General features: G+C 36.7%; 4 protein-coding genes across 27 annotated transcripts; 3 read left to right on the top strand and 1 right to left on the bottom strand.

The window, feature by feature from the left end:
* The first annotated feature begins 23019 nt into the window (after positions 1-23019).
* SLC39A12 (solute carrier family 39 member 12) lies at positions 23020-58340 on the top strand. Of its 9 annotated transcripts, none has more exons than XM_021267906.4 (14): positions 23020-23150; positions 23846-24016; positions 25153-25504; positions 29519-29800; positions 33106-33313; positions 35456-35658; positions 40048-40219; positions 42436-42608; positions 43991-44143; positions 45331-45441; positions 47893-47956; positions 50700-50858; positions 52306-52493; positions 57842-58340. In XM_021267906.4, the coding sequence occupies exons 3-14, from the start codon at positions 25235-25237 to the stop codon at positions 57968-57970; spliced, it is 2112 nt and encodes a 703-aa protein (XP_021123581.1). In that variant the 5' UTR covers positions 23020-23150; positions 23846-24016; positions 25153-25234; the 3' UTR covers positions 57971-58340. The 9 variants fall into 9 exon arrangements, with proteins under 9 accessions (XP_021123581.1, XP_021123582.1, XP_071889780.1 ...); XM_021267907.4 differs by having other exon boundaries at positions 45334-45441; XM_072033679.1 differs by having other exon boundaries at positions 25153-25270.
* Positions 58341-89346: 31006 nt separating this feature from the next.
* CACNB2 (calcium voltage-gated channel auxiliary subunit beta 2) lies at positions 89347-336424 on the top strand. Of its 11 annotated transcripts, none has more exons than XM_027450665.3 (14): positions 89347-89669; positions 100718-100810; positions 252312-252431; positions 293045-293167; positions 297136-297272; positions 298961-299037; positions 303114-303133; positions 306367-306447; positions 306772-306830; positions 309157-309266; positions 321457-321608; positions 322413-322508; positions 323871-324056; positions 328737-336424. In XM_027450665.3, the coding sequence occupies exons 1-14, from the start codon at positions 89574-89576 to the stop codon at positions 329223-329225; spliced, it is 1839 nt and encodes a 612-aa protein (XP_027306466.1). In that variant the 5' UTR covers positions 89347-89573; the 3' UTR covers positions 329226-336424. The 11 variants fall into 11 exon arrangements, with proteins under 11 accessions (XP_027306466.1, XP_027306467.1, XP_027306464.1 ...); XM_027450666.3 differs by having other exon boundaries at positions 328740-336424; XM_027450663.3 differs by lacking the exon at positions 303114-303133 and adding an exon at positions 302835-302968 and having other exon boundaries at positions 89348-89669.
* NSUN6 (NOP2/Sun RNA methyltransferase 6) lies at positions 332442-358746 on the bottom strand. Of its 6 annotated transcripts, none has more exons than XM_038174257.2 (14): positions 358626-358746; positions 357902-358068; positions 357058-357166; positions 356153-356308; positions 354404-354483; positions 353501-353610; positions 350426-350579; positions 348669-348750; positions 345062-345181; positions 344001-344145; positions 342145-342293; positions 340088-340213; positions 336932-337136; positions 332442-332614 (listed from the first exon to the last, which is right to left on the bottom strand). In XM_038174257.2, the coding sequence occupies exons 3-14, from the start codon at positions 357130-357132 to the stop codon at positions 332442-332444; spliced, it is 1575 nt and encodes a 524-aa protein (XP_038030185.2). In that variant the 5' UTR covers positions 357133-357166; positions 357902-358068; positions 358626-358746. The 6 variants fall into 6 exon arrangements, with proteins under 6 accessions (XP_038030185.2, XP_038030186.2, XP_071889784.1 ...); XM_038174258.2 differs by lacking the exon at positions 358626-358746 and adding an exon at positions 358302-358617; XM_072033683.1 differs by lacking the exon at positions 358626-358746 and adding an exon at positions 358503-358611.
* Positions 358747-358775: 29 nt separating this feature from the next.
* On the top strand, positions 358776-374643 carry ARL5B (ARF like GTPase 5B). The gene is made up of 6 exons (XM_027450668.3): positions 358776-358942; positions 365909-365969; positions 367258-367405; positions 370215-370298; positions 371503-371654; positions 372695-374643. Exons 1-6 carry the CDS (start codon positions 358897-358899, stop codon positions 372741-372743), a joined length of 540 nt encoding a protein of 179 aa, XP_027306469.1. The 5' UTR covers positions 358776-358896; the 3' UTR covers positions 372744-374643.
* Positions 374644-470565: the final 95922 nt, after the last annotated feature.

Genomic DNA, 470565 nt, shown 5'->3' on the forward strand with positions numbered 1-470565 from the left:
TTGTAGTTCAGTTCAGCATCATGTCTGAACAAGAAATGGACATGATCATGGGGCTAGGCATAATGTATGTTGCTGATATCTCTGTAAGAAACCAAAAAACTTCAAAGGCTGATCTATGACTTACAGAAAAGGGAATGACAGAAAGCACCCTGGTGACAACAGCAGTGAAAACGGGGCAGAGTGAGCCAGTGCTGCAGTGCCCGTAACTGCATAAGGGACTGAGAGGAAGGCCAAAGCCCTGCCCCAGACCTGCTCATGTAAAGCAGGCACTGTCATCATTACCCATTTCTTGCAGTGTGGGACAGCATCATTATAGCAAAGAAAAAGATCATTCAATCAAATGAGACAAGCCACTGGACAGAGACCTTTGTGCCCAAGCCCTCTGACTCCTCTACACTTGTCTTTCAGACTGGTTATTGGAGATGAATGTTGTACAGGGCAGAGGAGACCTTACCCCTTTCAATACTTTATTCTACTGCTAGTGTCCAAGTCAGATGTCTGCATGTTTCTTGTCAAAAAGACCTTAAAATGCTGTCAGTTCAGATCTTGGGATAAGAAAAATACTGCTTACTATGAATGTCTCAGTTAAATTAGCATCAAAGTGGGGAACATAAGACACTTCACCACTGCTGTTAAATATAAGCATTTATACTGTTATGTATGTATAATTGTGTATGATTGCTTACCTTATTTTTATAAATGAATAATGCTTGATTTTTCCCACTAGTTTCCGAAGCATACATAATCTCCTCTGCAACTAGATTGTGATTATTTTGTGACAGGAAAATATCATTCAACAATGGAAATACAGAACTCTTAGTCTTCTTGCAGCCAAAGGAGATGTTTTATTTTGTAACCGTGGCTGCAGAAAAGCTGAAATTATATGGTATTCAAAATATCAGAGCAAAACCAGGGGTATGTATGGAATTACAACTCATTTGTTGTCTCAAAATTACAATGGCAGAATTCTGAGAATTAATATTTTCAGTTTTCTGTGCTAGTTTGGCTTTGCATCTGTTGGAACATTTTCATGTATCCAAGACTGCTGTTGCATGCAGACTAAACTGTTGACACAATGGAAAAAAAATATACAGACAATTGGAGTGGCACTGCTGGACATAGCAGGTTTTATCTGTAAAAGAACACGAAGGAAAGAGTTGTGTTAAATCATGAACACTGATGACGAAAGTCAATATATGCTACTGTAAATACAGGAAAAAGAATAGTGACAGGATGTATCCAGAAACAGCAGCATGTAGTCGCAGTATGCCTGTGCCTTTTATGACATTACATTGCTCTTAAGTACTGAAGTTGGGATCCAATGATCATACAATTGTTATAATGGTGTCAGTAAAATTAATCACAGGTGACCCCCCCCCAAAAAAAAAAAAATCGATCCCAGTATTACTTTCAGAATAAATAGCAGTTACAGAATTATTATCATTATTATCATTTTAACTACACAACAATTAAAAATGTTTAGGGTTTTTATGGACTGATATCCCTTCACAAACAATTGTTACTACAAATTTTAAGTAAGACTTTTTAACAGATCTCCTTGTTCTCTACTCCTCTACTTAGAACAATTTTTTATAGGGAGGAAAAAAAAATTAGCTTGTCAAGACTTTATATGGTATTAAAGATGATCACAAATTTCCTTTCTGGGAAATCAGGAAGTTATCTGAGATGTGCTGCAGCTGCCGCTATTCAACTGCATTCTTAACTGCTTTAATATAAGAGAAAAACATGCCCACAAAAGAAAAGCAGAGAAGATGAAAGACAAAAAATGTTACTGCATATAATCACTGTAGCTACTCCAGGAGCTGACAAATCTCCAATACCATTCAGAAGTTTAAACTTTTGCGTCTAGTTTCTTTACAGCAATGCTTCAGAGATGCTGTCTTGATTCACTTAAGTGGATTCTTTTTAAACAGATGGATCATTTCAATACTAGGAAACAGAAAAAGCATGATGGAGAAGAAAGAATCATATGGAAAGAGATGACAATAAGGGCAGTAATTTCACTTTTCTGGTTGCTGTACTGAGGCCAGCAGAGACGATCATGTTTATGCGTTGCAAGGTAAAGACAGGCAGTATCAGTAGCACCACAGTGAATCATGAGCCTTTGGAGACAGTAAATACAGTGCCCAAGATGATAAAATTTATTCTTCTCTCCCTCCTCCCTTCTGGTATCTGTCTAACTGCAGACCACAAAAGGAGTGATGAAACAATTCATCTTGTTATTTTTCCCATCGATTATGTACACACTAGTTTTAATTAATTATTTTATATTCTGCTGTTTGCTTATCTTATTATCTTACCTGTTGTCTTCAGAAGGTAGAGCCTACTTTTATTTTTGCTGACCTTTAAAAACTTCTAATATGTAACAGGCTGAATCACTCCTGGGCCATGTGGTTTACTTTATGAATAATATCAATTTGTAACATGCAAATTCATTCATTACAATTATAAAAATATTTTCAGCCTTTTGCTTATTTAAAGCATTTTAAAGAGAATGTAAACAGAAGCAAAGTGTACCTTTTTTTTTTTTCCTTTCTTTTTTTTTCTTTTCCCTACATATATATTTTAAAGCTTTAAACTTGGACAAAGTATGAAGACTTAATCCAGGTAGTAAATTGGTTTTTAAGACAAACTTGTAATCTTTACAACATACTTACAAATAAACCTACTGTATGTTAAGAAGGAACAGGCAAACACATTCTGTGGAAATGGTTTTAGGCCAGCAACAACTTGTCACAAAAAGAAAAATTCTGGACTCCTTTTCACATAATCTTTCCCTCATTTTTCATTATAATAATTTGCAATGACAACATAATCTCTTTCATGCACAGGCTCAACCACTTAAGACAACTGAATGGAATGAACTCATCCCACATAATTTAGATATGAAATATCTATGTAGTAGCTAAACTACACACCCACAGTCCCCATTGTGATCGATACAGAGAAATAGGTACATCAGGGTACAACTACTTGATCTACTCCAGAGAATCATGAGAACTAGACTCTCACTGAAACAGAGAAAACCTAAACCAATTATTTCAAATGTAGCTACTACAGATATATTCAAATGGTTTAATTTCTTGTTGGTGTTTGTTACCTTTATTTCTTCAAGACATATTGGAGCAAACACAAAACAGTATTTAACTATGCATACAGTTTCCACTGTTATGATAAATTCATTATACACCATGAGTTAGCTGTTAGCCTGTGTAGAATTAATAACCTACGTACATCCACGGTGCTAATCAATGAGCTTAAAGTTTAAACAAATGAAAGATTCACATATATTTGAATTTAGTAATAATGCTATGACACATCCAATGACACTGTGAAGAATCATTGTGAACAAACAAAATCCAGGGAGAGTGTGATTAAAATAGTTGCAATAAAATGGAATTTTTATTGCTGTTATTTTGTGTGTTTTATTAACTCTTGTCTCAAAGCCCATGGCCTATGGCTTGGGATGAAAAAGCGATACAAAAAAACTGAATGACTACTGGTGAATACAGTGACTAGCTCTTCTGTCAGGGTTTTAAGGAAGCATTTTTAAAAAGACAGCATGGCAGATTCGAAGACTAGTGTAGGAATGTGGTGTTGGAGATACTGCGCATACAGATGAAATGAGAAAAAACGAATACCTCAGAATCCAGTTCTTAACTGATATATTATGCAATGTCTGGCATGGCCCATACTAATCTTTTAATTTTATTTATTTATTTATTTATAATCTCTAATGTTAATTCATGAAAGAACTCCCGGATATTCCACAAAACAACTATTAAAATCAATCTCAATAGGTGCCCACCTGCCTTTGTATTCTCATGAACACTTTCCAGGCTCAGTGCCATGATGGGTGAGAAATCAACGAAGCGTGCTTGCCTACAGTCCTATACAGTCTTTTTATTCAAAGTTTCCATGAGCTGATGTGTACAATATACCAGTGAACCCTTGATAAGCTGTGCTGAGTATCTGAAATGAGGGCTGTGATGCTCCTACGAGAGATGCATATCGCTGAGAGGAAAATGGTTTACAAAACTCCAGTCCAGTCTAATCCCCAAATTTCAATGTTTAGTTCAGCTAAATCTGGCCAGAATTTATTTTTATTTTAATTTATGTAAGTGGAATCTCCAGGATGGGAGCTACTTAAACCTTCCAGTGCCTGTGTCACTTGGCCATCCTCCCATGGGCTGCCATGACGGCGTTCAATGTGGCAGGCCAAACCTCACAAAGCAACAGTGCCCAAAAGTCGAGGGGGACTTCCAAAGTCCTCCATCTGCACCTCACTCCTCCCCATCGGGCACGGCCCCTTCTCATGAGGAGCAGCTGCCTGCTGCCCTACACCCCGTTAAGGTGCCTGCACGGGAGCTGTTTGGGCGCCCGCCCAGCCTTTGTGGGTTTTTCGCAGATCGGCGGCGGGGTGCATGAGATGAGGTGGCGGCGATGACAGCAGAGCAGCGGAAGGCAAAAAGAAGGGAGCGGGTCAGGAGTCGGCGAGCGGCTGGGCTCTCCGCGGGGCTGTGCCGCCGGCTTCGCGCCCAACATGGCGGCCGGCGCCAGGAGCGCCATGTTCCGCGGCAGCCGGCGGCGACATCTAGCGAGCGAGCGGCAGGCTGCGGCCGGGAGGGAGCTCCGGGCTGTGCTCTTTATTCTGGTTCACCTGCAGTAAACACAGACGGAAGCTCAGGAGCCATCGACGGTATCTGTGACATGACAGCGGACTTTCATCCCTGCTGGGGAGTGAATTACCTCAGCCTGAGCTGTCCAGGTTTTACTCCCACAGACAGGCAGGCTGCGCACTCAGACGCAGGGTTTGCTTAGAGCAAACCAGATACGACCCTGAGCATCACTGAGAAGCAGAACCTAAGGCAAATAAATGAACTGTTACGGAGATGATGAGAGGGAATTGATTCTGATTTCAAAATTAATTTTTTAGCAGATGAATGAGATAATGTGCTGGCCATCTTTTTCCAGTTGGAGTACTCTTACTAGCCTAAAGAATTGTGTAGGATTTTTTTTTTTTTTTTTTTCACATAGTTCTTATGTTTAATTTTTAAATAAAGCAAACACAGTAAAATGTTAATAATTGTCTTGTTTTTCTTTCTCTCCCCCTCCATTCCCCCGCCCCTCCTCTTCATTTTAATGTTCCAGGTAGCCATTTGTGCATTATGTGGCAAATCAAGAACTGTTTTCCTCAGCTTCTCCTTCAGTGATAAAGTGTTTTTAGCTCTCAGAAGCATTCTACAGAATAGTTAATTGCTTTTAAATCTTAAAACTGAAAAGTCCACAAATAAGCAAAGTACATTAACTTATTAGTGACACAGAACTGTCAGGAATTCTTCTGGCTTAATTTCAGAAACTTATTTACACACCAAACTTGGCCCACTGGGGAATACTTAATGGCCACCTTTATTTCCAAATTTCTTTTTATTTCTTACTGTCAGGATGAAGATATCTCACTCCATCACCAGTCTTTCAGTAATTGTTCTTTATTGTCTTTCAGTAAATGCTGATTTTGGTGTTTTCATATTTTTCCAGACTTTCATTAGGTACATTAGTTTCTTTGCAGATTTTCCAAAAAGGTGAAATGGGATTGCACTTAGAGGCAATATAACATTGACACATCAGAGATCATCAGTATAATTGCTAACAGTACTTCTCTCCTTTTTTTTCTATTTTTGTTGCCTTTTCATCTGCTCACTAAAATGCTAGAGACTGCAACAGATTGAGAGACTTCAGACCCAGAAAGCAGGAATAATGGAAAACTCCAGTTGCCTGCAAATAGACTTGTACTTATCCTATTGGCAAGCATGCAGATAGCAGGTGTATAAAATTTAATAAATTACTGCTTTTTGCAGTGAAAACTCACAACAGAAGCTTAATCCCAGGAACACAAGACCTTGTCAGGGTAAAGGAAGCAAGGTAATACAGATCACATAAGAAAAAAAAAGAACTTTGAAGTTGCTGTTTGCTCTAGTACATAATCTATTCCTAAAAAAACTCTTCAAGTGCCCGAGGAAAGAATGTGACAAATACCTCATCAGGCTGTAAAACCATCTGTGTTTCTTGAGCTCTACAAAATAGATAGTCTAACTTTCTCCAAGGTAAACTGACTTTCTCTGAGGTAAACACAGTAATAAGAAAATTGGAAATACATATGAGAGTTTATAGAAGAATAATTTTATTTTTATTTTATTTATATATATATATATATATTTGTATTATAAAATCATGCCTCGCGACTCTGCTAGAATTGTAGAATCGTAGGGATATGGTACACATGTGGAGCTCATAGGTCATGTGCTATTGCAGCTCACTTAGAAGAAAGAGTTAATGGCAACATTTAGCAAAGACTTGAAAATATTCATATTTGTCAAAACTAGACCCTGACTGTTAAAACCCACAGAAGATTTGTCCGCTGCTAAGATATGAGATAATTACATGGAAGCTAAAAGCACAGCTATGAAAATCAAAATGATGAATGTGAGGGAAAAATAATCCTAAAAATATGTATATCAAAAACATGTGCAGCGACAGGCATTTAAGAAGCATTTGGTCAGTCCCTTGTAACATTCATAAAGCAATTAAGAGTATTAGGAAATATGTAACTATAACTGTAACTTTATGCTGTGTAGGTCTCTTGAGTCAAAAAAAACACAGAGGATCTCTATAAAAGGTAAAGAGAAAGGTTATCAGAGTAATCAATGTTGTGACTGGGTTATAGCATGCAAATACAGTAGGAGCTTTCAGTTATAAAACAAGGTAATAAAGGGCAAATATTATGGAAGCATATAAAATCACGAGCTTTTTAACTGCCATGGGATAACATAGCATCAAAAATGGATTTCCCGTGTTTCTGGAGGATAAGTCCATGGGTGGCTGTAGAATACAATTATCCAAATGTGACTGCTAGCTCAGAAGGTCTGTAAAACGTGCTTCTCTCTTTCGTGTATCCACTGATTTGGTTCCTTCAAAGCATTTTTTTTTTTTTTTTACTGTCTAAAATAGCCAGCTTTCATTTGTCTGTCACTGAAGAATTCTGAAAGCTTATAGCATCGTTTAATTTTGTCTTGGAAAATAAAATTAATTTTTTTTATAAGACCTTGCCAGGCGTATTCTACTGAAGAAAATACACCCTCATATTCCATGCTTGTTTACTTAATGATTTTCCAGTATTTGAAGCACAAACCTGAAATATAATCTGTTTATTTGTATGAAATCATTCATGGAGATAGAATTTACTGACCAAACAGAAAACACTTCCTGTAACACTAAAAGCCACAAATATACTTCATCAGGAGAGACTTCTAGCTCTATTTACTAGTACACTTGAGAATTTCCATATTAGTGTTATAATAGGAGCTCAGAACATGAGTAGAAGGCAATACAGATGAGTGTTGTGAAAGATGTTGGGTATTTGACTTTATACTTCAAGGTACTGCCTTTACATTGATTCTGGTGATTAACAAGTATGTAGGGCTATGACGAATAGCTTGTATTCAAATAGATATTTGTATGGTACAGGCAATGCATACACTGAAAGGCCAGAAATCATCATAGTAATTGCCTACTTTAATCAGAGCCCAGTGATAGTAAAACTTACCAATTCTTCTACTGTATCTCTTAATTATTTCATAAAGAGATTACATATTTTCCCTCTGCCATCAACAAACAAAACAAGTATTTAACAATTTCCCAACTTTGTTCTTGTAGTGTCAGCTTTGTTTCAGAAATATGCTGATATATATTTCCTGCAAATTTCCTTTCTGTACATTTAACTGCTTCTGATTTACCTTAAAAACATCCCCTTTAGGACAATGTTCATGAACATAATGAATATTCAGCACCATCTTTACTTTAAACTATGCTGGAAATACAGAGCAGCATAGTTAATTTATCCTTCAAATCAAAGGATACTCAGGATACCCATTACTTAACCTATAAAGACTGAGCACAGGGCAACAAATAATGCTTTCCCGCATAGCAGCCTTCATAGCAGCCATTCAAACATCTTATTCAGAGATATGTGTCTTTTGATTACTTGATCCGCTGATTTGTTTTGTTTTCTGCTGTTCTGTCATCTTTGTCATTTCTCAGGGTTTACAGGAGGAAGCCAGCTGTCCTGTTAAGTTAACAGTCTTTTCAGGAGGAAATCAACTTCAGTTTCTATTAACTGATAAACCTACAGCTTCCTGAAATAAAGTGCACTCTGTGTCTAGCTACATGACCACAAATGCTCTTCTTCTAGTGCTGTGGGAATGAGCAATATCTAGAAGTTGTCTGTATCATCAAGAATATTGACTGTCAGCTCAATGCTTTTTTTTTTTTTTTTCCCATAACTGCAGTTAAAGGGCAGCGAGCCACTGAATAAATTGTTTCCTATTCTATAGAGTAAAATAAAGCAGAAAGTGTAATACTACATGTAAAGGTTTTAGTGGGATTAGAATTAACTGGTTATTCCATAATATCTTTTCTTATTATTACTCCCATAAATGTTTGTTGGTTTTATCCTCTAACATATACATTAGGATACACTTTACATGGTTACTAACATGATTGTATATTTACTGGTTAGATAATGGACTGTCAGGAAGTCCTTCCAGGTAATTTGGGTCCACCTAGACAGTGACCACCATTGTAAAAGGTTCCTGGAGTTTGATATGATTTAAGTGTCCTGAAAAAGCCTTAATCTGAAAAATGATAGTCTGAAAAATGTAAACCTATTTAACCTTTATCTGTATGATCATACCTTACAATCAAAAAATCTCAGTGATTGAATTATACCAATATAGTGATGAACTGTTGAATGCAGAGAAATCTATCTAAAAAGGGTTCACAGCCATACTTCACTTTTTGTGGAAACACATGCGCATACATGCACATACACTTGTAAATTAATTCAATCAACTGGGTAGCCTTTCTGTAACTGAAGCTTTACACCTGCAACCAATCCTTTCTGCCTCCTGCATGTTGTGGTATGTAACACAGCACAAATAAGTAGTGTCTGGGTGCCTGATACTAATCCCACCAATCTTTGTCTTTTGGCTGGATTATGCCAGTGCAATAGAACTAAGTCTGAAGGCAAAAGTCTGAAACAGAAACCTACAATGAAAGTTGTAGTGTATCTTCTAAACAAATGTTGCAAACATTTATTCCGTTTACTATACTGACTTCTCTCAGAATATCATGGGGATTTTTGCAAGTTCTCTTGGTATTGTCCTTGCAGTTTCCAGGAGACTGACAAAACCACCACACACACACACACACACACACACACAAAACAAAACAAAACAAAACAAAACAAAAAAACACAACTCATTTTCTTGGTACAAAAGGACTTTCTTCAAGAACAAAGCTAATTTAAGTGTCCTTTTGTTCAGAACTGTTTTCATATGGTTTTCAAGAGATTGTAGGATAAACTCCCATATAAAGCTAGGGACTATCAAAAATCTCATGAACTCCTATTCTAACTGAAAGGTTCTGGTTTTCTACTGCATAACCATTTGTGCAAAGAGGTGTGCACCTGTTATTATAATAATGTTGAGCTGGACATTATACCAAAGATATGTACCAAGGTATTTAGAACTAAATGCAGCTTTCTAAATAGCTAATATTAGTCCCATAACAGTTTCTTTGTTAGTGTCTTTAGTTTGTCTCTAAGGAAACAAAAACAAAAAACAAACAAACAAAAAGAAACCAACACCAAAACATACTTGCCCATTTGTAACTTACTTCTATATTCTATATTTATGCATGTGCATTTTGTATCTATATACCTTAAGCAAAGGGCAAGTAAAGGGAAGCTACAGAAGACTGAGCAATCCCAAAATATGGATGAAAGGGAAGATGGATGATTTGTTGGTGAGGTGATGCAGGAACTATTCTAAGAGGAGAGTTGTAGTGGCTGGGTATCAGAGCACAAATCAGAGCACAAATTCAGAGGAGTGTATTGGATGGTGGCCATACAACAAAAGTTGTATTTAAGGTAAAATAAAAACAAGACAGAAGCTAGGACAAAGTTTGAAATCGGGACAGAAGAATCAGGATTTTGCTGTGCCAAGGGGACTATGCACACCACAGGGGCAGTGCCACAGCATTTCTCATTTTCATGTAGTTAAATTGTCCAAAATGTTTAATACTGGCTGTATTGCATAGTAGTTTTATTTATGAAGGTGTTTAGAAAAGAGGTAAGTAGATAGACTCAAGGAGAGAAAAATTTCAGCTGAACTTGTGGAGGATATTACTTTAGCTAGAAGAAGGATCTTGCAGGAAAGTAGAGAAGGTTTAGAATAGCAGGAGAGTTGGAGAAAACTTTTGGACAACTAGAATCTCTCAGTCAAGTTAGAAGATTGCAGAATAGGAGTTCTGACTTGCTGTTCAGTGCAAGATAATGGAAACAATACTGTACCCTCAGTCCCTCATATCTCACAACCTCCCCCCTCCATAACTGCTGGTTTCTTGGTGTGCCTGGCTGTGAAACACAAGTCATGATGCAGTTGAAAAAGTAGTTGAGCCCATCTGTTATGTTGCTAGAGAAAATTATGCTTGTACATGAATATACTAGTGAACCACAGGACAGGATTTTAGGGTTCTGTTTGGTACAAATATATTTTTGTTGGTAGATATTTTTTTGTGCTCTGTAGCCATAAACATTCTTTTGATTGTTTTTTGTTTGTAAATGCAATAGAAATATCTTTGGACCAAACAGAAATTCCTGTAGCAATACACTCTCTTACTCTTTGGTTGCCATACTTTTGCTGTCTGGGAACTAAAAAAGTCGAGGAACGCTGACTATAGTCAGGGATAATTAGTTTCAGGTTTTATCCTTGTTTGTACAGAAGATTGAATCAATCATTAAGTTGGTTTGGTCGACTGCATAGACATGCCTATATTCATTGAAATGTAGCTTGACTTTTAGTTTAAAATGAAAAATGCAAAGTTCCTTTGTATCACACTAACCTTTTTTTTTTTTTTTTTTTTTTTTTTTTTTTTTTCCAGTTTAAGCAAAAGCAATTTAAAAATCACATGCAAAAGTGAAATGGGAAACCTACATGTAAACAAGCCCGTAACCACGTACAGCTGCTCCCTGAAGTTTACTTGAAATTCACTGCTGCCAAAAGTGGAGGTTTGTCTAATGCAAGTAGGGTTTCTCTGTGCTCCTATGCAGGCTCTGTTCACTCTAGTCAAGTGCTCTTTTCTGTACATCATGCAGGATGTACTGGCAGGACTGGAGCATTATGTAAATATGATAGATGAGGTATACCAAATTAATTCAAGTTCAATAATTTGTGACTATCTAGACGGTGTACTTTATCTGTCTTTCCTGAAGAAAATGTCTCAGAGAATTGAGACATCTGCTGTGATGGATTTTGCACGGCAAATGTCAATCCCAACCAATGAGTTATTTTCTATATTTAAATTGGTTTGGGAATAGCATAAATTGTACTTATGCAAGCCCTTTTGTCAGTGAAATTCATCACAGTCTTACAAATTCAGCAGAGATTTTGGAAATTCTATCTTTTCGGCATGTCCCACAACATAGCTTTTAACCTTGTGGTTAAAAAGCTATGGTAACAAATACCTATAACATTATATTTGACAGTTGAGTAACTTACAGACAAAAAAAAAAAAATCTTTTCAAATTACACTGTTTAAAGCACTCATTTTTTGTTGTGCATTTTTTTTCTTAGAAGTGGTTTTGATAGTAAACCTTAATCCAATGCTTTGTATTGAATCCATTAAGAAAGTAATCTAAAATTATTTCCAATCTTAAGCAATCATTAGACAGAATTATCATTGCAGATGTGCTATGTACAGTAATTTTACTGTTTTTGTTTTCTGCTTGTAGTAGAAAAATAGCGGGCAACTGCAAGTGCCATCCTCTCACACAAAAAAAACCACAGTCAGTTATCCCAGCTGTGGGGAATCAGAAAAAGATAAAATTAATACAGAGGTTTAAAGGATAAATTTATTTTGTGGTCAATAGATTTCCCTGTTAAAAAGGACATGAATTTAAATCTGAGTAGGGTCATCAGTATAGTATTGTATTGCATAGGGAGTATGAGGCAATGTGTGAAGAAGGGAAATTTAAACAGTCTGCTAGTTTTCTTTGAGATTTTCTGCTAGTCTGGATTTTTATGGCAGTGTTGAAAACCATGTTGCTGAGAAATGAACTGCAGAACCGCTACAAGTTTGAGATCATGAATATTCATTTGCTCAATTAGCAAATTAAAAATGAAAGCTTGGTAGGTTTTAGTGATAGTGTTGCAGCTGTCTTCCATTCTTGTACAATAGTATGTAATCAAACTCCAAATGAATTCTTTGTCTTGATGATAAATTTTTATTATGCTGTTGTCATCCTTAATGTTTCGTGCATGGCCCTGTGTGAAACATCATTTAAAAACTCCATTCTTACAAAACTGAATGGATTTTTTTATTATTATTAAACTAACTACTTATGAAGATGTTTTACACTCTGTTTAAGATTCTTAGTCCTGGGTTATATTATCCTGGATAAATTCCCAATTTGAATTATAACCAAGGCTAGGAATTGAATTTCAAAAATGCTTCATATGAAGGTTTAAAGAAAATGTCATGGGAAAAATATCCAGGTGTGTCACTGCTTTCTCCAGTTTCCTGCCTGTGGATGAAGCCAGGATTTGACTTTGAGCTGCTGCATGATGTTATGTAGTTTTTACGTTTATAGCCACTGTAAGGGGACCATCGAAATTAAAAGCATGAATGGTCATTTTTTGAACCTTAAAAATTGCATCAGCGATGACTCCAGTGCTTACCATCAAAAAATATATTATTGTATTTTATATGGAGAACATGAATACTGTTAAGGAAACTATTGGCCAGTTTCTTCACAGCCAAAGATTATCTTTTAGGCATGCTAACAGAACAAATGTTGGCTTTGTTGATGTATATGCTAAAATATAGCACCCTCAAGCAGCTGGGCATTACCTACTGCTGGCATTTCCACCTGTTCTAGCATGTAGCATTATGTTTACTGTCACATTTCTGCAAATCCCCATGGTAGGGATGTGCCCTCTTAGGCACTGCTTCAAAGGCTCACAGTCTGCCCTGTGTCTGTGAATTGAATGTCTTAGTGCCTGGCAGTTCAACAACCCCCTGTCTAGTAAATAGTGACTGGAATTTATGCCGATAAGTAAGAAAATATAACTCAAGTCAATGAAGGGGGTTAATATATTTGGCTAGTCTTCTTTCACATTGGATCACTCCAGAAAAGCTCTTTCCTGAACCATTTTAATAGTATAAGTAATATATTGGATATATTACCCTAACACACCACTAGCCAATGGAATCAGCCACGATGGCTGAGGTAGGATGTATCTATGGATTAGCTTCGGCCATTCCTGCTCAGGTACGAACTCAAAGATCATGAAGAGTACAAGACTAGTCATACCTAAAGTGGTTTTAATGTGCTCTAGAGGCCATGAGTAACATCTCTCAACTCCACTGGGTAGTGACTCCGTTATCTCTGAAGCTTTCTTCAACCCTTGGTCAGCATGATGTGCTATGTCTTATATATAAAAAGTGTCACTAAATTATTCCTATGTTATCATTGGTATGCTAATGACAACTGAAAGCAGTCACTAAAATTTAAGACAATGTAATCATGTTTCCCATGAGTTGTCACATACAATGTTTTAATTCCTTTTCCTTTTAGACTAATGGTGTTTCTGAGTGACTTGCAAGTCAAAAATGCAAGATATTGCTAAGAAAGCCAGAAGAAAACAAAAGCAGACTGTGTTTATATGGAGCTAGCTGAAACCTGGAAGACAGTGGCTTACAAGGAAAATTACTTGTCTATAAACAGCTCGAAAGTAAGCAAATTAATGTAATAGTTTCAATCTAGGGACATGACTTTTTCTTAAGTGCACCAAGGACTACACTTTAGGAGGTTAGATATTAATACAGAACATGGGGAAAAATTGGAAGTTTGTGAAGGACGAAGGATTAAGTACTTCAGTTCTTTTGTGAGGGAAGAAAGAGAGAAATCTAGGAGTCCTAAGGAGCAAGCATCAGCTCCTTATGAGCCAGCAGTGTGCTCAGGTGGCCAAGAAGTCCAACAGCACCCTGGCTTGCATAAGAAACAGTGTGGCCAGCAGGGCTAGGGAAGTGATCATCCCCCTGTACTCAGCTCTGGTGAGGCCGCACCTCGAGTACTGTGTTCAGTTTTGGGCCCCTTGCTACAAGAAGGACATCGAGGTGCTGGAGCAAGTCCAGAGAAGGGCAATGAAGCTGGTGAGGTGTCTGGAGAACAGGTCTTATGAGGAGCGGCTGAGGGAGCTGGGGTTGTTCAGTCTGAAGAAGAGGAGACTCAGCGGTGACCTCTACAGGTACCTTAAAGGAGGCTGTAGCGAAGTGGGGGTTGGTCTGTTCTCCCACATACCTGGTGACAGGATGAGGGGAAATGGGCTAAAGTTGCACCAGAGGAGGTTTAGGTTGGATATTAGGAAGAACTTTCACAGGTACACTCAACAGGAGGCAGTAACAATTCTAATATTTCCAAGCTAACTGAGAGCTGTGTAGAACTGATAATAGATTGCAAATAATGTGCCTTAAGACACCAACCAAATGCTAAGAAACAAGATTTTCTGCAGGAATACAAGATGAATTGTTCATATAAAACTGTGGTGAATACAAGCATCATTTATTTGTAATTGAGATTTGGTAGGAATTCGTCATTTAATTCCTTTAAAATGTTTAACTAGTCAACAGATGAATCCATATTTATACGTTATTGTCATGTCAGCAGCAAGAGGCAGCTCCCTTTAGCTTCTATTGCAATGAACTGGCTGTAGGACTGCACTCTTGGAAATAAAGGTATGTTTTTTCCTGCCCTCAGCTTCTCTAGTCATAAGCTTCAGTGTAAGTCAATCCTATATTCATCTACCGCCCCAACCTCAATACACATTTTACTTGTGTTGATTTTTAGAAGCAAGTACCTTGAAGAATGTATGTGAGAATGATATAAACTGCTGCAGAGTACTGCCTTTATGCATCACTACCAAAGTTAAGATGACCTACAAAACAATATAATGATTCCAGGAATTAACTAAATCAAATGTCTGCTACCAGTAGTCACTAAGAAATATATAAGGAGAAGAAAGGGTTCTGCTAGTTCTGCTAAAGTCTGATCAAGAACATTCTGTTTCAGCTATGCCAGACTGGGGTACTATCCTCATCTTGAGTATTTTCTGAAGTTGTGGTTAGTCTCCGCATCTTGGAAGTACATGGGCTTAAAATAGGTACAAAGATTAAGGGATAGAGCAACTGTCTTAAGAAACTGAAAGAAAAATACATAATTATAGTCTGGAAAAAAATGATGAGGTATATTGTTGGTGGCTAAAAAACTATTAAGGTTGTGGATAAAATGGATACACAACTGTTATCGTTCCAATTTTATAATATATGAACTGAAACTAGGAGATTGTGGTTTAAAAGGGAATTTAAAGGGAACAGACCACGGTGCTAGGCTTGCATGCACTAATAACATCATCTGTTGTTGATACAGAATAGTGAAATAGATAAAACTTTTCCTCAGAGACAGTGGGACATTTCTTAGCCTTTATGGTTCTCTTTCTAGGTGTCTTTTTGGTTATTTCTTTTATTTCACTTCCATCCTTCTCTTCACAAGGTTCATCTCGCATTTTGATTCTCAATCCAGCCAAAAAGTCATGTATTAAATAGAATAAAATTAACTGATGTCATGGACTTTAGCAGGGTTTTCAACAAAACAATAAATCCTTCTGAAAATCTAAGGGTAGAAAGAGAATTTGCTCAAAAAGTGTCTCATATTTGTGGTTGTGGCTAACTTACTGATGAGGCTAAGCTAAGCTTCATGCTGGAAAACCAAAACACTTTATAGTTTTTTGTTTCAGTTAAGAATATGTGACAAGCATCATGTAGGTGGCTATGGCTTTCGTTGCTAAATACAAGGGTAGTTTGATGTGTACCCATTTGAGGGTGTCCTTCCAGAGGTATATTACCTCATGAGGTAAGTCATTCTTCTTTGCAAAACAAATTTGAGAATGTATTTCTTCTATATAATAAAACTAATATTGACTTTGGTAACAATTTTAAGTTGTACTTTCACATTCTTCTGTTGCCAGAACTTTAATTGAACATTAAAGGAATGAACAAAAGCAATCTTGTCATATACGTTTGAATATCTGCCTCTAAAACTAATCAGTCACCAGCTTTGTAGGAAATACAAGCACTTGCAAATTGTTCCATACAGCAGAGGGCAGCAGTGGTAAAATGGCATGTCAAGTAGTGATTACTGTATGTCTACTTTTATCATCTTTAATATGACTGCTAGTTCCACAGTTCCAAGATTGCTTTATTACATCCTAATAGGCAATATTCCATTAGAATTCACTAATTTAAAAGAAGTATTTCTCATAAGTATAAAAATGATTGGAAATCCATTAAAAATTAATCAAACACCAAATTTAATGAATATTGATTTTGTCAAATGGATTCTTTTCTTTGGATTCTTTGTTTTGAATAAGTTGGTTTCTGGCATTCATAACACTGCTCTTCCATTTCTTTCATGTCTATAGCTGAGTTTGCAGTTTTCAGATATGCAGACTTTAGTAGAGTGCTCCATCTACCCCTTGGTTTTGCACAAAACTTGCAGAAATGAAATATCTTTGAGCATTCTACTACTCTGTCAAATATATTTGAAATGGGAAAAATTGTTCAAGACTTACTGTGGTGGAAGAAGAGGGGGAATTCATACAGAGTCATGGAGGAGTTCAGCTGGCAATATGTAGTTCCATGGTACAGATGTCTACAACAGAGACAATCCCCACAGGCTCTCTTAACTTTAAAGGAAGTTATATATATGACTATATAACATTTTTTTTTTATAATTTATGTAAAAATATATAAATACAATCTCTGACCGCAGAGTGCAATGCCTCTCTTCCAAAAGCAGACTATCAGAATAGGCCAGATAAAGTCTGTCTTAAATCTGTTTCTTCCAATGACTAGCCCAGACATAGACTTCTACATACACCAAATTTAAATAAGGCTAATCCTGCTTGATCTTTACTGCCTAAGCATCACTTCCTTTTTTCAATGTGGGAAATCACACTGAGAAAAGAAACAACCCTTCCCTCCCCCCACCCCCCCTTTAAATGAGGAAGAAATGGAAACAGAATAAGAAAAATATAATAAGGAAAAAAGGTAAATAATTGAGACTATGCTCATATATATATAAAAAATAAATGTAGGATTTTATTATTTTATTTTATTTTTACAAAAAGGTGAAAGAGTTAATGAGCCTTATGCATATAATACAAAGGCTCTCTGGAACATCATGTTAGCTTTTTGGGAAAACATTCAGATCAAAGACAAAAGAGTAGCAAGCATGGTAAGAGTGGCAGCTTTACTGTAAAGTTTGACGTTTTTTAAAAAAATGGTTAATTGACATACACCTACATATTTTCATTCTGAAAGATTTGATTTGGCTTTATGGCTGTGTTAAAAAAAAGATGATATAAAGGAACATGCCGAGAGGGATCATGGAATATTTTCTTCTCTCTTGTATGCATATACTTCCCTCTCGCACAATGTCAATAAAGACAGTCTTTAGAGGGTGTATCTTTTTTTTTTTTTTTTTTTTTTTTTTTTTTTTTCTGCAGTAAGAGAGCAAACTAATACATAGCCAGTTATCCCAGCTTGCACACAGTCATTCTCTTTGTTTATGTTTATTCCCTTTAGTAGGTAAGATTTCCTAGTAGGACAGTTCCATGTCACTCAAAAGGATGAAGAGAAGCAATGCGAGGAGACTCATCACTGAGAAGATAGGGATGCATCCATTCTCCAGACTTTTGTCTGAAGGTACATGCAGAGTACAGGTTCTTAAACCCAGAACTCCCACCTGCCTTTTTAAACCTTGCCACCGGTTTAAAAGGAACCTTAGTTTTCCTGATGTTAAATAAAGTTGCATCAGCTTACTCTTCAGTTCTTGTGAGGATTTCTGGGAAAAAAAAAAAAAAAAAAGAAAAAAAAAAAGAGAGATAGAGAAAGAGAGAGAGAGAGAACTCTAGGTAAAAAGAAAACCAGACCTCTTTATAAAGAGTTAATTAAAAATTTAACCTCAATGTGCTAACGCTCTGCATACTAATCCACACGCTTTCTTTTTCCAGCTAACAACTGCCAGGCACTGACTTGTTCTACTAGGCTACTTTGAACTTTACACTGTGCTGCAGATTGTATGTTGTTAATTGTAAGTAACTGTATCTAATGGTTAATAAATACACATCTTAAGCTCAGCTAAATTGTGAAAAGTGAGATTATACTTTGCATTTATGATTTTCTGGACTCATGTGGTTCAGTGTGTGTGCATGCATGCAGTACTTCAAAAAGTACTGTAATGCTGGAAACAACACCGAGCAAAACTAAATGAGTAGAGTTTTTTAAAAATAAAATGTGAGTAATTATTGATAACTAAGAAGGCTGTATTAAACAGAAATAGCGCAAATTCTGCAATTAATGAAAAGGTCAAATTTGACTTAAGAAGTATTAGTATGGGAGAATGCAATAAAAATCGTAACGAAAATTTAGAAAGACAATCACATATTTTGCTTTATCATTTTTTGAACACTGTAAGGTAATTTGTACTGTGTCTTCTCCTCTTCCAGTTGTACTTCTGTACAGAAAAGTATAAATATAATGCCATCAAATAATGTATAAAATAAGATGGAAAAAAGAATGGTTGATGGGAATGAAAACAAGTAAATAAACACAGTCATCATTTATGATAAAAAGAGAAAAAAAGAAGAGCACAAATATGAAAGAAAAAAAAAAAAAGCTATCAAATGCTAAGGTTAAGGACAAAGAAAGGTTTAATACTGTATCAAAACCAAAGTAACCAGTATGAAATCAAAGTAATCAGTAGTAAGTATGAAGAGGTATATCAAAGCCAAAGCAAATTCTAGCCCAAGTATAAGGTTTAGGTAAGTCTGTTTAAAAGTGTATGTAAAGTACATATAAGTATATTGATATTCTACCTTTCAAAAGAAATAGTGTAGTGCCTTATTCTGATATGAAGGTGTCTTCTACTCTATCATAACCAAACAATTATTTGAGTTAAATATTTCTGCATCTGCCAGACAGGATAGCATACTCTTAACCAGCAGCACTGATCACAGAGCATTATGAAACATTAATGTTGTTTTTTAATAAATTTGTTAATATGTTCAGAAGCATGGAGAAATTTCAAAGAATGGAATAAAATCTTAAATTTTTTCAATATTTTAAAAGGAGTAAACAGGATGAGAGGGTAACAGTAGGCTATTTCACCAGATGTCAATCCCAGCCAACAGCAGAGAAGGGCACTGTAGAATGTAAGGAGTAAGGAGTTTAAAGATGGTAAAATAGTTAATATTAGTCAAGATGATTTTATGGGAAATAGATCTGGAAAAACAAACTGTGATAATTCTCTTCTAAAATTATAAATTTGGATGAAAGAGTTAACAAGGCAGAAGCCGAGGCTTCTGTAAGGCTTTCACCTGATTCCTGAATGATTCTGCAATTTAAAATTACTTTGTGGGATCCCATAAAGCAATATTGACTCAGTCAAACAAATAGTGAATGGTGAGTTAGCAAAACAGGTTTTCAGAAGGGTCTTTTTGATCCATTGACATTCAATATTTCTCTCAGCACTGAAAAAGTATAAAACAGCTGAGGGCAAAATTTATAGACAAGGCAGAAATTCATAGGGTTGTGAGCAATGGTGGAACATTGTAAGAGGAATTCATTGAACAGTCATAACCTTAGCAAGCTTCCAAACTCAGAAAAAAATTGGGTCATCATCCCAGATACTCTTATCTCCATGGACCAAGTTCCTGTAGTCTTTTTATTTATTTATTTGTTTTGTTTTCCTGACCAGAAAGTCATCAACGGAAAAGTTGTATGAGGGACAAATTCCTTGTAAGATGAGGGCATTAGATTGCACTTTCCATATAAATTTCCATATAAATTTTGTTAACCATATAAAAGCTTTCATGCCAGGACAGGAACGTCTTAAAACAATAAATATCACAGATTAATTCTTCAGTATTTGAAAAAATATATACTTTGGAAGGTATTTTTTGCAAAACGTGAAGCTTCACTTACCTATAGTCGAAATAATCCATGAATTCCTTTCTTCTAGTATAAAAAGATTCACAATTCTTGCTCAGGAACCTTTCTGTAACAGGTGAATTTTGCAACCCTAAAGTAATACAAGGCTTGTTCCAGAGACATATATTAATATATAAAACTATATTAATGTCTGGCTCTGTTCATTTCAATAGCATTCATTTATTTTAATTCATTGGTGCTCAATATATGTGATATTGTGAGGATTGGCATGTGAGGCCAATGAAGCTGAATAGACTGTGGTAATTTTAAAGTACTGACATTTTTTATTACAGCACTGTGGCATTAATTCTTTGGCAAGTATATTTTATATAAAGAAATTCTACATAAATTACATGCAAAATATAGTCTTTTTGCATGTCAATATGCTGCCTATGGCTGTAATTATAGTAATGTGCACACTTCACATTAATAACATGGAGGAAATTTGCAGTACTACGGGATTCTCTTCTATTTGCCAAAATTTCTGTGATTAGTAAAAGGGCAAAAAATACATTTGCTTAGTCCATCAAAACAAGTAATAAGAGTAGTTAAAGAAAAAAAAAAAAGTTATATGGCTGCATTTCTCAGTAAGCTGTGAAGTTCAGCAAGGGGTCTTGCAAAAATGATGTTTGCATTGTCTCTCATTCTGTTGTATAAAAAAATAAAATAAAATAAAAATATATTAAGTGGTTTGCCTGGTTGATAGAACTCATAGGAATGTCCTTGTCATCTCTGAGTGAGTTCTCTAAAGAGTTTTCCTATTCCCACATAATTTATTCACTGATCCTTTGAAAACCAGTAAATTGCAGAGTGCAGTTATTCATGGCATTTGTGAATGGGCAACTTGCTTTTGTTCTCGCAGCAGGTGTGTAGGTGGGAGAAACAACAAGACAAGCTGCGGTAAGTCATATTGGCTCACTTAAAGTGAAAATCAAATAAATAAAAATCCTGTAACCAAAGATGGCTTGCTGCATGTACTAATGTTCTGTGGTATGCTATTGGGAAATTGCCTTTACTCCTACTCACTAAAAGTCATAAAAGATTGCATTTGTATGTGAAGATGGTTTGCTATAGAGTTGTCTGAGATCATGATACCAAACATTAAATAAAATATGAATTCTGAGAAGTTCCTTTTCTTTTTTCTCCCCACTCTTTTCCATTACTCACTTTCCTCCAACACTCAGCAGTTTCTGTCAGCAATCAGTTACTCTTTCAAGTCTCTCCATGGTATATGTTCAAATTGATTTAAAATAGTGGTTTATTTCTGCAGATTCTTGACCTCGTGTCCTTGCTTGAGCGTGCCAAGGTTGTTAACTAAGTGTAGAATAGATTAAAAAACAAAACAAAACAAATAAAATCATTTCATTTACTTATTTAATCAGGAAGTTTACCGTACCTCTGGTTCTGATATATATTTGTTGTCGTGTTAGAATGGCAAGCTATGTGGGTTTGAGTTACCCCAGTTCTGCAGTACCTGAGGGCTTTTTCTTCCATACACACTATCACTCTACAACAAGCAGAGACTTACTGGATTATGTGCATTGTGCAGACCTTCTGCTCACCCTTCCCCCCTTATTAAAAATCACCAAAAGACACGCAATCACTTTTAAGCCACAATGGCAGACTGTTATAACAAATGAAAGAATGATGTTAATGAGAGGTAATTTGTGAGGTTTTGAGCCGTTTTTGAACTGTATCATTGAATCTCTCTATCTCAGCAAACTTAAAATAGGCATCTACATAGCTCTGTTGTTATCAATATCGCATTTTATCAGGTGAATGGTGTCAGCATGGGTGGGTTGTAGGGGAGCAATGCTATTACAGAAAGGTTTCAAAAAAGGAGTTAGCAATTGGTTTTAGAAATTACTTTAAAAGTAGTCCTCCAAGTGTTGTGCTGACAGAAAAATTATTTGATGACAGCTCATGACAGAAACCAGAGGCAATGCCTTGTCAGGGGGTAAAGCAGAGGTGGAAGCTTGAGTCGCCATCAGTAACTTTGTCACCTCTGAGGAACTCATTTGCAAGCCAGAGAAGAAGGTTTGCAACACTTAGCCTTAAAAAGGGAAGTGAATTCTCCTTTGAAATCAGTCATAGTACCCTCTACCAATTTTTATTTGTTGTTTTTTTAATGCATATGATTTGTAATAATGAGCACCTCCTTTTACCATCACTCTGTAATATAAATGTTAATGTGTAAGATACTGTCAGTATTATTATGTAAATCTTCTCTCAGCAGCTTTCAATAGTTATAAATCATCAAATGTGTGATTTTTAAATGATACTTCTCTCAAATTGAAGCAATTCACCCTCTGTTTATACACATTAATTGGATAGAATAAATTCTTTGTTTCAAGTAGTAATTACATACAAACCACCAAATTATATATGGATAAACCTATTCTATGTTTGTTTCAAGATTGAGCAATCCACAGAATTAAATGCTGGAAGCTATTCCCTCATTATCTGAGGAACTATTTTTATTAGTGGAACAAATGTGGATGTAGTTAGCTTTGTTTCACAGAGCAAATTACATAAAGGCTAGAGGAGATGCATCTTATGTGTTTCTGCTTTTCAGTCATTCATATTAAAAAAAAAAAAAAAAATTTGGGAAAGTAAAATAAAATGTATTTTGATACTGATGTCTGAGGGTTTATGTACTTGAGTAACTAATAGTGATTCTTAAAATTCTCAGCTTTGATCACAGAAGAGTTTGTGCATAGTTCCATGTACTTGTACTTTGTATTTTTGAGAACATTTGTTTATATTTTGCACTTCACTCAAGCTGCTGTAGTTGGTTTCTTTTATTTTTGTTGGCAGTGTCCGTTGCCAGCTCTCAGCTTTACTAACACAGGACTGTTCCCTTTCAGCTGACCACCTTGGAAGAAGCATTAGCAGCATTTTAAAACTCAGGATTTTGTCAACATGGCTTTAAAGAGAATTACAGCATTTCTATTACTAGTAAGGTAGGCAGCCTTACTGTTTCACAGGACTTGAAGAGACAAATTTGATTCTAATTCTTCATTACCACGCTGAATGTGTGGAAGGTGGGAGAATGATATGACTGCTGTACTTGTTACTATGGAAATCTGTCAGTCATGAGTTTTCACTAACTTCCAGTGCAATGACATTGTAACAGCATGGCGACATATATGTCAACTTTGCAATAGCATCCCTCAGGAAAACCTGAATATGTATTTTTTTCTTTTCACCAGAGTCTGAGCTACCCTTTTTTAATTGGTGCAGTTGTGGTACAGAATGAGTAGGGATGAAAGAGCCTGTTCTTCCCAGTGTTTCCCCCCAGAAAATAGCATTTTCTTAATGGAGGTGCTTGAAAAGATTTCAGTTTCTATTCTGTTCTGGTATTTGCAAAATGACAGAAAGTTTTGATGGAAGAAGAAATTCAGGTGCATTATGAAATTGCTTCAATAATGTGGTAAAATAGAGAACAGCTATGTTGTGCTTGCATGTATTATTCATTGTAGTGAAAGATTCTTCAATTTATTTTATACATCTTGTTTGCTACAATAAAGCAGGGACCGTTTACATAAACTGATAACTACCAAAGTATGAGAAATACATTTAATAATGCGATGCTTAGAACTTGCCAAGAAGAACATGTACTAATTCCTATCCACCTCCATTGTTACCTTAAGAGCAGCTCTCTCCATAGCAACTGAAAACTTTTCAAGGCAGCAATAAACTAATCCTCTCCAGCTTCCAGAGCACCATCAAGAATTTTAAAAACATTGGACTTCCAGCAGCTAAATACTTCTGAGGATTCAAAAGGCCACAAAGCTAGATACACAAGCATTCTTTTTCCCTTCAGAAGGTAAGGAAAAAATGTTTAGAAATCAATGCATCCCCATAACAATGATACATATTCATGCTAACAGTAAAATATAACTAAATCTAAATATATCAAAAGATTTCCTACAATCTAAAACATACTAACCTTTAGTTAGTGAGTTAATGCTGGTTTGAATTCAGCAGTCTTTTTTTTATATATATATATTTTTTTTTTTCTTTTTAAATACTGATTTAGCAGAGTTTCCTCTAAAATAAACCACACATGTATCGTATTGCATTTAAAAGATGATGATTGTGTGTGTGGTTGTTTAACACATGCGCATTATCGTTTGCAAATGTATATTGCTGACAGCATCAAGAGAGTGAAAATGTCCTTTTTGAGAACATAATTGAAACTCTTTTTATTTTTCTTCCACATTAGGATAGATTATTATTAAAGCAAAGATAATGACGTATTAGGAAAGATAGTGTCAAGACAGATTTACAGTAAAAAATGTCTTTTGTATCTAGAGTTTTAAAAAGTTGAACTTGTTGCTTCTGATGTGATTTTCTTGTTTGTTCACTGAATTCTCTGAAAGAAATTACGTCAGTCTTGAAACTTTCCTCTGATCATAAAATAGCACTAATCTTTAAGTACATCCTGCTCATTCTTGTTTTGTGTTGTATAGCTGGAGTTTGGTAACGTTGATAAAGTGTTTTGAAAATAAAACCTGCTCTATATTGCTGCTTTGTAATATAATTACTATGCAGTTGTATCAGAAATAGACTAGTAATCTTTATTTACAGCTATTTTGCTACTAAAAAGCTGTTTCATAATGGAATAAAAGTGAAAGCTACAGTATTTTCCTTTTCTTACTGAAGAGGATTATTAGTGAATGCAATAACATAACACTGAAATGAAAACCATACACTTTACTTTTATGAGGAGGGAAGGGCAGTTTGAGTCAACCTCTTTTTGGTAATTCTACAGAAATTTTAAGGCCATGGTTGTCTTAGTTTCCTGCTGTTCTGGGCTGTAAAGCCCTCACAGGCTCCCTGTTGTTCAAAAACAGCTTGTCACTGCAAATCAGCTTAGCCGACCAATTAATAAATCCTTTCAAACATATTGCATTCACACTAATTAAGGGGTTGTTTTTTTTTTTCCCCTTCACTATTCAGATTCCTCAGGTTTCAAGTTTAAGCTGGAAGTGCAAACAGCAGTCCAACATTCAGTGCATATCACTCACTGCAGGAAGAGGAGATGCATTCTCTGACCAAGCATCCAGCTCTTGGGGTGGTATGTTCTGCTTTCATATTCAGCGTGCTCATTGCTGAAGGACAGCTTGGGAAAGAGCATGGGCAGGATGGCAGCTATGCTCCCAGCCGAGGCTATCTGATGGAAGTTTTACGCGTTCTTTCAGCTGACAACACTGAGCTCCACATGAACCACTCACAACAACTGATCAAAATGTTACTGGAGAGAGCTGAGTGCCCACAGCGGATTTATGGCATGCAAGAGGATTGTAATCTGGTTAGTGCTTCAATTAATGAGGGATATCTTTACAGGATTGTCAGTGAGTTCTAAAATTGTTTATTAGAGTGAAACTCTCCTAAATACAAAACCTAAAGATATAAAAGACTTGTTGTTGCAGCCAAAAATTGATAGTCCCCATTTTAATTGTTTCATTGTATATTATTAATGTTAATTGTTTGATCTTGTAAAGAGGAGATATTCCAGACACAACAAGTATGCCTTAAAAAGCCCATGGTTCAGTCACATAACAGTAATAATTTTCCTTTAAAGTTTTCAACTCTTTATTTTCCAGCAACGTTTTTCTATTTTTAACTCTTATCTAACTATTAAGTCATGAGCTTGAATTTGGGGTACAGATTTCCACTGGGGAAAGACAGGTAAAAACTGGGCTCCAGTCCTGTCACTTTTTGTTGTTGTTGTAGTAGATTTAGTTTATAAAAATAAAACCCAGACAGGATTCTCACAGATTCATCTGCCAATTCACTGAAATGTTGAAAATTCAGGGGAAGTTTTGGTAAGCAGTTCAGGTCAAGGAAAATCAGAGATAGAACAATGAATCTGCAAATCCAAACTGGAAATAGTCCAAGGTACAGTTTCACAGAACGTTTGACTGTCTAGTTGAATTGAGACTATTTTCAGAACTGATTCCTGATTTGACAAGAAAAGGAACAAAAGTAATAAGATCATAGGTTCTGGTAGGAGGGAGACAGTGACAAGTGAGCGACTTAGCTGAAAGTAAGTACAAAGGGCTTGGTCAGTCTTGGCTTTGATTAATGATATTCTAGCTCTGGCTTGGTTCAGTGACCTACATGCAGCTGACTGTCTCTTTACATCAGAATTACAAGGATGCTCATAAAGGTGATTGCTTTGAGAATATACTATTCTTGTCAATCAGACTAGCCAATGAAATTGAGATATTTTTCTCCCGTGCAGAAGAAAACTACTCACTTCATTGTCTCTTCCTTCAAATGTTCTCCTTTTTTATATGATACCCAATGTGAAATTTCATACATAAATAATGTAGGTGTCAGTTATTCCCTGTGGGTATTTGTTATAAAAGAAATGAATTTACATATAGTACTCAGTTACAATAGTCCTCAGTTTACATATAGTACTCAGTTACAATATGGACCCAGATCAAAATCTGAGAAAGTATTAACTGGTAATGGATATAGATGTCTCCTAAACTTCACAAAACAGGGGTCTAGGCTTTCTTGTTCTCCCTCTTTGTCTTGCTTCTTTGGGTTGCCATAGTTTTTCTTCTATTGGTGATCTTTTTTTGTGGAGAGCATAACCACTGTGTCCCTGAATGGAAGAAATTGAAGTGAAACTTTTCTGGGGCTTACTTTAGTTAGGACTTCCATGCTCTTTAGGCTTCTTCTTGAAACATTTGTGTGGGAAAAACATGAAGAATTTCACCATTTCCAGTACTTCTCAGTGTTGGATATACCAGTAATACTGCACACATCCTTCAGTGACACATGAACACAGTTCACAATAGAAAAACCATGAGAGAGACAGACGGAATCTTCAGTCACATGCAACCCACACGGAGCTGTGTTGAAGTCTTCTAATATGTTTTAACAACATTGGGTAAGCTGAGATAGCAAAAGCTGTGTGAGAAGTCCTGTCTTTCAAGATCTCTAAAATTTGAAACAGAATGCCCCACCTTATGTTGGTATTTTCTTTCTCATGCTCATTGGGAATAACTAATTGATTTCACACTATACTTTCCTTTCTAAATCCAGGATCCTTGTCATACCAGATGACTTTGGGTTTAGATTTCTTTCCTTTTTAAGGATGTCTCCAATAGATATTTAAAATGAATGAAGTTTAACACTTTTTAGATCCTCTTCTGGTTTGTCATTACATATTGGCTCCCAAGACTCTTTAGATAGGGGCTGACAGCTCTTGATTGAACATGTGACAGTCCTTTATCTCCTAAGCACACAAAGGGCATATATTTCCTGCAATTGTATGGGTGGTGTTTTTTTTGTTGTTGTTTGTTTTGCTTTGCTTTGTTTTGTTTTTAATAAATTCTGGTCTCAAACAAAGAAAGTCAGCTTGTGGTTCCCAGTTTCAAAGATGGGCTTTTTTTTTTTGTTTTGTTTTTGTTTTTTTTGTTTTTGTTTTTTTTTGTGGCAAATAAGTTTTTCTAAACCAAGACAATGCAGGAGGAGGTTATACCTATAACATATTTCTGACAGTCTGACAGCAAAATTAGAAATGATGAACCAATTTATTTTCTCCCGATATCTCCTTAATAATTACCTTTTATAGGCTGACCATATACTATGGAATAACAGCATCTTTAACAACGCACCTGATTCCTTCTAATAAGCAATTTCCTTTTCAGTTATCTTCCTTGCAAGGGCAAACAAAAACTTCACTTGATTAAAATTTATCCCTACTGGGTTTTGAAATGTTATAGAAACGTTTGAAAATCTTTCCACTACATTCAGGATATTTACTCTACTACTGTTGGGTATTTGAAAAGGTTAGTTAACTAACTTAAGGTCTTTACAGACAGAAAACAGAATAGCTACGTTCTCCTAGCCGAAATACTAATGTTTAGTGATGTACACTAGAAAAAGTTCAGCTTCTAGATCTTGATAAACAATTTAGGCAGGGCACAGTCGATCATATTTTAATCTAGTTTACGTATGAGTATAAATATCTAATTTGGAGATTACAGACACAGTTGTCTTTTTTTAGATTATTTGTGACAATTTTTGCTGGAATTATTTCTATTAAAATGTGGCAGCTCTCTTGATTCCTCCAGGGAACATTGGCTTCTGAATACGACAATGTGTGTTTGATTCTGCTCTGCTTCTGTGTAGGAAAATGAACTAATATACAAGGTGAGCCACACTGCTGAACACATCATGCTTGTAGACATAAGCAATTTAGTCTGACAAAATAGGTTCTTTCTAGGACTCATGAATTTATTTGAGTGTAATTATGGTCCTTCTGTGGTACCTTCACATGTTGTAGTGTCTTCTCACAAACGTACAGTCTGTCTGCTCTGCCACAGTGGTTGAGATTAGTTGGCATGGCTATAAAATGGTTGGAAAGAGACAGTTGGGAAAAATAAATAAGTTAGCTACAGAATGAATGACAATAGTTACAGGATCTCTTCAAGACAGACTCTTTATTCTGGAATTCACTATCTTATTTCCTGTAGCCTGACTTAGAGCATTATTGGTCTTCTGGCCTAGTTTTAAAGGCTAACTTTAGTTTGAGCTAGCAAAAATTTCTGGAAAAATGTTTGTTGCATCAAAACAATGGAGTTTTACATACATATAGTTATATTTTAAATCTATGACTACTCAGATAGAAAGCCTACACACAGTGAGCGTATCAGTTCAGTCCTTCTTGAAATCCATTTAAAGGACTAAATGATGCTGAGATGACTTTCTGCACTGGACTGAATTGTTCCAGTTATCAGGATTCACTGAGAAAAAATAAAGATATACATATGATCGTAGGGTCAGTTAAGTCTCTTAACAGTGCACTGAATATGATATAACTTCTGTTCACATACCTTGAATTAACGACAGTGCAGATATGGTCTTTTTCTCATAACAGAAACACATACAGCATGCAGAGGTGAAAATATGATTAAACTGTAGACCTTATCTAATATATTTATAACCAGGAGTAAAATCTGTTGAAGACAGTAGAAGACTTTCAGTTCTCCACGGTGAAATTCTGATCAGAATTCTTTCTGTTTTGTAGTAAATCTTAAATCCCTTGGATGCTTAATGTTGCTTAAAAATAGAAGAGGCTCTGGAAAAAGACACAAGGCATGATCTTGCAGCAACAGAACTGCAATGACTTACACATGCCCTCCTACTGTATATCCATCAGCCTGCATCCACATAGTCTTAGGTTTGATCCCTTATATTTAAGAGATGAATTCTCCTATTACCCTCACTAATCAAATTTGCAGATGACTGGCAATGTGTTACTTGAACTGAATTTCCATTTATTTTAATTTTTTTTTTGCAGTGCCTTGAACCAGATGCTGTGTTACTAATAGCTGGTGGAGGTTTAGAAGACCATCTCAGTGAAGAAGTATTTGAGAGAATTTCTCTTATTCTCCTCTACTACATTCTTCATCATAAAGATGGGTGTTCTTCAGAAGTCAGCTTGAGTAATAAGGATTATAAATTTTACCTACAGAGTATGCTCAGTTTAAGGCATGATGAAGACTGCTATTATTTTTCACGGAATGAAACAGAAGATACGTTAGCTGCAGTAAAGCTACATTTTAAAACTCCTGAAACCCAGGTAAAGAAATTTAAAATGACTTCATATTTGCTACTGATAAGCCTGTAAGCTAGTTCAGATATCACGTCTATATGATGGCTCTCCAGACTACTGGTAAATAGCAGCATGAAATCACAGGCTGAATGTTGGTCTTTTGTTGTACATGTTGCTCAATGCTAGCCTTCTTGACTTGCTTTTGTCATGTGCTACCTAACACTTCCACAGACTTTGCTGAGAAGTGGTTGGGGAAGTAGCATGTTAGGGACTATTTCCAGTAGATAATTTAGAAACAATTGCTTTGCTTAAGGCAGCTATAAAGAGTGTAGGTATGTTACCAATGATTGTACCTAAATGGCATAAACCAGAGCAGTTCTAAAACTGGCCTTGCTGTATAACAAAAATGATAAATCAGTCTGCTGTAATGAGATCCTTGCCAGAACCTTTACTTCCATATCCATCCAAAGTAGGGTGGAATGAGGAATCTGTCCAAAGATCTTATGGCCTCCTTTAGTTGGGACACATATCTAATTATCTGTGAGAATGAGTATGCCTTGCAGAGACTGATACAGATAAACTTAAATGTTAATTTTTATTATTAGTATTTTAAGTAGTCTATTGAGTATATTAAAATGAAAACATCCTTTTAAAGTCAGGAAACAGGCACCAAGTTTTCTCAACACTATTTATTATTCCTTATCTCAAGTAGGACCTATAAAATAATAAGATATTATTCATGATTTTACAATCTAAAAAAAAATAATAAAATGTTTTCTTTGTAAAGGGCAATAAAATAAGGTTTTGCCTGATTAGATAACTCTTAAAGTACAAGTTGACCTGCTGTGAGAAGCCCGTTAGATCTGCTCATGATATATAGTTAAATTTGGAAATTAAAATTGCAAACTTTGAATTTACCCTCTTTTTTTTTTCATTCAATTGTAATATATATCATACTGTAGTACGAGTTTCTTATGCGAGCGGAAGATGGCGAGGAGTCCTAGCTGTGCAGCAGGATGCTGAGAGCCTCCGGTCCCTTTTTCTGTGTTCTTTGTGTAATTGTTTCCCATCATAAATTATTCATTGACCCGTACTTTTGGTTCTAAGTCTTGGTGAACGTGCTGATTTCCCCCAAAAAATCCAATGGTATCTGGGCAACTGTAAAGAGACATTGGTGGGTATTTGGCATGTCAAGATAGAACAACAATCCATAAAGTGCTTTACTGTGTAGTCTGTTTGTTTGTGCTGGCAGTATATTCAATTATTAAAGTCTCTTCACTATGTGAGACTTATCCACTCACTGGCATGGGAGGGGGAGGGGGAGGGAGGGACAGGAGAAGAGCTTGTTTGTTTGTTTTTATGTTTTAATGAAAGGTACTCAAAACATTATAGGCTATCTAATGCTTAGAATCACAACACTTGTGTAATGGGAAAGGGCCAATGATGTAAGACAGTGATAGAAGAAAGGCATTTTTAATGCCTCTTTATATGTTTTTGTCTTCACAGAAAATATCTTCAGTCATAACAGCTAATATGTTATTTATCATAGAGTCATGGAATGGTTTGGGTTGGAAGGAGAGATAAACCCTTAAAGATAACCCAGTTCCAACCCCTGCCATGGGCAGGGACACCTCCCACCAGACCAGGCTGCTCAAAGCCACATCTCACCTGGCCTTGAACACCTCCAGGGATGGGGCATCCACAGCTTCTCTGGGCAGCCTGTGCCAGTGCCTCACCACCCCCTGAGTGAAGATTTTCTTCTTTATATCTAATCTAAATCTCCCCTCTTTTAGTTTAAAACTACTACTCCTTGTCCTATCCCTACACTCCCTGACAAAGAGTCCCTCCCAAGCTTATAAGGTTTATAATCATATAAGTTATAGGGCCGCTATAAGTTATTAGGGCCGCTATAAGTTATAAGGCCGCTATAAGGTTTCCCCGGAGCCTTTTCTTCTCCAGGCTGAAAAAAACCCCGCTCCCTCATCCTCTGTTCATAGGAGCTTGAGCTCCTTGATCATCCTCATTGCTCTCCTACGGACTCACTCTAATAGCTCCATGTCCTTATGCTGGGGACCCCAGGGCTGAATGCAGCACTCCAGGTGGGGTCTCACAAGAGCAGAGCAGAGGGGCAAAATCTCCTCCCTCGCCCAAAAGTGGCCATGCTGCTTTTGATGCAGCCCAGGATACGGTTGGCTTTCTGGGCTGTAAGCGCATGTTGCCAGCTCATGTTGAGACTCTCATCAACCAACACCCCCACGTCCTTCTCCTCAGGCCTGCTCTCAATCCATTCTCTATCCAGCCTGTGTTTTTGATTGGGATTGCCCTGGCCCAGGTGCAGGACCTTGCACTTGGCCTTGTTGAACCTCATGAGGTTTGCACAGGCCCACCTCTCAAGCTTGCCAAGGTGAAAATTTCAAATGAGAGATGAAATTTCAGGTTCTGGAAATTAAAATGCACCAGATGGAAGGACAGGAAAAAATGCCAGCCTCCTCCCCACAGTGTTTAAAGCATATATATAGACAGATGTAAAATATATGTAAAATAAATGAACACTGTATTGGCTCATCTAGCTGACTTTTCAAATTAATTTATATGGAAAAAGATAAATCAACTTTTATAATTTTCACTCAATTTTTGTTGTTGTTTCTCTCAAACCCAAAGCATTTGCAGTGAAAATAAACAAGAAAGGCAGAAATAGAGGAAAACAGGGATACATTTCCAGGTAAATAAGAGAGCTGTAGCCTGCTCCCTCACTTCAGACCTGCACACATCCATATACGTAGGTGTTGTATATGACTGTCTATTGCATCTCTTTGATCACACAGGAGGGAAATCACCTTTTATCTGTAGAATAATGGCTTTCCGTATTGTCCTAGATAAGTGCCCTATAACAAATTATTGATTTCATTTAATAAATAGGGAATGAAAATCACTAAGAAAATTCTTTCTGAAGTCTGAAATAGACTTGGAAATTACATTTTTTGAGTAGATGCCTTGTACCTCAACAAAAAATTCACCCTTTCCTGCCAATTTCTGGAGTTAGTTGTGGAAGCAATTGATGATGACATAGGAATAGCGAAAACAACATGAAAATACTGCTAAAGGAAAACATTTTTCAAGCCTTTTTTATTTTATCCCCATTCTCCTGAAACTGTTCTCTGTTCCTTATTTGCTGTCCTGCTGTCAACGGCAGCTTTAATCCTAGTATTTTATTATTTTTTTTTTTACCCTGGTTGCTTGTGAAAATGTTCTCTCCAGTTTCTTCTCCTGTCACTCATTATTTAAATGGAGGTGACCAGGGTTGTCTTTATGCTGTTTTGTCCTGATTTCAGTGTGTTGATGTGAGTACTCTGGAGAAAAATGCTGATATAATGGACAGAGATGGCGCTGATGAAAACACTCTTCCACGCCTGGCTGCTTTAATCATTACTCTGGCTCTCCAAGGAGTCTGTATGGGGAAAGCAAGTTTGCCCTCTCCAGAATTCTTTATGAAATACATTTTCAATTCTTTAAACAGTACCACTGAGCTTCAAGTGACAGGTAAGCTATTTATTCATCTTTAGGTGCCTTTCACAACACACATTTTATGTAAACTATGTTTAAATGCCTAAAGGACTTTCTGCACTTCATTTTAGCCTTTTCATCAAATGCCATTTCATTTTATAGCTGTTAAGTAGACCCTTCTAAATTTAGAAAATAAACTCTTTGATAATTCTCAGGGAGATATAAAATATTGTTACTGTGGTTATTAAGTAAGTACTGTCATCAGAATTTATGAGTTAGTTTCTCAGTGTAGTCTGAGCTCCAAGGGTGGCAGTCTAGCTGTGAGGGCAGAGTTTGCTGAGGCTTCATTTACATTGCTTCTTTATGCAGTTCATTATGCTACTGTAACTATATCACAAGATTAATCTTGGGGTAGAGGGGATAATTCATGTATGGTAGCCAGGTTAGGCACTTTAGTCCCTCACACTTCACTGCAGACATACCCCCAGAAGAGAAGTAGATGCAGTCCACTCTTATTTGAGCAAATATATATCTGCCTGATATATATATATCTCTGATATCCACCCACTGTAACTTAAAACGTTTTTATGGTTTGTGTTTCCCTACCTGGAAACACAAGGACCCATTTTCTTCAGGAGTTCTATTGCTAGACATATTAGAAATGCTACTTGACCATAAATAAATAGATGCATTTGAGATTTCTAAGTGGTCCAATAAAATAAAATAAAATAAAATAAAATAAAATAAAATAAAATAAAATAATGGAAGCATCAAGCTCTCAGTAGCGGCTACGAAGTCCTGTAAAAGATTCTGGATGCTTAGCAGTTTAAGAAGCTAAACCATCAACTTGGGCCTACTATGGGTTTAGAAGGCTATTATAAGATACCTACTTTGTGGTAATTACTAAAAGCAACACTTACAAGATATTCAAAGCACTTTTTAAAAGTTACATTAAATAAGTGTTAAAACAGCTTAAAAAGTTTAATTAAGCATAGGTAAACATGTTTTACCACTCTTAGAGTGCAAAGAACTTTATTGAATCACATAAGTAAATCATAAAGCAAAGAACAGTCCTAAACCTAGATTGCATTTGCATAAACTAGTTTTGCAGCAAAACCATTCCTTTAAAATTGCCAGTGTAGATCTTATAAAATAGTTGACTCACAAGAATGGATGGAGCCAGCTGGGTAGAGTGCTTCTAAATAGCTATATATGGTAAAATCCAGTCCCCAGTGAAGACAATAGAAAGACTTCCCTTATGGTTAGTAGAGTTAGAATGCCATTCAGAGAAACTGAAAAATACTCTTAACTGGTTTGTTACAGTGTAAGTATATTTTAAGCTTAAGCTAATTAAATTGTTCCTTTAAATTTATTTAAATTCATAATGGAAACTGGAGGAAAAAGCAAGAAATGGGCAGTGTGGGAAAAAAAAAATTAGAGTTGACTACATTTAGAAAACAAATGCAGCTTGAGCTGTGTTCAGATCTGTTTGTTTTAGACAAAGAAAGTAGACAGATAACTGAGCACAAGCCTTTTTATAAGATTTACTATTAAGATTATATCATTTGCTCTTTCTGAATAATAACATTAAAAATAGAGGATTATCACATGGAAACATTTTTAATCTGATTGATCTAAATTCCTTTGAAATTTTGTGGACTGCTTATGTTCTTAATGAACAAACTTGGATTTACAGAAAAAATCATAATGACTTCATACTGAAAATGAAGGGGGGAAGGAAAGTAACCAGACTGAAAATAATGGAAGGGAAAAATAAGTAATGATGGACCATGCTCCTCATAAAACTAAGCATTTAATTAGCAGACACATCCATTGCACTCAGTTATGTCTTTGGTAGAGGAATATGAACTGCTTTTCAGTCACATCTCTTTTCCTCTGAGATAGCCATAGGCAAAATATTATCAGTGTGGTACTGTAAAGGTGGAAATGCTGAATATGTAGTGGCTTGAACATCTAGAGGTGTTAAACTGAAATTATATGCAGTACCAAACTGAGGAGAGAAAAATATTAGAATGAGGAATCAAATTAATATTAAGGTTTATATAATTATATAATTAAGGTTTATAACCTTAATATATAAAGTTTTGTCTGTTTAAATGTGTATTTTCCCATAATAACATTTCTTTTTATTTATTTATTTATTTTATAAATAACCAGATCTAGAACAACTCCTGAATGTGCTTACAGCCAGAAAGACCTGCACTGTAAATGGACAATTCCACAGTCACAAAAGACGACGTTATAGTATGACAGGTAGAGATATTGGAACAAGAAATATTTCAGTCAAAGCAAATTATACAAAAGAAGACTACCTGAAAGGTTATTTTGAAGATCACGAAAGTAACACAGATTGGGATCAGGTTATTTTATTTTTATGTTTTTATAATGTTAGTGACATAATGTCAGTGATAAAAATTCAAGTTTTTTTTTTTTTTTAGTTATGAATTTCAGAAAGTCACATAGATACCAAATTATATTTTTAATTATTTATATATTTTTTAAATATTAGTAGGCAGAAGAACTTTATGACTGCTGAGTATATGATGAACATATGTTGTAAACTGTTGGGAAGGGCTAAGAGAATGATCAGTATTAGATAGAATCAACTGCTCCTTCAAGACAGAGGACTTCAATATTTTCACATATTTTTTTCAGTCTTATGTCTCAGAGTTTATAGGGCCCCTTTGTAGAAAGAAAACTGGTTATGTACAAAGTAAAATATATCACAGAATCACAGAATCATCTAGGTTAGAAGAGACCTCCAAGATCACCGAGTCCAACCTCTGACCTAACACTAACAAGTCCTCCACTAAACCATATCACTAAGCTCTACATCTAAACGTCTTTTAAAGACTTCCAGGGATGGTGACTCCACCACTTCCCTGGGCAACCTGTTCCAATGTCTAATAACCCTTTCGGTAAAGAAGTTCTTCCTAAACTTCCCCTGGTTCTATATGACTTCTTTTTTTAAAAAAGGTCTTTGTAAACTGAAGTATATTTCCAAACACTTTTGTTATCCACCTATGGTGTCCAGAAGCTCCCTTTAGAAAATGTGTAAAGTCTGTAAGACAGAACTTTAGCTGCCAGCCAGTACCCTATTTGAGGAGGTTGAAGGACAGTGGTTCATCAGATGACATCATCCTTATCCTAAAAATTAAATAATAAATGATTTTTGTTTATAACAGTGATTCAGATAGTAATTTACTTCCATCCTTTAAACTGAAAGACTTTCCTTGGACAGAAACAGGAGACTTCAAAGTATATATACTCTGTATATATTTTGAAGTATACATTTGAAATATATGTTTCAAATAATATGCTTCCATTGTTTTTCACTCTTTATACTTTAGCTTAACTCAAAGGCAATTTTTCTTCTCCCTGGAGATGTGCAGTTGTCTTTTGCTGAACGGTCATTTTGTGATGTGGAACTGAGACAAATGGCATCTGGTTAAATACCACTCTGATAGATGTTTATCTGCATAATTTTATTGTATTTGGGAGTAAATATCCTTTCAAGCATTTAACGGGGTCTCAAAATAACTTTAAATGAAGGCCACTTTAAATCTATTCCCTATTAATTTTAAATTATAAAGCTCAGATATCAATAATAATATTTGTACAAGAAGCAAAGTCATTCCCTAGTAATAGAAGAATTTATAAAACACAAGTTTTGATTTCTTGAACTTCTGAGAAAATACGACTATAGAAAGATAGTTGTGCAAGGAAGTTATCTGAGGCTTCGGAGTCAAATTCGAGAGCCAAATACTCTGTACAGATGCTGAGAAATCACAAAGGAACATCTGGACAGAAAATACTTTTTTCTTTATTGATTCCTAGCTTTTATTTTTTATTCCATTCCTCTTCCTTTTAGATATATCTATTTTCTTTGACATATCATTCTATCAGGGAGCTTTTTGTCTCAGTGTTGTTGCTAATTTTGTCTCTTGTTTTCTGCACATATCTGTGATAGTCATTGTGCTCCATGATTAACAGATGCTGCTACATATGAGGCATTGACTGGTTTACAGCTTCTGTTTGCTAACTAGATTAAGATCTGTAATTTGATTTTTAGATAGGAATTATATTTTGAAACATCATTCCAAAAATATAAAGGTCACTGCTTTCTTTTTTAAACCATCATTGTCTCTACAGATTTTAAAAATACATTTAAAACAAATAAGTAGTAGAAGATCAAATAACAGCAATAATATTAAGTTCCGTTAAACTATATCACAATAGCTGTGGATTCATTTATGATTCCTCATTAAAGAAACATTTTGGGGTGGAAACAAATCCATCCATCCATGTAGCCAGCCAGCTTTTCATATGACTGCAAATTCTGTTTTCATGTTTATTCACTATCACTCTCCTTATGCTTTGCTCCCTATGTTATAAAATTTAAAAAGCTGGCAACTGGAAAAGCTGCAGGTCCTTATGCCCTAAGACTCACAAGAACACTTTACTAAATGAGTATTAAGGATTATTTATGTGTGTGCATGTGTGTATTTTCCAGATGAGATTTTTTTTTTTTTCATTTAATATTTGTCATCATAAAATCACATGAAAGTTTATGATAATATAGGTTCCTCTAACCTTCTCAAAACAGGGTCAACATCAAAGTCAAATCAGGTTTCACAGGGCCATGTCCAGTTGAATTCAGAATGTCTCTAAGGATGGTTTCTGGGAAACTTGCACAAGTGATTTATTGCCTTTGTTTTTTTGTTTTTTTTTTTTAAATTAAATATAATGGGAATTTCACATGCTGCATCTAATACCTATTTCCTCTCACCCTTTTGCTGTACACCTCTGAGAAGGCTGTCTCTCCATCTACTGTATAACCCCCATTAAGTAGGTGAAGATCTCCTGCATGACGTCTCTTCTGCAAAGAGAAAAAACCCACCGTCCTCAGCCTCTCCTTGCTGCTGCTCCCTGGCTGTCCTGGTGGCCTTCCCCTGTTCGCCAGTATCTTTCTCCTTCTGCTGGTTATTAGACTGGGAATAGTCCATATGTGAGCTCACATGTGCTACATAGAAGGCAGTAATCATTCTCCACTACCTGTTGGCTATGCTCTTGCTAATGCAGCCCAGTATGCAGTTATCCTTCATTGCCACAAGGGCCCACTGGTGACTCATTCAAATTGCCGGTTGGGACCCCAGGGACTTTTTTTTTTCTTTTTTTTTTTTGGTGCCATAAGGTTGTCCTTGCTAATCTTCATGAAGGGCTCGTCAGCCTTTGGTGTGTCAAGATACTTGTGAATGGCAGCCATACCTGTCACCATATTGGCTACTTCTCTCAACAGGGTTTCATGAGTGTGTATGATGCACTCTGTTCCACCACTCAGGTCACTGATGAAGGCATTAAATTATACCACTATTAACCTTTGAGGAATACTGTTCATAATCACCTACTCTTCCAAGTGTTGATACCACTCATTGGTGTTGCACACTTTTAGTCAAAAAACGTTTAGAACAGACAAACTGACCTATACTTCTAATTCAGTAGTTCCTGAATTCTCTAATTCTCTTCCTGCTGTCCTTGTTCTTGAAGGCAGGACAGAATAAATCCAGGCAGCAAGATCACCTATTGCCCTGAAGGGGTATTCAGATTAAATGTACCAGTACTCAATTCATTCAACTTAGTGAGCAACCAGCCACATTTTAATTTACAAAGATGAACAAAGGCAGGAAGACTTTGCTCTTTAAATAGGTTGTTTAAAAGTAAGGATAATAATAATTATTATTATTTAAATAATATTTTTCCTTAAAAACAAATAAAAAACCCACCAACCAATCAACCAAAAAATATCTAAGCATTTTACAAGATCCAGTGACTAAAAAAAGTAATATTTAGGAATTGTTTGATTCTCAGTTGCAGACTATTTTAAGTGAAAGAAACAAAAGAGATGGCATTAAGAAATGAAGACTTTTCCTATAAGTGAGATAACATATTTGATATGGACTTCTTTCTAAAAGTTCTTAAAGAATTTTTCACTGGAACTATTTTAATGTTAACTGTTCATGTTTTAACCAGGAGTTTCAACCTGTAGATGAAAAAACAATTATTCATGAAAATATTTCAAAATAAATCTTCACAAGAAACCTTTCAATTTTGACAGAGACTTTATAAAAAGAACAAAAAGTAGATAAAGTTCTTGTGTGCCTCTAATAATAAAATTAAGTAGTCTTTAAACCGAATCTAGAGTATGTAGCATCTAGTGTACTGACCCTGAAGTGATATGCCATTGTTAAAACAATTTGAAAAACATCTTAGTCCCATACCTTACTAAAAATACAAGCATGTAGCTTGGACAAAATTCAGTACTGCCTTGATACAGAGCAAGACATTCATTTTTACACTAACAGCAAAGAACATGATTTGTGTTAGCATTAAAATATTTTTGTTAGCATGTACGATAATAAAACATTTAGAGATACTATTGTGTCAGATCCTCGGGTGCTATTAATAGGCTTCAGTAGAAATTGTGCTTCATACCAAAGATTCTGAAATATCTATATATCTATCTGAAATATCTATCTGAAATATAAAACAGTATCAAGTTTAAATTGGGAAAAAAGAAGAATTAGAAGCAATTGAAGTTATTGAAATAATTTAACGTGAAGAGTGTATATGGAAAACAAATTTTTCTAGGTTGTATAACCCTCTGTCCTTCAACAATTGCATATTTCACCTCAGCATTAAATGCAAATGCATGTGACATATTCAGTAATTTTGTATACTTTTCTATATAGGTTTGTTTCTCTGCCAATGAACTTGTGAAGATATTTTTAAAAAATAGTTCATCGTCCATTTCTAAGGAGCACTTCAAGCAAATCAGTCCAGCTATCATTCAGCAACTATTAAGTTGTTCATGTCAGCTTTCTGAATCCAAGCAGTCAAAGCTTCCACCAACAACTTTGGAAAGTGAGTTACATTGTTGTTATCATCATATATAGTGTTTGAACTCCGGTGAAAGGGTGCAGGGGCTTAACTTTTGGAGACATTTCAGTCATTATTAACCTTAAACCAAAACAGGATGAGGTTCAATGTAATTTCTCACTCTGATTTCATAGCATACATGTCAGATAATAACACTATATTGAGAAGTGAAGGAATCCAAATGTTTCAATTTTATATTAGACAGAATTCTTTTTTATTGTGTGATGGGTTTGGTGGTGATTTTTTTTCCTTTTTTTTTTTTTTTTTTTTTTTTTTCCCATTTCATAGAGGACTGCAGATGAGCCACAGGAGGCCCTCATCAATGGGTTGCTGGGCAGTGATTTTGCACAATTTCCACCAAGTTTATACTGGAATCATTACACTAATGATGTGGTTAGAAACATAGGTATGCTGGTGCAATGGCAGGGAACATTAATTTCTGGAAGGGGATTTGGGAGCCAGGGATGAGCAACAGGGTTGAGTACCTAACAATAATCAGCTGTACTGAGAGCATCTCTTTTGATGCTCCTAGAAAAGTTTTGTGGGCTACAAATCAGTGCCTTCATTACCTTTGCCTTATTACCTACATTGCTAACTCTAGATGACTAGATCCATTAGGAAGTAGTAAACTTTCCTCATATCCTAGCTGGCCAATGATCCTTAGTTAGTTTATGGGAATGAGCTGAGCTATCATTCTGTGGCGTGCAAATTAATTGAATTTATGAGCATGAATTAAAATAGATTAGATAAGGACATGGAAGACATTCATGTATATCCCAAGAACAGTTATAGGAGTAAGAAACATGCAAAATAGGGTGAATCATTAAATCTCCCCATAAGGTGACTGTCCTTTCTTGTTATATCTCTTCTCATTACCTGAACATCTTGCAATCTTAACTGCTTTTATATGCCTGTTTTTCAGATGGGGAATCAAGGGACAAAGTAAAGAACTTATCCAGGTCATATACAAGGTTCATAGCAGATTCACAGTTAGAGTGAGAGTCTCCCAACTCTAAGACTATCAGCCCAATCATCAATATTTTAGTAATCTCATAAAGGTGAGAGATCTGTGTAGATGAGAAAAACGGAACTATTCAAATACATAGTGGAAGGAGTAAGAGCTCTTTCTACAGCCTTTTTCCCTTGCTGTTTGGTTAAGGAAGGTTTCCATGACCGCAGAGATTTTCTGGCTTGAGACAGACAAAGGGCTTCGTGTTTGACCTACATGTGACCTAATAACCTGAGCATAGTCTCATTAATTTTATTCTCAGTTCTATTTTACTGACATGCTGTGCTGTTTTGGATAAGTCACCAAGGCTTGACCTTTCATGAGTATCTACTATAACCTTGTATTTGGATGTGCAGTCTGTGAAATTTACTGTCTGATTTTATGAGGTGCTGAGCACTTGCAGTGCTATTAAAGTGTGAAACATTAAGTGACGCTTTGGAATATTTTGGCATTAGTTCCTTAATGTCTGTTTTTCATCAGTTTTACCTCCATCATAAGACTCCCATACAGATTAATCAGGATTCATATTGTGCAAAAGGCTGAAAATGTGAGCAGCATATAACTTTCAAGAATTTTAAGAGAAACCTTTCAAAAATCCCAGTAAACTGGGAAAAATAGGTTGCTGGTCCTGATGTGATAGCTAAAGGGGTATATTCTCACAACACACTAGTAAACAATATTCTGACCAGACATTTTATGCTTAGATCCTAAACAAAATGCCTACATTCATTTGAGGTTTTAGGTCTCAGTCTGTTTACTGAATATAGTTTGGTTAATAATGTGGTGTTGACTGTAAAAATACACAGGTGATGACATAAGATAGCAAGCACAAATCTGTTGAGACAGGGAACAAATGCAGACCAGCATTCACTGTGCTGCTTTAAGTGTCTCTAATCTGTACAGTCACAGTCTACTTAAGGCCTGAAATTTGAAGATATTGGAATGTATTACCTGTAAAGTCTGAAAAAAGAATAATTTTTTTAGGCTTCCAACTCTGTTATTTGAATCACACATGACTAGCAAAATGGATGTAGCACAGTGATTTACTTCTCTGTGTGCTTGTAGACAGAGGTGGTAAAGCAGCCTCAAAAGCAAAAACAAATACAAAACAAAGATTCAAATACAAACACAAATACAGATACTGAATGGTTAAAGGTGCCCTTGGTTTATTTTGTTTCCTTTTTCCCTACAGAATATGGTTACAGCACTGTTGCAGTTTTACTTATTACTATTGGATCTATGTTTGGTACAACCCTCATTTTATTTAACTCCTGTCAAGAAATCTATACACTCATTTTACAGCTGTTTGTTGGTTTGGCTGTTGGGACTCTTTCTGGAGATGCATTGCTACACCTTATTCCTCAGGTAGGTAATTCACTCTTTTATGTTTTTGAGATCTTCACACAAGCACTTACACACACACAGTCACACACATGCACACACATTCACACATGGAGGAAAGTTTCATTTAAACTTGGCTAATGATAATCTGTTTAAAAATAACGCTTTCCATGAAATCTGTGAATCAACTATCAACACTCAAATTAGATCTGCAATTTGTAGTTCAGAGAGAAATTCCAAGTAATCAGAAGCAGAATTCAATAAATGATTAATACAGAGAAAATAAGGTATCTATTTTCACAAAAACAAATAAACAAACAAACAAACAAACAAACACCTTTTCAAATAACCCAGAAGCTGTGTGAAAGTCAGGTTCTCTAAAAATGCTTTCCTGAGGAAGATTCTTTAATGCATGTTGGGAAAATTGTTCAAATGTTCTACAAAGCATCAACAGTTCCCTCAAATACTTCCAGAGGTCCAGGGGCTCTCAGCCAAGTTAATACTGTTGCCTTAAACTATAATAACATGAATGGTGCATTTTTTTTCCTAAATTCATAGAATAAATTCTAAGAATAGGATAGCATGAAAAAAAGAACCATATTTTCCATTGTGTACTCATTTATTTTTGACTGAGTCTCCTCTGATATGACACAACTATTACAAGGAGACTTCCACTGGTCATGTAAAGAGATCTTCACACCTTCACTCGAGATTCTGGTCAAAATGTTCTTTGTACTCTATACATGATCTCTGGAAGATGGACTGAGAGAGTGGTTTGAGGAAGGCAATTCTCAGTAAACATCAGACAAATAACTTCCTTTAATAAACACCTTTTAAGTTTGAAAGCAGTCTTCACCACTTTTAAGTGATATATCCAGTAGCTTTTAAAGTTGCTCCTTCCAGAAAGGATGCAAAGAAAGGCTACTATGCCCTTCTGCTGGGGAAAAAATTGAAGCATGCTCATCTTCTGCTGGGGAAAAAATGGAAGCATGCTCCCCTTCTGCTGGGGAAAAAATGGAAGCATGCTCATCAGCAGAAAGCCTTAAAGATTATTTTCAGAATGACTTCTGAAGATGAAGTAACTTTTTAGATTGTAAAGATCAAGTAACAGCCAAGTAACTTTTTAAATTGTAAAGATCAATATACTCCAAAAATATATACTCAAAAATGTATAAACGACAATTTCATAAAACTGTTTCTGAAAATAATACAGCTTTCAACACTGAAAGATGATGAAGTGTAGTAGAAACTCATGATAATTCATTTAATCCATCTATTATTCAGCTGATTAGCTCAAAACAATTTAAAGAGGTGGCAAATTTGGGGAAGAAATGAATTAATACACGATGCATTATTCTAGGAAAAGCACTTTGATTTTAAATGTTTTGCTTTATTTGTTTTTTTAGACTCTTGGTTTGCATAAACATGAAGTACAAGAGGTAGAACATTTCTATGAGGGGAAAGAATATATATGGAAACTTTTGGGAATAATTGGAGGAATTCATGGATTTTTTCTGATAGAAAAGTGTTTCTTTCTTTTGGTAACACCACATGACCAGGTACAATTTTGTACATTTTATCCTTTTACAAATCAATTCTATTTAGAGATTTTACAGTTTGAAAAGTGTTAAGATGAGTGTGGAAAACAGTTATCACTTGTATGAGTGAAATGAAGCTTTCTAAACTATTCCTACCTGACTGACCTTCAATTTCTATTTTGCTTTGCTCCATAGATTTTTTATGCTCCATGAATATGCTCCATATATTTGTAACTCAAAAAAGAAACCATTAATTGAATGTGTTCTGTAAGCATACTTTATGGCTAGCAGTGGAACAGGGGAAGAGTCTTTGTCCATATGAAATGGATCATAGTCATTTACTCTAGTCTAGGTTTGAAGAGGAGAAAGACATAGATGTAAGCACGAGATGTTTTAAAGATATCTTAATTTTTCCAAATGGTTTTTGACCCCTATCCCAATGTTTTTGAAAATCCAATATAAATGTTGTGGTCAGTAGAACCCAATCTTATATTAATAACACCTCCCTGCTCAGTTCCATGCTTATAGTAATTCTCTTATTTTATTTCAGTGTGGCTGATGTCTGAAAATATAACTATGCACAAGGATATAATGTAACACAGTGTGATGGCTCGTTAAGTTTCTCAGCATGGGAGATTATGTTAATGTCTCTTAAGAAGGCTAAGCCTCTGCTTGTTTTGTTTTACAGAGAGTGTTTAATGACTGGCCCGATTTATATATTTAGTACTGAGTCCCTGGTCCCCCTGTCTTCGAGTTTTCCATAAGAATAATATGAAAAATTAATAGAATGAGAATGTTTTGATAGTATTGACATTCAGCTTGGTAAAAAAAAAAAATAGTTATTATGTTACATACTTGGAGAGAATTATGTATCATCATCCCACAATTTTTTTAAACATGTTTAAAACATATTTAAATGTGTAACATATTTAAAATGTGTAAACATTTAAACAATTTTAATCTTCAGCTTTAAAATGAAATAAATTTCAACAAACAATTATGGTCATTTATGATCTCTTTGATTCGACTTTTTTTTTTTTAAACCAAATAAAGATTAGGAGATGCAGATGCCAACCAACAATCTTTTTTTTAATAGTTGTTTTGAAAAAAAATAATTCTTATAAATGCCAAACTTTCACAAAAGTCTGAGAAAGACTGCACCTGTGTTCATTGGGTTTCAGAACTAATTGCAAAGCATCTTCATTCAGCAGGGCCTTTCTTTAGTTAATGGGCACTGGGAACATTCCCATGATCTTCCAGTGGAATCTGAATTAAATGAACATTCAGTCAGAGGCAAATCTACTTCAACCATACAGTTGGTAGGTTACCAATGTGAAATACTTCCCTATTTTTATATCCTTCTTTCTCTGCTCCTCAACAAAATGAACCAAATAAATATAATAATCAATATTATTTTTCAGTCTTTATTGATTTGTCTTTTATTATATGACATGATTGAAAGGAATCTGTAGATTTTGAAGCTTAAAATAAGCTTTTACATAGACTTTTCAAACACAAATTTTTCCAATGACTTCTCTTAAGTGTTTCAGATTAATATAACAATACACTTCCCGTACTACCTTTTGTAGAGAATTTGTACCAAATTCTTGAAAATTTCACTCCTCTCTTCTTTTCAAAAACATCCTATATATAAGGGCAGACTCTCCCATGGGAAAAACTTTAGGATTTTCTGCAGTGAGAGCTAAGTTTACAATTACTGAACAGAGGAAATCTTGGAATGTTCTTGAATATTTTTTCCACAAATTTGAAGAGTAATACAAACAAGCTGGATATCTGGGAAGAGTGCTTGCCTATAAGAAATTACGTAATTTCCTCTCCATCTGTGGAGAGTGTATGGACAGATGTATCTTTGCAAAGTAAAGTGACTCATACCTTTTAACCTGTTTTCTCTTTTTCCAACCAACCTCTTCAGTTTATATGTAATACTTTGATGCATAGGTTTCTGCTTATTTAAGTCAAAGATCATCTATAGCACGAACTCCATTTTAACAAAGCACTTGTGATGGGTAAGAGTCTCATATCTCTGAAGCATGGTTGGGAAATTGTCAAGTGAATGCAGAGCAAACAGCCTAGAGAAGAATGTTTACTAATTTGTGAGCCCTGTCATAGCTTCCTGTTTATGGTAATGAACAATCTAGTCATTCCTTTCAGCTGCAAGATCACCCTAAAGTTATGTATATCACATGAACTAGCCTGACTTAGCTAGTTTGTGCAAGAGCAGCCAATTTTTCAGAACCATGTGAGTAACAGTAAGAAAAACACTGATCAACTAAGAAAAGCTTATAAATCCTTCAGGTCAGTGATTAGTCTTGCAGTTTTGACTCAGAGTTCAAAGAAGTGGCATGTGAATAAATATTATAGGAGAAGTGAAACAGTTACTGGAATTCATATGACTGGCTGCAATCATGGGAATTAAAGACTTTTATTTTTCCTTTAAAATCTAGAATTTAAAAAACAAATCCTTTCTTTTCCCTCCTCATGCCTCTACAGCACAAATCCCACTTCTCAACCAAGCTAGTACCAGCCAAGAAATATGTTCTGTTTTGCAGCCAGTACGCTATAGTTTTTGGAGTGCTGCTTGCTGACCCTAACAAAGCACTCTTCTGTGCTGTCATCTGTTGTTGACTCTTCACTAGCTGCCAGCAGCTTTTTTTTTTTTTTTTTTTTTTTTTTTTTTTTGGGGGGGGGTGAGGGGAAGAGAGAAGATAGTGATTAGAACTAAGCCCCAGGAAGCTAAGGGGTCAGAGAGAGAGATTCCTCACCTTCTTTCTTCTCTTTCAACAGTCTCTCAGTCTCTGTTAATTAAACATTAGGGCTGATGCATCAGTTTAACTATCTGGGGTAGGGACAAAACTACTGTCTCTTTCCTCACATGAAATAAGGCTAATTTTCATTCCTCATAGTGGACTGTACTCATAAGCTATTATGCTTGGCCAGGGATGCCTGGTGCCAAGACAAAGACAAACTGAAAGGCCAAGAGGCAGGGCACTGGAGGTTGTGCCACTCTGAAGGAAAAAAAAAAAATACCCCCCCCCCCCCCTTTTTTTTTCCTATTTTCTGAAAGTGTTTCAAGAGTTCTGTTTGACAGAAGAGTTTTCAGTCTCAATGTAAACAAAACACATCCTGATGGACTACAGTTTAATAATTGCATATGCTGTGTTTTCTGCTTTTAAAATAAAAGCCTTACAAACAACAGGAAGAGCAGGGAAGGAGGACTCAGCTACAGTGCTTGCAGCTATTATGAAACCTACCTATGATCATCTTTTTTAGTCTTGTGTTTTCACAGAGCAAATGTGAAGAGCATGGAATACCAAGGATATTCTGATATATACACATTTTTCCTTGGAAATCCCATAGACACACTGTCCACCAGGAAACTACAATCATCCTGTTACGACAAAATTGAAAGATAAAGTTTGAATTAAGATGTTCTTTTTAGTTCTGCATTTGGCTTGGATTTTTGTGTATTAAAACAGAAACATGATTTTTGGGGGTTACAACAGTGCTTATGAATGTCTTTCTTCTTACCTTAATTAGACTGTAATCTTTTCTGATCAAGGGAGGTTTCTTTTTTATGTCTTTGCAGTATCACATTGCCAGCACTCAATAAATAACCCTAATGATATCTATGCAAAAAGTAGCAGCTATCTTTATAAATATAAATGCATGAATTTATTTGATATTTTCCTATATTTGTAGCATCAGCTGGAAGAGCCCCGTAACACTGTTCATCTTTTCCTTTTTATTAGAGAAGCCCAGAAGATTCTGAGGCTACTGAAGTTCCTCCTGACAGTAAGGTGATCAGCACAAAAAGTTAGTATCAAGACAAAGGCTAGGCAAGCAATAAGAGAAGTCTTAAGACCTAAGATGGAATTGAAAGTGTGAAGTTGGCTTAGCTCAGTGTTTGCTATGTGCTACATCACCACATCTGATGGTGCTTGGCGACATAAATCTCTGCTTAAAGACCTTTACAGCTGCCAACTCTGTAATTGTGAAGTTCATTAATCTTACAATGTCCATGCTTTAGTGTTTGTTTACTCACCGTTCCAAACTACTTTTTCTAAATCCTTTGCTTAAAAAGAAACATTCAAAATTTAATATAAGCCAAATATTTAAAATTGAAAACTTTGATGGGGTCTGTACTTTTAAAGGTAGTGTAGTTATTTTGTTTTGTTTTTCTTTTTCTTCCTTTTTTTTGTTTTTCTTTTTCTTCTTTTCTTTTCTGCTCATTATACTAATGTAATTCTGTTTCCTTCTTTTCTTACATGGTAAAGCAATAGCCCCTTTAAACTAGAAGCGGTTTATTACAAATATAGAATTCTGCACTCAGAATGGCTCCCTGGCTCTGTTTTAGGATAACCTGTGTTCTTCAGAGAGCTTCAAAGTAATTCTTATATTCTCTGTTTTGGTGATATTGATAAGTATTTGCTTTAACCTCTTATTCAAAACTTAAAAAGCATTGGTGGGAGTCCTGCACCTATTAGCTTTATGAAAATTATGGAAGAGAATTTGCTATGAGTATCAACCCTCTTATTAAAGCAGAGAAAATAAAGTTAGGATTGTTTAAGAAGAGGCTTTGTAGAAATAGTTATGGTAGTAACTTGATAGTTAATAGTTAGACATGCAGCAACATAATTCAGTGAGATAATTGCTAGTAGCAAAGTTGCTTTAAAATAGGCTGAAAGTAAATGAAGAAAAGCATTCAGATTTGTTTATATACGAATCTTAACTTTCAGTCAAGTAAGTTCACGATGCTTACATTTGTAATTGCTCTATCACGTTAACCTGACCCCTCTGTTATATTATAGACAACGCTCTGGAAAGAGTTCCAGTAATTATACTATGTCTTTTTCAACAATCACCTACTTGAGTAAAAGAGACTAATAATATCTCAGGGCAGATCCTGATTTCGTCTTCACCAGTGCTTATTACAAGACATAAACTTAATGTAGTGCAGCAATCTATTACTTCTCTGTAACTCATGTTCTGCACTATTGATTATAAATTGCCTATAGTGTTTAGAAAGAACTGTGCAAACTGGGGACATCCATGTCTGGCTCTGTAAGCTGGCAGGAAAATTTAACAAGCCTGCCAATTTTTCTGAACCCACAGAGCTCCCAGGCAACTGGGCAGGATTTGCTGAATACAGTTGTTAGACTTTTATGTGCAGTGTGTTGGTTTTTCTTTTTTCTTTTTATTTTCTTTTTATTATTTTTTTATAATAGCCTGAAAGCTTCAGTTCTAGCCAGTCTGTGTAAGAAAAACATCTCCCCCATCACCATAAAATTGTCATATCTGGAAAAACACTGCTGAAGTAAAACCTTGTAATAACAACACAGATGGTTCTGCATACATCCTTAGACTGTCATATTATGTCTGTGTGGGACCAGGAAAAAACGTGATGCTTAAGATCCAAATTGTGACCCTGCTTTTTCAGTCATAAAAGTAACCCTCTGCAAAGTGTGCTGTCTATTCTGCATAGAGGTAAGGTGGATGAGTTTCCTGGGAGGCATTAGAAAGCCCTGCTTTTAGGATTGTGGATAAAATAGCGTAGCCTATGAAACATGTTGCAAAGCCTAGACATTGAGCCTAAATATTGAGCTTCATTGCTACTTGAAGAGATAAAATCCCTCCCCATGAATCCGCTCAGCATGCTACCCAACTGTCTGGATTACAGGCTAGACAGAGAGACTGTCCAATTCCCTAGCTTGATTTTAGTACTTGTATCACCAGTAGCGCCTTTCCTCTCAAGAAGTCTGGTTTGATGTTGTGAGCATCAAATGTGCTGTTCCACACTAAGCTCACAGAACAGTATGGGAAGGAAAAACAGCCATCTGTGTCCAAGAGTGATGCTGTAGACAGGAATACTATGAGCCTAACTGCTATTAATTGATTGGAACAAAAGTTAGAAATGAGCATGCTGTGATACTGAGCTAACAGTGACACTCTGGGGCTTATTGCTTTTCATCTCTATTTTTCCACTTAATACAATCTCATAAAAAACAGACCCTGAAAAACTCAGTATTGAAATGCTTTACAGTATCAAAACAGTCAGCTGCATGAGACTTCATCTTCATTGCAGTTGTGCAATTCTGAGAGTGATGGTGGAAAAGCTCCCAATTTTAAGGAAAAAAAAGTAATGTAGAATGCAGGAAAACTTGTGTGAATTTCACCAACCAAAAAAAGAGTATGGAAACTCTTAGGGTTTATCATAAAATTGGACTCAAACTGAACTCTAGCTTTTAGTCCAAAGAGTTGACCTAAAAATAAAAATAAATAAATAAATAAATAAAGATTAAAAAAAAATCTTCCTGGTATTTTAATTTCTGAATTGTTTTACAATCTCCCTTTTCATTTCAAGTGTATTGAAGGAAGTATAATTTCAAGGACATAACAGATAAGCAGAATTGTCTTCTAACTGTTGTGACTTTTCATGATGTTATATGTGAATTAATAAATAAATAAATAAATTTTAACCTAGCAAAAATTGCAATACTTTTTTATGTTTAAACTTCCGGGCTTTTTTTGTTGTTTGATTCTTTTTCCTTTTTCCTAGGTAAGAAAATTAGCTTGTTAGCAATAATGGTTCTGGTAGGTGACAGTCTTCACAATTTTGCTGATGGCTTGGTAATAGGAGCAGCTTTCTCATCCTCAACAGAAACAGGTGTGACAACGACTATTGCTATATTATGCCATGAAATTCCTCATGAAATGGGTAAGAAATATGTATGTGTATTTTTCCTATTTCCTGATTGGCTTTGTAGTTACAACTTTTCCACAGAATTCTTTCCTGTATGGTGTCAGTAGAAATTGCTTATAGCATCATGAACTTTAATGGGTGAGGTGGAATGTATCAGATGGGTATATGAAGAGGTTATGCACTTCTCTTTCCCCTTCACAAAAAGAAGAGGAGACTTCTGCCATAATTCTTGGCTACCATCTCATCTCACCTTCTTCGGATGTAAATGGTGTCAGACCAGACTGACCTTCTCATGTCCATAGAAGCAAAAAGATAGTAAGTTGTGAGAAAGAGCCATGTGTGCAAAAATGGGCATTCCTGACACAATGGGCTATCTGAGTTTTCATATGCAGCAGAGCTATTTAACAATGCAACCTTTGTGCTACCCTCATTCCTGCCACTAATCAAGAATAACAAGATAACAAAAGAAGATGTATGACCTATTTTACTAGCAGACAGGACAGTAAGATAGTTCTGTTGAAAAAATTCCCCAATTATCACCTTACTGTAAATCTTTCAACATGGCTGAAGTTGTTCCTGATATTGTGCTGATGAACATATATATAATGGCAAGACTGAGTTTTAGGTTCTCCTTCCTTCCTTCCCCTCTCTCTCTCCTTTCCTCCCTCTCTTCCTCCCTCCTTTCATCCCTCCCTCCTTCCTTCCAGAGATTTTTGTTGTCTCTGTAGAAAACTTCCCCACACAAAAAGGTGGGATGGGGAAATCTTTTAAAATTGGTAACTCTTCCTTAAATTTCAAAGAAAATGTAAAAGTACTGAATACCTAACTCCAAAGCCAGACTTTAATTCTGGTGCAATGGTACCACAGTGTCTAAGTCATATTTCCACATGGATAGAGAAAAAAAAATTATTGCTGTGGACCTCTGATAAGATCATTTAGTTTACAAGGAAAAATATGGAATAGGATTCTGATATATAGTTTAAAAAATCTAAAAACAGTGCAATCAGTCAGTGAACTCAATCTGGAATCAGGCAGACAGTTTTTTTCTGACTTGCAGCACCTGTAAAACACTCAAAGACCTTGTAAATATACTCACATGATTTTAACTGGCAAGTTCCCAATCAAAAAAAAAGATTTAGAAACTCTGGGAAAGCATGTGACTTCACTTTTGCATGTATCTAAGTTGGAAATATCACAGAACATCAAGAACTAACAGAAGCCACTCTTGTATACTGTATGCTATCTTTAGGAACAGCTAAACAAATACTTTTTTTTTTTTTTTTTTTAGATACAGGTTGAGTTCATAACCAATTCTATAGAAATCTAAGGGCAATCCTCCATCCTTCACTGTCTTCTTTGTACATATCTTAATTATTTTACTTCATGTTTTATTACAAAGAATCCTACAAATACATTTATGAGCTAAATAATAATTTTTCTGTCTTCTTTTTTCTCTATGCAGGAGATTTTGCTGTGCTACTAAGTACTGGGCTCCCCACAAAGATTGCAATTTTGATGAATTTTATAAGTGCACTAACAGCATTCTTAGGGCTCTATATTGGCCTTTCTGTTTCAACTGACCCATGCATTCAAAACTGGATTTTTACAGTTACCGCTGGAATGTTCTTGTATTTATCTTTAGCAGAAATGGTGAGAAATTCTGTCTATTGTTACACTTTCCATTTAACATATCCACATTACAGATGAGTGTCAGATGAACTGAGAGGGAAAAAATATTCACATAGGCTTCTTGGGAAGAACACATCTGCCATGTATGTGTACAGTGCTTAGATCAATGGTCTGGTTTTATTTGGTGTCACTGCCATTACAGGTGTGATTAGTAATAAAAAGGTGAAATAAAAGCTATAAAAAGAGTAACATATGAGAAAGGAACAGAGGACTTTTAAAAGAGGATTTATATATTGATATAAATCAATATATATTTAGGTCTGGAAGAATTGCTTAAAGGTAAATTAAAATAACGTTTAAAAAATTGAAAAATTGAACCTGTACTTTTTTTTTTGCCTTTTTTCATTTGTTTTTGTTTTTAAATCTTATATAACTATAAGATTCAACTTATATATAACTTATATATCTATAACTTTGTTATATTTGGTCACATTTTTCTTGGTACTTTTTTTTTTCCCTCTGTATATTCTTCACCCATTATTTCAACATGAATTTCTAGTTTCTGAACTAAAATACAAGATGCTTAACCTGTGCTCTCTGTGGCCTGCCATTCTATATCAGAGAGGTTTGGATGAGTTCCTAAGCAATTAAAAACCTGTTATATTGTCTATTTTTTTCATATTTTCCATCATTTTTTATAATGCCAGTTCAATAACAATGATCTAACTATAGAAAATAAAATCTGAAGACAAAAAAAAAAATTGGGAGAGAGAATTGGGAGAGGTCTAAGGGCTGTAGAAGAACATAGTGGAGTCACTCATGCCTCAGGACACATCATTTATTGAAGAGATGCCTAAATGTTACACTCGTAACAACACAAATATTAATTACCTTGCTAGATTATTATAATTGTAAGTGTCACAGGGCTCTTTAAATAATGTTTGTTAAGATAAATTTGTTTTCAAGCTTCTGAACAAAGACTGAGTATATTGAGTCATTAGGTCCAGAGGTTGAAAAAAAAAAAAAAAAAGAGGTTTCTCTCCTCATAAACTGTTACCATGCCTTTCCCAAGTCTGGCTGTCTCTGTTTTGTTTACTACCACCCCTCACCTCATGCCTATGATATCATTTCCCAGGTTCAGAAATTATACTTGAAATCTCGTATGCCATGTCAGTATTATAACCCATTAAAAAATCTACTTGTAATCATTGGCCTTAGACCTTGGGTGTTTTATAGTCCGTTTTTTTCCTCCTGTAACATAAGTAACGTGAATATAAAATGCACCTAAGAGCTTATGAAGGAACTGACTGAGGATTGTGGATGTGTCAACTGTCCTGACTGAGGTTGTGAATAGCAGACAAGAACATTGTGTACCAAGATACCATTATGTATCTTCTGACACAGAGAAATTTGGAGGTGAGGTTGCCTTCCTATTGAATAATAGGCATGGATTTATTAACATGGTTAAGGACTTAGTCATATCTTTCCTTCAAAGAAGGATCAGGAGGATAAAGTTCCCAGAACAACACCACATTTTTTTCCCAAGTCTTCAAAACAATGTGCCAGCTGTAAAGCCCAAGAAAATACACAAATTTATGCAGAAAGAGAGTGCACATTTTTTTCTTGTTCTCGGGTCAACACTGTAACCTTGTTCTTGATGTGAGGAGAAGGAGAAGGAGAGAAAGAGAAAGATCTTGCTTCTCTCACCTCCCTGCTACGAACAGTAGGGTTTCCAATCAGCTTTTGAAAAGTTCTTTTCACTTTGTGAAAAGAACTGCTATTGGGTTGTTCATCTCTTTGCCAGAAGTGCAAGTACTAAGTATCACAGATATTTTATTTCAAAAAATTCCTCTGTCATGGCAGGAATCTATAGATCTGAAAAAAATCATGTGTTTGTATAGTACATCTCAAAAGATAATCAGCCATTCTTTATATATTTTTCAATTTTCTGCATGCAAATTACTTTCACTTTCTGTTGCATTTTCATCTACAAACAGCAATCATCAGTGTTCCTTCCAAAGGTGTACAAATACCTAAGGGTGTGCAAAGCATAACAATAATTTTCAGAATCTGTTTTATGGACTTTCACATACTTCCGTGTTAGTTAAATAAGACTGAACAGTTTTACTGATCTCTGCATTGTGGAACATTGAGGCATATGAGATGGAGGTTCAGTCACAAGACAGCACTGTGAGATTGCTGCACAATCAAGATTGCACAATAGTACTTTTGTGCTTAACTAAATAATTTTCATTCCTAAAAATGGCATTCTAGTTCCATTAATAAGCAGCATAGACTAATCATTTTAAAAATCTGAGGGGAAGGACAATGGATGAAATGATTTATAGCCTTCATCATTTTTCCCCGAGGAATTTTGCAAAATTTTTCATCTTCCTAGCAATTAGGGAAGGTAGAATGGAGGAACGTTTTGATTTGCAAATGTGTATGCACAGGTGAAATATTACAATGTGAACTGATTGTTGGCTTCAAGATATGCATGTAAGTAAAAGCCCGTAATAATCTTGTCTTTAGATTCTGTTTAACCAAAATTAAATCCCCTGAAAAGCAGCTTTTTTTATGAAAAGTATAATGAGATTTTTGTGTTTGCCCTCTGTTTAGAGGTCATAACTATAATCATATCATTGCACTATTTCCAAAGATGCTTTCATCAAAAGCATATCTTTTCCTTAACATTCATTTAATCTGAAATAAAACTTGAGACACCTATACATGTAACGGAACAGACCAACTCACTCCTAATGAATTGTTCCTTTGATAAAACATGTCCTCTTTTCCTCTTGAGAAACAAACCTGCAAATTCTTAATCAGTCTTTAAAATGAGTATCTATGAAGTAATCATTATGGATAAATATTTATGAAATCACTTGCATTGTATTAAACCCTAAGGGCTAGGAGATCTTTTCTGAGTGATTGTTCAAATCCTATAGGATTATATAGTTACTGACCAAAAAGACTTACTGTCTAATTTGAAAGGTGGAAGATAGAAGCAGGAAAGAGAATAAAGGTATCAAAGTAGTGTGAGCTAGCCAACCACTCCATGAGGTACCTAACTGAAGTATTCTCTGACTACCCTTAAACTTATCTTTTGGATTTTGGCGACAAAGGAGTATTTTCAAAGAGGCTTATTGTGCTGTTGTGGCACAGCAGCACAGCTGTACCATATGTGTCCCAGTTTGGTAGAACTCATGTTTAACCAGCCCACGACTTAGAGCCCTCATTCCTTCATTCAGAATGGTGCTTGCTGATTCTTTCTGTACTCATGGATAAAAATATAAGCTGAAGTAGGAATAGAGTAGTCCTTCAGTTAACAGTGACTCTTTGGCCTCGAACAGATTTCAAGCTTTAGCAAGTGTGATGGCATCCAACAGCTTGGTTATGGTGCTATTAAATTCTGGTGTTGTGCATCTGCCAATTGAATAGTCTTATGCTTCCCAACTGGAAGCATTTCCCTGCTGTGCCACACACAGTCTGTGCATGCAAGTTCACAAAGAGTAGGGGAACCGTCACTGATACCGTGGCAGCAGTTGGCTTTTATTTTCAAAGAGATAAAGAGGGATGCCACACTAGGTTAAGGCTATAAAAATTATCTGTGCATTTGGTAACAAACACATAGGTTAGGTGGGGGGAGTAGAGATCTGCACTGGACACAGGAATGGTACAGCCTGTGGAGAATTACTTTTTAAAACTTTCTTAGCAACCTATTTTACCCTGTGTATACCATAACTCAGCAGTGACACCAATAACAGAAAATAGTGACTTTTGCAATGGAAGGGGGAAAAGTTTCCTCTTGTACACGGTCAGAGAACTTGTTCATCCATGTACTGGGGAAGAAAATAAAATAGACTGATTATAAAGATAAATTAGAAAGAACAAAGGTCTGGACTGAAAGCCTGGATTCAGGCCTAAGCTGTAATTAACCATTTTTATTTATATACAAAACAAAAACCACATGCTCTGAACACTTACAAGATGACAGTTCAGATTTTGATTTACATCAGAATTCTGAGGTGTTTACATTTGCTCTAGGTTAAATGCTTCTGAAGCCCCTTAAATATAAATTAAATATAACTACATGAGTTTTTAAGATGCACATTTGTAACATAATTTAAACTGCTGCCCAGTAGTTGCAAAGATTTAGGGCTTCTGCGTTTGCCTGTTATTTTTATGCAAAATGTTAAAGTGTGGGCAGACTTTTCACTCCAATGCCTTCATCTGGGCCCACTCCTCTTTCCAGAGAAAGAGGAGTGCCAAAGAAGCAGACCCAGAGACCCCACTCTGAAATAGGTGTAAATGTGCCCCATCAGCCTCCTTGCTCAGCACCACTCCACTGTCTCCCAGTGGCTGATGCTGTTACAGCGTGTGTGAGGAGACTCTAAAAGAGCAAAGGAAATAAGTGGCTTCATTCCAGCACAGGCTGTGAGTGAAGCAGGAAGGCAAGGCAATGGGAGAGTGCCAGGACAACTCACTCATTTTTTTGCATATTTTGTTTTGAAGTTCTCAAAAAAATAGACAAAAACAAACAAACAGCAACAGCAAAATAAAAATTAAAAAGTGCAGTGCCAGGCTGTTACTCTATCTTTATTTCCAAAATGGATGTGAAAATAGCAGCAGTTGTTAGTGTCTCCCCTGGTGTCCACAATACACAAAGCATGAATACTAAGAGAGTCTGAGCCCGAGGCATTATTTTCACAGGCTCTATTGAGACATACTTTTTGTTTAAAACTTTGATAAAAGATCATGTATGGTGGAAGGTCAACATGTAAGTAGCTTCTAATATGATTATAAACAGATGCTGCTCTTTTACTTGATTTAAAACTTTCATAGAAAAATATTAAAGGTATTTTCTTTCCAGCATATTAAAAAAAAAATAAAAAATCTGTTTTCTACTTATGTACTTACCAAAGCCCAAGTAAATAGGAGTGCTGCCAGTTATTTCAGCAAGAGCAGGATTGACCCTATATATAGTACAGAAACAAAATAACTCAAACTCGTTTATTCCCACAAAAGGGAATCACTAATTTTACTAAATAAGAATTTCCTTACAGACAGCTGTATAAAATTACTAAAAACTATTGAGAAGTTAAGAAATTTTGTAATCTCATTTATATTTCTTTTTGGTATTAGTAAAGGAACCAAAATGGGTAGAATTTTATTAAATTAAATATTTCACTGTCAAGATCTGTGTCATTACAATGTACAGAACATGCAACAGATTAATAGCTATATTCAGAAGCGCACTATTTTGAAACTCTTTTTTTTTAATGAAGTTTGTCTTGTTTTCCCATAAGACTTTTTTCCCAGAGATGAATATATCTGGCTCTCATTCTGGTGTCTTATTCTTTTTTTAGCTTCCTGAAATGACTCATATTCAGACACGGCGACCCTGGTTGATGTTTCTCCTACAGAACCTTGGATTACTATTAGGCTGGCTCTGCCTCTTACTTTTGGCTGTATATGAACAGAAAATTAAAATATGAGTTTTCCATCGGAAATCTTGAAGTACCACTTACGACAGTGGATAGCATTATTCACAGTTTTGTCATGTCTCTTATAGTGATATATAAATTAAGTTGTTGGGATTTTTATATCTGAGCAGTAGATAACTATTTTACTTTATTAACTTATTGTTCAGATATTTTTTTTTTTTTTTTTTTTTTTTTTTTGTAGACATGAATGTTTAGAATTATGTTTTATTTGTTACTGAGTTTACCAGATCTCACTCACAGGAGCTTTTGATTAGTTTTTATTAAGACTGTTCTAGCTGAATGCTCTAAGTGATCTCTGCCAGTCTGATTGAAGAAAGAATAAAACACTTTTATATGCAATAATTAAAGTGGACTAACCATATTTGAATAATTTGAAACAGAAAAGTTTGTTGCCTCATAGTATAAGGAATAAATGTATTTACATAAAGCTAAAAAGCATAACAAAACTAAACTGTTAAATGCATACAGCAATCTCTGTATAGTATCTTCATTATTTATTTTGCCATCATAATGATCCTTGGTAGTCATATCTCACTGGTCCACTGTAGTAGGTAAAAAATTATGAGTGTAAGTGCTTTTCTGATTGTCTCATAGTTTGTCATAGACGTGATGGAATTGTGACACTCAAGCACTGGACCATAATAACTGTCATAGTAACCACCTTCTGCATTATCCTACTCCTGACAGATGTTTGAGGAAGATTTTAAGAAAAGTTGAAAGGATTTCTTCACGAATATCCCTTCCAGCCTTCTCAAATCAAGGGATTCCATGAGCCAGATGTTGCTTTTGAGCCATCATGTTTAATAAACTCCAATAGTGCCTTCCAGCCAGCAATTAGCTTATTCATACAAATGCGATGTGCATTGTGGAAAGAGCTTTTTCAATTGTCTAAAGTGTATATAGTTGTGCTCTCTTAGGGTCTGATTCCTCCTAACTGAGTGATTTTTGTGTAATTAGTCCTCTTGATTTTATGGGAATTCTACGTAAGTTACAGATGACTCATTTAATTTTGTGTTACAGAATCAAGCCTGAAACAAATATATAGATTCTGTCCTGATTCTGAGGTGCTGAGCAGCTTCCAGGAGGAACTGAGCAGCACTCAGCTCTGTGATTTCTATTATTAAGATGCCATTTTTTGGCATAAGGAATCCTCCCCTACCTAATTTATGCTTTTATAGGAAAGTTGAGGTGCATTCTTTCTCCCTTCCTTCATGTGTGTTAATAAGGAGAGCAAGTTACAGAAGAAACCTATATTCTTTATTCAAACGGGTGCATACTTTTCTTCCTTGTCTTAATTAACCCTGAAAAACAGCTACATTGTGATACTTGTTGACTCTCAAAATGTTTTTTGCATGTATTTTTGGCAGCTTCTATTGAATATTCTCATATTACAGAGATCATACTCTATACTAGAGCGTTGTCAGTTCTTAAAGGCTTCATGGGCACCACACTACCTTAACATCAAAATTTAAAATAAGTGTGATTTTTATCATTTAGAACAGCCTAGGTTTGTGGGCTTGTGGACTTCTGGTCCTTCACAGGCCACCCTTAGGAAAAACACAAAAATCATTTTAAAGGTAGCTGTGCACTCATTTTCAGTGCCTGTAAATTATGGGAATCTCTATCAAATACCCTAATACACATCTAAGTGTACATATACATACCTTCAAAAACCTTGTCACAAACAATTTATCCAAGGTCACACAGGAAGTTTCTATCTGGCTAGGGAAATGAACCAAGCTGTTTAAATTCCCAAAGTAAAATACAAACCTGTTTTATGTAGGTGTGCAAATATTATGACTGCTTTTTTCTGTGAGTTTAACTTTGAAAGCTGCCTAGTCAGCTAAGGAGTCCTAGCTAATGCTTCTCTTTTCAAAGGTTTCATTTTTCAGGAGTTTGTGCTTGTTTGTAGGAAGGTAAGATTTTTTTTTTTAATGTTTTTCCAGTATTTCATCTGTTTGTATTGGCATGAATTCAATGACCTTCAGCTGCAGCAGTCAATTCAAGCAATAGAAGGACACCACTGGACGTAAGCAAAATCTATTCTTGTATCAGATGGTGCAAATGAATATTGGAAACTTGTTATTTCAAAGAGCAGAACTACTGTGCTTTGTTTATATATGCTTAATGCTCACTAGAACAGGAAACAAGATTACCAACATGATCATGTTTTGGCAATATTCTGAAATATTTTTTTATCATCAATGTGTCAGAGAGAGGGCAAGTAATTTCTGGCAGTGTGTTCTTTACAGTTGCATACAAGCATAGGTTCACGTCCTGAGGAGATCTGTGAGCATACCGCATTTACATCAATCCATTCAGAAAACACTATCTTTTGTGTATGTGTATATATATATATCAGATTTTTTTATCACACTTAACAAGCAAGTATATTCATACAGCTTCCACCTCATACACAAATGCATCAATCAGAATGCCAGTTACTCTATTTCTGTTGCAGAGTTGTCATGTTTCCGTGGTGTTTATCAGTACGTGAGCAATTTGGTCACCATTTTGACTTGGTACCAAGTCTGAATACCCAGTCTCATTAGCCCATAGATGTTTGAATTCTTACGATACCTATGAAAGAACTTTTGCTTCTGTTCAAAGTTGGTTACTCTGCTTTTATTCTCCTGGCATTAGTATGTTTAAAATTGGATACTGAAGATGGAGCATTACGAGACATAAAGAAAAACTAGATTGTATTTCAGGAACAATGCATTTTACAGAGTATTGGAAACTATTTTATAGGTCACTGAATTTGAAAACTAGATCAGTGTAAATCTGAAGGATTCATCTTTTTGTCAATGGTCTCTGGAAAGCCCAAGAAAAAAGAGAGAATATGGTTTTGTGTCCTCGCAAGAGGAAAGGTGGTACAAAAGTATTCCTACGATGCATTCTCTTTTTGTTTGTTTTAAATGCTGTAGAGTTTATTCATACAGATTTCAAACAAGACTCTATTTAAAGCCAAATATTTCTTTCTGTTCCTCCAAACCTAACAGACAAAGAGCATAATATGCCAATGTTTTCATTGAGTCAAATCCTGAGTAAGGGCTGCAGAACTTCATCACTTGCAGCCTCTAAATCATGGCTGGGTATCTCTCTAAGAGGTATGCAATTACTCAAACAGATGTTATGTGCTTGATGGAGAGATTACTTGGTGAGGTTTTACAGCCTGTCAGGCAGTTCTGACTAGATAATCATAATGTTCCTTTGAAACCCTAAAATACATGAATCTATAGATACAGGAATTTTTTCTGCAAGAAGAGGGTTAGTATTTCTCTCTTTCATCTATTCTTAGTTTTCAGACACTCTCATGATGAAAAAAAAAAAAAAATAAAAAAAAAAAAATTGCTTTCCTACATACACAGAAAATGAGATAAGAAGAAAAGTTGAAAGAATTTGTTTGCTACAGTATCTTTTCCTGGAAGTAAAGTGGTAGAAGGCCTCGTAAAAAATGCTTCCAACTCCAAATTATAAGGGATCCTAAGCATAAGAGAGTTGACTTTGTACCTCTCTCTCTTTTTTTTTTTTTTTTTTTTTTTTGTATATGTTACACATTACCCAGTGACTCTTAAGATAAATAGTACCTTCTTTGCAGCCAGCTATCCCAATGCCCTTAGAAAGTTTCTGGAGCTCATCTGCATGTTTTAAATACTGCCATCTATTCCACTGTTGTATTTTATGCTTTAAACAGGAAGGTGGCATTTCTCCAGAGACAAAAAAATGCCGTTTTTAATGTAGGAGAACATGGTTGCTTTTGATATAGTAACTCACCCTTAGCAAATGCATTTGGATTGCTTTTCTTTTACCTTGCCATTGCATGGGAGAAAATGTATTATCATTGTAACAATGTTTGGCCTGCATCTGGAAACTGACAACAGATTTACTTCAAAGTGAGGATTAGGGATGATAATTTTATAATAAGGGATTACTTTGTCAATGTTATTAGCTTCTCTTGCTTTACTGTAACCTGTTGTCCAGTCTTATCTTAAAAATAAGCTGCCTTCTATTGTGATTGCAACCTTAGGAATGTGAATGCAGAAAATACAAGCAGTAGTTACACAACGGCTTTAATCAAAACAAAAACTCCTGTAATTTATTTTACTAGGGCTACCTTCATTCCCTTCTCCCCAGAGGAGCAAAAGATCCACACGCAGCGCTGCTGCTGCGGGTCACACAGGGGAATGTAAGAAGTGCCTTCTTCCTTTTATGTCTCTGATAACGGGCCGGAGCACAACAGGAGACGCCGTAGAGCAGCCCCATCGTATTGAAGTCACTGCCAAGCTCCCATCGCTGGCAGCGCACAACAACATCCTGGAGCTAGTGGGGGTGAGGGAATCGCAGAGGGCTGGCGCTGCTTCCTCTGCAGAGATGACAGGAGACAGAGCAGGCAGGGTGGCTCCGCAGCTCTCCCTGAGAGGCCTTCCTGCAGCTCCCCCGTACTGCAGCGGGCATTTTGACAGCTTAGGAGAAAGGATCAAAGGTTTTATAGCCGTCTCTGTGGCGTCCTGAAGGGGCTCACTTCAGGGCAAATTCTCAGACGGTACGTGTAGTCTTGGCTTTGGATGCCAAGGATATCGTGAAAGCGATCTGGCTGATAACCCTGTGAGTGCAGGCTCAGGCTGTGCACTCCACAGCACTCCAGTGATCCAGTGCTGTAGACATGTCTGTATGTGACATCATTTTCATCCCACTGAAGCTGGCTTGGGAACCCTTCCTCATCCTTTTCCCTGGGGTCAGCAGAGACTATCCTGGCCTATCCCATAACAGAGAGGAGGTGGGTGTAAGTGACTAGAGTAGGCAATTTTTGTGACACATCTCAGTGTTAATTTAAGACCACAGTGATTTCTGCTCTCTTTTCATGGCCTCTACACTGAAGTGGAATTATCAGGACAATGTCTGCACTGGTCTGTTGGGTAGGTGCACAGGTTTCCCTCACCAAGGTAGGTGGTGGGCAAGTAGAACCCATGTCCCAGGCCAGACAACTGTTTCAGAGTATCCCAGGTGTCTCTGTCATTGCTTACCAGGCACAACATCCACCAGCACACCACCTCTCACAAAAACTCTTTTTGGCTTCTCTGACAAGGACTTTCTAGAATTTGCCATATCACTTTGTCTCTGGTATACAAATATCACAATCCATAAAATAGTCCTATATATGTGCTCTTACCTGTCATTCTCTTTCAACATCCATACTGATGGTTTTGGAGCTATGTGTTGCACATACTTGTGACTTCTGAAGTTCAGAAAGAGCAATACAACACTGGAAATTTCAGTGAGAACTATACAGAAGTAGAGATTATTATCTACACCACGGTACCAGCAATTTGATTCTTCTTATTCGAGAGACACTGCTATGAGTACTATATATAAGGACAAGTCCTTTTTTTGTTTCTATGCTGAAGTGTGTTGGTTTAGCCTTGGTGGTCTTGGGTGGTTTTATCAGTAGCAACTATACTGTGTCCTAATTTCAGGACTTCAAAGTCATTTTCATATTTCTGTGCAAATGTTTAGTTTTAGCTCTGGAGCAAGAGCACACCTACTTTCTGGATGCTATCCTAATCCAAAAGGGTATGGGCATTGCATTTGCAAAGTTTGCACACAGAAGTCACCCATATGCATGATACACCAGTTCAAAAGCAAGTAGCAGTAATCATCAGCAAGTTCAGAAGGGCATAACTGGACAGTATACATCTGTTTGGTATGTCCAGGACAGCATAGCAGCATAGATAGAAAATGACACAGCTGAGCTAAAGGAAGAATGCAATTCATTCTGCAAATACTATACACGTGAGGAGTCCAACAAGTATTAGAAACATTCTGTCATTCTCCAGGACCTCACTAATGATAATTTCTAGTGCACCTTGAATAAGGCTTCAGAAGGAAAGATGCAATGGAAAATAAGTCTGCTTCTTTAATTTGGTGAAGAAATGAATGCAAGTGGTGATGCACTCTAAATTGCATTGTGATTCATCATCGTGTACAAATGCAAAGCATCTCCTTTTCCACTTGGAGACAAACAAGGCAAAACAGATACATACCAGAAAAGCCAGAACAAGGAAACGTCTAAGGAGAAAGTTCTTGTAGTTGATAGGGTAAATGCCAAAAGAAACAACAAATATATAAAGCAAATCAGCTCCTCCGCATTGTAGTTCATTCTCTTTGGCAAACATTAAACCCACACAATTCTCTACAAATGTTGCTTGAAAATATCGTGTCTAAGAAGTAGAGTTTCAACACTGGAAATAGTTTAAATATTACAAAACAGATGACTTTTAATAACTCTCAAACTTGAGACATGCATTGAAAATATGATCCATATGTTCATAGCCATATATTTTGGAAAATACATATTCATAGTTGATTAAATCAGTACAATTTCATTTGCAAGATTTAAATTCCATCTGAAGTAATAAGAAATGAAAAACTTATGAAAGCATAGTCCATCTTCTAACATTTCCTACTACCAAACCCCCTACTTCTTAATTTGGCTTGTTGTGCTTGTAATTAACATGAATATGCTGTTTGTCTAGACAACAGAGTAGCTGACTGTCTGGCATAGTGTTATGTGGCATTATTAGAGTGTACTAAGAAAGCACATGACTGTTGAAAATTCTTTTCCAGTACGTAATATTTTAATATGCCATCAAAATTCTTAGGTTGTATTGTACTTAAATAACACTCCACCCTCGACCTTGATTCTCCTTTATGGAGAAATAATTACACGCACTTTTCTGAAGGTCTATAGTGTCTTCCTTCCTTCCTTCCTTCCTTCCTTCCTTCCTTCCTTCCTTCCTTCCTTCCTTCCTTCCTTCCTTCCTTCCTTCCTTCCTTCCTTCCTTCCTTCCTTCCTTCCTTCCTTCCTTCCTTCCTTCCTTCCTTCCTTCCTTCCTTCCTTCCTTCCTTCCTTCCTTCCTTCCTTCCTTTCTTTCTTTCTTTCTTTCTTTCTTTCTTTCTTTCTTTCTTTCTTTCTTTCTTTCTTTCTTTCTTTCTTTCTTTCTTTCTTTCTTTCTTTCTTTCTTTCTTTCTTTCTTTCTTTCTTTCTTTCTTTCTTTCTTTCTTTCTTTCTTTCTTTCTTTCTTTCTTTCTTTCTTTCTTTCTCTTTCCCTTCCTCTCCTTGCCTCTCTTCCCCAAAATAAGCTCTGCTATGTGTTAAATTTCAGTATCGTGGACAAAACCTAATTTGTTAGATCTTTTTCCAGACATTTCATAATTACAGCATGTGTAGGATTAGGGGCTGGAGGGACCTCAGAAAGAATGCTCTGAATTCTGAGGAAGCATAACTAGAGCTAGAGCAGTTCCTACCCACTTTCTGTTGATATCAGAAAACACATTCCAGCTTTCTGAGCATACCTAACAAAAGAAAAATAAGAAGATTTAATTGACGGTACAAATACCAGCACTGGTATTCAGCAGTAAGTTTACATCAGAATGCAAAAGATCAGAACTCCTGCACTTCTTCAATCATTGTTTTTTTGAAGTCTTTGCTTCCCAGCTGAGATTTATAAGCTGACAATGGATATGTGCCTAATCTTTTTTTATTTTTATTTTTTCTGCAAAACAGTAACTAACCACTTTCACTTTTACAGCATGCTAGCATTATACGGAGATTATATGAAGACATAGAAAAACAGTTTCTAATAATGGATAGTCGTCTGATTTGAGTGATGTGAACTGGAAATTGCTGATGACCTGAAGCTACTAATGAACCTACTAATACAGTCTTGCAGCTTACAATTTTGGCATGAATGTAAACCATAGCCTTAACAAGAGTGAGACTGTTTAATTCTGTTGTATCTCTCATATATGATATATTTCATATCTTTCTCTCTTTCTCTAGGATTCACAACACAAAAGGTATCCCAGGTTCAAGACAGTAAGAACAAACCTATAGGTCCATAGCTTACTCAAGAACTACTTGTCTGTATGTTCAAAATGGATATTTTAATAGTAAAAAGTCCTCTTCCTTTTTTTTCTGCACTTATTTATGCCCTATTTATGTCAGAAGTGGCTGCATTTGACAACAAATTATCAAGTTTGTTCCCCAGCATGGAACAAGCTCAGCTTCGTGGTTTGCATGGTAAGAAACAGAAAGCCTTGGCAGAAGAGACATTCACATCCACTGTATATATGTTTTTAAAATAGCCTCAGATTCAGAGTTCACTCTCTAACCATTTTAATAATCAGTGAGAATTACTGAGAATTATAGTGTGTAAATGCATAAACCACTTCTGAGTTCTCATGTCATATTTTTACTGGTGAAACATTACTAAAAGTGGTAATTTCTGCTTTGTACTATTTGAAACAAAAGCAAACATACACTTTTTCATGTCTTTGTAACAACAACAACAAAATAAATAAATAAAAAACATAAGTCCACAGAGAGCCTCTATTGCTGTGATCTACATGATAAGGAGATCATCTGAAATACAGCCGACAGCCAGTACGGTTTCTCAAGCACTGAAAATTCCTAGGCAGTATGTTTGATGAAAAACACATTGCATGTTCATTTATCCCCTATGTCTATTTAAAATGTAAGATATAAACATCTTTTCTATGAACACACTCAACAAACCTATATCTGGTTTGCATCCTTCAGTCACTACAATGACATTTCATTAGCTAATCCACTGTGGAACTGATTTTTAGCAAAATAGAAGCAAACTCAATTTGTTAAGTTTAACCTGATCATGTAATACCCTTCCAGTAAGTCTACCACTGTAATTTTGCCTGCCTTATGTTATTGTTTTCTGGTGACAGATAGGCTGATGCAAATACTTCTTCCCTAATTAATCTTTTCCAAGAGGAAGGAAGGAAGGAAGGAAGGAAGGAAGGAAGGAAGGAAGGAAGGAAGGAAGGAAGGAAGGAAGGAAGGAAGGAAGGAAGGAAGGAAGGAAGGAGGGAGGGAGGGAGGGAGGGAGGGAGGGAGGGAGGGAGGGAGGGAGGGAGGGAGGGAGGGAGGGAGGGAGGGAGGGAGGGAGGGAGGGAGGGAAGGAAGGAAGGAGGGAAGGAAGGAAGGAAGGAAGGAAGGAAGGAAGGAAGGAAGGAAGGAAGGAAGGAAGGAAGGAAGGAAGGAAGGAAGGAAGGAAGGAAGGAAGGAAGGAAGGAAGGAAGGAAGGAAGGAAGGAAGGAAGGAAGGAAGGAAGGAAGGAAGGAAGGAAGGAAGGAAGGAAGGAAGTTGAAAGTAAAGTTCTAAATGCATGGTATTACACCTTGTATTGTAAGAGGGTCCTTGTGACTTTTAGCTCTATGAAGATCAAATAAGAAAATACAAAACCCCTTGCAAGGAAAGAGAAAAGCAGTGCTTGATATCTCTATGACTATTTGTCTAGTAAATACTTATCATGAGTGACAGCATAATGATTTTGGCACTACATTGCTTTTCTTTACCTGTTGGCTTCATGCTCACATACCACTATCACTCTAATTATACAGTTTTTTATTTACCTACTTAAATGATAAAGGAATTAATCAAGCTCTTTCAGGGAAAATCTAATGAAGAGGGAAGCTCCTCCCCAAAACAGATTTTTCCATGACTTCTCAGTCATATTATCCTATCAGCTGAGCTCTGGATCTAGTAAACTGGATATAAATCTCTCCTGAGGATATTCATCTTATCTTTCAAAGATCTGAACAAAGCTACTCTTCTCTTCTAAAGGCTGTCTGAAGGAGTTTTTTCTACCAAATTTTATAAATCAGCATGACAAATTAGAATGCTCACCAGTTAGGGGGATTCTAGTCCCAACACCAGAGATTTCTTATGCGTTTTCTCTGAGGAGTATGCAACATAACAAACAGAAACTGTTCTTGGAGCAGACTAGAGTCTAGACACAAGTCTAGACACAAGTCTAGACACCTGAGAAACAAAGTGGAGTCAGGTCTGGAGGTTGACTAGTCCAATCCACTTGCTCAGAGCATTCTCAGCTACAGCAAATTACTCAAGGTTTTGTCAAGTTCAATTTTGAGAATTTCTGAGGATGATAAATGTATACCCTCTCTGGGCAATGTGTGTTCAGTTACCTTCATAGCAAATTCATTTTTTTTCTTATGCTTAATTAAAATTTCCTGTATTTCCAGGATGACATATCTTGTCACTAGATGCCACTGAGAATAGTCTGGCTCCATCACCTTTTCTCTTTCATGTCTAGGATAGGACAGGATAGGACAGGACAGGACAGAACAGGACAGTTGGAAAAGACATACAAAAATCAAGTCCTGCTGCCTGACCCCTTCAAGGCTGACCATAAGCTGAAACATCACTGAGGACATTGTCCAAGCATCCCTTGAACATGGATGGGCACGGGGCACCACCTGCCTTTCCAGGATGCCTGTCCCGGTGTGTGACCACCCTCATGGCACTGACATTTCTCCTCATGCCCAGCCTGTCCCTCCCACACAGCTCTGTGCTCTTTCCGCCTCCTGCCATTCCTCACCAGGGAGCAGAGGCCAGCACCTCCCTTTGTGCCTCCCTTCTTCAGGAGGCTGCCCAGAACCATGAGGCTGCCTTTTGGCCTCCTCTTCTCCACACCAGACAACCCAGGTGACCTCAGCTTCTCCTCACAGGACAGACCTTCTAATCCTTTTACCAGCTTTGGTGTCCTACTGTGGATTCATTCAAGTAATTTAACATCCTGTTTATATCAGGAAGCCCAGAACTCATGCAATATTCAAGGTGAGGCTACACCATTGCCAGATATAGTGGAATAATCACCAATTTCCTATTCATGGATAAGATCCCCTGAAACCTTCTCTTCTCTGTGTTGAACAGTCCCAAGCCTCTCAGTTTCTCCTTGTACAGCAGATGCTCCAAGCCCTTCACTACCTATGTGGCTTTTCTATGACCTTGCTCCGGACTGTCTATGTGTCTATTTTCCTGGGGAGCCCAGCACTGGGCACAGTAGTCCAGGTGTGTCTCAGCACTGATTGGAAGAAGGGAAGCGTGACGTTGCTCAACCTGCTAGCAATGAATGCTCTTTCTAATGTAGCCTGGGAGGCTTTTGGCTTTCTTTGATGCAAGGATATGTTTCTGGCTAACGTCCAATTTGTTGTACAACAACATCCCCAAAGGCTTTGCTGTAAAGCTGCAAAGATGCTTTCCATCTAGTCCCCAGCCTATGCGTGAGGTAATTTCTCCCCAGGGGCAGGATTTAGCATTTACTTTTGTTGAGCTTCATGAGATTCCTTTTTGCCTGTTTCTCCAGCCAGTCATCTCTAAATGGGAGCACAACCCCTAGGAGTACCACCCTTCCCAATTTGTACCATGTTAGTCCTATTCCTTCATTGCCTTCTCTCTGGCCTACTACCTTAAATCAATCTTTATGGAGTGTTAATGGGAATATAGAAACACCATTCCTTAGAATGGCCAATAAGCTTGATGTAGCGCAGCATAGTCCTTTGAGGAGTAAGAGACGGGGATTTCAACCTCCTCATAATGAAAACAACAACCCACTATCCCCAGCAAAGTTCTCCAGTTCTCCTTCTCCCCAAAGGCATTAGACACGTTGCATAAGGAAGGGGATCTGTGTTTCTCTCAACTATCTCTAGAAAAAATAGCAACCACATTTACTTATTTAGAGGCCAGCTCACACATTGGCCTCTTCAAACTTGAAAAGTTTGACGCATGTCTTTACTGGACCTTACAGAAAATGCTTAGTTTCTAGATCCTGAATCCTTAAGAGGTACTTTCTGATTTGCTCAGACTGTGACAGAAAAAAAAAAAAAAAAAAAAAAAGAAAACAACCAACCAAACAAAAACCAACACACACTCGCCCACTTTATGAAGCTTATGATTCAAATTAGAGCTATTCATTACACTTATGTACCTCCAGAGATTATTCATTAATTGAGTGGATGCTCCAGGGTTGCAACTTTTAAACTAGGTGCCTGAATTCTGCTTAACTCCTGCTCCAACCATCTTGATAGTTTAGGAGCTCTGGCATTACAGAAACAAAACCAAATCTTGCAAGCTTTTGGTCCAAGATCATGACATACAGGAACTTTCCCCCCACCTTTTTCCTTTTCATCCAGCATTGTACAGCTCCCCCAGTGTACAATATTCACTGTATACTGCTATAGATTATAGAGAAAGGAGAATGAGAGATGAAATGGACTGCATACATGTAGTTATTTCATCTTTTCTAGCACTCCCAACCAGTCCACAACACTGAAAATTAGTACAGTTTATGCTGTACAAAGAGTATTAGAACTACAGATTGTTATGTTTAAAAGTTTAAACAAGTGAAAAACAAAAATTGCAAATTGTACCTACTATCAACTCCAGCGATATCCATTTGTACCAAAGCTACACAAACAAGAGAATGAACCAAAAATCGGTTCATTAATATGCTTGTTTGGAAATCTGAAGTTCAAAAAATAACATCTTATTTTCAAAAGTTAACAATTTAATTGCTGTCAATAAACTTCTGCAGTTTCCTGCACTGCACAGTTCTAACTGTGCTGTGAGCTTTCCATGCTTTTGTTAATCCTCAAATGTGCCCATCAGATAAAGTTTTCTATTTGGATAGCACTTCTTGTCTTTCCAAAGTTGTTCATAACTCTGGAACCTATGCTTAAAAATGCCAAGTTGCTAAGATGTCTCTTTATCTGAGTGAATGCATCCTCAGTTAAAGCAATAGTGCCCAGTATTTCAAAGATTGCCTTGAGAGAAAACAAGAAGAAATTGAAGATAAACATGAATAATGAAATACAATAGTGAAACTAATATATCTCAAAGGTGAGCTTAATGCATTTTAATTGTTTAATTTAATTTAATTTAATACAATTTTTATAAACACCAGACCTTTAGATTAGAACAGCTTTCAGAGTGCCTGGATCAGTCCTGTAACAGTTTCAGGCCTGATTTCTATGTGAAGTCTTTGAATTTCATCTGTATAAAGCAATGCTAGAACCCTGGAGGGACTCAAGGGGATCGTTTCAACTGAAAAAAAAAAAAAAAAACCACAGCTGGAAGACATTAGGGCTCCCCTGGTGTCCTCCAGGGTCCCAATATAAGATGATAAATCTGTACTCACTGAAGAGAATTGTTTTAGTACAATGAGATGATGTGTACAACTGTGATTCCTTCAGAAGACCTGTAGATATCTGTGAGTGGAATTAAAGCAGCATTTTTGCCTTATTTAATATGTCATCAGTGCAGAAAATAACCAGTACTCAGGTAAAATATGGGACATGAGAAGACTAAAGACTAAGACATTGGCCAAGATGGTCAATAGTATCCTGGCCAGTATTAGAAATAGTGTGGCCAGCAGGAACAGAGAGGTTATTGTCCCCCTGTACCCTGCTCTGGTGAGGCTGTACCTCAAGTACTATGTTCAGCTTTGGACCCCTCACTACAAGCAGGGCATTGAGGCCCTGGAGCATGTCCACAGAAGGGCAATAAAACTGGTGAGGGGTCTAGAGCACAAGTCTTACAAGGAGTGGCTGAGGGAGTTGGGATTATTTAGTCTGGAGAAGAGGCTCAGGGGAGACCTCATTGCACTCTACAACTCCCTGAAAGGAGGTTGTGATGAGGAGGAGGTCGGCCTCTTCTCCCAGACAGCTAATGATAGGACTCGAGGAAATGGCCAGAAGTTGAGCGTGGGGAGATTTAGATTAGATATAAAGAAAAAAATTTTCTCTCAGAGTGGTCAGGCACTGGAATGGCCTGCCCAGGGAGGTGGTGGAGTCATCATCCCTTGCAGTGTTCAAGAAGCATCTGGGTAAGGTGCTATGAGATATGATTTAGTAGTTTAGTGTGTATCAGATGATAGGAGGATGCTTGGACTGGATGATCTCATAGGTCCTATCCAACATTGTGTTTCTATAATTCTATGACTCTATGATTCTAAAAGGTGCTTAACAAGGCAGACTATACATGAGAAAATGGCTCTCTAACACGCAAAAGCTTCTCTATCTGCAGAATTAACTGACTGTGACTTTGTTACCTACACGAGCATTTTTCTGTTGTTTCAAGTACTTCTAATACTTCAATCACGTATTTTCTCAAAGATTTTCCAGGTGACTACAACTAGTTAGCACTTGACAAAGGTGTTAAAGTGGAGGACATTCAGTTGGTTTACTGCATCAGTGTTTGCTCCTGTTATTCTTTTAACAAAATGTTCCACATTCAGTTACTCTTGAAGAGCTTATGGTCACCTTCAGACTCAATCGTATTTTGCTGTGGTAAAATGAAATATAATTTATTTCATATAATGTAAACAACTACAGAACTGCAAAAAATTCTAAGTACTCAAAGGAATGTTAAGTTTCAGTAATACTTAAATCCCTAATAAATATATCAAAAGATTTATTTAAAGTGAAATATTTAAAACACTATTTCCATATGAAACATAACCCCTACCCTTTTCATGACAGAATAGAGGGTTTAGCATAAAATCCATTATAATCTCACTGGTTTGTAATCCCCTCTGATTTCACCATGGAATTTTTCAGATATTGTTTCCTAACATCTATTAAATATAGAGAAATAAATCAGAAGCTGATGCTATGGCTTCTATAAAGAAACAAATATCTATTTCTCAAATGTAATTTCTTCAATACATGGCACTCATAAATTCACAGCAAACAATATTTGATGTTGCAAATCAAGCGAAGATACTAACTTTTTTTGTAAAGTGACCCCTACCTGTATATTGCATGTTTACCCACAGAATGCATTTACAGTCTGGAAAATCTGGAGCTAATGAAAATGGTAGTAAATGCATTCTTAGGAATACTCTATACTTCATGCTAACCATTTATTTATGATGTGGGCCAGATCCAAGATAGTAGAAAAGAAAATTAATAGCTATTTTCTGGCAGGAGAACTTACTCCATTATTATGCACTGGATATCACAACAAAGAAGGCCTGTTTCTATTTGGGATCTCCCAATGAATTGACAAGACATTTGGCTGTCATCCTCAGGATTTTTAGATATACAGAGCCAGACTTTGCAATAAATATTTACATTCATTGTTTCATATAAAGCACTGTGCCAAGACCAAATGAGAAAACGGCTTTAAACCTTCAAAAATGTTGAAGTAATATTTATTTATTTATTTATTTTATTTTAAAACATTCTTTTCTTTTAACTGTATTTGTGCTTTTCGTTTGGGAATTCCTTGCAAGATCAAATTGCCTGAGGCTTTTAAGATAATGGAAAAGAAAATTTGGAAGTTGTGTGGCAAATGGGTTATTATCCTGCAAATTTGTTTTCTACCCAATATTATATAGAGGTTTGGAATCTTAGATAGATATTTCAAACCTCTTCAAAAAAATTTTTTTTAATTATTTTTTTTTTTAAGGAGATAATAATATCTATCTGATTCACTCTTATTTTAGGATTTGCGTAATTTAAATAAAGGTTGATACAAAATCTTTAAAGATTTTTTTTCCTTAGAGGATCACAGCCTAAGTAAGCTAAGCTGCATTCACATGAAGTTACTATAGAGAAAGGAAAAAAAAAAAAAAAGACAGTAAATGTACCTGTATTATTTCCTGCTTTGTCCTTCAGCCTGCAATATAACAGAATATTGGGGTGAGGGTGGTGGATTTCCCTGGAGTATCCAGGTCAGACAGGTAGGGCACTGCTACTTTACTGTCTCAGATTTCAAGTTTCCACCAGTTGTGACTGTACAGGTAAGTTATATGAAGGTAGGAATGAGATAAATGTATCACTCAGGCTTGTTGATTATAAGCCAAACTTTATTTCTTTAGTATTGTAGTATGACGTTATTGCATCCATAAAGGCAGACAATGTAGACTCAATACCTCAACCTGTTTTTCAGGCTACTGCACAAAAAGGGCTATTTAATAGTCAGTGTTATAAATTATCTGAAGAACAATAGTTCCAGCAAATATAGAGAAATGAACAATAAACCAGCTTCATTTTATGGTAATTTTAATACAGATTAAACCAGCTTCATTTTATGGTAATTTTAATACAGATTTTTCTGCCTAATCACTTCATAGAAGCCCAGAGCACTGGAACAATCGCGCTCTAAAAATCTGATCTCCTTTCTGGAGTGACTGATCTGGTAATGCTCAGAGAACCTGACCTAATTTTCAGCAACCCTACTTGCACTCGTGCTAATATGAAATGTGACAAGAGCACTTAAAAACCATTACTGATAAAATCTAAGGGGCAAAAGGTGGCTTGTGTCTGTATCCTATCTCATTACCCCAGCAGGCAACTATACAAACTGATCTGTCTTAGCTGGAATCCAAGTGACTCATCACTTTAAAGCCAATTGCAATGCTAGCATATATTTAAAGCAGGCATTCTATAGTAGCTTGAAACATTCCCTATGACCTGTAAAGGAGATGACTATTTAGAAAGAGTGAATGTTTACATCATTAATGTTTTATCTTTCTCTTAAAGATTTATGATAACCTTTCCAAAATAATTCATCTATATAGAATATATGAGAGATTTGACAAGAATTGATTGTTCTAAATGACTGTTAAAATAGTTAGAACTTGGATAGTCTCTGTCTCAATTCAGAGCTTTTCTACAGGAGTTTATCAGTGGAAATAACAAGATATCACAAATAGATTTTATTGAGCTGGCCTACTTGTAAAGGTGTAGTCATTCCAAGACAGCTGAATTCACAGAAAATTTGTTTATTTGTTTGTTTGTTTTCTTTTTTAAATTAGTAATATTTTTGTATGGTCAACTCAGATATAATTTATTAAGCTTGATTTGAGTTTTCGGATATGAAATAAAGACCACCTTTTCAAAAAGTTATTTCTACACCTGTTACAGCATGGTGTGATCATCCATCAGTATCAGCTAGAAACACAACCACTGGTAACATGGGTATGATGGTTACAAGTGTCTCAGGAGAGTTTTGTTGCTCATGAGTAACACTACTTAAATGTTATTTTTGGAAATGTTACCGTGTGTAGTGTTTTTAATAGCATCATTCTCGCTCAGCATTGTGTTGTTAGAAGCGTGTTCACAGCATTGTAGTTAATCTGAGAAGGTTATGACTGCTAAAACCCATCTACATTTAAAACGATCACAATGAAAATTCTCTAAAGCTCTAGTAACAACACACACACACTGGTGAAAGAGCACTGATAACAAAATTTAAAGTGAGATTAAATACCAGAGCACATGGACATGGAAGAGCATGTAAAAACATAGAGCAACAGAGATACTGTTGGTTTGATGAAAAGGCAAAAGCCACCACTGAGCTGACTGCAGTATTTAACCTCAAGAAAATGACCAGACTCATTAGGCAACAAATTATATTTTCACTCTGTAAGGTCTCCTTCTATGTTTGATGGCTTCAGCATCTATTGGATCAGTGTTTCCAACACGCTGCACTTGATTGGGTGTTACTCAATATACCAACTTGGTGGGTGTGTATAAGCAACTGTCAAATAAATTTCAAACTCTTACATGGAGAATAACTAACCTGTGTCAATGAGCCTTGTTCTTTGATGCTGTTCCCCTTATAGCTATTTTTTTTCCATGATATATATCAGCAGAATGTAGCTTTTTGACATTTTGGCCCTTTCTAAATGGGATGTATAGCTCTCACTATGTTTTCCTTTTAAAGTTCTTGCTGTAGAGGCAAAGGTCTTTTGGCATATGCATAATATTTTGCTAGAGTGAAAGGGAATTAGTCATGTAAGCCAACATTTAAAAAATCTTTCCAAACTAAGATTAATTGTCAGATGTTCCAGGAACTTTATCATCAATCCAGTCAGTCCTGATGTCCTTGCTTTGTGGTATATGCGGTAGTTGCTTTTTTGGCACAGTATATTACTTCCTAAACAGCTTCAAGAGCTGTAGTTACATGGCTTTTTGCGTGAACTGATTTTGCTGTATGCATTTTTAGGCTGCAGGAAATGTGACAATTCTGTATGGATTCTCTTGATTATAGTACAATCTGGAAAGTACCACCACAGGAGTCTAATCTGTCTTTGCTCTAAATGCATGCAGATTAGTGCTGACAGAAGTTGTATGTCAGACTCACTCATAATATCCAGAGAATACACTCTTTAACAAGCATCACTTCCCATTCATGAAATCCTGTTATATTTATTTCAGGCATTTTGGCCTCATAGTTTCCATGTATGTAGTCATAGCCACAGGGAGGAATCTTCAGTTAAACCAACTCCCCTTGAAAACAAAAAGGAAAATATACAGAAGAAATGTTAGAGGTAGCATGTAGTCACCACAACCAGAGATCACACAGGCTACAACCATAAATCAGAGATGTTTTTTAAATAGCTGGCCAGCACAGAAGAAGCATACTTGTAGCAGGACAGAGCACAGTCCCTGCCAGACACCTGAGCACTACCAGCCTGGGCAGGATTTACAGCCCTAGCTGTGCCCCATTGCTTTTTATTATCTGAGCTGGATCTCTTTGCCTGTTTGCAGTACAGTCTTCCTTCTACTGCTCAAGGGGCCTTCATGAGACACCTTCACTCACACAGTCAAATCATCTTGTCACAGAACAACTGCTGTTCCACAGCAGGCTTTCATTTACCCTTGGCTTCATAAATCTTTGTGGATCAGCAGTGCTGTTTCAAAATCGTTTTGAAACAGGGAAGAATGTGATGAAATAATTTGGATTTCTAATTTGCAACAATTTGCTTTCAGTGAAGCCACTTACTGACAAATATTTAACAATTTATGTTTTTTTTTTTTTTTTCTTTTTTCCCTAGAAATGTGAAGATGCAATCCATCTGAAGTTGTAATTTATTAAAAGTACTAATAGCATATTGGGGTACTTTTACAGAGATCAATATAAGTCCATGCAGGGATTATGAAAATGCCTCTTGACAAGGCTGATAGCTGTTAATCACAGATGCCATGGAGAACTGTAGGTTCTGATTGACAAAAATACAAAGAAATTTCACAGATCACATGGTCGACGTTGTCAGACTGGGATTGGTTCACATGTTAACAATCTGATTTATTTGTTGCTAGCTTGGATGGTTAAATAAAGACTAAAACTATTTGGAAAATGTTTTATATTCTATAGAAAACAATAACTTTTCATCAAAATCTCATTTAAACTCAATTTGAATGGGGAAAGGGATAAAACTGGGCTTAACAGAGACAAGCCTTGGGGTGATATAAGAATGGTTATATGATGGTGTGCTAGCAAGGTCCATCAGTCTGCTGCCCCTGCAGTAGGGGATGGACAGCAATGCAGCAGCAAAGGCACAAGGGACATTGATGGGTTAGAAGTCACCAAAGTGCCTGGGAATGGTCATGCAGGAACTGGGGCTTCTCACCCCAGAAATGTGGCAGGATCGCCACCCTAACTGAAGTATATCTACGCCAATGCACACAGCATGGGCAACAACCTGGAGGAGCTGAAAGCTGCTGTGCAGCAGGAAAACGATGACATAGTTGCCATCACAGAAACAAGGTGGGATAGCTTGCATGACTAAAGGGCTCCAATGGATGGCTACAAACTCTTCAGAAGAGATAGGCTAGGAAGGAGAGGTAGTGGAGTAGCCCCGTGTGTTAGGAGTGTTTGGATTGTCTTGAGATTAATAATGGTGATGACAGGATTGAATGTTTATGGGTAAGAATTGAGGGGAAGGCCAGTGAGGCAGATGTCCTGGTGGGACAGGCCTAACCATGCCAATGAGACAGTTGAAATATTCTACAAGCAGCTGAGAGAAGTCTCGCAATCACTAGCCCTTGTTGAAGTCTTGTGAGGGACTTCAACTTACCAAATGTCTCATGGAAATACAACACAGCAGAGAGGAAATGGTCTAGGAGGTTTCTGGAGTGTGTGGAAGACAACTTCCTGACACAGCTGGTGAATGAGGCAACAAAGGGCAGTGCCCCGCTGGACCTTTTGCTTGTAAATAGAGAAGGACTTGTGGGTGATGTGAAGGTTGGATGCCATCTCGGTCACAGTGGTCATGAATTAATACAGTTCTCAATTCTTAGAAATGTTGGGGGTGGTGTTGATGTTGGCAGAACTACCCCCTTGGACGTCCAGAGGGCAGACTTTGTCCTGTTAAGGATAGTGGTTGATTGAGTCCCTTGGGAGGCAGTCCTGAAGGGCAAAAGAATCCAGGAAGGCTGGACACTCTTCAAGAAAGAAATCCTAAATGCATAGGACCAGACTGTCCTCACATTTTGAAAAATGAGCCAGTGGAAGAGCACCGGCTGAACAGAGTGCTATGGCTAGAGCTCAGGGAGAAAAAGAGGGTTTATGACCCTTGGAAGTACTAGAAGGAGTACTACAAAGATGTCATGAGGCTGTGCAAGGTGAAAATTAGAAGGGCTAAAGCCCAACTGAAGCTCAATCTGGCTACTGCTGTTATAGACAATAAAAAATGCTTTTATAAATACATAAACAAGAAAATGAGGTCTAAGGAGAATCTTCATCCTTTATTGTATGTGGTATCCCCCAGGGATCTGCACTGGGGCCAGTTTTCTTCAATATCTTTATCAATGATCTGGATGAAGGAATCTAGTGCACCCTCAATAAGGTTGGGCACTTCAGGGCTTTGGGTTAAGTTTTACAGGTAAGTTTTGCTGTATGCTTTTGTTAATAAAGTTGGCCAGTCAAACCTAGTTCTCCTTTTTTTTTTTTTTTTTTTTTTTTTTCCAAATATAATAAGCACAGCGATTAATTGCATCTAATTATTCTAAATATGTTTTTGAGTCCACCTGTTTGTGTGATGACAATAGTTAGGCAGTAAATAAATTTAAGAAACTAACCCTTGTAAAAAAGTGGTTGTGGTTGTTTTTGTTTTGTTTTGTTTTATATAAACTTCTTTATCAAGGAATTTGTCCTTTACACTTGTTGAATATGGCTCCAAATCTGATCCCTAACTTTGAATGTAATGAAATGGTACTTGTAATGCATCAGTCTTCCCTTTCATAGTGTTGTATATGTTATTCTTAAGTATTTTGCTTACAGAAGCTTATGCTTTCTTGTGGAAATGTTAGTCAATACAGTATGTTACTTTGCATTGATGGTTTGCAATACATCATTTTACCTCCTGGACATTTTTTTTTTTTTTAAGAATTGTTTCTGGAAATGGAATTATTTTTTCAAATATTTTCAGATATAATGTTGGTACTTGCACACTACATTTACAAGGAAACTACACTACATTTACAAAAATTCTGTATTTTTAATATTTATGTTGCTCATCAGTAAAAATGCACAGGCAAACTAGATATACAGTAACTGTATTGATAGAGTTTTTTTTCTGTTTTTAAGGATTTTTTGGTTTCTATTCTGACAACTGTTTTACCCCCCCAAAAAACCACAGAGGCATTCTAAGGAATGCAATATCAGTTTTGTGTTTTATGTTTTCCATGCTCTTTGTCTTATTTTTCTGCTTGGAGATGGATTTTTTTTTGTTTTGTTTTATTTGACAATCATAATGGATTTCCTCTAAAAGATGTCATGTAGTATTTCTGCAATTTAATCTAATTCTAAAAGATAAAGTTTGATCTAAAATTGGACTATGCACATTTAATGTGATCTAAAGTGTATTGAGGTTGCACGATACTAAAATGCAAACCTGAAAAGCTCTGCTGGGGTGCCAAGTGGTCTCAGAATCACTAAACTCAAATCTATATTTCCTTTTAGGGTTGCACTTGTGAGTAAGGTAACTTTTTTATTTTTATTTTATTTTTTCTCTCTAAGAAACACCTCTACAGATGCTTAGATCTACAGTCTTTATCTGTCAGGAGAATCCTGTAACCATCAAGAGTAGTCTCTTCTGCAAAAAAAAGGCTCCTTGGGACCAGGGATGAGGGGAAGAATAAATATTAGTTTTTAATCTAATGGTTAAATATTCCAAGAAGACAAAAATCTGGAGATCTGATTCCTGTCATTAAGGACATTTTAATTTATTCAATGCCTGTTTTGGTTAAAATGCAGGAGTGAGCTCACCTTAGAAACATTTAACTGCTCTGTACTTCTGTTTCCTGATCTGCAAGTTGTAATTTAACTGGCTTATTATACTATTATTTCTAATCAACATTTGACATCTGTGAATGGTTTCTTTCTGTTCAAGAAACCATAAATAAAAATGCTTGAAAAAAGATTGCATTTAAATTATACAGTGCAAGACAATTAGAAAAATCAGAAATTCAGAGTAATGAAAGCATTAAATGTGCTGGAATACATACTCTTTCTGCATATAAGACACTTATCTTGAAGTTGTTTTTCTCTTTCTGATTGAAGCATGGTAGCAAGTGTAGAAGACTGGTGAATTTTCTTACAACACAGAATTTTGGTATGCAAATGAAGAGATATATAAACACTGTTCTGGTTTATGGTAAACAAACTTTTATTGCAGTTGCAAACAGCACCATGAACGCTAATTAAATAGAGTTTATAGACTGTTATTGCACAATAGCATATGTGCAATCCAAAAAAAAAACAGAGCAGAGACTCAGATACATAGTGAAGTGAGAGTACGGTGTGGAGTAGCATGCATTTTTACAGCAGCACTTTATGAAGAGTACTTATATGCAGCACATGGTTTTGAAATCTCTGAACTACAGGCATATAAGAAGTTTCTTTCTCCTGTGTGATCTTCACTTTCTCCCTTACAGATTGGTATGCACTCTTTTTGCGTTATTGTCAGGTAAGAAATGCGAGTAAGAGTCCTTATCACAACTTTAAGCTTTCTTATTTAGAAAAAGAAAGAAAAAAGGTTGTATGTTGTATACATACACTGGTGAAAGTTCCTATGGGGTTCTTTTAGTTTATAGTAGTGGCTGAACAAGTACTGCAGTCAAAACAATACTTTCTCCTGAAAGAGCCATGCAGCAGTTGAAGTTGGAGGGGCTGAATGGGTGACCGTCCTCATATGTCTGCTTTAGGACATTGCTGCCTCTGCCAAAAGAGTGAACAAATAGCCACTTTTATGGTTTGAGAACTATTGCACTCAACATATGAGTGAGAAACAAAAATTAGTCTTGTTTTATATTACTGTGCTGGATTTGAAACAGCAGGAGTCCAGGAGTTGATTCATGAACAATAGTTTGGCTGCAAAAAGCTGAAATTTCTATCCTGACTATCTCACTCTGTCTACTGTCATTGTTTCCTCTATGCTGGGTGACATATATAGCAAAACTGAATTAAGCAGTATTGTCTTTGGTAAAAGCACGTGGTAGAGATTTTTCTCAAAGAGAACAACCTCACAGTGGACCAAACTGCAAATCCCTGAGCAGATAGTCATATGATTCACGTTGATAAGTAATTTTTATGACATTGGCCATACTACTTATGTAAGTAACATTCACCAATGTATTATTCAATTGTTAGGAAACTTACCCTAGTACACGGTGTTGCTTTTTTCAAGTGCATTTTATCTATTCTGAATGTTCTGTGTCAACCTGTAGAAAGGATAATGTATTTTTACTATACGTTGAATAGTAGATGAGCTTTTGGAAGATATCAAAATATTTGCTACAGTAATATTTAATTAGTTTGTATAAAGTGCTCTGGAATATTTGTATGAAGGACGAATTGTGTTACTGTTTATAAGCCATCGTGAAGTATATCCAATAGAAGAGAAAACTCATTGTTTGGCATTCTAGCATCCAATTAAAAACTGGTGTATAGCACATTGTAACTCATGAAGAGTTCTGTGAAACTAATGTAATTATTTATATGAATGATTTGCAAGAATCCTTTCGGTACTAATTTATATACAGCTCATTCACAAATCAGGAATACTCAAACTGTAGAAACATCCAGTGCTCAATTAATAGTTAAACATGAACTGTTCTCTTTTTTGATGCTTCTGAATTTGGGTGAACATGAACATTTCCACTGCAGTCAGTAGGGCCAGCCTTCAGAATTCCATCCAAACATGCTTTTCTTAGCCACTAGAATATGGCTAACTTTGGGATTCTCCCCAAGTTTCTCTGGCCAAATCTGGATGCCAGCGAATGAAAGACCAGGTGATCCTGTTGAAAGATCAGCTAGAAAGCCAACAAGATTCATTTGGAAAATATTTGACTTCATCAACCTTCAGAAAATTATTTCATGTAACTCAAACTAGGTTATTTTAAAGTAATATCAATGTTGAGCCTTACTTAAGGAAGCTATGATATAAAATTGTCTCTGACTAGGCATTTTGGGGATCTTAAATATATCCATCTCACTGAAACCACATTAAAAGAAAATAAAAGACATTGATGATGGAGTTTCTTAGCTTTCATGGGCTCCACAGCGATTCACTCATGGGGAAACATAGATTAATGTATGTTACTATCAAATCTGCAACAACTGATTTAAAGCCATTTATTTTTGTGGTGGGGTAATGGGAGTGTCAAATCTAAAATGTTAAGATTTGTCTTATATGACAAACTCTTTCTTAATGTTGGCTTTGGTTAATGTGATATTCAAAAATATCTGTTTTCAATGACTCCTGGACCAGAAACAGTCCCCACATGCTGGTCTAGCAATACATGACTGACACTCTCCTTCTAGCAACTCCTAGTTCAGGACTTCTTAAGTTGAGAGTAAATAAACAGATGCACACTGAGGATATTTAAGAAAATGAAAAGAATCAAAACAACTTTATTAAGTTGATTTGAATATTGCCCAAATAAAGACTGTAAAATCTCATCCCAAAATAATTTGTTCTCAGAAAAAAAATCATTTAGTGTACAGAAAACTTACTAATTACCAAAGACCGTGATCATCTTCCAGTCTTGAGGAGGAGATTATCAAGACTTTGCTTTCTATCACTATCTGAAATTAGATTTCCTTCCTGTTTTGCTAAAAGGGAAAGCCCACCTGGCTCTAACTTCCACTCATGCACAGAAGTTAATTAAACCTGGAAGTAACACGTCTTCAGTGACCATTTGCACCACAGAATATCATAAAGAATGTAAACAGAAGCAAGTTCTACAGAAGCAAGTTTTCTATTAAGGGACATTTTAAAGCAAAATTAAAGACTTTTTTGTGTGTTGCATGCTTTGTTGCATGGATAACCTAACACTCCGTCCCCAAAGAAACAATGCTTCAAGGCTCCTATTTTCTCTCCTTTGAGAATTATTCATTGAGGAAACTAATCAAAGAGAGAAAGTGGATGGGTATAATGGCTGTCACCATGAGCAGCAGTTCCTGTTGTACCCAGCAGGGGTAGTACTGTCTTGCTAGATTTGTCATGTCATGTGTGGTACAGGCTTACACACCATTAAGAATCAACATTAGCTGTTGATTCTTAATAGAATACTAATTTTAAAAGTTGATCCATCCTATCACTTTTATCAGTGCAATTCAATAATGGGACAAAAAAAGCTTGTTTCAGAAGAAGGTATATTTATTTCAAGCTGTTTCTCCTATAAAATGGAAACAAGAACAAAATTGATTTTGTTTTGTTTTAGCATCTAATAATTTTAAGAAACCATTCAGATTTGAGAAAAGTGTCATGAAAAGTATTTGAAAGAGTATTATAGAATACATGGTTTCAAAATAGTTTTAAAAAATATATTAAGCTACAAAATGTAGAGCAAATCTGCTTGATGCTTGCCAGTTTGTTTTATTTTCATGTGACAAGGAATAAAATACTACAGTTAGACTTCTAGTAATATTTTTTTTCTACTGAAGTCATAGGGTATACCATAGTGATAGGGACAAGATATAGGACAAGAGGAAATGTCCTCATTTGTACCAGGGGAGATTTAGGTTGGATATTAGGAAAGATTTCTTCACTGAAAGGGTTGCAAGGCTTTGGAGCAGGCTGTCCAGGGAAGTGGTTGTCTTACCCCTGGAGAAATTCAAAAGATGTGTAGATGCAGTGCTTACGGACATGGTTTAGTAGTGCTATATTAACAGTTAGACTAGATGATCTTGCAGGTCTTTTCCAATCTAAATGATTCTATGATTCTATGACGTTCTAGTAAAAACTATCGTCTCAGCCCAATCTTTAATTTTTAAGCTTTTGAAGGACACTTTAAGGACAGTTATCCTTACAAAATATAACAGGCTTGGTATGGCTCATACTAAATCAGTGCTCTTGATTTAATGTAGGATGTTGGAGCAGGATAGCACAGAATCAGAGGGGAGAATGGCAAAGTCTTATGCACTGTTTCATGTTTCTGGCAGACCAAAGTTTCTCTCAACATTTTACTTTGGAAATGCATAAGTAAAGATGAGTTTAATGGCAACTAATTTAATGGCAACTGTGGCCAATACAGAATATACATCATGGTATTAATGTGACTGCTGATAGCTTCTTTTCCAGAATCACTTTTCTTATGAAACTTGAAGGCTGGTAAAGATTTATTGAAAATTGCTTTCTCACAAAATGAGAAAACTTCAATTTTGGTCAGGATAGTGGGGCAACTGAGTAAAAAAAGCTTAGCAGTAGGGGAGAAAAAAAAGAGGCACAAACAAAAGCTTAAAGACTTGTCTTCCTCCCCCTCATTTTGCTGCATAAACTCTAAGTGCTTACCAAATATTACTTTTCAGAAGCCAAAGCAACGTTATTCTGCAGTAATGTTTTCAAAATTGACCCTGTTTGCAGCTTGATGTTTATAGCTGAGCTGTTCTCAGGACTGGTGTGCTGCCAGGAAGGAATTCCTGCAGCCCTGCTTGGAGTGCTGTGCTCCTGCTGCCCCCCCTGCTCCACCCGGCAGCTGCACTTATCTGACAGTATGATGGCTCATGAAGATAGAGCAGCAGAGAATTAACCCTATGGAAAGGTAATTTATTTTCTGCTATATTTTAATTTCAATTCCTGAACGGAGTGCTTCATGCTGCGAGAAGCACAATGGTGTGCAGTGGAGAATCAGGTTAGCACAGCCAAGGTGAGAAGTGAGGGAAGCAACTTCTGGCAAACGCCAGGCGTTGAAGTCAGCTCGATGCTACTGTGTAGCTGTGCCACCAGTGACCTGTGCTTCAGATCCATGAAGTATAAATCTGCAAGCTCTGAGGCATATTAACTCTGCCAACTATCTTGGTAGCAATGAGTTAACTGTCAGCCATGTTGATGGTTTTGCAATCCTCATATAGATTAGAGGCTGTCATTGTCTTTTCTTACACCATTCATTGTGAATGAAGTCCTGCTTTGCTGCCACAAATTAGTGATTGTTGGGTGGGGAACAACAAAAAAGAAAGTCCTCCCTAAAACAGAAAAACCCAAGCTGAGCATGGGGCTCAATGAAGGGTAGAGGAAAGGCCAACACTACAGAGCTGAGAAGAGCTCGGATGCTGTCCTTGGACACAGTCCGCATGGTCTATTAAAAGCTGTCTCTCATGTCAGTAACTCACATGGGCTCAGCATATTTGTGGGTGAGAGTGCTATAAAGCCTTTTTGTGCTCTTGTGATTCAAGTATTTAATAATAAGAGAGCAATAACACTATAAATAGGAACACCATAGTTGGTAAGGACTGGAGATACAAAGGAGATATGTGGTCTTAGTTATGACAGGAGGGCGAAGAAAAAGGAAAGAAAATATTAACGGAATCAAGCAACTTCTGCAGAAGTGCTTCATCAAACATGAGCTTCGTACACAACCCATTGACAACAAAATTGCCTTTTGTAAAATGAACAGCTAGCGAGCAGGAGCGTGCCTTTTTTGGTCACGTTTTGAAAAGGGTTGAAAAATATGTGCTTAGTAGGTGTTGTGGCTGTTGCAAGTGTTGCGAGCCTTCTTGTGCATTTAGAACATTTTTGCCAGTATCTTGCTCATATATTCCGTCATGGAGAAAACTGGCTCCTCCTAATACTGTCCTATGTCCTGTTCCCCCCCTTTCCCCTTACCCCAAATATACCAAATATATCATAACCATATCAATCAAGGTTTTGTTGCATATCACCTATACCCCACAGACTAAAGCATAGTGAAGCAAGCTGGAACGACAGATCCGCTCATTAAATTCTGCCAGCCAGTGTTGTGTCTTGAGACAGACTGATAATAGATTCATAAGTAAGCTTGTCTGGACATTAGCTGAGTGCTTTTGTTCAGACTTGTTGTGGGAAAGATAAAGTACAAAAATAAGGAGAATCTCTTTAGTTTGCACTTCTGACAGCCAGCTTGCAATTTATCGCCAGAGAAGATGGACTGTATCTGTTCTGAGATATTAAATCCAGGTAACCAATTGAATTTGTGTTTTCACAGTATTGAATTTACTAGCTACAATGCATTTTAAGCAGAAAGTAGCACAGAGTAATAGGTAGCCAGCACTTCTTTTTAACTGATACTCCTAATGAATTTGCTGTATCAGGGCTTTAAACACACATTCATTTACAAGCATTTTAGTAGTTTCATACCAGTCATTGTAAGCTCACAGGCCTATATGCAAGTTTTTAATCACCTCCCTTGGGCCTAAGCATTTAGCTTTTAGCTGCATTTACAGAAATATCAGAAAACCATTCTAGGCCTATTTGTACACACTCGGGTGATTGCTATAGATTATATCAATCCTGCACATGCATGCATAGGTAAGAACACAATGCTGGACACCGACATTCTTGTACTGGTGGCAGAGGACAGTTACATGTGTGACGTGAAATACTCCTTGCTGTAGAACAACATCTAATCTCAAACAATAAGAACATTTTTTTTATTTTTTATTTTTTATTTTTTTTTTTTTTGGGGGGGGGGGGAGGGGAGAGGGTTATCTTCTCTGCCAGCCTAAGGTTTTGTTGTGTTCCCCACCCCACCCCCCCCAACAAACAGCTTATCTTTTCTTCTGGTGTCCTAAAATTTGCATGTTTAGAAAAGTCCAAATAAGCATGCACAACACCTCTCCATTGCAGATAAAAGTCTAAAAGAGAAATGCAGCAGAGTGATTTTCTGCTGAGAAGTGGTTAAGCATAGCAGGTTGTTTTCCCCTTGAGAAAGACTAGCAATTTGGGATCTCTGCATATTGTTTTTACACGTTGACCCTTATCCTGGAGCAGATGTGGCCAAAAACAGCATGCAGAGGGATGACAGCATGGGTATGTGTTCAGTTGAAGGATTTTCACTGCACATTTCAAGGTTAGAGAACTCCGTTCAACTGCTAAACAGAAGGGGTGGAACAGTTATTTTTTGAGGTTAACTGTGGCCATTCATTGCATCAAGGCGATAAATGATAATTATTGTTAAAGAATAGTTAGGCAGAATATCAGGACGAAAAATGAAATAAACTTACTAGAAATTTGTAGATGATTGATATTTTTTGTTGTGTTGTTGCTGTTTCATTTTGGTATACAACATAACTCTGTATTTATCTATAGTTACTGAGTCCCTGTTTTCTGCAGCCCTTGTATGTCTGTATATAAACAAAGTAAATCATTTTTATATTTTATAAAGGAAAGAAAAGAAGAAAAAGCAATCATAAAAGATATAGCCCTTAGAAGAAAAGTGAACTTCGTTTGATATACTCCAGCTTTAATTTATGAGGAAGTCAAAAAACTTTCTCAACACAAATGTACAATTTACGCTTTCAGAAACTGTAATGCTTTCAAAACAATCTGTTACTCTTAAAGAAATAGGATACTTTAAAGAAAAAAAAAATCGGATACCCTGCATGTAGTGAAAAATTCAGAGAACAATATGAAGGACAACTGCTACATGAATAAATAAATACCACTCCCTTCTTTGTGTGAGAGGAGGATGACTTTGAAGGATGCCTGAAAATCCACCAAGTCCAGGTTGTATGGAGTCACATTGGGTCACGAGCTGTTCATACAGAATGTTTTGAAATAGAAGATGGTTCTGAAGCTATAAAGGTGTTAGAAATAAAAGCCAACATCGTTCAATAAAAACACTCTGCTTAGCAATCATAAACAGGAATATTGTGTTAGGTTTTTCTGTAAATCTTTGCTTATGCAATGCCCTTCTTTAATTATTGAGGTGGTCACAAAAAGTAACTCCATTAAAACAATCTAATTTGGAAGCGACAAAGAAATAATTACTGCAAGGCCTATGTTAGAAGATGAAATGTGCATTCTTCTCACCAAGAGTGTGAAGAGAAAACATCTTTTTGCTTATGGTCATCAAGAGAACGTCTGGAAGCAGCCTAGGCTCTAGCACCTTTATAGTTTCAAGATACATCAGCCTCTCTATTTAGCTATTTGAATGACATGTAAACACATCAGACATATTTTTCACTTATACTTAAGGTTCTGTTCTGCCATACACAACTTGGACAAAAGTACTTTTTGAAAATACTATGACAACTTTTCAAAACAAAACAAAACAAACACATGCACACACACACACACACAAAAAAAAAAAAAAACCTTTTTGGTTTGTGAAACTTTTTGGACAAGTGGAATTTCTGAAGCTTCTTCAGATCTCAGAGCTTTTCCATGTGGAGGGAAAGCCAATTCCCTCACAAAAAGTAGGTGGTTTCTGCAGTATATTTTCATATGAGAAAATCTGCAGGGCTAAGCTTAGAGAGGAAGTTTATTGCTGCTATGAAAAAAGAGATAACCCCACAGTGTTTCTTGAAGTTGAACTAGCTTTTGTGCTGTTTTTGGTTTGTTGGCTCTTTTTCCTGCACATGACTATTATGTTACTCTTAGTTATTGTGATTGTAAATATAAGGCGCCATAGGCCATAGGCCGTTCAAAGTTTATTTACTGATTGTTCATTGTTTTCAATGAACTGATAAGAGACTTCATGAATGCAAAGTGGTATCAGAAAGACCAGCTTCTCTCTTGTGCTGCCTGGAGCATCGCCTGGTCCAGTCCAAAGACAAGGAGGAGATGTAACAAGTCTTCCTCTACAAAACATGCTCTGCCTGTGGGTGTTGTGTTGTGTGCTGATGTGCTCAGACGCTGCATCTCTCCAGCCCAGTCGTCATCTCGGGTGTGCGTTTTTTTTTTCCTGGTTTTGAAGAGATCTTTCAACCACCTGCCACGAGGTACACGATAACTACATTGAAATTTCCCTACTGTAGGCAGCGGGCTCCATGCCACCTGCCACCTAGGAATTCCACCTCCCTTGTCGAGGTATGCGTGGAGATGTCCGAGGACGGGAAGAAGGAGTACCCTCGGGGCAGGGGACCAAGAGTTTCGGAGGAGCTCTGTGAGCAGCACAGCCCCAGCTGTGGCAGGGGGGCGAGAGCGCTGAGACGGGGGTCGGGGGAGGGCGGGCAACCGACCCCCAGCAACCCTGCGGGAAGGTGCTGCCGTCCCGGAGGCTCCATGAGCACCTCACCAACGGCTCGCCCACCACCTCGAGGGGAAACCACAGCGCCCGCATCCCTCTCCCCCCGCTTCACCCCCGGGGCCCAACTTCTCCGCCCGCCCCCGCGGCGCCCGGCGGGGAGGCAGGCGCCGCCCCGCTGCCGCCGCCCGGTAGGTGCCGGGAGGGAGATGTTCGCTGTCACTTTCCCTCTCCCCCACGCACCGCCCCCTGCCCTCCCTCCATCCCTCCCTCTCTCCCTCCCTCCCTTCCTCGCCCGCCGCCGGCGGTGCCCCGTCCCCCGGCGCCGCGCTGCGCGCTCCCCGCCGGCTGCAGGCAGGGCCGCGCCGCCGCCCGCTTCCCCCCCCAAAAAAGAAAAAAAAAAAAAAAGGGGAAAAAAAAAAATCCTACTCCGGGCATGGCCGGGCGCTGAGGGGCGCCCCCCCGGCTCGGCTCGGCTCTGCCCCGCCGAGGGGGCTCGGCAGGCAGCTCCACTCCAATGGTGCAGAGCGACATGTCCAAATCGCCCCCCAGCCCGGCGCAGGAGGTGCAGATGGAGCTGCTGGACAACCCCCCGCCCGCGGCGGCGGCGCAGGTAGGGCCGGGGGTGGCACGGCTCGGCCGGAGCCCCGGGGCTGCGGAGGCAGCGGGGAGAGCTCGGGGCGCTGCCGTCCAGGCAAGGGGGGTGACTGCCCGGGGGGGTACCGGAGCGCCCGGCCCTTCAACTTGCCCCCCCTCGCTGGCACAACAAAGTTTGACGGCTCTGCTCGGCCGCCCCCCTCCCCTAAAGGGCGCTTGGGTAAGGCGTCCGGCGGGATGCTCGGCGCCGCAGACCCAAGAAGCCTGCGCTTACCCGTTGGTTAGGTGCGTAGGGATGTGCTGCCGCTGGGGTGTTCGCGGTACACGTATAAATCACGGCTGGGGTTCCGCAGGGACCTGTTGTGCCTCTACCTGATGCTCGCCCCGCGCTGCTGCCCCGGCCCCATCGGGTACCCAGGCTGGGAACAGCCTCTGTGGTTGGGGGAAGGATCCCTGCTGCTGGCCCAGCACCACTGCCAGGGGGCCGGGGGTGCTGAGCACGCTGCAAATTTCAGCGGCTTGATTACCGTGCCGAAGGTGGTTGTACAGTCAGCTCGGAGATTTTAACAACTCAGGCCAAGCACACTGCCTTCAGGTGGAGGGGTATGGAGAAGGAGACAGGGAGGGGATGTCAGCGCGCCTGGTGAAGGCTCTATTTTGAAAGGTGGTTCCTGTTTAATATACAAACGTTGCATAATATCTTCGAGTTTGCAATAGTTGGCTACAAAGACTTTCGGTGCTATTTTTAAACCCAGTAAAAGGGTGGTAAAATCTGATTGCGTGCGTTTTAAATTACAAACATGCTTGTTCTCGTTTGGACGGAGTTTTTTCCCTTTTGGGGTGGCAGTTTTATTTGCTGCTGCCAAAGCTATCCCTGATGCTTTATTTTATTTGAAAAGGCAGTCCAGTGTCATCACAGGAGTGCTTGATTGCCACAGGAAAATGCTGTCAGTCTCAAAGGAATCACTGAGTGATCTTTAGGTACTGGGGATTGGTGACAGACGAACAAAATCCAAGCATTGAAACAGAGGCTAGATTAAGCTGAAAAAGTGTCTCTTTGGATGTGAATTTGACTGCAGTCTCCAAGCGCAGAACAGATATTGCAGTAGGGCCATATGCTTTGCCAGCTTCTCCAGAAGTGGTGGCAAGGGAACTAATTTCTGACCTACAAATAGCCCCCTTTTTATATCTTTTCAGCCCTAAGCACAGATTGGTGACTGTGAAATCATATGGTGCCTCGCTACTATGGATACGTGTCAAATACTGATCATAAAATTGGTTTTCACCCCTCCTTTTAACTAGGTATAAAGAACCTCTGTTTAGAGAGGAAGGATAGTTTGTGAACACCTACAGTATTTGTGTTTCAGATAAAGTACTTCTAATTTATAGAATTGGTTTCTGAACACTTACAGCCAAAAAGATCCACTTTTAAAGAGAGTGGTAATGCAGCTTTTTGGCTCAGTGGGTAATTTTCAGGTTTTGGAACCAAAGTCTATCAGGCAAAACAAGAATCACATCTTCTCCATATATACATATTCCAGTTGTACATAAACCTTTGGTGTGGAAGGAATAAGATTATGGAAACAAAAGAGCTTTTTGTCTGAATAATAACGTTCAGTTAATTCCTTAGCACGCACTGCACTGAGACAATTACTTTGATTTGGGTTTTTGCTCCATTAACGTGATTTCCAGAAAATCAATATGGTAAGATCTTGCTGCTTTAGAAAATGCTCACAGTGAGAAGGAGAAGCTTAATGACTGCATGTGAATCATTAAGTAGATTGCCTACAGGTCCTTCAGTTATGCCCACTGCTATCTTTTTCACTGAGGAACATGAGTATCAATCCTAGAAACATTTCATGCCAAGTAAGTAATGCATCTGGAAGAAAAAAAGCATGCAAGCTTACAGAGTGATATCACTCCTAAAAGTGTTCACTCCGAAGTACTACTTCTGGTAATTATGATTTAGCAAAATATAATTAAAGAGCCTTTGTATACTTGTAACAAGCCTCAAAAATTCTTTTATCTAGGAATTTTACTTTTGCGAAGTTGAGGATTTTTTTTAATCTGGCTGTACATGATGGTTGATATCTTGGAGTATATCAAGGCTGTCCATAGATTTTGGCCAAACTTGTCACTGCTTGGCAGAGGCACGAATATAGTTAACATTCTGAAAGCAATTTCTCTGAAAAGATTCTTAAATATGTGAGCTATTCCTAGATAGTCTTTGAAAAAATCTATTTCTTATTTTTATAATGTATTTTTTCTAATAACATCTGCAAACAAAATAAAATCCCTATAGGTGTTGATCCTGGCAGTAACACCATACTTTTCCAGAGAATTTCTTTGTCATAGAATACCTTGGGGGCAAAGTATTTATGTTTGTTTCTGTATTACCTAGAACAGGTAATAGAAAAGGTGGCTTTTAGTTCTATATTAGTATAAATATATAGTTCTAGGTACTCTCTGTGATTTGAGTCCATACAGGGCTTGTGATATACCTTTAGATGCCCACTTTTGTCCACATGTCTGCACTTGCTAACAGTTACACTGCTCACAACATCCGTGCATATGTCAGTGCAAAGTAGTAGTTTTAGGTGTGACCCTTCTGTAATACACTCAGCAATTGCTTTTCAAAAATCACAGAACAAGCAAACAGTTGAAATGTATTAGTGTGGTGATCTATATCTGGTTTTTAAAAAATCAACTTAATTGCTTTATTTAAATCTTTATTTCAAGTACCTCTCAAACATAGAAATCTGAATTACTAGAATATTCAAATTAGTCATTTTAATTAACGGAGATGGTATGCTGATTTGTTTATAAGATATTACAGCATAGCGTATTAATTCCTTTCATGGTAATTCTTGGTCCCTCTTCTTCTCCTTTCCTCCCCTCTTATTTATTTATATTTATTTTCTGATCCTACTTCAGACTCCATCAATTCCCAGAAATCATTGGATTCAATTTCTATTTTCTCATCCTACAGCTTCCCGGGTTGTGTCATAGGAATGGTCAAAGCAAGTCAGATCAGGAAATTACATGGGATATTTCAAAGAAAATATAATGAAACCTTGTACCAGGCAACTATAGGCTACCTTGCTGAGGGAGGAGGTAGCCTTCCCTGGATAAATTCCTCCCTATTCCCCATTATCATTTTCTCCTGTTCTTTTCCTTGCCTTGTTATCTATCATCTGTCAATGCAGGTCGTAACAACCTGACACATTTTAAATGAAAACAGTTCCCTTCTTGATTGTTTTCCTCAGCTCCTTCACTTGCATTTAGATTTCTCCTATGCTCTGATACTGTTCCATGTCAGAATCTGAAGGCTTCCCTTCCCAGTCTAAAGGAGCACTTGCTTGTGGCATGTGGAGGCTGCCCTCTGCCCTGATCCCAGCTGCAGCTGAAGCTTGCATTGCTGAAGGTGAACTGCAGTCATGGGGTTAGAGATGGGCTTGCTCATTTTTCATTCTGTATTGACCACAACTGATGCTGACATGAATGTTAGAGCAGCGTGCATGGTGGTGGCTCCAGAACATCAGCTTAGTTATTTAGCCCTGGCTGTGGCTGTTGTCCTTCCTGGACCTCCAGCTGTCTTTTCAATTGCATAGCACCATCCCCTCCCTGCCTGTCTTGTGGTAATGAGAAATAAAGGGAATAACCAGAGATTTATTCTCCACAGATTAATCACAGTGCCCTCTGCTGCTCTGTTCCAGCTAAGCTGATTTATCACAATTCACACCCTGTTTACCTGTTCTTCAAATAAACATTTTGCAATAACATATTTCCCAGTACTAACTTGTGAGAATACATTGTAAGTGATAAACAAACAAAATTTATATCCCTTTTCTTATTTAAACAATAACAATAGCCATTTATTATGGAGGCATGGAAGGTTTTACTCTCTTCTGGCAGCATTCCTACAAGCCAGATACAATCTTGCTGGAGCCTGACAGAGCATATACAAATGAAGAAGAGATGAAGTCAAACTCCCATTAATTGGACTTTCTCATGGTCCTAGGCAAGAGGTAGTGTTTTCTCTCCCAACATGTTAACCTCCTTTCGGCATCGTAGTCCTTGCTGACAAAAATACATTTTATTAGTCTTTGACTAAAGAAAGCCCTTCAAGTTTCAGCTGTTACTTTTCTGATGATTCTTCTTAGCTCTGAGGGGTTGATTTATGTTGTCCCAAACTTCACCAATAATAGGTAGAGCTCTTGCGTGGTCATCTCTTCCAGAGACATTTACTTGCCACTTGGGTATTGCACATTATCAGCATATGTGGGTTATAGTTATTGTTCTTTACATTTTTCTAGACTGTGAAATCCCTCTGAAACAATTCAGCAGCTTCACTCCTAACTTGTTTGAGTATGTTAGCCATTTTCTAGAGGTGATCTCTGTTTTTGTCTTGTTTTGTCTCTGGGTTTATAATTTCAAACTGTTATTGCTGAAAGGTTCCTGTATGCTTCCAAGCTTGGCTTCTCTGGAGTCTCAGATACTTTTACTTTGTTTCTTTTTCTCAGTTCTTTTCTGTGCCAGGATAGAAGAGTTTCAAAATAACACAAAGCAACTGAAATCAACCTTCCTGCCCTCCAAGGGCTTGTCTTAGTCTCTGTCAGCAAGGCAGGGGGAAGCTTCCCTGTAGCTGGCTATGCTTCCCTGAAAATCTCTTTCTGTCACAGAGTCAGATCTTTTCTGCTGTTTACTTGTGTAAGAGAAATACAGAAATCCCTGGAGAGCACACAGGGAGGAGCAGGCACGTGGCCTACAGCTATAGCATCCAAGCTTAAGAAGCTGCAGGAGGCACAGTGGGACTTGTATATGATCTCCAATGCCTATTGTTGTTATCTGCTCCTGTTTTGCCAAGCGAGGAGCAGACATCTTCATCATTGATTGAATGGGGGGACGGGCAGCAGATTTTGACCAAGGTGGTTTTTTGGGTTACTGGGGAGGAGGAGAGCAGACCAGGTCTGGTGGAGTAGAAAATATGGGTGACCTGGCCTGGGGCCAGGGCAAGAGCACTGGGAGATGGCTCAGAAGCATAGAGCCTGGTGAGAATCGGGCTATTTCTAGTTGCATTGTTGGCAAGCCAGCACCAGTCAGCAGAGAGGAGCATCGAAGGTTTCTCAGCAGATTTTTTTTTGTGTGTGCATTTCTTTTGTTTTATTTTGGTTTGTTTGTTTGATTGATGTAGGTATAAGATTTGAAAGGACTGTGGAATGGACTTAGCAGACTCAGCACTGTAGCTCGTGTGAACTCAATGACTGTATATGGAGATCCTCACCTTGATAGTATTTCTCAAGGGAACCCATTGTCTTCTCTGAACTGTGTTATAGCACATGGTGTTTGCTTGAAGAAACCCAGGTTCTGACACCTAATCTTGGGATTTTTCCCTGCTATAGGAACATGAGTCTATGCTCCTCAGGCAATTTCTTCACTGAAGGTATGTCACAGGGCTGTGTACCTATCACAGGGCTGCACTAGAATTGGGTGCATAGGGTGACCTGAAACCCCAGCCTTGAGACAGAGGCAAGCCGGGATATGTTTCTATGCCAATCATTTCCTTATTGTCCCCATTCTTATTGTGGAATAGAGCTGTGGAGTCCCAGGAAGCTTATCACTGATGTCTGTGTACGTCTTTCAACACTCAGCTGTACTGTCTGAAGGCTGACCACCCATCCTTTATGAAACTAGTGAGATTTGAGGTACAAAAATGAGAAATATTCATGCCTCTTTCTGTAGTTGACCCATTATACCTAAAGACTTGATATATATATATATTATTTATATAAAAGATACATATTTTTTAAGTGATAAGTGTGAGGTTTTACAGTTACTCACCAGATGACTATGCCATCCAGTCACTGAAGTATGTTGTTCCTGAGTGGTGGCATGCCTGGCTGTTGACCAGAGCATGGTCAACAGTTCAGGAGCACTGCAGGACCTACAGGACTGTTGCCATATCACAAGGAACTGATTGAAATAGCTAATGATTATTTTTTCTAAGAGATGAATAGAGATGAATGTACATATTCTGCACTGACTTGGGATACTATTCTTCAACTGGGACATGGGCATTTTAAAATATCTTTCAAAGTTTTTGCATGGGAAGGAAAAACAAACTTTAATTTCTGACTTTTCTAGAAATTCTTTATTCTTTCATTGGGTCGCTCATTTCCCTTACCTCTAGGTATTCTATTAATCCTTGTAATTGATCATTTGTTCATCTGAGATCATGTAAGCTTCATTCCAGCACTGGATTTTATTTTTGATTTCCTAGTTTTGTTCTCTCCAGTTATTTCCTCGCGTCATTTGCTGTTTCAAGACCGGAATCCAATTTGATTTTGATGCATAAATCTTCCACACCTTCTTTATTCTTCGAATAGGACCAGTAGGCTAGTTTTTTAACAGTTCATCTTTGCCACTAACCATGATATCAGTATCAATGACTGATGCTATTCTACCCATTGTAGTTAGTAAAGGTTCAGGCTTACCCTGTGTATACTTCCCTTTGTATAAAATACCATTGGCGTGGTTGCTTGGGAAGGGCAATTTTAAGACTTTCACTGAAGATCAGTTCCTTAGATGTAGATAGTTGGTCATTTGAAAAGTTTTATTACCTCTTCCAGATGATAGTATTTTGCTGTAGTGATAAACCATGCCTCCTGCTTGTCATGTGTGTTAGAGGATTAAATGTAACAGATGGATGCTTTTCATGTGTTGAGGCAGAACCTCATTAAAATTAAAGGGTTTGACTGAGCAACACTAATCTCATCTGTTTGCAATAACTTGAGGTAGTTGTATATGAAACTGTTAATTATCAGGAAACTGCTGTGCATGCCTTTAATACTTCATATGATTCCCATATTTTGTTTGATCACATGGGACGAATAAAAGTTGCACAATGTACTTTCATGTCAGAGTTGGAAAGCTTTGCTTCGTTAAGGCTCTGTTGATGAAACGTTTTTTGCAAGATGACTTTGGTAGGATTTGTTTGTTTGTTTGTTTGTTTGATTTTAAGGCTTCACATACTCTGCTAGATACTTTAAGAAGCTGTAGAACATAAATGCATGTATTGTGTTTCTCTGGCAACTCCACCAATTTTAAAAGAACTTCACACATCTGACTGATAAGCCATGCTACAGTTCTGATCTTCTAAACACATGTATACATAAGTTCATTTGTGTAAGAAGTTATGTTGAAATCCAGTGGGAATGTTTTCGTGAGCAAACTTTCTATGTAAACAGTCTTGTTTATAGGGCTGAAATCTGTTGTATTAAAATTAGCTGAGTCAAGTTACAGGATGGCATAGGCAGCTGGTTGTGCAGGGTTTATGGCTGTTCTGGTAGGCAGGACTACTGTGTAGTTTAAGGAAGGCTGCCCCAGGTTGCTGCTTTTGCTGGCCAATGTCCGCACGTCGTGATTCAGCCCTTTATTTTTAGCTACCTAATTACAGCCAACTGCTGCACAGAACCTAGATAAGGCAACTAATTTTAATATGAAAATCACAGTAACATACTGGGTTCATTGTGGATTTTTTTTTTTCCAGAATTGCAAGTAACTGGCAGATTTTTATTTTTTTTTATTATTATTATTTTGGTATAAAGGTCTTGTTCTTGCAATAAGCACTCATGAATTAAAAAAAAAAGAAAAAAAGCAAAACATAATGAATATGAGACAATGAGCATTCATGATTTTCCATATGACAGAGATGTTTAATCATTTTTTAAAATCTGTTTGTTTGTGGAAGACTCATCATATGCTTAGAACAAAGTTTCAGACATTTCTGACTTTGGAAAATAACTTGGAAGGCCTAGAAGACAAATATAATCCCAGATTGGTAACCTTTAAAATAACAAAACCAGCCGTCAAGTCACATATGCTGAAATTGACCCCCTTTCCTCTAATTCAGAATCAGTCCATGCAAAAAAGCAGCTGTTAGAACAACCGTCCCTACACCCTGTAGACATGGCCTGCCATCCTGTCAAACATTTCTTCTGTGTAAAGTTAGCATTCAGTTTGTGTCCTTGAATAGTCTTCACTTAAATAAGGCTAGAACAAAAATGTGCAGACTGCTGTGCACACAAAATAAAGTAAATAAATAATTAAATAAATAAAAAACAGCAACTGAAAAATCAAGGTAAGCACGAGTTTGAGGTGGATTTGCACTGTGATGTTGCCTGAAATAAATCTTCTTAGTCGTTGCTACGCAGGTAGAGAAGTAGTTTGTCTGTGCCTGTAATGCATTTTTATTCTGGTCTTGTTTATTTTACCCTCATAACTCTAGATACAGTCCCTGTTTTGCCATTGTAGTAATATTTTGCATTATAAAGCTTGTAATATAATTCTATAAGTATATATTGAAGAAACTAGGTACAAATACAGGAATGTGACTGTAAAAGAGAATATATGTACATTTTTTCTATTATCTCCTTGGGGATTACACAATATTATAGTGTACATTATGAAATTGCCTAGATAATGTGATCTTTATGTAGTTTCTTTATACTCCTGAACTGCTATGTGGATGTTTTGAATTCTTTTTTTTTTTTTTTTTTTTCTTAAAATATTTTAGTATCCTTCCACAAAAAATGGAGAAAAGATGGTCAGAATGTTGACAAGTAACTGTGCCATCATTGTCACTTCAGTAGTAGCAATTTTTAATAACTGGTAAATTTTGATTAAAATCAATTGTTTTATTTAAAGACCATCAACGTCAAAGATTTTTTTTTATATATATATTTTATGTACCTTAGAATTCTATACCTTAGTATTCTTGTATTGTGTAGAAAAAGACAGTACTCTAAGAACTGTCTATTCTAACAGTAATTGGAAAATAATTTGAATAATGTTCTGTTAGCAGTGCTTCCAATCTACTTTTTATTCTTACAGATCTATGAAGTCCTTTGTATTACCAAAATGTTCTTCTGTTGTCAAAGAGCCCTTTTAGAAATGCAACCATGTGAAATCATTCCTCATTCAATTTTCATTTTACATTTTTTGACTTACTTGACTCATCAGTAAGCCATATTTTCATCCCAATAATGTGCAGCATGCTGATTTTTGTATAGTTCTGCCTTAAACAACATGTATATAGTATGAAATCATGTGCAGTTAATTTTCACAGAATAACAGAGCGGTTGAGACTGGAAGGGACTGCTTGAGGTCATCTGGTCCAGCCCACTGCTCAAGCAGGGACACCAAGGCTGCTCAGGACCTTGTCCAGATGTCTAGATGGCTTCTGTAGATCTCCAAGGACAGAGATTCCACAGCCTCTCTTTTTAAAAAATCATTAATTTGTCAAAATAGCTTGGCCATAAATCCATGTTTTGGGGAAAATTGTTTCTCTTAAGTTATCTGTTATGCTACTGAAATAGCAATATTAAGTTATTTTATTGACAATCAGTGTCAGAGTGACAGATCTATTGTTACTTGAGTCATTCTTTTTAAAATATTGGTATAATACTAGAGTTCAGCCAGTGCTCTGGAGTCCCCCAGAGTCAACATTAACGGTTCAGATACAGCCTGAGATTGTTCTGTTGCATCTCTTGGAGACAAGTTATCTGCATTTATTGATTTGAAAAATTATCTTAAGTTAGTAGTGGCTATTTGTCATCCTTCACAGTTATTTCTAGACTCCAAATTATTCTGTCATATTTATCATGTGTTAGCTATGAGTTAAAGCTCAGATTTTGAGGTCATGATCTTAGAAATCTGCCAGTATGAGATTTTGAGTGCCTCCAAGCCTGCACAGGAACCCATCCTTCCCTGTTACGAAAACTGATGGGACTCATGCCTGAAACTCAGCATGGTGCTCTGAAGATTGCCCAAACTCAGGGAAGAACATGCTTGATGCACCCAAGCAGAGTTTTATCCTGGGGTTTGCTGTCTCAGAGCCAGCTTGCCAGGAGTGTTGTGTTGTAATACATTCATAGGCATGTTCACCAATAAGCTGATCATAGTTTTCTTATGGTGCCTAAATGCAGGACCAACAGCAGCAGCTTAGGGCCAAAGACAGCAACAGGATGTGAATTCATGGACTTGGAATTCTAGGAAATAATAATGGGTAAATAGTATAACTAATTAGTATATTGTTGTGGAGATATCAGCACACTAGCACACTCTTATCAAGAGGCTTTTTTGTTGTTGCTATGCTTTAAGGAGAACAATGAGATTTCTGTAAAGGAATTTTTATTCTTGGGAGAAGGATTGTGAGATAGTCTGGGGGAAGATATGAAACAATTCACTGAAAATTTAGCATGTAGGTGATGAAGGCTGGTAGTTGTTTCTTGTTTGTTTGTTTGTTTGTTTTTGTTTTCTCCCTGACTTATTGTAGAACTTGAAAGTTCAGTGCTGAATGCAAGATGAGAGCTAAGATTGGGAATAAGCCAAGGCAGACCTTGATAGTGAAGACAAAGACCCTATTTATTGCAGGGAACTGTGGGAGGTATTTAAAGACAGGAGACGTGATCTAGAGAGATGGATTAGTAAAATGACCTTTACAGCAGAGTGATGAGCGAGACAAAATTGCGTTTATCAGTCTTGAGGAAAATAATATTTGAAGTAGTCAAGACCTGGTTTTGTTGCAAATTTAGATGAAGTTAAGAAACATGACTAGATACAAAGGGGTGTATCTCAATGTAGTTGGGCAGAATCAATCTTTGGAATTTTGCTTTACCTGGAAGGCTCGTAGCTGTGGTGTACTGGAGACTGGTCCAGTATCACCTTTCCTAGTTTGTGTATTTAAGCTAGCTGCAAAACAAACTGTGTTTTTTAATCGTTATGACTTGTGTGAATAACACTATAAGTATACACGTCTATAAATGGTCCTTCAAACCTGAATGTGAAAAATAAACATTCACGGCTCAATTGGCCAAAACTAGTTGTGTTAGTGAGTACTTACGCACGTAGTCCCATCAGTTACTGAATGCGTGCTTATTAATTGGCACAAAGCTGATCATTTGAATCCCTGCTAGCCTAGCAGACATCAATAATGCTTGTACTGAGAGCTGTCTGTGTAACATAAACTAACTCATATCTCTATTTTTTTTTTTCTTTTAACAGTCTTACAGTAAAGGGGCAAGAAGAAAAAATCGATTTAAAGGTTCAGATGGGAGTACATCTTCTGACACTACCTCTAACAGTTTTGTACGCCAGGTATGTGTTTTTCAGCTTCTTAGACTGGAAGACTTGCTGATGTTAATGTTCAAATTATTTTCTTTTACAAATTGTCAAATCAAAGAGTGATATTGTAGCCTGAGAAATAGCAAAGGTCTCTGCCAAGACAAGGAAAAATATTTGGTTGCTATTGTTTTGTTCTTGGCAGAAAAATACTTTTTTATTTCTTATTCATTTCCATGTATAGTAGTTTTCTATTATTTTTATTTCTGTAATGCTGTCAGGTGATTAAGGCTGGAGAAGGACGAGGTGGAGTCTGATGGAAGCGCCTAAAGTTGCAACATTTGGGAGAAAGCATCAAAACCCTACCAGTCCTAGGGATTTCCTGCTTAAAATAGTGCTGTGCAAGGCAGTGTTAACTTCAAAGTTTTCCACCTACATCCCAGTGTTATTTTAAGACATGGGTTGGAGGGGAAATCCCTGGCGGCATTGTGCCCATTGTAAGGATGCTGAAAGGCCTGTGGAGGATGGAGGGGTGCTATAGGCTCCCATAGCCTGTGCCTACTCATGTGTGTTTGGGGTGCTCCCTCACACGGAGCCTCATGGACCCACCCAGACCTGTGTGGGTGCTTGGAGAACAGATCAAGCAGGTAAACAGAGGTGATGAAAAATGCAGTGAAGAGCACCCAGAGCCTGGTGTGGTCTTTGGCTGCAGGCCGGTGCTACTGAGGCTGTGTTTGCATGGAAGGAAATTGAATTTCTGCATGCTTATGTTGGAGAAAAACCTGAAGAGTGTGAAAGGTACTCTGACCATGCTTGTCCAAAGAGAAATACAGGTTTTCATGCCCTCCTGATTTAAGCTGTGGTTTTACAAGTGTAGACTTTGTCATCTTTTTTGGAGGGTTTCTGGAATTCAGGAGGTTTTATTGCAGAGTTTTTGGTTTTACCATAAGGAGACACCAGACTTACTTCTCACTGGCTTGCCTTCCTGTGTTTCTCCAGCTCATTCAATGACTCCACTGCTGTTGCACTGGTTGTTTCAGTACGCATCTTCTGTTTACAAAACATTTCTGCTTTTTCCTGCTGCAATCATGCTGGCAGGTTTTGTGATAGGCTGTGGATTTGATAAAGGCAGGTCCCTATTAAATTTCAATGTCTGTTGGACATAGGTTTGAAATGTTACTTGATCATGAGAATTCATCAGTGGCAGTAAAAAACATGAAGGTAGAAACCCTGGTTCAATAAATTATTAATATATACTAATATATACTAATAATATATTAAAAATACTCTGAGAAAAAAAAACACAAACAAAAAAAAAACAGTCAAAGTAGCATTTAGGGGTGGCAGCAGATCTCTCTGTCCCAAGCATTCTTTGTAAGGAAATCTGTGTTGCTGTTTTCCTTAGCCTCCTCATGAATGTTGAGCTCAGCTTGGAACATTTTTAGCAGACTACGAGTGTTTATTTTACACCAGCTGCACACAGTTCTTTGCCTTTCTCGTTTACTTAAATGAGTTCTGAAATTGGTCTTAAATATCCCTTGTTGCTGTCATTCATGGGAGCAGGACAAGGAGGATGGATGATCAAACTCCATATAGATGTTGAGGTGGATTCCTGTAGTCAATGGCGATCTGACGGACTCTATAGAGTGTGGGGCATGATTAATCAAATCTTTGAAAGCAAACTTACAAATCAGGGTAAGTGAGCTACAGTCTAAAAGTGTCTGTATCTTTTCCACTGCTATGAGGGGAACATAGACCATGACTATGTCAAGCACAGATTGTTAAAGAGGAGATTTATATATTTCCATGAAGTAAAACTAAGTTTAGTAGTTACACAAGTGATGTAATACAAATGACTGAAGGGTGAAATGAGCTTCAGGGAACAATCAGATTTAATAGATTGCTGAAGCAAAGCTCAGTATTGAGATGGTACTGTGACTGAAGATAACGAAGGGATGTTAACAGATAAATGTTGTTATTTTGCATTGTCCAAAAATTATATATATATATATATAAATACAAAACATTCCTAGTAAATCACGTACAGGTACAGATTGAGTTGAAGCAGATGTATAGGAGAAGTGCATCTTCACAGTTGCTGGTACAGAGTTTATTTCAGAGCTTAGATTGCGTCTTCAAGAGGCTTACCTGCTCTGATCCTCCCCCCGGGACAGCTTGCTTTTCTCCTGTATTAATGAAGATGTGCCACCAGCCACTGGGTACAGTCATTTGCTGCTGTCTCAGCTGCTCCGCCCTTCCCTCAGTGCTGCATATTGCCTGCTCTGTGTGTCTATCTTCCTTGGAGGATATTTTACATGCTATAAATGAATGTAATTGTGGAAAAAAGTGAGTGCAAGACATTGCTGTTTCTACTGAGATGGGTGAATTTTGCAGAAAAGCAGCAGAAAAATAACCCACAAGCCAGTAGAATCAATGATGCATCCATTTAATTTACTTTTATTTTATTTTAGTGTTACCTTAAAACTGGAAAGTAATTTTTTTGCATGGAGAGATGTTTGCAGTTTTTTTTGCAGTTGCTGTGATCTATACATGGTTACACACAACCTCTTTGTTTTAGCAGTGCTCATTATGCCTATTGCTGCCTTTTTTTCCTCCACTTTTTTCCTTCCCCCTCACTTCCCATCTCCTTTTACATTTACTTTGAACTTGTCCTGCAACTTTTATACTCCCTTCTGCAGTCAAGAAGGAATCCTGATTGTCCTGAACATTTATTGCTAAGGGCTGTCTACATTATTCATAAATAAGGAGGTATGTCTGGAAGGTGTTTTTGCATCTTCTTGAGCTGATCTTAAACTAGGAGAGATGGGAAAGTCATGCAGATTCTTGTTGCAGGAATTGATGGGAAATGGTGCTGGAAGAGTTTGTCTAGAAGTATGTCTAGTCCTGAAAGAATGTTCTGTATGTGTAAGGCAGTGGAGATGCTGTGCAAGAACAAGTTGTGTACAGGATTCAGTCATCTGAATCCAGGGAGGCACTGGCCATTTAAGTTAAAGCTGCTGCAAGGGAAGGGAGTTGGTGTCTATTACTTACATTGACAAAGCTTTATTGTGTTTGCATTTTATTATTTCCTTAAGGACATATGCACCTCTGGCTCCAATATGTGCACCTGGCAATTTTCTTGCAATGCATACCAAATGCTATGCAGTAAAAGCTATGCCAACTTAGTTTTATTTGAATGACGAAGAACAAGTGACATTTTATTCAAATTGCTTGAAAATTCCTGCTGTTGTATAAGGAGTATAAAATGCAGCCTGCACAACTGTATGAACAATGATCTTTTCCATTTAAATTTATTTTTCAAAGTACTGAAATAGAGAAGAGCCTTATATGAAAGAAGCATTAAACTGAAACAAGAGCAAATTTTAAAATGGTTCTGTTCCATCCAGTTGAATCTCATCTGTATTTTATCTGTTAGAGATTTTTATTTCTATTTTTCTCGTGATACTGAAAATCTATAAGGTTTTAGGATAATGCTTTGGATTATGCCCCAATCTGTTAATATTAGCAGAATTATTTGTTTAGTTTTGTCTCCAGAATGTTATTTATGAAGTTGGAGCTTAAGAAAATAACAACTTGGCGTTCCTTCCACTTGCAAGCAGCTCCTGCTTGACTTTTCAGTAGCAGGAGAGGGAGAGGGAGGGAAGCATTTTTTTTTTCCTTGTGTCGTGTTGTGAACTCGTATTGGCAATTACGCAGTGTATTTGGAAAGGAGAAGCCTCGCTGCACACCACGCTTTAATCAGCTCCTAACTAACTTTAATCAGTTGTCTTCAGGGAGATAAAGAACATTGTGTTACATAGTTTTCATCATCTTTTCTGAGCTTTGGAGTGATAAGCAGCTTGTTCTTGGGGTTAGCTATGAAAGACTGAATTGAATCTGATCTGTACTTGCTGCCATTTTGACTGATGCATGGTAATGATTTTGTTCCCAAGGGTTTTTCAAAATACGGATCAGACAAAATATTTTGCAGACAACACTGTGGCACTTCCCAGCAACATTATTTTAAGCAAATTGTATGTTCTGATAGCATTACATATTTTGTGGTTGCACTTCAGGACCTGTATTTGTCAAGGTTTTATTTTAAATCCTAATGATTAATCACAGAGGCAGTCTGAGTTGTTGGGATTTCTATGTATTGCAAAAACAGATTAGGTTGTGAAATAGACTGCGGACTATGGACTTGCTTACTGAAATATTTAACGTTTTACAAATCTATTTTTTTTTCCCTTTAAATATTGGCTTGATGCCTGTTACACTGTGTTCACTCAAAAACACAGCTATAAATAATTATGTAGGGAATTCATTATTCTGCTACTTTCCTCTAAGGACACGTGCCTAGCTGTGTAATTACCTATTGAATTTTATGAATGGTAAAACTAAGATTTGCGCTGAAAAACGATTTGAAAATATTGACTAAGTTTTGCTCATAAACAAGCCTCTTAGTCTTGAGTTCACCAGAGATTTGGGCTGTGTCAGAAATTTTTTCCCATTCTTTTAATTGATTTTCTTCCAGATATAGAGCTTAGCTTTGATTTTCCTTTTTGCGAGTGGAAGAGCTGTTGTATTCAGATCGTACATGCAGCCTGCCAGTCTGTGCATCTACAGACTGAGCCACAAAGAGGTAGTGCAGCCTGGGGACAGGTGTTAGCTTTGGTCTTACTGCCTAGGACTAGCAGTCGTCTGCTGAAAAACTGCATGTGCTTTTTCTGCTAGCACTATTCTTGCTTCATGAAGACTGTGTGTGAACAAGATAGATATTCTGGCTAGCCAGAATATCTAAATTTAAAAAGGCTCATTTGCAATTAAATATATTCTTACTGTCTTTGTGTGCCTTTAATTATGAGATGTGTTTGGCTTGTATAGAAAAAAGGAGCTTTTCAGGCTTGCCTTTAGCTTTTATACATAACAAAATGATGTGTGTCAGACCTTTCTAGAGGTATTTTGCAAACACTGATTCTAATACACAAAAACATATACCTACTTCTCTGCTTAATTTTTATCATCCTGAAACTTCTGTCTGGGAATATTTTGTTAAGTTCATCGTGTTTCTGGTCTGATTGGTATTGATTCACTGAAGGCAATGCCAGTGATGCCTGTGGCCTGTACTTGCTATTGTGGCTGCAGTGAAGCTGTACATGACACACGCTACAGCATCTGCTCATTTGAAACAGATTAAAACCTTTGTTTTGTGGGTTTTAAATCTGATGGAATTGCAGGATCTTATGTTTTTCACTGTGAAATACAATATTTTGAAGGGAATGTATTGAACTTGGACAAAGCCACCTTAAGTCATGGTTTGTATATAGAGTGTGATTTTGGTACAGCTTTGTTCTTTTGGCAGTAGTGGGAGCTGGCAAGCTTCGCTGTTAAGGGCAGAATGAGACCATAAATCATGGTCAGGCAGTGTTGTTTCAGAGTGATGTGCTTTTTGTGTCAAGCAATATTAATCTGTCTTTAGTCAAATCCAGTGATTCTCTATTTGTTATGATACGAAATTAGATAATGTCTCTAAAAGTAGTGCTGGTATAGGAAAGACAGTATATTTTATGTATTTCTTGTCACATGAAACATACCAGGTTGATAAAAGAAGAGTGGGTGAAGCATTTAGAGCAATGTAGGGATTCATAAGAATATGTCATTTCAGCTGTTGATTTAGGGTTTCATTCATGGCTGATAAATCACTTCCTCTGTCATGTGGTAAAAGGTAGCTAGACGGGGAGTAGTAGGAGGAAAGATTCGAGGAAAGGAATGGATGGGAGTGTGTGGCTGGAGGAAGGAAGTGGGGAGGGAGGAGGAAGGCACTTTCCTTTTCGTGGCAGTTGAGAAACTGCACTCTGTGTAGTATTCTGTGTACATGGGAAAACTTCAGTAGGCTCATTGGGCTATACATTTCCTCATCTGTAGTAAGGGTTTGAAAAGTCTCCTTTTTTGGCCTGGAGAGAATATAACAGATGCCCCTATAAAGCATGGGATTTTGGCATGCGTGACTGGAGGGGACATGGCTGAGAAAAAAACCCAGCGGAAAGGAAGTTCATCTGCGGCCTTCAATTCTTTCATGGGCCCTTTTTGCCTCAAATGGTTACTAAGAATAGAAATCAAACTGCTGCCATGTGTTTAAAAAAATAACAACAAACACACACACACATAAAAACACACCCTCTAACCAAAACAAACAGGCAAGACATCATAAAAAGTCTTCTTATACATCTGTTTACTCTTTCCATACTTATAGCAGGGTATGAGAAAATTACAGGGGAGAACAACTAAATATAATATTTTATTAAAAACTGAAGGCTATGAGTCTTTCTTATTGCCTTGAACTGATGTACATGTTTGATGTTACTTTGCAAACAGCTGAAGTCAACATATCCTTTTCCAAGCAGCAGTGAGAATGATGAAATTTTGAAGATGGGGCTTACACTTGTTGGCTGCTGAGATGATTGCCAGAGCTGCTTTTCAGATTGCTGAGGTGATGAGGGAGTGTTCAGAGGCATCTGAGAGGACGTATATGGTCCCCTGTGAGAGGATATGGGGAGATGTGAGCTTGAGGTGAGAGATGATATCTGTGTGGGTAGCAGCTATTGGACCTGCTGTCATGTCTGTGTCTTCAGTGCTCCCATTGCTGCCATCTTATGCATACCTCCTGGCTCTGTGCTTTTCCTCTGTGTATGCCAGGGTGAGAAGAAATGTTTTTTGTTGGCTGCTCAGGGTATACCACAGCTGGCACCCAAATTTGGCAGCATCACATGCATCCGTTTGTAGCAAGACATTTGAAGGACATGACAGGACTTGTGTGTCCCAGAGATTTCTGCAGGTGACAGGGCTGCCTCTGTGCCATGGGCACGGCTGTTCAGGCAGATGTGAGGTGTTTTAAGCAGTTAGGCAAACTGGTAGACAGTTGCACCATCTTTGCAACGTTGCTGAATGTACAGTTGGAGACTTCCATCATAATGAACTGTATAGGGAAAGGCTTGAGCATAAAGGTGTGTTCTTAAGGCTTTTTTTTTTTTTTTTTTTTTTTTTTTTTTCCAAATGTCTTCATGAATGGTGATTAGTCTCTGGCTGTCTCTCTTTTGCAGTTTTACATTAATTGCAGTGTATTTTTGCATGACCTAAATGTACAAAAGCCTTACAGCTGCTCTAAGAACCTCCTTGCCTCTGTTTGTTGATCCTTTGGATGCAGGAGCTATGAGAAAAAACTGCACAGTTGTAAAGAGTTATGAACAAAATTAGGAAAAGGATTGAACAAGAATCAAGTGTTTTGTTTATTTTGTCCCCTGGTTCTCCCAGGAAATTCATCGTGGTTTCTGGTTCTCATGTGCAGTATTGTCTTACTTGAAATAATAATTTTGAACATTGTGGTTAGATGTAAGGTTCTATTATATGCTATCATAGCTGTCTTCTAGTTATAATAAACAGACTTACAAAGTATCTGCAATAGGATGAGATTTCCACTGCATATGTTTAATTATATTTAATGCAAAACCTGTCAAAAATAAGTTACGAAGTTAAATTTTGTCACTTTCTTACAGGCCTATTTAGTTGGAGTGGATTTGTTTTGGGGTTGTTTTTCTGATTTATTTATTTATTTATTTTAATGGAGCAGGCCACTATAAAAAGAAAATTTTTAACACTTTTTTTTTTTTTTTTGAGAAATAAAGTATTATAAGCCACTTTTAAAATTCAAGCTTACACTTATATGTAAATGTGTAGTAAATGTAGCTGCTGACTTCATTCTTTTCACAGAAGAGAAAATTTGAAATTGTTTTTGTTATTTTAAATATTACATTGATTTTCAGGACTTGCGTTTGTGCTCTATGGTTTTGATTGGGAACAAATATTTAACACAAGGAAACAGTTTGTCCTTCTGTAAAGCAAATGTCAGCTTAGACTCCAAAATATAAGAGGTTTCAATGAAAAATGAACCCTGGTTGGCTGCTGTGCAGCAAGCTGCTTCACATTCACTTCAGCAAGGAGCAGAGCCCATCCTAGTCACTGTAAGGGCTCAGGGAGTGAAGAAATGCACTTTGCAATTAGCCAGAGGGATCTACTGAGTCTTTTGCCTTTCACAATGCCAGTGCATTCCTGCTCAAACTCTGGAGTGCTTGTTTTCATATGTCACTAAGGAGGTACATTACAAGGTATACAAGTGCCACCTCTGTCCAATTACAATGTTACCAGCTTTATGGGCAGTAGCAGCAGAGAGCTATCTTCTCCTGGCCTATTTATTCAGACAGTACTTCCAACACTGATTATATGTTTCTGTAGATTTGTCTGTTGCTTTTTTCATCTGATCGCACTCAGCCTTTTCTTTACTGGAACAGCAGTTGCACAGAAAAGCTTTGTGTTCCACTGCTGCTAAAAGTAACTGCAAATCTTCAAATGAATTTATAGTAAAAGGTTTCCTGGGCGTTGAACTGAGGAATGACATCCATGTGTGCACAATTAGTGCATGTCCTTTCGCTACTAGGCACATAATATTTTAGTTCCCAAATACGATTGACATGAAAAATTGTAAGACCTGAAGCTATCCTATGTATGTGAAAAACTGGAAAGCTGCCCTTCCTTACCATTCAATCTTGTGGAATATCTGAGTTTTTTGATCTCTTTTCAAATGCATAGCGTTAATTCTAAGCTTCACATAAACTGGTAGCCGCCTAAGTGATAAATGATTGTCATTAAATGGTTTACTCACAGAATAACCAAGCCTTGGGTAGGAAAGTGAAGTGGTTCTTGCAGATGAATAGGGAGCTGAAAGAAGGGGTGAGGGGTGAAGTGAGGGGAGAAATATATCTGTATCTGCCTTTTATATCTTTCTTCTTATTGTCTCCAGTGGTATTTCTGAATTTTCAGTTATTTTGCAGAATGAACCTGAAAATATTTGTGAAATTTGGAAAGACTGTTACATCATGATAACTAGACTTCTGGTTCTACAATGAAGGAGATTGCTATCTCTTTTGTGACAGAAATTCAGCTGTAAGCCGCTGTTGATCAGTTGGCTTTCAAAGGGCTGTATATCACATGCTGCTTTTGGAGGCATTGACCTGAAGTCAGACACCGGTGAGCAACTTCACCTAGAAAGTGAAGTGTGGGTACTTGACATTACTTTTTCCTACAAACTATTAAAATTACAGTACATATCAGTAATGTCCCCTTACTACATTTCAACACGTTACTTGTATGCATACCTCTCTGAAAAACAAATCTTTTTTTCCACCTTTTTTTACATTAGGAAGAAATTCTTTTGAAAACAGTAGTGTGTCAATAAAATGTTTGGTTATAATAAGAAAAGATCAAAGCTTATTTCAGCCTTGTTCTGGAAATAGTTTCAGAGGAAACAGCCAGAGTTAGTAACAGAGCATAATCAGAAATCAGTTGGTTTTACACAGCTCGTCCCAATATTAATTACAATTTATCCATCATATGCCATTTATACTGAAATGGAAAAACATTTTCCGAAGTGGTTTGTGTTGTTACAATAACAGGCCAAAGTGAAATGATAAAATTTCACAGAATCACAGAATCATCTCGGTTGGAAGATCCAAGATCCAAGATCCTCCAAGATCACCTAGTCCAATTCATGACCTAACACTAACGAGTCCTCAAATAAACCATATCACTAGGCTATACATCTAAATGTCTTCTGAAGACCTCCAGGGACGGTGACTCAACTGCTTCCCTGGGCAGCCCATTTCAATGCCTAACAACCCTTTCGGTAAAGAAGTACTTCCTAATATCCAACCTAAATCTCCCCTGGCACAACTTTAGCACATTCCCCCTTATCCTGTCACCAGTCATGTGGGAGAATAAATCAATCCCCACCTCACTACAGCCTCCTTTCAGGTACCTGTAGAGAGCGATAAGTTCACCTCTGAGCCTCTTCTTCTCTAGGCTGAACAACCCTAGCTCCCTCAGCCACTCCTTGTAAGACTTGTTCTCCAGACCCCTCACCAGCTTCATAGTCCTTCTCCGGACATGCTCCAGGGCCTCGATGCCCTGTAGCGAGGTGCCCAAAACTGAACACAGTACTCGAGGTGCAGCCACACCAGAGCCGAGTACAGGGGATAATCACTTCCCTAGACCTGCTGGCCACACTGTTTCTTATACAAGCCAGGATGCCGTTGGCCTTCTTGGCCACCTGAGCACACTGCTGGCTCATATTCAGCCGACTATCAACCAATACTCCCAGGCCCTTCTCTTCCAGGCAGCTTTCTAACCGCTCATCTCCCAAACTGCAGCACTGCTTGGAGTTGTTGTGTCCCAAGTGCAAGACCTGGCACTTGGCCTTGTTGAATTTCATACAGTTGGCCTCAGCCCATCAGTCCAGCCTATCCAGATCATCCTGCAGAGCCTTCGAACCCCTGAGCAGAACAACACATGCACCTAACTTCGTGTCATCTGCAAACTTACTGAGGGTGCACTTGATCCCCTCATCCAGATCATTGATAAAGACATTAAAGAGAACTGGCCCTAGTACTGAACCCCAGGGGACGCCACTAGTGACCAGATTTCAACTGGATTTAAGTCCACTCTCCATGACTCTTTGGGCCCAGCAACCCAGTCAGTTTTTCGCCCAACAAAGCATACGCCAGTCCAAGCCATGAGCAGACAGTTTCTTCAGCAGAATGCCGTAGGAATGTTGTGTCTGTATTTCCCATACTTAATATTTGCTCAAAGTTCATTCTTCAGTTTGAAGATATCAAAGGGTAAAATTTGCAAAGTGTTTATGTTCTTGTTATTTTCCAAGAAAAGTGAACAGTATTTAAGCTGCTGTTAGCAAAAAGACAAAGAAATGAAAGCATGGTAACAGATTTGACCAATTCAAATGTCGTTATACTTTGCAATCTGAATGTAGAAAATGAGTTAACACCTTACATAAATGTGGTGACAAAGTGTGTTTTTAAGATAAAGCCTCTGAATCAGATGCTACAGCCAAGAGGAAGAGATACAGCTTTGGTTTAAGGCCTAGGAAGCAGTGATTCATTGGAAGTAGTCTGGAAAAATTGGCAGTGTGCTGTGTGCTTTTTTTTTACTTTTTTTTTTTTTTTTTTTTTTGTGGAAATGACTTAACCCTTGAAGGTTTAAGATTTTTCTGATTGTTTGATCAATTGTTCATAAGCAAGGGCTACTTAAAACGATACTTATATCTTTTACACATTGTTCAGCCTGCACGCAATATTTATTTCTTTTAGAAATCCTGCATGAAGTGTAAAGTAATTCGAATTTGCGTTGCTAGGTAAAATATTGCTAAGGGTTTGGAATTGAGAAACCTCTTAAAGGTTATAATGCTGTGTCGAGACCTGCAGAAAATCTGGGGACTGCCTCCCATAGCTATTACTATTATTATAAGAGATAATCATAAGAAATGTCTTTCTAGCTGGGAAAATCTTTTACAATAAGATACTTGGGCTGTTTCTATCCTCCCTCAAACTAACTTTCTCTGTAGTAGAAAGAAATATTCAGGTAAATTGTGGCTTCTCTTATAACTTCCATGTTTTCTGCAGATAAATATTTGAATCTTGCTAATACATCACATCTGTTGGATTTCAGAGCTTTGAGACTCTTTCAAGAAAGTTCAAAAAAATGTATACATTTTTATTGAATTTCTTCCAGAACTAGTTTAAAATGTTACAGGTTTTTTTTCCAGTTTAATGTATCTGCTTTAATAGCCTCTCAAATAGACAAAACTACCGTAAATCCTGTAGAAACCCTATGAATAGATTATGTGAGTTGTTCTGTGTTGAAAAAGAGCCAAGAAATATAATTTTTCTTCCAGTGGGGCTAGATTCTTTTATTCTCACTCACAGATAGGATTTCTGGTGGCACAGCTGAAAATGAATAATCTAAGCTACAATTTAAATATATAACTAAAGATTGAGAAGCAGAACATATTTTTGTACACTGCCTGTAAATCCTAAATGTAGTTTCCCTTATATGCAAATAACACCTGTTAACTTATATGAGCCACAGTCACATTTCTTATAAGACTCTGAAGACAGGTGCTCCTTAAGTTAAAATAATTTATTAAAGTTTTGTTGACTGATGGTTCTTGAATGATGAAAAAAATACTTTTCAAAGTTTACATCTAAGGTTTCTGAAATCTATTTGATTTATGGATTGCATGTTAACTCATGAACTCCCGGTCATAATGTGTAGTAAGTTTTGTGGAGTTCATGGATGTGGCACTGACCAAGAGGTTCAAGACACTGTGATGGTCTTGTCTGGGCAGGTGAATGAATACAGAGTTCTCTCAAGCCCTTCAGATTGGTTTGAAGATCTATGAACTATGCTTTATTCCATCAAAGTCACTCTTACAAAGGAATGTATTATCTAAGCTTTCTCATATATCCTTCCTATACTTATATTATGTATCCCTGGCAGGCCACTTTTGTTTTTTAATTTCTTGGAACTTGGCAGAGTTTACTAGAAGGAAATAGTATTTTTAGAAAAGATAGTAATAATTCCTTTGTTGTCTGCTTTTAGGTTATCACTTAACAGGATTTCCACCCCTTATTTCAGTCAATCAGTTAACTTTCTTCAATTGTCTATACTGTCATTGTCTCGTTCTAATGGACATGAGATAAAATTTCAATGGGATAGTTCACATACACCTACCTATTCCAATCTCTTCTTGCATACTTTCTGAAAAACCCATATCTCAAAGACTGATACCATAAATAATTACATTATATTTCCAAGAGAAAGATTTTTAATTTAAACACTGACTCCTTCCAAAAGAAGAAAAAGCAGATAGCAGTCAACTCAGACCAGGGGTTTGAATCTTTTTGTGACAAAATAAAACTCTATGGTTACATTTGCATTTATAATTCTCTAAAATGTGGAAACTTATTCTGGATTCGTCTAGAAATTTTACATACTTATAGTTTGATCATGAACACTTAAAGTGTTTTAACTTTTTATCCTTCCAGCAAATTTTTGCTCTTCAGAGTGCAAATCAGAATTTACTTCATTTGGTCCCCATTATATGCTTGACAGTCAATGTGGTGAAATCCTATTTAACATCACTTGAAAATTTGGCATTTATTCTGGTATTCTTCTTTCTGTCAGAAGTTGGCTTTCTACCTTGGCAAGTTTTGTCATGTCAGTCTGGAGCTAAATACTTACACCATACTCAGAAAATCCTTTGGTCTCCTTTGGCATGTGATGTCATGCACTTTTTGTTATTCTACAGCTTGTACTTTCTGTCAAAGCAGGGTCAGCTAAATCTAGGGTTTATTTTCAGCATTCATCAACTGCTCTTTGGAGAAATCCTACCAGTTCTTACTTTCAGAAATGGCTAAAGGAGACCAGTAACTTAAAAAAAATAAATATCTGTACCTTTTGTACTTCATCTCATGATAGTAAATCTAGCTGTGGTAGTTTCATTGCTGATGTATGGAAGCACTTGCGGGTGAGGTATATTTGGCTGAGTAACTAGTCACCAAGGGAAACAGAAAGATGTGTTAATAATAATGAAAAACTCTGTTTCAGTATTTCCTTGATTAAATAAGAGGAGAAGTTCATCCACAGGAAAAAGTAGGGTCTGAAATGTCATGATTTTGGCATATCTTTACTTAATTTGTGTTTTTCTCACTTCCACAAAACAACTGATAGGCAAAAAGTGCACAGCTTCCCTCATTGCCCCCTGTCTGGAATAGGAGTGGGTCCTCTCTGTAGTGTTTCCCCTGGGGTTGCTTTGGGCTGTACCTATTTGTACTGCACTGCTGGCTTAACACTGAAGCACGGTGTTCAGATGGTGGCATTGATCTCCTTGTTTGTTTGTTTGGTTTTTCTAATTTTTGGGCTGCAAAATACTAGCCCATTTAGGCTTATCAGTTCTGTTGATTCTGCAGGCCATCTACAAGTATAGATAGAACTGGGCTGTATGAAATTATTAATTTTGCTGTTTCCAAGGTAGTTTTAATTTTCCATCAATGCGAAATTTGTCAGCATATGTCAGTGTATGATTCTGGGTCAATTTTCACATTTGGGAAGGAGAAACATTGAATTGTCATTTAGACATTGAATCCTTTGCTGTTATTGCCTGTTGGTAGATGGCTTTGGACTTGGGGAAATCCCACTCCTAGTTTACACAAATCTTAAATAGCAAGTTTTTAGGCAGATTTTCCTGGCAGCATACAGAAGATTTGTGTGTGTGTGTTATAAATGTTCACTGTATTTATAAGAACAGTATTATTCATGGTTATTCAGAACACATACTTGAAGTCAAGCAGCTGCATCTTACACTTAATCTGGCAAACATTTACCTCTCTGTTTACTTAGAGCATCATCCTGTGATTTTTCTCTTCTAGCTCTTTATAAGGCTTTATTTTAGAGATCTCACCAACGTGGTTGTGCCAGTTATGCAGAATATTAGGGCAACCTGATCTAAGGGGTGGTATTCTTTCCCATGGCAGGGGGGTGGAATCGGATGATCTTTAAGGTTCCTTCCAACACAAGCCATTCTATGATTCTATGGGACAGGACTGTAACTTGGTCTTAGTTGTACTAATAGACCTTACTTTCAAATCTGTTTAACTTTGTATGCATTGATACATACTCTGTGAAAGTGGTATTTTAATGGTCTCTCAAGAATTAGAAATACAATAGCTCTTCAGTTTCCAGTAGAACTGAATCACTCTCCAATCGTCAAGCATTGGTAATGGGCTGCTCAAGGAAGTGATGAGTCCTCATTCCAGGAGGGATTTAAGAGACATGTGGACATGGCACTAAGGGATATGGCTTAGTGGTTGGACTTCATAGGTCAGGCTGATGATTGCACTTGGTGATCTTGAAGGTCTTTTCCAACCTACATGATTCTGTCCCTCTTGTTTTAGCCAAACTGTGGGAAAACCCAGGGTTTGGAGTACACCTTACTTGCACGCAGGCAGGAAGAGGTGTGCGTGGACACCATCACCTCATGTGCCCATGAAGGAAACTGGAGTTTGCAAGGCATACACAATCTGCTGTGTACTTCCAGAAGGTTCTGAGATTAGCCAGCGAATGTACCACTCTCTGACACTGAAGGGTGTTCCACACATTTATATTTGTCTTGTTGGCGTGTGTGTCCCCATCTACTAAAAGGAGAAATCCAACCCTGTTTTGAAAGAGAGTTTTGACCAAAAAAAAAAAAAAAAAAATATATATATATATATATATATATATATATATAAAAAGAAACAACATTGTAAATTGTGAGGTAAGCAGGTGATAACATAGTTTTGGAAACAGAAATGGAAATTAAGTTAATGTGTCAATACACAGATTAATTCCAGCCTTTGTGAACAGAAGACCAAGAATATTAGGCTGAATGAAGTGAAATTTTCCCACTGCAACTACAAACATATTATATTGGCCAGTTACTGTATAGAGTATGTGAGGGATTTCTAGATAGAAGTGATTTATCTTACTGCTAGCAGTCTGTAGTTTGTTGAGTCTCTAGGTACCTTTATGGTTGTGATTATTCACCTTTATGAAGGTGACTGAAGCATTTGGGTAAATGTTGCTTCTTCTGTTTAGGGTACATCCTTACCATCTAAGAGAGTGTCTATTAATTATTATCTACATTGAAAAACTTGCTTGCTTTTTTCATGAAACAATAGGATACAATTTGTACTAGCCTCGTTTAGACTTTTAAACTTTTTTTTTCTTTTTGCTTGTTTTCATCTTGCTTTAGGAGAAAAGGTACAAAGTCAAACCTCGCTGTTGCTTATCACAATTTGTATATCTTCAGTGGATGCTGTTGGGAATAGTCAAGGCAGAAAGTGCCACTTCAGCTCTCACCCCAGCTAGCAGGACTCCTGCTTGTGCTTGACAGTCATGGTGAAAGACTAGTTCCTCCAGAAGTTGATTTGTATTACCTAAATTAATCTTCTGCTATGAATTATGCTCCAGAAGAGGGTAATTTTAGTTAAACTGGTACAGGAGGAACATCAGCAAACCAGCTATTTTATTTGTCTGCCTTTGGTTGGTGGTTGTGAATGGCCTCTTTTGCTCATACCTGTATCTGACAGTCAGGCTTTCTTCTCAGCTGATATTGCTGCAGCTGTTTAGCATTAGTTTTATCTCTTTGAGTACAGATTCAGCACACTTTGCTACAGTGTTTTCTGTGTCTATGTAGCTTACTTATTTCTATGGGACATTTCTGCATCTGTTCTACTATATTGAAATCATATGGTCTTTACCTACAGAGTGTAGAATACAGCAGCACATAAGCTGTTTTTAATTTTATTGCTGTTCTGCATTTAGGAATGACTCATGACTCTGGAGATTGAGTTGATAAAACATTTGCACATCTCATTAATCTAATACTGTAATTCCCAAGAAACATTACAGTGAAAAAGCCTATTGTTCAGATGTTGCATGGTGAGCTTTACTTTATTGATAATACCATGGTCCACTTATAACAATCCTAGGTGTAATTTTCTAACAAATGAAAATACAATGCAAGGACTCCATTACAGAATCCAAAAAGTGATGTCTTGGAACTCAGACCTCAGGGAGCATTGGATCAAGAGTTTTAAAAGGCTGCACTTTAATTCGGTTACTCATACCATTCATTGTCATTAATATCAACCGTGGTGCTTTTCTGAGCAGTGATATTTTTCTTTCTTTTTTCACTACAAAGCTTGGAAATTGGTGACAGCTACCTGATTTAGCAAGAGATTGGTTTGAAAGCTATTTTAACACTCTTACTTTATGTAATGGTAGTCTATAATGTGATGCAGAATAATAAAACAAATGGAAAACCTCATACAGCCTTGCTTCCCTGTAGTTTTATGATTCTCATTTAGACAAGAATTTTAATGTATAGCATAGCTAGTGAGCTACTTTTAAATTTTGAGGACTAGATTCAATTATATTCTTGTTTGGCTGTCTATGTCTTTCTACTTTGTCTTGGAGTATAATGTCTCCTGTCTCCACTGCTTCTCTTCCTGTCCAAAAAATCACCCCAAAACTCCAAAGAGAGCTAGTCAATGATCTATATATAGTCTGGTGTTTTTGGTTTTTGCAGTATAAGAAAATCTGAAAGTGAAGAGAAACAGAAGTTAATGTGGACCCTGGCAAACAATCATTCCCAATATTAATTGCAATGGAATGTGCCTACTGCAGAAACAACAAGTAAAAAGTAGGAAACAAAATCAGTGGAGAGTCTACTAGGAAAGACTTGGCCATAATTGGGATTCAAATCTCTCCCTTCAGACAGTAGGTTTAGGCCAGGTTTAGGAGCATCCTGTTTTTGTATATGTGTGTGTGTATATATCTTAATTGATTTTTTTTTTCCTCTGGAGGACATAAAAATATATCTCTTGTCTTGAAAGTTCCAGTCAGGCTGGTGGGCACCTGATGTGTGAATTTGCCCCACAGTTGCTGGAGGTCAGTGTTCCCTGACCTGCAGTGAGTTTTTGGGGGGCTCATGTAAACGACGTTTGCTCTGTTCAACATTGTATGCATTCCAGGGACTTTCTGTTTATTGCAAGTACAAGACTGGGCACAGACATTCCAGTTTAAGAAATACTTCTTAAACATCCTATAAGTTCAGATTTTGACTTCCAGTTTAGGTTGTAGATCATGCGTACAAGCAATGAAATCTAATTCATAGTATTATCATGTCTTTGCTATAGAAAATGTAAATAGAAACATAAAAGAGCAACTGAGCAACAGGTAAACTATATGAACAAATGTGCATATAATTAATATGTATTAAGTTACCTGAGATCTATGGATGACCTTGGATATTTCCCCTGTAGTCAGTCTTCCTTATCTGCATGGATTTCTTATGATAAATGCCAAAAATAGTCACCTTTTTTTCATTTTGATTATTTTGCCCAAACTTTTATTCTTTTTTTGTGACTTAAGACATAGTGTTGGTCTGTGGATAAACTCTAGTAAGGGTTTTCCTCAGTAAAATGGGAATTTTATCAGAATGTTATGTCCCAAATACTATCAGATTTTCAGTAAAAATGATACATACGTGACTATACCTTTCTGAAATTAATAGCCAGATAATCTTTGTAAGACTAAATAACAGTATGTTTGTAATATATGTTCAAAAATGCAGTTTTATCCTAGCTTCATTGTTTTTAAATTTCTGTAGAAGTTTTTTTTTTTTTTTTTTTTTTTTTTTTTTTTTAGCTTTTAATAGCAACATTCACTATGTGCTGCAGGCAATAAAACAGTAAATAATCTTTTTAGAATGTGTTGGACACACTTTCACATCACTGTTCTCTAAAATATTTACATGAATTACAATAGGTTGTTTTCTTTTTCTTTTTTTGAAAGTACATCTTCTTGGACCTTTTATTTCCTTTTTTTATTTTTAACAAAAAATAATAATTAAAAAACCATTGTATATTATGTAAATGATTAAAATGTGAATTGAATATCCTTTGATCTAGAAGCAGCTTTGGTTGAGGCCCCTACATGAGGCAGACGTTTAGGAGCAAGGGAAGTTGGAAGAATAATTAGAGGGAGCCAGAACATGATGAAAACTTGATGAGGTGCTGAGACAAGTGCTTCAGAGCCAGGACTCGTCTCACGATTTTCTGGATTTGGGGAGAATCTCAACAGCTGCTAGACCAGGCAGCATGAAGAAGGCGAGGAGCAGCAGCCATGAGTGGGCAGGGAGTGAGGACAAGGAGGGGAGCAGAACCCTGAGCAGCTCCTTGTGTCCCACGTGGGCCCTTCTTTCCCCTGGGGACTGATGAAGGCTTTGGAAAGGTGCCTTGTCTTTGAGCAGTGAGCGAGTGGAAAAAAATGGTGGAAGAGAAGGTTATTGGGAGTGAAAATCTCAAACATTGAGGAAATGCACCTCCTTGTGATTTCTTTGATGTGTGGGGCCAGCTCTGTGAAGAATGAGCTGTGGACGGTTGTCCAAGCAAAGCAAATGTATGCTGTGTTTTGTTTTTTATCTTGAAAAGCAAACAGCAGCGATTTTTTCTTCACAGCCTCTGTCAGCATATGGGCAAGGCGTATGTGTCAGGCTGTAGTATCGCTGTGTGAGCAGGAGCAGGGCGTCCCTTTTATACATGACCCTTTCTATTGTGGTGCATGGGCGGAAGGGAGGGAAAAATGTGAAGTGCTTGAACAGCTGACAGTATTTAATATCCTTATCTGCTCAGAAATTTAAGCACTAAAGAGGCACGATCTGTAACAGCCATTTTCCCCTCTTGGAGCTGTCATCTGGACTGTAAGTAATGGATTATTTTGAGGGGAAAAATGCCACGAAGACGCAACTTGCTGCCCTCACAAATGACTTAATATCTTTTTTTTTTTTTTTTTTTTTTTTCCACATATGTTTGAATTATTTATATCAGAGATTCTGAAATACTGCCCTGGCACAGAAGTGGTAGGAGAGTATTGGAAGAACTGCTTGGTTTTGCATTCTGGAGAGTGACTTTCCCTGATCTTGATGAAATGCAGACTTGATAACCACTGATGAGCACTACAGTATCTTGGAGAAAAAGCCCGTGCCCCCTTGGAGCAGAGGTAGCTCTTGCCATGCAATGGCTGTGGTTGCAGTCCTGTGTGGGCTTTATGTAAGCATTCAGTCAAATAGGGGAGATGTAGAGGCAGTGATCGGCAAACTATTACTTTCTACTATTACACTTTCTTTTTGAGGTCTGCTTCATAATGTTTTCAGCCATTGGTGCTTTTGACTTAGAATACAGTTATTACGGTGATAACAGCAGCAGAACAAGAAGCGTCCATCATTCAAAATCTTTACATCTAAAATTTTATGCATTGCAAATAATTTCTTGATTAATAAATAAATGTGTTATTCACAATAATATGAAACATTTTGGTTTTATTTAGCAGTACTGTCCAATGATTTTGTATCAGTCTTTAAACCTTGTCCATCAGTGGGCTTCCCCTTGTTGGTGCCGTACCATGTTGTGTTGTCCACCTGTTTCTTTAATTGACAATTTTATTAATTATGTGTGAGCATACACCTATTCACAGAATATTGAGTGTATTAATGCTATTGAAATAAACTTCACATTTATTTATTATTATTTATTTATAATATTAATTAATAATAATAATAATAATAATTTTCCCTTTTCATCATTCCAGGCTTATGCTAGTTCTTTTATTCATTCAGCCTGTGGGATGATAGGCACTTTCTGCTCCTGTCTAAGGACACTGACTGTCACGGTAGTCTAACAAAGGCTACCGCTACTTTCTAAAGATGATTGTTAAAGTTTAAAATACTTCATTGCTTTTCCTTTTGTATTTTTCCTTTTTTTGTTGTTGTTTTGTTCTTAGATATGCAGACTGGCTCCAGTCATGATGTTTTTAAATTTATGCTTTTGTTTCTACCTTAAGTTAAAGGAAACCAAACTCTCTAACAAAATAAAATGTTCTCTCTTTGCTGAGATCAAGATGTAGTAGATCTACTATATCATGCAGAAATCTGTACTTTGTTTTCCAAGTTGTTTCCAGTTGTTTCCAAAAGTAAGCAAAACTAGATATGGGAAAAACAAACAACAATAAAAACACCACCACCAACAACAAAAACACCTTGAACAGGAAGTGAATGAGGAATTTTAAATTTTCTTGCCGATGTCGGAAGTTAACATCGTAAGTGTCTGTTTCTAGATAAGGGAGAAATCACCAAAAGTACATTTTGATGTCATCACTGTTTAGAAGTCCACGCGGCATTGTGCCTTGGTCCTTGCAGATAAAAAAGAATAGATCTCAGATATTTAACTGTCTGGACGATTCGTGAAAAGCAATGAGACATGCATGATGATTCAAAGAAGTGATCATCGACTTGTTAAAACTTAACCCATGTTAGCCTATTGTTTTATTCACATTTTAAGTAATAAAAAACAAATTGCAGCATCTTATTAATTGTTAGTCTTTGTACATTGTTTAATATGATACCAGATGTTTCCTCTTCTAATTAATCCTACAGGAAAAATATTTGAGCTCTATTAACAATATTATTAACTGACAATCCTGACTTTATGAAGCTTCCATCAATACTTTGATAAAGACAGTTCATTTATGTAATCTGTTTTTAATATATTTTAAGATACAGTTTTAGCTAAAGAGTTGTGACAAAAGTGGTTTTTTTTTGTTGTTGTTTTGTTTTGTTTTGTTTTCCCCTAGAGACTCAAATGATACCCATTTTTACTGCAATTCAGGTAGCTCAGTAAGATGTTAATAAAGTACACCCAATTGAATAAAGATGTAGTGACATTTTCCCCTTTGCCTTTTCCATTTGCCCTTTTCATTCTTCTTTTCTAATATTATGTATTTGGTCTTACACTTTAAATTGGCAATCCCCTTAGCAGAATCTTGCATCATCTTCTACTTAAACTGGATAAATCTAATTAGCAAATTCCTGCTCCAGCATCTCATGTTTGATATAACACTAAATTGAACACAAACTGGATAGCTCTTGTTCGTGTTATTTATGTATGAGTGTGAGAGCTCCAATGCTGTTGCTGGTTCCATTACAGTGGGCAGAGTTTGGTACAAGGGAGGCATTTCCTTTCCCTCTGCTCTCCGTGTTATCCTGATACTTGCACAATGGAAGAAGTTTGTTCTCAGTTCTGTTCCTGACCCACTTTTGGTATTACTTTAAGCTGTAGGGCTGGTTACTGACTGCTTAAAACACACTCCTCAGAGCACACAGGTATCAATAAACCTGCATGAGTGGCATCAGTTTTGACTCTGTATCGCCACTGCAGTGCCTAGAGCTTGCTTCCTGTAGGACACTGTGCTATTTGTTACCCATAATCTGCTTTTAAAATAATTCCTTCAGGTAAAATTAAATCTAATCTTTAATAGATACAGCTCATGAATATAGTAAGAGATTGCTAGTTTAGCATTTTAAAATACAACTACTTTAAAACAGAAGAGTTTATTGTTTTATTTACTTGCTAGGAGGAGATCTCAGGTGTCTGTAATCCGTCCCTGCCAGAGCTGATGCTATCATTACCAGGTTGCTTCTGCAAGGAGCACACCTCCTTTCACCATGCTAGGGCAGGCAATGGAAGCATCTCTTGCAGAAGAGGCACGGGGCCCAACGCCTGACAGTCTGAAGGAATCAAATAGTTCAGACTTCCCAGAGGAAAGTCCAAATCTTAGACATGAGCATGAGCTGGAAGCAAATCCTGTGGAAGAAATTCAAGACCTCGAACCAGAGAACTTGCAGGAGTTTGCTGCCGCTGAAACTACGCAGGACACTAAACCTGAGAACGGGCAGGTACAGCAAGGGGATACTTTAGGTTAAAGGCTTTTGGCATATTTTTATGGTAACGATAATGCCTTTCTTCACAATTGTAAACTGACTGTTTTCTGAATTGTACTTGAGAAAGCTTGCCTGAATTTCATAGACTTAGTGTGTTATTTCCATAGGGTTAGGAACTGTGAAGCCCCAGAAAAGACTGTGGTGCAGAATTGGTCAGTGCATGTGATGCAGACCTTCTTTTGTCTTTGCTAGGCAGTAAACATCAATGTATGCTGCTAACATTTTCGAGTGCTTGGATGGAATTAAGGTCTCTGCATAAGCTGACCAGTATACCTAACACATAGGGGTAACGCTGGACACTACCCATAGTGGTAAATTGAAGTTGTTCTAATGTAAGATGGACTTTTGTGTGCAATTTGAAATTATATGCCTCTTTTCAGATTAAGGCTAAAAAGGTCTTTTTTTCTATCTGCAACATGGTTTGTATGTGGTGTTGTCTGTGTCTTTCTGCAGAAAGTTGCACTCCACCGTGCACTCCACAGCTCAAGGAGATACATGTATATTGGGACTTCAAGCAGAGCAGATGAAAAATAATCTTTCTATATCAGAACAAACTTAAGGTCTTATTTAGTGTCATTCCTAACAAAGAAAAAATAAAAAATGTCAGGAATGAGAGAGAGGCCTTGATGAAGAGTCCTGGTGATCAGATCCTTTGCTCTGAGTCGCTGTTCTCCTGCATTGGTGGAAGCAGATGTGTCCTAAACACTAGGACTGCTCTTCCCCAGAAATTTGCTCCTCTTCATGTTTCTTTCCCATTTGTGTGAAGTGTTCATCACTCACTGCAGCAGGCACATATTCCCCATCGTATGAGAAATGTGGGCTAGTAGGTCTGTATCTTTTCCTCCAAGTCAGTAGTCCAAATCTAGCAGAAGCTAGGTAACAGCCTGCTTATGCACAACCTGCATGGGTGTCATTCTGTTCCTTGAATGCCTGTTTTGTGATGAGGGCTTTGTCTTTTTTTTTTTTTCTTTAATTTAAATTTTCATCAGCTGTCCTATCCTGAACTTGAAAATTCTGTCCCAAATACATTTTGTTAAAAATAGAATATTGCAAAAAGTCAGCACTGACAGATTGACTACTTTTATCTGAAGGATTGTTCTTTTCAGAAACTCCTAATCTAGAAATGTTAGGAAGAATTCCATGTCACAATGAAAAAATGACTTGCTCCTGGATGAAAGAATACTTAGTAATACGACAAAAAAATTAACAAGTGTCTAACATTATAACAAGTCAGGAATCTAAAAACATCTTTTTACAGAATGCTTTGATGCTCTGTCAGAAAAACCTTAACTTCTGATATTCAGAGGGTTTTCTTTTTACTTGATGAGGATTTTTCTGTGCTTTAGAGAAAACAAAACAAAACAAAAAAAAACGGATCAGGATGGGACAGCAGTCCTCTTAGTAAGGAACTGTTTGAACCACCTCAGTGTGACCTACGGAAGCTTGTTTAGGTATTACAATTTTGAAAAATTAAATACTCTTAAAAGGGGACTTTGTTTTTACTTATGAAAATTTTGTCTTAGTATGAGCAGACTTCATTATAAATCTTAGTATTTAATATTTGATTCTCCTGTTTGTCAATATTATTACTCTCTACTAAATTACAACATTATTTCATCTATAAAGTTGAAGTGTGAAGAAATTCACAGAATCACAGAATCATCTAGGTTGGAAAAGACCTCCAGGATCACCTAGTCCAACCTCTGACCTAACACTAACAAGTCCTCCACTAAACCATATCACTAATCTCTAACTCTAAATGTCTTTTAAAGACCTTTAGCAGCCCATCTTTTCTATCTTTCATCTAGGTAAAATTTCTATAAAGCTTTAATGATGAAATACGAAAACATTTGTTCATTATTTTAACAGTCAGCTATTTTTTTGTTGTTGTTGTTGCCAGAATCAGGTGCTCACCTGATAGATTTCTCCATTTGCGTGCAATTCTGCAGTTTCCACCAGAATTTCATCTGCAGTAATTCACAGAAGCACATGTGCCATAGTTGGTGCTCTTTTTTGGTATGACATATACCACATGCTACCACATGTTTGTGCTTAGCGTTGCAGAATCTAACAGCGTGCTTGATTAATGAGCAGTTGTGATCTTATTACATGTGTCCTACATTCTCTAGGCTGGTTTCTAAAGTAGCAATTGACAGGAAATCAGCCCCGATGAGCGTCCTCCAGTATGTTAGTCAGAAAAGGACAATGGCTATTTTCAAAACCTGGCCATTAAATCTTGGCATAGTTTATTACTTTGCTCTGGCACAGCTAAACGTACAGTTTTAGAACATTTGTAATGCAGAGCATAGGAGTAAACCTCCATGAAAGCACTCACCCCTTTTCTTTGTCTAATAGCTGGGAACAGTTCTTGCTGTTAGTTCTGTAATGTTTTCTGAGTTCATTTTACTGTTGCTGACTATGTGTGTGGGACCTCATATGTTATGGGGTTCTATGTGGACATGGTCCCTTTCAAAATGAAACAATTAATCATGTTGATAAAGTTGCAAAAATCTTGGAGCATTTACAGGACTTCTTTGCTTATGTTCAGAAGCTCTTTTTATTGTTTTTAAAATTTGTCTGAAGTGCATCCCAATGCTTCTTTAAATTCTCTAGTGAACATTTTAATTAGCTGAAGGAAAAAGGGATTCACTAGAAAATAAGATCACTCTTAGGAAATTTCTTAGTCTTAATACTTTGAATTTGATATAAATAAGATTAGGAGTGATTTCCATTAGTGTTTTGATGTGACGTAAATAAAAATAAAGAGCCATTTATAAAGAACTAAAGAATGCTATTGTTAGTAATGATACAGAATGCTCAATCTATGCTTTTAAAAATATTTCTGCCTTTTTAGGAATGTCAAGAGGCAAACTTTCAGTGTATTCTGGAAACTAAGTACTTGCATTATATAATGATGTGTGTGTAGTTCTTGAACTTTTAAAATAATGTTTAGTTTATGAACTTTTCAACTTGAGATACAGCAGATTCTGCCTGGTGACAGAAAGTAAACAAAAGTTACAACCTGCAGTTTCATTAGATGCCTGGACTAAATACAGTTTGTTTTCTAACACATCAGTATGAATGCCATTCATTCCCCAGCCTTTATATTCAGGGACGTCTGGTAGATTTATGGACCTTGAGTGTCTTTTTCTTTTGGTCTCTTTGTCTCTCTCTCCTTCCTTCCCTCCCTCCCTCCCTCCCCTTCTTTTCTGGCATCATTTTGTAATGATTCAGATATTCCACTATTATTCTCTCTTTAAAGTGAAAGTACTGCTTGTAAGAAGTGCCAGACAAAAGGGGTAGGAAATTCTGGTTTCTTGTATCTAGAACCATTACAGGATAGGCGGTGGCCAGCCCTACCTCCTCATCCAGATGAGAAAGCCACCATTTCCCATCAGTCTTAGTCTATGAGTGGGGAGTCCTCAGTAGTAAATGAGAGACGATTGTTTGCTCTGAAGGCTGTGTTTGTCCTTGTAAAATGTGCATGTGCTTACAAGTGAAATACTTACCCAAGTATTTGGGTAACCCAGAAGGGTTTGGAGACTTGCTTGGCCAGATCAGCCATCTGGTACTGTGCTCCATGGGCATACTCCTGGTGCAGTGTTACTCTCGGTGGTACTCAGCACCTTACCTGATCACTCTTCCATTTTGTTCTGTTTGCTCTGCTCCTTATCTTCATGAAAATAACTTTGATGGCTGGACCATGTGGTGGATAAGGAATTTGCTGGATGGTTGCACTCAAGGAGTTGCAGTCAATGGCTCAACGTCCAAGTGGAGATCAGCGACAAGAGGTGTTCCTCAGGGGTTCAACCAGGTCAAGTACAAGGTCCTGCACCTTGGCTGGTGCAATCCCAAGCATAAATATAGGCTGGATAGAGAATGGATTGAGAGCAGCCCCAAGGAGAAGGCCCTGGGGGTGTTGGTTGGAGAGTCTCAACATGAACTAGCAACATGCGCTTGCATCCTAGAAAGCCAACTGTATCCTGGGGTGCATCAAAAGCAGCATAGCCAGCAGGGTGAGGGAGGGGATTCTCCCCCTCTGCTCTGCTCTTGTGAGACCCCACCTGGAGTGCTGCATTCAGCTCTGGGGCACCCAGCACAAGGACATGGAGCTGTTGGAGTGAGTCCAGAGGAGGGCCACGAGGGTGATCAGAGGGCTGCAGAATTTCTCCTGTGAAGACAGGCTGAGGGATCTGGGGATGTTCAACCTCGAGAAGAGAAAGATCTGAGGAGACCTTATAGTGGCCTGCCCCTAAAGGGGGCCTACAGGAAAGCTGGGAAGGGGCTCTTTGTCAGGGAGTATAGTGATAGGACAAGTAATGACTTTAAACGAAAAGTGGGGAGATTAAGCTTAGATAGCTTAATCTAGGAAGGAAGGAAGAAGTTCTTTATTCAGTGGGTGGTGAGGTACTGGAGCTGGTTGCCCAGAGAAGCTGTGGATGCCCCATCCCTGGAAGTGCTCAAGGCCAAATTGGATGGGGCTTTGAGCAATCTGTTCTAGTGGGGGTTGGAACTAGATGACCTTCAAGGTCTCTTCTAATCCAAACCATTCTATAATTCTACCTTCACTGGTTACCCCAAGTTTGTTCAATAGGTCTCACACGAAAAACCATTAGTTTGCCTCGGACTGGCTCCTTGTTTTAATGTATGAATTCATACCAGTAGTTTCTTCTGTCTATGTTATCTTCAGATGCAAACAAAAATTAGCCCGAAACGGACCTGTAGACTGCACCATTGTCTCATTCCCAACATTTGTTACATCATGCCTTCTTCGGGGAGTGAAATCATGTCATCTTCACACATGTTCAGAGTACATTAGAATGAGTAGATATTCTTCCCCAAAAGAATATGAAGCTCTTGTTTCTTTTTGTGATCAAGACCATGTTAAGATTGATAATACCCTTGGGGGAAGGCAAAATATATTCACAGTCAGGGATTTGAAGCAGCCTGATGTCTGTTTTCTATTCTTAATAGCATCTTATTTGTTAGAATTTACAGTGCCTGTGGTGGTTCATGTCTAACTTTTGTCAGATTGCCTAATGCTTAGTGAGTTTTCTGTGAATTCTTTTAATTGTATTTGAGACAGCTCCCCTGATCTTTGTCTTTTCGTATGGTCTGTATTAGTTGCTGTACTGGGGTTCACAGTGTGTTCCCCTGCATCATTGACCTGCCCTGAATGTGTCCTGTTTTATAAATGTGTAACTTGCTGAATCGGAACCAGCAAATGAAAATAAGTTTGACTTGTTCAAGCTGGTCCATAGTTTATTGGCACATATTTGAACCTATGCAAGCTATTAGTTTCAAAACAGATTATTGCATTAGAAAGCTAATGCTTCTTTCAAGCTAAATTTTGCTGTCTATACTCCTGAGCATTGGTAAGCTGGTGCTAAAACAGTTGAAGCAAGTGCCCTGCATGACTTACCGTACCATGCAGAAAACCCATTATGATCACAGCCTGCCCAAGGTCCTATGTGAAGCCTGGGTGAGCAGCTGGAGAATTATGAATCACTAGCCATAATGAGGAGCCATCACTTAGGCAAATATAAGTGGTGACTCAAGGGGCCCTGTGAACTGTGAAAACAGACCACAGCAGATTGGTTTCAGAGGGGCAGGTAGCTGAATGCCCAGCAAGCTCGCTTCAGCAAACCAAGAAGTGAAAATGATACTTAGCGTTAAATGCCAAGTGATCCAAAACACAAACATGAATCCTGTGTGTGATTTCAGATTCTAAATGAAAATTGGAAGCTTTCATAAATCAATAACAAGTTTATAGGAGGAAAAGAAAGCATGAGGTTAAGCTTGGTTTTATAAAAAGCTTATTTAGAGAGTATAGCACTGAGAATCATATTTATAATTGTCTCTCAAAAAAAAGTAATTTAGGCCTCACATTGCCTAAACTACTTAAACACATCAATGGGTGATATGTTTCTCTACATTCCAGTATTTTTGGGTTAATGGTGTTCATTGCAAGTGTCTTCTGTACTTTTTAATGCTAAAAAAAACCACACCATCTAACATCTTTCTTCTTCTTCTTCCCCTTTCTTTCTCCCTCCCCTCAAATAGCCTTTTCCATTAAAAAAAATAAATAGTTCCACCTTTATTCTTGAAAGGCTGTTCAACATTCAGTTACTTTTACCTAATTTGTCTAGCTTTGGTTACTAATCCTTTGCTTTTGTTGTGACTTTTTCTAGGAGATGAAGGAACTGTTTACTGTTAGGAGCCTTTCCTTCTCTAGCTGACATGTAGTCCTTGTTTAAGTCATTTCTTAACTTTCTCACTGAAATAAACAGACTCAACTGCTTTAACATGGCTGAAGTCATTTTTCTAGCACTTCTCTAAACTTTTAGAGCTTTCATCAGCCAGCCTAAAGGATGTTCGGACACATACTACCTCAATAATAATCTTGCTAATACTGTAATACTACCTACCTGCTCTCTCTGGACATTTCTTTTATAGGTTAAAAGATCAGGTTGATCTTCTAAGCTACAGGCTAGTAGAGTTTGTGTGAACTGCCATTGTTCAGCATTCATAAGTACTTCCTAGGTTGCTGCTTTCCTAGGTACCCTACTACCCACTGCCCCTTTTTAAATATTTTTGGGTTAAATTAACTTATTTTAAGCACACCAGATTCCATGTGAGTTGTCCATCATTGTTTATTTGTTCCCAAGTTTTTCAGATGAACCCACCAGTGAAGTAGGTTTTATGCAGAGACACTTTTCTTCCACTTTGTTGAATACCCTTTTCTTGCAATCTTGCTGGCTCATTTCAATGAAGTTGGCAGAACAGTGGAGGTCATTATGTGAGCATACAGGTGAAATCTGGCCTTTGCCCGCTCAGTATTTCAATAATTGGACAGTTAGTAAATGTGAAGCTTGTGGAGGGCCAACAAATATGTGCATAGCATCAGAAAAGCCTCTGCCTTCTGCATCTTGCTCTTGCAAAGACGGGATAGGCTACAGGAGAGCAGCAGAGCTGCTGACAGTAGGGATTTGGCATGACGGAAACAGGAGACAGTGGGATGGCATGATGGTTGTGGTAGGGAAACATTTGAGGATGTAAAATGGACAAATGTAGTTTTTGCTGGTTTAGGCTTCCATTAACTTCACTGAGCCAGTCTGATCCCACGCACCCATGGTTGTGCTCCCAGAAGAATGTTATGAATATCTTGCTGTAAATATGTTCACAAAATAACATAGGGGCTGGGTTAGATGTCTTGTGTGTGTTAGCTATGTATTTAGCTTGAAACGTAATTGCTTGCACTTTGCTTTCCTGTTGAACATTGTTTATTTGTCAGAGTAGTAAACACCCAACTATATCTGAGAAGAATGTTTTTATTTAGGATAAAAATGATTGTACTATCCTACTTCTTCACAGGGACAAAGTTCAAACAGGAGATAGCTGTGGCTGGAAGCACTAAGTGAATATTTTTAAAACAGCAGAAGAAACCTAGCATTGCATTAGTTCAGGTACCATGTGACAGAACTAATTATAGTTCTGTGTGAGACCTAGCCTGTGTTTTTGAAGATAAATCCTACATGGTTACGCAGCTGATGCATTATTCATGTGATTCTAGGGAGAGGTATAGATTTCTACTGATAGTTACATATGGATGGCCAGAACAGTAGTAGATAGTCTTGCTTGCTGTTGCTTGCTTGGGGCAAGACGAGTAGGCAGGCATCCTGCTGTTACTAGGCATTTTAGAATATATCCTCTGCTGTATAGAAAGCCACCAGACTATACAATACTAAGGGCGCAGTAAAAAGAAGAACATTTTTCAATGAATTTTTCAGTGACATTGATTCAGTTTCAACTAATATCTTTTAACAATGGTGTGCTTACGTATTTGATATTTTTGGTCTAATTTATATTTTTTTTCTTAAAAATACCCTAGTAGAAATGTGTGTAAGCATGCAAAAAGAGAAGAAATATTAAATGGCATTCAATCATATTTTTCAGAAGAAATTTTAAAAAAGTTTTCAGGTTTTCAGGCCAGATTACTTGAGTTTGTATGTGTTACTTTCTCTTGCCCGCCCCCCCCCCCCCTTTTTTTTTTTGATTAATAGCTTCTAAATAATAATACATTCTGATATAAATATAGAAATTAACTCATGTTGCCTGTCCTTTTTAAATTATTTGCCCATTGAATTTGCTCTACCAAAGCTATCTGTTATAAATATTTTGCTGGTGTCCAAGCACTGCTCAAATAAACTTTGTAATAATGTCTCTCAAGTCAGACATAGCAGGAGATTTGTTTTGGTTATATAAAGGTGGAACTTGACAAGATTAAGACACTGGGCCATGGAGCATTTGAATTTGAAGTTCAAATGTTCAGTTTGAGTGGAGCGTATACAATTACTTTGTACCACTGAAAACACTTTCTGTAATGGTAGGTTTCACTTATAATAAAATTACTATGAAATCAGGTCATGGTGGAGTATTTTATTTATTCTGACGATTGTGCTTCTCTTAATGGGATGGAAATTGGGTTAGTCATATCTCCCCAACCTTCTGTGATCCACTGATACCTAATTAAGCTTTAAATATCTACTCTCTTTTACCCTATAGGTGTCCACTCCCATATAGACTTAATGTTGTTCTCTGTAGAAATACCAGGAACAGTTTTGATTATGAGACCATTGAGGCCAGTATTGTATTATATACATCTGTGTAGTGCCTGTGATGTTTGTTAAAGTCTATGCATGGCATTTGAGGCTGAATTTTTACTATGCCTACTATTGGCAATAATTGGTTGGAGTGTGAGCTAATATTTTTCAATTTTATTAATAGAGATGTTTTATTTTATTTATTTTTTGTCAAGACCTATTGTTACAGAATGCTGTTTTGTCTAAGGAGTTTAATGAAAAATATATTTTCTTCTAGTAGCTTTCACTTTATTTTCTTCTTCCTCCCCCCTCCCCCCCCCCTTCTTTGGTGTTATTGAGAAAATTCCTTTGCCTGCTTGGAAAAGCACATCAAGTCCATTGGGTGGTCTACAAAGGGGCTGCCATCAGCTGCTTCTACAGTTCAGATAATCAGATTCTGAAGATCAGTGCACACTGAGCCACTCTTTTCTTTGCTTGTTTCAGAAGGTTTTGTGATCATATATAAGGAAAATACTTTAATAAATAAATAATCATAATAATAAAGCCACAAGCACATTTGAAAATGGGCAGTGAAATTTAATGTGAGTTCATTTCTGTGAATGGCAATTAATTCACCAGAATTCACATTTCATTTCTTGTTAAATACAAACACACCGAGTGTAAACTTGACGAAGTTGATCTAAAACTTCAATTAGTGTCTTCTGGAAATCATGCTGAATGATAAAAAGTGCTTAAAAGTGCTATTGAATGTCACGAAGACAGAAAGACTTACAAGGAAGTAATATTCCAAATGTATGAGCATGATAGATTCATATGTTGAATATAAAGTTCAATAAAATGTGTTTTTTTTTGGACCAAGATATTAAATAGGTTATGTTATATATATATATGTATATGTGTATATAAATGTATATATATGTTTTTAAAATAAATCTTTGGTTAACCTGAATTATTTTACTTCTTGTGGCTTCAAATATAATCAACTATGTTAATTACTGTAACTGAAGATATGTGACTGAGGAATCAAGCAAAAGAGGATAAAAAGCCATCATCACTTAGGTAATAGCTGGGCAAAGCATACTGCAAATGCAAAATATAGTCCAAACAGGGGTGCATATGGAGATATTTTAGAGATGCTGTTTGAAATGGGTGCTGTAACTCTGTCTGATCACTGCTGAAATACAGCTATGTGTCCACGTGTTTATCACACAAGGGATAGCACTTTGTGGTTGTTATTGCCTATGACTTAGAAGCTATTTACAGGGTAAAGTGGCATTAAATTTTTACACTATGTATCATAATAGTAAATAAAAAAAGATTCAGAATATAGTAATAAGTACTAATGTTCTTCTGCCAACTACAGTGTTGTTTTTTTTTTTTTTTTTTTTTTTTTTTTATGGTATTAGCAATGTGTATTCAGGTAAACAGGAAAAATATAGTCATCGATAGCTTCTAAAATATAAATTGCTGATAGAAAAGCTTACAATACATGTATAATCTATGTAACTTTTAATAACTGTGCAGAGGCATGTTTATTAATTTAAATAAAACTAAAACATTTTTGAATAGTAAATTGCAGGATTTCTTTGCAAAACAAGTTTGTTATTTTTTATGCTCAGCAATCAGACTTAGGTCCCTTTGAGAGTAGTTTATCTTTGTCATTTTTGCACTACAGCAGCACAGAGATAAATGTGATAGAACTGAGATTACTACACGCTGCCAGTACATGTGAATTTCTTTTTCCTAATATTTATTCTGTTGTACGTACTGATCAGCAGCCTCTGTGTGTGTAATGGTTTCCTCTTTTTGTGTTTTCATATATGCTTGAGTAAAAATCCTTTGCTGTGTGTAATTGTAATCTTCAGTAATATTCTGTCAGTAACATTGAATGTTAAGTTTTGTCATGATTGTAGTGTTGCTACCAGCTTAAGGGATGTCTAAGGTTAAGGACACAAATACATAAAAATGTGCTTCCAGAATTCCAATTTTGTCCTTTGTATTTTAATATTTTGTAAAGATTCTTAGTACAGTGAAAAACAAAGCATGGCAGTTATACAGTTCTATTTGAATTAGGCTGCAAGAACCTCTAGAGCTTAGTGTACTAAATCACTGTTGCAAAATGGTTTTAGAACGTCATGTCTGTTGTATTGACTGATTGATTCTCCGATGAAATGAAAACTGATGTTGCCTACAATGCAAATGTATTGTGTGTTTTAAATTTTGCAGCTGCAAGTCAACAACATATGTGAAGTTTTATTAATGACTATTGAAAACAGCCCTTTATGTTATTTAAAACAATTTAAATTAATTACAATAAAGACTTAATGTGCAGAAGCCATTGTTAAATTGTTATTTCGCATACTCAGGGAGGAGATGAAGAATAGTTTATCTTTTGTATACTTGCATAGTCTGTTTTGGAATTTGAAGAGTTACAGTAAAAAGCAACTTTAAGAAATCATACTACAGTCATAAACATTATCCCAACAAGGAAGTTATTCATGCTTTCTGTCAGCTTCCATGTAATTATATGCAAGTTCTAGGTGAAATGTAAGTACAATCAGAAGATGAATAATGAACTGGTTAATATTTGTGGATTTATATTCTTGGATACAGGACTGTTGCTCTTTTGTTGGTGTGGAAAATTAAATTCCATTTTTTATTTCTAAATATATGGCTGTTCCTCCTGCTCTCTGAATTTTATATTTAGTCTAATACACATGTCATGGATACTAAGTTTACCTAAAACAAGTATCAATCTTGCCAGCCTTGACAAGGTTAGGGGAATTGTTCTGACCTTTTGCAGTGTCATATAAAATGGAATATATCTCATGATAGAGTTTTGCAGATGTCAGAGATGAAGTAAAACTTTCTGATAAGAACAGTTTTGATTTCATCTTTTAGTTCACCATCCTGTGGTAGAAGTAGATCTCTGTTCCAACAGAATTATCTGTGGCTAAAATTGATACGTTTTATTTTTTACATTTTCATAGGTTTTAATTTCTCTGGTAGTGCACATATACTTATGATGCATACAGTCCCAAAGCAATTAAGTCATAATGGATAAAGCAATATAGAATTCTCAGATATCATAAATTTGATGTTATTTACACAACTGCAGGGAAGAAATCCTGTTGTACTGTGAACATTTGAAAATATAATTAGTATTTATTAATGATGGTCATTAACTCAGTAAGAAAAATATTTTGAAAATATGAAGCAAATTGCAGTAAACTATTTTGTCACTATATGAAATGTTTTCATATTAATTTTATGAAGGTTGGTTTAAATCTGTTTTTTTTTTTGTTTGTTTGTTTATTATCCCCCCAAATAGTCTGTTTGCTCTCATGTTCCCACTTTTGCTGTGAGATTTGAACACATCAGAAATCAAAACTAAACAGAACTCATGAATTTCCATGACTTGGTGCTGAAAATTTTCACATCATTTTATTAGAAATATAAATGAACTCTAGTTTACTGTGAGATTTGAGGGTCTTATTTTTTTTATATATATTGTATTAAAAAAAAAAATTTACAGAATGATTTTGGTAGGCATCATAGGCATGGTAGTTCTTAACTAGGAATTTAAAGTGGACACTGCACTCCAGGTGTGTCCCAAAATGTTCCCCAATATTTTATAGGGCCAGAAGGGTCAAAATAATGACTGGAAATATTTTGCCTAGGGGACCAGACTACATCTGGTCTGAAATAAAAACATTTCTATGTATAGTGGAAGCAGGTAGTGGCTTTGACATGAACTTCTTTGATCTACTGAATGGCTCCCATTAGCTAATATAGACACAGCCAAGAATATAACCTCCTGTGGATGTTACTGGCTTCCTCAGATAAACCATTGCAAGACTCCTCCTTAGCATCCCACAACCTCCACAGTTCTTGTTTGTATAAGTGCTATCACATTTTGTTAGACCTACTATCGGAGTTAATTAAAAGTTAATATTATTTTGTTAGACTTTGGTTCCTTATACAGTGTGCAAACCTATTGGAAGATAGGGTCTTGCTTTGACTTTTGGATAAAAAAGAATAAGGGTTGTTAGCAGTATGAGGCTCTTGTAAAGTCTTTGCTGGAAGTAAAGGATCTCAATCTTTTTGTTGTTTTATTCCCATTGCACCTAGATGTCTGGGTGTGTCCATGTTCCTTTTTTGTATGGGGTGAGAAGACAAGATACTGTGGAGCTTTTGTGCCCCCTGAGAGACAAACTGCCCCCAGTCCCTAGGTTTTCTCATGGGCCATTCCCTGTGGTGTCTGAAGAGTAGAAAGGATGGTGGCAGGGCATATGCAGTCATTGCCACAGCAATTCACCTAGCCTGTGCATTTTTTCCAGTGTTCATTGGATGTGGGCAAAAAGTAGGTTTTCAGGAGTGGTAAATATTTGGCCATAATTCTTTTCTCTTGTCTGCCATCTTGTCTGGAGGTTTTTGATTGTTTGTTTGTTTGTTTTCTTATCTCAGTCCCTCAGGCTTTGCAGAGAAGGATGGTGTGTGCGGGAGCAGTCATCAGCACTGCTGTCCAGCCACCTTGCTCCCAGGGAAGTGAGTTGGGGGATGCACAGACCATAGTGGTAGTAGGCTAAGAATCCATGTTTTAGTTCATCCTGATGGTGAGAAAATGGGCTTAAGCAGCTGTCATGCAAGCTCTGGGGCAAGTGTCATGCAAGAACAAACATCTGTCAATGTCAGATCCCTGTGTTGGTTTCTATAGTGCCCTTTCCCCATACTGGGGAGGTGGTTTTACAGTTATTCCAGGCTGCCCCCTTTCTGATTCATATGAACCCAGAGGGCTGTAAATACCTGCCCTCATCATAAGTGATGTTCTACAAATCAGCATCTTACCATGCCAAAGAAATACACTGATGTTGGCAATATTTTATTTTTTTTTTTTTTCACTGATTTCTGGTTCTACAAGTTATTAAGGCCTATTTATAGGCAGTTAATTTCCACCCAAAATCACTTGTATTAGAAAAGTATTTTCCCACCTGAGTATAATGGTTTCTCTGTTTTTCTCAAAATTTAAAATACTGAAAGGTAAAGATATGTTCCCTTGATAACATTAAATTTATCTTTTGTTTGTGTGCGCTGTGCCTTAATACAGTAATATTCTGTTCAGTGCACGAACTGCGCCACACAGGTATCTCTGTGGTTATAGAGGAAAATGTATCTTAGTGGAGTGTTTTTTTTTGTTTGTTTTTTTTTGTTTTTATCCTTCGTTGTTTTCTCATATCCTAATTTCTTTGGCTTATAGAACCCAATTTTCAAAAGCCAAACAAGCCTTTATATTTTAGAAACAGGCTGGCTAAATATTGCTGTCTGAAATTATATGGTGTTCTAAAGCAGTTCTGCAAAGTAAACAATAAGAAATATTATACTAGTAACTCTCAGAATATTTCAGTTTCAAACTAAAATAGTAACCAAATATTTTATTAGCATATGGGTTATGCATCACAAGGGTTATATGTATTTGGTGTCTAAAAAAACATTGCTGATTTTTATGTGTCATTTGTGTTTAGGGATATAGAACTGGCGAATTTTAATTAGTGTTCTATTAAGTAAAGAGGTTTTTTTTCAGCAGTTTATGTAGATTTCTTGCATTTAAATATTATTTTAACACTAGAGTTGAGCATTAAGCTGCAATGCATTTTAAATATGTGTATAGTTTCCCACTACGCTGAACCCCCATTTTGTTTCCCGTGCTACGATTCCTTTTGATTACAGATGGTCTGTGTGATAGTTGCTATAGGAACCAGACCGTTTTACTTCAATCTCTTCCCGTTGCTATGGTGTGTAGGGAGCTGCTATGTGTAAGGTGTCATTTAGATGTTTCGTGATAGTCCCTGTAATAGTCAACTCACAATCAATATTCTCTAACAGCAGATAGAGTAACGTGGCACACTAATTAATACTTTCTACCACCAACTGTTGGACACAACAGAAATTACTTGCAAAGTTAGTTTAATGACTTCTGCAGATACAGCCTTCTTTAAATGCTTGGCATCGGGAAACAACATAAAAATAACAACAAACATCTAAACACCTCAGTTAACTCACTGTTAGGCAGGATTATTTTTCTTGACATAGTGAATTCCCTAACCAGGCACAAGGCACCCAGAACCTCTGAAGGAGAACCATCAGGCTGTTGCTGATGGCAGCGCCAGTTAGGACTGCGGAGTGGGAAGGGGAAGGGGGCAGCACTGCACCCACCCTGCCCTCCCACCAGTCTGCCACCCTGAAGTAAAACCCCTGCAGAGCTGCTTGTGACACTCCTAACACTACCATGTTGCTGCTTTCCTTGTTGGATTTGGCACCTAAAAATCAAAAACCAGTTTCTATTGGATTTCAAAAATTAGATTTTCAGGAAATTAGTTAAGGATGGCATGAGAGAGTCCTTAGTGAAATTGAAGAAGCTATATTGTACTGAAAGAATAATAAATCATTGTCATTACTGAGAGATGATCAGGTTATTTTTCATGCAGAACAGCTGTATCCAGAACAAAAGCCTCTGAAGCAGGTTAGGGAGGATGTCTGAATCCCATTGCAGATTTTCACTAATTACTTGCCTGCCATGATCGTCATTCCACTTTTCCTGCATCACTGCAGTAATGAATAGCAAGGAGATTGGTGGATGTTAGTTTTGTCCTGAAGCTTGCTCAACCAGCTGCTCTGCAGTTCTGTGTCTAGTAGTGGAAAATGGTACTGTTGGAGCACATCCGTATGCAGCTTTGTTTCAAGGGAGTTGTTTCAAGGGAGAGCCTTTGAGTTATGAAGTGGAAGTCATTCTGAGAAAGGAAAACTTGACAGTAGTCCCTTCTGACATGTAAAATATTCTTTAATGTTATTTAACTGCTGGTAAAGGGAAGTGAAGAGAAATTCTTTGTTCTGGGGAAGTTCTGTTTGTTCTTTGGAAACATAAGGAGCTAGACCTTTGCAAACATTTGGATTCCACTGTCAGTCTATGTATTATGCACTATTTATACATTAGTATAACTCCTCTGATTGTGGTTAATTGTTCAGATTAAGTCTACTATAAGTTCAATCAGAATTCTTCTCCAGCACAGCCAACTGCCTCACAGCTCACACTTCATCTTGCTTTACATTTTGCAAGGCATTTGCATAATAAATATATGGAGTTAAATGTGGTGAATTGAATTTTTTCTTAATCTGACTTGCAGTGCTAACATTGAGTAGCAGATGTGCCTATTACCTACCATCTGAGCAGCTGAATCAGTCACAGCACGTACACTTCCCACTGTTTTTTATCACTTCTCTTCCTGTTTGTTCTTGTGACTCAGCTTAAAATGAAATAACTGAAACTTTTGATTTAGGTCCCATGCCTTTGTTCAGGGAAAAAAAAAAAAAAAGTATCTTCAAAAAAAACACTGGATCACATAGCTATGATTGCAAAGCACACTTCTTGGTTCTTTGTCAGAGTTATGCATTTATCATGTTTTATTAAGCAGTTCTAAATTTAACCCTTTCCAACACACAAATGTGTACAAGCCATGCACTTGCAAGGTTTATATTTCACATACATGCTTCTGTGTGAGAAGGGGAACCTTCTGTCAAAGCCTGTGTGGATCTTAGGTTTGGGCCCATTAAAAGAATTGCCACTGTCTTATGATAATACCATGTCATGCTATAATAATATAGATTGTTATAGTCTTAATACTTTTTTAATATTTACAAAGGAAAGGATAAATTCCATTAACGAGTCAATACTGTACTGACCCTCTACTGGTAAAATAGGTGCACATTTCAACATGATTCTTCATATTAAAAGTTAAATAGTCTGCTTAATTAAAATTTAAATCACCCAAGATACTTCAGCATAGAGAAAATCTGAAGCTGTTGCTGTAATAGTCAAAATAGGAAATAAAAGAAAAGAAAACAAACAAACAAAAACACCAACCAGCACATATTTTACCCTCCATTTCAATCTAATTCATTCTTTTTGTTGTTGTTACTGTAGCATGTGAGCTAATGAAAACGGAAGACCACTATTCCTGATAATTGAGCCTGGTCATTCAAGAGGCAATATCTGACATCTGGAACCATTAGGATATGTTAATTAATTTCAAGTGTTTGTGTTTTAAAATACACTGTAAAGAGTGCTGTGCTGTATTTATGCTTTGGTTTGATTCCCAAACCAATCTCTATCTTAAAACATTTGTTTGTATGAATGGTACCAAAGGCAGGTAGGCAGATGAACACATAGGGACAGAATCTTTCTTTTTTTTTTTTTTTTTTTTTTTAATTCCTGTGCTGGACTGTTCATCTGGCTTTGGTTCTCTCAAAGAATGCTGGATATAAAAGTTATAGCATAGCAGTCTGAATTTTACCTTTTATTTTTCTATTTTTTTATATTATTTATTTCTATTTTTGTTTTATTTTATTTAGAAGGAAGTTCCAGTGAGGTATCTGGTATCATATAAAATATAATCCATAATACATTACAAAATAAAAATAATAATAATAATCACATTCTTAAAACGTGATTATTATTATTATTTTTATTTTGTAATGTATTATGCAATATATTATGTTATTGTATATGTTTATTATATATGCATATATGTTTATATATTATAAATTATGTAAATTATGTATCACATCAAAGCAAAAAATGTCACAACTTATTACCATTGTATTACATTACATTGTAGTTTATGTGCACGACTACTTCCCACACTGATTTCCTTTACACCTTCAGGTAGGTCTGTCCATTTCTATCTTAATCTATCTTCAGCAAAAGAGAGATCATGACACCTCTTACTTCTTTAATTGTGTACTTGTTTGTAAAAAAAAAAAAAAAAAAAAAATTAAAAAAAGTTGCAATGAGGTTGTAGAAATGCAGGGTATGAAAGAGATGTAATGAAGAGTGCCATGTGAGATAAGGAGCAAGAGAAGCTTATTTGTGCCATTTCAGGGAGAGACACTTATTGTCCAGTTGCAAGTTAGTGTGGAAATAGGCTGTGTGCATATAGTTATTTATTTATTAAATTATTTATTTATCTTAAAAGATGTTTAGATTCAAAATAGGACATTGAAAGCAAAACCACAAAGTCATGCCTGTGTGTACATCAGTTTTACTGTAGGCAATATATTGCCAGGAACCTATCTTTTTTCTTTTTTTTTTTTTTTTCTTTTCAAGAGATGTTTGATACTTGATGCAATAGTTCTTTATGGTTTACCAAAGAGGTAGTTTTTCTAACACTTGTCTCAGTAGAAAAACAGTCATAGCATGGTTATTGGATGTTCTTATATTTCTAGAAGTGAAGTTTACCTCAGTTAAAGAGTTGAGACAAAATGAAAAGAAGTTTCCGCTGTGATCATGATGTTTGTTGCTTCTTTGCTGAGAATGGCCATAGATTTAAATCCATCTTTTTTTTTTTTTTTTTTTTTTTGTGTGTGTGTGTGTGGAATTGACTTTAATGACTCAACATGCTGTGAATATTAAGTAAACATTCATTGTATTGGTTTGTCAACCAAAGTGTTTTATGTATTATTAGCACTAGAGTTCTTGTTGATTTAATGGATGTCTTTCCTCTGTCCTCATGCTTTTATTTTCTCTTTATGATACTTTTAAAATTGTATGGTAATCTCTTTGGAACCCTTGCTTTGCTCTGTTTGAGTTCTGTCAAGTACTTATGGTTGGACTTGGTCTTTTCTAACCTCAATGATTCTATAAAAGCAGACAAGATAAAACTAAGATTTAAGTAAATAAAATGGAAAAATATACATAAAACTTAGGAAAAAAAAAAAAGGCAAAGTAAAAATTATCTTTATCTGTTTCCTCCCAGAATTCGGGAGACATTTTGGGCTATAACTTTATTACCCCTACTGCTGCTCAGCTTTTACAATTTGTTTGTGAGATATAGCAGGTAGAATAAGTTATGAAAGAGATTTGTAGGAAGCACAATTTACTTCAATAAATAAATAAATATTGAGGCCCCTAGTGATGATCAAATCTACACAATCTGATAGAGCACAATATAAATTCTAATAGTAATCCATAAGCATCTTTGACAATTTCTTCATTCAAGAGAAAACTCCCTCCTCTTTTGTTTGGTGTAAATCATTCTGTGTCTATTGTATATTTGGCAGCAGCTGTATAAAAAGATTTTCTATACTGTGAATGTAGTCGATTGCTACAGCTGTCATTTCCCTTGGTGGAAGAAACAAAATAAAACAAAACAAAACATGCCATCTGAAGGGGAAAATTAAAAAACAAACAGAAAAACAACAACAACAAAAAGGATCTTCAGGATTTGAATTGTAATTGTGGATTTGTTTTCTCTATTCTTTGTCAAAGTAGCTGGGTACTGAAAAGATAAACCTGTCATTGAGATTGAAAGTGGGTCTGGTGCCGGAAGGTTGCTATCCTATTGATTAATGGAATGCCAACAACATGACATCTGTGAAAGCTGTACCAGCTACCTGTCTCGATGAGTCACTTACTGGTATGACTGTTCTTGGTTATTCTAAGACATAGGACTGTGTTGAGAAATGTCTTCCCTTTTCATGAACAGGGTGGACCTGTTTGCCACTTATGCCTTTAATTTTGCTGAGGGAAGAAACAGCCTGGTGTCCAAGACACATCCTCTTTCACCTACCTTAAAAAGTTGTCACGCAGTTCAAAATGTGAAAGATGTACTGGGCTCTTTCTTCTCTTCTGCCGTTTACCCCACTTGTCTGAAGATCAGGCAGTATATTAACGTATAGATTTTAGCCTATAACTTTGATTTTGTTCTTTTTTTTTTTTTTTCTGCATTTGCTCCATATAAAATAACCATAACAGGTAGTTGTGTAAAACAGTTTTTATGTTGATTATTATGATTCCATTTAGAAACAACTGGTGTGTTTTGAAGGGGAAATAGTTGTAAATGCAGACCCAGTTTCAGTTCCTGGTATAAAAAGATTTAAGTTAAAAATATTTAAATTTTAGAATATTTTAATAATTCCCTTTCTGGATATTATTATTATTTTTTATATATCTGATTACTCAAAAATAATCTCATTATCTTGTTTGGTTGCAGTGGCATGTTATGGACAAACTTGAGAGTCTGGCTAAGTGTAAGATGTACAAATTCTCCTGTGTCCTGGCAGCAATCATCTCTCTTGTAACAGAGTGTCCTAAAAGGAATGAATTATGTCACAGGATGGGAGAAAGCAAGATTAATGTAACTACTTTTAGTGACCTGTTAAAACTGTGATGAAGGAAAGTAAAGGCTGTATTGCTTTTAAAAAGAGCTATAGCCTACTCTTATAGAAGAGATCATCCTTAAATAAAGATAAAACATTCCTGAAATAGAAGCAGTTAGGATTGTTATGCATTGTGAAGAGTAGGTGAGAGACTGGAAGGGATAACAGAACATCTTTTTGCATAAAGATGTGTTCTCTTTTGACTTTTATGAAGCTGTAAATTGGAATACCAGCTCTGCATTCCCAGCACTCATGTATTCTCTAGCAGTGTGAAAGGGTATGATGTACTCACTTTGCAACATGTTTTAGCTATTTAAGACCAAACTTAGTGGTGTTGAATAGGAATGACATTAGACATTCTGGGACCTCCCCAGACCTTCTCCAGATTCTGCAGGGATAATTTAAACTGAGCAAACTGGGCCATCAGGGCAGCTGGTGGGAACAGATTTCAGGTCCAGAGATGTTCTTGTAGGCTGCACTACAGAGCCTAGGACTAGTCCAGGCTGTGCGTGGTCAGGGGGAGATGGCTCCTGTTCCCAGCTCTCTGGTAACACTGGTGGCTGCTTAGCAGCCAGGCTGGACTGCTGGAGCATGCAGTTCATGTTTGTTTTTCTATGAGCAAGGCTGGGGGAGATTCCCAGCCTTCTCTGTGAAGGAGGCAGTGGGCAGTGGGGAAGCATGGGGCCAGCAGCCAACATGGTCCTGCAGAAAGCTAAGCTACAATACAAATTGCTTAACTAGGTGAAGTGGAACTAAAAATGTATACATTCAGTGATTTCAGAATACAGAAACTAAACATTTCATTGAAGATGAAATGAAAGACTTGGGGTCATGTTTATGTCAATGTATACAACCTGATTTTTCTTTTATTGGAACCCAATTTACCTTCTTCATCTGTGACTGTATGGAGATTATTTTCTTGGAGAATATCTTTAAATGTGTGTAACTTTTTTAGCTTTTCATTCTCTTAGAATGGAGTTGCTGTTTTTCTGTTATGGTGGATGGTGACTCCACCACTTCCCTGGGCAGCCTGTTCCAACGTCTAACAACCCTTTTGGTAAAGAAGTTCTTCCTAATATCCAACCTAACACACCCCTGGTGCAACTTTAGCCCATTCCCCCTCGTCCTGTCACCAGGCATGTGGGAGAACAGATCAACCCCCACCTCACTACAGCCTCCTTTAAGGTACCTGTAGAGAGCAATAAGGTCGCCCCTGAGCCTCCTCTTCTCCAGGCTGAACAAGTCCAACTCCCTCAGCCGCTCCTTGTAGGAAAAAACATGGAAGCCAGGATTACTCAGATAGAAGTAATTTTGTGCACAATCTGTTTTAGGTGGCAAAAACTTTCTGACACCACATCAGGTTTAATGCAAAGTGGGGCTGCAAAGTTTAAAATGTTTTCAAGTGAAATGCTTTGGTACCATCTGAATTTGTCCAGGCAACAAGTAGCTGAAGGAAGTAGAAATTTCATTACTTAATACCCCAGGGATGTCTTATTCGAGTTCACAAGACGTGCCATCTGGAAATTCTTGTTCATTCACATGATGCAGCCTTTTTTGGACACTAAAGAGCTCCAAGGTGCTTGGTTTGAGTTGGTTTGGGAGAGTCCAAATAAAATGGAGAGAAATATTTGAAAGTCTTAACAAACAAACAAACAAAAAAATGTTTCCATCTGAGTTGCCCAGGTTGCTTTCCATGAAGCTCCTCCAAACTTTGCTGCTGCATGTTGCTATTCCCCAAGTTCTGCCTCTTTTCTTTCTCCTACTTTTCAACCAGTTATCACTCTGAGTTCATCAGAGGTCACCGGCAGCAGGGTATCTTTCTTTCCCCATCTCTTTTTTCTTCACTCAAAACTTTCAGCCACCAGACGCTGTGGTAGGGTCCCTATGGACTGTGGGTCCTCTGCCAACCCCAGCTGAGCACGCTCAGCACAGTCATTATGACACCCTAAAGTAACGTGGGCATCCTTTTTGGATCTTGTGTCAGGTTGGAGAAGGCTTTAATGTTCTGAAGGATGCCAAAATTTTAATAATAAAGCAGGATTTATTTTTCTTATTAAAAAGTATTGTTATCCACTTAGCCTCTAGTTTCTAAGGATTTTTGTCTCAACATTGAGGCTCTTTGTGACTTGTTTTAATGATGGGTGTGTTTATCCCTCAATGTTTCCTACAGAATTTATAGTTTCTTTTTACTTGGCTACTTATTTAAGCAAATCTGTAAGAAATTAATTTTATTGACATTCTCTTCAGTCAACCACTACCAAAACTGGCAAATGAGCCCAGTACTTAATGATGGAAGGAGTCAGGTAGCCATGAATGGTGAAATATGTTTTATTTCTTTAGGACACTTGGCTACAAGTCTATTATTTTCTTATTTCTGTTTGATTAGAAACTTGACTTTTGTCAGCAAATAATAAAATAATCTTCATTATGTGCAGAAACTCCAGTGACTACTTTTACCTTACTAGATTGTTCTTTGTTTTAAGGAGAAGTGTGTTTTATACAAGCAGTGATATATATATATATATATATATATATATTAATTTAATATAATTTAATTTAATATATATATATTTAAAAAAAAAAAAGAAGTGTTTTCTGGTTTAGGAAGAAAGAAATATGCTGTTTTGCTGAGTAGTCTGAACCTCTTAAAAAATGTGTTTTATGCTGCATTTGAACTCCTCACATCCTTATGTTATGGTTTGCCGACCAGTATAAGAAAATTCTGCAGAAATACTCTAGACAGCTATTTTTTAAGAGTCCAGCAAGTTTTTTTAATCATTCAGGGAATACTTGAAGTAGGCTTTGGAAGATACTGTAACTACTGTAAAAGGAAAGTTTTGTTGGATTTTTATATTTGTATTTTATGTTTATTTTTTACATTGTAGCTTATGTTTACTTTTTTTCATAGCAGAGCAGTACATTCTTAAAAATTTCCAGTCATCTTAATAGCTAAAAAAGCTTGGCAAAATAATTGTAAAACATCATATAATTGTGGTTTTTTTTTTTTTTTTTTTTGTACATTTCTTCTTGAATTAGTAATAATGACAGTTTTAGAGACAAACATTTTTTTCAATAAAATTAAAGAGCTTATGTCCTTTCTTATTATTTATAATGCATAATTAGTAGAGAATTACTTTTCCATTGTTTTCTATACACTGTATGTTAAGTATTATAAGGAATGGAGATTGGCAATTGTTTCTTTAAGCAACAAGGCTACTGCAAGTTAAGTTTGGCTAAAACTTCTGTGGAATTTTACATATTTTGTGTTCATAGAATCAAAGAATGGTGCACATGGGAAGGCACCTTTGGAAATCATCAAGTCCAACCCACTGCTCAGAGCGAACTCAGCTACAGAAGGTGTCTCATAGCCATATCCAATTCGATTTTGTGTATCTGCAAGGACAGAGACTTGCACACCCTCTCTGGGTAACCTATGGCAGTACTTGATCACCATCACAATAAAATAATTTTCTTACATTTAATTTGGATTGCCTGTATTTCAATTTGTACCCATAGTTTCTTGTCCTGTCCATGGACACTACTAAGAAGAGTCTGGCTCCATCTTCTTTACTTCTTTTCTTCAGATACTTATAGACCCGGATCAGATCCTCTGAGCCTTCTCTTTTCCAGTCCAAACAGTCCTACCTCTCTCAGCCTCTCCTTGCATGTCAAATGCCCTTCTTCAATTTAATGGCTTTTGGCTAGACTCACTCTGGTGTGACTCAACCTCTCTTGATGTGTGTGTGTTTTTGTAGGAAAGAAGACTTGCAAGATTGTACCCTGTTGGAGATATGTGGTGAGCTACCTGAGAGAGTATCTGTCTCTTGTCTGCCCTAGAAACCGGACTTTCTAAATGTGCTTAGTAGGTGGTGTGTCTTTTGTTCCTCTGGGTCACCCTCCTGCAGTGCCCTCTGGAAACTGCAAGATGTGGTTAGAGAGCTGCAGCAGTTTAAGTTAAAATCTTTACAGTTTGAGCGAGGGTTAAGGTAGGATTCTGCCAATGTGGTTCTGTCTGTTTATTTTAACCTCTCCTGTGACACAGAAGCTCATAGATTTTATAGATACGTCACTGCAATCAGCAGTTTACTGACATGTTAAGTGACACAGATCTAGGAATGGGAGTGGATGCTACTGGGCAAAAATACATTCCACATCTACTGCGTGTAGCTGGTAACTTTCCAACTGGGCAGTGCAAATTGCTTTGGAATGACTCGTTCTCAGTCTGGTTTATTCTGTTCTCTTTCCTCCTTTCATCCTTCTGAGTGGGATGGTTTTTATTGACTTTCACTTAGGAAAAAAAAAAAAAACAACAACAAAAAACCACACACACAAAACAACTAAATAGTGTCAATACTCAGCATTAGCATTAGTATTAGTTTTTTTCCACTTTACTGTAAAGAATACAAGCAAAACTGCCAAGCACCTAATATCTGCAGTAGTTGGCTCCCCTTTGATGCTCGCACTCCCTCTTCTCTCGTCTCTTGGTGCGGTGATGCTGTAGCCCCAGTGACTATTAAAGACTTTGAGCTGGGTACAAGAAGAGGATGTGGTTTGCACTTGACATACTGCTGGTACACAAACACACAGTAAGCCCAGTAAGATTATCATTTTATGAGTGGGTAAATTGCTTAGTACTGTTGTTCACCGTACTCATGCCTTGGAGCTAGCCAAATTTGTCCTGGAAAAAAAAAATAAATTAATAAAATAAAAACACCCCAAAAAACTCAGGATCCTCTGGATCCTCAGGATACTGCTTGGGCACTTCTTGCTACTGGCCCATGAATTTATTGGAAATGAGAGTATATATTATAATATTGAGAACAGATATTTGGAAAGTGATTGTTTAGTAGATCTATGACGATTGAGGGACTAGAAATCTTTTCTTTCACATGTTCCTGAAAGTCAGATGGGGTTTGGTCTGCAGTATATTTGCAGTGAGTTTATGAACGTGAGTCAACAGACAGATTTGCAGAAATAAAGGAGAAAAAATAAGAATATCAAGAAAAGGTTAAAGAAAATGAAGAACTGCAAGAAAAGGTTAAAAAACTGTCTGTCTTTCTAAAATATTTGCTAGAATTTAACCATATGGAGGAAAAGCATGCTTATGTTTCTCCTCGAGAGACATAAGGGGTGTTATGTCCTCTACCATCAAAAGACAGCATTAAAAGAGAATCATCATGCCTGGTGTCAAGACACAAGACAGCATATGTGTTCATAGGTATTCTTTTCTAAACTTAAAATTTTTATTCAATATTTTCATTGTTTCCTAGTGCGGTAATTTCTCCATGTGTTTCAAAAATATTAGCTAAAAACATTTTGCTTTCAGTATTTTGAGACTTTTTTTGAGATAAATGAAGTAGTTAAATAATATTTATAGATAATCTCATAAAAATAAGTGTATGATTATTGACTTTTTATTATTTCACACAGGTTTTACTTTCTGGGGCATTTTATTTGAAACACTCTGTAATCAACTATAAAGATGCAAAGTCTAGTTTCAAGTCGCTTAGTTACTGGTAATTGTTCTTTGGTCAACTTTGCCACCTAGTGGCTGTAATTAAACAGAACATTTCTTCGATTTCTTCGATTAAAAAAAAAAAAGTAATATAGCACGGTACTGCTATATTTTTTCCTTTGCATTGAATTTTCTGTCACTTGTGTATTTGCATAACTTTCTGATGCATCTGAAACAGCTCAAAATATTTCTGTGATAATCAACACTTTTTTTCGAATACTTTTAAAAGCTTAGTAAATGAGTGACTGCAAGTATAGAGAAGTTCAACACTATACAATTTTTTATTTTATTTTATTTTACTTTTTAAGGAAGGAAACTTGTCATAATAGTATCAAAAGAAAAATTCTGAGCCCATTTAAAATCCCACATGAGAAAGACAATTTTAGGTCTACTTTTATATCTACTACAGAATGTTTTTCCTCTAATACCCTTGAAAGATATGTAAAATATATCATCCTTTTTCAGAGACAGCCCCTAAAAAGTAGAGAAAGGAAAAACCTGTGTCAGTAATGCTTTTGCTTCAGTATGCTATAAAGATATCCTTGGAGGCTGGTACATCCATGAATGGAGGAATAAAGACTATAAATATTGTTTTTTTTCTCCCCTTCAGTGTGCTCCTAGTTTTGATGTAAAAACAGATCAAAGAACAATAAATTACTAGAGCCCTAAATTGCACTTTAGTATGTTGTAGTACCCTTATTTCTATGAAATACAATTAAGATAGAAACTCTGCAACAACTGTTTTCTCAGCATCCTGGTATCCAGTGATGGTGTACATGCTGTGAGCAACTGCAGTAGATAAGAAGTGGTGGGGCACTGATGAACCCTAAAACCTTTGGGCAATAATCTAGCTGCCATCTCACCTCTGGGCTACATCAAGCTACTGTCAAGGCAGCTATCCAGTCTGTAAATTTAATATAATATTTTTATTTTCTTTATATATATATATACACACACACTCATATATAAAAGCATAACCCTTTTTTTACCTTAATCAAGTGTTTGCAGCTGGCTTTCTTTAATACATTTTCTATAAATTATAAATGAAATGTTGAGGGGAAAACAATTCTTTCAACAAGAAGAAGGCATCTTTATGCCATAATATGGGCATTTTAAATTAACAGAGATATTTAATGTTGGAAAATGTTATGACCATGGTTGCAGGAAGCTGTTTTTTGTATATGGGTTATCTTCTTTCAATCTCTTTGAGATTCCAAAGCAAAAAAAGTTCTTGTTCTTGTTCTCTTAGCAGAAGAGTTACAGAAGCTTGATTTCCTTTTGATATAAGTACTTTTTTTTTTTTCTTTTATTTATCCTTGTGACAATAATCCTTTCTAGGCAAGGGACAGTAAGCTCTGTTACTGATCAAATTTATATGTATGATGGTTGGCCAAACATATAGGCATGACACAGTTTAATTGCCTTGGCACAGCGTGTGATGTTTGTTTATAATTTAAGCTTTTTCTCAATAATTTGGTAATTAAGAGGGTTTTGAGTGTTTCTTATTTTATCCATCTTGAAACTTCCAGTTTTGAAACCAATTTAAAATTGAATGGCATGCAGAAACTGATGAGATGGTGAAAGGGAGGAGGATCTGCTAGGTGAAAAGAAAGAACTAGCAATCACATAAAGCTTTGTTCCCTAAGAAACGTGAGATAAAAATTTACAGAAAAGGCCATCACGCATCAATATGGCCTAGAGAGCATTCTCCACATAAAAAGAAACTAAAATAGCATAGTCATCTTGCTAATGTTGTCATAATAATATTCATATTATCAGATTCAATATATTAAATTATGTAACTGCTGGAAAATGTTCAATAAATCCCTAAACTAGAGGAATGAGTAAACATAGCAACAAGAAAAAAAGAGGGGAGGTCATACAGAATTTGCTTGTAATGAGAAAGAAATGAGTCCTTGATTTCTGAGTTGGAGATTAAGGAGAGAGATTGTTAGTCTCTGAGATGCCATTCAAGATGACCTTAACAATGAAGGAGAAAACAGAGATGATTATATGTAGAAGCCGACAAATGTGTGTTGTTAATGAGATTTCTGATAACATCTGTGTATGCATGGTATGATCTGAACTCCTGGCAGAACATGCCTGAGAGTTCTCAGTGGAAACAGTGGGATTGTACACAAATTGAAGGAAAGAAGAGAGGATACTGCATAGAAATGTGGTGTGTTCAAAAACCATCAGACAGGAAAATCTGAAAAGCAGGCTGACAATAGAGAGGATGATGATTACAGGTAGAGGATCACAAGAGAAAGCAGTCTGGTGAGAACTGGGATAATGAAGAGATTTAGCATGTTAGCTAACTAGTTAGGATATGATAGGATATTTAGCACTAGTTAGGACGTGAGAAAGGCTGTTGGCTTTATGAGGTCCCTTGTCCTATGACTACATTCACAACCATTGTGTTTTGTTAGATGGTAGATCCCTAGCTATTTGCATTTGTATCAGTTTATGGATCTGCTCTTCTTGAATTTCCCAGTCTCCTGTTCCCCTGGTAGTGTTCTTAGTACCACCAGCGGAAGCAAATTCCAGAAGTTTATGTTGCTGTCATAAAAAGTATTTTGTTTAACTTTGTTTACTTCATTACTGATCTAGAAAATTAAAACTATGACATGCTGATTACAATTTGCTGACAGATCTATATGAGGACAACTGCGCTTCTAGACAGATCATGAGGAATTTGGCTAAAATGAACACTATCCTGATCTGTATGAAGCTGTCAAGCTACCACACTATCTTGGAGACCTTTTAACATGTTGCAAAATGATCTTGCAAAAATTTTGTTTTGCAAAAATTTCAGTTTGTGTTATCTCTCTAGATTAACAGGCACAATAAGAATTTTATGTATTGCTTCTTTCAGGATCAAATATGCTAACAATGAAGGACTGCATTATTAGAAGATAATTTGATTGCCTTATTAAAACATAATTTGAAAATTGTTTTTCAGCAATGATGTATGAATACAAGATATAAGCACGAAGGTTTTAAATATTGCTAATTAATATATGCTAACTACCAAAAATAGCATAGTGATCACTAAATTAAAAGATTTCAGTCTAAATGTGCTTTGTACATTTAGTACACTCAGTGTATATTGAGAAATAGTTGTCTGCAGCTTCAGCATCTATATAAAAAATAGAAAAAAGAAAAGAGCAGTAAAGCTCTGAAGTAAAGCCAGACAACATGAAACCCTTTTAATGAAAATGAAGACTCCTTAGTGCTAATATTCTTTTCCAGAGAAGGGCTGGCAGAGAAGAGGACATTTATAACATTAATAGAAAGTCAACAACATTCATTTCTGGTGGAAGACAGGAAGGTGGGAGCCATAGCTGGCAAAAGCTCATTGTCAATGATTAAATCAGCAAACTGTTATTTAAGAATGTTAACTGAATACAGAAGCCCTGAACTAGTATTGCATATATATATTTTTAATTAAATTTAGTTGCTTAGATATTTCCTGGATGATACAGATCGTATATGTATGATGCAGTGGAGGTTATCCATTTGGAATACCATAAATAAGTAGTTGAGAGAATGGCATTGTGCTTTTCCAAATGGTGGGAGAGTTTCTGAACATCAACGAAAGCAGATTCTCGGAAAGCCTTGAGACAGTCCAGTATGTGATCAATAATACATCCCATACAGAAAGATGACACTGCTGGAAATATGTCATATTATTAAGGTTATTTTCAGCAGTTTCCAAGAACCCTATTTTTCATACTAATCTTTTGTGTGTGTGTGCAATATATTGCATAATTTGTATCAAACGTTTTGTAAAAATATGACTTGGCCTATTTTTGAGAATTTTATATAAGGTTTATAGCTCCATTTTTGTAGGCAAAAGGTTTTGTTTTGTCTTTGATTTTTTGAAGGGGAGGGCCTGCATCTCTTTTTCTACAAATCATAAAATATAGACAAAATCAAGGGTTTCAGAAACATCTTATTCTGCCAAAAAGTCTTAGATGTATTTGTCACAATTTCTCTTGTCACCATAGACCCATCATACAGTTTTCCGTGGATGCTTAAAATGCTTTATTTATATATAGACTTAAAATATCTCCAAATGAGTTTCTCTGAAGTTCTACATGGAAAGAATGTTAAATGGTACTGAGTAAATTCATCCATTTAACAACTGGAAAATAAGCCAAAAATCTTTAGCTAAAAATAATATGTTATTTCATAAATGCTGACTCTGATAAACTATCTAATGGATCTGAAAAGCTTTATAAGAATGATTACAGTTAGAAGCAAATTAAACATTTTGATGTGAATTTAAGAATGCTTTCAAGTACTTGAAGTTGTTATGATGCAACTGAGAAAATCAGACCTAAATATTTGTGTGTATAAATTCTAGGGAGAGAAGCCTTTCTGAGTATCTGTACCACTAAGCTGAGGTCCTAGAAAAACAGCTCTCAATCTCTGGAGTGTCACGGGGATTGAGCAAGGTATATGAGTGGGGGAAGCAAATTTAACCACAGTGTTCAGGAGGGACAAAAAGTAGGATCTGGGGAGCTACAAGCTGTCTAGCCTCACTTCCATGCCTGTGAAGATGATGGAGCAAATCCTTTTGGTAACCATTACCAAGCATATGAAGGACAAGTAGGTGACTGGGAGTAGTCAGCGTAGATTTATGAAGGGCATATGAGACTGGACCAACTTTACAGCTTTTACAAGGAGATGATTGGCTCAGAGGACAAGGGATGTCCTTGTCAAGGACAAGGACACACAGCGGATGTTGTTTATCTCATTGTTGGCAAAGTTTTCAAGACTGTTTCCAGGTCATCCTCACAGACAAAATGATGGACTAAATAAGGGCATAGTGAACTGTCAGCCTCAAAGGGTTGTGATCAGCATCAGGAAGTTCATCCCAGCTGGAGGGCAGTCATTAGTGCTGTGCCCTAGGAGTAGATCTTGGGGCTAGTACAGTTTAATATTTAATCTTACAGTTTCATCAGTGATATGGATGATGGGGCAGAGTGTACCCTCTGCAATTTTACAGATACTACAAATTTGGGAGGACTGGCTGATAACACCAGAGGGTTGTGCTGCCATCCAGAGGAACCTTGACAACCTGGAGAACCTGACAGGAACCTCATGAATTTCAACAAAATCCTGCACCTGGGAAACAATAACCCCATGCACCAATACAGTCTGGGGCTGACCATATGGAAAGCAGCTTTGCAGAAAAGGTACTGGGGGTGCTGTTGGACTCTATGTGAACATGAGGCAGAGGTATGTCCTTGCAGCAAATGCCTACAGTCTCCTGGACTGTATTACGAAGGGCAGTGCCAGCAGGTCAAGGAGGGTGATTACCTCCATTCTAGTCAGCACAGGACGAGACACATCTGGAGTGCTTGGTCCAGTTCTGGGCTCCCCAGGATAAGAGATATGGACCTACTGCAGCAAGTATAGCCAAGGAACACAGATTTGATTAAGAGCTTGAAGCATGTGTCATATGAGGACAGGCTGAGAGCTGGGACTGTTCAGACTTGAGAAAGAGAAGGCTCACGTGGATCTCATCCAGGTGTATGAATACTTGAAGGAAAGAAGTAAAGAAGTAAACAAGATGGAACAAGACTCCTCTTAGTGGTGTCCAGGGACAGGACAAGAGGCAACAGGCGTAAATTGAAATACAGGCAATCCTAATTAAATGTAAGAAAAATATTTTTATTGTGACAGTGGGCAAGCACTGCAACAGGTTTCTGAGACGGTGTGCAAATTTCTGTCATTGGATATACTCAGAACCCATCTAGATGGCCACTAGCTACCTGCTGTAGCTGAGCCTGCTCTGACCAGTGGCTTGGACTTGATGATTTCCAACAGTGCCTTCCCACCTCCACCATTCTGTGATGCTATGGATAAATCAAAATAAAAATGTAATGAAACTTTTTAATAAAGGATCCTAAAGGTAGCAATAGGACAGTCATTTTTCTGTGACTTGTCAACATTTTTTTTTTTTTTTTTAACTCAGAAAAAGTATTCTGTCACTGCTCTCATTTGAACTGATGTGATGCCATTTGAGGTAGTTGAGGCAGCTTGCACTTGCTGGCACTGAACATTTCAAATCCATCTCATTAGCTCTAGGCAGTCACTTGATCAGATTATGGAAAGTCTGGCAGGAGCTTTGAGTGACCATGAGCTGGCAAAGGCCTTATCCAGATAGTGCTGGTTAGCTGAGGAAGCCAATCAAAGTAAATGATAACAATTTTCTGACAGTCTCTTTTTCTTTTCCCACCTTTCAGTTTATATAACATGCAAAATTTAGCACTTGAGGAGAATACAAATAGCTGTATCACTCATTTACCCTCTAAGGGTTCATTCCTACTCAACCTTTCATGCCAGCCTGTTCATTTAATTTCAGTTAAAAACATTTGTCCTTTCTTTCATGCTGCTTCAAAATGTCGGAGAAGCCTTCCCTAGACATTTGAAAATCAGCCTCATGGATTAGTTTAAAACAGTTCTAAATTTCCTTCTTTTTAATGTACAAGTTGTTATATTTAACATCATTGTGTTACTGTTTCTTCCTGCTCCTCAAATGTCTGTACTAGCCTTTTGAATATTTCTTTATTATCTGCTAACCTCCTTTTTTGGAGGTGCTATCTCTTTGACCTCCATGTAAAGCCAAAATGATTCACTGAAAATATTAACATTTGTATTGTCTTAATGATAATAACTAACTAGAAGTTCATTTAAAAACACATTTCACAAGAAACCCCAAATTAGAAGGCTTAATTTGTTCATAAATCTATCATTTTTAATGTTAGAGAATGGAAAAAATATCTTTCACTAGCTTGGTAGTATTTTGTCTTTTAGTGGTGTTTCCCAAGTTTTAGTTATTCTAGGATTAGATCTCTTCTTACATCTTCAAGTTAAGGTAGCGTGGAAGTATTTTTGTTTGTTTGCGTGGAAGTATTTTTGTTTGTTTGTTTGTTTTAGACATAGTTAAGAAGTTAGGATTATTATTATTATTATTATAGTTGCAGACACGCCAAGAATCATAAAATTAGATTGTTGCGGTTTGACTAAGGACTAAGCTCACTCAGAATGTATAAGAAGGAGAGTGATAAAAATTGCTGCCTGACTAGTCATCATTAAGTAAACACATCATGCAATAAACACTATTTTAAAATCATAGATGTGGTAATGAGAAAGGGGAAGACTATCAGCCACAAAAGAAAGTAAAATCCAGTGTGTGTGTGTGTTGAAGTAAATTTAACAGCTAATGTATATGGTATGCTTTTGTATTCACTGCATTTTCTTATGGGAACTGTAAACAAAGTCATATTTGCAGAATATAAAATTTTACTGGGTTTCAATTACAGATAAATTTGACTTGGACATGCTTACGTTTCTTCTATTCCCCAAATATTTCTCCCTCTCCCACCCCTCCATAAAAGGCAACTTAGACTCATGTTGAGAAAAAACAAAAAAAAAAACAAAAACAGAAGTTTTTGGTTATCATCTAAAGTACTGCCATGACAAAGTATTCTAATCATTTGGGAGAAGGGGACAGAGGGGCAACAAAATGATTTTTCCTGTGTTGAAAGTAGAGATTTTATGGTTGGATTATGTAGCTTTTTTTTTTTTTTTTTGAGAATACATGTAGATGCACAGCAATTTCAGTAAGAGTTGTGGTACTGCTTTTTTAAGGGATGCTTCTGGATGCTCTGGGTAGTCATGATGAATTTTAGGAAGAGTTAGAAACACAGATGCATTTATCTACTTCAGAAACAATTGAAACTTCAATAATAATTTCTGCTTTTTCATATTCTCGGCCTTAAGAATTCAAGAAACATATATGCAAAACCTGTATTATTATTAATAATTTCCAAACTTAACTTAAAAAAAAAAAAAGAAAGAAAGAAAGAAAAAAATAAATTATATAGAATTTAAGTGATCTGTGGCTTTCATACCGATATTAATTTATGTATGGGTCTCCCATAAGAGAAGAAAATTATAATTAAAATATAGAGAATTAATTGTTATGTGTATGTATACAACTGCTATATTATTCTTTCTAGCTTTAGATTAGTTGCTTTGAACAAGTAATTCTTTTTTATGGTAATGTTCAGTATGTCTTGACTTCCAAAAGCTTTTTTCTTCCCAGTATTTGTTAGTATTGCTATATTATTGCTAATGGCTTTGTTAAAATCACTCTAAGCAGTCCTGATCTGAAGAGTTGCATAGTCCGCATTGTTTGTTGGACTGATAAATTGCTTTTGGACTGTGAAATGGTTATGAGGATACTTCCTTATGTGTCTCTGTGAACTACCAACTTCTGTCATCCTGCTAAAAATAGCTTATTGCCTATATGACTGCTTGTTAGGATGTAAAACAAAGCTTACATGTAGGTTTGGGTGTATAGATGAGGTCCCTACATCCACAGTTTCCTATTTTTAATTATATTAGTCTGATTGCATATATTTTTAAGATCCTGTGAGCATCTGCAGATCCAGCTGAGATGAGTTAGTAGCCATACATTTTCTCTCTAACTGTGGCTTTACATCAAAATTACATTGTGCTTAGAGAGGCCAGTCAACCCACTGGTGTACATGGGAGCTGCTGCTGGTTGTTAGATGGTCTGGGGAAAGAAAAAAAAAAAAAGGAGAGAGACAAAATATGCTAAATATGCATTTATATCCCCCAAAATGCATAGATACTTAACACTTACTGATTTATTTATTTATTCAGAGTTGGACAGAATACTTGAAAAGGTACTTGACATTGGCAGGTGTTAGTTGCATAAATCAAGTTGTGGCCAGTTTTTGGCTTCTAAAAGTTAACTTTTTTTGGTTACTTTATTTACTTGATAGCAGCACTGAGTCAGAGTACTTCTTTCTGATGTGGTCAGATCTTCATTATCTTTAGCTAGAAGACAACTCCTGACTGTTCAGCTAGTTTAGGTTTTTGATGCCATTTTACCTACATACAGATAGCATCCTTGGCATCTTCATTATCAAGCAGGGGAGCCAAACTAATCTCCAAGAGGCACAACCTTCTTTTCCTTTACTCTTTTGAAGATGCTTAACCCTTTTCTTGGCCATCTTGACACAGCCTACATAAAAGTGGGATAGAAATATCATGTAGTATATGTAATTTTTCCATTGTAGATTTTAATAATAAATTCAGTCATGAAATTCAAATGAAAAATATATACTTTTAAAAAGTAATATACTGGTTCCCTTTTTAATTATGTTGAGCGTATTGTATATCCTATTTTCCAGCTAAGTGTTAGTGGTGAAAGAGTTAAGTTTCTGTCAGTGTTTAAAAAAAAAAAAAAAGTAAGTGAATCATGTATTCATCTGACCGGAGATGTACAGTTCTGGAGATGTTTGAGACTCTTAGACCACTGCCATAAAGTACTAAAAGATTTAATTTTAAGATATAATATTGCTATTAAGCCTTTTCAGTACTGGAATATTCAGTCACTCCCAGAAGGACAGTGATGCCTGCCTAAATGATGACCTGTGACCATAAACAGGTTAATTGAGTCTGACCTGATTTCAGATGTATGCCATTATTGCTTTAAGGATAATAATTTTTCATGATTTTTATATTTGCCAAAACATTATCTCAATTATCCAAGTATTTAATTATCTCTGTTAGTGTTTTAGGAAAAAAAAAAAAAAAAAAAGGTGGTGCTGGTGGGGGGGGTGTTAATCACAAAGTATAAGTATATATTCTGAGTTTTGATCTTCTCTCAAGTTCTTTTTGTATCAGCAGAAGAGCCTATGCCTCTGATGTGAATCAGGTAGTAAGGACACTCAGCAGTCCTGCCTACAATTCATGTGAAACACGTATTGCCAGACAAAGCATCTGACTATTTGGAGGGTGGTTCTGTAGTCCTGAGAATCCAGAGTGAATTAAAGTCTAGACTTCGTCATTTTTTCAGGCTGTTGGGAAGGGATAAATAACAAATCAGATATGCCCAAAATAGAACAGAGGTAACAATGAAGCAAGGATGCTCTTCCTAGGCTGTGCATTGGGAAAAAAGCTGTAGTAGCAGCAGCAGCAATAACAACAGCAGCAGCGGCAGCAGCAGCAGCAAGAGACCTTCGGAAAGCCGTGTGTTGCAGTAGTCTGAGATATAAAGATCCTGTTACATCTCTGTCTTTCCTAAGTTCAGAATGGTTGATACAAACCTTACGCCACATGTAGTAAAAGATGTATATGAACTCGGAATTTGCTTTGTAATAACTGGATGCTGAGGAAATAAAGACGTGCCTCTGTTTTTGTTGTCGGGGTTTTTTTCTGCTTTTTTTTTTTTTTTTTTTTTTTTTTTCATCTGAAAAAGAAGAGCTTGATTTACTCAGAGAAAGTAAGTTTCATCCGTCTTCAAGATAATTTAAAAGGACAGCTTTGGAGATGGAGGGTGACTGCTTTTCTACCTGTTTCCTTGCACCTGGGGCTGAAAAGTGAGGAGAGATGGACAGTGTCTCAGAGGAGACAGGAGTGACCGAAGCTTGGTGAAACCATACACTGATTGTTGCCTGCTGTCCTCTTCATGCAGTGCTGTGGGCTGGTGCACCGACGGCGAGTACGGGTTTCCTATGTAAGTTTTTATTTGTATTGGAATGATGCTAACCTGTATGTTCAACTCCTAATATATTAGATGGTGTGGTATGTCTCAGTCAGGTATTTTAATGTATATCTGAGTGACCAATTGGTGCACTAAGCATCTGTGAAATAAGTGTTTACAGCACAGAGACACAAGAATTATTTTCACAGGTATGAGTGTCATCTATTTTTTCAGAACTTGTTCGTACCAAGGATTAATTTTATTTCAAAATAACCTGAAGTGTTAACAGACTGCAAGTCTGACCCTTCTGACTTTTTGTTTGTTTGTTTAACTGTGTATTTTCTTTGTAATAGCCTGTGTAAGTGGAGTCATTAGAATAGGTCATCTGTGTTTACCCATATATGATAACTGAAAATCAATGTAAGCTATAAAGAATGATAGGCTGGCACACACACACACACAAAATGTACCAAAGACCATGAGTAACATAAAAATCCTGTTGTGAGGTAGTTCTTTTGAAAAAGAGCAGTAGCACAGTGGCAGAGGTATGGCCTGATGCTTTGCATGGTTTGTTTGCTTTCCAGAACAGGGTATTTCAATACTCTGGTGTGATAAGACTGCTCTGTATTGCAAAATGGCTGTCTCTAATAAATTCCACAAGGAAGGCTAGCGCCAAAGCTTAAGTATTAGTAATGAAAAAGATTGGCTATTAGCTGAAATATGTCTGAACTATACTCAGCTGACATGATAATCTCCTAATTCATTTATGTTTTAACATTCTTTTTCTATTCTGCTATTCAATTGTCAGATAGATGTGATAAGAAGCAGGAGGTTCAAACGATGTGGCTAAGCTGCAAATTGAAATTGCTGAGTATTTGCAACAAGCAGCTTGTAGCATGTTGCACAAGAGCAAATGTATCAGGAGAAATAGTTCTGCTGTCAGGAGAAATACCCAGTGTGTTTCTCTGTCATATAGAAAGCTCTTATACAAAATGTTTTAAATGACGGCAGAACAAGCAGGGTCATAAATAGGTGTGATCTAAATCAAGATTTGCATAGGGGATTGATGGAGAGTAAAATTGCTGGAAACACTTCGCTCCTGTGGATCATATATCTGAGACGTAAACAATTGGAAAGGTGAATGTGGCCATAGTAGTTTTGCATGGCTAACTTGACTTTGGATATATTTTTTCTTCCTGATGCAACAGATGATACTGTTCTGTAAAATAAATAAATAAATAAATAAATAAAATAAAATAAAATCAGGCAGAAGAATGGAGATTAAAATGAGATTTTTGGCCAAGAGTAGAACATAAACAGCACAATATTTTGCATGAAATATGCACAATCAGATGTGTAGTTCATTTTAACAATCAATCAATATAAAATCAAAAGTTGGATGTTTGTTATACAGCTATTTATTTGATGTATAGCTAGTCCCGCTGTTAAGCAGAAATTGAAATATGAATAAATTAAAAGCACTTATTTGTTAGTTCTCAGGCCAGTGGAGGTTGGGCCATGTGAAAATAATGACATCTTGAGATGCATCACCCATCCTTTCATTTCTACTTATTACTTTTATTTAGCAGTAACACCAACCGTTGTGAATAACATTATCTGGACAGAATAAAATATTTACCTGTTTGTAAAGTATGTTTCACAATCTGAAAGCGTCAGAATGCTCATTTGTAAACCACAATGACATCTACTCATATTTAGTCTCATACTAAACACATTAAAGTCCATGAACTCAAAACATCGCTTTTTGAATATTTGTGGGTAATGGGGAGAAACGTGCTTGGGGATTGTCTTATAAAATACTTAGGTTTCTACCTTATTCATCATACTTGTTGTATAACAATTATTGTGCATATGCTGCTAGGCCTTGGGGGTATTCTGAGTATCTTTAGCACCATTTATTGCTAACTGTATACAGAAATGGTACTTCGTCTTGGTTAGGATAAGTGAAATAGAGTTTGCCCTTGATCTTTTTGGTCTTTACGTGAAAGATGACCGTGTTCTCAAATGACTTAATTACAATGGAGATTATCTCTGTTTTTTTGAATCCTTGATTATCCAAACCCGTTATTATTGAATTTTTTGGTGGTCCCCATGGAATTGGGCTAATTGAGGTTATATTGTAAGATTCTTTTGGGATGAAAGCACTGAAATTAAAGTGAGCTAAGATATGACCCTTTTCATTAATGTCTGGCTTACTGGGGAAAAACACCAGACTTGTATTCTGGGTTATTAGTTTACAGTTCTTAAGTTGGCTATGGTTGGAGTGGTGGATGATCCAGCTTAGAAGATTTTGGTTTATTTTAGAGGGTGGTTAGGCATTCTTTAGGCATTCAGAAATGTAGGATCAAGTCTAACTATTGTTTTATGACTAATTCAGCTCTTGCTGGCCCAGACCCTATAAAGTTGGGCAGATTTTGGGCATAATCAATCCCTTTGATTGGCTTTTCAGAAACAGACAGATAACTGCAATTAGTTATGTTGTTTCACATTGTTTGGAGGAGCAGCATTATGGTAGGAGGAGATGGTTGTATTCTTACATGGCTCCTTTCTGTGGTCTCCATGTTAGACTAATCCACAACGAGATTAGTCCTGCACCTATGTGCAGAGATAAAATTGAAGGCCTGAGTAGAATGTATCCATCCTCAACTTCTGTTCACTCAACACCACCAAAACATGATGTGCGGACAACACAACATTGACAAGATTAAATCAGTGTTAGGTGTCCTGGGGCTTTCCTGCTCTTTCTTCTGTTTAGCTCCATGTACAACCTGCATCCACATGTTTACAGTCTTTCTGTTCCTGTTTTGACAATTTCTCACTGCGGGTCAATAATCAGAGCATGGGGGAAACTGTCATCCATTTAATACTCTGTGGCATAATCTGCAGCTCCTAAAGGTAGGGTGTATCATGTGGACATTATAGCTGGGTGTAAACACTCAATTCAAGAAATAAAAACTCTTATACTGAACATTTTCATGGTGAAATATGGAGATAATTCTGAATAACATCTTAACATTATGCCTTTAGTTGTGTCTTTGAGGTGGGACAATGACATTTATGTTGGATATTGGGAGAAATTTCTATACTGAAAGAATTGTGCAGCTGTAGTTGAAAGAGTTGTGCAGTTGTGCATTTGGAATAGGCTACTCAGGGAAGTGATTGAGTCACCAGCCCTGGAGGTCTCCAAGAAATGTGTAAATTTTGAACTAAGTAGCGTGGTTTAGCACTGAGCTTCAGTACTAGGTTAAAGGCTGGACTAGATGATCTTAGGTGGTCTTTTCCTGCCTGAATGATTACAGAATCACAGAATTTCTAGGTTGGAAGAGACCTCAAGATCATCGAGTCCAACCTCTGACCTAACACTAACAGTCCCCACTAAACCATATCCCTAAGCTCTACTATGAATCTAAATGGGATCCATTTTAGGTAGTATGGAGGAGCAGTTGCATGGAACTTTTCCAGCAGACAATCTCATCTCCTTCAGGAGCTAAAACATGGAGTCTAAAACATTAGTACTAATTATATGTTGCCCAAAAATGTTTTCACAACTCTCACTGCCAGCATGTTGGTGAGCATCTAACTGCACTGAAACCTAAAGACTAGCTAGTATATTCTAGCTTTCAAACATTAGTCCAGTCTGCCCATCTGTTGCTCCAGCCTTCAGGAGAAGTTGCAATCTGGTGGAAGTTACTTAAAAATCCTGAGCTGTCTTCAGCACTCAGCTGTTCTCCTAGAAAGGCACCATGAAGGCTGTTCAAATGCAGAGTCCAAGATGTTTTCTGCACGTTTCTGGATAGGTTGACTAGTTGTCAACCAATTTGCTTTGCCTTTCTGTACATATTCTATCCTTTTTCTGCTGTGGGAGTGGTCTTATTTCCAGTGGTACAACATTCCTGTCCTACAGAAAAAGAAATGCTTATCAGGCAACAAGGTAGTAGTTGAGTATAAACTGGCATGTGAAAACACTGATAGGTATAGGAGAAGGGTCTGCATACTTTCTTGAAAAGTTCTTCAAAATGGTGAACTTGGAAGTGATGCAATGCATAGGTGGAAGCTGCCTACTGGATCATATAAGACTGGCAAATCCAAATGCACAGAACACATTACTATGCTACAAAGCATACCTGGGCTGCCTGGATTCTCAGAGGGCATTTGATGCCACTCTTAGAACTGTACAACAATTAGGGGATTGTAGCCAGGGATGACCAACATTTTTTTCTGGATAGACAAGCCACAGGCTGGACTCCAGTTGTATTTTTAATAACAGCTTAAAATCCTCCGTTTTCTATTCTTCCTAATGTTATATTTAATACTTATTCAGTAATAGTTTGAAAAGTAGTAGTTTGAAAACTCATCTTGTTCACTTTTCTATTTATTTTTTTTTATTTTTTAGAATTATAAAATGAGATTTTTGCTTAGCTGAAAGGAGCATTCAGAATAAGTTTGAGTAAATGTTTTAAAGATTTTTCTCAGATACAGAACTAATTTGATAAAGGATGGAGATGATGTCTGGAAGGCAAATACTCATTATTATGACTAAAATCCTTTCCAAAAAACTGTTACATCTTGATATTAAACCAACCAACCAAAACTAAACAACCTTAAAAAATGCATTCCAAAACAATAGAAACTTTATTGAAAGATTGGAAGTGAAATTTATGATATGGCTTGCGCTGTGTGTTTTAGTTTAATGTAATTAAGGAGCTTAGTACTGTTGTGTTTTAAGATGCTTCTTTTCTAATGGTGGGGACTGTAATTGGAGAGCATTCTGCCTGCAGCAGCAAGCAGGATCCAGACAGCAGGCTTTTTGTGCCTGTGTCTGGAGGATATGTTAGACCTCCTGAGGGAATGTTCTCTTTTGGTTTTGTTAGGTTTTGACTAGTGTTTTTTGTCTGTTCCCTTGATACTGTAATCTTATCCATCTATCACTTAATCACGTTTCTCAACAGACCACTCTTTATCATAGCAGATTCTGTCCTTCTCCTTCCTTTTGTTCACTGCCTCTATATCTCTTCTTCACTGCTGATTTATAGTGTTTTTGTTTTTTTTTTCCACATTTAACTACTTTTTTTTTTTTTTCTTTTCACTACCAAACACTCTCTGTGATTTTGACAAGCAGAAACCTTGCTTCACGTTTGCAAAATTTTCTGTTGACATTAGTCAGAGTCTTGTATTTTCTCTTCACGGGACTGCACCTGCCAGGGCTAATCTGTGACCCTTTCTGCTCTCATACCATCCACCTTAGCCTTCCATCCATCCCACTCTTCTCTGTTGCTCCTGTAGTGGAAACCACATCTATTCTCAAGCAGAAGTTGCAGGCTATGGCAGTTATTATTATGAAGATTTTCCTCCATGTTTCTTTTCTATGTGTATTATAGAAAGAATACCAAACTGTTGGGAAGGAGGAAAGGGAGAACAGAGAAATAGTGGTTTTCGGATAGATAATGAGACTGAAGTGACATCTTTTATCATTACCATGGAATATCTACACCTTAAAGGAGTTGGCTGGACTAGCAAAAATAGCTTTAGCTTTTTATGCGATTGGATTATCTTTCGTTCTGTGTGGGTCTGACTGACATAAAACTGTCTGGGAGCAATTTATAATCTCTGGATTCGAGGGAAAGTGTGCATTTTAAATATCTATTGGAAGTTCTTTAGCTTTATTTTTTTTTTTCTGCAGCCTACTTTTATAATATTTTACTTTGGTAATATGGGAAGAAAACAGTAAATGAATACATTGGAGTAAACTGGTGTGGAAATATTTAAAGGGAAAATGATGTGAACCAAGACTCTGTGTGCCAGACATTGTATACTAGCCAGAACAAGGACAAACGTTGCACTGTCCAAATTAAATGGAAATAAGTGTCCTTCATAAGTGTGAACCCCAACCCTCCCACCTCCATTTACATAAAGATGTCTGCAAGACTGTTATGGTTATGTTGTGGATTATTACTGAAGCTAAACTGTTTTTGTTGTAGCTCCAGTTCTTTCAAGTGAAATTTCACACACCTTTTCCAATTAGCTTTTTGTTGTTATTATTTTTTAATCTATTTTATGTATTAGGTGGTCATAATTTCTTATTTTTGACTCCTGTGGCTGCATTTAAATGACTGTTCCATTTTTCCAGCTTAGAGTTGAACAAAATAAGAATACATTTTCCTGTCCCCCTTCTTTAAATTCTTCTTTCTGCATTCCCAAGGTACGACCTTTTAATTTAATTTACTAGTGAAATGAGCTTCTTTTGAAAAACTTCTTACATTTACGAGTATTAAATGGAACATTTATAGCTCATTATGCATTCTGAAGTAAAATTATATAACAATATAGCTGATAGATAAAATATTGTGACAATAAGGGCCTGCTCTCTTTCATTCTGCATGTAACATAACTGTGCTTGAATAATAGATTAAAAATGTTTAAAATGTCAAGTCAGCAGCAATATCATAGTTTTAAATACACTGAAATAGAGAACTCCTCTTTACTTATGTTCCTCTATCCTCATCTGTTAAAGATTAATTCATATTGCTACTAGAAATACTATAACTTACTGCTAAACTGGATCATCCCTCCACTAATTTGGAAATATAAAAGTAATGACATTGTTTGCATTGTTTGCATAATCTGTGTTACATTCTTGATGATAATTTACCAATTTGCAGCTCTAAGTCATACACTTATAATATAGTATAGTATTGTGTGCTCTACTGCTAGTGTCTTAGAGATAACAAGTGGGAATCAGGATATGTAACCTCTGTCTCTAGACCTGTCAGTGATTCATCCCGTGACTGGGGACAAACCAGGTAAAAAGAGGCCTGAGGCGCGTACTTTCCATAAAGTTGTGATTCTTTGACGGAAGGAGAATCCTGCTACTTAAGTATATGTGTAGAAGTACACTGTTGTATACAAAACCTGAATAAATGAGTATTAAAAATGGACACAAGTATTTTAAGAGATTGTTACAAGTAAGATGTAAGCCCTTTTCATCCTTCCTAGCTGCACAGTACCTCTTTACAGCTCGAAATCTGTTTACCCTCTGCCTTTTCCCCCACACTCTACACAGTGGGTTTTGGTAAAAATACTCACTGGGGAAAAATATTTTTCACCTTTCTTCTTAGCCATTAATTGCTTTTTACTTATTTATTTATACTCTCCTGCTTTTGTCCTGCTTCTATTGGCTATGATTTTTTTTTTTTTTTTTGTCTTTTATCTATTTTCTCATTCTCTTGTTCCCTGCTTCCTGATTTCAGTTGTGGAGGAAAAACATAAGTATTCTTGCCAATTTTAATACTTTTTTTTTTTTTTTGATAAGTTGGCATTCCAAAACAATTTTATGAGGCTGTGAAGAAATGATAAATCAGCTGTCTTATAATGCTTATTGAGTCTCCTGACTTCTCTGAGGACAGATGCCATCTTTAATGTCTTTGCTGATATCTTTATATCAAATCAGAATAGCAAAGTGAATAAATTACTAAAGGGAAATGAGAGAAAAATAAATAAATAATACTTTTAGATTTGAATCGTAAAGTAGATTTTGTAAAGTGTTGAACACAGCAAGGCTGCTTCTACGAGTAGAAACGTATCTGCAAGAGTCTTGAAATGGTTCTGATACGATCAAATATCCCCTTCCAGCAGGGATGTTGAAAGAAAAAGTAACTGCTGGCTAGTGAATGAGAGAAGAAATGCAGAGAGTCAGGGTATGGGAACGGGCAGATTAAGATGACTGGAAAGAGATCAGTTCGTTCTTCTTCATAAGAGCTGAAAGAACATTTTGTTTAACTAATGGCTTAACACTGAACTTTTATGTATAGTAGAAAAAGAAACTTTCTACTTTTGTGGAATCTTTTAAATGTTTGATTAGTGAAGGCAAGAAGAAACGAAATTAGGGCTGAGAGTTTTGACTTGCATTGATTTGAACTGTTCATAGGACTATGACATGCGGCTCTTTATCCCAGCTGTGCTGTGTTAATACTTTTTGCCTATTCTTTATTTAAAACCTACTAGTCATCAGAGACTAGTAGTTTTTACACGCGCTTCCTCTAGATGGAACCACACTGCTGCTTCACTTGACTGAAATACTGTAATAGCTGAAGAAAATGCTGCAACATGTACTTACAATTGTGCATCTATGTTGAAGTGCACATGCCTGGCTTGGAGCATACAGTGTGGCATTAGAGGCATGATGCAAAAGAAGGAATACTCTTGGGTTTTGCATTGCTTCTGGAAATAAATAATTTGAAGGTAGTATTTGCAAATTTTGATCTATTATAGAGTAGTGAACATGATTATCTTTATGGGAATATTGCCCTCCTTATTCTGCATCTGGCAAAATGCAGTCAGATTCTTCATACTGTCCCTGGTTTCTGTAAACTCTATTTCAGAGTTTATAACCAGACTGTTAGCAATAACATTCACCATCCTCACATTTTATAACCCTTTCTGCTTGTGGGCTTCTGCACAGAACCAGGTCTACTATACCAGGCATTGCTTCATTTGAACACTTGCTTCTTTTATTTTTTCTCTATTTCCTTTTTTTTTTTTTTTTTTTTTAAAAAAAAAAAAAAACAGTAACTGTTCTTGTTAATATAGCTTCCATTTTCTTTACTAATGTTTTTTTTTTTTTTCCCATATTTGTGATTATGTGTTTTTTTCAGTAAGTTGCATATGTTTGTTTTCATCTGACTTTGAAATAGTGAAGGATGTTCAACTCATATCTTCCTAGTTGTAAATGTGAGCTAAATGTATTACATAGTATGCTTTCCATGTGTTTTTATTGAATTAATTTGGCGGCCCAAGATTTTACTGAAACTGGATCTTTTACTATTTCTAAGAAAAGCATTTTTGAACAAGAAGTAGCCCATTGCAGGCCATTTAACAGATTCAGAAAATAAACTAGTTTGGTTAGTTATCTGCCTAATCAGAATTAAAAGTAGTAAAAGATTACCCAAAAGAGAAGAAAAGAAAAAAGGTCTACTAGAGTTAATCTCATGTTTTCAGTCCTCCTGTTCTCCTGGAACATTGAAGATATTCCAAAATAGTGTGGCCCCACATAAAACCAGCACCAGTAAATAAATATAAGAAGGTGGTTCTTGGGCCCCAGCAGTTAAAGAAAGAAAGGCTTAGTCATATGATTGCTTTAGGACAGTATAAATTGATTGATGTTACCCTCTTTGTTTTGTGAGCCAAAAGAAATGAGGCAATGGATTATCATCTATTTCATTGAATCTCTATTACCACATAATAATATTGAAATAACAAGTGATTAAATGTTACAGTCTATAGATTTGTAGAAAATAAAATACTATTTAGCAGTGATATGACTACTATTCATGCATCTTTACTTTTCCAACTTTTGGTAAAAAAAAAAAAAAATATATATATATATATATACCTAAGGAATGCCAATATTCATATATCATTATATTATAAAAACTCATCCAAAAATGTTCAAACATGGGGCTAGAAGTGAGTGTAGTCTAGACTCTGTTTGTGTGAAATAATAAAACTCTTCAAATGAAGACAATTAGAGAAAGGATAAAGAAACATTTGGAAAGGATGCCAAACAAGAATTCAGGAGACACTGAGAAGGAATGTCATGTACAGAAAAACTAAATGAAGAGAGGTCACATATGTGGAACCTTCTGGTATGAAAGAAATTATTACTATTTTTATGAGTTCATTTCATTTAAGATATATGTATTATATATTTACAAAAAGTACAATTCAAGTAATGTGGACTACTGATTTATTTTTTTTACACTTTTTAGTTAAATGATATTGTCTAAAAACTGCTGGTGGTCATTAAGTATTGCCATGTTTGATATACTGAGCCAGCTGTATGCCATGATTCATTAATCCCATCTATATGCATTTCATTAATCAGTTTAAAAAGTAATGCAATATTTGGCTATTTTTACTAATAGTTGACCTATACATATGATAATGTATTTGTGTGGATTATGTATAAACTGAAATACAAACCTTAGGAGAAGACACAAAGTCATCAAATGGCAGGAGAAGGAAATAAATGTTTCCCTGAGTGAGGCAAAGAAATGCTCATTAAACCAGGCAACTACATGAGATGATATCTCTGAGAAGGAGATATTTACATCTCAGAGGAAATGAAACAGCATTTATTTTAATAAGAAGAATGACCATGCAGTTCTGTAGATCAAGAGGCAATAAATTCTCAATTACAAAGATGGAAGGGGGTTTCAATGATTGGAGTGGTTATGGAAGCTAAGTGCTTCACCAAAAAGAGGTGCTCAGTGAGGGCTGTGACCTGAGGGCTAAGAGATACAGAAAGAGGAAGAGTGGAGTAGAAACACAGGAAAGTCTGTGGAAGGTTTGCTGGAGAAAAAATGTCTTCATAAATGTTTTTAACTGTTGTTTGCTTCCAAAGTTGTAAGGAAGAATTTTTCTATTTGTTTTTACCTTAGCCTGGCTTGTATTAGCTGTTGGAAAGTGCCTTAGTCAAAGCATGGGCAAACTCAAGCCTATCATGAGTCAAACATCCCAATGTATTTACCACATATTTTGAAATATATTCTCTTTGTCCAAAATATCCAGATTGTGCAAGAATAATAAAAGTGTGCCCTAGAAAAGCTGCCGGACAGTAAGTGTGTCCCAGAATCAAGCGGGTCTGCAAGTCCCAGGTGCTGGTAGGAACCAACACAGCAAAGTATGAACAGATCTTCATGATCTTCAATGACTTTACCACAAACCATTTCAGAACTGCTTTGCGTTTTATGATCTATGGTGATATGCTTGCCATTGCTGAGCTCCTGCCAGCCCTGGGCACAGGAGTTACTGTGACCCTTCCTCCAGGCATTTGCAAATGTGTTGTTCAGGCCAAACATTCTCTCCTTATTTTATACTTGGTTTTGAAACTGCTTTGCATTCAAAGAGATATGGCATCACCTAATAGTTTTTTTTTATGCTAGTACTTACAGTTAAGGGGTTGACCTCAGTCATACCAACATTTTTAAGGTGGATGGAGTGATCCTTGTAAATTTAAAAGAACCCCAGAGCCCCATATATTGAAATGTATATGAAACACGAAATGCAATATCTTTTTCTTAAAAGAGAATAATTAAAAGTAGAACAGAGAAGATAGAAAATCTTTCCAGAAATAGTGATCTTAGCGGTCCAGGCTGAGGTCCCTGAAGTGTGTTCTGTTCTGTGAACTCTCTGCAGTCACTCATGGCCAAGCACTGACCAGATTCAAAGGAAATCTCTGCCTTCATATGCAAAGCTTTGTCACAGTAACAGTTCTTATTGTGAGACTCTATCACAGGAACACTGAACAAAAATGCTTTATGTACCCTTTGAGGAATGGCATAATTATAGGGGAAAAAAACCTTTGCTTTTCTAGGATTTCATAAAAGTACCAGAAGAATAGGGCAGATGTTTTGCATTGAGGAAGTCATATATATTGGGGTATTGGGGGGGGGGCGGGGGAGAAGGGGAGGGAACTTTCAGGTGGAGAATATGGATAATTGGTGATACAGAAGAGGATTTTTTTCATTGACTATTACATCAAAAAAAGAAAAAAAAATACTATCCAAGAACAGTTCAACCAGCTGTAAATAACATTTTTGTTAAACTGCCAAGGTCAGAGACCCAAAGCAGTTTACTAGTTTACTGATAAAGTGGTGGTCATGTGTTCTTTAGTCTGTGGTTTGCATTGAACTTATACACTTCCGTGCTTCAAAGTTAAAAGCATGCTAAAAAAAACAAATTAGACTACAAAATAAAACTTGAATTTGCAGTCATTTCTTTAGAAGTTGTATCTTTTTTTATGTGTGTACCTGGCAAGTTTCTGGGGCGTTCTCCCACTCCAAAGTTGTGTGAAGTGCAAATGGATTTGAAAGTAACTTTTATGTCACTTTCATGTCATGTAAAATGTGAATTTCTGGTCCAGAAGGTAAAAAGGTGTTTTATTTTTTATATAAATGATTACTTTCTTTATCCTTGATTCAATCTAGCAAATTAGATAAACATTAGAGAAATAATATAAGCAATTAATTTACTCATGTATAAACTCATACCACAATTTCAATAGATTATCTTTTTCAGTTCAATCTTAAGAGATTCTTAAGCGTATTTCCTAAACTGAATATGTATAACATGCTGTTGTTATCATAGCATCACACTGTGTTATATAACTTGTCCAGTTGGTAGGATTGGCCTGACACAGTGAACATTAGGACGTAGGAAAAATTGATTTGTAAGAAATTCCTTCTATCTGGAATGGAGAATTGTTTAGATTTCTTAATAAGAATTGGATAAGAAAGTAAAACATACGAGTTACTCACAGCTCAGGAGGATAAGATCTCTTGCTCAAGACAAGCAAGCAGATTAATTTAAGGCCTATTTGAGGGAATATAATGGAGTATTGCTTGCCAAAGCTAGATAGACAGCAAGCTGGAGAATATGTGCTTGGGACAGTTTTTGGTCACAAAGCCCATTTTCTCCTTAGTTCATTTTTAGCTTGTTCAAAGCTGGCATCTGTAACTGGCCAGCAGCAGGGACGTTAGTACACACCAAAAGGAGTACCTAGTAAGCTGTGGGTCTCTACTGTGCAAGGGAGACCCATCTCCAAATGTACATCATTCTCAAGTCTTGGAGATTGAATCAAATACCAGAGTTCATGCAGTTTATTAAAATGAAGTTTCTCAGTGTTGCTGATGCTGCCATTGTGGCTTCTCATTGCTGTGAAGTAGGACAGAGGAGATACTTCGGAAGAGGCCACCAGCTCCACACCTTCTGCCTACCTCTTGTTGCCCTACTTCCCAACATTACCCATGTTACAGGCAAAGGTCAGAGTATTCTCTTCTATAAGAAGAGGTGACCTGAAAAAAATGAGTTTGCTAGTGTTTGTGAAGGCTAAGTAGGCTTCAAATGGAGGGGTCTCGCATGAGCTAGGGCATAGCCTAAATTTAAGATATATTGCAGCCCCAGTGTTATGTATTGTGCATATTGTTGGGTAGAAATGTTTGTGTTAAATTATGGAGTTTACAAGAATCTGTCCTGTTTTTTCTTCACCTTTCCATTTTCCAGAGGTGGTTAGTCCTACTTACTATCATTTCAGCTAAGGAGTATGCACTCTGTGACGCCATGCACAACCCAACAGTCCTGTTAGCAGGACATATAAATTGCTGAACATTGCTCTACCACATGCTAGTCCCAATTGCTTTCATCCATCAAACCCTGAGACACGCTCCTGAGCTAGCTCTGCTAGCAGGACATTTATTTCAGTGCATGAAGGATGATGCAATTTGTGGCCTTTTTCCAATACAATACTTCGGATTATATTGGATTGTGTTTGGCAGCCCAGAAGTATAATATATGTATGTAATATACAAATATTACCTGGACAAACTGAACTTTATTTAATTACCTTTTTTTTTTTTTTTTTTTTTTTTCCCTTCCCTCAGTTTTGCCTCTTCTCTTCAGAGCCTTTCTTGTTGACTTCAATTACAACTATGCTTTTAACCAGCACTAGGTGTTTTCCCTCAATCTTTTCGGGGCTGGCTGCTCCTACACTTCCTGTCTTCTCTGCCTGTAGATGCTTAAATACGAGAAGTAGAAATACAGACCCATCATATCATTTCGTTTACAGCAAACACAAATAAGGATGAGTAAAGAAGAGGTTAAAAAAAAAAAAAGATACAAGCCAATATCATTCTTAACACACAGATGCCAAATGCTGTCATCTTTAAGAGCATGCTGTCATCTTTAAGAGCATGCTTTAGAGTGTTTTTGTTTTTAAATTCTTGCCTCATAGTATGTTGCTTGTCCTTGAGGAGAAATATAACATGGTTGAACAGATTCTGGTTTATAAAGGCTGATATACACTGATAATTTCATCGATTTAAATACAACACTGTTTAAAATGAAATTATTTTCTCAAAGACTTGCACAGTTCAAGTAGTGATTTTGAGTATCTCCAAGCTTTGTTGCCTGGTTTTAGCAATTTGGGTTTGAGTATTTTACAAAGTTATGCAATAACAACAGAGAAGAAAATCCTACCAGTGGCAGAAAGGCTTGAATTCATCAATGCTATCTACTGGTATATATATACATATGTATCAGTATATATAATAAAAGTTAAAAGTTGAATAAATTCAGTATGTAGTCCTTTAAAACTTGGGATGTGTTTAAAAGTTTCATAATCTTCGTTATTGCTGTAGTCTAGGTTATTTGGCTTTTCAGTCAGTGAAATTTCAATCAATACAAGACATGGCCAGAGGACATCAATATCAGCTGAGGGTGTATTTAATAGTGTTAGAAATAAAGCCAAAGTTAAAATACTTTCATGGCTTTGCTTATGTGTGTACAATGTTCCTGTTGTTCTATTATATCTAAAATAAATGAAATTGGCTTAGCTTCTATTTCTTATGTGTGTGCTCTAAAGTAAATGTTGGAGTAGTCATAAGGCAAAGAACAGAAAAATAAAAAGGAAAACATTCAAGGAATTATGCCAGTAAGTCCTAGTAAAGGATATTGCCCTACTATTTAAATAAATGCAGTGAAAAGCATTTACTTAACATATATATAATTCATATGAAATCCAGACAAAAGATGCATACAAATATCTCTTCCCATACACATTGGGTCTGAAAACGCATAACTTGGAAGTTTTCTAAGCATCTGGAAGAGAGCAGAGTGGAGGCACGAAGCTGATCCATTCAGTCACAAGTCACTCAGTAGAGGGAGGAGATGATTACCAAGATACGGAGCTGGCAGGGACAGCAGGAGGAGGAAGAGGAGTGACCACTGTCTGACCTGCACTGTATTTCTGGCATCAGAAAGAAGACCACGTGCCTTGCCTTTTTTGAGGGCCTGCCCTATGTAAAGAATAACAAGTAGCATTTGGCAGCCCATGGCACAGGTTCCTGTGTTACGCCTGTGAAAGCTTTACTGTAATGATTTTCTCTGAGCGTTGCAGTCCTGTATAATGTTCAACTAATTGCTTCAGAAACTTTGATGAGAAAATTAACAGTACTTTTTTTTCAATGTTACATTGTCATTTCTGTTTTGTATCTGGAGAGCAGAGGTTAATTTCAGTGCCTGCTTAGTTTGAGGAGCCAAAGTGAAATGACTCTGGCAATGTGCTCCTGTTTCAGACAGCTCTGAACTGGGGACAGTTGCAGGCAGCTTCCTGAAGTATCTTGCAATCAGAAGTATTCCATACATTTATATGTTTTGTTTGTTTATATTTTTTTTCCTGCTTGTGATAGTGCTAGGAATTTTATTAAAACCTATAAATTAAAAAAAAAAAAAAAAAGGCAAAAAACACTGCATTAGGTGTTTGGATAAGGAAATCAGTTATTGGAAAACTGAAATACGTTAGAGCTGTATGAATATATACTGCAATACAGTATTTAAAGATCAAGAACTGCATTCTGGTTTTCCAAACATACCAGCTACATACACAATAGGATGGCTGATACTTAAAAAATAAAATGCAGCTCTCTTTATATGAGGCTACAGCCTCACTTTGTTGGTGGAGCAGAAGCTTAGTAAGTGAGCATGAGACAAGAAGAGAGACGATGGTCTAATGATGAACACATGCAGAGTATGTCTATGTTTATTGTTCAGTGGAGTTCATCAGCTGAGGACCTCCTGTTTTCTGCAAAGAAATTCATGTCCTTTTCAAAAATAAAATAAAGATTCCACCACAGGTACCTACAACAGGGCTAATTTCTGGACTTTCCAGTCATGTCAACATGTGTCAACCTCTGTGTCTGTTAATTTGTTATTTTTTCAAGTAGGAATTTGTAATGCACTCTGATGGCATTAAAATTAGCTGCTTTACATAAAGTTCAGTAAAGCCTTCTGTGTGAGGGAATAAATTTAGTTCATTTTACTTGAGCACGTCTCGCAAGCCATCAGCAGCTGCGGCTCTAAAATTCTGTGAACTGGGTTAATATTAAGAAGGAGGAAACTCAAATGCCAGCTGTTTTCCAACTCGTTTGGAAAACATGGGATGAAGTTTATGTTTAATAGCAGAATATATAGGGTCATGTCTGATCTGTCGCTTAATCTCTTTTACTAGTGACAGGGTAGCTTTGTGTTAGGTACAAATGTGAAAAGCTATATTTATATCCTCTGACTTTCAGAATGGAATAAAGTCATCAATTTCTCTGTGAAATATTTTTTTTTTTCTTTAATATGTCTAGACATGGTGCATTTGAAAGAGAACTGCTTCTAATAACTGCTTAACATCTCACTGGGAATCTTTCTTGTACTTTTAAGTGCTTCACTGTGGAAAATTGCCACACTGCTGTAGGGATGTCTATCCAGCTTTTTACTTCACCAGTCCAGCTATTACAATTTGAACCTCTGGGTACTTATTGGAGGTAATGATCAAGTTTCATTTGAGCCCAAATCGTTTAAAAATTAAACGTGGCTTTACAGACAGAATTCTTCCCAAGGAAGCTATTGCCCTTCTGCTGCAGGACCAGACCAAGAGCCTGGTCTGTAGGGTAACCACTGTGCTGAGGTCTGTGGATGTTGCAATGCACATGGACACTGGGAAAAGCCATGTTAGCTTTCTACTGTGTTAGTGGTGACTCACTTCACATTTTTAAATTGTCATCTAATTGAGTCTCTAACAGTTTGTTTCATTGGGGATATATGTATCATATTAAAACCACAGAAACTGTATAAATTCAACTGGGAAGTAGAAATGTATGCGTTTATGAGTACACAAATGTATGTTTATAGTGTTTGTATCTGTGCAAGAATGCAGTACGTAGATGCATTCTATTAGCATTCTGAGAAGCCCAGAAGCTCTGAGCTTTTTAATTTATTTGCAGGTAATTTTGTTAGGTGGAACTGAGATTACCCTGGTGACAGACTCAATTATGTAAGACGACCTTATTTATGTTAATGTTTCTTTTGGTTTATGTATACTGGTTTGTGCCATTCCTTCCTTTTTCCAGGCTAAAGTGGGACTTGTACTCTTCATCGCCTGCTCCTCCCAGAACCTGGCTGCAGACAGATTTGTCTCAGCCTAGTCCTTTATCAGATATAGTTTGACTGTAGTGGGGATTCAGCAAGAATCACAAAACCACAGGTTCAAGCCTGCTTAAGGATGCTCCAGGTTGCTCTTGCTTACATCAACCTATTAGTTTCAATGAATTGGGATTACTGGGATTATAGAGAATAACTGGAAATAATAATGAAACAAGTGTTGTTAGTTTAATGTATCTGTTCGATTCTCAACCAGTGGAAAGAAAATTAGTTTCTGAGGTTTTTTATCCTATGTTAAAAACTGACTTGCTGCAGAACGGCAGTGAAAGTATCTCCTATGCATTTATTTTCTACAACTTTCATCTGTTTTATTCCTCCCAGTATTAACTCATCTTGTTTGTTTTTTTTTGGCTTTTTTTAAAATTATTATTATTATTACTTTAATGTTTCCTCTTTTTATGGTCAAAGTCACAATAAGGGGAAATAATAATTTGATATCAAAGTATATGTAAATTGTGTTGTGGTATTTGCCTGTTACATATGTATAAAGAAATGTTCATGCATACAATAAATATCGTATGTAAGAGAAGATTTGTCACCATAAAAAGAGAATGTCAGTGGCAGTTTCCTACTGCTTTAAAAATGTATTATGAGATGAAACAATGCATTCATCTCACACAAGTAATTTATGTTTTACTAGAGCTCTATTCCAGTGATGTTAAGAGAGAATGAAGATGTGTAGCACACAGTTATTCATAAAATACATACTTTTTTGCCTTTGGTGAGGATCACATGATAGATTATAAATGTTTCAAAAGAAATGAATGGGTAAAAATACAATAGTCTTCACTTGTACTGAAACAGAATCCCATGAGCTTCAGCACAGGCCTCTAACAGACACAAAAGCACAGCCTAAAAAGCTTCCTATGATGAGGTGTCACCGATGAGTGAAAGGTAGCCACAACCAGTAAACCATGCTAAAGTGTTCAAGATTGGCTTGTACTTTTATTGTTTCCAGGCAATTTTACCTCGTAGGCTTCTACTCACGGCATTTTATGTTCAGAAAACTATCGCTTGTGCATTGCCATCTGTGGATAATCTCTCCCTCTCTCTCCCTCTTTCTCTCTCTCTCTCTCTCTCTCTGGAGAGGCTTTCATTTGGCCATCTTAATTATATTGATAGTCTAGAGAATTTTTCCAGAGGTTTTTTTACTGTTTCTGCCTTTCAGTGTTAGTTTTTAAAGCTGATGGTTTCTTTCTCAAGATGAGTGATATATATCTTTTCTGGTTGAAAAGATAAAATATTATCGGCATGGAGTACTCCTGTGGTTTGGACTGAACAAGAAGTATTTCCTCTGACTTGTTTCAGCCAGCTCTGACATGTCAGATATTTGAATGATCCTTCTCTTTGTGATGCAACAGCTTGTCCAGACAGGGGAAAATCATCGCTGGGAAAGTGCATAAATCCTGAGCTTCTGTTTGTCATTGTGCATCTGTTAACTTTGTATATCATGACGGATTGGTTCATGGTCTGCTTGCAAGTGATTCTGTGGTCAGCATTAATAGCAAAGGGGATGATATGTGATTCATTTAAGAATGAATACAAGAAGAACGCTCCTTAAAAATGAATGCCAGAGTTGTTCTAAGACTGAGCAAAGTTATTCCATATGCCACATGAGAGAACAGTTAAAGATTTTGGGTAGTCTGTATTCCAGAAGGGCTGCATAGTTTATCAGAATATATATAGGTGTTCCTCTGCCTACACATGCATCTTCAAACTATTTTACCTAATTGGGTTATACAATTAATAGCAAGAGGTTATAAATGAGCTTCTGTTTTAACATTGATCTGTATAGTTTTCATTGAAACTTTCAAATGTATACATTTCTTAAGTGGTCTACTTGTTCAAAGGATGATGTGGAATGTATTAGTGAAATTTGCGTATTGTGTACTACATTGTGTATTTTCCTGTGATTTACATAATCTGTCATGATGTAAGGCAGCCAACATATAGTACACCGATTTTCAAAACTTTTCTGTACCTCATTATTTTTGAAATACTTTTTTTTTTTCAAAATATAGTCAACATTCAATAGCTGCATTCTTTGCATATTATGTATATATATTTAAATTGAGTTACAGTTTCCTTAACTCCAGCAGAATTTCTGCTAGTTGGATTATACTTCAACATCTACAGTATAAAAATTATGTTCCTCTTAAAGAAAAAAACACAACCAAACAGACAAACCTACTGTTAAACTGCCCAATAATTCATAATGGGAAATTATGAATTATATAGTATATACTATATATACTGTGAAATTATGAATTATTACTATGCAATAATTCATACAGATATGTGTGGTTCTACCTCATGAACTTCTAGACTCTACCAGCTGCTGATTTCCTAAATAGAAATCAAGGCCCTCAGATTCTCCTAGTTAAAGCTGCTGATGAACTGGTGATGAGTACTGTTTCAGCTCCATGAAATTGAACGGACTTATTAAAAGAGGAGGGATCGACTAAAAATCTGCATATCCCCCTTCATTCTAGCATATGTAAAACAGAGTGTACCAAACTTTTGCTAGTTATTTTCAGTATGGACAACAAATTTCTAGAAGACCATAATTGTTTCGAAATCAGATGATTATCTCAACTGGAAAATAAATGTTTGCTTTTCTGTCTGCCCCAGTCAGTGTAAGCAGTTTCTAAGGCTTCTTTTAACAACAACAACAAAACTGTTTATGCTGCTGTCTTTGAAAGGTGTTAATAATACATTAATAATCCCCCACAATGAATGGACAATTCATAAACCAAATTTGTGGAGTCATGGGCTCCTTGCATTTATACAACTACACTAAATAATGAGTGTAAAGTGACAGATGATGGCTGAGCATAATTTAGGTCTGTATCATGTGTAGGTAATATTATTAAGCTAGGAAGTCCTAAAAAAATGGTATTCAGTAATGCATACTACACCTGTGTATCACATTCATGGTGTCCTTCAGCTGAACTTAAATGATTTTTTTTTTTATTTATTTCATCGTCTCAGCCTCTTGTTCTGTTTGACCAATCTCCTTTTATATGTAAATTTTTGTTTTCTTCTTTTCAAGATTACCTACCACAGATAGGAGCCACAGTTAGAGGTGGCACTATAATTTTTGTAATACGTACTAACTTTGTACTTGGTAGCCTGAATTTGTATTTAAATAACTAACTGAATATTCACATTTAAGTATAGTAAGGTCACTGTCTCATACATTTAATGATATGCTTTTGGAAAGAGCACATTTGAATGTTTGTGAGTTGTGTAGATACCAGCAGCAAGCTTCTGCAGGCTTTACCCTGGGGAAGGATGATGCTTCTCATGCATTTGGTGCTCAGATGCCACACACATACTTTTGCATGGAATCCACATTTGACCAGGTACACAGAGCACTTTAGGTAGATAACACTGCTCTCTGCTATACCATGCTGTCTGGGTAATCTGTGGTGAGACCCCAGTGAACTCTTCCATCTGGAAATGGTTTGAAACATTTCCCTATAAATTCATGCAGCTATGAAAAGCAGGATACTTTTTCCTTTTTTTTTTTTTTTTCCCCTCTTTAAAGAATGTGCAGCCTGGCTTGTTTTTGCTGCACCATTTCTCTTAAAATGGACTGCTCCAAATGCTTTGATCCTGTGCGGTGAAGCATAAGTATTTTGCAAATGGTGCTGGCCCGCGTGCTGAGTGAGAAGGCAGAGGTCCTCTTGTATAATCCGATTTCAATCAACTCACTCTAATCACTACTGATAGTTGCAAAATTTAGCCTGGATCTGCTCTGGTAATCTAGATTGACAGGAGGTAAAAGTAAAGGGACAGAAGGACAGAGGAACAAAGAGAAACGAGCAGGGAGGGTGATTTTTTGCTCTTGCGTGAGCTCCTGGGACGCCTGGCTGTGCACACACATCACCACGGCAGAGGTGAAGCGACAGCAGGTACCTGCTCAGAGTGGCAGTCCCCATCCTGCACCCAGGTGCCACGCTGCCCAGAAGCATGCCTTGTGTACTGACACGGGTCCTGACTCGTTTTGTTACTCAGAAGATCCTGGGGTTGTGAAATATTCAGACAGCAGCAGTTAAACGGCACCAGCGGGCTCTTTGACATCCTCTGCACATGCATTGCTCCCAGCACTGGGCTTAATTCTCCTGCAAGCTCCAGGGCTGGAGCTTTAGGAAAGCTGGGTGAGTAGCCAGTACTGTGTTTTCCTGGTGTGAAAGTGAAGTGTCTGGGAGACTGAGTCCTTCTGAATTTCAGTTCTAACTTTTTCCAAGAGGAGAGCCAACTTTGGGTTTCATGGATATACAGAAATACAGCCGGCTTCTGTTGAAGACATATATTTCACAAAGATCTGCTTTTTTCTGACTGGACTATACATCGGGAAGAAAAAATGACTTTTTTTATTGTTACCTGACCACATGCTCAGTGTGCCTGTGCTATTCAGGCACAGGGACTCCGTACACGGGGGTACAGAGGCACTGGGACTATCCCTCCATCCGACTTTCCATGCTGGTGGGGCTGCTGTTGGTCATCTCAGCCTTGCATGTTGCCATGCTAAAAACACCCAAGGCTAAAAATGTGTCCTGGGTAAGTACAGAAGGATGAACAAAATTCCCTTAAATATATGTATTTCTTGTAGAAATTACTTGTAGAAAAGTACACTTCTCTCTCAAAACATAAATAGATTGTTGTAGATGGTAGATTAAAAAGTAATGAGTCATTAAATACCATAATTATTTCACTTATTTATAAGAATTAAGAGTAATAAAAATACATAAATTGGAGCATTGATATTTTGAAGGATCTTTTTTTGGAAATTTTTTAAACGGTAGGCTTTCAACTTGCTTGTTTTTGATGTATAATTTTCATTTCTGCTAGTAAAGGGTTTGTGCTACTTCTAAATCAATTGCAAAACCAGTATGGCTTTCAGGATACAAGGTCAAGGCCTAAGAGTAAGGTTTAAAGACTTTTTTTTTTGAGGGATTAATGATTTTAGTTATATTTTAATTTCTATTTTTATATATTTCAATGGTTTGTGGCTGTGGACATTCTCATATGTAATATGATACAGATCTTTAAATGCTATTGAAAAAGCCCTAGGAGTTGTTTCCAAATGATCGATATGTTGTAATAAGTTGTAACACACAGTGGGATAAAGCAGACTGTGTTCAGTATATTTTTGTTGATTTTCTTCATCTTTACTAAGAAAGTACATTGCTGTTTTGTCCTTGTGCATTATTTCTGTGTCAGATAGCCAGATTCCCTGCTGGGGAATAAAGTAACACATGAAATATAATTCCAGAGTAAGTAACAGTGGCCTTTCCTAACCCCATTGCATATGATTATATAATGCTGCCAGGGTACAGCCTGCTGGACCCAACCAGCAGAATATCAAACTGTGGCTCCATGCAGAAAGCTGGACACACAGGCAGCTGCTCAGTGGATGGCTTTAGGGCTTCTTCTGTGAGCATACTGAGTCTCAAATCTTGCCTCAATAGTGTTGCCTGCAACTCTATGACCTTGTCCAGAGAGTAGGGGTTATTCAGGAATAAAAGGACATATCTGCCAGGTACAGTGTTACAGATATCTTCTTCTCCCTGCTCAGTGATTAGAATCTGTGATAATGTGTTAAGTCTCAGACAACTTAGAAATATGTGTCCCCATGATGTATTTAATCATAGTTGTATTTGTATTCCACAACTTAAGTACTGGGGCATAAACTACTAACATGTATGGTGTTTCCTCCTGGAGGGAGAGATCGCCCATCTTTTCAGCTGTGATTGTCACCAGGTTTAGACATTTTGTATACTATTTCTGTTGGTTGTGTTGAGATCGCCAAGGTCCTTGGTCTTACCTGGAGTTTTACACTGTGGAAAAATCACCAAAAATAAAATAAATATGAACTCTCTCCCTCTTGATACTTTCATTACTGATTTGCATACAAAAGGAAATATTGTATGGTGTCATGGAAGTAGTAAATTTTGGTACTCTGTTCAGTTGAACAATTGATCCAGGGTATACTTATGATGTCATATCCCTGTGTTGTAAATATTAATGGCCTTTAGTTGTCTCACTAAAACCATAAACATGCATGTGAAATTGAACGACAAAGTGATTTGAAAAATCTAGTGTAAAAATTGCTGGAATGACTTACAGGTCTGGAACTGAGTGCTACATAAAGAAATATATTCATCATCCAAGCTACTGTAGCTTTCAGAATTACTTCTACTTTATGTAACATTTTCCCCCTTCATAAATAAATAAATAAAACTGCAGGAGTTATTCTTGAGGAGTTCTGATTTAATTTGAATTCAGTGTGTTCTAGTAGTACTTGCTGGATATTTGAGATAGAAAGAGCAAAAGGAAGAAATTCAAAGTTTTATAAAAAGATGAAATTGTTTCATGCAACTCTGTTGCATTCACTTTATTTTCTGTGCTCATTCCCTTTAGTTTTCTTGATTTATTTTTTGTTGTTATTTTCTTGTTTTAAATTCCTTTCTCCATCTTCAGAAATAAAACTCACTCATTGCTAAGAAACGGAAGGTATAATTTTCATAGTAAGTCTGAAGATAATTTTATGACCAGTATTTTGAATGAGAATAAGTTTACCATAGGTATTACAATGAGGATGTTTAAAACAATTAATGAGAATTTTTCAGTATGTAATGGTGATTATTTTTTTAGTGCTATAATGTATTGAAAACCTGAGGTAGCCTGCAGTGAGGCATAAAGGCACCTTACAGAATCAGATTTGTGGTCAAAGTATCTCTTGGTTTAAATCCCGACAAGTGGAGATTATCTTCAACTCCTGAAAATCTGGAATTTGACTTTGGAAGTTTTACCTATCTGGTGATTTCATCTTGACTTTTGTCCGTATTCAGTGGAAATATGAGGGCTCAAGACTGAATAATGAGTGTAAGAAAAAATTTTGGCTATAGTCGAGCAAAGCATTTCAACATCTGCTGAAATTTCAGCACATTACCCACCTGCTTAAAACTTAAGCCTGTGGTCAATGCTTTTCCAAACCAGGGTGTTTCATAAATTTATGTTATTCTATAATTAAAGCTGGTGTTTGATTCCTGTGTCTTTAGAATACAAGTTTCTAAGGACAGGAAGCATGCTGTGCTTGTGTATCGTTGTACAAATGATTGCTACCTAAACAAGTCATATTTCTCATGTAGAGTTTCAGACTGCCTACCTGGGTGCCTTCCCCTGGGAAAAACAAAACAAAAAACAGGCCAAATCAAAACTTTCTACAGTGTTTAAAAGCTAGGACATTACTGAGATCTTTGCCAAAATTTAGCACCAACACGTCTGACAGAACCCTGACTGATGTAAGATGTAAGGACCATCACTTCAGAAATCACAAGACCGAGAAGTGAAAGTCTCATGGCTTTCAAGAGCTGAGGTACTGACAACTTTTAGTGTTTTTCTTTCTTTTTTTTTTTTTTCCTCCATGCTACAGAAACCTTTCATATACCATTTGATAGATCTGCATGATTTCAGTAAGGCTGTAGGGTTTCCAGATGCAAACCTTGGTTTCATGTATGTGGTTTTGAGGAATGCTTTGGTCACTGCTGCACATGATGTGTGACTTTCTTTAAAGTTCATTAAATGGTCATGAAGGAGATGTGGTGACTTCAGTTTTGAGTTATATACAGAATATTTTTATTCTATCTCTAAAGGATGGTGCTGACACATGTGAATGCTTTTGAAAAGTCACTGGGAAGATCTGAGTCTGTCTAGACAACATGACTGTAAAATCTGTTTGTCATCTAATGCCTTGTGGTTGATTTTTGTTGTTGTTTTGTTTTGTTTTAATTTATTCTGTAAAACGCATCCATTTAATTATCCCTAAGGAGATCATTTTATTGAACTGTCTTCTATCGACATGTATTTCATTTTTATTGGACAGTGTAAGCGTTTTTATGATTTGTTACTTTACGTCCATAGAAGAAATCTTGTCCTCAAGCTCTATCACAGCTGTAGGTACAACCTACACCTGTGAAAAAGCCACTAGATTGCAATCTTGAGACAAAATAAAATGCAGGACATGGTGGATTTTTTTACACCATGTTTTTGACCTGCGCAGCAGATGATGAGGAGAATTTACTTTAAAGAAACTTTTAATTTTGAAGTACCACAGGGTGTTCAAAATAATGTTTTATGCCTGTTAATGAAATATTCCTCTCTGTATTTCTTTTAAAATATTTGGCCAGTCTATTATATTAGAATATTACAAAAAGTAAACACCTTTTAGTATTCTGTGACAGGCACTTAATTTTGTACCTTATGTCATTTTCAAGGGTAGCATTGATTTTAGAGTTCCATATACAACCTTTTTTCCCCAACCGAACGTCCTTTGGCCTTTTGAGCCACGCAAGCCCTGCTGGAGGGCTACAGGCTTTGACTCAGTGAGCAGAAAGGTCATCGAGCCACAGAAACCTCTAAATAAATTCCAGTTCTTTAGCTGAAAGCCTCCTGCCATGCTTTGCTGTCAGTAGTTGTAGATCATAGTGTCCATTGCAAAACAAGTCAAGTCTGTGTGCCACAATGTTAGAGTAACCCTCCTTCCTTGGAAGACAGGTTTGGGTGGGTAGAAAATTTGCTGCATTGCTATTACCATAAGTAGGATGCTTGAAAGTGCATAGACAGTATGTTTCTGCTTTTATTAATATTTAAATTGAGTTGTCACTGTTGGTATTTAAGAGAGAAATCTTCTTGACTGCAAATTATCTATTATATCTGTCCTCTTACTTATTAGCACTCTTTGTCACACATCTCTTACCACTCAAATTCAAAGGAGTGGAATTTACAGAGAAGGAAGACTGACTTTATGTAATTAACTAAATTACAATTCCTGATGAATTCCCTGAGCTAATAAAAGCGAGTGATACTTCTATCTCACTTTATTACTTAAGAAGTTATATGATGGTGCATGTAGGTTTGCAATGCTAAAGAAAGTGATGAATGAAGGAGGAAAGGACAGAAGAAGGACATCGAGGTGCTTGAGCGGGTCCAGAGAAGGGTGATGAAGCTGGTGAGGGGCCTGGAGAACAAGTCCTACGAGGAGCGGCTAAGGGAGCGGGGCTTGTTCAGCCTGGAGAAAAGGAGGCTCAGGGGGGACCTTATTGCTCTCTACAGGTACCTCAAAGGAGGCTGTAGCGAGGTGGGGGTTGGCCTGTTCTCCCACGTACCTGGTGACAGGACGAGCGGGAATGGGCTTAAGTTGCGCCAGGGGAGTTTTAGGTTAGATGTTAGGAAGAACTTCTTTACTGAAAGGGTTGTTAGGCACTGGAACAGGCTGCCCAGGGAAGTGGTGGAGTCACCATCCCTGGAGGTCTTTAAAAGACATTTAGATGTAGAGCTTAGGATATGGTTTAGTGGGGACTGTTAGTGTTAGGTCAGAGGTTGGACTCGATGATCTTGAGGTCTCTTCCAACCTAGAAATTCTGTGATTCTGTGAAGATAGGATGTAAATAATGAAATATGCTTTTTCCAGCTTAGAATGTTTCAATGGTGGATGGGACATCTGTGGTAAATATACAGAATACAAATTCAGTTATACTGATTACTGATCCAGAAGCTTGCAATATACAGTATCTTGAGGGAAAAGAAAAAAAAAAAAAAAAAAAAAAAGATAAAATGGTAAGAGAAAATGGAGATAAAGAAAATGACAAATTAGAGTTTTGAATGTTGAGAAAAGTGATAGTGTTAGAAAGGAAGGATTAAACAAATATGGAAATACAAGGAGGAAAGTGCAACTACAGCAGGAGTTCTATTTTTGTGTCTGCATTTTGGGTCAGTTTGGAAATAGGAATTTATATGAGTTTTTTGAAGAAAAGACAGTGGAAAAATGTGAAAAGAATTGAAAAATTATCTGAGCACAGATTCTACTCTAAAACATGGAGGATAATGAGAAGAGAAATTTGCTATACTCTTCCTAAGAGAAAGGACAAAAGATTCCCTCAGAGGGGTTCTTTTTGCATGAGGTACATGGAAGAGAGAAACTTGGAGAGAAGCAGTCACTATTTACAGGCATGCTGTTATTCTGGATGGATTAGTATTGATCTCGTGAGGAGATTGCTTATAGCTACAAAAGTGGGTGAAGCGAGGAAATATTAAAGATTTCCATCTATATATAACATGGACCAGTAATAAAGCTGTTGCTCATTTCAAGGGTTTTTAAGATGTTATTGAAAGAGATTAGGAAAAGATCTGATAGAAGTTCTAAGTTCTAAGACTGCTGAGTGCAGCAGTATCTCTGTGGGCTTGAAGATCTGTCTGTGCAATAATCAGAGCAGTCCATGGCAATTGATTGTTCAACTCTGGCTTGCACAGAGACTTTATCCTTTGATAAACCATGGCTCTTGACATTAGAAGATTGACAAGATAGCTCAAACAGCTGCAGATATTTTTGGCTGAAATACACCACTATCAGCAAAACAAAAACAAACAAAAACCACAAAAACAAAACCAACCAACCAAAAACATTCTTACATTTGTTACATTGCTTATAAAGAGGTGTTTCTTTCCAGTAAATCAATAGGCTGCTGGTTTGGTTCTGTCTTGGCCAGGCTTAATGTGCGCTAATGTGATACTAAATCTGTCAAATAACCATGGACTAAAATGACATTGTCATTTGCTTTCTTTCCAGTTGTTATCAAGTCCTCCTTATTTGTTGGTGACAGCTCTTAACATTCTTGCAAGATAGAGCAAGCTTCCTCAGCAAAGCTCTGATTAGGACTTTGGCTCTGGCTGCCAGTAGTCCAAGTTTTCTATTAATAGAGACAGGCTTGGGCTGGCTCCACGTTTCAAACACAAACCTGTGGGAAAGCTGCTGTGGCCACCAGGTTGTCTCTCCTTCCTTGCACAGACTCAGTGGTGCAGCGCAGAAAGTTTGGGAGATTTGAAGCATTAGGAAACAAAAGTTTACTTCCATACTACTGCCTCGTCTATTTTTTTCTTATTTCTTGGTGTAATCACCACTGATTTTGGTTGGAATTAGATGCATAATCCAGTTAGCAGGAATGCTGTCTGCACATGCAGAACATCAAGTGGTCTGTCAGCTGGTGGACTTGCTTCCCTGGAAATTTCTTAAAGTTTTGCCATGGATAAAGGAAGCTAGGATTCTGCACACATCCCCACAGCCTGTGTGTGGGGATGTGTGCATGTGGGCAGGACCTGTCTGCATGTTCCAGGCTGGTGTTTGGGCTCAGCAGTGGGATGTGGCTGGTGTCAGGGATACCCTCCTGCTGATAAACATTCCTGGAGTACTTTTTCTCAATACCATATAATAGCAAGTATATAGCATATATCACAGAACCTAATTGCTACTTCTAATCTCTACAGACTTTGAAATCACATAGATACAGGGGGGAAAGTCAGAGAGATGTTTTTCCCTTTATAAGAAGTAAAATTTGGTTTGTTTTTCAGTATCAAGAGTTAACAAAAAGACAAAAGAAGTTACCAGTTGCCACAGTCACAATCAATTTGAGTTGACCTAAACTGTCTAGATTAAGAGATTTAATTTTATTTTTTTCCTTGGTTTATTCTGTTTATTCTGGGATAGAGAGAGCACAGGAAAAAGTATACTCCTGTCTTTGAAGGTAACGTTGTCTGAAATGAAATAAAAAGTGAAGTAACAGAAGCTTCTGTGGATAAAAGGGAATTATGCCTGTTTCTCTCAGTGGTATTTGACATTCAGTTCTGGACAGAGGAATGCCAGTTGTATATTCCACTGGGTTAGTTATTTCTGTTGTCACTTCTCCTTTTCTTTTCTTTGCAGCTGCTAAAATCAGAGAAGCTCATGATATAAATTTGCAATGTAATTTTCCTCTATTTGAATTGCAAAGTATAAGGTTGACTGAGGTCTGCCTGTTACTTAAATTTATGACAAATTGCCAGATACATCTTGCATTTCTGGAGGCAAAAGTGGACACAGAGAGTTTAAAGTTTAAATGGTTTATTTTTCCACTGATGCATGACAAATTTAAACATGTAACTGCATAAGCATTTATGAGGTCTTCACTCAAATCTTTAGTGCATTAGTGGGAGAATTATTCCTAAAAATGTGGTAGCCAAGGGAAATAAAAAGGGAGAGTAGAGACCAGCTACTGTGTATTTAGGACTGAGAACATACTGTAGTATTAGGAAGGCTCCAGAAATATAGAAGATGGGGAAGCATTTCCTCTTCATGGGGAAGCATTTCCTCTTCATATTCGAATATATTATTCATATATATTCATCCCCTTCATATATTATAGATGACATAGATCTGTTATGTTGTCTAAGACTAGCCCTGGATGTTATGGTCTTAAAGTTTTCTGTTTGGATTCATCTTGCTCCCTTTCTCAAATCTTTGTGCTGGTCATAGTTGCCAAACGTCAACTGGAATCCTGGATTTTGTAATGTCCTGCAGTTATTTTATACCATCAAGTTATTTTGCCTTTCAAATAATGTGTGGTGCCATAAAAAATACAAAATAAAAATAAAAAAGAATACAATAAGAAGGGCTCATGAGAAATATTCAAGAAATGTGTCCATATTTTAGTCATAAACTTTTGGATACGGTTGGCCAGAATTTCATGGAAATTTAGTAATTGTATTCTCGGGCTTTTGTGCTTTTGTGTATCTGTTTATTTCTTGCTGTCTATACTCATTCATAGGAGGATATTTATATTTAACTTTGAATTCATAAGGGATGTCAGTTCCCTTGAAAGCCTTCCTAAGTTCCATTTTCATTATGTAGTCTGTTCTTGAAGAAAACTAAAGACAATTTTTCCCATGTGGAAATTATTTCTGAGTATTTAGACCTAATCTGAATGTTTGTCTGTGCAGACAACAAAAGCAAGCAAAGTATGCATTTATATTATCAATGTTGTAGAAATATCTTTTTTAAAATTTCCATGATTAAAACAAAACAAAATGAAAAAAAAACACACACACACACACACAAAAACAAACAAACAAACAAACAAAAATAGTTACCATAGCTTCTCTGAATGATCATGAGGAATACAATTACAAAGATACTAAGAAGTGTTTATTTCTTGCCTCTTAAAGGGACGTTGGTTAGAAGGCTTCAATAGTGGGGTGAAAACTGTATTGTCACTTGTTAACACAGAATATAACTGTTAGTTGCTAGACTAGATACATCTGGGCAAAGGTATGTACAAAGGTATGTCATGCAGAGAATGTATATGTACAAATAATGTGCAAACAGTTACCTGTGTGGAAGTATGTGTTCCATTCACATGAAGGCCTTTGGCAATGTGGATGTATTTCTTTTTCATTATACAACTCCTAAATACTTTCAGTCACAAGTGAAAGCATCTTGGAAATGAGAGGAGAGATTCAAAATCATTACCAATTCAAAGTAATTTGCCCTAGGAAAAAACAAACAAAGAAAAAAAAACAACAACAACAACAACAACAACAACAACAACAAAAAACACAAAACAGCAGAGAAGTAAATACAGCTCAAAAAGCTTTAGGGTTCAAGAATTCAAAAATCCAGACCTTTGCTTGAAGTCTTTCGACATGCTTTCTCTGCAGAGTCCTAAAAAGTTACCATTTTGTCTGACTTCCCACTGTCTCTGCTTCCTAATTTCCTTACCTTCATGTTGGCTTTGGTAAATAAGTATTTGGCTACTCTAATGGATTCAGTTCTATATAGAATATTTATTTTTTGCCCTATTTCCATGCCAAATGCTGTTTTCTCATTTTAGCATGTCCTTGGCCACTCTTCAGGCCAAATCCCTCTCCTTTATGCTCCTGCTATGTTCTTGAATGCAAAATATTAGTAGTCAACTGTGTGAGAATTCATTAAGTAAATTTGATGAACTTCAATAGGCACTTTGATAGTTACTGTAATATATTGTTAATCTTTAGATTTTTTAGAAACTAATACTCAAGAGATGCTTTGAAAGAAACACAAATCTTTAAATATTCAACATTTCAAATCAATACTGTATTCTTCAGGTCTGAATTATTTTTTATTGCAGGGCTCATCTATGTTCAGTGTGTTCAGATTTTACTGTCTTTTTTTGTTTTATCTTCCACTGGAAGACTTACTTCCAATTTGAAACCTACCCTGTGGCAAAGAGTGAATTGCACTTCTTTTTTTACTATGATTTCCCTTGAGCCATCCAGTCATTTTGAGGTTTTACTGTCAGATTTCCCTCTACATCTACCCTGTGTTGAATAAAAAATACATATGTACCATAGGAGAAAATGACTCAAGCAAAAGAGAAGGCATAAGGAAAGATGTTATTTTACAGATTCTTTTAATTGCTGCACACCTCAATGTGGTTTCCAATTGTTAAACTACAAGGCCTGGCTTACTCTTTCTTTGGCTATCAAAGTGCATGAACATCTAAAAATATCAAGGAAAAGAGTATGAAATGCACAAAGGGAACAGAGAAATTGCACTGATGTTATCTCAGCTGTTGATATCTACCTCTCTATTTATTTCTCACTGGGAGGTATGGGTCAGATATGACACCTTATGACAAACTGCTTCCTCTTCATAAATCATCATCTCAGTCTGCTCCTAGAACTGTTCCTTTTTTTTTTTTTTTTAATATATATATATATATTTTATTTGTGTGTGTGTGCATGTAAATAGGATGTTACTGGAATGGCTTAGCATATTTATGGCCTCTATTGGTCATCAAAAACTTAGAGCACTAGCTAAATACACTTCACTTTTATTCAGAATCATCTTAACATACAGGAGAAACTTCAGAGGACAACCTCCAGGTTTAGGGACTTGTGGCTTCTTCTCCATAAAGCCCTGATTTGCAGACTTGGTAGTTGGTCTTGTACCATGACTTGCTTCTCTCAAAGCAGAAAACTGATTTGTTTGGTATTTGGTTGACCACTTAGGACAGAGCGTACTTTTCACTTTTGCTGTAATCTCTATTTTAAGTGATTGAAAAACAAACAAACACACACCATAACTAATAATTATTTAGTCTGTTTCTGAACACTTGCAAAACAGGAATGCACGAGCACTCAGAGTGCATAAGTGGATTCTATACTAGACCTGGAAGACATTAATACATGGTGATATTCTTTGGAGTCACCAACAGTTGATATAAAATAGGAGCTAATGAGGCAAAACATAACTAGAGAATGGACATTAATTTTATTCTAAAATAGCATATTTTTAGAGCAGATTTTTATTTTATTTTATTTTATTTTATTTTATTTTATTTTATTTTATTTTATTTTATTTTATTTTATTTTATTTTATTTATTTTATTTTATTTTATTTTATTATTTTTTTTTATTTTTTATTTTGGGGGTAAAATATTTCTCAGTATCCCAGAGACTCATGTGAAGAGATTTTTCCCACTGTAAATAGAAAATAAAACAAGCTGCATGCCAGTTATTTCAGTGCTGACAATTGGACTCTTGCAAGGTCACTTTCAAAAGCCCATAAACTTAATTAAGTTCTATTGTGAGGTTTGAAATGAAGAGTAAGTTGAAAAATGTTGGACTGCCAGAAATTTTGAACTGTTCCCAGTACTGCAGCCAACAAAACTGCAGTAGAGAGGACAGGGCAGAACACGGCTATGATCCTTAGTTCCTGGCAAAATGACATAGAGATAGAGCAAAATCTCTTAAGTGACTTTCCAACTTTCTTTTGAACAGATTGTTCTCTCAAGTAGAGTTTTGAATGCCATCAGCTCAGTTACATTTTTGGTGTTTTCATATAAGAGTAAGAAATTATCTCAGAATGTTTATTTAAAGTCGGTAAATTCATTCTGATTTAAACTCAGCATGCTTTGTAACAGTGTCAGGAAAATACTTGGTATAATATGATTATACTGTATTTCTGATTAATAAAATAAAATCATTCACACAACTTCCTTCTGCACTGCCATCAGAACAGGCATGCAGGTATGCATCTTTTCACCTGCACCAAGCATGTGGGCTGCACTGGACAAGTCCGTTAGTGGGACCATCTTTCTCCATCAGCTTTGCAGTCAATCACCTCTTTGAACTGTTGGACTGGCATCCTTTATAAGCAACCCTCTGAATGTCCTGCCTTTCAAAAACCAATGGGAAGCTTATTTCAGATCAGCAAATCCAGTGACCAGATCTTGATAGTCATGTTCCTGGGACTGGGACTGGCTGGTGTGGTGGGGGAGCATTAAGGTTCAGGGGCTGAAAGGAAACCCAGGGCTCCAGCTGGGATGTGACATTTAGCTGCTGTGCTTCCATGGAGTGAGCTTGGTGTGATGAGGGAAGATATTTACCTGTCTGAGGCAAAGCCAGTAATAGACTTCCTCTAATTACCTTTATTCCCCATTTGTCCCAATATTGGTATGTCTGACAGTGTCGTCCAGGTTATCTTGGCCTTGTATCCATTGTTGATATGGTTGCTGGCATAAGGTTATGTGCGTGAGTAGTACAGAGGTCACAGAAAGGGATCCATCATGCGTAAGTGAGGCAGTGGTATCTCTGTAACTCTTGCTGCTAGTGGGAAAGCAGTGTGCTAAGTGATCAGATCCAGGTAAGCATGTGGATTTTAATTTGGACTGTTTCTGTGGGTGATTTGAGCACTCATTAAGAAATAGCTGCTCTTTTTTTTTTTTTTTTTTTTTTTTTAGCCATAATCAGAATTTATCTTTAGCATGAGATTATTTTCTGTCTTTAAAAAAAAACGCAGAAAGTCAGGGCACTTTTCTTGGATGACGAGAAGTTGTGAAACTTCTATGTGTGTATGTAACTGCATCAGAGAGGGAAGGAGAGGGAGAGAGCTTTTCAATTGCAGACTTTACTGTAAATTTCCCTTAACATGTTGGTAAATTTGAAAGAGGTTACTTTAAGAAATTTTTGTAGGTGACCTCTTCCAAGGAGCAACACATCTGGTGTGTTCTTAAAGTACCTCCTCTGAATTTGTGTTTGCAACTAAAATCATACAAATGTTCACATTGCCTCCTTTAAAAAAATAAATAAATCACTTAAGTTGAAATCTAAAACCCAATTGGTCTAAACTACTGGAGTCATTTCTTCATTTTTAGGAGCTGAGCAGTGTTAGACTAATTCATGGTAGTGAATTAAAGACTTTTTTCACTTGCAGCCAATACTTTTAACTACTCCCTTGTATCTTTTTCCGTAGATTTATTGTTGCTAAGTGAAATTCTTTGAATCCTCTGAGAAATGTGGTATGTTCCCACACTAATGGAAACTACTGTATTCTTGTAGTATACAGTTTTCAAGGAACTCCTCATGCTGTGAGTTACATCATGAGTCATGAACGCGTTGGCTCTGGGAACGGGTGTTCTCCTAGTGACGGTGTAAACTCACTGGTGTAAATATTGCATTTTTAAGAAAAACGAAGGAAAAAGCTCTTCAGCATCAACCTATATATTCCAGATTAGTTAATTGTGATGCTGGATGCCAGGCTTTGAATTCAGTCTCTTCCTGAAGTACTAGTACTTGTTCTATTGTAGTACAGTCCTACCAGTGGGCTTAAGCAATGTGATTTTATAGCTCTACAGCTGTTGGACAGTTATAGTAACAGTCAAATAGTATCCACATTGCATGGCATTACATATCTAAAACTGAATAGAAAATTGGGCTATTGAAGATCTGGGGACAAAGTGTGTGGAAAAGGAGGGCAGTCAACTTAGTACAGATCTTTCATGTATAATGTGCAAAGATGATAAATGTTAAATACTGTAATAATGTTGAAGCATATTTTGAAAAAAAAAAAAAAAGGATAAAATATCTCTGAAGTGTGTTGTGTTTTGTTGTCTATCCATCATCAACAAGAGACTTAACGGCACTGTTATAATTGTAGTTTAGGTTGAAATTTTCAAGACTTACCAAATTTTATAATTTGTAAAATCCATAGATAATTCTTCACTTCCAGACAGTAAAACCTCTTCAGTGTTTCATGCTGTCAGTGTCTTTAAAAACAGACTAGGAACGTGCTCATAATTAACTGCTTAATGACCTTGCAAAGAGGTCAGAGGTGTTCATCTCTCTTTTGCATCCCCCAGTGCATCCATGACTAGCAGAGGTGTCCCACTTGAGCTAGGTGTTGAGCTGATGCCAAGCCCATGGAGGCACAGAATAGCCTTCCTGTGGTCGTCAGGGGAAATGTTCTGCACTCAGTAAGCAACTGGGGCATGTTCTTGGATGCTGAGTGTCACAGAGATCACAGATTCACTGTGATTCAGTGAATCACATTAGTGTGGCCACTGAACATTTTAGGTTATAGCTTCTCCATATAGCTTCTCTATAGCTTCTTCCATAGTAAATGGTTAGAATCGAGGCTTAACTTTTAAGACTGGGGAAGACAACACAACCTTGGTCTGATCCCACACTCTTTGAGACAGCAACCAATTCCAGTTATGAGTTAGTTTAAGGGTGGAAAAATAGGTATAATAAAGCTCTGAGCTTTTCCTTCTTATCCCTGCCTGTTAAGTGATTGCAGTTTGGATTAGAGTAGTAACATAAATGTAAAACTCAACTTTAGCAATCATAAAAAATATCTCTTCCTTGCTAGCAGAAAACCACCTAGAAAGGAGCCAAGACTGTAGAGCAAAAACATTAAATAAAAAAAAAAAAAAAAAAAAAAAGTAGAATTACAAAATAATTCAACCATAGAAATAGAATTCTTATACATTATTTATTGGTAGTTTTAAGGCCATTATCAATTTCTACTTGTACATTTATTTTCAGGGATACTTTGTACAGGTTTTTGTCACAGTTTATTTGAAGACTGCATTCAATAAAGATTAAACATAGAATGAACAGGTGTTGTAATATTTTTCTGATCATGGACTTCAAGTTATTTACAATAATTTGTGCTACTTTTGCAATTCTGTGCCTAAGGTTATTTTATTCTTCCATTAATACATTCTTAATCCTTTGAAGTGTGACTGAGTGGATCTGCTACATGAAGTGTAAAACTGAGACATTATCCAGAACATCCTGTAAGAAACAGGTTCCTATTTTAAAGGTACTCATGGCACTTTCATCCCTTACAGGCAATGTTTGTGTTTTGTTACTGGTCTGGTATTATTAAGGAGCTGATCAGTTCTCTAACTAAATGGGTGCAACTTCTCTGCACCATTACTGCCAAATTCTGCTCTCTGTTTATGAGATTTCTAGTTTTTAATTTGCATGAATAAGCATCGTTTCATCTGTTTACAGCTGTCAGTTAGAACAGTTGAATGCTTTTGTTTTCACAGAACTGAGCAAATGCCGGTTATCCATGGGTATTTATCATGGCATAGAGGATGGGGTTTGGGACTGTTGACTGCATCCACCAGTTCTCCCCAAGTGAACTCCTCAGACAGTCAGCCCAGCTGTGGGGTCTTGGGTGCTGAGTGGGAAAATCTGCTGTCATGGATGGTCAATCCATGGTCAGAAAGGGGAGTCAGAACTTTAAATCTGATAATTTTGCAGTGTTCATAGTTATTTCTGTGGTTCCCTGGGTGTGGGCACTCCTGACAAAATGTTGGTAAAGATCATCCATCTTTTCAGTGTGTCTCATCCTGTTGAAAGTTAACCTCCAGGTCCAGAAGCACTTTAGCTTCATGTGTTTGTGAATGTCAGCTGAGGACTCTGTTGATCCAAAGGAAGGATGTGAGAAATAACTTCAACAAGACTGGTTTCTGGAATTTTTTAGACATAAAGTCAGCATATTAACAGGGGCTATATTTTTAGCCAGCATTGCTTCCTAGCAACAGACCATTTACTGTACTATGGGCTTAAACTGTATTAAATAATTTTAGCTTTCCTACTTTAACCTCTGTGGATTACAGTAATGCCTCAAGGCTCTTTTCCTGTGCTGTTCTATATGCCTTCCGGTACAAGGCAACAAACTACAGTCAAGGCCATATTGTACTTAACCCCAAATGCTGTTAAACTTTTTTTTTTTTTTTAGCATCAGGGTGATGACATTTTTTCTGCTACCTTCCTACTAAGCAGCTAGCTAAGTAAATATTTAGGAACTCAGAGAGACTGCTATCCAAAAGCTGTCCTGGTTTATGTTCAACACATTTTCAAAATATAAAAAATAGCAAGTCATTCTGTAAAAGTTGTGAGTAAGAATGAAAGATATAATAAGAATGGGGGTGGTCTGATAATTTTTCAAATTGTGTAGTTATTTCCATGGGATAATGAAGGAATATATTTCTTCTAAAATAATAATTATTAATAATTATTAATATTTCTAAATACTTCTAAATATTTCTAAATGCGTCTAAATATTTCAGACTTATCACTGAGTGATTTTCACATTACGGTTTATTTTCATATTCAAGTTACCGTATTGTTTTGCAGAACTAACTCTAAATAGTTTTGATTTTCATCTGTAACCAAAGTGCATATTATGCTGAAGGCAAGTTGGAAACCTGTCTCGCTTGAGCAGCTTATTGTCTAAATAAAGACTGTACTGTTTAAAGAGGATACTTTGACTGAAGTATTTAAATGGTCTAGACCTGATAGTGCAAGAAGGCAAAGGTCATTAAAGTCATTTTCTCATTATCCTCTAGCCTTCTAAGTGCTGATTAAATCTGAAGAAAATCATCACCTCCAGTGAGGAACCTGCCTTTCCATCACCACAGTGCAACCACTGAGGTTAAAGCAAAAAATACTTTTCCATTCAATTTAAATGGATAGGAATGGCTATAGAAAGAAGAAAATAATAATCCTTCACCAAGTTCAGAACAATGATGGCTATTCATTGTAGACTTCTCAAAGTAACTGAAAGTCTAACTGAAGAATAGATTAGCCAAAGTCTTTTGAAATGCTTTAATTACTGTACAGTTCTAAAAGTATTTTGAAATGTTTAAATTTTGTATTTAATTGATTTAAATATATATATATATTTGAAAGATGTTAATATTTTCCAAATACACAAATACTTGGATATTTGAAATATTCTAAACTTTCAAATACATTTTTAATTACTTTTTACCATTTGAAAGAAATATACATTGATTTAGCCCATGTAACTGTAGTTCTGTCCCACTCAGCAATGAATTCACAAGGTACTAAACTCCGGAGGTTTAGGAGTTTCATGTTGTTGATTTATTTTCATCTTTTGACCTGTTTTCTTTGCTAGTGTAAACTTTAAAAAATACCTTTTAACATGAGATTTCTGGCAAATTATCTTAACTTAAATCAACTTGTGATTTTGTTTGTTTGTTTGATTTATTAGACCTAAGCTAAGTGTTTTTCCAGTATTCCTGGAATTTATAACCTTCTCCTTTACCCTTTCAGAATTCCTATGTAAAATGTGAAGTACAAGTCTTTGGGCTAATTTTGTTGTTATTTATGCATGGGTAAAGAAAATTACAGCTGTCAGGCTTTGAGCACACCATGGAAGATGTTTATGCAAATCACTGAGTTATTCTGCATGCTTAATATTATTTTGCATATAATCAAACACTTCCATTTGAAAAACAGAGGTGCTGATGGAAAATGGCTATTCCCTCTAGTTGGTAAAGTCTTTTATTTTATATAAATAGGGTATATAAAAAGTAAACATATTGCCTTATTGCCACGTCTCAGTTATTGCCTGGTAGAAATAAAAAGGATACTTTTGTCTTGTTTCTTTGTTTCAGGTGCTTTTCTGTTTGATTACCAATTAATATTAACTGTGCTAATGACTATGTAGTATGGAAGTTGAAACTGAAATCTCGGCTGTTGGGCAGATATTTAACTATTACTGAGGAAAGGAAAATCAGCAGTGCATTCAGTGTATTCCTGGTATTGTACAAGATATTACGTAATGTTACAATACATTGATTTGGCCCCTGTTTCCACAAATGAATTATTCAAGTAGCTCTGATTAGGAATGATAGAGCACGACCATTAACATTGCTTTCTCAGTTTTCAGGCTGACAGAGCAGGTGCTTGAAGTCCACTAGTTTTCTGTACTTTTCATGTAGCTACATGTCATTATTTTTATTTTGTTAACCTTTGTCTCCATTTGGGTCTTAATATCTCACATGTTTACATCTTGTTTCAGTAGCTCACTCCTGTTTGTGCATACTCTGAAGCTGCCAGATGAAATCTGGCAGGAGAACGAGGCAGAGATATTCTGGGATCAAAATGTTAGGAGCTGAGCTCTTGTGTCAAGAGCAAGATACTTCTTTCCCATAAGAAATTCTGGACTCTTGAAGGACAGAGCTTTCAGGGTTGAAACACTGAGTTTGGACTCTGTCTTCTTTCTGGGTCCTTTTCTGGATCTGGTGCTTCTCATCCATCCATCATGAGCAGGTGGTACCCACCAGGCACTTCTGGGTGTGGATATAACCTGAAGGCAGTCAAGGAGGGCTGCTCAAAATTCAACCAGGAGCAATGCTGTGATACTCCCCTTGTGTGTTACTCTGAATATACAGCTCAATGTAAATGTGCCCATATTTAATCAATACCATTTAAGGAAAGGTTGGACATGGTGCTTAGGGACATGGTTTAGTGGGTGACATTGGTAGTAGGGTGATGGTTGGACCAGATGATCTTGGAAGTCTTTTCCAATCTTAATGATTCTATGATGGAAGATTATGCAGATCAGTTCTCTAGTGTTGTCCCTGAATTTTGCTTTTTTTTTTCAATCTAAAAATGCTGTATAACAAATGTTAGGATTATGCTAAGCTTGAAACATTATGTAGTGTTTTCTATATTGTGCCAGAAGGATGTCAACCCATATAAAAGCTATAGTTACTTAATGTAAATTATGTGTTGACTTTCTGATTTTCTTGTTTGTGTGTAATTTGACATAAGAAAAGATGAAATCATCAGATTTATTTCAAAACAAAAAGGAATAGAGAAATGAAGTGTCCATAATGATATGGTGATGGGACATCAGTGTGAGAACTGTGAGTGATGAGCTAAAAAACAGTTTGGAAAGTCTAAGGTTGTATTTTTCAGGTGCTATGTTTTCCAAGAGAGATGTTTTGACTGCAGTTTTCTATAAGCTTGAAGAATCTAAACTGTTCCTTGTGCAGCTGAGATGCAGCCTGCCCAGGCTGGTGGCTGGTGTGTGCTGGGAGGGGCAGAGCTCCTTACTCTGCTGCTTGCTTCTGCCGCATACAAAATCCTGACATAAAGTGAGTTTATGCTGCTGACAGCACTTGGTGTTTTTATCCTTCCATATTTTGTATTGTCCCAGTTACAAGGTGAATTCTAGCAAGACTGTAGTGAAAACATGTCTTTTAAATTTAATTTAGTAAATCTAGAGTACTCTGAATCATACATAAAAAATCTAGTAGTATTAAGATCCCAAGGATGAAGCATCACCTTGAGTTTCACTGAAAAGTAGCCTTGCCTGCTTCATTAAAATAACCTTCTTAATGCCCACTTCTTTCTCTGCTCTAAAGCATTTTCTTATTCTACTGCACACAACCTTCACTTACCTGACCCCTCTCTAAGGATTTTGGTGAACTTCAGAAATGTTTGTAGTGGGCACTGTTTTATAGTAAGCTATTATCATGCTGATGGTATAGGAAGATTCCCATGTTCCCCAGTCTTTTAAGACTGTCTGATACGATACATTTTGTGGGGAGGAACGTGCAGAAGTTTTTCATTGTTTCTATGTCAATATAGTTAGTCAGATTGTGTTCTTATATCATTCTTGGTTCCTAACACTGTATTACTATTAAAGCAGAACTTAGAAAATTATTTTTCAACTGAATGTAATTTATTTACCAAGATAAATTTTAAAAAATATTGGTCAATGGTGAATATGAAATAGTTGAATGCTCATCAGAATCTCTGTTGTTGCACATACACCTAAGCATTTGTTTGGAAATGAGTCTGACTTGAAGAAAGCTACATACTTAAATCTTCAGTTGACATTGATTTTTTATACTAAAATTGTCTTCAAGGAAATGTGAGGGAGTACAGAGTGCTGGGAAGCAGTTACAAATTTTCTTATGCTGCTGTAATTCATTCTTCAAGGTTTTATATATTACTGCTTTGCTAATAAAAAAAAATAAAAAAATCAGTGTGGTAGTCTCATAAGTGGAAGAGTTAAAAAAAGTTTTATCAAAAATACTAACTTTGAGTACTTTACACAAGTCAAGAGACAACAGGGAAAAAAAAAAAAAAAAGTGAAATAAAAAAATAAGATGTAACAAAATCAATGATCTTTAAATGATACCAAGGTGGGACAAGGAGACAACAATGAAAAAGAATAGAAGAAAAAATGCCATGGCACTTAGACAATAAGGACAGGTATATCCTGAAAAGTGTAGTTATCGGTGTAATGCTCCTGGCTTCAATATCAAGCATAGCAGTGCCTCCTTTTAGCCTTGCTGGGCCCTCCCCATTTTGTAGAGATGCAGATGTGAAGAAGTAACAAGTGCACCAGGGCCAGCTCTTCTTGTGCTGGTAGGATGGTGCACTGGACCTCATGCAGAAGCTAACCCTGTTGAATTTTTACATGGCATAATTAGAGACTGAATTTGGAGTATGGGAATGATGGTACTCTCCCCTGAGGCTGCAGCACTGCAGATGTCACTTTATTCCATGCAGGTTACAGCAGAGAGCTGAACTTGGATATATTTGTAAAAGTGGTCTTAATTTAGTAAAGACCTATTTGTTTGCAGGATCTGGTTTTATTTATATCATAAAGCTTAGTTTCCTGTGCTAAACCCTCAGCTTTATATCCAGGGTTAGAGATAATGAGCCCTAAGTGCAGCTCAGGCAAGGAGGTGCAAAATGGTCCTAAGCCTGATGGCCTCGGGACAATGACGTGACCTAATCTCAACTTTCCCCAGCTCTGCTCCAGTAGCCAGTGGGATGCTCAGTGCAACTCTTCTCCCTATGCTCCCCTGCCCTCGCTGGCCACTTTTCTGGGAGCCAGAAGGCAAATACTGCTGAAACAGCTGCTCTGTTCTAGCTGAGCCAGGGTTTCATTTTTATGCAGTCCGGAGACGCTAAACAAAATCATTACTTTTATCTTAAGCATTAGGTTGTATGCTTTCTGTCTGATACTCCCCTCCCCAATGTCGTGCTTGCATTTTATAATTAGTAATGCATTTTGTAAACATACAACAAATGAGTGAAGATGCTGCCCTTGCAAAGACTGGGTTATTTTGGAATAAATGCTGAAACATAAATGCTAAAATACTCATCTTTTTGACTTTTTTTCTCAAAAAAAGATATTGTTACTATTTGTATGTTGTAATACAAGCACAGTCAAGTGGAAAAGGCTTGGAAAATAAATCATAGCACTAGACAAACTGATTCAGTGGCATTGAAATGTCATTTCTAGAATTATCCGGCTTACTGGGGAGTGTTTCAAGGAATAACCTTCTGGCATGGCAGAATACAGTACAGGGATTAGACAGGGCTTGCTTGGTGGGCCAGATTCTGCCCTGTGTTAATTAGGATTGTGTGAGCATAAGTGAAGACAAGAACTGTGCTACCAATTGCTTTGTTATTTTTGATCTGTGTGGTATGTTTGGGACATTATTTTTACCTGCTAGGAGTGGTATCAGGGAAGGGAAGGGAAGGGAAAGGAAGGGAAGGGAAGGGAAGGGAAGGGAAGGGAAGGGAAGGGAAGGGAAGGGAAGGGAAGGGAAGGGAAGGGAAGGGAAGGGAAGGGAAGGGAAGGGAAGGGAAGGGAAGGGAAGGGAAGGGAAGGGAAGGGAAGGGAAGGGAAGGGAAGGGAAGGGAAGGGAAGGGAAGGGAAGGGAATCAGATGATGTGCTCACAGAATTGTTTTACTAAGTCACAGTTTCAGTTTAGTTTACAGAAATCTAGTGTATGTTTAGAACCCTGCTTTCCAGAAAAATGTGTTTGATTTTTACTTTGTCTAAGAAATGCTTCAATAATATCCTGTGAGCAGAACTTGGATTTTTGAAGGTTTTTGAAAACATCCTTATAGCATGATAGGATGCTTTTACAGAGATTTTGCAGAAAAGCAAGAAGGCTCCTAAGGAAGACACAGAATGAAAAATAGTTGTTCAGCATCTGGGATAGGCTACCTGATCTAACAACCATCCCTGCTTGGGGTTGAAGGAAGGGAATAGAAAGTCAGAGCTAGACTTCTGGATTCAACTCCCAAGATGTGAGCAGAATAACTTGAGAAGTTAAGACGGGCAAGCTTGACTCCAGAAAGTTAGCATGGGGCTTTGCATGCCTCCCTAATTGCTATTGAACAGTGTCAGAATGAAATACTCAGGCACAGCTTTTTGACTTTTGAATCAGTCCAAATGTAGAATACAGTATGCAGCACACTGCCTCGCACTTCGAGAGGCTGGAAGAAATTGGAGCTGATTATATAGCATTAATACTGTTATTTTCAATAATGTGCTTTTGATCTAGGCGTCTTTGCTATTTTTAAGAAATTAGATCAGAAGTTCAAGTGCTAAGAGGTACTATAATTGTGATAAGCTTCTAACATCATGAACTCAACTTTTGGAATTGTTGCTAAAAGGATTAATGCAACTGAGCTAATGGTGTTCGGTGGGAGCTATCAAACAGCTTATTTACAGGAGAATCTAAGACATAGAAGAAATACTCACATTTAAATTATTTTATGAAAAAATAAGAGAATATATGAACTATATTTTACCCATTTAATTTCTACCTGAAGAAATGCCCTTCCGTGATGTTGGCAAATGGTGTGTGGATGGGAGTGAGGAAGAGAAATGCACCCATCCCTGCCACTGAGCTAATGAGTGGCAGGTCATTTGGAGAGCAAACTGCTAATTTCCTGCTGATTTCCTGAAGTTTGTTGTGGGAATGATTGGGCCAGTTTTTAAAGAATTCATAATTCAATTTTGTAATTGTCTGGTTGGCAAGTATGTATTGAACATAACCAGGTTTAAAAATCAAAAGCTATTGCTTGTAAAAACAAGCTTATTTTGTCTTGATATTGTGATCTGAAACAACTAATTTCAAGTTATTTTATAATTATTATTCATTTCTTTACTGAAAAAAAGGTGATATGAAAAGACTTAAAAAGCCAGATGTGTGTACTATTTTCAGCCATAGTTCTGCAAATACATTAGATATAATCCATGGAATTATAGAATAAATTATGAGTTAGGTTATACCGGTTTCCTTGTTTAGATAGTTGGAGAAATTTAATGATTAGCTATGCTTACTCTGTTTATGTTTATGTTTATTTTTTTTTTCATTTTTTTATTTTTATTTTTTGGTACTCTATATGTAATTCTGTGTTTATTCTAAATATTTAATATTGTTATTCATAAGAATTCCCATTTTATGTCTACCTTTATGGTATTTTTAAATAGTTTTTCTACTGCGAAAAAATGAGGACCTTTAAAATCAGTCCTGTGATTAAAGTACAGGATTAGGTTGTATGTTTAAAAGTGGCAAATACACCAGAAATGACTAACTTTGATAATTTTTGCCAGCCGCCCATGCACCCTGAGATCATCAAGGAAGGTGCTGGCAGCTGTTTGTGTTAAGAGAGGATGGCATTTATGTCTCTTGTTAAATCCTTGATTGACGCAAACTGCCTAAATCTCTTTAGGAAGAAACAAGCACTGTGAGGCATGTTGGGATGGGTGGGCAGGAGACTTCTCTCATACACAGAGCAGTGCCAGGACAAATGTGTGTCGTGTGTTGCCTGCATGTATCTGAGGTGTTTTGCTGAAGGAGATGTCTGAGGAGTTGCAATCAATCCACTGTACACTGCCAAGCAGGCTGGATGGCTTGTGCAAGGGAGTAAGCTTTGGCTCTAAAGGATTTCTTAAAATGTGATTGTACCTGAATTTGCTTACACAGTAAGATAAGCAGTAAGTTGTAAAAATGACAACTGAAATGGAAAATTATTTTTTTCTGATCTCTGTAGGAATTTCCTTTGATGGACCAATGATCCCAGGAAATTTGTTGTTTCTGAATGGCATTGAAGCAATGTGCTTTCTTTAAGTAAGCTGACTTACTTAGAGAGGAAAAAGAGGAAAAACTGAAATCACATTTCTTAACAGCAAGAATATCTTTCTGTTTCTGTTTAAAGATAATGGGTCGTGACCCAAAGTGATACCTGGCTCTTGTCACTCTTTTGTGCATCCTTCCTCACTGAGGGGTGGGCTTGCCAGCTCAGCAATCTGTCAGCAAGGGGAGAGGATGGCTCCGAACACCCCCGTCAGAAGGGACCTGTCACAAACATCCCACAAAGCAGATGTAAAACAAAGATGTTAGAGGTGCAGCAGCTTCCAAATGAACCTGAGTTTTCCAAGTACTTAAATGTTTTATATTCTCCATTGCAAATTAGTTATTTTTTGTCTGGTTTTATCTAATTGATTTACTATTGAAGTAATTTCACAAGTAGCTAGTCTGTCTTTAGTGGACAGGATTTCTTAAGAGAACAAGGATTAAGATATATATTAAAGTGAATTATGTTGCCTGAAAGATCTCTGGAGAGGTTTCAGATATTTAACAGAATAGGTCTGGTACTGTCAGTTAATGCTTCTCCTTTCTCTTTGGTTAGTTTCTTACTGCCTGGGTGTTTTGAGAAAGTAGGATTTGGAGATGAGGTTTCCTTGCAGGGTTTTGTTTGTCTGGCTGGCTTTTGTGGAGTACCAATATAGAAAAATAGTAAGAAAAAGTAAAACACTACTGGAAGGAAAATAAAATTAATTAGTAAATAAAAATTCAAAATACAATGTGAACAGCAAGAGATGCAGAGAGAGAAGAGGATGATGTGAGTGAGTGACAGAAGATGGAAGCAGAGAGAAGACAGAGAAAGTAATTAATCCAGAGTTGAAGGTGAGCTGTTAAACCAGCTTGAGTAACAGCTGCTATTGAAAACATGTGACATTAGAAATAAGCAGTTGTCATTTTAATCAGAAGTAATCTGAATGATCTAATTCTTAAAAAATCATTTAAAGACTTATAGATATTTGTTTGAGGTGATGTGGTTGAGAACTTAATGTTTTGAGATGTACCAAACTGAGATTTGGGATTCTAATAATAAGCTACCACTGAATAACAGTTCTGTAAAAAAAAATAAAAATCTGTAACTTGGGGTTCAGTGTTGTAACTCAGGGCTCACTGTTGTCAGACACCATGAAACTGAACTTCTGCTTTCCTGCACTGCCAGTAGCATGTGCAGAGTGCATGGAAAACAACACAACACAAATGAGTGCTTCATATCTGATTTCTATCTACTATCAATGAAAGAAAATGTAACTCAAAATTCAAAACCAATATTTAGATAAGTACTTATTTAGTTAAATTCTCAGTAGGTATTTCCAAACATCTACTGAAGATGTCTTTAGTGTCTATTGAAATGAAAAAGTTGAATTCCCTATTTCTTTCCCATCCAGAAGTTGAAAAAAGGGGGTCCCTCCAACCCCTTCTGCATCAGCTTGGAGGCAGGCAGAAGGTTTTGGATGGGCAGGAGGATACAGAGCATGTCGCAGCCTCAAAAAGGTTCAGGGATGCAGAGTGCTGTGATTTTCAGACTTTTCCGTGTCTCTCTCAAGCCTATGAATTTTCTCCAGAAAGAATAAGTGTAGAAGATAGCTGCTAGTTATCTATACATATTTTTTTCTATGTATTTTTCTTTTTGCTTAGTCCTTTGTTTCAGATTCAAAAATGCTTCTGTAGGAAAATGTGTTCTTTTAAATACCCTTGTGTTTTACTTTATTCTCTTTTCTTCCTTAATCCCTTTCCCTTCTTTTATTTCTTTTACACAAGTAGCTTAATTGCATTTAGAATTCACAGCATTTCTTTTCTAGAGAGTACACCTCTACATCAGGAGTAAAACCTGGAATATCTGTTTTGTACCAGAAATAGCAAATGGAAATTACATTTTTGTTGTTTTTGTTTGTTTGTTTGTTTTTCTTTTTCTAGAAGCTTCTTTCTAGCAGCCTCTTGTCTAAATGTTGCCCAGCAATCCTGCGGCATTCACCAGATCTGGGACACAAAATCATTCTCTTAATTCCCGCCTCTGATTACTTTCTGCTTCTAACTGTGCTCTGGAGCTGATGCACGCAGATTTAGTAGGTTTGATTTGCTGCACCACTGAAACCTTTTATCGGCCAAGAATAATAAAATAAAATCAAACAACAAAAAGCCTGTTCTCTCAGCAAATTGCAGACTCAGAGCAGCCCTGTGTTGAGGGGTGCAGTTACCTGCTTTGCAGGTCCACTGGTGGCCAGCAGCTTCCCCTCCAGGAGAAAGCATGGTCATCTGGGAGCCTCAAAACTTGAAATCCTGTCCAGGTGACTCAAAGGCAATGTATGCCTTTATTTGTATTATAACATAGTGATCTGAATATTGACTGTGTTTACAAGGGGAATTAAACTGTGTGTGGAAAGGTGAGAAAGGAAACAGTGATTGGCAAGCATCAGTGTCATGAGAGGTTCATGGAAATAACACCAATTACAATGAAATGTGTTCTTTTTTTTTTTTTTAATTTGTGTCTTTTGTTTGTTTGTTTGTAACCCAGGCCGTAAACCACCATCACCTGCATTAAACTAACCAGGCTTTTAAACATCAGTGCTGTGTCCATCACAGTTTGGTTTTCTAAATCTCTTTCCACACACTTTACCAAAGCTTTATAGAATTAATTAACTGAACTGAGTTACGGTGGACAGGAAAGAAGATTCAGAAGGAAAACACTGGGATAGCAGCAGTGCTCGAATCAGAGGGGAGGTTTCCCAGGCTGTGAGAGCAATGTGAGGTGCTCAGTGCACAGATGCTGGCCTCCCCTGCCTCCTGAGGTTGGCTGCCAGAGATGGAGGGCAGTCTCTGAGGAGAAGGCGGGGAGGTTCACCAGAAAGGCAGGTGTTTGGGCTGATGTTGTGCCGTGCCAGCTGGAAGGAAAGCTCTAGACAAACAGGTGAGGTTATAAAATGAAAATACTCCAGTTGGCTTAAGATCGATGGTGAAACGATCATCTGAGTGCACCTTAAAATATATTTGTGGCCATAAATGGGGCTTTGCTTTGCCTTTAGGAGTTGCTGAAGCTGTCTGGCACTCAGGCTGCTTCAGTCCTCGAGAGAGGAGGAGCGTCAGGCACAGGTTCCTGCCACAGCTCGACCATTGTTGAGTTGTCAGAGTGGTCCCCGGTGTGTGGTTGGCCTGGGCTACCCTGCAGTCTTCCAGACAGCTCTTTGGCATCATCTGTGAGGCAGCACAGGCCAGGTAGTATTTCTGTGAGTCAGTTTGGCTTCAGCCATCCTCTTCTGAAGGGAAAGAGCATTAGTTTAATACCATGGACTTTGCAACTCCAAGCCAGTTGGCTTTGGTTTGGGAGAATGGTTCAGGCACATTGGATTTATTGGTCTCCAGCACGAGGAGCCAGAAGTAGTGTCCTATACTGTAGTCACTGATTTATCTTCTGGGGCCTTGTAAGTGTGCTGCTGACTGCTAGGAGTGGATCAGGAGCTGAAGGAGCCAGGAGAAAAGTCCTGGTCTTCCTCCAGCCCTTGGAGGTCCCCTCATGTTCATTGAGAAAGTGTGACTGTTTTTGCCCTTCTAAAAATGACAGGTATTTGCATGGTAGAGATTACATTTTAGCAATCACTTGTAAGTCATGTTGTGCTTGATAATTTACAGAGCAGCAGCTTTTTTTGCTGTGTAATTTTCTTGGTTTACTCTATAGCTACTCTGAAATGCATTACCTAATTCCACTGTGTTTAAAAAAATAAGACTCTTTTGGTTATATTGTTTTCCATATTCTTCTGCTTTTGAAAAATAGTACTTTCTGCAGATATGTTGTGTACTGAAAGTGAAACTTTTCAAACAAAATACCAAAATTGGCTATATAACAATGTTTAATAGGAAGTGCAGTGTCTACTATTACTTCTGGTTACAGGCAAAATCAGGTTTAAAGCAGGGTATGTTATGTCCTTGGCTCTTGGAGAATATTAAGGAAGTAATCATGGGAAATAAATGGACTGAATTATATTAGGAGGGAAAATAAAATAACACTATCAGCTGAAGTCTCTATTTGCAGAGATAATGTAACCTTCTGGGCAGCTCCTGCTGTTGTGGGCTGTCCCTCTGCAGCTTGGTTCGTGGTGGAAAGCACTGTTTAATGCTCCAGGGAAAACTCCTTCCCATAACCTGGTATTTGACATGACTACCATTCGTATTGACCTATGTAGTTTAATAGAAATGCATACTAGTTCCTTGAATGTCCTTTTTAGTTTGTTTGGTTTTGCCCTCCTGTGTACAGTCATCTAAAGGGATTGCTCTAATACAACAAAAGGTGGCTTGTGGCTTTTTATTTTACCGGAGGGACAGGTAATTCAGTCCTCGATCACAAAACCAGAACCAGAGTTAAAAAAGAAAACATAAAAGCAATGAAAAGGAAACTTTAAGTATATTTAACACCAGCCTCCTTTCCTGGAATTCATTCAAGATTTTGCAGAGGCATCTCAGTCCTGAAGCCTTTGGGGCAGCTTAGCACCACTGAACGTCCTGGGAGCTAAGTTTCAAATTACCCTTTAAGCTAACTTTGGAAGCTGGAAAACTCCTTTTCTGTGCTTCTTCTTTTCTTCTTTCTTTTTTTCTTTTTCTTTTTTCTTTTTTTTTTCTTTTTTTTTTTTCTTTTTTTTTTTTCCCCTCATCAATGTAACTTAGCATTTGACATAAAATAAGCTCTACCAAGTTAGACAAAGGACTTACCTTGCGGTTTCCAACAGCCAACAGTCAGCAGTAGCAGAAATACAAAGAAATAAAAGCACAAAGCAAGCATCTAGTGATGCCCTTCCACAATACAGTTTATTCCCCATGAAATATGGCAGAACTGGAACGGTGGTACTATTAAGTTAGGTACTACTAAAGATTTATTTCATGTATACTCAGTGGTTCTCTATGCATTTGTATTGCAAGAACATGTTCACCTGGTTTTTGGGTTCATTTCTGTCATTTGTATGTTATTTACTCAAGAGAAATACAGTTTCTGAACTTTCACTGCAGATGGTTGTGATGCCTCAAGGTCTTTCCTGTGCTGTTCTGTGGGACTGATCAAAATGCAACAGTAAGAACACTTCTGCCTTGAGGAGTTTATCTGCATCTAAATTCTGTTTTATCCATTAATTACCACCTTTATTCTACTGTAAAAAAGCTTTCTTCTGATTGCAACACTTTGAAGATTGTTATAGTGCTGTGAAATCACTTATCAAAAGAAGTATTCTATGTACCTACTGAATTTCTGGTTCCTCAATCCTTTCCTTTCCTCTCATGCAGAGACTGTGATAAACTGTGCAAAAGAGGGATTTCAGCACTCTAAATGCCAGCTTTAACAACTTTCCCTTGATCCTATGTCAGTTTGAGGACTTGGCTATCCTGAGACAGAGGAGGTGCGATTTGTTCAACTGAAAGATGCTTCTGATCTTGTTTCCATATAAAACTTGCTATGCAGCAGAGGGGAAAAATGCAGGAAAGTCCTGACAATCTGGATAGACGTGGTCATAGTGAAAGTGAGTGACATATTGTGCATGTCTTACAAAGATGTCAGGCCTTTGTAGGGGGGTCTCTCACAGCTATCAATTACTCTGATGCAGTAGTAAATGGGGAAAAAATGTAAAATGGGAAAAATTATCCCTTCATCCTCCTGTGCTGGTACATTGTGAAGATAAATTCTTTTTGAAGATATGGTAGTCATGAGCATCTCAGAAAATTCAAAGAACAAGTTAATAATACAGTCTTCAGAGCAATAAAAGAGGCCTGGGGCCCAAACACTGAGGAGAACAAAGAGAGAAAAAAATAATATATATATATATATATAAAGTAGCAGTTCAGTAAACATTCTCTGCACTGAAAAGTTTAGGAGGTGTCTGGAAATCAAAATATGATTAGGTAGGTGAGGACAAGAGAATTCAATTAAAGCTGAATGAATGCTTAATTGCTTTATTTTGCAGTCTCACTAATCTTCTTTCAAAGTTAGCTCTGTGTATAATATATTTTAGTTTAACCTTGGTGTGAATGTTTTTTGTCATTCTTTTCCCACTTTAAAATGAAAACAAAAAAAATCATTAGACTGTTTATTATTATTAAAAGGAATGTTATTTGTTGTTGTTGTTGTTTTCTGTGTTACTTTCTGTTTTCTTGATCCTATTTATATGTCTTAATTGGCAAGTAATTGCTTTCCTAATCCGGATAAGTAGTGTTGAGCTGTGAACTGCAAAGTCACAGCCTTTTAGATTGATATGTGGAGACTCTGCTATTGGAGCAATGTCTGAGAAGGATCAATGAATATTCTGAACTGCCAGATGAATTAGCTATAACTCCTATTGGAATAGAAAGATAATCTCAGATATCTGTGGGCTGTAGCATTTCATGATAAATGTTTCTTCAACAGAGCATGTTAAATACCTGAAATAGAAGGAAATAGATAGGAGTGTGAATAATCCACTCTTATTGCATTGATAAAAAATTTAAAAATAATTTAGAAATAATTTATCTTTAGTCACTTTAATGAATGGTTGTACTCTTTTTCTCAAGACACTCTCAGAGGACGTAATCTGAAGACTGTTCTCTGATTCACAGTAACCAGTGCATATTACTAGATAGTAGTTCTGGCATATCTAACTACTCAGAGAGACTAAATCAAGAATACTTTGCTGCAATAGGAATACTGAATTCTTCAGAAGGACTTAGTGGTAATCTTGCTAATATGTTATTGTTTGTGTAGTTACCTAGTTACCACGATCCATATAGATATCATTGTGTGATATTTTTATTGCTGGTAGGAAAAAAAAAGTAACAACTTAACAAGAAATTATAATTGCTCTTCACTTCAGGGAAAAGTATGATTAATAAGAAAGATTATAACAGTTCACCATGCTTCTTCATTACATTTAGCTGAACTGTCTATTTTATGAAGAATTTTCACTGATTTATAGCAATCCCTTCCAACTTATATTCACATATTCACAACTGCATAATGTGGGCTATGCTATGGTAGTTTAGCTTTTATACCTTAGCATTAGGTAGCCCCTGAGCAAAAACACAGATTAGTCTAGAATTTGTACAGTACAGGGAATAATGTAGGAGAAGGGTACTGACCTTGGACCTTTTCCCTCCCAGTAGTTCCAGAAGTAGCAATAATGATCTGCTGTGTTTTTTATCCCCTGTTCAGAGATGGACATGAACTTGCTAAGCACAGAAATAAAAAAAGACACTGGAATACATTAAAGATATAGAAGATTGCATTATTTATTTCATTATTTTTTGGGAGAATATGTACTATATGTTCAGTTGAACTGAATTGTGTATCAGCTCTACTTTTCTGAAACACATGCTTCTGTTAAACAGAAATGAATTTATACATGCAGAAATTGTGTCTGTTTGAACTTGCATAGTAGAAAAGGGCCCCAGATGTTACAGTTATGTAAGGGCCTAATCTAAAGCCAAGCAAAGAGCGCCTCGTGAGCTTCATATCATGCCAATAAGAACGTTTTTGGGAGAATTAACATCAAAGGAGATTTCAGTGAGCTGACATTGTCCATAGCTATTGAAAGTGTAAAATCAAAATGTGTGCATAGACTGTGTGCCTTTATTCACTGTGGCTGGAGTTAAATTTATACTTTGGGGGGGAAATGTGACATGACTTACCTTTAATATAAACATGCTTCATTTAGATGTTAAGTACAACTGTCTGTTTCTTAAAGCTTTTTTTTTTTTTTTTTTTTTTTTTTTTTTGTATATACTTTGGTAAAACTTATGCAAGTGTTTACTTGAGTTAAGTGGGGGTGGATATTTATTTATGTTTTGAGTTTGAGATACTCATTTGTAAAAAGAACTCTTTTGTACTTTAAAACTGAAACATCTCTGGAGGTGTTCAAAGCCAGGCTTTGGGCAACCTGGTCTGGTGGGAGGTGTCCCTGCCCGTGGCAGGGGGTTGGAACTGGTCTTTCCAACCCAAACCATTCCATGCTTCCATGCTTCTATGAAATACAATTTCTGCTTTTAAAATTGGAAGAAAAGGAGAAACAGAAGAATCCACGTTTATATCAGATTTAGACATACGGATTGACAAGTTACCAGGCTTTATCTAGTCATGTATTTTTCCATCAGCAAATGCCAGATAACATAATCCTTTATGAGGCAGTATTACAATAAATTCTCTTAATTTGTTTGCCATATGCTAAGAGTGCCCACGTCTACATATAGATCAGTTGATGATGAGAAAAATTAGTCATATTTCTAAAGTTTATTACTTCTGAGATATTGCCTATTGTGGTCTCTAGCAACTTGTTATCTGGTTTGTCAACAAGAATTTTTTTAGATAGGTATTCATTTTCAGCTTGGGGCAGAAAGAGTCCAAATACATCATTTTATCAATTAAAGAAGTAAAATAAAAATAGTACAATAAAATAAAATCAGACATCCACTAATGAGTTTCTTTTAGACTGAGTATTTAGGCTTTCAGTGCTTCTACTGACTTCTTTGGTCTATAGTCCAAACATATAGTAAAATTTCATAAGGTTGTATTTAAAATTGATTGAAAGTTCTGATGAAAACACTGTGTAAATATAGAATATTGATATTTATTGTTAAAGCTACTTCTCTTCTCCATGAGTGCCATACAGGATTAAAGAATAAAGGAAAATAGTAGTCATTGAATGAATTGTGTCCCTATTCTATTAAAAAAGACCTTACATTTTTCTGTAAGTGACTGAAGATCACTCACTTTTGTTCTAAGGCACTTTAATTAATTTGTCAGGAAATGCACAGCTTTTGATAGACCTGGTACTTCCCAGGTGACAATTCACCCTCTTCGGCAAGAAAGGGCAGAAGTCAGCTGGCATTTTTCCACTCTAGTTTTGTGACAATCTGTTGCTCAGAAGTTGTTTTTGGTTTTGTTTTTGTTTTAAAATGTATTTCCTATTCTGTGTCTAGAAGATTTAGGGAGATTAGGGAGATTTTGAAACTTTACGATCAGTACCAGGGAATTTCTTCATTACTTTGTCTGAAGTTTAAGTTATCTTTTTACTGTGTTTTCTAGTACAAAGTTCTTATGTTTCAGTATTGTGATGCTGAAATTTGCCATAATTACAGCCTGGTCTTGAAAGCTTGGTTTTGGTGTTCTGTAAAATCTGCTGAAGGACAGAAATTATGCCTCTGGAATCAGGGTTACCCTGTACTAAATGTGATATTCCAGCTGGGACTATGATTGTGTATTCAGAACAGTTCTGATTCGCCCCAAGGTATTTGTGTCCCACAGCATGTGTTTAAACTCTTTAAGGATGTTGATTTTGCCAAAAAGCTAGCTCAGTAATTGTACTTTAAAAAAACAAACAAACAAAAAAAAAAAACAACAAAACTTTATAACTTTATTAATATAGTATTGCATCAGAAATTGCTATACTTCGCACAGCCTTCTAAAATTGTAGCTTGGAGTTTTCTGTTTGGTTCCTCTGAAAAACAGTAGTGGTTTCAACATTTCCAGTTTAATAATGCAGCCTAGAAGTGCCTCCTGGAAGTCAAATTAAATTAAACAAGCATTTGTTGATCTTCTGTGTATTTGTTATGTTTTCCTGAATCAATTTCACGTAAATAGAAGTATCTATTTCATGAGAAATAAATCTTTGGCTATCATATATATATGATAGGTTTCTGCTGATTTAATTCTACTGTTTTAATTTAATTTGCCATCTCAACATCTAAGATGAATATTGGCATCTGAAACTGTGGTAAGATTTTAACAATCCTGCATTCCCAGACTCCACCTTCCAAAAAACAACAAATGAGTAATCATGTATAAACTAAAAACCAGATCTAGCTTCAGTGAGTTAGAATTGTTAATAATGTGGTATGCAGCTGTTGTAAATAATAAATAAATAAATAAATCACATCTACAGTGATTTTTGTTGGGGGAAAGTAAAGAGGATAACTTTATATTGACCTTGGTACACCTTAGAAGTGACTGTATAAAAATATATGTAGAAACCAATTAATATAAATGGAAATCAGTCTGAAGTCCTTATCTATCTATATATCTATATCTTATCTATCTATATCTACATCTATATCTATATCTATCTATCTCTCTCTATATATATGCTTTGATTCTTGTAGTGAGAGAAGTAGATGTCCCTCTCCAACTACCTTAGACTTTGTAGAGTCTCCTTACAAAGTCAGGTTTGGTCTTTGGAAATGCAAAATGTTTTCAGCTCTCACAGACCAGTTTTGACTTGATGAGACTTTGCTTCACGTACTAAACCTGTCTCCAAGTACAATCAGAAGAGATTGCCTGGCTCACTGAGCAGCTGGAGCCCTCCAAAAATGGTTGTGCTTCTGCTACTCTCAGGAGTCGCTGCCTTGTCATTTATTGTCTTGGTGGTAGCAGGGGCAGAAAGCTGGCTCCCTGCAGTTCTTTGTTCATACCTGTTGCTCCCTGTACCTTATTCCTCTTTGCTACACCTTTGGAAGCCTCTGAATAAATACAGACATTTATTCTTCTTTCTTCTTATTTACATTTACCCTATACTCTTAATTTAAGCCGGTTGACCCTAATCCTGCAAACTCTTAAACGCATTAAGGGCCAATAATGGCATGCATGGGAGTTTTCCTGACACTTTGAGTGGACCAGCTAATGCATGGATGTGGTAATTTTTTATTTTATTTTTATTTTTTGGAATGGTAGCTTTTATAAGCAACCATAGTTGAGGTTCATTAGAATGTATCGTCTGCTTAATTGTAGTCAAGCTTAATTTCCCTTTTACTTGGGATATTTCCCACCTGACTTGAGATTTCCAACCTGACATACTAGTGCCTAAAATCTCTGTTCAGAAAGGGGAGAAAAAAAGTAAAAACAAATCCATATCCACAAACATAAATAAATCTGATTATCTGTTTTTCACATTCAGACACTTCTCCGTGAGTTGTTTATTACTGCATAGCTAGTTGTTGGACGTTAACAGGAGGCCATGTGCGCTGCAAGGCATGCATCTGAGATTAATAAAACGTTGTATTACTCCAGCAAGTGTGCAGGCTTCTTTCCTAAAGCGTCAGACGTTGCTGGGAGCACAGAGCCCTCCCACTCCTACTTGTTAATTGATGGTGACGGGTTCTCTGCTGAGCTGTAACCTAACATAGGAACTGAATCAGATCAACAGCCGAGAGAAATCTCCAACAAACAGTATCACTTTGTATAGGCAAAAGCTTGGCATTTTAAACCAGGCCTTAGGAGGAGAAGAAACTCAAATGTTGGTTAATGCAGGCTGATTTGCTGGAGTTTTTGCCAGTTTGTTGCTCTGTTTTGGAGATTTCGCTCCTGGAGGAAGTGTTGCTGCTGCTGGAAGGGCTGGCCCACTTGGAGCAAGCCTGACATGCTCGACAGACGCCTGATGGCTCCTCAAGCTAAGCACGTTATGCCGGGGGTAAGCATATGCTGAAGGAGTGCAGGCCAGATGCTGGGGAGAGCTTTAATTTTAATATGAAGTGTTCAGGCTGGCTAACAAATTAACTTAATTGCAGTTAAATTGTTTCACTTTGCTCTCATCTAGCCAATAAATAGTGTTTAAAAATGTCCCTGCCATACAGTGGAAGTCCAAATTATACTTTTGAGCTTGTTTTTTTTTTTTTTTTTTTCCTTTTAAACAGGTAGTAAATTGCTGTCTTTCTGAAAAACTACAAATACTGGAGTTGAGCAGAAGTGAAAGCCTGGCTGCTGCTGCGAGCACTTCTGCCTGTAACCCTGTTAACCATAGCTGAAATGAAGTAGCTTGCTGTTTGTCCTGTGCTCTTAGGATTGCGCTAAACGATTGTTTTCTCCTCAATTTGAGAGCAATGGGACTCTCTGCTGGCAGTACTTTGAAGTACATTCTCTGGACAGGCACAAGTGTTATGCTCTGATATTTCTGCTTTGGGTTGGCTTGTACAGCTGTCACAAGTGTCGGTTTGGCAGCATCTTCCCAGGTGTGTGTCCCTAGTGTCAGGGAATGATACCAGCAGGTATCCCAGCACCAGCAGTGCTTCTGAAATAAAATATAAATGGACGACAAATATGTTTTAAGAATTGTAATTGGGTGTGCATGGTTTTCCTTTTTGTGCCATAGGAAATAGAGGATGGAGATTTAAAATAGTAGAAATAACGTATTTCTGTAATAGTAAAAACAAACTTTAGCCAAATGCTTGGCTCAAAAACTTGCTATATGAGAGATTTGAATAGGGTTGCAGTGAAGAAGTATACCAGAGGCATGATGGTGTAACAGCTGTGCTGCATCTCTCCTCCTGATGGAAAACAACTCTGAATTGTTCCTTTCTCTGGATTATTTGGGGATCTCCAAGTGGAAAGCGGAGTGATTATTGCTAACTTCCCTTCTGTCCACCCGTAGACAACTGTTCTTCACTCAGGATCCAAATCTACACCTATGTTTGGGGGACGGAGGGGACTAATTCATCAGTGGTTTTTATAGGCATGTCATGACACAGGAAGGTATACAACTGTTGTCTACAGCTACACAGAACTGTTTTTGGCATAGATGTTCAGGATAGTGGAAATCAGCTATTACACTTGTAACTGTACCTGCCTTTTGCATCTTCTAATGTTATTAACATAGTTAAATGCTTAATTCTTTAGGTCTTAATATATCTTTTCCAATCACTTCTTAAAATTGTGATGAATTAGTGTCTTTTGGCATTCTCTTACAATCCCAGTACAATTACAAATGGAGAAAATCTGGGAGATTAATTCTGTATGGCAGCATGAAGCAGTCTTGAGCTCTACCTGGCATCATCATAGAGGTTCTGGTGGAAGGAGGAGAGCCACTGCTTGAAAGGGCGAGGGGGCCCAGGGGGCTATGCTGTGGATGTACAGGACTTGTGTAGCAAGAAAGCTGGATAGGTAAAACAGAAGACGGGTGGAAAGGAATAAAACTTGACTAAAGCAATTCATCAACATTCATCGTGCGGATTTCAACTTCATGGCAGACCCTTAATAAGGAGAATGGACTGGGGAAAGGAAGAAAAAAAAAAAAAGAGGCAGTTTTATCTGTGCAGCTTAATCTGCGTTTCTGAACATTTGGTCAACCCTTCTTTCAAAATGACAGTTGAGGACTCTTCTTTTCCTGTTCCCTCAGTTTTTCTTGTAGTTTTTGGATATGTTTTGAGAGGGAGTGGACTGTTTAGCTTGGCTGATATGAATTTTGGCTATAGTCACTCATTGTTCAGAAGCATTTTATAGAAAACCGTGCTGGCAAATTAGCTTCTTTTCAGTAACAGTCTGCAAACACTACATAACTGAAAAATGTATTGTTTAGGTGGCTAAGTAGAAATCAATGGGAAGATTGGGAAGATTGGGAAGATTAAAAGATACAGCCTGATTCCTCTTTCATATTTTTGACACGTATAATTAAATACAGTGACTACTGGTGATAGTCTCTTAATGACAGATGTCCCTTGTAACAAGTTAACCACTGAGGTATTCTAGTCAAAATGTTACAATAAGATAAAATAATACTTATTGCATAACCACTGACATGTTTTCACCACCAACACAGTCCTTGTGACACAAAATTCTACAATATGGAAAGTTCTGTAACTGCCAGAAACTGTAAGCACATCAGGCGCAGTAATTCCTTATGGTCTGCTGAGGCTGTCATTGCATCGCGGGTGAGGTGAGGACACAGTGAAGTGATATCCTGACTTTTGTCAATTTATCCCAATATTCCTGAATTTGTTTTCAGCATCAGTGGTGTATGAAATTTCTGCTGCTGTTTTTAGTTCAAATTGTAATGAACAAGCCTGGAAATTCATAAAATCAAACAGGTTAGTTTTGTTATTTTCTTACTAGGATGGACAGTGCAGAAATGCAGAATAAAAAGGGTGTGAAAGAAGGGGAGGTAAAGGGCCTTTAAACTTCCATTACATTAAGGTTTACATTTAAACCTCAATGTTTACATTACATTGAGGTTACATTTACATTTACATTACCCAGTGGCTGTTGAGCCACTGGGCTGCTCTCTTGTAAAGTGATTTTTTGCTTTGAAATAAAATGCAGAAGATATAATTGTGAAAACAGGTTTTCTAGTTACATATGCACATGTGATTTTTTGCAGTCTTTTTATTACTGATCCCTACCATCCATTGTTATAAGTACAGTATTTCTTTACATATTTTAATGCTCCACTGTTTCTGTGCATGCACTGCATGAAAACATGATGCTTACATCATGCTTGCAACTGCTTAATAACAGCAATCAATGTTCTGAGAAAAGACTATAAAAAAGTATATTTGTTTACATTGCTGCTCATGCAGCATTTTACATTTAAACAAGCTTCTGACTATTAAAGCGTATGGACGGTCTTTGTGTAACAGCTCTGAATTTTAGGTTGGTTCCCTAAAACAAGATTTATGCGATCCCACTTTCCATCTGTTAGTTGTGCTTCTCTGTAACTTCAGTCCAATGGCCAATTTAAATAAGTCTTACAGAAGTCTCAGAGTTACTGAGACCTTCTTGGGGGACTGGCTGGAGCTGCTAAAGCCATTTGCTCCACATGCCAGTGTTTAAGTCAAGGCTCTCTCTGGGGGTCTTCTGGCATCTGAAAGATAGCATCCTGCCAGCTGATTAGCACAAATTTAACTCCAGAGTAGCTAAACCAAATGCTGCGTCTTGTTCAACCAGTAACTCATGGAAAGAGAAACGAAGTTTGGTGAGGGGAGGGGAACTGAGTGTGCAGAGCATGTGGTGTGTAGGGAAATGAGAGCGAGCTAAAGGTATTGTGGAGGTGTGAGTGGGAAACCAGGCTTCATTACTTCTGCTGTTCACAAAACAACTTGTTTTTCTACAGCTCGTCATTAATGATACATTGCATTTTGCAGTCTTTTAATGGATTTTTTTTTTCTCTGAATCTTTTGAGGCTGCTGAAAAGATGCTGACAGATTGACAAGTTAGAATACTCGTTGCTTAAAAATTATTAACTTGACAGTAAATTATATTTGTAGACTATTAGTATCAGAAAATCATTTTTTAAGATATGATGACAATTCTTGGTAAAAGTTAAATTTCCTTTTGAATGGGCTTGTTCTTATCCAGGTGTGTCATTGGTAGGACTTGCTCCCATTGCGATAGTTTTCACTCAGCATCTTCTCAGTCTGACAAAGTCCTCAGTAAAGTAAGCATCGTCATTTCCATGCAATTCGTACTTGGTCAAAGCTTTTCTTTGCAAATTTGTGAGATCCAGACATGCATAGGCTTTGTTTTTCATCTTATGAAGAGACTATGATTTTGCTTCCTTAAGCACCACTCAGTGACTATGTTTCATTTGACAGATTTAGGTGGTTTCTCTTTGTCATATCCACATACACTTTATTATTATATGATAATAAAATAGGCATATATTTCTTTTTTTTTCCTTTCTAATATCGTAACAATGGAAAAAAATGTATTTGAAAGAGTAATCTCGTCAGTATTTGCTCTCTAAAAACTAATAGATTGTAATATAAGGTATTCAAAAATGTAAGATTTGAAGTCTAAGTATTGCTTTTCAACAATATTTCCAGCTCATCTTGAAAGCAGGATCACTGTGTACAAGGAATGAGTTACCAATGTGCTTAATTAGGTAACAGTTTCAGGAGCTCATGCTACAGTGGAATGCTATAAAAGTCAATTTCAAGCTAAGCACTTTGAAAACTTTCTGCCAGATTTCAAGTAAATTGGTGAGTTCCCAGAACATTGTGATATTTCTGGCTTTCATATTTTCTGGCTGGATATTTTCTGTTAAGAAAATGTGAGCAGCTTCTATTGCTGTGCTTTCAAATGAGTCTCAGCTTTGTTATAATTTGTATAGACTTCGTGTAACTAGCAGCATAATTGCAGAAATCTTTTGTTTTAGGCGGAGAAGCTTAAGGTTTCTGAACTGAACTGCTTCAGAGAATCCTTTTCTTAAGTTTTAAAAGCAACTCTGCATTGATGCTGGCTTAGTGTAAATCCATTGTTCAGGTCATCTCATGCCCAACATGATAAACTCCTTAGGTTCAGTTTTGTGATGATAGGAGAGGAGAAATTAATGTAGCTTGGGATTAAAATAATGTTTTTATAGGTTACTACCATATTAAGATAAACAATTATGTATTTGATTAGAATCTTATAATATTCACTTTTTGTTGTCATTGTAGTAAATCAATTGTTTAGTAAACTTTTTGTACTCAGTAGGAGTTTCTTGGTGACTGCAGAAGTCACTACCAAACTCACCTTAGTGTCACGTATCTGAACCTGGAAAATGTGTGGAGATGTCTGCTGAAACACCAGAAGGTTCACCTTTAGAAGACCAGCTGAGGTGTACAAAGTTCAAAAGCCTCTCTCAGAGGATCATGACCTTGCAGTCTCAGGTTAAGAAGGCAAACCCGGTAGAGAAATATAGTTTGAGGTACACATTTTGAATTCTCAGCAATGACAACACTGAAGAACCAGGATGTTTGAAGCACTTATTTAATCAATGTTAACTGTGAATTGTAGCAACAGAGAATTAAAAAAAAATGTACAAAACAGAAATTTGTAGTTTAAAAATCACAAATTTATTCTGATCTAAAAGAATATAACTGACTTGGAAACAATATATATATTTTCAGTGTAGGAGAGAAAAGACTCTGGAACCCTATCCCTTATATTCAGGATCTAACACTCTTACTCCCTGCCAACGAGATTTCTGTTAATTAGGGTGGACAGGGCAGCAGGACTGCAAGTATATTACCTGCTGCATTTCATCAGGGGAGTTCTGAAAATGCCTTTCTCACATATTGCATTAAATCTGTGCATGGTATAACTTAACTATTCAAATTATCTCCATTACCTTACTAACTTCTCGCTTCACTTAGCAGACTGCTTCTTCTGACTCTGCTTTCACCGCAACACACTGAGAGTTATAGTTACTGCTCCTATTAGCCAGGGTTATGCTTCTGGCTCCCTGCTCATTAAACTGAAGTATGTTTCTGCAGTGCCAGGGTGACATTCATACTCAGAGGTGCGAGAGGTCATTACAACAGCACATATGCTGCCTAAATTCCACTTAATTCCTATTCTGAGCTCTGAAGTGGGTCTCAAGTGATACATAGTCCTTTCTGCCGAGCAGAGTTTTTCCAGCTTTTGCATTGCACCAGAACTCATTTCACTGGAACTCGTTAAATTGTACAAACCAGTTCTCACAAAAATTAAACATAATTAATAACGCTTCTAGGGGTGCCAAAAATGCAGGCACCAGAAATATTACAAATATAGTAAAAATTAGGAATGGGAACTGAGATTTGAAGACATGATGAGGCCAAAGAAACCACATTTGGTGAGAATCAATAACTTAAATTGATGGAAATATGGAATGATGGCTTGTGCCAAAAATGAATAAACAAAAGCAAATTGTGCCAAAATGCCTTCTGTGGCCTGCTGTTATAGCTCTGCTAATCAGATATGCTTTTGCTTCTGAAATGAGAACAGAATGCAGAGTTATCAATAGCTCAAGTTTTAAGTGGACTTTTATAAATATGACTTTAAGGTATGATTGCGTTTGGTATATGAATTAGTGCCTCATTTTAAAAAACAAAACAGTTTTAAAGGACCCAGCACTTGTACTGTTCCACTGTGAAATATCACTTGATAAATGAATGTCCTGAGGACCCAGAGGACAACCTCTAACTTTAACATAATTTTCAGGATGTGGAGATGTGGCAGAGGTAGTTAATATCCATGGCAGTTCATGGTGGCTTCTGTACAAGGCTACAAGCCTTGGATTCCCACAGTCGCTCCTCAGTCACTAGCACTGGGAGGTCAGTGTTTGGCGATCATCAAGTCGCCTGAGGCACTTGAAATATAGTGCGCACCCATGAGCAGACATGTTCCACATATGAGAGTTGAAAGCCTCTCACTGGGAATAAATCCTAGTTTTAATTTAATGTAGCATTTGATGTAGCAGATCAGCAGCATGTACTGGTGACTTCAAAGAGTTAAATTGCTATTTTTTCAGTGGAAATCTGTATTTTCTAAGGAACATTAGCCATCACAGGCTATTTTTTCCAAGTTGTATAGATTTTATATATTGTACTTCAAAGACTGGTTCTTATTATTGCTGTTCTTGTGCTCCAAAGCATATGCATTTCTCTTCTTGCAATTTTTTTTTTTCCCAGCCTCATAAAGCTCTGAGAAGGGTTACAGCTGTTTCAGAAATGTTTGGCTACACTTTGAGTTGCACATGTCTTAGACCAGCAAGGGCATGTTGACCACTTGACTTGCTCCTCAAGTTTGTATCCCCATTCTCTATGCTTCACTGCTGCAAGACTGAAAGAATATGATATTCCCCATGACTGCACTATATTAAAACAGACAAAACCATACAAATAAATTTTGCCCATACATGGGAACAATCACCTGTGGACCAATCTTTCACCTTCATAACACCTCTCCAATATCAGGGTGATGCAGAGGACCTATAATACAACTAAAATGGTACCAAAACTTTGCTGTGTTCCTGACTCTCATTGCAAGTTGGGTTAAATGTTTTAGTATTTGACTGCAAGAATGACAGCCACTTGTAGCTTGTTATTTCTGTGACACTTTGAGAACATGCTCATGTTATCTTCTAATGCAGGAGGAGATAGCATGTGCCCTGAATGTATGTATATTTGCAAGATGAGAAGTCTAGTCTGCTGTTAATGTTATCACTGCTGTAGCCTGAAATAGAAAACTGCAGGCAGATTGGATTGTGTTAGAGAATGGTAACCATAATAACCAATAACAATCTGCAAATGATAAGCAGCTTCAGTGTTTAAAAATAAAATTGAAATAGCTTTCCAATAGTTCCATGGGCATACTTTCAAACTTTATTATTCATTAATTGTAAGGTTGTTATGGGGATCTAAGATGTGACAATAATCTTAAAGAGGTCTTTAATTATTGCATCTTCATTTAGTTGCCATTGTTTAGTAATATACCTGAATGAAATAGTATCTCATCAAGTAAAATGTTACTTATCAACCCTTTTTCAGATGTACACCATATGTAGAACATTAAAAATATCCTATGTAGTGTATGGACTTTTATGTAAGGAGATGAACTTTAAATTTATGTATATGTAATACAATACACTGAAAAGAAACACAAAGTCTTCTGGATTTGAATGCAGAGCATCTCTGTGGTTTGGAGTCTGCATCATGTTCTGGGATGCTGCCCAACACTTCTGAAATGAAAATCTAAGAAAAAACAATATCCAGTGAACCTTTTAATTGATTCAAACTATGTATTTTCAGGAGGTGCTTTAAAAAGAAAGGAAGGTATTATCCAAGAGAACTGGAAGAAGAGGTCTGTGTCGAGTTGTCCTCCCCTCCCACCATAATTTACAGATAGGAACATTTAGCAGGGGCTGAATTATGTACTGGTAGTGAAAGGATATGAGCCTTCGTGCAGCAGCATGGTTCTCTGACCAATTCTAACTCTTCTGGGTTAGTTTGCTTCCAGTCTCCTTTGCTGAGAGAGTCCGATCCACTTCCATAAAGTCCACACAGTCTCATTTCCTTATTGTTTTAACTACTGGGACACTGATTGCTTTGGTAGTTCATTCAAGAAGTAACTGGCTATACGAATTGAAGAAGATCCATTCTTCAAAACATTCCTATGGACAGGAAAACACAGGCTTCAGTTTCTCTTGGTAGCTCTTTCATGGATCAATAACACTTCTGGAGATGCAATTGGGCACAGTTTATGCCAATGTAAGTGCAGTGCCCGCAGTTGTAGTGAGCGCCATAGGAGAAAATGAATGGGACAGCTAAATTGCTAAATTTCATTGGAAAAAATGAAAAAATTACTTGCTAATTATCATTTTCCAATTTAAGTAGCACTGTTAAACATCTATGTAGTATTGATGCAGGAGAGGATAGTTTGGAAGGCAGGTAATTGAAGAGAAATAGCTTTTGCTCTTCAGTCTTGTATGTGATAGGGAATGAATTTTCTGGAGTTTTCTGCCACAGGTAAATGAAAAATGAAAATAGGAACATTGCCAACATTCCCTTAAGCACGAAGCACTCCTTGTGTTTACAAGAAAATTCTTGTTGCTAGCTGTGCAAAAGAAAGTTACAAGCTATTGATGCTCTTCACTGGGATTTGAATGTGAATCTGAATTAGCTAAGAGGGAGTCAATTGCTTTCCATTAGAGTTCTTGAAGGAAAAAATAGTTGTTACTGCTGGATGAAAGTTGAAAGATTTGTGTTTATCAAGGAGCGTCTGTTTAGTCTATTAACCTTGACAACCGTGTCAGCAGTTTTTTCTGTTTGTTTTCCCAAAGGCACTATGTTGAAGTAGTATGATATACAAGGTTATTTATAGTGGAGACAATTCATAGCTATGCTTAAAAGACATGGGTCAGAGTTTAAATACTGGAGTTGAATGCTATCCGAGACAATTTGAAAAGTCATTATGTTTAATCTTTCAAAAGTAAAATCAAGGGGTGGAATCAACAACATCTCAGCATGAACTATATTTTATTTATTTATTTTTTAATATATACAAGTTTGTAATGGCTTCACAGGTTTCTTGAGGTAGGAAGGCACCTCTTGAGATAAGCTAGTCCAATTGCCTGCCCGGAGCAAGGTCAGCTAGGGCTGGTTGCCCAAGATCAGGTCCAGGCAGCTTCTGAGTATTTCCAAAGATGGAGACTCCACAACCTCTCCGGACAACCTGTTCTAGTGCTCAGTCACACTTACAGTAAGAGGAAAAATATATTATTTTTTTTCCTGGTGTTGCATCTGAATTTCTTGTATTTTAATCTGCACCCATTGCTTCTTGCCCTGTCACTGGAAATCACTGAGAAGAGTCTGGCTCTGTCTTTTTTTACTCCTTCCCATTAGGGATTATACACATGAATAGATTTGTATGAAAGGAACAAAACTTAAAAAAAAGAAAAGAGCAAACAGTCCACATTCATTGACACACCTATGGTTTAGATTGCTTGCCTTTATTAACAGATGTTTCATATTGCTACTGCTGTCCTTGATTCCGTGGATGATTAAGGACTACTCTACAAGTAATTGTATACATTAGAACACTTAAGAGATAATTTCTTTTATTCTTGTGATTTACTCATCATTTCAGACTATAGTCTTGACTCTCATGGCCAAGCCTTCAGGTAGCTTGTTTTTCTTTAGTCTGAAGGCTGAATCTTAAGTTGCAGTCTAGATCAAGTTGTGTTTGTTTTCCTGTGTAGCTCTTTGTCACACATACTTAAAAGCATGCGTCATGCTGGAAGGTACCAGTGGAGGAGAGGAGTAATTCCACACTGTGGCAGACTCTTTTGCTTTGTTTCCACATTCTTTCTTTGCAGAGCTGTTGCTGTACTTTTGGCACTTTGTGTTTATTCTAGCTCCATTGATATCCTAAACTTGCTTTCTTGCTGAATTCTCTATCCTAGACGATTTTAGGTAGTCCCTAATTGGTTGATCAGGCAGTTCTCCTTGGGCATCCCAGTTCTGGGTCAGCATCTTTCTGAGCTGCTCCACGGTATTCCCCTGTTGCCTGGTTATCCTAGCCTGGCTTTAGGCTAGTCAGCTAGCTATGCAGGTTTTTCCAAATCCTATTGGATTCCATGCCCTACCTTGAACACTTGTATCAGTCAATCTTCATATGTCTGCTGGCCTAACTTTTAGTGTGTCCTTCCTGTAGGTCACGCTGCTTACTTTCCTAGTTCTGTACTTTTTTTTTTTTCTTTTTTTACCTTCCCATTCCCACTACTGCTGCTGTCCCATCACTGCCTGATTCCCATTTTCAACCCACTCCTCTCTCTGCCATTTCCACTTCTGTGCTTACTCTTTCTACACTGATCCTGAGATTTTTCATCTGTACTGCCTTGTGGCAAGGATCAGTACTGGAGAGACGCTGTCCTTCAAGTGCTGTCCAGTCCCATGCCACACTGAGCCACCAGAGAAGGGATGCACAGAGAAAATCCACTGCTGTCACTTAGCCATGGACTAGGAGTGGAGGCCATTCACATGTCGTTATAAGTTTAAACATCCTCAACAGGGGTGACATTTTTGCAGACTTTAACTCTTGAACCATAAAAGCTGTATACAGACTTGCTTTCTGGAGCCTTAAGATAGACTTGGGTACCTGTCATGATGTTTCAGTTCAAGAGAGCAATAAGCAATTCAGCTTATTTACCGTCCAAGCTGCCAGACTCTGGCTGCTTGTACTGTTGGTAGTGAGAATTGCTTGTGACATGTAAGTCACTTATGGTGACAGTCTGAATAAAGCCCTTAGTCTCTGCTGAGTGTATGTGAACTGTAATCCCCCCTGCCCCCTGATTTCATATTCATGCCCTAAGTACAGGAGCTGATGAAACTGTTCAGAAAAAGATCACCACAATTTTTAATACATGGAGAGCAATATGCTTTCCTTATTCTTGATAGTAGGAACAGTTGTGACAGTTCCGTTGTTTTTTTTTTTTTGTTTTGTTTTGTTTTTTTTCTCTGTTTATTTTTTTGGTTTTTTTTTTTTTTTTCAATTGCTTGTAAGAGCCGTATGAGACAAGTAAAGTAATGGGCGATGACACTAGCTTTGCCTAGTATTGACAGGTGTGGTTTCACATTAAGAAGCTGTGCAGTAAAGCTGAGACAATTATGTTCAAATTAATAAGCGTATGTAACCATGCTCTTTCAGCATCAGTAGTGGCAACTGTCTTGGATGAGTGATAATTGCATTCTGTTAACAGTGTTTTATAGCTGTTATTTACCTTGATGCAGGAATGGTGCATGTTTTGTTTATTTTTGGAAACACAATATTATGATATTCCTTGTTTGAAGCATAATTTGCAATTGATATAATGTGAAGTGACCAGTTTGGCTGACAGATTAAACTACTGCTATTTTGTAAACATATGGCTGGAGGATAGTGAAAGGAAAGAAAATTAATATCTTCTGATCTCTAATTTGCTCTTTCCAAGAGTACCTAGCTTGGTTTTAACTCTGCATTTGAATATATACAATAACTTAAATCATGATTTATGAATCATGTCACATACAGTCAACAGAGGCCCAAAGGTCTGTTTTGACAGCGAAGGCAGATTGAGAGAAGAGTATTGTAACTCATGCAAAGAAACTGAGATAGTCAAGATGTATTTAAAATAAGCAGGGGGCTGGGGGAGGAAGAATGGGGAAGATGTCTACACCATATTTGAAGTGCATCATTTGGTGTTTTTCTTAGGGAAGAGCTCTGGTCCTCTTTTCTATGTGGAAGACAAAGAAGTTAAGCAGGACAAACTGTTTTTCAGTGCTGTGTGTGTTCATGGTGTCTTATGGTACGTTGTGTGTTACACTCATATAATAGATACATATATATATGGGTAAGTATACACACACATCTATTTTCTTCAGGTATTACATGCTCACAACACTAGTAATTTTTCCTAGAGCTTATGTATAGCCCTGAGTACAGGATATATTGCCAGCAGCAATATGAGCTCTAAGGAAGAGCTCATATCAGAGGGTTGAGCAGGGAGAAGGATATGGGTTTCCTAGTGCTGCTTTAAAGCTGTTACTCGATGCCAACTGGTGGCCTCTTCCCCAGCTATGGAGTTCAGCCTCTAACAGTGGGCAATTCCGTATACCTGACTTATTTTGTATTCCTAAACCAGTTTTAATGAGATACATTTTTAAAGTGATGTTTTAGTATGGTTATTGGAATGCTGGCAGTGAGTCAGTCTCCGAGGACTTTTAGTCTCTGGTGTTTTACCCTGCTCTTTGGCTGCTTCTCCCCTTTCTTGCCTGCCTTTCCTCGGGCATTCCTCTCTACCTGGTTTGGAGCTGGGGCAGGAGCCAGGTGTGGCCTCAGGTGTCCCTGCCACGGGCAGCAGGGATCGCTGGAGCCACGTCCTGTACCAGGAGGGTGCTGGGCACAGGTTGTCTGGTACCTGAGTGCCATCACGCTACAGAGATTAAGTTGCACCACGCTTCTCTAGCAGAGCAATCTGGGATTAATCAGCAGAAGGAAGCGATGGAGTGAAACATAGCAACGGAAAACAATCCTGGAGTGATTTTTTTTTTTTTTTTCTTTATGAGAGAAACAGCGGGACAGATACCTCCCAGGCTTTCTGCAGAGCCTTCAGAGAACTCAGAGCAACCTTTAGGTGAGCTCGGGAATCCAGACCCGATTTCCACCTCCTGCGACTTCAAGCAGTCGCTGTGGCTCACAGGGCGATTCGCTTCACTTCGCTTCACTTCGCTTTGCTTCACTTCGCCTCTCTCCCCCCTGCCGCGGCCGCCCCGCCGCCATCTCCCCGAGGGCTCTGCCCTCACCACAGCGGGGCCCGGGGGGCTCTGCCCCTCCACAGGCCGCGGCCGCGGAGCCAGTCGGCGCCTGACAGGCGGCAGGAGTTCGCCGGGCCGCCCCGGTCCCGATCCCGATCGCGATCCGGGTCCCGGTCCTGATCCCGATCCCGGCCCCCGGCGCCGCGGGGCTCCGGGCAGCGCCTCCCCGGCCGCTCGCAGCGAGGAGCTGCAGCTGCGCGGCGGCACAGGCAGGGGCAGCGAGGGGCAGAGCCCGCCTGGCTGAGGCGGAGAAGTTGGAGATGCAGCCGGAGCCGGTGCCGTAGGCGGTCGGGGCGGCCGGGAAGGGGTAGCGATGTACCTTTTTGGCAGCGAGGAATACGAAGCGGTAAGAGAACGCGTGGATTTTCTTCTTACGGTTTCTTGTAACGCTGGGTGTTTCTGAGGATTTACCGGGCAGCTTTGAAATTCTGCTGGTGCTCTGCTTTCTGTGGTTGGACTTAGTACTCGCCAGTTTGCTTTGCAAAGTGGCATTGCTCTGCAAGTCCTCCAAGTAGCGAGGTACTACTTGGTAGCTAAAACTGAATTTCCTTTCCTTGTCACGTTTATTGATGCTGAAAATACCAAAAATACTGGCTGTTATGAGGCTAGCCAGACTTTGGGCTGCACTTCCAGATAATTGAGAATTCTTCTCAGACTTTGCACTCTAGATGGACTACAAGTGGGTTGCAGAGCTGACCTTAATTGTATATTTGTGGGAGCGTTGCCAAGCCATTTCTTTTGTCCAGTTCATAACATGCCATTGTGATGTAATGTTACGTCCATCATAAGAGCTAGCTTAACAAAAACCCGCAGCACACCCGTGTTAAGATCTGACGCTGTTTTTACTCCAGCATTAGTGTAAAATGACACTTTAAATTAGTTGGTGATGTAAGAGGAGATGAGAAGAAAACCGCAAATAACTCCGCATTGTTGCATAGCATTGGTATCTGACATAAAAGTTGCAGTTTTGCAGCCTGAGGCTCAAGCGCTGTGTTGTAAGCGGCATGGATGGATTCTTCCACCCCCACACAACTCGTGACCAAGGCACGACCTGAGGAGCTATGGAGAAAAATAATGAGACCAAAGGAATTGTTTATGAACTTTGCTATAGGAAAGCAAAGCAAATTTCGCATGTTAAAAAGCGGCACATTCTTTGCATACAACTTGCAGTTGCAAATGTTTTGTTTTGATTATTGAAATTGTTCTTTGAAGTATGAGAGCGCCTTTTATGGCGTTCTGGGTTCTCCAACACATTTCAAGGAATTAATTTAGTTACTTTGGATTTTTTCCTCCTTGTTTTGTAATGCCAAACAGCTCTGTTTTTGAGATGCAGGAAACATAGAAGAAGTTGTTGAGGAAAATAATTTAAATGCAGCTGTCTGCACATTGAACTCATTTGTGTGTGCAAGTCACACAAACTTTCACAGACCAAGCAAGGAAACTGAAAAGAGCTTGGTTTCTTCAAAGCAGTAAACAACATGGCATTACAGCAATTATGTTGCGGATTGACTGATTGTTTAAAAAAGTTGACAAGCAAGAAAGTTTCCAACTATAAGCTTTTAATAGACTGTTTTTCTTTACTCCATTGCATTGTTGTAGTTATGTGTAAAGGGTTGCAGATCCGTATTGGTTGTTTTTGTTTTGTTTTGCAGTCTCAGTGTTCCTCTACACCTTTTGCAGTTACTGCTTAGTAAAGGGAGTGGGAGCTTTGGGTCTGAAATATTCAAGTACATTGAAAGTCACCTAAATAGCTGAAGAATGGTGCTAGGGCTGTGGAGCCCAGTGCATCGCTCAATCGCTTGTCCTGATACTGTTTCAACTTTATTAAAAATATAGTTCTCTGTCATAGAAAATAGTTTAATGCTTAAGACACCTGTCCCAGGCGGGTGGGACATCACATTCTGGTTCTTCCACGTAATTAAGCAAAGTGAAATGGCATCAGTATAAAAATGTAGGAAGTCCACAATGAATTGCATGGATTTTGGTGTGTGTATGTTTGTTTTACCTTCAGTATCTCTAGAGGTCCATGAAACCAAAGTTTATTGCTTTGCCCAAACAAAATGTTTCATTAAGTCCATACCAAAATATCTTTTTTTCTCTCTTTTAAGCAAGATTATTCTGGGGAAAATACGGGTCTGCTTTTTTTAGTGTTATTTTGGCAGCCAAACTTACCAAGATGTTTGTTTACTCAGTGATAAGATTGTAATGGGGCTATTCTTAAAATCACCAAAAATAGAAAAGATGGCCTATGAAAGCTTGAAGAACAGTTTTATTGTTCAATAAAACCTAGAATCAATGGAAAATTTCTCTTTGTACAGATCTGTAGTTCATGAAGCCATATGCTCTGTGCTGTGGAAAAGGCATTTGTTTTATCTTCCCACACAAACAATTACTTATGAATCACTGAAGGACAAAGACAGTGAAAAGAATGACAATGAAGAATCTCGAGATTTTGTTTAAAGTTCACTATAAATTTCAGACAATTTAAAATGAGCATGAGGCATTCTAGCTGTGAAAGTAAAATGTAACTTTTGTCCTAGAAAGATTACTAATAAAATTAAACATTGCGTGATTAAACTCTCTCTTAAAGGAATTCAATAAAGCCCTCTTAGAAGCCCAGCCCTTGAATAACTCTCTTTGACCACTGTGTGTGTTTCATATGCACACCTCTATATCTATGTATGTACACGTTTGAAGCAACAGGAGCATGTGAAGTGATATTCCAACTCAGTTAACTTCAACAGCATAACTTGAGCTATTTAGACTGGTACATCCAGGTTTTGCATGTGGTTTTGAAAACCTCATTGCTTTTCTTTTTATTCCAGTGCATAAACAAACATGGACTATTAGTTAATTCTGAGTGCATAATAAGTCTAGATACCTGTCAGCACCGATACTCAATTTGTGTACTACCCGCAAACCTTGGATAAACAAAAATAATGTTACTTAAGGATCAGATATCAAAGGCAATGCTGGGGTTTAGAACGACTCAAAATTCAGAAAAAATGCTCATATCATGAAACAGAAATATTTTTTAAAATGACTTGATAGAACCATGTGGCTATTGTCCTCTCCCGTTTGAATGCTTATTTTTTCATAAATGTTGACTCGGGATATTAAATGTTTTTAGCATTGCATTTTAGCACTTTAGGTAAAATGCGAAACCTCTTAAGAACTGATGGAATAAACATTTTTTGTGCCATAAACTGGAAATGCTGAAATGTTCAAGTCTAGCAAGCAATTTTATTTCATAAATAGAGGAATCCATAAAAAGCTATAGGCCAAGCTATCTTATTTGTGGCTACAACTTTTTTTTTTGTGTAGGGATTTCCTGTTTGCAAAATAAACTTCTGGAACAGAACAGAATTGGAATAGCTCATCAAAACCAATGAAGAGTGGGAACTCCTTTTCATGGCTGTCTGGTAAATCATACTCAGCATTAACCTCCCAGAGCAAAAACATTTGAAAATTACTCCAGACAGCCTTTTTAGTCACTACATAAAGGATAAGGGAAATCTAGGGTTGCTTGGCTGGCACTACAGACTGCGTTTGGCCCAGCAAACACAAAGCCACAGATCCTCTGCTCCTGCTGTCGGGTGAGCTTTGTGTGGGCCGTGGGTTATCTGCAGCCGTGTCCCACCACTGCCATCTAACTAGGCCCCCGGGTTTAGGTGCACAAACCAAGATTGTCAGGGGCGGCTTGTCTGTCTGTCATCGGGTCTGGGACATCTCAGTGTCTCCCTGCACCCCTCTGGGGTAGAGATATTGGGCTGTCTGCTGGGATGTTCAGGCACCAGGTTTGGATTAATTCAGATTTCTTCTGAAGACAGGTTGACTGTTGAAAAGGTGTTTTGTAGCAGCATATTTCTGAAGTAGGGAGGAGTTTTCTCCGTAATTTCTCATTTAAGGAAAATCACTGAATTTCCTTCACTTTTGGTTTCATATGTCCTTCCTGAGGTCAATTAGGTGAATTTATATTTATTTACATGTAAATCTTCATAAAATGTATAGCCAATCTAAAATGAAATGACAAAGGGAAGGGTATGTGCTAGTTTAGGAGAAAGTGTGGTGGTCTGGAGAAAGATTTAACTCCTCAGAACTGCAGTTCATTTTAACTACTCCAAAACCTCTGCAGTTGAGATAAAGTGCTGATAATTGAATTCACAGTTTAAAACACTATCCTTCTCTGTCCCCATTAATCGCATTAACCCTTTGAACCCAACTTAGAGGGGGTTTGAACTGTATCTCTTGAACGTCCCGCTACAAAATGGTAGGCATTCAAGTTCCTTCTTTGTCCTCAGAAATAATTTGAAGTGAATGGCTCTAATAGTCTATTGCTACAACAGAAGTTGTCCCAAAGGAGCAGTATCAACACTTGGAGTGTGTGTTTGCAGGCACCTTGCTTTCTTTTTCTGCACCAATGAGTCTTTATTATTACTTACTATTATTTCTACCCAGTGGAAAAAAATCAATACAAAAGTTGAAAAGTCCTGCAGCCCCAGAATAGCCTGGTGGGATGAGGGAGATGGCAAACACAAAAGATCTCCATCAGAAGAAAAGCTAGGCCTGTAAAGGGAAAGGGAAAGGGCAGTGCAGCTCAGAGGACTGAATAACCTTGCACAAACAGGGAAATGGAAAACACTTTCACCACTTGGCACTGCAGTGCCTACAGTTTGCTTCTTGCTCTTCTTTAGTTGCCTGTCTAAAGATTAACCAAGATCTAATGAGTAAAAGTGCTGGTAAATTTGATGATTGGATACTTCTTTTTTAGTAAACACTATTTCTAGGAATTTTAAAAGTATCACAAAAATGAAATACTCATAATTTCTTGCAATTAGAGATAAATGGTGTTTTGACAAAGGTGACAGGCCATCTATATGCCATCTATATTACTTTATATTATGAGCCTGTTGGGGGAGAAGGGGGGTAGAAACACCAGAAAACCATCTGATAGCTTTCTAATTCTTTGTTGGAGTAATAGTGGTTTGTTTACTCAAGTTTTTGTAAAATACATGCCAGGTGATGGAGCATATAGGTAATAGGATCATGCTTTTAAGAAATTATATCTGGTGTTCAGTACTTTGAACAGTATTCTCCTTTACATTTTTTTTCCTTTTAACTTTTAGCTAGACATACTACTGAAATACATTTTCTCAAATATCACATGCAACTTTCAAACTTTTGCAGAAAAATAGCTGTTTTTTAACTGAATAAACTCAAAATTTGATTCTCAAAATCATTTACTCTTCATAGATTTCTCTGTGAAAATATCTGTAGGAGAAATGGAAAAACCTCCTTATAATTTTGGTGATGTGTTTGTGAGGTCCAGAGCAAGTGTTCTGTTTGTCTTATAAATCCAGCATTTGTCACTTGGATTCTCCAAGCAAAAGTTTTGAAGTTGTCAATTTAAATTAAATCTTCAGTTCCCTGGAGTTTGCTTATGTCCTTTTGCAGGATGGAGCACTTTGCATAGAATATTAAGGATGATGTTGACAGATGCCAGTTATGGTTCCTGCAGGGCAGCCTGATCTGCTAAGAAGTATGAAAGTCTGTCTGCTACATTTCTGAAGGAGTGGAAGGTCTTGCAGCAGTCTAACATTCCAACTGAGAATAGGTGCTTTTTGAGTGCTATTAGTGAATCAGTCAAACCTTGATTCCATTTGCAGCAGGCATACTGCTTACAGGGCTAATTTTGCTATAAAAAGGGGAAAAAAAACATACCTATTTTAGAAACTTGCTATTGTAAGTCCTAGAAATCGGTCAGGCAAACACATTTATGCATTTTCAGTGTTTATTCTGAGTCATTGTTAATTACCTTATTTCATAAACTGAGTAAAGGGAGAAAGGATAATCAGGGTATTGTTACGAATGGAAAGAGTCGCATATCAGTGTTGAGCAATGTTGTGTTTGTTGGTTTTTAAATTATATTGCAGATTTACACAGGACCATGCCATGTCTACAAATCATACATCAGGATTGCGTGTTTGGGAAACCCACTCACTCGAATTGCAAGCATGGTTCTGCAAATTACCTGTGGGAGAATACGTAAAATGAAACCCTGAGATTTGGAAAGACTTTTCTTGTTTATCTTAGCTCAGCCTAAGGCAGCAACATCTTGTGTCAGGTGAATATGTCATGAGGCACACGTGAGAGTAACTTGGAGGGCAGACTTGAAAGGACAGAAAACTGAACTTGTGATTTGTCCATCCTCAGACAAATCACTTGACATTTTGGTTTGCTGCCTTTAAACTTTAGACGATATTTGGTTCTCTTCAGTTAATGATAGAGGTTTAACCTGTTAAGGCTGGTAAGTTGCTTTAAAGTTACTGGCCTTACACATATCAAATGCTGATATTAGTTTAAGTTGCAACTGCAAATGATGTATGCACATAAAGTTGCAAGTTCAAATGATGTATGCACATACTAGGAATGAAGTTAGTTATTCATGCCTAAAACAGGGTGTTTAGTGAGAAGAACGCTACGTGAAAGATGTGTTCACAGCCAGAGCTGGATGTGGGTTTGTGAAATAGATGCTCTTAGCAGCCCTTTGCACATGGATCCTCTGCAGCAGCCAAAGTGGAGAAGCAATACAGTTTTTCTTTCCTAAATTGGAAAAATAAGGGTCATTCTGCATGGCATCATTCCCCACAGCTAGCTTGGAGATGTCTCAGCTGTGCTTTAGGCATTGCATGTGAGCTCTGGGATTCCCCCAAGGGAGAGCTGTGGGCTCTAAGCATGCACTGGGACAGCCCCTGAACTGGTGTCAGCTGCTACAGTGAAATGCTGGGGAGGAAAACTGTGCTAAACTCATGCACAGAGAGGTCATGGTCACTTCTGTGTTACTGCCAGGGTGCACAGCATGCTTTCCAGTTAATGATCTGTGCAATTGTACTGAAAATATTTTTTCCCCAGAGTCAAACAAGTGTTTAACCTCCTGTAGTGCCAAATTAGATATTTTTTTTATTAATGACGGCAATCTTCGTATATTTTTATTGTCTCCTTTCTTTAATTTGAATCTCACTGACTGAAAATGGAGCCATTCTGATTATTGACAGTGTATTAGAGTAGAATAGTATCACAGAATCATTCAGGTCGGAAAAGACCTCTGAAATCATTTAGTCCAACCTTTAACCTAGCACTGACAAGTCCACCACTAAACCATGCTACTATATTCTACATCTTCATGTTTCTTGAAGACCTCCAGGGATGGTGACTTAACCACCCCCCTGGGCAGCCTTTTCCAATGCTGTACAACCCTTTCAGTAATGATTTTTTTCCTAATATCCAACCTAAACCTCCCCTGGTGCAACTTGAGACTATTTCTCCTCATTGTACCACTTAGTGCTCAGGAAAAGAGCCCAATTCTCACCTCACTATAGCCTCCTTTAAGGTAATTGTACAGAGCCTCCCCTGAGGACCCTGTATAAGGTGTCCCCTGAGCCTCCTCTTCTCCAGGCTAAACAACCCTAGCTCCCTCAGATGTTCCTTGTAAGCCTTGTTCTTAAGACCCTTCACCGAATATTGGAGGGATGCACACTGTGTCTGGCCTTCCCCTCCCTCCATCTCCCCATCATGACGCACATGCCAGCCTGTTGACTGTAGCTCAGCCATCCCTCACGTGGAGTGTAGCTCATTTGTTTCTTAGTGTGGTGTCCTGGGGTATTCTGCTCTCTGAAATTCAATACGAGGATCTGCAATTAGCTTATAGTAACAGGGATTTCTGACAACAAATATGAGGCAAATTGATGGCAAAAATTAACCCGGACCTTTTCATACCAGGTTAGTGCTGAGTGTCTGAAGGCAATGAATGTACCTCTTGCTGTGGAAATGGGACACAAGTAGCTCACCATGGCTGAGAAACAGGTTTGTAACCGAGGCATGCACAGGAGGGAGCCATGGGAAGGGAAGAAGGCCAAATGGTTTCTGGCATTTAGAAACCAGCCACGCTGCCCAACTCCAGACGATCCAGTAGCAAGGGAGAAGTTGTGTCGTTCCTTCTTCAAGGACTAGAAAATATGAGTTTTTGGAGGCGAGGGGAAGAGATGTAGGGTATGCAGACTGGTCTGGGTTGGCAGGAATAGTGCAGTTCCTTTCACAGTTATGAAGGAAAAAACAATGAAATGAAACCAAGTATTTTCAAGTTGCACACACAGATAACTATGGGTGAGCATCCTCATGTTGTATTCATAGCCCCTCATTTGCTTCTCACTTTTTTTCTCCCAATTTGTACTAAGTGCTCATGGGGAAAAAAACCCACAAGGACTGCACATGAGTGCAGAGCCCCGTCTCTGTGTTCCCTCCATCAAACTGCATGAGGTAGCCCTGTACCTCGCATCTGCTTCTCCATGTCTCAGATAGCATCAGGAAGGACGGGAGGAAGCCTTGCTCAGGACCTGGTTAAAGGAGAAGCTAATATTAGATCTAATCTTGTAATTTGTTCCTTTTTTTTTTTTTTTGTGAGAATTTACTAATACGGAAAAGTACAAATTTGTGTGTGTGTAAAATGCAGAACTATTTTTCTTTAGCAAGTTTTTTTAAGACAGTATCAAATACTTTTTTTTTTTTTTTAGTGAAATATCCTACTGCAGCTGATCTCATAAAGAATTTACTGTTTTTACGTGTTAGATGAAACCACACAGTCTCTGACTTCCTTCATCATTAACAATAGATCTGTATACAAGTGAAAACAAAGGAGCAGAAAACTAAAGTAAATTCTCAGTGTCCCATATCTCTGTTAAGGCAAGCCAGGCCAGCCAAAACCAAGTGCATGAACTCACAACTAAACAGAGGTGTTCCAGAAAGCCTGTCATGACTAGGGGCAGGTATTGAAAACATTTATTTAGTTGTGTTTGTGTAGATTTGTTTTCAGAGATGTGGTATGAATGTATGATAAAGTAGCATTACCTTTGAGTAATTCAGTGATATTCCTTGTACTTTTAGGAAGAATATTTACTGATTTGTTCAGTGGTTCTGCGGTCTCTTGAAATCTGGCAAAGCACTGCTCAACATCTCTTGCTGGACAATTTACCTCAGTGAAGTCAACCAGCATGAACTTTTACAAGAAAACACAAACAAACATAGAATCATAGAAGTGTTTGGTTTGGAAGGGAACTTAAAGATCACCCAGTTCCAACCCCCTGCCATGGGCAATGATACCTCCCACCAGACCAGGTTGCTCAAAGCCACAGCCAACCTGTCCTTGAATGTAACTTCATGATTAGGAATAACCGAGTTTTTCCCTTCTGTATTGTCATCTGCTGTACAGGTCTCGCTATTTAAAAAATGGCTATTTTTCTGTGACAAATTTGAATGGAGTGTAACATAGCCAAAACAAACGTTAGCAGGAGAGGCACCAAGCTGGCTACAGCAGCACAGAACTAATGATGAGCTAATTCCTTGTGCTTCTCTGATTTACATAGCTACAACAATGCAGAATTGGCTTGGATTTCCCTGCACACATCTGTGTATGTGTGTGTATATAGGCCCGCAGGCTTTTGGGAATTATTTACAACTTGCTCCCTGTTATGCCACATACATTCATACTTCATATTTAATTAGATGTCAGGAGACATCTCTAGTTAGAGAAGTCTTGTGGGTAAGAGATACTAATGTCATGCCTGTTTTAAGTCATTAATTTATAACTCTCATGGTGGAACCCTATGCAGAAAAGTCACAGCTATTTAGAAGCAGGCAACCTGAATTGTTAAAGAAATGGGACTTGTATGTGCTGTGCATGGACATGATACAAGAAATTTCCAGAATTTGCAGGGGCCCCAGTGTGGTGTTTCTAAAAATAGAGTTATTTTAAAGTCTGTTCTCCAGTTAAGTATTTGTGACATGCATTTTGATTTCTGTATTTTTTAGTCCACGGATAGATGGGAGTTAGCGAAAGGGGTACACATATACGCTGTTTTATGTGAAAAATTGAAATCGTGACTCCCCTGAAGCACATATGGGAAGCTAAAGTCACAAAGGCATGTTCATGCTGTCTGCCGTACGTGCCCGGCTGCCTGATGTGGCAGACTGCCTGGTTTAGATGCTCTATCTTGGGTAGTGCAGCTCCGTTTCTCCCATCTACAGTGTATGATGCTGTGTCTGGCAGCCTAGATCGCTCGTTGCTCCCTTGACCTTTCAACACCACAGCAGTTATGACAGTTAGATTAAACACTCCTGGCAGGCGGGCTGAATATAGTCTGACATCATTTTGATAGGAACCTTCCACACAGGTGAATCAAAAGCCAGAAAAATCTGTTTCAGATCATGCGATCTGGAAGTTCATCCCTTTCAGGCACAATTCCCTTTATTTCTTTTCTTCTTTTGCAGTTGAGTTTGTGTTGTGTGTTCATGCCTGGGTGCAAATAGATTTTTATTTTCCAGTCGGTTATGATAGGTAGGTCTGATGAACTAGTTCCGATCAATTTATCAGATTAAACTTATTACTTACTTTTCTTCAATACTGGCTGTCAGGAAGTCTATCATAGAAAAATCCATCCAGCTGTTTAACAAAGCTATGGGCATCTGTCTTTATGAAGATTTGCCTTCTCTAAATAATAAACAAGCTCTGAACAATAGGGTTGACAAAATGAAGCACTGTTTGTTTACTCAGGCTACGTGTTACTTCCCAGATAGCAACTTGAGCTGATGAATAGGAATCACAAAATGCTGGGGATAGTTACTGCATTTTCTGTAAGAATCACTAATTCTTCTTTCAGCAAATCTTTTATTCATGTAGAAACAGGTAATGCTAACCATGACAAGCTTGTTTATTATTTTGTGCGTGTCTGACCATATTAATAACTAGGATTTTTGCAGGGGAAAATTTAGTGAAACTTGGGTGTTTTGACAACTGTAATTACAGGACTGTAAAAACCAGCAATTTTAGAAGCTTTTCTCTGAGGAATGAATGAATGAAAGCCCTGAAAAGTTCTGAGTGTGTTTCTTTCTCATTTATAACACAATGTGAATCTACATATTTTAACTTAGCAATACATGATTGCATATCCATACAGTTTTAGGCATTTACAGTTCTAGGATAATGTACTGTCTTCTTTTATGATATGCAGTATAGTTTTATTGCTCTGATAAAAGTTGCAAACAAGTCAAATGGACTTAATAAGCATCATTTTTAATACAGTTTTGACCTTTTTTAAGTCAGTTGCTGTGTTTTGTTTTAAATATCTCAGCAAATATTCTTATTAAAAAGAATTTGTTCATATCAGAGTATTTGTGTATTAGTGCAAGCAAAGTAGTGCTGTTGCACAGGTCCAAAAAAAAAAAGTTTCCTACTAAGATGAATTCTTAAGTCTAAGGTCAGTTAGACCATTACAGGAATTTTAAGCAGAGGGAAAAATAGTAGATGGTTCATAGAAGCAAAGCTGATACATGTATAACTATTATTAGAGTATTATATTATAATGATATAACTGTATTCCTTTAAGGAACAGCTTAAAATGACAGCTTAAGATTGAAAGGAAAAGGTCCTTGCATGTCTTGTTATAATCTATATTTGCCCAAAAGTACATGAGATATTTACTTTCCTTACTGGAAGTGACTGCTTTTTCTATGTGATGAAGCTGGCTTTAATGAAAGTGACTGTGTTGAACTCAATGCAGTTGTATTTCTTTGCATGTGCAAGCTGCTCAGCAAGATAAATTGTGAGGCTAAATGTCATTTTCATAAATTATTATTTTAAGATGTTAGATTACTTTTAGAGTTCATTTCTATATTTTTTTGGTATAGGAGGTTAACAAGGAAAATTATGTATTAAGTTGCAAAATTTCCACCCATGGAGATTTTCAAAACTCAACTAGACAAGGCCCTGAGCAGCCTAACCTGGATTTCAATATGGCCCTGCCTTGAGTAGGAGGTTGGACTAGATGTCCTCCAGAGGTCCTCTCCAGCCTAATTTCTCATGTGATTCTCTTCAGAGGATATAGGCTATGGAGAAATATTGATGGCATTGAAATGGAAATTCCCATGTTTTATGGTATAAATAAAAACTCACTCACAGAAGTCAGCAATTGCCAATGATTTAGTTCCCATTGCTGAAAGATGCCTTATATAAGTCTGAGACTGTAGACCTTTGATCTGTAATTAATCCTAATTCTTTTGTCTTCATATGCATTCTATATAAACATGGTTACGCACCTATACAGAGAGAATTGAAGGACAGGGGTATTAGGTCGTTGCTCAAATATAGTCAATTTATCATATATATCATATTGTGGTTTACCACTTATATTTAAGAAAGTTGTGTTCTGCTTCCCTTAATTATCTTGTGGTCTTTCTAAGATGGAATAATTCTTATTGTTTGCTATAATTCTGTTGTTTGTTATACAGGCATCCTGGCAAGAACATGGGTGGCCTTCAGAGATGCTTAAATAAAATCATAAGGCTCATTGTACAAGACTCTAATACCATATGTGAAATTTTGCTTTTGCTGATTGACTTTCCACTAAAATTTAACAGCAAGAAAATGATTTTTTAATCTAGTTATCACACACACTTATTTGTCAATACCAGCTAATAATTTAACCTGCTTTGCCTTCTGGTTATGAGTTTTCCCATGCATGCGTGGATGTTATTGCCCTCTCCCCATCAGTTATGTAAATTTTAAGGAAAAATGAATAATTTTGTTCAGCCATATCTTGTTAGTACAAAAGAATTCTCAGATCAACTTGTGTTCAGAGGTTTGATGTTCTTCATAGAGAAGAACATCTGGGAAATGGTCAAGATAGGGCTCTTCTTAGTGTATTGAGGGAGAAAATACAGTCCAACTGATACCATTTCCTCCAACCATTGTGGCCTTGTCAACACAGGACTAGGAAGATTTGAGCACTTTCTGTAATCAAATGCCTCCTAGTTATAAGCATACATTAAAAAAAGGCAAATTAAAAAAGGAAAAAAAAAAAGGTAAAAATCCTAACCATGAGTTATGCTGTTTTGCTTACGGCTATTTTAAATAAACCTGGACATCTGTGTTTGTAAGTGTGGTGGGAGAGATTAGTCCTGCCGGTTACACAACATGTTTTGTGGATCAGCTTGCCTTGTGACAATTGACAGCGTTGTCCCTGCAATTCTGTGGTAGATTTTATGGCGTGAATAAAATGCTATTCCATTTAAATGAGATCTTTTTTACTGTGATCAAAGGGGGAACAAGAGGGAGCTACTCTTGAGATCATTGGCTATCCTGATTGTGAAAACGAACAGAGCTTTAAAATACATGATGCCTTTTGAAACCACAAAAGGATCCAAGCCTGCAGACAGCCAACAGAACACGAAAGGTTATAAAAGAGCACATTTGTGTTACTGTGCCAAGTTCAGCAACACACGTTTCCTTTTATTCTCCATGAAGAGAGAAATAATAAACTGTAATTTTTGTTTCACCCCTTGTGAACTCAGAAACTTTAAGAGTAAAGGGGATGCTAAGTGTATGAGTTACCACTGATTACAGACTGAATTAACTCTTGAAGGAAGGATGGAAGAAGGAAAGCTCATTTCTGGAGGGGGAAGTTCTGGTTTTCTAAATAAAAAGTTAATAATACTTTGTAACAACTGCTTTAGCTTTATTTAAATCAGTTAAGGAAAAATGTAAAATAATAAATACATGAGTTACTAAATTCCTTTTTCCAAAACAGAGATGAACTGGAACGCATCTTGCATTTATTGCTGACTTCTGGATTTAACCTGACCAAGGAAGCCAGCTTTGTGTCTCTGGAGAATATTCCAGGGGGGTTGAGTATGAAGATACCTGAGTTGTGGCCTAGCTACACATATACTATGCATCCACTGAGGTTTTGGTGGCAATTTTTTAAGCAGAAACTGGAGGAAACTCATAAAACTCCCTCATAAACTGAAGGAAATAATGAATTTTAAATCAGCATAACCAAATGTATTTAATTTCATTTCTGAACAATGGAGCAAGAGGAAAAGGCAGCCTTTGGCCAGTGCAGCTCCAGAAGGCCAAAAATTGGCAGGGAGGACATGGACTTGTTTTAATTTCTTTGGTGAGAGTTAGCACAACATATTTTGAGACCTGGGATTTCCATTCTTGAGTGTGTCATCGTTGCAGGTGCTGAAGGCTGTTTTGTCCTCTGTGACCAGCAGCTGGGTAGGGATGTGGTGTTTCAAAGTTGCTTGATGCTAGTAGCATATTAGTGATGTTACTTTACAGTGATGTGTAGCATTGTTAATCATAACATTTTTAAATGAGCTGACTATTGTGTAGCACAGCTAGAAATACAGGCTTGCCACGGTGCAAGTTCTGCAAGGAGTATTTTGTTAGATTTCCAAAGATGTTAGATTCATCTAAAATCCTGAGCTCCTAAATACAGCATCTTGTGCAGTAAGCACAGAGAGAAGCACAGGTGCTACATCCAGGGGAATTATCACCCCACTCTGCTCATTACGCCATAGACCACATCTGGATTAGTGTGACCAATTTTGATGCCCCCCAAAAAGAAAAATATGTACAAACTGGGGTGGACTCAGCAGAGGGCTCCTGGAAGGTTGGAGCTCGAGCCCTCGTGCTGCAATGAGAGGCTGAGGGACTGGTTTGTTCAGCTTGGGGATGAGATGGCTTCTTGGGGGGAGGTTGGACTTCATATGTCCTGAGGCCCCTTTCTGCCTGAAATACCTTGTGGCCCTGAGAATAAGATGGAGTATGTTAAGTCTCTGACACCGGAGAGAGCTCATGCAGGTGTTTTAGTCCTTGGGCGTTCTTTCTGAGAATTTTGGATTTGTCAGCAAATCAAGCATATTTTGTATAGATACTCAGTATTGCAGCAGTAGATAAAAGAGCAACCAGTGGTTCACAATTTGTTGCTTCCTCTCAAGGAGGAAATAGCTTGGAGAGGGATATGATGTAATGTGCTCTCTTGACCCAGACAAAGTCTGTTCTGAATCAGAAAGAAGTCTGGTCCTGATGTTTCTCATATGTCTGAAAGAGAGAAAATGTTTGGTCTTGTAGGTCAAATCTAGAGTTCACTTATTATCCTGGAAATTGGCTGTTGTGTTCTACAAAACTTTGAACATTCTGGAGTATGAAAAATATTTCAACATTGAGTTCAGAAAGATCACAATATCTTGTGATTTTTTTAATGATTTCCTTTAAATTTTCTGTTGCAATTCATTTATGTTTTATTTTCCTTCAGGTTGGCATCTAATCATTGTCTTCAGTAGCTGTTACATTTCTGTTACCAGGTTGCCTCAAACATTTATTCCTCTTCTAACCCTTCCATGTTTATTTAAGTGGTTATATCTCAGGGATGCTACTACAAATCCAAAGTACAAGATCTGTTTTAGCAGTAACAAAAATGTGCATAGATTTGTTCGTTATTAGAGAACATATATTTTCAGGTGGCACACTTTGTACCCTCACCCTGTCTGTGTGGGTGCACTGGGCTAGATACAGATTAGAGTTAAATCTGAAAGAGCCAACAAATGTGAACCTTTGACATGATGCAATCCATACATCAGCTGGTATATTTTGGATTTAGAACAATAATGTTAAAGGTAGGAAATGCTAGAGAGATACAATTTTCCAAGATTATTTCGGTATATGATAGACAAGAGGGGCAGGAAGTCTTTCCAGAGAGACCTCTGCATTGCGGTTAAAGTATTACGCGCTGTTGAATTCTTGAAATCTGATGAGATTAATTATTAGAAATCTGGTAATATCTAAATAGTGTAAGTTTTTTCTCAAAAAACTGTAAGCGGTTTGCTTTGCTTTATGCTAGACCTGGAGGATAGGTAATGGGTGTAAAGCACCAGTCCTGATGTTTCCCAAGCAGCACACACAAGGCTGAAAGCTGGAGCTAACACCTGGAACCACAAGGACCCACATGGCTCAGGATACACTTGGAAAGTGAGCTTACATTTAGCCCACTTATGAGGCTATGTGTATTGTAGGTAGTGTTTATGGCTTGGAATAAATGGTGCCATGCAGTGTGTAAGCACCTCACTTGGTGTTTCTGGCACTAATGGAGAGAGCAAGGCTGCAGATGCTTAAAGGACAGTCCTGCCTGCTAGCGATACCTGGGCTGAGTCACAGCCAGACAGACAGACCGGTTGACAAGTTTTAAGTGAGCCTGAGTTAGTGAACACTTCATTAATTATTTCATTAGTCTTCGCTGTGTGTAATTTGACAACGGGGTTGAGAAGAAAAGCCCTCCTAATATAAGCAGTGAGCAAATTGCAGTGTTTTATGTCATGACAGTTGCTGATTACTGTTAACAAAAGATCATGACTGGAAGAATCAAGATTTCAGCAGTAGAAGGTGAGCTGGAAAATAAACTTGTCAGAGGTAGAAAAATGTTGTTTCTGACAACTAATCTATGACAGCAGCTTCTTCAGAGTGCACACTTGCCAAACTAACTCGAGTAGATATATGGAAATAAAATAATTAGTTAAACAGATGAATATGTTTACAGTAGAGAATGGAAGGGTAGCAAGCATAAATACGTATTCAAAACAGCTGTTGCATTCGAAATAGAATATGGAAGACTTCACTCTATATGCTTAATTTCAACATTTTTAAAAATTAAAAAAAAACAAACCCAAACCTTCCATTAGTTATCTGGAGTAGATTTAAAATATTAAATTAGAAAACCAAGTAGGGCTTGTATATATAGAGATAATTTGGTGAAATGCAAAGGCAATATTTTTTTTCTTCAAAATTCTCCATTGCTAACAGCATTTCATGCTAAATTTTATAGGAAGTTATTTTTAAGTATGCAGAAAATCTTAATGACTTGAACCAAAATCCCAGATAAAAATATACTGAAGATCTGGAACAGAGAATCTAAATTGGCACTTTTAACTGAGCTGAGACAAATTGAGATGATGGTTGCCATGCTTTTCTGTAAATTCTTTCCTTTTCTAGTTGTCTTTCTGTTTCCTTGGTGTCATCTCAGATGCGTTTTCCATTTTTCCTCTTTTTAATTGAGAGCCCTTGCGATTTTGTATCTGACCTAATCTTTGTCTCTCTCTCTGTTCTTTCTTGTATATCAGAATTTTAAAATATAAAATGTTATCATTTTATATTTTAAATCCTTCTTTTTTCTGTGTTGTCTTTCTGCAATTTAAAATCCTTCCTTTGTGATATCAGCTGTTGATTAATGCAGTCAAAATTGGTATTTTTTTTTCTTTCCTGAAAACCTTATTTTTTTTACCTGTTTCTGTCTCAGTAAACAGCACCACAATGGAACTTGTTATTACTAATAACCTTTGCCTGGGGGCTTGCACATATGGTTAAGTTACCATAGCTTTAAGAAGTTGTCACGAGTCAACCAAGTTGTGCTCAGATCCCTGTGTGTGCTGGCAGTCTGAGACAAAAGTGAGATGATTCAAGTTCAAGCAGCTTGCAATCATGTCCTTGGTGTATTTTTGTTACTCTGACACCTCTCTGTGAGTTGTTCCACTGGCAACGTCTTACCTCTGTTGGTGTTCTGGCTTTTTCTTAAAGCTCAAAATCATTGATAATTTAATGTCATCCTTTATATCCAATTATTTGTCTCAATGAAAACTCAAATTATATTTTTAAAAAAAAAAAAACAAAACAAACTAAAGTTTTTGACTATGTGATTATTGTTGATAAACCCTATTTTGGTGAGCTAGGAGACCTCCTTGATTTCCTATCATTGCCCTCTTCCTAAAAAGCACTCTAAACTTTCTCTTTTCTCATAAGTGGGAGAATCTCTCTGTCAGAATATACAGAGCTACCAGATTATCCTCCTTCAGAGGCTTTCACAGAACTAATCTCTGCCATAATACATATAGAAAACTTGCTTAAACAACAACCCACCATGGTTATGCAATGATGAGTCATAATGCTGTTACTGAATGGTTAAAATTGCTTTTTCTATTGCGCTTGTTACCTTGATCCCTTTCTTACTCCCATTTTTTTCTGCTGACATCCTTCAGACTGCAGATTCTTTTAAGCAGGGTATGTCATTCACTTCATGACTGTACAATGCTTAGTACAACGGGGCCTCAAAGTTGTCTCTTTTAGTTGTTTTTTTGCAAAATATACTAAACTGTAACACACCAGAACATCCCACAGATTTGGGAAAGTTTGGCTTTGGTTGAGGGGTCTATGTGTTTGTTTGATCACTGTGCTAAGGTCCGCAGCTGCCCTTTTGGAAACAGTTTGCATGTTGCCAAAAGTTTTCCAAAGAGTAGCCACAAAAAGCCAATCAGTCCTCTAAACATACAAACTCATGCTGCTTTCTCTTAACAAAGCAACAACAGAAAAGCAAACATTTAGGCAAGTATCATGAAAATGTTAGTGCAAATGTGTGCTTTTTTTTTTTTTTTTTGTGGTTGTGTGATTTTTATGGTTTTTTGTTTGTTTGCTTGATAAAGTACCTGATACAACTGTTTCCCTGGTCTAAGAATGCCAAAATCTAGGTTTCTGCAAAGCTAAGGTCTGTTTTTAAAAAACTCTTTCATCCAGCTGTTGATTGGATTAGCATCCTGGAAACCTGTTAATGTCCAGCTGGGTGCTGCGATTAAGCTTGCCAAAGTCATGTTAAGGGTAAAGAGAAGACTGGTTTTCTATATAATCTCCTTTTTAATCACATTGCCACCCTAAAGCTCCCAGCTGTTCTAAAATTTCACTCCTCCTGCTATATGAATGTCCCCTGCAGATTGTAGATTCTGCTGCAATGCCCAATTTGCTGTAAACCAAAAAATAAAGAAAAATTCTAATCACTGTTACTTTTGTTCTTAAATGCAAGCAAAGCATTTCAGTGACTGTTCTGAGTTGTTTGCATTCCCTATATGGTGCCTGTGGGAGAGCAGCTTTACAGCATTTAAGTGGAAATGGGCGTGTGGTGGGCAAAGGGCCAGCCTCCGCTCGTGCCAAGGACTGGAGAGGGCACGAGGACTGACTAGCCTTTGAGCCTGCCAGGCTGTGAAGTGTCCATGGCCCTTACCCAAAGAGTCAAAAATTCCTGCGTCATATCCCCTTAATGAATGCATACTTGCCTTCCTTTTCCAAAATATGTTTCATATTGCACGTACCACAGGTACATGCCAAACAATCAGAATTACTTTGGTATTTCCTTAAAAATACAACCCTTGAGTAATTAATTTTCCAATCTGTACAACACTGTATAGCACTTTTGGAATCAAGCCGTGTTTTGGGCTTTGAAGAACATCTTTCAAAATAATGACATTGCTTAGAGGTCTAGAGAAATCTCCATAAATAAGAAATTTTCACATTTGCCATCTCTGGCCACTGTGCCAGACTGAGGTACCCATTGTATTGGTGGTGTTTCTCTAATTGTATGGCCCACAGATTGCAGGTTGGTCAGTCTGTGAGGAAACATGACAATCTGTATTCATTGTTAACATGTTATAATTGAAATTTGCCCATGTCAGCAGTTTCACTTCATGCTAGATTTTAATACTTCACATTTTGCTTGTGTTTTGCATCACTTTTAAAGACTTTTAAATTAACTGAAAAATTTACAGAAATAACCTTTCAACATTTTCTTTTCTATTAACTTATTTTTTGGCATTCTAGATGTAGTAGTGCATCAGATACATGGTGTATCATCTCAAATCATGCCCTAACCTAGTGAGACCTAGCTCAGGTCTCACTGTGCTAACAAAGAATAATTAAAAGTATGAAGGCATACAGATCTCTCTCCTTTTGGATTTAAAATTCTCTTCAGCATGAAATAAGTGAAGAGATGAAAAATACATCTGAGAAGAAATCCTAGTATTATAAATGAGGACTGTGTGTGCATTCACATGTACTCCTTTTTTCTTGTAAAAGCTTGTATGTTTGCACACTGTTTCATGTCTTAATTTAATAAATAATGCCATAAAAAGTCCCTACCTGAAGGAACTTGTTTGATAATTCTAACAAGATTTATTATTTGAGAATTTTCAGGAGTTTGGAAAGTTATCTGTCCTAATGATATTCAATTCATAACTGGATTACCAAGCTAAAGAAAAACCCTGCATTCTCAAAGGACCACTTTTATTTTTCATGAGAAAGGCATAATATAAAGTCCATTACTGAATTTGCAAGTATAATGATAGCTGTATTAATCCAGGGAGAATTACAGGAAATCCAGTAACAGACCAAACACATCAGATTTTGCACTATGAACATAACCTTGCAGACAAAATCTGTGCCTAGGCTCCCACTGTACTGACCAAAATTACAGGTAGGTAAAGAAAATTAGCATGAAAAATAAGATCTCTAGAGGCACCACCTCATTTAACTAAGGAATTTCTACCTACAAGTAAAGGAAAATAACAACAAAAATAATCTTTACTGAGCAGTGTTTTTTACCTGGAAGACACGGTCTTAAGAAGATGATATACCCTTACTACAAAATGTGAGACGTTTGGTCTTGAGGAAAAAGGACCTCGAATATGATCACATGATTTTACACTAAGGGTGTGAAAAGTATGGCTTCATAGTAAAAAAAAATACCTTATAGAAGCTACTCTAGTAGAGTAAGTGATAAGATAGTTGGTAAATATTTGTCAAGCATGTCATTAAAACAGGGAATGATTTTTAAAACAAACACATTTTGTAAACCTGCCATGCAAGGAGAAGAAGAAAAGGGAAAAAAGAGTAAATAGATGGGATAATTATTAACCTGAGATATCTCACTTTTCTTAGACAGCTTTCCATGAAAGATGAGGAACTGGGGGCTATAGCAGCATGTATCATTGCAGCTCTCCTATATGCAGTGGAATAAGATGAATACCTGCAGGAACACAAAATTTCAGAAGCGCTTAGGAAAAGTCTCTGCTAGTCTCCAGAGCAAGCCCTGAAACTTAGTGTAACCCAGGGAGGTGGTGCAGTTTCCTTACCTGTAATGAATGGACAATACGCATCCATGTAGCAATATTTTCCTTGAATAGTTGGGGTACTTCCAAGTTAGATTTAAAAAAAAAAAAAAGAAAAAAATAGTGAAACTACAGTGAACTAAGGTTTTTTTTTTTTTTTTTTTTTATATGAAAGTAGTTGAAAGCATTCCTAGTTCTTATAAAAATAGTTGCTAGCTTATAAAATGAATTAATTGTTTAATCCTCCTTTTCTGGATTGCCCTGATGTCAGACTTCCAATTTTTTTCTGTGCTCAGGGATTTACATGACCATGTCGGTCCCAGTGGGGAAATAAAATCAATGTTGAGTTTGATACATGTGATTTGTCAATATAATTAAAATAAATTGAATCATTATTATTTTTTTTGAATGTATGTTGGGTTTGCAGCCAACACGAGACATGACCAGCACTACAAATGATCTCTGCAGTTGGAAAGATGAAATTCCAGTTTTAATAATGCTGACCTAACATCTGGCTTCTCTAGGGCCACAGGAATTACTTTTCTGTGCTTTGTGTCTTTTTTATAGTCTGAGGACCAGTTAGGCAGCATCCCTTCTGGACAGCAGGATGAAGGAGAGTAAAAGTGATGCCGTGCCACTTTGTCAGTGGAAAATGTGATGCATTCACTGTGGAACCACTGTAGAAAGCTAACACCCCCAATGTCAGTTGTGTGATAGCTGTGTCAGGCTTGCTCGTTGTTTTCCTCTTACTTAAAGACAGTGTTGCCTAGGGGTTGATCTGTGACCAGGGGCCCTGCTCTGCTTCAGAGAAGCACCATGGAGCTGCAGAGCTGGGGAAGGGTTTGGAGGTGCCATCATTGCTGCAATGAATGGGTGCTGGGGGACCCCGGAGTGTTGGGGGCTGGGACTCTGTGGGTGTGGCTTTGTCACAGTCTCAGCTTTGGTTACTGCTTGATAATATCAATGGTTTTGACCAATGGTCACTATTGTGTTAACTGTAATAGCCTTTAATGTCTAGGCTAAACTTCTGGCCACTTGTTGCTGCTGTCCTTTGCCACTGTTGCCCCCAGCTCCACTGGTGCAGTCACAGTAAAGGGGAAATTTAAACAATAGGCACCTTTGAAATGTGCTTACAATGACTCTGGGCATTTCCCTAATGGACAAGATCTTTTAAAAATACCAAGGAAAGTTTATTTTATTGTTTTCTTCTCTTGCTTTAGCTCACTTGGCATTTTAGTTTTAGAAGATCACTGTAACAGATGTATTTGGACTCCTGTAAGCCCTTAATTTTCTTAATGTAATTTCCTTGATGTCTGTTCAAGGACAGGTTATTAAACTTTTAGCTGTAACTGATCTTTTTTATTTTTTTATTTTTTTTTGATAAGAATTCTGCATATCAGCCAGGGAATTGTAAATGTTCAGGATAATCATGCCTTAGTCTGTTATTCCCACGTCAGCTTATGAAAGGATGGAAGGTGGCTCTGGAAAGCAGAATGTGGAAATGAAATGTTTCCTTTTGTTTTAGTCCTGTTAGCATCTAATATTTATGCAGTAAGCGGTATGTTGCAGCATCCTTCCTTTTCTCATCTGTCAATGTCAGGAAAATACAAGCAGTGACTAGGGGGTTAAATTCCCGTTCAACAGGCGCATTTGGGGCTTTACGTCTCTGCAAGGGAGCTCGGTGCCTTACAGTGACGGGAAGTGCTGCGTGACAGGAGCAGGGCTTGCAGCAGACACGCATGACAGCAGCGAGACACTGTACCAGCTATTCCAGCTTTGCAGGGACCTCACGTTTTCCAGCTGTTTACCCTTGAGATGTAAAATGGCAATTTGGCATAGGCTACCAGCCTGGTGTGATGTGAGCATCTGCGTAAAAGGCTGCACATATGGAGCATGCCCAGTGCTCTGAACAGCCTGTTACCCCACCCCCAGCCAATCTAGGAAGAGATGAAATGAACTTTGCACTTGCAAATGTCACTGAATACATTTTGCACAGGATTTTAAAAGGTTCTCTTATAAGCACTATTTTTAACAGCCAAATCCGCCCCCCCAAACGCAAAGGAAAAAGCCCTAGGTATTTTTCTGTGGTCGATCTCAGTTATCATCAATTGAAGCCTCTCTCACAACATCTACCTGAAGTCTGGCTTATTTTACCTTTTTATCATTCAAGTCGATTTTTTTTTTTTTTGGAGGTGGTGTGGATTTTTATTTTTTATCTTTTTTGCCTTTTTACTGGCATGAGAAAATTTGAGAATTTAATTGCACTAGAATACTTGGAAGCAGTGAGGCTGCAAGCTTGAAAGGCAGAGGGAAGAGAAGGAAGGCTCTCACAGCAGAGCATGGATAGGAAAGGAGCCGTGATTCTGCGGTGCTCAGTGTGCACATGTTTTATGAGATCAGTGCCGGGCGCTGCAGCTGCGGACAATAACTGAGCTGTCTGGCTAATGAAGGCCACCTGGATCAGGCTTCTGAAAAGAGCCAAAGGAGGACGTCTGAAGAATTCTGATATCTGTGTAAGCCCTATGTTTTCATTACTGGCATATATTATATGTATTGCAGAGAGGGAGGAAAAAAAAATACGGTGAGGAGAGTGCAGTTGTTTTCTGATTGAATTAGCAGAACTCTGTTTTGTATGCAGGGAGATGCAGGGGGAAATCAGAGCTGTCATTATTTATAGAGCTGTTCTGGCATTGTGACTGCTTCCATTGTGGCGATACGTGGACGTGTGTTGAGTCCAGACAGATTTTATTAGTTGGAAGTTGATTTGTGGTCATTTACATGTTTTGCTGAGGGGCAGAGATGGATATGAGCCATTTGCAGTTCTGATGGGGAAAGTGTGTCAGGTAAAGAGGTTGCCCTAAAATAAAAATGGATAGCAGAGTTTAAATCTGCTAGCAGGGATATTGTGTAATGGTAATTATTGATACTGAAGTTACATCTTGGGTATAAAAATCTGTTTCCTTGCTAATAATGTCATTGCTTAGAGTTTACATCTATATGGAGCCATCCTTGAAGCTGCTGTGTGTCCTTCAGCCCTGCACTGCACCACTGCTGTAACTCTACAAAGCAACTGGCTCTGCTTACTAAAATGCATATGAATAAGAACAGAGGCATAGTGCAGGAAATATAACACTGGGGAAGACACCTGCACTTTTGGAAAGTGTCCAGAAGAAAATATTTACTTAGATGTAATTTTACTAAGTGATTTTCCCTTTTTGGCAGTTATTCTCTTTTCAGGGATACAGATTTAATAGGAAAGGCAAGGTGCATAGCCACTTGTGCTTTTTTTGAACACTGAAACGACTTGTGACATTATTTTTCCTTTCATTGTGCAGGGTTCGGCGGACTCCTACACCAGCCGTCCATCCGATTCAGATGTATCTCTGGAAGAAGACAGGGAAGCAGTGCGGAGAGAGGCAGAGCGACAGGCCCAGGCACAGCTGGAAAAAGCAAAGGTAAGGTGTTATTTCCCCTTATAAAATTCATAAAGAATAAGATTCAAAAAATGTTCTGCTTTAAAGAGCTGTCATCTCATCCATTATTGGTACAAATGTTTATAATGTGTTAACATACACTGTAAGACCTGTTATAAAGATTTTCCAGACAACAGTAGGAATTATATTTTTTTAGGAAAAATCACTTAGAATCTGAATTTGCCCTAAAAGGCATTCAGTTACTATAATCAGTAAGAACAATCTTATTTAAATGTGTACGCGTTTTTTTCTGAATATACTTATTAATTTTTAATGCATGTGCTCAAAGCTTAGAGTTTTTACTGAAGATGCTCATGCAAGTTTGCCTGTGGATCCCTATGACACTTAAAACTTAGAGTTCTAGAAATCAGCCCTCAAACATCCTGTTCACTTGAGCAAAGGATTGGTCCCTAAAAGTCATATGTAAATAGAGTCTGTTGGAAAGATTTTTTTTTTTTTTTTCTGAAGACTTCACTGGCTTGCTTTACAGTTTGAGTGTTAAATGACCCTGTGAGTAATATGCTCTAGGACTTGTTAAGATTTCTGCTTCTAACTCCATACTCCTGGCAGATAGTGACAGATTAGTAAGAAAATGCTAAATGTGCTTCAGGTTCTTTCTGTGTGTTTAGTTAGGACTGTAAGGCTTTTAGCAGTAATACGATGAAAGAGCATGGGCTTGTCTTTCTCTCATATGTACTATATATTTAAATATTATTGCACCTGTAAAAATGGGGCTCATCTTGTTTGTTATTATTCATTTATCACTTCATTCTGATCTTTCCTTTTGTGTGCTGCCAGTCAAATCTTGCTGCATTGCTGTTTTCCAAGATCTGTTTTTCAATATCGTTTCTCATATTTATATACTAAAATGCACTATTGAGATTCCTCCTCAGATGTACCTTTTTTTCCTCTTGTGTTCTCTGTGTTTCTCTCCGATTCCCCTCCTCCATTTTGCCTCGTTTTTTATTTCCTTATCTCTGATCTATCTCCCATTCTGTTTCCTTTTCCGCTGCCAGCTTTGCCTCTGCCCATTTACGCCACCTGTTTTACAAGGTTTCCTCATAAATTCAGAAGTCCACATCACTGAGGTATTCATCTGATTGTTTAGCGAGGGCCAGCTCCATAAATAAAACAATAGTGTAATCCACAAGCAGACAACTTGAATAGGGAAGCTGAAGATGTTTTTTGGAAAACGTAGTTGATGACCTATATTTGATAAGAGTTCCTAATGCAGCTTTTTGATGTGCTGCTGGAACTTGCCAACCACAGGAGATGCTGAACATCTCTTTGAAGTCGGGTCCTGCTGCCCTGGAATTGGTACAGCAGAAATGCCCCAAAATCAGCCTGTTACTTCCCTTTCCACCTTGTATCCCACAGCTATTGCTAATTGCAATCAGGATTGCTTTTAGTTAGTTTAATTTTTTTTCCTGTTAGGAAAAATGATAAAGACTGCTCTGAAATTTGGGTTAAATGTGGAATTTTATCAGTAAATGCACAATCTTTAAAAGAAGAGTTGAAGTAATAATATCCTGCAGACTAATCAGGGTAGCACTACAGCACTTACTGCTGAACTGATGCATCTCAGTGATGAGTAAATCTATGCGAGTGTTGCTATGGGAATTTGGCTTACTGATGCTGGCTTGAATGCATGGACAGCCCTTATGTAATATTCATGACCTCTAGCACAGCTGCCATTGTAGTTCATAGAGAAAAATGCTACCAGATCCTGAGTTTTTAAAACTGTATTTCTATACATCAAGGCAATGTTCTCACTCCAGCTGGCATAAGATACAGTCTCTAGGTCTAACACCGTCTGAGACTATAAGACAACTTGTGAACAGTCAAAGTAGCAAAGGCAACTGCCAAAATGAGCCTGCTATAACAATGGGTAGTTCTAGCAGTATATAAAACACAAAATGAATAATTTAAAACTCTTGTGTTTTGAAATAGATTAAAGCTCAAACTGTATGAGCAGTTTTGTTCCTTAAGCCAAGTGTTAAAAAATAAAATAAAAACATTTCAGGCTATAATGCATGGAAATAATTTTATTTAATGGCTATTGCCATGCAAAATATAGTGTAAATACTAATATTTAATAATATTAAATGAAATGTTACACCTATTTGTCAGTTTCATTTGAAATAAATGTTTTAAAAGACTTAAATTAAACCTAACCCAGTAGCTCTGAAATATTATAGGGTGTGCTTTTCTGTCTTTGCTGGTGATTCAATTCTTCACCTCCCTGAAACACGGTGAAATCAATGGAGCAGTAACTTCTGCTGGCGCTGCCTGGCTCCTGTGTGCACCCAGACTTGTTCCCCGCAGGCAGCGGCTCCCTGGCTGCCTCGCCATCACCAGCACCAGCTATCAGGCAGAGCCAAGTGACACAGCTGCTTTAACTTTTCACCTTTTAATACTATGAGTGGAAGTGTTGATCCTAAATAAAGTCATTATAATTCTGTTTGTCACAGGAATTAGAAAAGGCTGACATACATGAATAATGCAGCAGTGGAGAGAAAATGATAGTGAATTAAGGGTAGATTAAAAAAAAAAAACCTGTTGAACTGTGTCACGCACTCGGTGAAAACACTTTAATGACATCCATTTTCCTTTCTTACAGCTAAGGAAAACACCTAAACTGTAGAGGAAAACTATACTAATAAAGCACACAATGGCAAATTGTTAGGCAGATTGTAGGGTTTTTAATTTTGGCTTTTTCTGTATTCTAATATCACATCCAATATGTACCCAGATAGGGTAATAAATAAAACAAATAAAAACTAAAAAGACTGTAAGAAAATACGCCTTCTGGCACCTGGATTTTTAAAAGCATTGCTTCTCTAGAAAATGGTTAAGCAGATTTTGCTGACTCACTTTGGCATGAGATTTACTGTAAGGAAGCGGGGGGCACGATGCATCTATGGCATCATCCAGGGATGGAAAATGAAGAGGCAACAGATGAGGGTACCTGTGGGCCAGCAGCTATTCCCAGGGGAAACAATTCTCCAAATGAAGCTGTTAAGCCTGAAGATAAAACATTGTTGGTTAGAACAGTTTTACAATGCAAATTCTGAAAGGTGGATTATTTATTTATTTATTTATTTTGGTGTGGACTCCAGTCTGTATTGTGAGTGCTAGGTTAAAGTAGATCTGTGCTGTGGCTGATGACGGCACCCTAACGATGCTGTGATCTAAGGACTTCTTCTGATGCTCTTTCCAAATTTCATGCTTACATAAAAATTAGGATCTTATGCATTGCTAAGTCAAAAAATAAGTTAGCCTGATGACGCTAGTTGCTTTTAGTGATTATATTTTTTAAAATGGTCATTTCTACAGTCAGTAATTGTGTCCAGAATAGGAAATCTCAGTTCCTTTCAACTCTGCTTTGTTTGCAAGCCACCAACTACTCTACTGCCGGCATCCTTTTAGGAGTTTGTAAAAACTTGAAATATACATAACCCTGGTTTAAAAGTTAATTTTGATCATTTTTACACTAGGACTGTGAACCACTAAAATTTTGGTACCAGGTATCCCTTTGCTGACTTTTAGGCAAAAATACAGAGCAACAATGAAAGCTGACATGTTGCTTTCTTGATGTGTGCTGTATTAGTTGTGAGGGCTTGTGACTGTAATAGCGCAACATCTTAATGTGCGACACATTGCCCCATGCATGGTTTGGGGACCATTGCTTTGAAATATCTAGCAGGCTGGGATAATGCCTACATATCCCTGCAAGGCTGAAGGCATGAAAAAGATTGTCAGATGTAATTATCCAGTGCAGTGTGCCAAGACTAGTTATTTAAGTATTTATTCACTCTCAGGCAGGTTTCACAGCCTCTGAATGACCCCACGCTGCTAGCAGGCAGCTGCAAAGCTAGTTAAGGTATGTCTACTTAAGCTGCAGTAGCACTTTTGACAGACCAGAAGTGCCCATCATCTTGATGTGTGTCCTTATATTATGTCAGCATGTTACAGCATGGAGACCCTTTCCATTCTCTCTTAATTATGAGGACGCTGTGGTGCTGAACAGCATCCAAAGCCATAGCAACATAGGGTAGTGCTTTGTGTCAGCTGTTGTGTATGGTAATATTTCTTCATTGATTTCTTCTCATTTGCCATTTTGTTTTAGAATACTTCCACTGCATGTTATCATTTAGACAGCTAATGTTGCGTATCAGAGTAGCTGGGATTACATGTGAGCTGGCACAGTAGTCTAGCTGGGAATAAATGAGTTGTTGATCTAAAAGTACAGTTGCAAATCTGGTTGTTGCTTAGCTGGGGGCGAGTTCTGCATTGCTGGATCAATTTTATTTTTTTCTTCTTCATTTTCTTCAGTCATTTCTGCTACTTTTTCTTAAGATTGTGACACTGGGGCATCAAGCGGTTCTCTTTACACTGCTGTCTGTGACCTATAGTTTTCTTTTTGTCTCTGTTCCTGACCTATTTTTTTCTTCAACTTCAGTGCATAAGCTTGTTTTACATAAGTGCCTGTCATTGTGGGGATTATTTCCCTGAACGTTTTATCCATTCTCACTGTTTGACTGCATTGTTTTGGGGACTAGAATAGTTTCTTCCAGTGGGGTCTCATGTAACCTGGAACCAAGTGCTCCAGAAATAGTACAGTCTCTAAAAAACATCTGTCACATCCCATTCATACTGTGATTACAGAGTGATCGAATCTGTTTCATAAGTATCCTTTCCTCTTCTGCTTCTTGAGGCTGAGTAGGGAAAAAAGTGCGGTGATACATTAATGCAGCCTAAATTTAGATACCTAACTTGAGATAGATCTTTTAGTATCCTGCAGCTCCTTGAATAATCAACAGAAAGAGATGGATTGTCTCTGAGGAACAGAGACAGTTCTAAGAAAGTCCTGAGACAAGTATAGCTCATAGCTCTCTGCCAGCAGTTCACCTGCTTTCGCACACTCCTGCTCTCTTAAGTAAGGATGCTTGGACCAGCCCTTGGTGTGGTTCAAGTGGCTGTGACCAGGGGTTCCAGGTGTGGGGCCAGATGCTGGTGTGTGCCTCAGCAGAGGCTGCACAGGTTTGTTGTGGGAATCATAGGAGAGGATGAGAAGTGGATTTGGGGATGCTATCTGTGGCTGGTGCAGAGTGAGTGTGTTTGATGAGGCGTGGGAAAGGAGGAATTAAGATATGCCTTTGCATGCTGTTCAGGCTGGCACAAAGCTGAGCGGTTCTGCTGACATAGATGTAGGTAGATGCTGCTGGTGGTTCTAAGCAAAGTAATTTCCAATTAAGACATATATTACCTGGTTCATTAACTCTCTTGAGGTTTATATTAGTGTCTGACTTACATCTCAGACAGTATGCCATATTCCAGAACTTGACTCTTCTCAGCAGATGGTCCAGCTATCTCATGCCATTGTTTGTTTGTTTGTTTTTGAGAAGTTAACATATGCCTTTTTTACTTAGAGATTACTGTCTCAAAAATAGAGGGGAAAATAAGATTGCAAGACATAGGCCATTGTTAAAGGTAACTAAAATGTGTGTAATCACCTTAAGATAAATGTTGAGATCTTGTATCTGTATTATCTATTTTTGGGACAATTTATATAATTTTGTCTTTTTTACTCTAAATGAGTGATGTGTATTTCATACTTCAGCTCCAGCTTAATGTAAAATCTATCTGGAGATTTTATCTTTTGTCTTTTATCTTTTAAAAACTACTTTTAAAAAGTATGTACATATAAAATATATTCAAGTTAGGCATTATTGATGCAGCCTTATAGGAGCTGTATAAACTTATACATATATTTTTGCATTTTATATATTCATGTACAAATACATGTGTGTATATATTTTTGCATGTAGTAGGTAAACAGAACAGGTGACTTGAGTTGGCCGTATTCTACAGTTGGTAACTTTCAATTATAAAGTATTTCTTTTGTACACAAGGAGGACTGTTGTACTAAAGGGTAAACTTCTGATGAAGTAGAAGTGTTTTATCAGAGAACAAAGTTTTCCTGTAATCAAAGCTGACAAGGGACTGCCAGGGGATTTATGGGAGCAGGAATGAGATGGAGAAAGGACTTGAGTGTAGCTGCAGGTAGATCACCATGCAGAGGTGCCCCAGCTTGCACTGCTGGAAATGATGAGGTTCTGTGTCTTGGAGAATAGTACAGTGGCAGAAAACAAAAACTTTAGTTGTCTAACCTAGCCAAAGTGCACATTTTTCAGCCCCCAGATATGGTTCTGGAGTCCTTGGCAAAGATCTGTCGAATCTCCCCTTCCTCCTCTTAAAAAAAAAAAAAAAAAAAAAAGTTTTTGTGGGCGTGGGGAGAGAATTATCTATTTCTGTTTTTATGCTTAATCAGGGGAAAAAATGGTTAGAAGGTTGAAAAATAAGTTTTGTTGTGTTTTTTGTTTCTTCACAATTACATCTTGTTTTATAACATTATACATAAGATGCCAATGAGTTCTAACTATAGGTAGCAGTAGAGTGTTTTGGTACAAAATTAGACTGACATCAGATGCTAATTCAAAAGTGTTTTCTTGGGAAACTTTAATTACATAAACTAGTTGTTGGCTGTGTAAAACCTAAAGAGAAAATCAGTAGGTGCCCAAAGTAAACCAATGATACCTGGGAGGAAGATGTATTCCCAGGTTAGGAACATTTTAAGTGCAAGACTCAGCTTGAACTGTGAACAGTGTCTGGTTTCCGCATTATTCATAGTATGACAAAAATTCATCAAAAACATTTGAAGATTCAGAGAAGGCCCCAATGAAGAACTTCTGGTTGTTTTCCTGTCATCTTTTCTTCTATATTCTATGTAAAACCAGTGCATACCCTAGAGAGAGAGAAAAACAACAACAATAACAAAAAACACACAGACATGGCATAAACTTACCCTAACATTCACTTGTGGAGCCTATACAAACCTCAGAACACCTTCTCTGTACCTCCAATCCTGCATTGACATTTTCCTCTGGGATGTCATATTCACCTGGCAATCAAATACTTTTATTGGATCTGATATGAAATCTTAAATAACTTCTAGGTGGTATTCTCTAGCTTTATCTGAGAAAGATATCCACTGAAATATTAATTGTTGCACTCATTTTTCTTGAAAACCGTTCTTTATATAGTTAGCAAGGAGGAGATGATAATTTCATCCAGGATATTTTTTATTTTAAATCCAGCATTATTGATAGCATCACATGTGCAAATGCTACCTAAGTTTTAAAACGTGGTACAATGATGATCAATACAGCTGTGCAGACAACTAATGTGTTACTGATAGTGGTCGAGAGAATACTATGATTTCTTCCATTTTCATCTTCTTTACAATATCCAGCTGTACTGTACCTGGTCTCCTCCCTGTCCATATCAGGAAAATTTTACCACGCTGTAATTGTTATATTACTTTTTTATTCTTTCAGTTGCCTCCAACAATTGGCATGAAATAATGAATTTCTGGTTTCTTTATTATTCTTAGAGATGAGACTCTTTTCTTGCTTCTTTCTAACTCTTACAAAATTCTCTTTCCCTGCAAACAATTAAACCATTTTTTTCTTATGATCATAAAATTTGTTCTTTTTGTTCCTGGAAAAATATCATACTATTGTACATCAGTGACAAATTACAATATTTAAGATAAATGTATGACTGAAATACATATCAACAAGATTGTCATTTATTCTTTTTTTGGGAGTTTTATCGGGTAGATGCCTATTTTCAAGGTGACCTGCTGTTTATTATATTTGGAATCCAAAATACAGTATGAAACTCCAGCCTTGTTTGCAGTACTTTGAACTGATCGGCATTTGACGAGTATGGAAAGCAGGGATCCACCCCCTGGTTTGGGTTTTTATTTTTCAAGTATTCTTGTGTTATTGATCTGCAAACTGTCCTTTTTTCAGTGACTGAAGGAAAAGTGAAGGCAAAAAACATCTTTAAAGGGAAGATGAAGGCTCAAGCTGCAGCTGCTTTGATTATTTTGACTAGAGATGTCAGAATGTTGAAGTAAGGGAAGAGATGCGCTTGCTGCTTTTTGACTCCATCTTTTCTGCCAATTATTTGTAAATTGAGTTTTAAAATGCTGCTGGCTTCTAATATTTCACTTGAAATGAAATGGATGAACAAAAGCACTTGGGGTTCCTATAACTCCAGGTCAGCTCTGTCTGTCATGAAAGAGATGCTTCCTGACTGAAATAAAAATGAGGAGAAATGCTGAGTACCTGCCATCTTGAGACTCAGCTGTACATGTTGCTTTTAGTAATCATCAGTAATAAATGGCAGTAATTGGGAAGGGAAATACATTTCTGACTTTCAATAATAGTCAAATTACAGTTGAAAGTATCCCTCCCAGAGGAGCTGTAAGGAAGCTCACTACATTTATCACAGTTTGTTGGTGGTTTTTTTTTTTCATTATTTTGACTCCTTACTCCCTTTTTTTTGCAGCAAGTCAAATGACTCATACACAAAAGAACATACTTTCTTTAGTTCTCCCCCGGTGTTAATCCAGCAACTGTGGTATTGCTTGATATTTTCTGCCCTTAACAGCAAGTCTCGTGTGCTCCGTGGACTTGAACTTGTGTGGCTGCCCCCTGTCTGGTGGGGCTAAGCATGGACCTACCTTGTCTTGTTGCCTCTCCTGGCACTTGAGTTGTCAAATGCAGGATCAAGGAGCATAGAATCATAGAGATTGGAAAAGCCCTCCGAGATCATCTGGTCCAACTACCACCAATATTGCATACTAAACCATGTCCCTGAGTACCGCATCCAACCTTTCCTTAATTGCCCCCAGCAATGGTGACTCCACCACCTCCCTGGTTAAACAGTTCTAACATCTAACCACTCTTTCTGAGAAGAAATTTCTCCTAATTTCCAGCCTAAACCTCTCCTGGAACAACTTGAGGCTATTCCCTCTAGTCCCTCTAGTTCCCGCTAGTTACCTGTGAGAAGAGGCGGACCCCCAGCTCCCAACACCTTCCTTTCAGTAAGATATAGAGAGCAATAAGGCCTCCCCTGAGCCTCATCTTCTCCAGACTGAACAACCCCAGTTTTCTCAGGCACTCCCCATAAAACGTATGCTCCAGGTCCTTTACCAGCTTCATAGCCCTTGTCTGGACATGTTCCAGGGCCTCGATGTCTTTCCTGTAGTGAGGGGCACAAAACTGAACACAGTACTTGAGGTGCAGCCTCACCAGGGCTGAGTACAAGGGGATAATCACCTCCCTGGTCCCGCTGGCTACACTATGTGTCATCATAAGCTGCTGAAGGACTACTGACAGAGCTCCCCATCTATTGGATGATGGGCAGTATTGCCGCACCACTTCGTAGTTTTCAGATAATAATAAGTACCTACTCAAAGACAGTTAGACATCTCTAACCACTCTCAAAACTCCTTTACTCCAGAAGAGAGATTTGCAGCAAATAGTCCATTCCAACCATCTTGGGTGTTGCACAGTAGAGTTAGTCAGAGTCCTTATCCTTGGTTCCCTGACAGGAGGGTGAGGAAGAGTTGTGTTTCCAGTGTTTGTTCCTGTTCTGCTGGGAGTGACTTTAGGAATGGGATGGCTCCAAAAGCCTGTGACAAAGGAGGTTGGTGCCTCCTTGCAAGGGTAAAACTGTGGAGCTGTGCTGCCATAGATGTGTTGTGCATGTGTGAACTCACAGAGGGACAGATTCCCTACTCCTACTTTTAAACTCCCTCAACATAAAATCTTCCAGAGCAATAGCTCATCTTGGAATTTGGCTTAGTGCTGAGTAAAAGCTTCAAGGCAAGCTCTCAAACTGAGTTTCACTAGAAAGCCTGTAACTGAGTTGCAGGCCTGAGAATGAGTGATGTGCAAACAAGGCAAAATATTTTTTGGAAAGAAATATGGACATAATGTGGATTGATTCATGCAGATTTGTTCTGTGCTTCAATTTGAAGATCTGATGAAAGGAGGAGATGGAAAGAATTGAGCATTGACGTTCTTGACCAATGTTCAGATTTGGGAGACTCAATTTTATTTTGCATTTCTCAGACTTGACTGTCTTCCCATCACACTTTTTGGTCGTGCTTTGTCTCTGTCAATGTGGTTTTATGACAGCATCTTTGGTTCCAAAATATTAGCCTAAGAAGTTTCAGTTCAGCAGCTGCTCTGATCATTTATTTCAGTAGTGTTATTTCATAGTTGTGTCAGTAGACCACACTGATGGTCAGCTGACCACGATGTAGCCTCACAGGCAGCAATGTGCAGTAGCATGGGAATGTGGACCGAGACTGAAAGCTCCATGTGACAACAATTGGAAAAAACAAAACAAACAAAACAAAAACCGTTCAGCTGATGACAGGAGCCCAGACAAATATAAATCAACAGTTGGAACATATAACATGCATGCCGTTCTGCATGCATCTTTCATGTCACTGCAGAGAGACTGATTTCTGTTTATTCATGACTTGGGTCTCGAAGCCACGATCATTAATTCTAGGCACAGTGAATACGTGTCTTGGTACATGACTTCCCACAGATTTTCCCTGTATGTTTTAATCCTGATTTGAAGCTCTCACCACAGTGGTCTTTTATCAGGAGGGGGGAAAAAAAAAAAGAAAAGAAAAAAAAAGGCACTAGATGTAATAAACCATGCGCACAAAAGCAAACTCCTTTATAAGAGGCTGGAATTGCCAAGATGAAAAGCTGCTGAATATGCCATAACATTATCTTATCCTCAAATGTTTGAAAAAACTAAAATTCATCATACTGTGCATCAGTAGTATAATTTAGTATAATAGTAATAATTGTGGACACAGGAAATAGTTCTCTTTCTGAAAAGTAACAATTAATTCCTTACTGATACTGTCAGATTTCATATGCTCATATGTAAAACAAAATTTCTTCATGTTTTAAATCAGTTTCTTTGCGATGTTGCATCAAGCATATTTTTCTGAGATGGATCATTTACATGGTCATATGGGGTGTTCGGTGACAGTATTGCTATGGTATTGTATATTTATATTGTTTATCTTTCTAAACAATCATAGCATCAAGCTCTATAATTTCTATAGAAATTGTAAAATATACTATTTCAAATCTTGACTTTCATCAATAAACTCACTTCTTTTCATGACCTTCTGTAAACTAGAACTAATTCAAGAACCTCTATGTCAAAACCTACAAATGTTTTCTTTGTTATTAAAATGGGTATTTTTGTTTTGAATGTTTTAAGTAGAAGTAAAAGAAATTAAGTGATAACATAAACACAAGCGTTTATGCAGCTAGAGAAAAGAAAATGCACTGAGGCCACCTCAAATTCAGGTCTAAGAAATATCTCAGTATTTATTAGAAATATTGGAGAAATGGGTTGGATTCCATTTCTCATCATTTATAGCAAACACTTCAGTTTGTCTCTCTTGCTCATTTCCATTTTTCCATCTTTTATTTTAAAGACACTCTGCTTGGATAAAATATGTTTATAGAAACAAGTCATCTACTTTGAATGTCCTGACATTCTTTCTTTCTTTAACTTGGTTGACACATTTTCTAACAAGCTGAAAGTTAGGTGGAAATAAAAGGGGGAGGATGTCTTATCAAATTACTGAAATCTGTTGATGCTCTTTTGAGTGGAATAACTTTGAATGGGAATAGCAGATAACATGTTGGGGCAGTTCAGAGCATATTGTTTGAATTTAACTGGTAAATTAAGCAGTTACTCAAGGTTTAAGAACCCAAATTTATCTTGTTCAAAGAATATAAATTAATTCAGCATTGTGGTCACACATATTACTTTAAGAGTGTCAAAATATATTTTTGCATTTTTTTTTTCACTTATTGCAGAATTCTAAACCATAAAAATGTATTCTTTAAGTTCTCCTTATTGTAGATTTTTGCTCAGCTAAAGAGGTTTTCAGTTACTTTTTGATTGTCATTCTCATTTTTGTGACTTAGATTTTTCACGCTTTATATAAGGTTTGAGTTTTTTAGTACAGTAGAAGGAAATGAAGCTGTTAAAAATCCAGCAAATTAAGTGCATGATTCCTTTTAGCAGCAGCTGAATAGCTGCTGTGTGTTGCTTTAACTATATTAAGGACAGTAACAGCTTCAGTACATGCTGGGTCCTGTGTGAAATCAGTATCAAATATGCACAGGAAAAAAACCTTTTGCAGAGGTGGGGGATGCACATGCTCTTGCATAACACTGTCAAATTTAGCAGTGAGTTGAATAACACCCAAAGAAATTTCAAGTGTAGAGAGTAAAACTTCTCTAAATATCTGTAAAATGACAAATGATGGCTATGAAACTATGAAACTATGTATTTTAGCAACAAGCATCAGTCCTCATCACTCCAATGCATCAGTCACTGTTTATCCTATGAAAGAGTGTTGGGTGTGTGAGGTCGGTGGTGTTGCAGGGTGTTACAGGGCTCTTTTGAAGCTCAGGCTCCTGGTCTAGTGGGAGGTGTCCCTGTCCATGGCAAGGGGTTGAAACTGGGTGATCTTTAAGATCTCTTCCAGCCCAAACTGTTCTGTGATTTTATTTCTGCACTTTGGCTATTGCCAAATATCCCTTTGAGTGTCAACTGTCTCTAGCCAGGCTGTCTGAAACATATATTCTGATTTTGGGTGACCTTCATCAAAAAGAGATGACAAGAAAATACGAGAAAATAGCCACTGTCTCTGCCATATCTCTGTTGCATAAAATGCACTTGTAATGGAAGGTATTAACACTTCTGCCTTGCTCATTCTTTTCATATATTTTCTTTACGCATTTGCCTTCTTTGAATTTTTCAAAGTAGGTAGACCTGTCTGTATGTCTATTGGTACGTGTTTTGTAATAGCTTTTGTTCAGTTGTGTTTATGGTGTCTGTTGATGCCAAATTCTTGTTTGACATCATATGTAAACATGCTAAATACTTGCGGTTCACTGTGCATTGTCTATCATTACATAAAGTTGCTTCATTTTGGGAAGTAAAATAAAATAAAAGGTAAAATCTCACAATTTTTCAGTGAACATTCTGTAAGTATTTCTAATGCCTTTTTCATTTTTTATTCCCTTCTGAGTCCCAACATGCATTTCCTGAGCATCTCCCCTCCTGGGATGACCAACAGAAGCTTTAACAGCTTTTAGAGTCTGCTTTTAGTGGTGGAAACGATTAAGGTTGCTTCCACTCCCTGACCAGCAGTTCAAAGATTTTAACAACCTTGCTAAAAGCCAGCTCAGGCTGGTGTGCTGGAAGTCAGCTGTGGCTAGTGGGTAGTACTTAGACCCACACTGACACTGTCCTGCTTCCAGTCACCTGCCTTGAAACCTGATTTCAGCACAATCAGAAGGAAAATTCATTGGATTGACTTCATTGCAAAGCACATTTAATAGAGTTATGTAGTGACACATAGATAATGCTTAAAGGATTATTTCTTTTGAGGGTCACAGTTGGATGAATAGGAGAAACATATATTTTAGTGTTATTCTAGAACTTGAAGGGAAAAAAAAAATCTGTCATATATTAAATGGCCTCTAAATCACTCCTACTTTCCCTAACATGGAAAGGTGGTAGGTAGGCTGCATGTGCAGAAAGCCAGTTTTGAGTAACATATTTTGTTTACTGTTGAACTTTTAAATTGTAATATAAATCTGTATTCAAGCCTGGGATTAGTCATTAAATTTAGCCTAGTTAAAGTAGAAGGCAGCAGATAGAATTTAGCAATTTATTTTTAATGACTCCAATCAGCTCAGAATGTCTATCAGTGCTGGCATTTATTACGTTTATAATGTATGTATGTAAATGATAGATACAGGTAAAGAAATGAGCCTACACTGATTGTGGAAGAACTCTAAAAGTGGCCACTCATGTTTTTACTAGCAAATTGTCAAATCAGCTTCAAAAAAGAAGCTGAATTCACATGAAAGAAATGGCAAGTTTCATTTTTATAGCATAAGAGAAATCTAGACTTTAAATTTCACCAGTAAATGTCTTAAAACTTTTTTCACTTGTCTGGATTCCCTGTCAAGGCATGGACCTATTTTCCAGGATTCATGTATGACTTTGCGGGCTCTGGATACTCTGCATGCTCACCAAACAGGAAGTCAATGAAGTGGCCTTTTGGCCTTAGCCTTTGGAATGATTGCTATTTCTTTATTCCCCATGTTGTTTCCCTATATTCTCATGTTCTTTAAGTAGTATTTTGTTTTTGTTGTTTTTCTTTGTTTGTTTTTTTCTTTCACATCTTCCTTTGGTACTTAAATCTTTCTGAGCATGCATTTTTTGCCATGCTGGAATGGTTAACATGAGTAGGCATTGTAATGTATGATTTTTGTGTTCCATTTTTTTGTATGTATCTGTAGTTTTCCTGTTTGTTTGTTTTTTGTTTTGTTTTGTTTTTGTTTGTTTGTTTGTTTGTTTTTTCCCAAAAATAAAATATCCTAGTTTGAATTAATGGTCATGTCTAGTGCAACATATGTGACATATTCAGTGGAGACTTTTAAGTGAATTTGCTGTATCTGGGTAGAGCCAAGCAGAGTGACCAGTGCTCTTAATTCCTTCCCATGTACTGTACAACTCTGCCTCCCTCTCATTCAAGCCTTGTTTCTCTTGAATTTCATTTGCAAACTTCTTATGTTCTTGTAATTACCTGCTGATCTTTAAAAATGCTGTATTATTTTGTTCGTGATTTTTAATACTTATCGATATTGTAGCTTGTGGAAATAAAATGTCAAAATGGTTACCTTTTGCTTAGTACCTTGGATAACATTTTCTGGCAATCCTGTATCCCTTATGTCAATGTACTGTATAAACAGGGTGAGATGCAGCTGTTTTTTCTTTACTAAACTTGTTCTTCAAGATTGACAAAGACTCTTACATGATTACATGTATTACTGAGTTGTCCCCCTGCCATGCTTGCAGTTGTTCTTCTGGTCATTTTTAAAACAGGGAATCAGTGGTGACATTGGCAATATTGCTCACATTTGTGAGCAATAATAACTGTGAGAGAATAAGTCACAGTTGAGTTATTCTCTCATGCTAAAACATGGAAGCTTCAAAATGATGAAAGCCCTGTGGTCCTGATTTGGCACCTCTCTTTCATTATGTACCATCCACTTAATACCAAATGTGTTCAAAATCCACTTTGGATGTTTCTCAAGAACTTGGTAGCTTCTTCAAGATTTTGAAGTTGTGAATAGATTTCTATTTATATTATTTATTTTTATAGTTTGTGGAAGTTCAGCTGTTTTAAAGTCTTCTAATGTCAGATACTTCTTTCCTTGAAGATAACCAGTGTTCCACAGTGTCTGAGTGTCATGTTACTGTTGCTTCAGTATTTTGTTGGTTGGTTTCTTTCTTTCTTTGCTTTCTTGCTTAAAGTTGAAACATCTCCTCCTCTCCAGTTAGTGCCTTATGATGGCAAAGACTTCAAGGTATGCATAATACCGGTAAATGGAACTGCCCGTAGGACTATCAAATGGAAAAGGCCATATCTATAGTTGATAGCTTTTAAATGACAATGCTCTTTTGTGCTGATGAAAAATCACAAAAGCTTAGCTTTCCCATATTTTAAGGTGGTATAGTTTTAATGTTTGGTGTATAGAGGTAGAATGGAATGTTCATAATTTTTTGAAGAATGTAGAATCAGAAAGTGCGCGCTTCTAAATTTTGCATTTAGGTAAAAAAATAAATAAATAAATAAAATAACGGGTTACGGCATTTTGAGGCAAAAATGGGTTATAGACATGGTGCTGGAAGCTGCAAGCTTTCTGGAATATGAGATAGCACGTATAGCATCCATTACTTAATTAATGTAACCTCTTTCTGGGAATTATCCTGTGACAAAATTGCTTCAGAATTTTTAGAAACTTGTTGAAGACATTAACAGTGATTTGCCAGTACAAGATAATGCTACCTCAGCTATCTCTGTTGCATTTGATTTCCTTACAATGAATTTTCCTTGGCATTCTCCCTTCGCATATAGTTCTTAATAAGGGAGGAATATTGTCTTTCTGTGGAAAGTAGGTGTAATGATTGAAAATCTGCTGGTCTGGGTGGTATTGAACCGAGGATAATGTTCATACATGAAGCACATTTATATGTATCTCCTTTTCAACATGACTATGTAAAGGCTCATTGGATAATAAACGTTGGATCTCTGAGCTTGCAAAGGTACTTAATGTCTTCCTTCAGCAAACATATTCTCTAAGTTTATGTAATAGTGGGCAGTAGCTTGCAAATCAGGAACACTGAAAGGGCTGTTCTCTTTACTGCAAAAGAGAATTTGCAAACACTAAAATCAGACAAAATTACAGTCATCAGCATTATGCATTAAAAGGATAAAGGCAGCGACAATATTTGCCTCGAATTCTGGATGTGACTCTATCTTTATTCTTCTGTTTAGGAACGTTTCGTACTTTTAAGAGCTAAATACAGCTCTTAACAATGTAAAACTGAACATTTTTACCCAAAAGATTCCTCTTATTCTTGTCCTTTCCAGATATGTGAGTGTGCACAGGAGAAAAAAAAAATCTGATTGAAAATCTGATTTACAGTCTTGCGGGGGCAGAATTTGTTACATGTTTGCCTTATTTTTTATTTTTTTTTTGATGTAGCTTGGTTTGAATTTTCAGGAGACCAAGGAAAAGTTTAACTGCAATGTCATACCTTCTTGGAAAAAACATGCAGCATTTCAAACCTAACTTTGTATAGAAGAAAACTGGTGCAGCATGATTGGATCTATTCCTGTTTTCTTTGCTTTACCTCTGCATTTAGTAATTTGTTTTAAAAAGTACAACTTCAATAGTTTGCCCACATTTCCACAAATGAAGTTTCTCTTTATAACAGAAAAATGCATAAATCCAGTAAACTTTGGGTTTGGGTTATTTATTAGTTCTAGTAATTAAAAATGAATGCATTGCGAATCCCGAACCGCGAAAAAGAGTTGAATGAAGATATGAGAAGTATGACTTTAAAAAGACCCATCTGGATCATTCTTAGACAACTTCAAAGCAAATAATTTGAGTGATACGGGGAAAAAGCAACCCCACACCTCACCCTACCCTACCACCCTGTGCAAAAAAAAAAAAAAAAAGTCCCACAGTGAATTAATGCTGTCCATTTGTTCCATTTGTTAAGCTTGGTTTTGCTAGCAACATGCATTTTTCAAGGAGGCAAAAAATGTTGAGCTTTTGCTATTGTAATCTGTAGGAAAAATGAGCCAGATTTTTCTTTTCCCTACCAATACCAACTTGATTTAGGTGGACTGACCTTTTGGGAGGCAATCCTGATGTTCCAGCTGCTTTCGTACAGGGATGTTTTCTCAGAAAGGATGTTCTTTTATCACTTTTTTTTTTTTCTTGTTATCAATTTGTTGCATCTCAGTTACAGAATAGGTTGGTTGAATTATTACCAATTTATGGCTCACAGATTGGCTTTGGAGAAAAGAAAGCTTTATTGTTTGGAAAGCCAAGAATGCATTGCTAGCTCAATGAATTAACTATTATTTCAATTCAACAGTTTCAAATTACATGGAATTACATTATAGATACACAAACTTTCTAATATCTAGCCTATCTTTTTTTTTTTTTTTTTTCCTCCCCAGTGCACCTCTGGGTCCCAGCACTGAAGGGAGCAGTTGGGATTAGGGTTGGGATACAGGGAATCATCAGCATGGAGTCCTGTGACAGGAGGAGTACGGTGCTGATGTTGGTGCTTTCTCGTTCCTCAGCATAGCATCCATCTTGGGTTGTACTCTGTCAGCGTGCTTTGTGGTTTTCACTTCCTTTGTTGGGCTGTAACTCCACTTTACATCCAAAGATGCTATTTTATGCTGGATACTGGCTCTTTGCTCTATTTTTACCCCTAAGACTATGTACGTGGGTTGTGATGGGTGGGTTGCATCTACATGTAGGTTGCTTCTAGCCATTGGACTTCCATGGTTGTCCTGTGCCTGCACATTCAGGGCTCTGCCTTCCTCCTGTGTCTGTACTGTCTGCTGCATTTTATTCTAAAGTCATATCCTGTGTAGAGTGCACTGCCTAATTCCTTGTTATTACTATCTATAAGTTGCAAAAGTATATTTAATAGGCATTCTACAACACAGTTGTAAAAAGCTAAGAGAAAGGTAAAGCCAAGTATTTGTGCCAGTCACCTGGATACTAGGTAATTTCTGTTACAAGCTAAAGCAAGTCTTCAGACAGGGCAAGTTAAGATCCTCGTGTCTGTGTTACTAACATGCAGTCTGTGGCCTGTTACAAGAAACAACAGCGCTTTATCTGCCCTGTTGTAAGGCTGGATGGCATTTCTCCTATTTTCTCTCCTAAGCTGCTGAAAGCAGTAGCTTTGCACAGATACCACACAGGTGTCATGGTAGCACAGTGTTCTTGAGGGGCTGGGCAGAATTTTGTGCAGTTCCTCCTGACAGAGTTAGATGAGAAGAGAGGATGTGGCAAGTGCCTGTTGAAAGAGGGGAGGGAGAAAACCCCAAAATACTTCAAAGCAAAAAAGCAAAACATAGGACATCTGAGAACCATAGTTGGTGATGATGAATCAGCCATGAAGGGAAGAAAAGTAATGGGAAAAAAGATCAGAGAAGTAAATGCAATTTCCCTGTTTAGTTGCAGACCTCAAGAAGTCACAAGCCGAACACTGAAAACAATGTCATTTATGAAATTCACTGCAAAGTTTCTGAGCCTTTAGGCAAGGTTTGGGAAATATCTTCAAACCTTCTTTCACAATTGCAAGGACTGGAATACTAGCTTATTTTTTTAATTTTATTTTTAAATGAAAGCTGACATTCTAGCTAAATCATATTTTTGAAGACTACAGGCTATAAGAATAAGGACTAAATAATCAAGCACTTATAAAATTATGCATACGGCAATACTACTTGCTTACTTTCAGAAAGCTAACAGGGAGGATTGAGAAATGCAAACGTTCTGTTTGTTTCACCCTTGAGAACTCTTGCCCAGTGCATGCAGCCATCTGTACATCTCCTGCTCGATTTGTTTTTTTTCTCCTGCTCTTTTTTGTTTTAAATCTTAAAAGCTGAATAACTGCAGCAAGTAACTTAGCCAGCCTTAGATACCTCAGCACGTTAGGGACTTCTTGAGTTCAAGTGTTCTGGGAATAAATGGAGTTGGTGAAGATAATAGATGAAACACTAAGAGATTTCTGACATTTAGAAAGATGATAGTATCTGTTTATATTTTGTGACAAAGGCTATAGATAGATCTCTCTCTCTTTTTCTCTCTTTTTTTTTTTTTTTTTTTTTTTTCCCCCCAAAGTGAGTTTGTATCTCTAAAACCATTTTGAAAAACATATTTAAAATGTACAAATGCCTTGATGGGAGACTAAATTACCAAAAAGGAAACCAGTTTTCTTGTGAGAAACCTTAATGCTGTCTGTCCAGTGACTGTAGTCAGATTTAAGTGAAGAACCTCACAGAAGAACCATAAAGCATCTAGATTTAGTCACTGCTGTCATATTTCTATATTTAATCAAGAGTTATTATAGAAATACTCCTTTTAAAGTAGTAACAGTGTCATATGAGGATTATCTCAGAGGACTGCTTGTATCTCTTATGGTTATGACCTAAATTATCTATATCTAGAGCACACCACAGATCTTAATACCTGTGATTTCACGGTTTCTACTGGGCACTTCAAGGTTTAGTAAGTCCTGCATATGTGCAAATAGCAACATAAGCTTCCTTACTGTGGCTTTTTAGACCTGTGCAGCATCTTGCCATGTTTCCATTCTTCAGACTGGCTATTCTGCAGAGGAAGAACAAAGACAAAACTGTTTGACACCATCTTAATCTATGTATGCTTTGTAGTTATCCTTGTTTTGTTTCAAAAAAAATTGTAGGGTTAGTAAGTTTGTGTTCTTAAAGAGGAGATTTACCTTTTCCTCCAAAGAAAATGTATGACTTGAGATTGCTTTTTCATCAACTTCCCCTCTGACACTGTTTCTTCAATGTAATATTTTTTGCACTAGAGGTTATAGATACAATTTCTTAATTACCCTATGTGACGATTGGTCATTTTTTTCTCCAGGATTAATGTTGAATGAAAAGTCATTTATAATTATTTCATTCAATTAATAGCTCTCACAACAGATATGTTCTTGTATATTAGTTATAAATGTTGCTAATGGAAATAGTAACATTGAGTGGAGGACACTAACCCTGCAAAATTGATATGGAGTATACAGTTACATAATTGGAGAGCTAATTGAGAATCAAGGATATTGTAGTAAATGCAAGATTGTTGGTGGCCATTCAGTGAAAGAAGAGACTTTGTTTTGAGCACTCACTTGATTAGCGTATCTTTATAAAACATAATTTTATATTACATTAACAATAGATAGGATTTCAAAACGGCTGGTTTATCACATTTCTAAAATAGTTGATTAGTTACTTATGTTCTGTTGTCACAATGGTACCTTGTAGGATACTTTATTTTTGATTTTTATCCAATAGGTTATTTTGTCTTAATGAGTTGTACTTCTAATTGTATTGAAACTTTCTGACACATAGGAAAGTTTTCTGACAGCGTGTACAGGTAAAACCGAATGTCTGCTTTCTAACAGGTTTGCGTGAAGCTACACAAAGAAATAAAATTATGTTTCTCTATCGTTTCACCGAAAGGTTGAGAACTTTCCCTGGAATAGAATAACTTCTGGAAAGGTGTTGTTATTGTTCATATTTTATTCTTATTTAACTTACTTAAAACTATTCTTACACTTCTCTAAAACTCATTTACTATTAATTTGATTTGAACTCATTAACCCCTAATCCAAATGAATTTTTAATCATTGTTTAAGGTGAGTGTATACCTTAAGATCAATACAGCTTAGTTGCATATTGGAACAAGAAAATTAAGTAAAAATTTGCAGCCCATATTACAATTATTTCACTTCTTATTACCTATTTATTTTTTTTCCCTGTGTTTCTTTGTGAAAAGTCTCCTGTCCTTCAGTGGAAATAGTTGTCTTTGGTTTTGTTTTCTGTTTGCTTGTTTGTTTGTTTCTGTCTCTAATATCTTTTATAGCAATGAAATTTTGGAAGACTTTCATCTATCTAAACAGAAAATAAACCTTCAGTGTGGCAATTGATGACTTTTCAAAAGGCAGTAACAGACTTATGCCAATGTCATCTAGTAGAAGAGTTTTGAAAAAGAACAGAAAAGGTGAAATCTTGAGAAACAGCTCATGAAATGGGAGATGGGAGAGAAATAACGAGGCCGAGGCTTCTAGTAGTTTGGGAGGTTATGGGATGAGAAAGCCAGTAAACTACCGTTACCCTTTGGTTGACCACTTTGATACAGTGAACAGAAAGGGTGAAGGTTTTATGTTGTTTGCTCCTTCCCTCTTCCTTCTGGGAATAGTGCATCCCTTTTCTTGGCTTGGTCAGCAGTAATCTCCTGACCTCAAGAGGCATTTTCCCAGGAATTGAAGTCTCCTCCCTCTCTTCATTCCCCTCCCATGTCTCATGGGATGGTGCTTGTCTCGGCAGCCTGACTAAATATCCCCCTTGGAGAAGAAGGATACATCTTCCGAGGTCTTTTCATTGGGGTGGTGGGATTTTCTCTTCCCAGAGAGGAAACTATTTATGATGGAGGATCTGCTAGGTGCTTGTCTGCTATGCTTTTAAAGGCTCTAAGCTTGTCCTAAGCCTCTCAAGGATTACTGGGTCAGCTACGGCTTCTGCTTCCTGAGGAATTCATTGGTTGCTTTCAATGCTAATGGTTCAAATCTGGTATAATGTGATTTAGCCAGTGAAAGGCAGCATGCTCATCACTGCTTGCTTGTAGCATAGAGCAGAAAAACACTCCTGCAGGTTGCTCAAAAGAACACAGCTTTTTCACAGAATGTCTAGACATTTCCTTTTGTTGAGTTTACTACCTAACTTGGTCTGTATTTAGGGAGGCAAATATAGTTTGTAGACCCTAGATCCTTTTTCATACCGAATTTCTCTTTGCTGAGACTGTCATTCTACCATGCTACCATCAAAACAAAGAAGTTCTCCAGCACTAGAATTAAATGTTCTTTTTCTATGACTCTGATTTTTGATTGATTGCAAAGTGCAGTTGACATTTGTACATTAGTGGCACTGTTATATACTTGTGTTTTTTTTTTCTTTGCTTTTGCTTGCTCACCTATCATACAACTTAAAAGAACTTAACTTTGTGTAGACTTTTACCCTCTCTATCAAATTTGTGTGACAGACTGGAAACTTACATGTACTGGGTGAAGGGGTCATGGTGTGTGGGATGGCAAGCCAAGGAAGCACCAGAACACAGTCATGCACAGCCACCATTTTAATGCTGTGAGCTCATTCCGTTGTGTATGCAGTGTCTCAGAAACACCTTGGGTCTGTGCAGTTGGCTTAATTCCAGTGCTTCTGGATTTCAGAAGCAAAGGAAAATACAGTCTTGATACAAACACCAATATAAAATCAATACCCTCTCATTGTGAATTCAGAAATGGTTAATGTGATCCTGTGTAAGAAAAAAAAAAAAGTGTAATAAAAAATAAAACAAATAATATTGATGCTAGTAAATCAGAAAGGGTTGGAGCTCTAGGGCTTTTATAAGAACAATCAGTTACATGGACAGAATAGGTAATACAGTGCTAGATTGTAGAAAAGGGGGGAATAAATTAGCTATTTCTGCCCTAAAAATTGTTTATATCTTTTGTCTTTACTTGTTACATAAAATAAGAATAAATAATAGGAGTCAACTTAGAATAATAGTCGATAAAGAAAGTTAAATGGTGATGGCTTTGTACCTTGAGTTGCAAAAGTGTGAATGTCTGGAAAAGATATGATTTGTACTGGATTTTTTATTTTATTTTTAATACTATAGCAACAAACAAACCAACCAACCAAAAACCACAGGCAGGGTGGTAGAATTTCTAATCCCAAGCCCAGAGCCAGCATTAACTCCTCTGCAGTTAGTGCTGTCTCAGTCTGAGCAGCAGTTACAGCACACAGGCCTTGGTCAACTTTCCTTGTAGAGCAGTCTGCCGGCAATACACAAGGGTTTGTTTGCTTCTCCTTTCTGGTGAGTCCATTCCATAGTCCGTTCCATAGTCTATCCTTGTGGTGACAAAGAGCGGAGCAAAACAGAGATCTTTCTCATTTTTCAGAGTGGCTGAGATCTGCTCAAAACTCCCTAAAAACTTAAACTAGAACAATGAACTTCATGAAACTGAGAAGACTGGAAATTAGAAAGATGACTTTTGCCCTGAGTACAGATGGTCTTTTTTTTAAGGGTTGTTTTCTGCACAGGAACTTAGTAGCTTCCTGAGTTGTTATAAACTCCATCTCATCTGTTTTGAAAAAAATCTTTCCTTCTGTCACTTTGGGTCTTTCATTTTTTTAATGCATCTTTCTTGGCCTGCATATTGCCACTGCAAACTGCATATGAATGCTTTATGAATTTTTGTGTGGCATTTAGATGCCACATAATAAACACATGAGAAGCTTGTTGATTATCAGAGGTAATCAGAGAAATCAACTTAACTAACCTCTATATATTCATATAGAGTCTGTTTGCTTTGGAAACAAAACCAACAACAAAAAAAATCACTAGTAATATCTCTGTTTTGATAAAACAATATTATGAGATATGCAAGAGCAAAGAGATTAGCTTTTCTGGTGACTCCATGAAGTCCAGCATGTGTTTGACTGGGTGAGTGGAAGTAGTAAAACGGAGAAATTTTGACTGTTTTGTGACTATTAAGTTCTACAGTCCATTGCCTGGTAGTTAAAGTAATCTTTATTGTTTGTTGTTTGTTTGTTTTGGTAAAGATTTAAATAGTGGCAAATGATCCCACTTTTGACATAATAGCTGGCCAAGACTGGAGATTAAAATATATATTTACATTTAAATGGGTTTAATGAGGTTGAGATTTTATTTTTTAAAATAAACCCATGTAAATGTGAGAGTTTAGGTTAAAATGAAGTGAAGACTTAAAGGGTTTTCAGAAGATCCTCAGGAAGTCTGTTCTCCATCAGTTCAGTATGAGTTGTACCTAAACAATTCCTGGTAAATATTTGTGTAACTCATTCTTAAAACTTCTGACAGTTAGCAGAGAATGTTCTTATATTCTGTTTTCTACAACTCTCTAATCATCTTTGCTGTTCCTGTCCAAACCAATTGTGTTCTCATACACCCTATGGAAGCACTATGCACAAGGTGGGGCAGCACATGCTTCTTGTTGCCCCAACCCTCTCAAATCACATGGAAGAATTGTTCTGTCCCCTTCAGGCTGTATTCTTGCCTACTCATCCTCCACAGGGTACTGCCTCTCACATGTGTCTGACCATCATTTCTAATTGTGATCCAGTCCTTAGATCCTGTTGTTAGGACAACTGTCAAGTCAGTTATATATTTAGCAGTCGCCAACTCCACAAATATGAAGCCTGCTCATCTGCTGTGCTCCTGATTAAATTGTGGCCTATTTTTAATTGGAATATTTCAGAAAGACAATTTTTGAATTCTTCTCCTTTCTTACACTTTTTTGTTGTTGTTGTTTCTCCCAGTTTGCTATCATCTGTAAACCTAAAAAGGACTTTCTGTATCCTATCATCTAAATAGTTAAATACTGACTAGAAATGGACAAAGGGCACAAAGCTGCAGAAAATCAATTAATCTGTCTTCCATATTTGATGTCAACCTACCATCAGCTTTTCCAATCCATTGAGCAGTCCCCTTACTTAAGCACTTTTAGAGCTTGCTTGTTTAGACTGTTTCAGGTGCAAAGTTCAGAGCATCAATCAGAGCAGCAGAGAGAGAATGAATCCTCGCTGTCTGCGTATTCTCCTACAGAAAGAAGTTAGGACTGCGTGGACTTGTTAAAAATGTTTTTCTTGTTATCTTCCAGCATTTTCTGCATAACCTTTTCATTTGAATTACGTTTTTCTAGAAACTGAACATAGCCTTATTGTTCTTCTGGTGGTCCTTTATCCCCTCTTCCTATGGATCAAAGATTGCCTGAGAAAGATATACTGTAGCTTGAGTGCTATTAAACCTCTGTCTCTCACCTGTGTTTTTCCTTCCCTATCCTTAATTTTTTATTCATTTGCTAGCAGGGTGTTTGTTTCATTACTGCATTTTTAAATTTATTAAATATGCAGGAGTAGAGAACTTTTAAAAAATTGAAGACTAAACCAGAAATGCATTGTGTTTCTGCTTTGTTAGGAACATTGGGTTTTAATGTTTGTTGGTTGTCTATTTATTTATTTATTTTTTACTTTGGGTGAGAGCTCTCTCTTCTTGATCATCCTTTTACTATTAATACACATTACAAGCAGGAGGAAAAATGTCTGAATATTCCTAACTAATTGTATATATTTTTATGCTGCCTTTTTGTGAAAACAACAACAACAACAAAAAACAAAACAAACAAAACAACAACAAAAAAAAACAACACTTATCTGTTGTTTTTGTGTTATTCATGTTTTCATATTAGTTTTACCCTTTAGTATTCTTTCCTAAATTTCAGGTTATGTACCTGCTATCTTTTTTCATATAGGTTAGTTTGTGCTTCTGCCCTTAATATTATTTCACTAAGGACCTGTCACTTTCCTGAACTAATTTTTCCTTGAGATCTGCTTCCCATGGGAAGCAGTTTTACTTGAGAATATACTGAAAGTATATTAAAATCTACTTTCCCAGAGATCATTGCATTTGTTCTTCTATTATCATTCTTTCCTCACTGTTGGTAAGTTTCTTCATTTTATGAGAACTGCAACATCTCTCCCTTCCCTTTCTTAGACAGTTTGTAGCATTTGGTTAGAAACAAATGTAGAAGAGCCCCCTCTATGTTGTTTTCCCTATTTGGGTTTTCCAGAATGTTCAAAGGCATTACTCTGTATCGTCGTTTGCTCCATTCTCAGTAAATCTTTGTTTTAATGGCATATTTAAACTACTTTTACATGATTTGTATTTATTCAAATAAAATTGTCATCAATTACTTCCTTCTCCAGACTTGATAGCATCTCTTCCATTTCACTTCTCTTGTTTTATTTTTTCCATTTTATCCTTAAATCAGGTACTTTAAGTGAGCTATCTCAGTCTGCATTTTGAACCCTAGAGGAGGTCCATGTGTTTGTTATGCTAGACAGCATCTTGCTTTTCCTTTCCAGAAAATGTTAATGTGAATTCTAATTATGCAAATTGTTATCACACAACTGTTTTTTTAATTAAGACATAATTTTGGTTACATAGTGGACTTCCAGTTCGTTTCACTTCCCATATTGGTGACATTGCAAAGTGACAACACAAGATGTATGCAGTTTGTTGTGATGAATAAACTGATGAGTTAGTCTTCTTCAGTTCTTAACAAATGGAAGGATGCTGCTTAATTTGGTACACAGTCTGCACTGTTTCATGTGAAACCAATCTTTGTATCATCATGATGTGCTATATTAAATAACAATGTTTTACAATGAATATTTTAAAAACCAAGCTGGTTGTGTGTTAAAGTCATAAAAATTACAAAGCTATGTAAAATTAGTAGTGTATTCATTGATTGATTCATTTTAAGTAGTTTTTATTCCTATTGTGCACAAAAGGATTCAGTTTATATGTAAGCTGGTAAACCATACTTTTGTCTTCTAATGTGGCCTCAAAAATGAGCAAAGTCGTAGGAATAAATGAAAGGAATCTTGCATTTGATAACAAATAATCAACAAGTTTGAATAATCTTCTTTGCCGATGTGAACACCTGTTCACTTTGGGGAAGAAATACAAAGATAAAATGAGAAGAAAATATATTAAATTATGCCTACAGAATTTTTTGTTGTTTGCTCTCCATTCTCCATAGTTTATAAACAGTTTTTGTTCACAAAAATAGACTGTTTTAGCAGTATTGTGGGTTAATATCCTCCTTTTAAGTTTGACTACAGTCTCCTAATTTCTTTAAGTAAATTGAGAAACACAATATCACTACTAATAAAATTAACTTAAATTAAATACATAATTAAAAAGCAGAAATCTACCATCTGTTTCCCTGCATCCCTAGTATTACTGTGTGCACATGAATTGTGCCACAATGGCCATTTCCAAATGGCACTAATGCACAAAGGGTGCTGAGTCAGACCTGCATACACAAGGCCTTGTCACCAGGTCTATAGGCGATGACCTAGATCAACTCTTTCTAGCAAAAGGTACTTGTGGAAGGAAAAAAATAACACACACACACACACACAAAAAAAAAAAAAGCCAGAAGTGAGGGACAGAGGAGGTAGAGGAGAGGCAAAACAAAACAAAACAAAACAAAAAGCAAACAAACAAAAAAGGACATCTGTTGGCCAGCTGGGAAAAGAAGTAAAGAAGTGATGGGGTCCCCAGATGAATGTCCTCCTCTGGGCATCCCCCCAGTGCATCTGTTGGTGATAACAAATAATGTGGTTTCCCTAAGCTAAACTCTATGTAGAGCAGCAGCTGTATGGTACAAGGGTATTATCCTACTCAGGCTCGTTCTCTGGTAAGACTGTGTGTGGTCTGCTCCACTTGCTTTGGTTCAGTCCAAGGAACTACCTCCCAGCATACCCACAGAAAATGTAGTCCACCGAGGAATGTAAAGAAAAGCGTAAATTAATTATGTCTAGAAACCCAAATTGGATTTGTCACCACTTTCCATTTTGATGCCATGCCTCTTTCTTACGAAGAATGCAATTCTGTGTCGCTCTGTTTCATGCTTTTGTAGTAACTCTTGCTGCATGCAACCTGGAATTAAACATTAGCAGTTCTACATCTATAAGAGGAAGGTTTATCGCCAGCCAGTGTTTCATCTGCTGGTTTGATGACTAGCTGTGCACCAGCTGTATAATATATTCTGTAAGGATAGCGTCATCACCGCATTTCACTCTTGGATCTCATACACCCACCAGGAAACCTGTTTTATCTTGTGCTGGGAGCAAAGAATCCAAATGAGATGTTTTAAGGAAAAGGATTTTAGGAATGTTAGGAAATACTGAAGAGAAGTAAATTCATTTCTAGTATGTTACTTTGAGGGATTGTTTTTGGAATGGGATGAGAGCTCTTTTAAATCTTTAGGCCCTGATTAGGGGCTGCTCTTGGCAGAGCTTAGATGAAGAATGGCCCAGATCCTGGCTTTTAGCCACTCTTATGTTGGCTTCTCCCCAGCACGATTCTGGCTAGTTCCTGGCTTATGTCAGAGAAGTCTTAATGCTGCTCTGACTTAATTCTCAATCTCCAGGGGTCTTTTCTGGCAGAAAGGGATCACCAGAACATATGGGTAAGGCCGTGACCCTGCTATAAAAGGGCAGGAGAACTGCAGTGCAACAGCAGCTCTGTTGGTGTTCAGCTTCCCAGAAAATCTTCTACGCAAGGAGGAGTAGGGAGGGGTGAGTGTTCCCAGGTGTTCCCAGGTGTGCATGGCCATAGCAATGGCTGGGCTGAGGACCTGAGATCATGGGTCTCACCTGAGGGTTGAAATTATTAGTTGATTATAATAGCTACAGGAGGACTATAGCAGATAAAGTTAGTGTCACAGAATCTATTTTGTTTTTGTTTGTCATTCTGCCAAAATTAAAATATTTGCCCTAATATTTTTTTGTGCTTCATGTTGCCTTCAGCTGAATATTATTTAAAAAATATATAAAGATCATATAAAACTATGTGTTTCTGATTAGCTTTGCTTTAAATAGCTCTAGTTCCCAAGTCTCACAGTTGTTCTGCTTTCAGCAAATATTTGAAAAGATCACAGCCAAAGTGGGCCTAAACTCTGTCTAGGGCTATTCCTCTTACAGAGCCGTAAACCATTTGTGGTCTGTTAATTCTGCAGTTGGAGTTGCAAGGAGTTTTTGGCAATGAATATAAAGATTTTAGTTGTCCTGTCAATAAATGCAATTGTCAACACAACACTAAAATGTATTATTAGTTCAGGGATCTTTTTGTTGTTTGTTTTATTTAAACATAGAAAATTGTGCACTGGCCAAAACAAAACAACAAATACATAAATAAGCATTATCGGGTGTTCTAAAACTAGAAAATGGAGGTGGTTTGTGTTAGCTTAACTTTCATTCTAGTGTGAATATATAATGCTATAGTTTTTACTATGTAGTTTGATCAACACACAGTTGTTGATTATTTTTGGTTTTCTTTCTTGTTGTGGCCCAATGTTGTATGTATTGCATACTGAGAATAGGGAAGTACTGATTTCTGTAACATTTTCTAGTTTTTGTGGGCCTTACTGAGAAGCTGAATGTTATGTGAACACTGATTTATCTTTATAGGATAGCAGTTGGGCAGCTAAATCTCAGCTCGAGATCAGAAGTTTCCATTAATACTGAGTGTCAAATTCAAGAAACCTTTCACTCGTAACACTGAGTACTGGATAGGGTTTCATATGCTTTGACAGCTAAGGATTGGTGCTTTAGTTCACTAGTTGTGGAAGAAAGAAGCAAAATGTGATTCATGCTATTTTTAAAGATAAACCACTCCTTACTGACTGCTTACCTCTTTTTGTTGGACTCGGTAAGCCCAACTCTTTAGCCACAGTTAATCCCTCAGAGGAATTTAGGATGCTATAGATAGGCCTTTACATTTCATATATTTTTGATCTATCTATCCCAAGGGGAGATCCATCCTGCATGCAAATAAGATATACTAGGAGGGAAGACAACATATCATTATGAAGTTAATGGCTGTACCATAATACTGTACAAAATTAGAGCTTTGTTAAAGATACCACTGTTTGCCTAAGTTAAAAGCAACTCCATTTTGACTTTTCCGAAGTCTGGAATGCTTAACTTTCAACTTTAAGAAATGTTCTTTCAGCAGAACTTTAAATGTATGTGTCATGCTATAATTTCTGTAATCTGTATCTAGGCTGTCATGGAGACTTGGAGTAGAGATTCCATTTGAATTTAGATATGGAAAGTATCTCAGATAGTGCAGGATTTAAGAAACTGCACTTAGTTGATGAGTGGGATAACATAAGCTATGCACATAAATTGTAATCATTTGAAAGGCCCACTAAATGAGATGTAGAGTTTACCATCTTCTGAAATAACTTCTAGGTTTTTGTTTGGTGTCCTAAGAGCTAATATGACATTTGACTTTTCAAACTCTAAAATATCACCCCTTAAACTTATATTCATATCACTTCTGTAAATAGGGCAGTCTAGCTATGAAATGTATGTTTCTAACCAAGAAAGAATTTTTTAGAATAGTTTTTTTTTAAAAATGCATGCTTAACATATCATGTAAAAATAAAATGTTTTAATAACATTAACCTTTGACTCTAGCGGTCATACAGATTTTCTGATCCAATTGAAAAAGAATGAAGTGTGAAATTATTTAAATACTGGAACTAGCAATAAAATTTGCAAGCACAATACTGAATTAAGAAACATTTTCAATTCTGTACCTCTTTCAGAAGGTTTTGAAAATAGCATCTTAATTTTTAACAGCCATTGCATTATTGATTTATTTAGTGTTTGCTTTTAGTTTGCTGTGTCACAGATTTATGCTTTTCCTGGACAATTTTCTGTTTGTGAATTGTCTGAAAATGCTAATGCAGATCTTTTCTCTGTGTGAACCTTGGTTTAGCCAACATGCTAAGATTACTAAAATGCTGTCTCATAAGCTTAAAATGTCTCATAAGCATAAAATGTCCTCACTTGTGACATTGAAAAAAGAACTTGAAATCCCAGCACAGTATTTTTATTGCAAATGACAGCTTTCATCTGCTGGATTTTGCTGCCAGAATAAGCATGTTTTCAGTAAGCACAAACAGACTTCAGCTGTGCTGTTTCCAGTTGTTCCCATCGGCTCCCCATGAGGGTTGTACGGCAGATCCACCTTTCTGGCATACTTACATGCAAACAACACCATGCCACCGATGAGTTTTGACTGATGGCATTATGCTCTAATAAAAAAAGACCCAGCTCATATGAAAAAGCTTTGTGTGCGTCACTAAAGCTATTTCAGTCTTTGCTGCCTCCTGAGCTGAATGTAAACCGACATCGGTGACTCTCTATTCAAATATGATTTCGTAAAAGGAAGTAGGAAGCATGACTTTCAAGCTGTATGTGAAGAGGAGCTAAAATAGTAACAAATGTATCTCTAGAGAGTATGAGAGGACAAAAAATTCTCTTAAGCATACCTATTGTTAAGAAAAAAAAAAATGATCTGGCAGGCTCTTTTGTGCCAGCTGGATGTGTTAAACTTTCCTTCCTTTCTTTGAGATGGGCCTCCCAGTAGCAGAGAGCCTCAGTAACCGAAACGATTCAGAGATTTCCTCAGTGGATTTCACCGGTGGGCCTTGATCCTAAGGACAATCACACTTAAGCTTTAAAAACTCAGTTTTCATGTTGTTCCCTTACAGCCTGTTTGGAGAGGCCAAAAAGGCTGATAGCGGCTGTGGCTTGTGTAATGGGGATGTCTCCTCACTTGCTGCTCTCCTGTCAGGGTGCACAAGCTCCTAGGTGAGAATTTGGCAAGTCGGCCTGCTGTAAGATGGCAGTGCAAGCACCGGTAACAGCTGCCCATAGTTCACGTTGCCTTAGTTTGGAAAATATGTGATAAAATACACTCAGATCCAATTACTGACTTGGACACTGAGAAATGATGAAAGTTGGCTCCAGAATGAAATGTTCTGGCTGACTGTCTCCCAGGTCCCTCAAGACAGATCCATAATATCAAAAGTCTTAATAATTCAAGAGTTTGAATCTCATTATACAGTAGCTATACTTAGGCGGCTTCTTGTTAACTACAATTTTGTTGTGTTTTGTTCTCCCAGCATATTTTTGTTTTTCAGCTTCGTAAGAAGTGCTGAGTACAGCACCTTGCACTGAGAGGCACAAATCCAAGACCTGAGCCTCAGGCATTAGATAAGTTATGGAAGCACTGCTGTCTGCTGTAGTGAAGTAATAAAATTGCTGTGTTAACCTGAAATAATACCCCCTTGCCCTCCAATACCCACATAATGGTGGTGGTAATAATAATAATAATAATAATAATAATAATAATAATAATAATAAATATATTTTTTAAAAATATTCGTTTTAGGCCACTTGCAATTAAAATTGAAAAATGGTGATTTCCACTTGTAATACTGCTTAATTTTCCTTGTAATGCAGCATAAAATCCAATATTTCTGATCCGTTAGTGATTTTATATCCTTAATTATAAATATGTGGCTACTTTATGGTCTTTTTCTTAGCAAGAGGGTGGTCAAATACTGCAGCAGGATGCACAGAGAGGTGCTGGTGTCTCTGTCCTTGCAGGCACTTAAGACTCACCTGGACGCAGCCCTGAGCAGCATGGTCTAAGCAGACCTACTTGGATCAGAGGGACGGATTGGACAACTCCAGAGGCTGCTTCCAATCAAAGTTACTCAGTGATTCTGTCTTGCTACCAGCCTTGTCTGATGCATACACCCACACAAATAAAAGAGGGCTGAGTCTTTGCTGGGAAGTTATATTATTGATCGCTACTTTTACAGCAGGTTTACTCTGATTTTCCATTGGGACATCCATGAACTGTTGTTGATTCCTTAGCAATGAGGTTGCTGAGCAGAGATTGGGCGATTATTTAACCGTAATGTGGCTCCAACAATAATCAGTGTTTAGGATGTAAATTTGTGAATTGTATGCATACTCAGGTGATTTTGATTTGTTTCTTTTGTTACAGCATTATAAATTATTACCAAATAATGAATTTAAAAGCTGAAAGTTCTTTTGTTAGTTTTATTTTTCCATTCTTCACTTGAGCTACTTTTGTTTACCATGTTTATTTCATAACATTGCAAACTCCCTTAAAATAATTGAGTTGTTCACAAAAATCTTGTAATTCTCTAAAACATTTGGCTTTTGCACTATATGTTTGACTCTCAGCCATCAGCAGGGCAAAACAAAATGATGTATTTTAAGACTGCAGCTATTGCACTGTCACATTCCTATTGATCTTTTTCCTATGTGGTGTATAAGTTTCGTTTATGGCACAAACAGTATGTATGGGGTTGTTCTGCAGAAATAGTGTCAAATGTAGGTCATCACTTGACATATTTACTCCTGACCAAGACTACTAAAGAGAAGTTTGGGAGTAGTATCATCTTTCCTTAGCTGAAAAAAAAAAAAAAAAAAGTGTTTTTTTTTTTTAAATTTTCATGAGTGCAAACCTGGTAGTGTTTCAAGTGAGACCCGTTATATTCATTACCCAAGAGAAAAATAACTCCTTGCTTTCAAGCTAAAGTTACAGACATCCATGAAAAGTGGATATGAAGGATGCATAACATTATATATAAATAGCAAGGGAGGTGACTTGCTTTAAGATGAATTTTCTGAACTTTAACACAGATGCCAACATCAACAAGCACTTCGTCAAAATTATAACTGAAGTCGTTTTCTGAGTCATTTCTGGACTTAGCTGACATTATCTTCATAAAACATGCAGTCTGATCAGCATTCAGTTTTCATTTAAACTTGTGTAAATGCAGCATACCTCTACTCTGGGTACAATGAAGTAAAGTGAGAAATGAGATGGATCTGAGACCCTAGATTCTCATCACCTACTGCTGAAAAAAGGAAAGGCAGCTTTAATTCCTGCTTGTGTTCCTTCAACATTGCTTTGTGTAGGACAGCCTCAGGTGTAAATGAAAGTGGCTTGGAGAATGCTCTAACCAGGAAATGGAGATACCTTGATTATCAAGCACCTTTCCCAAAATTAGTGACCATGAGGGAGATGACCTGTTCTGTGAGCAAATTCTGTGTCAGAAAATTTACCTACTTGGCGAGGATCCCTAGGGGCTGCATGCACTGGGTTTATGGCACAGTATAAAAAATCTAAAATGAGTTATCAGAAAAAGATGGTCCTGTCATGTTTTAAGTACTTTACTAGAAAACAGGTTGTATTTTTTAGGGTGCCATATTTCTCAAGTACAGACTGAGCCAAGCAGGTGCTAATTTGCTTAAATCAACAAACTGAGTGAGATAGATACTGTGCAAATGCTTGTGTACGTATTGAATGCAAGTTAGTCATAAAACAGATGATAAGGAATATAAGTAGTAGAGTATAATAATACTGTAAATAGTATTGACTTAATAGTGAGAGTTTGCACAAAGATGTTTAAAAGTGAATATTGTTTGTGAACGAAAAGGAAGAAATGAGATCCAGACAGAAAAAAAAAAAAAGGAATATTAAGTCAGGTCCCCCTAGTCCCACTTTAATTTATTTCTGTTACAAAAAACTCCTCAGCCAAAGTTTGCTTAACAGTTGGTGAATATGGTTTCATTGATTTACATTCTGCATTTAAATCAGAAGCTGAAACTGGTTTGTGAAGAATGCCACACCAGAGTATGCCACCTGCTGCCCCAGTGGTACAGATTATGGTGATGTTCACAGATTAGTTATTGTTCTCCTTGTGGGTTATTCTGTCTGTTGAGGGAAAAATAAAAAGAAGTCATAAATCTTCATTTTGTAGATGTGTACATTTTCAAGCTGTGTTATTCCTTTCAGGAGAGAGAAAATGTTAGTGTTGAACATCTAGGAATATCTGTCCCTGCAGTCCTGCCTGTGGATTAAGTGAGTGCTAAACTACCATCATGTTTTCCTGGAGATTTGGAGAATGAACAGAAAGTACTTAACTGTTTTGACCAAGTCTAATTTTAGAACTGTACAATATGTAGGCAAATGGTAGATATATTTTAAAACATATATATGTGTATGTTCAAAAAAAAAAAGCTTTTTGTTGTTTTGTTTTGTTTTTAAATTTATTTAATATAAGGTCCTATTTTTTTTTTTTGAGATCCTTAGGAAAGTAAGGAATTGCATAACAGACTTGGATTATTTTACTCCAAGACAGTAGAGTTAAAGAAAAGAAAAGGTACTGAATTCTACAGTTTTGTGGAAGTTTCAGAATTATTTATCTATGTAAAAAAGCTAGCATTTAAATTTTATAAATTAATTAGTTTTAAATGTTCGGCAGGGTTAATTATTGTTGTCTAATCCCATGGTAATTTAGTCTCCCTTTGTACCAGTATGATGAGTATCTAAAATGGGACATGAACTGTTTTGGAAGCTAAACGTTCTGCTTTGCTTTCTACTTACATTTTCACATTAATTTTTCAATTGCAGAAAATGAAAAAGGATTTTTTTTTTCCTGCTACTTAACTTTCATGTTCAGATGGGTATGGAGTAGTTTTCATTTTTCTTTTTTTCTTGAGTAGCCTCTAATAGGAAATTTTAGAATACTGAGAAGTATGTCAAGGACATTAGCTTGCTGAAGTTGTCTGTTTGTTGCAATGCAGCAGAGATTTTAAAGTCTTTAGTCAGCCTAAAGTCTTTCATCCACTGATACTATTAGAAGTAAGTCACAATACTCTGCTGAGCATTCTTTTATATTTGCTAGAGGATATATGAAATGTGAGATAGGATAAGTAAGTGTATTATCCCCCCTACCAGTGTTTGGCAGAGATTGTTCCTTAATATTTTCATTCTTGTTCTGAGTTACGGAACAAGAATGCAGAACAAGCTTTGCAGAAAGCTTGTTCTTTGTAACAATGAATGATATGTTCAATTCTCTGCTGTTCAATGATAATGTATTATTTAGGAGATTTGACAACTTAATGCTTACTCATATCCATATTTTCTGATATTGAAATGAATAATAGCATATAAAGCATCGATTCTGTTAGTGTAGAATTTTTATATCGAGGAAAATTGTGAAGTTTTGTATGAATATGTATATATATATAAAAAAAAAAAGGAACCGATAATTTTGTTGGCTTTTATTTTTAAGGAAGGTACTTGATACCAGTGAATTCAGTATCTATATGACTACTTTTTTTCTTTCTGGCGTACTTAATTCTACCATCTCATAGATAGCTATCTGTGGCATAGGAACTGAGTGCTTGTTGAAACTAAGAATGTTAGAGGAATTGAATCAGATATGATGTTGGGTTGCTAGGAATTGGACATCCGTGTTGCATCAACACTGTAATGTTTTTAAATTGTTACAGAGGAATCGCCAGATTTTATTTTGTGGATGATCATTCTCATAAATGCCCATTTTCAGAAATGTATTCATGAATGCATAGTCATGTTTTGATGCCCTTCTAACAGTTCATCTGTTTAATGACAAGGTGAACTTATTAAGGGCTTATTAAAGGACCTGGGTGTCTAGCTTTCACATACATCTCTCTTATACTGGAGTCCAGAAATCCTGTTATGTGTCCTTCTGCATCAAAATGGAATAGTTCAGGGTATTAGAAAGATGCAAAGCAAAATAAGCATCTGCTCGTTTTTGATTGTGTTGTTATATGTATATATTATATATATATATATATACGTATATATATATATAACGGATATTTACATATAATTGTTTATATGCAAATAATGTTTATCATTGTGGCTATCATTCTCTAATATAGGGTGGTATCTAATAAGAACATCTAGTAAAATAATCAATCAGTTCCCTTGCCATACATATTTTGCTACAAATTTCCTGTTAATGGATGAATTTGATCAGAATAATGTAACCGGTGTGTCCATGTACGTTTTAAATATAATTTCTGATTTGAGCTTTATTCTGTTGCACAATGCAAATGCAGTCAAGCTTTTCATATAATTTACCTCCTGACTAGCATCTCTAACATGTTCCAACAGCAATAGGATTTTTCTCATTGAAAGAAGACTTAGATATTTTAAATTATTGGCTATTTGATTATTGCTTTATGCATAGTATTCTACTTTTTTTTTTTCTAGCTTGTTAATTTTTGTTTAAAAATTTATGTTGTTGTTTCAACAACACTTGAAGTGATCTCCAAAAAAGCAATTAAGTGTTTGTAATATTCTAACTGTAGCTAAACAAGAAATACAATGAACTCTTGGAATGTGTTATTTTGAAATCTGGGAGGCAAGCAGAAAATATAGGCAGTGGTTCATAGCCACAGTATATATGATGCATAATACATACCTAAATTCACAGGCAAAGAGAACCAGAGTAGGAAAAATAAATAAATAAATAAATAAATAGTTTTTCTGAGAAGATAAAGAAGCACTAAGATGTACTGCATGAAAAGTCTGAATGATGTGACGTCAATATACAAGTGCCAAAACTTACTCTTTAATTATTTCCATGTGTGTTTGTTGTTGTTGTTTATTATAACGTATGACTTATCTCAAAAGGAAACATATTTTTGATTTGTGTATTCAATGAGGTCCCTTAAGGAAAAATAAGTCCTAAAACATTCAATTTTCCCTTAAAAGCGAGAGAAAAACAGAGCCCACTTCCCTATTTTCATCTCTATATGGCTCTATCCGTTTTGCTATTTGTAACTAAAAGCACATGTGAGGATTTGTGGAGTTTATTCTGAACTTGGTGCTGATATGGAAGGTAAATTGTAAATTGTCTTTTGCCAGACAATCACATGGGTTGGGATAAGTGTTACTTTCTGTCCATAATACTATCCGAAAGTGAATTTTTTGGCTTCTGGAAGAATACGCAAAGATGGTTTAAGTAGGTTTTTGTTAATTAATGTCCCATTGCACAAGGAAAAAAAAAAAAAACAAACAAAAAAAAACACTTTTTTTCTCCAGAAAGTTTCAGAGCAGATTTGTTTTCAACTATAATTGTTTTCCATGTTTAAGTGTGGCTTGTGTAATAATGTGTAATAACATAATCCTGCGGTCATGTGTAAGAATTACGTTGAAATGATCGCTTATTTTTCACTCAGGTGACTGATATACCAGTTTTTTAAAACCTCAGTTCTAGTCATCAACTCCTTTTAGACACTGAGATGGGGAGGAGAGGAATTAGTAGCAGAACAATCACAGCCAGGTAACCCATAAATATGTTCAGCCTCACAGTTTAAATGGTGCCAGTTTCAGCCTGGAGAGCCCTTCATCCACAGCCTTTACAATTTTTCCACTAACTCTCAAAGAATGAACAGAATTGATAAAGGCTTTTTCTGATAGTTTCCTGAGGATCTCTTTGTACAAATGCCTATTTAGATTTTAAATACCACGTAAATATGAAGCCCATTCCACAACTTATTGCTAGTGTAACTGTTTTATTTTTGGACACTGAGACAATCTTGACCCAATGTTATGAAAAAGCATACTATTTCTCCTTCTAAATTAAAAATCCTCCCTAGAATATGCACTTAGATGTAAATTGTTTGACTGCGGCAGTTCATTCAAATACAGGCCTATTTAAGCAGTTTTAAAATGTGCTTTATTGGAACCCTGTGGCTTTTATAGCACATTAGACCTAAATTAAGCAGCAGGGAACCTTTCTCCCATCATTTCCAACTGTCCTTTCCAGGCCAGGTAGCATGATATTGTTTTTAGAATTATTTATATGTCTCTATCACTATTTTATCACAGTTTTAAATGCTGCAGATTTCTGACCTCTGGCATGGTGCAAGTTGTCAGAATCAACCTGGTTGGAACAGTCAGGGATTTTTGGTAATCAGAAAAATATTACATGATTCATGGTCTCAGGCTTTTGGGTCTTCATTTATGAAGTATGCAATGTGTTTTCATATCTTCCTTCTCATGAAGAAATGTAAGCAATTCCTTACATAGGAATTGAGGTGGTTGTTATTGTTGTTTTCATCTTGTCATCTTAGCAAAATATCGTACTCTTTACCCAAAACATACTATGTCTGCTCTTGGTAGCATTCAAATTGGCATCAATGAAATCATTACTAATAAAACTAAAACTGTTGTCTGGCAAAAGTTCTAATATATTTTGAGACGAAAAGTTATGTCACACCCTCCTCAACCAGTTGTGAGCACTCGTGGGTCTCAGTTCACAAAGATATGCCAGCCATAATGTGTGGGGCCTTTAGACCAGACCTGGCAAGCAGTGTGGAGGATTTGGGGTGGGACAACGGTGGGTCCTAGGAATGCTGTGCTTCATATCCTCTGCCAGGAGAGCAAGCTCAAGGCATTTTGGGGGGGAGAATAAACCACAGTGGAGGTTTTTCTCCTGTGTTCTGGTTGCAACTCCAAGAGGAGGAAGCCCTCTATATAGGCTTGTATAGGCTGCACTGAGCTGGATAGCAGCTCTTGCTACCTGCTTAACCCTTCCTGTGCAGAAAGGCTTTCAGCCTCAGTGTGGGCCCACAGGACCCACTGGCTGTTTCTGCAACTGCTTCTTGAAAATAAAACTTGAAAAAACCCTGTAACCTACTGATACTGACTACCAGTATAGGTATGAGTTACGGGAATCTACCAGTCTCTCTGTGGCCAGTATTTGGTGATGGTCTGACATGACCCACACTCTCAGAATGCCTCTGCAGCGAGGCACCTTGCTCAGGGTCCCTGATGGATGCTGGATCCTCCTCACTGTGGAGTTTCCTGAAGGCTGTGTTGGGTCTGACATGGGACTCTTCATAGTGCGAGGTAGCTGTAGGCAAGCATGGCAGCAGAACTGCAAGCGGACTTTCATCTCGGCTGAAGAGGAAGTGCTCAACTTTTGTTGAAGTGCTGGGGATAGGTAACAGATTAGTGCTGCTGATGAAATCTCAGGACTCCATTTGGCTTCCTTAAAAATAAATTTAAATGTGCCTCATACTTCTTATTCTTCCTTCCGTTGCTGATGTGAGTGGGATTACAGTGTGTAGGCAGTGGAGCCAAATTACAATAGGTTTGGCCATAACCATGTTTGAATTTCATGACTTTTATTGTGTATATCTAATTTCTCATTATTATATACATTTTAATTGTATTTCTATGTATATTAGCAAAGCATAGTAAACCATTGCAATTTAAACTTCGAGAAGCAAGTACTAGGTAAACCTGAAGTCTGACTCCCTTGTTCTAATTCCCTTCTGAAGTCAATAGGGGCCTTGTAATTGCTTTGAAAGCAGAATAAATGTTGCATGCAAGTGCAAGCACACCTCTGAAATATACTGCAATGCAAGTGAGATGCATGACCACCTCAGTACAGAACTATGGTTAGAAATCTCCAATAAATCTCAGCCAAATGAAGATCTACTGTGCAATTCCATCATAACTGAGCACAGTTTATGGCTTGTCAACTGTTTTATGATTCTAATTCCTGATTTGGTTTAACCCAAATGAGTTCAGAGTGCTAGTAACTAAAAAAAAATCTTGCAATCCATAAAATGTGTTGATATTAAATAACAAAGGTAAGTAAACATGACCCTTCATAATGTTTTAAATGGATAGTTTATAGCATAAAAGCGCATTTTGAGCTTCTCTATTTAACAACAGGAAAAAAATGATGCTGTCCTTTAGTTCCTACTGTGATTTGTAGAATGTTGATTTTTCACAACATGTTGATCCAGCGTACATTTAATATGGACTTTTGCTCTGAGTTTTCCATGGCAACTAGAGATTTTAGGTGCTTCAGTCTTTCTGTGTTCTCAGTTGCTAGTAACTTTTGAAGACTTTGACCTTCTGGATGAGCCTAACACAAGCATTCCTGATGATTCAGTTGCTTTGGAACAAAGCGTCAGCCATTTGCCTCACATAAATTGACTGTCATATGATCAGCAAATATTTTGAGAAGAACAGCATATGTTTTGAAAGTTCCTTGTCATTTTTATTATTTTAAAAAGACAACTTACAGAAATCATCTTCTGTGCGTACAATTGTATATATGCACATTTGTGAGGGAAATCCTCATGGTTTTTTTTCTGTACTTTGCAGACAAAACCTGTTGCGTTTGCAGTTCGGACAAATGTTGGTTACAGTGCAGCTCATGATGACGATGTTCCAGTCCCAGGCATGGCCATCTCATTTGAGGCTAAAGATTTTCTTCACGTTAAAGAAGTAAGTAAAACTTAAGGAGTAAGTGAATCTCTTCAAAGATCTGTTTGAGTAACAGTGCTACCATTTCTTAATGGTTAGATTAACCTCCCAAATCTTCAGGTCCTGTTTTTCATGAAAGTTATTTCTCTGACACAGAAAATATTTTATTTTTAAGAGCCACATACTGAAGAATTGAAGTCATAAATTTCAAGATATACATATCAACTGTCAAAAAACGTACTTTGAGTTTGCTTCATTGCTTTTCTTTTTCTGTAGTTTTTCTTTGAAAATTTTCAGGTTTTGTGGACTTTCAAACACTTAAATTCTTGTTCTTTCTCTCCTCCTTGCAAGATAATTAAAACTTGGTAACTTTCCTATACAAACCTTCCTAAGCACCCTACTGCTCTATTCTGAATGATTTCATTTTACCAGATTTCCCAGGTTCTGGTCATATTCCATTGTATTTTGCCACAAAGTGGTCCATCCAACAACAGAGATTTGTAGCAGAAGAACTGGAAAATTTGCTTGAGGACAACAGCTTAGTCATACACTTGAAATTATATCTTAGACCCATTTTAGATTATCCATTTTTTTAATGCTGAAAAAATCCCTCAGTCACTACAATTCATGATGCATAGCAATTTCTGCTAGGACAGGTACTTTGTAGAAGCAAGAAGCTTTCCCTAATACACAGATAGAAATGCAGGTGGACAAATACAAAGGAAACACAAGAAGTGGACTTTTAGTACCCTGATGATTAGTGATCAGCATTTTCCATATATATGAAACACATAGAAAAAAAGGATGATTTGGATTCCAAGCAAGTGTATATAGCAAAGACAATGTTTGAAGTCTGATGATAGTGCAAAAGAGAATTGCTTTACTTCTTATGACAGAAGTAGGGATGAGCAGGCACAGTCTTGGCAAAAGAAAGCCATCAGCATTTTCTGATGAATCTGGTGCAGTTTGGTTAGATTCAATGATTTTGTATGATTATCTATTCCACCTATATATCAAATGAGCTGGTAGTCTCTGACTTCACATCAAGCCTTTCCCCTGTTTCCATGTGAACCAGAAACAGGCTGTCAGCATATTTCTGTTAGAATATATATTTTTTTCCTCATAGCTGAACTTAGTCTTGGGTGTAAAAATACATGGAAGATAATGAGGAAGACAGAGTTTCCCGAACTTTTCCTAATCTTCAGAAATATCTTGAAAGGAAGCTTAACTCAGCTGAGGTGTTATATTGTCTGTGGGTGGGTGCATGTAGCACTGTGGAATGAAAAACAAGATTAGACTGCAGTTCTTTATGCAGCTTCAGGTGTAATACAACAAGCACTCTGCACACTTGTCTTCAAAAATCAAAAATCTTTTTTCCCCTCTGAGCAGTTCAGGGGATTTGACTGTCCAGTGATGTTAGGCCAGAGCAGGGATGTGGCTGGGACCCTGCGCCCCAGGTCAGGCTCACTGCTAGGCTGGGAGCCCAAGGAATCAGACTCATTGGGCAGTGGCTGCTGCTTCTGGGGGTCTCTGACCTCTTCTGGAGGGTGCTCAAGCAGCACCCCTTCCTCAGCCTGTGCATTCCCCTGTGGTGGCCCTCACCTACTTGCTCTTCAAGGCTCTGTAACCAACCAGACATCTCTCCTTCATTCATTTTGGTGCTCTCTAGAGTTAACGTAGGGAGAACTGAAATCTCTAAAATTTAATTATTTCTGCAGATGAAAGTAAAAAAAAAAACAAACATATTATATACACTGCTATAAAATGTAGCGTTGCTTTTCACATCACAAATATTTAAGAAAAACAACAACAACAACAAAAAACAGTACGACAATCTCTTGTGATGTTTGACTGCACAGCAATACCATATAGGATTGATGTTGTCCTGTTCTTATCTGTGAGGAGTTTTCTCCAATTTATGCTGCTAAGAGGGCTCAAGCAAGGAAAACCTCATTTTTTTTTCTTGAGGGCTGCACTGATTAAATATGAGGGAAATTTGTTTTTATTATTAAGTTAGAGTCATTAAAGCTCAGTATATATAAAGATGACAGATTGCATCCTGCATCACAGTCAATCCTGAATTTTTCAGGGCATAAATGCATGGCCATAATTCTACTTTGCATTTAATTCCTATTTGTATTTCACTTGGCTCTCCAAGCTCTCCAAGTCTTAAAGAGAATCACTGATCCCACCCAGCACCTTGAGAGCTGGTCACACTACCAAAATTCCCGCTATTGCTTTGTAATATTAGGAAGTGTTATCTGTAGTATTACTTTCTCATAAAACTACCTTATCCTCCTTTTCATATACTGACAACAGTAGTTAGCGTTGAGACTTTGCAAGTATGACTGCTTTTATTTTTGTAAGAAGAAAAATTCCTATAGATTTAGTACTTCTATTAAATTCAGAATCACAGAATCACAAATTAAGACTAGTTTTGTCTGTTGTTCGATAGGAAAGTTTTAATAAGTACTGACTGTTCAGATTTTAATATAATGGTGGTTTTTTTTGTTGTTGTTTTGTTTTGTTTTTTAATTATCTGTCTCTTCCTTTTACCAAGCTAAGCAATACTACTTTTGCAGATTTTGTGTATAGCGTAGGCCAGATCCATATAATGGCAACCTCTGTTGACTCAATTACTATAGTCTTCCTCCACCTATATTGTCTTATAGTGTATTTGAAATACACATGCATGTCTTTAATTAGCATTTTGTAGCAAAAAGTTATAATTTTAATAAGATGTTTGAACTAACACAGCTTTCAGAAAAGTTTGCTCCTAAGGGGCCTCTGCACAGGCCACATCCACCTGCTCCACCAGGGGCTCCTCCACCCATGGGGGGGCTGCAGCGTGGAGATCTGCTCCATGTGGGACCCATGGGCTGCAGGGGGACAGCCTGCTCCACCAGGGGCCTTTCCACAGGCTGCAGGGGAACTGCTGCTGCGTGCCTGGAGCACCTCCTGCCCTCCTGCTATGCTGACCCTGGAGTCAGCAGTGTTGGCTCTCACCCCTCTCTCCAAGCTGCTGTTGCACAGCAGTTTGTATTTTTTTCCCCCCATTCCTTAAATCTGCTTTCCCAGAGGCCCACCCAGTGTTGCGCCCTGGCTCAGCTCTGGCCAGCGGTAGGTCCCTTCTGGAGCCAGCTGGAGGTGGCTCTTCTCTGACATGGGGCATCTGCTGGGCTCTGCTCACAGAGACCATGCCTGCAGCCTTCTGCTACCAAACCATTGCCACATAAGCCCAATACAATGTATGAATAAATATTATTAAATCGGAGCACTCATTATCTCATACTTAAAAGGCTGAAATTCAGTTAATTGAAATATGTGCATATGTATAACTGTAATTTTTTTTAGTTGTCCAAAGATATCCATTCCTTGTGGATCTGTCACTGTCTGCTTAACGTACAGATCACATGAGCTGTATTTAGGTAGGTAGTAGAAGATATATAGGAAGTGGAATGTGGTCATATTTCAGAAGGTAGTAGTGAGTTCAGAGAAGCAGTAGAGCTTAAGAAGTGGTATTTTATTTAAAGTATAGAACTGATTTTAATACAGTAAGAAAAAAATAGATTGTAAAAATTGTTGGATAAGAGCAGATCAGAAGAAATCTCAGGTGTCCACTGAGGAGAAAGATCAAGGGAGAACAAAAGAAACTCTAATGTATGAAGAGAAAAGACTGTGAAGCAGGAAGAAATAAAGATGGTGAAATGGGTGGAATTTACAGCCAGGGAGAATCATGATGTTTTGTGAGAGAAAGTTTCTGCTTAAGTACTGTAGCATTTTAATAATTTGGAAGGTATAATTATTTTAATGTATTTCTGAACATTACCACTATTCTTCATTGCCATAATAACATAGTACAATGATTAACTGCAGGGAAGAATTACATAAAATGACTTAGCTGCAAGTTAAAAATAATAACAAAATGATCACAAATACAGTAATTTCATAGTACATGACTTTTTATTTCTTTTTTTTTTTTTTTGTAGAAATTTAATAATGACTGGTGGATAGGACGGTTGGTAAAAGAAGGCTGTGAAATAGGATTCATACCAAGCCCAGTCAAACTAGAAAACATGAGGCTGCAGCATGAACAAAAGGCAAAGCAAGGGAAATTCTACTCCAGGTAACAACAACAAAACATTAGAAGTAGTAGCACTGCTTGTAGCAGTTATTTTGGAAATCAATGCTGTGTATGCTGTAGATCTTTTTAATTGTTAAAATTGACGGTTTCAAAAATGATGAGTCAATGAAAAATGTAATATTTATGTATACGATTAATAATGTCATTGCCATTGCAGAGTGCAAGTGGGTGCTTAGGTTGGTGGCCTGTGGTGGTCTGTGATTTTTATTCTGGTTTAGTTTCATACAGTATTTGTAGATACACATTGCAGTTAGTACATTTGTTATGTGAAAGCACAATTTTTGAGCTAAAAATCAATCCCCTAAGTTCTATAACATTTTTTTCACAATACTATATGTACTATACTAAACTATTTTAAAGATGATTTCAGAAATTTCAGAGGATGTTAATATGATTTTTTTTTTTCATAAAGCAAAGCCCCTGGCTGTTATCTAGCTCTCAGAGAAAAATGTTTTGATCTGTCTCATTTGTTGTGTCTGACTGCAGCCATAATGACATAAAAATACAGATTCAGTATCTAACCATATTGTACAATAATGTAAGATCTAATACCGTGATCTTTCTGTGGAATTCTTAATACAGTAGTTTTCCAACAAAAGGTAACACATAGAAACAAATGCCATTTGCTTCTCCTTGAGTATATAGGATACAGAAATATTTCTATTATATTTGGTTGGGATGGAGCTGGAGCTGAGAAAACATCTGGGAAACATTTGGGAAGTAAGAAAGGCTTTTCTGCTCCAATGGGAAGGGCAGCAGTGTCTGAAGAGCAAGTCAACATGAGGAGGAGACCAGGATGCTGCAGCGTCAGCTGTCTTTACTGGCTGGGAAATGCTTTTCCTGAGTGTCCCACCCTCAGCAGGAGGAATCTGGTTCCTTACTTGTCTCCTGGCCTTTCTGATGCAGCCACATCTGACCCAATGATTTGGTCACTTCCCAAATTGTAAAAGCTTCTGTCCACCAGAACTTCTCGCTGGAGATAACACTGTCCTACACTACAAATGAATTTACTTAGTGATTATAAATATTTTTAGATAGAGAAAGTATCAACTAGTACTGCCACATTAATTGTTTGAAGAGAGAAACATACATTCTTACATTCATTTCAGTGCTTTTCTAGTTACAGTAACAAAAATAAAGATGCTAAAAATATTTTTCCATTTGCACCACTTGGGTAGGCTTTCACAAAGCCTGACAAAATCTTAGGCTGTTTTGTCTTCCTTGGACAGGCTTCTTTTACCGAAGTGCTACCTTGTACCAAGACAGCAAATTTGTAGCTTAATTAAATTGAAAAGACACTAGACAAACACACTGTCAGTTTCATTAGGGCACTCTTAATAATTATTCTGTTAAACAGATATTCTTATTGGTTTAAAAATTATGTATAGTAATAATATTAATTGTCGGTAATGATCAGATCACATTAAGATCACAGTAAGAGCATATGTTGCAGAATGAAGTTGCACAGAGCAAGGAGCGTGATTGGTGTTTGCACTTCCTCAGTCTTCAAAATGTACAGGTGTTTAGTGTAAGATGTATATTTTATACCACTGTCAGAAATACTGTTTGCTTCTGGTCTAGCAGCTCATTTATAAAACAAGTAATAAATAGGCTAGAATAAATACTGATAAAGCTATAAAACTTCAAACTAATTTGTTGCTTTACTCCAGTAAATCAGGAGGAAACTCTTCATCCAGTCTGGGTGATATAGTTCCTAGTTCCAGAAAATCGACGCCTCCATCATCTGGTGAGTAGGTCATGAACCCTCCAGATTACAGAATCAGGCCTTTCATCTGCTAAAATTTATATTACTTCTAGTTCTGTTTTTCTTATTTCCAGTGTGTTTGTGTTGCCCTATTGGTCTGATTTGGGTTCATTTGAAGTAGTAGAGTTAATGTCTGCAAGGGTAGGCAATGATAGGCTCTTAGCAATCCACAGAGTTCCTTCTTTGCTTCTCCTGCAAGGTTTTATAGCAGAGGAATAGTCAAGTGGTGATATAGTCTTGCGATGAGATAGTTAAAGACTTGGTCTGGGGAGTCCTGCTGAAAAAGAAATATATTCTGGTAGAGGAGGAAAAACAGCAATAAGAATAAAAATGCTCATGAAGTCTCTGCCATAGCATCAACAACGACTTTTTTTTTTTTTTTTTTTTAACAGGAGTTTTCAGTTTCACAGTTCTGATAATGAAAATCTGCTTCACATAACTATAGCATACTGGTTATCTTTTTTTTCTTTTCTGACAGAAGACTTTTTTCATGAGTATTGTTTTGAATTTAGAGCATCAACAGACTTAACTTTGGTTATGTTAGACTTAAGAAGTATGAAGCAAATTCTTCATGAGTTCATGTAGGACACTGGCGTGTAATCTTTATTTTCTCCTCAGAGAAAAAAAAGACAGTTGGAATACCTGAAATCACAAAAAAAATAGTGAATATTGCTAGCACCTTGCCTACAGAGACAAAGATGAGTGTTTTCATGTCACGTTAGTTTATATGGAGCTGGCATACAGAGCAGGCATCTTAAAATGGTCCTGAAGATTTTAAAGCATTTACATGGACATTAAGAGAGAGACAGGAGTTCAGTCAAGTTATGGTAGTAGCTTCATGTGGTTAAATTAATTGAAAAATGTATCTGTCCTTGTGAAAACATAAATTTGTTTGTAATGACCAACTTTATTACAGTTGCGGTTTGTTTATCAAAATTCCACTTATGTTCCCTATCTGCCATTTTTGTAAGAAAATGCGTAGTTTACTAATATGTGTCTGTCACAAGTTGGTAGAACACACTAATCTTTTGTGGCTTTACAAAGGCCTTTAACTGTCCTATTTACTGCTAAGGCCCCTTTTTCAATGACTGCGTTTTTGCAGTAGAAAGTGTCCGTAGACCTATATTGTAATTTTCTAATTAGAGCATCTGAAATGTTATAATATTTTTATATACTAAACCCACTTAGATAGCAGTGCATATGAAATTTTCAGAATGTTGCACAGAATTTAAAGGTAAGAGAACAGATAGCATAATTAGGTTGCCCACTCACTGATTGCTAGTGATGCTGTAATTTTCATTGCATTGAGTCATTTCTTCAGACAGTAGTTTTCAGAAACATAGTTTTCTGGAGAAAGAAGAAAATCTATTTAAGTTGTTCCAGTTACATTGCAAATTTGGAGAGTATTTATGAGTAGATTGTGTTTGCTTATACTATGATCTTTATATTTGGGATCTGCAGTATTTTGTTGCTTATCTTAAAACATACCAAGGGTGAAAGAAGCATAATTTGTAACTAATGAACTCAAAAGTCAAGAACTCACTTGACTTTGAAGTGCAGTTCGATTCTGACCTGGTCCATTTCTGCTATTCCCAAGCCTTCTCTTTGTGAAAGTGTAATAAATGGCAAACACATCAATTATTTAATAATTTGAAGAAAAGATAACAAAAATAAGGTAACTTCATGTTTTGACTTTGAGTTAGGGTTTGTTTTTTTTTCCCAATATAAACTAATGCCACAAAAGCATGAAACACAGTGAAGAAAGACTGAAAACAAGTAAATAAATCAACCCATACAGTCCTCACTGACTACCAAGCAGGATGTGGATAATTGGGAAAATGAGTTTGGGGAAAAAAAGGAAAAAAAAGACACAAAAAATCAGCTAACTAAAAATAATTGACAGTTAAAAAAAAAAAAAAACACACCTGTCACAGATGTTATGTAATGGGAAAACTGAGAATGAAAAATGAAGATATTGATAGCTGATCAAATGCTGCATTTCTCTTTTACAGGAAAAACTTAACAATCCCAATTCTCTTTACAGATGATTTTAGTGGAGGTGTTCTAATATGTCTTATTATGAGGGGTTTATATAGCGGCTGTGCTGGCCTGTATTCAAGAAAAGATAATATGTTCTTTTTATAATTATGAAGAGGATGAAGGAACAGCTTTGCTAGAAGAAAATGTTACGTGATTTCTGTGGCTGTTTTTAGGAGCAGAAGTATAGAAACAGGCTGCAGATCTGCTCATGGGCTTTCCTGGCAAGGTCAGCCTCAAAGGGAGAGGTATAAACTCAAGGCATGTCAGGGATTGTGGCATTAGATGTGTAGACAATTCAAATGGGAAAATATACTCCCCTCAATCGGAGGAGATCACTGTCCCAAGTGTCCCTTAAATCAGCAGTTGCACATAGCCTTGACAGAAATATTTGTGTGTTGCATAATTTATTGGCACAGGCTGCTGTATTAATTGATGTCCCACTCATCAAACAGCTGAAAGCAGGTCACTAAGGTGGTTTCATAATAGTTTACACTGATTAATTATAGTTTTGGATAAAGTCTATGCAAACGATACTGCTTACAGATTATTTAGGGTTACATTCAATGCATAATAATGGCAGGAGATGATGGGCCTGTTACCAGCGGGTGTCAAGAGATGGGTAAGATCTTTTCACGCAAGGGTGATGTTGTACAGCATGTTTGTGGATCACTTTTGTGTATGTACTTGCTTTATGAAAACAATGGTAATACAGTACCTAAGATCAGGATTGGGTGCTGTAAACAAGAAGGCTTATAAACTGTCTGATTTTTTGGTTGTCAGGTATTCATTGGGCTTTGCCTTCAGGATGGCCTTGCATTTTGAAGATGTGTTTATTTCTGAGTCTCTGATGATACTTTGCAAGCTAGTTACTTGCTAAAGAGGGTAGCTATTTTATATTTATGGTACAGGCTTTGAGTGCTGTTTATTCCCTTGAGAAAGAGGTTGAAAGAGGTTTGTTGTATTCAGCTCCATTTTGCTCTGCCTATATCCTCACTATTCACACAGGATCCAGCTCTCTGAGATAACTTGGATCTATTTTCTCTCTTCTGATACCTCTTTTTTTTAGTTTTCATTATCGGTAGGTCTGTGTATATTATTTTTAATAAATGTATCTTATGCCTACTGTGCATTTTTAGTTAAGGTGATTTAAAAATGCCAACTGTAAGATAAATGTTGGTATTACTGTACCACTATTAGGCTGATTTTTTTTTTTTTTGCTCCAAAAATTATTATTATTATTATTATTTTGATTTCCAAGTACACACCAGTAACATTTCAAATTTCAATTGATGATGCACATTTTTTATTTAGTGTTTATCACTATAAAACAATGCAAATATTGTTGGCCAAATGTTGTTGGTCAGATTCTGTTTTTTACGTTTGTGCAAGTCTCGTTTATTCCAGTGAATTAGTTTGGATTTACACTGGTATAACAAAAAAACTTGGCCACTCCTCTGTTTTCTAAGAGTAATTATGTGTATGTCTGATTTAATTCTGTAATAAGGGATCAGAGGAAAATGTTACAGTAGCTGCTACAGACTGCCTCGTGTTTTCTAATCCTAATGTACTGCACCTTAAATTTTTTCCCATTGTTTTATTGTGTTTTGTATTCATGGTTGTTTTTTTAAATTTTTATTTTACTCTGGACAGGATTTTTCTTTATTTTTTTTATTTCCTTTTTAACCTTTTTTTTACTTTCCCTGTCATCTGATAATTCTGAATTGTTTGTCTGTATATAGCTATAGACATAGATGCCACTGGCTTAGATGCAGAAGAAAATGATATTCCAGCAAACCATCGCTCCCCCAAACCCAGTGCAAACAGTGTAACATCACCCCACTCCAAAGAGAAAAGAATGCCCTTCTTTAAGAAGGTAACACCAACTTCCAAGCTCCCATTTGTCCACCTGCTCACCTGCACTGCGTCACATTTCTAGTCCTGTTAATTGTCTGCGTCCTTTGACAAGCCAATAACATGCATGCTTTGTTGTTCTTTGTTTCTTTTCCATGCTGCTGTAGCTAAGCAGAAGCAGAAATCGGTAAGTTTATACCAGCATTACCTATGTTTATCCTGCCACTGGCATCATTAGCATTATTACCCCAGTTTAACAATGCAGCTATCCTAGACTGAAAGAAGAGATTAATCAAGCTATTAGAGGATTCAGTACATTAAAAGATAAAGTCCTAAGTTCAGAGAGCATCCATGAAACCCTGCTACAGTACTTATCCTTTTTGATGGAATAAATAGACACACTTAGAAGGCCTTCTAAATCTCTGAGGAATTTATTTCTTATAAATGCATATAATACACCCCTCTAGTGCATGCTTGTTCTTTCTATCTCTTTGTCAGAGTGTTTTTTTTTTTTTTTCATTAAAACTCAGTCTATTGAAATAATTATTGGAATCTAATCAGATACTCAGATTGGATTTACACAACAAATAGTCAGAATCCTTGAATTTTTTACTTAGTATTTCAGCTTCTAATTCACTTGGTGTAAAATCTGCAGATGAACAAGACCAGTGGAAAACTGCAGACTTGTTTTGGCAGCTTACTGTGAGTTTATCCTATTGTCATGTATAAATTACTAGACAAACGTTCTTGCTTTCCATCAGTCAGATTTTTTTAGTATCTCAGCTATTGGAAATGGTACTGATGGCTCACAGAGAGCCAATGTCTCCCCATATACAGCCCAAAGCACTGCAGAATTAGGCCATTGGCAACCTGTTACAGCAAACTGTGCCATATGCTTCTAGGATCTTTGCTAGAATATGTTATCAAGACACTAGCTAGCAGCCAAACTATGAAACTGGATATTACATTTCTACTTTTGTTTTAAATCTTCTAATTCTTCATAGCTCTTCTTCATTTGTTTTAACCACTCACATCTAAAGTAACAACAGACTATATATGGTGATTAAAAACAGTACCAAGTGACACTGGTGCCAGTGCTATTGGATGCTCTCCTGTTTAGCTGAATAAAGCATTTTATTCTCTCATGAGCTCCTTTAAACACTATATCCTTCTCATCTTCAGTCACTAGTATTTTCTTTAGTAGGGTGTGTTAAGTACCATGTCATTCACAGCCCACTGTGGAACTTAACAGCAGTTTCTTGCTTCTGAATAATTTATTCATTAATCGTATTTCTAACCAAGTATAAATGCTAAGGAAGCATGTTGATGTATATTAGATGCTAATCTGCATAATGCATCTTTAGAAGATGTGTTTTGTGGACAAAAAAGCATGCTGTTGGATAGTGACAAATTCCATCTCTCTTAACTGTGTGGGGCCTCTTTTCTTCCATATCACAGTCTTTACTGGTTATAGTTGCTTTTCTAATGCTGCCATTTACAGTAAAAACTGAATGGGCATCCCAAATTAGTCATTCATGGTCAAACCACTAAGGTATATAATCTGAACTACATTAGTTTATATTCCAAGTTTGTGTTTGAACTTGGCACTAAACTGTATAGGTTAGTGCCAGGCCCTTAGAATATTAAATTCACTAGTACTGAATTACTTAGGTGCTTCCATTAGATTGCTTAGTGAATTTTCTGCTGAAACCTTTGTTGCTTCAAGCTGCAAAAATTAAAAATAATATTAATAAAGCCTGTTTCAGCAGAACAGATCTTAAATATAACCCATATTCCATCAAATAAGATAGCTTCTGTACTTTTCCTAATTTTCAAATAGCTGGTTAAGTTCTAGCATGAATATCTTCAGTTGAGTTTGCTGCATTAAAATAAAGATCTGTTGCATCAGGACACTCATGCTATAAGCACTGACACATCTGTAACTGTTTTCTCTTAGGAGCTGACTCTAATACATTTATCAGATTATTAGTAATATCGGCAAGAACATTGGAGGGCTGCATTTTAATACTGGAATGGTGTAATTGCAGGGTTTTGCTTTGAAATGTGTTGAGTTAGATTCTGCCCTGTTTAAGATAAGTTCATTTGACATGCTTATGATGCCTTGGGCACCGGTATTCATTCTTATGTTACTAATTATCTGGTAAAGCTACAGGTAACAAAAAAGAAGATAAATTATATTTAAAAACATTCGCAAAAATGTTTTTCATGTTTTAGACTGCTTTAGACTGCTGCTTGTGTAGCATTTTGTGCTGTCATTGTATTAATGTCTGTCTGTGTTTTTGTGTTTGGAATGTATATACTTTAATGTTATTGTGAAACATCTTGGGATATGTTGAGTACTGAAACAATGAACGATGACTGTCTTCTACAGTCTTGACTGATGTATTTGTACTATGTAGGCATCTGAAAAATGGATCTGGTATACCATCTTTCTGTATCACCCACAGGCTCCTGGGTTTGGATTTGAAACATTTTTCCCCTAGACAAAGATAAACCAAACCCTTTCTTAAAAACAAAAAGCCCTTTCTGATAAGACAACATTAGTCATTCTTTGATATATATATTGGATAGCCATTTATTAAAGAAAATAAAAGTTTAATCTGCTTATATTTTGTTTCAATAACAATATAAAAATGTTGTCAGTCTTTGGAAACAGGCAATCTTTTTTACATTTCTAATTCAAAATGTTTTTTTTAAATCATGCATGATACATCAGTAAGTAGTTTGGTGGATATTGTACTAACATAATCCACTCTTGGGTGGTTATGGAAACTTCCTAAAGTGGAAGTATTGCTATCCCAAGTTCTGTTTATGAAAGTTTTCTGTAATGACTAACTTGATCAGTCATTATTTTGTTTTCTTTTGGAAGTGAATTGTGGATGCAAATGTTGAAGTCAGATTATGAGTGCTTCCATTAGAATTTGCAGTGGTGTCATGATGTTTTGCAAAGCAGTACGCAGATTGGAGCGCAAAGGATATGTTAGACTTCTCTCTTCCCTTCTTGTTTTATTTTTCTCCTCTGTAATTTGCCTAATAAAATTTTGTTGGGAATACAGATGTCACCTCTCTAGAGTCAATCGTATCAAGTCATTAACTATTGGAAATAACATTTTCAATTAACCAGTCAGGAATTATGGGGTGGCACATCCGCACATCTCCAGAATAACAGTTTTCAAGCTACCCAGAGCAAACATGAAAGTAGTAAGAAAACTGAAAGTCAGTTAAAAGCTTCTTCGAAAGAAATCCCTGAACCTGTGAACTTGTACCACTTTTCACGAAAAGTTAATGAATTCACAGTTCCTCAGTTGGTGACATCACTGGAAATTCAGTTCCTAATATTGAAAGTAATGAACATTCTACCTAGGTGCTGCAATGCTGAGAGCTTTTTCTGTTTTACAGACAGAGCACATCCCTCCCTATGATGTAGTGCCTTCTATGCGACCAGTAGTTTTAGTGGGGCCTTCTTTGAAGGGATATGAGGTAAGTGATTGTTGGGAATGGTTCTATTTTGCCAAAAATATTTTGCTTTACGTGAATTTAAATGTTCAAAAGTAATTAAACTGAATCACTTTTTTTTTTTTCATAGATAAATATATATACAGCTTACGCTTTTACTAGATACCTGGTCACATGTATTTTATTTCATATCCAATTTCAAATAAAGAATTAATTACTTATATTCCTATCATATTGTTCAGATACAAGATTTGCTGTCAACTTTAATTACAGGTTTATCCAAATTAATAACATCAAGTATTATCAGTTTCATATGAGAATATTAAATTGCTGTTTGTTTGCTTTTAGGTAACAGATATGATGCAGAAAGCATTATTTGATTTTTTAAAACATAGATTTGAAGGGCGGTAAGTACTTTGCATTGCAAATTTACTGGAGTTCAGGTTCTACTTAGGCACTAATTAGTTTTTAAGAAACAATGGCGTATGTACCCTTTGTTTGGAGAGTGGGCTACTTTTTGTCCTTGTTATATCAGTCAAGGGAAGGGATTGTCCCATGCTACCATGCGCTGGTGCTGCCTCACCTCATGTACTGCATGCAGTTTTTAGCACCACAATATAAGAACATAAAACTATTAGAGAGTGTCCAAAGGAGGGCTACACAGATGGTAAATTGTCTAGAGGGGAAGATTTATGAGGAGTGGCTGAGGGCCCTGGGTTTGTTCAGCCCCGAGCAGAGCAGGCTGAGGGGAGGCCTCATGGCGGCCTGCAGCTCTCTCACAGGGGAGCGGAGGGGCAGGCGCTGAGCTCTGCTCTCTGGGGACAGCAACAGGACCCAAGGGAATGGCATGGAGCTGGGACAGGGGAGGGTCAGGCTGGGGTTAGGGAAAGGTTCTGCACCCAGAGGTGGTCGGGCACTGGGACAGGCTCCCCAGGGATGTGGACACGGCACTGAGACTGCCGGAGTTCAAGAAGCATTTGGACAGTGCTCTCAGACACGTGGTCTGGTTTTTGGGTGGTCCTGTGTGGAGCCAGAAGTTGGACTAAAGGATCCTTGTGGTTCCCTTCCAACTCAGGATGTTCTATTCTGTATTCTATCACCTATCAGGTGATTCTATGGTATATCTCAAAAGATATTAAAATGACCTTAAAAAGTTGTTAACAGATCTTAAAATGAAAAAAAAAAAAAAAAAAGTCATTTTTTTTTACTGATAACTCTTTGTTTAATACTGCATAATTGAGTTTGAAAAAGGGGATTTTTTTCCCTGTAGCAGGTAGGAAGGAAAAAAAATTGAAAATTTGGTACTGTTCATCAATTAGCCAATAGAGGTAACTAACCAGTAGCACAGACAACATGCTGGATTTCATTTTAAGGCTAATGGGATTAGAGGAGCTGTGCCAGAAATAGCACTTGATTATGTTTTTAGCTTTAGTTAAATCATGCCTAAATTTTCAAAATAATATTGCTGATCAGTATTTTGAAAATAATTCTGCTTTTTTGTATTAACATTTGGCTTTGTTACGTTTCATAGGGCTTTAGGAAAAATATACACATGTTGAACTCATTGGGAAATGACTTCTTTGGTTACATTTCAGCTGAATAGCATTTGAGTGTGCTTTCTAGAGAGGAGCTCTCCCTGTTCTTAGCAAATCCACTTCCTCCTTTTAAATTGTAAATAAAATCATACAAGGAAGAACAAGGGAATACCATCAGTCTGATTTAACCCTCAGCACTGGAAAAACGTGACCTCTGAACCTCATTAGACCAGAGTTTAAAGGGGAATTTAGACAAAGGGTGTATTTTGGCCCTGGAAAGCAAAACAAACTGGGTTAATCGTTTTCCTAGGAAGAAGAATATCCAGAAGGTTATGTACCAGGTCTGCACAAACAGCTGGAAGTAACCACTTTTTTCTTGGCTTATGTTTTCTCCTAAACACAAAACTGAGCTTACTAGAGATACTTAGCCCAGAGTTTTCATTTGCTTCCTCACTACTGTGGTTTTCTTCTCTGTGTTGCAGTCTCCATTTTTAGGAGGCCAGCATATTTCTTGATCTTTCTGGAAAAATAGGTAGCTCTTGCACTCAGTTTAAAAAACAAAATATATGCTAGTAAACTGAACAATAAAGATCAGAGTTGCATGGCTGTATTAGTTTGCCTGTGGAGCTTTACCTTCACCTATTAACTCTGCATATCCCTACATTTCTTATACATATGGTTGAGGTAAGCCAGGTTGTAAATCTTTGTAAATCTTAAAAAGATTTAATCAAAATGAGGGAAACAAGAAAGCAGACTATTTAGTCAGAGATAAATTACATCTCCTTTCAGTGAATGGGGAGTTTTAGAGCCCTGAAACTCTGTAGAGTTGATGCTGGGCACACTGGGTGCAAGGTCTCACCACAGCAAGCCTGGAGTCCCCAGGGAGGACAAGTGCGTCTTCTACAGGATGTCTCTGCCCTGCCCATGCCTCCACTCTTGCAGATCCATGTAGCTTTGCAGTCCATGGTCAAAATGCAGTAGTATTTTGGTGCTATGCAGAAGGGAGGGTGTCTTTACAATAGTTCTCGTAACAATAGTAGTTAAATAAAATATCTTATTTTTTGTTTTCTTTGTTCAAAGCATACTGTAGCAATGAGAATTTGTTTTCCTTTAGCCTTAGACATCTTCTAATGTTAGACAAATCTCTTTTCTCCCCACAAGATAAATAACGTTGTTCTATTTTGTTTTATTTCTGCAGTATATCAATTACACGAGTCACAGCAGACATCTCGCTTGCCAAACGCTCAGTATTAAATAACCCCAGTAAGCATGCGATAATAGAGCGATCTAACACGAGATCAAGCTTAGGTAAGTAAATGATGCTATCTAACAAGTGGCTGTATAGTGCACTACTCTCAATTCATACGTGTAAGCTAAAAATAGCCTTCTCTCTGCTGTGAAACAATCATGATTCTTGTATTTCAGAAATCCTGGCTCTGGAAGTCATTTTTAAATCATTACCAGATAAACTTCATGCAGTGCTGATTTTGATTTATCCTGCTTATGTTCACTTTTCATGTTTGTTCTTTGCCTTGGTGGGAAGAAGTAACTGTCCATAAGCTAAATAAAATTTAAGCAGATGTTCTTCTGGTTATATAGAAGTGACAGTATCAGAATGTCTCAAACTATATAGATGTTATTGATTTTATGCATTATCTCTTTGGTGAGGTTCCAAGTAGTGATATCTACTGATATCTTAGACCTGAAAAAAAAGTGTTGAAGTACACATTTTAGGATTTCTTTTTAAGAGACAAAGATAGGGCTTTCTTTACAAGACTGTATTTCTCTTAGAAGCTTTTGAGAGAAATTAATTTCTCCTGGACACCGCATCATGTTTTGAAATCTTATAATTTTGTGGAACAGGAAACAGTATCATTCAGCCTTCCGAATGTGTTCCTTATCATGTCTTATAACAGAATTTCTGAGCACATCTGAGCATCGACTATTTCACATTTGCATAAAATAACTGTCTTTTGTAGAATGTAGTTTTCTGCCTTATAAAGTTTGACTTCCCTTTCTTGAAGGCATATTTCAGAAAACCCTTGTTTTGAGCTATGTGAATCTTCACTTAGAAATAATCTGATGGCTTCCATGTTTGTCTTGAGTGTTTTCAAATATAAAATGTACTGTAATGTAACAATATAATGAATATCTTTATATGCAAGAATATTCTTTAGTGTGAATTTCAATTTTGTGTCCAAAGCCTGTTAAACAGTGTAGTAAAATGATGAAGTGCTACTGTTTTTTATTAATAGAGTTGAAAATTAGTAATAAAGATGGAGGTTGCCTAGTCATGAAACATGAGCAGAAAGCATGGGGATTAATTTCCCAGACTGAACATCAAAGCATGAGGTTACACTGCTGTACAAATATATGCAGTAATAAAAAGAATATCATCTACTCCCCATGCTAAAATATTTTCATACATGTAAAATAGAAAATAGCTATCACTGTTCACCTTTATCTCATGCAAAACCGTACCTTAAGTCTATCAACATCTTAGAGTTATTTAAGATGAAAGTGCTGACAGAATCTCAGTTGGAAACATCCAAAACATGGCTGATTATGTATAAATGTTTATAGGCAGGTATGTCTGTCTATTTGTTGTAACTGATGCCTGTTATTATTAGCCAATATTTCCTGCTATAGATCTGTTTTTCAGTTGCTGTTCTAAAATTTAACTGATTTATAAAATTGTTTTAAATTATTTTGGGAAATACTAGATCAACCAGGTCACTTTTAACATAGTAGGACAAAAATTAATTTTACCTATGTTAAAAAATTCTCAAAACCTTTTATTTCAGAAGCTCCAATACTCCCATACACTTAATAATCTAGCAAGGTTTTGAAATTTATGAGCTGAAATGTACTCCAGTTATGTGCTCCTGGGTATTTTTATGAAAATAATGAGAAACCATGACCAAGTTCCTATAAGCATTAGTAGAAGCCGCAGTTAATGCATGCCAAGCTTTGTATCTGGATTACTTAAAGACTAGGCTCCTGCTGTACAAGGTCCAGCGATGATGCTGAGCAGAATCTGCCCCCAGCGGATTGGACCAGGGCAGAAAAACACAATGAAACAGGAGGTACTTGTGTTTAAGCTTTCATTATCTACTGTGCTGTGCAGAATGGAGCAAAAAGATGTTTAATTTAAAGGTGTTCAACTGAAGGAGTAGGGAGAAAGAAAAGCAAGAGGTGAGACACTGTTACAGAAAAGGTTGGAGTTACCAAGTAGGAGCTAGGAAGGTTGAAGCTGCTGGTGAAGCACTCCTAGGGGCTGTGCTCCAGACTTGGGGGAAACCATGGGAAGAGCAAAACCAGTCAGGAAGGAAGCCAGAATGGGAAATGATGATGGCAGGGCAGTGGATTGGGAGGCAAACTAAGATAGGATAAAATAACTGGAGTCAGAAAATAGAACTGTTTTGTAAGTCAGTGGGAAAACCCTTGTGCAAGGGCAAAAAAAAAAAAAAAAGGGAAAAAAATGAAAAAAAAAAAAAAAAGAAAATACAAGGAGTGTTACAGTCTGTTCCCTTTGTTCCCTTGCTTGCTGCAATGTACATCAAGGTAGAATTAGAATCAGAATCCAAAAGTATCATTGTAGCCTGTCTTTAGGTGGCCTGTTCTAGCAGTGGTTCACAAAGAATATGACAGCATATCACTGCTGTGAGTGCTTAGCTGGCTCAGGTAGCAGAGGTGAGTGGCAACCTCATACCAAACAGTGGAATTTTTATTTTCAGTTTACGTGATGAATCTGCTATACTTGTAAGCCACCAAAAATCCATTACGAGAACATTATTAGATTTTCAAATTAAAGTTGTGCAAAATAAAGCTTAGGAAGCAATAGTATAAAGGTTAACTATTCAGCTTAATACCACGACTTATGTAGTCTGCAGTTTAGTCTTTGGTTGTGTGTTTATGGTCTAGTTTTCCATCAGTTCTCTGCCTTAGTTTTTCTTTTTTTTCTGAAAAATGTATAAATTTGTAATGGGAAACTGGAACTGCTCAGAAACAAGTCAGCAACTGTTTCACTTCCTATTGTTTGTATAATACATAGGGCAAAAAACTTCAGGAAGGCAAAGGGAGGTCTCTAAAAGTACAATAGGGCATTTTCTATTTAAGTTTATGGCAGGCCAGAAAATACTGATTTGAACAAAAACACTTGTGGCGGTATATCTGCTAGTTTTGACAGAGAAGATTTGTTGGAACCAAGGTAAAAATAATTTCATAAAGAGGAATATTCATCATCACCCATCTTCTACATTCAAAGCAGCTCATACCCCAGTAATTAAAACAGTTTTGAGCTATACAACACCCAGAGTGTTCTGCTGCATCTGGTGTGGAAGAGGGATCACAATTTCAGTGTTAAGTATACTGAGCACTGATCTCTCTCTTTTTGTTCAGCAGACATTGATTCTCTGTTCAAAAATGGGACTGCTCCAGTGGGAGAGGTCTGCTGCCTACAACCCAGTAGTCTATAAGCTACAGCACAATGTGCCATGAGCATCTGTTTTGAATTTCAGCAGCCTGCACTCCTCACCCAGGGCCTACAAGTAGCTCTGTGGCACCACTGAGGGCTTGGCTCTGGAGGTGGCACCTTGTAAAGCTCACCAAGGGAGCTCAGAGCATTCTGTGCTTGCATCGTGGTGACCACCCATGCCTAGAGCGAGGCTTGGTGCGGATGGAGGCTGGAGGAAGGTGCAGGGGAAGGGGCATCCTCTTGGTCCCCTTCCTGATGGGCCTCTTTGCTGCACCAATGGCAATTTGGGCTCACCAAGTCGGAGGTGAGATGCAGTGTACAAGGAGTGGAAAGGGAGGCTCTTTTTTGACCAAACTAGCAATAGTGGCTCATGCTGTTTCTGATACAGAGTTTCTCATATGGCATTGGACTAGTTGTTTACAGGCTCTTTATAGATGGCAATTCCCACCCCCCACCCCTGTACCTTTCTGCATTCCTCAAGCATGATTTATAGAGGTACTAAGTATTGTGGCTACAACTGAGATTTGGGCTTTGAACACATCAAAAGATAATGTGTGTCATCAAAATCATCATTTTACATGGTAGCATACTGATTTTAAAAATGCAGATGGAAACCAGGCAGTATTTTATGAGCTGCTGGAGCTACTGTTGGGTACCTTGCCAAATACCAGGTTTATGATGCTATGTTCCCCAGAAGTCCTCTTACTTTAGACTTTCCCTGCAGTCATTCAGCTGGGGAGATATTCTTTTCATGCCCTACCTAGCTCAAAGAAGTTTTGTCTTCTCTCAGGTCAGTACTGATGTCATGTGCTGACAGTACACAGTAGCATCAGGAATGTCCAGAGTCTTAGTACTGACTTTTAAAAGAAGCTTCAAGGTTATGTTCCATTTTGGAAGAAAGAATCCCCAGAACTCAGTTTCCTGTAGGATGGCTTCCATCTTCCTAGTTTGAAATTAATTTTTAATATAGTAATTACTCTGAAGAATCAGGTACTGTGTTTCCAAAATTGAACCCCACTCCCCACCCCTGAAATGAGTGATAATATGGTTATTCTCTGACATCCAATTTTATATCTGGAAAATAGAAATAATTCCAGATTTTCACTGAACTGGGATGCTTTATTGGATTTTATTGGAGCAGTGAAATACCACCACAGTAAGTTCCATAAGCTAGCTTACAAACAAGTTATTCTTTCAATTTTCAGAGAAGTGTTTGAACAATGTGCTCTAAATGAGACATGTAACACACATTTGACGATGAAGGGGAAGTCAATGATTTAGTAGCTGCTTATCAGTTTACGGTGTATGGAGTTGTGTGCTGGTTAAGACAGTAGCCTTACAGAAATGTTACTATGTGTTCTTGAGAATGTTGTCTTATATTACAGACCACAAAAGGTTTGATTTAAGACAGCTATCTTGTCATTTCCTAATTTCTAAGTGTTAGGTTTGCAGCCAATACATATGCAATACATATTAATACATATATATATGCTCTGTACCAGTATGTATTACTAAAAGTATCTCAGTAAATATATTATTAAAAACACCAGTCATAAATAAATCATTAAGTCAGGACTCAGGTTTCCTTAGTTCTTTTCTACTATCTGCTACAGGTCTGCTGATGGGTTCTGGGAAGTAAGTTTTTTCCACCTATATTTTCCCTTTTGTAATATAAGAATAATAGGGCTGTTTTTTTCCAAGTTACCTCAAGAAAAAGACAGAATTTTTGCAAACACTGTATTTGTGGCTGTTTTTGTTCAGTATGTCTACAATGACTTAATTCTGGTCTGAATGTATAGAAATAATATTTATTGCAATGAAATTTGATCTTGCTAATGAAGAAAGAGTTGGGATGGGCTTGCTCTGAATGGGGGCTGCTGGCTCCATGGCTATGGGACAAGAGGAAACCCATGTGCCTATTTCCACATCCAGTATAATTTAAAAATGTCTTTGTGTTATGGCAAATGCAGCTCCCCAGAACTGCTCTGTATTCATTCAGATCCCTTCCAGTTTCAATGGGAAGTGTTCGCTTTCTCACCCACCTTTATGTAGCTCAACAGTTAAGTTGACTAATTTTTGGCTAAATTATGCTCACATTTGTGAGCAGCTGTTGTAACTGCAGCAGAGAAGGCTATTTTGTAGACCTTTGAAAATATATCCTTTTTTTTTTTTTTAATGTAAGTATTATTTTAATATATAGCTCTTGTTCTAGAAATGAATGAACATGGTACAGAGGTAATGTGCTTAATACATCAATACCAAATACAGTTGCCTGAGAATTCAATGAGCACCTCTTACCGTATCCCCCAGTATAGGTTTGCAGTATGGTGCATATTGTTCATAAATGTTCACAGCACAGTGAACAGCTGAGTGAGTTGCCACTATTTGGAACTGATTTAATAAATAAAACAATTAATTTCAAGGAGGCATACACAAACAACATGGTAATGAGGAGTAGGAATTAGCATGAGGAACCGTCTTCACAGGATTATAGGGAAGTCTCAATGGACTTAATTGACACCTGTTGACTGAAAGTTTGCTTCTATAAAGTAATCAGGTAAAAATACACCTGAGGATTTGATTCATTGGAAACCAAGGCTACCGTTAAATATTTATGATTCTCTGAGTATTCTATTGTAAAGTTAATGTCTCCAAGAATCTTATTAAAATATAGTGACTGACTCAAAGATTTAGTAGGAAAGTACAGTTTTATTCCTCTCCTATATGAATGCTTGTTCTGTACGTTAAAGGGAAATGTTTGCTTGTCAATACTGCTATCTGTGTAACATGTGAAATGCTAGAATTAAATTTAAGGAAAGGGCAATTGGTTCATTTCTTTAAAAGAGCATAAGAAATCTATTATTTTTAAAAAGACTTTACTCTCTAAGCAGGTACAGTAGATGGTTAAATCTCATTCACCTGAAAAGCAGTCCCAATTGGCTTAGTTAAATTTCCATATGTGTACATGCCATTTGCAGAACTGCTGAACCAGCTTTGTGTTTTTGCTGCATTTCTTTGTCAAAATGGTCCGAACCTTTTTCTTCTTGTTTCTGTGTATGTTACACTTGTTATAACCTTGCCTCATGCTGTATGCTTTGTACAAGAACCTGATTGTCTTGGCTTTTTCCATTCTTTGCTTCATTAATGCTCTCCCTTTCCAGATGTTTTGGGTATGTATACAAGCTTGCAAATTACTTTTCCTGCTGTTTTGTGTTCAATGCTTTATTGTACCTCACAAAACCACTTGTGTTTCTAGTAAGTGACTCACTGATAGACAAAAGCCAGTGCTGTACTGTGTTGCTAAATTTGTTTTTGTTTTATCAAAAAATTCTTCATTAATAAATTCTAAAAATAAAGATGAGATTGACAAGTAAACACTTAAAGATTAGGTTTTCCACTGTAAATTTCTAAGGTGTCTGTACCTAATCTGCATATTCTAACACACATACGTGAATGCTGATCTAAGATGTCATTGTGTGTATAGTAAATAGATTGCAGTCCAAAGGCTGTAAATCTGTTTATTTACTATTGTACTATTGTACCTAACCGTATGCACATATGCCATAAGGCATTATATGCACCTAGTTTGCATGTTCACTAGAGTGTGTCCTTTGGAAATTTGTCTCAAGACAAATATAAAGCTCCCATTCACATCATTTCATTGATATTGCAGAGTTTTGTCTTCTGGAAATGAAACATAAATGCTTGAAGAAATAGTAATGGATTATCAGTGCAAATTTCAGCCTTGTATTTTTAGTTTCTTGATGTCTATGAAAAAAAAAACAACAGTTCAATGTTTGAAACTATGGTAACAGTTTACACACGCCTTGTGTATATATGATAATATTGTTTTGTATTCTCCATGTTTGATGATTTAATGACAGGTGTTATATATATGATGTTTTTAGTAAATACTGCCCTGATAATAGTGGGGTTGGGAGGGAAGCCTAAAAGAGTGCTAGTTAAACCTCAGAAGACTCCTTCCCTACTTACAGAGGACATGGAACACAAATGCAAAAATTTGTCTAAGGATGTATTAGTCTAAGGGAATCTAATATCGTTCAAAGAAAAAAAAAGTGTTAAATTTGTTAAGGAAAATTTTGTTTGTGTCTTTATAATGTATCTTAAAAATAGCTGGGATGAAGGTCTAGAAGTATCAGTTGAAGGCATTAAATCCTCAGATTTGGTAAAGTAATATGCTAAACCGCAAGCTGCTTTGAGCCAGAAGAAGCCACAAGCCTTTGGGTTTTCCTGGGGACAGGGCTACACTTCTTTTAACGGAGGGGTGGGAAAGAGTGGCATGAAGATCCTACACTTCTTATAATTTATATGTCTGAATACGCCTTATATGTCTGAACATGCTTATCCATCCTTCTGGGCCAGCCCTGTTGTTTTTTTTGCTTTAACATTTAATATCAGTGTTTCTCTAATGAATTCTCCGGTTAGTTTTGTGACAGAACTTTGATGCTCACTTTTCTACTATTCTAACTTACAAATGCTTTTCTTGATACAGTGTTGGCAAAGTATTTTAATGAAATTTTCTGCATACTTCCAAAGGACATAAGAGAAAAAAAAAATCTTGATTTCTGTAAATTAGAGAGAGCTCTCAGCAGTATATCACTATTTTCCTATGGTATTGCATTGAAATACATATGACTGATAACTGTAGTGAAACAAAGCATGTTTTAGAGACAAAGCAGTATAGTAATGCAAGAATATTCTTAAGGTCATAGGTATGTCTGTAATAACTAAGGTACCTGGGTAGGTGAATTAAATATTTTTAATAAGCTATTTGTTTGCTTCCCTCAAAACTTTTCACACCAGGAGTTTGTATTGATCCAGTATTTTTTCTTTCTCCTAGGCTTATGGAACTGGTAAAAAGTTGGTGTCTGTGCCCAAGAGTAAGGGTTTAGGTTGTTCTACCAGAATGCAAAGAAGTCTGGGTTCCTTTCTGTTCATCTCTGCTAACAGAGATATGAGCTCATAACTCCCATCCCCATGACAGGGCTATGATCACCTTTATGAAGGTTGTCAGTTGCTCCTGCTGAGTCTTATGCACTTCGCATAATAATTTAACTTTCCCTGGAGAAAGGACTGGAATCCAGGTCCTCCCACTCTAAGCATCAGGCTACAAAGTTGGTATCTCTCCCACTCAGTGAATGCATAAATTTTTTAAGAGCAGTGTAGCATCAGCAGAGGAGGTTGAATAGCCATCAGTGGGGTGGCTCCCCATCCTATCTGGGAGGAAGACTGCATGTTTTTATTTATGTCTATTCTGAATAAAACAACAAACCTAGGGACCACTTACTTAGTGTCTATGGACCATATCTGTAAGCCAAGTAATGAGGCATGGTGCAGAAATATCCCAGTTAGTGGCAGCCTGATATGGCCACATCTATCATGATCAACGAGGAGACACTTGCTTGGTCTTCTGAGCAAAATAAATGTTGGACTGGTTCCTTGCAGTCTTTACTACCCCATGTACTCGCTAACAGAGTGTAGGGGAGCTTAGTGATGGGTACACCGCCCCTTCTGAGCACCTGCAGTTGTGCCAGAGTCATTTCCATGCAGCTTTCCCCCGTGTTCAGTGTGCTGTGTCCATTTATCTTTCTGCTGTCATCCACTGATTTCAAGCTCCTTTGTTCATAGGCCACTAAACTTTACTTCCAGTTCAATCTTGGCAAAAGAATCATCTTTCCATGAATGCTTTTGTTCATGCTGAGCCTCAGCAAACAGAAAGCAGAAAGCCCCGTTTTCCTGCAGCACCTCACCTGGTGGCTTCCCAGATGTGAGCGCCCAGCAAAGCAGTAGCAGACGCCCGGTCTTGCTGCTGCTCCTCTCCCTTCTGCATTGGGCCTTGCAGCAACTCCGGCTCTTGGGCATGAGTAATGCACACAGCCACTTCCCTGAAGAATAGTCATCCACCTTCCCACCCCACCCCCTTTTTTATGAAACATGCTGGTGGTTAAGGACTTAGTGGACACCAGGGAAATGTAACTGTATTCACAAAAAATTCTTTTATGTCAGAAGTCACATTAAAACACCTGTAGTCCAAGTATCTTCTGTCCCATTGCCTGAAGACTCAGATAGAGTGGTTATTCCCTCTTACTTGCTTACATTCCCATCTAAGACTTTTTCCTTCTTAGCTGGCTATGCTAAGTGGGCACAGAAGCTTCCCAGCCTTGCCACCAGTGTGGGGCAGGAGACCGAGGGGATCTGGGTGGTGAAAGATATTCATGGAGATGGGAAGCTGCTAACCTATTACTGTGCTGCTGAAGATTCCACACTGTCACTGTTCTTTGGTCTCAGCTCTCTATTTTAACTACCAGTGACATTTATATTTCATGAAAATTAGGCTTCTTTGCTTACTTTGGTCAAAAGTCAGAGAGAAAATCTGTGTTAAGTATCTTGTTAGGAAGGAATCTTCAGAGGTACAAAATTTGCTTTCTGAGAGATGTGACAAAAGAAAGATGGAAAATAAAAAAAGCTAAAAAGAGAAGCTATTAGTACTTTAGTAGTTGCAGCCATCTTACATGTAGTGAAAAGGTGGAATACAAGGAAGATTTTAAGAAAAATGCAGGCATCTCCAGAAGCTGGAGAAGTACTCCAAGGGACAGGTGATCAGGACCAATTTGGCAACACTCTTAGCATTTTTTCCATCCATTCTTGGTTTGAGAGGTTGAAGCACAACATGTTAGTTCAGCAGCCATGCAGTGTAGGTCCTTGAACTTTTCTTTTATACCGGAGTTGAGAAATATAAATACTGAAGTGCTCTTTAGTTGATGGAGAGGATATCTCTCCACCTCAAGACTCAGGTGGAAACTATTAGTTCATAGGACCACAGTTACCTGCAATTATTGCCCTGAGTATGCTTCACAAAAGAAGATAGTGAGGCATCCTCTGCCCTAGCAAAGGGTTGATTCAAAAAGTATAGCAGGAAATCTAGTATACAAGGATGTATCCAACTGACAGAAAATTGCTTCCAGCAGTGTAGCAAATGCTACTTCTCCAGCCAAAATTATGATACACTGGAAAAAGGCTGGATTTTGCTGGTACAATTTGTCTTGAACAAGTGTTTTCAGCAGTCTGGAATGGTCTTAAAAATGATGCATTAGTTGTTATTATTATATTGACTGAAGTGTTGAGCCTGGTTTGAAATTGCAGGAAGGCAATTCAAACTCATCATCAGAACAGTATGACAAATTGTCTCTGATCTATTTATTCTAGTTGCCACTTGGACTTTAATTAGGGATAGACTATTGACTATCTTCTACTAAATCACAGAGACAATGGTATTGAATCATTCCAACAATATTTATATGCAATGAAGTTGCAGAAAATGTTACCGTGAGTATGCCAAGAACCATCAGAAGTCCTGTCTTCAAAAATGTTGGCCTCATTCAGACAGCAGCTGGGCCATAGTGCTTTTATTGACAAGCAGGAAAGCAAGCAACAATGCTGTCTGTACCAGAACACCACGCACATCTCACAATCTTCTCTGCTGTAAAAGACTGATGGGCATATACACAGCTACAACTGCAGATGGATGAAGGTGATCTCTAACAGATCCAATACAATGTAAACCTCCTCCAGTAGAGAACATCATATATAGATTTTTTGGTGTCCATTCAAGTTACTATTTAGTTTATAAAACAATCATAGTAGTCATCTATTGACTTGGAGCAAAAGACTCAGCTAAATGGAGACTAGCTGATCTTTCTTGGAAAATTTGCAATCTTATCATGCTGCCTACTTTATTCAGTTTCTGTTCTAAGAAAAAAAATTAATCTCCTAATGCCCTTGAAAGGGACATCTGTCTTTGGAGACAGAGATGCTTCTTTTGTGAATGGCTCTTCAGGTAGCCAGACCAGGTAGGTTGTATTTTCCAGCAAATAATGCTTGTCACCAGCACAATAGATAGCATGCTGATAGTGTAGTTTAAATAAAATCTCTAATAAGTAAATATTTGATAGCTCTTGCTGACATTGTCTGTTGAGTATCTTCTAATATTTACTTTATACTATATAGGTATCAAATACGGTTTTGGTTCATGGAGTGTGCACAGTCTTATAAGGAGAACCCATATGAATTACAATCTTGTTGGGTTCACATAGACATGTGAAAATCACCCAACTTGTTTAATTTCTTAGCAGACATATGAAGATAGAAGTAGAGATATGGCAAGAGTTGAGCAGGAAGATGTCATTTCATTTCAAGAATTATTTTGCTATTTAATCATTTAGTTTTGTTTCCATTGGAAATTAAGCCAGTTTCTACATCACTTGTGAAAGTGGACACTACATCTGCCATGGAGAGCAGAAGCATGAGTTAGTAGAAGACAAGATGATTTTCTGAGAGAAAATCACCTTTCCAGAAATCATAGGGTTGTGAAGTTGATACTGTAATATAAGTTACATTATTGATTTATTTGTTCTTAAAAGTGTTTTACATGTGCTAACCAAATATTTAATCTGGCACCATACGGAGGCCAGTATGTGAAGGAAACCCTGTTTTCTGGAGCTTTGTTAAGTTGAAGTAAATGGAAAAAGAGAAGCTTCTGCTGACATAGACACCTCAGTACAATTTACAGCTTATCCTGGGCACTCCAGTTTGAGCAAATTTATTGCTGTGTGGAATTAATGCCTGAAATGAAATTATGTACATGTAGAGAATTAATGGCATGTGTACAGCAGGTGTACTTACCCCATTTTTTCCTGTGTACATACGTGGGGTCACACAGGAACATGTTAACAGTGTCTCTCCAGGTTGGAATCACACAAAGTGGTGGAGGCTGAGGGCAGGGAGTATCCCTTCCCTCAAAGGAAGCAAACTGGGCAAAATGCTCTTGCTAATGGTGCCATAGCGTTTCCCTAGCGTGCCAGTGACATGGGTGGTTAATGGCTACTGCCACCCTCCTCATGCCTCGGTGGAGCAACACATCAACCTACCCCAGTTTTTACATTTCTTACTACTAACTGCCTTTTAACATTTCCATAACTCTAATTCTCTACTTATCTGCAGCTGAAGTTCAAAGTGAAATTGAGCGGATTTTTGAATTAGCAAGGACACTGCAGTTGGTAGTGCTTGATGCTGATACCATTAATCACCCAGCACAACTGAGTAAAACCTCTCTGGCGCCCATTATAGTATACGTAAAGATTTCTTCTCCTAAGGTAAATATTTTTTCTGATATTTGTGCTGTGTTCTTTTTGTTTTGCATCATTAAATGCAGATGGTCATATGTCCTTACTAATACTTTCCTTTGAATAGTAAAATATTATTAATCAACAAATATCTTAGGTGTTGGGTTACCAAAAACCATTTTGGACAAGATGCTGTAGCTCCAATCTGTTTGTAGTTTGGGATCATGCTGTATGTGTTCCTCTGTCCTTTAGTATCAACCATGTAAATAGTGCTAACAGTTTGTTCAATCAAAATAATAAAGAAAGGAAAGAAAGATTTTAACATACTGAGTATCAGAATGATTGGTGAACTCTTAACACCTCCTGGTTATGTACTTTCATTCTCCAAAAAAAACCTACACAGGCCTTGTGAAGAGGTATTTGGAAGAGAAGATCAAATGGTTGGAAGATGGAAAAGGAAAGCAATTAAAGAGTTTCAAATTAGAGACAGACGACAATAGACACAGCAGAGGAGAACAGGAAGGGACCTTTTTACTGTTGATAACAGAAAATTAAATGCTGGGGAGTATGTGAACATTAGCTTGTCCTGCATGTAAGCAGCATGAGAGATGCTCCTGAAGCCAGCAAATGAAGAATTTGATCAGCTCAAGTGGACAGCTAAAAGCATGAACATTTTGAGTGGCTATAGATGTACATTAAGTCCAAAGCTCTTCACAGGCCACTGACTGAAAAAAAACTTTCTAAAAATTAGTGGGAGAAGGATCAAACGGATCAAACCTTTTTCTTTTTGTCTCCTCTACCAACATACTTTTGTTAATGTCTTATTTTCCACAGGTTTTACAGAGGTTAATAAAATCTCGAGGGAAATCTCAGGCCAAACACCTTAATGTTCAGATGGTGGCAGCTGATAAACTGGCACAGTGTCCTCCTGTGAGTTACGTTAATTTATGTCTTGTTCAGTTGAGAACATCTGATTCCTGTTTAAAGGTGCCTTTACTTTCAGGCATTTAATTATGTAATTTCTGGGAATGTTTGCCCTCTTCTGGCCATATTTCACTATTGCTTTTTTGCAGAATGCCTCCTATCTGGGTTCTTCACAAGGGTACAGGGAAAAAAAAAAACACTCATTGTCATTCATAGTTACTAGGATGTGTGCTGAACACATACACTGCTAGAACAAAACGAGTTTTTGTTTTACCTTTTCCTTTTTTTTTTTTTTTTGGGTGGTGGTGGTGATGGTATTTGTCTGAAAATGGACTAATGATCTCTCTTGATGACTGTGCAGTTTAGGATAAGGCAGGTGGTTTGAGTAGCTCTCTGTGCATATGTTACCACAGCTCATCACTGCTTATGTTCTTGGTCGCAATTTAGGCAAAGACCTCTGGGGTACCATGTAGCTGAGAAGCTCTGTGGTTCTTCTGTTGATGTGCATTTATGCAAATTCTCTCAACTTCCACATATAAAGTGAAGGTGATGAGACCCCAGATGTGTGCAAAATGTGGCAAGCATTGTTATCTGCATACTCAGCTCCCAAGAGTATGTTAAGAACACAGAATATTCAATTCAATTGAAGTTCAGTTCAATTGCAGATGTGGAAATTTCATCATTTAAGTTCAAGCATCTCCGTTAAGAGACTAATCTCCTCAGCTCTTCAAGAAGGCAATGAACAATGCTAGAAACATGCATAAGGTCTCAGAGATGCTTTCAGGAGAACTTCTGTCTCCCTGACCAGGGAGGAAACTCTCCTCCTAACTGTAGATGGTTGTAACTAATCTTACACATAATATTTGCATGGAACTTGGAAACTAGATGCTCTTTCTTAATCCTGTTTATTATTATTATAAGTTATTTGTCTCAGTTTGCCTTCATTTTGACTGAGTTATTCTAGGTGTGGAGGTTGAATTCCTTTTCTTCACATTCCATTTTGTTCCAGTAGCTTTGAAGCTTTAATATTCAATAATAAAATTATTTAATATTATAAAATTCAATTAATATTTTTTTTTCTGAATATTTGAGTTTTAAAATTTGTTCAAGCAGCTTTTTCCCATCTTTATTGACTATTGGTGCTACTAAGTGGAAGTCACGAGGAGTTGCTTTGGCAAGTATAACATTAGCAGTAGTTATGATTGCTGTCCTTTGTATCACTTGCACAAAAAAAAAAAGGTGAAATATCTTAACACAAGTGTTATAAATGTGGTTCATTTTTGATGAATGGAGAGTGTGATAATCAATGTCTCTAGCTGATCTCCCTTAATCAGGTGGTTATTCTCACTAAAACCTTTCCTTTATTAGGAAATGTTCGATGTAATTCTTGATGAGAACCAGCTGGAAGATGCTTGTGAGCACCTTGCTGACTATTTGGAAGCCTACTGGAAGGCCACACATCCACCTAGCAGCAATCCTCCTAACCAGCTTCTCACTCGCACACTTGCAACAGCTACTCTTCCTATTAGTCCAGGTTCAAATATTAATTTACAGGTACAGTTTTTATGCCATCTCTTCTTTTTTTATCCCTATCAACTTCCCCTTCCAAAGCACAGTGTTGGTCTGATACTAGAATATGCTGAATACGTCTTGCAGCTGGTGATAGAGTAAGTAGTTCTTCAGAAGACGATTGCCCATTTTTTGTATAAAAGCCAAACATAAGCACATTATGGTTACCACTGCTATATTCACAGTAGCATGTGTTAGCATATTGACTAGTGGGCTGTTTTTGATGCCAAAGGCTAAGCAAACTTGATTGAAAACATATTGTGACTTGAAGTGGAATACTTAAGGTTTCATTGTGCCCAGAACGCCACTGTTCCTGTAACGTGTACCAGCCACAAGCATTTTTATAACTGGTTGTATGGAATCTAGTCATAGTAATGAAACTGGGCTAATGCTATGCATGTTCCTGCCTCTGGTAGATCTCTAACTGATAGGCACGCTATCTCTACTAGGCAAATTCCAGCCCCAGAGGCCCTCTGTGACAAACTGGCTTAAGTAGCAGATTCACAAAGGGTAGGGGGAATCTCTGCTTATCAGTTGTACAGTTGTAGAGGTTGAAAATGGCTAACTGAGTTAGTGAAGTCTCAAGGTCAAGGTGGCCCTCCCAGTGTTTCGTTTGCTCTTTTATTCATTGGCCATTGCTATGAAAAGTGCCTATTTCCTTCAAGCCAAACTCTGACATAAAACCAGAGTCCTGCCGCGTATTGCACAGACAGACCTCGAGAGGCAGTCTTCTCTGAACCCACAAGCTGGGAAATTCATTTTTTTCTCACCTCCACACTGATCTGCCTGTTGTCATTGGACATAGTGTCCTCTCTCTTCTCTCTCAACGTTTGCTTTATTTAATCATATCAAGATATTCAGCATAAAGAGAGCCTTTCCTCTGTATATGTGTTGCATGACTTGAAATGAGGACTTTAAAGATGCTACTTCATTATAAACAGTGAGTGATGCCTTGAGGTCGAGATTACAGTGGAAATTAAAATGCATCTGTTCCAGCTCCAAGAATGTCTTATTATATCTAAATTTCCACCTAAGTAACAAACTTACACCAAAATTGTGTACCTATATATTAGAATTCATGATTTTGGCTAAGAAAAATACGTCCTTTTAGAAAATGAAGGAACAAAACAAGTCTCTGCACCCAAACTGATGTGCTGAACATTTGTTTGTTTGTGTTTTTTTTTAATCCCTCTTTGTTGTTATGGTCTTGCAAAACAATTGTGTGTATGTTGAAGAATTTATTTCCCATTAGAAGGCCACAGACTTATCAGGTTCTCTCTTTCATGAGGAATATTGCTTTACCAACCTTACAGGGTATCTTCTGCTTTCAGAAGCAGTTGCAAGAAAAGAGAGACTGTAAGCTGTAGCTCATTTCTGCCTTTTTTTCTGTCTTCAGAGCTGAAACACCCTGAAAAAATTGTGAGCTGGAAGAATTTCTGAGTATGAAATTCAGTGTCATTGTGTGCAGACTTGCTAGATAAACTTCCTTTGCTTTGTAGATCTGTTAATTATTTTGCTCAAGATTTTTGTCTTTTGGGTGTGGATTTATAATTCACTTACTCATAATATTAACCAGCTGCCCTGGAGGAGTTATACAGAGGTTAATAACACCTTTTTGAATGTTGTGTTATCTGTATCTCCTTACAAATTAACAACTTTTTATTTTAAAGACTAAAAACAAGAGTGTACTTGTAGCTTCACCGTTTGTTACGTTTGTTAATCCAAAAGGCCTGTTAATCCAAAAGTGTGGAGCAATGGGGGTCCCTTGTGGAATGTAGAACTTAATGTTCCTTTTGTTTCATTTTCCTATGACACACCTTCAGCTGACATCTCAAACCTGCCTATGTCAAGGTTTTGGAATAGAGTGGGTTTACAGTAGCTGAAACCATTCTCTCAATAATGTTGAGACCCTCTAGTAGGAGAATTTAAAGTGTATGCCTTGTACTATTTTCATGAACTTCTCTAGAGAGAAAAACCTTGCCACCAGCCATTTCAACTGGTAGGCCCACATCTGCACTGGAAAGCATTCTCCTCTGGGTCCAGTATGGCACCCCTTTGCTATGAGATGTAATTGTTTTTTGTATTTTTGATAGACCCAGGTCTATATTGTAATGACAGATTTGTGTTGCCAGCTGCCAGAGTGGTATTTTTGTAGCACAATGCTGACAGTGTGCGTTGCATGGCATGAGGTGCTTGAGGAATGCGCTGGTAAACACCATATCCCACCTGCCTATCTGATGGGCTGCACTTTGGAGCAAAGTGTCCTGATAACTGACGTCTGTTCTCAGATTTCCTTTTGTAGGGAAATAGCTGGCGAATTCCAAAAAGGAGACTGGGATCAAGCGCATGGTGTAGGTGATTAGGGGCCCTCCGGATAGAAATAGAGAACAAGTCTAATTGAGTGTGTGGACACAGACTTTTCTCTCTCATTTCAGCGCTGTTTAGGCTTCTTTTTAAGAACCCCTACTTCTTTGCAATTACAACCTGAATAACAAAACGAGTTTATCTCAAACTTTCTCCATTTTAGGTGAAAACCTTATGAGATTGGGCCATGAAATTTCTGCACTGCAAAATCTAATCCAGTTCAGAGCCCTAATTTGTCTGTGAACCACAAAGCCAGATCTTAATCCATACTCAAACTGTACCAGCTCAGTGTCCCTGTAATACTTAGTTTCAATGAATTTGCTTATAAATGCCAGTAGCCCCAACACTATTCTGCACTTGCAGGGTAATAAGAGTATTGGTTCTAAATGTATTGACTGTGCTCCTGCTCACAGCTCATTATAGCAGAGGAGTTGCATCTGAGTTTCTAAACCAGCATTCTATTCAAAGCAGGTTCAGATCTTGCATTTGTTCTCAAACCACAGCAATGACAGATTTTATTAGTCACAATTGTATAGAGGTGCCTACATATTCGGCATTTGGCCATATGAGAATTATAAGGTTTTCATGTGTGTATCCAGTTTGTGTGTCTTAAAAAGTCATGGTTACAAACTAATAAAAATGTGTTTACACATCCAAAGCAGACATTGCTTTACTCTTTAGCCTTTCACTTGATTCCATTTATAGTTCACCTCCACAGAATCAATTCAATTCACCTTGAACACATCTACTAATGTTTACAATTACTACGTTCTTTTTCTAGCAAATCGCAATCATCCTGGTAATCATAAAAACAGGAACAAAAAACCTGTATCGCCATTTCTGGCACCTTGTTCTCATATATGCTGTTTGTTTCAAACGAGGAACACATGGAGCAGCGCATCTAGTTACTAGTTACTGGGAAGTTTACAGTACAAAATACTGTCTGAGAAATGAGACTATGTCAAATTTCTGATTTGAAATACGTTGCTTTTGATAAAATCCTGATAAAATACAATTTTTTTCCTGTCCAATTTCCTGTAATTTTACTTGTTGGGTTGCTAGGAAACCCACCTGCCAGAATCTGTGGCTGAAGGACATTTCTTCCTTCTACCAGCTCTTTTCCACAACATACAAAACCAGAAAACACGTCTGTGAGCTGCCTTAGAGGCAATCTTATTTTCAGAGATACGAACATACAAGGACAAACTTTAGACTAACTTTGGTAACTACAGTGCAGTCTCACAAACAAATGACTGTATAACTCCGTTAAAACCAAGTTTTAATTTTGTGCCAGTAGCAATGATTTTGTCTTGAAGTTCTTAAGCTAATGTGAGAAGGGTAATTCAATTTCACCATAAACTATTTAAGATTTGGCAATTAAACTTGAAAAACCTTTGGCTGTGGTTTGGGAATAAAAGTGGGTTAATGTAATGAAACCCCAAATTGAGTTAAATAATGCCACTTGTTCATTTTGCAGTGATTTCAAAGCATTATGCTGGCGAAGAGTAGGTTTGATATTACCTGGTAATTTTTATTTTAGTTTTTTAATAGCAGTGGTGTGTTAGGAAGTTCTTTAGGTGATAATATCACTGTCCTTCTGCTTTCCTTGGCAATGGTTTGTATTTTTGGACTCTTAAAATTATGAAGTTAATGTTTTAATTTTTCATTACTATGAGGAAATCAAATTATTGCTGAGAAAAACAGGAGGTCAGTGATATTATTAGTATCATAATACAAACCTTATTGATTCCAGATCCGATTGCATTTGTATCTTTTAAAAAAAAAAAAAAAAAAGAGAGAGAGAGAGAAAGAAGCTACTATAAAAGAGCCAAGGTTTTGTACTTTGGTTCTCTTCCGGAGTCTCCTAAGCCCTTTGTAATCGCTTTCCCTTAGTGTCTGTTTCCAAGCAGGCATTTGTAAACTCTAAACTGATATGTGCCCTCTCCTGGCATGATGTGTCTTTAAATTTTCTGCAGTTTGTCCTGCTTCTGCATGCTCTCTTTTTGTCTGGATAGCAATTACGGCTAACTGACACAGTCAAAATACAGGTGACAAGTCAGTGTCACAGACACTGCGTGCCACCGTCCTTTCTGATTAGAGTGAAGAGAATTGTTTGTATTATAATACTGAATTTTCAGTAAAAGTTGAATTCAAATGTTTTTCTTTTATAGTTTAGATCCAAAGTGGAGTGTTGTGTACTTAAATTTCATTTGTTTCTTGATGCTTTCTAGTTTAATATGGTATTGGGGAAAGGTTTAAAATGTATACTCACGTATGTGAACTCATTGGTGGTTGTGACAGCAGGGATCTCAAGGAGACCAGAGGAATGACCATTCAGTCCCTGAACGCAGCGGTTCACAAATTGAAGAGGAAGCACGGGTTGAACCCATCAAGAAATCCCAGCATCGCTCTTCAACCCAACACCATAACCATCGCAGTGGTGTTAGAGGCCTTTCTAGGCAAGAAACTTTTGACTCAGAAACACAAGATAGCAGAGATTCAGCTTACATAGAGCCAAAGGAGGACTACTCACACGAGCATGGTGACCACTATGATTCTCACAGGGATCACAATCACAGAGACGAGTCCCATGGGAGCAGTGATCACAGACATAGAGAATCAAGGCATCGCTCAAAGGAGAGGGACCGGGAGCAGGACCACAATGAATGCAACAAACAACGTAGTCGTCATAAATCGAGGGACCAATATTGTGACAAGGATGGAGAAGTGATATCTAAAAAACGTAACGACGCAGGAGAATGGAACAGGGATGTTTACATCCGTCAGTAACTTTTGCCTCTGGCACTCTTGTGTTTCTTTGAAGTCTTGTAACAATGCCCCTTGAAAATATCTTTGGGTTGTTCATTGCAGAACATATGGTATCCTTCTGTATGCTGATTTGTATTGCTGTTGCTTGCATAGCAATAGCATGAAATAGAATATTCATATACTTATTTTTTTGGTTAGTGCTATATGAATTAGCGTAGTACAACTGCAGAGTTCCTGATGTTGTACTATGCTGTTTTTCAAGCTGTTTTTTGGTAGCTGCCACTTGAACAATATCTGTTGCCATCAAGGTGTTGTTAGTGTTTTTTAAAAAAGAAAAAGGTACATTTGATGTTTAATAACTTCCCGTGTATTCAGCAAGCAAGAATCAGCACATAAAAATCTAAAACTTTTTGTCTGCTCTGATTTTTAATTTGTAATGCACTTGATTTGCATATTGATTTAAAAGCCACTGTCTGTTGCTTGTACCTCTGGTGGTCTCCATTTGAGGACGGAATTCAGTCTTGCCTTACACACAGGGGATCATAAAGTCAAAATCAATTTTCTATGTATTGGTACTGTGTACTGTATATACAGTTTATAAATGTTCTTTCTGCCGACACCTTCTTACTATATAAGTTTGATCACACTGTTTTAGAGTCCTAATGCCAAGTCAGCAGATTTGCTTTTGAATTACTGGCAACTGGAACTAGCCTCATTTAGGAAATCTGTAACAGTGTTCAATCTAAATACTTTTTTCTTCTGTAGCAGAAAGCTTATACTTCTGTAAATACAAATGAGTGCTTGAGACAGAGGATCTAACCCACTCTTATACATTATGCTGTCCTTGCAAACCCAACTTTGCATTTTAAATTTTTGGTAAAGATAACTAATTTACCACTATATATATAATTATTCTTCTCCGTACAGGTCACAAAATTGCAATGGACACAACCTAATTTTTGTTCTGTTTTCAGAATAATAGAGAGCACACGTGATGGAGGTGTGTACATGATTGGGTGGGAAATGGATGGGCAAATGTGTGCATGTGCACATCAGGCAGCAAAGCGTGAAAATCTACTGAAGAAAACAAAGGTTACTCAAAAGCCCAACGTGTTTGTTTCTTCACTCTATTGTTGATTTAAAAATCCAAATTGCAGTCAGGGAATATGAGGGAGTTTACTGACCCAGGTAATTGAGAAAGCATAAATCTGCTGGCTCTTGTTCAGACTTCAAGAGAGTAAAAACAGGCAAATGTTACTGTGAGTGTTTCACTGGAAATGTAAAATCTTTGTGTTTTAGAGTATTTGTTTTAGTAAGAAAAGTTTACACAGCTTGTGGAGAATTATTTTGTTGGAAAATAAATTTTTGTAGCTTCTCCACTTTTTCTACACTTGCCAATTCCTCTGCATTCCCACTTTGCAGCCAGCTCACTGCTTTGTGCTGCCAGTGAGAGCTTAGAAAAACGTGACAAAGTACTCTGTTGCGAGCTTACTAGAGAAAATGCATTGAAATCAAAAGGAGTGACAACAGTTGGTTTTGCATTGAACACCTGTTGCACTGGTAAGTGGGGGGAAATTCATAATTATCGTTGGCTACAGGTTCCATACCCTTGCCTAGTGTAAAGGCTGTTCTGCATCACGTATAGTCTTTGTAGTAATTGTATGAATGAAATACTTTTTGTATTTCACTGTAAATATCACATTATATAAAGACTGTAGTGGGATAATAATTCATTTAGCTGGAATTTCTTTTTATTTATTATTTTAATTCTGGGAATATCAGCATTGCCTGATTTTTGAATATCATTTTAGTGAAATGGAGGTGCATGCTTTCTCTAGCATCCAAGCAGTTCAGTTTGACTCTCTTACACATACCTTGCTCTCCCTCATGCTTTATATGCATTTTTTACAACTCAAGAGTGTGAAATTCTGCTGTCAGATATCTTGACGTTTCTGCTAGTGCTGCTGACCGTTGTGGTTATTCAAGAGTGGTAGTTGGTTCAAAGCATGAACTGTGGGGAACACAAGGGTATATTTTCTAGAAAGAAAATTCTCAGCATTTCTCTAAACATCTAAATGACTTTGTAGACAAAGGAAGCATAGGTAAGTAGACCTGTTGTATTACTCAATGGATATATAAGAATATATAAAAAGTGGCTTTTGATATGAGGGAATTGTCAGGGTATCAGTGGAGAAAAACATTGAGTTTGTTATTTGAATCATATCAGATCGTATTTTAATGCAAAAAAAATATATTGTCTTGCTTTCTATATAGCCTGGCTTTAGGTATTTTACCAGCTTCAGAAACTGCTGTTGCTCCCTACAACTGTTACACAACAGTTTTGTCTTGCAAGAAGTGATGTATAGATTCCACTACAATACCTTGAATGTTTTTTTGTTCTTTTCTTTTTTAAAATTTGCTACAGGAGGTATTAATTTCCCACCTTTCTTAAATTATTTTGAAGGAATGTTTGGCAGAATTCCAAAGCACTGAACAGTATATTAAAACCATGGATTAAGGTAACATGTACAGACAAATAAAGAGAAAATAAAGAGCACAGTCCAAGCCCTAATATTTAAGTATGGTCTAGATATTGATTTATGGAATATAAATATCTTACAAAGAAAGGCATGTCCCCGTCCAGTTAATGAATTATCTTTTGTATACTTCAACTAACAATGTATAGGCAACATACTAACACATTTCTTAGGCAGACAGTAGGTTTATTTTAGCCTTGCTAAGGTATTTTTCTTCAGTTATTAAGAGTGACAAATCAGTTGTAATGTGAGCTTGTACTACAGATTTTGCACAATACCACCTGCCTGCTGAGCACTACTTTGAAAAGCACTTTAACAGAATTATTTCAACAAGAAGCTTTAAAAATACTCCAGCTGGAGGACATATCAAAGGTTATTGTGATGAAATGTCTTTGCAGAGTTTTGCAAATAGAAAGTTTAATATTGTTTGCATTAGGATACTAATGAGTTCATATTTCTGTATCTGGTTTCAGGAGCTTTGAATCTGAGGAATGCTAGAGGTCCCAGTGAGCTCCAGTCTTCTTATGTGTGTGTGGTACAAAATAACCTGTAAAATTTCTATTCAAATGAATCAGAAAGATGATAAAACCCATGAGTGAGAAGGGAGGAAAATAAAACAGTTGAGTGATACATAGGTCTTGTCAGCTCTACTCTATATTTTTCTAAAGGATTACAGTATACGGAAGGAATGTGATACAATTTAACATTTCTGTGTATATATGTTAGGTGTTAACTTTTTTGTATGTCTTTTCAAATGAGTACACATCAGTGTTGTTGAGCAGCTCAAGTCTATCAGTTTAGTATCACAGACATCACAGAAGAAAGGATTCTTGAGGAGGGGTTGGAAGGAGGTGGGAGTAACAGTCTCCAGACCTGTAAAGGAACAGGACAGTGGGGACAAATAAGCAACAGGTTTATACACAATTAGCATCACTAGGTGTTAAGAGTTGGTTAAGTGTTAAGAGAAGAAACTATTTGAAATAGGTCCATAAATTTTATCCACTGACTAGGAATTGAAAAATGAATTTACAGATGGAAAAAAAAATAAATAAAAACTTTTCTAGAGTAATTGTGAATTCATAGTCTGATATCAGGAGTTTAGAATTTCAGAGTCTTTGACAATTTATGCTTCTCAAGGTGTAAAATATAAATAGTGTCTCCTAAAGATTTGGCCCTAAATAATGAAGGCAGGTTTTAAAGCTACAGTTTAAGTGGAGTTTTTTAAATGGAGGATAAGGAAATTCAGTCCTACTCAATTCAGTCCTACTCAGCAAACAGATACCTAGTTTCACTTTTCTCTGCATTTGCATGCAGATCTTTTGCGTCCTATCCCCGAAGTTCCTGCTCAGTTCAAATATCCTGCCCCTTTAACTTACTATCTTTTGTGAAATTGTTGGTAATCATCATTTTTAAGCTCCATTGGTTTGTAAAGTAATATTCATGTTCTGTGACAACTGCAGAGGTTTTAAGGTGATGTATCAGCATTCCCGTAGCTGGAATGCAGTGAGTGGTCCCAATGGCTTTTCAGCAGTGTCTGTCCAAAAAGTACAAGGTTACAGTAAACCACCTCCTGTGGCATTACTGACGCCTCCTCAAGATGCATTTTTGTTTCTGGTTACATTTGACCTCTGATTGCTTTGATGCATCAGGCTGTTTCCCAAATGTTCGTTCTGATGAACCTGTTTTTTGTTCTTACAATTTTGACTTTAATTGTATTCCCTCTGTGAAAATAGCACACTGCAAACAACTATTACACAGTCTGGACAAAGACCAGAGAAATTCATTTTCAGAATGTAATATAATATTTCTGGTGTACATTTATGTATATTTATTACTTTACTGCAGATTGTTCACCAAAATTTTAGCTGTTCTTTCATCTTTAAAATACATGGATGACATTATATTGTGAATATTTTTATTCAAATGTTATTCAGTCAGATTTACTGTTCGGCAATTTGTCTATAATTTATTTCCCTACTTTTTATATAACAAACTATGTTAAATATGTGCTTACAGTAGTTTTATGGACAGTTTCTTTTTATAGCCTATCACCCTAGAGATGTGTTCCTACGCAGCCCCAAAAAAGATTTGTATCAGATATAATAGAGATTCAGCTGGTTCTTCTATATTATCTGTCTCCTTTATTACTTTATTCTTACCAATTATCTATCAGGCATCCTACTTGGCAGTAAATTCTAACAGTACAAACTGGATTTGTTCATAAAGCTTTAGCAGTGAACAACAAAACATAAAAAAGAAGGCTCTTTTTATTTTAAATTACCAACTCCAAAGTTATTACTTGTCAATCATCTTGACTAGCCTGTTCGTTACTAAAGCATTCCCTCTTCCTTAAAGAGCACATGAAACCCTCTGATCTAAAAGTTGTTGGGCTCTATGACACATGAATAATAATACATCATACTATCCTAGGCTGTCAATTTTCCTATTTTTATATTGACCAAGATAAATATTTAGATTTGGCACCATTACTAATAATCTATTTCTGCAAATAGGGAAAGGTACTTTTCGGATTCAATTTTTTTTTTTTTTTCCAGACAGGATCTGATTGTATACCTAATCTGTTTTGTAGGGTTAATCTTTCATTAAAATTACAATAACTTTTTTTTTTCTTAATTTAATATATAATATCTCACAGTGTGAGATATATATACGTATGTATTATATATATATATTTCAATTGTTTTTCAGCACCAGACACTGAAGCATGATTCAGTCTGCAAAGCATTATCAGGAAAATAGCCACATTTGGTATTAAAAATACATATACACCATACATTAAGCTTTGTGAAAAGTACTATAATTCCTGTACTTTTATTTAAAATTACAGTCACACTGGAAAGATAAACAAGAAGAGCATCTATCCAGCTTTAGACATCTAACTTAGCAAGCTTTGACCAAAGTCAAAATGAGGCTGGCTCCTTCAAGGGATGATTTGAAGCATCTCAATTAAGTTCCTGTTCTGAACTGCCTGATGGAGAAATCTTTTTCTCTCTCCCCTTGTGTCATCCCCTCTCCCTGAATTATCAGCAGAGAGGTGGTCCAGGGGAGACAGCTGAGGCTTAGCTCTTTAATATACTGACTGCTTTTTCACGTCTATCAGTGACTTTTGCAGAAACAACTCTAATAGTTAAAAGTTCAGATATCAGCAGTGTTTTTTCTTCCATGTTAAGTCTGGTCTGCAATTACACTGGAATCAAATGCAAGTCATTTACTTTTTTTTTTTTTTTTGGAGGGGGGAAGGGTTAAGAAATTTCTCATATAAAATCAAGATCACCTTCTTGAAAAGACTGTTTATAACTAATAAATATGCGAACTTCTCAAATTTTCACAATTCAGCATTGCACAGATCCTGCTACTGAAACTGGAGGCAAAAATTCCTCCCTTTATAGGTATCTGCAAATTTCAATATGTAGTCTATGTATGCTGATTAATGTTTACAGAGTTTATATATTCTGAAAAAAAAAATGCTTTTTTACTAGCACCAAGTTAAAGATTTCAACATGTACTTACAGTAAAGGACTAATACATTTTGTTACCAAGTAGTTATTGTAGTCATATTTTGACTAAAAAGACTGTAATTTATAATACAAGTGATTACAATTCTAAATGGGTTATCTTACCTACTACTGATGAAACAAAATGACTTTAAATCTTCTTTTGGCATGTCATGGTTAACAGCAAGGAGTGAGCTACCAAAGTAAGCAAGAGTTCCCTCCTTCTAGTCTGCTAGGTTAGGCCTAATAGAGTATGTACTAAGCAGCCTTAGCAGAACAGAAGAGGAGACATTTAATTTATTCAAGAATAGTACAAAACATATATCAAAACATTTATAGCAGATACAAGTACACAGCCAGACTAGTGACAGAGTTTTATAAATTGTTTTGAATACATGCAAAAGCACTTCTGACAGTATGAAAGCAAATTAGAAATGTCAGTCTTTAATCCAACCAAATAATCGTGTGCAAAATAAGGTATCTTTTTCCAGATAATGCTTTGAAAATCAGTGGGAAAACAGCAACAACAACAAAAAAGCCCACAACAAAACAGATGTCAGTTTAGGTTTTTGAACCGTGCTTATTTTTTCCCTCCGATTTTCGTGCTATTTCCAGCAGTACTAAGAAAAGAGAACACTATTCAGACAGAGAACACCTCTGTAACTGAAGCAGAATTTTTCAAATACATACGACGCATTTAAGAAATTTAGATTATTAAAACTTTGAGCAGTGTATTAAGTCAGTTCTCATTAGCATGCTTCCCCAGTTTAAATTTTCATATGATTTTAGCCGTTGATGCTTTCTAACCAGTAGAGTTAATATTCTTAGTTGTTTGAAAGGTGATTTGCAACATTTCAGATGATATTATGCATTGTTTTCTGTCTTTTGATATATTTATCACAGCTGTAGCCCCTTCAATTGCAAATGTTTGATTTTAAAATTGTCACTTGTCAGCCAGTCCAATAGGCTGTTTGGGAACCAATACAGTTTATGCATGGGAAGTTTGATGTTGAAACAATATTTATTTACATTCCCAGAGTGAGATGGTTTAATATATTCATGCTGCTATAAAAGACATGCTACAAAGCCTAATCGTATTTTGTGTATATACTATGTGTACAGAGAATCTTGCTTGTATTAAAATAAAAGAGAAATGAGGTTCTAAGTATCAATTTATAAAAGTTATTTGTAAAAATGTTACAACGTTTCCTGAAGCACTACTTAATGAAGCATTAACAATCGGTAAATCTCCACTGAAACTGCTTTTTTTCCAAAATCCACAGTAATAGTTCCCACCTATTGATGATTGCATTTTCTAAAGGACCTTACCTCCCCAGTTCCCCCCCAAAAAAAGAAAAAAAAAACACACCCTGTTCCTGCATTTCCTGCACTAGCCAAGCTGCTCGCATGGCGAGAGCCAACAGACTGAAGTGTGATTGAACATGCTTGTCATTCAAGCAGTGACCTGCTGTCACAGGAAAGCAAACCGACCCCAAATGACCGTGCCCTTCCCCCAGCCTTCAGCCCTTTCCCAGCAGAGCAGCTGGCAGCTTTTCTGGCTGCCACAGCAACCCTGCCGTCAGCCTGTTGGCTTGGCAACAGCGCAGCACCAAGAGCCACACTTCAGCCTCACAGAGGTATTTTTTTCAGGTTGTATTGCTGCATGCTTATTTACCGTTCAATTTAATAAATTTTGCAATAAAAAATCCTATGCAGTCCTTATTTGCCAGTGAAATCAAATCATCTTCCTGGGAATCTTGCAAAGCTTTAATATCCATTCCTTGCACGGTCACAGCAGATGGATCAAATCTCTGCAGCAGCTTCAGCTGATCAAGTGCCAGTCCAGCTCCCCTCATGCCTTCTCCTCCGATATGAGGTTCCTTTGCAAGTGACACAGAAAAGCAAATTACTGCATCAGTGAAAAGTTCCTGGTTTCCTACACGTACTCCTCTAAGGCTATGCAGAGCTGCCTGCCTCTTAATGCGGCCGAGCTAGGTTTGTATCCATCACACTGGGGGGAAAGTTGGAAATCATGCAGCCCTGCTTTTCTTGTCTTAATGTGGCAGCTGTGTGCATGGGTACATGCACCAGACCCACAGACCGCTGAGGAGGTGGTGGTGCAGTCAAGCCCTTTTAGCCCAGTAGTTTAGTCATTAGGGCACTTACAGAGGACAGGTACATACACAGATCCAAATCATTTCATCACCCAAGAGGGAAATCACCTCCATCGCAAAAAAGCTGTTATCACCAGCCAATATGTCTGAAAGGTTTTATTTTTATTTTTCCACTATTAAGTAAGTGTTGAAGCTCTTCTGTATACTAATAGCTCTAAGTTGTCAGAAACAGTGATCCCTTAGTCAGTTACTAACATACTTAGTACCAGTAGTAGAAATAACTGGATTCTTTACCTTATAAACTTCAACTGGAGAGACTGAAAGTGCCACTCCAGAACTCTGCCTAAAGAGGCATCATTTTGGAAGATGATGATGCTGCAAAAAAAAGTCTGAGTTTTGGGTTTTCTTTGTTATGTAATTAGACTAATGGGTAAATGAAAATACTGTAACTACCCCATACGTGTGTACATGTATATGACAGAGAAAGAAAGAAAAGAAAGGAACAACTTTAGTGTTCTTCAATTTAGGAGAGGACATTTAGCATCAAAATCCTAGAAAGGAGCTGTGTTTAAAGTCACAGCCCTCTTCTGATGATGTTTTTTATTTAATAAATATGGTGATTTGTGGAAAAATCTAAATCTTAGCTGGGTAATTCCTCCAGTGCATTAAAGAGAAAAAAAAAAAAAAAGCCGGAATTGTAATGGCAAAAGAACGAACTCCTTTGTAAATCTAGTCTGGTATAGTCTGTAATGCAGCAGAGAATTTTTGAGCCCTCAGACTTTGCTGACACACGAGCTCACCCAGACAGCACATGATGCGAGCTAATTGCTTAATCATGTACTGTGTGCTCTAAAGCTGGGCAGCCGAGAGGCTGCAGACTGAGTCTTCTCTTGCTATCCCTCAATAGGATTTCAATGCTTTCCAGGTAAGAGACAAAAGGAGGTGCCTGTAGCAAATTGAGAAAAAATAATACACAAAGGAAGAAAAGAGGTAGTGACTTAAGCAATGAAATTGAAGGATTGAAGGATGGAAAGGTAAAAGACTACCGAAAATATTACACAAGGTGAAGTGACTTGCTCGTTCAAAGACCAATTTCTTTTCCTCTACCTTCTCCTTTTCCCTTCCAGTTCAGTTACTGCATTTAAGCTGATACACAATATACCCTGTGTGTAAATCCCTAAGAGGCAGTAAGTCTGCACAAAGGATCGGCTGCCATGCAGTAACCTCCACCTATGAGATCAACACCGATGGCTCCACCTCCTGTTGTGCCTTGTACAACGTGATTCCAGGACCCATTGCAAAAGTGAGAACACGGGAAACAGTGGACTGGGTGTAAAGCAGGTGTCCACTGAGAGACTACAGAACATGGGAAATAAATGAAGGACCATAAGGTAAGTCAGCCCTAGACTCTAGCTTCCTGTTCATTGCATCACCTTAGTTTACACTACTGGGGAGCAGGTTGTAAGATACTATAATCTGTAGGTAAACAAGCCAGTATCTTATTTAAAATACGCTATACACAAAAGTTTTATTTTTATATAGATGCCATTTTTTTGTGTGAAAACTCAAGACATACTACTGGTGAGAGATCAAGTCTATGAAATCAAAATCTTGCATTTAAGTTTAAGGGCTTGTGTTTTGCTTTGTCATTCTATTGAGTATGATTTTCTATCCTGTTAGGTAAAATGTGTAATCTCAGCTGAAACTGATTGAATTGAAAAATACAGAGAAGATGGAAATAGATGGGAAGTTTAGATTTGTACCAACAGGCAGAAGAACCCTGACAAACAAAATGTTTTAATAAAAGCTTCAGTTCTCTTAAATCTTTAGCAGCCTTCTTATAACTTCTCATGTATCTCTTGTGTATTTTTTTAATTTCAGTTAAAAGATGCATCTAAACTTCTTAAGACAAGTCATTACAGAAAGTACAAGTTAAACAAGTACCAGATCTAAGCATTTCTCCAAAGCCATGATTATTAACACTAACCCGCTCCAACACATCACATCAGCAAAGAAAAAGAGAGCCACATATGGTCTGATGATAAAGTATTTTTGAGGTACTAATAAAAGTGATATATTTTTGAAATGCACGCATCATAGATACAAATTCTAGCATCTCCCTATATACTACCTATGTAGACACCTTTATGTTAGACATTGGCTCCGGAAAAGACAAGGCACAGTCTTGGGACACTGAGCCTGAAATAAATTTATTCTCTCATTCTTAAAGTAACACAAAAATGGTTCTCATACATATAAAATCCTCCTTTCTCAAAGTACTATGTTCTTCCAATTTATTTCCCACTCTTCTTTTTAAGTCTTCACTACTTCAGAAGCTTTAATAAAAACTTGTTCACCTTTGCTATTAATGTGCAGAAAAACAGAGTAAAATATATTAATATAAAGTAAGAATAGCAAGAGAAAATTTAACCTGTCTGAACTATCTTTTATCCCTCTTATGTTTTAAATGACTGTTGTACAAATCAAAACAACCATAGTACGCAGTAAGAAACTACTTAATGTTCCCTAAGTGAAGCTCAATTAAACATGAACATCGGTTTAGAAGAGTCTCAGAAGTCTCTGCATTATTTCTATCCCGAGCTGTTAGAATTCTCTCCAGTAAAAATGATATTTATTGACAGTAAATACACTGCACAACTTTACAGTGCCAAAACAAGCTCATTGGCTTGTGTGAAGTATGCTGTAAATAGTAGTACCTGTCGCTGAAGCTGGAGGCATGGAAAAGTTTCTAGGGCCCATGCAACTTGCTCCTCATTTTCAGAAAGTGTAATCGTACATGTACTATACACTAGAACACCTCCTGGCTTCAGCAATTTCACTGCCTGCAGAGAAAAAACAACAGTTTATATTTAAATGTAAAAAAGCTGCATATTAAGCAACATTAACCAAGAAAACAATTAAGCTATATTATTAAAACTTAACGCTTAATTAACTCAAATCTTTCTGTCTAAGATAGACATTATGATGCTATTTCTTCTCAGGGACTACATTAAAGGATCCCATGGAATAGAATGGTTTTTCTTTCAAAATCAGCATTATAGCTCATGCAGTTTATTAATGCTACTGATATGATTCATCTTGTAAGATTTGTTATTTGTACATCTCTGCCTATCTCAGACAGTCGCATTCCGTTTTCATTACCTGTTGCCAAGCGTCAATATACAGTATTTTTATCAGTGATATTAGATGTCAGCTGTTTCCACATATTTGGCATGAAGTATATCTATGCTGCTTTTCAAGCTGTGATTCACTTTGAATACATATAATTCAAATGTAGGCAAGAATCATGGAATCTTGTCCTTCAGCATCAGCCCAACTACTCGCTTACTAGCAAGGGAAGTTGTAATATGGCCTCCCAGCTTTGTACTCCCTCACATATCCCATATAGTATCTTACAGCACCACTGCAGGGAAGTTATATGCAGTGAAGTTGCAAGAGTCCACGCTCCTGCACAGAAAATATTTTAACCTGCTCTGTGACTTATATTCTTCCAATTATTATAAACAGAAATGGATGAAACTGAAAGATTAAAAAAAATAATTAAAAAAAAAAATTATATATGTCTTACACGTATCTTTCCCATGCTTCAATGAATTGACTTTACCCAGTAGCAGATATGATAGAGCTGAAAGACTAATTGAATGATATCTTTACTTAAAGGAGGGGTTTTATGAAACACTGGAGAGCACTGTCTTGTTTTATAAATATTTAAACGGTCATAAATGATTTCAACTTTCCTCCTTCTCTTTTGACTTCATCAGCTATGAAAGAGAGAAAACAAAGCTGACCAAATGGCCTAAGTTCTTTAACTTGTACTCCACAACACCAGATGCAAGAGGAAAATAAATCCCCAAAGATCTAACATCTTGAAAGAACACCAAGTGATTTGTTTTTTGGGAATTCCTCAGTCTCTGTAGCTATCAGAAAACAAAGTCTTAGATGATGTTGCGTTTAGTTCTAAAACAGGAAATTCCAAATTTACAGATACATTAAAGGAAACTGCACTACTTCCTCTAAGAAAAAAAAATATTTGGAAATCTTTTGGTGTACAGAGAATAGGAAACTGAAAACTAGGTAGATTTCAATTTATGAAAGTTACTCAGATACTTAAGCTTCAAAGGACAGGCTGCACCCTAGGAGACATGTGCAGAAGAACAAGCGTTCTGGGAACTACTGGTCCCCAAGGACTACGATAGCACAAGATCTCCTGGGAAATCAGGCAAGATGCATAAGCTTCAGTATTCTTCAAACAAATTTAGGGATAAGCTAAAAACTGCTGATGACTTTGTGACAGAAAAAAATTTAGTTGGGAAAGCAAAGGAAGAAAAGCTTAGCAAATTTATCCTCTGATAAAGAAGAAATGTCAGTACTTAAAAGGTTTGCAGTATTATATTATAGCAAATAAGAATAGAATCTAAAAGCAGCTAAGAACTGTAACTAGGAATGAAAGAAAATGGACCTAGAAAAGGGCAAAGAATGAACATGAAACTTATATTCAGAAAGAGGGACATACAAAGAGGGAATGGCAAATAGTTTCATGGATTTTTTCATGGAACTCTGGCACTCCATTTGCCTTGAATAGAAAGAACTTTGAAATTTTTGGCTCTGGACAATTACATCCCAACACCTAACCACTGAAAATATAGGGAAGATGAGGCATCATTGGGGGGGGGGAGGGGGGAGGGAAAAAAATTTTACACTGCAAAACTATTGATGTTCAATTTAATTTAGCTACTCAATGATTGATACGTACCACAGTGAAAAGCTTGCGCTGCAGTGGCTGATAAGACATCAATTCCTTTAAAGTTGAGGAATAAGACATGGTTGGTCTCTGCCCCATCCCACTACATGGAGCATCAAGAAGAATCCGATCAAATGACTCTGGTAAGAACGGAGGTCCTTCTGTGAAAACAGCAATGTAAAATGTGGTTGTCTTTCCTTGAGATTTCACTACAGATAATGACAAGCTGTTAGTGCTTGCTTGACATAACACATTTCAGTGCTATAGATGGTTTCTGCAGAAGTGATTGCAGTTAGAGACAAGCGTCAGCACTGCCTGTGGTAGATTTCATCTCACAGAATTTTTAGCATTTTGGGAGCTCAAACAATACACGATTGCTTTAGACAGCAATATTTTTTTACACAAGTGTGTAAATCTTCAGTGAGAGAAACCTTAAGACTATTTAACTATTAAGACTACCTGAAGTAACATAATTGGACTATCTAGATAATAACTGTGATGCATATAGAACATAAAGAGCTTCATAATAATGTGAAATATTACAAGTTCTAATGCAATACACATGCTTCCTCCACAGCAGAACAATTTAATAAACAGTGATTGTCAAGACAAGAACTAATCTGTAATTTTGAATACTGCCTGGACAGATAAGGGAATATGCAACTTCTAGATGCAGAACCTATCCTTTCAACTTTCCAAATCCCACTGGCTCAACAGCCCAAAAGTTTCTGTTGTCTTAGTGCTGGAAAAACTTTTCAGCTCCGGATTACCAAAACAGAAGACTAGGCTCCATATGTGTATCTGTGAGTAACCAACAAGGAAGAGTTTTGCCTCCTTTTCTCCTACTGCCCCTCAGATATGCAAGCTAGGTCACAAGTGAAAACCAGTGGGTGACTTCACACTACTGCTGCCTAGCTTGTTCCAGCACTGCAGAAATGAGTCTATTTTGGCACTACCAATTTATCTACCTCTGATTCATTACTACAACATTCAAAATATGTCATAATTGCAGGGCTGTACAGAAAAGCTTTCATGATCTCTCAGTATTATAGCTAGCTCTTGTTCATCTGTGTAAGTGCTACAAACCACCTACAATATTTTATGCTTATAGACGATTAAGAAAAATACCTTTAGGAACAAACTAGAAGGCATGGGGACAAGGAAGGTGAATTATGCAACCTGATCCCTACTTAGGCTAACCAGTGACTGGGATGAGATAGAGTGAGAAAGAACAGCATACTTTGCACAACAAACTAAAAATAATCTAGACAGCAGATACTGTTCAAATCATTTCATCATGGGAACAGAACCAGTATCATAAATATGGTACCACAGAAAAGCAAATGAAATGAACTCAAAATAATACACTGTGCTTCTATAGAACTTTCCCGTAAACAGCTGAACAAACATTAATGAGCTAAACATTGCAATACACCCGGGAGTTAGGTATTAATAACCCCATTTTACAGATGAGGCTTCTGAGGCAGGAAAACCAAACAATTCTGCAGAAGTAATTTATTTCTCAGGCTAAGCCAAACAATTCAGAGTATGGGGTTAAACATCTTCATGAAAGAAGGTTTAAGGCTTCATCAATCTTTGATAGTATCTGGAATGCATTTCTTTTGAGCATATTAGGTTATGATAAGGACAGTTAGTTTGAGCTTTGTATTTACTTTATGGAGAAGCTGATAATCACAACAGAGTAGAAAATAATAGGACATCCACAGCGCCGAAGCAACCTAGCTATCTGCCAAGATTTCAAAACTTGTGGACTTGTGGCAGGTTTAATACTATTGATAAAAAAAAAAAATAATAAAAAAATTATTACTTATTCTAAATACTACTACTACCCAAGTTGTTTACTTTACCTTGTTCATCCTCTCTCTTCTCAACTGAAAGTGCCTTTGTTCCATCATAGCAAAATGCCTTAATACAATTCAACTGTAGTAATTCAGCATTCTGCTTAATTCTTTTGACCTTGTTAGCTATCTTGTCCATTGCTATTACTTCACCCTGAAAAAAAATGATTTTTTTTTTAAATCAAAAACATAGTGATTAAGTAGATGTGCAATTCCTGATTTTTTTTCCCCTTTCAAGCAATGTAATGAATGAAGCTTATTTTTCCCTAAATAATGTTATTATTCTTAAATCTACACTCTAGTAGTCCTCGTTCTCCAAAGCCAAATCAGTAGTCCTCGTTCTTGTGAGCCAAATCACCCCTTATATGAGCACTCGATGACCTGGTGCCACTGCTTCTTCCCTATCACCATTCAACATACTGCACATGCACATTAACATCTGATGGTGCTTGAAAGTTGTTAGGTCTGTTGCAAAAAAAGTGGATTTACTGCACATGTGCTGTACTGTGGATATACAGAGATAATTCCCTCTCTTTAGAGTCTCTCAGGAACAAGAACACAGACTGAAACAGGTCTTCCCCATCTGGCCCATTCCAGCCACTACTGGAACTATTTCCTGAAAGACATCTGGATAAAATGGTCTGGGCTCTAGACAGTGTTTTTTATACTGTTTTCCAATTCCTATTTTAAAGCTGTACAGTCTTTCAGCACACAGCAGTAAGCCACAATTTCCAAACATCATCAGTTTCATGAATCCAGCATATTCCTGAGTTGCATGCAAGGAAAGCAAATTTTTCCATTATAAATAAGTCTCTAACATTCAAAAAGTGACCTATTGAAATGTCTGATTTCAATTTGCAGCAAATAAGGTTTTAAATGGGACAATGAGTAGTTTGTGCGCATTTCAGTAATAAACAAAATACACTGGTAAGCAGAACGTTCAAATATGGTCATCTTGCTGTTCTAAGTTATCTGTGCATTCTCACAGAGGTAAGTGAAGTACGCTATTAAAATGAAAAATGGTCAGACTTTCTTTATTGAGACAGAAAATGCCTGATGACTCCTCTTACCTGATCATGCATTAATGTTGCAAGATGGGTTGTTTTTCCTCCAGGTGCAGCACACATGTCCAAAATTCTCTCTCCTGGTTGAGGGTTTAAAACATGGCTCACAACCACTGAAGGCAAGTTCTATCAAAAACAAAAATGGGACAATTTAGGTCTTATGGTCTGTACCAAAACCTGTATTAAGAAATTATGAATATGTTTAAAAAAGTAATACATCTCATAGAATCATAGAATCATAGAATATCCTGAGTTGGAAGGGACCCTTAAGGATCATCAAGTCCAACTCTTGACACCGCACAGGTCTACCCAAGTTCAGACCATGTGACTAAGTGCACAGTCCAATCTCTTCTTAAATTCAGTCAGGCTCGGTGCAGTGACCACTTCCCTGGGGAGCCTGTTCCAGTGTGCAACCACCCTCTCTGTGAAGAACCCCCTCCTTATGTCAAGCCTAAACTTCCCCTGCCTCAGCTTAACCCCATTCCCGCGGGTCCTGTCGCTGGTGTTAATGGAGAAAAGGTCTCCTGCCTCTCAACACCCCCTTACGAGGAAGTTGTAGACTGCGATGAGGTCTCCCCTCAGCCTCCTCTTCTCCAGGCTGAACAGGCCCAGTGCCCTCAGCCGTTCCTCGTACGTCTTCCCCTCCAGGCCTTTCACCATCTTCGTAGCCCTCCTCTGGACACTCTCCAACAGTTTCATGTCCTTTTTATACTGTGGTGCCCAGAACTGCACACAGTACTCGAGGTGAGGCCGCACCAGCGCAGAGTAGAGTGGGACAATCACCTCCCTCGACCTGCTAGCGATGCCGTGCTTGATGCACCCCAGGACACGGTTGGCCCTCCTGGCTGCCAGGGCACACTGCTGGCTCATATTCAACTTGCTGTCTACCACGACCCCCAGATCCCTCTCTTCTAGGCTGCTCTCCAGCGTCTCATCGCCCAGTCTGTATGTGAAGCCAGGGTTTCCCTGTCCCAGGTGCAGGACTCGGCACTTGCTCTTATTGAACTTCATGCGGTTGGCGATCGCCCAGCTCTCCGACCTATCCAGATCCCTCTGCAAGGCCTTTCCACCCTCATTCGAGTCCACAACTCCTCCAAGTTTGGTGTCATCAGCAAACTTGCTCAAAATACCTTCTATTCCTACATCCAGATCGTTTATAAAAATATTGAAAAGTACCGGCCCTAAAATGGAGCCTTGAGGGACCCCACTAGTGACCGCCCGCCAGCCTGACGCAGCGCCATTCACCATAGTGAAGATACTTAAGATACCATCTGTGAAGATACTTAAGATATTGCTGTCAGTTCCTTAAGAGAAAATTAAATATTGTGATTTTTGTATAAAAGAAAAAATAGATGTCTGAAATCACCAGTGGCTCTTGGCTCTTTTTTTTTTTTCTTTTTTTTTTTAATATTTTTATTTAAAGCTGCATCCAAGAGTAACCATGACTGAAATTTAAGGATTCATGATTAGGGAGACACCACTGCTAAAAACAAAGATAAAACAAACTGATACTACCGCAGACATAGAGTGGCTTTGTATATTACAAGTATTTTATGTTAACCTGGTATATTGGAACATTTACTCTATGAATATATTGGTGTAGTTTAGTATCAAGCAATCAGATTAACAGGCAGGAGTTTAAACTTGATCAATTAAGGTACTGAGAAACTGTGCTACTAATTGTATTAACTGAACAGATACACTGAAGAGAAGTAATATGCAGTGTGAACAAATAAAAAAATGCATTGTACAAAATAAGGAAATACTTCAAAAAATTATTTTATAACATGGTTGAACACAAAGGTACAAAAATCTTTTAAGGATGACCTTACTACGTGTTCTCTTTGCTTAGCAAATTTTCAAGCTCCATGCCACATAATTAATACTAAGACTATCATACATGGGCCTTCATCTCACACACTGCAAATTCCTGTCAGACAAGCCAGTCTCAAAGGGTTGTGATCAGTGGCAACAAGTCCAGATGGACAGTCAATAGTGGTGTACCCCAGTGGTCAACACTGGGGCCAATGCCATCTAACCTCTTCAGTGCACCCTAAGCTAATTTGCAGAGGATAAAAAATTGGGAAGAGTAGTTAATAAACTGGAAGGTTATGCTGTCTTCCAGCATAACCCTTCCAGAGGTCCCTTGGAAGATTAATGGACTAACAGGAATCTCATAAAGCTCAACAAACATGAATGCTAAATCCTGCACCTGGGAAGGAACAACCCCCATGCACCAGCACAGGCTGGAGTCTGACTGGAAGGCAGCTTTGCAGAGATGGCCTTGGGGATGCTGGTGGACAAGAATTTGAATATGATCCAGGAACACGCCTTCCTGGCAAAGAAGGCTGACAGCCCCCAGGGCTGTGTTAGGAAAAGCATTGCCAGCAGTTCAAGGGAGGTGATCCTTCCCCTCTACTCAGCACGGGTGAAGCATATCTGGAGTGCTGTGTCCCCAGTACATGGATATACTGAGGTGGGTCCACCTAAGGGCCACAAAAATACTTAAGGGATTGGAGAACCCAGCATGAAAGGAGAGGCTGAGAGAGCTGAGACTGTTTAGCATGTAGAAGTCTCAGGGGGATCTTATCCATATGTATATAAATAACAGTTGGAAGAAAGTAAAGAAGATCAAGCCAGACTGTTCTCTGTGTTATCCAGTGACAGGACATGAGGCAATGAGCACAAACTGAAGTACAGGAAATTCCATTTAAAAATAAGTATTTTATTTATTTATTTATTTTTAACTGTGAGTGTGATCAAACACTGAAACAGGTTGCCCAGAAAGTCTTCATCCTTGGAGGCATTCAAACCTGACTGACTGTGTCCACGATATGACCATGATATGAGGGTTTATTTGACATAGAATTTACATTTGCTTTATGGATTGGAACCACTTCTTTGAGTGGCTGGATGGCTTGCTGGCTTGCTTTTTTTTTTATTTTTAACCCAAGGAATGTTCATACTTACAGTAAAAAAAAAAAAAACAAAAACAATTATTGGCATAGTCCCAAACATCTACTTGAAGTGTTCTTTTTATTATTATTATTATTTCAACAAACTGAAATTAAGAAATTTACCTGATCTAAGAAAACTAGAAAGTTCCATGATTTCATTGTCCTACATTTCAACATAGCACAGGTGGCCCATTGTCATGTTTGCATATTTTAATCAGATTTGTTGTGGGCGAGAAAAGTAGCATTAAAGATGCAAAAGAAAAAGCTGTCTTGAATGAAGTTCAAGTTCTCTTAAGCTTAAAGTCAATGGAATATTTGGAGATTTTCCTCATTATCTACAGAATGATGTACCCTCAGAAGCTCGTATTTTGTAGTTCATAAGCCAATTCCAAAAAGCTAAAAGTTCTGTGGAATATCTGTACAAAAAGAATTTTTGCTTTTTTAACTATCTCTTAAGTCACTTTGAAGTCCCTTCTAATATCTCAGAATCAGTGTGGTTAAACTAGCTTCATGTAGATACTACGTTCATTTTCAGTGCTTTGTTTTCTTTCAAGCCAAATAGTGAATTAGGTTCCATAATACACAATCAATGGGTGCTTAGAGGATATTCATTATTCTGTGAATAGTAGAGATTTTTATTTTTGTTAAAAACATACCTGTAAAAACAAATGACTAGGGAGCACATTGTCAAAGGATGGACTGAGGTAGACTGGCTCTATCATTCTGATGCCCATTCCACTGAAAAGCATGGAACAAATTGTTTCAAGAACTCAGATTTATCATTTTAACAGTATTAAATTAAAATCATTGTGCTTATTACAGGAATTTGAAAGAAAATCTTGCAAAAATAAAAGCGTTTATAAACTGACTAAGAAACATACTTTTATCATTTAGCAATCTGATATTCTTTAAGATGACATCATTAAGTTGGGTAAACTGTAACACAAAATCTTCTACATTATATCTTCTACATTATAAAGTGGAATGATATGTAAAAAATTGCATAAGGAAAAGTTACGTGCTTTATACATAAGACAAATGGATATCTAATCCGAGCCTTGACAATACAAGAAAATGCAGAAAAACAGATTAAAATATGTTAATTTCAATCCATAACTGCTTTTGGCTAGCCAGGTATGCATTAGGGCACTAGTATATGATTTCCTACTTAGATCTTCCTCTGTTATTCTAGACTAAGATTTCATTCAAATAACTACAGAAAATCTTTTTCAAAATGCTTATTTGCCTGCAAAACAAAGGTTTGAACTTAGAAGCAACCTAAAAGTTTCAAATATGGATGAAGTTATGACATAACTTTGTTATGTTAGGATAGGTTTACAAGAGAGTGGATGACAATAAAAAGAAAATTACAAAACACATAAAACTGAGTCTGAAAACAATACTCTAATGTTCTGAAGATAACAAGAATGAGTATTATTTTGTATATGCACTGCACAGTCCTACAACAAGAAGGAAGGATATGAGGAAGCAAACTCGCAGACTACAGATCTTACATACTGCCAATCTATGTCAACAATGCCACAAGAATATAATACATCTACTACATTTAAGCTCTAATACACCAAAAATCCCCTAAGAGTGTGATCTTTGTTACTATATCTTTTGTAGTTTGTTCTTATGATGTAAAGCTTCAGTCATTAATTTGATGTCACACTCTTCATACACTGCTTTTTGTATGCATTTTAAACAACAGAAGAACAAGCCATATGCTTTGGATACAAAACAGAGAAGCAAGTAATCCTTAATTAGATAACTACCGTGGCAGATGCTGTTATATTTTTAAAGATATATGACCTGCTCCCTTCACCCTCCAAAAAAAAAACCAAAAAAAACAACTTGCAAGTATTTTTAGGAGATAGAGAAATGGGCAAGGCTACAGCTCTGTTCTATCCAAATAAGAGAAGAATTCACCAAAATGTAATTTTACCACAGATTGTTCTGTACTAACATTTTTTTGTTCTATATTAATATCTGTTCTATATTAATGAAGTCATATGCTAAGCAAATTTTGAAAAGCACTCCATTTACTTCCTCCTGTCTTTCAAGTAAATTGGTATATGGATTCCATTACGCAACTAAATGTGTTATCTGCTAATATTGACTGTAGAATTTTAATAATAATTTGGATTTCCTTCACATGCTGCCACACAGAGTCATTGTATTGCTACCATCTTAGCTGTGAAGTGACAAGACAGCAGAAGGGACAACACTATTATATTCTCAAAAGCTAATGCTTCCCCCAAAACAGTGAAAATACCTACCTGCCACACAGGTCTCAGTCAAAGCCAACTTTGGCTTTCACACAGGGTACAGAACATTTTTAAATGCCTTCTCATCTTCTCCCTTCCCTTGGAAAAGCTGTAGGTAAAGATTGCAGTTACTATGCACTTACTTCACTGGGCCATGTGAGCTGAAGATTTCACTGCGACTCAGTTCTGAAATCCCATTTCCAAGGAAAACCTTGACTCCTTCAAATTCTTTGGCTCCTCTTTTACATTTCCCTTCAATATCTGAATATACTGAGACCAAATCTCCAGCTTTCATAACTGAGAAAGAAATTTTGAGATTAATCTTATACTTGACAAGACAGCAGTGACCAAATATTTTAGAATTTTCAGTAGATTACTTCAACTCCTATATCACAGCATAATTTAGATTTTCTTAGTGTAATAATAATAATAATAATAATAATAATAATAAAACACTAACTGACATTAGGCTTGAAAGTGTACATGGTGAATAGCTATCAACTAGCTAGAGGTATTGAGAGCCACTAGATTACAAATCAGACAGCTTGACTTGTTTCATAGAGGCTAGACAAACCTTCACTTTATTTATTTTTATCACCACATGGTCATCCAGGAGTTTTAAGCACGCTCTTCAGGATTCAGTCTTCTTTGTACTCCAAGCACAGAAGTACTTCAAACCACACTGGCTCATACCCAGAGAGACAATTATTTCACAAAGACAGTAATACTAAATTTGTCTAATGAACTTCCAATAGCTAGGTAGAACATAACTACATCTGCTTATCCCCAACAGTTGCTTTAATACACAAGATTATATATTCCTGCTAACATAGATTTTCCACTTTGGCTCTCTTTCCTCTACAGCAACTGCTGTTCTCAGTAATCCTATAAAAGTTTTACTTCTCCAATTAAAAGTTTTTAAGTATACAAAAAACTCTAGGTCTAGGGACTTAAATGAGCTTTCTGAGCTGGAATAAAAAAATAGATGGGAAAGGGGTTGGTTTAGGTGATTTTGTAGAATAGCGAGAAAGCTCTATGCTTGGGTAAAAACATGCTTAAAAATAAAGGTCACCACTAACTGCAATAAACAATTTTCTGAAACGACACTTCTAAGGTAGCTGACTGGCTGGTGAAACCAGAAGATTCAACAATTCGGCTTCCCAAGAATTCTGTGAGTTGCATTTGGGAATCTTTTCTTCTACTTTTCAAGTAGCCTTCTGAATTTTTAAATGGTAGTATCTGCTGGATGGCCACTGAACATTCCTTTTTGTGTGTGTGTGTGTGTTTATGCGTAGCTTCCTTTTATACATGACACAAAACATTATGTGAAATGTGTAACAGTAACTCTTGTTTAATTTTCACAGAACAAAAATTTGCAGCAATTTAACCCATCCAACAAGCACAGTATTTACCTTTTTTTTTTTTCCAGTATTCAAGCAAAAAGGATTTTAATTCACTCTCTGTTGATAACTGCCCTTTCTGTTAACTTGGGTAGCTTATACTGGTACTTCACAAACATGAAACTTAGAATTTGTACAGTTAAATTAAACTCTCCTTCCCTTCCCCCCCTTGATAATTAGTTTATTCTCATTTGGGTTGCTAGTTCAGTGATTAAATGTCTGTTCTTGCTGTATTCTTTTTTCCCTAGTTAAAACTATCTGTGCTTAATATGGCCTTATTATATTTGGCCTGCAGGAGCATGCGTTTTATTTTCAAATCTGCGGTTCTCCTGAAGTGTTGCTAAAGTTTTAGTTATAATATCGTTTCTTTTCTTTGAATTTGATGTTTTATGCAAAACTACATGCAGCAATTATGATAAATCACTACTGACTCAAAGAGGGATTTTAATATTTATGAAGTTGTCAAAATAAGCATTTTCAACAACTGCTACACAAATATACTTATCTCTTTAGCAAATCCTAGATTAACAAACATTCCTGTTCAGTGAACTGGACTTACGCACATGCTTAAAACTTCTTGAATGTGTTCTTTGGCAAAAGAATTAAGTTAAGTGGATGGAAAAAGGCTTTCCTGAATCACTTTGTTTAATAATAAAGACTATGATCATCAGTACATCTCATCACAATAAAATAATGAGGTGAATCATTCAAAATTATACTAGTTTCACATAAAGTTAATTTGACCTTTAAATAAAAAATAAATAGGCTTGTCTAACAGGCATTGATAGATGGAAAAACACAAATTTCTATTTCTTAAAAACCTGACATTACAATTGAAGTTTTTTTTTTCATCTAGAAGTTTCTACTAGATCTCCTAGATCTCTCAAATCAAAAGAGATGAATGGTAAGAAACAAATTACCAATGGAAAAAAACATCAATTTTTGTAACTTGGAATATGAGAGGATCATAAAGGCAAGTGTCTTCATGGCTTCATGAAGAGAGAACACATAGAATCATAGAATATCCTGAGTTGGAAGGGACCCTTAAGGATCATCAAGTCCAACTCTTGACACCGCACAGGTCTACCCAAAAGTTCAAACCATGTGACTAAGTGCACAGTCCAATCTCTTCTTAAATTCAGTCAGGCTCGGTGCAGTGACCACTTCCCTGGGGAGCCTGTTCCAGTGTGCAACCACTCTCTCTGTGAAGAACCCCCTCCTGATGTCAAGCCTAAACTTCCCCTGCCTCAGCTTAACCCCGTTCCCGCGGGTCCCGCGGGTCCTGTCACATCTTCAAGTACTGTTTACTAAATTATCACCTTACATTCACCTACCATCCAGATGCATCTGTTGTGGAAATATTTTTAATTTTTTTTCCCACAACATTGGAAAGCATCACTAGTAAAAAAAAAAAAAAAAAAAACACAAAAAAAGCCAGCCAGGTTTTACTTTAAACATGACTTAAATAAATATAAAAATTTAAATTTTATAAAAAATATAATTTTTTAAATAAATATAAGAAACTGAAATCTTTGAGAACTAATACTTCAGCTAGGAATTATGTAAAGAACTTGTAACAATGCAAGTGAGAAATAATTACTTATAGTTTATTATAAGTATAGCACAACAATACTGAAATTTTCTAGCAAAAGCTAAATAAACTTAAGATGTGTATTTACACTATAATACAACTATAAGATTTGTTTCAACTGTGAATAGAAGAAAAAAATTAATGGCGCTCTTTATCTGAAATTCATCAGGGTGATATTTTTTCCTTCCTATTTTAATCTTAACTAGATGTATTTAGAGATCTCTTACATTTTGAGGTAGATATGATTCCAGGAACATAAACATGTGCTCCTCGAAGTACTGCGTACCCACACTGTGCTCCAACAATGACTTCAGATTCATGTTTTTTTAAATCCTGCCTGAAAACAAGATATAGTTAAGTCAAAAAAACAAAATACTGAAATACATATATATCTCCCTCGAATAATCTATGTGGTTCATAACTTTTTTTGTGTGTCAGTTACATATTTTTTCTTCTATATTATCATGTATTCAATGTAAATGTTTCATTTTACTTCCAAGAGGTAAACTGAAGTATGTTAGTTTTCACAAAGGAAATACTTTAAATAAAATGTTCATCAATTAATTCAATAAAATGATGAAAAAACTCCGAGGGGCAAACAAAGATGCAACAAGGGAAATACTCCAATACAGCTTAAGAAAGAAGAATTTTGTAGGGGATAAAACTTATTCAAGAGTCCTCTCAGCATTATTGATTCCAGTCTCCCTACCCCTTGCTCTGGAGTTGATCAAAGGGGAAAAAAACACTGCATTAAGCTGTTTGTTTATAACAAACTTTCTATTCTAAAACTATAGCCAATAATTCTCTACATCCTTCCTGTCGTCTCCCCCCCTAAAAAAAAAAAAAAGTTTTATTCTTTACTCTGCCACCTACCTGGCTTTCCAGAGAGGATGCAGTTATGTTATAATTTCCCTATAAAAACTTTATCTCATAAGGAAAAAAAGGTCTCTATACTTTCTTTTAAGGACTAAAACTCTCACCCAATTTGACTGTCCAATAGGTCTTAATATATAAAAGAAGTTTTATTTGTAGCAAATTAGTTAACTGTTTAACAAGAAATACGTAAATACGTGGGTATATGTAAAGTATATCTTATGACATTTTACAGTTAAAGACTGAAAATTTCAAACCTGGGTCCAATGGCAGGAATTAATAAGATGTCCTGGAGTTCTGGGTGCTCCAGAACTGGAACACATATTCCTTTAAATTGCTGTTAAAATTAAAAAAAATAAATTAATTAAAAAAAAAAAAAAACAACACATACACTTGTTAAGAATGAAATGTAGTATCTGAGTAGTTAAGTAGACTGAAAACTATTTTTCCACTCAGAATTTAAAGCTGTAGAGTACAAAAAACAAATTTAGTGAAAACAGCTGAGAGAGATTGGGAAATGCTATGTTGGAAGGGACACTCCATAATAAAAACACCAAATAATGAACAAGTAGAGAAGTATCAAGGCTGTAAAAGGATTCACTGAGAGAACTGACTTCAGGGATTGGGGTGGTGTCCTGACACTCATAACCCTACCATTTGTTTTTACTCTCTTGTGGAGGAAAGTTGTGTCATGTTATCACCAGGTCACAATAACACCACCAGGGAAACTTGGATCTAATCTGTGTTATTATTTTGATGCTATTAATTATAAATTACAGTAAAAATCAACTTCTGTAATTTCTGTTGTACTACACATGCCATGCTAGAACACTTTTTATTTCTTTTAACAATGTAACTTTGATTGGATACTGAGAGCTGAGTTGTGTGTATAGTTGCAAAATAAAAAATTAGAGGTTGCCAATTTAAAACTACTCCTGGACTTTAAAAGGAGGATGTCTCCTTGTGTAAGGCTTTTGAAATACAAGCCCAAAACATGCAAAACCATAAATTCGTTTGCATCTGATAAATAACTATTTTCTCTTAAGAAAGAATACAATCAATGTGCACAATTTTATTAAAAACTGTTGTGGCATTTCCTTTTCTAATATAACCATAATTGAAAATATAAAAAGTTTACAAAAAGCCTTTTTTTTTTTTATTCAGCTTTCAGCAAAGCATGTTCCCTCAAAGTAAAATATCAATTTCCAGATTTCTAAAATCAAGCTAAAATTAGCATAACTCATTACCATTCTAGCCAACAGAATACTGTCAACTGCCTCTGCATCACAGAAACATCTTGGCTCCTGTCATCCAATAGCTCCCCATACACCCACTAGCATTAATAATTTACTCAAATAACGATCTTTTTAAGACAGAGTAAAGATCTAGGATAGCGTTTCCAAATAATCTGCTTCTTAAACATTATGGCTTGCATATTATCACATAAAGAAACGTTTAATTAAGTAGAAATGAAAAACATGTAAAGATTAAAAAACAGGAAAAAAATCATGGCAGCTGCTGGGCATCACTCTAGCAAGATTCTTCAACATGTAGACTGTCTCAATTTCTTAAACAGTTTGTGCAGGGAAACATTCATCCAATCTCCTTTAATCTTTATTAAAAATAAGTTCTAAACATGCTAGTTTAGACACAGCATATTGAATTACAGTTTTCAACTGTTTCTACCATCTTCTCTAGAATTAGATGTTTACTACAGAAGTATTCCAATCCTATCTAAAGTCTGTATCTGCCATCTACAAAAAGACTTGGTTGTCTTTTTCCTTCTCGTCTTGCTTTTTGTGGATGTATTAGCTGCTGAATCCTACTAGACAATGAATTTTCATTTAACATTTAATGCTGACAGGAAATCAATATGACTGCATAATGTTAATAGCAGTCGACACGTATTAAGTTAAGGAATAGTTTCCAGTAATGAAAAGCTCTCTTAATCAGGCAAAAGATGAAAAATCTTGTTATTTTTGCTGTAACAAAGAAATTGCACAAACCTTCTGGATCTCTTCAAACAGCATTTTTTTCACATGTTTCACTGAGGACAAGTGGGTGTTGACTCTAACAGTTGTGAAAGCTGGTGGATGAGATAGATGACTTAACAGAGATTGATATTTACTCTCTGTTTCCTTTGCACCTAAAGAAGTTATAAGCTAAGAGAGAAAGAAGAGAAATTTTAAAAGTATTAACAAGATTCACCCAGCAGCCAGCCTTTTGCTCTGTAAAAACAACATAAAATAAACATTATGTAGAAATGTTAAGAGCAATGGTTGTGTGGTTTGCAGTAGTGAGGAATGTCTATGCAACAGAGGTCTAATCCCAGAGATAACCTTATAGATTTCTTGAAAAGGACTTGTTCAAAAATGGTCTTATTAGCAAGATGATTCCAAAAAGGCTGCAGCAAATACCAAAGGCAACTGCTAATGAGCTTTGTGATACTGAAGAAAGAATACACCAGAGATGGACAACCAGATTCAAAATTATCAATTGATAACTCTTAAACCGATATAAAAAATATCATGTTTGTGTCCCTTGACATTAGTAATTCATAACTTGTCTATAGTATTTTTGATTTTGGGCGAGACTGAGGCAAGAAAGTTTTTCTCTTTAATATTATGGATTACTATGTGGTTAATTTCCATTGTGACCATTCTTCAGCAGGATCCAAAACTGAAGCTTCAGATTTACTGTTTAGTTTAAATATTTCATGTCACTTTGACCCAACAGTCCTAAAGAACAATTTTATATTTTAAACTGAACTATATTTAAAAATCTGTGACTAACATGAAGATAATACCTTATTGTAAGGCATTAGTCAAACAAGATATTAAATTGAAGGAATGTTAACAGTGTTCAATGTGTATATTTGCTGATGAATAGTAGCAGCATCTGTTTCACATACCTCATTATTTCTGAATACTTTGGTGAGATATTCTTCAACTTCACGATGGAAAGATATTTTGGGGAAAAAAGACATCTTCCTTCAGTGTTTAAATTCTCCTGGCAGAGATCTGAAAGAAGCAACATATTTTCTTAGCAGTTTTTATCAGAATCTCTAAGTTTACAAATGTAACATCAAACGTATATAACAGAGTAAGCTGCACTACCCTTCTGATTCTTCTGTTTGGACAATGCAATTTTACTTTTTTGAGTAAAATAGATATCGATCAGATTATGACTGTAATGTTAATTAGATTTCCTCACAGGTTAAGTAAAGGGTTTAGCATTTGCAGTGTAGAACACACTCATTGCAATGATGTTACCAGTTTCCTTGTCATACCCTTCTCAGCCCTACCTTCAAAGGCTATTGTATCAATGTCTGAAACCTGAATGTGTCACCACCTCTAAATCCTGTCCTACTACTCCTCCTTATGGCAACTTGCCATTTACTCTGAGGATTCACTCACAAGGGCTCCTCATAGAATTTAGCTTCAACTTCTGAGTCCCAACTTTGAAACTTTTATCCTATTACATCATCATATCTACTCTTTTTTAGATATTATCGTCTATTTTTCCCCTGTCAGATTTCTGTTCTCAAGCTGAACTTTTTAGGTTTCCTCCATAGTCCAAATGATTCAAATTTCATAACTGGCAACATGCACATGACTAGGGACAAAGATTTTTTTCCATATAGACTTCAAAAATTACAAAAGCACTATAAGTCACAGTTCTCTGTATTTACAGTATGTATTTAATTCAGAGGACTAGTGAAGAATTAATGCAACAGAAGATCTACTGAACCTTACCAGAAAATCTTCAAGCTGTCTGGTGAACGTTTACATGGTTAGGAGATACAGGATGTTTCTAGATGCTGCTTTAATTCCTTCTGCAAAGTCCAGCTATGAAGTCCCTATTGTAGCTCAGCCTCAAGGCACCTTTTACTTCCTTATAGTTTTTCTCTGCGGTAATAAATCTGTGTAGTAAAAAACAAAATTGTGCAATAAAAACAAAACAAAACAAAACCACTGTGTAATTAAACACAGCTATCTTCCCAAAATTGTGTCTGCCCATCCCTTCATGGTTTGTATTTTTAAAGACTAAACGTTTTAGTCTGAAATGAAAATACCTAAGAATGTAATAGTTTATTTAAAACTGTTTAAATGGCATGAAAGCCCACACACTCAGTGTGGTTTATTCTGTCCATACTAAAGCAATGCGGGTATCCCATCCTCCTAAACATGACAACCGAGAAGCGATTCTGCTGAAAAGCGCAGCCGGTGAGACCGGAACCCTTGATGAGCAGCTTGGAAGCATTAAACACGGGAGCTGCCGCTCGGGGCTGGACTCGGAGCCCCGGGGGTCCCGAATGAGGCTCGGATCCACGTTTTTCCCCCCAGGAGGACAAACCCGGGCTGCTTTGGGGAAGCTGGGCCCGGGCTCCCTCCCTGAGCCCCCCCCGTTGCTGAGGGAGAGACCCAGAGGGCCCCGCGCTGCCCCCTCAGGCCCTTCCCGCTCCCCCCCGGCCCCCACCTGCCGCCGCGCCGGTGCCGCAGGAAGTCCCGCCCCTGCGGCCGCCGCGGATTGGCTGAATCCCCGGTGACGGCTGCGCGGCTGTTGCCATGGCAACCGGGGGCAAGAAACCGCGGCCTCTCCCCCCCGCCCCGCCTGTTCGCTCCCGTGCGCGGTGACGCAGGTGGCGCCGTGACGTGGCGGCCGTTAGAGGCGGGGTTAACGCTCGCTCCCCGCCCGCTCCGCCCCGGGGCCGCTGCGGGCCGAGCCGAGCCGAGCCCCGGGGCCAGGCATGGGCCTCGTCTTCGCCAAGCTCTGGAGCCTCTTCGGGAACCAAGGTGGGCGCGGGGGGCTCCGGGTTGGGCTGGGTTTCCCTCAGCGCGGGGCTCCCCGGCAGCTCAGCTCGCCCCTGCCCCGCCGCTCCGTCCTGGGCGGCCTCGGGGCCTGTGAGGGGGGGCTCGGGCGGTGCTGGTGGCGGAGTGGGGACCCCAAGAAGCCGCCTCCGAGCCCAGCGGAGTGCCGGGTCCTTCCCGGTGCGCCCCGCGGAAGGGGCTCGTGCCGAGCTCAGCGCCTGCGGCTGCCGCTAGCTCGGTTACCATAAATTAAAATCTGCTCCTTCATACCCGCTGATTGTAATTAATCTCGTTCCCCCAGCCTCTGTTGGTTAGGGGATGGGGTGCTCGAGCAGCTCCTCGTGTGTGGTGTTTTTCCTTGAGGCCCAGCCAGGCCGGTGGAGGTATTGTTCTCCTCAGGCTGCCCGTGCCGGCTCCGTGCCCACTCTCCATCTGTTACCTCCCGCAGCGGGGTTACTGCGGCTTTGTGGCTCGATCTCAGCACGATTTCACAAGTTGTGGGAGCAGAGCACGCCCGGTGCCCCTTTAATGGTCTTGTCACCAGGAGTGAACTTCTCAGAGTCTGTAAATAGCAGGGCCGTGTCTCCGTGTCGTGCTTAGTACCATCCGACCTCTCATACCATTTCTCACCCCGTGGGAGTGAGGAGTAAGAGCCAAACCATTTATCTCCCTCTCCACTCACACGCTGTGTCCTCGCATCGTTCGTGAAGCCTTCTATCAAAGTGTTCAGAATGATTACTTTCTATCTATTTGATGATTCTTGTTTTTCTCGAGTGGAAAAAAAAAAAAAAAAAAACATTTGAAAGGATTCAGGGTCCCCTTACTCTCCAGAAATCTGTGAAATACTACTTCGGTGTTTATTAAATACTGCAGTCCGCTGCTCCCTTCCTTCCCTCAAGGACTCCACCAAGACGTGGTGGAGTTCTCTGTGTGCAGAGATCTGATTAGAACATAACTTCTGGTGGCTTTTATTGCTGGTCTGTACGGTCCCCTATGATGGCAACATTTATTTTCAGGAAGGGAGTAAGAGTTACAGTTTCATTGTTTTGGTTTCTTTCTTTGTTAGTATATGACATCACTGAGTTACATTGATTCTGTTTCATTAGTGGGGGAAAAAGTCTTTTCTACTGTATATTTATTTCTAAAAGTTACTTTTAATGTGTTCAAAATACTAACTGTTAGTATGACATTATCGTGGATGAGGCAGTACCATGAAATGCTTACTATTCACCTTTTATCCCAATGGGGTGAGTTTTATTCATTTTTGTTTTGTTCTCCCCATTGTGGCAACTGCAGAGAGTAAAGTGAGTTTCTTTTCATGGCCAAGATTGAAATTCCACCGTAGAAAACCTCTCTTCAACAATAAATTTGTGACCAATCTACTAGGATCCTCTAAATGCACAGTTATTTTCCCCATAATGATTATGTTAATTATAAAGGCAGTAATTACTGATTTGTTTTTGTTGTTCTTCTAGTTATATGTTAAATCTAGACTTTTTTTTGGAGATAAATTTGGAGAATGATTCATGGACTGACCCATGAGACTCCTAGTTGAGCGGGCTGGTGTGGTTAAAGTCACTGTGTTTGCAAATGAGAGGGAATATTCCAAATATAAAAACAGACCCAGATGTGTGTGGAGCATGTTATCAATCAGTTCATCACAGCTAGCACGATTTGTGCTGATAGTCTGAGGTGCTTGATACTAGCAAAATGAAAGATCAAACAAAGTGAAGATTTAGAAAGTGCCATGTGGCTTCCATCGAGGAGAGGGTGGCAGAGGAATTGTGCCAAAGTGCTAGAAGATACAGCTCAGGAAGTCATGGCCATTTTGCTCTGGTATTAATTACACAGTGCGGTTTTAGTTTACATAAAGGTTAATAGCAGCTGAGTTGAAAATGCCAAATTTAAAAGGCATTTAATCAATAGTATCTAGACAGCTAAATACATTAAGGAAATATCATCTGGTGAGCTAATGCTGTTAACTTACAGGAAAGAGGTAGTCAGGTAGCTTTCTCAAAAACTTGCATCTTAAGATACTAACATCTTAAAATAAGCCCCAGGCATTTTTGTGCCTCTGGTTTAAGCACAGTTAAAGTGCGTGATGTACAGAAAGTTGATTTCATTCGGAATGATTTCTGCAAAGCGAAAAAAGACTCATAACGGAGACACTTCATATCCTACTAAAGCACTGAACATCGCTATTAATTTACATGTCTTAAACTTCTCTGGCAATTTGTTTCCCTTACCATTCTTTCCAATAATAAGGATGAGGTAGGTACTGGAGACAAGGTGGAGAGACTTGATCTAACATGTTCCTACAGGCATCCAGTGATACTCTAATCTCTTCTACTGACCTCTTCTGGCAGCATTTTTCTTCTTATATTTAACTGGTTTAGCCCTTTGTTGAGGTAGCATCTGAGTGTTTGTTTCTGCCAGGGAGCTGAGCCTGTCAGTTCTGTTCCAACTCGCCGCACTTGCAATAGGTTCCCCCTATTTTGTTTGTGGTTTGGTTTGGCAAATCTGTACTGGCCCATGATGGAAGAAAAAAAATAGTTAAAATGGTGCTATGTGACAACGGCCAGTGATGGAAAGTTTTAGATGGGGAAAGCTTTCTTGCTTTCTCCTACTCCACTTGCAGAATGTGTTTTCACTTCTATCACAGTGCATCATCTACTCACCAAAACCAGTATGTAGGATTTTGGAGCAAGACAAGGTGCAGTGCAGACAAGCTTATGGAATTTGAGTGATGCCTGTGCTGATCTGTGTGTGGATGACTAGGAAAGAGGAAAGCTAAGAGTGTCTGCCCTTAGAACAGTCTGTCAGGGAACATGTATGGTGCTGTTGTGTTTAGAAGGGTTTGTTTCCAGACTTTTTGGCAGTAGCCTTTGGACAGTCGCTTTTTTATTATTATTGTTTGTTTGGTGGTAGTAGGAGTGATCAAAAGTGGTCCAGGGCCTTATTTGATCTTTTTTTAATTTTCAGTGTTTTCTTGTCTTCATGCCTTTACAGTACAGACTGAAAATGGACGATTAAACATTTCTGAGCTTTTCAGCTCTCAATATGTTGGCTCTTAATCAAGGAGTAATTGAATGATGCAAACTGACGTGTAGGTATTTCTCTAATAAGAGAAACAATTGGTGTAAAAATAGATTGTTATCTTTGTTCTAGGTGACTTACTGATGGCTTCCTGATTCTTTTTCCATGTTTTTAAAATTGTCAAAAAACATTGCCTGAGTATTGTTTTCACTTAAAATATTGTTGCCTACAGCCAATTCAAATCTAGTTATAAATTATTGTAAGTTCAAGTTGGACTTTTATTTTTAAACTCATTTTTAAAAGTATATTTTTTAAAAATTAGACTTTAAGTCTTTCTTAAGCTATGATTAAGAAAGTAAATAATACAGTCTGCTAAGCAGCATGTGGAGATATGAGTAAATGGTGGAGCAACTAACTTAATGCCTGTGTCAGTACATATCTGGATAAAACTTGCCCGACTTATTCATCATTATTTGTGTAACTCTTAATGGAGGTACAAGGAAAAGAGAAGTGAGTATAGCAACCTTGATAAAGGCAACTTTTGACTCTTGCAGTACCTTATTCCTTGTGTGCATGTGTGAGTGCAGTTTTTAAAAAGTTCACAAATCTGTATTTTAGTTGTTTCAAATGACAGCTGCTCATAATCTTCTAGGTTGCTCTGAATAAAAGCTATAGATTAAAAAAATAGAAAATGCTGCTATAAGAAAAATAATGGTTGGCTCTAAATCAAGGTGGTAGAACTTTTGTAACTCCATGGGTTACTTCATTTAGGCTTGCTGGCAGTCCCCGGACCATACAGTTAGGCTAGCAGAGATTATCTGGAAATCCATTTGGATTTGATTCCAGTTACTAATGAAGTTTATAGACAATTTTTCATTCTTGTTAGTAAGTCCGTAAGTACAAGACCTATTAAACACAAGAGAACTGCTTGAATACAAGATTCAAAGGCAGCTTTTCACTTAGTGTGCAGAATGCATTCTTATGCTGAAAATTTCTGTTAAAATTCTGTTCCTCCTGCCTTCTCTTTAGCAAACTTCCATCTGCCTTCGGTTTTGAAGCCTCTAAGATGTTTTTTCTTAGCAACTGGACAGTGCTGTTTGGTGCCTGATAATGATCAGTACTCTTCCCCTCACTGATTTCTTCCAAATACAGAATCTTGCCCATCACTTAAGTATTTAGCCTTTTGTTTTTCTTTGTGGTTTTATTTTTTTTTCAAGTTAGAGGAAGAGGCAAAAACACTAACAGAATCTTCAGTTTCAGATCCTTTTACAAAACCCTTATGTAGGGGAATATATAAGAGTAAGTGAAGAGAAGAGCATATTATGTCTGTCTTCTGACATCTGCAAGATCATAACTTTCCTGTTATGTTGTAATACTAAACTGCCAGCAGTTTTTTTAACAATACCACATAGATATATCTTTTAACAACTGCCCAAGAAAGGTTAATAATAACGGAATTCTTTGGATTCTTTCAAGTAGCCTGTCTTTTTTTAACGTGTTTGCTGCTTCTTCTCATTTCTACTGCATTTTTTTCCTCTTTCTACCTGATTTGTAAAGACTCTGCTCTTCTACTGTGGCAACTGTCTTAGGGATTTTCTTCTTCCATTGCCAAGACCATAGTGAACTGGGAAGATATTCAGGAGTACAGCCCAAACTGATACCAATACTAGCCAGTATAAGAAACTTGGGTTAGTCTCAAAGTACAAAACACAAAGAGCATAAATCAGAGCCTGTGGTTTACCCCATAATCATCCTTCCTCTTAAATGAAGCATCTGCCTTCAACTTGTTGCTCTTGTAAACAAGTACTTGTTAAAGCTTTGTTTTGTCTTAGTATAACAATTTTTAAGGTCATGTGTTTATCTGTTAATGTATGTGTACAAGCAAAAATTATCTAACCAAACTAGACAGAAATTCAACTTCTCTGTTAGTAAGCGAAGAGATTTTCGTTAGCATAAATGACAGTTCTGAAAGCAATGAGTTGTTACAACTTTAATAAAAGGTGGAGACGGCTATTTGCATAAGATATTGATGCTTTAATCTCATTAATTTTGTCCTCACCTCATTAATTAATACTTGTATGACTTCCTTGTATGTGGATGTTGAGTTACTGTATAAAATGCTATTTGACTACAGAGCTAAGCTGTGTGTGTCATCGTACTCCCCCCAACCATCCCTTTCCCAATTAGAGATGAATCATTTGCATATAGGTGGCTTTTAAAAAATCATCTGATTGGGGAAAAATACTTTTATTTTCAGTAGCCTGGTACCATTTAATCATTCCTAAGCGAGGCTCTGGATTCTGATGTGAATGTGGGAAAGAGCAGATGTAACATGTTACTAAATTTTTTTGTTTTCGTTTTCTGGTTGGTTGGTTTCTTTTCCTTCTTGAAAGTAATGCAAACAGAGTGTTGCGGAATTAGTCATATTCCAGACAATAGTTGAAAAATATGGTTGTTTTGAAAACAACAGACGGGTATTTCTGTGTTTAAACTTTGAAAGCCCTTTTAACTGCACTGAATTCAGAGAAGAAAAGGAGACTCTAGCTATGTGGAATGTTTTATTAACATTGAAAGCAGAGAGGATTTCATACTTGTGTATCAAGGAAGATTATTAATCAGTTGTGCTGCTTTTTCTGGGGCTAAAAGTATTGCTGGACTTAAAGCTAGGGTATTTCCTTAGGATACATTGGCAGGATGTAACAGTACAGAAATTGATACGGGGAAGTATGTTTCAACGTGTGTTAGGGCCATGTCTCTTAACAAAACTTCTAAAAGTCCAAAGGAATTTACTAAAATCCCTTTCAGTATGAAAAACCGGAATGTACATTAATAGATCTACACTTTAACAAATTCCTTATTCTTCCTTAGACTACTCACTTGTGGATAAAAAACCTACCACCTTGATATTTGATAGACCTTTTAGTAATTTGTGGTAAGTCTTTTAGATTTGAAAATGGTGTTTTAGAGGAAATCTCTTGAGCTGTTAAGCAAGTTTTATTTTGGAATAAGTGCTTTTAGAATTTTAAATATGACCCCTTGTGAGTGAGCCTGTTTACAAGCTTTTTGTGTGAGTTTTGCTTCTGGTATCTATTTGTAGCTTCTCTCTGCTCTCAAGTGATTTGCATCTTTTGTCAGTAGGCAAATTGGTATCTTCTGGCATGTATCAAAAAAAAAACCATGTTGTAATTGACTGGGCTGTTGTATTTGAAATTCTAAAAAGGATTAAATACAGAGAAACAGATAAGTTCTGGAGTTTGTTTGTTTGTTACCCCAATGCTTGGAAAAATAACATTGCAGCATTTGGGAGATTGCTGTTATATAAGCAGAACTTTTCAGCTCAGAACTTGAGCGTTAGAATTTGTGATCTATTGGAAATAGAGCTTCCTCTTTGTACCACAAAAATGATGGTGGTGTGGTCCCTTAACTAATGGTTACTGTTTAGCCTTGTGTTTTAGGCTAATGTTTTCTGCACGCTTTGGATTTGCTTTGCATCACTGAGGAACAGACTCATATTCTGTAGAAAGCTAGCTCTTTCAATATTCTCAATAACTGGTGGTTTGCTAAGATTTGGCTTTGGTGTACTGTAAATTTTATTTTGGATGTTTGCTCATCTTCATAAGAGAAGACGCTGATACGAGTTAAATTATTTTCCTGGTATTTTTCATTCTTTCCTTTTTTTTTAATGGAGTCATGCTAGTAATTCTTCCTGTATGAAGACTTCCAATACTGACTTGTCCTTAAGCTGTAGTCTTAAGAGAAGATAAAGCTTTGTGGATTTTTTTCCCTAAAAGCCATCACAATATATTTAGACAAAAAAGCCATTACTTTCTTAAGTAAGAAAAAGTGATTAACCAGAATTGTAATTATTGCTGTTTCTGCTAGTTTATTCTTGTCTTTTTTTTCCTGTGTACGCAGAGCACAAAGTAATCATAGTGGGACTTGATAATGCTGGAAAGACTACAATTCTTTACCAGTTGTAAGTATACAAATTACTCTGTTTTTCTTCATTTTACTATTTGTCATTGATTTAAGAATTGAAAATTCAGGTTTGGAACCTGGCAAAAACTCTAGGGGTGCAGTAGGTTACAGTTTGTACATGAATGGTGTTAGTTCTTCTAAACATACTTAGATTTAGTATTGAAATGCTAAGTGGAAGAACTGAAATATTTTAAAACTGAATTGTAAATCAATTGAATAACAAAATTTCACGTACAAGCACATGTAAAATTCATGCACATGTAAAATATCAAAGCCTATTTTTATTGGTAAACTTTGAAAAAATAATTTGAGAACTGCAGAGAAGAAAGTGATTTTTATGTTAATGGGAGTTCTAGCCACTGTGCAAAATCCATAAATGTTTCCAAAGGTTTCCTTGTTCCTGTGGCTAAAATCTGTGATGGAAGTCTTCCTCAGAATAGTATTTCGACTTGCCTAGGTCCAACCATAAACTTTTTAAATAGCATCATTGCAGTGTATCGTATCACCCTCAAATCTTGCCAGCGTTGCAGGAGTGTCTATGATAAATGCAAGAATATTGACAGGAACATAGTTAACGTAATTATGGAGAAGGAGGAGTGCATAATGAAATCACTATCTATATATTTAGATATATATCTAATATATCTATATATCTATATAGCGAAGGGTATTTTCCAAAAAAAAACACTTTAAGCTCTTTGTCAATATTTAAAGGTAGCTGAAAATTTCTCAGTTCTAAGTAAACAAGCAGTCCTTCAGAATTTATTCAGTTATCAAATTGCTAAGTTGAATGCTCTTCTAAAATTATATCCTGGTTTGCATTTTGCATGGTTAATTGCTCTCCTTATTTGTGATCTTCAGAAAGGTGACTTCTCATTTTGAAATTAGAGCATTTTAAGAACCTAATTTATCTAAAAAGTTATTTGAAAAATGTCTTATTAAAAAAGACGACACTTAAAATGCATATGCTTATGCTTAGTTATAAATGTTTTACATGCTTATTTTGATCTCTACAATCTGCTACAAAAACAAGTACATTTGAATTTTGTCAACCACTAAATTCATATTAGTGAAATAGGTTAGTTTAAATAACAGCTCTTAAATATTTTATTTCCATAGAAATTCATATGTATAGATTGTTGAGAAGTGACTTGTTTTTTTTTTTAAGTTTTCATCAGAGTTAGAAATATTTAGTCTTTTATGGAACAAATTTGTTGCGATTGAGCTGTGACAAGCCTTGTGAATTTTATTGGCTGGTCTTCATGATATTATATTGTTTCCTTTAGCTTAATGAATGAAGTGGTTCATACTTCTCCAACCATAGGAAGCAATGTAGAAGAAATAGTGGTGAAAAACACCCATTTCTTAATGTGGGATATTGGAGGACAAGAATCGTTACGGTCATCATGGAATACCTATTATTCGAACACAGAGGTATGAGAAGCTACTTTGAAGTATGCAAATTTAATAATTTTGTTTAAAATTATTTTTTAACAGAAACATTGGTAGATTTTTATCAAGTTTGTAGTTGTATTGTTTAAGTCTAATATGTTTGGTATGCAGCCAATTTCCTGGTAATATTTTAAGTATTTTTCATGTTTACTTTAATGTTGTTTGATCTGTGGTATAAACTGTGGAGTTAGACTTCTTTCATAGGCAATCGAAAAACTAAAAAAAAAAAACAAAAAAACACAAAAAATAAATTGAGTTATTGCATATTTTTTGAGTGGATTTTAAAGCAAATTTTTCCATGTACTTGTCAAGTTCAGTGAGGATATGCAATGGTTAACCTAGCTTCTGTACATCCAGGCTGAAGTGGTTCTGAAGTAATGATAACTAAAGATGAAGAACAAAATTTTATCTAGGCAGCAGTATTTAAAGGTCGTCAGCTTGTGGCTTTTATCCAAAGGATAAAGGAAAACCTAACTGCAGTACTCATGAGGTATTGATAAAGCTGCTATTGCTTGAAAGGATGGAGTAGAATTCATCAACCGCTGTTTCTTTGTCAAAAGGTTATGAACACAACATGCACTTATACAGTGAGGCTACAGAAATTTTACCTTGATGTAAAGGGTTTTAAACTATTTTTTTTACCATTTCTACTAAAAAATAGAGATGTTTTGTAGATGTTATATAAACCTTATGTGAAAATAAGTGTAGTGGTTTTTTTTGCTCTATCCCCCTCTTTAAGAGAGGGGAGGTTAGAGTGATCCAATCCAGATGTTCAGAAACTTTTCATGTATTAAAAGCCTGGTGATAACATCTCAATCTTCAGCTCTAGTATTTTAAGCTTACTTTTAATTTTATCTGGAAAAGTATGGGTACATGTCATACAAATACGCAAGAGGGTGAAGAACATCTGTGAGTAATATCTGGCAGATAAGTTCTTCACATTTGTTCATTGAATATTCTTTGATTTTTGGAATTTGAGTAGACCTGTGTCTTAGTTCTTTTTTGATCCTTTTGGAGATGCTCTCCATCATGTTCTGCATAGTAAGCGTGTGAAATCCAACACTTTCTAGCATTTGGAAAGAACTTAGCAGCTTTGTCAGCTGGAAACAGCTGAAGAAAAGGGTCTGTTTGGTATGCTAATCCTAGCATCCCTGTTATGAATAATTGCTATACTGTTCCTCCTCATCTGCTAGACATCTCAAAGCCACAGCAGCATTAAATTGACTTAGTATTTCATAGTTTGTGGTCATTTTCAATGGGCAATGAATCTTAATTTTCTTTAAGGCACAGTGATTTGGAGCATATGTTGGAGAATTGTAACGGTGACTTCTAGTCCTCCTTTTTTGTTACCAACTCACGTGCAGCTTTTATGTGTCTTCTCTCTTATTCAGCAGTTGAAGCAATCTAAAGGAAATCTTTGGAATGGTGGAAAAAATTGTAGAGCATACCTATTATTTAGTTTCAACTTAACTTGATTCTGCAATTCTATTTTAAGAGAGAGCCCAGGATTTGCAGGGAGCTCTCATGGATAAGTTATTCTCGGGGAGAAAAGCAAAAGGAAAGACAGTAGAAGAGAAAAAGGGATGGCAAAATATTCCCATTGGAGAGCTTGGAAGGGAAGCAGTGGAGACTCTCAGATGAATGTCATCTCCTGTGTTTCCTCTCCAGTGCAGCATGTGTTCCCTGTAATTCTTTTATTACAGTAGCTGTATAATTTTTATAAGATTCCCTCTTGATCTCCTTACTGGTTGCTGCGACTTATGAGGCTATTTGAGCAGCTCAGCGTGTACTCTGGTCAGGGGCAAATGCTGAACACTGATCAGTTGTTACAGTTTGTGTATGCACACTATTGCATAATGCTTACAAGCTGTTTAAGTGTATCTAACTTACTATGTAACACTATTTTTTTCCCCTTCTAGTGTAAGTATATAGCCTTTTAGTATAAGGCTATGAATTAAAATACACCGGAAAAAAAAAAAAGGAAAGAAACTGGGGTTAAAGTCATTTTCACACTAGTGACAATTGCCTCCCATGGCAAACTTGATGCGCCAGACCTAGCAGTGTTAAAGGATTCACAAGTGCCTGACCATGAGAATAATGTCACTTGGAAGAACATTAAGGGTCAAATCAGTGCCGTAGCTGTCTCCAAGTGCCTAGGTTAGAAGGTTGCAAAGTTGTGAGAGGCCAACTTTGCATTACAGAGGTTAAGGTGTTGCACTGTAATGCTAAGCCCTCCAGGTACATAGCTTTCTGAGGTCTGATGTAGGACATTGAAATAAGTTCTCTTAAGCCTTGTGACGGTGGTGATGGTAGATTAAGTCTTTTTTTTTAATAGGGAGTTTCTATTTCAGTTTTGTTTTCCTGAGTACAGGAGTAGTAGTAGACTTAGCTGTTTTCATTGATAACTTTGTAGTGATTTTGTCATCCATGTTTTAAGTGTGATCCATGATCTGCAGGTACTTTTGGTACCTACGTCATTGTTTTGTGTATGATGTGGGGGCTGAAAATCAAGCCTGGTGATTTAAATGTGTTACATAAAAGTAGAGCTTAATAGCAGTGCTGAAATGTATAAGCAATATATGTTTTTTTAAAAAACCTATAATCTTTATATAGGATTCCTAGGGCACTGACAAAAGGCTGTAACAATAAAAAAAAATAGAGCAAGAGTTTAATGTGCTCTGAAAGTGTGTCTGTCTTGCATACAAAGACATGTGGTAGTGATCACCTGAAAATGTACTTTCTGTAACTTACACTTTGTACTTACATATTATACTGTTGTTTTTTTCCCTAGTTCATCATTCTGGTTGTTGACAGCATTGACAGAGAGCGACTTTCTATCACAAAAGAGGAACTTTATAGAATGCTGGCTCATGAGGTAAAGTAGGGGGTTGGGATAATTGTTTCCCTTTGTTGTGATCAGTCAAATAGCACTACATGCTTCCTATATTTACAGAAGTTACACTGTCACAGAAAAGTTGAGCTTAAATGTGCATGCATGTTGACTATGTTTTGAAACCATATGAATTATAAATAAACAGGAAAAGCTATCATGAAGCACTCTAGTAATAGTAGGGCTTGCTTGATTGTAATCAAAAATTCGAGTGATTTACAATGTTTCAAATGAATGTGTTTTTACTTTAAAGTTCATTAATCTGGTTTGGATTTGGTAGTAAGGAGCAAACATATTACCTAAAAAGGAGGAAATGAGACTTCTTGTGGTTAAATTTTTTTTTGTAGTTAGTTTCCAGTGTTATAAGATCAGAAGATTGTGAATTATTATCTCTTGAAAACAATCAGTAGGCCTCAAATGTAATAAGTACTACTTGTGAGTTTTCATCTTAAGATCCAAAAGGTTTATTGTTTTTCTCTTAATGGAGAAATTGTCTCCAAATTTAATATACATTTAAATATGTTAAACACTTTAATTAAATCTGCCAGCTGCCTGCATTTTGGATTTGTTTTCCCTCTTCTACTCCTAAAACCATGCAGCCCAGTTTGTTTCATTGCATTGTGGAATCCTAATTTCCATACAGAAACAAAACAACTTTTTATTAGCTTCTGTTTTTCCTAAAGCTGCTGCGGCATTATTAGAGCTCCCTTTTTGGAACAGCAGTAAAGTTTTTTTTAATTGTTACTGTTTTAATTACTACAGGAATTGCTTAATGAAGTGGAAAGTAATTTCAAGGGAATGATATCTAGCAGGGTTTTCCATTTGAATAGCATCTAATACATTTTTTGGAATGTTTATCCAGTAATAAATCCACTGTCTGGATAGTTTAGAGCTCTGTGAAGTGTATGTTAACAAGACTTTCTTTAGTTAACATAACAAACATATGGACAAAACCAAAAGGGTAGTAGTATAATGTATTATAATTTGATTCCCTGTGGTGAACACTTCTAAATAAATTGGTCTCTTCAGTATTAATGTAATTGTTTTTTAATGCAGTAAGGCTGTTAAAACTACCTGTTACTGTGTAATTGCATACAAGCTAATCTACATTTTTTTGAGACATTCAGTTAACGCAATAGCCTGTTAGTTCTATATAATAACTTTTATGAATACTTTGAACTACTTCTAGGATTTACGGAAAGCTGCAGTTCTCATCTTTGCAAACAAGCAGGACATGAAAGGCTGCATGACAGCTGCTGAGATATCTACATACCTCACCCTTAGCTCCATAAAGGATCACCCGTGGCACATTCAGTCCTGTTGTGCTTTGACAGGAGAAGGGTAAATGTTTACTGTTTAGTGTTTTCATTTACCATATATTATTGTACTTAATTTTTCATCTTTTAAAGCAGTATTCTAGTATTTTTTACCAGTATTCCAGTGTTTTTCTAGTGTTTTTCATTTTTTTCAGCTGTGCTATATATACAGCCTTTACAAGAATATAACATTTCTGTGGCATCACCAATTATTTCACAAACATCAGTTCAGAAACATTAGTCATCCTAGGCTGCTGTTTTTTTCCCCATAAGAAACCTTGAATAATTAGAACTCCTGAAACTGGTATCATTGAGACCAACTTATCCAAACAAACAAAGAAAAACACAAGAAACGACTCAGAGTAAAATCACTGGATGATCCTCTTCAGGATGAACTGAGAAGAATCTAAGGAGATTAGCACCATGACAGGAAGCTGGCCTTCTTGGGTAAATCATGATTTACTTTAAAAAGGTGAAGTTAAAGGTGGTGTAGACTAGGTAATTGAATCCCTAGCAAATCAAAGGGAATCCTGTCTTTTGAAATGGAAGGCCTTTAAATAGAGATGCAAAAGGAGTGAGCAAGCAAATTAGATCCCATGCGATCCTGTTGTTCATTATAGACATGCTTACAGTTTTTTAATGGTATTGTGGAATTCTCGATACACTGCCTCTTTTTTTTTTTTTTTTTTTTGAACCAGTTCAGCCTGGGTAACTGAGCCTTTGTCTTTTAGTCTTGGAGTGAAAAGATCTAGTGTTCAGTTAGGCAGTTTCTCATGATTTGGTTCTATGTACTTCTGAGTAAGCAAATTAAAAGTAGCATGTTTTAGATTTAGAACAAAAATTGAAAAAGTGCCAAGCTTCAATAAAATAGCATGTATGACCAGCTTCTTATGGCTAAAAACTAAGTGGACTTAGTTTAAAACACTGTGTATTCTGTTCATGTTTCATTACCCATTCCAGATGATTTTTAATTTTAAGCAAATGATTGTAGCTGTAAGAGAAGTAGAAAACACTTAAGATGTTGCAATAGATCTAGTTCCAATATAATATCTCTTTATTTTTCAGATTATGCCAAGGCTTGGAGTGGATGACCTCCCGTATTGGAGTGAGATAGCTTTTTTCCAAAAGAAGAGACTTCTATTTATCCTGTGAACATGTACATTTTTCTGTACTTCTGGCTGCTGAGCCAGTGACCATGTTTAATTTATATCAGCCAATCTCCAAGCTGTACTTGAATCAAGTGCAGTTGAACTTGAAACACAAAGTATTTTCTTAACCTTTTTTTAATACACTAATCTTCAACTGGATGGACATATATGAATCTGTTTTTAAGCATTTAAATTCCTCTATGTATTCTAACTTTTTCAATGATAGCTTTATAAAATCTGTTTTGTCATTGTCAAAATTTCATACTTCCTCTTTCTAAAAAGTTTCTATAACTTACTAACATAATAAATCAACATAGTTTGTTTAATAATGAAAAAGTAGTGAATAGTTTGACTGTACTCTGGCATAGTTTTTAGTCTCCAAGGATAACCATGGGGGACTAAAAAACACTCAGTTGGTCTTCCTGGAACATCGGCAGAGTTGTAGCCAGCACTAGCTATGAATGCAGAAATTTAAATGCTGAATGAGTTAGTTATAGTTAATAATTAAAGTAGCTTTTAACCTGGTATATAATTGAATTTCTGCCTTAAAAGAAATCTGTCCTTCTCATTTTGTCTGATAAGTCATTCTAGGTTATGACTCTCTTTCACCTGAAAATAGATCTCTGCACAGTGGTTAAATTTTTTTTATTATTAAGTGTTGGTTTATTCATTTAGACTTCAAATACCATTTTTAAAAATAAACCTCTTGGTAATTAAATTTGGAATCATGACAGACAGTGTTATGTGTAATCTGTAATCTGTTAAAATTTTAAATGCTGTACATACATGAGCCTTCCTCACCTTTTATTGAGAGTGCTGTTTTCTAAATGAATGTAAAATCAAAAGGGAAGCCAGATTTATAAACAGAACAGAATCATGGTGCTGTATATGTGGATTTGAGAATGAAGCTAAACTTGACCTTATTTGCATACTATCAAATCTAAATGTTTTTAGACTCCATTGCATGGAAAATATTTTGCCTTATTTGTTTTTACTGTTATTTGCAGGATTAGAGACTTTCTGATTTTGTGGTTCGAGTTACTCATTCACCTGAACTTTATGAACTGGAAGCAGAAAAAGTTGAGAACTTCCGGTTAAAAAAACAGGTGGTAAAAGATTGGACCTAGTAACTTGTAATTCAATTCGAAGATGATGATAGATCTGGAAAGAGAATCTGAAATCAGAAGAGAATCAGATTCTGTGTTAATTGATCATATTGGACACACAAAATGCAAATTGAGAGGGGGGGGAAATCAATACTAGACATCCATTTCCAAGTGAAATACAGCTAGCAATGAGATACCTAACCTACATAAATGCTTAAAGTACACAAAAGCACCTTTCTGCGTTTCTGTATGCGTGAACAACTACATGGGGCATAGTCACTAGGAAAAAATTCTAATTGACTACAGTCCTTTAATGACAAAATGTTTTTGATGAATTTTGTTTTAATAATTCAAGCACACTGAGTTTTTAATAACATTTTAAGTTTTGTGAATTTTCAATATGATTCCATTTTTATTTGAACAAAGATTAATGAAATGTTAACAATGCCATCAAATATAAGTGTTAAAAAAGACTTTGAATACAAGTTGAATCAATGATTGGTTGCTACATATTACTGTTGGCTAGCAAAAGTCACATTTAGGAGATACTATGTCGAGTGTTAAGTCAAAATGCTCAGAAAATATTACAAACCAAAACTAATACTTAAAAAGAGAACGCAAAACAAGGTTAAACTCTGATACTAAAGCTTATTGCTGTGATGTTCATGCTAACAACTGTTCTAATTTGTGAAAATAAGTTTTGTTTTGTTCCTTGGGAAGTAAATTATAAATGAAAAAATAAATGATACTGTGAATGAGGTTTCTTGTGTGGTGACAATTTCTGTTTGTAATACAAATTTTCAACTTGATGTAATTTAAGATGTGATCCTGAATGTTTTTATATATATATAGCATCATCTGGATATACAGCCCTTGAACTGATAGCTTTTTTTTTTAAACAGAGGTTTTTATATTAGAATTAACAAAATGTTTTAATACCTTATTGCCTCCTTTACAGAGAAACGATTCTTGACAATAGCAATGATTTTGATGAGCTTACTTCTTAATTTACTACAACAGTTTTCCATTTATGATATCCATTTGTTAATAGCACAGCTGGTGTGTTGTGGCTTTTGAAAAAGGCTTGGTGTGGAATCTTCAGGTTCATATTCTTCATCACCTTTAGAGCCTATTAGAGGAAAAGTGGTTTAGTAAAAATCAGTTTTACATTGGGGTGCTTTAGGGCATTATAGCTTTCTTTTACTGCCAAACTCCCCCCCCCCCAAAAAAAAAAAAAAATTCTTTGTTGTTAAGTGAGCTGATTTCTGTGAAGAAGGCTAACAGTATTATTGGCTACGTTGTGGAAAGTATTGTTAGCTGGTCAAGAGAGCGTATGTCTGCTCTGCTCAACAATGGTCAGGCTGTATCTGGAGAATTGTGTCCGCATCTGAGCCCCCTAGTACAAGAGAGACGTAGACATATTGAAAAGAGCTGGGCAGAAGGTTGCCAAAGGTCATCAAGGGACTGGAACACCTCTCTTCTGAGGAGAGGTTGAGAGAGTTGGGTCTGAAGAAGAGGAAGCTCAGAGGAATCTTGTTAATGTGAACAAATACCTGAAAAGAAGATGGAGCCAGGCACTTTTCAGGGGCACAGTGCCAGGACAAGAGGTAATGAGTGCAAACAAACATAGGAGGTTCTATCTAAATATAAGGAAGCATTTTTTTGTTTACTTTTTGCTGTACAGGTGACCTGAGTGGCCCTACTTGAGGAGGGAGCTTGCACCAGATAGCCTCCCTTGCTTTCTTGCAGCCTCAACCACTGGTATTCTGTGATATTGAAAACACTTTAGCTTATCAACCTTCTCCTCAGGGCTGCTCTCAATCCATTCTCTACCCAGCCTGTATTTGAGCTGGGGATTGCCCCAGCCCTGCTGCAAGACCTTGCACTTGGCCTTGTGGCCTCAGGATGTTTGCACAGACCCCTGTCCAGGTCCCTCTGGATGCCATCCCTTCCCTCTTGCAGAAGGCTCAGGGGAATCTTGTAAATGTCTGAAGGGAGAGTACAAGGAAGATGGAGCCAGGCTCTCTTCAGTGATACAGTGCCAGGGCAAGAGCTAATCAGTGCAAACAAACACAGGAGGTTCTGCTGAAACATCAGATAGCGATTCTTTACTGTGAGGTGATGGAGCACTGGCACAGGTTGCTCAGAAAGGTGGTGGACTCTCCCTCCTTGTAGATTCTCAGAAGCAACCTTTACTTGGTCTTCGGGCAAGCTATTCTAGGTGGCCCTGCTTGAGGAGGGTGTTGGACCTCCAGCAGTTTCTTCCAGCTTCAACTATTCTGTAATTCTCTGAAACACTGCATGATTTTTGTTTGTATGTATATGTAGATAGTAAATATATGATAGGATGTTTTGCACTTTGAAAATGCTCCGTACTTAATGTACTATTGAGAAAGCTGTTAATCATCTTGTCGAAAATTACAAATGTAAGCAAACATTAGAAACATTCTCAGAATACTGTGAGCACTCTTTCCTGAATCCAATTTACTCAAAATACAGGATGTTGCAATATAGCAATTGATAAACATGTTATAGTTCATAAGATCAACCCGTTGTGCTAAAACAGTATTTCATTATGAGAGAAGCAGTTTTTGATTTATCAGCTTCTACGAGCAAGCACCTTTGAGCAATATTCATCATGCTTGGTTGAGGTTAGAAGGATCAGCTTTTTGAAAGTAGTCTTTCAAGACTTGGAAGTTTCTTTTACTTAATTCAATTTACTTTATTTGAAATGGAATCACATTTTAAAATGACTGCCCTGATGTGTTCCGCCTTTGAGACAGCTGTTTTTATTAAAATAGTTTATATGAGAAACTGACATCATCGACCTGGACTTGTGCAAAGCATTTGACACTGTCCACCATGATATCCTTGTCTCTAAATTGGAGAGACATGGGTTTGATGAATGGACCACTTGGTGGGTAAGGAATTGGCTGGGTGGTTGCACTCAGTGTTACGGTCAACGTCTCAATGTCCCATTGGAGATCAGTAATGAATGGTGTTCCTCATGCTTTGGGATTGGGACTTGCACCGGTTAACATCTTTGTTGGTGACGTGGATGGTGGGATTGAGTGCACCCTCAGCAAGTTTGCCAATGACACCAAGCTGTGTGGTGGTGTTGACATGCAGGAGGGAAGGGATGGCATCCAGAGGGACCTGGACAGGGTTGAGAGGTGGGTCTGTGTGAACCTCCTGAGGTTCAACAAGGCCAAGTGCAAGGTCCTGCATCAGGGCTGGGGCAATCCCCCGCTCAAATACAGGCTGGGTGGAGAATGGATTGAGAGCTGCCCTGAGGAGAAGGCCCTGGAGGTGTTGGTTGATGAGAAGGTCAACATGAGCTAAAGTGTTTTCAATATCACAGAATACCAGTGGTTGAGGCTGCAAGAAAGCATGCAAGGCTGAAGATACAGACAAAAGCCTATGAGGTAAGTAAAAAATAAATAAATAAATAATAATAGTTCTAAGTATACCAAGTAAGCTGCATTTTCATCATAACTACAGCTGTCTTGTCTCAACTCCACCACCAATACCCCTTAAGTAAGTACCTTCTGTCTCTTTGTGTTCATGGTTATCCTCCAACACCGAGCAGTCTTCATTTTTTCAAGAGAAGTGATGTCATTGCGATCTCATCTGGGGACTTAAAAAGTTCCATAACTTGATATTCTTAAAAAAAAAAAAAAAAAAAAGGGACAGCAGTTTCTAGTACAGGGGCATAGATTTCCCAAAGTATAGCCCGCCTGACTGAACTAACACTTAGAATCCATGTCACAGCTTGTTTTGATACCTATGGGCACTCGCAGTTTCTGGTTTTAGTCTTTCCAATTTCTTCTGTATCAAATTTAAAAATTGCCATTAACTACTGAGATTCTTCTGAAATGTGCACTGTTCAAGAAATAACAGTGATTTAAACAGATTTATATTAAATAAGCCATGGCACCAAACACAGTTTTACACAGTTTTGGTACGCAGTTGTGATCCCTATCAAAGTTTTCTTCTCAGTCTTTTCCTACAAGTTGTTTATTTTTTGCAATTTCTTGCCTATTTGGGGAAGCACTTCAATATTCCTAAACCAGTATTTTTTATCTGTTTAAACACACTGCGTACAGTAATAAGAAGAGAACTTGAGCAGAGATACTTAAAATATTTTTATCAAAAAATTAATGGAAGAGTTCTGTACATTTTTAGGGAAAACATTTAATCTTCCATCCTTACCCTGGGTCGGAATTGAGGCTTACATTTTTCCTAAATGTAGCCAGTTCACAAAACATCTTGGTTGGACACCTGCTTCCTTTTGTCCCAGGGGAAGCTCCAGCTTTGCTCCTGATGAGACTTTTTTAAATCATTTCAGCCATGGGAAGTATGGGTCTTTATTTGTTTTCATGAAGGGTGTTTGTTTTACTGTTGCCTTTCAAAGTAAGAGGAAAACAAATCGAAATGGAAAAGCAGGAAATAAACTTGTTTGGATTTTTGTGTGTGCACTTGACTGCTGAGTTTGCTCTTCTGTGTAGTCTGCCCTGTGAAACAGACAAGCAGACTACAGCAAAGAGGGCAGATAATGATAAATGTGATCATGATGCCTACACTAGCAATGAGAACCTGCATCTGGGAATGACCTTTAACTTCTTTTATTTTTATTTGTAATTAACTTGATGATGTTATGATGTTGAAAATTTTTATGTTTTGTTTCTGTTAAGAAAGGTGCACAGGCTGCATGGTGTGTGGAGGGGGTCAGTGCTAAGTTTCTGCCCTGCCTGCCATGAGACAGGAGCATGAAGCTCTGAAAAAGCATATTTGGAAAGCAGGTTCTGGCACTGAACTGAGTTTTTATAATATCAAGTGTAGTACGAGTATTTTTTTTTCCTAGCTTTCTCAGTTTCTGGGATCACAGATATCTTGATCCTTTCTTTTTACTCTCTCTACTGGGTGTTGATAATTACACACTGTTTATTGCAGCATAGGTCTTGCTCCTGTTCTTCCATATGTGCACGGCACATCCTCCAGATGGCAGGAGAGGATCGCTTTAACCATGCCAGACCTGCAAAACTCGTGTGCTTCAGTGTGGCCATAAGGATTTTAAAAATACCTCATTAGAAAAGAGTGGTTGTGTGTATCAGCTAAATTGTGGGAATCGCGCTTAGATACAAAGGAGAAAGCACAGAGGAGAGGACAGCTGAATCCCTTCTGTTGCAAAGCTTACTGTGAGTTCTGAAGAATTCTGAATCTCATTTCTATAACTTAAAAACATTTTGTCTCTCATCTATGGCTAAAATTATTTGCATTATTGCAAATTATTACCTTTTATTGTAGCTACATCTGAGAATAAAGACAATTAAAAAATACAGTTCTGAAGATGGTATTTCATTGCTATGATATCTGCCTGCTGTCTATGACATACCAAAATTCAGAAAAATAGCATTATTTGCTCCTCTATGGCGCTCTCAATTTACTAAACTACCCAGAAACTGCAAGGCAAATGTGGCATTCTATAATGTTTTAGATCTATAATATTTGAACCTTCAGTTCTACTTCTAAAATTATGAAGATACTTTGCTGTGTTTAACCATGATGATGATTTTATAGTTTTTCCTATAAACTGAATGCGTATAAAGGCTAAAATGAAAGAACACAGCAGTTTTGTTGTCATTATTAATAATGAGCAGTGCTGAAAATAACAACGGTCCCAATGTGCAGTACCACCAACAGTCTTTCATTGCCCATCTCATTTCTGTTGCAGTAGAAGTAATGCATGTCTCCTGTGAATTGGCAGTAATTCTTGCTATTCTGTACTATTGGTTGTAATTGATTCAGTATTTATTAAAACATCTGAAATGAGAGAGGTAAGGAATGTGGATTTGTACCAAACGTTACAAGGTTCATGAAAATAAATGAAAGCATCTGAGACGTTTTGGTGCCTGCAAGAATTTTCTTTCTTTGAAATTCAGGTAGGGGTGAGAGGAGAGACTAGAGCAGAAGTGTAGTGCTGAAATACTCCTTCTGGCTGAAGAAAGGTTGGAATGGAATGAGAAAGCACGGTACGGTGACATGTCATGCTATTAGTTCTCCAGTAGTTATGTAGTTATGGAAAGCTGTATGAATTTGCTTTAGATTTGGCAATTCATAATAAGAAAAAAAATGCAATCTTAAAACAACAACCAAACAAAAACAGGATGACACCTTCTACCAAAGAGTGTCTTATTGATGACTTTGCTGAAAACAGTGGAATTTTGCCAATCTGAATTTTACCTGAGGCATGGTTGCCAGTATGAATTATTGATATGTGCATTCACAACCATGTCCTTATGGTGGTGAAATTAGGATCTTTGACCTTGCTTCTTGTATAAAGCAGAATTTGAAATAAATAAATAAAATTTTATTTATTTTTTTTTTAACCAGCAGGGCACTTCAGACACAGAAAAATACTTTTTCCCTGACTAACCCAGAATAGGTAATAATATATTACATCTGCCTCTCTAGCATCCCCCTGTTTAGCACTTAGGGCTAGACAGCAAAATAACTCTCCTTCTGTCCCTGCTAAATCTTTCCTTTGTGACTTTGCAAAGCCCAGTGTCATCATATTTAATCATAGAACTGAATTCAATCCTCATCTGTGCAGCACATTTACAGAATTTAAAATCATTTCCTGTAAAATACTTTGAAATATGCACAAGAGGAAAACAGTGTTATATGAAACTAAATGTGAATGTATAATTCCTCTTTTTATATTTCATGGCCTCATAATTTATGTATTATACAGATGTTGTTTTCCAAACTATTTACATATTATTACCATTGACAAGAGAATTGCCTAATACTTGGCACTTCAAGTGATGTCCACCACAAGAGTTACTGCTGGCCAATATTCATTACAGGTGGAATTGACTTGTATGGTCTTAAAAGCTTAGCCTCCTTACTGGGAAAGAAATGAAGTGGTGAACAGTGTGGAGCACTTGGAGAATCAAGTCTAAAAAGACCATAATTTACTTAAGCTTTTCTCTAAGGATATTCTTTAATAAAGTAGTAAGCAAAAAAAAAATCTTGAAACTCACATTCTACGTGTTTTTGCAGCATGCCTTTCACAGCTAGTTGTGAAAGTGTTTCATGCATAAAAGTTCAGACAAATCTATAGGGGTGAGTGTAAGCAGTCATGACCTATCCCCTCTGTGCTCTGAGTCTGTAGGAAGAGATATGACTGTTCACAAATCTGCTCAGATAAATGTACTAGCACAAGCACAGGACTGTGTTAAAAACACACATGCTTCAAGAACTGAACGTGCTTTCTGAGAAAGTTGAGATCTCCACGCCTTGATTGCACCTGTATACCCCCTCTGTGGCTGGATTGTTCAGCCCTCAGAAGCTGTCTCCAAAGTGTATACAGAGGCTTCTGTGCTTCACAGTGGTACATGAAGTGCACTCTGCATCCACAAACAAAGCTCTACCTCCAGAGATGGCTTTGGTTTCACTGCACTGTTTTCCAGAAACGATCATGATTACCGGTGAAGACACTGACAGCTGAAATGAAAGGTGCAAAGAGATAAAATGTAGTGAATTAAGGGCTAAAATTTTGAGATGTGACGTAACCACTGATCTTTTGGGATCCAAGGCCAAAAGGATCCTGTTGGTCAGGAAAAAGTCTACTGAATTCTCTTAAGGAAACTCAGAATACATGTTGCAAAAATAGAGGCGATAAAGCTGACAATTACTTTGAAAAGTCTTGGTAACTTGCTAACACTGGTCAAAATCTTTTACAACAGTAAAAAAAAAAAAAATAAAAATATAGCCATTTTCTTTGCAAACAAACAAACAAACTCTGGCTTTGGGCCTCCTTTATTTTTCAAGATTGTGTTCTGTAAGAAATGTTTTCACTGAATCATTTGAATGCTTTTAATTTTTAACTCAGCTACTCCCAAATCTCCTTGGATTATTATTATTTTGTTATTGTTGTTGTTATTCTGTAGACAACAGAACTAAAGCCAACAATTCAAAAATTCACCCACTTTATTGAAGTCATAAAGGAAGCTGCTGTTTGAAGACATTATGCTTGGACGTTTGGTATCTTAATTTTTTGTTGAGAAAAAAAAATTTTGGTCAAGCTTTAAAATTTGACAAAAATCTTCAGCCACCAACAACATCCAAATTCCAGTGTTGAGGTAAAAAAAAATTATATATATACATATCGTTAGAAATATTATATATAATTATATATATAAGGTATATGATATATATTGTATATATTATATAATAATATACATATATACAATATATATATGCGCAATATCTATTTATATATACACATATATGTCTATATATATGTATATATATTTAGACATTTGCTATAGATTTTAGCTGAGTATACTACAATTAGACAAAGGCTGGCTGAAGAAGCCAAACTTGTAGGAAAATAAGAATGACTAATTTTTGAAGATTTATTATATTTTTTTCTTATATGTAAAAAAAGATGCCCATTTTTACCCTCCTCTGTCCAGAGGATATTGAACAAAATTGGTATTGATCTTACAAAGGCCTGAACACTCTTCTCAGCTCTGGCAACTGCTTTTCCCATCAAATGGTTACTATTGGACTCTGCACATTAGAAAGATGAATACAAACTCAAAATATTTTCTGCTGGTCTTTTTCAGTAAATTGCAAGATAGCAGATACTTGATCAAATCAATTTTTGTTTTAGTAGAAAAGCTAATCTACTTCTGCTCTGGAGGAAAATTGGGAATTAATTACTGCAGAATTAAATCCTATGCTTCTGTGATTTCATATACTGATTCTCTTTAAATGTTGTAGAAAGTTTCTTTCACTTCTTATGATTTTATTTTTTTCCCTTTTTAGTTGCAAAGAGAAGGGGCTCTTTAACATTATTTGTGTATATATGGATAATAACCAACCCAATTCTGCTTAATTCAGCTGTTCTGATTGTCTCTTCTGTGCAGTCATTACTGTACAGTTAATATTTCATTAAAAATAATAATAAATAAATAAAACAAGGTAACTATGATCAAGTTAAAACAAGGAGAGGGTAAAAGCACTCTCATTCTAAGGTCAGGTTTTTTTTTACCTTATCAGAATCTGTGTCTACATTCTGCTGTGTGACTAATTTAGAAGCTTTTTTGGTGTAAAAGGATCTTGAGTTTTTGTTTGGTTTTGTTTTAATTGTACTGAACAAGTAATAAACAAGGGGTTCATGTGCAAGCCATTGGCTTTACATTACAATCTTTATCTTTTCAACTGTTCTATTGACTTCTTGTCAGCTGGGATTTTTCAGCCCCGAACACAAAATCTGTAGCGTTCTTGGGCAGAGACTATGCTGGTGACAGAGTAGTAAACCACGGCATACTCCTGTGCCCTGTTTTCCCTCTGCCAGGATTTCTGGTTTAAACCAAAGACTCATAGACTCTCCCCACAAATTATAGACATGGATTTAGGCTAAAAGTTGTCCACAACACTTATATAACATGTCAAGTAAAAATTAGTCATTGAACCTATAAATCTACTTCAACATACATACTAATGAATTCAGGGTTATGAAAAATTGACTTACAAGATTCATAAATAATTGATTGCTTTGAGACACAGATGTCAGTTGGCTTTATTTTTAAAGCCTAATACTAAAATACTAAATTGCTGAAATTATGTTAAACACCATTGAAACTTCAGGCAAAACAGATCCAACTTAGGCAAATAAATCTATTTTGTTTCAAAGGAACAAAGCAATAAAACCCCTGAAGCAGGCATTACCTGAAGGTAATTGACTGCATCTATGAGTTAAATGTACCAAGGAAAAGAGAAGACTACTTCTAGCTGACAAGGTCAATTCTCCCATTGCTGTGTCCTTTCTGGGTGATACTGGTATTCTGAACACATCTGAAATTGTTAAATAAAACTTTTGAGAACAGGATGATGTCCATTTTAAAATAAAAGATCTATTTGTTATTTTTTAAATATACAGCCAATAAAGAAATTTCCGGTAGAGTAATGCATAGGAATTGTACTAATGCTATATATAGTAGCTAAATACCTGTCATCACTTGTGGTTGCATGCAATGCTAATGATTTTTTTAAATATATATATATTTAATATATATTTATTTATTTATAAACATTGACTGTAAAATGACATTGTGTGATAAACTCAGCAGTTAAATGTTTGCATATATTTTCTGTAATTGAACATCCATGTAACCTCTATTTCTACTGTGGATGGAATCCTGATGAAGAAGAAAAATTAAATATATTGGTACCAAACTGGGCAGTGATGAATGAAGCTTGGTAAGACGTCTGTCTGCTGGTTCTGAAACCATTAGGTAGTGAGAGATTGGACATATCTGCTTTGTTTCAGATGTCCAAATTCAGCTGGTGAGTCCTACACACAAGAAAACCTTATCAGGTTCGTTGAGCCTGAGGAGCATGAAATAGATGGGCTTTCTCAAGCCTTCACCTTAAGAAACATCCTCAAACTCTTTCTGTAGCTATTTTGGTTTGATGCCTCTCATATCAGCACTCCCTAGTGGAGAAGCAGAGGTCAGGACACATCTTTCATGATATTTGATATTTTTTCCTCTTTCTGCTAATACTGGATATAGATTGTACCTTTTGTATTGCGTTAGTTTACTGTTCATTAAATTAAGAAGCTTCACCAGCTGAGAGTAAAATCTTTACTATAACATTTGAGTTTCTTCTGTTTACCTGCAGATTTTCTCTCAAGAGCAACAGTTACCATGACCTGATAACACCAGATTGTTCACCTGCATCCAATTTGAAATAAACACTCTGCTTTCCTGAAAATTGATGGCCCATTCACTTTTTACAGCAATGTTGTTCATTTCTTCCGATATGTTAATAATGTTGTTTCCAGTTTTGCTCATGCTGCTTATGGTTTGCTAACATTTGCATTTTCTGGTAAAATCATGGGAACCACTTTATTTTTTCAGTTACATTTCCAAGTAATGGGCATATTCTCGGTTTGTGATTCTGCCACACTTTATTGCTCTGTGTGATTTTTTTTTTTTTTTTTTTTTTGCCTTGACTCCATTGTTAACATCTGAATGTCCTTCTGCTTCATTTCTCTCACTTTTATTTTTTGTTTGTTTGTTTTTGGTAACATTTTGTTTTGCTTTGTCATGGTGGCGTTATATGCTGTTCTGTATGTAATACATGTAAATATAACTTCTACTTTAGTGATATTTGTCTGGAAAATTTGTTATTATTTATTTAAAAAATAATTCTGGCTCTAGTTACTTAATATTTTTCCTACTTTCTGTTTTTTATTTGATTCCATTTACATAATCTCTGAAAATCACAAGTTTGTCTTTTCAGCCTTTAGTTGCAGATTCTTTCTGCCTTAAGTTATTCCCTATATTGTCTATTTAAAAGTGTCCATCAGCTATTTCAGAACTAGCTTCTGTCTGCAGAAATAGAGAATCCTATGGCTGTCTTCCTTCCTTGAACTGACTCGTAGTAACCAGAAATTGAAATTGCTTTAAACATTCTTCATTGTCACTGTGAATCACAGAGCTGTTTTGGCTAAAAGTCAACTTTAAATGACTTCAAGAGAAATAATAACAACAGTTAACAGGGCCCCTCTCCTGGCTCTTCTTCCTGAAGAAAGTGAGGTAGAGGAATGTGGAGAAAAAGGATGACTTCTCAGTAAATGCAAAAACTGTCCCTTCCCACCCCGCCTCTCAACACACACACAGGACTTCTTCCACTTCAGCACATGAGAAATTTTGTCAATGTAAATCATGTTTTGGAAGATCAGGGAACACATTCCAGGATCCGTTAACTTATTTCTACTTCCCAAAATAAAATTCAAAAATGCAAAAGAACACTTCTCAGCAATGTATCAAATTCAGGATCCATAAAAGAAAAACAAACAAAACAAAACAAAACAAAAAACACACAGCCTTTGCTGCAATTTTATCAAACATCAATGATGCAGCACTATTCCAATTCTAAGTGGAACTGGTGTGAGAAATACATGTAAAATCAAAACCCTGCTGCTTAATAAACAAACAAAAACCTCACAGACTCACAGAAACTTCCTGTCCCAGATCTTGCTCCTTTTTTTTTTTCTTTTTCTTTTTTTTTTTTTTTTTCTTTTTCTTTTCCCTAGCATAAAGTTAAGTTCAATAACAGCCTCTGGGAGATCTGGACTTGTAATGGAAAGCTGTCACATTCTGTCTGATTCTACACACAAATCTGCTAACTCTAACAGCAATTCAGTGCTTTATACTGTTTACAAATAATCTTAAGATGTTTTTTTTGTTGTACAGCATCAGGTTTTTGAAGTACATAGCATGATAATAAGACAACCAAATTTCATGGAGATCAAGTTTTAGTATAGTCATTTGAATTCAAAAAACAGCTCTAGGTCAGAGATTTATGCCTGTTATTTAAATCCTTGTTCCTTTTCCTCTCAACAAGGACAATGCAGCCAAAGAAAATGGGATGTGGCAAAAGGGAAAGCTTAGGTACAGCTGAGCTATACAAGGTGATATTCTAGAGATAGAATGTAAAAAAATACATTCTATAATAATAAGAAGAAAAAATACATTCTATAATAATAATAAGAAAAAAGAATGAATATTTTATCTACGATTTCTTTGTTTCTATCTTTTCCTTCCCTGGCTCCTAAGTGAAGCTTCAGCTCAGAAAATTTTGAGTTTTCTTTTCAAGATTTTTATATTACAGTGGATAAGGTTAATAAATTGGGTTACCCAAATAACATTTAGAGTATTATAACTGTGAATTACATTCTTATATAACTAATATTTCGTATGTACTGCGCACCTTTTTCACTCGAATATAAACATAAAATACCACTTAATAACCTGAGATAAGTGCAAATGCGGATAATATGTCTTTTAAATTCTTCCTGCATACGACAGTCCTACCACCAAATACTAGCTGAAGTCTAAAGAAGATTGACATGTGGTGTAAAAGGCCTTTTTTTTATTATTTTTTTCCCCTAAGATTTAAACTTGTTTATTCAGTAATGTTTTCCATGATCTTATTTGATCTTGGTAGCTTCCTCTAGAGATCAAAGAAACATAGTTCCTTTTCATCATTTTCTTTCCTCCAATATACTATACCACGCAATGCTGCCCAGCTTCATTGTGATTTTAAAGTTTAACGTCTTAAAGATATTTCATAAGTTCCCTATATGTGAATTTAATATCACCAGCCTTTTTCCAGCTCAGTTTTCCTTCATTTGCCATCAAAATAGAGGAAGCATATTTAACAGAACTATCATAAACTAGCTTCCTGGAAGGAGAGATCTCTGTGTAAAATATAATTTTACAATAAAACAAGTGGCCTCTGATGCAGATTGGTTCAGACCACATTCTGTACAGAAATGTTTGGTTGCAAATGGCAATAGTAAAAAAAATAAAAATAAAAATTATCTCAGACTTTTGAAATATTATACTGATAAAATAACATGGCAATTGTGTGATTTCTATTTTCACTCATGACTTAAAATTAAAAATATTAATGTAATTGGAAATGTGACTGAAAATGAAGTTAATGGTAGAAGTCTATTTTCTCAATGTATTTATGACAGCAAAATGTTCTTTGAACACATAGGACACAATATATGTCCTACAAAGCTACAAAAGAAAGGTCCTTAAAATGATCAGTGATTTAGAGTCAATACAGCTTCAAACCCGCAAGTGGGAAGTTGGAAAATTTTGGGATTTACTATCTTGGAGGCAGTAAAAGTTAGAAGAACAACATATTAACTGCTACAAACCATGAAAATTACAGATTATCAATTGCCTGTAAAAGATATTCACACCACTGTTGAACAAGGATTGAATGCATGAGTGACTGATATGCAGAGTCAGCTCCTTTTTCAGCTGAGGATGAATTAATCATTCAGCAGATACCCTGACAACATCTGCAGTTGTGTAATGAGATTTCTGACAGAATTTGCATGGTTTATTCTGTGTGTATGCAATATTTCAATTTAATAATTTGAAATTCCTTCTATTCTGATGAACTTCCACTGAAGCATTAGATTTCTACCCAAGATACTGATCAGTACTGTGAGAAACACTCCGTAGCCAATAACTTAGGCTCAGGCGAGGATCTCAGTGAAGTAGTAATTTATTCGCGATTGCAATGGCGGGCGCCCCACAAGCAGGAGAGAGCGCATCTACTAGTTCCAAAACACAGTTTATATACCTTTTGATGGCAGGACCCTCCCCTGTTTCCCCACTGAGTGAGTAATCCAGGTTCACAATCTATCTGATGCTTCACAAACAATGCATAGTCTTCAGTTGCGGGCCTGTTAAATTTCAAATTTCTTTTGACATTTTTACTGCTTGAAGTGGTAATGTTTCTTCACTTATCTGACTTGACTTGACACCGTGATTTTCACCTAATTGTCCTAAGGAGACTGGTTGTCTGCATTTTACTAGGTCGCCTGCTAAACTTTCTTATCACTGTAAGCATATCTCAGTACCACAATGCCTCCTTCTAAACAATGTAACTCTGCAAAAACATTTCTATTCCCACAATTCCCCCCTTTTCTTTTTTTATAAACTGTTGATTTTTGCAAAACCTTTCTCTAAGGTGCAATTTGATAGACTTCTTCTTCTTTGCTTTCTTTGCTTTCCATCTCCTCATTATCACCTTATCTGAGTAAGGTGGTGGCTCAATGGTCATTTGTTTCAGTAGTGCGGTTTCAGTTAACCACTGTACTAGTCCTCTTACACAGGGGATAATGCAGCAACCAATGGCTGTCAAAACTCCTACAACTATGATCAAGGATGTAAATATGCCTACTTTTTCTGCCAATTCACTGGCAAGGGTGGTAAGCCCTTGCAATGCTCTTGTTACCGAGCCATCTGGGACACTACTGTTGGGTATAAGTGCAACAATGGTTGCTCAGTATTACACACACAAACACACCTCCTTCCTCTGCGAGCATCATATCTAATGCTATCCTGTTTTCCCAAGCCATTTTGCTGATGGCATCTAGTTGTTCAGCGATTCCTCTCATCGCATCCTTGGTATAATTGATGAATCTCTACTGATTATAATAGAAATAATTAATTCAATCCACATTTTTATTGATTGTTACCCACCAGAACATTGACTCAAACCCTGCAGCAATTTGATTTCTGGCTTTATGTTCATCTGGAACTCCTCTAGGTACCCCAATAGAATCTATGTATACTCTATCATCAAATGATATTCCTAAGCCTCTTTTACTTCCTCTGGGTATTTGTGATGTTTCTCTTTCAAATGCCAGGGTGAAGGGTATAGCTAATTGAACAAGTGCACAAGTGCCTTCCCAATTAGATGGTAGGGTGGACCGTAAGATCTTCCCTCCACCGTACCACCAGAGATCTACCCTGGGGATCTCTAGTCTTGAGCAGTTTCCCATCAAGTCCTTGGTAGCACAAGGCAAATTCTCCCAGATGCCAGGTAGCACTCACACCCTGCCGTGAGAGGCAAGCTGTATGGTTACCTATAGCTGTAGAGAATGCAGGGGGAACCGTGATACTGTTATCATGCAAGGAACAGCAAAGAGAGACTTACAGGCCTCATTTCCCCAGGCAGTCTTTTCTTGGTACAATGCAATCATACATCGCACCCCTTGGGAGTCTTTGGTCCACCACCATGGGAAGGGCACTATCTGGGCAATCAGTCATCCCGAGGCACAAGCATAGCAGTAGCTATGGTTGAGACTCTGAACAGTATATTTGACCCATTCTATCCAGGCATTCACATCCCCATACCCTGTTTGAATCTCAAATGTTTGAACTGCCACATTTCAGAGGGCCTCCTGTTTTCTCTCCTGTTTTCTCCTTGAGTTTCTACCTTTCTCTGATGGCAATAGAGGATTGTTTCCATACAGCTATTCTCAATCTGGCTGTTGGGTCTCTCTCAGTTATTTGTTCTCTCTGCTCAATTGTCGTTGGGCATTTAAATCTCCACAAGCTAACACCTCACAAACATCAAACGTGACAGAATGTGGTACATAACCCTCTGTCACAGCCACCCATATTTTGACGGGGTATCCCGTTTTTGCTAGTATCTGGTCATGCCTTTTCCAAGTTGCCAATTGACCGAGGCCTTCTCTGAGGCCTAGAATCACTAAAAACAAAATTAGTAATCGATTTTTCCCTGTCATTATTTTTAAACCTTAGGTTTCCAAATAATTATCGATACAAAAAAAAATAAGATGTACACTACTACTATAACAACCCCCCCTTGGGAGCACTGCAATTCGCTATAGGTCTGTTCTTTCTCTCAATCACAAGTCACAGTCGTTAGTTACCTGTGAAAAATAAAAGGTTAGTTTACAATTGTAAGCTCTTATCCTATTCAGAGTCCACTATGAGATTTTTCTCTTCAATTTCAACTTCCAACAAGTCTTTTGTAGGAACAGCTTCCCAGGTACTAGCGTCGACGGATGCCTTCACTCGACTATAGTGAGTCCAACCTTTTATAGTGAGTCCAACCTTTTTCCACAGTTCTTACAGCTGTTTCAGTGGTTAGTAATTGTCCTTCCCAGTCAGGCCGGAGTTGACTCTTTTCAGGTCCGAATCAGGACCCGGTTTCCTGGGTGATGGTGGTGAATGGGGAATTCCAAAGGTGGGGTTTGAGCCAACAACCCACAGGTCCTGAGAAATGACAAAGAAGAGGACAACCCCAGAATACAGTTCTTAAGAAAACTCTCTTGTTTTGAATTGTGGTATCTCATCCCTTCTGCCCAGATAGGGCAATCTGAACAGTATCTCATATGGTGAAATTCCTATATCCTTTCTTGGTGCTGTTTGAACCTGTAGGAGTAAGTATTTTACCCAAGGAAGTTGGGTTTCTAACACTAGTTTAGTTAATTGCTTCTTTAATGTCTGATTCATTCACTCCACCTTCCCAGAAGAGGAGGGGTGCCAGGGGCTGTGAAAATCCCACTCAATCGCTAAGGCCTGCTTTAACCCTTGCAGTAAAGCTTTACACCCATCCAGTCACGTGGTCAATTAGGACAAACAAGTAACTCAGTAAAGTTTACCTGTATACTTTGGAAAGGTCAAATCCCTGGCTCCCGTCCTCTTCTAGATGGGTTACAGAAGACCTTTTTATTTACCTTTTGACATATAGTACATCCTCTGCATATGTGCTTCGCTAAAGTGTACAGTACTGATCAGTGATCTTCCATGGTACTCAGTGCATCACTTGTTAGCTAATCATATCTTGTGGATTACTAGATTATTCAAACTGCAGAGGTCTTACATAAGACCGTCTGTTTATCACCATCCACTTAAAGAAACTTCAGTGAAGGGGAAACAATGCAATTACACCTAACCCATGAGGATAGCACAATGTAGTTTTCTATCACTTGTTGAAAAGATTTGGTCATGTGGTAACCCGTGAAAAGTAAATATGCTGTATCACTTCTAATATCCTATATATGCTTTACTGAGTTTGTCAGAAGTTATCAGTCTTAAAATTCTCAAGGTTCTGCTAAACAGAGAACAGAAACAAAGAACTTTGCATGTGTGTTTTGACACTGAGAGCTAGCAAAAGTACAGCATCAGACTTAGAAGCATGAAACTTGAGAGCCATTTAAACTGTCAAAACATTGAACATGTGTTTTTAAACACAAAGTAGATGTTAAATAATAAAACCTGTTGTATTTTCATTGTATATGTCACTTAATGTATAACGAATGGCTTTAATGCTCTCTAGTCAGTCTGCTTAATTGGGGTGCATCCTGTAAAAAGAGCTTCATCTGAAATGTGTACTGGCTTGAACTATGTGCAGCTGTGCTGAGCTTTTTGGGACTGTAGAGTTTGCTATCCGTAAGGATAATATCTTATTAAAAATACATTATGCATAAAATTTAAATAGTAATTAAAAATGAAAAAATCATGAACAAACACAGCTGTGTTTGTGTGTGTATTCTTTGTCACTATCTCTCCCTGTAAGTTTATATCTTCATTCCAGTAAAAAAAAAAAAAAAAGATAAAAGATAAAAAAGGAGATACAGTTGTAAAGATTTTTTTTTTTTTAATACCTTAAAAATTCCTCTACTTTCTGTTAGCAAATTAAGACTTTTTGTCTTTATTAAACCCAATTTAAAAAATCGACCTAGTCAACAAATAAATAAATAAATAAAAATATTGCATTAAGGGAAGGTATTAGTGGTGGTGAAAGTATTACAATGGAATGTCTCTAAAATGACTCAGGTATCTCCTAAATATTTAAGCTAGAGCCAGCACATCAATATATTCATTGCTACTTACGTTTGGAGTCTGTGCAGGGATGTGTATTTCATAAAGACATTAGCAGGTAATCCCTACTCCAAGGAGAGAACCATCTTAATGTAACCATTACCTGCTAAGTGAGAATTGGGACAAGGAGAAATAGACTAGAATGATGATGTTGTCATTCTTACTCAGGAACTCATGAACGAATATCAATAGTTCAGTTCATTTTCTTTTCCCAGTTTGGCCACTTACTCTTCCATTCACTTGTTACAGTGAAGTGTTTATTCAAACATTTCCCTACACTAGAGAATATTATATGAAAGAATGTGGAGCAAATACCATGTGAAATGCCTGAAGATATAACTTATGCATCAGAAAGCTTTAGGTCATTTAGGAACTATTTGCAGACACAGCTATCCAAGGCTTAAAAGACCTCACTGATGTGACTGTAGTTATCTGCTCGGAGGAGTCTGGGGAAGAATTGCATATGAGGAGAGCCCCACAAAGGCTTTCCTATTTTTTTTACATTCAGGTACCAACTTGGATTGAGATCTGTCTTGGGTCACAAGTTAAAGTGTGTTTGCACACTTGTTCCCCTGGGACATTTATTTATATGCCAATGCCACGCTGTAGTTTGACACTGCAGGAGCATGAAAACGATTTCCTAGTGGCTGTGTTCCTTGTATGTACCTCTGCCATAAAACCAGTTCCTAGTGAATGTGTTATTCACCATTAGTATGAAATATTAAGAAATAAAAAAGTAAATCAAAGAACTTTTGCCTAAGATAAATCATAGATTTTTGTTCCAAGTGGTCTAATTATTTAAATATGGTGATGATGGTGTTTACTTTTTTTTTAAACCTTTATTATTAAGCAAATAACTTGGAAAACCATTCAAGAAGGAACAGTAAGATAGAAGTGTTCTATCTCTCATCTTACTCTAATTTTGTACATTAATTTTTTACATTTAAATATATATTTCAAAAAGTTATGTAAAATAAGGAAGTAGCAATCAGATTTGTCCGGAGAGTTTACTTTTATTTCAGATATAATCCAAAACCAACTGGTTTCATAGATTGCATAGCTAATACAGGTATTTGAAAAGCATCATTTAAAATACACCTTTAACCAGATCTACAACACTTTATAAGTTTGTTCAAATATTATTTAGTCTGTTGTCTTTACCAACCAGATGAATTTCAGAAGCAAAGTAATGTGTCAGACAATTACAACATCTGGTGCTATATTATGTAGAAGTAGCTGTTGTGCCTGGAGCATGTCCCATTGCCAATGTTCATAATATGGATGGATGCTCACCCCTTTCCCATATCTGGTCACAGCACAGTTGTGTCAGACCAGAAAACTGCTCTCCTTCACCCAACCAAGTGAGATGTGTTCTAGCCATCTAGCCCTGAGAGATTCAGGCATGCCAATATGTTTGCAACATGCTAATAAAATCTACATAATTCAGTACCTTACTACCCATCCTTCATCTTTTATCCACTCCTGGTTCCAGACTTCCTCTCAGAGGTGCCCATCTCCTTCTTGCCTCCAAAATAGCCATTATCTTCCTGCTTAGGAGGGTCAGAGAAAAAGCAAATGCAATGAGAAATGAAAATTGCATGCCAAGAACATCCTCTGAGCACTGGCCAGCCAAGGAAGAGACAAGCCAATTACAAGTGCAGTAGAGCAGAGCACCTGTAGTTACATTCCTGCAAAAAAAAAAAATTTTCATCATTCTGAGTCCTCCCACAACTTAAACCTGTGTATTTGTCTCTTAGATTGCAAGAGTAACAGCCTTTTTTTTATTATTTTTTCCAAGATTATGTTGCTTTTCATCATTCCCTGGTTTCAAAAAAAAAAAAAAAAAAAATCATTATTTTCTTCAGCATCTCTATGCTGTTGTATTCTACAAAACATAACATAACTCATAGCCCTAAGTTCAGCTGTTTTGCATTTAATGATTTTTTTTTTCCCAATTATCTTGAATGAGTGAAAACAGGAGAATGGAGGCAGAGAATGCGAGATGAGTTTCCAAAAGATGGAGTTCACTGGCACTTTCTGAGCTGCCCTTATTACTCCCGGGGAAACATTGCCTCAATACTTTCTAAAACTACCGTTACTTATTTCCTGAAAGTTACTTGTCATAGAGATAACTGATATATATTGCTGTACACTGGATTTTTTTTTTCACTTTTACTTGTTATAGATTACAGAGGTGCTGAAAATGGAGATACTAAATAAAAAGTCTCTCAGCTGACTAACTTTTCTCTTACAAGCAGATGATAAATGTTTCTGAAAATGAGACATAAGGAATTAATACAAGAAAATATAATTATATGGGAAACTGAGAATAGGGAAAAATGATCAATAAATGAATTATTTAAATCTTCTTGCTAAAAAGAAAAGCACCAGCAAGCTACTTAATTATTCAAAAGGAAAAAGGGACCTATTAAGTGGACTTGGCACAGTTTAAAATGCAAATATGATAAAATCTTTATGATATTTTTATTTGCTTACTTGAAACAGTTTTGGTCAAAGCTCCATTCAACTATTTTTATGTATTTATTTATTTATTTTTATTGGATTCACTGGCTCCTGAGGAGGGAGTGGTGCATTATTTTGTAAGCCTTTTGTTAAACAGGATGGGATACGTGCCTAAGAGACATGCATTGCTGCCACCGTTCAGTGTAGCTCTGGTCAAGCACAGCAGAGTTGTTTGATGCTACAAGAGAGCTACAGCAGAGTGCGCAGAAAGCTTTCAAACATGAAACTGGAAACGTATACTGGTATTGTGGGGTCTTGCAAGACAACTTTTTAAAATTAGAGATGTAGAAGGAGCTGATGATTGGGTCTTTGTGAGTTTTCTGAAGGAGTTTTTAGCAGATGTCAGAATGATAGAGGAAACTGTGAAAGGGAAGAGGTCTGTCACTTGAGGAACAGGCTCAAGAGGTGAACATGAAGAGGCTGCTGAGCACTTTGTAACAGACTTAACCTCATAACAGATCTCATAACAGACTTTTGGCTTTGCTGTCTCCAAGTTTCCTTCCTGGAATGGACCTACTGCATAGTTACTCTGTCAAGGCTGTTGAGATACCCTAGAAACTCTGCACAACTGTAAGCAATCATAGTAGACCTGACAGAACTGTGGGACATATTTAATAACACGGGGACATTTGGAAGTTCATAAGCTACATAAGCGGCTTAAGGTTCAAATCCTGCATGCTGATGTAGTTTCCATATTGCTTTCTGTTTGTTTCCACTTGCTTGGATCAGCATTTCCTGCAACTGATCCTTCCGAACAGCCCTTTCTTCAAGATCACACTAGAAAAAGTATGTCCCCATAGATGTAGAATTAACCCATGTTGTGTTTTGGTCTTTGTATAGGTACAAAGTGGTTTTAAATTACCCTGTATAACTACTGATCCATTCCAGAATCAGTGATCTGTCTGAAAAAAGTTGTTAACATTAAAACAGTGGTTGTCATATTCTCTAATGGAGAGAAAGCTCAGTCTTCTTATTGGCTCAGGTCTGCAGTGTAAGATATTTTCTGAGGAAAATAATTATTACGCTTACACATCCAGTCTTTCCCAGGCAACAATTGCTTTCCCTTCCCTTCCCCACCCCTTCCCCCTTAGAATCAATTACTGAAAGATCTACCTCACCACTACTGTTAATAAAACTCATCCATCATTTTTGTGGGCGGTGAATAGGCTTTTAATATTCATTTTGTTCATTTATAATGAAATTAATTTTTTAACTATTCTCAATCCTTCTCTTTGCAGTCCAAGATGTAACATTGGTCAAATATCAAAGTTTAGATGCACCCTTTTGTCATGGAGAAGTTTGCCAAAGTCTGTTGTGGCAGCTTTTACAACCTTGGGTGTATCTTTTCCCAAGTTTTATTCCTGGACATTTAATAACCAATGGGAAAAATGCTCAGAAGCAGGAACCTGATCCAAAGAATTTATAAGCAGCCTTTTCCTTCTGACAGCTGTTAGATCATGGGTACTTTTCCACACAGCTCTTCAGAGGGACATGTTGACAGCAGTACTGATTACAGAACTATAAACTTCCTTCAGATCTTTAAAGTGTAGTAGGATATGGGAACTTCAGTACCTCAGAGAAAGTCTTACTGACCGTCTGTGACTATAGTCAACCCTGAGGGCTTCCTTTGTAGAAGTATTGTCTGAAGAACATCCAAAAAATCTTGTAGAAGTTTGCAGCACTAGTGATATTAAAATGCCTATAGGCCTTTCTGCTTGTAGCAGGAGAATCAGGGTCAGAGGAGCACTGGAAAGAAGGCTTATACTCAGAATGAAGATAACAGAAATCGTATAAATGTATATAGAATTTTAAAGGCGCTGAAATCTACATGTATTACTTGTCTTTGTGACCCTGAGGCACTTGCAAGTTTTTTTTACAGCTTTTGGTGAAACAAAAGATATCAACTTCTTTTGCTGTTTATCTCTTTCTTCCCCTGTCTTGATATGAACAGGTTTATTTTATTGGAAAGCAAGTCACTGGATAAGAGACAAAATGATAACCCCCATTCCCTATCTTCACTGTCTTTCATGATGGCTTAGCTCTCCTGCTGGACCATGTCTGGGAAGCAGTGCAAGGTCTGCTCCCTTCTACCTAAGTACTAAGTGCTAAGTACTAAAGTACCTAAGTACTAAGTGCTCCCTACTACCAAAGTACTGCTTGGGGCTAGGATGCAACAACCTGAATGAGACTGCTGGAAGCTCCAGGCACACATCTTTCTCTTCCCAGAGACGAAGGAAGAGATGGCATATGCAACAGCAACAGCCCTCGTCTTTGCATGTTGGATGTGATCCTGGTCCTCAGAAGTTCTGGATGTTCAGTAACATAATTCAGTTGCCTAACGCCTCTCTCTCTTCAGTCTTCAGATTGTGACTCAAAATCAATGAGAGGATTGATTGCAAGTCTAGTGCTGTTAGAAGTTACTTTTGTTTGTTTCTTTTATCATGAAGAGAGAGAGGTGTCAGTGAGAATTCTTATTGGCTTAACAGACTACTGAATAGCTTTGACCAATATAACACTAAAATTACTTTTTGTTCATGATGATAGGAAAAAATAATGCTGAATAACATGCTGTTATATATGCCTGCCTCTTGAGCTTACTCTACAGGTATTTCTACAAAACTAACATCAGCTATGTATGTGAAAAAGAGAAATTCAATTCAATTTGGCTTAACAAAGACTTTTCACATTCCTTATCATGTTTCAGCTTTCTTGTCTGTTTTTAACAGATGCTACTACATTAAATCATTCAAAGACATCACAGGAAGACACAAAGAACTGATAAAAGTTTCAGGTATCCTTATTATACTCTGCTGCAGGTTTTATATCCTGATCTCTGTAGCATGCAATAAAAAATCAAAGTTTTAGAACATTTCTAAAAACATAGAGAATAAATAAAGAAAAAAGTAAATGTGGATTATTTATTTTCCTTATTAACGCTTAATGTTATTGTATGTTGTTATCTAGATGACAGGAAATGTCAACAAAAATTAAGTAGACCTGATATTTTCTTCCATTATACAGTTCCAATTGGATTAAAATTCTTGTTTCTTTAATTAGGAGGAAAGAATACAAAGAAAATAATTATAATTCTCCATTGTGGACTTACTCAGGAAAAACATGTCAGCAGCTGCTCTTTGACTAGAGTTCTTTGGCTAACATCTACCCTGTTATTTTTTAAACTGATAAATTATGGGAGAAGGAACGTGTGCTTGGTACCTCTCTTGTTGGAATAAAAATGTCTCATTTGGGAACAATGGAGTTGGGCTTTCTTCTCATGATGTGCACTGTGCATAGAATTAAAATTATATATATTTATTCTGATGTTTGATTAAATCATACCTTTCCTAAAATAGAGAGACAGATTTAGCTTTACCCTGTTTTATATCATTTAGTGGGGAGTATCAAGCAACATCTTCTTTGAGAACTAAAGCTCTCATCTTATCTTGCTGAATAAGATAAGATGAATTTTAGTTTAGTTTAGTTTAGTTTAGTTTTAATTATTTATTTATTTATTCTTTCCAAAATGAAATAATTTGTTTTTACTTGAAATTATCATGTTTATTATGATTGTAACTACTTCCTTCACTTGGCTGGAATACTCCTTTGAACTAAGTGCAGCTCAGTGTGTGAGAGGAGGTGAAGCCCTACTCAGAGAGGACTCAACCATCTTTTTCACTGCTGCCTGTCTCAGAGGGTCTCTGTCCTCCTTTGGGGAAAAGGAGGAAAAGTTATTTTTAGTAGTCATGGACTGCTTTTGTAAAGTTAAGCTTAAACTGCCTCTTTCTTTTTCTTCCTTCCTTCCTTCCTTCCTTCCTGCCTTCCTTCCTTCCTTCCTTCCTTCCTTCCTTCCTTTCTTTCTTTCTCTTTCTTTCTTTCTTTCTTTCTTTCTTTCTTTTTCTTTCTTTCTTTCTTTCTTTCTTTCTTTCTTTCTTTCTTTCTTTCTTTCTTTCTTTCTTTCTTTCTTTCTTTCTTTCTTTCTTTCTTTCTTTCTTTCTTTCTTTCTTTCTTTCTTTCTTTCTTTCTTTCTTTCTTTCTTTCTTTCTTTCTTTCTTTCTTTCTCTTTCTTTCTTTCTTTCTTTCTTTCTTTCTTTCTTTCTTTCTTTCTTTCTTTCTTTCTTTCTTTCTTTCTCTTTCTTTCTTTCTTTCTTTCTTTCTTTCTTTCTTTCTTTCTTTCTTTCTTTCTTTCTTTCTTTCTTTCTTTCTTTCTTTCTTTCTTTCTTTCTTTCTTTCCTTTCTCTCTTTCTTTCACTCTTTCTTTCTCTCTTTCTCTCTTTCTCTCTTTCTCTCTTTCTCTCTTTCTTTCTCTCTTTCTTTCTCTCTTTCTTTCTCTCTTTCTCTCTTTCTCTCTTTCTCTCTTTCTCTCTCTCTCTCTCTTTCTCTCTCTGTCTCTCTCTCTCTCTCTCTCTCTTTCTCTCTTTCTCTTTCCCCATGAGGGAAATATCCCAAACCACTTCCAGTGTTCTAGTGCTTTGCAACATGCAACTAGTGGGGCACTGGAAAGTACTTTGCAACATGCAACTAGTGGGGCACTGGAAAAAATGGTGTCTGTACAATGTCTGGGCGGGGTAGATGTCTCTTGAACTGATTAAAAAAAAAAAAAAAAAAAAAAAGTGATTTTTTTTATTTCAACTAGAAACTTGAAAAATTAGAAATAATACAATGTTTTGCATACGTATTTGCTATTGCTTGTTTCAGCCTACTCTTATTGGGTGCATTAATATGCTTAAGATAGTTATGATCATTACACCCACACTTATCACCAGTGTACACCCATACCCTTGTTTTTGTCCACTGATTTCTAGTATTACTTGAAGCAAATCTCAGTTTTAGAGACATCTTGAGAGTGCTGTGATTTAAGTAATAGTTTAAACTTATATTTCAGCAAAATACGAAGTTCTTTCTGCAGGAAATAGCTATGTGCTATTTGAAATCCAGAGGGCAAACTCTGTGCTGTTTTATCTATCATTCATCCCACGCTTTTAAAGTTAAAGATCCAGGCATGAGGGAGTAGCAAAATTCTGCAGAAATGGGAAATGTCAAGCACTGATGATCTGTGGCAAGCATGAATTTTAGCACAACTGAAATTTTCACTTTGAGTCCATCAATCCTTAATTGCAACCACACATTTGGACACTGAGACCTCTGCAATAGACTGGATAAATTAATCAACCAAAAGAAACAAACAAAAATGCCTGGTAGACAATGTGGATGAGATTCATGGCTCCTAAATTTAGACAATTAAATATATAAATTTCCATACATATTTCCTTAAATATATATAGTTCCTTAAGATAAATCAGGGCAGTTGGGATATTTTGTATATAAAACCATTGGCTCATACTGTATTGATAAGAACTATGAAAAATTCAGGAAATTAAATTAATATAATAGATCATGATTTGAAATTGAAAGCTTATAAATCTACAAATTTAAATCAAGGCATAGTGTGTTTCTGTGTATCTGATTTTAAAACCTAGGTTTTATTAAGACAGAGAAGTACCTTATAAATATTTTATTAGTAGCATTAATATTCTATTGTTTAGTACCAAGATAGGGTACTAAACCCAAAAATTTGGTAACTGCCCTGCAAATCAGCTTTGGTACCACTAAGGGATATATTTAGCAGACAAGCTTTTATAATTAAAATGAAAATTAAATTAAGTCTAATTAAAATGCAACTATCTCCTTCCTTCCTTCCTTCCTTCCTTCCTTCCTTCCTTCCTTCCTTCCTTCCTTCCTTCCTTCCTTCCTTCCTTCCTTCCTTCCTTCCTTCCTTCCTTCCTTCCTTCCTTCCTTCCTTTTACCTGCCTTTAGCATGACAAATATCAATGATATTTTGTTAGGTAGTTTGTTAGGCAACTCAGAACATTACAATCTGTCTCTAAATCTTCAGTGATAATTTTTTATTATCTTTGAAATTTTGTGACATATTAATAATAATGACTAAATAAAACAGTTGTTAATGGTATACACCAATGCTTCAGCTTATCTGCATGCATTAATGAAAGATATAAATGAATTTAATGTGGAACTCTTTTTTTTTTTCCCCTCTTTCCTTCATTGCTACCACATACCATTGAAATAGATGTCCTGAAATAAATTCTGAGATCTATACTTCACCACATTTATGATTTATCTTGTAAATATGCCTGAAATACAGGCTGAATAGAAATAGCGTGCTAAGTTGCAAATGTTAAAAGATGCACATCTTTGTTCAAGGATTGTTTCTAATACAAGCAAATGGTTACTTATAAAAGCATGAAGATAGTAGTGAAGAAAAATATCTCCTGATGGCTTTCCTAGATACTAAACCTGGCTTGTAAATCCAGTCTAGCAAAACTTCATTGAAAAATATGAAATCTGAAAAGAAGGAAAAAGGTCTGAACTTCAGGTATAAAACATCAGTGTGTTGTAAATACTTTTTTTTTTTTTTTTTTTTTGACACATTGGTCCAGCTCTTTTGTCTTCAGTGTACGAATAAGATGTAGTAACAAAATGCTAAACTTCAGTCCTGAGTATCTAAAGCTGACAGGCCTGTAGTTCTTGCTCTTTTTGAAGACTGGCATGACATTGGCCTTCTTCCAGTCCTCAGGCACCTCTCCTGTTCTCCATGACTTTTCAAAGATGAAAGAGAGTGGCCTAGCAATAACATCTGCCAGCTCTCTCAGCACCTGTGAGTATATGGCTCACTAAACCTCTGAAAAGCCACAATATTGGGAAAATCCATTGGTGCAGGGTTCTGTTGCAGAAGGGACTGTGTATTTTTCATCTGAGTGTTCAAGTACTGCTCCGAAGACAGACCTGCTGCTCACTCTATCATCCAATATAAAGAAGAGCCAGAAGCCCATGAAGATGCTAGAGGAACAGAATGTAAGCTATATTCCATGCTTATCACAACTTTTTGTAAGATGATCAATAGTAGTTGCCCCACTCCTTAAAAGACTGTACCAGATACAAATTTACGGGTCATCTGTGGCTAAAAGAATCTTCTTTGAGTTCTAGATAACTAATTGGCACTTAAATTGCTATGCTGATCTTTATGTTTGCCTAGCAATTATCTTCTGCTTTTGTTTTCTTCTGAAGTAATTTACAGCTGACTGTATTTTTTTCATCCTTTCTTTTACTATTTATGTCTTATAAATAATTTATCTCTACTTTGCATGGTCGTAGAAGAGATAAGTTAATCACTTTTTTTCTTACATTAAGGGGTAGCATAATCTCACTGGTTATTTTTGTTCATGGAGGCTTCTGCTCACACCAGATCTTAATAATTCTTTTGAAGCCCCTGAACTTCCATGTAATATAAAATCTAGTCATTTTATTTTTTTAACTTCATGCCATCATACTTAATCTTTTTAGGGATAAATTTTTTTTATCCACTTTGGTAATAGGCACGCCAGTCTTCATTCATGACAATATGTGTTATTAGCTCTCCTCTCCTGTGCTCATGATTGATTCATCATAGTTTCTTCTTTTATCTTATAAGCAATCTGCCTTTTCCACTTTTTATAATATATAAAGCCATTTGGCTATTTTTACCTTGCATTTAATCACTAAATGGGAGAGCTGGCAGATCGCAATACATTAGTATTTCATTTGATTGTGTTGCATTTAGAAGACTGAAGAACTAAAAATAGTTGTTATTCTTTATAGAAAAGTACTCATATAAAAAGAGAAACTGAGCTGAAACCCAGATAGAGCAATGCTAGGTAGCTAGAAATATGAAACAACTCTGTAACGTAAAAAAGGAAAACGGTTGTTCTGCTATTTCTCTAGCTTTCATATATATATATATATATGCTGTGCCATAAGAAGAGTTCTTAGTTATCCTCTCATTCAGATGGGAAATATTTAGGGCTCCTCAGGTTTCTTTCTTATTTGACATAATAAGTATTTATTCTCTTTTAAGCCTGGTTTTGTAGAGAAACAAGAGACATATATTCACACTACCAGTTGCCAAAACAGCGATGTCATTTTTGGTACCTTAACGCTTCTCATTTGGCTTCTAGTTGCCAGTCCAAAAGTCCAGTAGGTCCTGGGTGACATCTGCTAATCCTGTGTCTTGAGTGCTCAGGGTATAAAAACGGCACTAAAAACTGTCTCCTGACCAAAGGAAAGACCATTGCACCTCAAGCTTTGGTCAGCACCCAGTGCTCCTCATTAGCTGAAGCTCACAGATGGTGGGGACACAGGCAGGACCTGAGGGGTGTTTGCAAAATTTTAAGATACCTTCTGCTGAAGTGAGAAGGGGATTGGTTTCACTCCAAAACTCTTAATAAGTCAAGGAGTGTATTTTGTTTGAAGATGAGTAGAGTTGTTCTTAAAGAAATCTTCCTTGAGATAAGTTGTTAGAATTGATTTCCAGAATTTCATTTTTATTTTTTTTCCCCACTTCAAATGTTGTATAAGAGGATAACTGCAGCTTGCAAAGTATGTCCAAATCTGATCTGAAATTGCAAATTGCAGCTTGTTCACAATATGTACAGTATCTGACCTTTCTTTTCATACATTTTATTTTTACATATGAACTTCTCATGTACTTTTTTTTTTTCCTCTAGTACACTTTCAAGTTCCCTGTCGCTCTTGCTGAATAGAATACATAAATCTGTCTGCTATAATTTACATAATAGTCTGAGGCACCAGAGCATTATTTTTCAGCTATGTATCTGTTGTCTCATTTTTTTTTTTCTGCTCTCTACTTTGGACTTGATTTCAACTTCTGTTATTTGTGATTTAATTTCTATGAAGCAGATTCTTGTGATATAATCTATCAGCAAACTGTTCCTAAATTTTAGGTAACATGCAAGTGTTGCTTTCACCCTTTGTGGACAGAGCAGTTTCAATGTCCACAGACTTAAATTCAATGTCTTACCATTGTTAAGACACTGTATAGTGGAAAACTCATAATGTCTTGTATGCATCAAATACTTATGCATGAATATGAAATATTTGCTTTTGTTAATGTGCCTTTAGTATAGGCAGATAATTGGATTCAACATGTTGGTGGATTGATAGACTTAATATTTATCCTGAAACCCGTATTAATCATACAAATTCTAATCCTTGAGCCCACTGCAAAACATGACATAAAATATTGATCTGAACGGCTTGCTTGCACATAACTACTGGAAAATTCAGTAGTGAAATCTCTTGTTTGATCCTTTTTCCACTTTAACTTGATTCTGTATTATGTTTCATTGGCTGCTGGCAAAACAGAAGATTACTTATAGGTGTTTGACCGCAAGATTTCTATAGTTTTTAAATTCCTGAATGTCTCTCTTTAAGTCTGTTATAGGAACTATAAACCTTTTCACTGGATTTAAAAGGAGTTGGACAACATTCCAAATACATTCATTCCTCAAATAGTTTCTCTTTATAAATATATATACACTGTCTTAGATGTGGCAGAAGTTATTGCACAACTAAATATAACTAAATTCTTTAATGGAAGTTGAACTGGAAAGACCAGTATTAAGGACCCAGCTTGAAGATCCTGCTAAAGTTTCTTGCATGATTTGTTGGAAGTCAAAAGTTACATGGCTATCAGTCAGTAAATTAATTTGGCTTGTATTTTTTGGTTTATTTCTAAACTTAGTGTGGGCAGTCATGCTTAAAAATAAAAATAATAATAAAACAAAGTGGTAGCTACTCAGGCTACATTCCAAGAAAAGTTCTTATACAGAATCACATTGCAAAAAGACAATGCATTTTTCAGCTTTGGCATAGTTGAAAATGAGAAAAATGGTAAATTTCTGCCACTAATCCTGATTACATATTGCCCCATTTGGGACAAGGGCTTCTCGTTATCACACAGGGGTCTCACACATCTTTAGCACTGAAGGAAAAGTAGGAGCTGTAATAGGATCTTAATAGTGTTTATTTATTTATTTAATTATTTTTTTTTCAGAAACCAGGTTTCTACAAAAATGTTTATAATGTGAAACAAAAAATTAATTTTATCTTAATACATTCACACATTTTCTCTTTGGAGAAGCATTTTCTGCTAGGAAAAAAAAAAAAAAGTTGCTCATACTGAAATTATAATTATCATAATTATCAGTTGTCTAACAACTTCTTTACTGACAGTAGTGCCATGATGGAATTTTTAGGTACAGAATGTCAGTGGCTTTTTTCCTGTTAGTACACAAATTTTACAAAAGTAAAACATTTTCTACCATTTTTTATGCCCCTGGTTTCTTTGCTTATTGTGGACTGAACTCTCACAGTACTACAGGACCTTGCTTATTATTGCCGATGTAAATTTTGGCACCAGCATCATATATGCTTTACTTCTGTATTTGATGATGCAAATTCATCTAATTTTTTCAAAGAAATAAAAGAAAAAGGGAAATATATGAATGCACTACTTAAAGAGGATGTTTCTTTTGCTGTGCAGATATATCTTCTGATGTTCTGCATGGAGTTTCTGTTAATATTTGATGCCAGTGCTTTTGATCTAAAAGCATACTATCTGTATGAAAAATAGGTTGCAATGTTCTTTTTCTGACTTTAAAAACACTCATTAAAGTAAGTTTCAAATTCAGTGTTGATGCTGCTCAAATCAGAGGTTATGCTAGGTGACAAGCTTATGATCCTATGATGCTATCTCTACCAAAGGTAAGTTGTCACAGAAAAGCAAATATTTTGGTTTTGTTATAAAGCAAGTGCTAAGTGGCAGGATCTACTTCATCTTCATCCATGCTCTCCTTTCTCTTCAGGTTTAGGTGGCAGTGAGTAAAATCTCCTGCTGTATGAAGTTGTCAGTCCTGTCAACTTCACTTACTGTTTGGTAAATTAATCTTGTAAGTTGAAGTTTAACACTAGCTTTATTACACCTTCCTTTATTACAGGACAGATTCTTTGCTTTATAAATTGGAGAAGGTAAGTAGTTTCCTTCTGACACTGTCTCTATGTGTATATTTTGCAAATAGTTATATTCCTCTCTGTGGGCTTTACTAGTGGGATCATTTCTAACACTTCATTGCTAGAATGCTGGCAGATACATCATTGTCTACCTGCTATTTAAAAGGATACAAAAATATGACTAGATAAATTTCATAAATAATTTTAGAATTGTTTGAGGTCAAGATCGTCAATTCTCTTGTTTTTACTTAAATCAGTTTTTATTCTTAAATATAAAAAATATGTAGGTACTTTATAAGACAACATTTACAAGTTACCAGAACTCCATCTTTACACAAAGAGACAGTTATCCCAACAAATAAACAAACAAATAAAACAAGCAAACAAACAAACAAACAAACAAAAACAGGAACAGCTCTTCAGCTTGAAGTATTTTAAGACATTTTTAAAATGCTGTTTAAAACACAGAAGTGGAAAAGGTCAGGAAAATGTAAACTAAGGTAGAAACAGAAGGATTATAGTTTTCATCAATAATCTAATTCAGACTAGAATAAGACTAGTTCATTAGTCTTAAAACTTGAAAAATTCCCCCCCCAGCACTCCAAATCAGCTCAGTCAATCTCAGATGCATTGATCATATTTATCTGCTCAATAAGAGAGGAATTACACTTATATCATTAATTTATGCCCTCAGCTTCTAACTGCAATAATCAACATTGCAAAGCTGAAGTATCAGTACTTTAAAATTAACATCAATAAAACTTAGCACCATGAGGTTTAAAATAAAAAAAATACACGTAATAAATAGATATAATTCTCTTTCTCCTCAATGTTTTGATTCTTCTTAACTTATTCAGTTTTGTCACCTTTCATGCAGGAAAAGAAGCGTAAGTATTTATTTTTGATGCATGTATTTTTAATAGAGACTGGAATTCACACTTGATTCTCTAAAAGAACCTTAAGAATTGTCAAAGTAATGACAAAATCTGGAAGTTGATAAAGGAAGAAATATTTATTTTACTTTATTAAAAAAGATCTGTTTAATGCAACTTAAAAAAAGCTACAGTTTAGACTAACCTATCTAATTAAAAGATGTTTAACAGCAGAAAGCTTTCTGTTTGGGTCCAATGGAAAAAAAAAAAGAAAAACAAAAAAATCAACTGAGAAGACAAGCATGTCAGAGAACATAGCCTTAGTCCTCTTTGTGAATTACAACAACAAAAAAATAAAATAAAATGAAAGAAGAGAAGAGTGCAGTAGAAGTTTGAGTAGACACGGGAAAGATGAGAGATGGATTATTGGCCTTACATGCTAATATAGAACTATGAATTAATATCAAATTTATTTGATATTAAACTTCTGCCTCTCTTAATAAAATAATTCTAGTATTTGGACCAAGAGGGAATAAAATTGTTTATCTGCAGTATTCATAAGACTTCATCTTTTCTTAAATTGCAGTTAAATCACTAATCTAACCTATTTTCTCTTGGGACATACATAGACAGTTGTACAAGGTTCTCCACATAACACAAGACACAAAACCTTTTATCCCTTCTTCCCTCTGATCTTCCTGTAGTTTCACAGCTTGTCTTTCTAATAAGCTTATCTTTCTCCTACTTATTCAGATATTTTTTCCTTGTGTTTTATCAGCCCAGTTTGGGGCCTGAAGCTCATCCCAGCTCTTCTGCTGTGACTGACGTGCACCAAAGACAATCAGAATGGTAGAAAAGAAGGGCAGTAGACACTGTCTTCTAAGAAGAAGAATGTAAGAATGAAGTTCCGAAAATTAAGCATGTTACTTGTCAACATCTGCTTTTTGTATGCTGCTTCATGGAAATTCTAATGTTCTAGGTGGAAACATTCTGGAAGGCAAGATAATTTTCTGAGACCTGAAGACCACTGGAAAGTGGAGGAGCATAGGAGGGAAATGCACTGTATACTTGTTCAGCTCTCTTTCTCCTTGCTAGGCATCAGTTCCTTATGACAAATAGGATACTTGGCTGGGAGAATTTTCGATCTAATTCCATACAGCAGATTGGAGGTAGGATCAAGGAAAATACAAAATAAAGAAGGGGACAGAAATTAAGATAAAATGCATAGATATTTCTGCTTCTACTTGACTTACACATTTCTCACCATTTTTTTTGGCTGTGTTTTCTCTCGCATCCTTAATGCTAAGTGAGTTCCATACCAGCTAATTAATTTATACCCTTTTTAATTTCCATATGCTTTCATGAACACTTACTTCAGAGAACTGTGCTGCCTATGGCTAGAGTGAACCAGCTCTTGCTCCCTTCAGAAGGAGCTGATGTAGGCCAAGCTACAGCAGTCAGGCTGAGTCCACATCACACCACATCAATCATTTTCACTTGGAAGTAAAGGAATTCAGTACCTGCACTCTGCCAAGTTGGCCATATTTTCTTTTTGTTTATTATATTCTTTTCCCTTTTGGCTTTTGTTAAAGATCAAGACAAGTTCATGCATAATGACTGCACACACTTGAGAACCAACACTGATTCTCATGAGGCAAAGAAGTATTTTTGTGCCACTATGGTTATGTAGTTACACAAAAGAGAACATGTGAGTTGTGCCTAACCAGTTTTTCATCTCTTCACAGTCGGATGAGCCTGCCTTTGTGAAAAACAGTTTGTAATTCTGAACTTCACACTTAACTGAGTGGAATATGTGAAAGTCATGGTAGAAAATTTGTTCTTGCTTCTCAGAAGTAACAGTCTAGTTGTTGGTGTGAACACCACTGTAGGAAATGCCTAGAGGCCTTTGGCACAAGACACTTTATAACTCAGCATTTAGGATTATTCTGAGGTTACAGTGGTATTTTTTAAAGCTAATTTTATATGTGAGTAATGAAACAATTATTCATAAGCATATATAACTTCCTTTAGAATACTTGAAGTGTTTTTGCTCCATCAACAGTTTTCTACTACTTATTTTCAAAAGGCAGAGTGATTTCAGAAGCCATTATCCCACACCCTTGTCAGACATAACAGAATATCAATGGCCTAGGGACTGACCCTTGAAAGATTTTTTCTTACAGCTTCTTCGAATAAAATAAAATAAAATAAAATAAAATAAAATAAAATAAAATAAAATAAAATAAAATAAAATAAAATAAAATAAAATAAAATAAAATCAGTTTTATGATTTGGAGCCTTTAAGAAGGACCTTTTTTCTCTCAGGATTTTTAAAAAATACTTTAAGTAGGAATGTCAGAACATATAATTTGCTGTACAGTGGAAACATAGTATCATCTTTACACATTATCTAAACACTTGTGTAGACAGGTAAGCACTTCTTACTTATACATCCATCAGCCAGATGTGATGAGGACACTGTTTTCACATCTTATAGTAGCTGATTTTTCTACTGAAAGGTTGTGAAAACACCAGGACTTTTTATTTCCTCTTAGCAGTAACTTTGTTCCACAATTTAAGAAGAAAATTAATCCCTTCTGACACCTCTACGGATTTCTGTTTTATTATTCAGTGTGTGTTTTTATGTCTATTGTTGTACCTGTATTACCTTCAGTGGGAAGTCTCCAGATGATGGTAGAGAACAGGGAGATTTCTGGTCACAGGCTGTCAATGAAGCAGTGTAATGTCTCAGGGATACAGATCATGGCGGAGAAGAGGAGAAATTCATGAATTCCACAGACACTAACTTGTCTGGATGAAAAATGTCTATCCATAGTAAATTTATGCATGTGGCACTATTTCCACCCCAGCTATATTGTAGAATATCTACACAGAATCTACTCACCTGCACAGATACGTGACATGCTCTAGGGCTGTTAGCAGTGGAACATGAAGTGAATAGCATTATATCTAATTGGCATAAGAAGGGGAATTCATTTCCCCTTCATAAATTTGTAATTTCATAAATTACATTTAGAATATAATTTAAAGCTGTTTTAGTTTTCTTTTGGTTAAGTTAGAAAATGTCCTGTCTGCAAAAGCAAGATCATAGCAGATAAAATAGAGGTGATAGACTGCTTACATTACAGAAAATGTTTCTGTGGATATCTTCAATCAGATTGTATCAGGAAAAGTCATTGAGTTCCTCCAGCTATGCTGTTTATATTAGTTTGCCTGTACAATTAAATCTTGATGATTTTAAAACTTAGTAAGGTAAAGTTTCTTTCTAGAAATTTATAAGTGCTCTTTTATTCTAATACTAAATTCTATTAAAAACAAAACAAAAAAATCTTTGGAAAACCAGAGCACTAATTTTCTTGGCAACCACTGAATTTAAGGTTCTGTCATTTCACTTGTTGTATATTAGCTTTTCATAAGCTTCAGTAATTCTATAATTACTGAAGTATAAGTAGTTCTTTCAGGTGAAGTTAAGAGGTTTAATAAAGGTTATTATATAAATGATCAGTTACTAAATGCTTAATTCTTTTTTTTTCTCATTATCTCTGAGAGTAAATTTTAATGGCAAAAATATAAAGTTTATCAGAAGTCACTAATATCACTTAGCATAAGGCAAAGAGTATATTGAGCTGATCATGCTTACTGCAAAATCTTGTCTGAATACTAATTTGTATATTACTTTATAGTTTTGTCCAAGTATTGGAAATCTGAGAGGCTTTAATCACAAACAGATCATATGACATTCTCTTTGTCTCTGTTATAAATGTCCTCAACATACCTTTTATATGAGATTTCTGGCATAAACATAGTGTTAAAAATGAAGATAGTTCTTGGTGGCTATTCTCCCAGTTTTCAATTAATCTTTCAGTGTCCATTTGGGGAGATCAAGCAAGTGTTTCTAAAACCAGTGAAAGCTGTGCATATCAGAAAAGGGTTTTTGAATAGCTCTACTTGTTGTACAGTCAGTATAGACAATTAAGTAGTAATAATCTGATGCATTTATGGTGACCTCAGACACTTAGTAGACAGCCACGGTATTTAAGACCAGTTACTGCTATTTCTGGACTTTCTTAGCTATAAGCTATAGTCATCAGCACTGACTGATCAGATCATGACTGAAACATGATTGTATGTATATAAAATACTGGGGACAACCTTCTATCCAGAGGAAGATGACCATAACTATAAAGGGAATGAAAAGTTGTAAAGATTCAGAATGAATACTAAGTCTGAAGTTTTACTTTATGTGACATTGGTAAAAAAATAAAAATAAATAAAAACAAAAAAGGCTTTTTTTTTCTTTTTTTTTCATGCCTGTCTGTTTTGGTATTTCATCTTCAACTAGATGTTAAACAGCATGGCCTGGTGGAAGGGTGGAGGTAGGGAATGGGCTGGAATATGTTGTCCCTCATATTTAATATAACTAGATATTTGGATGAGTTTCCCTGATGTCGTAGTGGTTTCCCTACAGAAGATCTTGAAAATGAAATACAAATGAGCCAAGCTTTGTATTTAGTTTGCAATGGTTATTCATTATTTCTCTTTACCTCTAAAACAAGATTAAGCTGCTGGCTGCTATCAACACTAATGGCAATTCTGGTCTTGTGTTCCACCATGGATAAAGAGATTATCTGTGAGTGCAATACAGTACTCTGTGCATCTCATTTGATCTGAGCCCAACAAGGTGTGCTTGAGGAAAATGGATGCCCAGCTACTGTAGCAGAGTTCCTGTAGACTTCTCACTTTTGTATTATTCTGTAAATGAATCTAGGCAGTGAGAAGCTAGCTACTGGCTAGCTGTGATGCTTTCTTTAGAGGTGTTTGTCAGCATGTTTAATGATAGATTTTTTCCTTTTGAAGAACAGATGTTTTATTTGATAAAGGCTCTAACTGTGATCAGAGGTGGAGCACTTGCAAACATTCAGCCAGCAACACAAACTCACTTTTCCCAATATGTGAGGTTCCCATCTAGTCTGCAAATATATAGTTCCTTGCCATGGAAGGAGGTGTGTGGATGAAGGACTTCTTGATCATCTTACCCTGATATGGAGTTGGTATTTTGTTAGAACACAGTGCTAAGAACCTGAAAACATTCTTGAGTCTGATAATGTAGACAGGGCTCCAATAATACAGATGTAGCCTGATATGTTCCCACAAAAGCTATCTTGAAAAATAAACTAAATTATTTTTGGCATCTGCTACCCCTGATATCCACTAAGCATTTTGTGGAGTTGAAACAAAAGTTCCTGAAGGAAAACGTTGACTTCTCATGAAACTAAGAGACTAAAAAAATCAGAACCTACAAAGAATACTATCTCTTTGAGCCTTTTAGGGTAGCAAACTACATATATGAAAATAGTTTGAGGGCAGTATTTTTCTGTTATCTACCTATTATTGATTTTTTTTTCTAAGACTTTTCAGAACTCTCTTTGTCTGTTCACATGGCTGACATGAAGAGAAGACTTTGGTACTGTGTGACTGTTAGGTTTTGCTAGTCTTTTGACTTTCAGATTACTTGGAGTGATTCAGTATTACAATTTGATATTGATATATCTATGTCATTTTAAGGGCTTCCAGCTTCTTCTTTAGAATGAAGAACAAAGCTAGTTTTGTAAAAGAACCAGATAATGGTTTGACCATTGATTTTCTTTATATTTGTGTATAGATCAGAGAAAGATGAGTGTATCTCTGGGAGATTAATGTGACACCACATATTCTTTTCTTGCAGCACAGGTCTTAGTTTTGGAAGGCTGAAGTATTTTGTGTAAGTATTAGAGTTTTTGATCAGTACTTAAAGACTTACAACATATAAAAAGTCAGATTAACTAGTGCAGTGATTCCATTTTAAGTTATTTTCTATCAAAGTAGTGAAAGATATGTTATAATTAATATTATTAATAATTCAGGAATTTTATTTTATCATTAATGTTGTTATTTGTGAGATTTTTGTTTGTTTGTTTGTTTTGGTGGGAAAAAGCACTAGTGCACATCAGGGATTTCTAATAGTAATTACTTCCTATCATCACATACAGATGTGCAGATGTTTATGCTCTAATTCTGTGAAAAAGATTTCTGTTTACATTTTCAGTCCTAACTGATTTATAAAAACTTGGTTTTAAGTGTATTTCTGTTAACAGAAAATGTAAGGATCTGCCACCAGATGGAGTATTGACTCTGGATTTCACATATGCCTTTAATAACAAGAGACATAGCTCATGCCTATAAAACGTTAGAGTGAAAATGACAAGACAGAATCTAAATTATTTATTTCCATGTTCAAGTAGGTAGGCAACATGGGACACTGGAAGCTGAAGACAGTCAAAGGTGATATTGCCTTATATTGGAATCATTTGTTTATCTGTTCTATTCAATTTGTGATTAGTTTCAAGCAGAAATGAGTGGCTAAATTTGTTTATTCATTTTTTATAGATTATAATGTAGTACAAAACATTTTCTTAGTGTTGTAGTTTAACCCTGTCGGGCAGCTCAGCACCACACACCTATTTGCTAAATCTCACCATGTGGGATGGGGGAGAGAATCAGGAATGTAAAAGAGCAAGAACTCATGGGTTGAGATTAAGGCAGTTTACCAGGTAAAGTAAAAGCTGTGTGCACAAACAAGGCAAAGCAAGGAATTAATTCTCTGCTTCCCATTGGCAGGCAGGTATCAGCCACTCCCAGGAAAGCAGGGCCCATCACACTTAACAGTTTCTTGGGAAGACAAACACCATCATAGAATTGTTAAGGTTGGAAAAGACCTCCAAGATCATCTGGTCCAACTGTACCAATATTGTACCATCAATATTACACACTAAACCATGTCCCTGAGAACCCCATCCAACACCTCTGGGCAACCTGTTCCAGATGTTCCCTCTGCTCTCCACCAGCTGTTATTGCTGAGCCTGATGCCCCGTGAGGTGGGTGGGACACCTCTTTGGGCAGCCTGGGACAGCTGTTCCAGCTGTGTCCCCTCCCAGCTCCCGGTGTACCCCCAGCCCCTCACTGGTTGGGCAGCATGTGGAGTAGGAGAGGCCTTGGCTCTGGGTGAGCACTGCCCAACCACAAACACATCAGTGTGTTGCCAGCATTATGTTCATAAAAAATCATATGATTTTTTATGTTCATAAAGCATCATATGTGTGTTCTACAGAGAAAATTAACTGTCCCAGACAAAACCATGACACTTTGTAATTGGCAATTTGGTAAAGGCTCTAGCACAGTTCATATTGTCAGTTTTAGCAACACCATAGCCTCCACAGAAGGAGGAATGGCTTCCTTGTCTGACCATCCTCAGCAAAACCCTACCAGATTCCTCACTTGCCTAGATCTGTACATTGTAACAGTCAGTGCAAAGGATGCCATGGATTTTGGTCTGTTCCTCATTTGCAAAAGAAATGTGCATTCTTTGCAAATAATTTTTTCTCACTGTCTGTATTGGTGGAGATATGTGCCCATCTACCAAGATGCATCCTGGAGCACTGGTCTGTCTGCCCACAACTGTTAGTGATAAAGAAGAACTGAGAAGAACTCAACATCCACTAAGACAGATCTTTAAGAAGATATTCTTCAGCTTGGAAGCAAAGCAGACATGGGAAAGAGACCACAACAATCTTCAGTGCTGTCTGGGGCTCCACAGGTTGCAGCTGAAGCTCCCTGTATCTGCAAATCTGCATTTCTTTCAGGCTTTTCTCTTTTGCTTCACTGCTCCATGCCACTGGGGGCAAATGAACATGCTGGAACCCACACAACAGAAACTAACGCAAATTTTTGGTTCTCTCTTCTCATTCATTTCTAGATGGCATACAGGCCATAAACAATACATTACTATGTTGGACAGATTCCTCTGCAGTTGTTTAGCTAGTAACTCAGCCAACTCAATGTGTGTCCTGGTAAAAATCACAGCATTTTTTTCATAATAAACTATTATGTATAGTATATGTATATTATATATACTGCCAAATATTCAGCACCTACCTTTCTCATCAGAAAGGGCATGTTATAGTTTTGCAGTGCAATGATCAGATGCTCTGTCTTGTGCTGTATATTAGTATTAATGGAAATAGGGCTCTTACAGAGACCTATTGCTTGTCTCTAGTCCCCTTCACCACCATTGATTTAATATTAATACTTCTTGCTAGGAATCACTCATGTTCACAAGGGTTTTTTTTCTGATAGAAATAATAGAAATTCTTCTTAGATGAAATTCAGTCCTATAAGTTTGTTCTGATGAGATTTGTATAATGCTTCTCCAAGGGAAAATTCAAAACTACATTTTAAAACTGTCACTTATCTATGAGTGCATTGAATAAAATGGTTTAAATAATGATAAAGGGAATAAAAGAGAAAAGAATTTCCTGGTATGGCATGACAGTGGCCCCATTTGTATCATCTCTTCAGTATATAAATGGAGCTTTAATTCTTATTTTGCAAAAGTTTACACTTCTGCTTTCAATTCCACCTACAGTTTTTTGTTTGTTTTGTTTTGTTTTGTTTTGTTTTGTTTTTGTTTTGATATGGCTCTGCCTTTGCTGTCACACTTTTTGTTTTTGCCAAACAACTGTACTTTGTAAGTACAGTTGGCTGTACTTTGGGCGCTTTGATGATTTATGTATTACAGAGTCTTTCATGAATTTTGACATGGAATACAGAGAAATTTTATACTATAATCATCTAGCTTTCCTGATGTGTTTGTAACAACCCATAAACATTTCAGATTCATGGTTCAAATACCTGAGATGTCTCATGGGTTCTAACATCTGCCAGTTTTTAAAATTCAGTTGTGATTTCTACTTAGCCTGTCCATAAGAAATAAGCACTTTCATGTTATCTTGTAAAGATGGAAGAAGGTACTGTGTTTGTTTTATTTTCTTATTTGTCTCAGCAGTAGAGATCCAAATCTTTTTAAGTATTAGAAAATCTGGTAGTTCAACACTGTATTACCCTGTTTTCCACTCCATCTAATTTTGATTTTTAAAGTGCTAAGTGAGATTTAGCATGATAATTAAAAAGACATAATTTGCAATTATGAAGAACTTGATGAAACTAGTACAGTAAGGTTAACTTCATAAAACTTGTCTATTCCTTTTTAATGTATTTCTTTTTTCTGCATCATCACATCTTGCTGTTTTCCATGTTCCAGTATTTTCTAGAATTTAAAGAAGTCTGATGGTACCACCTCTGTAGCAGAGGCATATTGTTTTCTTTACTGTATTCTTTCCTCTTTGGACAATAGTTTGCTGCAGTGATTACCAGTTTCCTTTGGCTGGGGTTGTGTTCCAAATAACTTTTACCTTGATTTCTCATCTGGATAATCATAAGCTAAGCCACAAATATTTTTATTTTTTATTTATTTTATTTTATTTTATTTATCTATTTATTTATTTATTTTATGTATTTATTTACTTTTCTGATGTCTAGAAGAAACCATGGAAGATGATACAAAATGGCTGGCTTCCACTTTGTGTTATGGGGTGTTAGGATTTGGTTGTGCCATCAGTTGCACAAGTAGTGGATTTTCAAATAACTGGACAAAATTTGGACAGTTCTCAAACCTAGGACTCTTGTTAGTTTCAATCAAAGTTCTAGGTACTAATTACTTTTAAAAATTTGTTAGATAGTTGTGCTTTTGAAAGCTATATTCCACTTATTGTATAAATCTGAGTCTACTTTTTTCTTTTTGTTTTTCTGGGGGAAAGGTTTCCTATGATTGACCTTTAGTAATTGTGAAGACATAGGAAGCAAAAATTCACACCTTTTTATGTCCTGCAAAGTGCTAGCTTAGTTCTAAGGATTAATAGCACCAGTAAAAAAGTGAATGTGAAATAGAGTTGTCTGCAGAAACGAATTTGCGCCCTTCAGTTCCCCATTGTGGTATATATGATTTCTTTCTCTTATAGTGTGATTGTTTCTTATACCTAGAGAAAGGATGATATTGATAAAAATACATACAAATACATTTGTATATAACTTTTAAGAATTTTCTTATATGATATATAACATACATGTATGTATGCCCATGTACATATAATACACTACATTATTATATAGTATTTTATATGATATACACATATATATCATTGTTTAGCGTAAATAGCTGATCATGTCTAAACTTTAAAGAATAGACAGTGTCCTGAGATAGGGAAAAGTAAGAATAGGTACCAGCCTGCTCTAAGGCTGTCTCTCAAACTTTGTCTCCTTGAGCATTAAGGTTCTCCAGACTAAAAACTGTCAGTTATTGCTGAATGTTTTCCCTTAGACACACCAGCTGAAAGGGAGAAATAGCCATGGTATCTAAGGTAAAAACACTATTCTCGTGACATATATTCTACATATTAATTGCATATGTTTTATCAGTATAATCACAAATTTGGTGAACAGGTCACCCGTGACAATTTGAGAATTCACTTATCCCAATGAGTAGTCTCCCTGGGCATGACCTGGAAGTATTGACATTTAGACCTGGTGAGAGTGGGGAACTTTGTAAGAAATAATTTCATAAGATCACCTATAAGATGGATTTCCAGTTTTAAGTACCAACTCAAATTCTATTTCAGATTTGTGTTGGAAAACAAGATAGTTGCCTGAATTTTAAGAGTAGGTACTGATGGACTTTGTATGCTTCAGGGGTAGCTGCAGCTATGAACAAGACAGTTCATATCTTCTGGTCTAGACCAGGACAACTACAGATTTGGCTAGAAAATAAAATACATAAGACATTAGAAGAAAAAAATCTTTTGAGATGAATGAACACTCCTTTACATGCAGTGCAGATTACTTAACTCCGAAAGCTTTAAGATTCTGATGGAGAGCTACAACTCCTGCTCTGAAGCTTCTGCAGGATCCCCACTTATGTTCAAGTAGTGAGAGAAAAAAAAATAAAATGAAAAGAAACTTGACTATATGATTTTCAGGAGGAACAAAATTATTTAGAAAAGTGATCTTCAGGTCTAAAAGTAGTGAGAATCATGTCTCCAATGACGTCTAAACTGCCTGTGGCCTGCAGGAGAAAGAATGATAACACGGCATACATGCAGGGATGCATGCCACGGTGCACATGATGTAATCTCCTTCTGTAATTTCTGTTGAAAAATCCATATATGTAACAGTGAGGTTATGAAACAAAGCAATCTGTCTGATCACGTAAGCTGTAAAGAACTTGTAGTTAGAAATACATGTAGTTTCTTCTGCCTGTAAATAAAGCTACCAAAACCATCAAACAATTCAGTAAATTGTTTTGTTTCAGTGGGGACAATACCATTTAGCACTAGACATTTTTGGAGCCTGCAAAGCCTAGACACTATTACCACTTCTGCAGTAGAAGGAAGTGAAGAATTAGAAACAATGCAGTAAGTCAAGTGGAAATTTTTATTATAACTCTGCATGCTTCCGAATGCTGATATCTTCTTATTCAAAGGATTTCTATTCCCAAGTCTTTTTGTGTCAGGCTGATAGAGGGCTACGTGATTGGTTGCTTAGAGGCTAATCTTGGGAACTGTAAACAGAGGCTTGTTAAAAACAGAAGACATCTATTTTAGTGCATATGAAAAACAACCTAGGAAAATGTTTGTTCTCTTTGCAGTGTCCCTGTCCACTTTGTAGATTGCTTTTTTTCTTTATTAACCTGTCTCAAACAAAGATTTTATTTAGATAGGCAGCATAAAACTGTCAAAATGTGGTCACAAACATTTTCGTTTTTATCCAGTCAGTTCTTCCATGCACATTGATGACCAGAATGAAAATCTGTACCCTACAATCTATGCTGGCCTGCTGATAAATTGGCTGGAAAGATTCTGAGGTTTGCTTTGCTTATTTCTGCCTGTAGAGCCATAATGACAACCCTTTTTTATACCCTGTATCTCTGACAGACCAAAGAGTTATTGCAAACTTTAGATTTTTGCAGCCCTCAAAGACAGCTATTGAACTGTGAAAAAATTGTAGCTTCATGTATATATGCAGTATGTAGTCTGATATGCTGATATTTCTTCCTACAAACACTTTTAGAATGTTGTTTGTAAGAAACCAACCCATAAACAAATAAATAATAATAGCAAAGAAACCAAACCACTCCCAAAGAGCAAACTACCCTTTCTTCAGACAAACATCTTCAAAAACTGCTGATGATACATGTTCTCTAAAGGAGCAGATTGGTGTGGTCACTGAACTGGAAGCTCTACACAGGAAAAGTACAAAAATAAGCATGTTTTCACACTTTAGCTTAGCCTGGTTACATGCTATGAAACATGAAAGTATTGTCTTCTTCTACAACAGCTTTACTTTCATTTCTATTCTTCATGAATACAGAGAGCAATCCATGGAAGTGCTATTACCAGTAAAGCTGAGCAAGTGTCGTTTGGTTAGAACAGCCTTTACTAGTAGGACTGATGTGGAAAAACAGCACAGAGAAACTTTAGCTATTGGTTATTAGAACATTTTTCTTCTTGGTTGAAAGCTCCTCAAGCATGAAAGAGAGTAATTGAAATACAAGCAAAAGGGGATCCCCTGAAGATACATTCACCGTTGATTCTTAAAGGAACAAGCTCCTTCTGGATTTTTTGTCACCTTATAGTTCAGTGTGCAAGCAGTTTCTGTTCATTATCCCTTTGGTAACCAGATTAAACTGGATAGAACATGGTTTTCAGAGGACGAGTGTTTTTACTTTTTTTTGCTGCATCTGTCCTGGCAGTCTTCGTTTTCCCAGTATTGTATTTAATACATGTTAGCCCTCCTTTGTTTCTTATAATGCTATTTATACTCTTTTTGAGAACATCCTGGGAGGGGAGCTATTTTAATTTCTCATAGTTATCTTTGTTCCTTGGATGCTAACTCATCTTTAAATTAATTATCTGATGAGTAGTTAGAATGCTTTTATTAGAGTACTAATTTAGCTGAGTTTGAACTTCTGTTACTCTAAGAGAAATTCACTCAAAATTTCCAACTTTATTTGCTCATGGATATGAAGACATAAACCAGCTGAGAATCACTCTGAGCTGGGCTCAGCATAACTTACTGGAAATTAATGAAGTTCTATTCACAAAAAAAATATCCACCTGACAGCTGTGGAGTGGTAAATCAGTGTGTCATCTATGAAAGATAGCTACTAAAGTATTTCTAAAATTTATTATTTCAGTAACTGCTGCAAAATGAAAGTTTCATTGAACAACAAGGTAACCTAGTGAAGCACATTAAAATTGCCTAGGTATGCAGCTTGATATGATAGAAGGATAATTAGACTTAGTAGTACTTGAATAAACAGCCACAACAGACTTCATTCAGGAAAATTACAATTAAATACTATGCAAATCTCAATGCATTTTTTTTTATATGATATGATAGGTTGATAAAATTCTAGATGCCTACCACTGAAATCATCTCTGTTAATAAGACTGTGCTTAAAGTGGAATTAGAGAATTCTTTCAAAGCATTAATGAAGCAATTTTTGATGTGACCCTAATATGATGTGACAATCATGTACTTAGCAAAATTACTCATGGGAGTCTGAGCTGTTGCTGTGGAAGAAACTTTCTTTAGTGCTTTCCATAGTATTAATGAGTTCTGAGACCTTTACAGTAAATAAGGTAGAGAAGATGTCAAATGTAGCCTGAACAGCTTCCTTGTGTTTTTCCTATTTAATTCCCAATTTGTTTGGCATTCAGTTTGAAGTGGCTACCTTATTCCTAGGAAAATTTTTCCCATTGTCTAATTATTCCTGCTAAAAGTTTTTCCCTTTGTGAAATCCAAATTTCCATTTCTTTTTTCCACACATTTATTTCTCCACCTTACTTGGGTTTTTATGCCTTTGATTTTCATTTGTTCCCCATCCCCCCTCTTTTTTTTTGTTATTATTATTTTCCCCTTTTCTTTCTGTTCTGTTGTCTTCCTCCTCTCTGTTCTTTGCCTCATTCACTTATAATTTCCATTGCTTTCTTTTATGGACTTCCTTAAGTCAAACGACTCTTCTAGGTTAAGCAGGACCAGACACATCTAAGCCTAATTCTAATTTCCATTTGGAAATGTCACTTTTTAATTTCACAATGTAGAGCACATATCTCCATCTGTCAACTGAGGATGATGACTCTCATTGTGAATTGTGTGGTTCAATCATTAATGTTTAAAAGACATGCAGACTTTTCTTTCAGACTATAAAACTGAGCTTGCAGTTTCAATTTTACTGTATAACTTCATTTAGAATTGCTAACTAATTTATTTTCCTGCTTTGGTCTGGATAACTGTTGTGTCAGATAGTTTTCTCTGCCTAATTCTGACTGCTTTTTTTTGACACAGAAGCTACTAGAGTCACTGATTTCTTTCCCTTACACTTTGGCACCTCTTTAGCTGTGAATTTCCTTGTCTTGTGTATAAGATTAGTGCTATAAAAGGGAAAAAATATATCTACCTTGTACACTTACTGGCCCAAAAATAGTAGCTGGTTACAACGTTTTCACTGCAGCATTGTTAGGTGTCATCCAAAGAAACAGGTGAAACAGGATTGCTTTGCTTAACTTTCAGGTCATGCATGCTTTGCTTAACTCTCTCATTAATTTATGTCATTAATATTCTGAACTTTTAAAACTGGTAGCAGCAGAAATAAGTCACTCCACTAATATAATGTTGGAAATTATGAGCTTTGTTCAAAGTGCTCATAAATGCCAATCATGACATAGAGTCCCTTTGAATCTAAAAGTGTGTAGCCAAAGCTGTTGAGAATGCTTTTACTGAAATCCCCATATCACCTGTGAAGTCTCCTTAACAGTCACAGTTAAACTATTATTTACAAAGAGAGGTATGATGTCTCACCATCTTAACTATCTCAAAAAGCCAGTCAATGTGACCATACATGAAACAATGGATTATCTGAAACTTGTAAATGTGAACAACTCAAACAAAATGTGAGCTTACCACCATCCAGTTTTTCCTCCAGCTGTCATTTCAATAGTTTTTATTATATGTTTTAAATTGTCTTTCCTTCCTTCCTTCCTTCCTTCCTTCCTTGAATAAATGAATTCAATCATATACTTGCATATAGCATAATTCCACTAATAAATTAGTGACATGGACACAAAACAAGGTTCTACTGTAACAGAATCTTCCTTACCGTCAATGATTTGAATAAAAGATTATCCATCCAAATATTTTTGATTCTAGGCTAGCAAAACAAGTTTTTGTTAGTAATTTGACAAAAGATATCTGTCTTTCAGTCTAGTTTATTTATCTATGTCTAAAAATCATGATAAGATAGATACAAACATTTAAACTCCAAACTCTCTTGTATATGTTACAAAACTAGATTTATAAAAAAAAAAAATGTTTCATATATTCATCGGAAGAGAAGTGAAATAATCTTATGAATATGATTGATATGAAGCTGTGTTTCTGTTCAGTTGTGCTTCCAAGGTAGGAACTCTTAAATCCTCTAAGGGCCAGAAAGTTCTCAGCCTCGTGCAAACTGTTTTCCTAGAGACAATCACCTAAGTTGCATTCTGACTGTCATAGTTTTTGATTCTCTTAACTACACAACTTGAAGTCTTTCTAATAATCCTCCTGTGTATATAATTTTCAGGGGACTGCAGTGATATAAACTATTTTGGTTTCTGGATTAGTGCAGACACATTGCAGTGGTGCTGCTTAAGACTACTTTTTGAATAACCATTGAGATGTGAAGAAGAAAATACAGGGAACGTTGTATTAAGGAATTTAACCTAATGTAGTCATAGATTCTAATCCAGTGATATTTTTATTTTTATTTTTTTGTAAAGTTTTATATCAGCCTTCCTTTCTGTATTGACAGTCCCTCTTTTTTACATGTGACTGTTTCTGTTTTCAAAGTGTTACCTTGTTTGAAAATAATCAAATGTACCAGAAAGCTTCTTATCTCAGAAGGAAATTGTTTTTCAGTGAGAAAAAGGAAACTATAAGATAGAATGTGGCAAGAAAAAACACTATGAAAGTGATGAAAAGAAAATGTTAAGCTCTTTATCAGCTTTAAATTGGTACTTCTCTCAAAGTCTACAGAATTATGCCAATTATAGGACCACAAATTCAGCAGATCAGTAAGCTAAAACAGTTTTAAAATGAAAACATACATTATTTGCTATCATCTTGTTTTACGACTGATTTTATTTGAAAAAGAAACCTGTATTTCAAATAAAAGCAATATATTCTAATATATGTGATAAGCCACATTTTCCTTATCTCAGTTATGCATTTATTTTTCTTTCTCTTCTTCTGTCTCCTTTTTTTAAAACATAAATGTGCAAGTTACGGTCTCCTTCCCTCTCCCCGCCTTCTTCCCTTATTCCCCTCACCACCCACTGAAATCCTGACAGTTAGCTGATTTTTATGGATACACACACACACACACAAAAAAAAAAGATGTGTTTATCTTAACTAACGGAATATTTTAAAAATTGATTTAATTAAAGCAAACCAAAAAATATGATTTTACTTTAAGGTACAGACAAACAAGTTGGTTTGAAATACATCAACTCATCCTTGATAAATTGATAATTTATGCACTCTTTGAATATGATAAATATTGAGTTAAGTCTACTTAAGTCACAGTTCAACAAAAATAAAGTGAATAGCATGGCTTCTTTTTGCTGTAGGGTTGGAGTGGACAGATTACCTTAGTCTTGTTAGGCTGTGTCAACTTGATCAGATGTCTGAGTCTCTGGTAGTTTGAGACATATTTTAAACTAAACTTAAATATTCTTTGTGTATACTTCATCAAATTAAAATAGAATACAGATTCCATAATATCATTTTGACTGATTTAACCCAATAGGAACTTAAATCAAATTAAAATTAAAACAGTTTAAGACCTAATTTGGCCATCCAGAACAAAGATAAGGTCAGAATACTCGCAATGCTAGAGGTGAGTCATTTGAGGGGGAAATGCTGCACATTAAGCTTCAGAAGAGGGAACTGGACCCACATGAACTTAAAGGAACCTAAAATCATAAACCAATCCTATAACAGAAGCCTCAATAGAAATTCAAATAAAAAGCAATTGGAAAATGCAATTTGATTATCAAAACAAGAAACAATAGGCACTAGAACATTTGTGTCTGGTCTTAACAATTATTTTATTTGTTTACATCTAAATGCACTCTAAGTGTTCTGAGTGTTCCTGTAAGTGCCTTATTATGGAATTTGAACACTCATTTAATAAATAGCAATATATTGGGAAAAAAAATAATTACAGACTTTCTGTTTTTAGGAGCTACATGTTAGACTTGCAGGCAATTAGCTAACTCCATGAAATGAATTTTTGTTGTTTTTTTGTTTTTGTTTTATAAATCTAGGAGTGGTATGTTTGTTCTTCACTAGTTGAAATAATGATCAACTTCAAGTCAAGAATATCAAGTTAGCTGTTACAGTAAGTTAGTCTTCATCCATTTCATAGAGGCAAATATTTTCTAGGTAAAGCAATATTATGCGCATTTAAAAAATCTTCCATTTTTTTGTGAATAAGTATCCATAGCTAGTCGTAACTTTAAAGCATAATTGTAAGTTTGCTATCCACAAAGGAATTCAAATCTCATTGTGATAAGATAAATGTTTACACTGATCTTTGTTAGAAGGGTTCTCTGTTGGCTTTAAGTGAATTTGTTGTGCCACTTCAAAATTTACTATGTCTTAACATTGACCTAAAGCTGAACTATAAGAACTACAACCAGAAGGAGTTTTTAAATGCAGGAAGGAAGGAGTTCAGAATGGCTGTGTCCAGGGTGGAAGTTCAGATATGCCTGTTTGCTTCATTGAATACTCTAAAGACACAGACATGCCTAAGAATGTGTGTCTGAAGCCTGTTAATTGACCTCATTCTCCTTTTCATTGATTGATTCAATTTTTCATTATGTTTAATCAAATCAACAAGAACAAGATAATTTAATTTGTAATTAATATAGCTTTCTCTTTAATATTGATGAGCTTCCTATTTGGACAATTCAATCACTGATGCCTAAACAAAAAAAAAATCTGCAATGTTAGCAGAAAATCTTTTTTTTTTTTTCTCTTCTCCTATATGCTTTTGCATAATTATCTTTTACACAATTCATAGATTTCTCTTACAGGTTACAAGTTTATATTTGTAACAGTGATCTAACTGATATGGTAAGACCTGTATTGCTTGAATAGTCTACATAGTCTATCTATCTCTTTCAAAACAATGGAAACATATTTTCATTATTACAATTTTGTCTACCTCCAGAATGATATTTCTGGGTTGTAAATCAGATCCAGGAAATTCCACATAATGTTTATAACTTCAGTTATGCAGAAGTTTAGACCAGATAAACCTAACAGCCCATTTTGTGCCTGAAACCTATGAAATAATAAATATTTTTTCCTGCACGTGGCCAAGTTACCTTGTAGTGCAACCTCATACATTCTTTTCAGTGACCTTAATGGTCTTCTTGTCTTTTGATTTTTGTATCTATCATTCAACTACTGCCTCATAAATAGTCACTATAATCTTTATTTATGTGCTTGCGTGCATTTATATAAGGGTGTATATGTGTTGTTATTGATTAAAAAGTAATATATTGTAAAAAAGAAGATACAAAAAGTGTACAAAGGAAGCCAGTGCATCAGGAATTACCTGAACATGTAGAAAGCTCAACTATGAACCCAAGCCTGTGGCCTTGTGGAGACCCAGATTAGATTGTCTTCTTACAACTCTACCAGGTGCTGTTCCAAGGTGCTTCACATTCCACTCACCCTTTCCAGGCAGGAAGGGAAATATTTTGAGATCTCCCATAGACAGCAAGCCCCAGGTCTTTGGCCTCAGACATTGTTTTGTGGACTTTCAGGCATTCATCTCAGGTCACCTGAAAACAGTGAAAATTATGCACTTGGGCCCGCAGACTCCGAAATGTCTGGGCTTCCAAGAAAGCTTTTTGACTCGATGATATATAACATGAAAGTGAATGTTGTAAGTCAGAAAGTCCTGACTAAATCAAGGCAGAATTTTTAACTGGAGATTTTTCTTCTCACAAAAAGAATCAAACAAAATTATTGTTATGCATACTGATTTTGATGAAACTTCCTTTAGAACATCTCTAGGTTTTATAAATGGGAACCTCATCTCCCTGTAGCCACAGTGTAAGAAATCAGGTCCTAAGCCTGCCATGTAGAGGAGAACACACCTGAGCAGTTCTGCACAAGTAAAGGCTGTAGCCACTCTTCTGTATATCCTAACTCTCTTTCAAACAAGATTTTCATTTAAAAAATCATGAAAAAAGAAAGTTTTCTCCTTGTGTATAACATAAGCAAAATGGTTCCACCTTTACAAGCAAAGTGACATATTTTGATAAGAAACAAACATCATTACTGAAAATTTTAAATTAATTCAATTTCATTCAATTCCCAGCATCTTCCCTTTTCTCTGGAAGAAGTGGGAATTATTTGCTCAGGCATCAGTTACACTCTGAACAGCAGAAAGGCTCCTTCTCTGCCTGTGCCTGCTATAACACCCAACCGAAGGAGGCTGGGGAGGTGATGAGCAAGTGTGCTGCTTGCATCCTTGTAGTCCAGAGGAGCCCTGAGTTGCCCCAGTATCACTTCCTCATTATGCAGAAAGTAGGGATTTTGAAGCAGAAATTTGCATCCCAGAGCTGTAACTTGGAGAAAAGTAGGGAAATTTACTTCAAACAGTGTAATTAATATGCCACTAATATTACAGCAGTTGGATGGGTATTAATACTGAGTAATTTTCACAGCACAATCACATGTAGCAGCAACCTGCATTAGTGCTTTTTTGCTTTTGTACAGTTGGGGCTGCTGATGCCATCCCGTGTCTGTACTCTCTTGGCCTCTGCTCTCTTCCCGTGCTAGTCTTCTACACTGCAATAATACTGTTTTTCTCCAGCAACCTTCAGGATGTGTCTTCCTGGTAGCTAATGTTATGTCATCAAGGCCTAGTCACACACACATTCTTGTTTTAGGGACATACGGAGTGGTTCACTCCATAAAAATAATGATCCATTCAAATATATTTAAATACATGTATGGCTGCAGAAGAACACAGCTGTTTCAGAGGCACCTTTATGTCAGTCAGACAAGTAGAAGTTGCCACACTTTTCCTACATGTTGCTTTTCCTACATGTTGTTTTATTGCTATCAAAGGGAAGCATATTTTTAGTGCTTGCATTTGATCTGGTGTTTCTGTTTGTTTATTTATGCTGACCTCAAGGCTTGGTTACAACATGGACACCACATGAGTCATGGGAAACAGGACAGAAATATTGATACTCACATACTTTATTTTAGGTCCCCTTTACAAACTCAGTTCTTTAGCTGTTTTTTGTGCACACTAATTATTTGGGAAACATGTGACACACTGTAGCTGCTGTTATTCGAGAGTTTTGCATCTTTCTGTTTTACAGTGTCAGGCTTTCTGCCTCTGGTGCTTTCTGACAAACTTGCACTTAAACTCTATTGTAACAGTTGTTACCAAGTATAAAGAGCCCCCCTCCCTTCAAAAGGAGGAGCTTGTAATTGTAGTAAATTACTCTAAGCTTACTCTTTGTGTCAAAACAATAGGTGATGATCCCCCCTTTTCCTATACTGTGTCTCTTCTGCTGCCCTATCCAGCTTCTTTACGGAAACTGATGTTCCTGTGTAGTTGTGCACACTAGTGGAAAAAATTCCTTATGCTTAACTCCTGCTGAAGGCTTGCCACATTTGCACTGCCTGGGGTTCCTCATATGAATCACTATGAACTAGTGCCTCTAGAGCACCAATTGCTCCATTGCTCCATATATCTGCTTTTTTTTTTTTTTTTTTTTTTTTTTTTTTTCCCTTCCCCAAAGCAGTACAACAGCCATTAATAATTTAGCACAAAGGTAAAAAATAACTCGGTAAAGTACCTCCCATGTGGAGACAGACACCACAACCACAAATGCAGTGCAGTATTTAGTCTTCCATTCTCATAATTTCTGAGTGTATAGCTTGTTCCGTCATTGCTGTGACTGTGGATGGGGTAAGTTCCCATTCAGCCTCAGCCTCCAGATCTGTAATGTATCTCATTTATGCCATTAGCTATTTGAAACCCTCAGTTGTCCCATACTTCCTTCCTGCTATGGCTCGTCATTGTCTATACTGATGCAGTTACTGAGTACCAACTATATTTAATTCCCTAGCTCTCATACAAAATGGGGCAGAAACATTAATCAAAGATCCAGAGTATTCAGCAGATAAGTTTCCATTCAAAAACAAATGAACAAACAAACAAAAAAACACCCTATCCTTTTACATCAGTGTAAGTGGCTCATAATTTATGTCAAGGGAGAAGTAATGGAAGCAGCAGACAGCAATATCCTTCCAGTGGTCCATGCAAAGGGAAGACACATTATTTGTTTAGAGGTTTAGTGACAGGTGCTGTTGCCTCACCATTCCTACAAAATGCAACAAAACAGAAAGGGATTGTGGAGAGCTATAAAGCATGAAGTTGTTTTTGGAATCTTTACACTTTTTGAATCTTTTACACTTTTTACACTTTGTAACAAATAGTAGCTAGATTAGTTTATAATTTTTGTTTGTTTGTTTTTGTTTTGAGCCACTTGATATGTAAAATGGTCTTGATTATGAAATTTATCCTTTAATTCCAGCAAGGAATGAGGGAGTCTCTGGTGACTGGAAAAATTGAAACATCGCTCCCATTTTTAAAAAGGTTAGAAAGGAAAATCCAGGAAACTACAAATTGGTGAACCTCACCTCTGTGCCTGGTAAGATCATGGAATGGATCCTCCTGGAAGGAGGCACATACAGGACAAGAAGGTGACCTGGGACAGCCAGTACAGCTTTACCAGGGACAAATCCTGCCTGACTAATCTAGTGGTCTTCTATCATGAAATGACTGCATCAGTTGAGAAAGACTGACCAATATTATCTACCTGTACTTCTGTACAGCTTTTGTAAGGCTTTTGACATGGTCCCACATGACATCTTAACCTCTAAATTGGATGTGGACCATCCACTGGATAAGGGATTTTTTCAATGGCTGCACCCAGAAAGTAGTGGTCAATGTCTCTATGTCCAAGTGGAGGTCAGTGACAAGTAGTGTCCCATGTATGTCTGGTGCTTTTCAGTATCTTCATCAATGACATAGACAGTGGGATCATGCAACAGCAAATGTGCTGTTGACACCAAGCTGAATGGTGGAGTTGATAACAGAGGGAAGGGATGACATCCAAAGGGATCTGAACAAGCTTGAGAAGTAGACCCATATGAACCACATGAGGTTCAATAAATTCAAGTGCAAGGGGCTGCACTTGAGTCAGGGCAGTCCCAGACAGGAGTGCAGACTGGAAGAACACATTGAGAGCAGCCCTGCAGAGAAAGGCTTGGGGGTTCTGGTAGATGAAAGTCTCGACATGAGCCAGCAGTGTGTGCTTGTAGCCCAGAATGCCACCTGTGTCCTAGGCTGCATCAAAAGAGGGGTGACCAGCAAGTCATAGGAAGTAATTATCCCCTTCTACTCTACCCTTGTAAGGTCCCACCTGGACCTACTGCATCCACACTTAGGGCCCCCATCACAAGAAAGATGTGGAGCTGCTAGAGTGAGGGACCTCAAAGAGCTGTCCAGAGGAGGGCCACAAAGATGATCAGAGGGCTAGAGCACTTTTCTTATGAAAAAAAGGCTAAGAGAGATGGGGATGTTCAGCCTGAAGAAGAGAAGGCTCCAAGGAGACCTCATTGTGGTCTTTCAATACTTAAAGGGGGCTTATAAAAAGGATGGAGGTGGGACTCTTTGGCAGACAATGATAAGACAAGGGGGAATGGTCTTAAACTAGAAGAGGATAGACTTAGAGTAGACATTAGGCAGAAATTCTTCACTATAAGGGTAATAAGGCACTGGAACAGGTTGCCCAGAGAGGCTGTGGATGCCCCATCCATGGAGCCGTTCAAGGCTGGGTTAAATGGGGCCTTGGCCAACCTGGGTGGCATCCCTGTCTGTGACGGGGGGTTGGAACTGGATGATATTTAAGGTCCCTTTCAAGCTAAGCCATTCTATGGTTCTATGATCATTCTTTCAGATAAGTTATAGATTGTTCTTTCAAAACCAACATTCTAGAAATTTTGATTTAATTCTACAATCTTACAACTTACTGGTAGTTCTCGGTAATAGTAGTATCTTCATATCATTGTCAATTAGAGCAGGAGTCCAGGGAGAGCTTTTCAAAGTGTTGTTTTGTTTTAAACTATTGCTTGTCAAAGCAATGTAATTAAAGAAAACTACATTGCTATATAGATACAGATCTGTGTTAGGTAAAAAAAAAAAAAAAAGAAAAAAAAGAGGTTTTTACTAAACAATATTCACTATGCTTCAAAGACTAGGAATAGATTTTTAAAAATCTAATGAATGTTTAAAAAATGCATTTTTTTTCAGGAAAAACAAAACAAATAAAAAACAAATGAACAAAATAAAAAACCTCCCAAAGAACTCCAGGAATCTTGAATTCAGTATCTGAAACAAATCCTCCCTTATCTTATTAAAAATAACAGCTTGATGTCCATGCTCAGACAGACAAGCAATAGGAAGGAAGGAATTATTTTTCCTTGCTTCTTTGGACCAAACATTTATTCCCATTGACCGATGTGTCATTTCTGATGAAAAGTTTTGGTCTTGAGTGATCGAAGTTTTCTAATGAAAAAAATGCCGGAAGTGTTCTCACCATAAATTGCTCTTTAGGTATTGTTCTCGGTTGTCATTTAGATTAGGAGACATATCCTCTGCCCTTTTCTACTCCTGTGTTTGGTGACAAGAAGAGAAAAATCTCCAGCTTATACCACCTGTAAGATCAGCAGGGCTTCTGTGTTGGCTGGCACTTGTACAGCCTTGATGAAAGACTTGAACTGGATGTGAAGAGCAGAAGTGACATGGTAAAGCTGGGAGGCAAACCATAGTCCTCCCATGTATATTGGGTAGATAATTAGGAAGGTAGTCGTTTCTCTGATTGCATACATGGATCCTTCCTCATCATGTTTCACCTTACCACAGATATTACAAAATAGAACTTCAGCTATGGGGCTGTAATACTGCTGGTTCACTAAAGCTGCAGCTTTCTGGACTTGAGAGAGGATTGGCACCCCACCTCATGTACAGCAAAACTTTCTGAAGGAGATGTGTGTATGGGTTTGCTCTAGCATATCAGTAATACAGGAGTATTTCACATATTCCTGGGGTTCTGCATTCCTTTTGCATTCCTTAGGTTCTGTCAATAGATCAGCATTTCGTTGGCTGACCTTTCTGCTTCTCTCTTGTTTAGCCTCATTAACCTTTGAGGAATGAAGTGGATGGGAAAGCAGGTAATCAAAACACTGAAAACACAAGAAGGTCACTGTAATGCCATGTGCTGCTGGACTTCACATAATAAGAAGGTTCACATTTTCTTGCCTTGCTGTCACATTCTTCTCTTTAATATTTCTTAAGTGAGGAAGCACATCACATTGATGATGTCTATGCTGGTCCTCAGGAGCACTGCCCATTTCCTTAGCCCATAAGGGCTTTTGCCATGGCTTGACTGTATCTCTTGATATCTATTCACCATATCTTTGTACCAGTGGGAAAGCATTTTGGGCACACAAGCCACACAGGAGTTGTAGTTTGCTCTGACAGACCCTCCGTTCTGGACAATGTTGTGAACCAGAGCTACACAGTATTGCGTGTGCTTACCTGTTCACATAGACATCATTGCTGCTAATCTTTCCTGTCTAAGAAACACCCACAGTCTTGGCCCTGATACTGTCATCTGGGTCTCAGAGGCTGAAGAACACTAAGTATTCTCTTGGGGCGTGCTGTAAAGCTGTAAAAGCCAGGTCTGGCCCACTATGACAATATGGTTAGTGCAAAATAAATACAGAAATACAGGGGGCAAGTTAGGATCATAGGATCATGGGTGTGAGGATAATAGTGATTTCAGTTTTATTTATTTATTTATTTATTTATTTATTTATTTATTTATTTATTTATTTATTTATTTTGAATCATGTGCTGCTTCCTTAGGGCACCCACCCATCTCCTGAGCAGTGTGTTCTGGATAACACTGGGCCACATAACTGGTGTAACTGAAGTTGTTGCATCAGAGTCAGAATGAGTGAAACAGAATGAACTGCTGATGATGTTAGGAAGATGCAGAAATTGCTACAATATGATCTTTTACATATGGTTGATTTTAACACCTGTAGACAGAATTTTTAGATTGAACAATCTAAATCAAAGCAAAGCAAAAGAAAGCAAACAAACAAAAGCCTACAGACATTTGTTAATTTTTATTCCAACAGATGTAATTTTTTTTAGAGAGGAAAGAGTGATTTGAAAATGTAGTTTTTGTGAAATATCAGGCTAACTGTTAGAAATTGGAGCTTGTCCAAGGGAAATTTATACCAATTTAAAAAAAAAAAAAAAAAGTTCAGTTTAACTGGAGCAACCTGTCTACAGTTGTGGATACTCTAATTTCTCTTCCAGATATCTTACTTTGTAAAAATAAAAGGAAAAAACCTGTCCCTCCATGTACAGAGAGATGAAGGCAGCAGCACCCAGCCAGCCATCAATGACAAGCAGCTGAGAGTGACAATGTCTTCATTGCACATCTTGATCTGGGGAAGATACCTTTCCTGGCCAACAAAGAAATGAGGACAAAAGAACCCTGAAATCCTGTATTTACCCAGAGCTATGTTAGAAATTTGCAGCAGCTTGAACTAATGGATAGTCAATAAGTTATCATGTTTAACTTGCACAACTGAAACATCTTATATGGATTCTCTGTTAATGCTTGTTTCTGGGCATGTCTGGTGAGCATCTACACAATACTTAATTTTAAGTACATGCATGGTGGATGTAGACCGGTGTGATTTAAGAAGTGTAGCAGCTAATTTATCAAAACCTAATATAAGTGAAAAAGTGAACAATAATTAGGACTGCATTTTGAAGAACAGGTTTAATATGAAAGCCAGAAAACTCCTATTTTATTATTGCTAAAACAAAAAACAACAACAACAACAACAAAACAAACAAAAAAAACCAAAACAACAAAATGCCTAGAAACCTTAATGATTTGTTATTACCCTGTGTAGGTCTTTACCTATGACAGGGTAGTCACAACCTTGGATGAGACCCAGTGTCTTACCAAAGTTTTAAAATATAGCAAAAGATAAACAAAGCATACTTTGCAGGTAGTCATGATTTTGTAAACATCTTTAAAATGTTTATTCTTTTGTAACAAAGAGATAAAAAAAATAATAAAAATGAATGATTTTTATATTAAGAGGGGGAAGATACTGTTAATAATGTTATTTCTAAATGGCTTGTACAAAGCTTGTAGTTTTAAAAGCTTTGTACATACATGAAGTCACATTTATCTAGTTAGAGTACATATGTTAGTTTGGAAAGCCATGACAGGGCTATTCTTGTATATAGCTTGAGCATTTTCTCTGATATTAATAACACTGCTTCTAAGGACAAGAGATGCAGGAATTGGTGCTCTGATCTATGCTGTGGCTGTATTATATTGGATATTGTTGTATCTCCCATTTCCTACTTATACAGAATTATATAGCATGGCCAAAAATACACTATTATGGTGTCAGTCCAGAGTCTGAGAACTCACTGGCATTACTGATGTGCTTTGGGTTAAGCATATGCTTTCCTAGATCCAGGCTGGAAACTGACAGTCTTAGTAAGAGGCAACATCATTCTGATTGAAAATCTTCATTTCTTCAAACAAACAAACAAACACTCTATTCAACAAATTAAAAAAAAAAAAAAAAAAAAGATATAGGATGAGCAGTTCACTTCAAATCCATCATGAGCTTTATGGAGCCAGAAAGTGTTTTTCATAGTGTGTGTAATTTAGTACTGCTGAGACTGTAGCAGGCTGTCAGACAGGAGACGAAACAAACGTGAGCTACTGAGCCCTGTTCTTGCAGCAGCTCTCTCATAGCTGATGGTGGCATCTGTACCAGCAGCACTGAAGTGTGTAAATAAGGAGGTGACCCAAACAAAATTAGCCATTTCTGCTGCAGTAAATACAAAATGGAATAACGGTCTGCTGAGTAAGGAAAATAGTCTTTTGTTGTTATTTTTTCATTGCTTTATTTTCTAGTTTATCTTTATGTGCGTATGGCATGTCTGAGAGAGCTCTAAGCCCTAGAAAGCAACAAAAAAGCTTCCTCCAAACTCAAGTAGAAAAAGAAGTGTGAGAGAGGAATGAGATTTGTCTGTCTGCATTTGGACTTAGCTTAATGAAGAAGGTTTAAGTAGTAATGATATTTGTGTCACTGGCTTTATAGTTTCTCTACTGTGTTTAGATTTTTCATTTAGTGATGGCATTATATGACTTCAGCTGAAACACTTTTATGCTACCCGTGTCACCGTTGTGGACTTAAATAATTTGCAGAACTGAAGCTCTCAGAATGTAAATTGTGCCTACTCTGGCACTGTTGTGCCTGCAGCTGACCCAGATGACAGGGGTAGGACTGATGCCCTCTCTGTGACTGGCCCATGCTACAAAGGAGATAGGGTACAGCCTCTTTAGCTCTCCTGGCAGGGCTATGGCTGGAGCATTTAAGTGTGGTGTAATGTTTTTAAAGGCATTCTGGTTTGCTTACTTGCACATAGAACTATCCTGAAATTTGTCAAATTTGTATTCTGTCAAATAGCAAAACAGTGTTAGAAAAAATAAAGACCATGTTTCTCAGGCTCACAGATCTGTTTGGGTATCTGATTCATGGGAGTCCATCATACCCTGTGAATTACACTTTTTCTTTTTTTCCTTTTTTTCCATGTGCTAAAAAGGAACACGAATTTCACATGCAACGCACATTTTAAATAACTTTCTTAAGTTGTTCATCTTTTCCTGTTTATGTTCTTTCCATTGCTAGGAAGAAAGTGTCCTCCAAGACTATGGAACAGTTCATGCTGGCAGAGTGCAAAAGGCAAAGATTATGCCATCTTCTGTAAGACAAAGAGAGATGTGAGTTTCCTTTACTTACTGATGGAGATGAACAGGTGGTCTGATCTTCAAAGCTGAAGAAGACGAGGGAAAAAGGAGAAAAGGTATATAGCTCCTCACTGCTATTTGAGGACTCTGTAGACTTTATCAAAAGACCCTTTCAGATTCAGTTGTACAAGGTAGATCAGAGGCAAGAGGAACACATGGAACTTTAAAACTAGCTGAAATGAAGCAAAAATGCAAGTGGTATTCTTCTAAAATGAAAAATAAATAATAAAAGAAAAGAAAAGAAAAAAAAAAAAAGAAAAAAAAGAAGACACCTGTAAAATATCTGTAGTGTTATCTATCAGTAGCTTTACTTGAATATTTGCATCTTCAGTACTCATTTTTCAAGTTATTTTTTCACTACAGAAAGTGGCCTTTCTCCTTTTTACTGTTCGTTCCCCCACAACCTCATGATATCTTTGCAGGATGAAAAAACAGCAGCCTCAGACATAATGGCATGAATTCTGCCTGTCCTTTAGCCCTGCCTCTTTATTTCCCTTGTATCTCCTTTGCTCCCATAGACATATGAGATACCCAGTAAAGCAGATAATACAGGGCATTTGGAGATATATATATACATATATATATATATATATATTTTTTTTTTTTTTTCAGTACTACTCTTTTCCCTGAAGCATTCCTGGGTTAAATCTGTGCATCTTCTATGCAGCATGCTGGGACCATCTAATTTCAAGATGTATCTCTAAATATTGTCTTGAAATATTCTGTGGTGGTTTTGTGTGTGTCTGTGTGTTGGTTTTTTTTCCGCTGAGAAATAATTGAACATACATCATAAAGATAAAGTATTTTGAGCTTAGAAAGCCATATGATCTTATTCTTATTGTCGTCATTTGAATAATTTTGTGTAGGGAGAGCATTGCAATGATGCCATCTTTGGATGTGAAAGCTAGAACTGTGGGGGAATGGATAGACGGTGGGTGATCCCTGTTTCTCCTGCTCAGACAAGAATAGCTATTTTTACAGTAAAAATGTCAGAGATAATAAAAATATCATACTGAGAAATTGTTTTCGTTTTAAAAGCTTAGGGCAGGATGCATATTCAAGCAGCTGAATTGATGCCTGCCATTGAGCTGTCTGTTCATGCAACCTAGCTTCAGGCACCCAATCAAAGGGAACCATTTTTCTCTGACTCCTAAAAAATTGCTGGGGAGAATATAAGGGGATTTTAAGTGCCCTCTGAAGGAGTTTACCCATTCTGTGTATTCACAGTGACTAGCTTCCATAGCTAGTATCTAAATTATATATCTTAGGTTAGGTAAAGTGAGTATCTCTGATGCAATTTAAACTATATCTAATGAGAATAAGGGAGTAAATGCTGCTAAGTGAGATGAAAATAGGATGCCATAAAATGTACAATGGAGGTATCCAAAGTTACAAAACATTGTGTATTTTGCTAGGCTGCAATAAATAAATAAATAAATAAATAAAGGTATGGGAACTGGCTTACATTGTATATGCAATTTTATTCAGAGCATAAACTCTTCCCCTTCAAAAAAGCTTACAGGAAATCATTTCAGATGTACTGATGGTATATCCCTCAATTAGGAAGATCAGTCACAGACATATGGAGAGTTCTCACTTATTGAGTGTACTGCAGTTTTTGAGATCTGGTTGATTATGTTTCCCATATGAACAAGACAAATGTATAATCTTATACAACTTTGTGAAAATTTAGGGTACAGAAAAATATAGTAGTAGATTTTCAGAAAATACTTGCCATACTTTCTGCTTTCATATTTTGATATCCTTAATAGATATTTTTTTTGCTTTAATTCTCAGGCCACAAGAATTTGCGATTTTTCTTTCATTTATGATATTCCAGTCCAAACCTTTCATTTGTTTTCTTTTTCAGTGGAGGACTATTTTCATTGTGGCAATCAATGGCTCATAGTATGTGACGAAGGAGCAATGTAGGAACATGATCAGGAACACGACAAGACTGAGGAGGTGGTTCCCTAGTACACTGTACCACTTTCAAACAACAGCTCAAAGGTTATTCCAGTTGTCATTACTTTGTGTTTAGAAGGCCTTAATGGATTTTTTTTTCTTCAATGAATTGATCTAGTTAATTCTGAAGTCAAGTAAACTTTTAACATCCTCAGCAACTTGAGACAATGAGTCATACAGTTTACCTCTTACTTATATGAAGCAGGTATTCTATTTTTTATTTGGAATTGCCACCCGCTACTTGCATTTGATGTCTTCAGCAAAGGTGGCAAGAGGCCTGCATGATTCAACAAAATGTTCCTAACTAAAAATCAGGTGTGGAAAGGAAGCAATCAAGACAGAGCAGGGACTCAAAGGAGCGTACAGACGTTGACTGTGCATGCAGAAACAGGGTTAGAGAAGCCAAAGTACATCCGAATTGAATCTGATGAAGGAAGTAAAGAAAAAAAAGATAGCCTTCTACAAGCATATCAGATGCAAAGGAAGACTAGTGAAAATGTGACCCACTGCTCAATGGGGCAGAGAACAAGGAGGCAAAGGATGAAGAAATAGCTGAAATACTCAACATTTTCTTCACATCTGTCTTTACTGATAAGACTGGCTTTCAGAAATCCCAGGTTCCTGAAACCAGTTTAAGGGTTTGGAGCAAGTGAGATTTTCCCTTGGTGGAGATGGCTCTGTTTAGGGGATATTTAAACAAACTTGACATATAGAGATGCATGGGACCTGATGGGATGTACCCAGAAGTGCTGGGGCAGCTGGCTGATGCCATTGTGAGGCCACTGTTGATCATCTCTGAAAGTTCATGGTGACTGCAGAGGTTGTGTGAGGACTGGAAGAAAGCATCCTCAGCAACTTGCTTCTGTTGTCCTACTTTGAACAGAGGGTTGGACTATCTCTGGACAATCTCCAGAGGTGTCTTCCAGCCTCAGTGATTCTGTGTTTCATTGTTTCTGTAATTGTTCCTGTTTCTCAGTGCACAGTATTTTCAGTGCAGAGGTCTGAAACAGTTTTCAATATTTTACAATGAGAGTCTTTCAAAAATTGATTGCTTTTTTGGCTATATTTCATTCATATGGTACTAACACAGTTTAAAAGCACACCGTTTAGCAGCATGGTTAGTAATCATGAAACTTTATATTTCAAATTTTCAGAACTTTTTCTGATATAAGAATTGTGTCTTCACTTTCAGTAGTTTTCTAAAGCTTCTGCTAGTGGCACTCTTGTCTGAGACAGATTCTTCAGCAGTCTATTCCAAGTAAAGAAAGTTTCAGTTATGAGAACTTTTCTACATCTGTTTAGTGACTAAAGTTATAAATGGATTGAAGACCTCTTTACTTTAAGATGTTCTTTTATACTTTCATTTTCTACTGACCTCACAACCTCTTCACCTCTAATTTTGGAATACTTAAAGAAGAAACATTTATTATTATCTCTTATGTCATTAGTTGTTATGTGTTTGATTAGGTATTGCAGTCCACAGAATATTTTGTGTATAAAAGTATACATCAGCCATGCATCATATTTATTTATACTTGGGAAAAAAAATACTCTTTATCCAAAACTATGATTTGGGGATATGAAGAAGTTGTACCCTTTTTTTCCATCTCACTCTATAGTGTTCAGAATTTATAGATAATGGCTTTGACCCCATCAGGACCTCTTCAGGTAATAGATAACCAGAATTATGTGTATGCCTGAAGAAGACTGTGTCAGGTCAAGAAGTTCAATTTCCAAAAGGTCTTTAGGGGATAAAGCTAAAGATTTTTAAGGAGATCGCTAGACAGTAGTGCAGTGATATTGAATTTTAATGAATATAGCTGTATCTGTTGGATAGTCCCTGTCCTAGTTTATGGCTATGAATTATGTTTTAAGTAATGTTTGCTTTATCTTCTCTAGGTTATTAGTACATCCTTGTGCACACTGTTATTTATAGTAGCTACTCATTTTCACTTCGTCAGAGTTCTCATTTTTTTGCATTATTTGCATTATTGGATGCATTTATATTGGGTGCCAATATATATATATATTTATTACTTATTGGAACCATTATGGTCTGCATATATTAAAGGTGAGAATGCTCATTCAATATTTCCTTAAGAAACTGAATTTTGAGATTATATATTTTAAAATATATTTTCCCCTCAATACAGTGACCAAGAAAGTAGTAAGAAAAGATGAAATAATGAAAGACAGCACATTTTTTAGTCAGTATCAGAGCAAACTGGAATAAAAAACTCCACAAATGACCTCTATGAAGAAATGTTTGGCAATTATAAATTAATTTCTGTGGGCATTAAATAAATATAGTCTGCCAGAAGTTACAGAACAGATAAATTAATGCCAGTATTCCTCTGAAAAACACAATTCATAAAGTGTTTGCCAGAAGTTAATTTGTTCATAAACCCTGCTCAAAGATGAGTTCAAAGATGAGAATGTTAATTCCTGTGGGATATTATCTTATTTTAAAGAAATATATTTTGTTTAATTTATTTAATTTCATGCAGAATATAGATATAACATTATATGAATTCAGACTGATTCCTTGCATTACTGCCTGTAAGATAAATCTGCCCCTGAAGAATGGTATAACTCCTTTGTTCTTCAAGAGAGAGAACTTGATTTGCTCCATATGCTACCCAAAATCCATGGCTGTGGTAAAAGGACTGTTTGGAAAATGATGTGGAGTCATATATGCTGCTGAAAAACACCATGTCTGTGTTAGACCTTCTGTCTTTTATCTTGTGATAAATGTAGAGACTCACTGCAAACTGTGACCAATTTTCAACACAGTATAGTTTATGGATCAGTATCCAGATGTAGTTTCATCTTATCTTTAGACAGCAAGAACTCTGACGTCATGTTAAGAAGCTGTCTTGTCTTCAAGGAAGTAGACCAATTGCACATTATGCTGCATTGCTGGTACAATTCTAACCAAATCAGTGTTTTAAGTTAAAATCTAAAATCCAATTACTTTATTTATGAGAATAAGAATGGGTATTGAAATAGGAGACAGTTCACTAGGGATGGTTATGTTGTCCCCTTGCATTAGCATATGGGAAAAGAGTGCTATGAAAAATGACTTTTAAGTGTACACTTAAGTGTATAGAATTGAATACACTGAATCCTAAAGGAAAAAGACTAGAAGAAATAGCATAGATGAAGAACAGCTGAAATATGTTCTTGACAACATAATGCACTAAGCAGACTGTATTCTGAAGACTTTCTTCTACATTGCGTTGGGAGAGTAATTCCTTGTACCCATCATTGATCCCTCTGTGCTTGAGATCAGCACTGCTCTCATTGAATATGCACTGTCACTCAAACTTGAATTAATTTAAACAGGTATACAGACAGTAGTCTTGTCTATAAATGAAAAGAAATGGTGTCAGAATCAAATAATCCAATAAAAACAGAAGTGCTGAGAAGTTCTGAGAAGTACTGAGCAGAAATGAAAAGACATACAAAATTACTTATATACCTAGACTTCTGGAATTATAGATACGATAAAAATTCAAAATCATCTGCAAATCTAATGATTGGCTGCTTTATTATTGACTGAAATATATGAATAATTGTATATTTTGAAGGTTGTAAGAGTGTCTTGTCTGTATGGGAAGCTGTTCTCAGAATGGAATTTGATCTGTAATAGACCATTTTTTTACTATTTCTAACCTTAAGTCAGGGTTATGTTTCTCTTTTCATAGAATCTGATAATTAAATTCATTAAAATTGCTTAAAAAAATCCAGACTGAATTTGACCAACAGTTCACCTTTTATATAAAAAATAGTATTTAATGAAAAAATAGTGTTTAAATGAAGTTTAGTGTTTAATTTTTTTAGAAGCAACAGCTCATATTCCAGTTCATAAAACTTCATTATTTTTCAGTTCCTAAAAATGCCAAGAAAAAATAACAATTTAATTTAAGATGTTGAGGAAACAATATATCCAGTCTATATGCTTCTTAATACCATAACACCTTACAATGGTGTTGATGGGCCGTGCTACAACTTTCTTTATATTGTGTCTGACATGATATTAGATCCAACTTTTGAAACAGGAATAATCAGTAATTGAGAACATAATCCTATTATCTTTGTCAGATGTATTCACACTGTGTCATAATGGAGAAACCTCTCAGGTTCCTGGGGCTGTGTGACATCTGCCTCCTTTATGGCTGTTCAGTGTTGCGAAGGGATACAGAACAAAGTCTTGGAAAGTGTGTTTCATGTCATCTAAGGGGGACAATCACCTTCCACAACCTGCTGGCCATGCCTCTGTTGTTGCAGCTCAGGATACTGTTGGCTTTCTGGGCAGTAAGCACACACTCATGTTTCATCCACCCCTAAGTCCTTCTCAACAGGGCTGCTCTCAATGAATTTTCCACCAGTTTGTACTCATATCTGGGATTGCCCTAACCCAGGTGGATTGCCCTGACTTCTCCTTGTAGAACTTCATGAGATTCTTGTCAGCCTATTTCTTCAGCCTTTTGAGGTCTTTCTGGATGGCAACACTATTCTCTGCTGTACCCACCACTCTTCACAGTTGTGTATTGTCTACATCACTTCTAAGTGTCGATTGACAGCTTCCCTAGTTGTTGCTAGTTGTGAAGTCATCCACATTTTTAAATTTTTACATGATTCTAGTTCCCAAATTTAAAATAGAAATTTTAATTGAACATTTCACTCTGATTTTTACTTGTTTCTAGTGTTGTCATCATTACCATCTCCACCTGATAATGATAAAAATGTTGAAATGTTGCTAGATTTTGTTCCAATATGGTTAAAAGGCATTTTGTGCGTGTGTGTGTCTTTTGTTCTAACAATAATTGGTTTTCCCCAACATATTTATTACCCCTTGTCACTTCTATATGCCTCATAACTTCTAATCTACTTTAATTTCCATTTTATCTTTTCCTTGGTCTTCTATTTCTAATTGCTTTCTTATTGCTGCCTTAGCTTTTCCATTGAAAAGAGAATGGGCTTCTAGCCAAAGATGATTAGTATATACATGGCAGTGAAAAAATTAAGGCAACTTAGAGACTAAGAGGAAAACTGACATGAATAAGTGAAATTCAGGAGTGTCATCTGTACAATAACAAATCAAATAGCCTGAAATGGGTAAAGATTTATTTGTCAAGACTCGAGAAAAAGGAACACCTGAAATGGAGATGTGTGTGTATGAATGTCAAGGAAAGCCCATGCCTAGTTTGAATAAAAGGAGACTAATCTGGTAGCAAATAAAGATCTGAAGTTCCTAGCAAAGTGGTGGTTGCTGAAGCTGTGCTTGCAGTGGGCATCATAAATAAAAAGGTGGAGAGAAGACTGGGGAAGAATATGGATTTGTTGATTCAAATAAACTATCTTTAAGATTCACTGTTTTGCTGGGTCTATTCTGTGCCTGCTTTTAGAAACTGGAACTGGGTGGGTGAGTGGATATGTGATATTATCATTTCATATCTCGCTACCTGGAGAAGATGTCTAGGATAAGTTTCTGAAACTTTCACTATTTTGTGAAGAAACAGTATCAGCATCTGAAACAGCTGGTGAACAGTTAGGCTGAGAATTTGGGAAGCATTACAACTAGGATTTTGCTTTTTTTTTTTTTTTTTTTTCCCAAGAATTTGTCTATGATATTATTTCTATCTTGATCACAGTTTATGATGAAGTTTATCAAACTATAATTCACCATCAAAATTACATATTTTTCAATCTGTGTAGAGCTGGGAGAGACGCAGTCAGATTCTGTTCTGACATTTTACATCACAGTCCCAGGGGTGAAGTCTGTAAGTACTGCTATTTACTGCATTCAGCTCTGGGGCTCCCAGCACAAGAAGGACATGGAAGTATTAGAACAAGTCCAGAGGAAGACCACAAAGATGATCAGAGGGCTGGAGCACCTCTCCTGTGAAGACAGACTGAGGGAGTTGGGGTTGTTCAGCCTGAAGAAGAGCAGGATCTGGGGAGACATTATAGTGGCCTTCCAGCATGTTGAGGGGGCCTACAGGAAAGCTGGGGAAGGACTCTTTGTCAGAGAGTGTAGTGACAGGACAAGGAGTAATGGCTTTAAACTAAAGGAGGGTAGGTTTAGATTACATATAAGGAAGAAATTCGTTATTCAGTGGGTGGTGAGGAATTGGCACAAGCTGCCTGGAGAAGCTGTGGATGCCCCATCCCTGGAGATGTTCAAGGACAGGCTGGATGGGGCAATTTGATCTAGTGGGAGGTGTCTCTGCTCATGGCAGAGGGGTTGGAACTCTCATGATCTTTAAGGTCCCTTCCAACCCAAGTCATTCCATGATTCTATGATTCCTACACACACACACACACACACACACACACAAATAAATAAATAAATAAATAAATAAATAAATAAATAAATAAATAAATAAATTAGTCTGTGCCCTTGAAAGAGAGAAGCAAAATGTTATGAAAGTGGGCAGAACTGTGGACAATTTCTGTAGCCAGTGGTGCAAAATGACTCATATGACTAATCTCATCTCATCTCAGTACAGATCAATATGGACAAATTTAGTGATATTGTTGCTACATATTTTAATATTACTGCAGCTAGTTCCCTTCAGACCTATTTAAGCCATGTTGAGGATTTGAAACTCACAGTGTTAGTGGGCAGAAATGCCCATTGCATGGTGGCTTTGGCATAAGTCTACATTTAGTGAACCAACACAAGCCTTTCCAGACTGCTGCTGAGGGATACACCAGATCTTACTGAAGCTGTTGCTCGATAGATGAGTATAATTGCTTACTGATTTACCTCATTTGCTTACTCATTTACTTCTCCATGTTCTCATAGTGTGTAGTCTCAACATGCTGAGTTATACAAGGAAGCTTTTTCCTTTGATGGATAACAAAGTCTCCAGTCTCCTCTGCAAAACTTCTATATAAGTAGCAATCAAGATATGAGTCCCTACCAACTCATTAATGCATTTTGTATCAAGGTTGCTATGCCCAAAATACACATCATTTACGTTACTGTTAGAGGTCTGACTTCGGTAATTGTGAGATTACAACTTTCCACAACTTCATAAGAATGCTGAAATTAGACGTTAGAGTTTAGAATTAAATTCTGAAATGTTATTGCTGGGCCTAAAAAGCACATTGCACAAAGTCAATGTGTAGCAAGGTTACTTCTGTTGATACTGCTCTATTACTTCTGTGCAACAAAGGTTTTAGGGGGATGGATGGTGCCAGGGAAAAATGTAGAGAATGGATTTATTGTCATTTTTTTTTCAGTGATTCATCTCACAAGATGACTGGCTGCCAAACAATTCTGAGTACAATTTACCTTATAAAGATAACCTAAATGAAGTGGGCAAGTTCAAGTAAATCTTCTTTTCCATATATCTATAATGAATAGAAACAGGCACTTCTATAAAGCATGTAATAGTGTAGGTGATAAATTTTTTATAGTTAGTTTTCTGAGAAAGGATGAATGTCACAGATTTTTGCTTGTTTGTTTTCTTTGGTCCCAGGCCTCCTATCAACTACAGAAAGGTACACCTCTGATGGCATAGTGCCATCAGCTGATCTTCATACAGATGTAAAGAGCCAATATTTTTTTCAATGGCAGAGTTGTGTATATGGTTTGTATAAATAATAGTCTTTCTCCTGAAATATAATACATTATAGCAATTGGACTGCAGAAAACTTCAAGTTTGCATTTAGGCTTTGATAAAGACCTCTTCTGTTATTTAATTTTTAAAAAGGCTGAAACACATAATGTAAGCACATTTTACATCAAAACACGTCAATGGAACATAGCTCAGTAATTCAGCTTATTTCTTATTCCGTATGGCAGCAACATTTTGTTGTACCTTGGATTAATTTCTTTCTACTTCCGTAGTGCAGTATATTTAAAACTGGATCCTCCCTGAATTGTTTTGAAAATTATTATTTACTAATCATGACAACAAAAATGCCATCACATTAGCATATCTTGGAGTTAAAAATAGAAGTGATGGAAAGCTAATTTAGCCAGCATGTGCATTATTTCTCTCAGCATCATGTAATTCAATCCACTGAAAATGAAGATACATCGCTCTTAAAGCAGCATCAGGCAATATTTTGGTCAAGTTGATCCCATCCATAATGTACTGCTAAGGAAAAAAAAAAAAAAAAAAAAAAAAAGAATTTCTTAAGAGGTATTAATTGCTGTAAACTTTGAGGCCTTTTAGAAGTTATATTTGAGAACATCAAGGTAAAATGACTTAGTCCTCACTTGTCATGATAATGAAATTGTGGAACATTGCTTTAATTTTGCCTCATTTTATGTGCATGTTATAGAATGATAATGTATCCTGGTAGGCAACTATTCTTCATGCAATCAAGTTGCTATTAAGGTGACTATTTGATTTGAAAATATGAAGATAAATCTTCATAGTGATATTATGTCATGAAAGCAAATGACATTTGTTTTAGGTGAAGCGTGTGAAGGAATGAAAATAAGATAATCACTACACTTTTTTAGAACAGGATGGGTTTTGTTCATGAGAAATATTCCACAGAAAAATGATGGGTCTTGATAAGCATGGGCTTCCAATTCAGCTGAGGATATATCATTTAAGTTTTAGAATAAATCCATCTAGAGGAAGTAAATTTGCATTATCTTATCAGTATTTCTTTGTGTTAAGTGAGGTTAATAATGCTTTGAGTTGGTGAAGCAACTGATTATGGGAGCAGTTCTTGATATGAAAAAAATATTATTTTAATTCTATTTTTATATGCAGATAAGTCTTGATTTTTATTGTTGTCTGATAATTACTTATGTGAATAATTTAATCAGTATTAAGACTTTTTAAGCTTTGTTTAAAATCTGAATTTTTCATATGGAACAATGTTAATGGATTCATTAACAGTTAACGACAAACATTTATTTATTTATTTATTTAACACCTTTTAGCTACTTAAATTATATCCATGTGTGATCTCTGATATTAGGACCTATCTGATTTCTCTAGCCTGTTTAAGTGATACTATGAATAGGAAAAGGGGCGTGGATCTCAGCTGTTATATTTCCCAAACATCCTATTTTTTTTTCTTAACATCTAATAAATTCAAAGTTAAGATCAAGATTGGATAGACACTTTTTCCATGATTCCTGTGCACATACATGCACACATATATTTCTCTTGTAGGACATGGCTATAATCACAGTGAGATTCATTATGAGTTCAGACAAACTTTTTGGCATTTTCACTGTGTAAGACACAATGAATGCTAGCAAAATAAAAGCAGGCAATTCAAACGCAATTAATGTTTTAGCCATTTCTCACCCTACACTCAATTATGCTGTTTCATTTAATGCTCCCTACAGTGCCTATCATCCCTATATAAATAAGTTGTTATGCCACGGAGTGTTATAGCAGGCTGCAGACAAGGACATGTACCATCTTTAATCTAAAGAAAGTAATTCTGTCTGATTAAAATGCTGTTCCATTGGTCCTTGACATGCCACGTGCAATTTGTAGCACAGCTTTGAAAGAACATGTTGCTTGAGGGAAGGAGATCCATTAAATAATTAAAATATATATTAATAAAGTATCTCTTTGTTTCATGGTAATGTAAAAAGTAGGGGGACAGATTGAAGAATGCTTAGATTTTGAAAAAGAGGTGGTAGTACTGACACCTAGAAGCTAATATCTTTTCACTGGTACTACAACAATTCACCTTACTTCCCTATTAAAAAGAAGCTGTTACACCTGTAAACTAATCGTGGGCATTAAAATCAAATCATTTATCTTCTTACATTGATAACAAGTTCAATTAAGACTATGATGTCTCATTAAAAAATGTTCCAATTTTACCTTGGATAACCACGAATGGTTATTTGTTTGATACCAGAAAGCAAAAAGGAGAGATTAAAATAAAGTATGTATACCTTATGTCTATATAGATAGATAGATAGATACAGATATATAGAGATATCTAGATATCTAGAGATATCTATCTAGATATCTAGATAGATATCTCTATATATCTGTATCTGTCTATATCTATATCTATATAGATATAGATATAGAATGAAGTGAACATGAATTCAAAATATACATTGGAACTTCACTACAGTTATACTTCCAGTATACCTTTTATCTATCTATCTCTATCTATCTCTATCTCTATCTCTATCTATCTCTATCTCTATCTCTATCTCTATCTCATCTCTATCTCTATCTCTATCTCTATCTCTATCTCTATCTATCTCTATCTCATCTCTATCTCTATCTCTATCTCTATCTCTATCTCTATCTCTATCTCTATCTCTATCTCTATCTCTATCTCTATCTCTATCTCTATCTCTATCTCTACCTCTATCTATCTCTATCTCTATCTCTATCTTTATCTCTATCTCTATCTCTATCTCTATCTCATCTCTATCTCTATCTCTATCTCTATCTCTATCTCTATCTCTATCTAATCTATATCTATCTCTATCTCTATCTCTATATTTGTATCTATATATAGATATATCTATATAGATATATCTATGTAGATATCTATATCTATATCTATATATCTCTATATATATCTATTTAGATATATAGATACAGATACAGATACAGATACAGATAGATATAGATATAGATAAAAGGTATACTGGAAGTATAACTGTAGTGAAGTTCCAATGTATATTTTGAATTCATGTTCACTTCAATCTGCTCATAGTCTTCATGGATCTTATTTACAGTAATTACTTTTCCTGTTGTAATTTTCTTGGACAAATAAATAAGTCTATTGTAAGGCACGTACTGAGAAAACTTGGGATCTTGGGATCTTTGTGCTTGTCCTATGAGGCACCTGTGATTTATTTATTTATTCTAAGAAGAATAATATCTTCGAAAGAATTATACGGTTTCCTTCAGATGTTGTAGAGAAACTTGACATTAGTCTGACAGATTACATTGGCGTTTTTATTAAGTAGGTGATTGGACCAGAATTGACTTTGAATTAGTGACAAAGATGAGAATAAAAATGGTAGTCCTGTCTTTGAGATAGTGCCATAGAGCCATTAAGCATTTGGCTACGTGGTCTTGCAGGTATATAAATTTATAGAAAATCTCCAGTGGTTGGTATCATTTTGATCACACCAGTAGTGTGAGGGAGTTTCACCATCTTTTTTTTTTTTTTTTCCCTTGGAAAACTGGATTCATTTTTAATCTGAGATCTTTGAGAATTAGTCATTTGAATAAATATTAATTTTTTGAATCTGCAAACACTATATACAACATATAAGTATCAGCAGTAGAAGATCAGTATATATTTACTAGTTTTTGTGTATACAGTTTAACATTCCTGAACTCTAAGTTCTTTGGAGAACATAGCCATCTGCATAGTCAGTATTTTGATTTGTCTTCCTTATAATATCAATATCAATAATAATCATCATAATATAATATATCATAATATATCATCATATATCATCATAATATGATATAATAATACCAATAATAACAAAATATAATCATATCAATAATATTCATTATAACATGCAATATTGTTGTCTTCAGTCTTTCAGTAACATTAGGATTTGTAATGAGAAAACCTTCCATTATTCTTCATTTAGAAAACTTGGAAAACTTTACTTTTTGAAAAATTTTCACTTGTATCTTGGAAAATGGGATGAAAATTGACCTCCTGGGCTACTTCCAGGGCCACTTCTCTGCAGTTTCAGACAATCACACACTCTGCAGTTTCAGACAATCACACGCATTTGCTTAGCTGATCAACTTCAGATTGTGTGTTCAGTTTGTATTCCAGAACTCCAATGCATTGTATGTTAGAAATCTTTATTAGTTCTGTATATTTTATGCCTTTTTTTTTTTGTTTGTTTGTTTTCTCCCAACACTCTCTTATTTTAAGTATCTCCTTTCAATGAGATATATTTATCCTCCTGCTTGATAATGTAATTATGGAAAGCAGTTGTGTCTCTTGCCTTGATTTGTCAGCTTGTTTTGTAAGGTTATCCCTTCATGCCTCTTCTCAGTCTAGGTAATTTTTGATTATTCCTGTAATTAAACTTTTTTTTTTTTTTTTTTTTTTTAAGTGAAGGACTAATTCTACACAAATTATCTGTAATGCAGTTTCACCAGTGCTTTGGACAATGGAGATCCTGCTTGGGATACTCTCAGTTCATATTTGCTTCTTATCAAAGTGGCATTGTTTGTTGATAGTAAGTTTCTCTCCTCTGTCATCATTAGGGGTTTCCAGAAATTGGTTGTGAATGACCAGGGTTTTGAGGATTTCAAACTTGAAACGGCTTGCATACATTCTGCCTAAATTTCATTATATATGTTTGGATAGGACTATTTTGGATTTGAGCCCTAATCTCTATGTTTCAAGTCTCCATTCTGAAAAGCCTGAAGACCCTCTTTTACACAACAGAGTTGTTATGGACAGAAATTCATTCATGACTATGTAGTGCTTGAAAGTGACGAAGCAAAGATGTACAGATGAAATCGGAGCCAGAAGCAAACAGGAAGCATATTTCTCCTACTGTCCCTGTCATTTCTGGACACTCAGTCTGTCAAGCAGTTGGCAGGTAGTGGGTTCAATTCTTTATTTTCCTTTTGTTCTGTCCTCTTCAGTGAAACCCATGATAATTTTGTTTTGCCCTTAATGGCTCATTGCTTCCTAATCAAGGTTCTTATCTGGCATTTTATTTCTTACCAAAAATTCTTGCTAAAGGGAAAGCTAAAAGGAAGTCAGATAAGAGAAACATGACTATCGAGGATACACTCTCCATACATCTCTCCTGATATGCTGGAACACATTGATTCTCAACAATTATTGATTGCCTTTCTTACAAAAAATTAAGAAATTCCCCTGTAAAGCACTAAGGATATTGTCTCTTCACCACAGCATGTTAACATTAAGCATCAGCATATTCCCCTCTTCAGTGGGAATATATGAAAACATAAAATAAAGCCAGTATTTTAATGCTGTGCTGATGCACAACACCTGGCAGAATTTTCACAATACTGTGATCTATTTCTTTACGTGACCCTTTACAAAATTCACATCCAACAGCCAACCACAAAATAAACACGTCAGTGTTACCGTGTATCTCTTAATGGATATCAATTAATCTAGGTATCATTTAGCATTTGGTATTAGTTCTATTAAATATGCAGATTTATTAATATTTCACTGCATCATTTAGTTGGATGTTTAAAAAAAGATTTTATGAATCTATTATTTAAATGAGATAAAGGATTATATGGTTCTTTATGCAGAAAATATATCTCATCTCTCTTACTTTATTATCTCATTTGGTTTTAGATGAAGGATGTCGGATTGCATAATGAGGGAACGAGATCTCATTTTCACCAAGGCTGCTCAAACTTAATGCATGGTCTTCAAGCTTCACTGTTCTTCTAAAGTAATAAGACTCTATATGTCATACTTTTTTTGCTTGCAAAATGTGGAGTAGCGCATTGTGAAGTTTCTAATTCCATGGTGATCAACTGCCTGTGACATTATTAATTGAAAAGGCTACAGTATATTATCGCTTTCTGGGTTACTGTTTTTTCATCCTTTTAATATGCATGGCTTTGCTCCTTCAGGGCTTTCTGAAGACAGAAGAGTGTGGTCAAAGAATATCTAGCAATTATGCATCAGTGATGTTCTCTTATGTACATGATGTACATTTCAGATGCTTTCTGAAAACATAAAAACAAGCATGAATGCATTTCAGAGGTAAAAGAGAGTCAGCAGCCAAATCACTTTTTAATATTATTTGGTTTAAAACTGAATGCAGAGCAACTCTGATGATCATCTTCCATCCTTGGATTCTCTAAGGTTCTTATTAGAAGACCCAATGATTTTTGTTACTCTGAGATACCCAGGGTAGGTCTGATGATTCAAAATTCATCATAAATCATACATCATAAATTGAATGGACTAGTTCCATTTGTTGGTCTAAGTCTAATTGAATATTATGAAATAGTCTAAGTCTAATAAAATCTTAGATATCAGCTGAAATCTGGAAGAGAGACAAGAAAAATGTTCTAATTTTCTTTCTTTACTCTCTGGGTCAAGGCCAGCAATGTTCAATCTCACATGCACAGGTAAGTCCAAATGAAAAGAGTACAGTTTGCAATAAACTTTGATGATGTTTATGAATTTTACTTTGCCACAGGAATGTGAAGCCAAGATGTTTAAAGACTATCCAGACACAATTCATGGAATTATAATTTGAGTATAAACTATGACAATTTGCGAGGGTTCATAGACATAGAAAAATAATTTCTAAAATGTAAGACCAGTGTAACAGCACTTGCTAAATACCTACTGGGAAGTTAGGCTTTCTGATATCTCTCTTCTCCCATCTTCAAAGGAAGAGGAGCCAGGTAGGCTTTCCTACAGGTATTGCTGAAGACCTGCAGGAAGGAGAAGCATGATCAAGAGCTAAAGTGAGATCATAATTGCTGCGAGGTATGGGTATATCAAGAAAGTATAATATTGCTTAAAAGAGAAATTGGCAGGTATGGAAAAATGGAACTGTCAGCTTTATCTCAAAACATTTCACATAATTAATTCAATACATTTGTAAATTCACTGCTAGGTTTGGTGCAAAAAAAATCATCATGAATTATCCCTTAATTTTTTGCTGTGCTGTTATTAAAGTTGGATGTCATGTATATTGATGTGGATAACCACGGAACACTTAGCTTATTTTTTTTGATTCCAGAGACTTTATTTCATTTCATATCTGTAAAAACATTCTTCCCATACTGTCAACTCAGCATTTACACTTCTGTACTGCCGTCTTTATATTTTTTAAGGTGAAGATACCAAGTAACGGTAAGTTGTTCTCAGTAGGTCACTGCTTACTCTGTAAACAAATAAACTTGAATTGTTATTCTCATATTCAGCGATGAAACAAGTCCAAGTTCCAGAGTTGGATAACAGAGATAATTATTGTCAAATATAATCATTTGGAAGCAATACTGCTAGGCTTTAACATATTTTTTTCTAAAATTAGTAAAGAAACTACTACTGCAGCCTGCAATCAAAGAGAAGATAAATAATCTAAAGGCATGCCATCATGGCAGATCACATTTATTAGGCTATTCTGTCTATGATAGCTCTCCAGATGGTTCCCACAGTTATATTTAATAGCTAACTTAAATGTCAGATAGAAACTTTAAAATGAGCTGCTGAAATCACTAAAGGCAAAATCTCACTTGGTGATGCATACAGCAATTGTCATTCCAATATGGACCTTTATTGCTACTGTTATATTGTTTCCAAATATTGAATGGCATGAATAGAAACTTCAATGAGCATCACTCAATAATCAAATACTTATTATTTTATGAATAGTTATTTTGCAAGAAGTATTGTTATGTTAGTGAGTCTGCCATTGAAATATGAATGATTTAACCCTCACAAAATGCTTTTGATGCATGCTCCAAAATTATCTGATCCTACCTTCCATCAGGCCTCTCTAGAAGAGAGAAGCTATTAGCCCAATCTTTTGGTAGATATGTATAGATAAAATGACCTTTATAACATAGAAATATGAAAGTCTGTGAAATGGAATTACCAAATCTGTGATTCTGTGATTCAACCTGAGCTAAGGGTTCCAACATACAAAACTGCATTATAACTCTATCCTTGACGTGTCTGGAGTATACTAGAACATTCATTGAAGGTGTACATAGGAGAAGCAATATGGGTATGAAAACGACTCATCAGAAATGGCTTTTTGACCACTAGAAACGACAAATTAGGAAACTGACATAAAGAATATGCATTGTAAATGTCCATAACCTTGTAGCATACCTATTTAACTAACCTGGTGTCAAATTCTTTTTAAAGACCCTCCGGATATCTTTATTCCCTTAAATAAATGTGAAAGTTTTAGGAAAAGAATTTTAATTCATTTATACTCTTTTCTCATTTATTTTTTTCAGTTGTCTGATCTGACATCATCCACACTGTTTAGAATTTCACACGGCTCATTTATGTTGTATCTTCACATCTACTTTCATAGGCTAGAGATAAAAAATAGACATTCAGGGGGCTCTTAAAATTCAAACTGGTCAGCCTGGATCAATAAAGTAAAGCTAATTCAGATCAGGTTATTCCCCATTGCCAAAAGTGTTGTCTTCTTTCTATCTTTGTCCTATTTTTATTTATTTATGTATTTTAATTTATACAAAAGAGGAACGTGTCAATCTTTAAAATGCACAGATGTCATTTTTGTTCTTCAAATTTCAGCCTTGTGGTAAAATGTGTTATTTTGTAACAATAGCCCATAAGACCTTCAATACTGAAATTCAGCTGACATGATTACTAATGCATTACCAAAACTTAAATTGATATAAAACAAAAAACATTCTATTTCAGTGGTTATGCCTGTATTCAAAAACATCAAAGGTAAATCATATTATTATTGTTTCTCTGAAGTTTTTTCACAACATTCCCTTGTTATAAATTATATATATTTCTGCTTTAAAAATTCAAGGTTAGACATTTTATTGTTTTGATTGGTAAGTTGTTCTTATCCATAATGACTACATGAGCATGTTAGAAGGATTCAAAAATAATTTCTAGAAGTTATGAGAATAACTCCTAGAATAATATGCATTTTAGGATGCATCTTCAAATTTAGTGGAGTCAGTATTATCCAATGCAAACAAACAGAATATAATTTAAAAATATGCTAGAGAGAATATTAGAAAAGGAGAGCCCTTGGATTATGAAAGCATTGTTCTTATACCTCATGAAGACTGTAAGAGAATGAGCATTCTTAAGATGAATTCTATACCAGCACACTCAACATGAGATATTCAGATTCAACTGTTCTTCTCTGTTCTTCATCACATGGAATCTGTTCACATTGTTATTTTGAATAAGTCATGTTCTGAGTTTAGCTACACAAATATGTCATTTGATGTCATAAGTCCTAAATACCTCAAATTCTGGCTAACTGTAATGAATATAAGAAAGATGAACTTTCACAAAGAAAGCATTCATCTGCTTTGATTTACATATCTGTCCATGAATTCAGGTACAAAGGTTTGTTCAAACTTAAAATTCTTCTTGAAAGATCTCTAAGCTGAAGAATGTAATATTTTAATTGTTCACGTAACAGTATTAGATGTAATAGAAGTGTTTGAAAATTTGTTAGCATTTAAAAGTACATGAAATAAAGTTGCAAAAAGACACTGACATTTCTGTACATCATTTCTGAAACAAACTCTAGTTTTCTCCACATTGGAAACTTGTATCAACCCTTCTTTCTTCCAGAACTCCTGTACACATTTTTAAAAAGATTATTGTGTGAACTTCCTACCTTTTTTTCCAATATCAAGCCAAGTTGTTTCTCTACCTACTTAAGCCCCCACATCAAACAGGAGTTCTTTCAATGAGTGTAAGAATATTTACTTTCTCTACATCACCTCTACGTTTCCCTAGTAAATGAATAATTTAATACCTTCATATTAGTATTCATGCACATCCTCATCATTTAGTGATGACAGTGAATCAAAGCCGAAAATATGTCTGTTTACAGAAAAATTAACATATTTCATATACTGTATGCAAATTCTATGCAACTTTTGTTTTTTGCCTTGAAGGCACATTCTTCTGACACTGTTAATTGCTTCCGTATCCGAGTTTGACTTGCTGATGAGATATATTTGTTTGTTTCTCTACTGTATTTGGAGTCTTATTCCTGTCTATGAATTCGGTATACTGATTCCAAGCTGCATCATCTTTAAAGACCCTGTCATTTTAAGCATGGTAAATTAACACAAAGGGAAAAGAACATTACTGGAAGTTGAACAAATGACAACAGTCAAAATTTAAACATAAATATCTGTTCTATTCTTCATTGTATCTTGGTTAAATTATTGCAAGTTCTTTTTAATTAATTATGTTCCTCCTCATTCAAGAAGAAAATATTCTTTTATCAGACACTTAATTGCAAACCTACTATGTAAGACTGAACAGTGAAACTTACTGCTAATATTTTCTTTGCTAGTAACTCATGTTTTTCCATTATTTCATTCAGTAGTCTTCCACCTCATAAAAATTACGTAATATATGATAATATGTAATATGATAATTAGAAATTTGTTCTTTGCCCTAAGTATATACCTTAGTTTACAAACCATTCATTAAGAGCATATTCACTCACCCAGTTATGTCCTAAGGGATTAGTGGTTTTACCTGGACACATCCATGACAAGTTTTTTCTTTTTGTCATGGATGTGTCCAGGTAAAATGTTTTAATGTTGTATGATATTTGTGCTTGCTGTGTACTAATGGCAAATGCTGCCATAGTTGGGGTTGTTAGAGAGACAAAGGTAGCACATTCAGATTTTACCAGTAAAGTGCAGTGGTTCTAAAAAGATTTTGAACACAATATAGTAATTTCTAGCTGTTTGTTGAATTAACCAATATGAGCAAGGCTATCTACAGTATCGATCTGATGATTATTGTTATGTTAGTTCAAATGGTGCATAACACTGTGGGTTAATTCCTTCAGTGCTGCAAATTCTACTAATCTGTTTACTTAGCTGGATGGAAGTAAAACCAAATTTTTTTTTCTTCCTATTGAGAAACCATAAGACTACAACATGGAATCAGAATAAAATTTCCTTAGTGCTCCTGTACTCCAACAACGAGGGCATCAAGTGAATGCCAGCTGACTTCATATACGAATCACAAAATCACCTAGGTTGGAAGAGACCTCCAAGATCTGTTCAACCTCTGACCTAACACTAATAAGTCCTCCTCTAAACCATATTACTAAGCTTTATCTGCTTCCTCTGAGCTTCATTGTATTTCCAGGATATGTCTGGGAAGTTGAAGTCGCCCACAAGAACAAGCAGTGGTGATTGCACAGCTTCTGCCAGCTGCTTGTAGAACACCGCATCCGTCTCCTCATCCTGGTTTGGCGGTCTATAACAGACCCCCACCAGGATGCTTGCCTTGTTGGCCTTCCTGCTGATCCTAACCCATAGGGATTCAACCTTATCATTCACAGAGCTTTCAATTTCTCACCTCTGAACTTCATTGCATGTCATTTTGTTCTTGCGTCATATCACAGAATTTCTAGGTTGGAAGAGACCTCAAGATCATCGAGTCCAACCTCTGACCTAACGCTAACAGTCCCCACTAAACCATATCCCTAAGCTCTACATCTAAACGGCTTTTGAAGACTTCCAGGGATGGTGACTCCACCACCTCCCTGGGCAGCCTGTTCCAATGCCTCACAACCCTTTCAGTAAAGAAGCTCTTCCTAACATCTAACCTAAAACTCCCCTGGCGCAACTTTAGCCCGTTCGCCCTCGTCCTGTCACCAGGCACGTGGGAGAACAGGCCAACCCCCACCTCTCTACAGCCTCCTTTAAGGTATCTGTAGAGAGCGATAAGGTCGCCCCTGAGCCTCCTCTTCTCCAGGCTGAACAAGCCCAGCTCCTTCAGCCGCTCCTCGTAGGACTTGTTCTCCAGGCCCCTCACCAGCTTCGTCGCCCTTCTTTGGACTCGCTCAAGCACCTCGATGTCCTTCTTGTAGCGAGGGGCCCAAAACTGAACACAGTACTCGAGGTGCGGCCTCACCAGAGCCAAGTACAGGGCTCTGGTTCCCTGCTTCCATTCCTCTTCATCTCCTAGGTCTCCTCCTGCTGCCCAACAGCGACAGGGTAGGGGGTCCACCACTGCTTGGGGTGTCTCACCTCAGTGCCTTTCCTTCAGGCCTGGCAGGGACTTGTTCCACCAGTCTCTCTCTTGTGTATACTCTCTGATAACCCTTAACCTCTCCACCTCCTCCTTGAGCTTTGCCACGAGGCTGACCAGGTCATCCACCTGCTCACATCTCGCATACACAGTGTCTCTGCCATCCTCAGATGGCAGCAACAGGCTCAGGCACTCCCTGCAGCCAGACCTGAACTGAGCGGGCAGCCAGTCTGGGTCACCACAGACTTTCTAGAAAGAGCTTTTGGACTAGTGCAGACCATGGCAGTTTATCTATAGGTAGACAGCAGGTAGATGAGCTGTTCTACTGAGTGGGGCGGGATGCTCTGCCTTCTCCAAGCACTGCCTGCTCACACTGCTGCGCAAATAGCTGTGCCATGCCCTGTTTGCCTGTCGGGGTCACTGTGCTCTTGGCCACTTGTGTGCCCTACCTGTTGCCTTTGAACGTCAGGGGAGAAGGCGCTGCTGGCTCTGCCTACGCCTCATTAGCCTCCCTCATGAGGGCTGATGGGTCCTGGCGGCTCACTTGGCTTCCTTGAATGGCCTCGATGACGGAAAAAAGCCCTGTCTGCCTGGATTCCTCTGCTCCGCTGCAGAGCGCGCCTGCCCCGGAGCTGATCGCCTTGGCGAGTCTGAGGCATGATAGTTTATACATGACGGTAATAAAATCAATAACCACAAGTATGAAAGTTTTGAATAGCTGTGTGAATTTCTAAATTCTGTTCAGAAAATAACTTCACGTCTTTCAGAGAAAAAAAAAAAAATGTGAGAAGAAAGTTGACCAGGGATTTAACCATTTTCAAGACAAAATCCCTTCCTATGCCTTACGTTCTCAGTAATCTGCTCGCACAAGATAATTTCTTTCACTGAAATAAAACAGCAAGAAACTAACAGCTTTTTTTTTTTTTTTTTTTTTTTTCTTACTGTGCTCATCTTGAGTTAAGTATATGGAGATATTAGGTCAAGAAACATGACAATGGTATAAAAATATCTGTACAAATGATAGTATGTCTGTTTTTCATCATTTGTTTTCTTCACCTTCATGTTTAATTAAGTAAAACAATAAACAAAAGAAAATGACTTAAAACCTCAAGGAAATAATATGACACATGCAACATATTTGACATAAATGAATTTATTAAAGATTGAGATAAAATAAAGAATCTTTCTATAACAGAAGCAGACAACTAGATAAGGCATTAAATTGAACAAGTAGTAAAGAAAAAAACTCTGTAATTAAGAGATTATCACTGCATTAATAACAGTCTAAAAATAGAAATGAAAACTTTATCTTATTTTACAAATCATTGTGTACCTGCCAAAATCCTGATGACAGATATATTCAGTAAGATCTCAGAAATCTGAAAATATTTGTATTAAACCTATAATCATATAATTTTCTATATTATGCCTGGAATGGACACAAAGATATATGCCATACTTAAGGTGATTAAGCTCTGCCACCACTGCCACCACCAGTCAAAGCAGATGGGCAAAGTAATTTAAAGCCCATTAACCCTTCTATTTGCATTAATGTTATGAATTGTAGGGATTGGATTAAAACTTGGTCACACTGTGAAATAAAATATTAACTATTTTATATAATCAGGTAGGTAAAATAGCCTGTGCATAAAGCAATGGTACTCAACAATATCCAAAACTCAGACAAGCTAAACCACACATGTTAAGAGAGCAGCTACCTGTCCCTATGTGGATGGGTGGGACTGAATGTGACTCTGAATGTGTCTCTGAATGTGTCTGTCTCTAAGAGAAAAAGGAGAAAAACTGAGGATATGGCCCTGATGAACCAAGCCCAAATTAGAACAAATGCTGCAAACACAGGCCTGAGAGAAACTGGTAGAGAAGTTTTATCTAAAATACTGAATGAAAAAGATTTAACATTTAGCATTAATTTTTCTTTTGTATTTGACTCATGATGTATTCAGAGAAAAAAGGAAGAAAAGTAGAAAAAGTTTTGTTTCTTTGTTTTAGGAACATGAAGAATTGGATCAAAAATTGTGTTTTTCAGTGTTATTTGATTGACATCAGTTGGAGTCCTTAGGGTGACCCAGAAGACTCTATTTGGTTTACATCAAGGAACTGGTCTGATAGAATCATAGAATCACAGAATATCCTGAGTTGGAAGGGACTGACAAAGATCATCAAGTCCAACTCCTGGTAACAACAGGACCACACGAGAATCAGACCATATGTTTGAGAGCATTGTCCAAATGCTTCTTGAACTCTGGCAGGCTCGCTGCCATGACTGCTTCCCTGGGAAACCTTTTCCAGTGCTTGACCACACTCTCAGTGAAGAACCTTTTCCTGATACCCAGCCTGACCCTCCACTGTCACAGATCCATGCCATTCCCAAAGGTCCTGTCGTTGTTCCCAGAGAGCTGAGTTCAGCGCATACCCCTCCACTCCCCTCGTGAAGAAGCTGCAGGCCACCATGAGGCCTACCTCTCAGTCTGCTCTGCTCTGGGCTGAACAAACCAAGGGACCTCAGCTGCTCTTCATATATCTTCTTCTGCAGACCCTTCACCCTTTTTGTAGCTTCCTTCAGCCACTTCCTGACTGTTTTATATCTTTTGTATACTGTGATGCCAGTGTTCACTGAGAGTCTGGAAGAAAGAAGAATTTTAACTGCCTTCATTGATTGTAGAAAGAACTCAATTAACTTAAGCATGTCCATCTGAAAACTTTATCAGCTTCATGTAATGAAAAGTGTTAAAGAGACTGGGGAGAGTTTGTTCAGACTCACACTCCTACACTAGTTGCATAGTTACTTTTGCATTACGGAAACATGGGAAGAAAGCAGTTGTGACAGATACTCAAAGAAAAAATATTATTTATATAGCTTTAGAAGAAAATACTGAAACTATGTGCCTGAAAGAGAGACATGAAGAAAAGCACAAAAATAGGAAAGATTTTGTGACCCCCGCTTAAATACTATACTGAGGAGGTATGATTTGAACACCAGCATTTTTCACATCATTGCAAAAGCAGGTTTAGGATTTAAAATTGGTAGCAGAACAGTACACTGGCAGTTACAGCAAGGCAGTTATGTTAGGACTATGCCTTAATAATATACTCATGAATAGATTTGCTGTCTTCTGAAAGGCTTGATCCAAAATATTTTGAAATCAGTGACAGTATTTCCATTGACTGTGCAAACATTACAGAATGTATTGAGGAGGCAGAGGATGCTTGCAGCATTTTGCTGTATTTTTTCATTTTGTGTTTCTCCTTAGCCTTAATTCTATGGAAAGTTAAAATTTAATGTTTTTAAAGTGAGACCCAGCCAGGATTTAATTTCATGTTTATACTTTCACTTCAGTTCTCACTAAAATAAAACAAGTTATTTAATATTTAAACCAAATATACTTTTGTACCTGGAGATTAATGAGCCTGGCAAAAGTTCCGATTATAATGCTGTGTATATGATTTTGATGACAAAGTATGTAGTTTTCTAATACTTCTGGCAAGGAAATGGTTCTAATATTTTTAAATGTTTAGAAAGGTTAAGAAATGAAATGCAAATGTATTTCTCTGTTAAGACAATACATTTCCATTTAAACTGAAGGTAAAAACCCAGTATAGTAGGATCTCTTCAGATTCACACAGTGCATAATATGAAAAACAACATTCCCTGTGCATTTATTCTTTCTTTTCCAGCTCATTTAGTTTCCGTCTATAAGCCTATTTGGAGCTTCTATTACACAGTGAATGGTTTTCCAATTTATATCACATTCATTCATATTTTACTTACTGTCAGTAATAAAAAGAATACTTCTTTTGCCTTTAGAGCTTAATTTTTATTGTCATAATTAAGTTCATATCTTAATTCCTCTTGGTTTTATTGGAATTTTAGTTCTGAGCGTAGGAGAGGAGTTGGTTTAGCCTTCTCAGAATTACAATAGGACAGAACTGAGAGACCTCGGTTTTCTACAGAATCACGAAAACAAGTCTTTAACTGCATCTGTTTCATCCAAATCTTCTGTTTTGATCTGCAAGCCTCCCTATGTGACAGGACTTGTTCCACTAGCAGCTTTGACTTCAAATAGTATTTGTGGTCATGAGTAAATCTGGGAACCTGTGTTCCCAGTGCTGCACCGTGTGAACATATACATATACACATACACACAGAAACAGTATTATGAGCTAACACCCACTCCATCCACCACAATTCTGATGTTTGCCAAATCTTCCCTCCTGCGGGTTACTTGTATGTATTTGCATGCACCGTTTTTTCTTGTTGATATCCCTTTTTGTGCTCAAGGTGGCACAGGAGCTGTAGCTATGAGTTATCCTGTTCTCTTTTCAAGTTTTCCCTTGTATTATTCTGTGGTGTTCTGGTACTGGAGCTGGACAAAGCCTTGGAGAATGTATAGCTTTTAGGATAGGTGCCAGCATGTAAACAGAAAGTGGAAATTCTGGAGACTCATTTTGTTGGCACATGTGAAAAAAGAATATTGTACTTATATTTCAGCCACACACTTTTATGCAGGTATAAAAAAACATAGAGGAAAAATTGCTTTCCCTAGCAGAGGCTAGATTCAGCAGAGGTTCAACAACCTGCTACCCCTGCTTTTCTCCCTCCAAAACTAATGGGATTTAAATTTAGGAAAGTCCAGTTCAACACCAGTTCTAAAGCCTGTCTCTGAGAGAACTTTTGACCCAATTTCTACCAAAAGTGATAGACCTTGTTTGCTTCCAATCTGTAATAGTGAATACTAATGACTATAAGAATAAGGTGAGAAGGAGGTGAAAGATAAACACAGAGTGACACAAATTTGAATTTTGATCTGATGTGATACATTTTTAAAATTCATTAAACTTAGATTTAAACATCAGTTTCACCAAACTGGGCAGGATATTCAAGGTTATTCAAAGGAAGATTAAAAAAGAAGGTGGCATATTTGCAAAGTGATAAACAAATTCAAAAATATTATAAATCTAAAATACTATTCAAATTATTTTGCTAGGTCCATCTAAAATGAGATCTAGTTTATTTATTTATTTATTTTCTGTGAAATTATATAATTTGCAAAAATATTTTTCGAAAACCAAAGATTAGTTTAGTGCTGTTGTTCTTGTAAACTATTTGCACAGAGGCCCATTTCTGTTGCTTTGAAGACATGTATACTTATGTGTGGGTGATTGATATGTTTTCATTTTGTTGCACAGTCCTTTTATTTTGTAAGTGTTTTTATGTGTGAGTGACCATAGGAAGCATGTAACAGTATTATTTAAAATTTCAGAAAGTAATTCTGCTAACAATTAAATTTACTGTACATTACAGCATTGGGAATTCTGACATTGTACACTACTAGCAGAGAAACATTTTCTTCTGTCACCTCAATAACTTGTTTTAATTTACTTGTTTAGACATTTGAACAGAACTCAAATATAACAGCTTTTACTCAAACTGTTTTGTCCATCCTGGCACATTTCTGATTACTTTATTGTTTATTTCATAAGGTGTTGTTATGAGGTTGTCTTTCCAGTCATTGTTAGCATTATTCTCTGTCATTCTTTCTGATTTTAAAAATCTCCTCTCTTTTTCTTTCTCAAATTCATTCCACTTGTGTATCATTAGGTCTCTGTAAGCATTTTGGTTGCCTGCCACCAGAAATACTCTGTCATTTGTACTTGAATTAAAAAAAAAAAAAAAAGGAAAAACAAAAGAAAAAAAAAAAAAGAAAGCCTTGTAAGCAATGCATTTATGAGAATTTAAAGAACAAAACATTAGATAACCTAGTTTTGTATTTTAACTAACTTACAGAAAGACAGAATTTAAGGCAAAAGCAAATTGTTCTGATAATTTGGTCTGACCATCCATAATAATTTCATTCTGCAGTTGTGCATCATTAATAAATATCATTATATTGTTTTTGCATATGGGGGTACCAAGGACTGTAGTTTCCTAAAAATCAGAAATTAGTTATTAGGAACAGACAACTCAGATTCCAGTCTCCTTTTCCCAGCCCCCAAGTCATATTTTCTTAAATAAATAAATAAATAACATTAAAAAATTCTGTCTATTAAACTCTTGTAAGCCAGTTCCATCAAATAAAACTAAAATAAAACAAATAATAATAATTTTTTAAAAAAATAAAGGCTCTAAAATGTCTAAAATGAAGCCTTGGCTGATGTTGTTGGCAGGTTTTGACTGTTTCTCTATTTAAAAATACAGAGAAAATGCATTTCTAATATTGATTACAGTGTCACAATAGAATTTGACAGAAATAGAATTCCCTCCCTTTAGAGGGCAAGGGAAAAGTTTCCACCTAAACTTACATCTTCAAGACCTCCTCAGAATTCATATGCGCAGGAGATACCATATTGTATTTCATGCAAGACACCATGGATTTTAGCTTTCTTTAGGATGAATAGCTTTTTGCTCTCTCTTGTTTATCTTTCTAGCACTTAAAATTTAAAATTATTTCAACATTTAAAGTTCATTTAACAAAATTAAACAACAAAATTTAATGTGGAGTGAATGACCACATAAAAAAGCTGAGGTGGGAATCTGTGTTTTTACCACATTTTATCAATACCTGGGGAAAATGCAATTTTAATTTCATCTAGTAAAGCATTGAGATATAACTGCTTAATAATTTTTTGATTCTATCTCTGATGTAAATATATATATATATATATATATAAATATATGTCTCTTGGAAAGGTGAATGCATGACCAAATGAAACCTCTGTTGACTTATTTCTTGTGCATTTCTCTGTTGAAATTATGGAGATTATTAAGGGAAACTGCTTCAAAGCACAAGTGCAGCAGTGGCTGAGCTCTATCTCTGTGCTGGTTGGTAAGGAGCTTGGCTCTAACAGGGAGCTCAGCACTGTCCTTCATCCCTTTCATCATGCTGGAAGGGCAAGAAGGATTAATGAACGATTTGGCAGATTGGTTTCCCCTTCTGTCCTCTTTTACCACTGAAGGCCTGAGTTTGTCAGAAAAGGGCTGTGATTTTCCAGGGCTGATGTGAGCCAATGGATCCCAGAGCACCAGTGGCTCTGGAGGCCTCTGGTCCAGTACTAGTCATGCTCGCTTGGAAGGCACCTTGTATAATCATTTGTATGCAAGCTGCAGACAGAGCTGGGGCTGCATATATCCTGCCAACAGTTTTCGCTGTTAAGAAGCCATTGTCTACCCTGGAGGTACATGTATGATGCTGATTTGCCATGGAAATCAGTCTGTGCTGGTTTGTCCAGGTGTGCCTGCACCTGCACAGGCCTGGACACCTTCAGGCAAACAGAAATCACTGCCATGGTCTCTCTGAGTTTTCACCACAATGCTTTTACTACTAAGATGTCAGAATGGCAAAAAGAAATCAAAGAAAAAATAGGAATTTCTTTAACACTTGCCAGAATTGTGGTTTTCCAGCACAAAGTTGTGGGCATATATCTCATGCTGCAGGTTGTAGAGAAGGATACAGAGGATAGAAGATATCTGTCTAACTCTCTGATTTGTTGTCTGCCTCCACACTGTCTTTCCAAACCTTGGTGGGTATTATTCCTTCAGCCAGGCCTGGTTTTCCTTCTGGAAGTGTGTAGGTACCCTGTCAGTAATCCATTTGCCAGAAGTTTGCCTGAAATAAACAGACTTAAAGAAATGTCTAATCTCTCTCATTGATATTTCCTGCACCTCCATCCGGCCAGCTGCAGGACATTTCTTTGTTCAGATATTCATTCTCATTTCCTGATTATCATTCTGTATATCATTTGGTATTTAAAAAATTCCTTTAGATTCCAAGTAGAAGTGAAGTCCCTAATTTTATCTGAGGCATTGGTTGATATTATTGTACACCTTTCAGTCAGGTTGATATATCAGGTTGATATTATTGTACACCTTTCACATGAGATGGGTTATCGATGTCAATCTCATCTCATGGTCTTGGCTTCAGAAATGGCTACAGCCAAATCTGGCAAACTTTACTGTCAACAGTTTTAACAGAAGAACAAAGAAGCTAATGAATGATGAAGTCTGAAGTCAATTGACAAAAATCTAAAGGAGATCTTACATTTTAAACCTCTTTAGAAAGTACTATGGGGACATTGCTAACTTGTTCCACATGTAAAGTGCCAATCAGTAGAGTAAATGTTCAGCATGGTACTTGGGTATATTCTGTTTCTTTGGAAAGGTGATGATACTTTTTGCAACTCTTTCTGTTATTTGAAAATTTCCATTATTACAGCTTAATTTAAAAAAAAATTAGAGTAAGTGTACTGTTGCAAACCATTCTGAATTTACTGAGTGTTTCACACCAAGTCACAAATTTGTCTGTCATTAGATTTTTAAATTTGAAATGTCATTAGAAGTTGTTTTTTCTATACTTAGTAGAATGTTGAAGATCGGCTATAATGTGTGGATTTACCATATATAGAAAATTATTGACTATTTGCTATAAAGTAATTTCTGCCTGTGAAACATTGCACCTGGCTACTATGTCTTCCACACCTGTAACCTTAGCAGATATTAAGCTATTCAAGTATTTGAGATACTTTACTTTAGTGTTAAACATATTTCATACTAAAAATGTAATTTTCTTGCAGTGATGGATGACCAATCATTTATTTATTGTCATGAGGTTTCCAAAACAGAAAGAACATTCCAAAACAGAATTTTAATAAGCATTAAATCAATTAATATCCATTTACTGATCTTTCAAGATTAACTGTTTAAGGTAGAGTTCTGACTACCTTCAAGTAGCTATCTTTTGATGTTGATTACTATCTGATTTCTAATCTTGCCTCCTAGATTGTATCCCTAGATTTTCTTGTCTGCAGTGAGTGAGCTTTTTGGTCTCATAAAGATAGGCAGAAGGCCCACTACTAAGTTGTTTTTTTACTGGATTATAGAAATGTTCTGAGTTTCAGTGTTACATAATGTATTTTAAAGCTTTTAAAATTGAAGATTTTGAAATTAATTACCACTGATGGAAAACACCACTCACTTTTATTTAAAAAGGCTCACAGAATGGCTATGGATGACTTATGTGGATGTGAGGATAAAAATTTCAAACTGTTATCTCATTCTTCACCATTCTGTGGTGAAGATTTTTGTTATTATATTATTTTGTTATTATTTGTTATTATACATAAGATTTTTGTTATTAGTAGTAGCACACCAAAGTTACTAAAGTAACTTTGAAAATATACCTAGTACTTGGCTCCTTTTAATTGTTTGTTCTCCTTTTATTTTTTTTGTTTCTCTGCAAAATTTTTCTACTGCTTTAAAAAAACAAACAAACAAACAAAAACTTTGCCCATCCTTCTGCTTTTCTGATATTCTCTGAATTTGTGCTGGTTTATACGTCTTCATTCTCTCTTTGCTCCTCCTCTTTCTATATCTCAATTCTTTTTGCTTTCGGGCTGCTCACACTTGAAGTGTTTGTCCTTTTTAGTTCCCTGTAAGTCTTTTGCTTCTGAGTTGTGTTTTCTTATGTTTCTCAGAGTTATGAAAAACTGCTGTTTTGAACTGTCTTGGGGGAACTGTTCTAGCTGTTAATTGATGAGGGAGGAAAAAAAAGACCTTCTCTTTAGTTTTGCACTTTTTGTTAAGTCTTCATTGCAACACTATTTTCTGTTTCTTTGCTAAAAATAAGTGGACACCAACCTAAATGTGTTCTGAAAATTGGGTACTTTTTCATGTATGTTCACTGATAACAGAACTAATAATAATTCTCACTTGTGTTATGCAATTTGCTTCTCACTACTGTTTTAGAGCATTATAAGAATAGAAATGAGCAGCAGCTTCTGCTAAAAATTACTCTCTTATTTGCAGAGTTGGTATACAGATTTTATGCTACAGATGGAGGAGAATGACTTGGAATATCTAAGCAGAAGTTTTAATAAAATTGGAGAAAGCTCAGAAAACAGGAAATCCTGTCAACATGAAGAACAATAGTGTGTGGAATTTTAGAACATATAGAGGAAAATAAGGAATGAGATTAAATATTCTATATTGGAGAAAATAGCATGGAAAACATGATAGTTGAATAGTATAAAACCTGTAAGCCTTCACAAAAGTATCCGTATGGCATTTTATGTGGAGTTTTTATATTAAAATATATAAACACTTAATCTAAGATATATGCATGGCAGGGAAGAAAATAAATCAATGATACACATTCTTGATGAACGTGAATTCTGTCTGATTTATATTTTAATGAACTCTTAATTAATTTATTAGTAAGTCTGCTTTTCTTCAGCAAATTTTCCAGTCAGCCCTACGTATGGCCTGAGGAAATAGCGTTAAAGTGAAGAACATAGAATGATTTCCACAGAAAGATAGTAATCAAATGGGTGGAGTTGAACCAAATCACCTGGAAAATGCTTTCTACATAGAACTGAAACCTTTATTACAATACAAATGTCTGCCTCTGGTGTTGGAGATAAGAGGAAGCTGCATCAGACCTTGGACTCAGCCTTTAGGCAATGTTGCAGTAGTAGTCTACATATCCTGATGAGAGATTTCTTGTATTATGAATTTTTATTTTTTTTCCCCTTGTGGATACTGTACCACCTGTGCTTCCTGATATTTAGTTGCAGGTATGTGTTGTGTTAATTTTGCTCATTGGAGCTAATGAACAAATCAGAAGTATTGCAGTTGTATACAGTTATTCAGTTTGGGGAATTTAAGGGTGAAGAAATCTCCAGAGTCTGGCATCAGATATTTGTTACAAGCTGTCACTTGGACAACTGTTTGATCTACTTAGTTAAGTAATACAATTTTGTCATAAAACTAGTTAGATTTCCCCCTCCATCCCACTATTCCTATTAAAATAGTGCCAGAAGGTTTACATGATTGTTGGCCTAATTTTGTCTAGTTTTCTCAGTCATTTGCCTTGAGCTAACACTGTCCTTTAACTTTTGTAATAATCTTCTCTTTTTCCTCTTATCTCTACTTTCCCTGGGCTTGGGCATGTAAGGCATTTGATTAATACCATTTCCCTGCTCTGAATAAACCAAGTTGATTCAATCTTCTCACAAGGTTGGCTTTTTAAACTAGATGGATCTCTCCATTTTTATCTATTTATTTATTTTAAATTTTATTTTTAAACATCAGTTTGAACATCTTTGATTCGTGTATGTAGAAGCTTTGTCAGAACTGGTGTTTTTCAGTGAAAAGTTATAGTTTCAGCAAGTTACTGCTTTCCAAATATTTTCAAAAAGAAAACACCCACAGGTAAACACTTGAAGTGGTTAAACTGTATATTAAATCAAGGTTAACAGAAGATACTGTTTACATGAAGCAAGCTTCTGATTGCATTAGATAATTATTGTGGTAAGGAAATCTGAATCATTTCAAAAGTTCAGCTTTACAAAATATTGATATCCTTTAGTTAATGTAGTAGTACATACCGTTCTTAGTTGTCCAGAAATAAAAATATCTGCTACTTATAATATTGTTATGATGATGATTATTATTTTTAATTGTGATTCCTGGAGAGTGGCGAACTTAGGAGTCTCAACTTCACTGACATTAGTTATTTAGTGGATAGTAGAGTTTGTGTGCTTGAGGAAATAAAAATGAGAATTGGTGTACTACACTATTTGTATAGCTTTCTAGATACAGTTCTTTCTTTTTCTTTTTTTTTTTCTTTTTCTTTTTTTTTCTTTTTTTTTTTCTTTTTTTTTCTTTTTTTCTTGACCTTTTGTTAACTAATTCCTTGCTCTTTATTCCTGGGACTTGTCTCTTTCCCCAGTTGTCAAAGAAGCACTTTTCAAACTATTTAGATTGTAAGCCCTTTGATTATTTTCTTTTTTTTTGCAGAGTACAACACTGGAAGAAAATGATTAATCTGATTGATTTTTCTTCTGCATATTTTTCACCTGATTCTGTTACTGAAAGTCAGATTAGTAAATGAGATATAAACGTAGGCAACTAATTCTGCATGTTAGAGCATCATGTAATTTGAACAGCTACAGTTTGTTGTAGAAGGACGTCTGCTAATGTATATGCTATGGTCTTCTACAGTCTTGCTCAAAAGAGATTGTACTTAATGTAACCAGTCTTCCTATTTACTTTCACTGAACTGGATTCCTTTGTCCCCCACATCTCCTGCGCATATCCAAAACAAACAAACAAACAAACAAACAAAGGAAAAAAGCTCCACACAACAAAATCTTGAATGTATAAATCCAAAAGATTAATTAAGAAAAAATGATTAATATAAACAACTTTTGTTTCAATTTATCTGCAATTTTTATTAAGTAATTAGTTATTTGTTGAACAGTAGTGCAGCCCATCCCACAATTTGGCAACAGAAATTAGATAAAAGGGCAAATCGTCTGACCATCGTTATTATAAAATAGCATAAGCCTGTTAGGATGCCAAGACCTGAACACCATTCTTTTCTTTAAATAGTGATTAACATCACTGTTCAACTGAGCCACAGTTTTCAAGCTATGACTAATAGCAGAAAGGTTACCAAGCTGTGGCATGTTGAACACTGCAGGTGGTCCCTGAGGCCATGCACTTGCAATTCTCCTTATTGTTAGATCAAGTTAAAAACAGCTAAGCAAGCAAATCTAGAAATGAACTTTTCCTATTGCCTTATTTTTCTAGAATAAATAGTTGCTAAAGGTGTTTGGCTTTAGGAAGAAAATGGTGCATATAGTTAAGTGTGTAAATTGTAAAAGCTGAGCATATGACTGGAAGATCATGCTTTTAATTGGCTGTTATTCAAAATGCACTTTAGAGTATTAATTCTGTTTTTGGCTCTGCTTGTTTACTCAATTTCAGTTTGTGTTTTATACTGACAACAAAGAGAAATAAATGATGGGAGAGGGAAATCCAGAGCAGTCATCAACAATGTCAGTCACAAGTTGTTGAAAATCACTTTCTTCACAAGGGGTTGAGCTGATATGGATGAAGGTTTTCTTTGACATGAAGAAAGGCCCAGAAACAAACAAGCACACACCAACAACAAAAACAACCTAAAAACACCAGAAAGCCTCCTGCCAGGAAGGTCTTGTGTGAAAGTTTGTTCCACTTTTGAGCAGAGAGGTGCAGTTTCTGTTTTCCTGAGTAATAAGTTTTCTGCATGACTCCTGCACATAGGAACAGCTGGTATAATCTCAAAGGGAGCTTGGTTCCAGCACTCCACTCTCTGGTATCTAAGCACTAAAGAAATTTTGATGATTGTGAAGAGTAGAATTCTCTTCCACACCTCTATCTTGAATTATTTATCAGTTTATTTTAACTATAGCTTACAGTGTGGTATTGTACCAACACTGGAAGAGTGAATGACTTATGGTATGTATGAAGCAGTACACATGAATGCATTCCCATGATTTAAGGTCACTATGAATTGAAATATCTGGAGATATCCCAAAACCACTTTTGGCACTCATATGATTTTAAAGCCTGTTAAACTAATTTATTCTACTTGTGTGCAAGGCTTTTAAAATCACTTAGTTGATTCAGGGACAGATGTGGCAAAGTTGAGCAATAATCCTTATATATGCATAGTTTGAATTTGGGAGAGAGCTAATTATTTATTTATTTTCAGTTACACGGTGCTGAAGATAACCTATGCAGTTCTCCACCACTTGGATAGTTGTCCTTACAAAAATGTAACATGTGGGGTTGTCTTCCTCCAAAAGAAAGCAAATGTTTTCTTCTCTGAATTCTGCCTTTTTCAGTACAGTGTCTGCTGAGTGTAAAGTTTGGAGTTTTCTTTTAAACTTCAAGTGATATTTTCAGCCAGAACATTTACATTTGTTTCTTGTACTGATGGAGTCCTTCTGGGTGGGGATGCTTTTGTAATGCACTTCTCTTCTGTGCAAGCCCTGATGAGTTTATCATACTGCAAATCTGTTTACAAAATGCAAATCCACCTCTTGACAAATTAAAAGGGAACTCTTGTGTAATATCTAACTATAAACTTTTTTTCTTATAATTGTACTATTGTAGAACTAGTCATTACTTAAATTATGGGGTGGGGAAAGATTATATCTGTTACTTACTAACTAACCCTGGACAGAGGATTGGAAAGAGAATTTTTCTGAGGTTTGTATGGATATCCCGTAATATAATGGGTGGTATTTGTGACAGTTTCGGATTGTTCTTGGTTATATTTCTCACTGTTCATAAGAATTCACACACAATATCCAAGGTATCTATTATTTTTCTGAAGTTTGGTTATCACTAGCAATAACACAAATATGATTTTTCCAGAAAATACAGAATCTAATCACTTGCAAAATAATCATCAATACACAGTTCATTTATGCAAATTGTGGCTGGACACCTGAGTCTTATTATTATCAGTTGGATACCCTGAATTCAGTTTTTATCTACAGTTGTAGTCCAAGTAAGTACTAGATACCACTTTCAACTATTAACATAATTTATTTACAGGCTTTGAAAATTCTCTTTCTTTCACTATATCAGTCTCTTGTTCATGCAATGCAAAATCAATATCAAATCTCTTAG

Source organism: Anas platyrhynchos, chromosome 2, assembly GCF_047663525.1.
Source record: "Anas platyrhynchos isolate ZD024472 breed Pekin duck chromosome 2, IASCAAS_PekinDuck_T2T, whole genome shotgun sequence".
Lineage (NCBI taxonomy): Eukaryota > Metazoa > Chordata > Aves > Anseriformes > Anatidae > Anas > Anas platyrhynchos.

What these genes read in the sequence shown, in the direction of transcription:
- SLC39A12 (XM_021267906.4), top strand. Translation starts at nt 25,235, where the DNA reads ATGCATTCTCTGACCAAGCATCCAGCTCTTGGGGTGGTATGTTCTGCT. An exon ending in TCCACCAACAACTTTGGAAA is followed by an intron (nt 40,220 to 42,435) that starts GTGAGTTACATT and finishes TTTTCCCTACAG; the next exon opens with AATATGGTTACAGCACTGTT. An exon ending in ATTTATCTTTAGCAGAAATG is followed by an intron (nt 52,494 to 57,841) that starts GTGAGAAATTCT and finishes TTCTTTTTTTAG; the next exon opens with CTTCCTGAAATGACTCATAT.
- CACNB2 (XM_027450663.3), top strand. Translation starts at nt 89,574, where the DNA reads ATGGTGCAGAGCGACATGTCCAAATCGCCCCCCAGCCCGGCGCAGGAG. An exon ending in CGCCCGCGGCGGCGGCGCAG is followed by an intron (nt 89,670 to 100,717) that starts GTAGGGCCGGGG and finishes TTCTTTTAACAG; the next exon opens with TCTTACAGTAAAGGGGCAAG. An exon ending in AAACATAGATTTGAAGGGCG is followed by an intron (nt 306,831 to 309,156) that starts GTAAGTACTTTG and finishes TTATTTCTGCAG; the next exon opens with TATATCAATTACACGAGTCA.
- NSUN6 (XM_038174257.2), bottom strand. Translation starts at nt 357,132, where the DNA reads ATGTCTTTTTTCCCCAAAATATCTTTCCATCGTGAAGTTGAAGAATAT. An exon ending in GAAGAGAGAGGATGAACAAG is followed by an intron (nt 342,294 to 344,000) that starts GTAAAGTAAACA and finishes CTGTTTTCACAG; the next exon opens with AAGGACCTCCGTTCTTACCA. An exon ending in AAAATTTATTAAATTGAACG is followed by an intron (nt 332,615 to 336,931) that starts GTAAATAAGCAT and finishes GTTCCTTTACAG; the next exon opens with GTCTGGAGACTGTTACTCCC.
- ARL5B (XM_027450668.3), top strand. Translation starts at nt 358,897, where the DNA reads ATGGGCCTCGTCTTCGCCAAGCTCTGGAGCCTCTTCGGGAACCAAG. An exon ending in CCTATTATTCGAACACAGAG is followed by an intron (nt 367,406 to 370,214) that starts GTATGAGAAGCT and finishes TTTTTTCCCTAG; the next exon opens with TTCATCATTCTGGTTGTTGA. An exon ending in TGTGCTTTGACAGGAGAAGG is followed by an intron (nt 371,655 to 372,694) that starts GTAAATGTTTAC and finishes TTTATTTTTCAG; the next exon opens with ATTATGCCAAGGCTTGGAGT.